Here is a 576,716-nt window from a genome sequence, read left to right on the forward strand (position 1 = left end):
GGATCACAGTTGCATTTACGCAAAGTCATTCCTCCTGCAGAGCATTGATTCTCAACTCCGACTGTAGAGCAGAGCCTCCTGGGAACCTTCAAATACACCAATGTCCAGGACCCATCGGGCTGACTAAACAAGAACCTCGCTTGATAGAGCTGAAATATCTGTGTATTATGAACGCTTCTCCAATGACGACTTTAATAACGAGAAGCTTTGCAATAGAATGCCATAGGGTTGAAAGGTGAAGCAGAGACATCAGGTAGGGTTGGTTATTGACAGGAGAGCTGAGATGTCTTTATTAGGACACCCATGTCTGAACATTGGGTTATTTATGTCCCAGTATTAATATTACTTATTAGTTAGGCCCATGAACACACTGTTGAAGGAGTAGTCACTATGGTTACAAACATGTGAGACGCAGTTTTGCTTGGAGAGTTCCAGGGGTCCGTCCTGTGGACTCCTGTAATTTACCCCACTCCCTTATCGAAATGTATAATGCTCTCCCTCTCAGTTACACCAGCTCAAGAAAGGTAAAAAGAATCTCAGATAACTTCTAAAGATTCTGAGAAATTAAAATGTGAAACCCATAGTAAAAGGTAGATTTCTCTTAATCTCTAAATTAGAAAATCTGGGGATGGGAAATTAATGCAAAACTAACATTAGGTGGGTGCCCACAATGTGCAAGCACACAGTGTGTGATCACAGACACATAAAGAGGTTTCTCTCATTAGAGTTCCCTCTTATTTTTCTGGGGCTGGTGCCTTTTTAAATGGGCTTGGCTGACACAGATTGACCTCTTCCATAGCCTATTCCAGTCCCATCTTCTTAGAAAACACAGGATTGTCAAAGTGAAAATTTTGGAGGTTTATGAGAAAACATGATGTGAAAAGTGGGTTTCCTAGCCTGTTCTTCTTCTGCTCTCACCCTGAGACAGTTTTAGGGGGAGCTGAACCCGGTGGCACTAAGAGGGCAGTCATCTGGCCAATGTTCTTCCTCTCCTCTGCTACTTTGGGTAGGAGAAAGGAGTCAAAGAAGAACCCAGGATGTCCTGGAGACTTAAGCAGGGGATACTAGAAAGCAGTAGGACTCTAGGGCACAATGTTGCTGGAGGAGTCTCATAGAAGGTTCCAAACCAGGACAATTTTATTGGATTACTTTTATTAGGACTTTGTAATTTTCAGCATACAAGCTCTGCGCATGTTTTGTGAAGTTTATACTTACGCATTTCATTTCTTCTGGAGTGATTGTAAATGTACTGTTTTTAACTTTGGTTTGGACATGCACATTGTTGCTATATAGAAACATAATTAATTTTCATATGTTGAACTTCTATTCTGTGCCCTCTCCAAACTTATTTATTAGCTCTAAGACATTTTTGTAGATTGCTTGATTTTTTAGGTAGACCATCATGTAATCTCCAGTGAAGACAATATTATTTCTTGCTTTACAATTTATATTTCTGTTATTTATTTTTATTGAATTTATTGGAATGCAGGTTTCAAGTGTACAACTCAACAAACATCATCTGCAAACTGCACCGTGCACCCATTGCCCCAAGCAGTCTCTTTCCATCCCCATTCCCCGTCCTCCCTTTCCCTCTGGCGAATGCCACACTGTCTTCTGTGTCTATGTGTTATATATATTTATATATGATATATATATATATATATATATATATATATATATATATATATATATTTGCTTAATTCCCTTACCTTCCAGCCCTACAACTGCCCTCCCCTCTGACAGCGGTAAGTCTGTTCCAGATATCCATGCCTCTGTTTCTATTTTGTTCATTAGATTTCACATAAATGAGATTATGTGGTGTTTGTCTTTGTCTGACTGGCTTATTCCACTTAGCATAATAATCTCCAGGTACAAGCATGCTGTTGCAAAAGGTAAGATTCCCCCCCCCCTTTTTTTTTACAGTTGTGTGGTATTCCATTGTGTAAATGAACCAGAGCTTTTTAACCCACTCATCTAATAATGGGCACTTGGGCTGTTTCCAGAGCTTGGCTACTATAAATAGTGCTGCAATGAACATAGGAGGTGCATAGATTCTTTCAAATTAGTGTTTCAGGTTTCTTCAGATATATTCCTGAATATATATATTTCTTCAGGATACATTTCTGTTATTAATTTTTCTTGCTTTATTAAAACAGTCAGAATTCCCAATTCTGTGTTGAATAAGAGTGGTGAAAATGGACATTTTTGTCTGTTTCTGATTTTTAGAAAGATAATTCCCCACTAAGTATGTTGTTAGCAGTAGATTTTTTGTAGCTGTTCTTTATTAAGTTGAGGTAATTCCTTCTATTCCTAATTTGATGAGAATTTTTATGACAAATTGGTGTTGGATTTTGTCAACTGCTTTTTCTGCATCAATTGTTACGATCATGTGATTTTTCTTTCCTTGCTGGTTGATATGGTGGCTTACATTGATTGATTCCAAATGCTGACCCAGACTTGTATAGCTAGAATAAATCCTCCTTAGTCAGGGTGTAAAATTCATCTTATATCATATTAAATTGGACTTGCTAATATTTTGTTGAGAATTTTTTCATCTGAGTTTATAGAGATATTAGTCTGTAATTTTCATTTTTGCTCTTTTTTTTTTCAGTTTGGGTATCAAAGGAATGCTGACCTCATAAAATGGGTTAAAAGGTGCTCCCTCCAATTTGTCTTTTGGGAAGAAAATGTTTAGAATAATGTTAATTTATTTTTAAATGCTTAGTAGATTCTCCAGTGAAGTCATCTGGGCTTGGATTTGTTTTCTAGAGATTACGTTATAAATTAGATTTCTTTAAGGGTTATTGACCTATTCAGATTATCTATCCCTGCTGAGTTTTGGTTGGCTGTGGTTTCTGAAGAACTGGTCCATTCCTTCTGTTGTCAGATGTCTGACTGGTTCGTGCTCCCTTAGGGTTCTTGTCCTGGCTGCAGACTGCCCGGCCAGGCTCCCTGCTTCATCCCTCATCTGAGCCGCTCTGTTTTCTCTTTTCTCTGTCAGATTTGTTGGCCTTCTGGCCATGTTACTGTTTTTGGAGAACCAGCTCCCCTTTCACTGATTGGCTTTCCTGTTTTCCTGTTCTCTATCTCACTGGTTCCCTCTGGGCTCTGCCAGCCCTTCTGCTGGCTTCCCCTTTACGTTGCTCCTCTCTCTGGTTCCTGGGGTGGGAGCTGAGATTATGGATCGAGGGCTTTCCTCTCCCCCCCTGTGACGCTTTCCCTGTCAGGGCTGCTGTGGCCACATCCAGGTATTTTGAGGTCATATTTCCATTTTCACTCACTTCTAAGTGTATGCTGACTTCTTCTCAGATGATAAAGCTTCCCAGACTGGGCCATTGGTTTCGGTGGGATCCTCCTGTGACAAACCCAGCCCCCAACTGCCTGGTGTCTCTAGGGGGGGCAGTCTCGGGCCCCCTGAGATGGGGAAGAGCACTTCTGGTGGTTGATTTTAAGCAGGGCCCACAACTGCTCTAACCTTGCCTGAGCTCAGCTCGCCTGGTTTTGTCGGTGGGACTCCAGCTCAGTTCTGCGAGGAGTGAGCCTACCTACGCCTTCTCCTCTCGCTAGGTTGGGACACCCAGGCTTGGGTTTACTTCTGCTGTCGGATGGCCGGGCCTAAAACGCCCTGCCACCAAGTTGTTCCTGTGGTCCTGGGATCCGTAACAAGGTCTCCTTCCTCTGTCCACCTTTGCAAGTTCTCCTTTGATTGTCTCTTCTGCTCTTTCCAGGGACTATGGTTGTACTTAGAGCAGGGAGAGTTAGAAGAAATGAGTCTGCTTGAACAAGAAGTCGAATAGCTTTTTTAGAGTTGTTGTTAATACTCCTTTTTCATGGCCGATTAGCAGATCAGCCAGCAAAAAGGTCCTTTGAGCTGTGGGAGCAATGGTAATATAAGTATTATTTCCACGGGCTTGTGTTATCCGTCAGCTAGGAGACAGTGTGCGCTGTAACACTCCCCTCAGCCAAAGCGTGTCCCACAGAATGCAGTGGGATTTAGGGACAGGGAGAAGTCTGCTGCCACTAAAGGACTTTTCAGCCAAAGAGAAGGCGGGTTCCCTTAATTTACCAGCCCCACAACCCATGACGGCAGGTCTCACGCTTGAGTTTGAAGGACGCTCCCTGTGAGGTAATGTGCCCCAACCAGTGAAGCAGCAGCATCCTCCACGGCTACGATCTTGTTTTTTTAGCGTTGCAGTTTTCAAGTGGTTCAGACATATACCATTTCATGAATAAGTCAGGGAAGAACATTTCTGTTTCCACTAAATCACCAAAGAGCCTTGCTTATTCGCTGGCAGATCAAATGACATCGAGTGATTTTGTTCAGATGAATTAAATATTAAAAAGTGATTATACAACAGGATATATTTGGGGGAAATACCCTGAGTGATTTTGCTTAATTTTGTGCCATATCAATTCATAGAGCCGTGCTTCTAATATGCTAAAATGATTATTGGGATTCTGTGCTAGGCACATTGGTGACTCTAAAAAAGAGAAATAAAATCTCACTTTCAGAACTAAGCTCTGCTTGAAGTGATTTTACTAACATGCCTAAAATAGAGCTTGTGACACAGAACAGCATGTAAGTAAGGGTGAATACTTAGGGATTTAAATGACACCGGGGCATGGCTGGTGTGGCTCAGTGGTTGAGTGTTGCCCCATGAACCAATAGGCCGCTGGTCCGATTCCCACTCAGGGCACATGCCCGGGCTGCAGGCTAGATCCCCAGTGTGGGGCATGCAGGAGGCAACCGATCGATGTCGGTGCTTCTCTCTCATCGATGTTTCTATCTTTCTATCCCTCTCCCTTCCTCTCTTTCTAAAAATCAATAAAAAGTATTTTTAAAAATGACAGCGGGGACTTAGAAGAGATTGTGGGTTGCATTGATAAGAGGAAGTTTCTGGAAGGTTGTTGATTCAGGGCAGGAATGATCAGGTGAGTGGGATGTGGCACAGTGAAGAAAGACATGCAGGTTAATACAGGCAAATGCCACGCGAGGGCCAGGCTGCCAGCTGGTCCTGTTGGCTGAGTGCACTTTTTGTGGATGGAAGTTAAGCTGAGGCCATAAAGCCTTGGGCGTCAGGCTGAGGGGATCTTTATTTTCTGAGAATCTGGGGACTCTGTGATGTTCTGAACCGAGGAGCAGTGCAAGTGGCCATCCGTTTGCAAAGGGAGGTTGAATTCTGTGGCATGGCCAGGACTCAGTGGAGGTGATGGTGTTGAGGTGGGGGAAGTGCGGACCTAGAAAGGACCACCGTCAAACTTTGAACAATACATTTTTGAAGATATATTTACTTTGTAAGTGAAAGACTATATTTAAAGTAAAAAAACCATACAAATACACACAGAATTGAGTGAATATTTTAATACTGTGCTAATTTGTATTTTGTGTTCAGTATCAATGTTCACACTAAACTGCTCTCTCCAATAATACTTTAAGTATAATTTCAATTTATTCAGATATAGTTGAAAGTAAATAACATTAAAATTAGTGGGTTGGCCATGGCCTTGCTCTCTGACCCTGTCCTTATCAAGCCTTGGGAGGCCTGGCTAAACACGTGGGATGAAAAAGAGGAAAACATCAAAGATACACTGAAATGTCTGCTCCAGCTGACCTGGAGGGCAAGGACAAGTGCATTCACTTTAACTGTAAAATTTTATTTTATTTTAGATTCATAAAAGAGTTTATATCTTATACACAGTAGCCAAAATACTATAAGTAATAGGCCTTATAAATAAAAAAAGCATAGATAAAATCTTCTAACGTATAGGATTGTTAAGCATTTATTGGCAGCGTGAGAGAAAAAGATGAAGTGATGGGTTTGTAGGAGCAATGAAAGCAGGCATTATAACTCAACAGTGAGGGCATCTCTCTGACAAACATAAAGGTGGCTTTTGATTGAAATAATTGTTACCCTAATATGATTCCTAAATACTAACAATGCTGTTCAGTTGCACGTAAGTTATGACTCAAGTCTGACCTAACAGGGTTAGATAAGTGTTTTAGATTCCGGCAGAAACTCAAATGGAACAAAACACAGTATATTATAATAATTAGTTTTACTCATTATATTATTGTTCTAGTGATAATTTTCAATCCAGTGACACAGCCGGTATCAATTTGTGTGTGTGTGCCCCTGTGTAGTGGCAGTGATATAAAAGTGGTAAGAAAGACATTATTAGTAGGTGTCCCTTACGTGGAAATAGACCAATGAAAGGATACATGGTGACCTACTATCTATTTCTCCTTTAGAGAACCTGATGTAGGAAGAGAAGTGAAGGGAAGGAGACAGTCCATGGAAATGCCTGTGGAAAGTCAACTCATGGTCAATCTGGGCTAAAATCAGAGTTTCCCATCAGTGTTGCTTATTTACTGAAATAATCTTTCATTCTACTATATATAGTTGACATAAAACACACAAAAATTGATATGAAAGTAAACTCATAAACCTCACCTTTTGGGACTTAAATGTGTATCTCACTCAAACTCTTTTGAGCACTGTTAAACTCATTAGACAGTGCTCAATACGCATGTGATTTAAATGATGAGGCTCTAGGTAACTGCTCTGCAATCCCTATAAACAATAAAATCGTGAGTGTGCATTTAAAATAAATAAATAATGATATATGAATTCATGATAATAATGTCTTTTTAAGTAAACGCAGCCAACTTACTGACATCAACACTGTGCCATCCATATTTACAATAAAGCTGATGCATCTCCTAAAGCCCATCACTGTGCTATCGCCATCATTCACCTCTTGGAAGCGAAGGGTTTATTGCACCTCTTAAAAGTAATTACAGGCTAAGAAGTCACCGCTGTGGTCTGCAACCCACTTTGCCTCTAAAGCTCTGGTTCCCCACCACTTCACTGGCAGGCACACTGAGGTAGAGGGGAACATGACCAAAAGGCTGAAAACCCAGCTGAGGTTATGGTGTGGGGTGAGGTTATGCCACCTTCACCGCCGAGTGATTCAGCTATGAAGGTAGCAGGCTCTTATAAACTTTGGGCCATATTTTTTAGGTTCATTTATACTCAGTGCTCAAATCATTTGTGGTCTTTGATTTACAAACCCATGAGGGTTTTTCCCCCCCGCCTATAAAATCTGCAGTTTAGGTAGAAGAGAAGAAACCGGAGAGAAAAAACATGACGTGTGACCCCTTCCATCATTTCCAAACCAACCACAAATTACCACTTAATGTTGAAAAATCATGGATGACTGGTCGGGAAACCCATGATCTTGTCTTATGGGGACACCTGAGCTTGCACACACACAGCTTTCCAGGTACTTGTTCACCTAGAGGGCCTGAGCACCACTCCTCTATCTGGAAATAAAGAAATTATGTTTAAAAATGCAGCTTCTGCTTTCAAAGAATTAGCTACTGAGTTACAAACAAAGTTACAAAACAAAGTTAAAATAATAAATAGTTACAGCATAAAAATAGGTGGTATTAGACCACAGAGACCATGGAGTATAAAATTCAAGGAAGGCCACTAACTCACAGAACACTCCACAGTTGAGGTTAATTTTCTGCTGGTCCTTGATCAGAAAATATAGTTTTGATAAAGAGATTGGGAAGAGAAGGGGCATTATAATTAGTCCAGGGATAGATTGGCCTGGTGATACCCGGAGTAAAAGTGATTGGAGCCTCTAGGAAATGTTGCTCTTCTCTTGCCCCATAACCCTTTGGTCGACCTCTGAGCTCACTGAAATTTAGGAGCACAGTTGCCATCCTTAGGACAGCTAAACACCCATGTCCCTCTGCTTCTCTGCCTGAAGGTTTTTTCTTATGTCATAGGAGCTTGCTCATAGAGCGGTCAAGAAAGGCCTCAGGTATAGTGCCCAAGGACAACTCTCAGTCAGCTGGAAATGGAAGTCAATGAATGTATGCACCAGCTTCCTCACCTCTCATTCAAGCAATTCCTCAGAAGGTCCCTACAAGGGAAAGGGATGGTTCAGTAAACCGAATAACACCTCCCAGGGATAACCACATCTTAATCCTCAGAATCTGTAAATATGTCACCTTATATGGCATAAGAGACTTTTCAGATATGACTAAGTTAAGGATTGTGAGGTGGAGAGGCTATTCTGGATTATCTGGGAGGGGACAATGTAATCACAAGGATCCTCACAAGAAAAAGAGGAAGACAAGAAGGTGAGAGCCAAAGACATTTGAAGATGTTACACTGATGACTTGAAGTTGGAGGAAGGGGCCACAAGCCAAGGGAAGCAAGCTGTTGTAAGCTGGAAAAGGTCAAGAAACAGATTATCTTCAAGAGACCCAAGAAATGAAGCAGCCTGGCCAACACCTTGACTTTCCAGGGCCTTGTCGCTTTACATCTTGAGCTGCTAAAATAACCTAATTGGTCTCTTAATTCACCATTTCAACCCAGCCTGCACCAAACTGACAGATTGCTCCTTCTCAAACACATCCCAACACAAGTTCAGCTTAAAAGCCAGGACCTCGTCAACTAGGTCAGGTCCAGATGAAGAAGAAGCTCTCCAGGTCAAAGTCTTTGCCTGCACTTCTTTGAGACAATACTGTTCCCAAAGGTAGGAACATCATTACAGATGAGAACAGGGTATGAAAGGTATTATTGTGTCCATTTCTGGAAAATAAAACTTATTATAGTCATCTTTTCAGTTTTCCACCTATTTATTTCTAATGTGAATCTTGCATCATCTCTTAAACGTGTCATGCCTTTACAGGTTTCTTTGCCTTTGTTCACAACATTCCTCCTTCTATAATCTCACTCTTCTCTGTCAATCAAAATGTGTCTTTTTCAAAGTCCCCCCAGTACTTTCTATTCATAAAGGTCTCCTGTGATGCTCCAGCCTACAGCGACCTCTTTGTATTCTCAGTCCCTGAGTGCTCACAGTGGGGCCATACTGGGGGTAAAAGAATTAGCAAAAGCAGAAACAGGCGCATGTAAAGAAAAAATCTAGATGTAGACCTCACACCCTTGACAAAAATTAACTCAAAACGGATCAGAGCTAAATGGCAAATGCAAAGCTGTAAAACTCCATGAAGATAACAAGAGAAAATCTAGATAACTTGGGATTTGGTGATGACTTTTAAGATATAACACCAAAGTCACAATCCATAAAAGAAATAATTGATAACTGAACTTAATCAGAACTAAATGTTTTTTCTCTGTGAAAGCCAACATCAAGACAAGGAGAGAAGCCGCATACTGGGAGAAAATTATGTGAGAAAGATATCTCTAATAAAGGACTGTTACCCAAAATACACAATGAACTCTTAAAACTCAACACCAAGAAAACAAACAACTGGTTAAAGAATAGGCTAATGACCTTAACAGACATCTCACCAAAGAAGATAACAGATGGCAAATAAGCATAGCACAAGATACTTCCCACCATGTCATCAAGAAAATGCAAATTAAAGCATAGCAAATGCCACTATACATCTATTAGAACGGCCAAAATCTAGAACACTGACAACAATAAACGTTGGTAAGAATGTGGAGCAACAGAGCTCTCATTCATGGCTGGTGAAGATGCACAGTGGTATGGCCACTTGGGAACACAGTTCAGTGATTTCTTACAAAACTAAACATACTCTTACCATATGCTCCAGCAGTCATATTCCTTGGTATTTACCCTAACTAGTTAAAAACTTACGTTCACAAAAATACCTGTGCATGAATATTTATAGAATCTTTATTCATAATTACCAAAACTTGGAAGCAACCAAGATATCCTTTAGTAGGTGAATGAATAAGTAAACTGTGGTAAAACTAGATAATGAAATATAATTCAGAGCTAAAGAACTGAGTTACCAATCCATAAAGAGATACAGTGGACTCTTAAATGCATATATTGCTAAGTGAAAGAGCCAATTTGATTCCAACTATATGATATTCGAATTATGTGACATTCTGGAAAAGGCATAACTGTGGAGATATTAAAAAGCTCAGTGACTGCCAGGACTTGGGGGAGAAAATGCATGAGTAGGTGGAGCACAGAGCATTTTTAAGGGAGTGAAAATACTCTGCATGATGTCATAATGATGCATACATGTCATTTTACATTTGCTCAAATGCTTAGGATGTACAACATCAGGAGTGAACAGTAATGTAACTATGGACTTTCGGTCATTATGGTGTATCAATGTGGGTTTATAAGTTGTGACAAAGGGGAAATGACAATAAGAAAAGTTGAAGAAGGTATGTGGTATGAGGTGGCACTGGAGAGGTGGGCAGGGCCATGAATCCACAAACAATGGCAGTGTTGATGCACTTAAATTGGGCTCAAACTAAGACGTGGTTGGCATAATCAGCTTTGTCATCTAAAAACATTTTCTTGGTTTTGCTATGTGGAGAATGGATGAGGTGGGGCCTGATGTGGGTAGAAAGTCAGAGATCTCTGAGTAGCTTAGACTAGGGTACGGTATTTGAAATGATAGTGATGAACAAAAAGAGACTTCATTAGACAAGTAAGTCAACCCTGCCTTCTAACATCTCAAATTTTTGTGGCTTTGAGTCATGATCAAGTCCATTAATTTATCTGGTCACACAAGCCTGTTTGTTTTCTCAACCTGTAATAAAACCCTTGAGGTTGAAAGTTGTATTTATATATTTTTAAGTGACCAACACATTGGGCATAGTAGCTACTATTCAATAAGTATTTAAATGAAAGAATGAGTTAAAAAACAAATGAATAAATTAATCTGAAGGCATTATTATTTATAAAGACTGTTTTTTAAGTTCTCCTTCTAAAATAACATTACTCATTGAAATGTCATATTGTAATTTGTTACACAAAGCAGAATTTGGGGCCACACTCAAAGGAGCCAGCAGTATTTCAGAACCAATAGGAGTCATGTCCAAGAATTATCCCTTGCAGCCTTGTCTTTGAGGAAAGAGCTGACCTGCTGCAAAGTTTTATGAAAACTATGGTCCAGGCCTTGAAGCAAGCAATCCTGGTCCACCAACAGGCTTGAACTCCAGCCCCATCATCACACCATAAAAGCTGTCCAGTCTAACAATCCCACAACCAAAAGTCTGGCCCTGATAACCTTTGGGATTTGCCTTAAAACTGGTGGTCTTAGAGACCTGCCTCACTGCTACTGGTCTTACTCCATGAACATGCCCAACACGCCCTATTCTAGGAAGTCTGGAAGGGTGCCATCGGGCTGTTTGCCTTGATTGTGCCATGAGCTGGCTACCAAGCCAGGCACCCATAATGACCATTTGGAAGACAATCAGTGGATTATAGGTCAAAGAGCTATCATGGGAAAAAGCCACTGAGGCAGAGTTGTAGGCCATTTGCACAGCTGGGCACAGACGACTCTTGTGAACAGGTCTCGTGAAGCCCTGAGCACCAAGCAGAATTCTTTAGCAGCTATTGAAGATCTTGAGGGGTTCATCCTGGAGGGGCAAGATTCTAGTCAGGGGAAGGCTAAGCGGGTACCCCTTATAGAATTAAGAAAAAAATGACATGTATAACTGACCCTCTTTGTGATATGGGAAATACAATCAGGTTACAGACTGAAGAGATGTTAAGGAGGGTGCATACCATCTGAATGGCAAAGAAGAGAGTAACCTTAGAATTGTACTCTGTCCTTATAAGTTTTTGATAGTAAGGCATGAGCCTCAAGAGGTGATACCTGGACCTTGTTAACTGATCACTTTCTGGAAACACCAGAATCCTCAGGGCAAAAGCATTAGCTGACCAACTGTGGATGTCTGATCATAGTCAAGAATTAGGATGTTCAGACATAATTTAGTCAGGCGATAGACCCTTCCCTGCTCAAGTAGGTTAACATTAAACTATCCACTGCAGGCTACAATGACCCTTAATGCTTATGTAGCGAAAGATAGATGTTGAATCCTTCAACAACCAAATCAAGACAAATTGCATCAACTCTGTGCTTGCTACAAACTGGTGTACAGGCTGTCCACTTACCTAGAATAATACAAGCTCTGAATCTACCTATGGCTTCAAGGGTCTTTCTTCTCCCATCTCCCATCTCTCTCATGACCCCAGAGTCTGGAGTAGGAAATGGTTTGGATCAGCACCACTGCGGGGGAGATTTTCCCCCAAAGCCCTGACTTTCTCCAGCAGTTGGGATATCTGGACTAAACCTGTGCCAAAAGCTGGGCAGGAACAAACTTGCAGACATTACTATTTCCTAGCTGGGTGTTTAGTGAATTATGTGTGAAAGCTTTTTGTTTCCCAATCCACTGGAAAAAGTTTGGAAACAGTGCTTCATTAAAGGCCACTGATGCTGGCCTTATGACACTTTCCCAGATACTGTGCATCCCCCAGCTTGCTGTGATCATCTCTTTCTGACAGGTGCAGCCACCCAGCCATTTCTAACCATACTTTAGTGTCCTCTATGGCTGGGCCAATGAATGGCTTCATGCATCTTAGAGGTTTAAATGGGAAGTTTTGTGCATAGGTGAGGTATTAAGCTTGGGGTCATCTTTTAGGTTGGCAGTGTAGACAGAGGAGTAAAACGTATCTTACTTAAGACTGATCTCAGAAAAGAGTTGGCCTCTTGCAAATATCCATGCAAACTGCCCCTGGTCCAGTGCTTATGGCAGTCAAGCCAGTCTGCTATGCGGTTTAGACCCCGCGTCTTCCCTCCCATGTACAACCCCTGGACCCAGCACCACAGGGGAAAGTACCGCTCCTCCTAACCACAGCCACTGAGCTGGCAGGACAGGCTGGAGCCAGGGTCCTGTCATGTCACATTACTTTGTATCTTGGCCCCTCACTGTGTCACTTTCCTATCCATGCATTATCAAGTTGTACAGTCTAAGGCACAAGCACCTTCCTCAGCTATGACATTCGTCCTGCTAGATTTCAGGCTGCCCTTTCATGAAGGGGCAAGTAGGAGCCCCATCTGCTACTGATGGTGTCCACAGAAGTCTCTTTGGTGTTTGCTGCTCTTTCACGCCTGGCCTGCGTGCCACCGGACAGCGTGTGTGCAGGACACCAACGGCTGAAGGGGTGTTTGATTTGCCTGTTTTGCCTCCGAGGGCAAGTTTCCAAAGACAAATGGGTATTGACATGGAAGTCAAGGGCAGGCTGTGGAAGCTGGTGGAACTTCTCATCTCAGGCCATCAGAAGCCCCGTGGTGCTGTTGAAACTAAGACAGGCGGAGACCCTGCTGAGGAGGTGGACACGCACTGAAAAAGTAGCCCCTTGGATCCACCTAATTGTTGGCCTATGCCATTGATTAATCAGCATAAAAGACTCTCTGAATTAACCTAATTGTTCCTTGCACTGCATTTTTAATGTTCTAGGACCTGCCCAGGAAACAACAAAAATTATGGTAGCCCTTTCTTCTGCAGGGTCCTGGTCAACACAGATTTATTGGGCAACTAGGGTGCCTTGCAACCAGTTATATAGGGTAGGGCAAAAGGAGGCTTAAGTTGTTCATATGGAAAATAATACAATAATAAATAGTAATACAAGAGCAAAGAGTACTCACAACTCTGAACCTACTTTTGCCCCACCCCTCATGTTATCAAATGTTGCAGCCCAGAGCTGGAGCACCAGTTGTCTGACTTTCCTGAGTGAGAAGCATTGTGCCCATTCTTAAAGACTCATTCCTGCTGTCCTGGAATCTGAGAGGACCCAATCTGTCCTGGGACTGGAAAGTCTTTTGAGATGTGTACTCTGGAAGGACAATGACTTCCTCGGGGACCCCTGGGGGAGCCCGAGCTGGGAGACCTGTCCATCCTCAGAAGCTGTTTCCTTTGCAATGCTGCAGAGCTGGGCTACTGGAGCAGAGTGAAAGCTCAGAAGCATTACATTAGTCTCGGTCTTCACGGGGGCTTACAGTTGATTGAGGGGACAAGACTTATATGCAAAAGAGAATTAAAGGATGGTACAAATATTTCCAATCTAATGCTACATGGAAAACAAGGAAATCACAGCGCCCAGGGGTGTCCTTTCCTTTCATGTTGAGAAGAAAAACTGACCCCATGGCCCTTGGATGTGAAGAGAAGCACTAGCCAGCGTGGCACAGAAGGCTGTCATCAAACTGTTACGCATTTCCATGTACACTATTAAACAGATATTGACTTTCATGAGGTTATATCAGGATTTATTGGCCCAAGAGGTAAATATTGACTGATAAGATGTTGAGGTCAATAATTACCTCCAGGGACAATAAATCTTTATATCCTGACACACAAATCCAATAGTCAGTGTGGTTCGTTAGATTAAACGCAAATTCCAAGTCATTAGAAATATCTAGAAATCCCTTTCCATAACCATGGATTCTGACAGTTTATAATTCAGTGAAAAACAGCATATTTTAAATCAGATCTGATATACCTCCAGGAGAGCGGGTTAGTTTATTTTTAATCATAGCATATGGAAAAGAATCATTTTATATATTCCTTCAGGTTGGCTAACACTATTCCAGCAGCCAATCAATGATTGCTACATGGTAGATGCTCAACATACATTTTTAAAAAATGAAATTAGTCTCCTGTGATTTGGCATTTAAATTCTTAACAACAAAAGCTGATTATAAAGTATATGTTACATAACAATCATAAATGGTTTAGCCCTGCCTGTGTGGTTCAGTGGTTGAGTATTATCCTAGGATCCAGGAGATCACGGGTGGATTCCAGGTCAGGGCACATAGTGGGGAGTGTGCAGAAAGCAGCTGATCAATGGCTCTCTCTCATCATTGATGTTTCTATCTCTCTTTCCCTCTCCCTTTCTTTCTCTCTGAAATCAATAAAAATCTGTTTAAAAAAGAAACAAAATAAATGTTTTAAATTCACTTAGTCTGTCATTACAAAAACACCTATTCAGAAGTTATTTTAGGGTAAAGGGCATATCAGGCAAAAGATTTATGCCCTGATGAGCTTGGAAGTATTTGGATGTTTTATATCAGTTCTTTACCTCAAATTTATTCAGAATTTTATTTCATTCAGAAATAAAACTTTCAGTGCTTCTTAAGTTTGAGATCACTGAGGATTTAAATGTATGAAGCATGAATATGCACTGCACCGTCATCTCAAAGAGCTAACTTTGTGCGGCAAGCACACGTTCTGAGAGACTGTGTCTAAACCCTGAGGGCCTCCCCACCAAGCCAGTGGTGATTCCTGGCAGGAAAACGCAAAGGGACTGCAGGTAGATTGGGGCTGGCTGGGCACTACAAGCAACAGAGTGCTGGTGTGCAAAGGAGTGCTCTTGCTCGGCCAAAAAGGGGCTGCATGAGCCCTGTCTACATGGGCTGTCCTTTGCCTACACAATTCAGTGCCCACACTGATGGCCACTCACGTTAGCTGTCTCCTGTCCCCACAGGACCACTCCCCAGACCCCTGCTCTCAACTTGCAGCATCGCCCTGGAGCAGGAGCAGAGAACTGCACCTGAGAATAACGGCTACCCTGGGCTTTGGGAGATTTAAAAGATGCCTCTAAAAAGCACAAAGATGTCTCCAAAAAGCACAGTCATGCCAACCTCCTTGCATTAACAACTGTCAGGGTTTGTCAAGTTTCTGCTATTTCCTTGTACAAAAATAGAGATTATGGATAACAATTTTGTTTTATTGTTATTTCTTTCCCCTCATTCATGGCAACCACTATTATAAGTCTGGTAGTGCTCTTTCTACTGTATTTTGTAAACTTTAAAGCATACACGTACATACATATGGACATACATCCAAAATTACTGAAATGTCTCATATATATCACATATGTATTGTTCTGCATCTCTCTTTCTTTGCACAATGTATTTTTGTTATCTAGTCAGTAAACTTTTTAGAGTAATTGGTGCCTAGGCTGAATCGTTAATAGTCTTGGAAATGGATGAGAGGATTAATCACATTCTAATACTTTCTCTGGTTCCACAGTATCGGTCTTTAGATCAGAATTTCTTAAGCTGACATCCTTATGTACTATGGAAGTAGAGATGTACCTTGGGGAGATGTGTGTATAGATTTATTTTATGTGTGTTTATAAGTGTGTATTTACATGTAAATGTATTATTTCTGAGAAAATGCTGAATAGCTTTTATGAGATTCAAAAAGAATTCAATGAATTCCAATTTTTAGAACCACTTTTAAGAGCCTTGATTAATTTCAGTGCCATAAACTGAAGTAAGATTTTGTTGGTATTAAACTATTGAAAATAAGAGGCTATATGTCTTAGTTTGTTTGGTCTACTATAACCAAATAGAGAAGACTGGGTAGTTTATAAACAACAGAAATTCACTTTTCATAGTTCTGGAGACTGAGAAGCCCAAGATCAAGGTCAGCACAGTCACCTTCTGGTGAGGGCTGTCTTCCTGGTCCATAGCCAGCACCTTCTGTCTGTCTTGGTGGGAGAGGCTGGGGATCTCTCTGGAGCCTCTTTAATAAGGCACTAATTCTTTATGACCTTATGATTCCACTCCATGACCTAAGAACTTAGCAAAGACCCACTTCCTAATACCACCATCTTTGGGGATTAAAATTTTAATGTATGAATTTGAGGGGACACAAATGTTCAGACCATTGGAAAATATTCAGACCTATTGGAAAAGATATAGATGAATTTTGAAATCATGAATATAACTTTGCCCCTCTTGGTTGTGACAGTTTTTCAGATTTTCCTTGTTTTTTATGACCTTGAGCATTTTCATGGGTACATTGTGCAATATCCCTCGATTGGGACTCACCTGTTCTTCCCATGATTAGAATGGAGTTATGGGTATGGGAAAGAAGACCACAAGGGAAAGTGCCGTTTCGTCACATCATACTAAGAGTACATACAGTCAACATGAGTCCCTGCTGAGGTCTCAGATTCCTCCACTGTGAGGTGACTTGTCCCTCTCCCCCACCCCCTTCCACGCCGGCCTCTTTAGAAGGAAGTCACTACTCGCAATCCACACGTGAGGAGTCAGGGCCTCTGCTCCACCTTTTGGAGGCTAGAGAGCCTACTAAATTATATTAAATTATTCTACAGGGGAAAACAGTCTCCTCTGCCTCATTCATTTCTTATTTCTTTTATATCAGTATGGACTTGCTATTTATTGTGTACTTTGCATTATAATCCAACACTACTTTACTGTGTCAGTGGTTCCAGCTTTGGCCATTGGGAACTTCTAGTTGGCTCCCGTGTTCCTTTGGCATGCTCCTACCATTGTGGGGTTCTGTTGCTATTTGGGGCATGTTCTTACTTTCTGGACTACCAGTTGCTCCAGGCTCATCTTATATATGTCCTGCCCCAGTCACAGAATGTTGACTTACCTTTGAACAGTTCTTCTAAATGTATTATATAGTGTGATGTGTGTGTGTGTGTGATTAAAACCACTGGCCGGAGGGCTTCCACTTATCCCATCAGATTCCCTTTCATCCCTTTTTCACCTGCTCTGTGTCCAGAGAGGCTGAATCTGTGGGGGCTGCAAAAGGGACCCTTGCCCCCTGCCTTGCAACTGGGCCCTGGCAACGGGGCACTCAGCAGGAGACAGAGGAGAATCAACAGCGAGTCTGGGTGTTGATTCTATTCTTTCTCTGCAGCCGGGCTCCTTGAGCATGCTTCATGCTTTGCTGAAGGCCTCAGCTCACCGAAGGCAGTGCTCCCCACCCGGGCTTCTCTGTCTATAGGCCCCTCCATCCCGCCTCCCCCTAAGCTCCTTTCCACCTCCCACTCCTCCGCTTCAGGTGTAGGGGTAAGAATTCCCCCAGTTGCTCCCCAGGGCACTGCCTCAAATCCTGCAGTTTCCTCCCACCCCCCTCATGGGTTTGTAAACAGCCTTTTTAGTAAACTCTCCCAAACTCCTTATTTGCATCTCTTTTCCGCTGGAACTTTTCCCAGTATCTTTTTGGAATAAGGTAAGTGTATGTTAAAGGAAGAAGTAGGAAACGAAGGCAGGAAAGAGCAGGTGAAGGGAAGCAGAGTGACAGCAAGAGTGACCACGTGGGACAAGAGGTTGAAAATGTCAGGAGGTCGTAGTTGTGTTTTATGCCACCTGGAAGGATGAGGCTGGATCAGTGTCAGAGGGCAGGTTTCCAACTTACCACCGATTTAAATGTTCTTTGTCTTCTTTGTAGGTCCATGTGGGGCTAGGCGACTGTGTTTTAGAATTTAACTTTAGAGCTAATAGTTTTAATATGTGGAGTTATTATTAATAATTCTTACCAGTACTGACAATGTGTTAGACGTGGAATTCTCAAATAGATTAAGAGCAAACATTTCTTAGTAGGAAACAACTGTAAAAGTTCCATATTTGTGTATGTATGACATTTCGTATTTTCACTTTCATGACCTTGAATAGCTTCTTAATGAAGAAAAAAAATCCTGTAAGAGACAATTCTTTAGATTTTGCAATGAATATGATGAAGTGTGTTCTTGGTAAAAGAATCTTGAATTTCCTAGCTGTGTAGTATGCTTTCCTTGCATTATAAAATTTCCAACAAATACTGAAATATGAACGTAGTTCATTAGCTACTTATACCAATCTATCGATATGTCTTTTATTGCATGCTAACTATGTAGGTAGGCACTTAATTTAATTCTCAAAACAATTTGTTCTGTTAGAACTGCAAATTTTAAAGATGAGTAAATTAAACAGAGAGACTAAGATTATTGCCAAAAAACAGAGAGATCGCAAAGACAGAAACCCACCTCTGGGACTGGAAGCTAAGGCTTCTGAACTATAGCCCTGTGCTTTTAAAATTACACTATTAGTTAATATTAGCATTTACTCTTTGGGGGCAATTAATTTATAAGTATGCAGTACACTAAAATATGAAAATTCATTTCTGGGAACACTTCATTTTATACTGTGCCCTAACTTCTTAGCTAGTATTGAAAATGCTTTTACTTTATGTACCGTGTTTTAAATGAACCGATTTTTTTTTCTTTTCTTGAAAACATCCAAAATAAAATGATCTATTATTGATGCTCACATATTACCAACTTGCTCAAGCACGCTTTCATGGTTTTGATTATTTGCTGTCAAGCTATTTAATTTTGGTTTTATTTCAGAAAAACAAATAGTAAAAATTATATTATTGGGAACAAGAAAAAACCTGTTTCTCCATCTGAAATTTTGAACGGTGGTCCTTCATTTAACCTGATCTTTAACCTAAGCTTTTGCCTGGTGAGGAGAATGGAGACATATTGCTTTAACCCGAGAAAAGCAGCTGATTTGAGCACACGTCGTATGAGAGTCCACACAGCGCTATTCAAATCAATGTTAACAGAGACTCTGGCTTGGACAACTCCTTCTGCTCTAATTTCATGATTCATTCACTGAGCCGTAACACAGGTACATTATTCTTTCATTCATTTTACAAATGATTTTTGACTCTCACATTTCACCAGGTATGTTCATGGATTAGGTGTCTCCAGGCTCTGCAGTGGCAGGCGGCCACGTTATATGCAAGAGGAGCCTTCACTTAGTACTGGTTGTTATGGCGTCTACACAATTTCAGTTATGTTAACATTTAAAATATGTGACACATGCAACAGACGATCATATTGCAGAGGAATGAGGGGAGGGGGATGGAGAGTAGGAAGAGATTAACCAAAGAAGTTATATGCATATATGCATGACCCATGGACACAGTCAGTAACAGGGTGAAGGCCTGGGGAGGGGGTGGGAGCAAAGTGGAGGGGGTCAATTGGGGGGGAAAATGGGATACCTGTAATACTTTCAACAATAAAGATAAATTAAAAATAATAAATAAAAATAAAATACTTGTTACAGAAAGCTGTGAATGGCTGCCAGAGTCCTAGACGATCTAGTTGAGAAGGTCCTCAGAGATCTGAGAGCTTCCCGGAGTCACGAAGTCGCGGAGGTAGTTACAGAGCCACAGAGCAAAAGCAGGGTCCCTGTTTCCTGACTCTCGAGTCTGTTCTCAAAGAGGATACGGGCTTGTGCAAGGGTACTGAGGGAGTCATTCATTCACTTGCTCAAGCATTCATTCATTCTTCTGTTGGCTCGCTCACTGAACGCATATTTATTGAGCACCTTCCCCAGGGTGGGAGAGGCGCAGGCTGGGGGCTCATCGTGAACGAAACAGAACAGACATAACTTGGTTATTCTGTCTCCTTCAGTACTAGGCCTATGGTCAGATACTCACCAGTAAGTTATTAAGCTTCCCTAATGTAATTCATTAAATAAATAGATTTATCTATGAGTGTAGGAGAAACTAGAGTAAACCGCTAATTAGTAAACAGAATAAAAAAGAAAAACAAAGGGCTTCTAACATTGTTTGGGGAAGGGTAGGCTTGCTTAGGATTGTCTGCAGATGGAAAGCTGAGTCATACACTCAAAAGGACTTGGCCGAGGGGACAACCGGATGGGGGTGGGTAAGGGTGTCCCATGCATGAGAAACAGAACATGAGGGTGCCCTGAGCCCGGTGTTGGGAAGGGACCGAGAGAAGTGATTTTTATCAAGGAAATTTATGAATTTATGAAGAAATCAATGATGGTAACCTTTATTCCATGCTTGCTTTGTGCCAACATGTTTCAGATATTCTACATATCCTATTTTACTTCATCTTCACACCAATACTGGGAGAGACAAGCATTATTCCTGTGTTCCTACAGAAGAGGGTACTGAGGATTACAAAGTTTCCAAATCCCATCCAGAATCAGACAGGAGAGAGGTGGGCCAGCCGGAACGCACCCCAGGGAGTGTGGCTCAGGGCCCGCCCTTCCCCACCACCCTACGCTCATTCTGAACTCAGAGCAAGCGCTGGGTATTTTATGCCCTCCTAGTCTTTCTTCCTCCTTGGAGCTGGGTTCACACAGTTGGAAAAAATTACTCAAGCCTCCAAACAATCTAAATTGCGCCTTGTCACGCCGCATTTGCTTAATGAAGGCAAACCTCTCTATCCCCTTTATCTGTGGGTTTATGAACGTCAGCGCCGTTCTTCGAATGTGGTTTGACTTTTGCAAATGCCTAACCTGCTGTAATTAAAGACACCGACATGGGACAAGAGCACTTCTCTCCTCCTTGTAGCAATGCCCCGCTGCACACACGCACACACACGCGCACAGTGAGCAAGCAGGGAGGGGTGAGCTCGGACAAGCAGCACTTTGTAACCCTGCAGCCGTGTGTGCCGAGCGCGCCTGGCCCAGGCTCCGGGCTCGCTCGGGTCCCGCAGGCTTTACCCCGCATCCTTTCTGCGGCTGCCGCATTTCTGTTTAATATTTGCTTATTTTTTCTGTTGAAACCCCCAGTGCAGGAACCCACAAACCAAACAAGGACGGATGGAAAACACTGGGCAGCTCCAATGTCCTTGGAGACCCTCAGTTTCGTCTGTTTCTTCGCCACCATTTGTCACCGGCCGCTCAGAGAGAGCAACAGTTTGTAGCCCACGATCAATACTCCCGTAAGCGGGGCCCGCTCGGAGGGGTCCCCCGGTCTCCCCTGGGCCGGCTCCTCTGGCTGCAGGGGCCCCCGCCCCCGAAATAATCTTGTCGGAGAAACACGGCCATTTTTCATCCTTTGGTCAAACTGGTGACAAAAGAAGGGCTCATGGCTGCTGACACTGGAGCCGACGGATGTGACACACGGCTGCTGAGCGGGGAGCGGGCACCCGCACGAACTCTCAGCCTTTTTTTTTTTTTCCCTTTATATTGAAGAAGTTTTGTCTCTGACTCTGAACAGGAAGCGGGTCAATGCGCGACAGTTCTGCCCCAAGCAGACATTTCCCGGCGGCGGAACCCGCCCCGCGGCGCAGGGAGCGCAGCAGGCGCGCTGCGGGAGGAGAGGCCACGCTGCGGGAGGCGCGGGCGCGCGGGGAGGGGTGCGGTGGGGGTGGGGGGTGTAGGGGGGAGGGGGGAAGGGGAAGGGGGAAAGGGGATGGGGAGAAGGGGGAAAGGGGATGGGGAGAAGGGGGAAGGGGGGAGGGGAGAAGGGGGGAAGGCGCCCAGCTGCGGGCGGTGGGGGCTTCGGGTCCCAGCCGGGCCTGCGCTGCTCCCCGGCACCGCTGCTCGGCCCCCCACCTCCCCTCCCCGCAGGGGGCCCCCGACGCCCGTTTCTCAATCGTCCTGCAAACGCGAGTTGGGGCTGAACGCACGAGGCCGGGGGTGGGGGGCGGCCGCTCGCTGGCAGGACGCGGGGACCCGCAGCCCCAGGGAGCGCTCCAGCGCCGGCACCGCGCGCGCCGCACACAAAAGCTCCTTTCAGAACCCAAACCAGCCAAACAGCAATTTTTATTCCCGCACGGGCTGCTCGGGCGTCTCCCGCCGTTTAAAACCCGGTGCGCACGGAAACCCTGCCCGGGGCCGTCTGCCTGCGCTCAGTTATTGGCGCGGTTTGAGCCACAGGCCCGGGACTGCGCTTGGTCACAGCAGCAGGGACAAAGTACCTCCTAAAACACACGCGCTCCAGCCCCCTCCTTCTTCTGCCCCTGACCCGCTATTTGTTTGCTTGGGGGGGGCCCTCTGGCACCATCGCAGCTTTTCCACCAACATTTAAATACCCTCCCCCTGCGATGGAATATGTCAGTAGTCTAGGGGATGCTACTTAGAAAGCCAAGGCATAGCCACCTTTTAATTTCATTTCAAAGACAGTTTTAGAAAGAATTTTTAACCCACCTCAAAAAAAGTGATGTTGTTCTTACAATGGCCAGACTTCCCCAGCACACACATGCTAAATCCATAAGGAAAAGATGACAGGTGATCAAGCGCATGTTCCAATCTTCTAAGCTAGTTTTCTTTCTTTTTCCTTTTTAAATTCTTTTTTATCTTTTTTTGGTGTGTGTGTGTGTGTGTGTGTTGATAAAAAACAGAATTTTTCTTGTAATATAGTATTTGACACATTCTAGGGTATTTTTCACACTTTCTATATGTTTGACATTTTAGCCAGACTGTTAAAAGGGGGAAGCAAATCGAGCTGTAATATTTAGCTTTCAATAACCGTTGCCAATATGACAGTTGAGGGAAAGAAAAGTTTTTTGGGGGGAGATGATATTTCAGTATAATTTTTAAGAACTCAAATGTTCACAAGAGATAATAAAGTGACTGTTTAAAGACGAATACTTATTTGAGATGTGTATACTATGAGGAGAAAGAGGAGGGGAAGTTATAAAAAAAACAACAACACACACACAAAAACCTGATAGGAATCAAAGTTTTCCATAATGAGAAATATTCCGTAGCAAGAGGTCCAGAGTAAGTTATTATGTTCCTTATGAACTAGCTTTCTCACAAAACCGTGAATTACCTGGAAGTGTTGTTAGTGTGCATGCTCGACATGCATCCAAGGCCGTGAGCGAGGGTGCCTTTCCCTAGCCCAGCAGCCCCTCAGTGCAAGGTGCGAGCAGTCTTCTGGCATTTTCTCTTTAATAGCAATTTCGAGTACAGGATTGCTGAAATGTAGAACCACTTTTGAACACACTCCCTGAGGCAACAGAACGCTGAAGACCATTTCAAGGGAGTCGATAGAATAAAAATAAAACAAGCAGCAGCCTTCTCGGGAAAGCAGTGCGCCTGCTCTTGGCGGCCTCCCCTCTCGCCTGGGCCTGTTTTCCCCTCAGCGAGCAGGACTCCCCTGGAGGCTGGGGGACTTGGACTGAGCACAGGGCTGAGAGCTACCTCTCCCTCCCTTGGAGTCTTTTCCCAGGAAAAAGGTCCCTTTTGTATCAGAGAACTTGGTGACGCTGACTACGTGCCAAGGAAACGGTTTCATTTTGTCCGCAAAGAATCTTATGACATGTGTGATTGTAGGGGTGTCCCGCTTGCTTCCAACAGTCTCCCTCGTTGTAGAGCACAGAGAGTTAAGAGGTTGTTTCTCGTGGAATTAATCAGATTCATATCAGCAGGAGTAAATGTCACGTTGGCACCTTTTCCTTCGCACGCATTACGGTTTCCAGCCTTTGCCATGAGGAAATAATGAAGTTGAGATATGCGGTGCCATATACCGTGGATCTTTTTTGTCAGTCTGCATAAGAAATGAATTGTAGCTGCTACTAAGGGGGTCATAAGAGCAGCAAATTAAGAAGGCTGCTTAAAGAAATGACATGTCAAAGGAAACAAAACTTATTTTTTTAGTACTTCCTGGGTGGATTGCCTTTTTGGAAATAAAATGTTCACAAATACCCCTCTGTGATCAGGCTTGGTTACATTTAATTGCTACTGACCAAACAGCTTTGAAGTTCTCACAGCTTTCTTACTGAGATCAATGAGACCAAGATAACCTCCTCCAAGGCAAACTCGAACCCCAGCACCACCAAAGAGCGGAAACTTGCCCTCGGTGCTGCACTGGGACTGTGTGGTGGGAGGGGGGGTTGTTTCAAGGGCCGCTCTGGTGTCACATTGCCTGCGGGTGAATCTTTCTGTTCTGCCTGAGAACATGGAACAAGTTATTCAGCCTCATCCAGCCTCTTTCATCATAAAATGTGGGCTATAACAGTGATTCTTGCAAAGATTAAGGTACTTAAATCACAGAAAGTACTTGAAATATGCTGCCTTAGACTGAATGCCTCAATATGCGTTAACTGCTAACATAGATTCATTAATTCTTTAACTTATTCAACTAATGTTTAGTCATTACTTGTGAGGTTGACCCATTTGGGAGATTCAAGAAAAGAATTGACTTGGGTCAGATAAATTGAGGTGGGTAATATTCTAAAAGGAGGTATTACATAAAAATCACTTTATGTAGTCAAGAGTAGAGAGTAGTAGCTCATAACATGGTAAAGTAAGGGAAATGATTCTCACAAGCTTCTGCGGTGATGTGGTAGCATTGGAGGTAACCCAGGAGAAAATTGGGCAGTCATATGCAGAAGAGTGCAATTGCCCTATTTTACATCATCCACGGAAATTACCTTGAAATGAATGGAAGACTTATATGTACGACCAGAAGCTCTAAAACTACTAGAGGAAAACATAGGGAGAAGATTCCTTCACATTGGTCTTGGGAAAGGTATTTTAGATGTGACACCAAAAACACAAGTAACAAAAGCACAGGTGGGACTACATCAAACTAAAAAGCTTCTGTGCATTCAAAGAAACAATCAGCAAAATTAAAAGACAACCTACAGAATGGAGGAAATAGTTGCAAACCTTATCTCTGATAAGGGGTTAATATCCAAAATCTATAAAGGATTCATACAACTCAATGGAAGAAGAAAACAAAACTTGTTTTAAAACAAGGACTTGAATAGATAATTTTCCAAAGAAGACATACAGATGACCCACAGGTACGTGAAAAGATGCTCAATGTCACGACTCAAAAGGAAAAAACAAATCAAAACTACAATGAGATATCACCTCACACCTGTTACAATGGCTGTCATCAATAAAGCAGCTGATGACAAGTGTTGGAGAGGCTGTGGAGAGAAAGGAGCCCTCATTCACTGCAGGTGGGAATGCAGACTGGTGCAGCTGCGATGGAAAACACTGTGTCAGTTCCTCAAAAAATGAATGAGTTCACTATGAGCCAACAACTTTTCTACCCAAAGGTTTGGAAACACTTATTCACAAAGATATATGCACCCCTATGTTCATTGCAGGAATATCCACGGTGGCCAAGACATGGAGACAACCAAAGTGTCCTCCTCTAGGTAATTAGATAAAGAAGATGTGGTGCATATATATAGAATGGAACACTACTCAGCCGTAGGAGGAGATGAAACACTCCCATTTCGACAATTCGGATGGCTCTTGAGAATATCACGCTAAGTGAAATAAGTCCGATAGAAGAAGTTAACCATATGATTTCACTCGTGTGTGGGATGGAAAGCTGAAAGCAACCAATGAACGAAACAAACAAAAACAAAAACTCATAGACACGGATAACAGTATGGTGGTTACCAGAGGGAAAGGGGGGTGGGGGTAACAAAGGAAAAAGGGGGTCAAATAATGGTGACAGAAGAAGATTTGACTTTGGATGGTGGCTGCACAGTGCAATCAATATGCAGATAGACGATGTATCATAAAAATGTACACCTGAAAGCTATGTCATTTTATTAATCAATGTCACTCCAATAAATTTAATTTTAAAAAGATAAGAGAAAACACAAGTTGGGGAGGCTGCGGAGAAAAGGGAGCCCTTGTCGCTATTGGGGGGAATGTAAATTGGTGAAACCGTTATGGAAAACAGTATGGAGGTTTCTCAAAAAGTTAAAAACACAACTACCATATGACCCAGCAGGTCTACTTTTAGTATATATCTGAAGGAAATAAAAGTACTATATTTTTTGTGTTGTTGACAGTATTACAGATGTCCCCCATCCCTCCCCCCACCTCCTGCACCAAACCACTGGCCCTCGAAGATATCTGCATGCCCCATCCACTTCAGCATTATTCACAACAGCCAAGACACAGAAACAACCTGTGTTCATCAGGGGATGGATGGATAAAGAACGTGTGAACTAGAATATTACTCAGCCATGAAAAGAGGGAAATCCTTCCTTTTGGCAATGACATGGATGGACCTTGATGGCATTATGCTAAGTGAAATAAGTCAGACAAAGGCAAATCCTAGATGTTCTCACTTTATTTGGAATCTAAAAAGGCCAAACTCATAACAATAGAGATAGAATGGTGGTTGCAAAGGCTTGGGGTGGGTGGGAGAAATGGGAAGATGTTGGTCAAAGGGTATAAACTCTCAGTAATAAGGTGAATAAATTCTGGGGCTCTAACATGCAGTATGGTGACTATAATTAACAATGGTGTATTATATACTTAAAAGTTGTGAAGAGAGTAGATCTTAAACTTAATCACCTTCAGAAATGTAATTACGTGAGGAGATCAATGTGTTAGCTAACTCTATTGTGGCAATCATTTTGCAATATATAGGGTGTCCCAAAAATGTATACCCACTTTGAAAACTTATTAATTCCATATCTGTAAAAAAAGAAACATCAACTGAGCTACCAGAAAAAAAGAGTATATACATTTTTTTGGGACACCCTGTATAAGTGTATTAAACCTTCAACTTACATGTGTTATGTCAATAATATCTTGGGGGGGGGGGGGTTGAGAAGTGGCCCAGGAGTTTTTTAAATATTTTTTTAGCTTTAGCTCTGTTGGCTTTAGGTATGGAATTCTTTTCCATTTTTATCTCTGGTCCTCTAATGCATTTTATGTAATCTATTACTTAGTTTTTCTTATATTCTCTCTTTCTCTCTCCCTCTCTCTCTCTCTCTCTCACACACACACACACACACACACAGACACACACACACACACATCCTCCCTCCCTCTCTCCCATAAAAATTCAAAGTCTTTCTTTAAATCTCACTGGTAACTTTTAAGGAAAAGCAGTTGCTCCCTCAGACGAAAACAGCTTTGTGATTTCCCCCAGCATCACGTCCTTTGAAGGCAGATGGGAAAGCAAGTGCAACTTGGGATAATAAATGTTTTGGTCAAAAAGTTATAAACCTATCCTAACCTAGAAAACACACCATTTGATATTATTTCAAAATTGGCTTTATTGATTTAGGATTTACATATAATAAAGCTTACCCATTTTAAGTGAACCATTTTATGAGCTTTGACAACTCTGTGCTATATAGTTGTGAAACCGTCACCACAATCTAGATACAGAGCATTCTCATCACCCCAGAAAGTTCCCTGTGTCTTTTGGGGTCAATTTTCTCCTACTTCCAGCATCCAGCAAACACTGACCTGCTTTCTGCTACTACAGTTTTTCTCTTTTTAGACTTTAATACAAATGGAATCATAAAGTATGTGGTCTTTGTATCCGGATTTTTTGATTTCGTGTGATGCTTTAGAAATTCATGTGCGCCTCTGTATGTGTCAGTAGGTTTTTTCCTTTTGATTGCTGCATGGTATTCCACTACATGGAAATACCACAATTTGTTTTTCACCAGTAGATGGAAATTTGCATTATCTGTATTTGGTCATTATGAAGAAACTGCTATGGACTTTTCATGTTAACCTTTATGTGGATATATCTTTTTTAATTGGGTAAATACCTAGGAATGGGGTTGGTAAGGCATATGATAAGTGTAGGCATACATTCTTAAGGAATTGTAAAATTGCTTTCCAAAGCGGTGCACTGTTTTACATTGCCAGCAGTAAATATCAGGAAATAATTTTAAAATTGTAAAATATAATTCTTTAAATTTATAGAAGATTCAATTGAATTCTAAGTTTTGAGATCACCTGCTATGACCGAGTAACGTATCAGGTGCTATGGGGAGTACAAGGCCTTCTATGAGATCATAATCAGCATTTATAAACAACATTAACATGAGGCACTTCTGTGGGATTTTATGAGAAGGGTGGAACAACTAACTTCAATAAACTATCACTTGGAAATAAATAAGGCGACCATCTCTGTAGTCAGCCCTGTTAAACTCACTTTACTTTGGCCAGACAATTAAACCCTTTAAAGCTATTTTCTCATGGGATGGTTATGAGGTTCAAGAGAGCAAAGCAGATCCAACTTTCCCGAGCAAGGTTGCAGACTGTGGTGTGGATCGGCCCATGTTTTGTTCAACTTCTGCTGACAGCCTTGCTTCCCTCTATTAGCTTTGGCCACCAGGACTAGGGGTTCAGCACAGAAAATCACAACATCTCTGAGCAGTGCAGCCGCTCACGTTGTCAGTTCCAGCAATTAAATATCCTGGCTCTTGGGCTCTTGGAGTGGAGTGGGACTCAGAGACTCTCCTCAACCATTGTCTCAGAACTAGCTCATTAGATTCTCCCACACCCCGTGAGTGTCCTCTAGGTCGAAGCTCACCTGCAACAGTCCCTGAGACAACCTTCTGAGGCAGGAAGTTCAGCCCATTTTTCAGCTGAAAAAATCTTTGCGAGTTTAAGGAAACTTAAAGGAGTTAAGTCATATAGATAACAGTAAAGGAATTAAAAAATTCAACCAATTCTATTGCTCCCCCCATATTCCATGTTTTTTATGCCTGTCATTTTCACCTTCCCCAGATAAAGTAAAAAAAAAAAAAAAGTGGATCCCAGAAAAGTCATAACATATTTAAATTTAAAAAAGCAACTTGTTTGTTTTAACCTGGTTTTATCCCGTAAGAATTAGTCACCTGACAATATTTGATGTTTCCAGTCATTGAAAGGTGTTTTTTAGTTCAATGTGACAATTTGACTTTATACATTTATCTCCCTACTCTCCTAACATCACACGAAAATGGGCAAAGAATTTTAATACGTGGGTTGGCATCTGGAAGAAAGTGCCAACTACATTTCTGTGTGATACACTTAGGTGAGAGCAGACTGCAGGGGAAAACGACTACCTTAAATTTCAAATTCAGGGCAAAGTCTAGTGTTAGCCTGGGGGGTGAAAGGAAGGGACCCCTAATAAAGTGAGGTCACAACACCGGACAGAGGGGTGGGGCAGTCAGGGAAAGACAGGTACCATACGATTTAACTTACACGTGGAATCCAATGAACAAAATAAACTAACAAACAAGATAGAAACAGGCTCAGATACAGAAAACAGGCCGACAGCCGTCAGAGGGGAGAGGGGTTAGGGGACTGGGTAAAAATGGTGAAGGGATTGAGAAAATAAACTCATAGTCAGACAATAGTATGTTGGTTACATGAGATGAAGGGGGTAGGAGGAGGTAGAAGGGGGTACAGGCAGATTAAGGGGTGATGGAAGGAGACTTGACTTGGGGTGGTGAACACATAGTACAATATACATGTGACCTACTCTAGAATTGTGCACCTGAAAACTATATTTTATTAACCATTGTCACCCCAATAAATTCAATACAAAACTAAAAAAAAAAAAAATCATACATGAGTTCCCAGGTCTCCAATGAACCCTGCAGCAGGCACAAAGCCTTGGCCTCAGCACCCTCCTGACCTGTGCCCGGCATGGACAGGGGCTCAGTCGCTCTGACATGCGGGAAAGCTTGTGAGCCAGAGAGAAAGTTGGGGACATTGGACTGAGCAAAGAGATGATTTGGCCCAAAGCTAAAGGTCGCAGCCACAGCACTTCCTCCGACTCCCACCCCTGACAGATCACTGATCCTCAGTGGCCTTTCCTTTAAACTCCCCTTTGTCTTTGACCCCTGCTTAAGAGATCTGGGCAGCCATCCAGCCCACCTGAGGTGGAGCATTTCAAGGGCTTCAAGAGACAACACTTGTCAAATATACTTTCTTTCCCAATAACTGTGAAACTGAAAAAAGTATCACTGGCGTGACATGTATTTAAACTATTTAAATCAGGAGAGCAAAGATAAAGGCAGTTTGCATTCGATACACAGGACAGGCCGAAAAATAAGATCTCAGACATGTAGATAATTATAAATCGTTAGCAAGAAATGAAACTTCCCACGGAGAGGAATTAAAAGGAAGAAATTATATATCAGAAAGTTAGGAGGGAGCAGCCATGGCCTCACCGACACCAGCTAAAGGAAAACACAGAGGAGCCGGCCTTACACAGTCATGAAACAGGCATGAAACATTTCCCACCACACAACACCACAGGGTTATTCAAATCTTTTAAATTGAAAATTAAAGGAAGATTTTGGTGCCTCTTTTCTGTCTTAAGCAGATAAAGTAGATAAAAATACAGTAGTTCCTTGGATTTTTAATGTAACCATTTCGGGAAGGCTGTTCGAGTTCTGAAATGTTCGAAAACCGAGGCATTGCTTTAAATGTGGGTTTAACAGGCTTGCACCAAACTTTGCGCCCTGCAAATAAAGAGCATGCATTACCTTCAGAAGCACTTGAGGCAATGACTTTCGTTTCATTAAACATGTTCTGAGTCTGGAAAATGAGCCAAGAGAGTTTACATACTTACGTATTTCTCAGATTAATCCTGTCATGTGGCTGCAGCTCCAGATTTCCTGATCAGGACACAAGCTCAGAGAGGAAGAAAGCGTCAGCTTACACAGTCCAAAAGTGATAGATCTAAACAGATGAAGAGTTTTAAGCCGTTTTTGGACACCATTTTAAATTTGTTTTAAAAAGTTGGAAAAATACAACAGGTACCCTGCCCTTCACCAAACTTCCCGTAAGGTTCATGTCTTATGTACGCTTCCATTGGTAAGACATTTTAAACTAAAGACTTTATTCATGTTTCCCTCGCTTTTCTACTAATGCCCCTTTTCTCTTCCAAGATGCAACCCAGAACCCCACTTTGCATTTCCCCTTGGTCTTCTTCAGCTTCTAATAGCTCTTTTCTTACCTGCCTTTCAGGAGCTTGACACTTTTGGAGAGTATCTGGTCAGCTCTTCCATAGAATGGTCCTCAATTTGGTTTCCCCTGATATTTCTCAGATGGAACTGAAGTCTCAGGGCCTCATATCATGGGATTCCTGAGACTGACTTGTCTAATCATTCGCGATGCTGACTTGGATCAGCTGGTTAAGGTGGTGTCTGTTGAGTGCCTCTAACTATAAAGTTTACATTCTGCTCTTTGTTGCTAAGAAATATTTTGGGAGAGATATGTAAAGGCTGCAAATTTTATTTTGCTTCAACTTTGGAAAAATTTTTAAAAATCGATAACTTGCCAGGCAACAAAGTAAATAAAAACAAACTATGGTTTTATTTTACTAAGTAAAAGTTGTAACTGTCAAGTTATTTGAGAAAAAAATCTCAACAATATAATAGTTATTTCACATTAAAATTTATAAAAATAATGCTTTATTTTAGGGTAAATAAGTAATCAAATTCTAATTTCAGATTATTAAGAAAATAATAAAATTAATTATGGAACTTGCCAAACTTGGAGGAAAATTTATATCCTTACATTTTTAATTAAATTTAATAAAGAATTTACTTTTTGTTTACTATATTCTGAACACTAACTACATTAATGGTGAGCAAAATAGACATAACCTTTGCTGTCAGATTATAATAACAATAAATAAATTAACATTTCAGTGAAGAACCTTGAGGAAACCATTAAATAAATCTAGGGACAACAGAAGAAAGAAAAATAATGAAATAGAAAATAGAGAAAAAGTAGAATTAATAAGGAGATTATAAAGCTAAGTTCTTTCTTCTTGAAAATACAGGCAAATGCTTGATGAGGTTAATCAGAAAATTTTCTAACATAAAAACTCACAAGCTTCATAAAAATAGGACAAAGTTTCCTCTTACCTTATGGGGACAAACTTAACAAAAGATGAAGATAGGCAATTCATTAAAATAGCCAAAAATATGCTTAACTTCAGTAGTAATTAAAATCTAAAACAAGAAGATCCTGTTTTCCCCCATCAAACTTACATTGAGGAAAGAATGTAGACACGCCGTGTTGGTAAAAGTTTTCACTGGTGACAGGGTCATTGGTTCAAGACTTTTGATGGACATTTTTCTTAGTATTACATCAAACACTGTAAAGTGCTTGTATATATGACCCATCTCAAAGAAATCTAAGCTTTTATCCTAAGGATAGAAGCATTCATGGATTTAGACACAATAATATTCACCATAGTTGATGTTCAAGGGAATGGTAAAAACAATCTAAAAAGGGAACTATTAAATAAACTGTGATAAAGTCACAAAATGGAATGTTATGTGTACATTAAAAATAATATTGTAGAAGACTATTAGTGATATTGAGGCATATTCACAAAATATTTCAAGTTCTTAAGGCTGTTTTTCCAAATACTATTAGTGTGTTTTTATTACAGCCAGATAGAGTACTAATTTCTATATCTAGAACATATACGTAAGTTGTTAATAGTGGCTATCGCTATGAAGCAAGATTATAGATGATTGTTTTTACTTTTAGCATTATTCCCCAATTGAAACAGAATTTAAATTTATATTTATATATGTATAGATATAAATTTATATAAATATATACATGTATTTATATATATATTTAAAATCTGTTTTTAAGTTACAAGCTATATCAAACTGATTTTACTTTTAAATTCTGGAGATCCTTTTAACTTCTTTCTCATCTTTTAAAGTACTCCCCTTAATCTCTTTACTGAAGCATTTTTCTCTCCGAGTGGAACAGAATAGCACTTTTAAAAATCCATTCTTGGAAGTTCCAGTCAAGATGGCAACACAAGTAAATGCGGTATTCGGAACCTCCCACAACCACATCAAAATTACAGCTAAACCGCAGGAGAACTACTAAAGAAGGCCACCATTCAGAACCTCCTGGAATCTAGCAGAACAGAAGTCCTACAACAAGGATATAAAGAGCAAGCCAAGTGGAGGCTGGTAAGAGGGGCAGAGACATGGAAAGACCTGGCCCTACCCTCATGAGTGGTGAATGAAAGGATATCTTGGGAAGGATATCTTGGCTGCGGAGGTCCCCCCTGAGGAGCAAGGGATCCCAGCCCCACACCAGGTCCCCCAGCCCAGGGTCCCAATGCCAAGAAGAGAAGTCCCCATAACTTCTGGCTATGAAAATGAGTGGAAATTGAGGTTGAGGGAGATGGGGGGCTGCTGGAGTCTTGGGGGGAGGCAGGGAGGGAGGGAGGAAGGGAGAGAAACATTGATCATTTGCCCTCAGTAAGCATCCAACCAGGGATTGAAACCACAACCCAGGTATATTCCCTGACTGGGAACGGAACCCTTTTCTTGTATACGAAGATGCTCCAACCAACTGGGCCACCCGGCTGGGGGCCCAGGCAGTTCCTCTTAAAAGGCCCACACCTAGACTCGCTCAGACTCGCTCTCTCTGAGCTCCAGAGTTTGGGCAGCAGCTGGAAAGTTGCCAAGGACATATGGGGACGAACTGAATTGTCTGGTTTCAGGACAAGGGAAGGAGGGGCAGCTTACTCCCAGACAGAAGTGCTGACACAGGCCATTGTTCCTTTGCCAAGCCCTCACCCCAAAGAGCTGGCAGGTGGGCATCATATCTGAGTTTTCATCAACCTGGCTCACACTGTTCACCCCACACTGGTGATTCCCCGGGACCCTGCCCCCACCAACTTTTGGGCCCACCTAAGCCCTTTGCATTGGCTTTTCCATACAAATGGCCTATCTTGGCTCATGTTTTGGACTTTCCTAAAATCTCTCAAACATGCAGCATCTGGCTTTGGTGTGGCCAGTACCTCTTGCTAAGTGGCCTCAGGCCCAGCAGTGACAGCCAGACTCTGTTCATAGTTTGGCCTCTCCGAGGAAACCTCCAAACCCAACACAAATAGCAACACCAATGGCTCTGTAGCTCAGGCCAAGCGGCCTCAGGCAGAACACAGATGACAGCTGACACTGCACCTCTGGGGAGGCTCCAGAGCCAGTGCACCCTGGTGGACAGCTTTAGGCCACACCAGATTACAACCCAACTACCTACGCTAGTGACACACTCAAGGGACAAATTTGGCAGGCACCGAAGCCCCACTTGAACAAGTCCTACTTCGTGGAGTTGGTCTCTGCACAGCAGCTCCTCTGCTGTAGTCTTATCTAATCCTTGCAGCCAGTGAGCCCTAGGGTCAGTCCCTCCAGTAATGTGCCAGCAGCAATTAAGGCTCAACTACAACAGGACAGCGCACACAGCTCACACCGGTGGTGCACTTGGAGTGCCCCTCTCAGGTGACTGGGGAGGCTGTGTCACAGGGCCCTACAGGAGAACGACTAAAGGAGACCATTCTGCCAAGTCCTGGAGATGTAGCGTCTCTACCTAGTTCGCAAAAACAAGCACAGAGAAGCAGACAAAATAAGGAAACAAAGGCACAGTTCCTGAATGAAGGAGCAGGAGAAATCTCTGGGAAAAGAGCTAAATAAAACAGAGGCAAGCAAACTACCAGATGCAGAGTTCCAAACAATGGTTACACGGATGCTCAAGAAACTCAGCGAGAACTTCGGCAGCATAAAAAACGACATGGAAAACAAAATAGAACCAATCAGAAACGAAAGATACTGAGTGAAATGAAGGCTAATTTACAGGGAATAAATAATAGAGTCAGTAGATGAAGCAGAAAATCAGATCAGCAATTTGAAATATAAGGAAGCAGAGAATATCCAATCAGACAGTGGAAAGCTCCTGGGCACCGCTCGCTGCTCACTGCCCCCCCCCCCCCAGCACAGCCAGCCAGTGCTACCGATTGGGGAGCATCTCCTGGGGAATTCAGACCACCAAACATTTCCTAATCCCTGGTAGAGGGGAAGTGAGGCTATCCAATAACAATTTGATTAGCAAATAACATCTGAAAAAACGGGAGGTATCTTCACATGAAGTGGTCCGCTGTAAAATGAATTGCAGGGGCAAACACACATTTGCACACTCCCTCTCAGATCCTAACCCCTCCTAGCCCCATCCCAGAGGGAGACATGTGTGCCGGAGACAGTTTCCCCCGGCTCCATGGCGAACTCAGGCAGTCCCACGTTTGCTTAAACTATTTTTCACTAAACGGGTAACTATGACTGAAAATCTTTGTTATCACTCTTCTTGAAATAAGTGCTATTCTGAGTCATGTGGGGATACGTGCCAATTGCATGCGGGGCGTGCATGTGTGCATGTGTGTGTGTGTGTGTGAGTGTGTGTGAGTGTGTGGGGTAAGTCCTGGCTCATCCAGAATCCCCACGCCAAGAACATCTGGATTGTTTTCTTTACTAAGAAAGCTGAACTGAAATTCATTTTCTGTATAACTCAGTCAAGATTTCCAAGAGTTCAATTCCCTTTAGGTCTAGTTATAGGCTAAAAACCATTTAATAAAAACTGAAATCAGACATTTCAAGTCCCTTACTAAGAAAGTTATTGCTGATTTCTTTACTCAGGCACATACTGAGTCCCTGCCTTACATCCAGCACATATTTAATAGCTGCCTGCTACTCGCTGGGTAACCCATTGCCGCTCCCAGGCGCTGGGGGAGAGTCAGTGTGAGAGAGGACCTAGAGGATGGAAGCAGGCCCGAGCTCATTCCTTTCACTAGAGCTGTTTCTATTTCCCTTTTCCCTCAGTTCCCTCGTCTACGAAATAACACAAGTTAAACAGCACTGTGCCTTTTATTACTTCTTTGATAATGTCATAAAGAGGTAATCTTCTAGGTATTTAGAGTTGTAACACTATCAGGCACCCAGGTTTCCCATGAAGATTGTGTTATGTTGTGGTTAAAAGCAGGACTTCAGAATCGAACAGAACCGGACCTACATCTCAGTTCTGCCTCTTACTGCCAGGAGACCCTCAACAGTGTCTTGACTTCCCCATGCCTCAGTTTCCCCATCTATAAAGCAGTGCTGATACTAACTACTATATTCAATGCATTGGAAGATTAAAGGCTGGGCACAATACCTCTCACAAAGCAAGTATTCAATTAATAGTAACTGTTATTAATACCACAAATCATATATATTGATTAATCTGTTGGAAGAAATTCCTCCATAATTATGTAGCACCCCTTTGAGACTCATCTAGTTCAAGTTCGAGGCTTGAAAATTAGCGTGATCTTTTGTTTCCACCACTTATTCCATATATTCTGTGATTGGATTAAGTATTTGGCTAGATTTCTAACTAGAGCTAACTTTGTTCTTTCTTTTTCCTTAAATCAAATCGATACAGGCTGCTCTGAATGGCTAACCGTACTGGCTTCTGCAGAGAGCCCAGGACCAACAGGGAGAAACCGCGTATTCTGATTCTCTCATTACTTGACTTTGGGGAATTGACAGAGTCTCTCTCAGTCTTACTTCTCAAACGAGGGATGTACTAGATGATTTTGAATAGATTTTAATGTTTAGAGTAGTTTTAGTTTGACAAGAGCATTGAGTGGAAAGTGCCTATGTATTTCCAATATCCTCCTACCCTAACACTTGTATAGCCACCCCACTATCCACATCTATTGACAGAGTGGTGCATTTGGTACAACAAATGAACACACAATGACGCATCATTGTTGCTTAGAGTTCATCGTTTACGTCAGGGCGTGGCATTGGTGCTGTCCAAGTGTACAATGGCATATATGCACCATGGTTGTGTCCCATAGGGTGGTTTTCCTGCTCTAAAATTCCCCTGTGCTCTGCCTACTCATCCCCCCTCCAATACTTCTGACAACCACTGATATTTTTACTGTCTCCATAGTTTTTTGTTGTGTTTTCCAGCATGGCATATAGTTGGAATCATACAGCATGTAGCCTTTTGAGATTGACTTCTTTCACATGGTAATATGCATTCACATATCTTCTATGTGATTTCAGGCTAGATGGTGAATGATATTTAGAAGTGAATCATGTTTCATGATCTTGGTGGACGACTATTTATCTAGTCACCTACAGAAAGACATTTTGGTTGTTTCCAAGTTTTGGCAATAATAAATGAAGAAAGCTGATAGAAGCATCGTGTGCAGATTTTGTGTGGACATGTTTTCAACTCTTTGGGGTAAATACCAAGGAGCATGACTCTTAGCTCATAAGGTAAGGGTATGTTTAGTTTCATAAGAAACTAACAAACTGTCCTCCCAAATGGCTGTACTATTTTGCATTCCCACCGGCGATGAATGAGGATTCCTGTTGCTCCAAATCCTCACCAGCATTTGGTGTTGCTAGTGTTTTTACATTTTGGTCATTCCAATAGATCTGTAGTGGTATTTTCTTGTTTTAATTCGCTTTTCCCTGATGACATATGATGTCAAGTGTCTCTTCAGATGCTTATTTGCCATCTGTATATGTTCTCTGGTGAAGTGTCTTTGGAGGCCTTTGGTCCGTTTTATAACTGGGTTGCTTGCTTTCTTATTGTGGCATTTTTAAAGTTCTTGTATTTTTTGGCTAACAGCCCTTTATCAGATATGTCTTTTATAAATATTTTCTCCAAGTCTGTGGCTTGTCTTCTCATCCTGTTGACATTGTATTTCACAGAGGAGAACATTTTAATTTTAATGGAATTCAGCTTATTGATTATTTCTTTCACGAATTGTGCCTTTGATGTTGTATCTAAAAAGTTATCGCCAAATCCAAGGTCAGCTAGATTATCTCCCATATTATCTTTTAAGTGTTTTAAAATTTTGTATTTTATGGTTAAGTTTGTGATTTGGTCAGTGTGAGTTGGTTTTTGTGAAGGGAGTAAGGTTCGTACCTGGATTTAGTTTTTTCACAGAGGTGTCCAGTTGTTCCTGCACCACTTGTTGGAAAGACTCTCTTTGCTCCATTGTATTGTCTTTGCTCCTTTGCCAAAGATCGGTTGACATGTGGGTCTATTTCTGGGCTTTCTGGTCTGTTCCATGGATCTGTGGTCTATTCTTTCACCAACAGCACACTCTCCTCATGGCTGTAGCTTTGTGTTAAGTCTTGATGTCAGACAGTGCAGTCCTCTATCTTTGTTCTTCGCCAGTGTAGTGGTAGCTCTTCTGGGTCTTTGGCTTCTCCATGCACAAATATAGTGAAAATACAGTAATTTAGAGTCACCTAACCTTGTACTTGTAAAAATATGCGAACGGGTTAAATGTCATTATCTTGCTGAACAAATCACCTTACATTATGGCTGGCCAAACTCAAACGTGAACAAGATTACAGAGGGATTTTAAAGTACTTTGAGAATGTGTTCCCAAGAAAGCTTAAGAACATACACATCAAGTATTCATTCAAAGAAGTCCTCACCTGCCATCCCAGATATAGAGCAATATCACCACCTTCCCCCACATTTAATGTCTGCTCACTGCTGCTTCTTAGTAGATCTTTTGCACTGACATTTATTAAGAACCTACTATGTGCAACATTGTGCCAGGCTCTGGATACACAGAAATACTAAAATGTTGATCCCTAATTTAAGGATCTATGAGCCTAAAAGGGACAACACTCTAGTAAACAGGTCAATTATAACTCAGCAAAGTTGGACACATTCACCGTGCTGGGAGAGCCGCAGATGTGTGAAGTACAGTTTGCAAACTGAAAGGGAGATTGTTTAAAAGAAATGAAACTTTTTGCTAAGACTTTTTATTCGTTCAGACTAGTATTTGGAAAATAATAAAGTAGGGCCAAGTTTGCCTGTGGTTTCTTCTTTTTTGCTTTCTTTGCCCTGCTCCCACTGACAACTGATCCAAGGCCTCAGTTCTCCGTCCCCTACACATCTGGGACCCTGGAGCTTCTTTGCCAGGAGAATGGTGCTAAGGCTGCCTCCCTGGCCTGTGCCTTGCATTTGCCTCCATCATTCATGCACAGTTTACTTGGAGACATTACCTTCTCAGCTCTCCCCTCCTCAGGGCCAGATTTATTGGGTTTTAGAAATAATCTACTTAATGTCTACTTGCCTATACATCATGAGCTAATGAGAGATAGAAAAAGGAAAGGTAGTTTCCTCTCCCAACTTTCTGGGGGAATGTGGTTGCTCCTAATCAAGAATAATATCAAAAATATTTAGCAACTATTCAGACAAGGCCACTGAGCACTAAGAATGGATGTCAGCCATTGGGCTCAAGCTGGGTCCTGGATGAAGAGCTAATGGATCCTGGGAGCTGCTGATGAGGCCAGAACAGAGGCTGTGGAGGTGATGGTGCTTTGGGGAGGGGGATTTCAAACTTATACTATTAACTATTGGTATGGCTGTATTGGCATGTACCAGCTAAGAAACAATCCTATGTTTATGGTAAATAAATAGTTTGGCATTCTTGCTCAATAAGAGAATAAAAAGCTTGCCATCTTGACTCAGATAATGGGGATTTCAGGGAAGTTAGAAAAGGAAAATGCTGGTTGGAAACCCCTTGGAGGGTGCTCTCAGGCTCCCTCACCATGGCCTTCCTCCCTGTCCCCTTCCCCAGACACAGACAACTGGCCAGCAGTTTGATAGCACACCCCTGTAGTGCTAACCTTGTGTTTAGGTCTTGGGTTAATGATGTTGCTCAATTATGAAAACATTGCTCAAGTTGCAGAGATGCCTTGAATTTCCTCCTTAGTACTTTGCTCATGCTATTTACTTTGATTTTAAACCCTAAGTTTATTTTACCTTTTATTCTACCCAAGCCGAGAACTCTAAAGTCCTTCTGACATTGAGCATTTCTCCTGAGAAGAGCAGATGCTTCTGCATGAGTGTAGATTTCTGATTCATATGCCATTGCATGGGCCTTTCATGAACAGAATCTTCAATATCAGTATGAAACAAAAAAAGATGAGTGTGTATTAATGGAACGCACTTAAAACGTTAACCTCTATAACAATACGAGGCAAAGTAGAAAGATGTATCTGAATCTGAAAGTAAAGACATTTTATTAAGTTACTTTTACTCTGCATGCAAGCCCAGCGAAGGGCTTGCTAATGCAGGTTAAGTAAGGAGAGTCAGGAAGGGAGGCAGCCACTGTCACCTCCCCAGTGACCAACCTAAAGTCAATGGTGATGCAACACCAAGCAGCTTCAGCAAGCAAAAAAACTTTCATTGACTCAGAAATTGCTGGAGTGTTTCTGAACGTATTTGCTTATTGCTGCCAGCACTGGGTTTTGCTTTCTCCACGTTTGTTAACGAGCTGGAAATCTGCTCCAGGAGGCAGGGGACAGGAAATATTTCCCAGCCAGTGAGAGCTTGCTACCTGCCCAGGTAGGGGATGCGGTTGTTTCATTGCTGATTTTCCTGGGCCAACTATAGTTACTTAGCAGGAACCACCAACCTGCTGTGGGAGGAATTCCTGTAATTGCCAGGTTGTGCCTCTACCTGGGACATGGGCACAAGCGGTGGCTCTAATGAATGGGTGGAGACCGACCCCTCAGGAGACCTGTGGCGATGGATGTGCTTTTGTTTTAGACAACGTTCTAATAGGTCTTTCAGTCTCAGGGAGAAAAGATAGGTCTCGCTTACCTTTTTGGTTTGAAGGAACTATGATATTTTCTAGTGTCCCGATGTAGACTTTCTGTCTGTAGCATTAGCTCACCTCCAGTAACTCAGGCCTATAGGATTTTTTCCACATTGAACTACTCTAGGGGGATCCTAAAGTGTCTTTATCCTATGATACTTGTGAAAATTCAAACAAACCTAAAAGCAATAAAAATTCTCAACACATTTTAAGTAAAAAAGCCCTCTGGGGGGAAAAAGTGGAAATGAAAGAAAACTGCTCAACTAAATACTTTCTGACTAACTAAAAATATGTACACTGGGGAAAAAGCAGACTGCTAACAATGCCAAATTGACAGACAGCGTTAGTTAGCAAAGCTGATCCATATGTCCGCATTCCAAAAGTTGAATGTACCTCTCCAAGTAGAACAACGAAATTATTCCTTTAATAAAATAAGAATCAGAGCCACAATTTCCATTATTTTATGATAAGGAAAAATCACAAAAACCTGTAAATTCCAGGATCCCTTGTTCCAGATGTAGCAATTTAATTTGTAATTGCAGGATACTACCTCGTTTTAATGACTTTATGACATATGGATCAGTTCATTTCACTACCTTTCCATGTAAGGTCCCCAAGAAAGACATAGAGCTTGTCAACAACAAACAATCATCTGCAGATTAAGTATTTCTAGGAATAATAATTTCTGTAAACTGTTGAGTTGCACTATTTCTGTGCCCAAATGGCCATGCCTCGTATATAATTTAGGCATTTCTGATAACTACCAGCATATTAGGCTTTGCCTACATAATTAGCTTTTTAAAGAGTCACTCATTAAATTACATGTTTAGGTCAAACCAAATAGTACAAACTTTCTTGAAGGCAATGTGATTAGAGTAATTGCCACTCTAGGCCACTGTGAGTCATACTAATTAGTTTTACCAAAATTTAGAGTTTTATAATGATTCTGTCACCTAAAAAAGGAGGCATAGGCTTAGAACGAATGAAAGTGGAACCCAACTGCTCCCCTTAATGAGAACCTAGAGCAATTTTAATCATTAAGTTAAAAGCAAACATCGGGACAGTCATGGGGTTTGTGTCATTTGTGTGTTGAGGAGCTACTCACCTTTTCTGGGATGAAGATCAGGACTTGAGCCACAAGGTAAGATGCAGGTGAGTCATTGGAGGCATTTCTTGAGGAAGGAGAGGCTTGAAGGGAAGGTGTGGAAAGAAGTGAAAGGAGGACGACATTGGAACAAATGGGACAGTTTTCTGATTTTTGATGTCAACTGTGGCTTCTACTTAAGAAATGCACTCAATCTGGCCACATATTTTGTAGATATGATGATGCTAGTCAGCCAGGAAATGGGACTCTTCACCCCTATCGTTTTATCCGAATACTTTTTTCTTTTATTTTTGTAGAAACATGTTGAGTGAAAGGCAGTTGAATCTTGTTGATGTAATTTTAGCGACAGTCGTGCCCCATGAACAGAATCTTATTGAGCACTAGTCAGCAGCTACAAAATAGGCCACTGCGATTTTGTCCTACCTAGTGATTCTCCTGTAAAATTCCACACTCGCTACATCCATTTTAGGACTTTACTCAGTGGAAGTTTAAACCAGCGCGTGGAATCAGTGGCTTTACTATGAACACTCCTTTTTACTGACCAGGGAGAGAGGCTGCCGAGTGCAGTCTGCATGGGCGTTTGCAGGTGCCGGTGCGGGGGAACGCACTGCAGCGGCTGCCTCGCGGGAGTTAGGGGTTTGGGAACAAACTGCTTACACTTTTCTAAGTTTTGATGGAAGCCTTTTGGAGTCTCTGATGTGTCGGGACATGTGTGACATTCAGTGTTTCATCACCTCTAGCCTTCACAATCGTCTGATTCCTGAGTCGATGGCCTTCTCCTATGCTAGCAGAACAAATAATTTCTCTGAATAGAATTTCACTGCCTTATGCCAATTGTATGCCTATTTACCTGCCTTCCCCACTGGGCTGTAAGCTCCACAAGGACAGGGAACTTGCCTATCTTGTTCACAGGAATTCTGAGCACCCAATGCAGTGTCTACACAGAGTAAGTGTTCAGTAAACATTCAGTTTAATTCTAGAATGAACAAATATGCCGCTTTACAATTTACCAAACACTCCACATTTACCTTATTTGTAGCTTGTTTTAAAGCTTATGACAAAATATGTCTTTTGTTCTAATTTCAGTCAGTGTGCTGACTTTTCTTTATATCGATGGGTAGGTATAAACATCTTTTGGTTTCTTAAACCCATGAGTGTAAATGTCAAGTTTTATAGCCTAATAAAAATTTTTGTTGAAGGTCTTTGGACAAGGTGTCTTCTTCTATGAGAAAATGCCTCCCAGTCTTCCGGGTGTGGAAAATTAACATCTCACTTTTTTCCCCACTAAAAATTAAGCCCATAGTGGTTTAACGTATCTTCACCCTCACGAGTCCAAAGGCCCATTAGTAAATGTCTACAAAGAGCAGCTTGCTCTTTTCCCTAAGGGAAAGCTAAGTAAAAAGTTCACTTTTTATTTATTTTTATTTTTTAATTTTTAAGCACATTTAATATGAAAAATTATTATAAAAGAACTGCATAGATTTTCAACTCCGTCTTTAGAGCATCTCTCTCCACTACTCTATTCTACTCCATCATTTTGAGATTGGAAACAGAATTACAATCATTTGCAAGAGCTTCCAGCTATTGTCTGACAGTTAAAAACAGTCATCCTAAAAGATATAATGGGCAATAACCAACGTTACCCCTACAGCTGTTTCAAATACCGAAATCACTTCTAAAATTAGGTAAAACAATACGAATGTTAACAGTCAGTCTCGTATTGCATGTGTTACTCGCACACAACTCAGAGATCAGGCTCTTCTGTACTCCAGCCTCTGATATTTCAATTGTGTTTCCAACACTTATTCAAAAATTAGTTGTTCAGAACTGAAGATGCGTAACCTCATGGAACAAAATTGCTGAAGGTGATTTGTTTTTCCGGCTAGATCCTGGCAGCTTATCTCAGCTCTGTGCCGCCTAACAGCACGGTGAGGGGGAGCCCTGGGTCACTGAGGCCTGGGCATGTGCCTGGCATCAGGGTGCGGCTGCACATCCATGGCCTCCCATCCTTTTCACAGATGACAGAGGAGTAACTTCTTCATACAGACGCCCAGGAGGGAAAGCAGAAGGGACAAAGCAAGCAGATGGCAGAGCTCCAACCTGCCCCAGGTCTGCTGGCGTCCAAAGCCTGCACTCGAATCCTGCATCGAGGCCTCCACAAGCCTGAACAGGGGGGACCCCGAACAACTCGCACGAGGTCAGATCTCTCAACAGACACAGTGACTGTGAAAATTAGTAACTGTTAGCTTCCCACAGAATAATTTAAACTGCTTTTGGTTGAAACAAAAAGGGTTTGGGACAAAGCATCTCTCAGGAACGTAGCCCTAACCAGAGTGGAAAGTTCTAGTGAGAGATCAGATCAGTCGGTCATATTGAATTAAAGTAGAGAAGGGAAGTGGAAATGAGAGAGAAAACTGAGAATACAGAGAGGAGGCGGGAAAGGAGCAGAGTGTGGTCCGGAAGGGGCGCAGGCCGCGTTTCAGGAGTTGTCCCACTGATTGATGACTACAGGGTATTCGGAGAACTTCACACTGATCATCACAACACACACACGTATGGTCTTGTAAGCTGTCAGACTGCGATCTCACTAACAGGCAGCTGATCCCACAGAATGTTTAGGATACTTCTAGGGAAAGAATATTATTAGCATGAGAAGAAATATATTTTGGGGCCAGGATGTTTAGACTACTAAGAAGATGAATGGGTTAAGTGATAACTCACGAAGTATGATCTGCTTTTATAAGATGTTATAAATAAGAAATCTGAAGTGAGAGTAGGCAGAAAGTTAGTCCTATTGCTTTATTGTTAATACACAGATGATGAACCATGCCTTTGGTAATGTGAAAGTGCAAATATAATACAATAAAATTTTAAAAAATGACGTAACAGAGCCTAGAAGAAAATTATTATCACAACTATTGTTATTATGTATCCTTTACTGCTTCCCTACCATGGGAAAACTACACGATAGACGTCTTTTCTTTTCTTTTTTAGAGAACAAATCCGTGAGGGGAACAGCAGCACTTGGCTTCTGCGTCCAATGGCCTGAGCAGGAAGGCGCTTCAGAATTTGGTGCAAACCATCCACTGCTCCCGGAGCACCAGCTCCTTTCCTCAGGTGGCTCTGGTTTTGTTGGGTTTGCCGCCAGGAGTCGTGTGTTTTGTTTCCCTGGCATACACGAGCACATCTCTTGCCCAGAGAGAATTCAGTTTCGTGTCGAGCACGAACACCTCCAGTCTGAGGAAGAGCTGTGTGCGCCCTCTGGTCCCGGAGACCCTGCTTGTAGCTGGGAAACAGGGCCTTGGCACACAGCCTTCCAGACGTTTGTCACCTCAGCAGTTCTGTTCGCAGCAGGTCTTCAGAAGCCCCACACGGCCTAAAGAAGCCTTCTTGAATCTTGACATTTATCTTGCATGGTAGGTGGTGTGACCTTATTTGATGCATGAAGAAATACTCACCGAGTTTTTGTAACTCTCAGGTTCAGAGAGCTACTAGTGGTAGAGACAAGGCTCAGCCGAGTCTTTTAGACTTCTTACTTAAACCTGTTCCCTGTGCTATGGAATCGATCCTGCCTTTGTGGTCTATGAGGGGGAGAAGAGAGAACATGAGGCATTAAAATTGAGCTGTGTTATTTGACTGGTGCTTAGAAACTTAGTTGGCATAAAATGTGCATTTTCTGTTTTAATACACCCAACAATATTTTCTTCATTGATTCAAACTGTTTCTGATCACCATGTAACAGGCCACGTGTGTCAGACACTCTGTCTTCCTGGTGGAGCTAGGGAAATAAAAATGTGACACTTTTGTCACTTAGTCCATAAGTGTCATGGGATGATTTCAAAAAGTGATACGATTTACGAGGAGATCTAGGTGATCTCTGCCTGGGTCCCACAGAAGTGGCACTTGAACCAAGGCTTGAAGAATGGCCAGGCAGAGTCGATGGGTGGCTTTGTACTCTGGAGGCCTGCCCAGAGCCTGCCCCGGGGCGGAAGGGAGCGGTCAAGTCTGCTGGGTGGGCCCTCGGATCTACCAGCGTGTAGGGTAAGAACAGAGTTTTAGGATACAATGCTGGAAAGATAGGTGAGAGTCTGGAAAGTAAAGGACTGAAGTGTCAGGTTTGATGAAATAGTGGTTTATTCAGGAGTCAAGAAAAAACATAAAAGTCGTTTAGCCAGAGAAGTGTATGCTTTTATTTAACAATAACAAATATTTATATCCTACTATATATATACATATATATGTGTATATATATGTATATATAGTACTATTCCAAGCAGTTTATAAGTATCAATGAATTTCTTTTTTATAAGCCACTTGTGAGTTAATACTATTAAACAGCCACAGTTTACCTTGAGGAAACCAAGGCACAGAGACTAAGTAACTTTCCAAGGTCACTGAGAAAGTAAGTAGTGGAGCCGGGATGTGAAGTGAGGCGTCTGGCTTGAGAGCCTGTCCTCACGGCCACCGTGCTGTGCTGCTTGTAAGGGGAGAGGGCAGTTTGCAGAACTTGAATGTTGTGACAGTTCCTGTGCACTGAAGTCAGAGGAAACATCCCTGAGAGCAACTAAACAAATCTCAGCCACTCGCCTATTCACGGAGTCACAAAATCCCAGTGATTCAAGGGGTTGTCTGCAGAGGTCCTACACTTTATAGTTCACACGGAGGATTATACACCTTCTCCTTAGGGAGTATGCTTTTGTTTTATTTCAGTTTTTTAATAAATAATTCCTGCTTTCTTTTCATTAGTTTTGGTATATTTTTTTTAAACTTTTTTAGCCTAAGTTTTTATTTTATTTTATTATTTTATTTTATTTTATTATTTTATTTTATTTTATTTTTTAAATATGTTTTTATCGAAATTTTAGAGAGAGAGGAAGGGAGAGGAATAGAGAGATGGAAACATCAGTGAGAGACCAACATCGATCAGCTGCCTCCTGCACGCCCCCTACTGAGGATCGAGCCCACAACCCGGGCATGTGCCCTGACCAGAATCGAACCGAGGGCCTCCTGGTTCCTGGATTGACATTCAACTACTGGGCCACACTGGCCGGGCTAAGTAATTTTATTTTAGACATAGCTTTCACTCACACTTTTGATCTTGTTTACTGACATAACTTGAAAGATTTTTTTTCTTTCACTTGAAAACTTTACTTTTATTGATATGAAAGATAGCTATCATCTGTTTTTATGTATGATTTTGAGTTTTTTATCTCGGAAAGTCCTTTGCTAGGTGGCTTTTGCAGTTGTATATGTGTCTGTGTATATGTGTTTGTGTGCTCTCTTGTAAATTGAGACAGGTATTGATGATAAAAAATCAGTGAATCTTAGGGACTCTCTAGATGTGGGTGATGAACGAGAAGGCAACCTAGGGCTGAAGACCCGTGTTCTGAAATGAGTGACAGTGATAACGACATGGAAATAAGTAGAGAAATCCGAGAAGGGAGTGTTTTAGGGGAAGAGCAACTGTCTTATTGAATGTGTTGAAGGACCTGCTGTGTTATTTTTGTGGAACGGCCGGCAGGTGTTTGAATGGGATGGAAAATATGAGAAATGAATTGACCAGAGAGGCCAGGGGACATCTCAAAGTTGCTGGGGTGGCACTGAGCAGGGCACAGCCCGACAGTTAGGAACTCGGCCTCTGCAATCAGGCACAGACAGGGTGGCGCTCTCTTCCCTCACTCAGCTGTGCCATTCCAGGAGAATGCCGTAACCCCTTAAGGTTCAGGATTTTCTCATTTAAAAAAAATGTGAGTTTATACCTTTTATAGTTGTTTTAAAGGTTAAATAAAATCATAAAAGCAAAGCCTGAACTTAGCATAGAACCTGGCATAGAATGAGCCCTCAAAAAAATGAGCTATTATAATTATACACACAGTGATTATTGTAAGCATCACCCCAACAGATAAAATCATTGAGAGAGTGAGAAAAAAAAAGTCAAGGAGTTTTGTGGGACAGAAGATTCAAAAGTAGGAGGTAAATAAAGGAAAGGAGGCGGGATGAAGAAATAAGAGTAGAGATCATGGAAATGAAAGAGAAGCAGGTTTTAGAGCAGCAGGCAGAACAGAGGGAAGAGGTCTGCAAGCAGCAGCTGGTTAAGCCTGTTCAGGGTCCCCTGTCCCGGGAACTGATGGGAGGTGAGATGTCACTGAGCTTGGTCGGCCAACGGGCCACAGGGAGCAAGGAGAACAGCGCTGTATGGTTTGCCAAAGGGGGGCTATCAAAAGAGGTTATGAATTACATTTTTAAAAATTATATTTTTAAATTGATTTTAGAGAGAGAGGAAGGAAGAGGGAGAGGAAGAGAGAAACATTGATGTGAGAGAGAAATATCGATCGGTTCTCTCCCCAGCGCACCCGACCTGGGAGGGAAGCACAACCTGGGTATGTGCCCTGCCCAGGAATCACTGGCGACCTTTGGTGCAGGGGACGCTCGATGCTCAACCCACTGAGCCACACAGGCCAGGGCGATGAATGACATTTTGATGACATGAACCTGCTTTAGAGACTGATCTTTTAGGAAACCTGGTAGTGACTGGAAGGAAGCTAGCAGCGTCGCCCAACAGGACGCACTTCCCAACACCTGCATTTCCTTCCCATTGGGAGAAAGACCCAGAGGCCTGGTGGGATCCAGGTTCAACTAGTTGGCAGGACTATGGCCTGGGTGGTGGGTGCGCTCTTGTAGCACTTCAAGGCCCACGAGATCTGGCTCTCTCTCTGCAATGATAATACTGATCAGGATTCAGAAAAGCTGATGTGCTTCAAAATAATTCCATATATGGGGTAGGGGGTGGTGGCTGAGAAGATGAGCCGTAAAGCGGCAGCCTGGCTGGACCCAAGTCAACAGCTGCTGCGTGAGGCACACGTGGGACTTCATTACACTCTTTTCTCTTCTTTGGATTGTGCTTTTGAAAGTTTCTGTTGTAAACAATTTCTAAGACAGAAAATGGAGCACTTCTGGAGAATCAGCCGAGAGTGAAGAGTCGAGAGGAAAATCGGTTGGAGTGACAAGTCCTGGTGGCCGCAGCATTCACATGACAGGCACGGTTCAGGCGCTCGGTCACCGTCAATGGAATGAGTAACAGGAACTCACGGCAAGGGAGGCGGGCAGGGAAGCCTGCGGCAGAGGCTGCTCAGAGCTAAAAAGTAAAAGATTGCATTTAAAAATCACCTAATGCAATTTTAAGCCAACAGACTTGCATTTGTCAGTAGAAAAACTTCAGAAAAATAAAATATGATTGTAAAAAACAACAGGATATTACCTGAAATTTAAATGGTGTGTGTGAGGAAAACTACAATCTCCATGATGCTTATATAATTAAGGTAATTTCTGTATTTTCCCTTCCAGTCTTTTATTCATATGCAATCATATTTTTACATAATTGCAACCACAATATACAGACAATTTGCATGCTGCTTTTTAATTTAGTTCAAGGGAAGTTTAGCTAAGGTTATTTGGAATGAAAACTATTGTGTATAAATATTCACTATGTATGCAGGAATGTTTCATTTCTCTCTCCTCATAGACAAAAAGGGGAAGCGATAGAAGTAGAGTAAAGTCATTCAACAACACTTTGCAGTTCTTATTGGAAAAAAACAACTTTCAAACCTATGAAACGGAATAAAATATAGCTAGAGGCACTGGTAGCTTCTGCAGTACTTTGCTAAGCATTGCTTCATGCAAATCTTTAGGCCTCTGTTAAATTGCTTTTACTGCCTCGCTGTAAATATCTGCTTTGTAATAGAACATTATCATCATTATTATTAATTTATATTTATAATATGACATGTAAATTTTCTTTAGGAACATTTGCAAAACCTCACTTGATCTTTGCCCAAAGGATACTTTATAAATTAGACAAACACAATGTAGGAAAAATGATGATGCCATCATATGATTTCAGCAATGTTTGGATTTCAGACTAGAAAAGCCCCGCACAGGAAACACTGTTGACCTGATGTCTGAACATCATGGAAGGTTCTATTCTGAATAGATGTCGCCCATGATTCACCAGTCTTGTGCAGTTTATAACTTCTGTTTCCCTGAGGCACCCCTTCACAAGGTCTATAATTTCCAGAATACTCCTAAATTTTAAAAGCTCTGGATCTGCAGCTAGAGGCAGCTGCTGAAGATGAAAAAGGGAGACAGACTTGTTTCCAGTCAATATTTTCTATTAACACGTTTGCAAAAAAATGGCCCCTTGCAGATTGGCAGTTGGAGGTAATCCAAATAAAGAGAAAGAGAGGATTCAATAGTTGATGGATTTTAAATTTATTTTTGAGTTGAAAAGGCAAGTTTCAAAACTATTAAGCTATTTGAGTAATTTTTAATAGTCCGCCAGCAGTTCTGACAGTGACTTTTGAAAGTGAAATGAAGTGGCAGAGAGTCACATGGCCAGAAGAAGAAAGTCAGCTTGCTCTTTTGATTAACACATGCCTGCTCCTTCTCTTGAATAAGTCAGGTTTCATTCTTGTCCACGTTTTCTGTCTGGGCAGCTAGAGAGCAAAAGGGAAGCTTAGGTAGCCACATCAAATAATGGGCCAGAGGGGAGAACTTCGTGACATTTTAATAACTCATTTCTAATTAGCCAAAGTTCAGTCATCCCCCAAAGGCAGGTGTCCCTACGTACATTGATGTGTTTACATGTTTTCTTCAATCTTTCGAAGGAAGGTTGCAAATTGGAAAAGGTACAAGATTTGATTATAAAAATAGCCAATGAAACAACTTCAGGTATCTTAGTGGCCTGACTTCCAGACTTAGAGATTATGCAATTCACAATTTAACAAAAGAATGTTCATTATATTAACAATAGCTAACATTCAACTATCTGTTTTGTACCAATCACTATGCTGACCAATTTGCGCATCAGATCTTATTTAGTGTTCACCAACAGTCCTATGAGACTGGTACTAATATAGCTATTTTCATTTTGTAGATGGGGAACAAAGAGCTCTCACAATTAGTGATGGAGCTAATATTTAAACCCAAGCAGTCTTTCTCTGCTCATACCTACCAAATTATATGCCTCAACTGTCACAAGTGTTAAAATATAAACTAGACAATGAGAAGACAAAAGTTAATTTTAATAGGCTTCTACATCATATCATAGTCAAGTTGTTCTTACCAAAAAAATTCTTCTTTAAAAACAACTATAAGTTGGGCAATGACCAAAACTAGGCAATAATTGAAGGGCCCTCTACACTTTGAAGAGGGAATGCCACTGAGTGAGTTGCCCAGGGTTTGCAGGATTTGGTTTAGAGCAGGCCCCAGGCCTCTACCCGTGGCTGACCCGAACTGAGATGAACGCATTTAGTCTTCCTGGCTACAAGAGCCAAGGACAAGCTTAGTAGCCATCACAACAGCTGGGAAGTGAAGGGCAGGAGGAATGTTGGAAAGAGAAAATCACAGACGTAGTGCCTCAAATTCTGCATTTAATCTTCCCAAACCTTGGCCTACCCATGCATTGGGCAGATTTTAAGCAGTGCAGCCAAAGTTAGCAGAATACTTCAGCTTCTACTTACCACCCAGTTCAAGGTTTTATAGTTCAGCCGAGTTAACAGTCCATTAAGCAAAACAACACTTGTGGGAGGACCGTGGTAGATCCAGAATCTCCACAATATAACATACAAAATCATCTGCATATGATCTAAAATTACTCGGTCTCCAAAGAAATAACAATGGATGATCCATACTCAGGAAAAAGGGCTGTCGGTGAGGCCAAACTGCGATGAGACAAATACGGAATTTGTCAGAAGACTTTCAAACTGGTATTGTAATGATGGAAAACATACCTGTAACCAACATAACACATAGAAAATATAAAAAAAAAAAAAGGGGGGGGGGCAATATGGGAAGGAACAAATGGAAATCCTAGCACTGTGAAACACAGCAGCGGAAAATTTAAAAAGGTCCTGAACGTGATTAAGGGGAAATTCAAGAAGACAGGAAGAAGGAGACTAAACCTAAAGGCAGATTAATAGAAATTGCTAATATAAAAAACAGGCAGGAAAAGAGAACAGTGCTTGAGAACCCAGGAGACAGAGAAAACAGGACTGAAACAAAACATTGTAATAGGAGTTTCCAAAATTTTTCCTAATTTCTTGAAAGACATAACTTTACAGATTGAAGAAGCTCAATAAAGTAAAGAGAAAACTTTGAGAACAGCCAGGAAAAAACACACCACATGTTACCTACAGGAAACTGATCATAGGAATGACAACTAAAAGCATATATGAAAATGCACTACACTAAGATAGAAAGGCTCGGGTTCGAGTCCCAAGTCCTCCACAGTCCTTCTCAATAACCGCAAATGTGACATTTAGCATCCCGAAGAACCAGTTTTCTTGCCTGTAAAATGAGGCATTTTTTATAAGTTTAAGTGCTGTCTGATAACTTTTCATGAATGTAACTGGTTATTCTGGCTTTTAAGAGTTTGAGGAAAAAACACAATACACAATAGCTTTATTCAACATCCTTACATTTCTCATTTTACAAAATATAGATGAAGAAATGTTAAACTTATTAGAAGAACCCTTAATTGCTCTTGCCTTTTTACCCATTTTTCATAACTCAGAGATGATTGGATTTTTGTATAAATTATATTTTATTACATAATTTCTTTATTATTTTAATAACTTTTACCTCAGATCTAAGAACAATACAATGGCATCAATCTCTAACTTGGGTATATATAGGAAGAATTAATTTATTAAACTCTTCATCTTCTATTTCTGACAATTGAGTGAAAATACAAATTTTCAGAATGTACATGAAATTAAATGCCCTCTGACCAAAATCACTCATCAGGAAGGTAATCTTTTTACAGTTGCACTAATGCACAACATATGTGAAATACTGTCTTGTTCAAAGGTATAAACCATATAGGCTGCTCTTTATCTAGCATTTTCTATTATAAAAACAATACATTTGTTGTAGAATATTAAGAAAACATAAAGGACAAATCACTTTCATTTTCACAAACTATACATATTTCGGCGCATTTCTCATTAGATTTTTTTCAGTTCACTAGCACATAATCTTTTCTATTCTTAGAGAAAAGTATGTGAATTTATAAATATTGATAACTTTTGAACCATGAAAGGGTTGATTTAATTTTAGATCCTGCTTTTTTAAATGTTTATACCCAAAGTCAAATGCGTGAGGGACAAGAAATCGTCTCCTCTGATGTGCAAACTGCTGCGCCACTGCCCAGGTTCCCCTCCCCGCGTGCTTCTTAGGCCCAGTCTGAGACCCCATCACTTAGGGACCCTGTGAAGACAGAAACTGGATTTGGAATTTAGAGTCGGACGCAGGATCATATACAAATATCCCACCAACTAATGAAGGTGATCACTTGCCTGTAGTCCCTGAACACGCTCAATGCACTTTTCGGGTGGGGATGGGCGAGCGGTGTCAGGTCCTGCAGGGGGAAGCGCACCCAGGTCCACAGCGTGGAGCTTGTGACCTCTGCTCCCCCTTCACTGAGTGCGGGGAGCCTGAGAGCTTTTCCCCTGAGGGCCCCCCCACATCTGGGGAGTTCCTCTTTCATCTTGCGGTGGCCAATATGGGGATGGGGAATTTTTAAGCAGGTTATAAATATTTGGCTTAACGCTTTTGTACATCGTGGTTGCACAAGGGCCAGTGTTAAAATTGTTTCCCGGTCTAAGCAAAGGAAACTGCCTGCATACTGGTTTGTCCTGGAGGGGAATGAAAGCGTGATTGGTCCCAGCCACAGGTGACATTTGGGCCTGTGGGACTCAGGGGGCTGTGGTAGGAGTGGGTTTCCCAGGACAGCCAGCCTTGGGTGTCTGTGGAACACTCATCCCCATGTGCACACCTGCGACCACAGCTCCGGGGGTCCTTCAGTTGTGGCCCGGCCTACCCTGGATAAGACAGAAACATATACACCCCATTATTTGTAAAGTGCCCTGCTGTTTGCTTTCATTATTTCTGCTACACTCCTTTTATTTGTATTTAAATGTGCTAGGCAGCCTAAGAGCAAATGTGTGAGTAAAGATGCAGTAAAATAAGTTGCTTGATATCCATTGCTTTGTGTATATCAAGCACAGAATAAAAAAAACACACACACATGTATTTAAATTTATTTAAGGTTTTTTTTTTTTTCTTTTGTGATTTTTTTGATACTTGCCTAATGCGCATGTGCTGTAAGTTAGCAGGGAAGTCACTCGAGATGACGGCTAGCTTTGTTTACCATCTTATGAAATTTTCATGAACAATCTCAGAATAATGGTAGAGAACATGTGTATTAATCATGTAAGTGGAATAAAAGTTTATGAATGGACTTTTCAACAACTTCAGCTTTTCATGCAAATTGGTCTTTTAGTTCTGAACCTTCTCTAAAGGAAATCGTATAGTTTTGGAAATCTATTCCTTACTCCCTCTTGGCAGCTAATGGGCCTTTACCAAGTTTAAACACAAGTTTGTCATAACAACCAAATACCACTCACGGAACTATTGCTGTTCCCAACCCCATCCCATTTCCCCCAACCCCCTGAAAAAAGGTATTCAGTTTTTGTTTTTGTTTTTCAGAGGGAGGCAAAAAAGTAATTTGATTACTTTTGGAAGTAAAAGTAATCAAATTGGAAAAAAGTAATTTGTTCCATATATAAAGGTAGCAAATGGCACTTTTGAACTTTGGAAGCCACAGTGCACTTGGCCCGTCATGACACTGGGTAGCATTAAGTAAGTTTTGTGTTTTCAATTCATTTTTGTTTTAAAGAATTTTTTGACACCCTTACCTGCCTTCACCTTTGGTCCTTCATTCTTTCTATTTGTCAGGTTCACAGGATGACCTTTTTTAGTCCTAAGTCCCTCCACCAACCATCCTGCTTGGTGCCCTGTGCTCGGGAAGAAGGCACAGGATCTTTCTGGCTCCATCACTGTCTATGGAGACCCTGCTTCCTTGCCTTGCATCCCACCAACTCTCTCCCTCATCCTACTCACTGTAGCGCGTCTCTCCTTAGTGAGGAGAGTGTGTCACCTCCCCGTGAACCCTACCCACCCGATGTCTGTCACTGGCTTCTCAAATCCTTCCTCTTCTCCTCTTTAGACAATGGGCTAAGTTGTACCCAAAGTTCACCCTGCAGACTATTTCCTCAGTACATTGCAGAAACACCAAACAAAAACACCATTTTAAGGAGGTATATGGCCCGGCTGGCATGGCTCAGAGGTTGAGCACTGACCTATGATCTAGGAAATCGAGGTTCGATTCCCAGTCAGGGCACATGACTGGGTTTTGGGCTTGATCCTCAGTTGGGGGCGTGCAGGAGGCAGCAGATCAATGACTCTCTCATCATTGATGTTTCCATCTCTCTCTCCCTCTCACTTCCTCTCTCTGAAATAAAGATATATTAAAAATAATAATAAAATAAAATAAATAAAATAAAATAGATGTATGCTGTTCTTTTAAAATGTAAGCTCCTCCAGAGCAGGGACAATGTTTTTTTATATGTTCGATTATGCCAAGTACACTGTAAATGCTCAATTAATTTTGATAACTGGCAAAAAGAAGAGATCTGCACACCACTGCCTTCCTGCCTTCTTTAAGTGACCTTCCTCCAAAGGGAAGGAAATCATGGACTTAACGAAAAGAAAAGGCCTTGAAAGTAAAGCATGAAGCGTAAGTGGACTCTGAGAGTAGCCTGGAGAGGGGCAATGGAACTGTTAGCCAGACTATTTCTATATTAACCCTGGGCTCAGTAGGAGTTAAAGTTCACCAGCCAGAAAAAAAATTCATTATTCAACTTTACACCCTCTTAGGCCATCAAAGCCTTGGCGTGTGTCCTATTGAGACTGTCACCTGAAATGGTGCCTGTGATTCCGGTGTGTGGCGCAGTCTGATCGTTGTCTGCAGTGAGCTGTAGGTGAGACACCAGCGTCAGGGAGCCTGTGAATCCATAGAGATGGGCCCTAAGCCCTTTCCTGTCATGTCAGGAGGAAATGGGTGGGAAGTGGGGCTCTCCCCACAGTGCTCCAAGCAGCAGCTTTCCTGAAAGCCCACCGCTTGTGCTGCAGGTCTGGTGTTCGATAGGGCCGTTCCCTGGAGGTAAGATGCTGGACCTGACAAGCAAATGCCCCTCGTAAGTTACTCATTGGAACAGAGTCCTGCAGGTAGCACTTCTCTTGTTGATTTTCTAATATTACTGTAGTACACTCAACTTTACTGTTGCCAGAGAAGTCAGTCTAAACACTGTGGCTTTAGCAGCCTTTAAGTCATCAAAACTTTAGTGGTAAGTCATTTGTGAGCATCAGAAAATAAACGATTTTTAGGTAAACACGTAACATGTGCATAGGCACTTTATTTTATCTATTTATCGATCTATTTTTATTTTTGCTTTCTTGAAGTTGTCCTGAACTTTTTTCCTCTGCAGAGTTAGCACTAAGTGATCTTAAAATAATGTTTATATTGGATAATATCTTATGGTATATGTCATTTTCTGCCATTTCTTTAATAATAAGAAGAATAAGGAATTTCTGATTTCTTAAAAATGGATTCCCCCTACATATAGAAGAGATAATTATCATATTATTATTATTTTTTCTCAATCCTCACCCAAGGGTATTTTCCATTGATCTTTTTTTTAATATTCACTCTATTTTTTCCATTGCTTTTCAGAGACAGCGGAGAGGGAGAGAGAGGGGCAGAGAAACATCGATGTGAGAGAGACACATCCTTTGATTGGTTGCTTCCCAGATGTGCTCCAACCGCAGCCAGGGATCAAGCCTGCAACCAAGGTATCACCCTTGACAAAGAATGGAACTTGGGACCCTTCAGTCCCCAGGCTAATGCTCTAACCACTGAGCCAAACCAGCTAGCGCCATTCATTTTCTTTTTAGAGAGTGAAAGAGAGGGAAGGAAGGAGAAGGAGAGAGAGAGAGAAACATCGATGTGAGAAAAACACATCCATAGGTTGATTGCCTTCCACATGCCTCCTGACCCGCTGGGGATTGAATCTGCAACCCAGATACGTATCCTTGACCAGGTATCGAACCCGAGACCCTTTGGTCCCAGGGCTGACTCTCTAACCACTGAGACATACCAGCCAGGGCAATGATCATATTATTAATAAAATCTTGACAAAGTAATTAATAAAAATTATGAGTAATGCTTTGCAGTAATTTGAAATTTAGAAGAGATGAGATACTAATATATTTCATGCTTGGAGCACCTTTCGTGTGTGTGCACACACACATATACATACATACATTAAATGAGTTAAGCCAAATGTGACCATCTAGTCAGCAGTCAGGCCTGCTGTAAATTACCATCCCGTGAGGGAAGATTAACACCAAACACCCAAAGCAATGGCCAGTTGCAAAGACTAATGCAGCCGGTGTGGGGGCTTGGGCACCAGATTTTCCAGAGCTCCCAGGGAATGCTCAGGCGCAGACGCCTGTGAAGTGCAACTATGATAGCTCAGGCTATCTCTGCATGACACTCTTTTCCCCCTGCTTTGTCTTGCCCCACTTAATTAATTAGTTAACTAATTAACTTGCCTTTTCTTTCTAAAATTTTTTGACTTATTTTTGTTGCTGTCGTCGTGGGGCTTGATGGGGCAGGATGGGGGCAGCTGGGAAGCTGGAGGGGGTAGGATCTCAGACAGGTAACATCTCCACTTTTATCATACTCTTTGCAGTTCATCTTATCTTGTCGGCTCCAATATTTTGTATTAAGAATGTTTAAATCTCAGTCTAGAAGACTGTGAGTTTAACTTCTCCGACTGTACTGGGCAGATGAAGTCTACAGATTCCCTGAAACGTGTGGGGTGACTGTCCCAGGCCAGACAGGCTGCGTCCAGCTCCTCGAACTTCCAGGCGGGGCTGGGGCAGCCTCAGTGGAGCCTGAGGGTGAGGGAGTCCTCACAGGAACTGGGACTTGTCCCACTGAAGCTGAGACCACCCCAGCTCAGCACGGCTGACACCAACCTAGGTGGCTCACCCTTGGGCGGCCACACTGCAGGCAGGGAATCCAAGCGATTTCCAGTGTTATCACAGCCACGTACCTGGCTAACCCTCCGCCTGCAGGGAACAGTTACTTAAAATGTCACTCAAAATATGCTTTGTTCACCTCAAAAGATCCAAACATTCAATTCCCTCCGCTTGAATACTGGTTGTAGTTTGTCTCTGAAATGTCTGGAAGAGCTCGGATACTAACGATAGAGTTCAAAGCATCGTGGCAAGTTTATGCTCTTCTCTTATTTTTAATATCTGTAAAATATAAAATATATAGATGGTTTCTGAAAAGGAGACTGACCTAAAATGTTTAAACTTTGCCTTTCGGAGCTCTTAGTAGTTTCTTCCTCCATCTCCTTGCTGAGTAACGTGAAGTCCATGTTCCGGATCAGGTGGGTGCAATTTGTAAGAAGTATGTGTGTGTGTGTGTGTGTGTGTGTGTGTGTGCGTGTGTGTGTGTGTGAGAGAGAGAGAGAGAGAGAGAGAGAGAGAGAGAGAGAGAGAGGGAAAGAGAGTTAGAGAGAGAGAGAAATGCTGACCAACTGCAAGGCTCAGGAAAATCTATGGTCAGAGGTGGGAAGCCCTTTGGTTCTGGGATTTGCCTGGGGCAGTAACTGCCTTCCAGCAGCACCTCCAGCTTGTCCACTGTGTGAGTGTCAGCTCAGCCCTGGCTCTCCTGGGAACAGAGGCCCTTCCTCGGCCTGCCAAATCACTTTTGGAGATGTCACAACCAGAAATGATACCTGCTCCCAAGAAAGTTTCCTTTCGATGTTAAAAAACCGATCTTGTATTAATTCAGAATAATTTAAATTTCATGACCATACAAAAGCAAGACTGAGCATAAAAGCAGATGACCTTCCAATGTATTCAAAGAAAAAAAAATGCAACAAAACACACAAATAAGGTATATTTTTATCATGCATGTGCTGAAAATATCAAGGTCAGTATTTGTAATGTCAAAATTTAAATATTGTCATAATAAACTCGTGACTCTCAAAAATATAGTGTCATTAAGTTAAACAAAATAATAATTTGCAATTGAAAAACAGTGCTAACCAGCTTTATTTTTCTACCAAATCTGCTCTGTGACCTACTCCAATGCCCTCTGGGCCCTGGAGGCTGCTCTCTGCGGAACTCACAGGAACAGGCTCCCTTGCCCTTGAGCTGGTGTGGACTTCAGCTGTAGAGAGAACTGGCAGATCAGGAGGCAGGGGTGGGGGAGAGAATGGCAGGGAATCGATCCCCTTTTCCTCACTGAGTTCCCGTGAAGGCCTCGGCTCCTGGCAGGCCGGCAGCCCTCTGGCACAGTGACACGTCCCGGCAGCTTCCCAGACCTGTCCTCTCCCCTTGGGGTGCGGCTCTAGCCTCAGCTGCTACACCGCCCTCCCGGTTTCCGTTCACCTGCCAAGCTCCTTACATTTTCCCTTCGCTGAACTCACTTCCAGCGCCCTTGGCGAGTGGATGTCCACAGGATTGGAAACACATGGCTGAAGACAGTTCTACTGAGGTTGCACCAACAGTGACTTTTCCACACTTGGCATTGGAGGTTAGATGAGGAAGTTATTTTTAAAAAGTCCTTGTCAACCCAAAATTTAGGGTTTTAAGGAGTGTGATATTTGCTTCGCATGTTATAGGCTCAACTAGGAGGTGCCTGACAGGAGGTTATTTTTTCTTGAGCATTTAATGTCAGATTCTGGGAGCTGGCTCACTGTGGACCTTAATGTATCTCTCTAAAATATATATCTTGCAGCCCAATGTGATGATGTTTGGAGGCGGGGCCTTTGGGAGGTGAGTGGGTCTTGAGGCCAAAGCCCTAATCAATGGGATTAGTGTCCTTACAAAAAAGACCTCAGAGAGCTTCCTACTCTTGTGAGGACGTAATGGGAAGACAACCATCTGTGAACCAGGGAGTGGGTTCTCACTGGACACTGAGTCCACCAGGGCCTTGATCCTGGACTTTCAGCTTCCAGAACTTTGAGAAATAAATGTTGTTTAAGCTGTCCAGTCTATGGTAGCTTGTTATAAGAGCTTGGATGGACTAAGGCAGTGATGTTGCTAGCTCAGCAATGGTAACACAAGTTATGTTTTATTCAAGACTCAACAATATAATCCAGTCTCTTTATTATTAAAATTCCAGAGCAAGTGTTAGATCTTACTTATTTAATTTGACACATGAACGTTGGAGGATAATATCTGCCTCATACATAGTTGGTCTAAGTACCCATTACAGAGAAGGAATTGTTATTCAGTAAATGGCTCAGGTAGGCTCAGGGATAGTCTCTCTCTTTTTCTTTTTGGTGGTGTTTTCAGGTGGACCAAAAAAAAATATTGTCCCTCAAATACTAACATCTACTATTGTATCCATTCTGTAGAACTGGATATAATCTGAGGTGCAAACTATAAAACTGAACACACACTAGCTTAAGCAGCCTAGCTGATGGTTCCCATAAATGGAAACTCTAGGGATAGTTCCCTTCAGGCAGAGTGGGAATCTGGGACTTACTTAACATCATCCTGGTCTCCCCATTGTTTCCTCTTTGAAGCTCTGTGTGCAGTTTTCACTCTTTTCTGCTGATAAAGGGCAAAACCAGCTCCACTTTCCATTTTTCCTGTCACTTATGACACCAGAGAATGAAAGTATCTCTTGGGACTTCTGTGCTAGAAATGTCTGGGGGGGGCTCGCATTGTCCATTTGGATCCTGGGCCCACTCCATACCCAGCGCTGTATGCAGGAGAACAAATGTCTCTGATGTCTCGGCTACATCACGCACACTGGCGGGGAGAGGAAAAGGGGAATCGGGAAGAAGTGGTGGGAGTTGGGGGGCGGGGGTGGTGAGCTGTAACGGGGCCAGCACTGGCACGGTGGCTCCACAGCACCTGCGCCCTGTCAGCAGCCTGGGCCTGCATCGGTGTTGGGCATGGACCCACCCTGTTCAGCATTTTCTTGGCAGCAGCTGCAATGACACTTTAACATGCCTAAGTCTAGATTCCCACGCAGGTGAACCCAATGGCTCACAAAAGAAACAATGAAATATAAGACTCTTCATTTTACTTTATTAAACCTCAGTGGCCCAGAAGACAGAATGGGCTAACCCACCAAGTCGCTGCAGGTAGAGCTCTTTAACTGGTGTCAAGGCCTGGGTGTGACATCTGGCAACCAGCCTCTTTCCTTCTCTTTGTGAGGCCTTGGTGAAGACTGTCTCAGTCCAAAGAGAGTTTTTAATAGCACTTGAATCTCAAAAGGAAGGGGTAGGTATATGGACCCTTTTATGCCTATACCTTCTTTAACCTATGAGCACATTGACCTGAATTCTTTCCTATCTAAAAAAACAAAATATTGGGAGAGAAGAATTTAATCAATCTACAAATACCAATCATAGCAAACTCAGAGTCAAATTTTTCACTTCTCTCTTATTTATTAGACTCAGTTATGTCTCTAAGCAATTGTTTAAGGACCAAAGAAATGATAAAATATTTTAGAATACCCTTTTATTGCCCAAATGCCACCAACAAGTTTACCAAAATATAGGGAAATGTTTCACTGGATTTCAGAAGGTTTGCCTAGTAGGGGGATAACATTCTTTTGAAGAAATGACATAAAAACTAAATCTACTTTACTTATCAGTATGAATGCAAAATGGTTTGATATAATAGAAATTCGTTAAGAAAATATTATTATTAAAAGTATCATTTCTGCCAGTAATGTAAGATTTATATGTTATTAAAATATAACATAGATGAAGTGATAAACATAATTTTCATCTCTGGATTGGAAAATCAGTAGAGGCAGGGACTGCATTACAGTTACCACTGCAGGCCCAGGGTTAGAACATAGTAACTGGCAATAAATGCTTAACAAACAAATTAATTAGATACTTAATCTCAGATATAAATGGGCCTTTGGCAGTACTAAAACTCCAGTTTGGGTATATTTATAACATGATATCCTAATATTATAAATATTACTTATGTAACTCCAGCAGCCAGCCTCATATTTAATGGTGACAAGTAGGAGGCACTAAAATCAGGAACAAAATGTGGATGTTACTATGACCAGTATTTTCTAACATTGGCTTAAAGATATTAGCCAGTACAATGAGAGTGAAAATACAAATAAATTGGATTTATTTTGTAGATCAAATTGTTACGAAGGAAACCTGAAAGCAAAATAAAAACCTATTACAACTAATAGGAGAGGTTAGGAATGTTGTCTAATAGACATTAGAGTATGAATATCCAAAACTTTTCCATATGTCAGAGAGAGAAAATCCTATAGAATAAAATTGACCATATGCTAAGGATGTACTAGAAAACCTTATGCAGCTTTACAGATGGGTATGATTTAGATAATATAAAAAAGAACCATAAAAGAACATGTAAATGGGTGCTAAACATGGGGTTCTACAAAACCCCAACATATCTGGCAATGGCTTCGTACTACATGGTGGGTGGTGAGGAAAATGCTTCTGCATAGTGGAAAGATGGTGACTCATTGCAAAGTATTTGGGAGGCTAATCTTTAGGTTACCTAAGATATTTGTGCTCCAGGGAAAAGGGCTGGAAAATAAATGCTAAGTGTGTCTTTGGCAAGGAATCACAAGAAAGAGACTATCCCTAGTAAGAACAGGACAGTTTGCAAGAGAAATGAAAACTGAAAAGGAAAATGCCAGAAATTTGGGCCCTGACAATCTTGAAAAAATTGACTGCTTTTAAGCCCCAAACTTTAAGAGATATCAGTGTGAGATGGGTCTTTGTGATATAAAGTCTCTTTACATGTTAGTTTACGCTAAAGGTGCGCATCTAACAGAGGGTAAGGGTTTACAGAGAGTCAGTATACCATTCCTAAGTTCAGAGAGAAAGAAATGTGGACAAGGCTGTGAAGAAATTCCATGTGGAAAAATTCATTATCATGAGAAGTGTAGCCCATTTAACTGAATGAAATGAAGTATGTAAGGGACTCACTCAATGTTGCTACATGTCATGGAAAGGTTCTGTATTCAAAGGGAGTAGATCATTAGTGATTGCAACAAAGTTTAATGTATTTCTCAGAAATTACTTGCTCGTAATTACTTGAGCTTCGTAAATCTCCAAGAAGGGACGATGAAAACTAGTGTTTCTCAAAATTTGTGTTCCTGAAATGTTCTATAGCTTTGTTCCACTAATAAAACAACAATCAACACTCCTAACCATTGATTAGATTAAAAATAGACATTCAGAAAGTATAAATAACAAAATAAATGAGACAAAATCTACTTTCATGTGGCTGAGAAAGCCCTTGCCAAGTCAACCCTCCCAGAAGTCACAGCTATAAAACAGCTCTCTGAAGGCGCTGATGGAGAATTATTAAAAATAAATGGACAAAATGTCAGTGAAGTTATGGATGAGCTGAATGACATACTCAACCACTTTGACCTCATTGGCATTTCGAAAACCCTACCCTGACAACTCCAGAATGTACTTTTTTACATACATATGATCATTCACCATCATAGCCATAAAATAAACCTCAATAAATTTAAAAGGGTTGAAATCAGAGTCTATTCATTGACTATAGTGGATCTAAGTGAGAAATCAGTTACAATGAAATACCTGGGAGTTCATCAAATATATGGAAATGAAACAAAGAAATTAGAAAATAATTCAGACTGATTGATAATGAAAACATTTTATTTGGTTTCCACCTATGATGGTCTAAGAGCCTTCTGAAGGGCTCTCTCCTACAGAAAGCCTGGACATAATACAAAAAAAGGAACATCTAAAGGTTTGGGGGAGTGATCAGAAGTAGACAGATGTTGGTGGGAAATTCACATTTGGAAGAGGAGAGATGGAGAACCATACAAGTCAGTGCCCGTCCCCTAGCTTTTAGCATGAGACTAGCGGCAGCAAAGGGCACACGTGGCAAAGCCAGTCTTTAATCCTTGGAGACCCAGAAAAGTGAAGCTGCCAAGCTATGAACCTTGAAGAGAGTGGGGAACCTTCCAAGGAAAAGAGACACTTAATTAAGGAATAAAATTAATTCAGAAAACAAACACAAAAATAAAACGGGCAATAGATTTGAGCAGATAGTTCTCAAGAGAACATATACAAATGGTCTTTAAGCACACCAAGAAATTCTCAGCATCACTAACTATCACATAGGTGCAAACTGAAGCCATAGTGAAATATCATGGTGCACCCATCAGAATAGCTTGAGGGAAAGAGCCTGGCAACACCAGGCTTGGGTAAGGGCCTAGAGCAACTGGACCTCATGCCTTGTTTCAGGAAAAGGCAGAGTGGCACAGCTACTCTGGAAAACAGCGGAACTGCCTTCACATAATTTTATTCGCAGTATTTACCCAGCAACATTGGAAATATATATGCCCCCCAAATGTATATGTGAAGGTTCATAGTAGCATTATTTATAATAGACCAAATCCCAAATGACTGGCAACAGATGGCGAGATAAATAAATTGTATAATATCTATATTCTGGATTACTATTCAGCAATAAACAGGAACGAAGGAAGTAAGTTATGCGTGAAACAGCATAATGAATCTTAAAAACAGTTTATGTTAAATTTTGAAAATCAATCCTAATAAATTTTCCCAAGAATTATGATTCCATTTATATGAAATTCCAGGCAAAGTAAAAGTATGGAAGCAGAGAGCAGATCGCAGGTCTCCTGGCTGCAACTGGAGAGGCTGGGGACTGAGCGCGAAGAGCCAGGGAACTTCCAGGGGAGAGCATGTTCTCCACGTTCATGGTCATTGTGCTTGCCCAGTACTTAGGTAAAAAACTGCCCACCGGCCCTTGAACCCAAGCCCGGTGCCTCTCTGGGTGCCTCTTCCTCAGAACAAAACTATTTTCTCTGCATGATGAAATCCCGCTCACCTTTGAGGTTCAGCCAGATGTGCTTTCTGATGGAAACACATCTGACTAATTGCAGAACTTTTTCTTAGCTCTCCTTTCCATAAACTTGGTACCTGAGGAGGGGGCTGGGGTGAGTTGGAGGGATCAACAGGGGGAGATAGGGGGACACCTGTAATATTTTCAACAATAAAGATAAATTTTAAAATATTAAAAAATTAAAACAAATGTCAACTAGAGCACCATGTAAATCAATAAAAACAATATCTTGTAAAAACACACACAATCCCCCCCCAAAATGCAACTCTTTGTACCAAATCCTTACTACATTATATTTTAAACATCAGCCTCGTTCAATAAACTGTTGCTCCTTAAGAAACTGGACTGTGCTTTATTTTTGGACATTTGCAAGCATCCAGCTATCTCCCCCACCCCCAAAATAGAAAGTATTAAATATATGTATTTTATGCCGCAATTTCTAATTTCCTAAAAAATAATTTTTACTAAGGAGACTTCTTTTTTTTTTTTTAATTTTTGATACTATTTCATATGTGCCCATTTCCCCCCTTTTCCCACCTCCAACCAGCCTCTGTTCCCCATTCCCCCGGCCATAACCACACCATTGTCTGTGACTATGGGTAATGTATAAATGTCCTTTGGCTAATTCCTTCACCTTCTTTCCTTTAGTCCCCCCTTTCCCTTCCCGTCTGAGATCCCTCAGTCTGTTCCACTCATCCATGCCTCTGGTTTTATTTTGTTCATCAGTTTATTTTGTTCACTAGATTCCACATATAAGTGAGATCATATGGTGTTTGTCTTTCTCTGACTGACTCATTTCACTTAGTATAATACTCCCCAGGTCCCTCCATGCATAGAATAAGAGTCCCTTCTTTTTTACAGCTGCATAGTATTCCATTGTGTAATACTATTTTTTATCCACTCATCTACTGATGGGCACTTGGGCTGTTTCCAGATCTTGGCTGTTGTAAATAACACTGCTATGAACATAGGGGTGCATATATTCTTTCTGATTGGTGTTTCAGGATTCTGAAGATATATTCCCAGAAGTGGGGCTGCTGGGTCAAAAGGCAAACAAAAAGAAACTCCATATTGTTTTCCACAGTGGCTGCACCAGTCTGCATTCCCACCAACAGTGAACTAGTATTCCCCTTTCTCCACATTCTCTCCAGCACTTGTGTGTTGATTTATTGGTGATGCCATTCTGACAGGTGTGAGGTGATACCTCATTGTGGGTTTAATTTGTATCTCTCTGATGATTAGTGGTGTTGCACATTTTTTCATATGTCTCTTGGCCACCTGTATGTCCTCTTTGGAGAATTGTGTATTCAGGTCCTTTGCCTACTTTTTTAATTGGATTTTTTGTCTCCCTGGTGTTGAGTTGAGTATGTTCTTCATGTATTTTGGAAATTAACCTCTTATCCAAGTACTCGGAAAACTGTAGGACACTGAAGAAAGAAATTGAAGAAGATGCAAGTAAGTGGAAGCATATACCATGTTCATGGACAGGGATACTTAACATCATTAAAATGCCCATACTGCCCTGGCAGGCATGGCTCAGTGGCTAAGAGAGTTGGCCTGCACACCACACTGAAAGATGGCAGGGGAAGGTTCAATTCCCAGTCAAGGGCATGTACCTGAGTTGCAGGTTCAGTCCCCTATCCCAGGTTAGGGTGGATGCAGGAGGCAACCAATCGATGTGTCTTTCTCATATCAATGTTTCTGTCTCTCTCTATTTCTCTCTCCCTCACCCTTTCCCTCCCTTCCGCTCTCTCTAAAATTCAATGGAAAAAATATCCTCAGGTGAGGATTAGCAACAACAACAACAACAAAAGGCCATACTACCCAAAGCAATTTATAGATTCAACACAATTCCTTTTAAAATACCAATGGCATATTTCACAGGTCTAGAGCAAATGTTCCAAAAATTTATATGGAACCAAAAAGGACCCCAAATAGCCTCAGTAATCTTGAGAAAAAAGAACAAGTTGGAGGTATCACAAAACCAATATCAAATAATACTACAAGGCCATTGTAATCCAAAACAGCCTGGCACTGGCATACGAACAGGCATATAGACCAATGAAACAGAACGGAGAGCCCAGAAATCAACCCACACCATTGCACTCAATTAATATTTGACAAAGGAGAAAAGAGCATACAATGGAGTAAGACAGTCTCTTCAATAAATGGGGCTGGGAAAATTGGACCGTTACATGCAAAAAAATGAAACTAAACCACCAACTTACACCATACACAAGAATAAACTCAAAATGGATAAAAGACTTAAATGTAAGTTGGGAAACCATAAAAATCCTGGAAGAAACCATAGGCAGTAAAATCTCAAACATCTCTCATAGTGCTGTTTTTGCAGGTACATCTCCTAGGGCAAGAGAAACAAGTGAAAAAATAAGCCAATGAGACTGCATCAAAGTAAAAAGCTTCTGCACAGCTAAAGAAACCACCAACAGGACGCAAAGGGAGCCCACTGTGTGGGACACATCTGGGTTTTTTGCTCTTTCCTTTCATTTCAAAGAAGGTCCCATCAAGTTGTCTCTTACAGCATTAGGTTTTACCATGTTTTTGAAACACTAATCATTTTTTTACCATTTGTATTTCCTCTTATCATGCGCCCTACAGTGTAGACCATGCAATTATCAAATAAATTTTTTTTTAAATTTTCTGAATGGCCACAGTCTTTTTGGGGGGAGGGGGGAGATTGTTGCCAGAACTTTTTTTTTTTTACTTAATTTTTATTGTTGACACTATTACAGATGACCCCACGGTTCCCCTTTGCTCACATCATAGAATTTTGCATAGTATTAACACATTTCTCAACCAGCAATGCCTTGCTCTAATTTCTCTAAAACTTTCTCATAATATTTACATTTTTTTAGTTTGAATTCTTTCTAGAGCTTCTCCAGTCCTTTCTCACCAGTAGGCACACATGACTGAGTGACCTGCGGTTCACTGGAGCCTGGGAGGATACGGTGCGGTAATTACACACCACGATTTTCTTAATATATCACGATAATCATGCACGCCGCCTTAATAACAGCGCTATTTCTAAGAAGTCCCCAGCGGGGGAATTTCTTATAAATGACAACTAGACTAGCACCGCATAGTAGTAGTACATTTTACAAAGCCTGCATGGATTCAGGAGTACCAGCAGCTCCTTAGAGATTAAAAGGTAATTTAGACAAGAAGGGAGCAGCCAGAAACCTGACTAATCCTCGTTAGCAGTCCATTGTTACAAGGAGAATCTTTCTCCCACATTCCAGTGATCATCTTCAAAAATCTATTGCCTATTTTATAGATGAGGCAATGAAGGTCAGCAGACATTTCTGCATGGTCATGAATAACTTTCTCCAAGCCAAAGATTAGATGGTAGAGATGGGTTTGAACTCAGGTCTGTGTGATATCCAACTTAACGCCTTTTCTGAGATACCAGGCTGCCTTTTTGTGATGATCTTAAAAAAAAAAAAAATAGTTTAAAAAATTATAAATATTTCCAAACACACACAAAAGCACAGAGAATAGTATAACCAACACTGAACATCAGATTCACCATTTATCAAAAATCTGCCCTATGTCCCTCTCCTAGTTGTGTGGTGTCTCTTTCTTTTTCTCTCCCTTTGCTTGCTGTAGTAGAAGCAAACCTCAGATGGCATGTATTTCATTCCTATATATTTTTGTATGCATCTTAAAAAATAAAACTTTTCTTACATAGCAATACCTTTATTACACCAACAAGATTAACAGTAATTCTTTGGTAAAAGATCTCTAAAAATTATCTGCAAAAAGTTTTTAAGTCAGTATGCAGAGTCTACACATCATATTGAAGTGTCATGGCACCTAAGACTTAAAATCTAAAGCAGTGCCCCTCTCTCACTCGCCTCTTTCCATTTACATTTTTTGTGTAATGAAAAAATTTTGGAGCAGAAAACAGGTAGTACTCTTGTAGACTGTCCCAGTTCTCATTTGTCTCTTTCCTTCCTTTTGCTGTAGTTGAGATTTCTTCTGTGTCCCCTACGTTTCATAAACATTCCTACGAGCTTTAGAGGCTTGAATTTCAGGTTCAGGTTCAAATAGTTTTTTCTTCCAAAATCCATCATAAACAGTTGCTGTGCGTTTCATACAATCTGGGGGGCCCATTTTCAGAGCTGCTGAGATTGAGAATTTTCAGGTGCTGAAATCTTTTCATTGCCAAATTTCCCATCAATCTTTTATTCCACCGAGGATCACTCCACAACTGGATTAATTCACTAGGTGCTGAAAAATGTTGATTTTCTAAATTTGTCATTCTCTGTTGGCTACATTTCTTCTGAAAGAAGAAATTTATCCTATCAAATAGCCTTGTTTATTTATTGTGAATTATAGGGTACATGGGAGAGTCAGAAGCAATGTTTTATTTTTTTTCCCATTGATAATTTTCAATTATCAGTGCAGACTTGGTGTCCCAGATATTTTATATCTCCTCCCCACCCCACCCCACCCCACCCCACCCCAGGTCATTTGAATTTATGGGTGCTTACATATTCAATATATTTAAATAAATTATCCTTTTTGATGCTTAAATTTTTCCACCTTTATCTCCTGGCTTATGAGAGGTCCTTAAGTTGCCTTGTTGTCCTTCAGGCTCAACTTATCTGTCTTTTATCAGTTTCCTGTTTTCTGCCACAAGACATTTCTAAGCCCATCATGTACATTTCCTGCTTTACATCTGAAATGATCCACTACTTTAAGAAGTCCCAGTACCTTTTAGTTGAGAACCGCATTTGGAGAACATAATCTGGGCACTAGGGTGCTCACTGCAATTGGGTTATCACTGATTCTGGACATTCTTAGAAGACGGAGCCAGTAAGTAATTTAAAGTGAAACATGAATTTATACAAATATGTGTACCATGCAGATTTTTACTTAACTTTTTTGATTTTACACTTATGTTTTTCTCTTAAACCAAAATATCTATTCCTAACAACATTAATATGTTTTTATTTTCATCATCTGGAAATATATATAAAGTTATTCTAAAAATAACTTAAATATTACTACTAATGAATAGACTTCTGAATCTTCTAAGATATTTACAGCCTTATTTATTTGTGGCATATCTTCCTGTGTGTACATCCACGGATTTACAGTTCACATACTGTGCTTTATAATCATTTGGCATTGTCCACAGACAAATTTTATGTTATGATATATTTAGAAAAGTCTGGCTTCCTAGTTCTTCTAACCTAGACCCTTCTTAGTTTCAGTAAATTATATTTTTTATAAAATCCTATTTATTTCATTGTTTTTCTTTCCTTTTTTCTCAATTTTGTACAAATAGCTTAGTCTTTTGTTGTTTTAAACAATTTTCTCTATGACAATTGTTTTTTTTTTACTTTTTTCTTTTTTCTTTTTAAAATTAAACATATTCAGGTAACATTGGTTAATGACATTATATAAATTTCATGTGTGCAACTTTATAATATGATACCTATAAACCCCATTGTGTGCTCACCACCCAAAGTCTAGTCTCCTGCCATCACCATATATCTGACATCCTTTACCAACTCTGTTCTCCCCTCACCCCTCTTCCTGGTGGCAACCACCATTCTGTTGTCTATCTATAAGTTTCTTTATTTTTTGCTTTTCGTTTTTTATCCCACATATGAGTACCTTTTGCATCTCACTGATTTCACTTAGCATGATACTCCCAAGGTCCATTCATGTTGTCTAAAATGGCAATATTTCATCTTTTTAACAGCTGAGTAGTATTGCATTGTGTATATTGACCACTTCTTTACTAATCATCCCTTGAAGGACACTTAGGTTGTTTTCAAGAAACAATAAAATACAGAGAAGAAAACATAGGCATTAAATTTATGTACTTTGGCCTCAAAGGAGTTTTTGTGAACTTGACCCCAAAGGCAATGGAAGTAAAAGCAAAAATAAATGATGGGGCTACATCAACCTGAGGAGTTGCACAGCAAAAGGAAGTTGTTCCCTATAGAAAGAACTGTGCTCACGGGAAGAACCAGGGGAAGTAAAGGTGCAACTGTAAAGGAGGTGAATGCCCAAGAAGACAGCAAATTGATCCTAATCTTTGCATTTTTACAATGTGTGTGTAGGAGGGGTCACTTTCTCCAGTCTGCACAAGTAAACCAGGACCTTGTCAAAATGTATATGAGCACATTTCCTCTTTGTAGTGACTTTGGGAAAGGGAGTAATTTGGGGTGACTTGCAAAATACTGTTACTTTTAAATCCTTAATGTTCACTTTAGTGCACTGCCTCAATCTCAGAAACAATCCGTTTAGATATGCATACATTTTTTAATGAAAACTAAATAGCCTTATAAGCCGTGTGTGTGTGTGTTTGTTTACATTTATATGTTATATAATATTCTTTCTAAAATTGTTAGTGCTTTCATTAGTGAGATAATTTCTGAAACACCTTCCAAAAATGTAATTACTTAAAAAACTTATATGGCCAGAAAATTCAGATTAAGTGGGTGGCCCTTAAACACAGATTCTTACACAGATTTCATGGTGAGGCCAGTTATTTTATTAGCCAGCTAAGTTTAGTTTTACAATATAGTATTATCTAGTTATTCTGTGGAATAAGTAGACAATAAAGATGGTAAAAAGAAAGAAATTAAAACAATTAGGTATGAGATAATTTTTTTAAATGTTCAAGCTGTGTAGTCTCTGAAATCTGCCAGAACTTTCATTGTCATGAAGCTTAATTGAGAGAGGTAACATTTTCTTTTCTTAAATAATAACTTTTGTTTTCCATGGCAGAAAATTCTGGTTGGTTGGGCAGGTTTTGAAGGAGTCTTTAGAAGAGGGTGAAAAAAATAAAAGGCTTTTCAGTGGCCTGTGGGAAGCCGGGTTGTCTCGAGATGGAATTTGGAACACAACAGTTCCCTGAGCAAACTGTCATTCAGTTTTTAAGGTGGGATTTAAATAACCCCATTGTTTTCTAAGAACTTCTCCTTTGACCACAATGTTCTACAGAATTACAACTGCATTGATTCTGTTCCAAAGCATTTGCTTTCAAGATCCCTTCTTAAGTATTATGCTGTCCTGCATGAGACTTACTTTCTCATCAAAATAATAGATCTTATAAGTAGCAATTCTGAGTTGAGGAATTTAATCTGACTTTCAGAGGCCAAACTCCAAAATATAAATTCTGCCATATGTGAATACAACTAGAATTTCAAAAAACAAATTAGACTACTTGACAGGGGAGAAGAGAAAATTCTTTCTAATTTAGTAATGAGTTAGCTTTGAAAAATTAATTACTGTGACACAAAGATTAGAACAATTATTTGCTTGCTCCCTAGTATTTCAGGTGTATTTAATAGATTAAAATGAAATACATCAAACATCAGTGCCTAGTGAGTTAATATCTTCAGGACAAAATATTTGAACCTGAAGAGCTAATAACTTTGAGCATTTAAAGAGGAGTTCTATAACTTTCAGTTTAAAATGTTGATTTTAAACCATTATTTGCAATAATCTTTTTACCTGAAAATCTGTTTTCATGATACACTATCCCGCATGATACTTTTTTATCATGTGTATATGATATTGATGTCCCACACAACAAATAACCCATCCAACAGGGAACATGGTTTAAAACCTTGTTTCACTTAGTTTCCATCTATCTATCATCTGTCTATCAGATTGAAAATACTAGAGAAATTACATAATTTGCCTAATGTAACCATAACTAGCAAGAGTTTGGAATCAAATATTTTTCTTTTAATCAAAGACTCGTACATGGGGAAAAAGTTAATGGTGTAAATTAGGGTCAGCCAATTTTTTCCTATAAAGTCCAGATGGCAAATACATGAGTCCTTGAGGCCCTGTGGTTGCCAGGTCCCTGTCACAGACTCTCACACTGTCCCTGCAGCATTAAACAGGCATCGGCGATGTGCCGATGAACACACCAGCTACCTGCAAGAAAACTTTATTTACAGGAACGTGGAAGCCACATTTGGGCTCAGCACCCTAGTTTATGACCCCTGTGTAAAGATATATAATATATAACACGTTTTGGGGTCACATAGCCACATAATCTTTGGCTTTTAAAAGTAAGTTTACAGGTGTCTCAAAAGACAGCTCATAACCTACTTTCATTAGCTTAGAAAAAAAATTGGTTGGGAGAAACGACTTGGAAAACCCAACTATCTGCAGTTACCTGAATGACTAGGGGTAATTTGGGGAGTGGGGACTGGGGGTCGGAATCTTACCATCTGCAGCGGCATGGACAGACTTAGAGGGTATTATGCTCAGTGAAATTTGGCAGAGAAAGATAAATACCAAAGGATTTCACTTATATGTGGAATATAAAAAATAAAATAAACAAACAAAACTGAAAAGACTCATAAATACAGAGAGAGAATTGGTGGCTGCCAGAGGCGAGGGGATGTTGGGGGACTGGATGAAAGAGGTGACGGAACTAAGAAACACAAATCGGTAGTTACAGAGTAGTCACAGGGAAGTAAGTAAAGCATAGGAAATATAGTCAATAATATTGCAATAACTAGGTATGGTGCCAGTTTGGGAACAATATGTAAAATATCTGATTGTTTAACCACTAATATATATACTTGAAGCCAATACAAATTACAATTTAAAAAAATATTACAGAGAGCAGGGGCCTTGCAGAAATAAGGTAATATAAATATAAGCTTAATTTGCTTTCAAATTTTGAGGTATATTTAAAGAGCAGTGAGATGCACAGATCTTACGTGTATAACTCCACATTTCCATCACCCCTGAAAGTTCCCTCAGGCCTCTTGCCACTCACTCACCTCCGCCAGCAGAGCTAACCATTGATTTGAATCTTTTACTTAATACCCTTTTTGCTTTTTCCAGAACTTTATATAGATGACACTATTCAGTAGTAAACCCTATGCTTGGTTTTGTATCAGTTTTCTGTTGCTGTATAACAATTTACCACACATTTAGTAGCTTCAAACCATATTCATTGACTCTGTTTCCACATGTCAAGAACCCACATGGCTTAGTGAGGTTCTCAACTCGGGTCTCACAGGCTGAAGTCGGTGTCTTCAGGGCTGTCCTCCCATCTGGAGCTCAAGGTGTCCTTTCCCCTCATTGAGACTGTTGACAGAAATCAGCTCCTTATGGTTCTAAGACTGAGGTCCTCCCCAGAGGCAATTTGCAACATGGCTGTTTATGCCAGAAAAACAACCTTGTCTTTCTCAGGAAGAGCTTTCACTTGCTGTCAGGCCTACCCAGTATAATGTCACATCTAATCAACTCAAAATCAAGTGATTCTGGAACTTAACTGTTGCCATATTATGTAACCTAATCATGAGAGTGACATCCTTCCTACTCACAGTTCCCACCCACACTCAAGGGGAGCGAATTTTACAGAGTTACATGGAATGAGGGGATCCGCACTTGAGGACCTACCATAGCCGTCTTCTGCACTTATAATATTAGTCCATATTATTGACATCATTGCATATATTGGCAGTCTTTCATAGTATAAATATACTATCATTTCTCAATCACTCTCCTATTGATGGACAATTTTTATATTATTTGTTACGAACAAAGCTGCTATGAATTTTTATACAAATTTTGTGGGCAATTTTTAAAATGTATTTGGATTAATGCATAGAGATTAAACTGGTGGGGCATAAGAAAGGCATAGCTTTATTTTAAATCCTTTCTTTGCATTGTATGAGTCTTTGCACTGCATCTTCTAAAACCAAATCAAAACTTTTTAAAATATATCAATTGAAAACACTGCATGTTCATTTACTTAAATGTTTTGTAGCACCTCCCTCACTCCAAGCTTCCACCTGCTATTTTAAACTGAGCTATTTCTTTTCCCCTAGAAAGGACAAGCAACCAAATGTCCAATATTTGTTAAACTGGACACAGTTATGTATGTATTTTTGCCTAAAAAGATATAGTTACAAAATCTGGGAGTTCTCAAAGACCAAGAAATCTCTGGTGATAGCAAAGCAAAGCAGAACAAAACCTTCTCAGGGATATGATGTTTGATCATGTCATTTTACTCCTTAGATGTGCTTTTATAGGTTTACGGTTGAGTTTTATAATGTTTATAGACATGTAATTTTAGGGAAAGCCATCAGATGTCAGCTAAACCTTTCATCAGTGTTAGCAAAGACGTTTCCAGAATGGTATGAAAATGGATGCGGGTGACAGGGTGGAGCCGGCCTAGCGCGGCGTCGTGACATGGCCCCGCTCATGGTCTCTTTCCTTCGGCATTGTTTCGGAAATGTGACAAGGGAAGCACCTCCGCTCCACGGAAAATGACAGGCTACGGGGAAAGCTACGTTTTGTATCAATCTTCAAAGGGACCTGGCTGAGGAACTTGTAGTTTTATCACTAATAAAACCCCAAAGAAATTGCGTGACCTGCTTGCACTCTTATTTCACATTTGTTTCTGAAACAATACACTGCTCCCCACTCATTGTGGCAATAATTCAGAATAACATGATAATATACGGTAAAGGCGTTGTCTGTTTCTGTATCAAGATCTTTATAATTTTTATCAGGAGGCAGCCTTGGCAGCGAAAAGATAGCCACGGGCCACAGAAGAAAGCTGCGAAGGGTGTGGAAGCCCTGCATTCACTGGTCACCGAGCCCCACTCCAGCTCCCCCTGCTCCCCGGCTCAGACCCTGGGAGCGCCCCGGGGACACAGTTTCCTTGAGCTGCAGCAGCCACTCAGGAAGGTCAGCCACTTTCTCAAGCTGTGAGTCCCCAGTGTTTTATGTGTAAGTATGTGGGTTTACACGATTGTCATGTACACACTACAATTGTCTGGAACCAAAATTTCAATTTGTAAATATGAGTAAAGCAAAAATTCAGCTACTGTCACCCAAGCAGCAAGTAGATGCCTCTATATGTGGCTTATTCTAAACATCAGCGTTTCCTCTACACAATCTAGAATGACGACACTTGGGAGGAATTGGTTATAGCCAAGGTAAATGCCAAATCAATAGGACTGTCACCAGAATTTTCACTATTTTCCAGGTCACGGTGGTACCGGGCAGGGGCCAGACCCAAAGCAGGCCTGCCTCGGGCGGGACTTCTTGCAAGAAAGATTTCACAGAACAAGTCCAGGATAGCCTGAGAGGACATTTATTAGAGCTGGGACAGCGAAACAAAGAAGGACTTAGGACAGAAGAAGCGAAAGGAAGGGCCCAGGCGGTGCTCTGCTTTGGCTCCCTAGAAATGTCATAGGAAAGAAGTGAGCCCAGGCGGGCTGCTGTTAGCTCACTGGCAAGTCAGAGAAAAAGGGGGCCTTGGAGACAGGATCAAGGACTGAGCCCTAGAGCTGTCGCTGCCCACTGCTCCCCTGGTTGCAGGTCTCCTGAGGACCCTTAGAGTTTAGAAGAAATAAAATGTTTATGCCCGGGAAGGGGTGTGGGCGCGCTCTAGAGAGAGCCTGCACGATGCCTGTCTTCTGGGGGCTCTTTACTCCCTTTTTTCCTGCAGGCAAGAATCTTAGGGGTGGGTCTCAGCAGAATATTCATCAGCTCTCCAGGTATAGTGTGTGTTTTATTTATTTATTTATTTATTTTTATTGATTTCAGAGAGAGGAAGGGAAAGGGAGAGAGAGACAGAAACATCAATGAGAGAGAGTCCTTTATCGGCTGCCTCCTGCACGTCCCCGACTGGGGATCGAGCCCGCAACCCGGGCATGTGCCCTGACCTGGAATCGAACCGCGATCTCCTGGATCCTAGGTCGACGCTCAACCGCTGAGCCATGCCAGTTGGGCCAGGTGTGTTTTTAATATGCTGATGCATCAAAATGACGGTATAGGGGAGTTTGGGATTATTTTGTGGTCTGCTTTACTCTTTTACTTTTATCTTGAGTCTGTCTGGCTCTAATCTGGTTTCCGTGTTTTGTTCCCCTGACTCCACCCACCCTTGGGTTTGGCTGGCACAGATGTCATTAACTGGGTCTCTGTCCTCTATCTCCCCTTCCAGGGGGTTTAAGCTGTGTGTTCCCTGGTTGGGGGGGGTGGGGGGGTATGAACCATTTGCTCTCAGTGTCCTTGGCTGGGGAAGAGAAGGTCTTGGGATTCACCAGCTGGCTGTAAGTTGTTCAAATTTTTTGGCCATGTTTGATTTTCTTGTCTCAGTTTCTCATTCCACTTGCCCGGGGATTTTCCTAGCTTCTTATTCTGCCTCAGTAGGAAAATGGAAAATATAACCTTTCTCATGTAGAGACTCTTACTTACATATTTCTACCATGCAGCTGTGGATCACTTTTGTTCTCTGGATGTATCATAAACACAACCTGCACTTTTTGAGCCCATTTCTTTTCTCTGAACACTCCAATTGCATGTGCCTTCCTTCTGCTAGCATTCGTCTTGCTCTGTCTCCGTGCCTTTGCACTTGCTATTACTTTCAAAAAATCTGTCATCTCCTCCCTTTCTCATCCTTGAGAGCCTAGTTCACAGGTCATTTCTCCAGGAAAGCCTTTCCTGGCCGGCCTCCTGTATTAACTTTAATAGGATGCTTTTCAGTTTCTGTTCATAGATTTATGTTTTTAAGTGATAAATTCCTTTTTCCACCCACACTGGATGCTCCATGGGGACCAAGGCTTGTATATGCTGCTCACGATTTGGTGTCCGGGGCCTAGTACAATGCTTAACACACAACAGGGCCTCCGTAGGTGTGTCTCTAATGTTACACACATTTTAAAATAAAATTACTCCTCCGGCTGGGCTGGGCTGGGCTCAGCAGTTGAGCATGACCTAGGATCCAGGAGACAGTGGTTCGATTTCCTGGTCAGGGCCAATATTAATACACTCTTATTAAGTGTAGTCCACAGACTACATTAGGCCTCATTATTGGGTGTGTGATGCAATTCTCTGGGCTCTGAGAAATGTATAAGGGCATCTATCCACACTGTGTAATGTGTAATGACATTAATGTATAATGTATCATGACATCTATCCATGTTGTCATACAGAATAGTTTCACAGCCCTAAAATCCTCGTGCTATCACTTGAGTCCTACCTCCCCCAGCACCTGGTAACCAGTCATCTTTTTCTGTCTCCATAGTTTCCCCTCCTGTAAAATGTCATGTACCTGGAGTCACAGAGTACGTAGCCTTCTCAGATTGGCCTCTTTCACTTAGTAAAGCTTCCTCCACGTCTTTTCGTAACCTTTCAGTACCGAGTGGTACTATGTTGTATATAGGATGCCAGTTTGTTTATCCATTTTTGGTTTTTCCAATTAAGAATAAAGCTGCTCTGGACACACCCGTGCGGGTTTGCGTGTGGACGTTATAGTTTTGATCTCCTTTACGTAAATACCAAGTAGCCCGATGGCTGACCATATGGTAAAAGTGGGCTCACTTTTGTAGGGAGCAAACTTCCTTCCAAAGTGAGTGTCGTTTTTTGCCTTTCCACCCCCAGTGAACGGCAGTCCTGTGGCTCCACGTCTGTCAGCTTCTGGAGTTGCCAGTGTTGGATACTTCAGTCATTGTTAATAGATATATAATGGAACCTCATTACTGCTTTTATATGCAGCTCTTAATGGCCTATGGGATGGCATCACTTCATGTGCTTATTTGCGGCATGGTTTAACTATTACTAAAATGCTTCTAATATTTTTTTAGGGGAAACAATGTAACACCTTAAATGATTCTAAATAATCAGTATGAATTTTTGAATAAAATTCCCTGATCGCTACCTATAGAAAATTTGTACCTAGCAGCTCTGTCAAGTACTCTGAGAGGTACAATACAGTAGAGTTTTTAAAAACAGACTCAGATGCCTATCACCAGGCTAAGCTTTCCCTCTGTGCTTTCCTGTGGCAAATGCAAGAGCTGCAAAGAGCTGCCCGTGATAATATGATGATGACCTCTCAGAGTCACAAAGGGATTTTTTATATGAAGGACACCGGTTATGGGTTGGCCACTCATGTGGACACTTGTGGGTAACCTTTCTGTCCACTTGCCCACGAGTGTCCTGCTCATGTCGGTGCCTCGGGCCCAGCAGCACGGCCTGGCTTTGACCTCGGTGATGAGACCGGTGGGCTCCCAGAGCGACGAACACCAGCCTGCGGGCCCACAGCTGCTTCCCGGCCAGCCACGCTCATCTCAAAATGTTAGCAATGGGATTGCCACAGAAAAACATCCCATTTTTGCATTAAAGTTTCATTTGGACACCCTGCCTCCCTGAGGGAAGGCAGGACACATTTGCGTAGGTTTCTCTGGGAAACTGAATAATTTCATTTCCTAGAGATCTTAAGATTGAGGTCAATCTGCTCTGGCAAAGTTTAATGCTCTCTGACTTGCTTTCAAAGCAAACCAAAGTCACTTTCTGCCTGTGATTCCTTTAAAATAGCTTTTATATGTGAATGTCACCCTTGTGCATTGTATTTAAACAGCAGAGTTAATAACCTCTTGCTTATTTTAAAGATTATTCAAAAACAGTAGGGTAAACAAGAGTAAAAAGAGATTGGAGATCATCTTTCAATCCCTGGACACACCTGACCTGGTTTATTCTTCCAGCATCACTAAATGCTCTGAAAATATTTCTGGGAGACTTGGTCTTTAAAAAAAAAAAATCACCTCTCTTGTCAAAATAAATTAAATCATCTACTCTCCACATACACTTAAAAAGGGACCAAAAATGACGAGATGTTTTGTATACTATCGTTCTCCAAATACTGCATCTCTCTTGAATGAATCACTATTATAACCAGAAGCTGCTCCTTTTATTACAGTCAGTTTCTCTTCTGTGGAGGCGATTAAACTAGCTTAGGTAAGATGTGGGTTCAAGGCACAGAAGGTGACTGCAGCCACCAGAAGTTAATGCCTGCTCCCGAGATAGATCTGTTAAAGGCACTCAGTCAATAAAATGCCAGCTTGTCTATGATATCATTGTGGCTGGTGAGATGACCTAAAATAAGACTAAACATGGAAACATGACTCTCTCTCAGGGCTGACTATCACCTAAAGTACTTTAGTAAATGAAACTTTACTGGAGTAATTGCATGGGTAATTATATCTCCATTTCCTCTCCCCCAACTTCCACTTTTGTCTTTGAAAAAAACGATCATTCGTTCTAGTAATTTTATTATTTTTTAAGGATATGATGATGGAGGATGGGCTTTAGCTAAAAATAACAATAGTAAAACACATTTGATGCAGTGAAAACAGTTGACTAAATAGTTTACAATATATCCGGTAAAGTAGAAAATCACCTTATTTAAGAAAAATACAGAAGAATTGTAAATATAAACCATGCACAGGCGTGTTTTCAAATTTCTCACAAATAAATAAGGTGGCTTTTGCACCCAAGATCTTGAATAAAAACACACACGTGTGCAAGCACACACACACACACACAGCCATAAAATAAGCAAGGACATTTTTTCCAATCGTTGGCTTCTCGAATACAACTGCTCTCCTGTTCCAGGGGCTACTGCTCGCCAAATAAAACACCACGGTTCCACTAGGAAACAGCGAGCCCAACAGAAAGTGCAATCAGCCTGCCGCTGATGAATTCACAAGCTGCTCCATGAAGCCCCCAGTGTCAAAAATTGTTATAGAGGCCTTTTTGTTGTTTAGGACCTTCCCAGCACTGGTTGCTCAGTGTTATGTAAATGACAAATGACTAGAAAAAACATTGGCCTCGGTCAACAAGGAAGTCAGTTTCCTAGAGAAAGAATCCAAATAGGTCCCACTGCCATCTGAATGGAACTTCTTAGTGTCTAAGAGAATATGCTTGTCTTCTTTAGTGAATTTAACTATTATTTTATGAAGCAGCATGGCTTTGCATTGACGGATCTTAAAGGTGGGAAAAATCCAGAAACTAGATTTAGGACCCTTTTGTCTACTCTTAAATGGACCAAATTAAGTTTTTTCTGACCCTACAGATAAATGGTTGAGAATTTTGTGACTGAGTGAATGAACATAACAGATAGTTTTTGCATTTATATTTTTATACTAATATCATGGATTTTATCATGGATTCTATAATGTATTAGTCATAGTGAAAAGATTCATTAATACATTTTCTTTTTGTGCAAAACTTGCCCATGCTCCTTTTTGTAATGATTTAAAATGTATTATTAGAACATTATATCTAATAATTTTATTTGTATTTGTCAAATATTCCAAATCCATACAAAATACTGAAAATAACAGACCTATGCGCAACCACCACCTGTATCAAACAAATGTTAACATAAAATGCTTATTATATTTTTTAAATGATTGAAAAATGAATTTTAAAAAATCTTCAACAAAGTTGCTATTGATTTTTATATCCTAGTCCCAATTCAGGGAAGTTAGTGAAATTAAAAATATAGACACCTTTCAATGGGAATGACTGAGACACACAAGGATGAATTACCACTAACCTTAAAACCGTATGAACTGAAATGGGGGCTGAAAATTTTTATATTAGGAATTTCTTCCAGCTGACAGGATGTAATATGCAGGTGAGTAACACAACTATTTAATTTGCAGGTTTGTTTTGCAAATCTAAAAGTAGGCATTTATTACTTTTTTTAATTTATCTTTATTGTTGAAAGTATTACCAATGTCCCCCTTTTCCCCCATTGACCCCTCCTCCCACCCTGCACCCACCCACCCATCCCCGCCTTCTCTCTGAGATTCTTCAGTCTGTTCTGTGCTTCTATGTCTCTGGATCTATTTTGATGAAATAAGTTTCTCCAGTTTTATATTCTGCATCTGCGTGAAATCATATGGTTCTTAACTTTTTTCTGTCTGACTTATTTCGTTAGCGCGATATTCTCAAGATCCATCCATGTGGTCACAAATGACAGTATTTCATCTTTTCTTACGGCTGAGTGGTGTTCCATTATCTATATGTACCACATCTTTAATCATCTGAAGAAGGACACTTGGGTAGTTTCCATGTCTCGGCCACCATAAATAATGCTGCAAGAAAGCAACAAAAGAGCAAACAAGAAAAACAAACAAAAACTCCTAGACACAGACGACAGCGGGGTGGTTACCAAGGGAAGGGGGCGGGGGGAGCAAAGAGGTCACATATATGGGGACAGAAGATTTGAATTTGAGTGGTGGGCACATAATGCAATATACAGATCATGTATCACAGAAATGTACTCTCACAACCTATATGATCTTACTAACTAATGTCACTCTAGTAAATTTAATTAAAAAAATAAAATAAAATACTTTGATATGAAAGAAAATCAATATATTTTTTCCACATTATATCTTCTAATTAATCTTTTAACCTTCAGGAGCATGTTTTTTTCTGGTTCAGATTTTGTCTTTGCTGTCTGATAAGCAAGTTTAAGCGGGAAGCTGTGGGTGTTTAAGAGGTCCTCGGTGGGAGAGGACACCAGCCCGATCCAGATTCGCCACCTGGGCCTGAGGAGCTGATCCTTCTGCCTGGCCTGCTGCTGAGGAGTGTCTAAGCCACCTCTAGCCCAGGCAAGGACATCCGCTTCACTTTGTTAGTGTTGCTTTTGATGATTCAAACATAGATAATCAGCTTATTGTTCTTTATTAAATTTGACTATGAGTGACTTGAACTTTTTTTTTTTTTTAAACATCTGGACTGGATTCTTTTTTTTTTTTTTTAATATATATATCTTTATTGATTTCAGAGAGAGGAAAGGAGAGGGAGAGAGAGAGACAGAAACATCAATGATGAGTCATTGATCGAGCCCGCAACCCGGGCGTGTGCCCTGACGGGGAATCGAACCCCGATCGCCTGGATCCTAGGTCGACACTCAACCGCTGAGCCACGCCGGGCCGGGCAACTTGAACTTTTTACTCATATCCTGTTCACCCTCAAAAGCTGAAAGACATGATGCATGGTTGCAAATATTTTAAAAACTATGGTCACAGAGAAAGATCTTAGTGCCATATTTGGGAGAAATCTATATACATCCCCTTACAATGACTGATTTGAAGAGGCCAATGGACATGTATTTGTTCTTTCATTTATTCAGTGGGCACACAGGGGAATGAGAGCAAGATGCATTTCCCAGCAAAATCCTACAGTCATGTGGCTGAGAAACTAAGAGACAAGAGTTCATCGAGAGCACGAGTCACCCCACCTGCCCGGCGGGCTGCCCTGCCCCCTGCCTCGGCCTGCAGGCCTCCCTTCCAGCCGCCCCTTCCAGCGGCTCTGCCTCTGAGGGCCCCGCCTGCCGAGGGCCTCTCCAACTTGCTCTCTCATTACCTACACCCTCCAGAATCCCTCCGTCAAAATTAGGTCATACTTGCTCCACTAACCCCGCCCAGCTCCCCTGACTTCTCTTTACCCCTTTGTTACCTGAATTCCTTGAGACAGACGGTGAACCTCACCCTCCTTATCCAAGGTGGTCTTTCTCTAAGGGGGCAGCAAGACAGACCCTTCCATCCGCCTGTGTGCTCGGCTCGGCTCGGACCCCGCCCCCAGCCTTTCTTTCCCTTCCCTTGGTTGCAGATGCCAGAATGGTGGCTTAGAAAGATGTGGGCACGGATGGGCACTGGTGAGGCTGGAGGTCTGGAGAGAGTCTGCAGCAGCTAAAAAAACTTCACAACAAACAACACAAAAAAACACCAAAACAAAACTACTTATCCACTCAGAACGTAATATTTAATACAAACTTTTATTTAAATGAATCCCAACTTCGTCAAATCATTGCTGTCTATTAAATAGATTGCTTATATTTTCAGTTCTTATAATAGATAATGCATTGCCAGTAAGTAATTTGGTGATGAAATAATATACAGTTCACATTGATGTCACCAAGAAGCAGAAAGAAATTAATTGAGAATATCCTTGTTAAAAACTTATTTGGGGTCAGGCATTATGCTGAGTTCTGGAATAAATAAGAGGAGCAGAAGCTAAGTTGATACTCATGGAAAAATGAAGTTTAGGGACTTGAAATTTTTTTCTAACTCATTTAGTTACCATAGGGCTGTGATGTCAGAATCATTATTCTTTCACCCCCTTTTTTCAACCCAAGTCTCACATTTTCTGTGGAGCATGATCCAGCAACACAAATTGCACTAAGTTGGTCTTTTTTCTGACCTCCTTTGAAAGGTAGGATCTATACCCCCCCGTTGCCCCTTAGTTCTTGAAAATCAGCCTTCTGTGACTATTATCTGTTAAGTTTGAGTTTGCAAGGTTTGCACCTCAGAGCAGGTACCTGCAATTCTTATGTGCCCTTCCTAAGTGAGCAACAGGTTCTGGAGGAATCAATGGTTTTGTCACTGAAGTGTACATGGAGAAGTTAAGAAAAATGCAGCCAGATATGGATGTCAGCATATTGCCTGGTGGCTTTAGGGCTGTTCTCTCTTGCAGTGAGCGATACATTTGGCAACTTCAAGGAGGGGATAATTCTTACTGGAAACTTGAAAATATAAGGTCTCTGTTGCAGATGAGCCTCACCTCGTACAACGTGGACAGGTGGCGGGCCCACGAGGTGCAATTAGGCGGTGCACAAACTGCACAATCATCACCCAGGACTGTTGGTTGGGTTTGTGATGGGAAAAGCTGTCACCTGCAACACTTGGTGATGTTGGTGATGCTGATGAGCCAGGTGTGGGCCATGGACTATAAAAGGGGAGCCAACACTTAAAGGAACTGGAGAGAATCCAAGTAGAGGAAGATTCAGTGAAAGAACCACAGAGGACACTAATGGTGAGACTGGAGAGAAGTTGGAAACTGTACCAGGGAAGACAAGGCCAAGGAGCGTTATGAGGTGGAAACCAATCTGTAAGCTTTACCTGGGAAATCTTCAATCACATTGCCTAAATCCACATGCCAATCTTGGTAAGTAATTATGCGAGTTGGGGAAATCATCCCCATGCTTTCGTCCTGTATGTTGCGATTTTAAAATTATTCTCAATTGGAGAGATGACTCCACTGTCCCTATTATTAAGACACATGTCAAGTTGACTGTTTGTCCTAAAGTACAATAGCGATGGATTTGTACCTGTTCACCCACATTCTCTTTCTGGATCTTCCTGTGGGGAAATACTGTCAAAATCTGCACGACTGCTCAGGGCTTAACCATGAAGCAGAGCAGGGCTGAGCTCCGTTTGGCTGTGGCCGGTGGGAGGGAGGAAGCTGGAGCCGTGCGTGCAGGGTCTCAGGGGACAGACTTAACAGAGTCCTCCAATGTCTGATTTGTGGTTAGGGAGCTTGACTTACTCTATAAATGAGGAAACCAATTCTAGGACAAATAACTTTGATCTTCAACATACTTCTTCAAAAGTCTGCCCGTTGCTCTCACAGTTTTCCATGTTCCTGTCCAGTTTCTTCCGCCTTCCCTACCCTGCCCTTTGTCCTGAGAAATGAAATTATGGGCTTGTACTCACAGCTCCTGTGCCTTTGGGATCTGCTGGTTTCGTCCAATGGGAAGAACTGGCAGGAGATCAGAGGGAAGGAACACAGTGACTTCAGGTCATCAGCCCTCTTCTGCTTCCCAATGGTGCTACCTGACTGAAGGGATCTGTTCACATCAAAGCCCAATGACACACAAACAGGAGTCTGCAGCCAGGAAAGGATTGATTAGTTAAGGAGATGGTGCTATGCCTGGAGTCACAGGTGAGCTAATGCTTAAAGATCTGGTTCCCCAATGGTTTCCAGGGGATGGATTATATACGGAAAAATCATTAACCATCTTTACTAAAGGAGTTAGGGTCCTGGACTCTACTGATGGGTTGGTGAGCGAGTGGGATAATCGATCATTGCATCTCACCCTGATGTCAGCCATGGAGTTGTTTTGTCTGATTTCTCAAGTATTCATTCAGTGGAATTGTTCCACTTTCCTGGGTCCAGAGCTAAAACACAATGGAGGCCAAGATATTATGTTTAGTTCGATTGAAAATGGTCTCAATAGTCAATAGACACAGGACCTTGTTCCCAAGACTACTGGGTGCTGACCAGAACCTCACTGTCCTGAGGGCTTAATGACTAAATAAGAGTGAGGGGGGTGGGTGAGTCAGGGCCCTGGGTAAGGCCAGTTTGAGTCAAAGCAAAAAACTCAAAAGAAAAGACCAGATTAAAGAAAATAAAGTTTTCTTGTACTGTTATAATGTGCTGTTTTCCCCCAGGGTTGTCACAGCTCTTCTCAGATTCACAGGAGTCTGCTCTTCTTATAGCCTGATGCCAAACTGTGAGGTTGTCTCCCGGCTGCAGCCAGCCCCAGAGTACTCCACTCACCCTGTTTTCTTATCCTGATCCTCCCAAACCTTTGGCATTAGTTCTTCATTCAACTTTCCCCAGCTTGCCCTGGAGGCACAGCAAGCTTCCCGAGGGGAGAGCTCTAAACTCATAGTAAGACTTCTCTGCAGCCCTGATTCCAGCCATGAGATCTTAGAGAAAACATTTTCACAATTGTATAAGTTATCAGGACTTATGTCTAACTTATTGGGACATGTATAACTTATTGTATAAGTTATTATTTCACTCAGAGGCTCCCATGAACTGCTCTGTGTGTCAAAACCCATCTCATACGGTATTATCTTGGTGTCTCTGGCTGCCATAGAAACTGCACATGATGTACTAGCTCTTCGTGTGATAGAGATGAATCACTTTTGGGGGGACCCCATTCATTCTTATTTTTAACAGGCAGTTTGGGTTTTGTTAATACTCTTTGGGTTTCAGAAAGAGCAAATTAAATAGAGCATGAAATGTTTTATCAAATGCAAATCCCTTTTTCTTCCAAGGGCACTGGTAAAAACTGAGGGTTATGAAAAGACATAACTAATACCAAGAAAATAGTATTTAAACACAATTGTTAAGATTATTTATATTACCTGGCTATGAAAAGGACTGCAAGGGTAGACTGTTGTAGCTGAGTGTTATTTTAAGCAAGGCTCTAAGATTTCTGAAACTTGATTTGCTCTTTCTGTAAATTAAAATGCCATTTATCATTATCATCAACATCAAATCAATTTTTTCAAGCACTGCACATGTTGACTCTCTGTTGGGAATCTTCTAAAGCAAGGCCAAAAGAGGTGACATCTCCCTTCAGGAGCTCACAGTAGATGCTGATGCTGAGCCTAAAATATCCACAAGTGCCATAGGTGCCGTCTTACAAAGTTAACCATTTTTCTCAAATGCAGAGAGTGAGCCTACTTCAGGCATCTGCATCCTCACAGGGATGTGTCAGGATTTAGAACTAGACTGGTTGGTGAAATAGGTGTTTAGAAATCTAAGAAATTTAATATGACATTACTTTGCTATAAATTATACCATTATGGAATGCAATTTGGTGCCATTTACTAAAGCTAAAATTTACATATTTTTGACCCTTTTAGAAATTTTTATCCAACAGGTTTACTTACACAGGAACATCTATTCATTGGGACATTGTCCCTCACAAAAGAAAAGTTCTGCACAATCCCGTATTCACCACTAAGGTCTTGTTGACTATACTATGCTGTGCTTATACAATGGAACACAACACGCTTTAACAAATGAGGAAGTTCTTCATGCACAAATACAAAAATAATCCCAAGGGAAAATAACCAATAAACAGAGCATGCAGAATATGTTGTTTTGTGGAGAATATAAAAATATGCATAGGTATATATGTACTTATATTATATCTGGAGACAGAGATAGTATTTACTAAATAGCTTTTATACTTTTAAAATTGTTCTAACTCATGTGAAAATATTATATATTAAGACAAAATTTAGAGTTTAAAATGGTACTTTTAGGAAAAAAATATTTTATATAGGTCAGAATATGTATTTCTTAATTATTTTTGTAGTTGCTTCAAAAAAATTTACAGTGAAATATTCACAGTGTCAACCACCAAATGTAGTCATGGTTCCAACATCTGCCAACTCCTTACTCCTCTTACCTCCTCTCTTGCAAACTTCTTCCAGCAAAACTTACACAGACTCTTTCAATGGGACCCCCTTTGAGTCTATTTCTGTGGTCAGTCTATATCACCTCTATGATTAATAAGTTTCTTAAATTTAGTACTAATATGATGAAGCAGCTCATCTTTTATCTGCTCCGTGGTGTATTCTCAATTAATAATCAAACATTAGGGAGGATCCCAGACAGTTGCAGCATAGATAGAAGTTACACTCACCTCCTCCTAGAACCAAACTGAAATTACAACTAAATTATAAAACAATCAACCTGAAGAATCAACTGAAGACTAGCTGAACAGAAGTCTTATAATGAAGGGTTTACAGAAGAAACCACATTGAAACTGGTAGGAAAGGCAGAAACACAAAAAGGGCTGGCCATGCTCCCACGGGAAGTGGCTGACATCCTGGAGAGATATCTAAGCTGTAAATGTGCCCCCGGAGAAGAATGGGGGTCTCAATCCAGTGCCAGGCTCCCCATCTCAAAGCACCAGAGGAGCCTACATAATATCTGGCTGTGATAATCAGTGGGGGTCCTGCCCATCAGAGAGATGGGAGTCTGCTAGAGACACAGGCATACTCTTAAGGGGCCAGCATACAAAATCTTGTTGACATCCATTCACCTGTGATCTAATAGAGGGAGGACCACTCAGAGCTAGCTGGAAATGTATGAGGAGAGGCTGGGTTGTGTATCTTGGGGGATGAAGTTGAAGAAACAGCTGCCAGGGTCCTTGCGCTGAGTCCCTTTTTCAGGCTGATCACAGACACTATCTTTCCTGGGTTAAGCACTCCCCTCCATACTGCATCAGGCTGAGGAAATGCACTAGCCCCACCCTTCCAAACCCCTGTCACCCCACTTTACTGAGCTCAAACACTGTGGAGAAGCCTGCTGCCTTGGCCCAAGATGTAGACTTTCTTTGAGGACTCTTGAGGTTTAGGAGGACTCAGGAGTTGTCAGAGACTGAGTTGTGTGGCTCTGGGGTGGGACAATTTTTTTCTCACAGGCAAGACCGACCCAAATGTTACTGTACAGTGCTCTCCCTTTGAATGATCAAATCATGGTCTGTTTGGGCAGCTGAACTCTGTTGGTCTCACTTAGATGACTCCCAGAGTCCTTGTCCCACCACAAAGGTCTGGAGGCCCCCAGGCAGTGCTGGTGGAAGACAGCCTTAGGGTGCAGCTTGAGCCCCTCCTATGCACACCCACATCCAGCAGAGTTAGCCACAAACTGTGGATCACTTTGTAGCTCCAAACAGGTAGCTCAGCGCCTGTCACAGGCAATGCCTGACATTGACCTACATGAGTCCCTCCTAAGAGGTCCCAGAAAAAGCACAACCTGGTGGCTGGCTTTAGACCACATCAGAGCACAACTCAATTAGCTCCACAAATGGCACATCTTGCCAGGGAGATCCTGGCAGGCACTAGAATCCGCTGGGGTAAATTTGACTTCATGGGCTCCGCCTCCACACAGCAAAAACTGTGGATGGAGTTGATCCTCATAATCAACCAGGCTGAGGTTCAACCCCACCCAATAAAAAACCAATGGCAATCAAGACTCAACTACAACAGGAGGGCTCATATACCCACAAAAGAGACATTTCTGGAGCACTTAGCTCAGGTGATAAAGAAGCCAGACAAGAGGTTCACAAGACACCTACTATATAGAGCCCCCATAACAAGAATTGGGGAAAAAGCAGATCTACCTAATATACAGAAACAGACACAGAGAGGCAGGTAGATAATAGGGAGACAAAGAAACATGCCTCAAGAGAAAATTTCCAGAAAAAGAATTAAGTGAGATGGAAGCAACCAAGATATCTGATGCTGAGTTCCAAACAATGGTTATAAGGCTGGTCAAGGAACTTAGAAGAAGAATGACAAATGGTACCTTGAGACAAATTATTTTTATTTTTTAAATATGTTTTTATTGATATCAGAGAGAGGAAGAGCTAGAGAGAGAGAGAGAGAGAGAGTGAAACATCAGTGAGGAGAATCATAGGCCAGCTGCCTCCTGCACGCCCCCTACTGGAGATCAAGCCTGTAACCCAGGCATGTGCCCTGATGGGGAATCAAACCATGACTTTCTGGTTCATGGGCTGACACTCAACCACTGAGCCATACCAATCGGTCATTTTTAAATTTTTTTAATTTTTAGAGGCAAATTAAAATGAAAACACAACCCAAAATCTATGAGACACTGCAAAAGCAGTCCTAAGAGAGAAATTCATAGCATTACAGACCTACCTTAGGAAACAAGAAAAATCTCAAATAAACAACCTAACCTTACACCTGAAGGAACTAGAAAAATACAAAAAACAAAGCCTGATGTGAGTATCAGAGAAGAAATAATAAAGATCAGAGCAAAATAAGCAAAATGGAGCCTAAAAGGACAATACAAAAGATCAACGAAACTAAGAGCTCATTCTCTGAAAAGAGAAACAAAATTAATAAACCTTTAACCATAAACGAAATAGAGCCTAGAAACAAATAAAACATCAATGAAACCAAGAGTTAGTTCTTTGAAAAGACAAACAAGATTCATAAACCTTAAACCAGATTCATCAAGAAAAAAAGAGGAACCAAATAAATAAAATTAGAAATAAAAGAGAAGACAAAAATCTCACCAAAGAAATACAAAGAATTTTAAGAAAATATATGGCAACAAATTAGACAGCCTGGAATAAATGGATACATTTCTATAAACATACAATCTGCCAAAACTGGATCAAAAAAATAAAAAAATCTGAACAAATAAATTATAACCAATGAAATTAAAGCAGTAATAAAAAAAAAACCTCATAGCAAAGAGAAGTCTGGGACAGGATGGTTTTATAGGTGCTTTTTACCAAACATTCAAAAATAACTAACACCATCCTTCTCAGACTGACTCCCAAGCTCCTTTTAGGAGGCCAGCATAGTCCTAATTCCAAAACCGTATAAAGATACTACAAAGAAAGAAATTTATAGGCCAATAACCATGATAAAAATAGATACAAAGATTCTCAACAAAATATTAGCCAACCATATCCAGCAGTACATTAAAAATATCTTATATACCATGATCAAGTGGGATTTATTTTGGGGATGCGAGGCTGATACAATATCAACAAATCAATTACTGTGATACATCACATCAACAAAATGAAGAATAAAAATCATATCATTATATCAATAAAGCAGAAAAGGCTTTTGACAAAATTCAGCACCCATTTATATAAAAAAATCCCCAGCAAACTTGGAATAAAGGGAACATACCTCAACATAAGAAAGGCCACCTATGACAAACCCACAGCTAAGGTTATAACCAGAGGAGAAAACTAAAGTATTTTCCTTTAGTTTTCAGGGAAAGCATTTTACGCTCTCACCACTGTTATTCAACACAGTTCTGGAAGTCCTAGCCTCAGCAGTCAGACAACAGAAAGAAATAAAAGGCATCCAACTTGGGAAAGAGGAAATAAAACTGTCATTATTTGCAGATGACATGATCCTGTACATAGAGAACCCCAAAGGTTCCACCAAAGCAATTCTGGAACTGATCAATGAATTTGGTAAACTATCAGGATAAAAAATTAACTTTCAGAAATTGCTTGCATTTTAATAGACCAATAATAAACTATCAGAAAGGGAAACTAAGAAGACAGTCCCATTTGCAGTTCCATCAAAAAATACCTTGGAATACATTAATCAAGGATGTCAAAGACTCGTACTCAGGAAATTATAAGACACTGAAGAAAGAAATCAAAGAAGATACAAATAAATGAAAGCAAATACTGTGCTCATGGACAGGAAGAATTAACATCATTACAATGTCCATACCACCCAAAGCACTCTATAGATTCATCATTCATCACAATTCTTTTTTTTTTTAAAGACCAGGGTGGGTTTTGTTTTTTTTTTAAATATATCTTTATTGATTTCAGAGAGAGGAAGGGAGAGGGAGAAAGAGAGCAACATCAATGATGAGAGTCATTAATCGGCTACCTCTTGCACGCCCCCCACTGGGGATTGAGCCAGCAACCTGGGCATGTGCCCTGACCGGGAATCGAACCCCAATCGCCTGGATCTTATTTCGATGCTCAACCCCTGAGCCACGCCCGGCCGGGCTCATCACAACTCTTATCAAGATACTGATGGCATAGTTCACAGAACTAGAACAGATAATTCAAAACTTTATATAGAATCACAAAAAACCTGAATAGCCACAGCAGCCTTGAGAAAGGGAACAAAGGGGAGGTAAGACACTACCTGAGAGCAAACTGTACTATGTACAAGGCCATAATAATTAAAACAGCATGGTGCTGGCATAAAAACAGGCATACTGACCAATGGAACAGGGTAGAGATCCCAGAAGTGAACCATGCCTAGATGGTCAATTAATATTTGACAAAGGAGGCAAGAGCATATAGTGGTATAAAGACAGTCTACTCAATAAATTATGTTGAGAAATTTGGACAGATACAGTGCAAAAAAAAAAAGAAAATATAAAAAGAAAGAAACTAAACCCCCTTTTTATACCATATACAAGAATAAACTTAAATCGATGTAAGACTTGAAACTATAAAAACTCCTAGAAGAAAATTTAAGCAGGAACATCTCTGACATTTCTCTTAGCAATATATTATCTGATGTATCTCCTCGGGCAAAGGAAATAAAAGTAAGCAAGTGGGACTACATCAAACTGAAACTTTTTGCAAAGCAAAGGAAACCATAAATAAAATGAAAAGACAACATAGTTGATGGGAGAAAATATTTGCCAATGATACATCTGATAAGGGGTTAATATTCCAAATTTATAAAGAACTTAGAAAACTCAACACCAAAAAAATGAACATTTCAATTAGAAATGGGCAAAGGTCCTGAACAGACATTTCTCCAAAGAGGACATACAGATGGACAACAGACCTATGAAAAGATGCTCAGCATCACTAATTGGCATAGACGTGCGAATTAAAACCACAAGGAGATATCACTTCACACCTGTCAGAATGGGCATCACAAATAAATTTCCAAACAAGTGCTGGCGAGGGTGTGGGGAAAGGGAACCCTCATGCGCTGTTGGTGGAAATGCAGGCTGGTGCAGCCACTTTGGAAAATAGTACGGATTTTTCTCAAAAAAATAAAATAAAGTTGGGACTGCCTCATGATCCATTGATTTCACTCCTGGGTATATATCTAAAGAAACTCAAATCATGAATTTCAAAGAATATATATGTACTTCTGTTTATTGCAGTATTATTTACAATAATCAAGATATTGAAGTGCCCGTCAATACACAAGTGGATAAAAAGCTGTGGTACATATATACAGTGGAACATTACTCGGCCATAAAAAAAAGTGAAATCTTACCATTTGTCACAACATGGATGACTTAGAAGATATAATGCTAAGTGAAGCAAGCCTGTCAGAGAAAGACAAACACCATATAATTTCACTTATACAGGGTGGAGCAAAAGCAGATTTACAGTTGTTCACATGAATAATAGCATAATAATTAATAAATAATAATGTAAGAATAAACTCTGTGTTTGGCATACTCACAACTGTAAACCTGCTTTTGCCCCGTCCTGTATATGGAATTTAAATAGCTAAATAAACAAACAACAAAATTGAAACAGACACATAGATACAGAGAACAGATTGATGGTTGCCGGAGGGGAGGAGGGTTGGTGAAGGTGAAAAGGTTGAAAGGATTAAGAAGTACAAATTGGTAGTTACAAACTAGTCATGGGATGTAAAGTATAGCATAGGAAATACGTTGCATTAACATATTGTAATACTGCAATATTGCAATAATATTTTAATAACTATGTATGAGGTCAAGTTCCTACTGGAAATATCGGGTGTAAACTATATATCTGTCTAGTCCCTATATTGTACACCTGAGCCTAATACAGTAAATGTAAACTGTAACTGAAAAATAAAATTTAAAAAATCAAACATCATATATATATGTGTGTATACACACACACACACACACACACAGGATGTCCTAAAAAATGTATATACAATTTAACAGCTGATAGCTCAATTTTGAAAATTTAATGTATGCTAATAAACACTGTTTTTATAATTATTCAAAGTGTGTGTATACTTTTTTGGGGGACACCCTCTGTATATGGCACATACATATTAAATAAACCACAAAGGGAACATTTTAATTCTAAGTTTTTATAGAATAATCAATAATAATAATCCACATCCCTTACGTGTGTATAATATTTACTAATGCAGCCAATGTGTTTTATAGTTTTGCATCTAATCTGTTTATTTACCCTGTTTTATATGGCAGATCTTCGTGGCTTCTCATTCTTTACTCAGTGAAGCTTTCCCAGGAACAAAGAGGGAAATTTGACTTTCAGTGTTCCTGCACAGTACGAGTTGTTTCATAGTTTAGTTATGTTTTCAGCTTTTGTTTCCAATTACTTTATTAATCAGGTCCTAAATTTTGGGATTATTTTTGAGAGATGAAGTGTGGACTGGATAGGAGTGGACTTCAAATAATAGACTAGCATCACTTGTGGATGGTCAGAAAGGAAAGCAAACTGGAAGCTGCATTTGGCTGAGGCCCCGCCAATCTTGGAGGCTCTCCCTTGGCCTTGCTCACATTACAGTTCATGGGCCATTTTTCTACACATTCCTAGGGTTTCACTGTTATCAATTTAGCATTTTACTTCCAGCAGCAGCTTATCAGCAACAGCATATTGGAGATGTCACTATATACCACAATCATTCCAAATAATTTCAAAAAAAGAATTTTGGTTACAGAACTTATCTTTTGAGAATTTCCATTTTACAGTTTCTCATAGTGAAAAGAACCTATTCATTTCTCTCTCTCTCTTTATTGTTAAGCATCACTTACATTCTTTGATTCCTTTCTCTGAGCTGGTTACTTAGCCATAACTAACCTTTACTCTGACACCAAACTACCTCCAGTTTGAATATTTATCTTTCACAGAAACTTTGCAGGATATTTTTAAAATCCAACTGCATTGAGGCCACCAGTGGTACCTCATTTATTTGCTTATTTATAAAGATGTCCTACCTTCATTGAGGAGCTCTGGTAAGATTAGAATGTGAGATCCCCAAGGCAAAGGATCCATCTCCAGGACTTACAGCAGGGCCTGGCACACATTCAATAAATATTTGTTGAATGAATTAGACATGCTCCTTCTGCATGGAAAACATGTTTCATATTGGAGATGTCACTATATACTCAAGATCATTATGATTCACATCATAAATCACGCTATATATTCTCTTATTTGGGATGGAATTATTGAGGGAAGTTGACCTCTCAGAAGTATGTGAAGAGTGGGTCTTTGTAGGCCACATTAGTTTCCTAGGACTTCTATAACAAATTGCCAAAACCTGGTGGCTCACCACACCTTTATCCTGTCATAGTTCTGGAGACTAGAAACCTGAAATGAAGGTGTCAGCAGGACTGCACTCCCTCTAGACGCTCTAAGGAGGATCCTTCTTGTGTTTTCCACCTTCTGGTGGCCATCAACCGTCTTTGGCTTTCTTTGCTTATGGCCACATCACTTCAGTCTCTACTTTCATCTTTGTATCACTTTCTCCTGTTTGTGCCTTCATCTCTCTGTCTCTTATAAGGACACATCATTGGGTTTACGGCCCAGCTGGGTAACAGATGATGATCTCATCTCATCCCTAACTGAATTACACCTGCAAAGAACCCTTTTCCAAAGAAGGTAGCATCCATAGGCTCCAGCGCTTTGGACATGTCCCCCTTCCACTATACAAGGGTTAGTTGGAAAAAGCATTCGTGCTCAAATCGGCTGCAATGAGCAACTATCTATGGGACAGTGAGTTGGTTTTCTGATAAAGTTATAAAAGGGCCCCCAGCAAGAAGCCTGCTTCACAAATGGCAGAGGCATGAGAACCCCCTGCCTCCAAGAGCTGCTGCACATTTTGAAAAATAAAACTTTATTTAAAAAAAAAAGAACAAAAAACAAAACAAAAGAAAACACCTGAGTCATTCCAAGACACACTGCATATGAGTAAGAAGCCTGGCCTCCACTGTCCTCTCCCCTGCACCGGGCCTCATGGAAGGCAGGGAGGTCAACAGCACGGCACCTGACTCAGAAACGGCAACTCAGGGTGCGCCAGGCCAAGGTGGACAAGGGTACTGTCTCCAGGGGTTTTGATTGGAAAATAAATCAAAACATGTAGTTTGCCTTACATTTCCCTCCACATGCCCCCTCCGTGTTAATGGACATGAAGATGGGTGGGACTGGACCTTGTTGAAGGGTGTGGTCTGCACATGGAGACGCTGAAAGCTTGGGGGTCCTACTCATGGCAGGAGGAAGAAGAGACAAGCAGCTTCAGTGTCAGGCAGGGAGAAGTGAGCCTGTGTCAGGGACTGCAGGGAATGGCCTTGGGTAAGTGGAGTAACTTTGAGTTTTGTGTCGATTATATCACAGAGCAGGCAGAATCAAATAAGAGCCCTTCAAGCTTCCACACCACCTCCCTGAAGCAGTATCTGCAGGTTCTAAGGAATGTGAAGGGGATACGTGATAAAAAAAATCTACCATCACTGATTAAGAAGAGAGTTAAGTTAGAAGGAGTTACCACCTTTGCCTGACAATGGAATGTGCTTTGCCCCGGTTTTACAAGTATGGGACCAGTACTTTTAATGCATTAATTAAAAAATAATCCAAACACCACATGCATGCTGAATCTCTGTTGGGCTTGGACCACCAGCTGCCTAGTTCCTGCACAGAAGTTGGCCCGGGGCACCCTGAGTTGCCGTTTCTGAGTCAGGTGCCGTGCTGTTGACCTCCCAGCCTCCCACGAGACCTGGTGCAGGGCAGAGTACAGTGGAGGCCAGGCTTCTTACCACATGCAGTGTGTCTTGGAATGATCTCAGGTGTTCTGTGCTCCCTCCAGGGAGCTGGGAGGACAGCCTGCTGGGGGAAGTTTCTTGGAAGGCGTATTGTTCCTGACGCTGGAGCACAGACAGAGCGACAGTGTCTCTGGGAACCCCCTGAAATGTTAAACTGTCTTATGCTCCAGTTCAGTTAGTGGGTGTCCCCCATGCCCCCTGAGGTTTTTCATACGGGGACAGTGCAGGGATCTCTGCCTGCTTCAGCCTCCCCACGGTCGGATGTGATGTCCACATCTGGAGACGTGCACCTAAGGATCATCGGCTGGAGCATCCCAGTGACCCGCACCCAGGCTCCCTATCTTTCAGGCCCCTTTCCTCTGTGAGTTCCCACTGTGAATCCTGCTTGATGGTTTCTCTGGTTGATAGTTTCTGGATCATTTATTGCTCGGAAAAAACACCGGATGCCCCAGTGACTGACATGTGGCAATTTCAAGCGACCACCAGACTGACACTAATCCTTACCTCTTGGCCCAGAGACCAAGAACCAAACCATCGACCGTCCGAGGCCAGTGGATTTCTTTACAGTGAGAAGTGGTCCTTTCCACTGAGAGGGCGAAGCCCCTTGAAGAGGGAGCCCCCCGGCCGAAGCTGGCAGGCTGTGCCCACCCTCCACACGCTCTCTGGTGAATGCATAAAGAGCTCCAGTCTCTGGGGCTGTTAAATTTGGCATTTCACAAGTCCTAAATTTCCTAAACTAATAAACAAATATTTTTTAGCTTATTTATATTTTGCACCCAAACCTGAAGCACATAGCTGGCAGAGCGTAGGTAAATAGTCCGAAGGCCTCGCCGGCTGCAGCCGTCAATGGAAGTCTTTGTAGCTTGTTCACTCCCCGGCTCTCAGGCGGTGGCAGGAGCAGCCTGCGTTCGGAAAGGCTTCCACCGCGCGAGCCCGCCGGGGTGTGGCCAAGGCCAAGGCCAAGGCCAAGGCCAGGCTCCGCTTCGGCTCCGAGGTGAAAAGTAAGTTGGTACATATACTGTCCATATTTTATTATTTTGACTTACAATAAAGGCAGTTTCTTAGCATTCAACTACCTTTCAAAGCAAGGCTTTCATATTGGGTAGCGGTTACTGAAGGTGCTCGCCTAATTTGCAATTGATGTATACACTTTGCAAATAAATATAATTCTTTAAACGTATTTCCTCACTGAAAATATTGTACATAATCAACGAAGCTGAGACCAGAAAGGGTTAAGACTTTGTTTATTTTTTTTTAAATATATCTTTATTGATTTCAGAGAGAGGAAAGGAGAGGGAGAGAGAGAGACACAGAAACACCAATGATGAGAGAGTCATTGATCGAGCCTGCAACCCGGGCATATGCCCTGACCAGGGATCGAACCCTGATCGCCTGGATCCCAGGTCAACACTCAACAGCTGAGCCACGCCCGTCCGGGCAAGGTTAAGACTTTAGATCCTAGAGTGAGGCAAATCTGGGTCTGAAGGCCTCAGATGACCTTGTAGACCCCAAGTAATTTATTGAACTTCTTCAGCCTCAGTATTCCCCTCTGTAAAATGGTGGGAAACAGCACCTAACTCTAAGAGGAGGTCACGGGAGGGTGACTGGACCCCTGTTAGCAGAGCGGGTAACCTACAGGAAGCACAGGACATGCGTTCACTTTACTCTTTGTATTTTTTCCCTCCTCTGCCTCTTCTCTCCACCTTTTCCCTGTTACCAGTGGGGCACACAGGGAACAGAAGGGAACAGACCGGATGCCTGTGCACAGACATACATCTCATCAATGCGTTCATGGTGTCTAGCATTCCACCTGGTGCTTTGTAAATAATCTAATATGCCATTCATACGTAAGGTGTATGTAACATACTTCTGGGCCAGAGGTCAGAAGACTATGGCTGATAAACTACATTTAGCCCTCTGTCTATTTTTGTAGATAAACTGTTATGGACTAAATTGTTCCTGCCCCCCATTAATATGTTAAGACCCCAACCTCCAATGTGATCGTATTTGGAGAAGGGCCTTTGTAGGGAGGTTTAGAGGTCACAGAGGTGGGGCCATTAATCCAACAAGACTTGTGTCCTTATAGAGAAGAAGAAGACACACCACAGACGTCTCTTTCCAACACAGACACAAAAGAAAGGCCATGAGAAGGCACAGCAAGGAGAAGGCTGTCTGCACACCAAGCAGAAAGGCCTCAGAAGAAACCAACCCTGCCGACACCTTAAACTTGGACGTCCAGGCTCCAGAGCTGTGAAAATAAAATTCTGTGGGCCAAGGCTCTCAGTCTGTGGAGTTTTGTTTGACAGCCCTAGAAGATTAACACACAGCCTTGCCCATCATTTATATGTTGATTATAACTCCTCTCTTGAGACCTTATGGCCCTCAACCCTAAAATATTTATTACCTGGTCCTTCAGACAAAAACCTGCAAGTTATCATTTTCATGACAACACAGTATTTCCTAATGAACTTCTTAATGTGTCGAATGCATGGTTTAGACAGATTCCATAATAACATATGTTTAGAGCATGCCATTATTTTCTCCTGCTTAATTTTTTTTTTGGAATAAATTCCAAGTTATAGTATGACTTGCTCAAAAGATATGAGCTCCCTTATTATTTTCTGTGTTACCATTAAAAAATGTATATTATTCCTGTTGACCCATTAGCAGTGTATGTATGTATGTGTGAATCTTAGCAGTACTATTTTCCCAACAATAGATGTTGATTTTTGCTCTGTTTTGCACATGAATATCATTGCTGTCTGTACAAATCAGCAATATAACAGCATCTTCTGCATGTATAGGTGAGGCCACACATAGTCTAGGAATTATTTCATTAATTTCCTATAATTGTTGCTTCAAGGGATCACTTTCAAATTTACATTTTGTTCCCTCTTTGATTCTCTCTTATTCTACTTTGTCTAACTTGGATTTTAGTCTTTTCTCTGCACCCAGATTTGACAGGCCGCCCTGTCTTTCTGAGGTGTAGCTCAGTAAGTTATATTGTTTTACATGTTCTATTTTTCATGCTTCACCCTCACAATCTAGCTTTATCCACGGTCACACCTAAACCCATGCTTCTGAAAGCCATGCAGGACTCTTCTCTTTGCTCTGGTGAGAAAGCTGAGTCAGCTGTGGACATGCCACCAGCATCCAGTGCTCTGACATTTTCACTGCTGACAAGCTCCATTATATTCTCAGTGCTTTTATATTATTCTTTTTCTCTGGAAACGTCTTAATTTAGAGATGGGTTCTTCTGCTTTTCTTTTTCAAGTTGTTTCTAAAATCAGCCAGAGAAGTTCATTTATTCACTCAACAAACATTTGAGTGTCAATTATATGCCAGGTATTCTTCTAGGAACTGGGCTTTCTCAATGATAAAACAGGTATTTGGAGAAAACAGACAATAAGAAGGTTAACCAACAAAGCCTATGGAATATTTGATGGTGATACAAAGTAAAAAGTAGGGGAGCAGGATCAGGAGCGCTGAGGTGGAGGGTGGTGGTACTTTGCAGTGTAACACAGAGCTGGGAAGGAAGCCCTCACTGAGCAGACCTACGGAAGTGACAGAATGAACCACAAAGATACGTTGGGGAAGGAGATTTTAGGCATAAGAAACAAACGAGTGATAAATACCGGGGAGGAAGAAAATCCTTCCTGGAATGCTTGAGAAAGAATTTGGAGGCCAGTGTGGCTAGAGTGGAAGGAGAAAGTGAGTCAGACAGGTAATAGGGGCCGACTTAGGTCATGACAAGGACTCCGCCTTTGAATGGAAGATTAAAAATAATTGGAGGTGTTCAGTAAGTGGCAAGTTTTCACAGAATCATTTGTGTTACTATGAGGGAGAGTGGGAGCTGCTGTCGTCCTGGGTGGGTGGGGGTGGGAAGGAGTGGTCAGATTCTGCACATATTCTAAAAACAGAGCCCACAGGGTTGCCTGGTGAAGCATGTGGGGTTCGAGGAAGGTGGAGTCAAGTTCTATTGGAATGTCCTAAGAGAAAGCCGGTCTTGCCACCGATGGCAGACAAGAAGGTTGATGGAAGTAAAATGGGCATCCAGGTGGAAGCCTGCTAAGGCTGGCAGGCCAATTAGAAGTGCAAGAGGAAGGCTGGCAGACAACTGGATATTTGTATCTGAAGTTTAGAGGTGAGGCCTTGAGCTACATGTATAATATGGGTGTAAATGCAGATAAAAAAAAAAAAAAAAAAGGTGCTCCAGTTTATACAGGTTAGAGAAACAATGAAAAACCAAAAAAGAAAATTCAGAGAAAGCAGTCAGTGAGGTGGAGTTAAACAGGGAGCGTCACGTTCTGGAAGCCAAGTGAAGAGAATATTTTGTAGGAGTGATTAACTGCATCAGATCCTGCGAGAAGGTCAACTTCATTGAGGGCTGAGAAAAAAGGTTGAATTTTTTAACACACAGGTCACTAACGACCTTGATCAAAACAGTTTTGTTGGCACTGGGGCAAACATCTAATTGGAGCAAATTAAAGAGAAAACAGGGAGAGAGAAGCTAGAGACTTCAGCACAGACAAGCCTTTGCAGGAAGCTTGGTTCAAAAACACAGCAGTTAATTGACAGAGTGATCAAGCAGCAGTAAGCTATTAGCAATATACAGACTTAATTGTGGCAGAGACAAAACCATGTGCTCGCCAAGCTCCATGTCCTTTCCCTGGTAGGCACACATCTGGAGTTCAACGTCGCAGGCTCAGGAGGAGCGACTGGGTTCCCATCAGTAGTACCTGGATGGAAATGCCGTGTCCCTTGTCAGGCCTCAACTTTAAAAATACTTTCTCCCCCACCCTCCAGCACATTTTCCTTTCAGTTAAAGCTGGTTACATTGGAAATGGGGAAGACTCAGAAACCCTAGAGATAGTGGGGTCATGAGTGTCTGCATGGAGGAGAGCCCTGCTACCAACCCACTTTAGATGGTGTGATATTAAGCATATGATATTAGGGAGTGGGGCTGTCTTTTCTAGCTATTGATTAACCACAACTAACCAATCTTGAACTCAACCATCTCAGTGAAAGTACTCTACAAACCTCTACTTAAGATTGATATTCCTTTTTTTTTTTTTCTTAATCTTCAAGCGAGGATATTTTTCCATTGCTTTTGCAGAGAGAGGGAAAGGGAGAGAGAGAAACATTGAGCGGCTGCCTCCGCTCATGCTCCTACAGGGGCCGAGCCTGCAGCCGAGATACGTGCCATTGGCTGGAATCCAACCTGGGACCCTTTGGTCCACCGACCAATGCTCTAACCACTGAGGAAACCGGCTAGGGCTAAGACTGATATTTCTTAAGCTGTTTAGTATTTCGGTCAGATTTTCATATTGTGGTATAATACCTAAATTTACCTACATTGACTGAGTCAGGTTGTGGTTGATTGGTGAGTTTTTTGATGAAAACACCCAAAGGCCCCTTCATTTTCCACTGACTGAGATCTATGCCCTTTAGAACAGCATTCAAGGTCTTCTACAATCTATGCATAGAGAACTAGTTTACTTTTTTGAGTTTCAAAATGCGGTTGCCTCCTCCCAACCCCACTATCCAACAAAAACTGTTAAAAGTCTCACATAGAATCACTAAGTAATGAGCGCATACCTTCTTAGATCAAGTTATGAACTTTGAGTCTAGTCAAAAGAAATAACTTTTATTTCTCTTATAACTGCCCATAAACCTTTGTTAAGATTTTCATTGATTCAAATTACTGTAATAACCTAATACTTCAGGTAGTCTGGTTTTGAAAGAAAGCATTTTACATAATATACATCAATTACTTGAAAATACATTTCTGTATGAAGATCAGAGACAATCTGTAACTTTCAAATGCAGATTTTATAATGTCCATCTTAACTCTGGGGGAGCAATGGTGTAGGATTTCAACAGAAAGAGCACAGAATAATAGGCATCGTTTTTTAAGGATGAAGTTAATACCTAGCTTTGTGCTTTTTGCTTCATAAATACATGCTTTCTTTAATTCTCAGACGCTGTGAACTGACTGACAAATGCAACTTTTCTGTCTGGGAGACAAAAGAAACATTATGATTATTTTAAATGAAAATCTCAATGGCAAGAAGCATCCATATTTTAAAAGTCATTCTAAATGAGAAGAAAAAATAGTGTTTCTCAGACCTGAGGAAATAGATTATGATCTGAAGTCTACACAGGAGGGTGTGTGCAGGTACTGAGGTTCGGGAGCAACCTGTCCAAGGTCACACACCGTGAGATTCATAGCAGGGCTGTGAGGCCCTCTAGGCTGTGGTCTTTCTACCTTGCCAGGTTGTCCTCTCCCTGCCTTCGCTCTCCAAATCCTAGACCATGACAGGCTAATTTGAATGGGACAATACCTCCACATAGAGCCAAATCTAGTGAATTAAATATGTTTTAAATAGTGAAAAAATAATGCATTTTCCTCCATTGATAATTTTCTAAATCTTCTTTATCCAATTCACGTGTTTAGTGATTTTGAACCAAGCATTTAAGGCTTGGTGGCATCTAAAGATAATGTTAACACTTTGTCAAGCACTTGAATTGCTTCCAGCATATTGTAGTGCAATCCTCTGTCCACAAACATCCCTTCATTATTGCCTAATTACATGCAAATTTCATAAAATGAACGAGTTTTAAGGACTTGTCAATCTGTCATCCTAGGGACCACTGAAACATTTTGACTGCTAGATAAGTAATCAGCAATAATCACACTATGCAAATTTGATATTTTCTGTACAATTATCTGAAACCATAAATAACTGGACACAAAGACATTTGGCATTCTCTCCATGAGACCTGACCTATGAGTTTTTTTCCCCTTTTTCTTCTTCTAACAAATGTGCTAGTGGGAAATCTGCTTTTTTTTCCCTAATTCCAACTGTGCGAATGGACCCAGTGGAAAAATTATGAGTCTATAAGTGCAAAGAGAATTTTGTTTATTTTTATCTGGAGTGTGTTTCCCTTGGCAAACATTTTTTGTTTTCATTTTCATTTTTGATTTTGGGAATTTTTACCTTCTCTTTCTCTTGGAGTTTTTCATTTTTTCTTTTATTTCTCACTAGTCCAGAGAGTATTGAGTAGGGAGTATTAAGTGTAAGTTTATTTTTCTTTAAATTTACCTTCTCCATATTCTGCATCTTATTTAAGTTTTCCTCTATAATTTATTTCTGCACAGTCATTAGGAAGCTTTCAATAAGGAAAGGATAATTATTGTTCCATAGCCAAGCTCAGAACATATAAAAAGTCTATTCCAGTGAATCCACCAAATCTGCACCTACATTTTCCTCCCCTCTGTAATCAGTGCCCGTGCCACTAAGCATCTGAGGACCAACCAGTCCCCTACACTTCTTCATAAAAGCAAGCTGATGAGCTAATTACCAGCAGCATGCTCTTGAATATTTTATTTGCTACAAAGGGCCCCAAATGGAAACATCATGGAAGCATTCAGGGACCACGTTTCCCTTTGCTTTGTAAATATCTTTAAATTAGTACAACTTAGACAATCCACAGGTATTTTCAATGTTGAAAGTCCATTTAAAGCCAATACAGTGATTTAATAAAAGCTGTGATCGAATGATTGATTGATTGATTGATTGATTGATTGATTGATTGATTGTAGGGAGAGAGACTTGTTGCTTACCATCAGGCAATAAATCACCAACTATGAGTAAAATGAGAGGAGACCGTTCTGTGTTTTGTTAATGGCTGGGTGTGTTAATGGAAATAAATCCAGCATGCCAGTTAAAAAATTAAACACAAAAATTGCTGAAGAATCATCTGATAGGACTATATGGTTTTAATTTTTCTTAATTTTAAGATACATAGGCAGGTACACTACTTCAGTTAACTTCACTTAGAAGGACATGAAAGAGTGCCATTCAGAAACTTGGGATTTGAAAGAATTAGTAAAGTGCTTCCCACCACATCCACTCATTTTCTGCTCTAAGGGAGGCCTTCAGTCAATAGGAAGTCACCCCGACTTGTTGATACTGCACTGCCTGAATCAAATAGTGCGGGCCATGTGGGCAGGAAAACAAAGTCCCTTGCAAGTAGCTGACAAGCTCAAAACTAGCTCCTGAAAGCCCTCTTCCTCCAGGGCTTGTCCTGGAAGCATGGCCTTCATTCTAGTTCTTAGGACTTGTCCTGGAAGCATCTCCTCCATCCTACTTCTCTGGGCTTGGCCTGGAAGCATGGTCTCCATTCTAGTTCTCAGGGCTTGTCCTGGAAGCATCTCCTCCATCCTAGTTCTCAGGGCTTGTCCTGGAAGCATGGTGTCCAACCTAGTTCTCAGGGCTTGTCCTGGAAGCATGGTCTCCATCCTAGTTCTCAGGGCTTGTCCTGGAAGCATCTCCTCCATCCTAGTTCTCAGGGCTTGTCCTGGAAGCATCTCCTCCATCCTAGTTCTCAAGGCTTGTCCTGGAAGCATCTCCTCCATCCTAGTTCTCAGGGCTTGTCCTGGAAGCATGGTCTCCATCCTAGTTCTCAAGGCTTGTCCTGGAAGCATCTCCTCCATCCTAGTTCTCAAGGCTTGTCCTGGAAGCATGGTCTCCATCCTAGTTCTCAAGGCTTGTCCTGGAAGCATCTCCTCCATCCTAGTTCTCAAGGCTTGTCCTGGAAGCATCTCCTCCATCCTACTTCTCAGGGCTTGTCCTGGAAGCATGGTCTCCATCCTAGTTCTCAAGGCTTGTCCTGGAAGCATGGTCTCCATCCTAGTTCTCAGGGCTTGTCCTGGAAGCATGGTCTCCATCCTAGTTCTCAGGGCTTGTCCTGGAAGCATGGTCTCCATCCTAGTTCTCAGGGCTTGTCCTGGAAGCATGGTCTCCATCCTAGTTCTCAGGGCTTGTCCTGGAAGCGTGGTCTCCATCCTAGTTTCCAGTATTCCCATAGCGGCACCCAGTCAGGTATGTTGTAATTTGCAATTGCAAATCGCTTGAAGACCTGAAAAAGCAACATTCTCAACTGATAAAGGAATATAAATATGTTTCATCAAAGACATCTTTACAAAATATGTAAAACTCTTCACACGAGTGAGGCAGAGACATGTGTGTTCTGAGGTCACGCCCACCAATGGTTTTACTCCAGGAAGAATGGCTCTCGGGACACCCACAGAGCCCCTCTTTATTATAGTGGAGTGGAAATGAGACCCCAGCCTTGTCATATTTCACCATGCAGTTATATATTTAAAATATTAAAACTTAAGTACAATAGTTTAATTTACACAGCACGTATTCTTTACAAAGGCTGTTCCACACACAGCAGTAAATAATAGTGTCAAACAGCATTAGAACAGTATGCTCAGGAACTGACAATGGAGTTTAGAATATGTGCTTCAGATGTCTTATCACAGGGAACTCTCTCTGTGGCTTGCTGTCATTTGGTGTTGAGGCTCCGCAACTGAATGTGGCTCCAGCTGAAGCGTCAGTTATAAGACAGGTGCCCTGGCCGGTGTGGCCCAGTTGGTTGGAGAGGAATCGGGCACATTTACAGGATGCAGTTCCACCCCCAGTCCAGCACGTCTGCTAGGCAATCAACCCACGTTTCTCTCTCCCTCTCCCTTCCCCTCTCTAAGATCAGTAAGCATATCCTCGGGGAGGGTTGAACAACGGTGTCTCATGTGTGCGTGTGTCCTTGTGTGTGTGTATTTCCTTGGATTCTAGGTCTGAATAGAATCAGAAGTAATTTGGAATGAGACTTTTTCAACTTGCCACTCATTTAAATAAATTAGCACATACATAGATATTATTTGTATAAAACGTCAGGCCCTGCTTTGCTGTTTTGGATCATGGGTTAAGCCTTTGATGTGCATGGCTGTGATTGCAGGCACTGTTCTAGAAAGTGAGAAAATATGGGTGTGTTTAAGAAAAGCGGTCTGCAATTGACGTGGAAAAGAAATGGTTTATTTTTGCTTATGCTATTTAAAGCACACCCTTCTTATTCCTTGAGAGACATTAACATAATATTGATCATGCTATTTTTGAAAGAAGGCCCCTCTACTTTACTTTTTCTGATTCTGTTCTTGAGTGTATACTATTGAATTCCCAAAGTGACTACTGCCATTTTAGGTATTGCATAAGACATTCCCTCTCTATTTCTGAACTTTGGGCTTGGCTGAATAAAAGCGAATGAAAAAGCAGGTCTAGTTAGTGTCAGGCTTCCTGCGAGCCCTGCGCCTCGGCGGTGTTAGGACTTCGTCCAGCAACTCACTGAACCTGCGCTTCTGAGCATCAGGCTGGTTGACCAAGACCCAACTGAGAACTTTCCTTACCGGCCTATACGCTTTGAGAACTGCCATTAGCACAATTAGTGCTGATGTGGTTTGGGGTGAAAAAAATTACCTTTTTAGGGCACAAACAAGGAGAAAAGAGATAAAAATGTCTCCTTTTGTGTATCTATGGTACAGCTTTATCATGAACATACCATACCTTGTTTTCGTGTATTTTATTTAGCTTATTTGCAGTCATTGTGGTCATGAATATGGCCTCCCTTCCTTTATTACTCTTAGAGAATTAGAAAAACACCCCACTTGTTTTTAAATGCCGCTGATAATAGTTATAATTTTTCTTGACAAAGTATCAGAGCAAGTTCTTTTCCCTGTAAAACAGAACATACAGCTAGGAAAGCACACGTTGCATAAGAGTGATTGTGAAGCTGACGCTAGGAGTCACCAGCACTCTGAGCATAGTTTCCAGTATCTCAGAAGCTCCCCTTGCACCCTTACCAGGTCTCCTCTCCAAAGGCATAAGGCTGCCTTGATTTAATAATTATCTCCTTGTTTTCCTTAATAGTTTTTTTTAAAACATATTGATGCACTAAATGGTATAACTTAGTTTACTGATGCATCAAAAAAATAACAGTGTGTGGCTCCTTTGATTCAGTGGAATTCAGTGGTGTTTACACCCAGCTTCCCTCCCTGATGAACTTGGAGACAGACCTGCCTTCACACCCTTCCCTGCCACCTGCGTACAGGGTACCTGTACAGAAAAAACCTATAGCCCTCCTACGTGTCTCCTTTATTTTCACTCAGAGCACTTTGCTTCCAACACTCCTGGTCACCAAACATGTGAGGTCACCCCGCACCCCCCCCAGCAATGCTCCAGGACACCAACTGGGCATTCTACCATTTAACTCAACACTGACACTATCTACCGGGAGATATTGTCACATCCCACACGTTAAAGGCTCAGTCCCATGACAGTGCTTTGACTTCACTTTGGACACCAAAAACAGCACGTGGTAAGTCTTCAGGTTACCCGCAACTTCTGTTCCACCTGACTACAAATCAAGGGTTCCAGGACCCCTCCTTGGGTTCAGTTAATTTGCTAGAGCAGCTCACAGAGCAGAGAAGCATTAATGCTTAACAGTTTTGAAAGGATACTCATGAGCAACCAGATGAAGAGACACACAGGGAGAGGCCTGTGAGGGTCCCAAGTGGAGGGGCTCCGGCCCCACGGTGTTGAGGAGTGTCAGCCTCCCGGGGTGGGTGTGTTCATAACCCAAAAGCTCTCTGGACCCTGTGCTATTGGAATTTTTATGGAAGCTTCCTTACTTGGGCGGGATCAGTTATTACCTTCACCTCCAGCATTTCTCTGCTCTCTGGAGTAGTGTCAGGGGATGGGCCTCAATGCTCCACGTTTCTAGTCATGCTTTGGTCCCTCCAGTGCCCAGACCCCAGCCAAGCGTGCCCCCAGTCTCCTGGACAGAACAAAGGATGCTCCTGGTGCGCTTATCACTTAGAAAATTCCAGGGACTTTCAAAACTCTGTTCCAGTAAGCAGGGACAGAGACGAATACATATATTTTATATTATCTCACAGTAACCTTATTTCGCTGATTTCTGGTACCTTCAGTGAAATGTATACCTTATAGAAGGGTTTTGTTAAGTATCAAAGAGACTGTCTGAGGAAGCAATTAGGGACCCACCAGGCAGGATGGAGACGTGTACGGTGATCAGTGAGAGAGTGTAAGAGGCTCAGTGACCAGCTAGTGTAAATCTGGAGACAAATGACCAGGATGGTTGAGGTCAGGAGTGAAAAATATAAAGTAAACATACGTGCTGCTAGGTTTCAGTATCTGAAAATCATCATGGAGGAAGGCCTGCTCGATGTTGTTTTAGATTCAGAGCCATGAGCAGCAGTCCAAATTTTCTAGGCAGTAGATTGTAGGTCAGTGTAAGACTTCAGAGTTTTGAGCAATTACAACTGTTCAGATAAAGCGGGGTGATGAAAACACGAGATCTGAAGTCAGCTGGGCCAGGATTTATATCTTGTCCCCAGCCCTTGCTGGCTGCATAAATTTGGGCAGGACGTGGGTGGGCACAGCTCTGACCGTGAGCACCCAGTCTGCTAACTGGGTACAGAATGCATCTGTATAGACTGTGGAATAAACTGGGTAGTGTATGCAAAGCCCTTAGGACAGTGCCTGCCATGAAATTTATACTAAAATCGAATGAAGGCGTTCTCCAGGCTGCAAAGCACTCGAGATGAACTGAGATAACCACTACTCAAGAAAGTCCATATGAGCTGTATGAGCAGAAGCTACATCTGTCCTGTTCCCAGTTGCATCCCCAGTCCTGGCGCCTAGCAGCTTTGCACTTAATATTTTACAATGCATGGTGATGGAAGGGATGTCTGCAGTGAGTTGAACTTAAAATGGATTATCTTTGTGTGATTCTTTACTTCTTTAAAGAGCTATAATTTGGGGGATGGCTGGGCCTGACTGGAAAGGTGGAAAACAACCCCCAAAGGAAGAGCTTCACCAACTAGATACACCATCGTTTGTTAAAACGTAGCTGCAGAACTTTACTGCAGTGCCACCCGCATTGTGAACTTCAGACTGAAGCGCTTGAGGTTCTCAGGTTGTGCTTAGGAGAGCAGTTCTCAACATTCCCTGAGCACTGAGATCCTCGGTGGAGCTTTAGAAATCCCTCTGCCAGGTCACATCCCAGACCAGTTAAATCAGCGTCTCTGGGGGAGCCATGCAGGCATCCATGTTTTACAGACGCCACAGGTGATTTCAATGTGCATTCAAAGCTGCCAACCAGAACCTCAGGATTTACTACATGCCGGGCCCTGTCCCAGGTGTTGGGCAAGAAGCCACAGAGCTCCTTGCTTAAAGAGCTGTCAGCTCCCTCAGATGTTTCATCGCCAGTGTGTGCTGCAGGTGTCACCATGGGCAGCCCTGTGGGGCGGTTCTCTTTGCTACTCCGGCAACTGGAGGTTGTGAAGTGGATGTTCATAGGGGTGGGTGGGGATGGACCTGACTCAAATACAAATTAAATACCTTTGTTAAACAAATAAAGATTATTTTCATATGTTTTGACCTGAGCCTCCTATAAAAGCAGCCGGCTGCTGACTACCCAGCATTCTCAGGTCAGGGAAGCAGTCACCTACATGGGCCTAGCTGAGGGGTGTTGGAAAAGTCCCTTTGATCTCGACATTTCTTCATCTGTTTCTGAGTAACGTATCATCCCAATACTCAGTGGCTTAAACCAACACCAGCAGTATTTTATTTGCCAAATCTGAAATTTGGGCAAGACTCATGTGAAGCTTATCTCTATTCCTTTGGATTGAGTTGGGATAGCTCGTGGGCAGCTAGCTGGCTAGGGATGCTGGCTGTTAGCTGGCACCTCAGCCCCGAGTGTGTAACACCTACACCTGGCCTTCTCATGCAGCTTTGGAACCTCCTTATAACACGGTGGCTTGTTCCAAGGGACACATGTTCCAAGAGTGAGAGCTGGGTAGAAGCCATAGTGCCTTGTCTTTTCTGGCCTAAGGTCTAAAGTCATGCAGGTCACATCTGATGTCTTTTATTAATTAAAAGGGAGCCGCTAAGGCTGGCCATACTCCAGAGGAGAAGCATTAGACTCTACCTTTTGATGGGAGACGTGTCAAAGACTCTGAGGAAACGCTCAGAGCCACCACAGTGGCCCGTCTGCCGTTGGCTACATGCTTTGGAGCATTTTTGTTTCTTGCCCACAGGATTGCACATTCAGCAAAACTTCTTGATCTTCCTGTGACCGAGGGGCTCCGGCCTACAGAAAGGAAAGCTAAGAATTTAGAGGACTGTCCAGTTTGAGACCCATGAGCGGAGTCTGGTTTTCTTAGGCAAACAAAGAGGCCCGCGTGGGAGTTAGGTATTTCCTATTTGATGTGATCAGCCTCTTACACTCGCCCCATGACTTCATGCTTGTGTTCTCTAAGAGCAACAAAAGTTTCCATTTTCCTAAGGATTTTAATAGGCAGGTGAATACCTTGAGGGAAGGAAAAGAACTTCTAGGTAACTTAGACTGATTTTCTTAGGAGTCAGTAGTAGAAATACTGTAATAAAGACCTGTGTTCAAATTTTACCAAAGACTCAAGGGCTACATAGGGAATGGTTGTTCCTTTATCTGGTTTTATAACCTCAGAGGCTCAAATAACTTGTGTGTATTTTTAAGGGATCAGCTAACTGAGCTTGATGTTTACTGAATATTATATTGTCAAAAATATGTAAATATACATATGTACAAGTACGGATATAAATACGCAAGGGCACTATAAAATTATTGGGCCAAGTCTCTTTTGAAATAAGGGATTTAGATAAGTTAATAAGTAAATGAATAAATAAAATAATAAACCAAACAAATAAATAGCAAATATTCACCAGAAAAAGTTCTTTTCACAAACAAGGCTTACAGAGGGGCAGAGCTGTCGTTAAGTGGACATATTTTAAATGAGCCCCTAGCTGCTTGGCCTTCCCCTAAGAATGTGAGAATGAGTGTGTAAAAAGTTTGATACTTTTCGGTCCGATCCACTGGGCCATGAACCCCACTTTCATCAGTGCGGGGGGCAGGGGGTGAGTTCTGCATGAGGAGAAGCTGTGCTGCTCAGATGTCAGACAGACCGAGCTTAAGTTCTGCCTTCGTCACTGCCCGGCACCCTGACCTGAGAAGGGTGACTTGAATCTCCACTCACTTTTCTACAGAACAAGGACAAATTGAAACTGGTACAAGGTGAGGATCTGGGAGCTGAGGTTGGTGTCATCCAGCCGGCAGGGGGCACTCAGCGTGTCCCTGTCTCCTTCCAGGTGGGCAGTCGGCCTCAGAGAGAAGTGTGCCCCCAACACTGTCTGCAGGGTGAATGGCTGGGTGGCTAAGGCATCTGCAAATTAGATCCCACCAGTGTGTATAGAAAGTGAATATTTCCTGTATTTTGCCTGATCGGAAGATGTATTTTCTTTCATGTATCTGTTTCTCCTTGAATCATGGCCCAGCTCTGCCGGTTACTACTATTTAGGTTTTATCCTAAAAGATAATAACCTTTACGGCCCAGCACATGCAGCAGAGCAACTTTGTTTTTCATATTATTCTTCTAAATTGGGTTTATAATTTAATAAGACAATAAGGGTCCATAAATCAATACATGTAAAATGGCTGCAATCCCAAAAGCCCTGCGGTCCTTTCACCTTCCTTCCTTCAGAAAGGCTTTCCTGGGTTACCCAAGTGATTTGTGGTGGGGTATGGGGGTGTGTGCGTGTGCGCATGTGCGTGTGCGTGGGCATTTCTGTGTGAAAAGGACATGAGAAGACATATGGGTGTCAGTATAAAGCACTGTCCCTTCTGAAGACTGGAGGGGTCTTGGTTTCAGGTGTGGCTTTGTTGCGATTCAGTTGCACTTGACCGTCCCTGAAGAGGGTCTTTGGGCTGCTAGCGAGCTGGGCAGAACTCTCCAACATCACCTTCCTCAATTAGGAATTAAGACATGTAGTTTTATTTTTCAAAAGGTTTTCAAAAATTTCAGAAACGAATTAAAGCCCCTAAATGCATCTTTCACACAGGCTCCCTGCAAGGCGGTCTCAGCACTGTGTCCCTTGCTGGCACCTGGGCGCTGCGCGGGATGTCAGCGGTGCAGGTGACCGATCACGGACAGCGCTCGTAATTGCATTAGCGTGACGATGGCTGTTGACACTAAATGACACAATTGTGGTCGGTGCAGTCCCTTCAGTTATGTATCTCCCCACCTTTGAAAATGCTAATTATATTTTCGACCTTAAAAAAAGAATGATACATGTTCTCAAACTTGCCTTTCCCCCCCCCCAACCCCACCCCCCGCCTCACCCAGGCTCACAGTAATTACCCGATTTCTTCTCTGTGGTGTTCAAGCCCTAATTTTTGCCCATAGGCACTTACCCGAGAACTCGCGTTGGTTGGTGGTGCAGATGCATTGAAGACGGGCCATTTCCTTCTGCAGAGACCACTCTGGGTAAAGGGGGATCCAGAGTCCTGTTGACATGAGCTCTCATGGAGGGAAGCAAATGGGCTGGACAATGATTGAGACTTTGCAAGGACTCTCCTAGAATGCAGTCACTGTCCCTGTGGGCCAGCCAGCGCTTCAAGTCGCTTAATTCCTGTACATTCCTGCAGGCAGCCAGGATAAACGCCTGGGAAGCCACTGGAAGGCTCCTCCATTGTGTGACTTCACAGGGGGAATGTTACCCGCAGCAAAGGAGCTCAGCTCTGGATTTTCTGAGAACCTCCCCCATGTCCAGAATCGGGAGCATTTAAAATAAATTTGAATATATTAAAATGTGCGGCTTGTTTATGGTTAATGATTTTTTTTCTGTTTAGTTTTGCTGAGTCCCCAGGTGGGACATAGACTTTTACTGAAATTAACGGGGTTGAACGTTTGCGTTCTTTGCAATGTGTCTGTGGTGGTGGGCCGGGTACTACACAGATAACAGACGGGGACTCCTTATTGGCAAAGATAAAAATAGCAACTGCACCCTTTCACTTCTCAATTGAAAAGAAAAACAACACAAAACATCTAAGGACATGGGGGACTGTGAAAGGATGCAGCATATAAGGACACCTTTAAAAACACTTGACTATTTGCCCAAAGATGTACTCTGTCCAGAAGCATCTTACCAATGTTTGGGTTTCCTCAGGCCAATGAACAAAAGACGCTGAAGTACAGGAAATGTCCAGTTAGCCAAAGGCTCTTGGCCTTGGAGAAGAAAAACAAATAAATTCAGTTCAACACCTAGTTTAAATTTCTCTTCTTAGCTTTCTGGGAAGATTTATACAGAGACTTCCTATTATAGACTCTCCTTTCCTTTGAGGACAGTTATTCAATCATTTTCCTCCCTCCAACAGCCATCTGTTCTCCAGGACACGTTGTCCCAACACATTTCATCTTTTATATATTCCATATTTTTACTCACATTTTTTTCTTTTTCAAGCTTAAAAAATTATATGTTTCCCTCCCCAACTCTAGAGGCCTTTCTATGAGGAAAACTGCAGGTAGAGTGATACCCATAAACCATCATATGCTACCAGGCATTGCTGCGAAGTGTTCCACTGTCGGATTAAAAGTGAAAGAAAGGAGATGTCTGTTAAGTAGAAGCCGGAGTGGATCTTTTGGTCACAGAGCAGCCTTCGAGTGTCCTCTGCATGGATATCCGACAGAACCCTATTGAGACCTCCCTCTGAAACACACGTAGCTATCACATTTTAATACTGTGCGTAAATGCTATGGCTCACTAAGCGCGTTTGATTTTGAGAGTTTTTGTTTAAATTGAATGCTAGGCCTTATAAAGAGGGACACTCTCTAAACTGATGCCAGGTTTCTGGCTGGGACACTGGGGCCATGACACTGCCATCCCCTGAGACAACTGTGGGAGGTGAGCATGCTTGGGTGTGGGAGGTGGAAAGTTCCACTCGGTGGAGTGAAGCCGATGTCTTGTGTGACATCAGGTGGAAATATGTCGTGTGCCATTGCACGGGATTCTGAAACTCAGCAAGTACTTTGGAGCCGGGATTGTTGATTTGGGACTTACCAAGCTACAGAGAGTATTTGGAACCATGAAGATGGGTGAGATCCCGGGAACAGTAAGAGAGAAACAGAGGGGCAGGAAAACATAGAGCATCAATTGTGACAGAAATCGGGATGGTAAACGTTAATCGAGGAACGATTGACAGTGCAAAATGCAGATGTCGCATAGAAAATACCTATGGGCTGGGCAGATGGGCATACCTTGGTCTCCAGTGACAGCCATTTATAAGAGCAGTAGCTTGTTAGTTGGGCTTTAAAATGAGTAAAGTTTTAGGGAGCTTAATTGTTCCCATTTTCATGCTCAAAGTTGGCCTTTGTGTTGTCACTGGAATATCAAACTTACAATAAATATTGCTATATTGATTCAGGAAAATGTACCCAGTCTCCATTCTAAATACAACCAAAGTTATATATAGACAGTCCCTGACCTAAGAAAGTTTGACTTAAGATTTTTTTTGACTTTGTGGTTGTGCAAAAGTGATACACGTTTTATCGAAACTGTCCCTTGAGTTTTGGCCTTTCCCAAGCCAGGGACGTGCAGTATGACACTCTCTCGAGACACTGGGCAGCAGCAGTGCCCATGGCTCTTCGTGGGCGAGGTGATCATGCGAGGAAACAACTGATAGGCTACATTGTACTGTGTTGTGTTTTTTGGATATTGTGTTTTGAGCACCTTTAATGTGGGCTAGGCTGAGCTATGATGTTTGGTAGGTGAATTATATCAAATGCACTTTCAACTTACAACAATTTCCACGTACAGTGAGGTTATTGGGATATAAACCCTTTGTAAGTCGAGGAGCAGCTGTATCTCAAAGCCCTAGCTGTGCCTAAACGATGTGGAAGTGGGGAATGGAAGCTCTACCAAGTTAATTTAATCAGCCAGGGCTGTGGGGCTACAAGAGGAGACTTTGTATAACCTTTTTATTATTCAGATTTTAACTTCAGTGTCACCTCCTTAGAGGGTGCTATTGACCTCCCAATTCAAAGTAGATTCTTGAACACTTCTATCATATTATTCCACTTTTTGCATAGCAATTAACATCTGCTTTTTTTCACAATCCATTTCCCCACCCACCCATTATAAAATAAGATCCAAGAGAAGAAGCTGGACTGTCTTGATCCCAGCTGTCCCCTCGGCTCCTTGCAGGAGCATTACAAAGTGAGATGGCAACAAATATGTGTTAAGTGAACAAGTGAATAGATGAAGGGTCTCCACCCTGAAGTTTACACTTTTAGACTCCGATTTGATGTCAATAATATAATAATCAGGGCAAATGAATGAGGGTGTGCTGGAGATTATGTGGATTTATTAATTGAGTCCTCCCAACACCCGTCCACTGAGATGAGCATTAATTTGGTGTTCTTAATAGAAAAAGCATGTGAGGCTTACAGTAGATAAATATTATATCTAATAATAAAGGGCCATTAAGTGATAGGACTTGGATTTAAACCCAGGCTTGCCTGACTCTATGCATGTGGCCTCCCCTTTCCAATGAACTGTTGGCATCAGGACTGTGTCACAGGTCCAGGTGCACTAAGCTGAGGGTGTCACAGCTCCAGGTGCACGAAGCTGAGGGTGGCCACACAAATGCTTTCACATGTAAGTATATTGCTCTCCGAGTACTACTGTGATGTTAACTTTTAATCTTTAGTCAATATTTATTTTATTTATAGTGTGGTCAGATATTAGGCCTAGAAACAGATCATCAAAACATTAGATAAAAGTCATAATACAAATAAATATAATATTTGTTATCAAAACACATAAATATGATACTATAGCCACTGCTCTGAAGAGCTATGTATACATTAATTAACTTAATGCTTACGACAACCTTGAGAGGTAAATATATTATTTCCATTTGACAATGAGGAGACTGGGGTAAAGATGTTAAATAACCACCTGAGCCCCATGCATAAGAAGCAAAACCGGGTCCAGAAGCCAAGAAGGCTGGTGCCAGAGTGGCTCAAGTGACTCAAGCCAACCAAACCCAGAACATGTTCAGGAGCTTGATGCCCTAAAGCTGATGAAGACCAGATTGTGTATACATTTTTTTACTAACTTAAAATGTATCCCTATGTTTAATTATTACTTCAGGCTGGATATAGTGTTTTTCCTATAAAAGATCTTGACTAAAACAAATAAATGGTTAGTTATCTCAAAATGTTCTACTTCAAAGTCTCTGGGACTTTAAGTAGATAAGTGGATGGAATCTCTGACATTTACTAGGTTTATGTCTTGGCCAAGATATTCTGCCTTAGATGGGAGTCTTTCGAAGCTAGGATTAAAGTGGTCGTCTTAACAGATGATATGGAATTGTATCGCCTTAATCAGGACTGTCCAAAAGAACTTCTTGTGATGATGGAAATGTTATAAAATATATGGTCATTGAGAACTTGAAATGTGAGTGGTGGAAATGACAAACTAATTTTTAATTAAATTCACTTTAAATTGTTTAAAATTTAATTTTAAGGAGGTACCATGTGTATAGAGGCAGTATGAATTTAGACTACTTATGGGCATATAAATTTATGAGACTTTACACAATTAGAAAAGATCAAAAATATTAGGAAACTGGGCATTAAAGAGGTTATTCCACAAAGGTGTCAAACAGACAAGCTATAACCCTATACGCAAGTGTTGGAGGCTTAGTACATGAAGTAACAGCAATTTTAGGTAGTACTGAGGCTTGTCAGTTTTATCGATCTGGTCCTATGAAGACAAATTCTGTTCTGATTGCAATCAATCGTTATTGAGAAAATTGGGTCTGATCATCCAAATCCATAATTAAGTGACCAATACGTGAATACTGTAAAGAATAATCTTAGGCCCAATGAGTGTGATGACTAAGATGATTGTTCGCAGGAGAAAAACTCTGTAGTGCGAAGTCGAGAGGAGCCTCCTTTCGTGGAAGCCCGTTTCTAGAAAACACCTGTAGACCTCACAGCACCTTTTGTGAAAAAGAGGTAAAAGGTAAGGAATTTCAGAGCATTAACGTGATGGTGAGGAACTGAAATCTACTTTTTCAAAGCCATGGAAATCATCATGCTATTATCAGTAATATTAGTACCAGTGATCAATCCAGGAATGATGTCATCGGGGTAGCAAGTGTGACGTGTAACAGCCCTCGGAAGAGGCTACAGTCCACCACGTACATCTGCAGGGTGGCCTTGCTAAAGAAACTTATTTTTTGTATAATGAGTTGTAACACCTTTTTTTTTGGAATGTAAATATTATTTTCACACATTGCCTACACACACACTATATCCAAGTTTAGTTTTAAAAATCCATTCAAAATGTTGACAATCTCGAGTACCAGTTTTGGCTGTAAAAGAATTTCTCACCAAAGCCATTTGTATTATTAACTAATCAACCCTTTCATTTCCATTTGCATCTTTGAATTTAATAATATAGAAGGAGGCGAAGGAGGTAACCGACATTCAGAAATTGCTATTTTGATTACAATGATAAAACAGTTTTCTTTTGATTGTAAACAACGGTCTCTTTCTATAGATGTCTATGATTCAATTTTATCTCCTGTCTTCCTATAGAAGTAGGAAATGAAAACAACAGAAATGCCTTACACCTATGTGGTTCTATAGGTCCTAAATATACATAACCTTATTTATCCCCCAGACATATAGCAACCATTGAAAGTTTACACTAATTACCTGTAGTTTCGTTAAAGTTGTAAGCTGCCCTTCACCTGTCCCATCCAGACACTCCGCTCGGCTTCCTCAGATACATTCAACAGCTTCTGTTTACGCCTGACGCCAGTTTCCTTTGATGTTTTCAGCCTCAATGAGAACGCGGCTGAAGCTGCATCTGCGAGGCGCCCGGGACGCCTTTCAGGCGATGGCAGGTATTTTCCTCATTAAAGGAGCCAGAACAGATAGTTCGATATGATGCTGTCCCTCACCTTCCGACTAATTAATGACTGTGATTGCAACCCAAACAAGATCAGGCAATTAAATGTGGTAACATTTCAGAGGCAAAGAAAATCTACAACAATCTTGGAATAGCTTCTTACCGATAAATAAAGTTGATCTTTGGGAAATTACCATATAAATGTACTCTTCCATCACAAAACTCACACAAACTAAGGAACGTAATAATTTCCCTTTTAATTGAAACGGGAGTTGCAAATCCTATTAAATGAAAACGTTGAGGTGTCTGTAAGATGCCATCCTGAGCAAGCGGCCTCTCCTGCAGCGGGGTGCCCGGGGCACAGAGCAGGGCTCAGTCAAACATGCCTTGAAAGGCACTTCGGAGAACATGGTGTACCCATCCCAGCAAACTATCTACGTGATGTATTTTTGGTAACCGAGTTTTAACTGGGTATAGATAAAAAGGAAAGCCTACCGATGAGAAATGCGCAAGAGAAATGATTAACCCCGCCATGGTTCACAAACAGACAAATACCACAAATATCCCAGAAAAACTAGCATTTTCAGAAAACCAAAGTTCATTAAGTAACTAACTGCTTTTGAATATTATCAACTATAATGCATTTTTGTGTTTCTATCAATTTTAAGTCTAGATACCATTTTTATCAAAATATGCCGACATCATGAGTACCAGCGGATTCCGATTTTCCTGTTAGACTGTGGACCTAAAATTCATTCTCCAGCGCATGACCGAGCCGTGGGGAGAAGTCAGGATGGAGGGGCCCATTCCTCAGCGCATCTTCCTTACCTGTCACTTGCAACCTGGCCCGAAGAGACCCTAATTCTGGCCTTGATAAAAAAGCTTTATTTTATTGTTTGGTCTACATAAGCTTCTTTGTAGATTTCTTTTTTAAAATAATTTTTGATTTTTCAATTACAGTTGACAGAAAATATTATATCGGTTTCAGGTGTACAACCCAATGATTAAATATTATGTAACTTACTAAGTGATCATCCTAAAAAATATTGTGCTCCTCTGAACCCCATACATAGTTATTACAGTATTCCTGTGTTCCCGATGCCGTCCTTTCCATCCCCATGACTGTACAGTAACTACCAATTTGCACTTCTTAATCCCTTCACCATTTCACCCGGTCCCTCAACCCCCTCCCTCTCCCACCTGGGAACTCAAAATGTTCTCTGGTACCTATGAGTCTGCTTCTGTTCTGCCTGTTGGTAGATTTCTTGATGGTTATAATGACCTGCATATTATAACAGCAGCGAGAAGAACAGCAAGGACTATCCAATGAAATCATGTGCTTGTCTGAAGTGCTCAGTGTGAGAAGACCCTGAAAAAACATTACATAGAAAAAAACCACTTAAACCAATTTCTTCCAAGAGCGTGCATGTGGTTTGAAGCATTTCGCGGATGCAGCAAATTATTATGCTCGGTGCTCTGGAGGTGCAGTGGGTAGGGCTGTTGTTCCTCAGAACATGAGAGAAAAAGATTGTGCCAGAAAAAACCTGACCCTAACCTAAATAGTTAAATATATATTTCATATCTACTTAAACATGAAATATATATTTCATGATATGTGAATATGTATACATTCGTAATTATATAGATAAATTCAATAAAGATGTACATTTTTTAAAGAGAGGACCTTCTGCTTGTTTGTATCCTAAATACAGAGCACAGAGCAGTACCCAGTGATTGTGAACAAAACTCACTGAACTCTCCTTGGGTGAGTGGCCGCAGGCACACGCAGGCGTAGGCTCGCCAGGCGTCTCTAGGGCCGTGTTTCCTAGGAATAGTGTCACCCTCTTTTCCTGAGCAAATATGTGAAGTGTTATGATGGCTTTGTCATAGCCTCTGCCTCTTCTTACTTTGTCCCGAGACTGTATTCTTCCTGCCTCCCTCTGGTTCTCTCTCCCCATGGAATAGCTGTGCGCATATTGCTCCCGGAGGCATACGGAGCTTGCAGTTGATCTTGGTTTTATGGGAAAACAGAATATTCTTGTACTCTTTGTATCTGAGAGGTTAGGCAACTAAAAGAGTATTTTCAAAGGAGGATTATGATATCTAGTTATAAACAATACTATAGGTGAGGTGCATGTTTCAAATAAGATAAATGTTCATTTTTATTGAATGTTATTTTAGTGTTGTTAATGTTAAAATATAAATAAATAAGCAAATGTTTATTGCCATTTTATAAAGAAATAATTATTTTCATAACTGACCCAGTGGACTCCAGAAGAATTGGTTTGCCGCCCTCCTCTGCCTCTTACTTGCTTTGTATCCTGACTCAAATGTCTTAATTTCACAAAGAATTGGTTTCTCCAGTGAAAGTGGGAATGATGCATAAGTCAATGGTTTTATGGGCATCAAATGAGATAATAAACTGCTTAGCAGTATACAAGTATGTCTAGTTCTTGGCGACAAATTTCAAAAGGGAAAGTCGAAAAACTATAAAGCCAAAGAATTCTAAGAGATCTACAATTACTAGCCTGTGGAGAAGTTAAGTTTGGAGGGGAGAAAATAGGGTGAGCTTGAAAACCGTCTTTGATGACTTAAGACATTTCTACATGAACTGCCGTTCTATTTGTAATTTCATATGGTAGAACATGACCTATTGATAAAATTTTCTAAGAACATGAATGTACAGCAATATAAGGTAGAATTATTAGCAAATGTTAGTGTCCAAAGGGAATGAAATACTAAAAACAAAAGGTTTGGAATTGGATACCTGGATTCCAGTTCTAGTTCATTCATGTGCTGGCTGCAAAGCATTGGGCATAATCATCGATCTTTCTATCCTTAAAATGGGAATAAGTATAGTATGGAATATTAATAAGTATTCAGTTAGGTAATAGGCAAATTACTTGGCATAATGTCTGAATGAAATAACTGGCCCTTAATAAATTGTACTTAAGTTTAACCATTCCCTGTGAAGGAACGACTCCAGCCCAGTAATATGGTCACTGGTCAAGGATGTTTCAAAGGGGCAGGAACTGTTTTCGTTTCATTCCTGCCAACACTCCCAGTCCTAAACCAGAATGATATTCCCTTATTATTTCTCCCGTAATGAACAAATAGAAGAGATAGCCCCACTGAGTGGGAGGCGAAGATGGATGACTTTCAGTTCCTTCCAACTTCAAGAAGCTATCCTTCTTGCATTTGGGATCCTAACTAGGGAGTAGAAAAATAATCCTAAAAGTTGGAACTTGATTTACTAGCTAAGTTCTCACCTCTACTTTTGATTAAAACAAGCTGAAAGGACATAGTTACCCTTATTCCTTGAATGCTTATTTAGGTGTTCTTAATAGCCAGATAACCTATTTGTACCTTAGAACTCAAATTAGTCCTTTTAGTGGGAAATAATATAATGACAGGTTTACTTACCACATCTATAAAACATAAGAGTAAAGAGCACAAAGTTTTTCCAAATAAAAATTTTCCATTGATTTAGAAAACACAGATAATGGGATTTCAGACACTCATGGTTTTTGGTAGAGTACCAATTGCCTATGAGTTCTTCTAATTCCTATAGTGGTGGGTTATTCAATATTATTTCAAAAACACATATATGTTCACATTGCACCAAAGAGGCACTAAAAGGCCCTGGCTGGTGTAGCTAAGTGGTTAGCACGTTGGCCTGAGCACCTAATGGTCGCAGGTTCAATTCTTGATCAAGGGCACATACTTGGGTTGGGCAAGTGAAGGAGGCAACCAATGAAGTGTCTGTCTAATGTCAATGTGTCCCTCTCTCTCTCCCTCTCTCTCTCCCTTCCCCCCTCTCTTCGCTCTCTCTAAAAAAAAAAATCAATGGAAAATATATCCTTGGGTGAGGGTTATCAAAACAAAAAGGGCAGTAAAAGACTTCCAGAGTTGATTTTGTTTCATTTGTATTTTTTAATTTTTGCTTAAGTGTCAATGCTTTCTCACTTAACACATTTCTATGCACACACAATACTAATAGCAAATCTATATACAAAGGAAAGGCTGGGAAAACATCATAACTGTTAAAAAGCTCTTCTATAAAAGTGCCCTGATATTATTTAGGTTAGTAGAAAGCTAGCAAAGATTCTTAAAAACTCCAGAAGGATCTAATAAAAGTGTGAGACCGTGTAGCATAATGCCAGATGGGATTTAATGTAGATAAGAAAAAGGTAATGCATTTTGGGAGAAATCATTTAAACTTTACATATACGTTGGTAGGATCTGAATTAGCTGAACTTCTCGGGGAAAAAAAATAAGGGGTAATTATGGATGGAAGTATTCATTGAAGGCATCTGCCGCACCTTCAGCAGCAGTAAAGTTAATAGAATGATGGTTATATTAATAAGGCAAGGGAAAGAGCATGGAAATATTATGACATCATGTTATATATTCCGCTGATTTAGTTTCACTTTGAACACTGAGTTAGATTTTGGATTTCTAGCATTTAAAAAAAAAAAAAAAAAAGTGTAATGTTTACCAAGCAAATGTTTTAAAAAAAAAAACACACGAAAAAAAATGAGAGCAGAGCCCAGAGCAGCATCAGAACCAGAGCAGGTAGAGTGGAGCCGCGAATGCAGGGGTCTGCGTTTCCTCTCTCCATCCTCACGCAGCTCATCGAATTTCTAATTGCAGCTTACACGGATTGCAGCTCTCTCCCCGAAATCATTCCCAGAAGATGATTTACCCATGAGTTCTGAGCAAAGCATTTAATGCTTTTTAGCCCAACAAGGGTTTCATCCTGTTTGCTTGATACACAGTTGGTAGCTGCTATGTCAGAAAATATATTCTGAAGTGAAAATATAATCCCTCTGCTGCAAAGGTTCTTTTCCTTTGTGGAAGTATCACTTAGATAAGTGGCAAAAGGTTGCCTGTGTGCGTAATATGCTCATTGATTCTCTGTGGTTTATCTTCCTTTCTAAACTTTTGCAAAGTAAATGATATCCCTCTAATGAAAAGATCTTGAGAGGACAAAAGGGTCTAAAGTTAAAGCAAGGTGTATATAGCAATAAAACATTTTCTGTTTATTTTTTATCTTATTTATTTACTTATTTATTTTTATTTAAGTATAGTTGGTGTATAATTTTATATGAGTTATGTTAGTTTCAGAGGTACAATCTAGTGATTCAACATTTCGATGCCTTACAATGCGATCACCCACCCCACTAATTCTACCCATCATCTGTGACCGTGCAGACTTATCACAATATCATGGGCTATCTTCCCCTTCTTGTTTATCACATTTAAGTGAGCTATTTATAGAGATGTAATTCTTTTTCTTTGAAATGTCTTTGAACCACTGTGCCTGTGGGCCTGGCTTGTTAAAAGCTACTAGCTCAGACCCAATGAGGGCTTTGCCACTTCTGAGACCTGTGATCTCATGAAAGATCCTTTACTGGCTGGGCCCTAATGTCTTCTCCGTTATAACGTTGGGGTGATGTCAGCCCACAACTCTGCTATACGAGTTAAATCCAATAAGTCACGTGGACTTCTCTGCACATGGCAAGTAGTCTGCGTTTGACAGCATTGCCACATGGTTCAAAATAAATGAGTTATAAATAAAAATAACCATATTATCATAGAATCTGTAAAACATTTTTGTGTGCCGTGCAATATAAGCTCTCCACATAGAGTTTCAGAGGCTTTCCGGGTCACGCAGTTTTCCCTGGTTCAATCCCAAATTCCCATTCGGGCCATTCTTCCATTAACCCCCATGCTCTCCTTTCCACAGCTAACAGGAGGAATCATGTTTGCTCCTCTCTGAAGGTTCTCTGTGCTTCTCCAACTCAGCCTCGTTCATGGCACAACCCCATTTCTCATGCCCACCTCCTCTCCAATGCTTGCCTCCCCCCAGCACAGAAAAGCCCAGCCCATATTACTCTCTTCTGGGAACCTGCTCAGTTTCCTCAAGGGCATGCGGTCAGTCCATTCCTGAAATGTCATAGGACTTCATCTGGACTTCAACTTGATTATAACAACATCACGCCTTGTGTTATTTGTATTATTTATCTAATCACTCCCCACACTGTTGTATCTAAGCTACTCTCGTCTGTGTGTCCAACGTTATCCAGCAAGGGACACAAAGACACGTTAATGAACTAATAATAACATGCAGTTATAGACTCCTTGCTTACCATCAGCTCACAGACACAGCAAATTCAAACAATAATAAGGGGACTTCAAAAAGAAAGCTATAATCTCATGTAGTAAACACAAAAATGCAGCTAGGTTCGTTTTCCCTGATGTTAGCTTTCTGGAGCACTCACTGTTATTAAAGACGCGAGGATTTATGGCTCTCTGAAAACACAAAATCAGTTTCCACCAGAAGGACTACATTTTCCTCTCTGAGTTTGGACTGGATTGTATTAAAGCAGTTGAAGCTGATTTGGGGGGAAATGAACAGCTATCTGCAATATGTGCAAGATTCTATTTTTCTCTGAAAGTTCACTTTGGTGAATAAACAGAATGTGTCATTAGGAATTAGTTTATATCCTTACCTATTTTATTTTGTGTGCCCATCTCCTTTTTTCAATTTTAAGAATGGCTTCACTTTATTTCCTACCCTTTCCTTCATCCTGACTAGCCACGAAGCTTCAGTGTTTCGCATATGAATAAAGGAAAAGAAATAACATTTTAAAAGATCATTTCTTCATTGAGTTTTCCTGGTCTTTGGCTAGCATAAATTACAATTTTTCATGGATGAGGAGCGTTATGTTAGTCTGTGGTGAGTGTTATATGAGATAAAAGAGAAAGGATGAGATCAGCTCCTATACAGCTGCTAGACATATCCCCTTTATTGAAAAACGCATTTAAAACGTCCCTCTTCAAGGGATGGGCAATGATTTAAAAGAGGCAGCTGCTAGTTAAGTAACAGAAATGGCACCTGGGCTCCAACTGGGCTTAGGTGTGAGAAATTTTGAGAATAGAATCAGAACAGAAAGCAATAAGGTGGGGGTGGGAACCCCTTTGCCATTAAAGTCAATGTCACCATCAAAGCCCATAGAGATCCCAGTTTTCAAGGTATCACACTTGGAAATTCAAAGCAATTTGGGGGAAAGACATGCGCCATTACATTAAACTATCTTTTGAGTTAAAAATATTAACTGAATTATGTTAGATGATTGAGAAGGATTTTTTAAATCATGCAAATGAAAGAGGTATTTTTCTCAGGGCAATGAAATTCACAGACAGAGGAACATTACTGATCATTAGCATGGGGAAGGCATACTTCTGCCTAATCAAATGTCCATTAATACTGAGAATGCCTGTCCTTTTCATTGATTGCAGTTTAAAAAGAAACACATGAAAAGGTGGTCACACAAGATAGAGATGCCTTCATTAGTCAACATGAATGGCACACCATTCTTTTTAATGTTCTTTCCTTCTCTTCTCTTTTTTCTCAGAGCTTCATAAAAAGTGGTGTGTGTAAACTCCCTATAAAACGCAATTAGTAAGTTAGGGCTAAATTAATCACATTCCCGTTACAAAGTCCCTCTTCTGTAGTATCCTCCTTACAGCACCTTAGGCGCTATTCTTGGCCATGAGGATGGATTAGACCTTCCACTTATTTCCGCTACTGTGTTGTTTGTGACCCTGGGGGCTGGACACAAGGACATGGCAACCCCCTCTCTCGGTTTTAGCGACAGGAAGCAGTAATTTGGAAATAAGAGGAGGGACATGGCGTAGTAGAGGAAACTATACTTTACTGCAATGCCAACCTTGGTCAGAATCCTGATTTTTTTCTCCTGTTCATTGGGTACCTTTGGGTAAGATAAGCTACAGGATTCCTCTCTGCAGCTCAGATTTTTTATTTTTTTTATTTTTTTTTATGTTTCCATTACACAAATATTTATGGAACCTCTACTCCCTGCCAGGCACTGTTCTACGGTTTGACATCCCAATGATAAACCACACAGAGGGGGTGCCTGCCCTCATACAGCCTATATAGTAGAGAAGAAGAGTAGCAGTAAATAAGCAAATGCATGTATATTATAGTGCCAAGCGGTGATGATGAATGATGCAAAACGAAGCAGGGGAATGGAGACTGTGATGCCAGATGGTCCTGGAGACAGAGTGGACGTAGAAGGTCATGCTCATGCTGCCCATATCTTAATTGATAGACGCAGATGAACAAAATGAGGGTCCTCATTTCATTTCCGTTACCGTCTATAATGGAAATAACAAGCTGTGTTGGTGGAGAATACGATAGTGCATGTAATTCACCAAGTGGGGTACAGGGAGCTTAACAAACAGTAGCAACTCTTTTTTTTTAAATTTATCTTTATTGTTGAAAGTATTACAGGTGTCCCATTTCCCCCTCCTTGACCCTCTCCACCTCTCTCCCACCCCCTCCTCAGGCCTTCACAGCATTATTGTCTGTGCCCATGGGTTACACATATATGCATATAAGTTCTTTGGTTAATCTCTCCCTCCCAACCCCCCTTTTCCTCTGAAATATGACAGTCTGTTGCATGCTTCCATGCCTCTGGATCTCTTTTGTTCATCATTTTATTTTGTTCATTAGCTTCTTCTTAAAGAAGACCCTTCAACATTTCATGTAGTACTGGTTTGATGGTGGTGAACAGATAAGCTTTTTCTTATCTGTGAAGCTCTTTATCTGACCTTCAGCTCTAAACGATAGCTTTGCTGGGTAGCGTAATCTTGGTTGTAGGTTCTTGTTTTTCACCACTTTGGATATTTCTTGCCACTCTCTTCTGGCCTGCAAAGTTTCTGTTGAGAAATCAGCTGACAGTCATATGTGCACTCCATTGTAGGTAGCTAACTGCTTTTCTTTTGCTGCTTTTAAGATTCTCTCTTTGTCTTTAACCTTTGGCATTTTAATTATGTTGTGTCTTGGTGTGGGCATCTTTGGGTTCCTCTTGTTTGGGACTCTCTGTGCTTCCTGGACTTGTAAGTCTATTTCTTTCATCAGGTAGGGGAAGTTTTCTGTCACTATTTTTTCAAAAATAGATTTTCAATTTCTTGCTCTGGCTCTTCTCCTTCTGGGACCCCCCTAATCCAAATGTGGGTATGCTTGAAGTTGTCCCAGAGACTCCTTACACTATCTTCAGATGGAGTGAAGTCCTAGGGCTGGGGTTGGGGTGAGAGCAAGATGGAGGGGGTCAATGGTCTTCATTTTTGCTCTTCTGGTTGGGTGTTTTTTGCTTCCTCATGTTCCAAATTGCTGATTTGATTCTCAGCGTCCTCTACTCTACTGTTGAGTCCCTGTAAATTATTCTCCATTTCATTTAGTATATCCTCTATTTCTGACTGGTCCTTTTTTATGTCATGGATGTTCTCACTAATTTCCTTAAAATACTCATTAAGATTCTTGAAATTCTCATTAAGTTTTTTGAGCATCTTATAACCATTGTTTTGAACTCTGCGTCTAGTAGTTTGCTTGCCTCCATTTCAGTTAGTTCTCTTTCTGGAGATTTCTTCTGTTTTTTCATTTGTGACATGTTTCTTTGTCTCTGCATTTTGGCTGCTTCCCTCTATTTATTTTTATGTGTTAGTCAGAGCTGCTATGTCTCCTGGAATTGGTAGAGTGGCCTTGTGTAGTAGGTGTCTAATAGGGCCAATGGCTCAGTCTCCTCAGTCACCTGAGCTGGGCCTTCTACGCGCTCCCCTGTGTGTGCTGTGTGTGCTGTCCTGTTGTAGTTGAGCCTTGGTTGCCATTGGTGTCACTGAGAGGAACTGACCTCCAGGCCAGTTGGTTGTGAGAATCAGCTGTGAGAGGTTTATAGTGGAAGAGCTGCTGTGCAGGAGATGACCCTACAGAGCAAGACTTGCTTCAGTGGGGCTTTGGTGCCTGCCAAGTCCACCCCTTGAGTGTGTCACTTGTGGATATGGTAGGGTTGTAATCCAGTGTGACTGAATTTGACCACTGGGTGCACTGGCAGCTTCTGCCTACACCCTGCCCAGGGCCACCCAGCATGAGCTACACAGCAATCTATAGATGGCTGCTATTTGTGTTGGGCTTGGAGGTGCCCAGGAGAGGCCAAGCTGTGAACCAAGGCAGGCTGCTGCTAGTGCCAGGCCTTGGGCCACTTACTGAGACGTGTGAGACACACTGAGTCCAGATGCTGCTTATTTGAGAGATTTTAGGAAAATCTAAAAGCCTGAGGCAAGAGGCCAGTTGCATAGAGAAGCCCCTGGAAATGGCTTGGATGAGCCTGCAATAGCGAGGGGTGGGGTCTCCTGGAATCACCAGGGCAGGACGAAAGGTGTGAGCCAGGTTGCTGGAGCTTCAGATGGGGGGAGGGCTCCATCAAAGGAACAATGGCCTCTGCCAGCTCTTCTGTCTGGGAGAAAGTTGTCCCTCCAGCTCTTGCCCTGATTCTAGGCAAGTTAGCTCCTCCCTGAATATCCCAGTTTCCTTTCAAGCTGCTGCCCAGCACAGGAGCTCAGAGGGAGTGCATTTGAGTAAGTCCATGAGCAGGCCCTTTAAGAAGAATTGCCTGGGACTCCAGCTGCCTCCCTCAGCCACAATCCCCACTGGCTTTTACAGCCCAAAGTTGTGGGAATTTCTCTTCCCACAACTGGAACCCTGGGCTGGGGGGCCTGGTGTGGGGCTGGGACCCCTCACTCCTCTGGGAAACTTCCACCACCGAGCTATCCCTCCCAGTTTTAAACCACCGCATCTGGGTGTGGGACCAGCCAGTTCCGAGATTCCGCCCAGATTCACCCTAAATCTCCTTCCTTCCTGTCAGTGTCAATGTGGCTCCTTCTTTAATTCCCTAGTTGTAGGACTTCTGTTTGGCTAGATTTCAGGTGGTTCTGAATGATGGTTGTTTTGTAGTGTAGCTGTAATTTTGATGTAGTTGTGGGAGGCAGTGGGTACCGTGGTTATCTACGCTGCCATTGTGTGTAGATCTCTGTCTTTGTTTTAATACTAGACATTGTCCTCATTATTTGGCACTAGAGATTGGAACATTTGTTAGGTTGGATTAGATGAATCATAACATCATTTGCATTGCCTTCACCTTTTAAATATTTTAAATATATAAATTCCATAGTATTTTTCCATTTGTGTTTTGTTGATTAAAGGACATGAAATGGTAGTCATTACATCTATAATTCAACAAAGTGCAATGTAGACAAATAAGACATGGCAGGCAGGGTAGAATGTGGACAATGCACTAGAATTCACAGCTGGCTTCAAGAGAATTTTGAAGGCCAGGAGTGCGAAGTTAGTGTATGGCATGGGAAGCTAACTGAAGTATCTAGACTAGTTAATGTGAAGACAAAACTACTTGGATGGATCAAAGAGTGGCACAGGAGTGTAGGAGGTCAGGAGGGAAATAGAAGGCAGTAACCAGGGATACTGAAGATAAGTTTTTATGTGCAGTTAACAATTCTACGGAAATCATGACTAGAATTCAACATAATGAATGAATAGCCCACAGCTTAACAAAGTCAAGACGAGCATTTGAGTGATAATCAGTAGCCTCACACAAAAATGGGAGTCAATTTCCTACCACACTGATCTAAATAGAGATATTGTAAGGGAGATAAGGGACAGCAGAGATATTGTAGGGTACAGAGGTATATTATAAGGGGTTTTTTTCATTCTTGGTTTGTCCACTTTTATAATCTCTGAATAAAAAGAGGGAAGGCACTGCCACTTCCATTATCCACCTGGAATTAAGTGAAATGAACTAATTATTGAGCACTTAATGAACATATCTAATAAACTTACTTAAGTTTATCATATGTTCAAAACCCTTTATTGAGTATTGTGTGTTTTAATTCTCAGATACACTTTATCAGATAGCTGTGATGATCCCCATTGAACACAAGAAGAAACTAGGATTCAGAGAGGTTAAGTAACTATCACAAGATCACACAGAAAAGTGCACATCCTTAACCTTCACCTAGAGAGTCTGGCTCCAGTGCCCTCACCATTAATGTACACTATACTGCCTCATGCTTGCTAATTAACTCTGTTAAGAATTCTGGGGGTTGCAATTATTATCCTTATTTTACATTATTAGATTATGAATTGAGGCATGCAGAGATTACCTAACTTTTCCATGATAACACTGGTTGTAAGTAGCATAGGAAAAATAAACATTCTCTGGGTTAAAAGCCTTATGCTCTTTTTATTGTTGATAGTATAACAGAGGACCCCCATTTTCCCCTCCCTTTTCCCCCCTACACCCAGCCCTGCCTTACCACAGGCCTTCACTACACTATTGTCTATGTCCATAGGTTATGCATATATGTATATATATTCTTTGGTTAAACTCTTCCCATCCCCTACGGCCACCTCCCATCTGAGATCTATCATTCTGCCCATGCATCCATGCATCTGAACATATTTTGTTCATCAATTAATTTTGTTCATTAGATTCCATGCATAAGTGAGGTCATGTGATATTTGTCTTTCTCTGATTGACTTATTTCCCTTAGCATAAACATTTCCAGGTCTGCCCAGCCGGCGTGGCTCAGTGATTGAGATCTCTAATCCAAGAGATCGCAGTTCAATTCCTGGTCAGGGCACATGCCTGGGTTGCAGGCTCAATGCCCAGCAGGGGGAATGCAGGAGGCAATCATTTAATGACTGTCTCTCAACATTGATATTTCTATCAATCTCTTCCTCTCCCTTCCACTCTATCTAAAATAAATAAAATATATTTGTAAAACAATTTCCAGGTCCATCCATGTTGTCGCAAGAGGTGAGAGTTCCTTCTTTTTTATAGCTGCATAGTATTCCAATGTACCACAGCTTTTTTATCCACACATCTGCTGATGGGCACTTGGGCTGAGTCCAGATCTTGGCTATTATAAATAATGCTTCTATGAACATAGGGGTGAATTTTTCTTTCTGATTGATTTTTTGGAATTATTAAGATATATTCACAAAAGTGGTATAGCTGGGTCAAATGGCAGTTCCATTTTTTTTTTTTTAGGAACCTTCATGTTGTTTTCCACAGTAGCTGCACCAGTCTGCATTCCTACCAACACTGAATTAGGGTCCCCTTTTCTCCACATCCTTGCCAGCACTTGTCATTTGTTCCCTTGTTGCTGGCAGCCATTCTGAAAACTGTGAGGTGATATCTCATTGTGGTTTTAATTTGCATCTGTGATGATTAGTGACACTGAGCATTTTTTTCATGTGTCTATTGGCATCTGTATGTCCCCTTTGAAGAAGTGTCTATTCAGGTCTTTTGCCTATTTTTTAATTGGATTGTTTGTGCTCCTGGTATTGAGTTATATATGTTCCTTATATATTTTGGAAATTAACCTCTAATCAGATGTATCATTGGGGAAAATATTCTCCCATTCAGTGGGTTCCCTTTCTATTTTGTTGGTGGTTTCTTTGTTGTGTAGAAGCTTTTTAGTTTGATGTAGCCACATTTGTTAATTTCTTCCTTTGTTTCTCTTGCCCTGAGAGATTTATCAGTAAAAATGCTGTTACCTGAGGTGTCTGAGATTTTGCTGCCAATGTTTTCTTCTAGGATTTTTATGGTTTCCTGACTTACTTTTAAGTCTTTTATCCATTTTGAGATTACTTTTGTGTATGGTGTAACTTAATGGTCTAGTTTCATTTTTTTGCTTGTACCTGTCCAATTTTCCCAACACCATTTATTAAAGAGACTGTCTTTACTCCATTGTATAGTCTCTGCCTACTTTGTCAAATATTAATTGACCAAATTGGGTTGGATCAACTTCTGGGATCTCTGTTCTCTTCTACTGATCTATATGCCTGTTCTTGTGCCAGTAATAGGCTGCTTTGATTATAGTTGCTTTGCAGTATAGTTTAGTATCTGGTATTGTGATCCCTCCGACTTTGCTCTTCTTTCTCAAGATTGCTGAGGCTATTCCACTTCTTTTTTGTTTGCATATGAATTTTTGGAATATTTGTTCTAGATCTGTGAAATATGCCATTGGCATTTTAATAGAGATTTGTCAAATCTGTAGATTGCTTTGGGTAGTGCGGACATTTTAATGATGTTAATTCTTCCAATCCATGAATACAGTATATGCTTCCACTTATTTATGTCTTCCTATCTTTCCTTTTCCTGTAGTTATCTGAGTACAGGTCTTTTACTTCCTTGGTTAAGTTTATTCCCTAATATATTATTTTGCTGTTGTTGTTGAAATAGCAAATGTGATTGAGTTTTTTTCTGTTTGTTTCTCTTTCTGAGAGTTCATTATTGGTGCATAAAAATGCCATTGATTTATGGATGTTAATTTTGTATCCTGCCACTTTGCCCAATTCATTTATTAAATCTAGCGGTTTTTGGTGGAGTCTTTAGGGTTTTCTACGTATACTATCATGCCATCTGCAAATAATGACAGTTTTACTTCCTCCTTTCCAATTTGGATGCCTTTTGGATGCTTTTTCTTCATCTATTGACATGATTATGTGATTTTTATATTTCATTTTGTCTATGTGATGTATCACATTTATTGATTTGCAAATATTGTACCAGTCTTGCATTCCTGGAATAAATTCCACTTGGTCATGGTGTATGATCTTTTAATGTATTGTTGGGTCTGAATTGCTAATATTTTTTGAAGATTTTAACATCTATGTTCATCAGGGATATTGGCCTTTAATTTTCTTTCTTTGTAGTGTCTTTATCTAATTTGGGAGTTAGGGTAATCCTGGCCTCATAAGAAGAGCTTTAAAGTCTTTCCTCTTCTTGAATTTTTGGAGTAGTTTGAGGAAGATAGGTGCTAGTTCTTCTTTGAATGTTTCGTAAAACTCTCCTGTGAAGCCATCTGATACAGGACCATTGTTTTCTGGGAGATTTTTTTTATTTTTCATTAACACTTCAATTTCATTAGTTGTTGTTGGTCTATTTAGGTTTTCTTATTCTTCCTGATTGAGTTTTGGAAGATTGTATGTTTCCAGGCATTTGTCCCATTTTGCCCAGGATGTTAGGTTGTTGGCATATAGTTGCTCATAGTATTTTCTTACAATCTTTTCTATTTCTGTGATGTTAGTTGTTACTTTGCTTCGTTAATTTCTGATTTTGTTTATTTGAATCCTTTCTCTTTGTTTCTTGATAAGTCTAACTAAAGGTTCATAAATCTTATTTATGTTTTCAAAGAACCAGCTCTTGATCTCACTGATCTTTTGCATTTTTATTTTTACTTTTAGTCTATGTTATTCCACTCTGATCTTTATACTTTACTTCCTTCTACTTTCCCTGGGCATTTATTGTTGTTCTCTTTCTAATTCTTTTAGTTGTTGGGTTAGATAATTTATTAGAGCTTTTTCTTTTTGCTTGAGGTAGGTCTGTAAATGGTATGAAATTTTCTATCAGGACTGTTTTCACTGAGTCCTGTATATTTTTGAGTAGTTGTGTGTTCATTTTCATTTGCTACCAGGAAGTTTTTGATTTTTGTCTTGATCTCATTGGTAATCTATTTATTTATTAATAACATGTTATGTAGCCTCCATGTGTCTGAATGTTTTTGAGTTTTTTTAATTGTAATTGATTTCTAATTTCATGCCATTGTGATCTGAGAAGATGCTTGATATAATTTCAACCTTCTTGAACTTGTTAAAACTTATTTTGTGCCCCAACATGTGTATATTTGAGAATGTTCCATGTGCGCTTGAGAATATTCTACCATTTGTTAATGAAATGTTCTGTAAAGATCAATTAAATCCATATGATCTAGTGTGTCATTTAAGGTTTCTTTTTTCTTGCTGATTTTTTTTTTTTGGTCTGGAAGATCTAACCAGTGACATCAATGGGGTGTTAAAGTCCCTTTCTAAGGCTGTATTGCTATCGATTTCTCCTGTAAAGTCCACCAAGAGTTTTTTTATGTATTTAATTGCTCCTATTTTGGCTGTGTACATGTTTACAAGGGTTATATTTTCTTGTCAGATCTATCCCTTTAATATTGTGTAATGAATGACCTCCTTTGTCTCTTTTATGGCCTTAGTTTGGAAGTATATTTTGTCTGATATGAGTATTGACACCCTAGCTGTACTTTGTTTTCATTTGCATGGAATATTTTTTTTCTTCCCTTCACTTTCAGTCTGTGTGAATATTTTGTTCTGAGGTGGGTTTCTTGTAGGCAGCATATATATGGGTCATGTTTTCTTATCCATTCAGCTACCTTATGTTTTTGGATTGGGACATTTAATCCACTTACATTTAAGATTATTATTGATAGGTAGTTATTTATTGTCTTTTACCTACGTTCCTGTCTCTTTCAATTTCTTCTTGTTAAAGTAGGCCCTTTAACATTTCTTTCAATGCTGGTTTTGTGGTATTTTACTACCCTATCCTTTTTCTTTCTTTTCCTTTTATTTTTGGTCTGGGAAGCTCTTTATTTCACCTCCAATTTTAAGTGATAGCATTGCTGGATAGAATAGACTTGGATTCAGGTCCTTTGCTTTTCATTTCTTTGCATACTTCATGCCAATCCCTTCTGGCCTGAAATATTTCTGTTGAGAAATGAGCTGACAATCTAATGGGAACTTCTTTGTAGGTAGCTAACTGTTTCTCATTGCTGCCTTTAAGATTCTTTATTTGTCTCTAATGTTTATAATTTTAATTATGATGTATCTTGGCTTTGATCTTTGGGTTCATCTTAATAGAGACTCTCTGTGCTTCCCGAACTTGTGTGACTTTTTCTTTCACCAGGTTAGGAAAGTTTTCTATCATTATTGCTTTAAACAAGTTCTCTATTCCTTGCCCACATTCTTCTCTTTCTGGTACCCTTATGATGCAGATGTTGTTATGTTTCATGTTGTCCCAAAGTTCCCTTAAATTATCCTCCTGCTTTTTAATTCCTTTTCCTTTTTGTTGATATAATTGGATGCTTTTCCTGCCCTGTCTTCCAAATCACTGATTTGAGACTCTGCTTCATTCAATCTACTTTAATTCATTCCAGTGTAATCTTGATGTCAGATATGATATCCTTTATTTCTGACTGGTTTTTGTTCATGGTTTCTGTTTCCTTTTTCATGCTGTTGTAGTTCCCACTAAGTTTCTTGTAATTCTCACTAAGTTCCTTATGCATCCTATAAGCATTTATTTGAACTCCATACCTGATAAATCACTGGCCTCCACTTGATTTATCTCTTTTTCTGGAGATTCCTCCTTTTTTTTCATTTGGGGGTTGTTTCTTTGTCTCCCCATTTTTGCTGTCTCTTTGTGTTTGTTTCTATGTATTAGATAGAACTAATGTGCCTCCCAGCCTTTGTGGGATGGCCTTAGGTAGTAAGTGTTCTGTGGGACCCAGTGGTGCATTCTCTTTGATCTCCTGGGCTGGGTGCTCTAGCAATGTGCCTTGTGTAGGGTATTGATTGTTGTAGTCTTGTTCGTGCGTGGGATCTCTCTTCAGCCTGGATGACTGTGTAGGTTGTTGTACAGGTACTGACGTCCTTGATGCTCCTAGGGCACACCAGTGGCTGCCACAGTGCCACACACACTTCCACTTCTGGCCCACAATATCCAGGGTTGTTGGGTCTAGGGGCCAAAGCTATTCCCCAGCACCCACCTCACAGAGGGCTGCTGAGAACTTATTCTAAAACCTTATGCCTTTCATTACACGATGCTGGAAAAAGACTAGATACTCTGTGGATAAGGTCCTACAAGTTGATAGCAAAATTATTGTTCCTGGCTCATCCTATTTGAATATTTCCAAGGATAAGTACTTTAGGAAGGCAAAACATTAGACAAACTAGGTTTTCCACTACTCCTGTTCCTCTTCCAATCTTCACTGGGACAGACTACACTTCTGCAGCTCCAAAGGAATGGATCATGTGTATTGAAGACATGACACAGTCCATTCCTTTTACTTTATCAAAGAGAGAATCCTATTTCATAGAAATATTACACAATTTGTCCCATGTTATCCAATTGATGAGACTAGTCATTTGAATATTTTTTCCCCTTATCACATATTTATGCTAGTTCTTTCATTTATTTGCTCATACATCACATATATGTTAAGCACTTACTGCCTTCAAAGGATCTAACTTGTAATCCTATGGGAAAAGTAAAATGAGAAGAATCTTACCCTCAAGGATGGGGCAGATGTAAACTAAGCACACAAAACCCACTGCAGTTGAAAAAGAAATATGGTAAATTCTGTATGGGAGCATCAAATATGCCAGGGATGGAGATTCAAATACAAGAGTTTGCTTGCAACTGATGGAAAAAACAAGGGAAGGTTACTTGTTAAAGTTAAATTTAGAGCTGCACCTGAAAAGACTACCAGATGAATTTGGTTCTGAGAAGATCACTCAAGGCAACAGATGAATCAAAGCCCAGAGACAGATGGATCTGTTTCTCTAATGGGGTACCAGGAGAGGGTTGGCTTGACAGAAGTACCTAAAAGTTGGAAAGTCGGGTGAATACCTCATTATGTTTCAGAGATGATCTTGAAGCACAAAATAGGCATCATTCAGAATTAAGAGATACTAAGGTTGCTAAGATATATTTATTGGAAGGTAGTGAAAAGAGTATCTATACACACTGACATCAAAACCTGGGACATTAGAACTAACACACTCAGTTCAAAAGACTCATTGAGGCAATAGCCATAGCTAACTATATGAATAATAATTAGCAAAATCAAAACCACTCACGCATTAAATTAGAACATTTGTATTACAGTGCTTGAGGCAGAATAGGCCTTTTTATGCTAGATATATGAAAGGCACAATTCATGATAGAGCCATTACCTGGACTCGGAATGTACTGGAGCAGACACATTCTCAGTAAGTCCAGACAGTGAGAACATATTTTGAGAGAATATGCTAATTTTATTACATCTAAAGGTTACATGTGATCCCCAGGTTTCTCTGTCTCACATTTGATGTTTTGTCTAATAAAAATAAAAACTGTTTCTATCTGAGTTTTATTACAACTGCTGTTGTTTTATCTAGGTCAGTCCATCTTGGTATCTTCTGCAGCTCCTAGAACCCTGCTTTCTAAAACTTTAAGCCAATTTCATTCTGAAATTATAAAAATCTTTATTAACCTAAATGGATTCCTTATTAGGAAACTTTTAATAACTCAGCAGATAAATCTGGAGGATCAGGCACTTCTTTGTTTATTCTCATTTAGTTATTTCTTTATACTCACTGAGGCTGCCTACACACCCACCCTCAGGGCGACATGATGGTGGCTCCTGGAAATCAAAGGAAATTTTCAGGAATAGCAGGGAACTAAAAGGGCAGCAAGAAACCTAGGACACCGATTTACCAGCAGCAGGCAGGCAAGCAAGAAAGTCCTTCCATATGCATGTAAGAAATGTGAGATCGTATCAGAGAAAGTGACAGCTAAGGTTGGAAGTGGGAATCTGTATAAGTTGAAAAACTCTATCCCTTGAAATACTCCCATCCCCTTTTGAGCATGGATTTAATTAGTAGTTCAGTTAGCTATTAGTTACCTTCATGTCTATATACTTGAGGGTTACTCTTTTTCTGTGTGTGGTTGTTAGAGATTTCCTTAAGAAAGACTCAGGAGCCATGCCAGGACTCCATAGAGATGCCCTGGAGACCCACCTGATAAAGGTCTCCTTCTAGAAAATAAGTGTACATGATGAAATAATAATAAAATATGCTGTTAAGCTGATGTGCCATATTAAGCAATAAGTATATATTATTCAGGAATGAACACAAAAATGAATAAAGGCCAGAAGAGAACATCCATTCTAGGGTTCTTAATATGCCTAGGGTACATAGCTCATTATTGTTGCTCACAATAAAACATTATGTGGGGCAGAAAACAGCATAATTATATTTTAGAAAAGATATGTGATAAGTGTATGAAATACTGATTATCTTGCTCAATATATTTTCAGGTGACACTGTAGTTGATAATAAAGTTACAGTTGGATAAGACCCAGCCTTCAAGGACTTTATGTGTAACTCATCTTATGTGTAACTCATACCCTGAAGTATACACAAATTAATCTATACCAAAGTCTAGATCTATTAGAACAGCATTTCACAAACAAGAATTTAAAACAGAAAGTGAAGTTGTATGTCAGATATTAATTGTAATTACAAATTACTAATGCAGAGAGTTCACCCGGCCATTGAAAGGACTCATTCCAGTATCAGACAGTTTCCAAAGGTTAAAAAAAAAGTCTGGTCCTATTATAGTCTTTGACATTATCACCATAGCATAATGCCACCCTCCCCAATGGTGACTAAGATAACTTCATCTATCAATGATGTATCCAATGTGTAAGCACTGAGTGATTATGCAGGAAAATTATTAACATACTTCCATCTCTAGAAACTTCTTGACTGTTCCTAACTTTTCATACAAATGGAACCATACAATGTGTGGTCTTTCGTGACTAACTTCTTTCACATAGCAAATCTGAAGATTTACCCATGTTGTAGGATGTATCAACACTTCATTCCTTTTTATTGAAGAACATATAACATTCTATTGTGTGGATATACCACATTTTGTTATGCATTTTATGAATAATTGGGCTATTGCCACTTTTTGCTATATATTTTTTAAGATTCACTGAGGTAGACTTGACAAATAAAATTGTATATATTTAAGGTGTACAATGTGATAATTTAACATATGTATATTTTGTCATATGATTACAACAATCAGATAGACACATCCATTTCATCACATAGTTGTGGTGTGTGTATGTGTGTGTTGAGAACACTATAGGTCTACTCAATAAATTTCAAGTATATAACACAGAATTATTTAAAGGCACCACACTGTACGTTAGATGTCCAGACCCTATTGATATTATAACTGAAAACTTGTACCATTGGCCAACATCTTCTTATCCAGCATTCTATTCTGTTTTTATTAATTTGACTTTTTTAAAAGATTTTATATATAAGTGAGATCAAATAATATTTGTTTTTCTCTGCCCAGCTAATTTCATTTAGCATAGTTTCCTCTAGCTTCATCCATGTTATTGCAAATATCAGGGTTTCCTTCTTTCTCATGAATAAAATTCAATTTATAAAACCACACTTTCTCATTCCATTCATTTGTCAGTGGACACTTAGCTATAGTGAGCAATGCTGAAATGAACATGGGTTTGCAAATATCTCTCTTGGATACTAATTTTATTTCCTTCAAGCATATATGAAAATGTAGGGTTGCTGGATAATATAATGTTCTATTTTTTAATTTTTTTTAGGAAACTCCATGCTATTTTTTATAGTGGCTGCACCAGTTTACGTTCTCACCAACAGTGCATGAGGGCTCCCTTTTCTCCACAGCCTCACCAGCACTCGTTGTCCTGACTTTTTGATAAGAGCCATCCTAACACATGTGAGGTGGTATCTCATTGTGGTTTTGATTTGCATTTTCCTGATGATTAGTGATGTTCACCATCTTTTGTATCTGTTGAATGTATTCTTTGAAAAAATGTCTACTCAGGTCCTTTGGGGGTTTCTTAATCAGATCATTATTATATTTCCTTGCTATTGAATTGTATAACTTCTTTATATGTGCTGGATATTCCTCTTTATCAGATATATTGTTTACAAGCACTTTATCCCAAACTATAGGTTTTCTTTTCCTTTTTTCACAGTTTCCTTTGCTTTGCAAAGCTTTTTGGTTTGAGATATACCTACTTGTTCATTTTTGTTTCTGTGCCTGTGTTTTGGTGCCATATCGCACAAAAATTAGTGTCAAGACCAATGTCAAGGGATTTTTCTGTGTTTTTTTTCTAGAAGTATTATGGATCCAGGTCTCATATTTTAATCTTTAATTCATTTTGCATTAATTTTTTATATGGTACAAGATAAGTTTTATATTTTGAATGTAAATATCACTTTGCCAAACATCATTTTGATGTTTGATAAAGAGACTATTTTTCTTCATTCTATGGTGACCTCATTGAAGATTAGTAGACCATATATATGTGGGGTTATATCTGGTCTTTTTATTCCATTGGTCTATGTGTCTGCTTTTATGCCAGAACTATACTGTTTTGATTAGTATAGCTTTGTAATATAGTTTGAAATCAGAAAATGTGATACCTCCAGCTGTGTTCCTCTTCCTCAAGATTGCTTTAACTATTCAAGGTCCTTTGTGATTTCATATGAATTTTAGGAAGGGCTTACCAATTTCTGTAAAAAAATACCAAGGAAATTTGGATTGTGATGGCATTGAATCTGTAGATCTTTTGTGGTAGTATGGATATTTTAACAATATTAATGTTTCATTTCACAAACATGGGATATCTTACCATTTGTTTGTGTCTTCCTCAATTTTTTTTTTTTTTATCAGTGTCTTACAGTTTTCAATGTACAGGTCACTCACCATACTTGGTAAATTTATTTCTAAGTATTTTTTATGCTATTGTAAACATAATTGTTTTCTTAATTTCTCTTTCCAAGAGTTTGTTGTTAGTGTATGGAAATGTAACTAATTTTATATATTAATTTTCTATCCTGCAATTTTATTGAGCTGATTTATTAGTTCTAACAGCTTTTTCTTTTGTTTTTAAATGAAGTCTTTAAGGTTTTTAAATAGAAGACCATGTCATGTTCAAAGACAGTTTTACTTCCTCTCTTCCATTTGCCTTTTACATCTTTTTCTTGCTTGATTGCTCTGGATAGGTCCTTCAGTTCTATGTTGAATAGAGTTGTTGAGAGTGGGCATCCTTGTCTTGTTAGTGATTTTAGAGGAAAAGCATTCAGCTTTTCACCATTGAGTTTGATGCTAGCTGTGACATTGTCATCTGTTGCATTTATTATGTTGAGGTACAATGCTTCTATACCTGATTCGTTGAGAGTTTTTATTCTGAAAAATGTTGAATTTTGTCAAATGTTTTTTCTGCATCTATTGAGATGATCGTGTGATTTTTATCCTTTCTGTTAATATTGCCCATTACATCTATAGATTTCTTTATGTTGAAACATTCTTGTATCCCAAGGATAAATTGAACTTGAACATGGTTTATGATTCTTTTAATATATTGTTGAATTTGACTTGCTAGTATTTATTGAGGATTTCTATATCTATACTCATCAGGGATATTAACCTATAGTTTTCCTTTTCTTGTAGTGAACTTACCTGGCTTTGGCTTCAAGATAATGCTGGCCTCATAAAATGAGTTTGGAAGTATTCTCTCCACTTCAATATGAGAAGTATAAGAAGGATTGATATTAATTCTTTAAAAGTTTCGGAGAATTTGCAAGTGAAATAATCGGAGCCTAGGATTTTATTTATTGGGAAGTTTTTGTATGCTGATCTGATCTTCTTACTTGATGTTGATCTGTTCAGGTTCTCTGTTTCTTCATGATTCTATATTTGTAGGTTGTATGCCTCTAAAAATGTATCCATTTTGTCTAGGTTATCCAATTTGTCGGCATATACTTGTTCATAGTAATCTCTTGTGATCCTTTGTACTTCTAAGGTATCCATTGTAATGTCTCCTTCCTCATATTTTATTTTATTTGAGTCTTCTCTCTCTTTTTCTTAGTTTGTTTAGCTAAGTTTTTTGTTTGTTTTTAAATTTGGTCTATCTTTTCAAAAAGTCAGACATTAATTTTGCTGATTTTTCTGTTGTTTTTCTGGTTCTTATTTCATTTATTTCTGTTCTGATCACTGTTATATCCTTTCTGCTAACACTGGGCTTATTTTTGTTCTTCTTTTCTACTTCCCTGTGGTGAAAATTTAGGTTGGTTTTTGACCTATTTCTTTTTGTTTGGTGTAGGCATTCATTACTATAAACTTCTCTTATAGGACTGCTTTTGTGCCTCCCATACATTTAATATATGTTTTCATTTTTCTCTGTTTCAAGAGTTATTTTACAATCTTTTTTTATTTCTTCTTTAGCTGTTGGCTATCCAGGAGCATTATGTGTAATTTCCTCATTTGTAAATTTTTCAGTTTTCTTCTTATAATTGATTTCTAGATCTTACCATTGTAGATCAAAAAGATCTTAGTATAATTTCAATCTTCTTAAATTTGTTAAGATTTGTTGTGTGATATAACATGTGATCAGTCCTAGAAAATGTCCCACGAATGCTTGAGAAGAATGTGTATCTTGCTGTTGGATGGAAGGATTGTTTCATGTATGTCTGTTAGATCCAGTTTGTTTGAGGTATATAGTTTAAGTTTAATGTTTCTCATCGATTTTCTCTATGGATTCTCTATGAATTGTTGAAAATTAGTAGTTTATTGTATTGTTTTTTTATTTATCCCTTCAGATATGATAACATTTGTTTAATATCTTTAAGGGCTCTGATTTGTGCATGTGTATGTGTGCGAGTGTATGTATACACAATTGTAATCTCTTGGAGAATTGACTCCCTTATGATCATATAATGATCCTTTTTGGTCCCTTATTAAAGTTTTTGACTTAAATTTCAATTTGTTTGATATAATTAAAAGCTATTCCTATTTTCTTTTGTTTTCCATTTTCATGGAGTATGTTTTCAAAACCCTTCATTTCAGCTTATGTGTGTCCTTAAATCGGAAGTACATCTTTTGCAGGCAGCATATAGTTGGGTCTTGTTTTTTATCTATTCAGCCACTTTATGTTTTTTGATTGGAAATGTAATCTATGTACATTTAAAGTAATTATTGAAAGATAAGAACTTATTAAGCCATCTTATTAATTGTCTTATGGCTGTTTGCCTTTGTTCCTCTCTGTCTTCCTTTGTGAACTGATGATTTTCTGTAGTAATATTCTTCTACATCATTTGTGTATCTACTATCTATTTTTGCATTGTGGTCCCTATGAGGCTTACAAAGAGATAATTATAACCATCTCTTTTAAGTTGATAACTTAATTTCAATAGTATACAAAAACTCTACCCTTTTATTCTTCCCCAATATTTCGTGTTTGATGTCACAATTTACATCTTTCTATATTTTGTATACATTAAGTTATTATATAGTTACAATGTACAGTTATTTTAATACTTTTGTTCTTTATACTTTATACTAGAGTTAAATGTTTAATACATCATCATATACATTATTCTGAATTTGACTATACATTACCTTTACCAGTGTGTTTTCAGAATGCTAATTAGTGTCTTTGTATTTCAAATTGAAGAACTCCTTTCAGCATTTCTTATAAGGCAGGTCCAATAGTGATAAACTTGTTAAGTTTTTGTATGTCTGGGAAAGTCTTTATCTCTCTTTAATTTCTGAAGGCCAGAAGTGCCAGGTAAACTATTGCTGATTGACAGGTTTTTTTCTTCATCACTTTGAATATATCATCCCATTCTTTAATGGCATGCAAGATATCTGATGAAAAATCTACCAATAGCCTTTAGGGGGTTTCCTCTTATGTAAAAAGTAGTTTTATATCTTGCCACTTTCAAAATACTCTATCTTTGAATTTTTTACAACAGTTCTATTATGAAGTGTCTTGGAGGAGATCTTTTGGGTTTGAATTTTTTTTGGATCTATGTGTTTCATAACCTGCATGCCCAATTCTCTCCCCTGATTTGGGGAGTTTATCAGCCATTATTTCTTTAAAGAAGATTTCTGTCACCTTTCCCCTCTCTTCTCTCTGCTATTTCCACAATGAGTGAATTGTTTCATTCGTTGGTGTTCATAAGTCATGTAAATGTTCTTTACCCCTTTTCATTCTTTTTCCTTTGTTCTCCTCTGACTAGATAATTTCAAATTATCTGTCTTTCACTGTACAGATCTTTTATTGTGTTTGATCAAATCTGATGTTGATGCTCTCTGTTGAATTATTTTTTAATCTTCACCCAAGGACATGTTTATTGACTTTAGAGAGAGGAGGGAGAAAGAGAGAGGGAAAGAGATAGAGAGTGAGAGAAACATCAATGTGAGAGAGAGACACTGACAGGCTGCCTCCCTCCCGCACCCAGACTGGGGATCAAACATGCAACTCAGGTGTGTGCCTTGTGCACAGGATGATGCTCCAACCAACGGAAACTCTGGCCAGGGCTCTCTATTGAGTTTTTACATTTTATGCATTGTATTCTTCAGCTCCAGAATTTCTATTTGGCTCTGTCTAATTATGTCTTTGTCTTTGTTAAATTTCTGGTTTTGTTAGTTAATGTTTTCCTGATTTTGTTGAGTTGTCTTTCTGTTTGCTTGTGGAACTTTCTTAAAACTACCATTTATTTTTTATTTTTTATTATACAAATTGTAGATCTCCTGTTCTTTAGTGTCAGTTACTAAAAAAGTATTGTATTCCTTTGGTAGTGCCAGGTTTGCTTTTTTGATATTTTATGTTCTTTAAAGTCTTGCATTATTACTATACTCTGGTTTCTCTTCAGACATGTATATATAAGTCTTTCACCTCCTTTTAAAGTCTTGCAGTGCTATCTTTGCATTTGAATAATAGTCACCTTGTCTAGACTTGACTAAGTTGCTTGGGAGGGTAGGGGGTGAGAATACTCAATCCCTCAGCCTTGCCAGGGATTCTGACGCTTACTTAAACTGTGTCTGTGGATACTCCTCTCCACACTTACTGTTCCCTCTTGGAGGGGAATTCTTAAGATTGTATGCTTTCCTTAAATCCTGTAAACATGGTTGGAGTGCTGATGGCCTTTAGTTTGCTTTTCCTAAAATGGTATAAAGTGCTCAAGTTGTGTGATTTCTCCCAATACCACAGTCAGGCTGGCTTTTTGCATATGCTCACTAACTGTCTGCAGAAGCTTAATGACCTCCCTTGGGGGGCACTTACAGAGGGCTGGCAGGGGGTGTGTGGGTGAGGTGTATATAGCATTGAAGGTGCTTCTGAGTTAGTCTAGGGATTCAGCATAAAGTTGTCCCCAGCAGCTCGTTGTTTTATCTTTCTGGTGGAGTCAGGAAACTGACTAGTAGGATCTGTATTTTTTTGATAAATTCTGAGTCCTAGCTGCTGTGCTTCCAACCTCTCTCCATCCCTCAGACATGCAGATCACCTCAGTATTCTGTTGATGAGATAAAAAATGGGCAACTTCATCAGCATCCTACACAGCTGGGGAAGCTGGAAGCTCACTCACCTATTCTCACTTTTCCCTGTGGGGAGAATCACTGGCTGAGGAGGTCTCTCTTGAGACTGAGCTATGCCATCTTAGGGGAGGGGCAATGCAAGTAAAGTAAATTGTTTCTCTTACTCTCTTTAATTAATCCAATCTTCGATACTTTTCTCCAATAGCGTGTTGAAAATTCTCTTTTGGATTTTCATACTCTTGTCTGTAAGTGATTCTCAAAATTGGTATTCTTTTAGGAAGACTGTAGAAAAACACCAATTCTGCCATCTTGCTGATATCGTGCTTTCTGCACATTTATGAATCGTGTTATTTGTCTTATTATTAATTTGTAAGCCTTTTATATAATCAAGTTATAAGCCCCTGCTCAAATATATGTTTTGAAAATATTTTCTCCAACCCTTTTCTCCCATCACTTTCTTGATTGTTTACAGCATAAAATTTACTTTTGATGAAGCCCAATTACCTACTTTTTGGTGTTACATCTAAAACAAATATATAAACAAACAAAAAAAGTCCCCCCCCCCCCAAATTGCCTACACTTTACATTTTATTCTAAATACTTATAGTTTTATCTCTTACATTTAGGTCCATGTTCTATTTTTAGTGTGTGTGTATTATAAATCAATTTTTTATTGTATTTTCAAATTTTCATGACAAGTGCACAGAAGTACACTGAGTTTTGTATACTGATCTTGTATCCTACAAGTTCTTGTATTCTCTTTTTTTGGAAGAACTTGTAAGTAATTGATATTAATTCTTGGTAGAATTAATCATTGAAGTCATCTTCTCCTCAACTTTCTTTTAGTGGAAAGTTTTAAAATTACTAATTTAATCTCTTTGCCTCTTATAGGTCTATTCAGATTTTTAATTCCTTTTCAGTCATTTTCAGTAGTATATCTTTCTAAGAATTTGATCATTTCATCTAAGTACTTAATGCCTTTACTTACAACTGTTCATGGAATTTCCTCATAGTTTTTAAGATAAAAATGTTTATTCCCTTTTTAATTCTCTATTATTTATTTCTACTCTCCTCTTTTCATTGTTTTAAAGTCTATTTTGCCTAATATCAGTCTAGCCACTCAGCTTTCTGTTGGCATACTTGTTGGCATCTTTCCTCATATTTGTATTTTCAATCTACTTGTGTCCTTGTATCTAAAATGCATTTCTTGTAGACAGAACATAGTTGTGTCATATTTATTTATGAACTCTTTCAATCTGTTCCTATGGTTTAAGTGTTTTATCCATTTATATTTAAGATAATTAATAATAAGGTAGGATTTGCCTTTATCATTTTGCTGTCTATTTCTATATGCCTTATATTTCTGATACTTAATTTCTCTGTTACTACTCTTTTATATTAAACACATACTTTTAATGTATCATTTTAATTCCCTTGTTATTTCCTTTGTGTGCTTGTGTGTGTTTCTGTGTGTGTGTGTGTGTTTCTCTTTCATTGTCATCCGGGGATTACAATTAATGACCTAACTTAAAACAATCTAGCTCATATTAATGTTAATTTAAATCCTTTATAGAAACTTTGCTCCAAGATTGCCCCATTTCCTCCTCCTTGGGATAATATTGTCATGTAAATTAATTTTTATTCATTATTAGTTAATTAGCTATCAGTTTAGCCATTCAACTCTCTTTTGGCTATTGTATGCATGACATACAGTTTTGAATATTATTGCTTTATTCAGTTGTCTTTCCAATTATATGGAAGAAGAAAATATTACCAAAGATACATTTGTACTGTCTTTTATATATATCTAGTTACCTTTACTGATCTTGTGAAATTAACCTATTATTTTACATACTCTTGTTTTATTTGGCCTGAATGATTTGTTTTAGTTATTATTTTTTTTAAAAATTTAAATTATTATTATATTATATATTTTTTATATTTGTTCACCCCAGTGACTAGACATCACATAACTTAATATATGATCATCCCAATAAATTCCAGACTCATCAGCACCACAAGTAGTTATTAGAATATTATTGATTATATTCCCTATGTTGTACTTTACATTTCCATGACTATTCTGTAACAACCAATTTATACCTCTTAATCCCTTCACCTTTTTCATCCAGTTCCCTCCAACCGCCCTCCTGTCTGACAACTAACAAAAAGCTCTCTGAATCTGAGTCTGTTCTGCTTGTTCATTTTGTTTGTAGATTCAATTGTTGACAGATATGTATTTATTGCCATTTTATTGTTCATATTTTTTATCTTCTTTTCTTCTTCCTCTTAAATAAGACACTTTAACATCCATATAATACTGATATGGTGGTGATGAAGGCCTTTAGTTTTTCTTGTCTGGGAAACTAAACGATGTCTGTCTTTCGATTGTAAATGATAGCTTTGCTGGGTAGAGTAATCTTGGTCATAAGTCCTTGCTTTTTATCACTTCGAATATTTCTTGCCACTCCCTTCTGGCCTGCAAAGTTTCTGTTGAGAACTCACCTGACAGTCTTATGGGAGCTCCCTTGAAGGTAACTAATTGCTTTTCTCCTGCTGCTTTTAAGATTCTCTGTTTGTCTTTAACCTTTTGTATTTTAATTATAATGTGTCTTGGTATGGACCTCTCTGGGTTCTTCTTATTTGGGACTCTCTGCACTTCCCAGAATTTTGTATGTTATCACAGGAATGGCTTGTCTTGGCTCATGCTTCAGATTTCCCTAAAATCTCTCAAATGAGCAGCATCTGGCCCCGGTGAGCCCCATACCTCTAGCTAAGTGTCCCCAGGCCCAGCACTAGCAGCAGCTGGCCTTTCTTCACAGCTTGGCCTCTCCTGGACACCTCCACACCCAGCACAAGAAGCAGACATTAACAGATCACTTTGTAGTTTATACCTGATGGCCCTGGGCAGAACACAGGTGGTGGCTGACCTTGGCCTGCACCTCCTGGGAGACCCCAGAGCCAGTGCACCCAGTGGACAAATTCAGACCATGTCGAAGCACCACTGCCCATCCACTTCCATGAGCAACACACTCAAGGGTGAACTCAGCAGGTACGTGCTCTGTGGAGTGTGTCACTGCACAGCTGATCCTCCAAGGTGGTTGGAGATCAGTGGTCAGTGGTCATAGCCTGTCCTTACAGCTGATCAGCCTGGGTAAATCCCTTCCATTGATATTCTAATAGCAGTGAAGACTCAACTACAACAGGAGGGTGTTCAACCCACATGGGAGTACAACTCAAGTGCCTAGTTGGGGTGATCAAGGAGGCTGTGCCACTGGACCCTGCAGGACATCTACTACATTTGGTCATGCCACCAAGCCTTGGAGACATAACAGCTCCACCTAATACATAGAAACAACCACTGGGAGGTGGCCAAAATGAGGAGACAACAAAACATGTTCCAAATGAAACAACAGCTCAAAACTCCAGAAAAAAGTACTAAACAAAATGGAGATGAACAATCTACTAGATGCAGAGTTCAAAACACTGGTTATAAAGATGTCCAAGGAACTTAGTGAGGACCTCAACAACATAAAAAAAAGAACCAGTTAGGAATGAAGGCTTCACTAACTGAAATAAAGAGTAATTTACAAAGAATCAACAATAGAGTATATGAAGCTGAGAATTAAATCAGCAATTTGCCATATAAGGAAGCAAAAAACACCTAATCAGAACAGCAAAGAGAAAAAAATAGTTTAAAGAAGATGGAGATAGTGTAAGGACAACTTCAAATGTACTAACATTCACATCGTGGGGGTGTGGAAGAGGAAGAGAGAGAGAGCAAGAAATTGAAAACTTATTTGAAAAATAATGACAGAAAACTTTCCTAACTTGCTGAAGGAAACAGACATACAAGTTTAGTTTTTTTTATAAAGTGGTCTGTTAGCAAGAAATTCTTTCACTGTTTATATGAAAATGTCTTAATTTAGCTGAATATAATATTCTTGATTAATAATATTTTTCTTTCAGCACATGGAATATATTAGTTGTTTCATGTTTTCATGGTTTCTGATAAGAAAGCAGTAATTACTCACATTGAAGACCCTTCTTATGTGATGACTATTTTTCTGTTGCTTGGAAGTTTTTGAAAAAGTTGATGATGGCACTTTGCCATCGTTTTTCTTGCTTTGAATGGATGTGTAGATTCAGGAAGGCCATGACTCCACCATTCAGAAAGTCTTGCCTCCAAGCTCTGTTCAGAAGTGATCTCACATACATGAAGCATGTGTGTACTAACATGGCCCTCAAAATTTTCCAGTGCAAGTCAAGTGAGCTATAGTAAGTATGATATAGTGAGTATGGAAAGATATATTTCTCAACTCTTCAGATTTAGACATGTTATATTTTGAATCCTTTATTATTAGCCATTTTTATTAAGCTAATAGTTATTTTTAAAAATATTGTATATATTTGATAATGAGGGTATTTATAAATATACAAACCTTATTTTTAATTATTAACTATTAATAAGTAAAATTATCTCACACTTTGTTTGTAAAGAAAATGATTCCAGCTTGGTAAAAATTGTTAAAGTCCTGGGTTTTTTTGTTGTTGTTTGTTTGTTAAATTTTTCTTTATTATTGAAAGTATTACAGATGTTCTCTTCTAGCTTGCACCCACCCTCTGCCTTAGGCTTCCACCACACTATTATTGTCTGTGTCCATGGGTTATGTATATATGCATATAAATTCTTTGGTTAATCTCTTCCCACCCACCCCTACCTTCCCTCTGAGATTGGTCAATCTGTTCCATGCTTCTATGTCTCTGGATCTATTTTGTTCATCAGTTAATTTTGTTCTTTAGGTTCCACATATGAGTGAGATCATGTGATGTTTGTCTTTCTCCGCCTGGCTTATTTCGCTTAGCATAATATTCCCCAGGTCCATCCATTCTATCCCAAAAGGTCCAAGATCTTTTTTCTTTATAGCTGCATAGTATTCCATGGTGTAAATGTCCCACAGCTTTTTTATCCACTCACCTACTGATGGGCAGTTGAGCTGTTTCCAGATCTTAGCTATTGTAAATAGTGTTGCTATGAACATATGGGTAAAGTCCTGTTTTATAATAGTTAAATACTTCACATTCTTCTCCTAACAAAAACTTCATTTACATTCAAGGTATTTAATAGCACTTATTAGCAAATATGGGTAAGAGTTTTTTGAAATTACATGGTATATGATAAATAAGACTTGGGACACTCTAAATATTTCTTCATATGGTATCTTTCAAGAGTAATGATGGAATATAAGGCATCAAAATATTGACTACTCTGCTAATAATTTTTTCCTCACCTTACAAGTCAAAAAACAATTGTAATCACATAAAGACTAGATAAATCAGTTGGAGTTTACATTAAATGTTTTGGGCAACAAAATAATAGTTTTGGGAAGGCATGCCAGGTAATATAGTTAGTATATGTTAATAAACAGAAAGAAAGTGTGAAGACATGTGGCTGAACCTTCTTATTTGAATACTGTTGTATGTTACTCTGTGTTTTAATCACTAAAGTGAAGAATCTAGTCCAGAGAGAAATGCTAAAGCAAAACAAAACAAAAAACAACAGCTATGTGATTTAGGCTCATTGGCTTATTTTGTTGTAAAAATAAATTGAAGTAAATTAGAAAAATTTATTCTTTCAAAAAGCAACTTCCCCAAATTTTATTTTGTGTTTATTATTAAATACAGTTGACATGCCCTATTATATGAGTTTCAGGTGATTCAGCATTTATATACCTTGCAAACTGATCACTGTGGTAAATCTAGTAACCATCTGTCACTGTACAAAGTTATTATGACACTATCTACTATATTTCTTCTGTTGTACATTCCATCTCCATGACTTATTTATTTTATAATTGAAAGTTTGTACTTCCCATTCCCCTTTATACTTTCATCCTTCCCTATCCATCCTTTTGGAAACCATCAATTTTGTGTGTGTTTTTTAAATATCTGAGTCTGTTTCTGTTTTGTTTTGTTCATTCATTTGTTTTGTTTTTTAGATTCCACATGTAGGTGAAATCATATGGTATTTATGCTAATGCAGTATTTTCTTTGTCTCCCCCCACAGATTTGTTTAAGAATGACTTTGCACATCTTGCCCTATTTTATTGGTATTACTATTTTACTATTAACACTATCACATTAACAAATACATTCCTTGGCTGGTGGACACCTGGTCTAGAAACCACAGTTGAAATTCCTTTTTCTTTTTAATATATGAACTCCTCTAAATATTAAGGGTGGTTGTTTAAGTGATGATAAGAACTAAAGTTTGGTTTTAAAAACAGTGGAGTGTGAGAGAGGTTGAACAGAACCAAGTGAGAAACATGACTGCCCATTTTTATGTCACTCGAGCTTCACAGATCATGGGTGGGACTACTAGGTTAAAGGGCCATAAAAGAACAAGAACAAGATCATTTGGTTTTATGTTCATTCATTTTTATTGAATTTAACAGTTGTTTCGTGGAACCCATAAAGTGTTTCCATAATATTGTCTAATATAATAATATCAAATTTCATCATAATTTTCTCTCTAAATTTAAGAAGTTAATACATAGAGAAATAAAATCCTTTCAAAATGTGACTACTTGGATCAGTGTGCCTAAAACTCACAAAGTTTGTTTTATGTGCATAGTGTGCCATATATAACAGCCATTTATATTTCTAAAAGTTATTTCAGTTGGAATTACATGGCATCGTGAAATGGAATGTTGGGCTATTTTATTGACTGAAGGAAAGAAATGAGACAAAAATTCAAAGATAGTTAAACTTGCACAAGGTAAAAATGTTAACTAAATGCAGAGCAGAGACTATTATTTATTCTCCTGGCTCTCTGTGAAGTGTCCTTTCTTATTACATGTGACTCTAATGATGTGTCCTCCGCTAATTCAAACGACCTTTGTTGAGGGAAGCTCTCAGTGTGGCCAAGCTTTGATTCATAGTGCTACATGGTTGACACAGAAGTAGAAGGCAGAATTATTGCTGCCTGTTTGCTAAGAATCTAGAAGACAGGAATCAAGTAATTAATCTATTGTGATCACTGGTATGATAGAATTAAACAAATACTCTAACATGCCTTGAAGTATAGGGTCTAGGTAGAGATATGTGACAATAAAAGTAGCCCAGAAAGAAAGCATGTGAATATGCTGGAAGAAAAGAAATTTAGTAAACAATGGAGATGAGGTGAACTTAACCTTAAACACCTACAGGTTGAGAAACGTGAAATATCAAAAGGATGACATCCAACAGACACTTACCTACATACCTCTGAATAAGCAACACTTTGTCTAGGGATCTAGAAGAAGAATCCTTTAGAGCACAAAAAATTGTGGCAATTAATATGATTAACATTGTTGGGTCTATTATAAAAAAGAAGGCTGTTAGAATTTTATAAAACACCAGACTGAAGAAAGAAAACAGCAGTGAACCAAAGCTTTGTATTAGAAGTTTCAAAAAATAGACAGTATTAAATATAGGAGAACATTCAGTAAATTAAGGATTTACACAAATCCTTTGCTTTTGGGCATAGGGGCACTGTGGGTTACTTTTGGCAGAGCTGTTTTGGTAAGTGGCTGGAGTAGAAGGATTACACTCAGGAAACAAGACACTGAGAAACTGGAGAATGTATTATAGTTTACTATACCATCTCCCTCCAAACTTTTTCCTTGCTTGCTTCTTTCTGCCTATCCTTCCTTTATTTTTTCCAATTTATTCCACCTTTTATGCAGAGAGAGAGAGAGGTGGTTTACTTTAATAGAATTTAATGGAATGTTTAACCTTTTAAAATCACAAATCTTTCTGCAAATATTGTACAGCCTCTACCGAGAAAATTGCACATATACACAAGATTTTATAAATAGTTCCAGAAAGTTCACAGTCCCTTTGAAATCCATTCATTAAGTCCAAAGCTTTCAGTGGATTCCCAGTTAAGAATCCTAGCCAATGTTAGAATTCAAATGGCGTGGGTATGAATATTATATGGAGGTATGTGAGCATGTGGGGGTATGCATGAAGGGATACAAGCACCAGAACTTGTATGTGTTAAAGAAAAAGACCCATCTGAAAAAAAATATTCTCCTCCAAAGGTAATTTTAATATACTAATTTCACGTAAGAAAAATAAATTTTGTTATTTCTTTATTTTTGTTTGAAATAAATTATAAATGGGCTTTAACTGACTAGATTGCAAACATTCATTCATTTAATATGCATTTATTGAGCATTTCTTAAAAGCCAGGTGTTAAAGTAGATGCTGGGAATACAAATAGGAATCAAAAGTTGCTGTTGCCCTCAAGATGCTCATAGCCTTCTCGGACAGGTGAGAAGTAAACCGATGGCTATGCTGTGTGAGGTGCTCTATGTCAAATCTATACACATGATGTTTTCTCACACAAATGAGGAGCTGCCACATAAGACTGCAAAGCAGTTCTGTGATTTTTTTTCTGTTTACAATGCAATGTTTAATGCTAAAATTTTTATAATACTAAAATTGTTTGAGTCAAAGCTTGATAAATGTGTACTGTCTTCACTCATGACCCAAGAAGAGAGTGCTAGAGGATAAGCTCTGGGTCCAGTCCCACCTGCACTCATGTCTGGAAAGTGGCATAGCCAACTGCATGACTTTGATAAAGGAACTTGATCTATGAAAGCTTCAGGTCCTTTGTTTGAAAAATTCGATTATTAATAGGAACATTGGTTCACTATTCCCAAGCGAGGATCTAATTCAGAATAATCAAAGGAATTTTGTAAGTTATTATTGACAAACTAGTTGTGATGTGAAATACTTAAGATTAAATATCTCTTAATAATAGACAGTCAGGTGAATGTAGGTTAAAATAAGAAAAAAACACTACGAATAGCGAAGAAAAAATTATGCAAATCTAAATAAGTACAAGACAAAAGGAGAGATTTTTTTTAAAAGACCATTATATAGGAATTTTACTTTTCAGCCAAGATGGAGTAATGGAGACTGTGTTTAAGCTCCACCCGAAGCAACTGAAAAGCAGGACCAAATATATGTAGCAATAATTTTCAGACAATGAACATGGAACAACACAAAACTGATATTTGAGAGAATGGACTGAGGTTAGATGATATTAGCCTTATGAGTCACCCAATTACTGCTAGGAAAGAATTTCCAGGCTTTAGCACAAGAAAAAGGAACCCAATCAGTACCTTGCAGACTACTTGAACTAATGAGGCAAAGCTGGAAGTACAGTAAGTCCAAGGCAGCTAGAGTTTGCAAGGCAGAGTACAAGAAAAGAGTTTTCCAAAGTGAAATCTCTAGAAATCCTCAGAAGGTTCCTGCAAGATCTTCACCTAATCACTAATCGACATGTGCATGTGTGGAAACTATCTGAAGCCAGGAAATGAACCACTCGAAAGGAACAATCAATCTCTGGAGCTCACAGGGCTGAGAATGTGTCATCATAAGTAAGAATGGAAAATCTTGTCATTTAAGGCGTCTTAGGAAGAATACTCAGAAAGGTATTGCCTAAGTACTGAAACAAAGTTAACACTAAACTAAAGGTTTCTCTATATCAAGAAAAGCTTAAAGATAAGCCTCAAAAGATCAGTCTTTTCAAAAACTTACTGCAACCCAGGGCCATAATCAAGTACAACTGCAGCTGTACTAAAATTTCTAACATTCAACAATGTAAATTTACCAGTGGTGGGCATTCAATACAAAAGTATCAGGCATGCAAAGAAATGAGAACATCTGACTCAGAAAGAAGAGTAAAAAGTCAATAGAAATAGACCCAGAAATGTTACAGGTTATGAAATATGTAGACAAACAGTAAAAGTTATTGTAAATTGTATTTTATATGTTCAATAAGTTAGACAAAAAATTGTGCAAAAGTTAGGGAAATAGAAACAATAACGAAAATTGTGCAGAAGTTAGGGAAATAAATAATATAAATAAAAACTGGAATCAAGTTTCTAGAGATAAAAATGTCTGAGATCAGGATGCTGTAGTTGGAGGGTTTATTTCATGAGTAAGACTGAGTGAGCACATTTCATGCTGCCCCTCCCATTGAGACAAATAATAAACATAAACAGAATGCAGGGAACAACTACTTTAAGACCGTGGTAGTTAAATCTGTGACTATGTTTCTGCTCAAGAATGAGTCCAAGAATGTATAGAAAACTACACGGAGGTGCTTTGCCAACTTATGTCCAAGTTGTGCATAAATGAAACCATACCTAAGCACACATCAAAGACTTGAAGAATTAAAAACAGGCTACCTTCTAGGTTTCAGAATTGCCACTTGGTGGCAAGTACACAATTAGATTCATATAACATTGGAAAAGCTTTGAAAATTGAACTGATATCGGGACCACAGCCCCAAAATGGTAGATTGGAATGTATGGCCTTTAACAGGTTGATTGTTTATTAAAATAAAAATGTCAAAATTCACCATAGGATTTAAGCATGACCTAATCTCATAACATGACATTCAAAATACCAGATAAAATCCAATATTACTCAGCATATAAAGTACCAGGGAAATCTCAACATGTATAAGGAAAGGCCAATGCTGAAATGACAGTATGTTGGAATTACATAAAAAAACAAACAAACAAACAAAAAACTTTAAAATAGCTAATGTAACAATGTCATAGCAAGCTAAGTGTGAATACTATTTAATAAATGGAAAATTAGAAAGCCTCAGGAAAAAAGAAAATGTAAAGAAAACCCCAAATAAAACTTTAGAACTAAAAAATAAAAAAATACAAAGTGATAAACTAAGTGAATAGGCTCAGAAGCATAATGAAAATGAAAAAGTTTGTTTACAGGGTGACAGAAACTAAAAATCATACAGTATAAACTGAGAAAAATAGTTGGAAAAAAAGAACAGATCCAGTTCTCTCTGGGGCAATAGCAAAAGATGTGGCATTTATGGTATCAGGGTTGCAGCAGAGGAGAGAGTGGTAATGAAAAAAGAAAAACAACAAAAGAAAACCCAAAGAACAAAACCCAACCACTGAAGACAAGTGGCTTAAAACTCCCTAAATTTGGTGAAAGACATACATTGACAGATTCAAGCATTTCAGCAAACCCACTAATTTACATTAAATAATCCATGCCCAGGCACATCTATCCCAATCAAAGAGCTGAAATCTAGCAATAAAAATAAGAAAGCTTGAATTAAACTAGAGAGAAGAAAATTAATTGCATTATCTGTAGGGGTAATAATTTGAGTAGCTGTGGATTTCTCATCAGAAACCATGGAAATTATAAGAAAATGGCACTTTTAAGTGGAGGTAATAAAACAACACTCTTAACTCAGGATCTTAGAGCCAGTGAAAATGTGTTTCAGAAATAATGGCATAATAAGTATATTTTCTCTGATGAAAGAAATTCTTATATTTCATCAGATCTGCTCTAAAACAATTACTAAAAGAACTTATTCACCCTCTTCCCCAACCCCCACTGAGAGAGAAAGAGAGGAGAACTCATGGACATGGGGAACAGTGTGGTAATTATGGGATGAGGGGGCTGAGGAGAGGTGGAAGAGGGCATAGAGGGGATAAATGGTGATGGAAAAAATAAAGGTAAATTTAAAAAGAAGAAAAATGATACTAGGAGGGAATTTTGTATATCATAAATAAAGGAAGAGCCAGAGAAATGCATACTATTTAGATAACTATAATACAGCATTTTCTTACTGGTTTTTAAAAATGTGATTGATGATAAAAAATTATAATATTGATAGAAGTTTTGGTATAGTTGATACACTATAAAAATAATAACATGAAGGGTTGAGAGCAAGAGGACCTGTGTGATAGTAAAATTTCCACATTCAACAAGTACTAATAAAGTATCAATTCAAAGTATAACATGAAAGGTTATGTATGCATATGAGGGTGCCTAGAACAATTACTTAGAAAACTATAATATAATAAATAAATAATAATATATAATTAATAATATATAAATAATAATAAATATATAATAAATAATAATAACATATAATAAATAATATATAAATAATAATAAATAATATAAAGAATAATATAATAAAAAACAAAAACTAAAATGAAATGCTCAAAATTTTTACATAATACGAAAAAGACAGAAAAAGGGGAATCGATGAATAAAAATGATAAAGAGGAAACAAAAAGATCTTAGACTTCAATCTAAACATAATAATAAACTATTAAGTATCAATGTTTAAAAACCCTGTCAAGACAGACACCAGAGAAAACATGAACTACTGAAAAGACTATGATCTACTGAAAAATTAACTAGCAAATAAATCTGGGTATTTTCATAACCAAGTTCAGTGGTGCTGCACACAGAAAGAAGGTTTGAGAGGCTGCCCAAATTTGGGACCAGGCTTATTAGTTAAAGTCTTCTCCTACGAGGCCAGCATAAAAAATTGGAGAGGTGGCTTTTTGTCTAATCCTCAGATAACAACACAAATAACCAAAGAAAGTGAGAAAACAGGAAAATATGTTCCCCCTTAAATAAAAGAGAAAAAACTCTCCAGAACCGACCTTGCTGAAACAGACAGATAATTCAAAATACCATCATAAGGGTAATGAACAACCTCAGGAGAAAAATAAAAATAAAAAAATGCATGAACAAAGTAAAAATTTTAACAAAGAGGGAAAATATTTTTAAAAGCCAAACAAAAATCTTGGAACTGAAGAATATAATAATGGAACCAAAAATTTCACAAGAGCATTAAATAGCAAATTAGATCAAGCAGCAGAAATAATCAGAGAACTCAGAGATGGGTTATTTGAATCAATCCAGTCAGAAGACTCAAATAAATAAAATAATAAATAAAAGATTAGGCATTAGAATGTTTATGGGTCCAAAGTGGTGGCGGAATAGGTCGATGTTATCTCAACTCCTCCCAGGACCAAACCGGAATTACAACTAAGTTATAAAACAATCAACCTGAATAACCAACTAAAGACTAGCTGAACAGAAATCTTATAACACAGGATTTATGAAAGAAGCCACATTGAGACCAAGTCATGAAAAAGTCTGGTCCTTAAAAAAAAAAAAAAGCTCAGCTGGGCATAGCTCAGCGATTGAGTGTCAACCTGAGATCCACGCAATGGGGGTTCGATTCTCGGTCAGGGCACATGCCCGGGTTGCGGGCTAGGTCCCCAGTCGGGGGCTTGCAGAAGGCAGCCGATCAATGACTCTCATCGTTGATGTTTCTCTCTCTCTCTTTTCCTCTCTATTGAAATCAATAAAGATATATTTAAAAAAAAAAAGAAAGAAAGAAAAGAAAGAAAAAAAGAAAGAAAGAAAGAAAGAAAGAAAGAAAGAAAGAAAGAAAGAAAGAAAGAAAGAAAGAAAGAAAGAAAGAAAGAAAGAAAGAAAGAAAGAAAGAAAGAAAGAAAGAAAGAAGAAGAAAGAGAGAGAGAGAGAGAGAGAGAGAAAGGAAGGAAGGAAGGAAGGAAGGAAGGAAGGAAGGAAGGAAGGAAGGAAGGAAGGAAGGAAGGAAGGAAGGAAGGAAGGAAGGAAGGAAGGAAGGAAGGAAGAAAGAAAGAAAGAAAGAAAGAAAGAAAGAAAGAAAGAAAGAAAGAAAGAAAGAAAGAAAGAAGAAAGAAAGAAGAAGAAAGAGAGAGAGAGAGAGAAAGGAAGGAAGGAAGGAAGGAAGGAAGGAAGGAAGGAAGGAAGGAAGGAAGGAAGGAAGGAAGGAAGGAAGGAAGGAAGAAAGAAAGAAAGAAAGAAAGAAAGAAAGAAAGAAAGAAAGAAAGAAAGAAAGAAAGAAAGAAAGAAAGGAAAGAAAGAAAGAAAGAAAAGGGCTGGCCCTACTGCTACAGGTGGTGGCTGAGAAGCCAGAGGAATATCTCAGCTTTAAATGTTCCCCCTGAGGTGTGAAAGGTCTCAAACCCATGCCAGGATCCCCAACCCAGAGCACCAGAGCCCAGAAGAAGCACCCACATAATATCTGGCTATGAAAATCAGAGGGGATTCTGTCCACCAGAAAGAAAGGAGCATGCTAGAGACTCAGGCAGACCCTTAAAGGACCAACACATGAATCTTGTGTGTAACCATTCACCCTGGGCTCCTGTGGAGGGCGGGCAGACTGGGCTAGAGTTGTGTGAGGACAGACGAGGTTGTGGCTCCAGGGAGACAGCTGAGGGGACAAGTGCAGGCACCCTATGCCGATTCCTTCTCTTACACTGCAGACACTATCTCTCTTGGGTGGAGCACCCCTTCCATAAGCCTGTAGGGATGCAGTAGCTCCACGCTTAAGGCTCCCTGTCAGCTCCCTGCAGAGCTCACACCCTGAAGGGGAGTCAGCTGCCTGCACTAAGGTGTAGAGGGCCAGGCAGACTTGGGAGGTGTCAGTGACTGAGTTGTGTGGTTCCATGGCGGGGTCATTCACCCAACCTTACTGTAAGCCTGACCAACACCACTCCTTCAAGGGTCATCCACTAGGCCCACCCTCTGGACTCCCAAGGGCCTCATCTTACTAACCTCTGGCAGCCAGCCCTGCAGACCTGTGGCTCTCCACATGGTCTGGGCAGAATTCATGAGACTGAGTTGTGTGCCTCTATGATGGGGACCATTTTCCCCTCACACACCAGCTCGGTACAGAGCCCTCCCAGCACACAACCAAATCATGGTTTATTTGGGCCTGAATAAACTCTGCTGACCTTATCCTGAAATTCCCTGAAACCCCACCACACCACAAAGGTATGTGGGCACCCAGTGGGTGGCAGCTAAACATGGTGTACCCTAAAACTTTTGTTGAGTGGACTCAGACCAAGCACTGGCACCAAGTTTGAGCCTGCATCAATAAGGTGAAGGATCACTCCTCCTACAACTCACTCCTATCTGGCGACTCACTGAGAACCTACCTCTTGCAATTCTAGTAACGCCAGAGGCTATTTCAGTGACAGAGCCTAAAAGGCAGCTGGCAGGTAGAGACAAATGAAGGGGGATCTCAGGGAGCCTTGAGATGTTTGTTGACCTGTTCCCAGGCTTGGGCCTGCTAAAAGCTGTCTTTGGTGCTCAGCTTGGTTGTTTCCATGCACATCCAGGAATCACAAGCAACCACAAACAGTGGATCACTTTATAGCTCCAAATAAGTTGCCCAGGGACAGTTATAGGCTACACTTGACATTGACTTGCACCAGAGTCCACCCCAAGAGGCCTGAGAACAAGCATACTCAGTGAAAAGCTTCAGACAACTTCAGAACACGATCCAATCAGCTTCACAAATGATGTATTCTAAGAAAGGTCTTGGTAGGCACCAGACCTTGCTGAGGCAAATTTGCTTCAGGTGGTCAACAAGTGCACAGCAGCTCAAAAAACTGGTCAGGGGAAATCCTTAACAGTCAGCCAGCATGAGAAGGCACTGATAGCAATCAAGGTTTAATTATAAGAGAAAGGTTCACATAATTCACACAAGGGACATTTTTGGAGCACTCAGTTCACGTGATCAAGGAGACTGCACCACCACAGAGTCTCACAAGACACATACTACATAAGGACGGCATATCAAGACTGAGAGACATAGCAGATCTACATAAAGCACAGAAACAAACAAAAAAAAGGCAACAGAAATAAGAAGTAAAAAATCATGTACCAAATGAACGAACAGGAAAATACCCAGAAAAAGAACTAAATGAAATAGAGTCAAGAAATTTACCAGATATAGATTTCAAAAGAATGATTATAAGAATGCTCAAGAGCCTGGCTGATCGTGGCTCAGCGGTTGAGTGTCGACCTAGGATCCAGGAGATCCGAGTTCGATTCCAGGTCAGGGCACATGCCTGGGTTGCTGGCTTGATCAATGACCCTCTCATCATTGATGTTTCTATCTCTCTCTCTCCCTCTCCTTTCCTCTCTCTGAAATTAATAAAGATATATTTAAAAGCAAATGCTCAAGAAAGTTAGTGAGAACTTTAACAGCATGAAAAAAGGACATAGAAGCCATAAAAAAATACAGGTCAGATATGAAGAATACAAAATATGAAATGAGGAATACACTAGAAGTAATAAACAGTAAGTTAGCTGAAGCAAAGGATTGAATCAGTGATTTGGAAGAGAAAGTAGCAAAAAAATAACAAATCAGAGCAGATAAAACAATTTTTAAAAATGAGGGTAGCTTTCATTTATTGCACCACCATCTTCAACTAAGGCAGAAAAAGACAAATATGACGTGATCTCACTTATATGTGGAATCTAAGGAACATAATAAACTGACAAACAAAATAGATTCAGTGATAAAGAAGCATGGAACAGACTGACAAATCTCAAAGAGAAGGAGGGGGTGGATGGGTGGGGAGAGATTAACCAAGGAATTTACATTCATATATGCATAACTCCTGGACACACAGACAATAGTGTGGTGAAGGCCTGGGATGGAGCAGATGGGTATGGGGTAGAAGGGGTCAATGGGAAAAAAAGGGACATCTGTAATACTTTTAACAATAAAGACAAATTTAATAAATAAATAAATAGAAATGACAATAGTTTTTAAAAGTTTGGACAGCACAAAGTGTAACTGCATCCACATCATAGGGGTACCAGAAAAAAAGAGAGGGAGAAAGAAATTGAGAACCTGTTTGAAGAAATAATCATTGAAATATTTCCTAACCAGGTGAAGGAAAAAGACACACAAGTCCAGGAAGCACAGAGAGTCCCAAACAAGATGAACCCAAGAAGGTCACAACAAGATACATCATAATTAAAATGATAAAGGTTAAAAAAGAAGAATCTTAAAAGCAAAAAAATATAGACAGTTACCTACAAGGGAGCTTCAATAAGACTGTCAGCTGATTTTTGAACAGAAATATTTCAGGCCAGAAGGGACTGGCATGAAATATTCAAATTGTTGAAAAGCAATTACCTACATCTAAGATTAATTTTCCAGCAGGCCTATCATTTAATATTGAAGGAGAAATAAAGTGCATTTTAAAGAAGAAAAATCTAAAGGAGCTCATTATTACTGAACCAATATTGCCAGAAGTTTAAAGGGTCTTCTTTAAGAAGAAGAAAGAAAAAGAGGAACATAATTATAAAGAATAAAATGACAATATATATGTACCTATCAATAATCACTTTAAATGTAAATGGCTTAAATGTTTCAATGAAAAGACATAGGATAAAAGACATAGGATTAAAAACACAAACAAGACCTTTATATATTCTGTATACAAGAGATCCAGGTAAGAACAAAAGACAGACATAGACTAAATGTAAATGGATGAAAAAAGATATTTTATGCTAAGGGAAATGAAAAAAAAGCTAGGGTAGCAATATTTATATCAAAGTCTATAAAAAGAGACAAAGAAAGGACATTCTATAATGATAAACTGATCAGCCCAACTAGAGGATATCACCCTTGTAAACATTTATACATTCAACATAAGAGAACCTAATTATATAAAGCAAATCTTGATGGATATAAATGGAGAGATTGACAGTAATACAATTACAGTAGGGCATTTTAACACCTTTTTGACATCAATGGATAGATCCTGTGACAGAAAATCAACAAGAAAACAGTGGCATTAAATGACACAGTAGACCAGATGGATTCAGTTGATATCAAATGATTTAATTGAATTAATATAAATTCTTTTCAAGTGCATATGGAGACTTTTCTAGGATAGACCACATATTAAAACACAAAAAACAAGTCTCAACGAATTTAAGAAGAATGAAATTATATCAAGGATCTTCTCTATGATGGTATGAAACTAGAAATAAATTGGTAGAAAAAACTCTGAAAAACACACAAACACATGGAGGCTAAATAGCATGATACTCAACATTGAATGGGTTAACAAGGATAAAAGAAGAAATCAAAAGATATCTTGAAATACATGAAAATAAGAACACTACAACCCCAAATCTATGGGACACAGTGAAAGCAGCCCTAAGAGGGAAATTCATAGCATTACAGGCATACCTCAAGAAACAAGAAAAGTCTCAAATAATCCCTAATTTTACACTTAAAGGAACAAGAAGAAGAATAAACAAAGCCCAAAGTGAGTAGAATGGAAATAATAAAGATCAGAGAAGAAATAAATGAAATAGATTCTAAAAAATCAATACAAAGAAATATTAAAACAAAGAGCTGCTTCTTTGGAAAGATAAATAAGGTTGATAAACTTTTGACCAGACTCATGAAGGAAAAAAAGAGGATTCCCAAAAAAAAAATCAGAAATGAAAAGGAAGAAGTGACAGCTGACACCACAGAAATACAAAGGATTATAAGAAAATATTACAAACTACTATATGCAAACAAATGGGACAATCTGCGTGAAATAGATAAATTCCTAGAAACATAAAACTTACCAAAACTTAATCAGGAAAAAACAGAAAATCTGAGTTAATTGATTACAACTAATGAAATTGAAGAGGTAAAAACAAAAACAAAAAACTCAGAAAAAACAAAGGTCCTGGACTGGATGGCTTCACAGGTGAATTTTACCAAGCATTTAAAGAATTATCACCTTTATTTTTTTCCTTAATATATTTGAAAATACTCAGGAAAAGAGAAAACTCTCAAGCTCATTTTACAAGGGCAACATTATACTGATTCAAAAATTAGATAAACACAAAGCAAATTAAGAAATTTATAGGCCAATATCCCTGATGAATATAGATGCAAAAATTCTCAGCCAAATATTAGCAAACCAAATTCAGCAATACATTAAAAAGATTATACATAATGATCAAGTGGGATCGATTCCTGGGATTGATTTAAGTTGGGTACAATATTTGAAAATCATTTGGCATGATATGCCACACAAACAAATTGAATAATAAAATATGTTCATATCAATAGATGAAGAAAAAGATTTTGACAAAGTCCAGTATGCATTCATGATAAAAACTCTCACAAAGTGGGTGTAGAGGAAAAAGATCTCAATATAATAAAGGTCATATATGACAAACGAACAACTAACATCATATGCAATGGGGAAAAATGAGAACCTTTTTCCTTAAGATCAGGAACAAGACAGGGATGTCAGCTTTCACCACTCAACATAGTACTGGAAGTCCTAGCCACAGCCATTAGACAAGAAGAAAGAAAAGGCATCCAAATTGAAAAGGAGGAAGTAAAACTGTCATTATCTGTAGATCACATGATACTGTATATAGAAAACTTTAAAGATTACATCAGAAAATTACTGGAATAATAAGTGAATTCAGTAAAGTAGCAGGATACAAAATAAATATTTAGAAATTGTTTGCATTTTTATACACCAATAATAAACTATCAGAAATGGAAACTAAGAAAAGAATCCCATTTACAATTGCATCAGAAAACAAATAAATCTAGGAATAAATTTAACCAAGGGGGTAAAAGATCTGTATTCAGGAAATTATGAGACACTGAAGAAAGACATTAAAGAAGATACAAGTAAATGGAAGCATATACCATGCTCATGGACAGAAAGAATTAACATTGTTAAAATGTCCATGCTACCCAAAGCAATAGATAGATTCAATGCAATTCCTATCAAAATACCCATGGCGTATTTCACAGAACTAGAATAAATAATTGAAAAATTCTCATGGAACCACAAAAGACCTTGAATAGCAACTGCAATCTTGAGAAAGAAGAACAAAGTTGGAGGAATCACATTACTTAATACCAAAATATACTACAAGGCTGTAGTAATCAAAACAGCATGGTACTGGTATAAAAGCAGGCATATAGATCAATGGAACAGAATAGAGAGCCCAGAAATTAACACACCTTTATAGTGAATTAATATATGACAAAGGAGGCAAGAACACACAATGGGATAAAGACAGTCCACTTAATAAATGGGAAAATTGAAGAGATGAGTGCAAAAACTATGAAACTAGATCACCTTCTTAAACCATACACAAGAATAAACTCAAAGTGGATTAGTGACCTGAATGTAAGACTTAATACCATAAAAATCCTAGAAGAAAACACAAGTAGTTAAATCACATACATACCTTTTGCAAATATTTTTCTGATATATATCCTTGGGCAAGGGAAGGAAAAGAAAAAATAAACAAATGGGACTATGTCACAGTAAAAAGTTTTTGTACAGCAAAGGAAAACATCAACAAAATGAAAACAAAATTGAGTGGGTGGACACCTTCACCACTGATACATCTGATAAATAGTTAATATTTAAATTTATAAAAAACTCATACAATCTAGCACCAAAAAAATACAAAGAAATAAATTTAAAAAGGTGTGAAAGACCTAAATACATACTTCTCCAAAGAGGACATGCAGATGACCAAGAGACATATGAAAAGATGCTCAACATCACTAATTACCTGAGAAATTCAAATTAAACCACGTGATATCACCTCACTCTTGTCAGAATGGCTATCATAACAAATCCACAAATAAATGTTGGTAAGAATGTGGATAAAATGAAATCTTCACCAGGCACTACTGGTGGGAATGCAGATTGGTGCAGCCACCATGGAAAACAGTATGGAGGTTCCTCAAAAAATTAAAAATTGAACTGCTTTCTAACCCAAAGTTTGAACTTCTGGGTATAAATCCTAAGAAAAACAAAACATGAATTTAAAAGAATATATGCACCTTTATGTTCCTTGCAGCATTATTTACAATAGCCAAGCTGTGCAAGCAACCCAAATGCCCATCAATAGAGAGGTGAATAAAGAAGCGGTGGTACTTATACACAATGGAATATTACTCGGCCTTAAAAGAGCAAAATCTTACCTATTATGACAGCATGTACTTAAAAGGTATTATGCTAAGTGAAATAAGTCAGGCAGAGAAAGACAAATATGATATGATTTCACCTATATCTAAAACCTAAAGAACACTATAAACAAACAAAAACAGACTTATAGATAAAGAGAACAGACTGATAGTTGCCAGAGGGGAGAGGATTGGGAGACTAAATGAAAAATGGAAGGGATTGAGAAGTACAGATTGGTAGTTACAAAATAGTCATGTGTATGTAAAATAAAGCATAGTAAATATAGCCAGTAATAATGAGATATCATCTTTCAATCTGTTAGGATGGATTATTTTAAAAAAAAGATTACAGGAATTGATGATGAAGTGAAGAAATCATAACCCTTGTGTTCTGGGTGTAGGAGTATAAAAGGGTGTAAGAGTCAGGGAAAAGAGTGTGATGGTTTCTCAAATCAAACAGACAAAACAACAGCAACAAACAGCTACCATGTAATCCAATAATCCTACTTCTGGGTATTTATCCAAAAGAAATCAAAGAAGGATCGCAAAGAGACATTTGCACGCCCATGTTCATCACAGTATTATTCACAAAAGCCAAGATGGGGGAGCAACCTAACGGATTAATGGAAAATAAATTGTGGTATAAGTAGGTGGAGATAAGAATAAGTATCGAGTAAGATAGTGGTGTAGTTTCATTATTTTTCATGTGGCTTTCCGTTTTTTTCAGCACCATTAATTGAAGACAGTCTTTTCTCCATTGCATATTCCTGCTTCCTTTGTAATAAATTTAAATAAATTTTAATTGAACTTATTGGGGTTACATTGGTCAACAAAACTATATAGGTTTCAAGTATATAATTCTACAATACATTATCTTCATATTGCATTGTCTTCACACCATCCAAAGCCTAGTCTCCTTCCATCACAGTAGATTCCTTGTTATTCAAACTCTTCCACCTGTTCCCATCTCCCATTCCCTCTGGCAGTCACTGTACTGCTGTATGTGTCTGTGAGTTTTTGTTTGTTTGCTTATTTTGTTTAATCCCTTTGCCTAGTTCACCCAGTCCTCCGGCCACCCTCCACTCTGATAGCTGTCAGTCTGTTCTCTGTTTCTGTGAGTCTGTTTCTAACTTAGTTTTGTTCATTAGATTCTGCATGTAAGTGAAATCATATGGTATTTTTTTTTCTGATGGGCTTATTTCCCTTAGCGTAATACCCTCTAGGTCCATACACGCTGTTGCAAAAGGTAAGATTTCCTTCTTTTTTAGGGCTGAGTAGTATTCCATCATGTAAATGTAGCACAGCTTTTATATCCACTCATCAACTAATGGGCACTTGGGCTTCTTCCAAATCTTGGTAATAAATTAATTGGCCATGTATGCATGGGTCTATTTCTGGGTTTCTTATTCTATTCCAAGCATCTATATGTCTGTTTTTATGTCAGTAACATAGAGTTTAGATTATTAAGCTTTGGGATATAGTTTAAAATCAGCAAGTGTGATGCCTCCAGATTTGTTCTTTCTCAAGATTGCCTTGGCTATTCAGGATATTTTGTGGTTCCATAAAAATTTTTCAATTGTTTTTACTAAAGGTTACATTGAAGCTCTATGTTTTATTAGGTTGTCTGGATGTTTTGATAATATTAATTTTTCTAATTCATGAGTATGGAATATATTTCCATTTATTTTTATTTTTTTCAATTCTTCCATCAATGTCTTATAGATTTCAGTGTTTAGGTGACTCATCTCCTTGGTTAAATTAATTCCTAGGTGTTTTATTCTTTTAAATGCAATTATAAATGGGATTTCTCTTTCTGGTGTTTGGTATTAGTGTATTTTTACTATTCAGTGTGAATTTACTTATATCTTTTAGGTTGTCCAATTTGATGGTGTATAATTTTTCATAGTGGTCTGTTACAATTCTTTGTATTTCTGTAGTATTGGTTGATGTAACTAGGATACTAAAGTCATCTACTACAACTGAATTGCTGCCTATTTATTTTAAGTCTTTTAATATTTGAATTACATATTTAGGTTTTCCTCTGTTGGGTGAATAAATATTTACAAATGTTACATGCTTTTGTTAGATTGACACCTTTATCATTATGTAATGCCCCTGATTGTCTTTTTGTGCAGGCTTTGTTTTAAGGTCTATTTCTCTCTTGTAAGCATACTTAACCCAGATTTCTTTTGGTTTCCATTTGCATGGAACATATTTTCATTCCCTTCACTTTGTATCTGTGCATGTCCTTACATCTGAAGTGAATAGCTAGACGGCATTTGGATGGGTCTACTTTATTTTTTTGATTCATTAAGCCATTCTATGCCATTTAATTGGATAATTTACTCTATTTATATTTAAAGTAATTATTGATAGGTAAGGGCTTAGTAATGTCATCTTACTGTTTTATAGTTCCTTTGTCTGTCTCTGTTTTACTTTGTGAATTAATAATTTTCTGTATGATATACTTCTGTTAATTTTTTGTATATTCAGAGTTATGGGTGAAATGTCCTATTAAGTTCATCTTGTTGAATGTGTTCTATAACCAATATCGCCTTATTGATTTTCTACCTGGATGATCAATGCACTGATATAACTGAGATATTAAAGTCCCCCTACTACTATTGTATTTCTGTCAGTTTCTCCCTTTATGTCTGTTATAGTTGTTTAATGTTAGGTGCTCTTGTGTTGGGCAAGTAAATATTTATGACTATTATAAACTCTTCTTGGATTAACTCCTTTACTATTATGTAATGCCCTCTTTATCACTTTTACAGTCTTTATTCAAAGTCTGTTTTGTCTGATATGAGTTTTGTTATCCCAGGTGTTTTGGGGTTTTTTTCCATTTATAGTTGCATGGAATTTTTTTAATCTTTTACTTTTAATCAGTGTGTCTTTTGTTTTGAAGTAAGTCTATTTTATATGTTAAAATGGGTTTTAAAAAAATCATTTCATGTATCATATGTCTTTGATTGGAGTGCTTAATCCATTAACAATTACAATAATTACTGATAGGTTGCACTTATCGTGACTTTTGTTGGTTTTTAGTTGTCTTTGCAGTTCTTGGTTACCTTTTTTTGGATTTTGGTTTCTTCTTTTGTGATTTGCTGGTTTTCTTTAGTGTTATGTTTAGGTTCTTTACTTTTTATTTTTTGTTTAATATTAAATTTATATTTTATTTTTCTACTTTTGTCTTTTAACTTTTGTGCTAGCTTTTTAAAGTAGCTGATCCATTGCCTTTATCATATATTTATCTTTAGCTGTGTTATTTTTCTTTTATATATTTTTTTATTTCTAATTATGACCTTTTCCTTCTGATTAAAAAGACCCTTTAACATTTCTTGTAAATCTAGTTTAGGGGTTATGAACTTTTAAATTTTGCTTGTCTCAAAATTCTCTATTTGTCCTTCAATCCTGAACAATAACCTTGGCATATAGACTATTCTAGATTATATGTTTCTTTCTTCAACACTTTATGTATATCATACCTCTACCTTCTGACCTTCAAAGTTTCTGCTGAGAAAGCAGCCTTATAGGTTTCCTTGAATGTGATTAGCTGTTTACCTCTTTCTGCCTTCAAGATTCTCTTTATTTTTAATTTTATATAATTTTAATTGCATTATATCTTGGCTTATGTCTCTGGGTTTATTTTGTTTGTGGCACTGCACTTTGTAGAACTAGGTGGCTATTTCCATCCTCAGGTTAGGAAAGTTTACAGCCATTATTCCTTTAAATCTCTCTTCTGCCCCTTTCTCTTTCTTCTTCTTCTTCTTCTTCTTCTTCTTCTTCTTCTTCTTCTTCTTCTTCTTCTTCTTCTTCTTCTGGGCCTCCATAGTGTGAATGTAAATGTGCTTGATGTGTCCCAATGATCCTTTAAACTATGTTTTTTTAATTTAAATGATTAATTAATTAATTAGTTCATTTGTATTTTGTATTTTTTGCTCTTCTGATTGGGTGATTTTCACTTTTCCTTTCCTCTAGGTCACAAATTTGTTTGTCTCCATTATGTAGTCCACTGTTAATTTCCTCTAGTGTATTTTTTATTTCTGATACTATATTCTTCAGCTCTGATTGTTTTTTTATTACATTTTCTAGTTCTTTTTAAAGTTCTCACTGACTTTCCCTGTTCTTTTCCAAAGTTGAGAATACTTATGACCATTACTTTGAATTCTGTATCAAGCATTACTTATTTCTGTTTCATGGGTCGGGGGGTCTGTTTTTTTTTTCTCTTTTTCTCTCATTTAAAACATATTTCTCTGTCTTCTCATTTTGTTTTACTTTCAGTTTTGTTTCTCTGAATTAGATGAAACAGCTATCTCTCCTGGTCTTGAAGAAATGGTCTTGTGTGGGAATGACACCTGTGTAGACTCTGTGTGGTTTTGGCAGACTGGCTGAACACAACATATGTGCCTATGGCTCCTGGTGTGCCTTCATGTGTTGGTTACCCAGGGCTGCAGTGGGCACAAAGCAAGATGGGCAGGGGTCCCTGAGATGCCTGCTCAGTGGGGCTGCAGAATTTTAAATTTTTAAAATGTAAAATTTTGCCGAAGCCCAATTTATAATTTTTTAAATCCTGCTTTTAGTGTTAAGTCTAAACATCTTTTCCAGCCCTGTATTCTAAGATGTTATTCAGTTTTATTTTTTCTGAAATCTTTATAGTTTTATATGTTATAATCAATGGCTAGAATCAATTTTGAGTTAATTCTTATGTAAGGTATGAAATGTAAGTAGATGTTTATTTGTATTTTTATGAAATTCTAGTGATAAAACACCATTTTAAAAAAGTCTATCTTTTCTCCCTTAAAATACTTTTGCAAATTTGTCAGAAATTTGTGAACATACTTATGCATGCTTATTTTTGAGTTGTTTTGCTCAATTGATATGTCTATCTCTTTACCAAGGCAATACAATCTTGATTACTGAGACTATATAACAAGAATATATGAGACAGTGTGATTTCTCCTGCTATATGCTTTACAAAAATTGTTTTAGCTGTTGTATAGCCTGTAACTTTTTATCTTAATTTTAGAATAGGCTTGTCTTTGTCTCCAACATATGTTGCAGATGTTTTGATAGGAATTGCTATAAACATCTAGATAAACTTGAAGAAAGTTAATGTTTTTACCAGGTTGAGTTTCCCAATTCATGAATACATCTTGTCTCCATTTATTTAGGTTTCCTTTGATTTCTTTCATCAGCATTTTATAATTTTCAGCAAGCAAATTCTATTCATGTTTTGTAAAATTTATACATAAGTATTTTATTTTATTTTGAGCAATTTAAAATAATATTTTATTCCATTTGTTTTCACATGTTCATTTTTATTATATAGAAATGCAAATGAGTTTTCAGCATTACCTTATATCCTGCAACTTTGATGAACTCAGTCATTTTAGGAGACTTTTTCTGTTTTGTTTTGATAGTTTCCTTAAGATTTTCTACATAGACAATCATATCATTTGCCAAAGGGACAGTATAAATTCTCTTTCCAATTTAATGATAATGATAATAATAATAAAATATAAATTGGAAATTTGCTTTATAGTAATTGTTAGAACTTCTAATGGTATGTTGAAGGTATAAGCACTATGTTGCATGTGGATATCCTTGCCTTGTTTTCAGTCTTAGGAGAAATGTGTTTGTTACTATTAAATATAATGTTACCTCTATGTTTTTAGTAGGAGCTCTTTATCACCTTGTGGTAATGTTTTTCTGTTCCTAACTTGGCTAGTTTTTATCACACATAAATGCTGAATTTTATAAATACTTTTTCTGAATCATGTGATATCATATGATTTATCTTCTTCAGCCTATTGATAGGGTTGATTGCATTGACTAATTTGCAAGTGTTGAAGCAGCCTTGAGTACCTAGAATAAATTCTACTTGGCAGTGATATGTAGTTGTTTTAATACATAGCTGATATTGTTTTGCTGATGTTGTTTTTAGGACTTTCGTGTCTAATTTCATGATAGATATTGGTCTGTAGTATTCTTTTCAGAATGGTCTTTGCCTGGTTTCAATATCAGGGCAATACTAGCCTCATTCAATAAGTTAGAAAGTGTTTCCTCCTGTCTTATTTTCTAGAATAGATTCTAAACTTCTTCGTTCATTTTTAAAAATTAATTGCTGAGTAAAATTTCTCAGTGAATAAGTGTGGGTCTCATGATTTATTTTTCTGGAGCTTTTAAAATCAAGTTTTTAAATTCTGCTTAGCCCACGTGGCTCAGAAGTTGAGCATCAACCCATGATCCAGGAGATGGCACTTGGATTCCGGGTCAGGGCACATGGCTCAGCAGTTGAGCATTGACCTATGATCCAGGAGATTGAGGTTCCATTCCCAGTCACAGTACCTCCCGGGTTTCCTGCTCAATCCCCAGTAGGGGTCAGGCAGGAGGAAGCTGATCAATTGCTCTCTCTTCATTGAGGTTTCTATCCCTCTCCCTTCCTCTTTTTGAAATCGATAAAAACATATTAAAAAAATAGAAAAAATTAAGTCTTCAATTTCTTAAATACTTATATATAGGATGATTCAAATTGTCTATTTTATCTTGGTTGAATTTGGGTAGTTTGTGCATTTCAAGTAATAGGTCAATTTCTTCTAAGTTTTCAAATTTATGAGTGTAAAATTACATTTTTTTTGTTATCCTTAAATGTCTGTGGTTATATTCACTATTTCAATCTTAATATTTGTTACTTTTGTGATCAGTTTGTCCCTCATTTTATTTTTTATCTTTCTCATATTGCAAGAAGTTTATCAGTTTTATCAATTTTTTTCTAAATTTTAAAAAAATGTTTATTGAATTTATTGGGGTGACATTAGTTAATAAAATTATGTAGGTTTTAGGTGTACAACTATATAACATATCTTCTGCATATAGTACTGTGTGTTCACCACCCAGGGTAAGTCTCCTTCCATCACCATTTATCCAACCTTTATCCTCTTCTACCTTCCCCCAATTGCTTTCCCTCTGGTAATCACCACACTGATGCCTGTGTCTATGAGGGCTTTTTTTTTTTTTTTTCACTTGATCCCTTCACCTTTTTAATCGAACCTCCCAAACCCCCAACCTTCTAACAGCTGTCAGTTTTTTCTCTGTATCTACAAGTCTGTTTCTATTTTGTTTGTTAATTATGTTTATTAGATTGCACATATAAGTGAAATCATATGGTACCTGTATTTCTATGGCTTATTTCACTTAGCATAATACCCTCCAGGTTCATCCATGCAATCACGAAAGTTAAGGTTTCCTTCTTTATTATAGCTGAGTAGTGTTCCATGGTGTAAATGTCCCACAGCTTTTTTATCCACTCATCTACTGATGGGCACTTGGGTTGCTTCCAAATCTTGGCTACTGTAAATAACACTGCTATGAACATAAAAGTGCATATATATTTTTAAATTAGTGTTTCCAGCTTCTTCAGTATGTTCTCAAAAGTAGAATTGCTGGGTCATTAAGGGAATTCCATGTTTAATTATTTGAAGTAGCTCATACTGCTTAGCACAGTGGCTGCACCCGTATGCATTCCCACCAATGGTGCAGGAAGGTTCCTTTTCTCCACATCCTCTCCAGCGCTTGTTTGTTGATTTGTTGATGGTAGCCATTCAGGTATGTGTGAGGTGATATCTCATTGTGGTTTTAATTTGAAATTCTCTGATGATTAATGATGTTGAGCATCCTTTCCTATATTTATAGGCCATCTATATGGTCTTTTTGGAGACATTGCTAATCAGGCCCTTTGCCCATGTTTTAATTAGATTGTTTTTGGGTTTTTTTGTTGTTGATTGAGCTTTGCAAATTCTTTATAAATTCTTATCAGATGTATCATTAGTGAATACGTTCTCTCATTTAGTGAGTAGTTTTTTCATTTTGTTGATGGTTCCTTTGCTGTCCAAAACCTTTTTAGTTTGATGTACTTCAATTTGTTTATTTTTATTATTTCCTTTTCACTATGAGAAATATCTGAGATTTTACTGCCTATGTTTTCTTATAGGATTTTTATAGTTTCAAGTATAACATTTAAGTCTTTAATTCATTTTGAGTTTATTCTTGTTTATGGTGTTACAATGTGGTATATTTACGTTTTTTGCAATTATCTGTCTAATTTTCCCAACACCATGTATTGAATGGACTAACTTTAATTTACCGCATTGTATGTTCTTACCTTCTTTATCAAATATTAATTGATCATAAAAGCATGGGTTGTTTTCTGGGCTCTCTATTCTGCTCCATTGATCTATATCTGTGTTTTTATACCATTACCATGCTGTTTTGATTGCTATGGCCTTGTAGTATAATTTGATATCAATCAGCATGATTTCTTTAACTTTGTTCTTCTTTCTCAAGATTGCAGTGGCTATTTGGGTTCTTTGTGGTTTCATATACATTTTTGAAATATTTGTCCTAATTCTGTGAAATCTGCTATTGGTATCTTGGTAGAAATTGCGTTGAGGCTATTGATTGCTTTGGGTCAGACAAGAAGCAAAAATAAAAGGCATCCAGATTGGGAAGGAAGAATTAAAACTGTCACTTGGTTGATGAGGTTCAGTAGTTGATCATTGACCCATGAACCAAGAGGTCACTGGTTGGATTCCTGGTCAGGGCACATGACCAGGTTGCTGGCTTGATCCCCAGTAGGGGGTGTGCAGGAGGCAACTGATCTAAGATGTTTCTCTCTCATTGATGTTTCTGTCTCTCTATCCTTCTCCCTTCCTCTCACTCTGAAAATCAATAAAAAAATATTTTTTTAAAAAAAGAATAAAACTTTCACTTTTGCAGGTGACATTAAATTGTATATAGAGAACCCTAGAGATTTCACCAAAATACTCCTAGAACTATTAAATGAATTCATTAACATAGCAGGCTAGAAAACAAATATCCAGAAATCAGTTTCATTTTTATATACTAATCATGAAGTATCAGAAAGGGAAACTAAGAAAACAATTCCCTTCACAATTGCTTCATAAAGAATAAAATATCTAGGAATAAATTTAACCAAGGATGTGAAAGACCTGTATGCAAAAACTTACAAGACACTGAAGGAATAAATTGAAGAAAATACAAATAAGTGGAAGCATATACCATGTTCATGGACGGGAATAATTAACATAGTTAAAATATCCATATTAACAAAGAATCAGCTTTTTATTCATTGATTTTCACCATTATTTTCCTATTTCTTATTTCCTATTAAAAATTTGTATACATTACAAAATGGTCAGCACATTAAGTCCAGTTAACACTGGTCACTATATGTAGTTACACTTTTTTTTCTTGTGCTGAGAACTTTCAAGATTCATTCTCATAGCTACTTTTAAGTATATAAGGGTTTTATTAACTATTGTCACCATGCTGTACACTGTATCCTCATGACTTACTCATTTCATAACTGGAAATTTGTATCTTTGTCTCTTTTCACCTATTTTACCTATAACCCATCCCAACCTCAGGCAACCACTGATTTCTTCTCTATATTCATGAGCTTTTGTTTTTGTTTTTCAGATTCTACACATAAGTGAAATTATACAATATTTATCCTTTTCTGTCTGACTCTTTTCATTTAGCATAATGCCTTCAAGGTACACCAATACTCTCATAAATGACAAGATTTCTTTTTTTATGGCCAAGTAATATTCATATGTGTGTGTGTGTGTGTGTGTGTATTCATATTCTTTATCCATTCATTAATTAATGGACATTTAGGTTCTTTCTATGCCTTTGCCATTGTCAATAATGCTGCATATATCTTACTGAATGTCTTATTTTGTTTTGTTAAGGGCCCAAAGGTGGAATTGCTGGATCATATGGTACTTTTATTTCTCTTTTCAATTTTATTAATTACTGCACATCTATGTTACATGTGTTTAAAGCTGTTTTTGTGTTTTATTAACTGCACGTCTATATTGTACTGTCTTCTAACTATTTTAGGTTTATTTTTCTGTTCTTTTTCTATTTTCATGAGGTAGGAACTTAGATTACTGAGTAGAGACATTTCCCTCTTTTCTAATGACAGTATTTGGTGCTATTATTTCTTTCTCAGTATTGCTTTAACTATATCTCACATATTTTAATATGTGTTTTCATTGTCTTTTAATTCTATATATTTTATAGTTTTGTATTTGAAAATTTGTATTCTACTCATGGTATTTTTAGAAATCTGTTATTTCACATGTGCTCAGAGGTTTCCCCTTTTTTTTCTGTTACTTATTTCTAGCTGATTCCTTTATGATCAGAGAATATATTATGCATGATTTCAGTTTTTAAAAATTTGTTGAGAACTGTTTTATGATGCAGGATTTGGCCCATCTTATTGAACATTCCAGTGCCCTTGGGAAAAAAGTGGTTTATTATGTTGTTTGGTGAAATGTTCTATATATTTGAATTAGATCTTGTTGCTTGATTTTGTTGTTTAATTATGTTATATCCTTATGCATTTTCTGTCTAGTATTTCTATCACTTGTTGAGAATAGGATGTTGAAATATCTAACTAGAGTAGTAAATTTATCTACATCTCTTCTTGGCTTTATTAGTATTTGTTTCATGTGTTTAAAGCTGTTTTTGTGTTTGTGGATGTGTGAACATTTAGATTATTCCTTTTCTGTCGCATATATACATGTGTGTTTACACTGTTCATAATGTGTTTCTTTTAATCCAGCAATTTTATTTCTTCTGAAGTTCACTTTTCATTCAGTGTTAATAGGCCAGGTTTTTTTTTGTTTTTTTTTTGGGGGGGGGGAGAGTTGATAACTAATTTCATGGAATACCTTCTTCTGTCTTTTTACTTTCAATGTACATAGGCTATTGGATTTAAAGTGAGTTTATTGTAAGAGCATACATTTGGATAATATTTGGTTTTTTAATCTATTCTGTCAATTTTTGGTGCCTGTAGACCAATTGTTTTAGTATAGTTATTGGTATTTAAGGCTTACTCTGCCATTTTATTACTTATTTTCTATTTATTTCTTCTCTCCCTTTTCCATTTCTTTTTTCTTAAGTACTTACCTATTTGCTAGTTGCTTGAACATTTTTTAGGATTACATTTTAATTCATTTACAGTGTTTTGATTATATTTCTTAGTAAGTTTTCTTACTGGTTGTATTAGGTTCTCCAAAGAAACAGGACCAATAAGAGTGTGTGTGTATGTGTGTGTGTGTGTGTGTGTGTGTGTGTGTGTGTCTGTGTGTGAAAGAGCATCTACAAAAAACATACAGCTGACATTATGCTTAATGGTAAAAGACTGAATGCATTTCACCTAAGATGAGACAGAGAGAGAAGGGTGGGGGAGGGAGAGGAAGAGAGAGAGAAGGAGGGAGAGAGAAAAATTGGCTCACATACTGATTGTGAAGGCTTGCAAGTCCAAAACCTGCAGGGTATTTTCGCAGCAAGGTGGTGACTCAGGGAAGAGTTTGAAAACTATCTACTGGCCACATTTCATCTTTTTAGGGAAAATCAGTCTTTTTCTTAAGGTCTTCAACTGATTGGCTGAGGCCCATTGACCTTATGGAGAATTATCTGATTTAGTCAAAATCTGCTGATTAACGTTCACCTCATTTTTAAAATGCCTTCATAGCATCATCCAGATGCATTTGATCACATAGCTGGGTACCATGGTCTAGTCTAGTTGACTCATAAAATAAGCCATCACACTAGGTATTGCTACATTGCTCTAGGTATTAAAATATGATTAAGTACTTTGTCACGGTCTATTGGTACCAATATTTACCACTCTGAGTAAAGAGTAGAAACAATATCTTACCTTCTCCACTTTGAATATGTAGTTATCTTAAGTATCTCTTCTACATACATTGAGTACCACATCAGGTTGTTTTATAATTTTTGCTTCTATTATCAAATATTATTTAGAACTTGTAGGAAGAAGGATAGTTTATTTTATGTTTACACTTTTACATTTCAATGTAATTCTTTCCTTTTTGAAAATCCAACCCCATTTTTAAATCGTTTTCTTTTAGCCCATTCTTTAAGGGCAGCTTTGCTAGAAACAAATTACCTGAGTTTTTCTTCATGTCTTAATTCATTTTACAGTTATAGAATTTGTGGTGTACAGTTCCTTTTTTCAGCACTTGAAATATGTTAAGCCACTTCCTATTTTACCTTTATGGTTTCAGATAAGAAATCCACTGTCATTTGAATTGATGTTTCCCTATAAGTTATACACCTTTTATCTCTGGATGCTTTAAATATTTTATTTTTGCCTTTAGTTTTCAAATTTTAATTATGATATGTCTTAATTATGACATATTTAATGATGCCATGTATAGTTTTGTGGGAGTTTAACCTGCTTGGTTTTCTTACAGTTTGTAATTTGTAGGCTATTTTTTCTTTTACTAAATTTGGTACAGGAAAGAAGGGTGAGCTGGGGGAAAAGCAGACATCTGTAATACTTTGAACAATAAAGAGAAATTAAAAAGCAAAAAGGCATTATTTCTTTTTATTTTTTAATATGTCTTAATTGATTTCAGAGAGAGGAAGGGAGAGGGAAAAAAGATAGAAACATCAATGATGAGAGAGTCATTGATTGGCTGCGTCCTACACGCTCCTTACTGGGGACTGAGCCAGTAACCTGGGCATGTGCCTGGACCTGGAATCGAACCACAATATCCTGGATTATAGGCCGATGCTCAACCGCTGAGCCATGCTGGCCAGCCCAAAAAGCATTATTTCTATAAAAGGCCATCTTTTTTGGAAGATTTCTTTCAGTCCCTTCATGTTTCTCCTCTCCTGGGATTTGGCTGATATAAATCCTACTTGTTCCTGAGGCTCTGCTTGTTTTTCCCTCTATTTTCTTTTTTTGTCCAGATTGACTAATTTATATTGTTTGACCATCAGGTTCACTGATTATTTCCTCTGATGCCTCCATTGTGCTGCTCTGCCCATCCAATGAATTATTTTTAAACAATTCTGTTATTGTACTTAATTCTAAAACTTTCTTTGCTTCTTCTTTGAATTTGCTATTTATGTGGTTAGACATTCTAGATTCTCTTTGTTTGAAGCATGTGTGTACTTTCTTTTTAAAGTATTTTTATGATGCTTGCTTTAAAATCCTTGTCAGATAATTCTAACATTCTTGTCATCTCTTTGTTTATGTTTGTCTTTTTTCATTCAGTTTAAGACATTTCTGTTTCTTAGAAGAATAAGTTATTTTTCAATTAAACCTGGTCATTTTGTATATCATAAATTACACATCTTATTTAAATTTTCTATTTTAAAAGACCTTGCATGGTGTGCTTTGGTTGGTGAAGAGGTCTGTGGGACAGGGCTTGGCACCACCCTGCTACTTCTAGGTAGGAGTGGAAGTTCAGGGTCATTGTCACCTGGCAGAGAGAAGTCCCAGCTCCCCCTTGGCCTCTGTCATCACTCGGATGGGGCCTGGGGGCTGTGTTGCAGACCTGAGAGTGGACTGCTGGGCTCTCCTCAGCCTGGGCCGGCAGGTGTGGAGGCTGTGGCCTCTTTTTTCCTGTGGTGATTGGCAGCAGCCGAGTGCCCGTTGTCTGCAAAGTTTCTGTCATGTAAAGGTGTCCTTTATTCATCCTTTGGCTAGAAAAAAGAGGTTTTTCTTGGGGTTCATTTTGCCAACTTCTCCAGCAACTATTCTGGGATATTTGAGACAAAAAGAAAATCCAGGAAATTTACGATTTTGTTATTCCTCCAGTCCCAAGGTTCTTAGCTCTTTGTAGTCTTCTTTCCACATTTAAGAGACTTTCTATTCTTGTTTTATATTTAATGTCCAGGATTTTTATTTGTACTTAGTTAGAATATAAGCAAAATATTTCTATTCCACCTCCCCAATCTGAAAAATGATACAAAATAATGCAATACAGAAGGATCTTCTTTTCGACAAATGGCATTGGGAAAAAATGTAAATCTGTATTTCAGACACTGAACCTTGTGCTGAGCCTCATAGGTGAGCAAAAATTTAAATCTAAAGGTAAAATGTAAGACCATACAAATTTTAGAAGAAAATATAAAAGAAAATCTTTGGACCTGCTTTTTGGCAGAGAGTACTTAAACATGATATCAGACGTATTATCTAGAAAATATAAATTTGACATATTAGACTTCATCAACATAAACAATATTTTTCTTCTCTGTTAAAGACACTACACAAAGACGGAAAAGATTAGCATTAGAATTGGACATAACACTTGCAAATCACATATCTAACAAAGGAATTCTTTCTAGAATATATATTCCAAAACCCAAACCACAATCTTGACCAATTAAATCAGAAACTGTGGACTTGCTACACAGCCAGGTGTATTTTTTCAAGGTCCCTGGGCGATTCTAACATGTAGACAAGTTTGGGAACCACTGGCATAGCTTAAAATGCATGTATTACTATTTAATACACATTATTTTACTGCCAATCACAGGTTCTATAATAAAGTACAAAAAAGAGAAAAGAAACCTAAACCGATTTCTTGATGCAAAATAGATAAGGAATCATCAGATGTCTGGGATATGATGAAGCTTTAGATTGGGGGGGTGGGGGTGGCAATTTTTCATAAATGACAATCTCATTCTTGATAAATGAGAGCCTAATTTTCATTGCAGTTATCAGTCCTTCACTATCAGATTCCTTATTTGCTTGTTTGAAGACTGCTTTGATTTTTTCCTGACACCCTCCAAAGTTAGCATAGTAGAATTCACAAGATTATTTTTTAAAATTTAATTTGAATTTATTTCCTACTTTCCACTCTCAGACATAGCACACCTATACACTCCCACGTAGACACACTCAGGATTTATTTCCTATACACCAGACAACTTTTAGTTGCCATTCGCCTGGCATTAGCTTCCCTGCGTGTGTAATTTTGGTGATGATCGGAGTCCTTAGCGAGCCTTGCTTGTCAGCAGTCTCGGAGTTTTCACCCAATCAACATACAGTTGGATACAAACACCTTCTGAGCTCCCACTCTATTTTCGAAACAGAATAGTCAGAGAGGTAACTGGAGGGGTCATTGTCACGAACCGCCATGACATTCACAAATTAAATCTGCTGCTTCTCTCTGGCCTTTCTACAAAATACAACAAAAATGCCATGCATTTCAGGTTTATTTTCTTCCACCAGCTTCTATTAAATACATTTGTACTTCTTACCACTCAGAAAAGTTGAGCTGCTTCTTCCTTGTATGTCTGCTTTCCTGGCCAAACATTTTGTCCGTCCTATCTTTAGAAGACACCAACACACACAGGCGCACACACATTCTCACTCCAATCCCTGTCTGCGTACATCCTTCTAATAACACCAACCCTTCAGCATCCGCCTGTCCCCAACGCCACCTCGGTGCTCCTTTAATGAATGTCTTCAGCCCGTCTCTTGGCTGCAATTGTGATGATTCATATCGTGTGTCTTAATTTACATTAATTTCTATATCAGGCATCTGTCAGTGTAATCACCAGACAGTCTAAACCCTAAAAATGTCATAGATCATTCATGAGTTAAAACATTAAAAAAAATCATAAATCTATATGTAAAGCGCAAAGCATTTTGTACTTTTAATATATACTGAATCAGTTGAAGATATTTTATTATATATATATCATATTTATCAAAAACTGAAAAAAATGTCCTTTGATGTCTATGTAGCCAAAACACAGGTTTTCTAGGTTACCTTTTACTGTACTGGATAGATGTAAATAAACGTGTAATTTTAAAAGAAACCCAGAGATGTATTTTTTAAATATGCAGAGTGATTACGGTGAGAATTAAGTCAATTAATTTGATATCGTCGTTGAAATATTTGGGTGGACTTGTACCTATTTTTAAGAATTGTATGTTATCGAATAAGCGAATTAGATGCTATCTCTGCCATGCAAGGAAAGAAAAAAAGACCAAGGTAAACTTAATAGGGAAAACTTCTCATTTTATAAAGAATAACACAGCTATCGAAGCTGTTTCCTTAGGGAATTGTCCAGGAAAATTGTAACCGAAAAAGCACAGTGCTGGGCCAAGCCCGGTCCCGCTCCACGGGGCCCATGTGACTGCGGGCGCGGCCTTCCCAGCACATCCCGTCCCTCAGCCCGTGACCGTGGAAATGCCCGCAGGAGGCCACCCCGGGCACCCGCGGCTCCTGAAGCTGTCACGAGGCGTCGGCAAACGCGCTGACTCTTGGAAAGCGTCGAGCACTAAATAAAGCCCGGGACTGAGTGAAGCACCTGGGCACAGAACACTGCCCGTCATCTCCTTGCTTCCTCTTGGAAAGTTGGCGCATACAGTGTATTTTTAGCATGAAGGCAACGGGATGATTTTGCTTAATGCTCGACAGCTGCTCATTAGGCAGATCAGAAAGAGAAAAGCAAAATGAAACATTGGTGAAAACTGCAGAGTAGGTGCCAGGAGTGTTAGATTGCAAGTCTCGCTCACTAACCTTGAGAGACCTTGACGACTCGCTTCCTGTGGCCGCCCCGGGTTTCCCAGCCTCCGTGTGGGGACAGGGGCGCTCTCTCCACATCTCCGTGGCTGCCCTGGGCATTTGCCAGGCTTTGGGAGCCTTGAAATCACAGGTTCCCTTTCAAATCACTGACCCAGAAAGATGCCCGTGTCCGTATCATGAAGCATGAAGCATGGGTGGGGTGTGCGATGGAATTGTTATAAAACTACAATTTGATTAGGTGAAAGCGCATCCCTGGCGGGGTTAAAATTCCATCAAATTGGCCTCATGGGGTGACCTGGCCAGTGGGTAATTCTATTGAGCTTCAACCAAGGTAAGCGCAGGTGGACAGGAGATGCGAGGCTGCCCGCAAGCCTATGATTCGGTAAAACCAGTACAGGCGGCCGGTGGCAAAGCTGGTGACTTCCAGTTATCTCCAGTCCAACCTTCTTTCCTCCAGTCACTTGTCTCTAGTGCGAGTGAGGCTCCTGTTCTTTCAGGCCCAGAGTTCTGAAGATAATGAGGCTTTCCCATACTAAGTCACTAAAGCAGCAAGAATGGATAAATGTAGATGTCAGTATTTTAATGTATTTTTGGTCTATCACCTGGGCGAGTTTCTTTTTCAGGCCCTTGAATTATAAAATGATCAGATAATAATGAGTTGAGAGCTGCTTCTTTCAAAGAAATTACATCCCATTCGGGAAAGGCAGGAGTTCACGAGGCTTGTATTTCTTCCACAGTGATTACTGTGGGAACTCTCATTTCAGTCTAAGTTTCTTTTTAGTGCCATGTAATACTGATAATAGAGATTTAGTTGCTGGCAGGGATGTGTAATTTCATTTTCGTTTGTTAACATATCATTTTGGAATAGCTTTGGCTTCTTTCGCGTTTTACCGCTTGTAACATTTATCTGAGCGAGTGATATTGAAGAAACTCCTGGCGATGGAAGCCCGGCCTAGCCGCAGGCTGATCCGAGTGCACGAGGCCCCGATGGACTCGGGTCCAGCCCATCACCCGGGAGCGCAGGGAGAGCCTGGCCGTGCGGTCCGCCGGGAGCAGGGCGGCGGACGCGGAGCCAGCACCGGCTGCGGCTTTCCACAAATAAGTTGCCTATGGTCAGCATTTATGGTTCCAGCCGGCCCCGGCTGCCAGGGCTTGAGATGCCACGGGCCCGTGCCAGCTCAGCTGCGTCTGTGCCAGGGCTGCTCGTACCATTCGCGGCCTAGGCCCATTTCCGTGGGAAGATGCAACTCATTGCAAACATTTTCATTACAATGGTGGCTGAGTAATAGATCAACTTCTTACTAAAACTATTTTTATAAAACCTCGGCAATAAAAACTGATAGCATACAATGCCCACACATAACCGGATTTCAACTCTGTAAATTTCGCCCAAGGATGCAGCTGTTTCCCACGTCATGGAAAGTGAGAGGCGGGAAAGAAAGGGGGTGCATGGGGTGGGGCCCCGGGCTGTGGCTCAGGTGGGGAGCATCGGCCCCTATGCCGAAAAGGTGGTGGCTTTGATTCTTGGTCAGGGCATACACCTGGGCTGTGGGTTCAGTCCTTGTTGGGCATGTCCAGGAGGCAAACGATGGATGTTTCTCTCTCACATAAATGTTTCTCTCTCTCTCCTTTCTCTCTTTCTGAAATCAATAAACATATCCTTGGATGAAGATTAACAAAAAAAGTGCATGTGGTGGGCAGTTGACACACAATTAACTAATGGTAGTGGGGCTGGATAAACTGTCCCAGTTTCTGATTGTCATAGGTCACATTGATTTTGTCTTCAACTTTAATTCAAGCTGGTTTCTAGTTCTCAAGCCCCCAAAGGAAAATGCTTCTGAAATCCTAGTCTGGGATAATATTTGTGTGTGTGTTTAGGGTGGTGGTATAATATTATTTACCAAGAACATTTGAGAAAAGTGTAACCTAAATTTTTGGCAATATATTTTCCCCCCACTAGATAAAGTCAGTTAGTACTTTGGAAATATTCAAGTTGTCACTGAAGTGTTGGGCTTCATCTGATCTTAGTAAACTAACTTTTGCTACAAAAATCAAGCATTATTATTTTTTCTACAGAAAAATCACAAAGCATTTAAACCAATTTCATAATGAAAATCCGGCTGTAGCTAACACAGAGGGGAATGGAAGATAGGTAAACTGAATTAACCCCTTTCGATTTTTTCCCCTTTGACATACAGTCCCACTGCCCAGGGCACACTTCAGGGGAAATTTTAAGAGGAAAACTGCTTCTCTCACGGGCAGAGCACACTGCATCTTCCCCTAAGTGAGCAGTATGTTTGAACTAAGGGATTTTGCTCTGCATCGATGTGGCCAGGACACACCACCTTACAAAGGTGGAGTCCATTCGTGGGCTGGTCAGGCATCAATCAGATACTCTCAGGCAAGAACTGTGTGGGCTGGATTTAGAAACTCTCACTAAAGAGCAAGAAAGGCAGTGCACGACACTGATGAGATTAGGTTAAAAACATTCTCTTTCCCTGTCTCCCTCTCTCATATATCTCATCTGGGGAGGGAGCAAACAGTCATGTTTCAGCAGACCTATTGCGAGGCCCATGGGGCGAGGCCCTGAAACCTCTGGTCCGCAGCAGTGAGGACCCAAGTCTGCCAGTGACGGTGGTCGTGAGTTTGGAAGGAGATTTCCAGCCCTACTGGACGGCTGCCCAAGTGAGAACTCAGTCCAAACCTGGGTCAGAACCACTCAGATAAGGAGCTCCTAGACTAACCTGCAGAAACTATGTGAGATAATGTAGGTTTGTTGTTTGAAGATGTTAACCTAAGATTTGGGGTAATTTGTTCCATAGCAACAGATGACTAATACAGTCCGTTTCAATGACAAATTGCAGTAGAAGTGTGACTTTTGTACCCACAGTCCTTCCTTATTGGATTCTCTCGAAGGCATCCCCACTCCTCCCCTTGACTTTAACAGTTAGAATTTCTTAAGACTCTGTAATCGGTTCTCTCCTCATCTTACCCATCATCTCAGGAGATCTTATTTGCCTGTAATTACCTCAAATACCAATCAAAAGCTTAAATTTATGTATTCCAACTTCTTGACCAGGGTGTTTCAACCTTGGCACTCTCATCTATGAGATAGGATGACTGCTGTTGTGAGGGGACTGTCCTGTGCATCGTAGGACGTTCAGCAGCACCCCTGGTCTCCACACCCCGCATGCAGGAGCACCCTCCTCTCTTCAGCACTGAAAACCCAAAATGCCTCCAGGTATTGCCAACTATTCCCTGGGGGCTGGGGGTCAATAATGCTGCTGAGGGTCACTCTCTTAGGCCTTTATTCAGAGATTCAGAGCTACATATTCAACAACCTATCCAAGTGTAGTATAATCCCATAGGCACCCAAACTTTACATGTTAAAACTCAGATTCATAATCTCAAATTTTCCCCAACTCTTGCTGGAAACCTAGTGATCTGGAGTGTCCCCCCTTTCATTAGCTGACACACAGCCTTCCAGCTGCTCAGTGTCTTAAAGACAAAATATTCCCCACTCTTAGTGAGGTCTTACTAATTCGACCACTTATCTGTCTTATCTAGGGTTAGTTCCCCAGCTATAATCTCAGGCAGTATCTGCTTCTCCTTTTTAAAAATCGTAATTAATTTAGGAAACTTTAGTGTTTGTCCTATCACCAATAATTTTAGCTTCACTAATGAGTGCGCCATATCTGTGTTCCTTGGCCTCTGTGTAACTTATACCTTGGTCAGAGTCTGCCAGGAAACACTCAGAAAATATTTGTTGATTTTAAAAATAAATAGCTAAAGGAACAAACCAAGAGTTCCTGGGAATTTTACTATTCACGCTACTGATGCCTGGGGATGACCCAACAGGACCATATGAGTATCTTATTTATTTGTTTTTGTTAATTCTCACCTGAGGATATTTTGTCCATTAATTTTTTTTTTCCTTTTGAGAGAGAGGGTGGGAGAGAGGGACGGAGGGGGGACAGAGAGAGAGATCGATTGGTTGTTTTCCGTATGCTCCCCAGCTGGGGCCAGGGATCAAACCCCCAACCCAGATACTTGCCCTTGACCAGGAATCGAACCCTTGACCCTTCGGTGTGCAGGCTGACACTCTAACCACTGAGCAACACTGATAACTGCATGAGTATCTTTCATAATAATTCTCTGTACAAACATTTCCCATTTTTATAACCTGGAAACTGTATGCCAAAGCTTTAGGTGTGAGCTTCACTCTTTCTATAAGAGATAAAGAATATCACTGAACGTATTATAAAACTGGTATCAGAGTTAATGAACCAACGGGTAAACTATGTATAACATGAAGAGTGATATGTAAATGGGGTGAAATTTCTTTTAAAAAGTGTCAAAATACTTCAATTTCAGAAGTGTAAATGAAAATGCGTTTCCCCTAGAAATTATAATTAAAAAACAGCAGATATATTTGAGCACTCTAAAAATTTTCTACGTGGCTGAAAGTGATACCATAATTAAAACTGAAGAAAACTGACAAGTATTTGATACAGTATTATTATGATAAAGAATTCTTGCAAATTAATAAAAAGGCAAATAATACATTAGAAATAATGGAAAAGAAAGTATGCAAAAGTAGAAACGAATAATAAATACTATTTGAATGAAAGTGCAGTCTGTTTCATGGACCAAAACACTGGAACAACTCGCACCGCCAACCGAGGGCTGTTTCGGAAACTACACCTCCTGAAAGAAAATTCCTATTCCAAAACCGAAATTGAGAATATAAATCTACATGTGCTAACAAGAGGGTATGTGTGTGTTCACACACACCTACATACATTTAAGTGGGAAAAAAAAAAGGTTACAGAATATGGATATCGTGACACTATTTTCATAAAACTGTATGTGTTGTGTGCATGTCAATAAAAATGGGTTAGACAGACACATGTTAGTGTGCTGATTATGTTTGGATGATGGGATTCTATTATTCTTAAGCTATATGTACTCCTCTAAATTGTTTGTGGTGTATATTAATTACTTTTATAATCAGAAAAAAATGCTTAGTTATTTTGGGTAAGTAATCCAAAAAAGTTAACTTTAAAGATCTTAGATATTTTCCAGGAAAATAAAATATATTTTGGAAATTTTAACCCCCAAGGGTCTGTCTCCTAGAAATATAATTTTTTAAATGTATTTTTGTTAACATATAGTATCTAAAGCTTTCTCCCATAAAAATCCTGATACTAACTTTTAATAATATAATTTTTTTTCTTTATGCAGCTATCGACATTAGAATTGCAATTTTAAACCTTCCCCAAATCGGTCCATCACAGTAGTAAGAAAAATTGGGATACGCCTACTCTCCCAAATGAAAATTAAAGCCAGCTGCTCAATTCTGTAGCAGACTTCACCTTAGCATTTTGCAAAAGTTTGTTGTAACTTGAGTAAAACAAGAAAAGAGGCAAACACTCCTCAGATCTTCTTTAATCTCTGGCCGAGAACCATGCAGTGAGGACCATGCCATCAACAGAGAAATGCCTTTTGCACAGGGGGCTTCCTCACAGAATAAATCGTCTTGTTTGTCCCCGAATTTTCTTTCGGTTTCATAAGGGTTAGCAAATGAGCTGGGCTCCTTTGGTGGGTCAGAGCAAGACTGTTAAAGCGACATTTTATCCCTCCTTTTGCCACAAAATTTTCTGCTCAACCCTAAGGGCCAAATTTAGAAATGTGATAAACCAGATGTGCTCATAAACTCGAATGCATACCTGAGGTGCCTTCCAAAACAGCCCCCGAAGTTTCCCACTGCACAGCTTCTGCTTCCCTCCTGCTGCCTGCACCGGTCCCAGCAGGCGAACTTTCCGCCCCCCCTTCTGAGCAGGCCGGCAGCTCCAGCTCTGAGAATGGTAGTCACGAGGCCTTTGCAAATAAGCACAAGTTGCATTCTGTCAACTCCAAATGAAATCATAACACGAAAACAAAACATTCATAAATTGATAGAAATTATAGAACATCAAATGAGAGACAAGAATTTTATTTCCTCACTTGTATAGTCTTGTCTCCCTGTCTATAAACATATGTTTGCACATGCTGTGTATTGATAGATTAACATATAAAATTACAACACTGCATTTGCAACACTGTAGTTAAGGTTGTCTTCACATTTATATTTCTGAGGCTTTATGTCTGAAGCATAAACATCTCTGGGCTGAGACCTGGCATGTAGTGCAAAAGGAGATGTGTTCAGCTTTGTCCTAGACACGAGGCAAGTTTCACAGAAAGCCTGGGATCTTTTTAAACATTTTTTTTTTTTTTTTTTTTTTTTAGTTAACCTAGTAAAATATTTTTAAAACGACCTATAAAAATGTTTAGGTTAAAATTCCTGAAAGTGATTCAAAACAGAAAACAAACAGAAAGTTTATATTTTCTTCATTATGGAGAGCGGAATATGTGTTTTAATCTAATCATACTTTTTAAGTTCGTTAGATCATTTGACTAAGTATAAGTGTATTAATAATGCTCCAATTAAACAATTTAAAAAAACATACAACATAACATTAGCGATCTACTTAGCCCCTGAGCAGATATATATTTTATGTGACATAACTGACTCTAAGTTGCTTCCAAAATGATGCTAATAGACAATTATAAACACTGTTAACGCCTGTATTCACATCTAAATGTTTTAAAATATTATTTTACAGAAAAAGAGTTCATTGAGTTTAGTAAGGGTGTTGACAAATATTGAATGAGTTCAATATTCTGCTTTGGAACAATGTTTTCAAAAGATTTATAAACTTGGAACAAAAATAAAACTTCAAAAGTCAAATGTATTTACTGGTTAGATTATTTCCTGTACATTATTTGAAATTCTCAATATTTTCCTGATGGTTCTGGACACATTATTTCAACCACGTTGCTTGTTTGTTTGCACAGATCTTGCTCTCATTTATTAGAACAACATGTTTTAAAAATGAAATCCCTCTGTGGCAACAATGGGTTAAATAGCAAGCAAAGGTTTCTCAAATCACATAAAGTTTGCTTTATAACTTACAAACATCTTTAAGTCATTTTTCAATACTTTCCAACTTTCTCAGAAGAACTCTCCCTTACTTTTTTAAAATCTGGGAGTGAGAAAAATGTGCATTTTGTGGAATGCCAGGCACATGTTTATTCACAATTAGCTGTGAAGCATATGGAATACATTTTTCTGATGGTACACAACTTTAAAAGGCCATATTGGAAAATATTTGGGGGGGCTGCCCACTGCATTTGAAACCTCAGTCATGATATTTAGTGACCCTGATGTGTTCGGTGTCAACGGTGGAACGATGCCTGCCGCACATCCGAGCACAGGGGATGGAAGAACAAGCCGTTTTCCAGAGTAGAAAGACCAGCTTGGACTCATCCCTCCGGTGTCCCTAAGTTCTGCAGCAGCCCCTGGGCCCTGTGTGCTCGTTTCCCAGCTTCTGCCCCCCCCCCCCCGGCCTGGTGCAGTCGCACTGGGCCCCTGCCCTGCAGCCCACAGGGCAAGCCCCCCGCCTTGGCCTCCCCTACCAAGCATGGCACTTGCTCTCACGTCCCTGCCTAGCAGCAAATGCTCTCGGGCATCATTCCCCGTGGACTGACCCAAGAAGTCACTCGCCTTGGGTGGGACAGCTAGGGATGGGTCTCAAACAGGAAAACCAACAATACAAAGCCTGGAAGAAAAGTGGGAATCACTCAAAGATTATGGGCCTGGCCTTTACATCCGGTTCTATCAAATGCACATTTGACAATCCTACTGTTTTTCTTGGGGCGTAAACATTTTCTTTTTTTCCTCCGAGGTAGCATGTTACAGATGCAAGTGGCTCCGAACTTGGCCTGTCGTGTTCTGAAGTTTCCAGCAGGAAGAGAAGATGTTTTCTGGGATGTTCGCTCCTCTACTTAGAGTCTGTAAGCTTTTGGGATTGAGGAAGGAGTTCTTCAACATAAGCAATAGGCTCTAATTTATAGAAAAGGTTCGTGTTCATTTTCTCGACCTGCCCTTATGATATGAGCTGCTTGGAAAGCTAAGGGTCGAACCCACTCAGGGTGGCGATTTCTGTGGCTCCCTCTCCCGGAGGGCGGGTCGAGGGGTGAAGCACCGGGCTAGGTGCGGACAGAGACCAACCAAGTCTCGTTTCTTGGGGACGCAGGTGGCCGCTTCACCTGTGAGTGTCCTGGAAATATTTCCGAAGCCCAGCGTTCCTGGAAAAGCCAGCAGCGCCTGCTGTTATTCCGCCCACATCGGGGCTGCCTCTGTGTCGTGCGTGTCGCAGAGGGAGCCAGGGGGCCGCTGTGTGGACCCCCAGCCCTGCAATTGTGCTGGATTTGCTCTAGCCTGGTGTGGGACGCAGCGAGACCTTAGATCCGCCGGACTATTGGTGCTGAATACTTTATTCATTTCAAAAAGTAACCCAAGATCTATGCGTGCGGGATGTTAAAATAATGACTGTGACGCATCTGCCTTCCTGGCTGGGTGGCACCAGCTTTATTCCTCCCAAGAAGGACACTGTGGCAGGCGGCCTGTTACGTTCACCAAGTGTCCATGCTGCGGGCCACGCTTCCGATCTTGTTGGAAACACTGAGGTTACTGGACAGTGGGTGACGTAGCCGCTGGCCAGCATCTTAATCTGTTGTCCCTTAAGTGGAAAGTCTGTCCCCTGGCATCAGTGTTGTTTACGCTCCATCACGCCCATGTTGGATCTGCACTGACCGGCTGACCGGCCACTGTCCTTTCCTGCTCTTCCCCACGCCTGGCTTTCTCATCTGTTGACATAAGACCCAGGTTCTTAACGTATTGTTCATATTGAATAAATTACATGTCCAGTTACATATGCATTACACATTTTACATGTGTCGATAGGTTTGAGATTCTTATATTACTTAGTATGTTACATATGCACTTAAATTATTGTTTGTGATTGTAGTGTAAACACTGTCGGTGTTTCTTGACGCCGAAGGTATGGCATGTTGTTAACCTGGACCCTGACGACGCGGCCAAGCGAGACTATGAAACACCTCCATCCTCTAGAACTTACAGGTGGCATTTGTCCGAGTCTATACTTGCCCCAGCCCATCTGCCATAAAAGTGGCCATACGTGAGAGCAGCGAACACACCAGCTACTGAGAAGAGGCTCTTTATTTTCCCACTGAGTCATTCAGCCTTAATGACATTTCCCGGCCAAATAACAGGCCAAAGAAATCCAATATTGTTTGCCACTCAGCCTAATAATTTCTTCTTTTTACTGAACACTGCTAGAACTCGCCCAGATGCTTTGCGAGGCTCCACCTCAGATCAGTCCCGAGTGGCGTTTACACTCCAAAGCCAGCTGGAGAAGACACTCTGGAAGCCAGGCCCTCAGTGAGTTTCTCAGACACAGTCTTCTCTGAGGGGCCTTGGGGCCCGGCCCCCCAGCGCCCAGCACAGAGTTCCCCTGCGACAGAAAGCCCCAGAACATCAGCAAGGGATGGTGACTGTGTTCTTAAAGGAACTTCAGACACCTTATAACAAATCTGGATGTGCTTAAAATATCCCTCAGGACTTTCAAAAAGTCTGGATGTGTTTTCTCAAATCACTATTTAAAGCATATTAGAGTTTTTTAATTGCACTGGGGACTTTTCAAAGCATATCAGGACAAAACAGTAGAGTATAGGCCCCAATATGCTAATGAATAGATAGCTAGACACCTGAAAGAAACCCGCCACACTCCATTAATCAGGCAGTAATTGAATTGGCACCGTGCTTTTGTGCAAACTACATGATAATTGAAAACCCAAACCTGGCAGCGGTGAGGGCAAGGTCCTCCACAGTGGGGCGGAGCAGGGCACCCTGCTTCCCGTTGTCAGTGGGCAGTAGGCCCTCCTGCCACAAGGCTTTGCACAGGGATTGCTGGCTGTGCCTCCTGCCGAGATGATCTGTGAGGCGTGTGAAAAACATGCAGTTGTTCCAGGCACAACCCCATGGAAAGGCAGGTAACGCTGGTACGCGTTCCTCTGTACCTGAAGACATCTGCCAATTAATGTGATTATAAAATAATAGTGGGGAACAGATGCTGCATTTGCTAATTTTATATCTGACTCTTTGAAAGCTAAATACCTGGGGATTTAACTGGCAAATCCTACTTTGCTTACGAAAAAAGAAACAATACATGCATTTCTCTCACACAGCTGATGTGGGGTGATTCTGGAGATTGGTTGCCCACAGTAAGAGCTCAGCGAGAGGGAGGCTGATTGCTTCTAAATGAAGAGAAGAAAAATAGCATTTTAAGCCTTTTTACTACAAACAGAACATTAAGCACATCTCTACACCAAAAATAGGCTGTTGCAATAAAAGAGTTTTGCTTGTCATACTGTGATGAGAATGGAGAGAAAAAAGATGCGGATAAGATGAAGATTGGCATGATTTTCCCATCCAGAACTTTAAAACAAATCATCTTGGAAAAACATGGGAACTTTTTACATTTTCCACCCCTTTAACCATACAGGGGAAGCATAAACAATGAACTCATGGGGAAAGAGAGAGCTTTCGTGGCTGTGGGTATCCATGTGGAGAGAAATCATTTAAGAAATTTAGAAAAAAAGTTAAGTATTTTTACTTAAATATTTTCATTCTCATTTATTTATTTGCTTCCTCCCTGGAGGTGTGTTTGGTGTGAAAGATACCTGAGATGTGTGATTTTTAATCCAGACGCTTATCTGAACTGATTCTCTGTACCGTGTCTCTCCCAAGCTGTCTCTGGCCCAAAAGGTCTGCTCCGGGTGCTAGTTCCTTTTTCTGATCATGCTATTCAATAGGACTATTAATAAAACAGCGCCTTGGGCTTAGGTACAGGATATGCCCCATGTCTGCGGTTGCAGGCGGTTACACAACCACTCAACTTGACTCCGTCACCTGTCTAGAGAGAAAGCTGTATGACTGGGGATTCGGGACCTTTTTTCTAATTTTTGTTTAAAATATTACAGATGTCCCCCTTTCTCCCCAATGACCCATCCCACCCTGTCCCATTCCCCTCCCCAGTCCCTCTCCCCACCATTGTCCATGTCCTTGGGTTGTGCATATATGCACATAAATTCTTTGGTTACTCTCTCCCCCTCCACCCACCCTCCCTCCTCCATCCCTCTGACATTCGTCAGTCTGATCCATGCTTCCATGTCATTGAGTCTATTCTGTTCATCAGTTTATTAAGTTCCTTAGATTCCACGAATAAGTGAGATCACGTGATGTTTGTCTTTCTCTGCCTGGCTTATTTCACTCAGCATAATGCTCTCCAGGTCCCTCCATGCTGTCCCAAAGGGTAAGAGCTCCTTCTTTTTTACAGCTGCGTAGTATTCCATGGTGTAGGTGTCCCCCAGCTTTTTATCAGCTCATCTACTGATGGGCACTTGGGCTGTTTCCGTTTTATATCCTGCCCCTTTTACAAAACTAAAACCCTTGTCTCTCCTTTAAAACTGTTCAGAGAAATAAAACAATATATGCAGTCTAATTTAAAGAAATCCCAAATCAAAGTTATGTGGAAAATGGCTTTAGTTTCAAGTCTCAACCCCCGCTAAACTTCAGAAAAGTGCAAACTCACATAAAGGCCACCGGGGCCTCAGGCCCCAGGCTTGAGAGGACAGGGGCTGGGGAGAGGGTGCACTGCTGGGGAAGGCGGGACACTGCTGGGGAAGGGTGCACACTGCTGGGGAAGGCGGGACACTGCTGGGGAAAGGTGCACACTGCTGGGGAAGGGTGCACACTGCTGGGGAAGGCCGCGCACTGCTGGGGAAGGCCGCGCACTGCTGGGGAAGGTGGGACACTGCTGGGGAAGGCGGGACACAGCTGGGGAAGGGTGCACACTGCTGGGGAAGGCGGGACACTGCTGGGGAAGGCGGGACACTGCTGGGGAAGGGTGCACACTGCTGGGGAAGGGTGCACACTGCTGGGGGAGGGCGCACTGCGCGGGGCGGCTCAGGGCCCTTCCAGGCTCCAGCTCGCCAGCTGAACTTCGCCATCAGTAACTATGTCTAATTTTTCTTGTGTTTCATGGAATGTGATAGAACGTTAGCTAGTGTCCACCAGCGAGCCTTCAGGCAAAGCCGTACCCATGCCACGGACCCTGGGTTCTCTTCTGCGAAACTCACACACACACACACACACAGAAACACATACACATACACACACACACACACACAGAAACACACACCTGATGGCTGCTTTTCTTATGTGGGGGTCTCCTTAAGCCCCAAGCTGCTTGGTTTTACTTTTCATACTTCAAGGCGTTACACAGACCTTACTGTGGTTGCTAGTGTGCGCATGGGTGTGTCTCCCATCTGCTGTGTGTGTGTCCCCCCGGTGTGTGTGTGTGTGTGTGTGTGTGTCCCGGTGTGTGTGTGTGTGTGTGTCTCCCGGTGTGTGTGTGTGTGTGTGTGTGTGTGTGTCCCCGCTGTGTGGGTGTGTGTGTGTGTCCCCCCGCTGTGTGTGTGTGTGTGTGTCCCGGTGTGTGTGTGTGTGTGTGTGTGTGTCCCCGCTGTGTGTGTGTGTGTGTGTGTGTCCCGGTGTGTGTGTGTGTGTGTGTGTGTCCCCGCTGTGTGTGTGTGTGTGTGTGTCCCCCCGCTGTGTGTGTGTGTGTGTGTGTGTGTGTCCCTCCGCTGCAGGCTTTACTCCACAGCAGCTGTCTGGTCCCCTTCCTCCTGGGGCTGGGCCACCACCAGGCCTGAGGCCCCGCAGCCTGGCCGGGCTCCGGGCTCCAGCACTGCCCGCTGAGCTTTCCCAGCTCCGCCCGGACCCCATCTCGTCACCTTGGCTTGGGGTTTGGGATGAACAGGCTTGAAATAACTTTTGCAAACATTGATTCCTTCTAACCCGACTCCTTTCTGTTATTATATCTTATATCCAGTACGTCCCGCTTTCCCTCCAAGACATAGCCCAGCCCCTGGTTCCCGCTCCTCAAGCACCGCATCCCTCCTCCACCTCTGCCGCGGCCGGGAGCCTCTCTGCTCCCACTCCTGCCACCCCAGGGGCCATGCACAAACGTGGGTGACTTGAAAAAATAACCCTATCACCTTCCCCCAGCCTACTTAAAAACGTATCAGGAGTTTCCCGTTGTGTTCAGAATGAGATTCCTTCTTCTCACTGTGATGTCAAGATATCGAATCAAGGCCTGTCCCCCTTTCCCCCCCTAGGCCCCCATCCCTCTTTCTTCCTCCAGATCCCCGCACACAGGGCGTCCCAGCCGCACGCTGACTTGTGGGCTGCAGACTTTCCCTTCCCTGTCCCCACTGCCTGGCACGCCTCCCTGGGCTCTGAGAAGCCGATTCCTTGCATCCCCCAGGCTTCAGCTCAAGGGCCATTTCCTCAGAGCCCTCCCCCATCCCACCCGCATCACTCCCCACCCTCACCGCATGTCACAGTCTCAGAGTGTCTGCGCCAGCTGTTGACTTCTTTACTGTTTGTCTCCCTCGACAGGAGTGTAACCTCTGCCAGGACAGGGACCTGGTCTTTTTTTACCCCCGCCACACTCCCAATGCCCAGGACAATTCTCAACAAATACTTAGGAAACGGCTAAAGGCCTGTTTGCGGGCAGAGCCTGCGCCTGCAGTCTGTGCAGCTGCGGAGGACATCCTAGCCCGTGGTAGACGCAGGCTCGGAGTCTGGGTCCTGTCCAAGTGTTTTCAGAAAGAGAAATCAATAACCTCCCCAAATTACCTTTTTTTTTTTTTCCTGGAAAAAACCCTTAATTTTTAATGCAAGTCTGTATCAATCAAATTTGAGTCCATGGGAACAGATCGAGGAAAAATCAATCTATTTTAAAGCAAGAATAAAATAAATAAATAGAATGGCATTCAGGGGCTGCCACGTTACCCCACAGAGGCCTAGGAAGCGGTAACTATGTTCAGCTTGCGGGCTGTGCAGTGTGTGGCAGCTAGTCAGCTCTGCTGATGCAGTAAAGGGACAGATGTAGATAAATAGATGGGCGAGACGGTGCACCGTTAGACTATTTATTTAAACTGCAATGTGAATCTCACGGTTTCCAAATGTCATGAAATATTCTTATTTTGATTTTTTCCAACCACCTGAAATGTAAAACCATTCTTAGCTTATGGGCCCGATTAAAACCTGAGAGCGGGCTGATTTCACCTGCAGGCTGCATTTTGCCCGCCTTTCTTTTAAGAGTGTTGGACTGGCCCTTCCTCCGTCTTTGATATGCTAAGAAATGAGAGTTGCCTTGATTTAGAGTTTCCACGAGGTTCTTCTATGTGCACAGAGTCTGGATCTTCTGGAGGCACCTGCATCTCTGACTTTGTTGCTAACAATCCTCTCTGACCCTCAGTCATTAATCCCTTTAAAAACTCTAATGCCTTTATTTCTTCTTTTCTTCTTTTTATAAAATATATATTTTTATTGATTTCAGAGAGAGGAAAGGAGAGGGAGAGAGAAATAGAAACGTGAAGGGTGAGAGAGAGTCATTGATCGGCTGCCTCCTACACCCCCCTGACTGGAGGTCAGGCCCACAGCCTGGGCATGTGCCCTGACCGGGAATCAAACCTCGATCTCCTGGATCACAGGTCGATGCTTAATCGCTGAGCCACGCCAGCCAAGCATGACTTTATTTCTTGATAAGCTGCAGAAAAATCTCGCTTGTATAGGACTGGAAAAGGTGCCCCTTTATGTCCTGCCTTTCTTAATAGGTGGCATCTGTTTTCATAAGATTATTTCTATAAATCATTATTAACCTGCATACATTCTTACATCTTCTACTCTGTGCTACTCCATATATTCCATTGTTTCTTTCCTCCCAGCTACAGGCTGGGGGTTGGAAAGTGGAGAGGAATAAGTAGAATATCATATATACTCCATGCCCTTGAGATCTAAAAAGAGAGCTCCTCCCTCTTTATGATTGCCTAAAATTAATCATAGGTCTTCTTTTCTTTTTTTTGTTTTGTTTTGTGTATTTTTTTTATTATGACTTAGTTTATTCAGTTGGAATTTTTATGCAGGAATTTAAAATACACAGAATAAATATCTATATGTATTTTTTTTCTGTCTCTGAGAACACTTGCAGTAATATGTTAACTACTACGGTTTCTTCTTGAAAATGTGTCGGTTAGCCTTGGCCGGGTGGCTCAGTTAGAGTGTTGTCTGGTGCACCAAAGGGTGGAAGGTTAAATTCCTAGTCAGGGCACATATCTAGGTTGTGGGTTGACCCCTGCTCCTGGGGTCTGAAGAAGGCAATGGATCAATGTTTCTCTCTCACATCCATGTTCCTCTCTCTCTCTTTCTCTCTCTCTCTCTCCCTCCTTCCTTCCCTCCCTTCCAGTCTCTCTAAAATAATCAATGGAAAAATTATCCTAGGGTGAAGATAAATGAAGACAATAACAAATTGGTGTTTTATGTCCTTTTGTCACTAGCTCTTCCAGTTGCTATTGCTACATAACAAACCTAAAAACCTGTCTTAAAACTGGTAAGCTGCTCCTGAACTTGCTGTCTGGGCGGGCCTCTCCAGGGACATCTCATCTCTGTTCCTTGGGCCTCAGCTGGGACAACTAGATTGGGGGCTGGAGGATCTTTTCCTAAGGGCTCCCGCATGGCCTGGAAGGCCTTGACATTCCATGGGCTTCTTGGTGCCAAAAACCAGGCATCCATTAGACAGAAAGTGAAAGCTCTGAGAACAGCCACTCAGCCACCAGGATCCACGCCGTGAGACAGGGGCCCGAGCTGCCAATTTTTCACCCAACAGGATTTTAATACTGCCGTGTTCTATTGGTCAACAAGTCACAGGGCACAAACCCGAGGGGACACAAATCCCAACCTTTGACAGAAGAAGTGTCAAAGAATTTGGGGGTCGTGTTTTAAAACCTCTCCTTCAGTTTAATGGCAATCACACCCAAATTACCAGAGTGAGTGGCTGCTTGTCAGCATTTCTTCTATGTGACCTCCCCTCTTGGCTGACACCCCTTTCTGCATTCCCATTTCCTCTAGCACTGGGGACAGTGAAAATAGGGGGCCTGTTTTCTCTTTACCCTCCTGTTAGCCTTTGTTTCCCTCCTTGTCAATTTCTCTTTCCTTCCTTGCTCACCTTAAGCATTGGATTCCTCCTGGGTTCAGCCCCCCAGCCTCTCTTCTCTCTAGCTGTTCTTGCTGAGCCCTAGAGCACCAACTAATATCTGCACTCTGTTGATGCCTAATTTGTGTTTCAATTCCCACCCGTTTGCTGTGCCCCAGAGCCCCTTTTCTATGTGCAGTGCAAATGTTCCTTTCAAATGTGACACTCCCTGGAGCTCCGCTGGCCCTGCTGAGCTCTGCCTGGAACGTTCCCGCCCTTGACTGGATCTGCTGTTGCTCAGGCCATGCTCCACTCCCTGATTGCGTTTGCTCACTTGGATGCTCTCCCCTCCTTCAAAACCAGCTGAAACTCCCTGTGCTCCATGAAACCTCCCTGATTCCATCAGAGCAAATTGCTCTGAGTGGTTGCCATTATACTTTGAGTTTTTTTTTTTTTTATGTCTTTATTGATTTCAGAGAGAGGAAGGGAGAGGGGGAGAGATATAGAAACATCCATGATGAGAGAGAGTCATTGACTGGCTGCCTCCTGCACACCCCTGACTGGGGATGGAGCCCGCAGCCCGGGCATGTGCCCTGACCAGGAATCGAACCGCCATCTCCTGGATCCTAGGTTGATGCTCAACCCCTGAGCCACGCCCGGCCAGGCACTTTGGGGTTTTTTGAAAATGTAAGAGATGAACTTAGTTGCAACTTTATTTGAATATCAACGTCAGCTCTCTTCATAGATGCTAGGTCTCTGTTCATTTATTGCTCATGCAGTGTAATTAAAGAAATAAAATATGCCTTTAACTTAAAAAGTTGTGGATCATTCATTTCCAGAAAAATCCAGATATAAAGTAGAGTAAATTTATTTGGAATTTCTTTACTGTGTAAGGCTGGCTCTGGGGTTTATCTGGTCTGGGAGTGGGGTTGTGTTAGCCTTCAAGATGTGGGGCAAATTCAATTCCCTAGAGGATAGTGTGTCCTTGCATTTAGCAACTGCGATGGCCAAAGAGATTTACTGAGACAAACGTACTATTTTTCCATTTGACTTTCACTAAATTTGAGAAATTTGGAAAGTGTCAACTGGTCACTGTTCCACCTCAGACCCTGTGCAATTGAAAGTGGAATGTTCAGCACCATGTCCTTCCCGGCTCAAAGGAGAGAACTGACCTGGCAAGTCGTCCTGTGGCCAATTCCCCTGAAGAGGCCTTACCCCAAAGTGTTGGTGAATATTTTGAAAAGTATCAATATACGCTTAGTTCTTTAATATCACAATCTGAATAACATTAGCTGCACAAAGGATGCTGGGAGAGCAAACAGCTATTATGGTCACATAATGTATCAGAAGAAGCCGCTATTCTTTGATTCAAAATACAAAGAAACCTACCCAGTCCTTTTTCAACAAATAGTTTCATCCTATTAGGCATTTTGAACAGGCCAGGCTTATACAAAGAAACTCTATACTTACTTAGAGTTGGCCTGCTTAAAAAAATTTAGTAACACATTGGGGACTATTTTCTCGAGCTATCTTATTTCTTCTAATCATTGTCCCCCTTCGCTGGAGAACTTCCCATTCTTCAGCAACATATGGATGAAACATTTTTTTAGTAATCATGTCTGAACAGAGTAATCATTCCCTCATTAACCAATTATTCTTCAAAATCAAACGCAACAGGCATATTTGCTAGGAAAATTTACTTTAATAAACCCTAGGAATCAGATCTCACATCTCTCATGTTCAAATGGATTAATTCAAAGAGCACAGCGTAGATAACAAAAGAGGCCCCTTGTTTTATTGTTTTATTTTTATCTTACTTTTTTTGAGAGTTGATCAGTGTAATTTTATTAGTAGCATTACTGTGTATAGTATATTTACTGGCATACTACATACAGAAAAATACACAGATCCTAAGGGCACAGCTTGATAAACTTTCACTTAGTGAAGACACACATATATCCTGTACCCAGACTGAGAGAGATAATTTTACCATACCCTAATGGTCCTCATGTACTCTCTTCCAGACCCTAATAGACCCCACATACTCCTTTCCAGGCCCTAGTAGCCCCCATATACTCCCTTCCAGGCCCTAACGGACCCCATGTACTCCCTTCCAGGCCCTAATAGCCCCCATGTACTCCCTTCCAGGCCCTAATAGCCCCCATGTACTCCCTTCCAGCCCTGAGTAGTCCCCATGTACCCGCTTCCAGCCCCTATCTCTGAGCAGGGTAACCTCCTCACCATGATTAGTCAGCTTGTTCTTCTTTTTTTTTCTCTTTTGACATTTGAGATTTAAAAAAAAAAAATTATCTTTATTGTTGAAAGTATTACAAATGTCCACTTTCCCCCTCATTGATCGCCTCCACCCTGCACCCCCCTCTAGGCCTTCATCACACTATTTTCTGTGTCCTTGGGTTATGCATTATGCACATAATGTCTTAGGTTAATCTCTCCCCACCCATCCACCCCTGCCTTCCCTCTGAGATTCGTCAGTCTTCCATGCTTCTATGTCTCTGGATTTATTTTGTTCATCAGTTTATTTTGTTCAATAGATTACATAAGAGTAAGATCATGTGATACTTGTCTTTCTCTGACTGGCTTATTTCACTTAGCATAACACTCTCCAGGTCACTCCTTGCTGTCTCAAAGGGTAAAGGATCCTTCATTTTTATAGCTGCATAATATTCAACAGTGAAAATGTCCAAGAAGATGCTTAACATGATTTCCATCTTGAACTTGTAGAGACTTGTTTTGTGTCCTAACATGTGGTCTGTCTTTGAGAATGTCCTATGTGCTCTTGAGGAAAATGTATATTCTGCAGCTTTGGGGTGAAATATTCTGTAAATGTCAATTAAATCCATCTGATCTAGTGTGTTATTTAGAGTCACTGTTCCTTGTTGACTTTTTGTCTGGAAGATCTATCCAGTAAAGTCAGTGGAATGTTAAAGTCCCCCACTATGACTATGTTGCTTTTGATCTCTCCTTTAAAGTCCTCCAGAAGATTTTTTTTCAGCCTGTGTAAGTCTTTTGTTTTAAGGTGCCTCTCTTGAAGACAGCATATATTTGGGTCTTATTTTCTTATCCATTCAGCTAAACTATGATCTTTGATTGAAACATTTAATCCATTTATATTTAAGGTTATTATTCATAGATACTTATCTATTGCCATTTTATTTCTTTATGCCTATGTTTCTCATTCTATTTCTACTTCTTAGTACAACAATCCCTTTAAATTTCCTGCAGTGCTGGTTTGGTGGTGATAAACTCCTTTAGCCTTTTTTGCCTGGGAAGCTCTTTATTTCACCATCTGTTTTGAATGATAGTCTTGGTGGATAGAGTAGTCTTGGTTTCAGATCCCTGCTTAGCATTACCTTGAATACTTCATGCCATTCCCTTCTGGCCCGTAGAGTTCCTGATGAGAAGTCAGCTGACAGCCTTATGGGAGCGCCTTTGTAGGTAACAGGTTGCTTTTCTCTTGCTGCCTTTAAGATTCTCTTTGTCTTGAATTTTTGGCGTTTTAATTGTGATGTGTCTGGGCATGGGCCTCTTTGATTCTTCTTGCTTGGGGCTCTCTGTGCCTCCTGAACTTGTGTGACTTTTTCATTGACCAAGTTAGGGAAGTTTTCTGCCATTAATTCTTCAAACGGGTTCTCTAGTCCTTGTTCACTTTCAACCTACTCTAGGACTTCAATGATACGATATTTTTATGTTTCATGTTGTCCCACAGCTTCCTTAGACTGTCTTGTTTTTTTTTTCTTTTTGGATGTCTGATTGATTTTTTTTCTACCCTCTCTTCTAATTCACTGACCCCATCCTCAGCTTCCCCTCAACTTCTGTTCATTCCTTCCTTTTTTTTTTTTTCTATTTCTACTATGTCATTCTTAATTTCCTTCATAGTTTTCATTCCTTTTCTCATGCTGTTGAGCACCCTTATGATCAGTATTCTGAACTCTGTATCTGATAGATTGCTTATCTCCATTTCATTTATCTCTTCTTCTGGAGAATTCTTTTGTTCTTTCATTTGGGCCTTGTTTTTTTTTTTTTTTTTTTTGTCTCCCCATTTTGACTGCTTATTTGGATTTGTTTCTAGGTATTAGGTAGATCTGCTAGAAAATTCAGTAGTTTGGATAGTCTCTGGTACAGGCCAATGTCAGACACTGTTTGTGACTGGCCTTGAGTACCCTGTTTGAAGCTTTCCACACTCCACAGCTTATGGCTTCCTCTGCTGAAGCTGGGTGTGTTTGGCAAAAACCAAGATGTGCACCAAGGTTGGCTTTTCCAAGCCCTGGACCCAGAAGCAAATCAGGCAAAGACTCAGAGGACCCAGAGGCTGATTGTTATTCAGTCTCTTAATGAGCCTCAGGCTGTAGAAACTCCACAGGGTAGGGTGAGAGGTTTTCCAACTGAGTGGGGAAATTGCTTCCTTCCAGGCAAAAACTACATGGATGGTAAATGTCTGCTTGAGAAAGATGTCCTCTGCTATATGGGGGAATCACTCAGCACAGGAATCCAGATGGCTGCCCTCTGAGCTCTATCCCCCAAGTCAGCATCTGTAGATTCTCCTCATACAGCTCTAGCCCACTCTGCCCTCCTTCTGCTTCCAGAGCCCAAGGTGAGTGGCTGCACATGAAACTCTGTGCTTTGGCTCTTTAAGAAGGTGCCTGCAATTCCAGCCGTCTCTCCCTGGCAGATAGAAACCTGGCTGCTTTTCACAGCCAGATGATATGTGTGCACATTTCTCAGTTCTGGTGCTGTGGGATGGGGAGTCAAGCTTGGGATTTAGGCCCCAGAGTTCTCAGTTGGGAATCCCCCCACAGCTGAGATATCCCTCCAGACCTTCAGCTGCTGCCTGTGGGATCCCAGCCATCCCTCTCACACCTCCGCACTTCCTACCAGTCTCTATGTGGTCTCCACTTTAGATCCTTGGTTATGATTGTGTTCTCCAGCTAGTCTTCAATTGATTATTCAGGGTGGTTTAACTATATTTTAGTTGTAATTCCAGTTTGGTCCTGGGAGAGTGTCAGTGTAGCTTCCACTTAATCTGCTGTCATCTTGGAATCTTTTGTTTTATGTTTTTGTTTGTTGTTTAGGTGCCCTGGCAACACACGATCTCAAAAAAAAAAAAAAAAAAAAGCAAACAGCTTTAGATGGAATAAAAACTAGGTTTTTAGTAGAGAGGAAGATAAAAGAATGAGAACAACTATTTATGTGCAGAAATCTTAGCTCCAAGAGTTTTCTTCATCTTTCTTTTCTCCTGAGTCATCACAAGGTTGTAACTGGTTTCTGCTCTTCTGCTTTATAGATGTTGGATAAACAGCTTGACCATAGATATGAAGAGTGCTTGCAATGCCCAGGTGTGCTCTCCAGAAGGGTCCAACATGGTGGTTGGGAAAAGTGAATTATCTCAGAGTTTCAGTGACCCCTGTGGTTCTAAATGATATGCCAAAGCATTGGGAAATGAGGAAGCATTTCCACAGTGTTGTTGCAGTGGGGGCAGGGAGAGAGGAAGCTGGTGCTCTTTTTTACTCAATGATATTTTGCTGATATTTCACTCCATGGTATTCTGCATGAATTTGTTTTTAATTCCATAGATTACCTTTGATACAAGAGCTACTTCCCCTAAGTCCTGTTTCATTTCTTTTTGTGATTGACTATATGGGAGTCTATTTGGATCCAGTTTTGAGTTTCTCACCTTTTTGGCTTCAGAAAACAGTATGCTACCAACAGAATTCTCTGTTTCCTGCCATAATTCAAGGCGCACCAACCATTTTCAGATAAAAGTTAGCATAGTAAAAATCATTGAAGCAAAGCCTAAGAACAAAAACATTTAAGTCCCAATTTTTTACTTCAATTATCAAAATAATACTTGACCCACTCCCAAACAAAACATTTTAAGTTTATAAGTTCTGTTCCTTCCTCTGCCATAAATTCATTGTAAAAATAAATGCAAGTTAGCAACTTACCTTCTCTCTGAACCTCAGTTTCCTTTCCTATAAAACAGATTTTTCTGCTTCAAAATTTTGTGATTTTTCTATGTATGTCATTATAAAATTTTGAATGTTGTCTAAAACAGCAAATAAGGACAGATCTGCCAACATAAAATACAACAGTAAAAAATACAGTGAACTATTTAAACCTTACTCACAAGTGGGAATGACACACAAAAACCACACAATGATATCAATGTACAATACTTTACATCAGCCATTTTCAACCTTTTTTAACTCATGGCACACAAACTAATTAGTAAAATTCTGCAGCACACCAAAGAATATTATATTTTTGCCAATCGGACAAAAATATAGGTTTAATTTTGATTCATTCACACTGGATGGCTATTGTTGTGTTGGCTGTTGTCACTTTTTTATTTGACAATCTCAAGGAAAAGAGGTCAGTGCCTCCGACTAGTCAGGTATTGCATTTTTAAGAATTCTTGCACACACCAGTTGAAAATAGCTGCTTTACATAATTATTTAAATGATCTCATATCCTTAGGCTAGTTTATCCTTTATCAACAGGATGATTTTTTACTTCCAATAACTTTTTTAAAAGTTTCTTGTCCATGCTGTTAAATGCCAGAAACCAGTCTCACATTGAAGCCATTGATGACTGTCGCCAGGGTCTTCTGCACTGGGTGGATTTGGGATGACAGCTGTCACTGCAGCAGGATGCATTTTTTATAATAGTTTTATAATTCACCCTTTGAGATGAAGATGTGGACACCTGATACGAGCCTGTGATTTTCCCCCTGTAATTTTCAGAAGGGTAAAACCAAATAATAGCCTCCAGGACTCATAGGTCTTCTGCCAAATGTTTCAGAAAGTCACCGGTGGGAATTGAAAACCATATTTACTTATTTTTTGTCTAGCATCTGCTGATCACTTTCATTTGCCAGGGCTGCTTGGCAGTGGGAGGGGGCGGAGGCTGGTTCTCCTTTAAGTTGCAGCAAAGTCATAGCTTTCTCTACAGTGCACTTTCTCGTGAATGTGGGGCTGTTCCCCAATGATGTGTCAGTTCCCTGTGAGCAATTTCCATGATAAATATGTGGTCTGTAGAAAAAACCTATTCAGCAGTATACTGGGCATGCTGTCTCTGAAATTTAGGATATCCTTAAAAATATTTGGCTTCTACAACTGGGCAATTTAAATGCAAGTAAGAAGGGCTATAAGCAGATTGATGTTTTTTACTTGGTTCATTATTGACCATGCACAATTCAACTTCCTGCGCTCAGAACAGCAGAGAGCAAGTTAACTACTTCCTCAACTTTCTGTGTTTACCTAAACTTTGGCTTAGGCCAAACAGTCTAACTTGGAGTTTTGAGAAGTCTTTCTGTCCTCCACTCAGGTTCAAAACACCTCCCTTTTCTACACCTGGCACCCCATTCAACACATACACCTCCCTCTGCTCTAAGACCATTTACCAGCAAATATCAGACTAGTGACTGAGCCATCCTGGATGGTTGGCACTGATGACAGAAGCTGCAAATACAGTCCTCATCAATGACTTTTTGCAGGAAGGTAAAGAAACGGGAGCAGCTAATATTCTGCAAGGGCCTGAGATGATGAACCTCCTGCAGTCAGGGTAATAGAGGGAAAACAGGATGCTGTTGGCAAAGCAGGATACGGCCTGCATGACCTGTGTGAAAGTCAAGGCAAAAAACAGACACATTGGAGAACTACCAAAATCTCCATCGAGTCATTGCAGTTAAATAAAGTTTAGCTGGATGGAAGAGGAATCCGAGAGTTTTATGAGCAAAAGAAAAAAAGAAACCATGTTATGTGTTCCTCAGAGGCTGACCTGACCTTTCCAAGGCAAGTCCTCAGCCTCTTCTTGCTCAGTGGGAGACTTTGGGGACCAGATCCTCTGGTCATGCAGTAGGGTTTGAAAGGCTCCTGGTGGAAGAAACATAAGAGGGGAGGACAGTGCACAGATGAAGGAAGCCAGTGGGGACCTGACTTCCTGGTGTTTGGGAAAAGAGTGTTCTGGAGTATTTGTGAGAAGCTTTAAAAAGATAGGAACTTAATGGTATGCTATTGAGGGGAAATAGAGAGAGCAAAACAACTAATTTTAAATAGTAGTAACAGTAGATGTTGCAATTATCTATGTATCAGGATATACAAATTAATAAAAAGGGGGCCCATAGAAGTAGAACATGGAAGCCGCCCTTTCTGCTGTCTCCTGGCCTTCGTGGATACGAAGCTCTGCTGGCAGCTAAAATTACCTTAAAATTTAATAGATCCTTTCTTGCAAGTAATGTTAAAATACAGGGTATTGAATGGCAATGGATAACATTATTTACGAAAAAAACATTAGTGATAGTGGAATGTGAAATTGATTTCTCTTTGAAAAAAACAGGCATTTGGGAAGCTTAGAAATTATACAATTATTAACCTGTCATGTGAGTTTATAAAGCACAAGGGACACTGAATTGTAAGGCTCTATCTTTCATACAATGCAAAACAACTTTAGGGCGCTGCCAGTTTAGAATATTTCAATACTCCAGACCCCTGAAGGCATAGGGGTGCGGTAGAAACAAGCTGTGCTTTGGAGTCTAAGTTCTCAGGTTCAAATCCACCTGCACTGGCTGAAGGCCTGGGTGTGCTGCTTAACCAACCGGGACTTCACTCATGGATTCTTCAGAGTGGAGAATCTATGTCTCTGTGCTAGGAGCAGATGGAAAAAGAATTGATCTCTTTCCATTCAATATTTGCAACATTGACTTGGATCTCTACTCTTAGTCCCTTAATAAAGTTTTGGGTGGATTTCTTAACTTTTTGATTACTTGGGTATTAAAAACCTGTTTAATTTAAAACTTTAGTTTGAAATTTGGTTTAACTTTGTTCCTCAACTCATATGCCAAGATCAAGCTGAGCTGCTTAGGGTGTGGTGTAATCTCTCCCTGGGAGATCTCTCCTTGCCCCTCTCTCTCCCATAAATATATCGCTATTCTCTGTGAATGGAAAAAGTTTGTTGCCTCTCTGACTCCCACTGATAGACTATTGATATCCTGTGTGTCAGGCAACTAAGGGAGGTTCCTGTGTAAATTCTTAAGAGGGGTTGCTCCACCACACAGTGCCTGCTGTGTGCGGTGCCTCCCTGTTCAGCATCTCCCAACCCTCCTCTGGCCCTATGCCCTAAAGTCTCTTGGGTGAAGTAGTAGAGAAATGGCTCAAGTCTATCTATCATCTTTGATGGGCCAACCCCTTGAGCCACAGGGCCCATAAGAATGCTTTGCCTGTGGCTCTGTGGGAGTGCAGGCTTTTCAGTACCAGGGCTCCCCTGCCTCTTCTTCCCTAACCACATAGGCATAAGGGCAGGTCAACATCCAAGACCTCCTGCTGAACCTCCAAACATGAAACAAGGACTCCGTCTCCTCTTATTGTGGGCATCTGGATTCTTCATGAGTAAATTTCTTGGATTTTCTTCATCTGCCTTGGGAGGTGGATTTCCTCCCACGAAGGAAACTATGCACCTACAGGTCCACAATTGTACTGGGTCAGCCAAGACTGCAGCTAAATATCCAGGTGGAAGACTGATTGGCAGCAAGATTGTTCTTTCACCTCTTAGTAAGCCCCCCAAAATATTTTTGGGTGTGCGTGGCTTACCTTCTTAAGAGTGTCCATCTTTCTGCTTATATTATCCATCTGTTCTTTCAGGTTGTCTACCTTTTTGCTGGCATCCTTAGCATATTAATCATAGTTATTGTATATTCCAGGTGTGCCAATCCCCATGACTTTGTTATATCTGAGTTCGACCATTCTTGCTTTCTAGCTTCAGACTGTGGTTTGTTTTTTTTTGTTTGTGTTCTTTTGATTTTGTTTGTGTTTTTGTTTGCCTTCTATCATGTCTTGTAACTTTTTTTTTGGGAAAACTAGACAAAATATATTGGGTTAAAGAGCTAGGATAAACAAGACTTTAGCTGAGGTTTTATATTTACTTGGCAAGGATTCAGGCTGTGTTTATGGTTTGCTATAGCTGTGGAGTCAGAAGCTAAAATTTCTCTGGTGGTCTTAATTTTGTTTCCTGTGTTGTCTTTGGGTTTACCTGGAAAGTTCTTTTTAAATAGAGTCTGAGACTTGAAATTATTTCAGTTTAATCTCCAGGAGAGGGGGAGTGTTCTGAAATTCTATGACTAGTCTTTAGTGAGTCTAAGTTGGGTATGTCCATTCCTGGAGCTGGGTATTTGGCATCAGGGACCAATATTGGGTAACCCTATGTTGGTTAGGCCCTGCTAAAATAGCTTCCCTTGATATTAGACCCTTGTTAAGGGGAAGAGAAAGCTCTAGATATATTTCACAAGGTTACTTTTTCCTCTCTTTGTGCCAGAAGGGGAATTTTCTTTGATTTTTATAGTAAGGACCTGAGTAGGCTCTAGAAGTAAAAGTCAGAAAGCTTTGGGTCCTCCCTGAGGCTGGGACCTCTAAGCATTTTTGTCTCTCAAGCCAGTTCATGTTCAGTTTCCGAGAATTAGTCAATCACCCTGTAAGAACCTTCTAGGTGCTGGCTCCAGCGCAGTTTCTGCTCCCAGTGAGCTTGATTCTGCCTCTGATTTCACCTGTCTGTCCAACATTTGGGGGGGGGGGGGTTCCTGTGACCACAATCCTTTGATGAGTCTAAGAGGAGTTGATTTTCAGTTTGCTCAGATTTTTTCATGTTGTGAGAATGGCAGCGATGACTTTCAAGATGTTTAATAGTTGGACTGGAAACCACAAGTCAAGTCAATAGCTTGTTTTTAGCTATGCGACCTGATGCCAATATCTTTATATAAAACACCTGGTTTTGAGGCTGGTACATAATAAGGAAGCCACTTTGGAAAAAGTTAGCTCCTTTTTATAAGTCCTTTAATCTTGAAGTTGAAAATTTAGAAGAAATCATGGAAACATTGCTTTGAATGCAAAGAACTGCAGGAAATACAAATGTACCAGGAATCAATATATGAAGCCAAAACCATTTTTAAAAAGCAAAACAAACAAACAAAAAAACCCTGCTTATATTACTATTCTGAAGATTTATGACTTCTGAGGTTCACTAAATAACAACTAAATATTTATCTTCCTGGAACAGGAGTAAAGGCCGCAGGGAAGCGCGAGGGGTCGGTGAGAGAGCCGCAGTGTGCGGTGGCCCCTTGTGAAGAGCAGCAGGTATGCAGAGTCCCCACCTTCCCCCTGCTGCAGGCCGAGTGTCGCACATTCAGAGGGTCTGTCCAAGCCGAGTGCCGCCTTCCGGAGAGCAGGTGGAGAGGCCTGAGGCACTATTTTCACTGTTAAAGAGCAAGGTGGATCTCCATAGCCATTTCTCCCCTTTCCTCCTGCATGAAAACTGCTGGTGTTGCGAGAGAGGAATTAATTTAAACTGTGGCGTTGATATCCAGTACTGAGGCTGGCTTATTCTTTGAACTTCCAGGGTTCATTCTTTTTTACTTATATATTTCTACTGGTTTTAGAGAGAGGAAGGGAGAGGGAGAAAGAGAGAGAGAGAAACATCAATTGGATGCCTCCTGCGCGCCTCCCTTGGGGACCCACAACACGGGCATGTGCTCTGACCTGGAATTGAACTGGTGACCCCTCGGTTCATGGGAGGACACCCAACCAACTGAGCCACACGGGCCAGGGCATGAATGTCTAGGAAGTTTCATAACATGTGCCTTGAAACCAATGTGAGGGGTGACCGAGGAAGAATTTGCCCATTGGCTCTTGTCTCCCTTTAGTTGAGAATTGCCATGTGAGCATTAACCTCCCCGTGGTTCCTGCGTTTTGTAGGCCTGAGCACCAGTGAATTCTTTTCTGATACTGAGGCATCGGGGTGCAGGGCAGGCCAGGGAGCAGCCTGGTTTGGGTGTGAAGCCCCCACAAGCTACAGTTGCGTGAAGCTGGTCCTAGCAATGTTTGGATGTAAGTGGGACTGCGGATTGACAGTGAAACGCAAGACCATGCGACACCTGGGGGAGCGCACAGCTGCTGTTCACAGAAGGCAGTCCCGTTTCCTGGTGGCCCAGAAGAAGCCAGCTGCTTTTCTTCTGTTTTCTATGAATACTAAGAATAAAAGAGAAAATCAAAGCTCATCAGCGTCTCAATCACCTGGATGGACCTTCTTACAACCAGTTATTTCTGAGATAAAATGTGTTGCCAAAATAGGTTATCCAGAACATTTCAGTGAGAAGAGAACAGCACACACTATCACAAGTTACTTATTTAAGTTATTTAAATATTAGAGTATGTTGAGATCATATCTGAGTTTCCTACTTAGTTGAATTCAGGTATGTTATTATTTCCAAATGGGAATTCTCATTCTCTCTCTCTGTATACATGTGTATTTATTATTATATGTGTGTGTATTGAGAAGCTCTATCTATCTATCATCTATCTATCATCTATCTATCTATCTATCTATCTATCTATCTATCTATCTATCTATCTATCTATCTTATCTATCTCTCTATCATCTATCTATCATCTATCTATCTATCTATCTATCTATCTATCTATCTATCTATCTATCATCTATCTATCATCTATCTATCTATCATCTATCTATCATCTATTATCATCTATCAACTATCTATAGAGAGATATAGATGTATATGTATATATACACCCAAATGCATATGTGTATATATACATGTCAAGGGAATGTGTGTGTATATTATATGTATGTTTGGAGAAAGATGTATTTGTGTATGATTCGGATGTGTATACACATATCTACATCTGTATCATCTATATCTATATCATCTAAATCTCTTTCTCTTTAGAAAGAGAGACAGAGAGAATGACAAATATTTTTTTCCTCAAAAAGACACACCTCAAATCAAGCACAAAAAGCAGCATAAACAGAATGTAAACTTAAGGCATACTTTAAATTTTAAAATACAGAGAATTTAGGGGTTTTTTTAGATATAGATTTCTCCAGTGGTATTCTCTTCGATACCTAAGTTTTAACATTTAATTATGTCCTTGAAGTCATACATACATACATATATGTAAATCTTCTCTACTTCCATGTGTGCTAATCCTTTGGTCACTCTTTCAAACACATCTCACTCAGTAGGACCACCCAAATGTCCCTCACACCCCCACCTACTCCCTTGCTCTTTTCCTGCGAAGTAAATGAAAGAACACATTGAATTCTTGCGAGCCCACTAATTTTTTCAATAAACTATGTGTCCTTGTCTCCAGTATTCTACGGTCTTCCATGCTGGCCCCTTTTCCTTAGGTTTTCCAGCCTCTTCTGATATTTATCTGCACTTCTCTGCAACCTCCCTGCCATTGCCCACCTCTGCTTTCCTTACATACGTCTCACACTTGAATTCATTCTGTAACCTTCTCAGTCACTCCTCCGCGTGGCGTCTTATGTTTCACAGATTCTCTCTGACCCTGGTCACTTTCGGCACCTTGTCATTTATCCATCTTGAGCTTTGTCCGTGCTGAGCATGTGGTATGTGACAGTCCTCCCCCTCGGGCGCACGATAATTTGTCATGGGCTATTTCCCATTCCCCCCCCCTGGCCTCTGTACGATTCCATCACTTACCCCCCTGGACGGCGCCCACCCCTTATCACACTCTTGCAAAGGCTGTGTCTTCTGGAAATGGAGCATTTTTTATCATTCAGTATTTGGATCCAAACCAGAGTCATTTATATGGTCAGGGTCTCTATTTTGTAGGGAGCAGTCTCTGTGGAGGGCAATAAAGTGGCAAAGGGTGCCACATTTTTTTAGCTAATTCTCCTCAAAAAAAGAAATGCAGATGACGCCATTTAGTTTAGTCTCACGCCAGGAGAAGAAATGTGATGACCAGGCCGTCCCCTTAATGTAAAGAACGTCCTTGCCATTTGGCCCATGCACCTGAACAGCAGGCTCAGTGCCAGAGTCTCCCGCGTCCTGCTTATTCCTCTCCCTCCCCGCCAGGCCCTGCTCACGGTCAGCCATCGCCCCACGCAACCCCCTTCCCTGAACCTGTTTTCAGCCTCTGGACTTCATTTGGGGGCTATAAGTATTTTAAAAGCAATTGACATGAGAATTTGAAAATAATCGAATATATTTCAGTCTCTACTTCCATAGATTTATTGCTTGACTTAAAAATATAAAAGTAATTTGTGGCCAACAGCTGTGGTTATTGACCACTTGCTATTGGTAGGGAAGAGTCTAGAGAGTACAAATATTTCTCATTTGTGTGTTTCAAAGTGCTAAAGTTTAGAATAAAGTGTAATATTGATATTTTGAACTACTAATGTGATTATTGTGATTATTTGCGCTTAAAATCATAGCCACAGAAGTGATTCCTAATACTTAAATTTCATGATCTTAGTAATTAATATATAATAAATATATATATATAAATTAATATATATTATATATATATACACACACGCACACATATGTAATAAAAATAACCACAATACTGCCCTGGCTGGGCTGGCTCAGTGGTTCTAGTGTCGGCCTGCAGGCTGAAGGGTCTCTGGTTCAATTCCTATGGGGGAGGCAACCAATTGATGTGTCTCTCTTACATGGATGTGATGTTCTTCTCTTTCTTTCCCTCTCTCTTTCCCTCTCTTTCCATTCCACTCTCTCTGAAAAGCAAAGGAAAAAATGTCCTCGGGTGAAGATTTAAAAAAAAATCACAATGTTTAATACATAGGGAGATTTTTTTTTTCTTAAAAAATGTTGGGATTTGGTTATTATTTGAGGCCTTGTTCTGGAAAATCAGCTTAAATATTACTGGTATATGTTTTTCTCAACTCTGACCTCTGGCCAGTTTTTATTTTATACTTTCTCCTGCTAGAATTAACTTCTGCTCTTTACTAAGAAAACTTATAAAATTCAGCTTTTGTCAAGAATTCTCTTAAAAGTAAGTTGCTGATTTTTTTTAGTTTTATTTCCAGGCACAAACCCATTCTGTAACATGGGTTAATTATATAACTGTGTTTGTGCAACCATACACACGATCGTTTTTCTTTGTACTAGTGGCATGTTATTGTCAACTGAAATCAATGGTTGATAATTTGAACATATTTTAGATTGAGAACATTAAGAAAATAAACTCACAATTTATTTTTTCCCTTTTTTGGTGCCCAGTAAGTGTTCTGACGCCTGGAAAGGCTCAGAGGTGTAGCAAGAAGGAAGAAAAGCACTATGATCTGGTCCAAAGTTGAGTTTAATTGCTTACAGTGGACCCACGGGCAGCTGATCTCAGCTCCCTGGGTCAATGCACCCACACCTACAGTTGACCGTCTATACTGTAAAGTCCCCATGTAGGTCACAAATAGTACACAAGGCCAACTGCTATTTGGGAGTTGACTAATACATGGTAAGTATAATATTGAGAATATTTAAATAATACAATTAATTGTGATAAAAGAAATCATCCATGGTTCCTACAGTATTTCACAGAACCTTCAAATAAATTATCTTATATAACCTAACAAAATAATGTGAGATGGACAGCAAAAAATCATAATTTTTGTTTTACACTATTTAAAGTCATGTTCATCTAGATATGACTTTAAATCAAACTTTTTAGAGTTTTAAATAAATCCAGGACTACAAAGGGAATGAACAGTATAAAATTGGAATTTTTAGTGACTTTGCTTTTCTGAACTTTGAAATGCCCAACATCAATGTTTAATGATATCGAGTATATGATTATGTAAAGAATCTTTTGGGCACAGGCAATGTGTGACACTCGTGAAATTTCCACCCAGCATCAGGCATGAAGACAAACACGCAAGAGGCACACTGCTCTGCTCAGGCTATATTCATGATCTCTCTCACTTCGGGACTCTCTGGCCCTGGACTAGTGGTTCTCAAACTTTAACATTAATTAGAATTCCCTGGAGGGCTTATTAAACTACAAACCATGAGGGCCCATTCTGAGGGTCTCTGATTCAGCAGATCTGAGGTATCACTGAGAATTTGCATCCTAATGAGCTCCCAGGTGATGCTGATGCTGCCGTAAGTTCACTCAGGTAACCACCACTACCATCCAGACACAGACGTGTTCTAGCACCTGGAATACCTTTCTCATGCCGCCCCTTTAGTTACGCCCACCCCTTTCCATCGCCCCACCACCTCACACCAAAGGCAAACACTCATCTGTCTTTCAATTCTGTAGTCTGCCATTTTGAAAATGTTACATACATTGAATTTTTATTTTGCTGGGACAAGTGCCCAGGAGTGCAATGTATGGTAATTATATGTTTATATTTAAGCAATTGACAGACTATTATCTTGAGTGGTCACCAGCCATTCCCATCAGCAGTGTGAGGGATGGAGATTTTCAGTTTTCTGGCCAGCATTTGGTTGTCACTATTTTTATTGTAGCCACTCTGATAGGTGTGTAATGATTTCTCATTGGGTCTTAAGTTGCATTTTCCTGATAGCTAGTGATTTTAACATCTTTTATGTGTTTATTGGCCATCCCTATATCCTTTCCGGTGAAATCTTTCTTCATGACTTTTGCCCATTTTCTAATTAGGGTGCTTATTTCTTTACCATTGAGTTTTGAAAATTCTTTCCGTATCCTAGTTATGGATTCTTTATCAAATATGTGGTTTGCCTGTATTTTCTCCCAGTTGTAGCTTTTCCTTTATTTTTGTTAACAGAGTTTTTTTTTTTCACAGAGAAAAAGATATTTCACCCTGAGAAACTTCTCAGTCTGATATCCCTTTCATTCAACAATAATTTTGCTGCCCCAATTTTATACCAGGCACTTAATCCGAAGACCACAGAGTGCCCAAACCCAATAGACAATGACAAAGATTCATTCTGAACAAAGAAGGACACATTCCCTTACCCATCTATTTGATATGTTTTACACCAGAATGTTAATTATTATGTTTACAGACAGACATATCCAAAGAATTTAGTAGAAGGCATAAGCTATTAAAAATCTTACAACTTCTTTATTTTTTGAATTACCACCTACTTTGTTGACATGTCATTTTAATTTTTGATTCTGAATAGTTTTTTGTGTTTCCATGTCACAGTGGAATTTTTTTTTTCCTCTAAGAAAAGATAATTTTTGAAGCCACTATTTTTTCTTTTTTAGAAATTATTCAAAGAAAATAATGATGTAAGACTCTCAGGGTTAAAGAGTATGTCCTAAAAACTCTTGTGTATGTGATTAATTGATATTATGTCTGATTGTGACTTTGAAATTTTAGTGTAAGAGGTCTTTCTTTATAGGAGTAGAAAGATCTGAAGTGAACAGGAGATAAAATGTTAGAAAAGAAAGGGGAATAATATATTAATTAGCATAATAATACAACATAAAAATAAAATTGAAGAACTAAAAGATAGCCTAATGTTTGAGGTAAGGATGCTAGATGGGTGGTCTGCATTGGAAATTATTTTCTACTTTAATTAATTGGCATCAAGAATTATAGGACATAGCCCAGCTGGGCATGGCTCAGCGGTTGAACATTGACCTGAGATCCAGGCAATCGGGGTTCGATTCCCTGTCAGGGCACATGCCCAGGTTGTGGGCTTGATCAATGACTCTCTCATCATTGATGTTTCTCTCTCTTTCTCTCCCTCTCCTTTTCTCTCTCTGAAATCAATATATATATATATAAAGAATTATAGGAAATAAAAACTCCATGGATCAGAACTGCCTAAGTGAGAACACTTTTCTCATATGTAGCAAAAAATATACTGACTCTCAGGAATTCATTGTATAAGTTGTCCGATTTCTATTATATTTTTGATTAGTGATATGTGAGTTTCCAATGCATTACACCCTTCTAGGCATCTACCATACCAATCCAAAGGTATAAACGCCCTGTACTTTCCTGAAACTAGTAGACTTTCCATATTCTCAATACATAACTCATGATCCATTCTTATCTTGTAAAAAAAACCCTGAATTGGTGCTTTATGACATACATAAAACTTTGGGGAATTATTTTTTATATTTAATATTTTTCCATTTCTTATAAGCAGAACAGATTATTCATGATCCACTTTCAGAAAAAAGAGGAAGACTGTGTACAAGTCTCGCGAAGTTGGAAAAAGCGTCGAGTGAGAGAAGACGCCCAGTTTGCAGGTGTAAACAATAAATTAGGAGGCTCCGAGGCTGTTCTCAGACTACCTACTTTGTTTACATGTTAACATACTTTGAAGGAATTAGTTATCACTTACCCTTTTGTAAATGACATTTTTAGAAACATGTCACGCTTGTGACTACTTCTAAAGGTGATACAGGATTGTCAGAGGTTTGGTGGAGCTACAGTCATTCAAAGGCTGACTGTAGGGTCAACAGAACATTCCAAGGTCACGAACAGAGCAGCCAGGAGTCTAGTAAGCACTTGAGAGGCTTCTTGCATGACTGGGGCAACTAAATTTTTAATTCATTTAAACATAACTAATTAATATTTAAATATTAATAACCACATGTGGCAAGTGGCTGCTGTATTGGACTGCACAGGTTTAGACAAATGCTGAGTTTTAATCATGTGCTTCAGATTTTTTTAAACACAATTTCTTTCAGAGAACTATAGGAATTTCAGAAGAGTAGTTACTGTTCTGGTAAAACCCCAAGCTGAGTGTCTGGCATGCAGGAGCATTTCGGTATTCCTTTTTTTCATTTCATTCTTCTGTTCTTGCTATCTTATCCGAGTTCATATAGGTGATATTAAAGCAAAATTTAAATTTGACACTTGTTTTTTAGAATGAGGAGGAAGTATGTAATAGTGAAAAAATGTTGTGTCAGTTGAAATAGGGTCTTTTTATAGTTCTATCCATGAAAACAATGTATCAGAACGAAAAGGGGACTTCTCTCTTTCTCCCCACCCTCCTCCCATGCAATGCTGTAATTTCATTCAATCAAGCCACGTTAAATTTCAATTTTTATAGTTTAAACATGAGCAACTATTGGAAATTTCATTTAGTTTAATAGACTAATTGAAAAAATAGCTGCTGAGCTGTGGACGGCAAACCCCATGTGGAAATGTCGTTTACCCCCAAGGTGCTATTTCCAGAAAGTGTATTTTTGGGAAAAATAAAACAAAGTGCAAGTGTCTCTGTGTATATATATATAAAAAACCAGATCCTGCCTCCAGACTCAACATAGAGACTGGAATTCTACCCTCTCTTAACAAGAAAATGAGCTAAAAAATGAAAATGAAAAGTAAGTCTTCTTTTCTCCAGTTAATAGGTGGGTTAGGTTTGGTGCGCTCCCTCCCGGGAGCGGCCTGAGCCTCGCTCCCCGCTTCCCCTTCCCCAGGCTCATGTTCCCGGCTCCCCGCCCTAAGCTCAAGGCCCTTCTTTGCTTCTGTAACTTGTTTCCTGAGCCCATTTCTTCTACCCCTCACTCCTTCCACCTGTGTGACTTTCTAAATTAACAAATAAATACCCATGGCTTAAATCTGCACATAGCATAAATGAAAATTCAAAATCTGCTGCTTTTAGGAAGAGTTAGGGTCTAATTGGACTCCTGCGGCAACCTCACCAGTCTGCTCCCTGGAAGGGGGGGCAGGACCTTCAGCAGGAATCAGGGGGGCCTGCCTGTTACTACAGAGGGCCCTGCCCCGGTCCCCAGGGTCTGGGTGTTCACAGCCCATGGTGTTCGTCACAGAGGAAGTCATTTACAGACGCAGGAGGCACAAGACAGGAGAGCTGGGCGCTCTCATGGTTTCCAGGAGAAACAGCCTAGCTGGCTGTAGAGAGGACTCGTAAGGCCTGCGCCGCTAGGTTTGGATTCCCTTCCCTGCCTTCACGGGTGGGGGACTCGGGACCCAGGATGTGCCACGGGGAGGGCCCATGAAAGCAAAGGAAGCCCCATGACTCACCTGAAGCCACTCGCCTGGGAAGTGTCTTTGGGCTGCTGCGAAGAACCCAGGAGAGTATTTCAGAGAAGGAAGAAAATAGTAATAAAAAGGCGATGGTGCCCCAGGGTGCGTGGGAGGCGGTGAAGGCAGATTTGAAGCACTGTGGGGGCCCCTCAGGCAGGGCAGTGCCCAGGAGCTGCACCCCCACGGACTGCACATATCTGCGGGCTAAACCTGGGCTCAGCCTTCATGTGGCCAATGAAAATTGACATTTCCCATATCCCAAGGTTAGCTTAGCAGTAATTAAAGCATCACATTGCACACAAGTCTTTCCATTATAATTTAAGTGGATTTTATGCTATTTTAAAAACCATTCTGGTTCCCACTGCGGATAATGAATACAAATAAAGTTGAATGTCAGACCTGGAAGACAAATGAAACGAGAAAACCTGCAAATGTCCCAAACACCTGCCCGCAACCCCTCGGTCTCAGGGGCTCCGCTGGTGCCCCCACATCCTCAGCAGGGGCTGCTCCGGGTGGGTTTTGCTCTCAGGCCGCCTGGCCCGCCCGCTTCTGCTCCACTGAGAGGGATGCGGTGCTTCCCACCCCCAGGCACCCTCCAGCTTCTGCAGCTTAGCAGCCACCCAGTCACCTTTCTCAGTAGCCCTGTAGGCGCCAGGAGGAGTTCCAAGGAGACAGACAGACAGACACACCTACTCTGCCATCGCAAGGTCTTCCAGGCATGACTGGTTTTTTTGCTCCTGAAAGAACTGGGATTTTGCTGGATACATTTTCTACCCCTTCCGTGGATGTGCTTAAAAATGTCCCTGCCTCTCTGAGCTCCTAGGAGGGGCTGTCTCCAGCCAGGCTCCTCCGACGGTGGCGGTGATATTGTCGTGTTCTGACTCTAAGCAGCACAACAGAAGGTTTGCATCAGCACTTCTAGCTCTCCTCATTGCTGTTCCTTGAAACAGGAAGGGGAATTGGAAACAGCTTCACGCCGGCTAGCTTGAAGGGTGGTGCAAAAAAAGGTTGTGATCTCCTAACTCCATTTCGAAGCCCGTGGGGGGCCCCTTTGGGGGGTGTCTGCTGCTTTCACCAAGAGTCTCTCAGGGGCAGACCCGGGAGAGAGCCTGCAGGCCTGCCATACTCACTGTAACGCCGACAGGCCTGCGAACAGGGATGTGCTTTTGGTTTTTTATTATTACTAGATTGAAAAGCATTAATATCGTCATACAGATGGTCACCTATGTTGGAAGCTTATAAAACAACTCTAAATTGTGGAAAGATTATTCTAAATTTAGGAAAGCATTGACTCCCTAATGCTATAGGTGGAGTCCTGCTGCTAAACATATTAGTATTTCTTAATTCAAACACCTGTTCTGCTCGGACGATACATAAAAAAGCTCTTATTTATCACTTGCGTCTCCAGTTCAGATTTAATCTTACTATAAATTCATCTCATGTTAATTTATGTGCAAACAAAGACACACACATTTTAAATATCCGAAATGCTGGAAATAAACTTATTTTTAATTTTGTGCTTGTTTTCCATTTGTCAACCAGTAAATGAAAGGACTGAATAAATCACACGCTAATTGCCAGCGGTGCTAAATTTAGTGTGAGATCTGGAATCCTTTTGATCAAAACCGCTGAATATGAAATCATCCTCAGCTCTCTAGGCAACTTCACCCGCCGTTCCAGTCTCCATCTGTCAGTCACCTGGGAATTTGTGAACTATTCCATATGTCAGGCTTGTCAATCACAATGGGATGTGGGAACTATCTGCCGACTGCATAGGAATTTTTGTTAAAAAATTAATCCGCATCTAACTAGTAGGTTTATATTTTGAAAAATGTTTGCTATATATAAGGTCAGTAGGAATAAATTGTACTTAAGTAACATAGATCAAAGGTCTTCACTTAAGGAGCATTTACAAGTGTGTGCCTGTTACACATACATCCCATGTTACAGAGTCAGTGTAACGTGCACACACAATATGACATTTAAAAATAGAATGTGCCTTTTATGGAAACACTGAGTCTGACAGAAACCTATCTTAAGTATTTACATCCTATATATATATGTATATGTGTTTATTAGTTTTTAATTATATATATACATATATACATATATGTATGTATACATATATACATATATATACATATATATAATTAAAAACTAATAATTATATATATTTAATTATATATATACATATATATGTATATATTTATGTGTGTGTGTGTGTGTGTGTGTGTATATAATTAAAAACTAATAATCACATAGACATCTCACCATTCTGAGGTCCACAAATGTATCAAGATAGTTCTGGGGGAGAAAGTGGTTCACCCAAAGCACTTTATTTTAAACTTAAACATATCTAAAATATTAAAATAGCTCATTTAAATAAGACTGTACCCATCACAACATCATTGAAACTCTACGATAGTATTATTTTAAACCTCAATTTATTATTTTTCCTCAATTAGGAAAACAGAGGAAAATAGAGGAATCCTATGGATAAACGTAGGGTGTGTGGACAGAAAGGGGCCACATACTAACCCTGACAGCCTTCCAGACTCAGAGGCCGAAAGTAACCGCATAGGACGGTCACACATACAAATTCTTAACTAAAAGCAGATCACCGGGGGCAGTCACAGCCTAGGCCTGTAGCTTCCTTGACAAAAGTCGGTCTGTGCCTTAAGCGAGCCTGTTCATTGTCTTTTCGCATCTACGATAGCCTGCCCTTGGGATAGCAGAGTCATTTTCTTTTTCTGGACCCCTCATGGCACCCCACCCTCCACCCACCGCAGCAGAGCAGGAGACCACAGCGCCCCGCATGCCACCCGGCTCCCCGCATGCCACCTGTGTGTACTGTAAATGTTCATTCTAACTGTCCTGCTCCCACTAGTGTAAAAGAAGTGTGCGTTTCTCAGTCCATTCTTTATCCAATCTCAGAAATTTCCAAGCTTTGCTTTCTCTTGCCCCTTAACCTACCATCAAGGAATTTCATGTAACCCCTTTAGGTCTCTCCTTATAAAATAAGCCACAAAACTGCCATTCTCAGGAGCATTTTCTCAATCTGTTGAGATTTTGCTTCCCAACAATTGTTGTCATTTTGGCTCAAATAAACTCATAAAAACTCTCTCAGGTTTGTACATTTCTTACTTTGATGAATGTTTAAACATCAACTTCATTTAATTGGAAGTGTTTATATATTACCCATTTTAACTCCATTTAACTCTGACCGAATTTGAGACGAAATAAAGCAGAACTAACAAAAATATTAGAAAAAGATGAAAACAATGTCATGGAAAAATGATAATGAATCTAGAAATCCAAATTAATGTACAAATCTCCTGGCTGTATGACCTTAGACACATACTTAACATTTGGTGGCTGCAGTTCCATATCTGTTATATGTGGACATGAATAGATATTAATCTACAAAGTTCGGGGGAAGGTGACATGACATATGTGAAGAACCTGAGGAAACGCCTGGAAGAGAGCTGAATAAAGGTTGCCTACGGAGTCATCAAGGCCAGCGTCCATTCCAGGCAGTTTTCACAGAGAAATCAATACAGGGAGCTCGCTATTGAGATGTCGGGAGAGCTGAAGTCCCGAGTCCATCTGCCACCTTGCAGCTCCGGGAAGTCGTTCCTTTTTGGAGTCCCTTCCAACCACCCTTGACCAAAACATGCGTCAAGTCTCAGTTCAAATATTACTTTGCGAGTTTCCTCCTTCGCCTGTGCCCTCAGTGTCCCTGTGCCCATTCTCAGTGCTATGGTGTCAGTCACCAGCTGTTCAGGTTGAACATGGATCTGTCCTTCTGTCCTTTTAACTAGACATTTATTTGAGAGATTTTTTAAAAAATCAACACACTGCTCTTTGATCCAGTGGAACACCCCTCTTCAACACAGAGTTGAATCATACACTGAAAAAAACACACACAAACAAACACAAAACACACACACACCCAGAAGTTTCTGCAGGTAAACCAGAGCAGAAAATTTTGGGTGTTATACATCCTGTGAGCCTGAGAGGGAAGGGAAGGAGAGGAAACAGAATGAAACACCAAAACAAGGGGCTCAAACCCCTAGATGTTGTAAAGTATTCAGGTATTTGGGATGAAACGAAAATTTTAAAGGAAGCTTAATGTCTGTCTGTCCCACCAGACGGGAAATTCCTTGTCACAGACTCAGTCTGACTTGCTTCTCATTGAGACCAAGAAGGGCACGTAGTGGGTGGTCAGTATATGTTGACTGAATAAACGACCGGCATGAATGAATAAATGGTCAACCCAATAAATAATAAAGCAGTCGTTATTTGTGCAAATGTCCTAACTGAAATAACTAAGCAGCTAAACAATGTTATTTACATTAAGTAAAAATAAAATTTAAAATATAAGGTGTCCCAAAAGCATGTATACACATACATTTTCTGATAGCTCAATTGATGTTTCTTTCTTTTCTGATTTTAACCCACTGGAATCAGCAATTATTCAAAGTCTGTATACATTTTGGGGGGACACCCTATAGATATAATTATTTTCAAATGAACTTAATAAACATCGTTACATCTGACTTAGATGAAATGTCTGCTACACTGTGGACCATTTCTCATTTCCGAAGATAGCGTGAGTGGCACCTTTGGTTTTCTACCGCAGTCATTTTCTACCTACATCCAATGCTTCCTGCTTTGTGATAACTGATCACATGTACACCCTCCCTAAAAGGCCCTTTGTTCTTTGAATACCTGAACTGAGTCTTTTGCTCTTTGGTTTCTCTGGTGCCTCATAGATACTAGGTTGTTAGTACCTTTTGTTCAGGAAAATTATTTATTGTGTGGTTGCAGAGCTCAGATGCTTATAAACTGCTCCTGTTCCCTTGACCTCGGTGAGCCCGTGGGCTGTACTACATTCCACTGTCACAGGCCACACACTCATCTCCCTCTCCCGAACAGTCATCATGACAACAGATTCCAATAACTGCAGTGAGGCCTAGAGAGCGCTGTGCGGTCAGGCCAAAGGAAACGCATCATCACCTTAGAAAAATAAAGGAGGGAGGGAGAGAGGGAAATAAAGAGAAGAGGAAGAGGAGAGACAGAGAGACGGGGGGGGAGGGAGGGAGGGAGGGAGGGAGGGAGGGAGGGAGGAAGGAAGGAAGGAAGGAAGGAAGGAAGGAAGGAAGGAAGGAAGGAAGGAAGGAAGGAAGGAAGGAAGGAAGGAAGGAAGGAAGGGAGATGTGTTTTTTTTAGTAAGGATTCTTTTATCTCTAATTAGGATATAAACACCTTGTAATTTTGCTTTTACAAGACACCATTATTATTACATTTATTGAAAAATAGTAACACTGGATAACCTGAAATATTTTCTAGTGACATCTGAACACAATTAAAAACCTATGCTATATACCTCAGCACATTTGTCAGCTTTCTATTTAAGCAAAAATAGGATAAAAAGCAGATGACAAAGTAACAGGGTAAATCTGAAAAGAAGAAAGATACATTTTAAAAAATTATTTTGCCCTAGTTTTTTTTTCTATTTGTTTTCTGGGTTATGGTTATATGCTCTCTAATTAAAATAGACATTATATATAAGCAATGTGATAAATATTTGCAAAATTAAATGTGGTTTCATTAAAGATGTATAATTTTATGCTAGAAATACAAAAGGAATTCAAGTTAGAGAACTATTTATATGCCATTACAGGTTAAATATAAGATAAATAATAATATTAATAGATGTATAAAGACTATTAATTTAATATTACCCTTCTAAGATAAATATTCTTACTAGAGTAAAAATAGAAAGACAATCTTAACTTGGAATCAAATAGTAATAAAGTGTTTTCATTAAAATTATATGTAATGTTAAAATTTAAAATATATAAAAAAGAAGAAAGATAAGGATAGTATTAACACAAATACTATTCTACATTGTAGTGGATACTCTAGCCAATGCAATATGATAAGAAAAAACAAAAATTATGGTATGAAAATTGGAATAAAAGAGATACACTGTCAGTTTTTGGACCATATGATAGGCTGATTACATTAAAGGAGTAAAAACTCTGAATAAAAAAACCACTAAAATACAAAAACCTATTAGAATAAGAGAAATCAGTGAGTTGTCCCCATGGAATTTAACATAAAAATTCAATTGCTCCAGGAATAACTAAGTAGAAAATCTATGTATAAAGAACCTGACTTGCCAAAGCAACACAAGCTGCAAAATACCTGCAAATAAACTTGAACAGAGATGCTCAGAAGATGTATAAAGCAATATATACATCGTTTTGAAAGGCATAATAAATAAAATAATTCAGAAACATGCTTTATAAAACAGAAAGGTTCCATATTGAAACATCATCAATTCTCACAATAATCTATAAATTTAGCCAATCCTAATAAAAATTTAAAAAGAAAATTTTTAATGTAATTTACAAGAAAATTATAATTTTTGTTTGGAAAAGAAAATGTATGGTAATTGTTTTAAAAAATTGGGAAATAACAGCAATTTTGGATTTGTTCCAACAAATTTAAAATGTATTTTAACTCAAGCAATTAAATTAGTAAGGCATTAGTATAGAAATAAATGGAAAGCCAGTTGAACATTATAAATATTATTAAAATAAACTTACGTATTAAAAAGGGTACTCAAATTAATGGGGAAAATAAAGAACTACATAAAATATTGTTGGAAATTTTGGACATACTTTGAATAAAAAATTAAACCATAACAAATTAATTTTTAAAAATGCTATGAAAGCAAAAGAATAAAGGTTGGTATTTAAAATGGAGATCATACCATACCTCAGGGTTGTGCTGAGGTTTAAGTGGATTGATATATGTAATGCATCAAAATATAATAATATTTAACTGTCATTCTCACTAGTATTTTTATTGCATTTTTTTGTGCATCTTGCTGAAGAATACCTACTCTCACACCAAAGGAGCAGTTTTATCTGATACTTTGTACTATCTCTTCCCCAACGTGGGCAAGGACATGAGGATTTGAATTCAGGCAGTCTGGCTCTAGAGCCATTTACTTAGCCATTAGTCTACACTACCTTCCTAGGTAGACTATATAAATAGCAAAGGGAAAACTTCCATACAGTAAAGGAAAAATGTCCATATAGTTAAAGATACACTAATCAAAATAAATAAATAAATAAATAAGTGACAGTCTTGGGAAAAGTATTTGCAAGTTATAGAAAAGTCAAATAATAAAAAACCACAATATGAAAAGGGCACTTTTAAATCTAAAAGAAACATGATAAATGGACAAAGAATACGAACTTATGATTCAGAGTGTTAGTAAAATTAAAATTTCAAGCTTATTTGTAGCTAGGGAATGTAAATTTGAAAAACAATGAGCTCCTATTTTTTACCGAATTCATAAAACTAATAAAAAATGATGTTATCAAATTCTGCTGGGAGGATAGTGAAACTAATACTTTCCTATATACTGTTTTGGAATTTAATGTGGTGAAAAATTTTTGAAATGCAGATTCTACTAGCAAAATTTTAATGTATATGTCCTTAAGTAACCAGTGCTAAATATCTATGTGAAAGCAATAGCACATGGGTACAATAATAAAACACTTATTTTTAAATGTCTTTTTGGGGAAAAGAAAAAATTAGAAATATCCATCAATGGGAAAAGTTACATATTACTTAATGTGCAAGAATACTATTCAAAACTATCCATTGTCTAAGAGGATGGAGGTGGAGCCATAGAGACTGAAGTCCCATGTTCCTAAGGTACATTGTTAAATACATATTCATTCAGTACAGTCTAACCTGTGTGTAACTGGACTCGGTTTAAGAGATTAAAACTGGGGGAATATTTTTGAAGGAAACAAGAAGACAATAAAATCCCAAATGTGTATACCCTAATAACAAAGTTTCAAGATACAGAAAAACAATATACGCTCAATTAATTTTTGAAAGCGGAGCCAAGAATACACAATTGGATAAGAATAATCTCTACCATGAAAGGTGCTGGGGAAACTGGACTGCCACAAGTCAACTGAAACATAGGACCGGAAACCATAAAACTCTTAGAAGAAAACAAAGAGAGTAAGCTCCTTGACATTGGTCTTGGCGATTATACATATATATTGGATTTGACACTAAAAACAAAGGCAACAAAACTAAAAACAAACAAATGAGACTACATCATACTAAAGAGTTTCTTAGCAAAGAAAACCATTAACAAAATAAAAAGGCGACTTCTGAAATGGGTGAAACTATTTGCAAACCACGCATCTGATAAGATAAGAAGTTAATATTCAAAATATGCAAGGAACTCATATGCTGTAATGGCAAAAAGATAAATAAATAAGTAACACAATTAAAAGGTGGGCAAAGGAAGGAGATTAAAGATGGCAGCAGACTGAGTGGAAGCTACACTGACACTCTCCTGGAACCAAACTAGAATTACAACCAAAATATAGAAAAAACATCCTGAATAATCAACTGCAACAGAAGATGAGCTGGAGAGCACAAAACTCACCAAAGAGGAAAAGTGGAGACCATGTAGAGACTGGTAGGAACTGTGGAGGCATGAGAAGGCCCTCTGGGCAGCTGAAGATCCACAGGGAGATCTCAGCTGTCGGGGGTTCCCACTGAGGCCTCTGGGGCCTAAACCCCAGGCTGGGCTTCCCAGTCAAGAGCACCATAACTGAGAAAGGTGCCTACATAACATCTGGCTGTGAAAAGCAACCAGGTTTGTGTCTGCCAGGGAGAGATGGCTGGAAATGCAGGCACTCTCTTAAAGTCAACGCACAAAGTTTCGTGTGCAGCCACTCACCTTAGGCTCTAGGAGAGGGAGGGCAGAGTGGGCTAGAGCTGTGTGAGGAGAATCTAGTGAGCTCTGGAGATTGAGATCAGAAGGCATGAGTCATTCCCACATATTGCAGAGGATATATTTCTCAGGCAGACATTTTGCTGCTTTTGCCTGGGGGGAGAGGAGAGCAATTGCCTCACCCTGCTGGAAAACCTCTCACCCTACCCAGAGTCGTTTTTACACCCTGAGGCTCATTAAGAGACAGATAACAATAGGCTGCCCAACCCTGTGGAGTTTCTACAGCCTGAGTCTCATTAAGAAAATCAGATTAATCAGCCTGCAGTCAGAGGTGGCCTTCAGAGTGCTTTGAGTCTTTGCCTGATCTGTTTCTGGATCTGGGCCTTGGAAAAGCAACTCTGGTCTGCATCTTATTCCTGTCCAACTGCACCCGTCCCCAGCAGAGGAAACCTTAAGCCAAGGGTTGTTGATAGCTCCAAACATGGTACTTAGGGCAAGTCACAGAGCCTGACATTGGCTTGCACCAGAGAGCTTCCAAAAAGACTGAGAGTCCTAGCAGACCTATTACATAGAAGTAAACCCAAACAGGCAGCCAAAATGGGGAGACAAAAAAAAATTTCCCCAAATGAAAGGACAAGAGAAGTCTCCAGAAAAAAGAGCTAAATGAAATGGAGAGAAGCAATCTATCACATACAGAGTTCAGAATACTGATTGTAAGGATGCTCAACAGCATGAAAAAAGACATGGAAACTCTGAAAGAAATTAAAAATGACATAGCAGAAATAAAGAATACATTGGAAGGAATAAACAGCAGATTAAAGGAAGCTGAGTATTGGATCAGTGAATTAGAAGACAGGGTAGAAAAAAATCACTCAATCAGAGATCTATAAAGAAAAAACAATTAAAAAACAAGAGGACAGTCTAAGGGAGCTGTGGGAAAACATGAAAAGTAACACTATTCACATCATAGGAGTGCCAGAAGAGGTTAAAAGTAAACAAGGGTTAGGGAACCTGTTTGAAGAAATAACGACAGAAAAATTCCCTAACCTGGTAAAGGAAAAAGCCACACAAGTTCAGGAGGCACAGAGAGCCCCAAGCAAGAAGAATCCAAAGAGGCCCACACCCAGACACATCACAATTAAAATGCCAAGAATTCAAGACAAAGAGAGAATCTTAAAGGAAGCTAGAGAAAAGCAATTTGTTACCTACAAAGGGGCTCCCATAAGGCTGTCAGCTGACTTCTCATCAGAAACTCTACAGGCCAGAAGGGAATGGCATGAAGTATTCAAGGTAATGCAAAATAGGATCTGAAACCAAGACTACTCTATCCAGCGAGGCTGTCATTCAAAATAGATAGTGAAATAAAGAGCTTCCCAGACAAAAAAAAAAAAAAAAAGTCCAAAGGAGTTTATTACCACCAAACCAGCATTACAGGAAATATTAAAGGAACTGCTATAATTAGAAATAGAAATAGAGAGAGAGAAACATAGGCATACAAAATTAAAATGGCAATAGATAAGTATCTATAAATAATAACCTTAAATGTAAATGGTTTAAATGCTCCGATAAAACTACATAGGGTGGCTGAATGGATAAGAAAACATGACCTGAATGTATGCTGTCTACAAGAGACCCACCTCAGAAAAAAAGACTCACACAGGCTGAGAGTGAAGGGATGGAAACAAATTTTCCATGCAAATGGAAATGAAAAAAAGCTGGGGTAGCAATTCTCATATTGGACAAAATAGACTTCAAAATGAAAACCATAACGAGAGACAAGAAAGGTCATTACATAATGCTAAGGGGGTCGATCCAACAAGAGGATATAACCCCGATAAACATAAGTGCACCGAATATGAGAGCACCTAAACTTATAACAAAATTTCTGGAGGATGTTTAAAGGAGAGATCGACAGCAATACAGTCATACTCGGGGACTTTGACACCCCACTGACTTCACTGGATAGATCTTCCAGACAAAAAGTCAACAAAGAAACAGTGACCCTAAATGACACACTAGATTGGATGGATTTAATTGACATTTACCAAACTTTCCACCCCAGAGCTGCAGAATATACATTCTTCTCAAGGGCACATCAGTAGATGAGTTGATAAAAAAGCTGTGGCACATTTACACCATGGAACACTATGCACTGCAAAAGAAAAAAAGGATCACTTATCCTTTGGGACAGCATGGAGGGAACTGGAGTGTATTATGCTTAGTGAAATAAACCAGTCAGAGAAAGACAAGTACCACATGATCTGACATATATGTGCAATATAATAAACAAAATACACTGATGAACAAAATAGATCCAGAGACATAGAAGCATGCAACAGACTGAGGGATCTCAGAGGGAAGGTGGGGGTGGGTGGGGAGAGATTAATCAAAGAACTTATATATTTATAAGCATAACCCATGGACACAGACATTGGAATGGGGAAAGCCTGGGAGTGGGGTGGATGCAAGGTGGAGGGGATCAGTCGGGGAAAAAGGGAGACATCTATAATTCTTTCAACAATAAAGAGAAATTAAAAAAAGATGACAAAAGACAAGAAGAGACATTTTTCCAAAGAAAGCATACAAATGACCAAATGTACGTGAAAAGGTGCTCAGCATCACTAATCATCAGGGAAATGCAAATCAAAACCACAGTGAGATACCACTGCACACCTGTTAGGATGACTTTTATCAAAAAGACGAGAGGTAAGTTTTGGTTAGATGTGTATATAAGGGAACCCTGCACACTGTTGATGGTAATGTAAACTGGTGCAGCCATATGCACAGCAGAATGGAGTTTTCTGAAAAAATTAAAAATAGAACCATATGATCCAGTGATGCCCCTTCTAGGTGTATATCCAAAGGAAACAAAACTATTATCTTAAAGAAATGTACGTACTTTCATGTTAATTGAAGCATTATTGACATTAGGTATGAAAACAATCCAAATGTCCATCAGTGGATGAGTGGATCAAGACAATGTGAAATATAGATCTATATCTATATCTATAATTATAACTAAATATAATGGAAAATGATTCAGCTTTTAAAAAGAAGAAAATCCTGTCACTTTTGAAAACATGAATACCTGGAAAGCATTATGAAAAGTGAAATAGCAGAGAAATACAAATATCACATGGTGTCACTTATATGTGGATTCACATGGCATCACTTATATGTGGGTTCTAAAAACCACAAAAAGTTAAACTCATAAAAGTTTTTACCATGAGCTGGGAGTGGGAAAATAGACAGAGGTTGATAAGAAGGTACAAAGTTCAGCTATATGCTGAATATGGCCTGAGGATCTGATGTTTTGCATGGTGATTATAGTTGAAAGTAGTGTATTAAAATTTAAATTTGCTAAGATAGTAGAACTTAAATGTTTTCACCAGAAAAATAAAATACAGGAAAAAAATTTCTAAAGCGAAATTCATAATTATAGCTGGATATTCTAATATTACCCTCACAATAAAAGAAAGAACAGGTTGACAAAAACAATAAAAATATAGAGTATTTACACGTTACTATCAATCAAGTAATTTAATTAGCGTTTATGGAATGATATGTTTGACACTGCATGATACACACTATATTCAAGAGTATTTGGAACATTAATCAGGATAAATCATATGTTGGGTTATATAATGAGTTTTAATAAATACAAAGGACTGAAATTATACATGTATGTTCTCTGACAACAAATGTTTAAATTTTAAACAATTAACAAAACTATGGAAAATACACACTTACTTAAAAATTAAGAAGTTCTAAATATACCCATGGGTGAAAGAAGAAATGAAAAGATAAATCAACAAAACACAATGTATCAAATTTGAGTGTTACAGCTAAGGCAGTGATTAAAGGAAACTTTATGTTTATATTTTAAAAAGTTTTAAAATAATAATCTATGATTCCATTTTGAGAAATTATAAAAGGAAAAGAAAATTAAAGCCAGAATTAAAATACAGAAATAGTAAAAGTTTTACTATAAATTAATGAAGTGAAGTTGGACAAGCAGGAGAGAGAAAAAAGTTGTATTTTGAATTTTTGAAACAATAAAATTGATGAGTCTCTAATTAGACTAAATAATTATAGAGGAATCACAACTAATATAAGCAATATCACTACTAATTGAACTATAAAAGCTGATTAAAAAGTTACATGCAAATAAATTTGATTTGAATAAATGATTTGAAATACACAAATTTTCAAATTTGTCACAAGAAGAAAATCCCATTTATCAGTCATTTTCAATTAACTATGAATTTTCCCCATTGGGACTATTGGCAATATGTAGAGACATTTTTATTTGTTTCAACTCAAGAAGAGATGGGTATTACTGTGTTTCATAAGTAGAGAACAGAGATGCTGCTAAACATCTTTTCATTCTACAATTAACAAGACAAACTTCCACAAAGCAGAATTATTGAGCCCCAACTATCAATTGTATCAAGGTTGAGAAATTCTTTTATACACCTATGTCAGTTAAATATTTTTAATTGCTAAAGAAGAACTTTGGGCAAAGACAATTCCAGGTTCAGTTGACTTCACTGTCAGAGTTGTTTGGACATTAGAAGGAAAATTGATAAAATGTTACACAAACTCTTTTAAAAAATAGAGTATTTAATATGTCTTTCCCAAATGTATTTTATGAGGTCAACATTCCCTGATACGAGAAAACTATAGAGCAATATTCTTTATGAATATTGATGTGAAAATCCTCAACAAAATACTAGCAAATAGAATTCAGCAGCATATTAAAAAGCTTATGCAACATGACCAAAAAGAATTTATTCCTGGAATGCAAGGAGCAAAGTATGAAAATTATCTATGTAATGTACCACATTAATACACTGAAACAAAACACAATTATCTCAATTGAAGCAGAAAAGGCATGTGTCAAAATTCAACACCCTTCACCATGAGAACACTCAACTAGTAACAGAATAAAATTTCGACATGATGAAGGCCACATATGAAAAATCCATCGCTACTATCATACTCAATGATGAAAAACTGAGTTTTCCTCTAAGATCGGAAACAAGACAAGAATGCCCACTTTTATCACTTCTATTCAACATCACATTAGTCAAGAAAACAAAAAAAAAGGTATCCAAATTGGAGAGTAGTGAAATTATTTGTTTTCAGATGATATGCTCTTATGTGTGTAAAACCTAAATGTTCCATACAAAAACATCTGTTAGCACTAATAAATAAATTCAATACAGTTACAGGATACAACATCAACACACAAATATCAGTTGGTTGTCTATATTCTGACAATGGACAAGCCCACTTATGATAACATCAAAGTAGAAAATAAATAGAAATAAATTTAACCAGGTGCTTGAGACTTACACACTAGAGACTATAAATCATTGTCGAAAGACATTAGAGAAGACAAATAAATGAAAAGAAATTCTATATTCACGGATGGTAAGACTATTTAGAAATTTTTAGATTTTAGACTTAGATTTTATGTTATTCCCTGAGAATAACATAACAGTCACTTTCTTAAATCATTGTGCATTCTCAGAATGGGGATGACTTCTATAATTTCTTTGTGTTCCTTTTTTATTAAAATGTTTTAGCTTTAAAAAACTAAACATTTTAATGCAGAATAGTTTTAGATTTACAGAAAAGTTGAAGGATAGTACGGGTTTCTCCTATATGCCACACCAAGTTTCCCTTGTTATTAGTAGTGGTGTGACACAGTTTTATACTTAATGAGCTAATATTGGTACATTATTATTAATTAAAGTCCATGGAGTATTCAGATTCCTTGAGTTTTTACCTAGTGTTCTTTTTATGTTTGACGATTTCACCCAGGTTGCTGCATTGCATTTAGTCTCATTTCTCCATTGGCTCCTCTTGACTGTGACAAGTTTCTAGGTTTTTCCTGGTTTTGCATAATGAACATTTAATTAATTGTGCTAAGAATATATGTAACATACAGATATGATTTAAAACTTTTTCTGGTGTACAATTCAGTGAAATTAAGTAAATTCGCAATGTTGTGCAAACACCACCAAGATCTCCAGAACTTTTCATTGTCACAGATGGAAATGTTGTACCTAGGAAACAATCATTCCCACCTCCACCTCTCCTCAGGCCCCGGCAACTACTGTTCTACTTTCTGTCTCCGTGAATTCGCCTGTTCTAGGTGCCTCATAAAAATGGAATCGTAGAATAATTGTCCATTTTTGTCTGTCTTATTGCAATTAGCACAACTTTTTCAAGGTTCATTCCTTCTGCAGCAGGTATTAGAATATCGTTCTTCTTTAAGGCTGAATGATACCCCCTTTTACAATTTGTTTTCCCAGTCAATTGCTCATGGACTTTTACCTATTGTGCATATAGCACTGTTGTTAAGTATTTGTGTACAAATATCTGTTGGAATCCCTGCTTTCAATTCTTTCTGATATATACATAGAAGTGAAATTGCTGGATTATATTGCAGTTCTATGTTTAATTTATGAGGAACTGCTATGCTAGCCTGTCTTCCGTGGTGCCTGAACTATTTTACATTCCCACCAGCAATTCACATAATTTCCAGTATCCTCACATTCTCACTCACAATTGTTATTTTCTGCTTTTTGAGTAAAAGCTATTTTAGTGAGTATCAAGTAATATCTTATTATAATTATAACTTTAATTTTTCTAATGATCAGGAATGCTGAGTATGTTTTCACATGCTTATTGGCCATTTGTACACATTCTCCGTAGAAACATCTTTTTCAGTCCTTTGTCCATTTATTGAGTTGCTTGTTTTGTTGTTGTTGAGCTTTAGACCATTATATACATTGGATCTTATATATTAAATCTTTATATATCCCTTATTACTCATATGACCTACAAATAGTTTCTCCTTTTATCTGGATTGCCTTTTAACTCTCTTACTAGTGTCCTTTGACGCACAGATTGTAATAGTGATGAAGACCAATGTACCCATTTCAGCTTTGGTTACCTGTGCTTTTGTTGGCATGTCCAAGAAATCATTGCTCAATTAATGGCATAAAAAGTGTCCCCTGAGTTTGCTTCGAAGGGTTTTATCATTTTAGTTCTCATGTTTAGGTGTTTCATCCAGTGTGAGTTAATTGTGCACATAGCATAAGGTGCTGGCAACACATTATTCCTCTGCCTGTGAAAATCCAGCTTTCCAAGTACTGTTTGTTGAAAAGACTGCTCCTTCCCCATGTAGTGGTCTGTGCACCCTCATCAAAAATTGTTGGGCAAAATATATGGTGGTTTACTTCTGAGCTCTCTACTCCTTTGCACTGTCCTATATGTCTTTCTTTAAGACAGCTATCGCAAGGTTTGATGGTCATTCCTGGTTTTCATATTTAATATGCAGGGGACTTTTCAAAGATGTCTAGTATTTTTTCACATTTTTTTCTTTAATAAATGTGGTAGTACATCTTCTGACAGTCCATTTGGGATACACACTTATTTGAAAATAACTCAACACTAGGAAGACAAATAGTCCAATTAAAAAATGGGCAAAGGACCTGAATAAACACTTATCCACAAAGACATACAGATGGCCGATAGACATGAAAAAATATTCAAGGTCACTAATCATCAGAGAGATGCAAATTAAAACCATAATGAGATATCACCTCATACCTGTCAGAATGGCTCCATCAACAAACAAGTGCTGTCGAGGGTGTGGAGAAAAAGGAACCCCTGTTGGTGGGATTGCAGACTGGTGCAGCCACTGTGGAAAACAGTATGGAGGGTCCTCAAAAAATTTAAAATGGAACTGCCATTTCATCCAGTGATCCCACTTCTAGGAATATATCCTAAGAATCCCAAACACCATTCAGAAAGAATATACACACCTTATGTTCATAGCAAGGTTATTTATAATAGCCAAGAGCCGGAGACAGCCCAAATGCCCATCAGTAGGTGAGCGGATAAAAAGCTGTGGGACATTTACACCATGGAATACTATGCAGCTATAAAAAAGAAGGATCTTGTGCCCTTTGGGACAGTATGGATGGACCTGGGGAATATTATGTTAAGTGAAATAAGCCAGTCAGAGAAAGACAAACATCATATGATCTCACTAATATGTGGAACCTAATGAACAAAATAAACTGTTGAACAAAATAGAACCAGAGGCATGGATACATGGAACAGACTGACGGACCTCAGAGGGGAGGGGAAAGGGGGACTGGATAAAAGAAGGTGAAGAGATTAGCCAAAGAACATATACGCATAACCAATAGTCACAGACAACAGTGTGATGATGGCGAGGAAAAGAGGGGTTGAGGGCTGGGTGGAGGGAGACAAAGGAAGGAAAAATGGGGGACATCTATAATAGTGTCAACAATAATGAATGAATGAATGAATGAATGAATGAATGAATGAATGAATGAATTCCTTGAGTTTAGTGCCAGTAGTTATGTATTCTACTCCCAATTTGTTCTTTGATCCTGACAAAGTTAAGGCTGTAAGACAGATTTTTCTCATTTATGACCAAATCCATTTTCCTCAACATTGGGTGTGATAGTTTGTCCCCAGTGGTTGGCTTCAGGATGAAGTTGCCCACATTTAGCCCCTCTTCTAATATCACAGCCTATTCATAACCTCTCAGTGTGGATGAACGTGGGACACAACCATGCTTCTGATCTTCCTGTGGCCAAGGTTCAGTTCTTGAAAAAGTGGAAAATTTTATGTTTGCTCCTGGTTAGGTGTTTGAACAAATCCCACTGGTCTGGAATGCCTCATGATTTCAGAAACGTGTTCAATTGCTGCCATTAGTTTGGGTTCTATCGAGGGTGTTTACCTTTCCAGAAGCTTCCTTGTGCATTTAATGAAACTCTGAAGGATGGAGCCTTCAGATATTATTACTCTGCTCTCTTCACAGAGGGCTTATTATGGTTCTTATTAAGACCAAATTTGTCACTGTTCTAGAGTTACATAACATAGTGTTGGAGACTAAAATACAAAACTAAAAAAACAAAAACCATACTATTTTTTTGTTTCTGGTAACCATTGTATTCGTCCTTTTATTGTGAGCAACGGGGAATACCTAGGACTGGGTCATTTTTAAAGAAAATGGTTGTCTGTTCAGTAGCTATTATGTATTTATTATTTTTATTTACATTTTTAAATATACCAGTTTTGAGGGAAGATTGCTATAATGTAAACTTGAGTGAGTCCCTTTTCTGTCCTACCCAAAGGCACAGTAAAGAAATCTATGATTGCAGCGACCACGCTGATATAGACCATGAGCGCCTTGAACACATTTACTTTGATCTAATTCAGTTTTGTAAACTGAGAACGTTAACATAAAGCAAGTGAAAAATAAATGTACATTAAACTCATTTATTTATTGAACAAAGAGTAATTCTATCTTTTTCTGTAGAATGTGTGTGGAAATAGGCATTGAAAGCAGAACGGTAAAAAAAAGATATATGTCTGTCTTTGTTATATTTTAAATGGAGTCATTTGTTTAAATATAATCACCAAATAAACACAACATTTCAAGTTGTGTTATCAACAAAAAGAACAAGATGTTTTAAAAGTGGGTAGCGGGGACTCCTTTTGCCAGAATAAAGAATGAATACATAAATATGGTGAAACAGTTGTAGTGCGGTAATGTGATTGTAAAGATTCATATCAATAACTGGAAATAACCATTTAAAAAAACAAAATCTGAATAGGCCAAGATTAGTTCAATTGCTTAGAGTGAGACAGGAAGTTTCATAAGTGCGATTACTTGGCAGAGGGTGTGAAATTAATGAAGGTCATTTAAGGAAGCGGGACGATCTTAATAGATCTGATCTTCTAAATTGGTCTCCCTTTCAGAGCATGATTGTTCCCGCCGCTCTGTGGCTGGCTGGGCGCAGGCCTCAGGGATCACGTGGCGCTCGGGCTCCCAAGATGGTCCCAGCAATGAACATGCATTTACACGGTGAGTTGTCGCAGCGACGTGGGCAAGCAGAATGGCCTTTGTCAGTGTGGGTGCAGATTTTCTAGGAACAGTACTGATGGCCCTGCAAACGCTTTTCTCGGATAGAGGTTGTGATCAGCAGTAGGATCATACTTTACTTTTCTTTGCTTCTCTCCTATCAATTGTCCGGTTCTATTTCATGTTAGTATGGGCATTCAACAAATGTTAGTTGAATAAATGAATATTTATAACACTTGGTAAATAAGTTGATACATTTTGTATTAAATATAGGCTTTTTAATACAAAATATAGTTTATATTTTAGCTTGTGTTCATTTTTATATTGCCATGTGTAACTAAATATGAGTAATTATAAAATATAGGTTACTATACAAAACTTTATGTGTAAATCTTAAATATACTTTTAATATGTGCAGAATTTTTACATTTTAAGCATGTGTATATAGACACATAAACAAACACAAATATACATATTGTCATTTTAAAATAAGGAAGCACAGCTGTAAGGCACATGGAGTTTGAATATCCATACAGAATATGTACAATCTCTTGTTGATAAATAAAAAGGCCAATAATTTTCTGGAAAGCTTAGATAAAAAATTTTGAAAACCACTGGAGTTCATAGGCTTTTTTCCAAAACATTTGTAATAAATTCTCAGAGTAAAAATTTACACATACTAAAATAATTTATTTGAGCTTCATGTACTCTTATGAACTGAATCTAAATGTCACACATTTTTTCAACGTTATTATAAATTAAAAGAAAAAACTCTATGCATTTATACAGCAAAAATCAAAATATGTAATACATAATGAAATACATAGTATAAAAATCCCAATACATACACATATATATTCATACACGCACAAATGTATATACACATTATAGAAATTAAATAGTCCCCTTTTTATTTTAACATCAGTCCTATGTCCCTCAAATTATGGGCTGTTGGTAGGAACCTGTGATACTTATTCACTGGATCTTACTGCTGCTGGCATGAAAGGGACCAACTGAGAAAGAACACTGCTTCAGTTCTTACTACAGTTCCTTTACTCTTATTTCCCACATGTTCTTTAGAATTGTTTTCCTACCCTCACAACTTCCATTTTCAAATTCTAAGACTCAGTTTTATATATTAAAATGTGTAATATGTGAAGATGATAATGATCTTTTATGGCATAACCAAAGAAACATTGCAATTATTTTTATACAAATAAATATTTATTGAAATACAGGATATGGCCTATAATTATTTATTTTCAAAATGATTTATTTAAAAAGTTAAAATTAATTTTAGTATTTATTTATACTTATGGTTTTAATTATAGACAAAGTGATAGTTTTCAAGAGTAATCTGTTGTAAGATACTCTGGAACTTAATATTTATAGCAAAACCGTAATTTAGGTGAAATTTATTTAAAATGTATTTAAAATTATTAGAAGGTGAAATTGCATTAGGATATTTAAAGCAACTGGTTCTAAATTCCATATTCTTGTGTAGATAGTTTTGTTTAATATACAATAGATAGAAACACAATACTTTTAATTAATAATACTTCATCACCATCAAAAGATATTTATCAAAGTCTGCTCCATGCATATGTAATAAGCTTCCTGTGTTTCTGGTTATTATTTAGCCAGTATTCTGCGCAACATCTGAGAAGTCGATGGAATCCTAGGCACTTAGTCGTGTATGGTGAGTTATACGTCAACATGGGAGGCCTACAGAAAGGAATAAAGCTCTTGTAGTGGATGGAAAGACTAGGAAAATGGAACAAAAATATCTTTAAAGAGTTAGAGTATTTAAGCCCATTATTTCCCTCTTATACTCCTTCTTTGTCCATTCTAAATTGTCTGTTAAGGGATCTTTCCTCACCAATGCACATCTTCAAGAAGCAACCCTGCCCCACTACCTCAGAAAACAAAGGGAGTAAAAGGAATACTCAAATAATCCCACAGCCCAGAACAATAAAACTGTATTATGTTCTCACAAAGTCTCCATCTCTTTTTACATTTAAGTCAAACTGATACAGTTAAAGTTCACAAAATTTTTATAGGCCCCCCTCCAATTCATTTGAACCCACCTGAGTTCCTCAAAAATGGATAAAATAGCTGTGGTACATTTACACAATGGAATACTATGCGGCTGTAAAAAAGAAGGAATTTTTACCTTTTGTGACAGCATGGATGGGCCTGGGGAGTATTATGCTCAGTGGAATAAGCCAGGCAGAGAAAGACAAATACCATATATTATCACTAATATGTGGAATGTAATGCACAAAATAAACTGAAGAATAAAGTGGAACCAGAAACGTGGATGCATGGAGCAGAATGGATGCTGCCCAAGGGGAGGAGGGTGGGGGCGACTGGATAAAGAAGGTGAAGGGATCAGCTAAAGAACATAGATGCATCTCCCATGGACAGGGACAATAGTGTGGTCCCTGCATGTAAGTGCCAGCTCATTTCTCCTAAATGCACCTATGGAGTGGTGTCCTTCTGCCTGTGGCTGTATGTGTGCCCTGCTCATAAAGATGCGGGTGCCTAGGAATTCCAGATCTTATTCTGAAAGTTAGGCACAGAAGCCAATTTCAACCAAAAATTAATCTTCAGGGACAGACAATAAGGAATCTGTGAGTTTTGTAAAAGGATGAGAGATGCTTAAGACGAAGCACATAAAAAGTTGTTGGACTCTGGAAATGAAACCGTAACTTCGATGTGTGTGAGAAGGGGGCCTGAGTGAGACTGAAGGGAGCTGAGTGAGTCAATAAAGGCTGAGAAATTTGGGTCCACCAGACAGATGGCAATAAAATAAGTTCAGTCTTTTTCTCTCTTTCTATCATTTAAAAAATAACATTCCCTTTCTATATTAGCTTCTCAGAAGTATTTTGATCTGTATTTTCCACTGAACCTTGTTCACAGTTGTTTTATTAAGTTGTTACTTAGCTGTGAATTAACCATGGAGTTCAGGAAACCAACTGAAGCTGAAAGGAACCACCATCCTGTTACTTGTAGGCCTACCAGACTGCTACCCAGAGTCCTTCCTTTCTCCCATAAGTGATTTCTGCTGCCACTGAGTGTCAGCTGTGCTCTCGGCATTGGAAATGAGTAGTGAATAAATCTCAGGATGTCTCTCCCTTTACAAAGCTACATTCTAAGGTTGGGGGATGGCTACTAAGCAAAATAAAATCAAGTAAAATAAAGTAAACCTCATTTTGACAATTCTGAGATGCATCGTTTTTCATGTTTTAGAATCTTTAACATCAAGACGCCCCCCACAATTGAAGGTACTTTATATTCACTGTTCACTAGGTGGCATTTGCTGTTAAGTAAGCTTAATTACAGCTCTCAATACTTCCAACATGTCCATTGAGTTCTGTGAGTCACGTCCATTGTACCACACCTGTTCAGTTTACCTGCCATGAAAAGTATCTTCTGAGATGGCATTATGCCATGACATTGAAATTAGTTATTTTTACATAGAAGGCAAAGATATAGAAGAGTAAGTCATATATTTTATATTAGTCAAAAATATTTACCTGCATTGATTTCTTGTGGTAAGCGATAACCATGTGCTTTGTAGACTGAATAAAATATGTCAACATATAAATGAAGATTATGTTTTGTTTTTTTGTTCCAACTGAGATGTGTAAAAAAGGCATTGGACTAATACAGAGAAATTCAACTGAAGGCCATGTCAAGGGAGGCCTATAATCCAGACACTGTATTACTTACATAGACCTTAAAAGGAAAGACTGGCAAAATTGTCAGTTCGTCGATGTCTTGTCTCACGAAAAATGAAAACATGAAAACCAAAGTGGCCACATGACAATATGATGTGAATTTGTGGGACATCCTGATACTCAAAGGCACATTTTAGATTCAGCCAAGAAGTTTATACTCTGCAGCTTTACCCTGAGAAGGGTGGAGCAGAAACAAGACAGTCAATGAAAAAAAGCCTTCTCATCAGAGCCTCCTGGAGGAGTTAGGAAGGCCAACGAAAGATGGTTTTGGGGAACTTCAATACAAGTCTCTCAAGCTCCCTAGTTCCAGAAATATCACAAGGTGCTGGGCCCATGCTCAGATAAAGTGCAGTGGAAGCCTTCGCCTGCATGGCCTGTGTGCATAGAGGCAAAGTCACCATGGCTTCATGGTGAAGTTTTCCTATATGCAGAAAATATTGCCAGATGTTTTGGAGTGGGTATAAGAACATTCTTCAAAGCAGACAGAGGCTGGAGTGACAGATTCATGCATTTGACTTTAGTTAATGAAGAAAAAAATTTCATTAATAAAAGAAAGAAATTCCATTAAAACTACAATAGGTATCAGTAGCTGAGAAGAAAATTAAAAAAACAAAACAAGAAGGCATCATTTTTAGAAACGCTAAATGACCAAAGCTCTTGAATGTGTAGAGGATGACAGTGGGTACAAAAAACAAAAACAAAACAACAAACACACAAAAACAGATACAGACAACTCACTGCTTCTTCACGTGAAGGAGGTTTAGATAACCTAATTTTCCTCATTGAACTTTTCATGTTTTTACATGTGGAAGGGTGATAGGTGATAAATATCTATGCTTACATAAGTGTAAAAGTTCTTTTAGTATTGTTAAAATAAAAATTCTAAGTGAAGAAAGAATTGTTTCAGTGTTTAATTGGCAGTATATTTTCTTTCTTAGTGATGCATAACATAATCATGTAGCTTATAATCACTGTAACTTATATTCAATTAAATAGTTTATGGAAGGGGATAATAAAGGGTATGAAGAAAAATAAAGTGGGCTAAGATGGATGAGTGAATACTTGTGTTTCTACTTAAAACCCTCACTTGATTCAGCAATTCTTTAAATCCCTAGAGGAGGCATGAAAATACAAAAAGTCACTTTTACAATACGGTGTCCTGTAGTTATATCATCAGGTAACCTTGATACAAATGTTAGTTTGGGGGGTTATGGAACAAATGCAACATATTCAAATAAATTCCTATACTATTAAAAACAGATATGGACTAATGTAGCAGGAATTTTACTTTTGCTATTCATCTGAAGTTCTATTCTAGCATCATAAATCAAAAACTCACCCAACTGATATTTTCAGTATGTGCAAATGTAGATATGAGCACTGTTGCTTTTCAATAGTGTAGAATTTCTAAGAACACATCATCACTGTTGGTACATTATTTGATGCTGGAAATACTGTAGATGATTGCAAATCCTAACTAAAGTTTATCTAGTCATCAATTATACTAAAAGTTTAAGAAAAAAAATGTATAGGCCACAGCTCTCTTCCCTGTTTAGGTTGGTTTATTTTACCAATAATAACTAAAATCTTATACTTTACAGAAAATTTTAGGAAAAGATCATTAAGATGAAGACCTGATTTTAATAGGATTAGTAAATCATAGTAACAAATGTACTGGCAGTTTTTAATTTCTTAAGCTTGGTGATGGTATATGGAGAAATATAATATTGTTCTTTGTACTTTTGGGCAGCTGTTTTATAGTTAGCAAAATATGTGCTGGTAGTTGAACAATTAAAAAAAAGTGAATATATAAATAAATGTTTTTTAACTTATGACACTCTCCATGAATTTGGTCACATGTGGCATGGTTAGTTCCACACTCCCAGCTGAGTTGGTAATTCACACTCTTTTAGGTTATGATTGGAAAACTGAGAAAAACCAATAATTCTACCCTAGAAGAATGTTTGATTTGCCAAGTTAGTCAGAAGATGCCAAGATATCTATTTTCTGTTAATTAAATTATGTATCTTATTTAAAATCAGTTGATAAGAGCAAAGTCAAAGTTGGGAAATTTCTAGAATGTGGTAGTGAGGACATCTGTTCATACCCCCATAAGAACACTGAAAATATTAACAAAAATGCCAAGATCAAACTTCTTCACCTCTAGAAATTAACTAAAAGTTTGCATCACTCTCATGAGCACTAATTAAAGAAAAGTTGCTGAACTTTGTTAAGAAGAGTAGAGTTTATTTTGTTCATTAGATTCTACATATAAGTGAGATCATATGGTATTTATCTTCCCCTGACTGACTTATGTCATTTACCGTAATACTCTCCAGGTCCATCCATACTGTCATAAAAAGTAGGATTTCCTTCATTTTTACAGCCAAATAGTATTTCGTTGTGTAAATGTACCATGTCTTTCTTATTCACTCATCTATTGATGGGCACTTGGGCTGCTTCCGAACCTTAGCTATTGTAAATAACTCTGTGGAATCTAATGAACAAAAGAAACAAATGAACAAAATAGAAACAGATTCAGATACAGAAAACAGACTGACAGCTATTAGAGGGGAGGAGTGTTGGGGGGCTGGGTAAAAGTTGAAGAGATTAAGCAAAAAAAACCCAGCCTCATAGATACAGACAACAGTATTGTGATTACCAGAGGGAAAGGGGGGTTGGGGAAGGTAGAAGAGGGTAAAAGAGGTGTAAATGGTGATGGAAGGAGATCTGACTTTGAGTGGGGAAGACACAATACAATATACAGATGATATAATATAGAATTATACACTTGAAACCTATATAATTTTATTAACCAATGTCAACCCAATAAATTCAATAAAAATATAGGGGCAAAAAAAATAGCAGAATTACTGGCTTTTCATCTTGGCCTACCCCCATTATGCTTGCTCAAGCTTAGTAGCCTTGGCAACCATCAGACTGACAATCACAGTGGTTGTAAAGTCCAACAGCCTTGTAGCACTGAAGGAGGCAGACCAGGATGAAAGTTCCTCAAAAGGTGTCACCCCCAGAGCAGTGCAACGATTTGATCTTCCTTGAGCTCCCTTCTGGAAAAGCAACATTTGTAGAGCATTGTAATTTTTTGACCTGATTCAATTCAGAGTTTGCTCTACAGGAGGAGCCCTATTTCCATGCTGTTTCTCAAAAACTCAATCGGTGACAATCATTTAATATTGCAGCAGCCTGAGATGCAATACCAGCAAACAAGAAATAAATAGAAGAAGAAATAGAAAATACCAATGGATTTTTAACATGTTAAGAGATCAGATTAGTAATTCCAAAACTGTCCACAAAGAAGAGCCCATACCCAGATGCACCACTGTTAATCAATACAAGCCTTTCATAAAACTCTACCAAAATAGAATAGGAAAGGACACTCCTCAAACCATTCTGTGAATCCATTATCCTGTTATAAAAACCACATCCAAGCATTATAAGAAAAAAAAGGTAAAAACCAATATTTCTCATGAAATAAACAAAACATTCTCAATAAAATACTAGAAAACTGTATCCATCATCATTAAAAAGAATTAAAGAGAAAAAGTAAAAAAGGAAAATTTATTAATTGAACTTCATCATATTTTTTTTTAATATATCTTTATTGATTTCAGAGAGAGGAAAGGAGAAAGAGAGAGAGAGAGAGAGAGACATCAAGGATGAGAGAGTCATTGATCGAGCCCACAACCTGGGCATGCACCCTGACCAGGAATCAAACCCTGATCACCTGGATCCTAGGTGGACGCTCAACTGCTGAGCCACACCCAGTGGGGAAATTGAACTTCATCTTAATTAAAATCTTTATATTTGCAAAATCCATTGAAAAGATGAGGATTCCAAGATGGCAGGTGAATAAGTAGAAGCTACACTGACAGTCTCCCAGAACCAAACTGGAATTACAACAAAAATATAGAAAGACCAGCCTGAATAATCAACTGAAGACTAGCTGGAGCGCACCCTCATAACCAAGGACTTAAATGCAGCCCACATAGAGACTGGGTGGAAGTGTGGGGTTGTGGGAGGGCTGGTGGGGCTCCCACAGGCAACAGCTGAAGTTCCCAAAGGATATCTCAGCTGTGGATGTTCCCACTGAGGACTCTGGGGCCTAAACCCCAAGCTGGAATCCCCAGCCCAGAGCACCAGAACTGACAAAGATGTCCACATAACATCTGGCTGTGAAAAGCAGCAAGGTTTCTATCTGCCAGAGAGAGACCGCTGGAAATGCAGGCACCCTCTTAAAGGGCCGATGTACAGAGTTCCATGTACAGCCACTCACCTTAAGCGCTGGTGGAGGGAGGGTAGAGTGGACTAGAACTGTGTGAGGAGAATCCAGGCATGCTGCCTCTGGGGACAGAGCTCAGAGGGCAGCCATTTGGATACCTGTGCTGAGTCATTTCCCCATATTGCAGAGGACACATTTCTCAGGCAGACCATTACCATCCAGACAGCTTTTGCCTCAGCATGGGGGAAGCAACTGTTGACCCACTGAAAAGCTCTTGCTCCCCGCAAAGAGAGTTTACCCCTGCTGTGGTCTGCAGCCTGAGGCTCATTAAAAGACTCAGAACAACAACCAGCCTGCAAGAAGAAGCAGATAACTGGGTGTTTTGAGTATTTGCCTGATCAGCTTGTGGGCCTGGGCCTTGGAAAAGCAGATCTTGGCGCATATTTGGTCCTTTCCAAATGCACCCAACCCTAGAAGATGGAACCACAAGCTGTGGATCATTGATAATTCCAAACAGAGTATTCAAGGCCAGTCACAAACAGGGTCAGACATTGGCTTGCATAAAGTACTATCCAAAAAGACTGGGAATCCTAGCAGATCTGCCTAATACATAGAAACAAATCCAACCAGGCAGACAAAATGGGGAGACATAAAACAAGTCCCAAATGAAAAAATAGAAGAATTCTCCAGAAAAAAGAGCTAAATGAAATGAAGATAAGCAATCTATCAGATATAGAGTTCAGAATACTGCTCATAAGGATGCTCAACAGCATGAGAAAATAAATGGAAACTCTGAAGGAAATTAAGAATGACATAGCAGAAATAAGAACACATTGGAAGGAATAAACAGCAGATTAGTGGATGCTGAGTATCAGATCAATGAATTAGAAGACAGGGTAGAAAAAGTCACTCAATCAGAGATCCAAAAAACAAAAACAATTAAAAAACACGAAGACAGTTTAAGGGAGCTGTGGGACAACATGAAATGTAACAATATTCGTATCATAGGAGTACCAGAAGGTGAAGAAAGCAAGCAAGGTATAGAGAACCTGTTTGAAGAAATAATGGCAGAAAAGTTCCCAAACCCGGTTAAGGAAAAAGTCACACAGGTTCAGAAGGCACAGAGAGTCCCAAGTAAGATAAAACCAAAGAGGTACATGCCCAAACACATCATAACAAAAGTTCCAAAAATTCAAGACAAAGAGAGAATCTCAAAAGCAGCAAGAGAAAAGCAAGCTGTTACCTACAAAGGAGCTCCCATAAGGCTGTCAGCTGACTTCTCATCAGGAACTCTACAGGCTATAGGGGAATGTCATGAATTATCCAAGGTAATAAAATGCAAGGATCTGAAACCAAGACTACTCTACCCAGCCAGGCTATCATTCAAAATAGATAGTGAAACAGAGAGCTTCCCAGACAAAAAAAAAAAAAGGCTAAAGGAGTTTATAACCGCCAAACCAACATTGCAAGAAATGTTAAAGGGACTGCTGTAATCAGAAGCAGAAATATATAGAGACGGAAACATAGACCTAAAAAATTAAAATGGCAATAGATAAGTATCTATCGATAATAACCTTAAATGTAAATGGATTAAATGCTCCAATCAGGGTAGCTGGATACAAAAACATGAGTCAAATATATGTTGTCTACGAGAGACCCACCTAACAACAAAAGATGAACACAGGATGATAGTGAATTGTTGGGGAAAAAATTTCCATGCAAATGGAAATGAATAAAGAGCTGGGGTAGCAATACTCATATCTGACAGAATAGACTTCAAAATGAAGGTCATAACAAGAGACAATAAGAGTCACTACATAATTCTAAACAGATAAATGCAACAAGAGGATATAGCCCTAGTTAACATATATGCATCCAAAACAGGAGCACCAAAATGTAAAAAAAAAATTAAAAAATTCTGGAGACTTTAAGGGAGAAATTGACAGCAATACAGTCATAGTCGCGGACTTTAACACCCCATTGACTTCACTGGATATATCTTTTTGACAAAAAAATCAACAAGGTAAGAGTGACTCTAAATGACACACTAGATCAGAAAATTTTAATTGACATTTAGAGAACAGTTCACCCCAAATCTGCAGAATATACATTCCTCTCAAGTGCACATGAAACATTCTCAAAGATACACCAAAACAAATCTCTACAAGCTCAAGAAGATTGAAATCATATTAACCGCCTTCTCAGATCACAATGGCATGAAATTAGAAACCAACAATAGTAAAAACACTCAAAAACATTCAAACACATGGAGGCTAAATAGCATGTTATTAAACAATGAGTGGTTTACCCAAAAGATCAAGGAAGAAATCAAAAACTTCCTGGAAACAAATGAAAATGAATACACAACAATCCTAAATCTATAGGACACAGAGAGCAGTCCTGACAGGGGGAGTTCATAGCATTATGGACCTACCTTAAGAAACAAGAAAATGCTCTATTAACTATCTAACCCTACAACTAAAAGACTTAGAAAGAGAAAAACAAGAAAAGCCCAGAGCAAGTAGAAGGGAAGAAATAATAAAGGTCAGAGGGGAAATAAATGACATGGAGACTAAAAAACAATACAAAAGATCAATGAAACCAAGAGATTGTTCTTTGAAAAGATAAACAAGATTGATGAGCCTTTAGCCAGACCCATCAAGTAACAAAGAGGGGGAACTCAAATAAATACAATCAGAAAGAAAATCAATGAAGTAACAACTGACACCACAGAAGTACAAAGGATTGTAAGAAAATACTATGAACAACTACATACCAATAAGCTGGACAATGTGGATGAAATGGACAAATTCCTAGAAAAATACAATCTTCCAAAACTCAATCAGGAAGAATCAGAGAACCTGAATGAGCCAATAACAGCTGATGAACTTGAAGCAGTAATAGCAAAACTCCCAGCACACAAAAGCCCTGGCCTGGATGGCTTCACAGGGGAGTTTTACCAAACATTCAAAGAACTAACACCTATCCTCCTTAAACTGTCTCAAAAAATCCAAGAGAACGGAACACTTCGAAGCTCTTTTTATGATGCCAGCATTATCCTAATTCCAAAACCAGCTAAAGACACTACAAAGAAAGAGAATTACAGGCCAATATCCCTGATAAGCATAGGTGCTAAAATCCTCAACAAAATATTAACCAATTGGGTCCAGCAATATATTAAAAAGATCATACACCATGACCAAGTGAGATTTATTCCAGGAATGCAAGGCTGGCACAATATTCACAGATCAATTTATCTGATACATCACATAAACAAATTGAAAGAAGAAAAGCACATGATCATATTAATAGATGCAGAAAAAGCATGTGACAAAATTCAACACCCATTTTTGATAAAAACTCTCAGCAAAGTGGGAATAGAGGGATCATACCTCAACATAATAAAAGCCATATATGACAAACCTACAGCCAACATCATACTCAATGGGCCTAGATAAAAGCATTTCTGCTCAGAACAAGAACAAGACACGTGTCCACTTTCACACTCCTACTCAACATAGCACTGGACGTCCTGGCCACAGCCCTCATACAGGAGAAACATAAAAGGCATCCACATTGGACGGGGTTGAGATAGTGAGAGAGGAGGCAGAGGAGGAAAGAAAGAGTAGAAAAAAGCAGAAGAAAAGAAATAGAGCAGAAATTCATAAAATTGAAACAAGGGAATCAATAGAGAAAATCAACAAGTCTAAAAGCTGGTTTTTTGAAATGAGCAATAACATAATTTTAATTTTTATTGAATTTTTTAGGGTGATCTTTATTAATAAAATTATATAGGTTTAAGATGTACAAGTCTATGATACATTGCCTGATTCCACTTCTGGGAATTTATCCAAAGAAACCTGATACACTGATTGGAAGCAACATTGCAGTGCTATTTACAGTAGCTAAGGCTTGGAAGCAGCCCAAGTGCCCATCAGTAGATGAGTGGACAAAAAAGCTGTGGGACATTTACACCATGGAGTACTATACAACAGTAAAAAAGGAGGATCTCTTATCTTTTTTGACACCATGGAGGGACCTGGAGAGTATTATACAAAGTGAAATAAGACAGTCAGGGAAAGACAAGTACCATATGATTTCACTCATGTGTGGAATCTAATGAACAAAATAAAGTAACAAAATAGAAACAGACTCATAGATACAGAGAACAGACTAGCAGTTGTTAGATGAGAGTGGGGTTGGGGTCTGGGTGAAAAAGGTGAGGGGATTAAAACATACACACACACACCAAAAAAAAATAAACCTAGTGGACACAGATAACAGTATGGTCATTTTCAGAGGTAAAGGGGGGCAGTTGGGGTGGTAGAAAAAGGTAAAAGAGAGATAAATGGTGATGGAAGGAGAATTAATTTTGGGTAGTGAAAAGATCAATAATATTGATGAGTCTCTAGCCAGGCTAAGAACAAAAGGGAGAGGACATAAATTGCTAATATCAAAAACAAAAGATGAGACATCTCTACAGATCCAGTGAACATAAAGACAATAACAAAGGGATACTAAGAACAATTCTATGCCCACTGATTTGATAACCTACATGAAATAGAACAATTCCTTCAAGGGCACCAGTTGCCAAAATTCGCGCAAGAAGAAATAGACAATCTGAGTAGGCCTATATTTATTACATATCTATCACAAAAATTGAACCAATAATTCATAACCTTCCAAAACAGAAAGTACCAGGCCCAGATAGATTCACTGGTAAATTCTACCAAATAATTAAGGAATGCAGTTTACCAGTTCTCTACAATCTTTTTAAAAGATGTGAGCATAGGGAATACTTCCATCTCTCATCCAATGATGCCCTTCTCTGTTTCTTTACTGTGGTTTTCTTTGAAATTGTTGTTTCTGAATGAATGTGAAAGAGAAGGTGACTATGGTAGAAGAAAATTGGAAGAAAGGCATTACACTAGCTGTTTCATTAGAGTTGTTTCACTTCCTCTTCGGTGTCTATTTTGGATCACAAGTTATCATTCAGGCTCCAGGTAATTAATAAAATATTTCTGTATCTTCTTCAAATTATCATATTTGTATTATCTTAAGCAAAAATTAATACGTGATTCTCATTTCAACTGTACAGGCCTTGTATCTGTCACATTTTGACAATTTACCAATGAATCTTAGTTTTTATTGCTGTTTTACTTCGTGTCTGTATTAAAACTGATATTTTACTGAGGAGTTTAGAGAGCCTACACCAGGACAGGTGACTAGAATATGCTTCAATTTAAAATCCCTGGTTTGAAAAGATTGAAATCAGCTCATTCTCTTATAAACCATACATTTCTGTCTCAAAGACTTAGTGTACAAACTGATTTTAACACTTACATTATTAAACTAAAACTATAAAAAATAATATTATCAGAACTGTGGACAAAAAAAAAAAGGTCACATACTAAGCCTGACAAGCTCAAGGGAGGCCTGCATGGTGGTCTTACAAACTCAGAGACCAAAAGTAACTGCATAGGATGGTCTGAAATTAAGACTCTCTAGTAAAAAACTGGTCATGGTGGGTAGTCCTGGCCCTGGCCCGATCTTTCTCTATAAAGGTCGATGTTTACCTTAACTGAGCCTGTCTATTGCATTTTTTCATCTAAGATAACGTATCTTTGGAATGTCAGAGTAATTTCCTTTTTCCAGACACCTCTGGGCACAATGCCCCACCCAATCAGGAGACCACAGAGCCCCTCACTGTTATTGTCCTCAGGTTAATTGTTAACTGTTAACAATCCTACGCCCAACCTATGTAAAAGAAGTATGTGTTCATTCCTTTTAATTTTTATCCAATCCCAGAGAGTTCCCAATTTGGTTTCTCCCACCTCCCTAAATCTATCATGAATGAATTTCATGTAACCACACCTTCCTCTTTGACTCTGAAGTATAAAATAAGTGGTAAAACTGCCATTTTCAGGCGCATTTTCTCAGTCCCTTGAGATTTTCCTTCCCAGTAATTGTCAGTTTGGCTCAAACTCAAAAAATTTTTACAGGTTGGATGTTTCTTATGTGGACAGAGTTTAATTTATCTTTTGTGTAAATCCAAGTTTTCATAGAGTATGCTCTTAAAGAAAATATTTATTATAGTTCTTTTATCTCTGTGTTCTGAAAAACATTCATTCTTTTAATTTTCACTTTCTTCCAAAACTGCTCTTAATTCGTTGAGCCTCTATCTCCACCTCCCTTTCTGGTGTAATTCCCTATTCTACTAATTCTGTTTTATCTTTAGGTTAACTTGCTCTTTTTTCATTCTTTTAGTATGCTGGAAAACTTCCTGACAGTTTGCAAGAAACCACCATTCTTTGTTGAATCCCCTTTGAAACAGAAAAGCTAGCTTCTAAACTAAGATAGATCAGATCAGCATAAAATATTAGTATGGTGTTATGTTCTAAAGCAATGAGCCTATCTACAACTAAGGAACACAGTCAGAAAACACCTGGAACTATTTTATTTTCAATAGTATGCAAAGGCTATTTAACTACACTACTTCAAGTAATACATTTTGTGTTTTCCTTTTATTTATTGAAGAGATCATAAATATTAAATAGAGAGAATACCTAAAGGTCATATGTGGGAAAAGGAGTGGAGGAGAGATCATCCCATAACTTGACCTCTCAGCAGAATTAAACATATAGATGCTGTAAATCTTATATAACTGCAACAATTAAACAAGACTTTTAAAAAAGAACATAATCACACAATAGGCATTTGTTTTTATTTCTTTTTCTCTTTATATTAGAGTGAGGTAAGCTGTAAGTAATTTATTAATTTGGGGGCAAAGCACTCATTTTGTATGTTCGAAGTGGTATACCATATCCTTTTTGAATGTTTTCAATTATAAAGTTTAAAAGGAGAAATATAAATACTAATTCATTTACAATTTCCTAATTTAAATGTGAAAATATGAAAAGAAGATTTTTTTCACATTCTAGATTTCCAGTTTTCCTAAATACTTGATTAATTTTTCTTTAAAGGCCAAGGATAATTCTATCAGGGCCAATGATGGTTGCTTTTAATTGCTCAGTTACTCTATCCAATCACTCAACTTTGGCTTCAGGTTGCTATAGCAATTAACATGGGAAAACTGGCAACAAAGCCTAATAACTCTTCATTCAATCCATTATGTATGGTTACAGCAAACCAAAAAGCTTCCTAGGGATTCTGAAACGGATGCATTGCCTCTGCAGATAATTAAGTGTTTTGGTGGGAATCTGTGTGGAAAACCTTATACACAATTAGACAAATATGCTCACATATTATGTTTCATTGAAGTTTGTATGGGCCTACATCTTCTCAATGGGTCCTGATCCTAAATGCTTTTATGCCTGATTAATTGTCAATATCAGGCAGGAGCTCGCTCATTAGCTCCTTGCAGGACCCATTTAGATGGCAACAAGCTTCATTTAGAGATGATGCGCTAACTGTTAATAAACGGAATTGAATTTTTTTCTTGTGTTAATAGATCCTGTTGAAAAAATATATGAAAAAAATTTAAGAGCACTGAATATATTCAGATAACTCTCTGGTGTAAAATTTTTTGTTTTATTATTTAGGTTTTCTTAGTTAAATAAAAATCATATGTTTCCTTTTTTATTTTGCAATCTGTTGGGTACTTCTCATGGATATACTGATGCATTCAGTTAATATTGCTTATATATATACTAAAGCAAATTTATTTTAGGACTCATTGGAACTCAGTAACTAAAATTTTAGGCAGAAATACAATTCAGCTAGGCAATGTACATATTAAATCATTCATCAAAACTCTACAAGGCAATTTCCTCAGTACTTTTCCTTCAAAACCATTATAATTATTAGAAGACCCAATAGTACACCTGCTTTATTAATATATGTTAAACACACTTATGAGATTAAGAAAAATTCTCAAAAGCACAGGAGAAAATGATGTTAATGGATATGGCCTACTTAGCTCAAGAAAGAAGACTCAGAAAAGGGTTATGCCCACAATTATTCCTAATCCATGATATTTAGATCATAATTTGTCTTTTTTGCATTAAGCCAGACATGAGCTAAACTTTGTGATAAAGAAGGCTATCATCTCAAACATCGCAAAGTAAAATGAAGCAGAAATTTTCAAAATTACCATAGCACCACCAAGAATAGTTATTTAATTAAGCTCACACCTACACTCTAAAAAGTGATGAAAAATAGATGAAGTTCACTAAATTAAATAGTTATTATCTTCTAATTTAAAGTAGGAGAATTAAAATAAGAAAATGTGATAAAATACATTCAGTTTGGAGACCCTGTGAGAGAGAAAAATTGTGAAATAGCATAGAGTTTAGTTTCAGAAAGAGTTGCAAATATACTAATTAAGGAGTCAACACTTGAAATAATTATATATATTTAAGGATATAATATTAGAAATAATTATCTCTAATCAATAATTATCTCTATTCATAAATAATAGAGATGATAGCATCATTAAGTACAACAGCATGTTTTTCTATTTGTTAAGTCTTTTGACATTAGTGTTTCTACTCAAAGATATGATAGAAGCTTAAAGAGAATTCCATTTCTTTTACGTGTGGAATAAAAAGGCATCTTGAGTAGATGGTGGGAAAAGTACATTTCTACTGCCATTTAAGGGATAATTAATGATTTTACACATTCCAATCATCTGTGTACATAAGAAGAAAGTGCCTTGTTTGGTGATATTTTGTTTCTTCAGAGACAGTGAAGGACATGATCAAATTTTCTTATTCAGTTAAAAATTACAAAATAAAACAGATCCATTCTTGGTAAGGAGGGCATACTTCTTGGTAAATAGTTTATACTCAAATGACTCACAGACTATATTATTTTGTCTCTTTTTAAAAGCCAGGTCAGGAGACAAGGACTTTTAAGTTATCATGGAAATATATGAATACAGGGTTCCTGAGTACCTCTTTTTCTCTAATAATTTTCATTATTCTCATTATTCAGTAATGTAATTTAAGATCTGTGACTACTTTCACCAGTGACCAAAGTAAATTTCATTATGATACCATATCAGAGAGCCCCAGGGAGTCTCCCCCATTGGCCAAGATAGAGCAAGGGGAGGTTCTTGCACCAAAAGCTAGAAAGATGAACAGATAGAAAAAAGGCCTCCCTTCCCTATCCTTATAATAACCCTGGGCTTGAGCATGAAGAGGGGGATGGTTTTTGAGATGAGAGTCCACCATTCTCCCAGGTAATGTGGCTCCTGAATAAATAAACCTCTTTCCTTTTGCACCAGCACCTGTCTCACAAGTTTGGGTTTCACTTCAGCAGGCAGCCAAACCCACATTTCAATTACAGTTATATATTAATTTTTTATCACAAGTGAAGATAAATATACACGAAAATATTGCTTTGTTCAGATATCCAAATTCATGTCATAACAATAATCTAACAAATTCTGTGAAATTAAAATGAGAACTTACAACAGAACCTAAAATGTGCTGTGGAAAATAGAACTTCAGGAATCTTTGAAATAACATCTGCCCCAGGCCATGTAAATCCCCTACTCAAAAATATGTTAACTTTGATCCTTAAACTAATGAGATCCCTCCATCCATTCAAGAGATTTCCTGAAGTGTCTGATGCTCTCAGCAATTGGAGTTAGGGTCTCAGTTTATCTGTCCAGATATCACAACTACTCATTGAAAATTGTAGTAATTGCTGTTTACATCCTTAACATACACTGAGGATTTTGTCTTATGTGCCATTTCTTATGAATATCTATAATATCCAGACTATGTGCTATCCATCTCAAACTTCAATATCATACCCATTTACTTTTTTGGGTCCTTTTCAGTCCCATTAACTTAATGCATTCTTGAGTCTTCAGGGATATAATCCCTTCAATATTGAAATCGCTATGGCATTTTAATTGTGCCCTTATTTTACTTACCTTGAAGTAAAGTTATATGGCTTGAATACACTCATGAAATCTTGTGATTATGGAATATACAGTTATTACTTACAGAGAGAAAATAAACAGTAATAGCAAACTTTATAATAAGATACAAAAGTAATGTTTTATCTAGTTGGGAAGGTAATGGGGGCAATACCTAGAAGTGGAACTGGCAGGTTATTTAATAAGCTTCTGTTAACTTAAAATTATACATGAAACTTTCTCAAGGTGGCTAAACCATTAAACATTTTTACCAGCAACATGACCATTCTAGTTTCTTCACATTTTTGACAACTTTTAGTCTTGTGTTGTTTTTTTTAATCCTCACCTGAGGATATGTTTGTAGATTCGAGAGAAAGAGAAAGGGAGATTGAGAGAGAGAGAGAGAGAGAGAGAGAAACGTTGCCTCCTGTGGGAGTCCGGACCTGGGGGTTCAAATCCATGACCCTTCAGTGCAAGGGACAACTGTTTCAACCAACTGAGCCACACAGTCCAGGGTGGTGTTGTCTTAAAATATATATATATATATATATATATATATGTGTGTATGTATGTATATGTATATATATATGTGTGTGTGTGTATATATATATATATATATATATATATATATACCCTTCTAGTGGATGTACTGTGTTGCATCTCATTGTTTATTAATTTGCATTTCCCTGGTGAGTAATACAGTAACAACTTTTCATGTGATTACTAGCCAAGTATTAGGGGAAATATGTATCCAAATATTTTGTATATTTTTAAAATAGATTGCTTTTTATTTTGTTTTGTATTTTTTAATTCTTACCCAAGGACATATTCTTTAGAGAGAGAGAAAGAGAGAGACATAGCCATCTGTTGCCTCTCATATGCTCCCAGATTGAGGACTGAACCCACAATTTAGGTATATGCCCTGAACTGTGTACCAGATGAGCCACAGCAGCCAGGCTTTATTTTTTTAATTAATGAGTTGTAATATTCTTTACATATTCTGGAATCAAGCCCTTTATCAACTATGTGATTTGCATATATATGGTTTCTCCCAGTTTGTGTCTTGTCTTTTATTTTTTGATAGTGTCTTTCATACCTTTTTTATTTTATTTTGATGAATTCCAATTTATCTGCCATTTTTGTTGTAGATTGTGCATTTGGTGTTCGAATGTTTCTTTCCCTATACCAAGGTCACACATTTCTCATATGTTTTCTTTTAAAGTTTTATGGGGTTGGCTTTTATTATAGATCTGATTCATTTTTTAATTAGTTGTGTGTGATGGGACATGAGAATCTACCTTAATCTTTTGATATGTGGACATCCAATTGCCCCTGTACTATTTACATAAAGAACTCTATTCTGGATTGAATTGCCTTGACACCTTTGTTGAAAATCAATTGGCTATAAATTGTTTATTCCAGGACTCTCATTCTGTACCTTTGATCCATATGTCTATCCTTACATCAATAGCACTCTTTCTTGCTTACTGTTGCTTTTTACTTCTTTTGAAATTGGGAAGTATAAGTCTCCAATTTTATTTTATCTTTTAAAGTTATTTTCACTCTTCTAGGTTCTTTACAATTCTTTACAAATTTTAGGATCAGGTTGTCCATTTTTGTTGAAAGAAAATTTCTGAAACTTTGTTATGCAGGGTATTAAATCAGTAAATCAATTTAGAGAAGAATTGACAGCATTAAAATGTTTATTTTTCTATCTAAAAATCATGGACTGTTGCCCTGGCCAAGTGACTCAGTTGGTTAGAGCATTGCCCATACACCAGAAGTTTGAAGTCTCAATTTCTGATCAGGGAACATGCCTGGGTTGCAGGCTCACTCCCTGACTGGGGCATATGCAGGAGGTGTCCAATTGATGTTTCTCTCTCATATTAATGATTTTTTCTCTCTCCCTTTCTTTCTAAAATTATCAATAAAAATAAATAAATAATAAGGAATGTCTTTTCATTTAGGTAAATTCATTTTTTAAATATATCTTAATTGCCGAGAGTATTGCAGATATCCCCCCTGTTTTTTCACCATTGATGTCCTCCACCCCCCAGGTCTTTACCACACTATTGTTTGTGTTCATGGGTTATGCATATATGCATATAATTTCTTTTTTTTTTTTTTAATATATCTTTATTGATTTCAGAGAGAGGAAAGGAGGGGGAAAGAGAGATAGAAACATCAGTGATGAGAAAGTCATTGATCGGCTGCCTAGCCCTCAACCCAGGCATATGCCCTGACCAGGAATCAAACCCCGATCTCCTGGATCTTAGGTCGATGCTCAATCGCTGAGCCATGCCCGGCCAGGCCATATAATTTCTTTGATTAATCTCTCCTTATCCATTCCCCCACCTCCACCTTCCCTCTGAGATCCCTCAGTCTGTTCCATGCTTCTATGTCTCTGGATCTATTTTGTTCCTCAGTCTATTTTGTTTATTAGATTCCACATAAGAGAGAGATCATGTAAAACTAAATCAGGAAGAATCAGAAAACCTGAATAGGCTAATAACAACTTATGAAATTGAAGCACTAATAAAAAAACTCCCAGCATATATTCTTTCTGATTAGTGTTTCAGGATTCTTAAGATATATTCCTAGAAGTGGGATCACTGGGTCAAAATGCAGTTCCATTTTTAATTTTTTGAGGAAACTCCAAAAGAATATATGTACCCCTATGTTCATACCAGCATTATTTACAATAGCAAAGATCTGGAAACAACCCAAGTGCACATCAGTAGGTGAGTGGATAAAAATGCTGTAGGACGTTTATACCATGGAATACTATGCAGCTGTAAAGAAGAAGGATCTTGTAACCTTTGGGACAGTATGGATGGACCTGGAGAATATTATGCTGAGTGAAATAAGACAGGCAGAGAAAGACAAACATCACATGATCTCACTTATATGTGGAATCTAAAAGGCTTAAAAAACTGATGAACAAAATAGATTCAGTGACATGGAAACATGAATCAGACTGACCTATCTCAGGGAAGGTGGGGGTGGATGGGTGGGGAGAGATTAACCACAGAATTTTATATGCATACATGCGTAACCTATGGACACAGACAATAGTGTGGTGAAGGCCTGGGGAGGGGAGTGGGTACGGGGTGAAAGGAGTCAGTGGGGGAAAAAGGGGACATCTGTAATATTTTGAATAATAAAATAAATAAATAAATATAAATAAAAACAAAAAGCAAACAAAAGCCCTGGTCTGGATGGCTTCACAGGAGAGCTTCCAAATTCTTTAGGTTGGAAGGTAGATAGTGAATTAAAAATGTTGTTTGCTTTTTGAGGTAGGCATGCAGAGGTATGAACTTCCCTCTCAGGACTGCTTTCTCTGTGTCCCATAGATTTTGGGTTGTTGTGTGTTCATTTTCATTTGTTTCCAGGAAAATTCTGATTTCTTTCTTGATCTTATTGGTAACCCATTCATTGTTTAATAACATGTTATTTAGCCTCAATGTGTTTGAATGTTTTTGAGTGCTTTTATTGTAGTTGATTTCTAATTTCATGTAATTATGATCTGAAATGCTTGATACGATTTCAATCTTCTTGAACTTGTAGAGTCTGGTTTTGTGTCCTAACATGTGGTCTATTTTTGAAAGTGACCCATGTGCACTGGAGAGGATTGTATATTCTTCAGCTTTGGGGTAAAATATTCTGTAGATGTCAATTAAATCCATCTGATCTAGGATACCATTTAGAGCCACTGTTTCTGTGTTAACTGTTTGTCTGGAAGTTGTATCCAGTCAAGTCAGTGGTGTGTTAACGTCCCCAACTATGACTGTATTGCTGTTGATCTCTCCCTTAAAGACCCTAAGGTTATTATTGATAGGTCCTTATTTATTGCCATTTTAATTCTTTATGCCCATGTTTCTCTTTATTTCTTCTTATTACAGCAGTCTCTTTAACATTTCTTGCAATGCTTCTATTTCTACTTCTAATTACAGAAGTCCCTTTGACATTTACTACAATGCTGGTTTGGTGGTGATAAACTCCTTTAGCTTTTTTTTTTTTTTTTTGTCTGGGAAGCTCTTTATTTCACCATCTATCTTGAATAATAGCCTTGCTGGTTAGAGTAGTCTTGGTTTCAAATCCTTGCTTTGCATTACCTTGAATACTTCATGCCATTCCCTTCTGGCCCGTAGAGTTTCTCATGAGAAATCAGCTGACAGACTTATGGGAGCTCCTTTGTAGGTAACAGATTGCTTTTCTCTTGCTGCCTTTAATATTCTCTCTTTGTCTTAAATTTTTGACATTTTAATTATGATGTGTCTGGGCGTGGGTCTCTTTGGGTTCTTGCTTGGGACTCTCTGTGCCTCCTGAACTTGTGTGACATTTTCCTTGACAAGGTTATGGAAGTTTTCTGCCATTATTTCTTCAAACAAATTCTCTATCCCTTGCTTACTTTCTACCTCTTCTGGCACTCCTATGATGCAAATATTGTTACATTTCATGTTGTCCCACAGCTCCCTTAAACTGTCCTATTTTGAAATTATTTTTTCTTTTTGGATCTTTGATTGATTTTTTTCTACTCTGCCTTCTAATTCACTGATCTGATCCTCAGCTTCCTCTAATCTGCTGTTTATTCCTTCCGATGTATTCTTTATTTCTGCTATATCATTCTTCATTTCTGACTGGTCATTTTTCATAGTTTCCATTTCTTTTCTCATGCTGTTGAGCATACTTTTGATGACTATTCTGAATTCTATACCTGATAGATTGCTAATCTCCATTTCATTTTGCTCTTTTTTTCTGGAGACATCTCTTGTTCTTTCATTTGGGGCTAGTTTTGCTGTCTCCCCATTTTGGCTGCCTATTTGGGTTTGTTTCTACATATTAGTTAGATCTTTTAGGACTCGGTCTTTTTGGAGGGTCTTTGGTGCAGGCCAAAGTCAGACACCATATGTGACTAGCCATAAGTACCCTGTTTGGAGCTATCGACAACCCATGGCTTGTGGTTCCCTCTGCTGGGCTGGTTTATTGTTCCCTCTTCTGGGGCTGGGTGCTTTTGGACAGGACCAAGATGCACACAAAAGTCTGCTTTTTCAAGGTGTGAGTTCATAAGCAGATTAGGCAAAGACTCCAAGCTCCCAGAAGTCAGCCTCTGCCTGCAGACTGATTGATCTTAGTCTCTTAATGAGCCTCAGGCTGTAGAAACTCCACAGTGAGAGGTTTCCCAGTGGATGGAGAAATTGTTTGCCACCAGGCAAAAGCTGCCTGGGTGGCAAAGGTCTGCCTGAGAAAGGTGTCCTCTGCTGTATGGGGGAATCACTCAGCATAGGAATTCAGATCGCTGTCCTCTAAGCTCTATCTTCAGAGCCCACTATCCTAGATTCTCCTCACACAGCTCCAGTCCACTCTGCCCTCCCTCTGCTGGAGCCCAAGGTGAGTGGCTACATAAGAAACTTTGTGTGTTGGCCCTTTAAGAGGGTACCTGCATTTCCAATGGTTTCTCCCTGACAGACAGAAACCCAGCTGCTTTTCATAGCCAGTTGTTATGGGGGCATCTTTTTCAGCTCTGGTGATCTTGGCTGGGAAGCCCAGCCTGGGATTTAGGCCCCAGAGTCCTCAGTAGGAACCCTCACAGCTCAGATCTCTCTCTGGATCTTCAGTTGCTGTCTGTGGGAGCCCAGCCAGCCCTCAGTGAATGCACTTCCTACCAGCCTCTATGTCGTCTCCACCTCTTGTCCTTGGTTTGAGGGTTCTCTCTAGCTTTTCTTCAGTTACAGTTGATTATTCAGAATGGTTTTTCTATATTTTAGTTATAATTCCAGTTTGGTCCTGTGAGAGCTGTAGTGCAGCCTCCATTCAACCCACTGTCATCTTGGGAAAATTGGTAAATCCACTTTAATGTTGCATGGCAATATTTTGTAGTTCTCAGTGTCTATAAGACTTTTATTTTTAATGAGTTCAGAATTAAAATTGTATTGTCAGTCTAATCTTTTGATTAATTGTTACTAATTTATAGAAATACACTTGCTTTATTGATCTTTAGGGGTAAACATGCTGACCCCCATTAAGTTTTATTATAGATTTATTAACATTATTTTCACATATAGGCTGGTATCATCTGTGAGAAAAGACAGTTGTACTTCATACTTTCCAATATGAATATCTATTATTGTTATTATTATTTGCCTTTTTACACTGGCTACAACCTCAATAACAATGTTAAACAGAAGTGGTGAGACCTAAAATCCTGGCTTTATTCCCATCCTAAAGGACTACATTCAACCTTCCACCAGTAAGGGTTATGTTATCTGTAGGCTTTATGCCTTTTAGCAAGCTGAGGAATTTGACTTCTATAAGTTTGTTGACAGTTTTTATCATAAATGCATGTTAGATTTTCTCAAATTATTTTTCTGTGTCTATTATAATGATAGTGGGCTCAATCATTATTTTCAGATGTTAAAACAATTTGGATAATATATGATAAAGACATATAAAGTCTTTAAAAATCATTAAAAGTCATTAAAGACAATGACTTTTTCTCTAATATCTAGAACCTCTTAGTGAACTTAAAATCACTGATATAGGCTTTTACCAGCTGTTAAAGCCACTTCTGGCTCGAGGAAATGCTGGATTTTAATTAACACTAGAATTTTGGACACTTTCAGAAATAGCCTTCTTTTGTGGCTTAGCATTATATGCTGAGAAGTGAGAAGGTTTTGTTTCCTTGTTTGTTTGTTTTTCATGTATGTTAAAATAAACATAATATAAAATTTATATAATAATATAAAATAAACACAAAATAATATATAAAATAATAATATTTTATTATTATAACAATAAAATAAAAATAATAATATATAAAATATTATATAAAATAATATAAAATAAACATAATATAAAATTTAAGCTATTTTAAAGTATATTCAGTGCCATTAAGTATATTTACAATGCTGTGAATATACCACTATCCATTTCCAGAATATTTTCATCACCAAAAAGAAACCATGTACCCACTAAACAAAAACTACCCATTAGTCTCTCCCCACACTCCTTGGTGACCTTTATTCTACTTCCTCTATCAGTCCGGCTATTCTAGCTACCTCACATAAGTGGAATCCTATAATACATTCTTTTTATCTGACATATTACACTTAGCATAATGTTTTCTAAGGTTCATTCATGGTAGTATGTATTAGAATTTCATTCTTTTTAAAGACTGAATAATATGTATACAGTATATTTTGTTTTTCCATTCATCTCTTTTAAATATATATATATTTAAAATTTATATTTATTTTTAAAAGTATTACAGATGTCCCTTTTCCCCCCCATTTACCTGCTCCCCCCAGCTCCTCCCCCCCCCCCCCGCAGGCCTTCACACCACTATTATTGGACAATGCATATATTCATATAAGTTCTTTGGTTAATCTCTTCCTGCCCCCCACTTCCCTCTGAGAGCCATTGGCCTGTTCCTTGTTTCCATGTCTCTGGAGCTATTTTGTTCATCAGTTTATTTTGTTTATTAGATTCTACATACAAGTGAGATCATGTGATAGTTGTCTCTCTCTGACTGGCTTATTTCACTCAGCATAATCAGCTCCAGGTCCCTCCATGCTGTCTCAAAGGGTAATAGATCCTTCTTTTTTATAGCTGCATAGTATTTTATTGTATACCATATTTATTTTATCCACTCAACTACTGATGGGCACTTGGGCTGTTTTGCTTTTCCTGCATTACATAAGGTTTGATGCATTCAAAGTAAGTGCTTATAAGGAAGGCTTATAAGCCACTTGCTTTTTGTTTTCTGTATGTCTTATACTATTTTTGTTCTTCATTTGCTCCATTATTGTCTTTTTTGTGTGTTTAGTTGGCTTTTTGTAGTGACATTTTTTATTCTTTTATATTTTCTTTTGTATATATTTTATAGATGCTTTATTTGTGTTTACCATGGGGATTATATGTTACATCTGACAATTATAACTATTTAATTCCAATTTTCACCAACTTAACCACAATTACATATAAAAACCTAGTCTTAGAAAGTTCCATCTTTCTCTTATACTATTGATGTCAAAAACTACATATTTATATATTGTGTGCCTGACAACAGTTTTATAATTATTTTTTATAGTTTTGTCTTTCATTTTTTTAAACTTTTAAAAAATTGTAGTTATTAGGATGGCATTGGTTAATAAAATTATATAGGTTTCAAGTGTTAATTTTATGATACATCACCTACATACTGCATTTGTGTGACTACCACCAAATGTCAAATTTCCTTTCATTACTATACACTTGACCCCCTCTACCCGTCACTACACACACCTCCGTTTTCCTTTGATAACTGTCATACTGTGGCCTATGTCTATGAATTTTCGTTTTGTTTATTCATTTGTTGCTTTCAGTTTTATATGATTCATAGGAGTAAAATCATTTGGTTCTTGACTTTTTCTGTTTGACTTATTTTGCTTCCCATGACATTCTCAAGATCCATCCATGTTGTCGCAAATGACAGTATTTCACCTTTTCTTATGGCTGAGTGGTGTTCCATTGTACATGTATACGTTCCACCTCTTCTTTATCCAGTCATCTATTGAATACTTTGGTTGTTCCCCTGTCTTGGCCACTGTAACTAATGCTACAAATACATAGGAGTGCATATATCTTTGAAAATAAATGTTTTCAATTTGGGGGAGGGGTAGAGACCCAGAATAGGGTTTGCTGAGCTCTCCTGTTGTAATTGGGTCGTGATTGTTGTCCGGTTCATGGGAGGACTCTCCCCTCAGACTGGCTGACTGTGAGGCTCAGTTACTGCCACGTCGTGTGAGCTCTCATATAGGTGCTGCAATACGCGGGCTCTACCAACTGGCTACAACCTGTCGAGCTCGTTCAGGTCCTCCTAAAGTTCCTTAGGGAACAGGCCAATCAGTAGACACCTAGAGCACTATCTATGGGAAGCCCTGGAGTCCTAGAAGGTGCCCAACAGTGATCATCCATTCTATGAGTTCCTGTGGGGCCCAAGAGCCCATGCTGAAACCACTAAGAACAGTCCTTGAAGTTTTTCACCAGGGCCACTAGGAATGACCCCCACTGTCTTCCCATGCTGATATAAGGATGCTTTGAAAGATGAGAGAGAGAAAGAGAGACCGAGACAGAGACAGAGACAGAGCGAAGTCCAGAGCTGCCACTGGTATGGTACTACCCTTAGGCCAGTAAAAGTTCCAGTGTCATGTCAAGCAACTTCTCCTATACTGGGTGAAGTCTGAGGAAGAGTCCCCACTCTATGTAGACTTTAGGCAAGTTATTTAAATTCCCTGAGCCTTTGTTGCCCATTGAATCACCAGTTTATTATAAAAGGATATATCAGGAACAACCAAATGGAAGAGATGCATTCCTCAATGTATGGGGTTATGTCATGGAGCTTCCATGCCCAATCCCAGTGCTCCATTCTTCCTAAATCTCTAAGTGTTCACTCTTTGTTTACTTTTGTTCACTCTTTTTTCTTATCTATACCTCAGACTCAATAATTTTAATTGTCCTATCTTTGAGTTCACTAATTCTCTTGAAAATCTGCTGTTAAACCCCTCTGATGAAGTTTTAACTTTAGTTATTGTACTTTCAGCAACAGAATGTCTGTGTGGTTCTCTTTTGTTCATGTATTATATTCTGAATTTCCTTTAGTACTTTGCCCATTTTTTAAAAAAATGTATTTGAGCAGATTTGAGACAGTCATTTCAAGGTGTTTGTTTAGTAAGTCCTATACCTCAGGGACAGTTTCTGTCAATCAATTATTTTGTCCCTTTGAATAAACCAAACTCTGTTTCTTTGTATGCTGGGTGATTTCTTTTTTGCTGTTGTTGAAAACTGGCATTTGATTTTTATAATCTTGTAACTCAGATTCTCTCCATTTCATAGGGTTTTCTGTTTTTTATTTGTTTGTTGTTGTTTTTATTATTATTGAAGGTATTGTAGTTCATTTTGAGACTTTTTCAAGCTATTTTTAAAGAATATTGATTGGTGTGTGTAGTGTGTCTGTTCCTTTAGCTTGTGTTCAGAAAACACTTTGACAGACACTTCCTTGAATGCCAGGAGATGAAAAAGACAAACAAAAAACACCAAAAGAGACAGAGAGAAACAACTTCCTCTCTCAGTATTTACAGATTTGCTCTGTGTGAGTGTATTTCATCAACAACTTATTTGGCTTGCTGTGAGCCTCTAGATCAACTTAGGTGAAGCATTAAGGTTCTTCTCAGGACATTTGAGCATGTGTTTGGCCTGGCGTACTCTGGACTTTCTAAATTCTTATATTTAGACAATTGCATTTGAATGTTCTAGTCTCTCAATGAGTCTCTCTCTAGTTTTACCTCATTCAGTTTTAGATGACCTACTGTAGATCTCTATTTGGAATCTCTCATCCTAAGTGTCTGTAGATTTGTTGTTCTCTTGTAGCTTTTATGAGCAGTGCTTGTTGCTTTTCCTACTTATGTTCCAAGTTATGTGAGGCTGAGATGAACAAGTCAGTTATTCAAATACTCCCCAGCCAGGTTAGAATAAACATACATAGCAATTTTCAAATAAGGTCTGCTCTGCATTCTTCAGTTCAGGAAGAAGAACAGGTAACCATGCTTCTATTACTCAAGGCTGCTATGTGCTGGGAATGGGGTTAGAGAATGGAGAGTAAAAATACTACAAAGCTTTCTTAACATTTTAAAGAAGGCTTTTTCTTTAAAAAAAATATTGATTTTTTTTTTAGAGAATGAAGGGGGAGAGAGAGAGAGAAACATCAATGTGAAAGGGAAATATCGATTGGCTGCTTCCTGTATGCCCCCTACCGGGGATCAAGCCACAACTGGGGCTTGTGTCCTAACTGGGAATGGAACTGGCAGCATTTCAGTGCATGGGACAAAGCCAACCAACTGAGCCACACTGGCCAGGGCAAGATGGATTTTTCTTTTGGTTGAACACTTGTTTTATTGTTGTGTTCCAGAGCTTCTACAAACAGGTTTACACAATTTTTGGTAATTGTTATTCTTTTCATTATTTCGGTTGGGGGACAAGAGCATGGATCTTCCTAGTCAGCCATTTTCCTGACATTACTCTTCCAAGAATTGCAGTTTCGACATGCCTAGACAAATAGTATTTATTCCCTTATTATCTTTGAGGCTTTTGGAGAGGGCCGGCATCTCCATACTCAAGTTCAACATTTCATGGCCACTTCTTTTTTCCTTTCATTGTCACTGGCTGCTATCGGGCATTATCAAAACTTGTTTATAAGATATAATTTTTCAAATTTCGACAACTATGAAAATAAAACTTTAGTTTGTCGTTTTTAAAATATGTTTTTTATTGATTTGAGAGAGAGGAAGGGAGAGGGAGAGAGAGAAAAACATCAATGAGAGAGAACCAATGATCGGTTGCCTTCTGCACTCCCCCTACTGGGGATCTAGCCACAACCCACAACGCAGGTATGTGCCCTGCCTGGGAAGTGAACTGAGGAATTGCTGGTGCATAAGATGACGCCCAGTTACCTGAGCCACAGTGGCCAGGGCAGTTTGTCCTTTTATAAACACATATAGGGTTGATTTTTTGGAACTAATGATGTAAGTATTCGTTCTCAGTTTATTAATTTTCAGGTACTTCAATGGTAGGATTTCATGTGGTTCTTTTAAAATTCTGATTTTTCTTCCAAAACCTGTTATTCTTTCTTTGGTTTCTGTTCCAGTTTGTATTCCTATAATAATTTTAAGCATATTAATTTTATACTCATTTTTAGAATATTATATTAAGTACTGTATTTCAGCATAGCAACTCTCCTATTTGTTGTGTTTGCTGGTTCTCTCAGTGCTGGTATGTTTCCTTATGTGGTTTCTATCTTTAATTCATGAGCTCATCCTTAGCAGCATTTTTTTCTATAGGTGAGCTGGATGTCCCATGCTATAGAATTATCTTATACACAGTTTGTCTTTCCTTCTGATGGATCTTGTGACATATAACTTGAGATATCCACATATAGACCATCCCAAGTCAAAATGAATTCCAGGGGGAAGTGGTTCAAGTTGGTGGCCTAGAAGGATCCAGAACTCACCTCTTGCCACAACAAACCCACAGTTATATATGGAATAACTTTTTCAGCAAGGGACCTGAAAAATGGCCAATGATAACCTCCACAGCAAAATTAGAAGGATAGCATCAAGATAGGAAGGGGAGGTGGAGACAAAGTCTTGCCGGGGATAAAACCACACCCCAATCCCAACAATTCAGGGTCAGGTCTCAAAGGTATGGGACTTACCTGACGAGAGAGACATTTGATCCCACATCAGGCATCCCAACCCTTAGGCTTTCCACAGAAAAGATGAGCCCCCAAAATACCTGGCTTTGTAAAGCAATGGAAATGACATGCAGGAAAACAATAGAGTTCTAGGGAATAGAAAAGCCCCTCTTACAGGGCTCACACACTCACCTCCTTAATCCAGAAACCAGTGAAAAACATCAGACTGAAAATCCTGGACCTTAGGCAAGGGACACACAATTACCTGTCTTGGAGTGTCTTCCAGGGAGGCAAGAGACAGTTGGGTCTGTTCCTCCAAGGAATTTGAAAGACTACTTTTTAACAGAGAGGCCCAGTAATGAATTTGAGTTGCCATGATTACAAACATCTTTTTAAGTGTGTTAAGGTGGCAAGACTTGTGATAGTCTCTGTAAAAAGTTTTGATGTGCCTGACTGTCATTTTTATCTTGCAGCTAGTGGATTTCTTACCGAGTTTCAAGCAGAATCTGGCCACTGTGCACCAGTGGTTAGGGGACGTTTTATTCTTTGCTTTCAGAATAAGTAGCATTTCCCACTGAGGGGCTTTCCTCATCAATCCCACTCTAGGAGGCAGAGCCAGCCTAGGCACTGCGCAACGTGTGGGATCTAGATGCGTGGGTAGCAGAATAGTTTTCTTTCCAAAGAATTCTTTATATAAACCATAGCTTTGTAGATTTGTTTCTGGTCGGGAACAAAACCCGAGGTAAGATAATTCGGCCTTTGCAGCCAGTGAGGAGAGCTGAATACGTCTGGCTCTTCACATTAGGCAGTACCTGAAACCCACCTGGGGATCTTGGGAACGTCTGTTCCACACTCGCATTATGTCCCGTTTTGTTTTTCGTCTCCCAGTGCCAAACCTCCGTGAACTCCAAGGGACATTCAATCTTTCCAGTTTTCCCACCTGTAATGAAATATACAAATGCAAGAGCCCCATGAAAAGAACTCAAGTACAATTGCTCTTCAACCATTAAGTTTCAAACAGTGGAAAATCCGGTGAAGCAGTCTTATCAGAGCTGGTCACTGAACCACAGATCTGGAAGCATTTTTTTTTCCCTCTTAAATGTTCTTATATAGCTGTGCTCTTGGATGTTGCCAAATATAAATTATCAAAGGAAAGCAGGGCAATAACATGTACTGTGCTCGACAATGCATGTCCCATGGGCGCATTTTGCACCCACACGTCAATAAGAGCTTTCACGGCAACATTTCCACGCGGGTCTCAGCCTGTCCTTTGCCTGACCACGCATGACTGGGCACTCCTCCGTGGACAGTGCCCTACAATTATTGGAGTACAATTCTAATTGCATTGCTTTTTATATTTTGAAGGAAAGTTGGAAATCAGAAATACAACCTGTGAAGCCAGGTTTATGTTATAAAGATTTTTTTTTTTTAAATGTAAGGTTTCAGCCTGGCCAGGTGGCCCAGTTGGTTGGAGGGTGGTCCCCTACACGGAAAGGTTGCCAGCTCGATCCCCGGTTGGGGTGCCTATGGGAGGCAACCCGTCAATGTTTCTCTCTCTCTCTTTCTCTCTCTCAAGTCAATAAAAATGTATCCTCGGGTGAGGGTTAAGAACATAAATTTTTTAAAAAGCAAGGTTTCAAGAATAGTTTTATAGGCATCGTTAGCTTTTTAAAAGGCAGCAGTTTCCCGCTGTCATTAATGATACGCTCAACAGTTTAATGTAACGCTACTTTTAATTATCATAGCCCTTTCTTTTAAATATCAAATTTCCCTCTCTGCACCGTCCTGCGTTCTCTTTGGAGTCTCACCTGTCACTGTAAATGCCATCACTATCCCTCCTTTAGATGCTATGACAGGCCCCCTCTTGTCCCCGGCTTCATCTCTTTTTCCACCCTTTATTGTGCTACAAAGATCCCTTTTTCATAGTTTACAGCTGTATCCGCTTTCCACACGTGGCAAATGATTGCCCCGGTAAAGGTATTTTCTGTTTCAATCTTACACTTTCCCAAGAGACGACAAAAGGGACAAGCTTTCGGGAGCTGGTTTCACTGAGAAAATTGTTCGGAATCGCCCCGTTCCTGGGCAGGTTAACGCACGCGCGCAATCCCAGGGTAAGTGCCACTGTGCCGGACAATCTGTCCTTATTCTCCGTCCTTTCCATTTAGCATCCCCCTCACCAATTAAAGTCATACAGCCTCCCAGTACCTGCTCCCAATTAAAGCTGAGCTGTATTACCTGCCCCGATGCAGCCGGGCCCAGAGGCCGGCCACTTACCCACATTCATTAGGCCCGTTCGTTATCAAGGGGACGGTGGCAGGAATTCAAGCCTCACCGAGGCTTTCAGGGCTCACCGAGATGATCAGCTTTCCTCCCAAGGCCCCAGTAAGAACGAGGGTAAGTAGAAGGAGAAGGAATTCATACAGTAGCAAGCTCATTGTTTCTGCTTTGGTCCTGTCCTCTCTACCTCGACCCAGCAAAAAGATACAGCACAGGTAAAACACACACACACACGCACACACGCACACACAATTCATCTTATTTAAAGGGTCACTTTTCTCTCCCTTTCCAGCCAAAAGCACCCCCCCAGCTTTGTTCCTCTGTCTTCACTGCCCTCCCCTTTCAAGCCCTTTCTCTGAGGCCACAGTGAGCCCTAAAGAAAGGCTCTGAAAGTGACCGGGACGCCCACTCACTGGGAGCTTTGTCATCTTAAAGAGCAGGGTTTTCTAGCTTCAGCCGGGGCTCCATTTGTGAGAACAGTTGTTCCTCTCCCCACAGCTTAAAGCAACCCCGAGAAAGGAGGGTGTGGACGGGTGAGAGGTGCTAGGAGCGGGGACTCAATACTGCGTCCTTTACGGGCTAGCGGGGTCTCTCAGGTACTTTTAGGGATAAGGCACAGAGATATGTAACTAAAGCTCTACCTTCATTTGGAGAGAGGAGTGACAGCTGGGAGCTGGGAGCGCCTCTGCCATGATTATTGGTCAGAAAAAAAAATCAAGAAGGGGACATGTCACAGATGGAAAAGATCTTAGTTAAAGAGGGAAAATGTGGGAAAAAAACACTGCAAAGAAAACGCAAGCTAGATGCCCGGGGTGGCTGCCAGGGGTAGCAAAATTCAGGTCCTGACACTCCTGTGAAAATGAACAGTCATGAAGTCCTGAACACGTATCGCTCCCTCAGCCCTGAAGAGACCCAACCTGAGCGGTGACTCGGGCCCTGGTGGCCCTCGGGAGTGGAGGGTCCCTTGAGGCTCCCGAGTCCTTTCACAGCAGGATGCAGAGCAAACCCAACCCATCTAGCCTGGTGAAAGAGGCTGAGATCCTTCAGCAAAACGCCCCTTTAAAGGCATTTAATTAAAAGATGGAATTAATATCCTCTTACATTTTTGAATAATCACTTTAGTCAGTAACATTTTAACAGGACTTGGGTGACCTCAGGCCTCCAGCAAGCAGGCAGCATGGAAATCCCGATCCTAGGGAAACTCTGGACACAGAAAAAGGAGACGATGCATGGTGCGTGGATGATCGGTGCAAATCTGTCCTGAGCAATCCTGAAATTAGCTTTACTATAAGTCTTCATTGTATACGTACAAATCTCATCAATGAACAACACCGTATGCATATCCATGGCTTTTTTTTTTTTTTTTTTTCCTTGAGGGAGGGAGGTTGTATATTAGTGTTTTCCTCTCAATTAACTTCTAGGCAATTTTCCCAGCTAAATGCATAACATCATTGGCAAGATGCCAAACAAAACCTTAAGACCCAACACTAAATTCTGTACTTATACAGGCAGCTTAGATTTTCATGCAGTGAACTGGAAGCGTGCCAGCAACTCCCACTATAAACCCAGCAGTGGGAAAGCTATATATTTTTTTATCAAGAAACTCTACTTTAGATTTCCAAGACCACTTGAAAATTGCACTATTTTAATGTGCCTTTTAGACAAAATAAAGGAAAGATTTAACCTGCTATTAAATTAACACAATTAGCTATTTATTCCATGTAACCTTACACTTCAAATGATGTTAAATCACATAAACTGGAAGCGAACAAAATTTTAGTGATTTCTGGAAATTACAAGATTCATTCTAGACAGTAAGTCTTTATATATTTTTCCTTATGCCTTTCACTGACAAAAGTATCAGAATACTTAATCTTTAAGATATATGTGTGTGTGTGTGCGTGTATGAAATGTAGTCGCCCAGGATACAGTGAGGCTGAGGGCCTGAGGAGTAGAGGCTGGAGGAATAAGCAAATAAAGGAAAGCTAACCAAATAGAAATTTACACAACAGTTATTCTTTGGAAGGCTTGCCATCAATTCCTCAATCTTTGCTTTTTGGTTTTGCTTTTATTTGTACATGCCACTCAACACATGTGTTCTTCGAATTATGTAGTGCTTTTCAAAGGACTAGCTGCAGCCACCCTGCTTTGGATCTTGCTCAAGCTTTGTTGATGTTAAATATAGGACCAAACTCTACGAGTTTGAGTTCAGGTCCAGTGGGAACTACAAGTTGAGGTAAAAAACACTTTTCAGAACTTGTATAGTGTCTGATAAACCTCTTTCAACACTAAAGAGCTTTTGGAAAACAACATTTTGACGATTTAAGAGGCAGTGAACCAGAAACATATGGATTAAGTTTCTCCTGAAATACTCAGGGGTTTAAAAATTAAGGAGAAAATGCTTGGCCAAACAAATTTTGCTGAACAAAAAAAAAAAAAAAAAAAGCAAGACAGTCCAAAACCATTTGCCAAACCCAAAGTACAGATGAACTGTCCTTCCTTCATATTAACCATTACTATTGTGTTTTAAATTTTTCACTTGACAAATATGGAGTTTTAAACACATCTGGAATGGGTTCAGAGAACAGCAGTTCACATCAAAGTGATTGTGAAATTTTAAAAACAAACCATAAATCACAACCAAACAACATCGTGAATTTGTCTACATAAGCTCAAGAGCCAGGAGGTTGGCCGGGCTCGCACACAGTCGCGCCCATGGAAGGTGCCGATGTCTGTTAAGCAGGTCGGGTGTTTCAAAGATGGATGGGAGGGCTCTGGTGGGGCAGAATGTGGAAACAAAGTCACCACTCACGCAGCCGCCTACGGCACCGGTTCCAAGCAGCCAGACACAAGACAGGCACCAGCGCCCGGTTTAATATAAAAATACACAGAAAGATGATAGCTTAGGTCACCTCCTTAAACTCGGTTACTTAGAAGGCTTTGAAATCAGCCTGAGAAGGTATTAGAAAGATACCAATCCCAAAAGACTTCTTCATGTTCATTTCTTTGGTGGTCAGTAACTTTCAAAGAGTAAAGAGCAGCTGCTATTGCCATTGGGGCCTCTGTAAGTTTCAGCAGCAACACCAGGCTCTCATTGTACAAAACAACAACAGCAAAATAGCATCACAGGCCATAAAGCGGAAAGAAACGACCTCCGCAACCTTTCACGCTGTCTTTTCCTAGATTTGTCTTCTGTTCCCTCCGATAGTGGTTGGAAGAGGCACATTTCATGCCACGGATGGCAGGTGTGATCTTGGGAGAGCCAGAAGGAACAAGGACTTTGAAACTCACGACACCAGAGGCAACATGTATGGAAAATAGAAAGACAGAGGCCAAGGAGAGAAAGGATGAGAGAAACAAGGGACAGAACACAAAGCCAAAGGAAGGAGCCAGGGAAGGCGGGAGACAGGTAGACGGTTGGCACACACACAGCATTAAGGGAGAGGGGAGTGTGGCCAACTTGATAAACACCTGCTATACATTTTGTCATGTATAATTTATTTGCCATTGATTTATTTTGGCACTTAATTAGCATTCTCCAAGCAAGCAAATTATAATTGCAAATGATCTAATGGTGGTAGAGGTGGTGGGAGTGGTAGTGACAAGATAGGTCAACTTTCAGAACTTTAAAATGGTCTCTAGGATAGAAGTGATACTTTGACGTGAAAAAACTCCCTTTAAATATTTTGGAAGAGTCATAAGAGTCGTTTGACATTTAAAATACAGCAGCAGTTAACTAGTTGACTATGGAGAACTGATATTTAAGAACAAATGTATTCATGCTTCTGAAACATCACAAAATCCCTGAAAAACTCTGGGCATATTTATAAAATTGACTGTGCTCTGTATGGTCTATTTTACATGAGAGACTTTTGCGTCCACAGACTATAGTGACTGCAACAAAATATATTACACTATTGGGAGAATAAATTATTTTTTGCTTGAAACTCTTGAAGAAGTGGGAGAAAAGTGATTATATTAGTGGACACATTTCTTAAATATGTATTAATGAGTCAATTGGCAATTGAGAAATAGCTTAACATATCATTTTTCCCATCTCCTAACTAAAAAATAATCCTTCCATAAGGGCAGTCCAGAAGATTGGGCATGATTCATAGCGCATCTTATTACCCCCCTTAATTTGTATCTATTTATATAAAAATTAGCATAATTTGATTTAAAACTTCTATTACTTTGTAAGAGATTTTTTCACACATTTCTCACCATGAGCAGCAGCAGGCTTTTAGAAAGAATTTTCGGCTGGGAAGAAGTAGTGTATGCTCGTGTTGGAATATAGCTCACTCTAACCCCTACAATCCAAAATTACAGGGAGACAGACAAGAAAATATAGTATTTGCTCAAGAGTCTTTGTAAGAATTTTTAAAAATATTATTTATTCAAAAAACAAGGTAATCTGATTTTAAGTGCATGGGCTTTGATTTAAAATACATGTTTAAAGACCTGAGTCCAGCTTCTTTCAGAGGCCTGACAGGGTCTGCTTGTCCTCTGACCATTGAGCTATCCCTGGGAACTGAACGTGCAGAGCATCCTAACCTGCACTTCTTTGGACAGACTATATATTGTGAGAAATCTGGGGTTGTCTTTATTAGGAATAAAAGTTGATGTATACCACCTAAATAAATAAATAAATAGAATCTGGAAGTCTTTTAAGCCTGGAATTAGTGTTAGAATCCCAGGTGGGGAGGCCATGTCAGAAAGCCAAAATCAGAATTTCTGGTAAAAGTAAATGAAGGGTGACATGTAGTTCCAAAATCCAGCCACAATCAGAAACTAGAGAGGAGGCATTACCTAAACTTGAATCAGAATCCAAAATGAGGGTCAGCAGGCACACGAAGGGGTAAGCCAGGGAGTCCACACAGGTCAGGACATGGGACAGTAGCCGCCACCGATAGGGCCAGCCCTTCTCAGGCCTTTTCAGAGAGAGAGAGTTTAAAAAAAGGCAAGACTGGAGATAAAAGGCAGCCAGGAAACCAGGGCTGGGGTGGGGTCAGCAGGTTACTGTGCCTTCATCAGTCAAGGTCCACACCTGGCAGCCAGGCCCTGGCCCCGCAGGCTGCAGCTGAAGGCGAAAACCTTCCATGGAGAGTGGAGTAGCGCCTGACGTAGAGCTGGAGACGCAGATCCACTTAGACAACCCTTTGTTTATTCAGAAATTGGTCATTATTAAAGACTGCTAACTACAGGGAAAATGCCACTTGCTGCTACGAAGGCAATTTATTTCTGTACAACGATTCTGAAAAATTCAGATTTCTTTGAACTGGGAAGGAGAGAGACTGTAAAATATGCCTCATTTAAAGTCCTTGCTCCCCTGTCTTTGTACCGATCCTCCTGTTCTTTTATTGATTCATGTCTCAGTGTCCAAACATAATCTTGTCTTTTTCAGCAGAGTTCAAAGCAGAGGAGATGTTATCTCATCAGTTTTCATAATTTCCATATGACTCGCCATCTGGTCCTCTCCTGTCTCCGCAGCGTCCTTCCCCAGCCGGCCGCCTGCGCACCCAGCCACACCTGTAGCCCCTTCCCAACTCCGAGCCTCATGTGTTCTCCTCTCTGCCCGGACAACTATTCCCTCTCCTTACTTATGCAGCAAATATTTACAGAGACCCAACCACCTGTTTCATCTCAGCTGGGACTTGATAGAATAATAAGGGGACATCTGGAGCTTGCCTGTAAGAACAGCACCAAACTTTGCCCACTAAGACTCACTTCTGACTTCCCTTATTTTGAATGTGCCACCCCTTTCCTTAAGGGCCACCACAGGGAAAAGCGAAATTCTTTAGCACTGTTTCACCAAAGCCTGTATTTTAATTAATTACCTGCATGTCTCACCACTAGGGGATAGCTGTACCCACTGCGTCTTACTCAGTGCTACGGGGCACCAGGGCTCTGGGCCAATGTATTGTAAGTATTCATCTGCAGTGGCTCTTTGTTAAATGCATCGTGGATGGCTAGGAGCATGGATGGGTGGGTGGATGAACGGATGGCTGTTTGGATATATACATTTGAATTTTATGTCTTCCTAGTTCCTTGAATTCACGGTGCATTTTCTATCACTCTTCAAGGCAGTAACTGCATTGCTTTCCTGCCTCAGTGTGGAATTAATGACTTTAATTTAAGCAGTGCTTCCATATCAAACAACCAATAGAAGAATTCCTCATGTGTTTTGTCATAGGTCTACTCACTGTAAATATCACTGGCTGTATTATAGTTTTCTGTTACTGCACTAAACTTTTATATAGAGTAATTGTGTGTATTTGTCTATCCAACAACACAGTATTAATTTAATAATTAACTAAGGTGCGACTGTCAAAAGGAGGCCTGAATTGCAGGTTGATGTATTTTTATATATTTAAGAAAACTATATTTGTATAAAAAGGTCAATTAAGCATTTATATGGGAGAACCTAATAGTGATTAATTAATATTTATAATCAAATGTCTCCAGTTGGCTATGATTATAAAAATTATTGACTATGAATGATCAATTGTTATATCTTTAACATTCTTCTGGAGATATTTCAAAATATATACTTTAAAAATTCATATAGAGTTGATATTCATATTTTGTAGATCCTATGTGAAAAATGGAAGTTTGTTCTATCATGTTTTGACAATTTAAAAAATTCATTACTCTTTCCAAAAATTTCTTGATACAGTAGGGCTGTATCTGGCACAGGTATCATAATTCAGAAATGTGCAAAAAAATGCTTCGAGAAAGGCATATCTAATATCACCGTCCTAACACATTTGTATAGATATAGTATTGCCGAGCTCATTATAGCAGACCCTATACTATAATTATATCACACACATTTTAAATTATCATTATAATTTAAGTCTGAAATTTTGTTTGGGGCTTAGACTTTCCATATTTGTTCTCACATGTGAATCATTTAAATTGTTGAAGTAAAATCTGTTTAGCTGTTTTGAATTATATGAATGAAAGAAAAAAAAAATACTTTCTCTTCAAAGCAAATTAGATGTTTGGGGATTCAAGGGAGACTGAATTTATAAGCTTGAAAATTTTGAAGTCAGTATAAATTTTAAAATATTTCCTAATATCTCTTAAACTCAGTTTAAAATTACAAATGAATTAACTCTTTGGTATACATCAGATGAAATTATCAGCTTATGTAGTCATTTTAATGTTACTAGAAAAAGAATATTGAAGCTAAAATAACATCATAAAGTATTTAATAATTATGCATATTTTTAAATATTATGCTGTTTTTGTGTACATAAGTACATAATTAAAATTTTTTAAATATTTGGATATGAATTTTAGAGGTACAAATTAAATAACCCTTGTTGTTTATTCATGTTTGACTTATAAGTATATAACAATGCAAAGTGCACTTCCTAATTATTAATTCACCCTGAACAGATTCAGTGTTTGTTCCTGGTAGTTGGAGCTTTTAATTGAGACTTGGGTGCCATCAGTTCTTTAGGCCATGCATTTATATATTTACACTTTGTGAAGAAACCGGGCCAAAATCCCAAGTGAACAAAAAAGATTTGGGCTAAGTTTTTAAAACACAGAGACTTTTATCATCCTTTTAAAAAGTATCATAAAACATAAACTTTTAGATATTCAACAAAAATCACTTAGCCCACTCACCTAAATTCATGATTTTAGTTTTATAACACAATAATTGTTTTTTTTCTTTAAACATTTACCTTTAGAAGTCAGCAGCGAGACGCACGGATCTACCTGAGTGTTTATTCTCGATGATAAATGTGTTCCAGTTTATAATAAAATTCAACATACCAAAATTTGCTCTGCTGACATTTATAAAACAATAGCAAAAAACAAAGGATGCTTGTTTGTAAATCCCCGAAGACTCACAGGAGCAGCCAGACAGTTTAGGTCCCTAGGCCTTGGGTGCGCCCTGTCTCTCTCCCGTAGGCCAGGTCAAGTGGAAGTGGCTACCACAGCTCCTCACAGGTCGCTCAGGGCTCCCGTGGGCCCAGGGCTGTGTTTTCCTCTCGAGAGAGGCACAAGAAAGAAAAGTGAGACTGGAGAGAACTGCAGACGCAAGACCTTCTATTTGGCATCCTGTACTAATTGCTTAATCTTTTCTTCTGCATTGTTAAAGAAGCATTATTAAATATTTCACAGACAATAGGACACATTTCTTTCCTAAACATTCCAAACAGCAAGATACCACAGAGTTTTTGTTATTGTTAATGAAAGGGGAAGGAAAGCATTGTCAGGAGAGCTCTGAGCTTCCTGCCCATACAAAAATCCTCTGACCCAAATGCGAGTAGATTTACCAGGTACAGTGGTCAGCACTATTTGGAGAGATTTTATATATTGCATGTCATAACAGAGATTCAAATGCAACTTGGGAAGCAGTTCTTTTACATTTAAGACTAGAGCTGTGAAGGCGGATCTAGTCTAAGAAACGCTGCACAGACGGGAAGTCTCCCTAACAGCATGACGACCTCACATAGAGATCAGACTGCTGCTCAAAGTTTTAGCTCACTTGCTTTATTTTGAAATGTATTTTAGTACTAGTCTAGGTAAGTAAGTTGCCTTTTCTTTTTTCCAGTATTGCATTTCAACTAAATAAGTTCTAATTTCTCTGGAGACTTTGCAATTTAATTAAATTCCACTGTGCAATCTTTTATAAAATTAAGAATATTTGAAATGATTGTTCATTCTTAATTTGCTATAAAAATTTAATTTCCATCTACCGAGCTTCAAAATGTATCCCCTAATTTTCAATTTTAATTAAATATATGTAATGTCTAGCATAGCTTTTTAAAAAATTGTCTTGAGCTTATAATATTCATGAACCATATCACTGATCTTCCAATGCTATTTAAGCACTAAAATATGAGTAAGCAGAATTTTTTTTTATTTCTTAATTGTAATTTTATAATCCCTTCACACCTTCTTGTGAGCCATCTTTCCTTGATGAGAGAGGACTTGGCAACACTTCTCATTTGGTTAACTGTTTCATGATCCTTCAGGCGTCATTTAGTGTCTGTGTAGAATGTGATAGTTGTCACTTAGGTTTTGTGAATGAAAACCTTTTGCCTGTGTATATGTTATGACAAAATCTTAATTGTAGTCAGCAAAGGAGAATAATTAGCAAATTTAATATGGGTTTCATTTATAGATGAAAGTCATCTGTAATGAAAAAATCTTGCGATTGAATTTGTTCTAGCACAGTAAACCCTTGATTTTTGCGGACCTCGATTTAACAGGCTTCAAATTTAAGGACAAAATTTCCAGTCCGCGTATCATCCTGTTAATTTTAAAATTGTTTAACCAAGATTTGCTCATAGTTAAATTAACAGGTTAGTTTTTGTTATTACTTTAGTGTTATTTTTTTTAACAAATTTTAGGGAATAGGCTATATGTTGGAATAAACACTGCAGTAATTTTGCCTACAGGATAAATATGACGTATCTACAACTATAGTCTACATATTTAAATCCAATGTTCAGCGAATGCTGAGCAGGTCATCCCGCTGCATTGCTCGTGGGAATCTTCTGCAGCAGCCCTAACACGCGCTGCGATGTTCCCACGGGCCCTAAGCCCCGCCCCAGCCTGTGCATCTGCTTACTCGCAGGGACTGGTGAGCGCACGTATTTACTAGACCTATTCAGTATAAATTTAAAATTACAGTCATACATATAGTAAGCTTTTCTGTGAAATTAAACTTTTCACACGTATTTAATTTTCATTACACAGGCTTGCCTACATAAGTCAAAGCAGGTAAACTTACTAATTTGTCCATTTTTTAACATATGCATTCAGAAAACCTACCTTATTACAGAAGGGACTTTTGGCTTTAACAGATACCCCCCTCGCCCAAATTAATCCGTCACATTGAGGTTTTACTTGTTGGTAAAGCAGAGTAATCCAGAGGAGATTTGGCTTGTGAAACTGCAAAACCAAATTGTGATTTTTTTCCCCTTTTTATTAAATTTATAGGGTGGCCCTGGTTAACAAAATTACACAGGTGCACAATTCTACAACACATCAACTATACACTGTACTGTGTATTCATCACCCCAAGTCAAGTCTCTGCCCATCACCATTTATCTCCCCTGTACACGTCTCTACTGCCACCCAGTTCCCCTCCCCCAGCAATTCCCACATGCTGTCCCCTGTCCATGAGGTTCTTTTCTCTTTTTTTCTCTCCTGCTTTGGTTAATCCCCGCACCCACCTTCACCCAGCCTCACCCACCCCACAGCTGCCAGCCTGCTCCCCATCTATGAGTCTGTCTCCGTTTCGCTTGCTAGTTCATTGTGGCCAGTAGATTCCACATCTGAGTGAGACCATACGGTCCTCGTCTCTCTCTGCCTGGCTTATTTCCCTCGGCAGCCATGCTGTTGCAAAGGGTAAGATTTCCTTCTTTTTTATGACCAAATAATATTCCATGGTGTGAATGTCCCACAGCTGTTTTCCCCACTCATCCACCGATGGGCACGTGGGCTGCTTCCAGATCTTGGCTACTGTAAATAGTGCTGCAGTGAACACAAGGGTGCATATCTTCTGAATTAGTGTTTCGGGTTTCTTCTGATATATTCCCTGAAATGGAATCACTGGATCATAAGGCAGTTCCATTTTTAGTTTTTTGCGGTAACTCCACACTGCTTTTCCCCAGTGAGGAGGGGTAAGCTGATCTAACTAGCATGTGCCACCGTCCAAATTAAGATTTGCGTTTTAATGGCTAAAACTCTAAACAGAGGTCACCTGTGAAACTAAGCAAACCTGGAGAGAGAAGGAGAGTTCCTTAAAACACACAACTCAGCTTCCTTTTCCTGTTGTCTTATTTTTGATTGTTATGATGTTCAACCATTTCAAAGGAGGAGATGTGAAATAATAAATTGCATAAAATGAGGGCCTTATGGAAAGGTTACTCCAGGATATTTTAGAGTGTGTGTGCAAGGATCTGTTCGTGGTGTGTCTGAAACGGCACAGGCTCGGAGCGCTAGGTGTTTTCTCAGTCAGTCTGGTCTATTACAAAATGTTTCATTTTGAAAGCGGGAGTTCGCCGTCTTCCAAAATGAATTTTTATGCTAAACTTAGGGGGTTTGAAACTGACTATGGAGAAGCAATGTCAGTCCGGCTCATGTCGCTCAGTGGTTGAGCCACACCCATGCGCCCAGAGGTCATCCGCTGGATTCCCTGTCGGGGCACATGCCCGGGTTGCAGGCCTGGTCGCCGTCAATGGCATGCAAGGGGCAGCTGGGCGATGTTGATGGTTCTCAATATTTCTATCTCTCTCTCCCTCTCTCTTTGAAATCAATAAAACATATATTTTAAAAAAACTAAAAGAAACAATGCTAAGAAAGACAGTGATCGGATTCCATCATCAACAAGTAATTGCTGAGTACTTGATGTCTGTAACGTGCAGTTTTGTGGGCTTTTCAAGCAGGTAGAAGATGTAATTCTTTTCCTTAAAGCTGATGTTCTTAAATTTGATCAACCGAAGCCTGGAAATTACATCCAGCAAACCCTGCAATAATCATGCAAACTTCAGTGTATAAGCCCATATTCAATTTTATGTGGGTATGAGCCAGGGTAGTGTAAAGTAAAAGAAAACTAAGTTTTTTTGGCGAGATCTTCAAAGTATTCCATGACAATAAAAATGTTAAACATTGATCCCCTTAGGACACATCTAAGTGGTAGCTGAGAAAAACCCAAGTGCTAACTTGCTTTTCATTGTGATGTTACTGGGCTAAATCATCCAAGAGAGTTGGGGGTTCTCTTGCAGTCCAGCATCATCATTGATTCCTAGCATTAATGTTGCATTAAGCCTTCTGACATTACTAACCTGAGCTCCATCCCAGTACATGATCAGCCTCTTTCAGACAACCAAGAGGATGCTAGCTTTCCCTGAAATCTAGGACTGTAAATTGGACTGCACTGTGGATCAGTGATTTTCCTCTATTTTTATATCACATAACACCCCCAAGTTTTGGACAATTTATGTGCCTGCTAGCATATAATAAGTAGACATGCAAAATCTTTTCTCATAAATTTAAATATTTTGAAAGAATGTAATCTCTGGCATGTTGTAAATACTGACATTTAAAAATGAAAATGCTGCATCAGTTTTTAAAATGTGGGCAATAAAATGTAAGTACCATAGGGATTTGATTTGGACTCTCCTCCCCTTAAAGAGTATAAACACAGTGTGTTTTTTGACAGTCAGGAATTATATATTGTTCTTTTCTTTTATCGAACCTGACTTCTATCCCCCTCCCCGTGAAGAAGTTTATCTTAATGTAATATATTTTTATGCTTAGAAATCTTTTATTGATCATGGGATCTTGCAGTAAAAGAATGCATGTAATTGAAATTCTAAAATAATATTCTGTGACCGTAATAATTTGTGTTTTAGAATGTTTCTGTGGGTGGAGTTATCATTATAACTCGATTTAGTACACAGTTGGTGAAAACGATGGAAACATATTACAGGAGCCATAGCAAAAGCATGGAGCTTTGCAATAGTAGAAGTCGGGCAGCTCACCCTGGGGTATTTCCTTCAGACGCTCTATTTTCTTTGCTCTTGCAGGACTCGTCCCTTGGAATGATGCGCTCTTTGACAGCAGCGCAGGTAAGAAAGAAGCAAAATCAGCTAGAGAGTTACTCTCACTCTTCTCTCTATAGTGTGTCCAAATTCAAGACTATCAAGGAGTCAGTCTTAGTGAGCACCAACATTTTGGATGCTCCCTCTGTTTAGCTCTCAGAATGAGATGTCCCAGTGCAAGCTGGATGGCAAGGCATACGCTTGATTTCGTAAAGGGAGAGAAGGTCGGCTGTGATGCGCACATGCCATTCTTGAGAAAAAGAGTGGAGGAACTGAGAAAAAAAATAATAATCTGAGGAAGGCTTTTAGAGTCTCTTACGTGCTTTATGACTTAGGGTAACGTATCAATGAAATAAGGTCTCCACTAAGTTGCACCCCCCTGTGTCCACACGCCAGTGCAATGTGATGTCGCTCCTCTGCTCTTCCCATGCAATGCTGGCTGGCCTTTTCACTTATTTAAACAGTAGAAAGTCGTGAAACTAACGTGAGTTCAGCTGTCTGGCTTTAGGAGGCCTTGCAGCTTCTGCTTGGACACCCTGGGGAAGCTCAATCGAGCACGCTGTGCAGAAGCTCGTGTGGCCCACGCAGGGGTGAGCAGCCACGTGGAGAACCGCAGCACTGCAGCCAACAGCCCGCATCAACTGTTGGACACGCGAGCTACCATCCTGGCCCTGCCAGCCACGCGGGCCCTCCAGCCCAATGCAGGGAAGCAGCAGGGAAACGTTCAGGCTGCCCATCCAGAGGATCTGGAAGACATGTCATTCGTTGGTGTTTATAGTCACCGAAATGTGGGGTGGCCTGCTAGGCAGCCATCAATCACTGAAACACCTGTCAACGTATAAGACATTATCTAAAACTGTAGTTATATCTTTAATTGATAGTCTCTCCCAATAAAATAAATGGTGGTGTTTTATATTCACAAGTGAAATAAAAGTTGATTCAGAATTTTGGTTCCAAATAATTGTCTAAATGAAAAAGACTACCTAAAAATAGCTTATTTTTGTAAAAAAAAAAATCCTACTATGAATTAAAATAAATGTCTAAAGCTAGGTTTTGAACACATGGAAACACTGCGTGCACACACGCACACCTCTTCTATGAAGTCCATTAGAAGTCAATTAGATTCAATTTAAAGTTTTAAAGTCGGGTAGAATTTTCATGTGTATAAAAGAGCACAATCTGGCTCACGACATGTACGCAATGATATTACAGGGGATGATCAAATGAGTTATTTTATTGTGTGAATAGTATCGACCACTTCTAACAAAGATGACATTGATTTGGAAATTTGGGACACAACCACAACATCTGTAATAAAGTATTATTTTCCATCTTGCACAGACAACATCATAAAATGTTTCTTTTAGTCTAAACCACAATTCCTGTAGAGGTCTAAAAGGTTTTATGTAGTATATTAAAAAGCCAAAATAAAAACCAAATGATTCAGAAGAACTGTGAGCTAATTTGGAAATACGACGTTAAAGTTCTTCTCTTCACTTTACATCTAAATCAATTTCCAATTGCTTTAAATTTCAAAGTTTTTTGTGGACACCCTGGGATTAAGAAAAGTCTCCTGACTAAGTTCATTACGCTGTACTTGACTTGCATGGCTCTGTGTGGTGGAGAGGCGCTCAGAGCTATGCCTGTCTCCTGCAAGACTATTTGTGGTACTAAAAGTGAACAAATCTGGAGGCTTGAAATGATATAATGTGAAAACTGGTCAAGTTAGAGAGCGCTAGAGGAGGAAAGGAGCTGCGGAGTCTGAGTCCACATGTACTTCTGACATTGCTAATGAAGGGAATGGGGCATGGGGTGGGGGAACTGCAATTAAATAGTGGGTAGCAATCAGTATACCCAGGACTTAAACCCAGACCTCTTTATTGTCACCAAAAATGGGCTTTTGTCTAGAGTTTCAGAATTCCTTATTGAAAACTCTTGGGGCAGATGTTTTGAATTCTGAATATTTCAGAGTTGAGCATTAGCTGAACGTGCTCTATATTTCATAGTAACCCCAGTAGGATCTGAGATGATATCCCATAAAATTTTGTTAACATTTACGTAATGAAGTGTATGGCCGTTCACATTAAGTGACATAAATAAAAATTAAAAAGTTCTTATTACTTCAGGTGGGGTTCAGCTGCCTAATGAGTTTATTGCCAGATTTATAGAGAAACAAAGCAAAATTAAACACCTTCTTTTGGGTTTTAGTTCTATAAGCAAGGGCTTTGGGACCCTATTTATTTTTGACTGAGAACTTTCTTTTAATCCCTGTTCATAGTTTTATATTTTTTCACACACTGCTTCTGGATTATAGTTCAATGTACAGTATCTTTTATTTTTAAAATCTGGTTTAGACCAACACCTTTCCTAGTATCTCTTTTCCTCTTATACTCTATGTTAATGGCTACAAATGGTACCTCAAATGTTTTTCTGCTCCACTTAAGTATGCAGGTGGTTCTAGTGGGGGAGACAGATGAGCCTGTTTCAGATACCCTTAGATATCAGCATTCACACACTAAGTGAGGACTATAGACTGAGATGTCCTAATGTACATCTGACACTAACAGGGCTCTGGTCTTCAGAAGCAGCAGCACTCTGAAGGATGCACATCAGGGTCAAAATCTGTTGAAAGCACTTAGGGATTAAACGATGTAATGGTTTCTCATGACTCTAGGGTTACACAAGTGTAGGTAGACTAAACCTGTCGCATGTAATGGTAGTTAAATTTAATTTTTTAAAATTAGGAACACTGAGGACCAGCCATGGCAATGTGTAACAATACTGTACACATATGGAAATTTGGGGTGACACCAGAATTGAATTGAGGGCCTATGAACAGGAACACTAATTATTTCTTCACTATAGATTTTTATACATTCAATGAATTGTTCAATGGTTTGTGATAGAGAGAGCCTATACTTCTTTTATCTTTTATATACTTTTTTAAATATCAATACCTTTAATACTCATTTGTTACTGGTTTTTGTGGGATACATTACAAATTCACCAACCTGTTCTATTCTCTCTTTCCAGGCACCTGGAAGTTACATTTTGCCACTCCCTTGGAGTGAGGTGTGGTAATATAACTAGCTTTGATCAATGATTTATGGGAGAAATGTCATGCGTCACTTCTGAGCAAAGCATTTTAAAGGCAAAGAATAATTCCCTGTTCTTACTTCCCTTGTCTCAGCAGATTCCTGTGTGTAGATGTCCACAGATCAAATGGCAGAGCCTCTCTCAACCTAGGCTCCTGAGTGACTTGATGGAGCAGAGCACTTTTCTTCTCTAATACCAAACTGTGTTGGACATTTAGAAGAACTAAAAATTAGCGTGTGTGTTAAGCTATTGAGATTTTTTAGCATAATCTGGACTATTTTACTGGAATAATAATTTCTTTACTCAATGGATGGTTATTCATCCATCACTCTGACTCTGAACTTTAAAAAAGTTCAGTCTTTTAAATCCAGATTCCAAATGCCAAGGCCTGATAGAGTATCTGCTCACTGAAGTGAGTACATAAAATATTGATACAACTGCCTTAAATGCTCTGGTAACCTGCAACCCAATGACACATGTCCTATTCTTGCAAGACCATTGGGTAGGGTCACATTCACAAAACAATGTCATATTCATAGTTCAAAGATATTGAAAGTTTAATGTCATATCATATTTTTCACTCCAGTTTTTAAGATTGGTTGTAGCAGTTATCCAAGAGTTGTTGTAATCTGCTCAAAATAAAGGGAGAGTCTGGACAAGCAAAAAAAAAAATAAATAAATAAATAATCAAATGCTATACATGAATATAGAAGAAAATCTATTGCTATTATAGAAGAACAAAATGAGCCAAAAGAATTCAAATCCCCCACATTAAGTTCTGTGAATCTCAGTTTAGTCTATGTGTTATAAAGTGTTCAGGAGTTTAAATGAATTAAATATTTTAATAAGAACTAGATGTTTTAGCAAAAGTCTTTGCAGTATTCTCTTCTATATGAACTTGACATTGGATTCTGAAACAGAAACACCCAAAGTGGCTCATAGTGTCTTCACAGCACATGTGTGCACGAGAGGACTAGTGTCTACAATAATCCTCAGTGCTTGAACTTCAAGGTTTCCAGTGATTGCTTCTAAAAAAAATTCTTTTCAAATACGAGTTAGGTGTTATGTATTGGCTCTAGAGAGAATAAAATTGGAATATTGGAATATACAATAAAGTTGCATTAGTGCTTCCATGATATGTGTGTGACTATGGTGTGTGTGGCTATGGTGTGTCTGTGTGTCTGGATAGGCCAAATGTTTTAAATTCCTTTAACCTGACTTCCAATTTGTTGAAATTTGATTCTTGCCTTACATGGTAATCTGAAATAAAATTTAAAATTCTTGAAAGACAGTTGCCTTTAAAGTCTCAATATTAATATGTGCAATAAGAAAGCAAAAATGTGAAAGGGTACATTATACATACTGACAACTTTGAGTTATCAGAAAGGAGTTGAATCAATGGAGAAAACTAAATTTTTCAGTCTTACAACATGTTAAGTTTAAAAGTCAACTAATCATCACTCTTATAATTTGTGAAACCAAGGTTTATTTTAAAGTATTAAAAAAGTGCTACCCTTTTTAATCTGTAAAATGGGTATAGTAAGTTCCTTTTTAAAGTGTTGAGGATCAGATAAAATAAAATATGTGAAGTATTTTGCAGTGAGATATCAACTTACAAATGTAAGATATGGTTTCAATTTTCTATTTTCCTTGGTGACAATTTTAATGTAAGTCAATATGTTTTCTTCATCAATCTGCATTTTTATGTAAGGAATCTACTTCTTCATGTTAACTACAGACACATTTGCTGTTTGCACTTGCCAAAGTTGTAAGTACTAGGCAAGCAAAGTTAACCCTCATCCTGGCTAAACTGAGTTTATCAAAATTAGGTTTGTAGATATGAAAATTGTATTACTTTATTCCAAATCCTAAACTTGATCACTTTCCAGGAAACATAAGTCTCTTTCAAGAACATACATCACATCCAACTTATCCACACATTTAATTGACCACCTGCATACAAATGCAGAAATATAATTTGTCTTTTTAAAAATTAGAATCCTTCAGTTTTTTGGTTATATTTTATTAATCACTGCATACAAGTAGTCAATTATTCGAGCAGAAATGATCCTATAAAATTATTTAACAAAATTAACATTTTCTCCAAGCTCATGAGAATATTTGTCTGAGTGCTTTACTTCGTATTTTTTTAAGTTGACTCACAGATTTGCATACATAACTTCAGCTACAGTTTGCGTATTGGAAAATATCATAAAGGGTTTCCAGTAACTAGAATTTGACTGTGTACACTATTTAAAATATAGACCCTTAAATTGTCCAATGTTTATCAAAATGCTAATTGACAGCCAGAATCATATCTAGGATGCTAAATCTATCCCAAATACATTAGAGACCTCTCCATTCTGTTCATTGACAAGTCTTTTTGTTTGTTTATTTGTCTCTTAAAGTAGTTGCTTCCATCAAGTTCATTTCGCTATTTTCTTAAATCTTACCTCCCCCTGCTGGCTGTGCAACACGGAACGTGTCTAGGTGAAGTGAAAGAGTTTGCAAAGGTTGGAGACCTTTCAGAATGGCAACTAGTAAAAGCAAATGCCTACATGCATGTGTATACAAATACATGCACACGTGCACACAGCACACACAAGGAAACCAGACTTGTTGATAATTAAACTAAATCTTAGAAGATTTTAAGCAATAATCAATAAACAAAAGTATATTGGAAAGGGTAATGTCGGAGTTTTAACATGAAAGACACTAAGGATGCATCCTGCAATCATACATGCTAGAAGAGTGAAGTGTACTTAACCTAGTCCTAGCTTTTATTATATCATCACAGGCACAATTTGCACAGGGGCTCACCGGGAATACTAACAGGCCTGATGCTCACAGCCCTATATGTTGATACAAACATTATGTGGCCAAAACCATTGATTATGCAGCAATAAACTGAATTCTTAGGTAGGATTTTTATTGCCCTATAATGGAATATATAAGTTTATAGAAACTTTGAACAATTTCCCACTTTTCCGAGTTATAGACTGATAATTCAGCTAAGCTATCTAATCTGCAATGCTGAAAATACTTGCTAAATCAGTCATATACGGGACCTCAGGATGCATAATTTCAGAACTGTGTCTACATGGTCTGCAATTTACATGAAATTGCTATGTTTTGGTTAAATGGCACCTTAGCTTCCAAGCAACTCTTTCAATAGTTGTTTCTTTAATTATTATTTAATTTTGTGGTTATGACTGGTTTTCAGTTAAAGAGGCTACTACTGACAAATTTAATTAAATGAAAATAGAGGACTTAATGGTCCATGCTAATGCTTCATTTCATACATAATATTTTATCATTTTCTGTGTAAATTTGTAATGAGAGCTTGGTTTGTATTAATAAATGCTTACATTTAGGCCACATAAAGTACAGTAATTAAAATACTTTGCTAATAATATTTACTTATAAGTGCTCTAGAAACAATTAACCCATTGGTGACAATTACTTTGACTAAACTAACACCCAAGACTGCAATTCTTTGGCATCAAAAATATTATTTTAATGCTACTTTTAATAAAATGTTCTGGGTGCTATTTTATTATATTTTAATAGAGCATGTTATACGTCTGCTGCTTTTTGGAACAGAGATTACATAGAATAATGGCAAACAAAAATTTCAACAAAACTACCACTTGTTTGGAATTTCGAACAAAGAACACATATGTTATAGATCTCCTTCCCAAATATTTAAACTGAAAAATGTAACTGTTTATTGTATTGGAATGAGTAAAAGTTGGTTGTCTTTTGCTCTTTAAAGTAAATGTTGCTCTATGGTATTTTTGCTTATAACCTATAACAGAAGTCATCTGTAGATAATTTACATTCTTTCTTACACTAGAAGAAGATATGCTGTCTTCCCAAATGAATAAAGATCGTATTTACAAATACGTGGAGAATGTGTGTTACTCAGAATTCAAGGAGATTATAGTTAAAGTTACATATAAATACACAAAATGTATAAAATAAAATAAAAGAAAAGATTTAATTTTATATTTTAGAAAGTGTGAATTAAATTTGTTAGATATTTCAGCTTTCTAGTTCACTTGGAAAAGAAATAAAGTATTTTTAAAATTCCACTTCTGGAAAACTAGTAATTAGTAATTGGCCAATCGATGCTTCAAGGTTTCATGAAAATAATCATCTGTACAGGTTGCCAACAGGAGGAAATTAGAAGTATTTTAAAACAAAAAAAACATCTTTTTTGCGAGTGACGTTGACTTGATAGCCGAAGGACAGGAAGAAGCAAAGCTCCAAAATGCCATAAAGCTTTAAGATTATAAAATGAGAAAGTAAAAAAAAAAAAATCTTGGTGGTGTAGACTCTTCCTTTAAGGCCACCATGAAAAAATGAAAACCTAAGCTGAACTCTTCAGATTACTAAAGCACTAGCATTAGCTTTGAAAAAGGCGTGAAGATATGGTTTGCTGGAAAAGTCCTTATTTTAAAAGCAAGCTGAAGATGAGGCCTTAGTTCACATCACAGCACATGGCATCCGCCAATAATGCTTCATTAGATGTTACCCACACAACTTCAAATACTCCCTGGTAAGAAAATGCCACTTGAGCCTACCATATAAAAAAGAATTATTACTATTTTCAAGGTAAGAAAACAAACACAACTTCAGGTCAAACATTGAATAATAGGAAGGCTAAATTTGTAATTCAGATGTAACTTGGACCGCAGGTTACCATTTTTGTTTTCTTCTAGACCTTGTGGGAATATACTTTGCAAATTTTCACTTAAGAATAATATTTTCAGTGATTCACAAAAGCACATCTAGCGATACAATTTATATCACGTCATATAACAAAGAGTGGGGATTTAAATATGCACATATGCATATGCATGCATAGAAAAGGTATGTTTGGGCATTGGATTGATAGATGCAGTAGACAGGTCCACCGCCAGCTGACCAGGAAGAGGCGTGTCCATCCACAGCTCCCAGATCCTGCAGACGCACAGCTTACATGGGCCAAGGAAGGACAGAACTGGAGGTTATCCTTAGAAATCACCATTATCTATGAGGGCTTTTTTCTCAGGACTATGTGCTGCCAACTAAATGACCAGATTTGATAGATTTGGGCAAAATCGTTTACTCGGGTAAACCAAGTAGATAGAATATATTCAATTGTTTAGCAAATAGTTAACTCCTTCCCCTTTCACCCAGAACATTCTGCATGTGGCTAATGTATTCTTAATAAGAGTCAATACTGAGTAAATATTCTAATGTTTTCCCTCTTCCTACACTTTGAAAATAGCTTTAATGTGTACAATATTTTTCAAAGTGCTGAAATAAATTTCACTGTAGAGAATGCTTATGTCGAAGTATCAGTGGTTGAATCATTTCTCTTTCTGAAGCTACTGTTGGTACAACAAGATTTAATTCTGCCTCTTGCCTGGCAAAATATGGCAGAGGAAGCAGGAGCCTGGTGTTTCAGTTCTCAGGTTTGCCGGCTCTTCTCATTTCACGCATGTGAGTAGCTTCAGCAACAGTTGCTCAAAGCATGGGACGTGAAACTTTTCTTTCTGGTGGCCTTTGGAGAAGTGGCTACATACGCCAGCTCGAGTCCAGGACATGCCCTTGCGATCACAAAGAAAATGAAAAGAGTACGCTTCACTAGGGGGAGGGGGGTGCCCATTGTCAGTTCACTGGGCAAAGACAAACCTTTTTCTTTCTTTGCTTTCATTTTAAAATTTCCCTTCATTGGAGTTGAACAGCCTTGTTATTGATACCCTAAGCAGAAATCTTAAATATACATTTTTTTGGAATAAATGAAAAAGAGTGTTGATCACCGACATGATCAGACATCAGTCCAGGGTGGACAAACTCAAAGACCTCGGCCCGACACCTGAATGTGACCTACATTAACTAGGACAGGCAGGTATCAGCTCTCACAACACCCTCTCAGAGGAGAATTTGTTAGTATAAACATTTGGCTCAGGTGTTCCAATGATGCCTAAATGACAGAACCTGATGGTCTTCATCTGACGACACCCTCCTTTGCTCAGTGTCATCTGACCACGTGGCTCTCCCAGGCTTCCTCTCACTCTGTGTCATGAAGACTTGCCTTTTTCTTTCCTTTTCACCTCCTTCTAGTTGCCTTTTTTAAAGTCATGCCTTCCTTGATAGGATTGTGACGGTGGCTTTTGCCTTTTCTGAGTGTGTTCTTTCTTGCTGCACACTGTGACAGGAGAGTCGCCGATGCCAGAAGCTGGGTGCTGACCCCTGCCCGGCCTTTCAGGAGCAGTGGAGGTTATGCCCGTGATCAGCCCACGCAGTCCCCGCAGTCCCCACGTGAAAGGCGCCTTCCCTTTCTAGTCTGAATATTTCATGATGCTTCAACTAAGTGTTGCGCTGAAGATATATGACTGACAAGCGCTCATTTCTGATAAAACACTGTGATGCGGGGAGATTGGTTCAGCCACCGGATGATCTACTTATTCTCATTCTGAAAAATATCAAATCAGCGCTTCGGTTGCAATACAAATTGCTAAGTAAAGCAATTTAGTTAGAAGCAAAATATATCATTAAAGAAAACACTCAGTCTTCAGAATAACTTGATCAGATGTTGCACTGGCTGAGAAGTTAAATAGGAGTAAAATTAAACCCATAACTCCTCTTCTGTAAGACACAGCGACATAGCTCTATAGACGAGCCACTTCACTGTGAAACTTTTTATTTTTTTATTTTTAGAAGAGGTAAGATGGAGAAACCAAGAAACTAAGATGGAAAAATATTTCTCTTTCTAGGTAATGGTAGGCAGGTAAGCTGATATACAAAACAGATTTTATTGTGCTTGGTTTTCACTACATTAACTTAACTAGGTTAACGAACACAGATAAACTTTAAATTGGGAAGCACTTAGAGCAATTAGTATCTGGCAGAAGGAAGAGAAGTCATCAGTAATACATCATGTATTTGGGGGGGCAAGATTGGCTTCATCATGTTGAGTTAAGGAACAAAGGAAGAAACTGGACTTAACATGCAGTTGGAAGTTTAAAAATAGGAAACAAGTGTTAATGTACTTACACTTCTTTTTAAAGTAAAATGCAATGCTAGATTCTAAACAGAGCAGGTACACAACTGGTGTTTGTGGCAAGGCTGAATGAATGAATGAATGAACGAATGAATGAATGAATGAAAGATGCTAAAGCCAGGGAGTCCTTTGAAGCAGGCAGAGCTGCTGCCACTTCCAATGGCCTGGTTCTGGAAAGGACCCAAAGCTAAAAAAAAAAAAAAAAAAAGAAAAAAAAAGAAAGAATGAAAAGAAATGGTTTTCAGAGAAAGCTCTAAATATTAACAAAGGTTTTGTAGTTCAACGAACTCCACCATGGCACATTTTCACCCAAACATTGTATATGTGATTATTAGAACCTGCTCAGGCTTTTTACTTAACGGAGATTTTGAGCAAAATGCAATTGATAATGGATGGTTTGTGGTCACTTATTTGTATTATGCACTGGCTTTTTGGTAGACTTTCCATGTTTGGAACAAATCCAGTGCATCATACCAGGGCAGTTGGAACATGTCTGTTCAGTAATGTCCATGTGCTAAAAATCCCCCAGAGAGCTCTACTGGGAGAGGATTAGAACTTGTCATTACGCCAGAGAACAAATCTTTGTTGGTTCTCTGCCGTGCGCGTGATGTTAGAGCTCATGTTACAGGTTAATTGCTTTCAGTGGTGGAGTAGCCTGAGTAAGGTTTTCCTTGGCTTAGCAAAGTATTAATAAGGAAACCTAACACAAGGTGACCACCACCACCAGGGACAGAACTCTGGCCGCCTAGGGCAGCACAGGGCCCGGGGTGGGGGGAGAGCTAGGCCACTGCGGGACCATCCCACAGCAGAGCACAGGAGCCTTTTACCCTGACATGGTCGGATACCTTGAAGCAACAAAGACTTTTTCCTAAGTTCCTGAGGCTCAGGCAAACCGTGCACAAAAAAAGTTGTGCTTTGGAGTATACAAAGTGGCAAAGACAACGAATGCAGGTAATCAGCCAGAAATCCAGAGTCTCTCGATGTCCACTCGCTCTATATTTTTAGCCTGGAAGCGGCCTTGATTGTTGCGCTTCCCTTCACATTTGCTTAAATAAAAATAAGATTGCCCATTGCAAGAAAGCGGGCACCAGTTTTCTGTGCAGCGTCTTTTCTAGCTTGATTATAAACCCCTGAAAATCAGCGTTCTCGGTGTAATGGGAAGGCTGTGCCTCTCCGGCTGTCGCAGCCTGGGAGTACTAATTGCCCATTCCGTGCTTGGAAAGTAGCGGGATGGGGCTGCAGGCGTTTGCAGCGCCCGTGTTTGCAGAGGTAGCCGGCCGTCAGCATTTTCATTCTGCACGAAATGCCTGGAAGATGTTAGCAATGCCGAAGCCGCCTCTGGAGCGCCGGGCTCCAGTGCGGTTTTCGCAAGCCCGCGTCCCTCCTTGCACCGCGCAGGGCGCCCCGGGGCGCACAGTCCGAGTCCCACCCGAATCTGGGGGAGGAATTAAAACACCACGCACCGAGGAGCCGTTCAAAAATAGCAGGCTACCCTAGCTACCAGCTGCATGCAGTCTCTTCTTTTTCTAGAAAACGCTTCTCTGTTGGAGATCAGCACACGGCTTCTCCAAAGGCTACCTTTGAATAACTTCATGAAAACTGGCTGACTTGGGAATCTCACAGCCGCGCAGGAGCAGAGAAGGGCCGAGGGGTTGAGCTCCCTGCACTAGGCTCTCCCTACGTGCTAGAAACCCTGCACGCCCAAGGCATAGGATAAAAAAATATATACATATGTATCTCTCTGATCTCGTGCCTCTTCGTCCCTCTCTGCCAGCGCCGCGTCCTGCATTTCTACCCCAGGGACCCTGCAGCAGGTCCGCAGGCAGGGACAATGGTCGGAGCCGTGCTGCGCGCCTGACCACCTAGCAAGCGGCGTGGTCCGCTGCGCGCCCTGCCCCGCGCGCCGCCGCCTGCGCTTTCTGCATGGCTTGTGCCGGACAATGCGGGGCAATCAGCTTCTAAACGCCGTGTCACTCAGCGCCCTGGCACATGTGCAGCCTCAAAGGGTGGAAGAGAACGCAGCCGGGCCGCGGGCAGTGGCTGGTGGCCGGCTGGGCCGGTGCGGGGGTGAGCTGGGCTGGCAGGAGGCTCGCCGGGGCCGGGGCATCCTGTTTTCCCAGGCTCTGATAACAAGAGACCCAGGGCGAGCTTTCCTTTTCTTGTCCTGCTCACCCACCGTCCCCTCCTGCCCTTCTGCCCCCTCCCCCTCCCCTCCCCTCCCCTCCCCCCTCCTGCGCCCTGCCTCTGGTGAAAGAAAAGAGACCAAAGTGTTACAAAAGGCCAAGGCTAGCTCAGTTTCATACCCCGGGGCAACATGTGTTCGGCGAGCAAGAGCGTAAGAAACACTGACTATAGCAGTTAATACTTTAGACGCACGATTTTCTGACCAGGGTTTTCTTTTTAACCATGCGCACGGATTGCCATTCGGAGAGGCTGTGCTCGCCACAGGCCGGCTAACAGCCAGTGAGAACACAGGAAATCTTAAAATGATTAAGGCACCAGAGTTTGCTCGGGATGTGGCATGCGAAGAATCACAAGAAAGCCATGGAATATTAAAAAAATATTAATAATGTCAGTTCTAATAATTCCGTCTCAGATTTATCTCGGTGCAGTTCTGTTCCAAATGGTGGGCCCTGCCTTTGTGCTAAGAATGAACAAAGATCATGGAACAGATTGTAACCTATGTAAATTGCATGTCTGTTTACAATTGTATTTCACATATTCTATATATCATTTGCAAACTATTCCCCAAAGAAATATGTATCGAACTTTTGAAAAAGAAATGGAGATTTGACGACAATCTGTTTTCCTTTCATTTGTTTCAGATGCTGCGGGAGAGTTCGCAGGCCGCGTGGAGGCTTTGTGTTGCGCATACAGTGTCCTGTCATGTTCCTCACGGTTTTCTTTTGTTCTTTCAGCTTTTACACGCAGAAACTGCGGTTCTTGAAATGATATCACCGCAATTAAGCAAAGAGAAAGAGAAAAGACCTTACAAAAGACTGTACAGATGCGGTGTAATCACGGGATCCTGATCAAATGTGAACGTCCGATGTGTTTTCACATCTCACTTGAAAAAGAAAATCACATCGCCCCGTCTTCTCTGTTCCTTTCCTCAAAGAAATATGCAACTTGGGAGTTTTAGGACTTGTCATGGCAAAGATGTCAGGTGATACTTTGAGGAAGGCGGTTAAGTATTGGAGCATATTTACGAACATGTTTCCATCTTCTGTATTTTTTGGGACGGGGAATTATTCCCTGGTAATTAATTGCTGCAACTGTTTTAACTGTCAAAACTAAAGATTAATCTTGCAGTAGCTCTTAAACCAGTAGAACAGCCAATGGCAACTGCTCAGGAGTATGACTCATAGGAAACACTCCGGCAGAGCTGCTGAACAGCACACTAAATGGATCTAGCAGCCCAATCCTGGCATTACTCACAGTGTATTAATAGAACCTTTTTACTCCTAAGTTAGCACTAAAATCAGACAAAACACTCTCACTAAGAAAAGAAAGTTTTATCCTGCTGCAGAAAAGGGCTTTCTGATCATCCTATACACTATTGTATACTAAATATTTAATTATTGCTTGTACTAGAATTTGAATCATTGGAAAAAACATTTATTTTTTTAAATGTCTTAAAAATAATTATGAAAAAATATTACCCTGTAAATGTGGCATATAGGCTTGTGATAAACATGTATTGTACACCCAGTCACTGTGATTAATTGTAATAAAGCTTGGGTGTAAAAGTTGGCTTTGGCTTAGGAACTAAATACATTTAGAAACAAATGGTGAGAATCACTGATGAGGCACATTGCAGAGCTTGGGAAAAGAGGCAGTTACTCAGTGAAAATGCTTTTGGCAACTCTTGACCTTTGAGTTCCTAACTTAAAGGACACACAAACAACACCATTCCCCAGCAAGTTTTCCTTGATAACCTGCTGGAAAGGGGACAGAATATCCTGAAGCCATTTGACATGCACAATTTAGCAATTATGTGGTCAGAGGAGGAATGATTCTGCTAAACCATTGGGAATTGCTGATGTTTACAGCCTTCTCACAATTTATAAAAAATCTAAGATCTAACACAGTATAATCAATATCAGAATGGATTCTCCTTTCCAGCGATGAATGATAGCGCACATTCTATAGGAAAAGCAAATTTGGAAGATTTCAAATATTTGATTCAATTTAATCCAAAAATAATAATAAAAAGGAAATAGATGAGGGCTTACGACTATGTGGTAAGGGGATATTTATTAGTGTATTTAAATGAGAATTAAAATTAAACACAAGTCGAAATTAATGTGAAAATATTTTTAATCTTGTATTTCAAAAATAACATTTCTCCGGGTGAAAATTAATTACGTTTATTTAACTTTTCAACTACAAGACCTTCTTTTTCTAACTCACCCTTGATCTGATAGCAATTTTAATTTATTTTTACTTTACGGATCGGGCAGAAGGAAGGTGGCAAGACCCATAACGCTAATGCTTTAAATATCTCAGCCTCACTGGAATTCAGTACATTTCCTCTCTGAACAGTTTAAAGCTGTTTTCCTTTTGTTCTGTTGATATAAAATGTATTTGTATTTGTCTTTTTAACAAATAGAAAGTGGTTTTCTTCTCTTCTTAAAAAGTAAAATCATTTTCAAGCTAATATATTTACACGAAAGTGCTGCTCAACGTTTTCACGGGCACAGCTCCCCTTTAAGTGGACTGTTCCCAGAATTTCATGCCTTCGACAATCAGGTGTCAATCACCGCGTGGCTGGTGGGGTCTCGCACCTCCGCTGCTCCCTGTTGCCCAGGTCCCCAGCCAAATGCTGTCGTTGTGACCGGAGCCGCCACAGCAGCTCCCCAGCACCCTCAGTGTAGGCCGGGGGGTCACTGCCCGCCTCGCAGAGAGCGCAGAGCAGCTGCTGCCTAACACAGGGACTGCCCACTACCCCTTCCTGCGCCTCACAAACCCATTCACCGGGACATACGCAACTGAGCCCACTACTCACATCTGTATCTTACCCCAGCGTCTGCTCCAGGACACTTAAGTGGCATTTGGAATGCACACTCTAACTTTTAATTTGTGTACTTAAAAAAAAAAAAGTCAAGCAATAAAAAAGACATGGGTTAAAGACTAAACGAATGCCTTCAGCAATCTAATTGAGAGTAAATACATAGGAAATAATCACAGAGATAGAGGCAAGTTCAAGTGTTAAGGAAAATTTGGTTGGCACAGAAATTGGATGCTGCTGTTCCAAGGAGCCCAAAGTGCACCGTTTCTCTGATGTAGTCTTCCCGAAAGTGTGATTTTTCAGCATATGGAATGTAGGATGGGGCTCCCCAAACCAAGTTTCACAAAATCGCTATTCACCCACCGGGACTTAACTTTCTGAGAACTACTTGGCAAGGAAATTTACGTGAACATTCCTCACAACACAGAAGATAATGCAGTGGCTCCTGAACTTTTTTTATTGTGCTCACCTCCCACAGATGTCTTTCTGTCCGCTGCATCCTGCACAGACATCCTGGCTGCAACCCTCTGTTTTAGAGACAGGAAGCAGGGTGATTTTCTACAGGCTGAGATGCAGATCGGGGTGGGCCTTCTCCTTGCTTGATTACTTAATGCCTCAGTGGCAAAGATAACAGTAGCGATGATATCTTTGATAGCATTTCTTGTAGCAATTAGGAAAAGCAAATTGGGCTTATTTATTTTTATTATTAAAGATATCATTGAATTATCTCTTATTACTTTCTTAACAGATTAAAGTGGATTTCCAGTTCTATGTTTTTCTAATTTTATTTTTAAATTACAGTTGACAGGCAGTATTATTTTGTATTAGTTTCTGGTGTAAGCACAGTGGTTAGACAATCATCTACTGATCCCCCAATATTTCCAGTACCTGTCTTAAATTCTTACAGGCACACACAGAGCATAGCATCTGGTAATTAGCAAGGTCTTGTTGAATATAAAATCATGGATACTGTGTTAACAAGAAGGCTACCTAGTCAACAACATGGGTACAAATTTTTGATGCCTCTATACCTTAGCTTTGTGACCTTGAGCAAATCACCAAACCTCTCTGAATCTCATAGCCCCTAAAATGAGGTAAAATAAAACCCACTTTTTAGATTTTGGGAGATCTAAATTAAATAAAGCATATAAAGTGCCCCTTGCAATGTCTCCTGTGTGTCTTTGTTAAGAGTACAGGTATGCTCATTGCCCAAGCCCCATTCCACTCCCAAGACACTTTCTCTTTCCCTCCTTGCTGCATTTTAGTAGAACTTTCACCCTCGAACATGCTCTATAGCTTCTGTTTGCTTCACTTGCTGTCTGTTTTCCCTGCAATAGAATTTGAATATATGAATGCAGGGATTTTTTTTTTTTTTTTTTACTATTTTGTTTCTTACTCTACCTACATTATTAGAACTCTGTAAATATTTAATGATTGAGTGGATAAATGAATAATATGTGTTAATAAATAATGAAGGGCTGAATTTAGTTAAAATACTTCTTTGTCATCCTGTGGAATTACATGGAATGCTTTGCCATGGATTTATTAAAAAAATCTTTTTCCAAACCTTTTGGGCCAAAGAGAATCTTTCCTTTCAAATACACAAAGTGAAGTCCATATTTTTAAGCAGATTTCCAAGAAAGACATTACTGACGCTCAGTCTAGTACAGAAATTAGTCCTTTATCCACTTGAAAGAACACTGTTATTATTGAAATCGGACAGCCTGTTGTGAGGGCCTGACCATACTGTCTTCCAAGAGCCAGCATGAGCCCCAGCAATGTGGCACCGAGACCCAGGGTGCTGCATGCAGTCTAAGTGGCTGAGCCTAGAGCCACATTCTAGTCTCCCCATCTCTCATCTTTGGAGAGTTCAGTGAACCATCAGGGCTCCAAATTCCTCATTTAAAAGAATCATGTACTGAACTGATGTCTTAGGAACGTTCAACTTATTTTAAACCCCTTGAACTAGATTGGTCAAAAATGAACCCTGGTAACCATTTAGCAATATATAAGGGTATCAAATCAACATGTTGTACACCTTAAACTACACAGTGTTATATGTCAGCTAAGCTGGAAAAAAATAGATGGATGCCGCCCCGTGTCTAATTTCATTCTCTGGTGAACATTGTCTTCTGGCCTCTCAACACCAGTTAGGGTTCACCTTGGTAGCCTCTCGGATCGCTGGGAGACCTGAGAGGAAACAAGTACTGGGAAATAAAAACAAGACATTGTGGCAATGCCAGGGGTCCAAAGTCCCATAATCTTTTCTCCTTTTTTTTTTTTTTAAAGAAGAGCATGTAGAGATTTATTAAATCAGGAAAAGCAAGAGAAAAAAATCCCTAATTTTAGATGCATCCCTTAGCGCCAACTATTCTTAGTGTAGATGAAAGGCAAAGTAAGCCTGCACTGAAAGGCATATGATTACAATAAAGAGGGGGCCGAAAACCCCTTCTCAGGAGAGAAGGTTATAACTTACACATGTTTGGAATCACCCAGGGAGCTATTTGTCTTCCTAATGCACGCGGAGGGGCGCTCATGTCACCGCTGTGCACACTACCCGCAACCAGTCCTCCGGCTTTTGTGAAATATCTCTGTCACTTGCTTTAAGTAGGAGTGTTAACACCTTTGCTATTTCTCTAAAAATGGGGTTTGCTCCTTTCTGAATTTAAAAAAAAAAAAAAAAAGGATTGCTATAAAAGGGAGCATTAAGCAAGTTAACAAAGTACTTTTTGAAGGATCAAGCTAAGGAAGGCAATACTTCCTTAAAAGGCTTCACTTCTTATTCCCACCTTATTTAACGGGGTGACAGAACACCCGTGGAAAGGCTCCGAGGAGAAATATGCTGAAACTCAATCACCTGTGTTAGTGAACCACCCACAGATATTTAAAAATATTCTCTTCTCACAGGTACCCAGTATGAACCAAGCGCTTTATTTGTGTCTCTCATTCCCCATGAACATAATGAAATACTGTATGCCTTTTTCCCCAATAGGAGAGAGGTCCGAAGGGTGATAAAATATCCATCCTAACTATAAGCTATTGGACAGCACCTTTCGCTGCCCTCTGGCTGCTCAGCATGAGTGGAATGCCAAGCCGGCCAGGACAGCGTCTCTATTTGCAGTTCCCAGGGAACCCGGAGCAGACTTCAGTTAGTCCAATTGATTTTCTGAAACTTGTGAAGTCAGCAGACTAGATTTACAACACCAGGAATTCTTTAAAGATTTAATTCTCTACATAATTTTATTTGAAATAGAAAGGCTATATGTATGAGTATAGTCTCCCTGGATAAAAACCTCTAGTTTTTGCCTGCAGATCTGGCTACTGTAATTCACTTTCAAGTTGGGGGAAATGCCCTCAGATAGGAATGAATCTGTATACCAAACATTCAGAGTTTATACAAAATTATTCTTGAAGTTTCAGACACTAAATATTCATGGAGAGCCACTCAAGCACTCTTTCATTCATTTGTTCTAAAAATAATTTTGGAGTGCCTGCTAGACACAGAATATTGTACTTGAATATCCTCTGTTTAACTGTTAATTTTTCAAAGATTTATCATCAATTATTAATTCGATTTATGTCTGTTCAACAAATATTAACAATAAATCTTGAGAGAAAGTGCAAGTGAACTAGTAAGTGTCACACGGGATAGAGCCAGCTGGCAACACAGGTCTAATCGCTAGCTCCACTTCCAAGCCCTGCCTCTCTCCTGCCAATCCATCCTGCCCATCCTCTCCTTAGATCACATTTTTTTAATCTTCACTTGAGGATATGTTTATTGATTTGAGAGAGAGGGAAGGAGAGAGAGAGAGAGAGAGAGACATTGATGTGAGAGACATTGATTGGTTGCCTCCCAGAGGCGACCTGACCAGGGATCTAACCTGAAACATGAGTATGTGCCCTGACTAGGAATGGAACCCACAACCATTTGGTGTACAAGACAACTCTCCAACCAACTGAGCCTCCCGGCCAAGACTTTATCACATTGTTGATCAAAATTCATCAGCAGTTCTCCACTGCCTGCCCACAGAATCGAATTCAGTTTCTAAACCTCACGTTCTAAGCAACTTCAGTCTCAGCCCCTATGCTATGTCCTTTCACACGTCCGCACGCTCTGCCCCAGCCACACCCTGCTCTTAGGGACCTGCTCGGTCTCCCCTGCTTGCACGCCTCTCCCGAGAAGGCCTCCATCCGCCTGACTTCCCTGAGCACCTCACACCACCGAGCCTCCTGAAACCATTCCAGCTGGAAGAGGCTCCCTCTTCTACCCCTTTTTGTGCTCTGAGCCCTTTTTTATTTGTAACACCCATTCCATTCCCACTTTTGAGATTTGCTTTTTTGTTACCGCCTTTTCCCCCTAAACAAATGTAATTGGGCAGAAGGCAAGGCTAGTCTCACTCTTACACGTGTATTTATATGCCTGTTCCCCTTCCTTAGGTAGCGGAGACGTGGAAGAAATGCTTTTCAGAATGAAAACAAAACAAACTGTCAATTTATATAGAAACAAACCATTGAAAATTTTGAATGCTTTATTTAGGGATTGATTTCTCACAATATTTACTTTACTAATAAAAATGCAATAGTTATTATTATATTTAATGTTTCAAGAAACTCCTTTAGACAAATGTGCAGAATAAGAAAAAATAATTTAATTTCCCAAAGATCAAAGATTAAATAACCTATTAAATAACTAAAGTTTATTGATGCTTCAGTTGATTACTAAAATTGCTGCGTCTCATGGACTTGAAGTTAAAACGTTATGTGTGTGTGGGAGCAGGGAACTGGCATGTACGTATGTGCTGAAAAGGAGTTAGAAGCATGAGAATGAAAGGGCACCGTGTGGGAGCTGCAGTCTAGCAGGTTAGGAAGTAGAATAACATGTATTGTCCTTGTAATTTGGACCATCTAAGTGTTAGAAGGGAGCTACACAAAAAAGGAGCATTATATCGAGGAAACCGACCGAGCAGATGCTGTGGGGTAAGTCAGGGAGCTTTCGTCACAAGGCACGGGAAAGCACCCTCCAAAATTCAGACAGGAAGCCAAAGTAAATTGAAGAAGGTAACATACAACAGACGGCTCATTCCAAGGGCAGGGAACACAGCAGGGAAATGTTTCAATAATCCAGGTAAGAATCTATTTAAGAAAATGCAAGAAGTGATAGAGTGAAAAGAAAACAAAAGCAAAACGTTCCAAAAGAGAAATGGAAGCTTTTGTTAACCAAAAAGGTTTGCCAAATATAGTACCAAAGGTAATAGACAATTAAATTATATAACCAATTAATCAGTCAGGATCATTAAAAAGTTCACTCATTTACTTAGAAAAGCTCAGTCTACTGGTGAAGACAAACATTCACCAATGACTGTCCCATTTATAACAATGTGATTATTAGACTTTAATACTCTCTAGGAACACAGGAGAAAACAACAATTCTCGTTTGGGATTCAGAGACTGCTTCATAGATATACCAACTTCAGGTTTGTTTCCACAAATAAGCAGAAGTTGATCAGGCAGCAAATTTATTCTCAAAAGCCTATGGGAAAAACCCAGGACAATCGAGAAAATACTGCCTGACAGAAACTCACTGTAAGCCAAGGGTGCAATCTAAAATTTTAAGTAGCCGTAGTAAAAAAATAGAGCTGAAATTAACCTCATCATTTTAACATGTAATCCATATAAAACAACATTGGTGACTTTTCACATCTTTTTTGGGGGGGGTACAAAGTCTCTGAAAATCCAATGTATTTTACATTGATGAGCATCTCAATTCAGATGAGCTACATTTCAAGTGGCTAATAGCGAGGTGTGGCCAGAGGCTACTGGATACTGTGCTGGACAACACATTTTAGAAGACCGCAAGAGATTAGGTGAGGCTGCAGCTTAATCCTGAGTCATGGTAGAAATTAATAATTTTGAAAGGCCTCTCTTCCGCATCAAGAATTTAGAATTTTGCCTTTTGGGTAATAAGAAGCCTGCTTGTGTGTGGTGTGTGTGTGTGTGCATGTGTGTGTGTGTGTTCGCAGTAATAGAGTCATGAAAGGTTTATATTGCAAGAAGCTAAGTTTGGCTAAAAATGAAGCATAATTTAAGCATCTTCACTGTCCTAGACAAACATTTGGCAATAAAATGGAAATATAAGCTATAGTATACACATACAAAAGAATACAATACAGTTAAATGAACTATTTAAACAATAGTTAAGATAAGGCATGGGATGTTAATGAGAAGGTAATGATTATTCTGCCATTTTATGAAAATTTTAAAGTTAGGAAAGAATTATAAGGAGAGAAGATTTCAGTAGAAACTTGGGAAGATAAGGGAGTGGTGGGACTATGAAAATGAAAAAGACAATTCCAGCCTAAATTAACATGTGGTTACCAGATAAAATGTAGGATGCCTGTTAAATTATAATTTGTATAAATACAATATTGGAGAGTATAAGTATGTTACAAATATTACATAAGAATACTAAAAATTTCTTCATGGTTTATCTGACATTCATGGCTCTAGAATATTCATGCAAAGTCATGAAAACTGGGATTAGAAGTTCATATTAGGAAGTTCATGAAGAGGAATTCTAAATCAGTTCATGAACATTATCATATGTAATTTTTGAAGCAGCGTTATGTGGCAATCCCTTTGCATTATGATCCCTAACTTAATGATGAGGAAACTAAGTATTAATTTAGGTAACATGTCAGAGATCACATAGCTAATAAATTTCAGATCCAGTATTTGAAACTAGTATGTTTTCTACCATAAAAATATTTATCCCATGGCTGAATAATATTGGAAATAGATTGGCTGGAAGTTCATGTAGAGCACGGAAATTGCAAATATTTATGCTCCCTTGTGACTCCAAAATTCAGAATCCACTTCTGGCAAAGTTGTACTAGATCCTGGATAAGATCAGACCAATCCCTTCTTCAAAGAAAAACTAGAATATTTGGATAAAATATAAAATCAGAGAGCTACCCAGGCAATGAAGACATAAGGGGTTAAGATTTTCGAAAGAAAAGTCCATTCAAGTGAGTAAACAGTGACACTACTCTTAGTTTGGAGGCATTTTCTGTTTAGGCATGGTGACCTTGGAAGCTGACCATCCACTATAAAGTAGGAGTTAAGCTGAGGAGCTGAGCAAAGCTTCAATTAGTCCCATGGAGTAGAAGAAACAATGTATTTCAGGTCTATCATTATAGTCAAAATGAAGAAATCAGAATTCTAAAGACATATGTGTACAATGTTTTTTACTGCTTTTTCATTCAAAACATTTATCTAGCTTGACTGGCTGGTTCAGCAGTTGAGCATCGACCTATGATCCAGGAGACTGAGGTTTGATTCCCAGTCAGGACACACATCAGGGTTGTGGGCTCCATCCCCAGCAGGGGGCATGCAGGAGGCAGCCGATCAATGACTCATCATTGTTTCTCTCTCTCTCTCCCTCTCCCTTCCTCTCTCTGAAATCAATAAAGATATATATATTTTTAAAAAACACACACAAAAAAACATTTACCTATTTATAACTGGTGACTAAGTAACAAGAAAGCCAGCAGAGATTTTGACAGTCTCTCAGTGCTGGGACACAAAAATTGGAGTCTAGAGCTACCAACGGAGGCACTGAAAAGCAGCCCAGACTTTTACTTGGAACCACTGTAGGGCTACATCTTAGACATAAGGCTGATGTGAAAGTAAACCAGCATTTACAAAGACTAAATTCAGTTTCAAATCAGATCAACCCCAAACTGGACTAAAGTAAAATATTTTTACACTAAAAGACTCTAAAAGCAAAAATAAATAAACAAACAAACAAATAAATAATAAATAAATTAATTAATTTTTAAAAAATGTTTTCTGAGGGGGAAAAAACAACTTTATTCCAAGCTTCTACAATACTTAATATCAAATTTTCCAACAAAATTTCATCCAAAACCATTGGACATACCAGGAACTGAGACCAAAAAAAAAAAAAAAATAAAAAAAAAAATAAAAGAATAGAAGACAATTCACAGATGATCTAGATATTGGTATTATCAGATAAAATACTGCAACCAATATGACTAAGATGTACGATTAGATGGTAATTTTTTAAAAGATAATGGAACCCATACAAAGACTCAAATGTAAACTCTAGAAAAATAAAATAAGAAAATCAAAACTCAATAAATAAGTCTAATAGCAGATAGAATTCTCCTAAAATGAAGATCAATTTAATGATAAAATTAGTAGAGAATATAAGACTGAAACAAAGAGAAAAAACTTATGGGAAATATTGAAATGAGAATAAGAATTTAATGGACCATAAAAATAAACTTGCAATTGGAGTCTCAGAAGGAGAGACAAAATTCAACAAAGTAACATTTAAGGAATGGTTTAGGGGAATTTTTCAAAACCAACTAAACTATTTAGGAATAGATTCTATAAGCACTACAATTGCTAAACAGGATTAGAAACAATACAAATGATACTAACGCTATTAAAATCCAAATAAATATGAAAAGTATCCATAGGAGGAAAACAAAAAAGTAACAATACAGCTAAAAACTAACTTCTCAATTCAAAAACTAAATCTAGAAGACAAAATGATATTCTTCAAAAATTTAAAAGAATTTAATTTAATCTAGAATTTTATAACTAGCAAAAATATCCCTCAAAAATAAAGGTGAAATTACATTATTTGCAGAAAAAGAACAAAAACATTTTAAACCAGTAGACCTGAACAAAAAAATGACCAAAAATGCTAAAAAAAATCTGCAAGCAGAATGAAAATAATGTTATAGAAATGCAAGAAAAAATGAAGAGTAAAATTGTCTGGTAAATCTAAATAAATATTTGCTATGAAAAAAATAATATCTTTTGTGGTTTAGTATACATATACAATTAAACTAACTGAAAAACAAATGGCAGAGAGGATTAAATTGCATTAATGTGTGTTAAAGTCATTTCACTATTCTTATACCAAAAATATTCTAATTTAATATAGACCATAATATTTTGAAGATAAATGCTGATGTATTTAGGACAACTAAGAAAACATGATAAGGAACTGTATAATTAATAGCTTCTAGAAAGAGATAAATGAATTATAAAAAGCACAGTATTAGCAAATGCAATAAAACAAAGTTAAGATATATTGATTGAGAAGGAAGAAATAAAACTATCTTTGTTTACAGATGACATAATTGTCTATGTAGAAAATTTGAAAGAATCAACAAATACTCCTGAAACTAAGTGATTACAGCAAGTTTGCAGAATATAAGCTTAATGTATAAGTCAATCACTATCCTATATATTAGCAATAGAGAAATAAAACTTGAAATTAAAAACAACAATGAGATACCACTACACATCATTTACAATAGCACATAACATTAAAAAAATAAAATACTTTGGCATAAACTTAACAAAACGTGTACATGAACTATATGAGAAAAACTACATTTATGGTGAAATCAGAGAATTAAATAAATGAAGAGGTATTCCATGCTCATGGGTAGGAAGACTCATATTTTCAAATGTCTTCCAAAATACTCTATAGATTTAATGCAATCCCAATCAAAATCCCAGAAAGTTATTTTGTGGATATCGCCCAACATATCCTAACATTTATATAGGAATGCAAAAGACCCAGAATAACCAGCTCAATAGTGAGTGAGAGGAACAAAGTTGGAGGACTATAAAACCCAACTTCAAGATATATAAACCTATAGTAATCAAGACACCATGATACTGGTGAAAAAATAGACAAGTAAATCAATGGAACAGATACCGAGCCAAAAAAGAGACCTACGTAAATATAGTCAACTGACTTTAGACAGTGGATCAAGGACAATACAATGCAGTTATAACTGTCATCCCAACAAATGCTACAGGAACAAATGAACCTCCATGTTCAAAACAAAAACAAAAACAACACAGAAAAACCCACAAAGGATCTAGAAACAGGCCTACACTCTTCACAAAATTAAGTCAAATGCATGACAGACCTAAATGTAAAAATGTATAACTATAAAACTCCTAGAGAAAATCAGAGAGAGAAATCTGGGGGGCCTTGAATATTGTGAAGCCTTTTGTCATATAATACCAAAGGCATGATGCATGAAATAAATAATTGATCATCTGGATTTCATTAAAATTAAAAACTTTAGCTTCACAAAGATGATGTCAAGAGTAAGGTAAGCCACAGACTGGGAGAAACTATTTGCAAAAGACACTTCTGATAAAGGAGTGTTACCTAAAACATTAAAATAATTCTTAAAATTCAACAATAAGAAAATAAAGAATCTGATTAAAAATGGGTCAAAGATATTTACAGACACCTCACTGAGAATCATATAGAAATGGCAAGCAATGTAGGAAAAAACGATTGACACCATGTCATTAGGGGATTGCAAATTAAAACAGTAATGAGATACCACTATACATTTATTAGAAGGGCCAAAGTAAAAAACACTGACAACACCAAATACTCATGAGGATGTGGAGCAACAGGGATCCTCATTCACTGTCTGTGGGAATAAAACTTACTTCTACCAAATGATCCCAGCAGTCTTTAGTATTTGCCCAAATCAGTTGGAAAAACCTGCAGGCTGATCTTTATACATATTGCAAATTGGAAGCAACCAGGGTGTTTTTCAGTAGGTGAATGGATAGATAAACTACGTCCAGACAATATTATTCAGTGCCGAGAAATGAATCTTACACCAAGAAAAGACAGGGAGGAAAGTTAAGGGCTTATTATAAAATGAAAGAAGCCAAGTGGAAAGGTTATATACTGTACGATTCCAACCACAGACAATTCTGGAAGAGGCATAACTGTGGAGAAAGGAAAAAGATCAGGGACTAGGAGCTAAGGGGGAATAGGGGTAGAGTACCCAGAACACAGAGGAATTTAAGGGTCATGAAAATATTCTGTATAAAACCATAATGGTGGATACATGTCCAAACCATAAAACGTACACCACCAAGAGTGAACCTGAATAGAAACAATGGGTTCTGGGAGATACTGATGTGTAAACATGGTTCATGGATTGTCACATATACAGCATTCCACTCTGGTGGGAGATATTGATAAAAGCAGGGCCTATGCATGTATACGGGCAGAGAGTATACAGGGAATCCATGAGCATTCCTCCCTATTCTGTTGTGAACCTAAAACTGTTCAAAATAATGAAGTCTATTCAAATAAATAAACAGATACTGACATACCTTGGAGATAATGTGGGTTTGGGTCCAGACCATCACAATAAAGCAAATATCACAATAAATGTATTCACTTGAATTTTATTTGTTTCCCAGGGCATATAAAAGTTATATTAACACTATACCCCAGTCTATCAAGTGTGTAATAGCATTACCTTTAAAAAACAATATACATACCTTAATTAAAATCACATTGTTGCTAAAAAATGCCAACCATCATTTGAGCCTTCTGAGAGTCCTCGTAGCATTTTTTTCTGGTGGAGGGTCTTGCCTCATTGCTGATGGTGATGATGGTGGCTGTGGCAATTAAAAAAAAAAAAAGACAACAATGGTGTTTGCCCCATTGACTGACTCTTCTCTCACAAGTGATTGCTCTGTAGCTTGCAATGTTGTTTAATTAGCATCTTACTCACAGAGAACTTGTTTCAAAATTGGAGTCAGTCCTCTCAAACCTTCTGCTTTACTAACTCAGTTTATGTGATATCGCACATCCTTTGCTGTCATTTCAACAGTCTTCACAGCATCTTCACCAGGAGTAGATTCATCTCAAGAAACCAGTGTTTGCTCACCCACAAGGAGCAGCTCCTCACGCATTGAAATTCTATTATAAGACTGCTGCGATTCAGTCACATCTTCCTTCAGGCTCCACTTCGGATTCTAGTTCTCTTGCTGTTTCCACCACACCTTCAGTTCCTTCCTCCACTGATGTCTTGAACCCCTCAAAGTCGTCCATGAGCATTGGAATCCCCTTTTTCCAAACTCTTGTTAATGTTGACATTTTGGTCTCTTCCCATAATTCACAGATGTTCCTAATGGCATGTAGAATGATGAATCCTTTCTAGAAGGTTTTCAGTTTACTTTGCCCAAATTCATCAGAGGAGTCACTATATGTGGCCCCTAAATGCTTTATGAAACCAGAAAAGTATGAAAAACTGGTATGTGCAATGATTAATTTTTGCTTTGAAAAGCAGGGAGTACAGTTATAGTAGAAATTTTAAAAATATAAAAAGTGTATTAAGGTATATGCTTGTCAAAGGTTGATAAAGATTATATAAAATATCTAGTGAATTTACTACATCTTCATGGGATTTTAATTTCTGGAAAAAAAATATCCTATATATTTTTCTTAGAACACACATGTAAATAAGTCGTATAACTTGAAAGTGACTACAATGCTCCAAAACAGCTAAGGATTTTGTTTTCCACTGTAGCAGAATGTCTTGGACCTGGGGGCCTGAGGAGATAAAGCACAAACCACAATACAGTGAATACCTGTCAAAGTGTGTATGCAACATACTAAAAAGAGTGGGAATATAAAAGCAAAAAGTGAATATTTGTAAGTGAAGTTGTGTTCTCTTGGGGATTTTGAAGCCTATAGGTACCATTTCATAACAGAAATGTTAACATGTGTGGAGGGTAACATTAGCAAAGAGTTTAAGAGCAAGTGCAGCTGAAATGGGTGCAGATACTAGCAAATGCCTTGTCTGTTGCTGTAAAGAAACGTTTTGACAGTGAAGAGCCTGGATGGATATAACAAAAGACAATTGAAACAGAAAAATGTTTTCTAGACATCTGCCATAATTATTGAGCTTGGAAAAAGATGAAATGTCTTTAATCTAAAGAACATATCTATATGTTCTGTGAGGGAATCAATCTCCTTACATGAGTGATGAATTAAAGAGATATCCCAACTTGTAATGAGGTTCTAACATTACTCAGAGATGGAGTGAGGGCAAGCCAGCTGAAAAGAAAGAGACTGAGACAGAGAGAATAGCTTCATAAGGCTTATAATAAATTCTTGGCATTAAAGAATCAGGCTTGTAAGAAAAAATATTGCTAGAAGTCAGAAGTTTGGGAGCAGATCATTTGAGAAAAAATAATTTAAGGCATTTTAAATTCTGTTAGCAAAAACTGAAAGAGTGAAGGCATCCTAATGTTCAGCTCTGTGCTTAGGCTGGCCCTCTGGACAGAGGAGCAATGGTCCTCATACTGAATTGTGTTTCTGTCCTTTCTTAATGAAGGCTGACTCTTGTCATTCTTAAGTCTGCTTATAGCCTTAATTGGCTAAGATTTGCTTAGAATACACTTTCTCTAGTCTACCTTTGTGGCTTTTGGGTAATGTCCATGTATCAAAGATGACTCTGTGTCATTCATCAAACTTTAAATATAGTAAATTGCTGAAGCTTATGCTCTTCCGCGCAGTGGTGTGTGTCAGGAAGTAGCAGTCCAGCTCATGCTAGGAAATATTCGTTTATAAACAGAGTAAATTTTCTCCACCAAGAACTCATATTTATTAGTGATTGCTTACAAGAATTTTTTGAGCATTCCTAGAAAATAATGTGAGTATAAGAAGTAATAAGAGTTTTGAAAGACATGAATATTAATAACTATTTTCTATGGTTCTTCAACAGAACCTTAGCATAAATTCAGAATGAAACACATAACCTGGTTAATATTTAAAATATTGTGGCTTATTTTTTTATATATATAATGTAATCTAAATGTGGTTGAAATCCCTTTCAATCTTGCTGAGCTTCTGAGCATAATGAGAAATTTAGCCTCAGAATCACCAGGCTTGTGGACTTCTCTGCCAGGGATGATGGGGTGAGACCCTTTGTGTGGGTCACCGTGGGGCTCGATTAGCTAAGACACACCAGAATTTGATGGAGGCAGCAGAGGACTCCCTGCAGAGACAGGCTTCCCGATGTACTCCTCAAAAGTGTTGTCTCAAAGAATATTAAATGGTTAGAAAAAGAGATGTAACTAATGTTGACTTGATTTTCAGCTTGTACAAGACAAGGAGGGAGCCTCATGGGTTTAGCCTTCAAGTAGACACGGATGGCCCCATGTTGAACCTCCCAGTCCTGCAGACCTGCACTTTTGCAAAACCTCTGCATCAGCCGGTGCTACAGCAGAAACAGCTGTCTCAGAGACTGTAGCCAAACAGGTGCTTCTGAAGGTCATCGTGCAAAGGTGTGGGCACAGCTGAGGGAACAAAGAATATTGAAGCTTCATGGGATTAACAGAATCCAGTAGCCATTTCCATGCTTAGGCCTAGGCGCTCAAGGGGAGGAAGCAGCATGCTTGAGACCAAGAGAAAGCTGACCAGGGTGAAGTGAGAAGAGACTAGGCAATAGTTGCCAGCTTAGATTGAAATCAGCCAGACCCTACTGAGCAAAGATGGGGTGGGGTGGGGAGCAGTAATCAGTACCCTGCTGCTCCCCTTTAACTCTCCAGACTTCTGCTGGTGCTTCCCATTGGCAGAACCCAAAGTATTATATCACCCTCTCCCAGTGCTTCATAGAATCCTTGTAGTAAAGTCTAAAAATATCTGATTTTAGGCTCTTTAGTAACAAATTTGTATCTACTTTTCTAATCTCACCTATTATAATCTACTCCTCTTGTTCACTCTCCTATGACTGCATTTGACTCTCTTGCTGTTTCTAAAACAGATCAAATTGTCTGTTTCTCTAGGTGTCTAGGATGCATATGCTGTTTTCTGTGTGTAAGGCACAACTACCCCAGAAGTTAATCTAGTTTTGTTCTTTTCTTCCAAATGTCTTCCTGGATAACATCCTGGATAACCTCCCCACACAAACATAGATGGACTCACCCTACTTACGCACCACCACTTCATCTGAGTTAGTTCCTTCTTGTGATGGAATTATCTCATTTATCTCAGAAGGCTTGTTGCTTTCCTCACTGTATTTCTCCCTTCATTAACGTATGAGCTCCCCAAGAAAAGAGGCTTTGTCAAAAGATGGCAGTGGACTGAGTGAAAACTACACTGACACTCTCCGGGGACCAAATTGGAATTACAACTAAAATATAGAAAAACCATCCTGAATAATCAACTGTAGCTGAAGACCAGCTAGAGAGCACCCTCATAACCAAGGAGGAAAAGTGGAGACCACATAAAGACTGGTAAGATGTGCAGAGGCACAAGAGGGCTGGCTGGGCTCCCGCGGGCAGCAGCTGAAGGTCTGGAGGGAAATCTCAGCTGTGGGGGGGGGAGGTTTCCCACTGGGGACTGTAGGGTCTGAAACCCAGGCTGGGCTTCGCAGCCCAGAGCACCAGAACTGAAAAAGGTGCCACATAACATCTGGCTATGAAAAGCAGCCGGTTTCTGTTTGCCAGGAAGAGAGAGCTGGAAATGCAGAAATCCTCTTAAAGAGCCAACACGTTGGGCTCCAGCAAAGGGAGGGCATAGTGGGTTGGAACTGTGTGAGGAGGATCTAGGGCTATGGGCTCTGGAGTTAGAGCTCAGAGGGCACCCCTCTTGATTCTCTGCTGAGTCATTCCCACATACTGCAGAGGCAGACATTGACCTTCCAAGCAGCTTTTGCCTGAGGAGGAAGCACTTGTCCCACCCTACTGAAAACCTCTCACCCTACCCCATATAGTTTCTACAGCCTGAGGCTCATTAAGAGACTGATTACAAGGAGATGCCCCACCCTGTGGAGTTTCTACAGACTGAGGCTCATTGAGGGAATAAGATAATCAGCCTGCAGTCAGAGGTGACCTTCAGAGTGCTTTGAGTCTTTGCCTGATCTGCTTCTGGACCTGGGCCTTGGAAAAGCAGACTTCGGTGTGCATTTTGGTCCTTTCCAAACACACCCAGCCCCAACACACAGGACCTCAAGTAGTGTGTTGTTGACTGCTCCAAACAAGGCCAGTAACAAACAGTGTCTGACATTGGCCTGCCCCAGAGACCTTCCAAAAAGACTGAGTCCTAGCACACCCACCTAATACATAGAAAACAAAACCAAACAGTCAGCCAAAATAGGGAGACAAAAACAACAAGAGAGAACAACAAGGAAAGAACAAGAGAAGTTTCCAGAAAAAGAGTTAAATGAAATGGAGATAAGCAATCTATCAGATATAGAGTTCAAAACAGTGACTGTACAGATCCTCAACAGCATAAAAAAAGATACAAAAACTATGAAGGAAATTAAGAATGGCATAAGCAGGAATAAAGAATACATTGGAAGGAATAAACAGCAGATTAGAGGAAGCTGAGGATTGAATCAGTGAATTAGAAGACAAGGTAGAAAAAAATCACTCAATCAGAGACCTAAAAAGAAAAAAACAAAAAAATAGGACAGTCTAAGGGAGCTGTGGGACAACATGAGACATAATAATATTTGCATCATAGGAGTGCCAGAAGAGGTCAAAAGTAAGTAAGGGTTAGGGAATCTGTTTGAAGAAATAGTGGCAGAAAACTTCCCTTACCTGGTCAAGAAAAAAGTTGCACAACTTCAGGAGGCACAGAGTCCCAAGCAAGAAGAACCTGAAGAGGCCACCCCCAGACACGTCGTAATTAAAATGCCAAAAATTCAAGACAAAGAGAGAATCTTAAAGGCAGCTAGAGAAAAGCAATCTGTTACCTACAAAGGAGCTCCCATAATGCTGCCAGCTGACTTCTGATGAGAAACTCTACAGGCCAGAAGGGAATGGCATGAAGTATTCAAGGTAATGGAAAACAAGGATCTGAAACCAAGACCACTCTATCCAGCAAGACTATCATTCAAAATAGATGGTAAAATAAAGAGTTTCCCAGGCAAAAGGCTAAAGGAGTTTGTCACCACCAAACCAGCATTGCAGGAAATGTTAAAGGGACTGCTGTAATAATAAGAATAATAGAGATAGAAGCATAGGCATAAAGAATTAAAATGTCAGTAAATAAAGACCTATCAATAATAACCTTAAGGCCTTTAAGGGAGAGATCAACAGCAATACACTCACATTCATGGACTTCAACACCCCACTGACTTTACCTGATAGATCTTCCAGACAAAATGCCCACACAGAAAGAGTGACTCTAAATGGCACACTAGATTAGATGGATTTAATTGATATTTATAGGACATTTCACCCTAAAGTTTCAGAATATACATTCCTCTCAAGTGCACATGGGTCATTCTCAAAGACACACCGCATGTTACGATACAAAACAAGTCTCTACAAGTTCAAGAAGATTGAAATCATATCAACCATCTCAGATCACAATGACATGAAATTAGAAATCAGCTACAGTAAAAACACTCAAAACCATTGAAACACATGGAGGCTAAATAGCATGTTATTAAACAATGAATGGGTTACCAATATGATCAAGAAAGAAATCAAAAACTTCCTGGAAACAAATGAAAATAAACATACAACCTAAAATCTATGGGACACAGGAAAAGCAATCCTAAGAGGGAAGTTCATAGCACTACATATCTGCCTCAAAAAGCAAGAAAAATTTTTAGAAAACTATCTCACCCTACAACTTAAAGAATTAGAAAACTCCCCTGCGAAGCTGTCTGGACCAGGGCTTTTGTTTGCTGGGAGTTTTTTTATTGCTTCTCTGATTTCATCAGTTGTTACTGGCCTATTCAGGATTTCTGATTCTTTCTGATTCAGTTTTACATGATGTTACTCATATGTGGTATCTAATAAAAACAATAGACTGAGGAACAAAATAGATCCAGAGACAGAGAAGCATGGAACAGACTGAGAAATCTCAGTGGGAAGGCGGGGGTGGAGGAGTGGGTGGGGAGAGATAAATCAAAGAATTTATATGCATATATGCATAACCCAAGGACACAGACAGCCTGGGAGGGGTGGAGGAGACCAATGTGGGAAAAAAGGAGGGATATTTGTAATACTTTCAACAATGAAGATAAATTTAAAAAAAAGAGAGAGAGATTTTGTCTATTTTGTCCACCACTATTTCTCCATAGACTAGAACATGATATGAGATCAATAAACAGGAAGATGGAACACTTGAAAACATTTATGCACCAAACATAAGAGTGCCTAAATATATAAAGCAAATTTTGTTGGACATTAAGAGGGAGACTGACAGTAATACAGCCATAGTAATGGACTTTACGATCCTATTGACATCAGTAGTAGATAGATCTTCCAGACAGGAAATTGACAAGGAAGCAGCAGCCTTAAAGGACACACCAGATCAGATGGATTTAACTGATATTATCAGAGCATTTCACCCCAAAACAGCAGAATATACATTTTTCTCAAGTTCAGAAGGAACATTTTTCAGGATAGACTACATGTTAGTACACAAAACAAATGTCAGTAAATTTAGGAAGATTGAAATCACTCACTCTCTCTCCTTTCCTCTCTGTCTGAAATCAATAAAATAAAATAATAAAATAACTTTTAATATTTTAACTTTTCTTACATATATTTTGTGTGTGAGATAGAATGCATTCCAGATATGTAATTTTTGCTTTTTATCTTATTTTGACATCCCAAAACTTTAAAAATTTTATATAGTCAAATTAATAGTTTCATTTATAGAGTTACCTTGGTAGTATTCTTAGGAAGCCCTAAGCATGTAATTATACAAATAGTCACATATATTTTTAAATTATTATGGTTTATTTTTATACTTAAATACTAATCCGTTTGGCATCACTTTGTACATTAATATAAATGCTTCTATATTTACTTGCTTGTTTTAGTCTTGAAAGGATAGACTCAACTACATGATTGCAATTCTTTCTTCAGTTCCATATTCAACACTTTCCAAATATCTACGGGTATCTTTCTGATGGCAAAACTAATGCTCAGAGATAATAAGATGACAAATAGGATATGGCCTATTTTTATGAAGAAACCGATTTATGGACAGTTTGAAGGAAACACATTGGTCATCATGATTACACTGTAAGCTGGCTTCATCAAATCAATAGCATTTGAACAGGAATTTAATTACAGGTGATATTTCAATAGGAAAAGATGAAGTAGTAGGCATTCCGTGCAGACCAAAGAGATTGTCTTTTATAATTTCTTTCTTTTTCGATGTAAAGCAAACACTATTTATAACATAATTTAATTTATTGACATCAAAGAGGGAAGTTTTCTAGTTTTAAAATGATGACACTATAATCTGCTATCTCTTCCTCATGATATCCCATCTGTGTTTGTATTCACATATATATTCATCACATAACTGCAAAGGAATGGGAACTTGTCCAATCTCATAATTTTAAAAAATAGATCATTGTGCTTTAAAAAGTTATCTCAAGAAATTTGAAACAATGTGTTGGGCTGATTCTTTGTATTTGTCTTTCATCGTTGTTAAACTTGACTTTCATTTAGTTCTCAAATCTTCTTACTGCCTTAGAATGCAGGGTTCCCAGTGAGAATCCCAGAGGGATAATCTATCTTGGGCCGCTAAGTTGACTACCAAGTCTTCATGATTAAAACTTTGTCCTGGCTGTAAAATGACAAGGCAATATGGAAGCAACTGCAGAAAGTGTTTAAAGGAGTGAACAAAAGCCACATTTTCCACAAGCCGATTCTCTTTGGCTCAGGCCTGTACTGTGGGCTCGCATGGTTCAGGCCCAATGACGGGTGTGTGCCGACGCCCTTCTCTCCTTTGTGAAACCCATTTCTGTCACACACGGTTAGGCGCACAGCTGTCTATCTGCGGGGGTTCCCCTCCTTGTATGTTGAAGAATGTATTTCAGTTTCAGTAAATACTCTTTATAAGCCAGCAGTTCTATCTGTTTCATTGTTCCTGACTCAAGTCCTGAGACTCTTTAATGTTAAGAAATTATTACTTCTGCCTGTGACTAATGTAAAAGGTAATTCAAACGTGACTTGGAAATCATAACTTAAAGCTAAAGGATATTATCATTTTAAACTTGAGTATTAAACTTGAAATACTCTGTCACTAGTTGTTGCAAGTGAATAATCTTGGAGTTGGGGAAGGGGCGTAAGGCACAGATGTTCTGGAACAGAGTTTGAGGGAAAACACAGGTGTGGAACTGTGCAGACTTTCACAGAAGAGGGAAGTCAGCAAGCCTACTCCAAACTCTGCTAAATACCAATATGATGTCCCATAGAGACTCAGTAAGCAGAGTTTCGGTTAAAATGTGTGATAAGGGCTTCCGTGCATAGACTGAAATAAGAGGACAATGTTATAATTTAAACTTAAAAAAAAAAAAAATACATCTTTATTGACTTCAGAGAGAAGAAGGGAGACGGGGAGAGAGAGAGAGAGAAATATCAATGGTGAGAGTCGTCATTGATCGGCTGCCTCCTGCACGCCCCTGCTGGGGATCGAGCCCGCAACTCAGGCATGTGCCTTGACTGGGAATAGAACCCCGATCTCCTGGATCTTATGTCGATGCTCAACTGCTGAGCCACGCCCGGTCGGGCTATAATTTAAACTTTTAAACAGTGGAATGAAATATGATGCTTGTGGATGTAACAAGAAGACATTTTAGGAGTTTTCTTGCAGGTCACGTAGATCAACTTTGGGCTATGGGTGTCTTAAAACAGGGAGCCAGTTGGAGAATGTAGGTGATGCACGAGAGGTTGGGTGCCAGGTCCGTGAAAGAGACAGAACACCTGCTGGGGCTGCCTCCTCCCACTCACTCCCCCCCCCCCCCCCCCGGCCTTTGCTGCCCAAAAAGCCCTTTCTCCCTCCCTGCTTAGCTCCTGCTCACCTTCATGACAACGGTTGCTTTGCATCGCCTCTGTTCTCCTGACCCCAGTAATACTGCAAGGGTTTTAGGAGCCTTGCAGCTCGAAGGAACACAGGCCACACAAGACCACTCTGGCTTCTGACCCTAAATGCAAATTCAAGGCATTTCCAAGAAACCCTGAGCTTTGATCATTCACTAGAGGGACTCACAGAACTTGCTACATGCTGTTACACTCATGGTCGAGTACAGAGAGAGGACTGAGGTTAAAATCAGCCAACAGAAAGTCACACAGGGCAGTCGGAAGAAATACCAAATGCAGGGCTTCCAAGTCCTCTCTCTGAGGAGTGGGGACATTTTACTTCCCGGCGTTGATGTACAACATCGCACACAGGACACGTGAGCCAGGCAGCTTACCTGAGCCACTGTGCCCAGAGTTTCCATCAGGGTTCAGCCAGAGGCCTGACCATTACTTGACCTGCACACACCCTGTTTTTTGTACCTCTTGTTACAATGGGTGAGGGTCTTCCCTCCTGCCTGAAACTAAGCTTTACCTGGGCTTTGAATTCTACCCTCTGACACTTTTCCAGAAACTCATTCTATCAGAAATGTCTTCTCTTCCCTTTAATCTCAGCCTTTCTCGCTGCACTAACACTTCTCCGCTGACATGTAAATAGGATCGTGTCTTCCAAAATAAAAATAAAATTTCTCCCCTCCTCACTTTCACCTTCAGCCATCATCTTCAGTGGCTTCCCCTTCCCACTGCAATTACTCACCCAAAGGTCACCAGTGACTTTCTTATTGACATCTAATGGCTCTTCTCAGTTTTGCCAATACAATCCCTTAATAGCATCTAAAACGGATTTTAAATTCTAGAAATACTGTCTTATCTTGTTCTCTGGAAAATGCTCTTTCTTCTTATTTTCGCCTCTTATCCTCAAATGTGGCCTTCCCTTCTGTAAGCCTCTCTCAGGGGCTGGAGTTCCTCGAGCATCTCCTCTGGACACCGCTGTGCTCACCACCCGATCTGCCCTGGGCCCTCTCTGCCGTCCACACAGCTTCTGTTCTCATCTAACCTTTAGACGCCCTCAATCTTACAAGCGCCAGGTTTTCCCAAGTAGCCTGCTTCTTCCTGAATTTCTCAGATAACCTCTTCAAACGTAATGTCCCAAACTTAGCTATCTTGGTTCTTCCCCCTGACACTCATGCCAAACCTGTTGCTCTCTTAATGAACCTTTACCTTAAAGATCAATACCCCAAACTTAGCTGTCCAGAGCAGAAACATGGTAGCCCTGTTGGATGGCCCCCTCTCCCCCCACAGAAAGTAGGGCATCTAATCCTGTTGATTCAGTGACTGAAATAACCTGTGAACTCCTCTCTTCCCATGACCATCCTCTGGGCCCACGTCTACGTGTGGCATCTGGGGACCACCTCAATCTCTTTCCTCTGCTGCGCATCTCCCGTCTTGCCTTCTCCTCAGTTCTTGTTTCCCAACAGCCACAGTTACCTTTCTAAAATACAAAACTACTCATACTGGCTTGCTATTTTATTTTTTTCAACGATTTCAATGACATTAACTTTAAGGTAAAGTCTAAACTTCTTGGTGTGACCTAAAACCACTCCTTACCTCCTCATTCCTCCTAGAGCCTCTAGTACTATTCAACACCCATCGCCCCAGGTTTTCAGTGTCCCACACTCTCTCCAGGCCTTTGCATATGCCTTCCTACCTACCACTCCTTTACCCTCCTTTAACATCAGTTCTTCTGGGAAGCAGTCCCCCCTTTCCTGAAATTGAATTAACCTATGTATTCACAAAGCTCCCTCGCACCCCCTCAGCCTGTATTCACTGTATTGTTATTGCCTATTGAATTGTCTGCCTTGGCTTCCAGATGAGCTGCCTTGAGATAATTGAGGCTCTGTCACTTTTGATCACTGCTGCATGTCCATCATCTGGCATAGTACTTGACACATAGTAGGTCTTTCAGAGGTGAATAGCCAGATAGACGAGACTGGAAATGAAAGCTAAGAATCGGCTATGAAAGAACTTACATGCCAGGCTCCTGGTTTTGTCCATGGAAACTCATACGAAGGAAAGTAACTTAATGAGACCTTACATTTTCAAAAACACTTACAATGTCACATCCAGATGGCACTTACTGATTTTTTTCATCTCTCCTCTGCCCTTTTCGCTGGATTACACATTGTCAAGTACTTTTTAACCTGATTTTCTTTAGTTATAGAGATTCCAGTTATGACCACTCTACAAATGTTTTCCTTTACCAAGGGTTATTTGCTAATAACTTATATTAGTCTTTGCATTAGTAACTAGGGTTTATGTTAGAGTTTACGAAGCACTTTCATGAAAGTTTCATTTCATCATTAGACAGCTCTGTGAGTTACCACTTTGTGGATGAAATGAGTGAGGCCCTGAGAGTTGAGAGACATGGTAGGAATAGAAAATGCTAACGGAAGTGAATCTTGCTAAGAGGCACACGTGATTAAGTTGGGCTGTACAAAATTGCTGTTGTTATAGGTTTAAACAAAATGGTTGAATATTGACAATTTTTTATGGTTCAACTTACTACACCCTGAAATAATTGACAAGACAAGGCACTATGCACATAATCAATTGTCAAAATGAGTGACAAATATAATAAATGCTATAATAATTATATCAATTCAGATATGAGCATAGAAAAAACCGAGTTATCAGTCTCTCTTCCTTGACTGTTTCTTTTACTTAATTTTTCCTTCAGGGCAGTGTCAATATCTCTTGAGTGTCTAGAGTCAGTTGTACCTTTCCACTTACAGAAGCTGCTGTAACCCCTAGACTTAGTATAATACATTAAAACCAACATCTCCCCACCCGTATCTTCACCATGCCCTTCCTTTCATTGTTTCACATTAGAAATTAGATTTCTCTCAACCACTTTTCTCTCTTTTCCTATGCCAACTGTGAGACCAAGTTCAATGGAAGTGCCTTTGAAATCATTAACACAACAATTTCTCTTTTGAAAATGCCTACAATTTCCATAATTCAAGCGCAGCTTATAACATCCAGCTGTAGAATAATAGTTTCTTTTTAAAATAACCTCTTGACTATAGCACAAATGCCTGGGGGGGGAAATGTACATATTTTAAGCATATAATTCAATAAATGTTCACATAATTAGCAGACCATGCAATCAACACCTAGAAAAGAAAACAAATATTGGCGATAACCCAGGAGTTCCCTTATGCCTAGTCCCAGTCACTGTCATACCTCAAATAGTGACTGTCCTGAGTTAACACCATGCAGAATTTTACCTTTTTTGAACTTTTTTTTAAAAATTCAAGCCTGATAATATGTGCATTGATTTGAGAGAGAGAGAGAGGAAAGGGGAGAGAGAGGGGGAGAGAGAGAAGCCTATTCCATGCCATTGGTCTGTTTGTATATCTTCAAGCTAATGCCGTCCTGTTTTAACTATTGCTTCTTTATATCTACGTGAGAGAGAAGCATGTCGTTGCTTCCATAGGCGCCCCACTAAGAACTGGACCCACCATCCTTCCTCGCACAGGACAACACTCCAACCCACTGAGCCACTGGCCAGGGCACTTTTTGTTCTTTATCTAAATATGATCATACAGGATGCACTCGGTTGTGCAGGATTTTTTTTTTCTCAACAATTTGTTTCTGAGACTTATTCTCAATATTATGCATTCCAGCAATTCATTCATTTTTATCGTCTGAGGGTTTTCTGTTAAATAACCACACTGGGCTGTTTTCCATTGATGGCTGTTAGGAGTCGTGCTGTTGTTAATATTGTTGTGCGTGTGTTCTGGTGCACGTATGCACACTTTTCTGTTGGGTATACAGCCAATTGTTTGCCCAGAATTTCTGCTTTAATAGGTAATGCCAAGGACTCTTCTGGAGTTTTAAATAATTTGTACTCTGCTTCACCATCAGTTAGTATTGTCATTCTTATTAATATTAGAAGTTGCTATGGAAGGGTAACACTATCTCATGGTGGCATTCACTTGGAGTTTGCTAGCATGAACGAGGTAGGCAATTTCACAGGAATATTAGCCATTTGGATGCCATCTTTCTTTTAAAATGAGGGGCAAAGCCTTCAGGCATTTTTAAAAAATACGTTCCTTTTCTTATCCATCTGTAGGGGTTATATACTATGCATACAAGTCTTTTGTCAGATACATATATTGTTAGTGTTTTCAATCACTGTGTGTTTTTTTTCTCTTATTCATATATTTTTAAGAATTTGATTTATTAATTTTAATATTTAATAGCCTGCCTGGCCGGGCATGGCTTAACAGTTGAGCATCAGCCTATGATCCAGGAGATCGCGGTACGAGTCTGGGTCGGGGCTCATGCCCCTGTTGCGGGCTCGATCCCCAGTTGGGGGCTGTGCTCTCTCATCATTGATGTTTCTCTCTCTCTCTCCCTCTTCCTTCCTCCCTCTGAAATCAATAAAGATATATTTTAAATAATAATAATAACATCTAATAGCCTGGCTTGACAAACTTTTCCTTATGGTTAATAAGATTTATATCTTATATGAGAAATTTTTGTCTTTCCTCAAGGCTGTAAACATATTGTCTTAGGTTGTTTTCTCGAAGCTTTATGATTTTTAAACCCTCATGACTAGATATGTTAGGGTTCATTTTTTGTGTGGTGTGAGACAAGAGCCAGTGTTTTTTTTCTCATATGAAGAGCAAATGGACCTCCTAACATTTGTTGGGAAGGCTATTAAAGCTTAAGCCCTATGTTGGAACATCTACTTTGTCATAAATGTTCACATGTGTCTATGGAAATGGTCTGTATATCTTTAAGCTAATGCTATGCTGTTTTAACTATTGCTTCTTTATATCTGGAAGTAAAGTCCTTCAACTTTGTTCTTTCTCATGATTGCCTTAGCTCTTCTTGGCCATGTGCATTTCTACATAAATTTTAGAACAAGCTTTAGAATTTTCACCAAAAAAATTCTAAAAACCTTTGCTAGTCTTCTCAGTGGGACGACATTAAACAAATTAACATGGAGACAATTCATATCTTTACAGTGTTGACTTTTTCAATTCATGTTTAATAATTTGTCTCAAGGATATCTGTAAGAATTTTATGCCCCTGCCTCATCTATATTTTGGGAGATTTATTTTTAGATATTTGGTGCTTCTTGGTAGTAAGGTAATAGTATCATCTGAAAATACTTCACTGGTTTATTGCTGGTATAGAGAAATGAGACTGATTTCTGTACATTGGGCATGTATCCAGTGACTTTACTGAATCCATATAATAAGGCATGTAGGTTTTAGATCAGAACATTTTTATATACATGGTCATATCCGCAAATATTTGTATTTTTATTATATTTTTTAAACCCATACATTTTCTTGCCAATTTAATTTGAGAAATCTGTTACTATCTTAACATTAATTATAATATTTGCTTTTTTAAATATGCTGTGTCAAATTCAATTTTTCTTTTCATCCTTTCCTAATTCACTAAAGCAGTGTTGCTACTGCTTTAATATTTGTAACGAAACTGTGCCTGTGTGATGAGTGTCTTCTATTTCACTTTTTCTCTATGTCTCTTTTCGTCTCCCTCCAACTCTGTGCACCCCTCCTACCTCCTTCTACTCCTTGGCATCTATTGAGAAGATAGCTTTCCTCCTCTAGTTCCTTAATATGCTTACATGAAGGGTTTTTAAAAGTTAAATTAACTTCATAATCCTGGAATATATCCACCTGTGTGGCGATGTAGTTTTTTTTCTTTCTCCCCTCTCCCCTCTTTCTCTTTAACTCCTCACCTGAGAATATTTTTTGACCGGGACCGAGGATCAAACCTGCAACCAAGGTATGTGCCCTTGGTCAGGAATCAAACCCGAGACCCTTTGGTCCCTGGGCTGACGCTCTAACCACTGAGCTAAATTGGCCAGGGCATGGTGATATATTTTCTTTTACCTGAATTCAATTTCTAATGTTTCTAGAATTTGTTTCTAATATGTGTTTGGAAGTTTTTGCCTTTATGTTAGTGAGTGAGATTAAGCTGTAATGTTTCTCTCTGTTAATGTTCTGGAAAGTTTGAAGGCACCTTGTGCTGGCTGCATGAGTTTGGAAGGCTCTCATTTTTTTATTGTGTAAAAATTGTGTGAGATTAATGGTATTTTTATAGAGAGAGAGACACCAATTTGAGCTTGCATTAGTTATTTCTGGAAAGATTTTTAATCACCAGTGCGATTTCTATCCATATTATGTTAGTTTGAGTTCACTGTAATTTTCTAGGAATATGTTTTTTTTATGTAAATAATCACATTTACAGGCATAGAGTCACTGATGATATTTTCTATTATCATTTTAATGCCTATAGGATCTGCAGTAATAGTCTCTTTTCATTTTGATATTTGCAGTTTGTGCCTTATATTTTTTTATTTAATAGTCTCTATATCATTTTGTCAACTTACTAGTTTTCAAAGAACTAAGTGTGTCTCTGCTAAGGATTTTTTAAAAATATTGTTTTAGAACTTTTCAATTTACTCTTACCTATTTGTTTTCAAATTCTTTGGATTCAAATGATGATTTTTATCTAATTTCTTAAGATAGATATTTAGATAATTGACTTAGCTTTTTTTTTCTTTCATAGCATACATATTTAAAGATAAACTTTTTCCTTGTAGTTATGACTTTATTTACATTCCATGAGTTAAATGTTTATTATCATTATTACTATCGTTCAGTTAAAAGTGTATCCAGATTTTCATTTGGATTCTTTTCTAGATCTATATGACATTTAAAAGTTTCCAAATATTTTTAGAATTCTTTAGGTAACTTTTTGTTTTGGGGGGTTCCGGTTAATTCTACTCTTGTCAGAGAACATTTCCCCTATATAATTTTAATTCTTGTTTATTTATTAAGTGTTGCTGGTTTAAGGCTGATGGTCAGTTACAGAAAGGAGTTCATGTTTAATTGAAAAGAGAATGTGCTTGCAGTTGTTAGTGGCAGAGTTCTAGGTATGTTGATTAGGTCCATATCCTTAATCATATTATGTACGTCTCCCATGTCCTTACTGATGTGTCTGTGGCTCACCCTGTTACTGAGAATAGTGTGTGAAAATTGTCCACAGTGATTACAGATGGTCTCTTTGTCCTTTTAGTTTTTTAATTTTTCTTTCATATATTTTAAACCTGTGTTATGAGTACGTGCAAAGGTAGAATTATTATCTCTTCCTGGTGAATTGAATCATGGATAATATTTCTTTTTTTAGTGTCTAATGAACTCATATTAGTATATCTGATTAGTCTTATATCAGGCTACTTATCAGAGTACATATTTCTGTACATTTAAAACGCAGATCTTGTAAGCAGCATAGAGTGGTTGTTTTCATCCAGTTTGACAATACTAATTTTGATTTTGGAATAATTTAGTTTATTTACATTTAATTTATTTATATACATATTTCACTCTACTACTTTACTATTAGTTTTATATTTGTCCCATCTTTACTGTTCCTTTTTTTCTACGTCCTGATTTTTAAAAAAGTTAGTCACAGGCAGGCATACCTTATTTTATTGCACTTCGCTTTTTTGCACTTTGCAGATATTGTGTGGTTTTGTTTTTACAAATAGAAGGTTTGTGGCAACAATGCATGGAACAAGTTTATTGGCTTCATTTTTCCAACAGCATTTGTCCACTTCTTTCCCTGTCATGTTTTCTAATTATTGCAATATTTCAAACATTTTTATTAGTAGTATATTTGTTAAAGTGATCTGTAATCAGTGATCTTTGATGTTACTATTGTAATTATTTTGGGGCACCGCACACCACGCCCATTTAAGAGGGCAAACTTGATGGATATATGTGTGTGCTCCACCAGTTGGCTGTTCCCCATCTTTCTCCCTCACATGGGGCCTTCCTATTTACTGAGAGGCAACAACATAAAAATTAGGCCAGTTAATAACCCTGCCATGGCCTCTAAGTGTTCAAGTGAAAGGAAGAGTCACATTTTTCACTTTAAATCAAAAGTTAGAAATAATTTTTCTTAATGAGGAAGGTATGCCAAAAGCCAAGATAAACTGGAAACTAGGTCTCTTTCACCAGTTAGCTAAGTTGTGAATGCAAAGAAAAGCTCTTGAAAGAAATTTAAAGTGTTACTCCAGTAAACACACGAAAGATAAGTGAAACAGCCTTTGCTGACATGCAGAAAGTTTCAGTGGTCTAGATAGAAAATCAAAGCAACCACAACATTCCCTTAAGCCAAAGCCTAATCCAGAGCAAGGCCCTAACTGTCCTCAGTTCTCTGAAGACTGAGGGAAGTGCAGAAGCTGCAGAAAAAAAACGAAGCTACAGAGATCAGTTGATAAGTTTTGAGGAAAGAAGCTGCCTCAGTAACGTAAAACTGCAGGTGGAGCACTGAGTGCTGATGCAGAAGTTGCAGCAGGTTATCCAGAAGATCTAGCTCAGATGATTAATGATGGTGGCTACACTAAACAACAGACTTTCAGTGTAGATGGAACAGTCTTATATTGAAAGAAGATACCATCTAGCACTTTTACAGCCTGAGAGGAAAATTCAGTGACGGGCATTAAGGCTTCAAAGGACAGGCTGACTCATTGGATAGGAGTTAATGCAACTGATGATTTTAAGTTGACCCAATGCTTATTTACCATTCCGCACATACTAAAGCCCTTAAGGATGATGCTAAGTCTAATGTCCCTGTGCTCTATCAAATGAACAACAAAGCTTGCATGATAGCACATCTGTTTACAACATAGTTTATGGAATATTTTAAGTCCACTGTTAAGAAATGCTGCTCAGAAAAAAACAATTCTTTCAAAATATAACTGTTCATTGACAATACACCTGGCCACCCAAGACCTCTGATGGAGATATACAACAATGAGGTTAACGTTCTTTTAATGCCTGCGAAACCAATATCCATTCTGCAGTCCCATGGATCAAGGAGTAATTTTGAATATCAGGTCATATTATTTAAGAAATACATTTCATAAAGCATGTAGCTGCCAGAGATACTGATTCTTCTGATGGATCTGGGCATAGTAAACCTTTTGGAAAGAATTCACCTTTCTAGGCGCCATTAGGAACATTCTTAATTAATGGGAAGATGTCAAAATATCAACATGAACAAGAGTTTGGAAGAACTTGATTCCAAACCTCATGGATGACTTGGAAGGATTCAAGACTTTAGTGGAGGGAGTAACAGCAGATGTGGTGGAAACAACAAGAGAACTTGCTGTTAACAATTTTTTAGCAATAAGGTATTTTAAATTAAGCATGCACATTGTTAACTGGAGTTAGAAGTGAACCTAAGGATGTGATGGAATTGCTGCAGTCTCATGATCAAACTCTCATGGATGAGAACTTGCAAGGAAAATGGTTTTTAGTTCTGATGAAGAGGCTGTGAAGAATATTGAAATGACAATGGTGGAGTTAGCACATCATATAAACTTAGCTAATAAAGCAGCAGCAGGGTTTGAGAAGATTGAAAGTTCTCCTGTAGGTAAAATGCTGTCAAACAGCATCACATACTAGAGAGGAAGGAAAAGTCAATTGATTGGCAAACTTCATTGTTGTCTTATTTAAGAAATCGCCACACCCACCCAACCTTTAGCAACTTACCACCCTGATCAGTCTTCACCCATCAGGACTGAGGCAAGGCCCTTCGCCAGCAAAAAGATGACAACTAGCTGAAGGCTCAGATAATGTTCAGCATTTTTTAGCAATAAGGTATCTTAAATTAAGTATGTACATTGTTTATTTTTTAACATAAGGCTATTGCACACAATAGATTGCAGTATAGTGTAAACCTAACTTTTGTATGCCCTGGGAAACAAAAAAATTCAAGCAACTCACTTTATTGTGATATTTGCTCTATTGTGGTGGTCTGGAGCCAGACAGACCGGTATTGCCTCCAAGGTATGTCTGTAGAACTGTGCTATTGAAATCTGGAGCTGTACTATTGAAATACAGTCCAATGTTGCCTGCGAAAACAATGAAAAATTCATCAATATTCATTAAATGTGTTCAGTAAAAATTAAAGAACTGTTACATGTAGTACTAGCCTAGGGATTAATTTAGTACATTCCACAGAACACTTTTTGTTTACTGCTTGCTTAGTTTTTGCCCAAGAATAAAAGTAAATTTTTATATTTTCTAGGACTGATGAATGGCATAAAGGATTATGTTTTCATAGCTCTGTCAAAACGTCATTAATTTGATGCCAATGACATAGATTCTGCCTGTCTCTGGTGATGCTCAACCATCAGGGTGTTTTTATAAACGTAATTGTGAGGCAAATTAATGGATGTAAATATAATTGCAAGTACTGGATTGACATTTTATGGAGAGATTAATTCTGAACAAAGTTAAATATCTGTATCTAACCATTCTAAATCCTTTTTAAAAATGTATCTTTATTGTTGAAAGTATTACAAATGTCCCCCTTTTTCTCCATTGATCCCTTCCATCCCACATCCATTCTAATCTTATTGTTAAAGTGGGTTAAATGTGTTCTTAGTGGTTTGAGTGACTCTGCACTAGAAAAGGGAAATGTAGGTGCTAATTCTGCAAATCTAGTTTCTGACCCCAGTGGCCTCCTCACATTGAGATCACTTTCTATTCTACAACCTTATCACCCAGAATTTTCACTATTTCCAACTGACCTTTTTTCAAAAGTCATAAGGTTTAATCATATGTACTATACAAAATCACTAATTCTCAATCACTTATATTCAGGATCATTAATAAACCTCAGAGATCTAGATTATTTCCATATTTTAAAAATATCTGCAAGTTTTATGAAAACTCTAAAAATTGAACACAACTGACATGTTGGGTCCCATCTCTTTATGTGTTCAATGTTGGTAATAGCTAATGAAAATATTCTAGAGAAAGAACAAAAATGTCTAAAAAATTTTACAATTAGATATATACATATTTAATATTTTTTAATTGATTTCAGAGAGTAGAAGGGAGAGGGAGAGAGAGATAGAAACATCATTGATGACAGAGTCATTGATGCTGCAAGCCCAGGGTGTCGAGCCCACAACCCAGGCATGTGCCCTCACTGGGAATCAAACCACCATCTCCTGGGTCCTAGGTCAACGCTCATCCCCTGAGCCAAGCTGGCTGGGCATAAGTAGATATTTATTTCATGAATGTGTTATGAATAGTTTAAAAAATTATATATCTATTAAGAGAATATTCCTCTTGAAAAATATTCCTCTTATGAATCATATAACTGGACCCTGTCCAAATAAAAATTATATATTCCTAAGCATTACACAATAACATTTGATAATTAAAGATCCAGGATTCCTTAGCAATTATTTACAAAAAAAGTACTTCTTTATCATATGCATTTTAAAAAGAATGTTCTACATTTATTTTAATAATAGGGGTGAAAAGGTTACAACTACTAAAATTGGAGATGTTATTAAGATATTTATTTTATTACTGGGTGTAAAATTTTGCTACACTTGAAGTGCACCTTCAGGTTTGTACTGTAACTACCTGTGTCTTCATTCATATAAATTATAACCCTTGTCATGACTTTTCTTATATATCAGGAGTTTTATCCCCAGCTACTCTGTTACCAAGCATCAAATCATCCAGACAGGAAACAACTTATTTTATTGATAAACCATATTTTCTTACTACTATTTGGTCCAAAATCTACTGAATGCATAAGAATTTGTCAATAATTAAGGAGAAAAAACTGACATATAATGATAGAGCAACCAAATAATTTTGAAAATGCAGTCCCTGGCTTTTTGTAATAGCTAAAATAAGCAATGTCTACTGCGACCAAGTGTGATAACCGTGCTATCACTTTCCTCTAATAAATAAACAATTGATCACTATTGCTTTTTCTTTGGCTGACTGCTGCGCTTTTATTCACATCAGTGAACTTGTTCAATGTTAAATTAATTTAGCGAATACCTGTGGAGCAGCAGTTCTATGCCAGATGCTATGTAGACAGTGGACATAGAGAAATCAAGGTAATGCAGTAGTTGGCACGGAGTTAAACACAGAGGAAGGCTTGTCAATAAACTGAAGCTTAAGGTAAATCTAAGAACAAGACAGTGTTTCTTTACGGAACAAATAATTGTTAAGTATAAAGAACTGACTTTTAGAAGTAAAGCTTAATTTATCTCTTATAAAGTTTGATTTCACACAGGGAAACACATGAATGGTCCTTGACAGGGGTTGGGTCTGGTAAAGCTCTGTTTCTGTGCAGAGACGGCATCCAACAATCCACTACAAAGCGACACCTGATATGCAGCACTTAGTAAAGGGGACAGTAGACGCGGCTCCTGTGGCCCAGCCAGGAATGGACAGCGAGTGGGGGCGGGCAAACAGCAATTCAGGGAAAAGGGAACATGAGGAGTTTCAGGGGACAGAAGGGATTCAAGATGTTGGCAGTAAGAAAGGGCCTAAAGAAAGCTTACCCCCGGGAAACCCTTATGTTGGAGAGCCCAAGGACTGTTACGTGTGTTTTGCATATTTGGCTCATTTCCCCCTTTACATACAAAGTTTAAGAAAAAGTCTAACGCACAGTGACGTCATAAGGGGCAGTGTATGCACCAGGAAAACCGGGTCCTAAGGGAAGAGAAGAGCTGCAGGGGCCAAGAACTGCAGTGTGGGGTTCAAGGGCTCAGGAAAGCAACATGCTACGTAGCATAATTTAAAATTAGATGTGAAAAAAAGTCATTCTCCACATTATACTAACATGAACCATGGACGAGACAGCAGGACATCAGCTGGCTTCCTCATATCAGGACTCATGGATGTATAATAGGAGACAAAGAGATGAACACAGTAATTATTACCAGGTTTCAGGGACAAGGGCATTTGGAAGCTGGGGTCACTTTTGACTAAGAGGAGATCCCATTGGAGAAGGAAATTTAGAGACAATAAGAATATTGTAGGAGTGATGAGAATTCATCTCAAGATAGACGTCAGAGGCAGCGACAGTGGAAGTTTTGACTGGATCCGAGGCAACACAGCAGAGTGTGTAGGAGCATGAACTTTGGAGGCAAACTGGCCCATATGGATCCTCAGCATTTAGTAACCTAGTATCTCAGTAGGTAACTTAATGACCTGTACATTTTTTGTTAACATGTTTGTGTTATGAGGGCAATTAAGTGGTAAAATGTCTGCAGAATTATTTACTCAGTGCTTGGCACATAAGCCTTTATCAAATGACAGGTATGTGGGTTGGAGTCAGACAGTGGACAAATGACTAAGGGATGGTCATGGGTGAAGAAACTATAGATGAATTTTATAGACTATGTTTTGAGCCTGTGACGACCTTGAGAAAAAACTTCGGTTTAGTCAGGATCACTTGAGCAAAGGCAAGGATGTACATAACACAAAGACGGAGGAGAGGGCCTCTGGAGAGGGCCCAAGCTGCTGCTCGAATAATCATCCAAATAAAAGTTCTGTATGAACTTAGGACACCACTTTGAAGCCAGCTGTTGGGGCTACCTAAGCAAAAGTTAAATGGACTGACTTCCTGGTAGCATTGAAAGAGTTTGGACACAAACTGCAACCCGTGATCCAGGATTTTAAATGAAGCTCAGAGTTGAGAAAGGAATGTCTTCCTCCAGCCGTAATGAAACTCGGACCCATAGGCTCAGCAGGACCGAGGCACCAGGGGACCCCTTCTTATGGAGGCACCTCTCATAGAGATTTTCTTTTGACTTTGTAGTTGACTAAAACACTCTTGATGTGTGTGGGTGGTTATTGTGTGCGGATGTTGGTGCATTCTGTTGGGGAGGAAGAACAGAACACAATTTTGAGACTTAACTTTGTGCTTTCAGAGAGTTAGTGGGAGAAACTGGAAGCCAAGAGTAGTTAGAGGTGATTAGAGTGTAGATTGAGTACCCACTGTGTTGATTGTTTTCTTCTTTGCACCTCAATAGACAGTAGGATGATCTGCATAACCATACAATATTTGGGTTTTACCAGTTACCTTGCTGCAGAGAGTCTGCAATTTTACCAAAAGAATATCCTTCTTACTCTGTTGTACAAATTTTTAATGGATTTTAAACTATCACAAGTCATTATTTTGATATGAAGGTGATGCACGTCTTTACAAAGTTAAACACACTTAAGAGAGTAGAAACCTCATTGAAAAAAAATACTTGGTAAGTTACTTGAGTTATAAAAATAATCCCCAAAGGTTATAAAAAGAAACTGCCATGTTTTCATTAGCACACATGGATCGAGAAAGGGAACAAAGCTACCAAAAAAATAATCAGTTAACACTTAAAAGCCAAGACAAGAATACAAATGTAAATATTATCTTAATTTTAATTTCTTAATTTTAAAATTAAGAAATTAGATTTTAAAAATTTACTTTCTTAATTTTAAAAATTCACAACTTTCTTGTAAAATTATATCAATCATTTTTGCCACTCATTTCATTTTGAGATAAAACAGTACAGTTGTAATCAGCACCAGAAAAGCTGAGATCGCATCTACACTTGTAGCAAATTTGGTTCCATCCCTGAAGGTTAGAGTTCTTGAGCACTCCTCTTACTTTGAGCCCCAATTAATTCATTCCACAAGCAAGATGGGTCAAATCTTAGGGAGAGAAAGGAACATCTAATGTCTCTAAGCATGTCAGACTCATCAGAACTCAGCCCACTGCAGGCCACAGCATGACACCTGTGCACACGTTTGCAGGCTGATTAATGGGCTGTCACCTGAGTTGTTGACTGGTGAATTATTTATACTTATAAGCCACTAAATAATTTAAAGCTGATATCTTAAATTACAGCTGAGAGTGACAAGGGGAAGGTGGTCTAAAATTCCAACTGGGGCGATCAATGCCCTGTTCTTGGGGTGCTTTAGAACACAATTTCTGCTGACTTTTCTCAGAAAATAAAATGTAGAAAATGAAAAGTAGGTTGGATTTGATATAACATGTTAGAGGGGGTGAAATGCTTCGGCAATCAGAGAGAATGTTTCTTTAAACAAAAGAAACATAATATAAGTCTGAAGGATGCTAAAACTTCATAGGAAATAAAAATATTTTGGCCCCAAAATTTAATCACAAAATCTGGATGTGCTATGTGTTTTAAACCTTGCCTCAAAGGACTTTACCATGATTTGTGATAACAGCCATTCGGGACAGATCATTAGTTTCATCTGTAGCTATGGTATTATATTTTGTTTTCCTTTTATAGTACCACAAAGGTAGCTTAGAAACAAAATATTAGTTGGCATCACACAAGGTGGAGTAGGTCTGCAAAGTAAGCAAGTCTAGACATTGTAAATTAAGAAGAACAAAAGTGATATGAAAAGATGGTGGTGGACTGAGTGGAAGCTACACCGACACTCTCCAGGGACCAAACTGAAATTACAACTAAAATATAGAAAAACCATCCTGAATAATCAACTGTAACTGAAGACCAGCTGAAGAGCATCCTCATAACCAAAGAGGAGACCACATAGACTGGTAGGAAGTTTGGAGGCACCAGAGGGCTGGCTGAGCTCCCACAGGCAGCAGCTGAGGGCTTGGAGGGATATCTCAGTTGTGGGGGTTCCCAAGAAGGACTCTGGAGCCTAAACCCCAGGCTGGGTTTCCCAGCCAAGAGCGCCAGAACTGAGAAAGGTGCCCACATAACATCTGGCTGTGAAACATAACATCAGGGTGTCTGCCTGCCTGGAAGAGGCAGCTGGAAATGCAGGCACTCTCTTAAAGGACCAACGCACAAAGTTTTGTGTGCAGGCACTCACCTTGGGCTCCAGAAGAGGGAGGGCAGAGTGGACAGGAGCTGTTTGAAGAGAATCTAGAGTTCTGGGCTCTGGGAATAGAGCTAAGAGGGCACCCCTCTGGATTCCTGTGCTGAGTCATTACCACATACTGCAGAGGCAGACATTGACCTTCCAAGCAGCTTTTGCCTGAGGGGGAAGCACTTGTCCCACCCTATTGAAAAACCTCTCGTCTTGCCCTGTGGAGTTTCTACAGCCTAAGGATCATTAAGAGAATCAGATTAATCAACCTAAAGACAGAGGCAGACCTCAGAGTGCTGTGAGTCTTTGCCTGATCTGCTTCTGGACCAGGGCCTTGAAAAAGCAGACTTCGGTTTGCACCTTGGTCCTGTCCAAATGCACCCAGGCCAAACAGAGGGGACCTCAAACTGTGGGTTGTTGATAGCTCTAAACAAGGTACTCAAGAGGGGTCACAAACAGTGTCTGACATTGGCCCGTGCCGGAGACCTTCCAAAAGGTCTGAGAGTCCTAGCAGGCTTACCTAATACATAGAAAAAGATCAAATAGGCAACCAAAATGGGGAGACAAAAAATAAGACCCAAATGGAAGAACAAGAGAAGTCTCTAGAAAAAGAACTAAATCAAATGGAGATAAGCAATCTATCAGATATACAGTTCAAAATACTGTTTGTAAGGATACTCAACAGTATGAGAAAAGAAATGGAAGCTATAAAAATGACTAGTCAGAAATGAAGAATGACATAGCAGAAATAAAGAATACATTGGGAGGAAAGAACAGCAGATTAGAGGAAGCTGAGGATCGAATCAATGAATTAGAAAACAGGGTAGAAAAAATCACTCAATCAGAGATTCAAAAAGAAAAACAACTGAAAAGCAGGAGGATAGTTTGAGGAAGCTGTGGGACAACATGAAATGTAACAATATTCATATTATAGGAGTTCAAGTAGAGGCTGAATGCAAGCAAGAGTTAGAGAACCTGTTTCAAGAAATAATGGTGGAAAACTTCCCTAACCTGGTCAAGGAAAACTTCACACAAGTTCAGGAGGCAAAGAGAGTCCCAAGCAAGAAGAACCCAAAGAGGTCCACATCCAGACACATCATAATTAAAATGCTGAAAATTCAAGAAAAAGAGAGAATATTTAAGGCAGCAAGAGAAAAACATTCTGTTACCTACAAAGGAGCTCCCATAAGGCTGTCAACTGATTTCTCATCAGAAACTCTACAGGCCAGAAGGGAATGGCATGAAGTATTCAAAGTAATGCAAAACAAAGATCTGAAACCAAGACTACTCTAACCAGCAAGGCTATTATTCAAGATAGATGGTGAAATAAAGAGCTTCCCATACAAAAAAGGCTAAAGGAGTTTACCATCACCAAACCAGCATTGCAGAAAATGTCAAAGGGACTGCTGTAATAAGAAGAAGAAACAGAAAGAAACATAGGCATAAAGAATTAAAATGTCAGTAAATAAAGACCTATCAATAATAACCTTAGGGCCTTTAAGGGAGAGATCAACAGCAATACAGTCATACTAGAGAATTTTAACACCCCACTGACTTCTCTGGATAGATCTTCTAGCAAAAAGTCCACACAGAAACAGTGACTCTGAATGGCACAGTAGATCAGATGGATTTAATTGATATTTACAGAACATTTCACCCCTTAGCTGCAGAATATACATTCCTCCAAGTGCACATGGGGCATTCTCAAAGATAGATCACATGTTAGGACACAAAACAAGTCTCTACAAGTTCAAGATGGTTGACATCATATGAAGTATCTCAGATCACAATGACATGAAATTAAAAATCAACTATAGCAAAAACATTCAAAACCATTGAAACAAATGGAGGCTAAATAGCATGTTATTAAACAATGAATGGGTTACCAATAAGATCAAGAAAGAAATCAAAAACTTCCCGGAAACAAATGAAAATGAACACACAACAACCCCAAATCTATGGGACAAAGGGAAAGCAGTCCTGAGAGGGAAGTTCATAGTGCTGCAGGTCTACCTCAAAAAGCAAAAACAATTTTTAGTAAACTATCTCACCCTACTACTTAAAGAATTAAAAAGCTCCCCTAGGAAGCCATCCAGGCCAGGGCTTTTGCTTGCTGGGAGTTATTTTTTATTACTGCTTCGATTTCATCAGCTGTTATTGGCCTATTCAGGTTTTCTGGTTCTTCCTGATTCAGTTTTACATGATCTCACTCATGTGTAATCTAATAAACAAAATAGACTGAGGAACAAAATAGATCCAGAGACACAGAAGCATGGAACAGACTGAGGAATCTCAGTGGGAAGGCGGGGGTGAGGGAGTGGGTGGGGAGAGATTAATCAAAGAACTTATATGCATGTATGCAAAACCCATGGACACAGACAATAGTGTGGTGAAGGCCTGGGGTAAGGGATCCTGGGTGGAGGGGACCAATGGGGAAAAAGGGAGGACATCTGTAATACTTTCAATAGTAAACATAAATTTTAAAAAAAGAAAAAAGAAAGTCATACAAAGACAAAGAGACGCTGGGAGACACACAGAGAAGAAAATCATGTGACAGCGGAGGTAGATACTGAAGCAGTGGAACTACAAGGTAAGAACAGCCAAAGACTGTTGGCATCCACCAGGAGCTAGGAGAGAGGCAGGAAGAGCCTCTTCCTTCAAGTCTCCAGAAAGAACCACCCCTGCCAACTCCTTGATTTTGGATTTCTCCATCCCAGAACTGTGAGAGAATTAATCTCTGCCTTTTTAAGCCACACAGTTTGTGGCAATTTGTTACAGCAGCCCTAGGAAACCAATATAGAACATTATATAAAGTTCCCTGTCTACTTATGAAGAGCTATGTAAAGATTTACGATTAAAAATTATGCTTCCACACAAAAAAAAAAGAAAAAAAGAGCAAAAGGAAGGGAAAGTTGAGAAAGAGAAAAGTTAAGACTTTTCATATCTTATTGGTGAGAAAAAGAAATTTCAAAATAACCAAATAGATTGAGGAAAGTAAACACCTTAATAAAACATTGAACTATATCTATTTAAATAAATTGATGATCGATTGTTAAAAAGGTTATTGTGTGCAATTCAAGAAAAGTATATGTCGTGCACATAAGCGGTAAATATATTCTAAGATAGTGTTGTAATATTACAACCAGGTCTTTTCCATTAACTTCACTGAGATTTTCTTTTTGACTTTTTAGTTGACTGAAAAGCTTTGTAAGTTTTTACGGTAATGCATCAAAGAAAAATGGAAATATTGCAGGCTCCTCCTTCCTCCATTGCGACCTGTATCACACATGTCCTAAGGGTCTCCTCTCCAGTTAGCATTTACAGCTGTATCTTTTGAAGTGCAGGGTCACTGCAAAATGCCGGTTTACAGTGACTTTTCAATAATAAACTTCTGTGGATACATTGGCCTGCTCTGAAATTACTACCGGCTTGCCTTTCATCTTAAGCTTTTTACAAAAAGACTGTAACAATATTTGCCTAATCTTGGAGAGGCCCAGTTTCCCAAAGGCTAGTTGTTTTCCTGAAAGAAAAAATTGAGTTTAAGTTACACTCTTGTTTTTATAACAGAGATCATACTACAATGACAAATAAAGAGAAAGTGTGAGTGGACCTTGGGGCTCCAGGGCCTGGGGTTTGTTCTAGACTAGGGTACCCTGCAATTCTGTATTCCCTAGGAGATAACTGACTGCCTCAACCTCTCGCTGAACCAACAACGTTCAGTGTCACCCTCTTGTTTCCAGGAGACATCTGTGTTTTCTGTGTCCTACAATAAAATGGTAATTTGCAAGCCTGTTCTTGATGTTTTATTTACTCTCCTCAGCATTTTGAAGAGATGCCCACTGTCATTTTGACCAAGAACAGGGTGAAATTCTGGAGTGACAAAGTTCTCCACACATTAATCGCTGCTCTCTGGGTTTCATAGAATTGCTTAGAGACACAATTATATTCAGCTTATGAGATTAGATACAATGATCTCCATCCTTGGAAAGGTTAATAGACACAAACAACAGCAAGTAATTGGAGAGGCTTCTAAATTGGGGATATCGAGATCAAATAACTTGGCTTAATGCTACTACATACACGTAATATTGCGACATTTACTATTTTAATATTATACCAGCCATAGGCGTGCTGGCTCCAAAATGCATTTATTCGAACTAGACCACTACTATGAACTCTAGACTTATATAATAAACTGTTTAGTTGACTGCTCCCAACTTTGTTGACTGATAAGTAGCTAAAACTTTATGTGTATACAGAGCCCTTAATATACTTCTAGCCTACCTGGCTTCTCTCAGTTTTTCACGATCTCAATTAATGGGCACTATTCATTTGTTTCCTCAGACACCAAACTGAATCTTCTCTGATCCTTCTATTTCCCTCAACCTTTAAAATAAATCTATAATAATCTGGATTTTCTGTGAGGGCAAGATTTCTGATGGCAGACTATTATATGTAATATCCTTATATATCATTTAAAAACAAAAAACAAAACACAAAAAGGAAAAAAAACAAAAACAGACTTCTGGTCCATGCAAAATGACCTAGACCTGTTTCTCCCTGGTCCTCCCTACCAAGCACACCTATTAATACTTGAAATAATAGAAGAGACAGCCAAAGGACAAATCTAAACAGATGTGAGAAGAACTGGCTTAAGATACCAGAACTGGGGAGACTGAGGTCCCTCAGCCGAACAGAGAAGAGGCTCAGACTTGGCACCCCCACCCAACACCTCACCTGGCAAAAGAGGGCACTACAGGTTCCCTTAGATTGAGCTGAGGTCCCTCTGACAACATCAGAGGAGCTGACGCCCCTACAGCAAAGGAAATACACCCCTTCCCCATGGGGCAGAAGATGCCCTTCCCCACAGAGAGGAAGGAGAAAGGGAAGTACTGAAGGAATATTTGAAGAAATAATCACTGAACGCTCCAAAATTTGATGAAAACAACCTGCAGTTTCCAGAAACAAATCCCTAAAAGATTAAATTCAAAGACAGTCACACCAAGACACACAATAAGTAAACTTCCAGAAACTAAGGACAAAAAAAAAAAATCTTAATGATGTCCAAAGAGAAACTACAAACCACTACAAACAACTCAGTTCTAAGGACAACAAACTTTCCACTGGAAAGTGTGGAGGCCGGGAGGAAACAGCATAAAACTTCACAGAAACAACAAATACACTTTTTTAAAGTGCCTGTGGAACATTTAGTTAGATCATATTCTGGGCCACACTTCATGTCAGAAAAACGTTAAGCGTCATATTTAACATAATCAAGGGATAAACAAAAAGCAAAGTGTTTCACCCCCAAACAAGTTGATAATATTAGAGAGCTAATATTAGCAGGCGGAAATAAACACCTGGTCATTGTGCGTCCCCAAAACGCGACTGGTGGGAAAAAGAAAGTGGAAGAAATCTGAGCCCTGAGTAACTGCAGAGCGAAGCAGCCCACACTGTGCCCTGAACTACTGTATGGGAGAGACATTGTGTCTGTTCTTCAAACCACCCATTTCTAGGACCTCTTAGCTTTCTACCCTTATCAGTGAAATGTGCTTACTGAACTTGCCATGATTTTTTTTTACCTCATTTTACCTTTATTTTTAATTAAATTTATTGGGGTGACATTAGCTAATAGAATCATATAGGTTTCAAGTGTACAATTCTGTGACACAGCGTCTGTATATTGCATTGTGTGCCCACCACCTAAAGTCATATCTTCATTCATAAGCATATATTTGACCCCCTTTACAATTTCCTACCCTCCCACACCCCCTTCACTCAGGTAACCGCCACGGTGGTGTTGGTGTCTATGAGGTTTTGTCTGCTTTTCTTGTTTGCTCATTTGTTGCTTTCAGTTTTACATCCCATAGATGAGTGAAATTATATGGTTCTTAGCTTTTTCTGACTGGCTTATTTCACTTAGCATGATAGTCTCAAGATCTGTCCACGTTGTCGCAAATGGCAGCATTTCACCTTTTCTTATGGCTGAGTGGTAATCCATTGAATGTATGCGCCACATCTCCTTTATCCAATTATCTAGGGAAGGACACTTTGGTTGTTTCTGTGTCTTGGACACTGTGAATAATGCTGCAATGAACATAAGGGTGTATGTATCTTTGTAAATAAATGTTTTCAAATTTTGAGGGTAGATACTCAGAAGAGGAGTTGCTGGGTCATATGGTAACTCTATTCTTAATTTAGTATGGAACCACAAAAGACCCTGAAGAGCCAGTGCAATCCTAAGAAAAAAGAATGAAGCCGGAGGTATCACACTCCCTGACTTCAAATTATACTACAAAGCAACAATAATCCAAGCGGCATGGTATTGGCAGAAAAACAGACACACAGCCCAATGGAACATAACCCAGAGCCCAGAAATAAACCCCATGCATATGAGCAAATACATTTGGCAAAGGAGCCAAAAGCATACAATGTAAAAAAGAAAGCCTCTTCAATAAATGGTGCTGGGAAAACTGGAAAGCCAGATGCCAAAGAATGAAACTAGAAGACTGTTTGTCCCATACACAAAAATCAACTCAAAATAGATCAAAGACCTAAATATTCGACTTGAAACAATACATTACATATAAGAAAATAAAGGTACTAAACCTACAGACCTTGGTCATAGAGAATATTTTATGAATTTGACCTCAAAGACAAGAGAAGTAAAGGAAAAAATAAATGAATGGGACTATATCAAACTAAAAAGCTTCTGCACAGCGAAGGAAACTGTCAACAAGACAAAAAGGCAACCAACTGAATGGGAGGAGGCATTTGCAAACAACAGCTCTGACAGGGAATTAATATCCAAAATATATTTAAAAACTCATACAACTCAACACTAAAAAAAAAAAGCAATCCGATTAAAAAATGGGCTAAGAATCTGAACAGACACTTCTCCCAAGAAGACATACAAATGGCCAGCAGATATAGGAAAAGATGCTCAACCTTGCTAGCCATTAGGGAAATGCAAATCAAAACTACAATGAGATAGCACCTCATGCCTGTTAGAGTGGCTGTTATCAATAAGGCAGCTAATAACAAGTGCTGGAGAGGTTGTGGGGCGAAGGGAACCCTCTTTCGCTGCCAGTGGGAATGCAGCCTGGCACAGCCGCTGCGGAGAACAGGGTGGGAGCTCTGCTTGCTCTTCTTACACACTTTCACTTGAAGTGTCTTAAATTCCTTCTGCCCGGCTTTGAAACAGTGAGGTTGGCCTCTATCAGACAATGGAGACTTGCTAACCACCTACAAGATTATGTTTCTTTGCCCAGATATAAGTGCACTTTTTAAAAAGAGGGAATGAAGCAGACCTTTTGGATGAATGAATCTCTCTTAATGATGACTTTTAGAAATCATCACTGGAAGATGAGGGGAGAGAATTGGAAGTTGTTAAAATGTATTCGCACGAACAAGTGAAACCAGGCAATGATTCCACATGACGCCCCTGCCCTTGTTTGCATATATCTACTTCCGCAGGGCAATGGCATGTGAAGGTGTATTCAATGTAGTGAAGGGCAGTAAAAGCGATTCTTTCAAGATTTTTACTTGAAAGGTTTGAATATGTAAAGTTAAAGCATGTGTGAAAAAACTATGCATGTACTTGTCACTCGAAAATAACGGTGTGATTTCCACTCATCTTTAGACAAAAGCATTCCATGAAAATAAGTTAAACAAGTGCGTTAAGAACAGCAGGCTGTAAAACCCCACAATTAATCATCTGTACAGGAAGCCTGGCCAGGACAGCCTTCAGAGGCTCTAAAATTCCCTGTGATACTTCAACATTTAAAGTTGCAAGACCTGGCGCTGTCACTTTCAACCTCAGCAATTTCATTTTGAACAGTTAGATGGAAACACAGAATCAAAGAACTTCAGGATGAGAGAGGTGGAGAGGGTACTGGAGCATGTCATTTCACTCTCAGGTGTCCAGAGAGGAATGCTAGGACCCTGCTCCTCTGAGCCTCCTGCCTGCAGGGAGCTGGTTCCAATCCCCACTCTCATGGCTTAGTTTAGCCCTTTGGCAAAAGAAAAGGTACCATAGGATTTCGACACTAGCTGCTTTCCTCTGTCTACATCCACTGACATATCCTCTCGCCCTTTGAGTCCTGTTCTAAAACCCTCTGCTTTCCCCCTTTGTTCTTACTGAAGTGTTTCCTGGTAACTTCCCGTTTAATAGGACCCATCCTAAGAGGGTAGGGATCTTGTTTCTATTGCTTGTATACTCCTAGTGTTGAGAATAGGCTCTCTGTAGGATTTGGTTGGATGGATGTTGGGCGAGTGTTTTAGTAACATTAGTCACTTTATCTCTCATTGCATGTCCAGGTGGAGCCCGAGGGAGGAGACCAGAGACTGGCAAACTTTTCCTGTAGAAGAGCAGGCCATACCATCTCTCAACTCTGAGATCACTCGTGCGATCACTCAACTCTGCTTTTTTAGCACCAAAGCAGTCACTGAAAATACGTAAAGAGAGGAATATTTTATATTGCAGTAATGAAACTTTATTTGTAAAACCAGGTGATGGGCCAGATGGGACACAAGGACATGAGTTTGCGCACCCCTGTGACTGATGACCAGATCTGCTTTGTTAAAATATAAAATATGAACTAATCATGCCTCTAAATATTTTGAAAGTGTATTCAATATTGTCCGTGCTTTCATGCATAGATAACAGCGTTCATGTGAACAAAGTATACCCCGAAATGCATAAAACTGCATGTAGTATGCTTCACTCACATACTGTCTCATTCAGTAACATAAATGGACTGCTGGTGGTGGCTAAAAGTATTCAGTAGACTTGGGAGCTACGGCTTTTAGTACCAGTTCTACTTGCTAGATTATCTCGGGCAAATCACAGAATATTTCCACAGTGCAATCTTTGAAAATGAATGTAACGCTCCCCATTGCCCCAACCACATGTTTGCATGCCAGGCGTCTGCATTGCTTGTGACTTTTAGACCAGTCTTAAAGATGTAAGAAAGTGGCCAAGAAAACATTACAGATTTTAAAGCATCCAAAACAGGAGATGATGTAGGTGCTGGGACAGAAGAAGACTTAGCTAATACCAAGTTGGGTCAAAAGACTGAGTAGAACGTAAATTTCAGCATCAGCAGACTCCCGGGAAGAGAGAAAAGCTGGCAGAAAAACACCTAAAAGGAACAGAGAAATTATACAGCAGAAATATAGTAGAATCAGCTTTGTTAACCTAGAAACAGTGGTTATTTTTCTGGGAAACTCTGAATAAAATTGGCCAAAAATTTCAGATAAGTAGGAAAGTCTGGATCAGAGACAGGCCCCGTCGTTGAGACACAGGGGCAAGGGGCAGGTTCTGAATGTTCCCCACCCGCCGCATCTCCCGGGAATGCACGTCTTCTGGCCTCTCCATTTCACTCCACTTCCAGAGCTACCCTCGACCCATTTCATTCTTCATTTTCTACATGCCCTTCATAAAAGCTTCTAATTTACAGCTTTCAGCCATTCAAATTGGCCTGTTGTTTTCCTCCTGGCTTTTAATTCTCCTATTGTGAAGCCTGCAGACACCATAGGCTACTATTTATTTTGTATTCTTACCCATAACATCTTGGCTCCAAATTGAGGTCCCTGAGCTCTCTAAATTGTTCTGCTAACCAAGTTAAACCCCCGACTTAGAGCAGCCACAGGAAAGGTTTTCTACATCTCATCCTGGTGCTGTAATTGAAATTAAAGTAAATTATTCACACAGTGCACATTAATGTTGGCGCGGCTCCTTCTGCCTTCTTCCCAAATGACATTATGAGTTATGCCAAACTGAGCTCATTTCCATTTCTGATATGGTTAACGAGTGGTAGAGGAGGGGAACGCCATTGACAGAGGATAACTTGATTTCAGTCAGGCATTTAGGGGAAACAATGACTGTAAGACTTTGCTTTTGGACATGACAGATAGATGTTAACTGCACAGTGCAAGGATATTTAAATAAAAATTACCAAGATTGATTAATTGATTGACAAGAATCAGACAGAAAATTTCCATTTGTATCCGTTAGCCTCAACATTTCCTCTCTGACCCAGCTTTGTGGATCAACTGCTGTGCCACCATTAAAAGCATGTTACTGAAGATTAACCACACAGAGCAGGTTTTTTTAAAGGGAGATAAAACTCTGTGTATAGGTGCTGTGTGTGAGTGTGTGGGTGTGTGCGGGGCTGTGTGTGTGTCTGTACTGTGTGTGTGTGAGCTTGGGTGTGTGTGTAGCCTGGGGGGAAAGACTAAAGGGAAAATACTATCATTTCAAATGTTAGCTCATTGATAGGATTTAGGTTATTTTTTCCTTTTATTTTCCATAAGTTTCTAAAATTAGACAACAAATAGCATTACCTTTGTCACATTATGCAAACAGCAACGTGAGTTATGGACAGATTAGAAACCTGGTCAAAGCCAGCCAGGGGAGTTGAGCCAGGATGAATGTAAAGCTGTGCGTTTTCATCCCGCAATCGGCCTCGTGCCCACGGGGGAAAGGCTGCTTTTACTCAAAAGAGCTGGTGGCTCAGCCAGGCCTCGGTGCCGAAGGAGCCAACAGGAGGACCCGCTGCTGAGAGAACTGAGTGTCAAAGAACCCCACCCTCTGCTTCTCTCCAAGAACACCGGCTCAGGACCCATAACAATTCCCATGCTCTTCATCTTTGCATCCGAGGTTCTCTCATCTTACCAGCTGCTCAGAGGGCCCCTCTGGCTGGAACTGCAGAACTGTCCCCGTCACACAGCCCGCTGGGGCCTGATCCCCACAGCGCACCACCAGCCTCCCTCAGCCCTCACTTCCCTGTTCCAACCGGGTCCGAACCCGAACAGCGATCGGAGCTACACCCCAAACAATGGGCTCCGATGTGTTCCTTAATGCATGTCACATTTTATTTTCCCCAAAATCACAAAGTGGGAATAAATTCTTTATTCAGCCTTTCTTTCCCACCCTTCACTGAAAGCGCATCAGGAGAAGTCGGAGGCAGTGGAAGTGACTTCTGTGTCCCTTCCAGGGTCCCATGGAGATGGCTCGCTGGGGGTCAGCTCTAGTTAAGGTTGTGCCGTGGGTTAAGGTACCTCAGTTAAATCCCCTGGTGGGGGATCAGATGCCAGGAGGTCCTGTGACCTTCAGGGTGCAGGTCAACTGTAGCTTCTTGGTTTTGGTGAAAACAGATGAAATACATTGAAAGTGGGCTTTAGCTTAATTTTATATCCAAGTTCACTGAACAAACGATACACTGGACGGTATGTTAGCAAAGAGCAGAAAGCCTGCGTCAGAGAACCTGTGAAGAAAACCTGCCACTTACACTGAGCCAGTGACAAGAGGGTCCTCTTTCCAACTCAGCCAGAGAAAGTGCCCTTGAAGTGAAGGTGACACAGTAAAGAGAAGACAGTGCCCGTCTGCTTAGAAAGGACAATTCTCCCCACTGGGATGTGGAGCTGGAGATTTTCCCTGCCCAACTCAGAGTACCATCAGAGAGGCACTGGTGTCACCCAACCTTCTGCTTTGTGCCTACGTGTCCCTCCCGGGTAGATGGGAGGCTAAGCAGCTCTAGCGGAGGCCAAGCTCACGCTGACCCCTGACCCCTGACCCCACGGGCACTGGACATCTCGCCCTGGACACAGGAGAACCAGGGGACAGGCCCTGGAGCACCGTCACTAGAAAATCAGAAAGCAAACGGTGGGCTGAAACCCCTGGGGGAGTCAGGGTTGGTTCCCGGGATGCCAGGGGCACTGCATTTTTCATGGGACTCCTCCCTCCAGCAACAATGCCTGGTTCACTTCCCTCTCCCTTACACTTTAACCCAACCAACCTGATGGTCCTAGGGACAAAATGGGGGGAAAAAATGTGATCTGTTAAATTATTTGTACCTGTCTGAGAGGCTGTCTTAGTCTGAGGTGTACTGTATTATTTATCACCATGTATAAATATTTATTAAGTGTGCAGCATATCTTTTCTCCAAAAAGTAAAAATACCACCAACAAACAAACAAAACTCTAAACTCTTTTTGAGCACTACCAGACTGAATAATTCAGCTGGATCACAGCTTTCCGAGCAGACCGCGGATTTCAATGCTGGGGCCCCAGACGGCTGCCCTCTGGCCAGCTTGGGACGGCTGCCATTTGTGTGTCTTGTCCCTGTGTCCTCAGCAGCACCTTCATGGGACCCAGGGAGACTTCCAGACAACTCTGACTGAGGGGATATCTTAGTATAGTACTTAAAAATCACAAACTTCAGGGATTCAGCTCTTTATTCTCCTTGCTGTAATAACAGAAATGCCACATTATTAATGTTAAGTCGGAGGGAAAACAAAATAAGCTGACAACCTCCCCTCCTTACGATGCATTTGGTTTATGCAGTCACCTTAAAACACGTAGATCCAGACACTCCAGAAGCCTTCTCACACTTTCTCACGAAATCCCCGGGAAGGAATTCTAATAACTTTGTTGGCAAATAAATGAAATTCCGTATTATAACAAAATGTGTTTTTTATCTTGTCCAGTTATTTCTTTTGATGTCATCGTCATGATTATGTCTCTCAAAATCAGAGCAAGTTAAACATTTTTAAGTTTCTATGTCTGTGAACCCTTCCGTGCAGTTCTCCGTTCTAACTCTGACCGGCCCCTTTCAGAACGGGTCTCACTTTTACACACAGGCTGAACCCTCAATGACACTAAACACTGCACTGTGAAGGCCAGTGTTGTTTCTCATATTATGTTAGTTAAAAATTTCAGGGTGGAATCTACAAAATTAAATGCAAGTTTGTGTCCACAAAATTAGATGAGCTAGACAGTAACAGCTTAACCAGAACTAGCCTTGAAGGCCCACCAGGGCGTGGCCAGTGCCTGCTGATGTCCAAGCTTGCTCTCTGGGGCTGGGCATAGCAACTCACATGCATTGCCCGATAAATGAACTGCAGGCTAAAAAATTTATTTAGTTACACTTTTAATTTATTTAATTGATGACTAGACAAATGAACAAATTTAAATTTACCCTTGTAAATGATGGCTTGGCTATTAACTACTGGTAGTTTGGAAACCCTTTTTGATATTAATCTGCAAAGAAAAAATTCTAAAATTAGCATGTGTTTCAAATTTTCAAGGTAATTTATTAATTTTTATTCCTGAAACAACCCTAGTTCAGTTTTAGAACGAGTAGAAAACATACCATGCACAATGTGATAATCATTTAAATCTGAGAAATAACGTATCTTTGTGTATTTCTCGTTTCAGGTTTATTCTTGCAAGTCTCTGAAATTTTAGGAAAATTATTTTATGATTTTGTAATCATGATTTTGGTAACTGGCTTTGTCCAGGTAAAAATATCTTGTGAGTACTGACCTTGCCATGTTCATATGTTTATTACCTATCGCATCACCTTTAATATTAGCATATCATTTAATTTCTTTTCAAATTGACTATCAATTAGTCTGTTCCTTATTATATCCAAAAACGTTTTGTTCTGTAGCAAACATTCACTTTTGGAGAAGAATCCACCTTCACATTGAATCAACATTTAAGGCTGATGAATAGAAGTGAGCTCTAGGCCCATTTTTCAAAACGCCTTGCCTTGCAGAACAGAACCTTGATCACATCGGTTGCTCTGGTTCAAAAATCTAAAGTAGCCAAAAAAAAAAAAATCTAACATAATACTTTGAGTATGAAAGGAGCTATAGATGAGGCTATGATCTTCATTTTCCTTCAACTCTTTAAAGAGAAACATGTCATTTGTTTTAGTTTACTAAGACATAAAATGGATATAAAATGCAATGTATAAATATACATCGCTGATACTGTTTTAATTGTCTTCCCTTAAAACATGTACTCCATGGTTGCAAGTTAAAATATATTCTTTAGGAATAGCCAAGTTTTCTTGAGAATACATGAAACTGTATATTATAAAATAAGATATATTTTATATGTGCCTCACTATCTTTGTGAAGAAAACCCTTCTTGTAAATTGTGATGTCATTAGCTGCAATGATTGTAAGAAAATAACATGGCTATGTTATGTTTTGTGTAAAAGCACTAAGGACAACCAAATGGAAAAAGATCTTTCTATTCAGTTAAAACTCAGTAACCAATTTGACTCTGCATGGATTAATTTCCTGGCAATTTTCAGTGACAAGTTTTTTTGTTTAGTTTTTCCTTTTCACAATAGAAAATATGATTTAAATATAATAGTTATCTTGCAAATAAATACTTTGCAATAAATAAATAAATAAAGTGTAACCCCCACTCTACTTGATTACAAAGCTTATTTAACTCAAAATAGTATCGCAAATAGTCACTCACCCTTTGGTCCTAGAAAAGTAATGATTTATGCCAAGCACAGGCAGAACATATACTTAATTTATTCATTGCACAACCTATACACCACCTCGGGGTGGGGTGGGGGAAGGCTGGAGAAACACTGGAAGCTAATAAATTATTTCTCCTTGTTTGGAAGCCTGTCACTATGGTATACTGCTAGTAACGCTTATAAATGATTCTTATTCTGGAGATGTTGATAAAAAGGGAAAACAATTGGGCTGTAGGATTAAGTTCTGCCTACTTTTCTTTATAAAAATGTTAAAGCAAAGTGGCTAATTGACCAGGCTTCATCAGAAAACTATGGGCAAGGGTTGGCCATAAGAAAAATAATCTAAAATTTTCACAATTTTTCCTTTTTCTCATACGTGAAAAAACAGTTTCTTGATTTCCATACTCTCTTCTTGTGAATATTCTCTGCAAATGTCAGCATTTGAATAAACTTCCCCGATCCTGCTCCTAGACAGACGTCTACACAGTTGACATAATCCAGATAATTGATGCAAAAATACACAAATAAAACAACTCTTCTCATTGTATTTGTAACACCCTTAATTCTCACTCTTGACCTGAATTTTCCCATACTAGCTCTCTGGAAAACACCAATTCAAACATAAATATTGACCCAACACTTCATTTTGTGTTGTGTAGACTTGGCAATGTACAGCCACTAAAAGTATATTAGAGTGTCTGAACATTCCATTTAACCCTGGAAATTTGCATTTATAATTGATGGTTATGTTTAGCTGATTAACAGTATGGAGAAACACTCTGAAGATTACCAGTGAATTCCACTTATTTTGTAAAAAACCTAAGTTAAGACACTGGTTGAATTTCAATCTACCCCATGATGAACTGAATTATAACGAATTCCATGTGTAGACTCCTAAACTCATTTTTCCTTAAGATAAACACACAAAAAAATTTTTAAATGAATAAATATGGTATACATAATAAAATAGTGAGTGAAAAGGTTGTTTAGTCATATTTAAATAGCTTGAGAGTGTTGCTAAATATTTTGAAGCTCTCAAAAACAAGTAATTTAACATTACATATGTATAAGTTAAAGAAAAATAAAATGGACCAAACAATATTGACAATGTTGAATGGGCCGCAATATATCAAATTTCAAATAATTTAGCATCGAACAATTTAAGACTAAGAAACATAAAAAGACCCTCTGAAAAAAATATTTCCCTTCAATTTTTGTGTCATCTTATAATTTATTTCTGGAAAAACTCTCCCTTATAAAAGTCTGCCTGAAATAGTATTTAGTAAAGATAGAAATTAATTAGTTCATGGTTATTAATTAGGTTTTATTTTAATTTTAGACAGGAAGGAAAACAATGAAAATCAGTTTCTCCACCATTCCTGAAAGCTTCCCATTTTATCACGGTGGTAGAATGACAATGGAAGAAATCCCCTATTCAGACACTCCCTTTATTTGAAAAAGATATGTCATCTGACCAGAATCGATGGGTGGAACTCACGTTGGTGCTGATTACTTCCTGAGTGCTCATAGATTCTGGAAGAAGAAATGAGAGGAGAAAGTCCATCTGCAGCAGGAAGCGGTGCCCTGTTGGTGGATGGGTGTCATTCACTGTCACATCCGGGGGAGGAGGGTATCGAGAACGACAAGCCACACCTGCTTTTCCATTTATTCAGCTTACATTTATTAAGCTCACAATAAGCACCAATCCCAGGCCAGTGCTGTGCGTGATTAAAGACGATCGGCAATTGTGTTCATTTTCTCGTAGCTTTCTTTTCTTACAGGAAGCATTTGAGATGGTACAAAGATATGTGATTTATTAATTTTGCTTAATAAATTTTGCTTAAACCCATAGTGGGTTTAATTAATATATAAATATATAAATATATAAATATATATATTAAACATATTTATATAAATATATATTTATAACATAAATGTATGTATTTATATTTGCATAACTATAAATATATATATATTTGCATCTTTTCATCAACCTTCTTTATGTGGGATTCCAACTCTTTTCAAAACGCCGTGGTTGATTTTGGGCCTGGGGAGAGCGGAGCGAAGAGCTCCTCGGGCCTGGCCAGCGGGCTGTAACGCCCCCTGCGGGTCGGGTGGGCAGAGGCCGTGGCAGGGCCGAGGGTCTGCAGCCCTAGCGGGGCCTCGCAGGCTGGCTCTCGGCTGCCCTCCCGCCGCTGCTCCACCCCCGCGGGGCTTCTGGTCTCTGGCAGAAGGCCTGACGTGAGCTGGGCCTCTGTCCACTGTGTTACGCCCGGACGGTTACATTTGTTAGATCCTCTGTTTTCGAAGCTCCCCTCAACACCTACAGCAGCAGACAATCAGCCTCTTATTGGGTCAGTGCCTTTGATTTAAAGTGAATGATGATGGTGTTAATAACATGCTAATGACTAGCCAAAAAGAATAGGTTTTTAAGTGTTGTTTGAATGGGGCTTTTGTGGTTTTTTTATTCTTTGAAGAAAACAGAATTGGAGAGAGAGAGAGAAAGAGAGAGATTTAGAAAACAGAGAGAGAGAGATTGAAAATTAACTATTTTTCTCAGAAAGCGTATGTGTATGACACGTTACACAAACAATTTTCCTGCTTGAACGTCAGGGAAGCGGGGGAAGAATGCAGCACGTGCAGTGATCAGGTGGAATGTCACGATTAATGAAAAGGTGTGGGGAGTAGGTAAAAAGGCCTCGGGATGTCTTGAATATATTTACTTATTTTAACCGTCTGAGCCAAGGAGAACGCCGTTATCCATCCCCGTTGCACTTGCCCGAGTGCTGGTGGGGCCGTGAGGCCTCAGGGGCCTTGGGAGCGGGCCCCAGGTGTCTGCCGAGCCCGGGCACGAGGCTCCCTTCCCACACCCACCCCCCTGGCTCCCAGAAGGAAATAAGCAGATATGCCCGTGACATTGCAGACACCCCCCCAGCTCTCCCTCGCTAACACTGGTTCCACTCCAACCTTCTTTGGGTCTATTTTCAATGTACTGTAAGCTGTCACTTTCATTTGTCTGTCTCATTCTTGTATTTATATAATTCTGTGCATAGGCCTTATTACTAAGACCTTTCCACTAATTATACAGAGAGGCATTCCCCCTTTCCTTCTGTCTTAGTGTTTTCCCCAAAGTCTACTAATGATACATTTCTTTTGTGTAAAACGAACGCTAAGTGAAAATAAAAGACTAAATGGTGGAAGCGGGTTTTGTGATATTTTACGGCCCTGGTCTCTGCCCAGGGCCTGTACCCCGCTTTCTGCCCCTTCCCCAGGCTTAGCACACTCGTCAGTCCCTTGGCCTGAGATTGTGCCCCACAGGGCAGGTGTGATGTGCTGCTCTGTCGTTCTGCATGGCTCAGAGGGGGGTGCTGGTGATTAAAATAATACCGATAATAACTGTATGTGCTGCATTCAGAATATGGTCATTAAATAACAGAAATAACAGTTCTGCGGTGGCAGGCTTTGCATCTTCCCGAGAATAGAGATGAGTGTGTCTACATGTGAGCATGCATTTGAGTGTGCACCCAAACATGCCCCGGCACACACAAAACAAGTTTGGGGAAAACACATAACTATTTCTTCCTTTATTTCTACAATGCATTTCTGCTCTCATAGTCAACACAAAATCTCGACTCGTTTCTTACACCCTATTAACACACTGTTTACGGGTAGTTTTCATCGTCGCTCTACTACCAGTCAAGGTAAAAAGTATAAATACGTTTCCCGCATACAATGTGTTAACATGCTGTATATTTCAGCAGTGTATCTAGCTTGGTGGTGAAGACTGTATAGGAAATTGTTTTAAGGCATCATTTCTGCATAGAGCTAACTTCATCAGCATTTGTAAAAATATTTGATCTTGAGTTTTTAAACTTAACTAGATCTAATGGAAGAACAAATAGGCATGTTCTCATATAAATCATTAATCACTGAGTAATATGGAGCTAGAACATGTTTCATGACATTTAATTTTAATTTTTCTTATAGAATTTCTTTTAATTCTCACCCAAGGATATGTTTATTGATTAATTTTTGGAGAGAGAGAGAAGTGTGGATGTGAGAGAGAAACATTGATTGGTTGTCTCTCCTCTACACCCCAACTGGGAACCAAAGCCACAAACTAGGTATATGCCTTGACTGGGAATCAATCCTGGGAGCTTTTGGTGCAAGGGACAGTGCTCCAGCCAGCTGAGCCACAGGAGCCAGGGCCAGAATCGTTAGTGTGTATCATGCGAAGCACAAACACAGGTCTTCACACAGCTCATCAAAACCATCTGATGGATAGTATAAACCAAATCAGAGCCCATTTGTTGTATGACTCGATGTAAAAGAACGTGGAACATGTAGAATATTAGGAAGTTTTAAGGTGCAAACTGTGCATATCGTAAGTAGAAAACACGGTTCTACACTTTCCAACAAATTATTTCACTTGATTCTCATAACATATCTACAGGGTAGGTGTTCTTTTCCCCAGTTTTACAAAGGATGAAGGTTTTAAGTCTCAGACAGAGTATATATTTTTCCTAAGATCACGCAGCAACTAAGTTATAGCACAAGCATTCAGACTGGGGAAGTAGAATTTCCTCTACGCTTAACCACTTCTACTGACTAATATTTATTTATCAGTTTGCCCGATGAGAAGAATTTGACATTTATGAACATTGTATACATATTCATTTAGCTTTCAAAATCCTAGATGAATATTGGATATTTTAGGGTATGATATATGACTTGTTCCTCTTTTGCAGTAAATTGCTGACTATCTATGAGAGGGTAGGGTAAGAAATTTCAATCCCTTCCTTAGCTTTTTAAAATAACTTTGATAGGATAAAATTTAAAATGAATAAGTAAAATGTTGGAAAGAGTAGTGGATCAATTGATTAACAGACCTGATTTTTATTAATATCTAAAATTGAAAATTTATGCAAAAATTAAAGTTTATAAACCTATTTTCAGTTTATTTTATATTAACACCTGCTTTATTTTACTTGTTTGTTCCCTTTTGTTTATACCAAAATGTTATATAGCTACAAAGCACCCTGCTTTACTTAGCTAATTGCAGTGAGAAGTATAATATGAGCAATACCACTCTCGGGTCATAACCACAGGACAAAACTTAAGCAGGTTGTAGATGGTGGCTCCTCTTTCCACAACCGTTCTTTCTTTCTCCAGGAATGGTGCACTTTTCTAATGGAAATATCTGAGTTATGGAAATGAATATTGTTTCACCATATAAGAGACAGAAAAAGCTGAAATATATTTTAAAATAGTTTGGAAAATAATGAACTCTGCCAAAATATGCCTTGCTTCTCAGAATGTAAAAAGCCCTATCAAGAGAAATGAGCCAGTCAGAGAAAGACAAATACCATACAATCTCACTAATATGTGGAATCTAAGGAACAAAATAAACTGATGAACAAAATAAAACAGGGGCATGGACACCTGGAACGGACTGACAGATGTCCGGGGGAGGGAGTGGGGAGGCAGGATAAAGGAAGGTGAAGGGATTAGCCAAAGAACAAATATGCTTGGCCCAGGGACACAGATAATAGTGTGGGTAGGGCGGGGAGGCGGGGAGGCAGGGTTTGGGGAAGGTGGGCAAAGGGAGGGAAAGGGGGCCATCTGCAATAGTGTCAACAATAAAAAAATGAAATAAAAAACTAAAAATAAACTAAAAATTAAAAATAATTAAAAGCTCCATCTATATTTACCATCCTATTCATCCACAAACCTTTTCTTTCTCCCTGACTCCACACTGTAAGTTTCTGTGACTATCCCTGAACCCATCAAACTCTCACCCAAGAATACATTCAAAGGTACCCAATGGGCAAACAAATATAACCACACAAAACCAGCCAGGACACAACACAGAATGAAACACGTCACGAAAATAGATTGTGACTTAAGAGTAATATCTACCCTGTTTGACATTTAGTGAGCCAATCATTGCTGACAAAGCTCATTTTCATTTCCTTGGCCTCAGTCTCAGACTTACAAAAAATTCAGGTCCCAGAGATTCATTTGGAAACTGAAGTTCATTTACATTCCAAGGGAATCAACAGAATGAAGGGCAATTGTGTTCTAGAGATAGGGCACAGTCTTTATGAGACAGAAGGTTAATATTTATGACAATCGCTTGTGCCCTAGGATCTGGCAGCAGGGATCAAATGGAGTAAGAGAGAGCAGAAGATTTTCCATTTCCAGAGCCAAACTTCTGAAATATCTGTTTCATCCTGGGCGCTCTTCCACTGCTTTTCTGTGCCTCAGGGGTTCATTGTCCTGAGATTTCCCCCAACTGTATTTCTCCTCGGGGTAACCCACCATAAAAAAGTTAACTACCTATCAAAATGTGCTAATCCTAAACTTACTAAATAACAACAGTTGTATTTGTAATCATTCTGATAATAAGAACTCTTGATTGAGCAGTTTCTGTGCATCACTAATCTGAAGGTTTCCTAGCGACTTGCCAGCCCACATCGGGGAGGGCAATCTGCTTTACTTGGTCCACTGATTTCAATGTTTATCTCACCCCAAAGCCTCCTCACAGACACACCTAGTACGATGCTTGGCCAAATATCTAGGCACCTTGTGGTCCATTAACATGGACACATAAAATTAACCATTACAGTGGGAAACAGAAAAGTTGCTTCCTAAGATCAGGACCAACCAAGACAATGATGTCCTCTCACCATTCCTATTTAACAGCATACTGGATGTTCTCGCTGGTGGAAAGACACATATAAATTGAAAGGAAGAAATAATATTGTATTTATTCACAGATGACACGATCATCTATGTCAGCAATCTTCAACTTTTTTCATCTCAAAGCACACAGAAACTAATTACTAAAATTCTACAGCACACCAAATAATATATTTTTTTGCTGATTTGACAATAAAAATGGGTATAATTTTGATTAATTTACAAAAAAAAAATATAATTACCTACCCTTTTTGCTCCAAAGAAACTTTTTTAAAAATCAGGTGCCTATATTTGTATATAAGGACTTCTGGTACCAAGAATTAACCAATCAAATGCAACCTTATTATGTGTCTTTTTTTTTTTTTTAATGTATCTTTATTGACTTCAGAGAGAGGAAAGGAGAGGGAGAGAGAGAGATAGAAACATCAGTGATGAGAGTCATTGATCGGCTGCAGCCCCCAACCCGGGCATGTGCCCTGACCGGGAATCGAATCCCGATCGCCTGGATCCTAGGTCGACGCTCAACCCCTGAGCCACGCCCGGCCGGGGGTTATGTGTCTTGAACAATCATGCAACTCTGTTATATGACCTATATATTTATGGCTCAAGACAGGGCATTCACACTGGATGGCTATTGTTGTGTTGGCTGTTTTTTTGTTTGTTTGTTTGTTTTTGACAATCTAAGGTCAGTGCCCCTGACTAAATAGTCAGGTATTACATGTTTTAAAAATCCTTGTGGCACACTAGTGTGCCATGGCATACTGGCTGAAAATCCCTGATCTATATAGATACACGTTGCAAACAATTGATTTTAAAAAACCCTCCTTGCCAGGACAGGTGTGGCTCAATGGCTGAGCATTGAACTAGGATCCAAGAGATCGAGGTTCGATTCCCGGTCAGGGCACATGCAGGGGTTGTGGGCTCCATCCCCAGCAGGGGGCGTGCAGGAGGCAGCTGATCAGTGGTGACTCTCTTACCCTTGATGTTTCCATGTTTCTATCTCTCTCTCCCTCTCCTTTCCTCTCTCTGATATCAATAAAGTCATATATTTTTTTAAAAACCCTCCAAGAATTAATTAGCAAATGCGGTGAGGTTGCAGATTAAAAGTTGAATATATCAAAGTCAATTCTTTTCCTATATAACTTTCCTATATAAAGTTAGAATTTAAAATTTATAAAAATACCTTTATGATAGCACAAAAAAAGAAAGAAATACATAGGTATAAATGCCTAGGTATAAAAAATATGCTTTGCACCTGCACACAAAATAAATACAAAATTTTGATGGGAAAAAAATCAAAGAAGAAATAAATAAATGGTGAGATAGTATATGTTCACGAATTGAAAAAGTTAAGATGTCAAAATTTTCCAGCTTGATCTGTAGATGCCAAACTGCTCCAGAGGAGATCACAACAAGCCATTTTGTAGATATTGACAGATTCTGTGGTTTATAGAGAAAGGCCAAAGTCTTAGAAGAGCTGACTTGTAACTGAAGAAAAGCAAGTTGGATGACTTACACTCCCCATTTCCTGACTTAAAAAAGTGTCAGTAATCAAGGCTGCACCACATTTTCAGAAGATGCTTGAGTCCACGTGAAAACATAGAGCCCCCAACAGACCCACATAAATGTCGTTATAATCAAGTGCTCTTTGACAAAGGAGAAAAAGCATTTATTTTTAATAAACAACTGGGCATTCATATGCTTAATAATAAACTTAAAGACAGACCTTAAAATTGTCACAAAAAGTACTTTAAGATGGAACATATACCTAAATGTAAAATGCAAAGTTATAAAATTCCTAGGTAAAAATATAGGAGAAAAACAATGTGACCTTGGGTTTGGTGATGATATTTTAGGTAAATGCAAGAAGCACAATCCATGAAAGAAAGAAAAATTTAAGAAGTTGGAGTTTATTAAAATTAAAAACCTATGTTCTATGAAAGACACTTAAAAGAATCAAAAGACAAGCCACAGGGGTCTAAGACAGCACTTGCACAGCACCGATCTGATAAGGGACTGGTTTGCAAAATACACAAGGAACCTTAAAACTCAACATAGGACATCAACAACCCGATTTTTAAAATAGGCAAAAGATCTGAATAGACCACTCATCCAAGATATAAGATAGCAAATATGCATATGAAAGATGCTCAGTGTCAATTGTCATAAGGGAATTTCAAATTAAAACAACAAATGCCGGTACACACACACTAGAATGACCAAAATATAAAACAGACAGTACCTGACATTGGCACGGGTGGGGCACTCTCATTCTTCACTAGTGAAATGCAGAATTTAGAGCCAGTTTGGTACAGAGATGGAGGTTTCATACAAGGCTAGACCTAGTCTTTCCCTAATCTGGCAGCCAGGTACCGAGGTACTCATTCAACTCAGTTGAAAATATATCTACACAGAAAACTTGCACATCAATATTTACAGCACCTTTATTCATAATCACCAAAATTTGAAAAAAAAATGAAGATTTATTTTTATAGGTAATGAATGAATAAACTATGGCACATACATACAGCAGGGATTTATTGTTTAGTATTAAAAAATGGCTCAGTCGGTTGGAGAGTCTTCCCATTCACCAATAACTTGTGGGCTCCATTCCTGGTCAGGGCCAGTACCTAAGCTTCGGGTTCTGTCCCGGAAGGGGCACCCATGGGAGGCAACCCATTGACATTTCTCTCTCACATGGATGTTTCTCTCTCTCTCTGTATCTCTCCCTTCTCTCTCTATAATCAATGAAAGCATATCCTCGAGTGAGGATTAAAAAAAAAAAAAAAAAAAAAAGAGCTTTCAAGCCACAAAAAGATGTGAGTAGGTCTTAAATACATATTTAGAAATGGAAAAAGCCAGTCTGAAAATGTTAGCTACTGTATGATTCCAATTGTATGAAAATTTGGAAAGGCAAACAACAGAGACAATGAAAAGCAAACAAACAAAAAACATAGTGGTTTCCAAGATACTATGAGAATGTCACAACAGAATGGAACCGTATTAAAAAGTAAGAAACGAGCTCCCTGAAGGGGTTGGGGGAAATGATGCTGATCTAAGCAACTTTGGACACCAGGAGAATTGGTAAGACCAAAGGCAAAAGGAACTGTGCATGAGCACTGTGTTGTAGCTCATAAAGTATTTCACTCATGGGTACATGGATTAGCAATTCGCACACCACGTAAATGAACGGAGGATGCTGAGAACCAGGGTCCTCAGTGTTTGAATGGGAGGACACGCATAAGAAAGGGAGTGGTCCTTTTTGCCTGTGCTCCCACCCCGCAGAAGGCCCAACCGCTTTAATACGTTCTTAACATTTATAGACTTTTCAATTTTAAAACTCTCCAGTCATCAATCCTCTCATAATAATATTATTATTCTTTATTCAAAGAATAATAGTTTGATGTAATCCCATTTGTTTATTTCTTCTTTTGTTTCCCTTGCTGAGGAGATACATCTGAAAAAAAATATTGCTACAAGAAATGTCTGAGATTTTTACTGCCTGTTTTATTCTGGGATTTTTTATGGTTTCGAGTCTCACATTTAACTCTTTAATCAACTTTGAGTTTATTCTTGGTATGATGTAAGAAGGTGGTCTAGTTTTATTTTTTGCACATATCTGTCCAATATTCCCAACACCATTTATTTCATAAAAGATCCTTACTACATAGTATATTTTTGCCTCCTTTGTCAAATACTAATTGACTATAAAGACATGGATTAATTTCAGGGCTCCCTATTCTATCCCATTGACCTATATATGTGTTTTTTGTGTGTGTGTTTTTTAATAGTGATGATTGTAGAACAAATTAAGGCAGCAGCAAATTTTTCTTTTTTTTAACATTTTTTTATTGATTTTAGAGAGAGAGTAAGGGAGAGGGAGAGAGAGATAGAAATATCAAAGAGAAAGAAACATTGATTGGCTGCCTCTTGCACACCCACCACTGAGGATCTAGCCGGCAACCCTGACACATGTCCTGACCGGGAATCAAACAGAAAGCCCTTGGCATATGGGATGCTGCTCAACTAATTGAGCCATACTGACTAGAGCTATATATCAATTTTTATGCCATTACCATGCTGTTTTGATTATTATGGCCGTGTAGTATAGTTTGATTTCAGGTAGTGTGTTTCCTCCAACTTTGTTCTTTTTAAGATTACTGCTGCTATTAAGGCTCTTTGTGAGTCCATATAAATTTTTAGAATATTTGTTCTTTCTGTGAAATATGCCATTGGTATCTTGATAGGAATTTCGACGAATCTATAGGTTGCTTTGGGCAGTGTGAATGTTTTAATGATGTTAATACTTTCTATCCATGAACATGGTATATTCTTCCACTTATTTGTATCTTCAATTACTTTTTTCAGTGTCTTATAATTTTCTGAGTACAGTCATTTACATTCTTGGTTAAACTTATTCTTAGATATTTGATTTTTTTGAAGCAATTATGAATGGGGTTGTTTTCTTAGTTTTCTTTTCATTAGTGGTGTATAAGAATGCAACTGATTTCTGGATATTTATTTTGTATCCTGATACTTTACTGAATTCATTCTAGTAGTTTGTTGGTAGAATTGTTAGGTTCTCTATATACAGTATCATGTCATCTGCAAATAATGACAGTTTACTTCCTCTTTTCCAATTGGGATGCCTTTTGATTCTTCTTCTCTGATCGTTGTGGCGAGGACTTCCAGTACTATGTTGAATAAGAGTGGTGAGAGTGGACACCCCTGTCTTGTTCCAGATCTTAAGGGAAATGCTTGTAGTTTTTGCCCACTGAGTATGTTGTTGTCTATGGGTTTGTCATATATGGCCTTTATTATGTTGAGTACGATCTCTCTACTCTGATTTTGCTGAGGGTTTTTATCATAAATGAATGTTAGATTTTATCAAATGCTTTTTCTGCATCTATTGATATGATCATGTGGTATTTATCTTTCATTTTGTTTATGTAATGTATGATGTTTATTGATTTGCAAATATTGTACCACCTCTGCACCCCAGGAACAAATCCCATTTGATCATGGTGTACAATCTTTCTAATATATTGCTGAATTTGATTTGTTAATATTTTGTTGAGGATTATAGCATCTATGTTAATCAGGGATATTGGTCTGTAATTTTCTTTTTTTGTACTGTATTCATTTGGTTTTGGAATATGATAATGCTTGCCTTATAAAATGAGCTTGGGAGTCTTCCATCCTCTTGAATTTTTTGAAATAGTTTGAGAAGGATAGATGTTAGTTCTTTGAATGTTTGCTAAAATTCATCTGGGCCATTTGATACAGGACTTTTTTTTGTTGAGTATTTTTTAATTACTGCCTCAATTTCATCCATTGTAATCTGTCTATTCAGATTCTCTGATTCCCCCTAATTCCATTTTGGAAGATTGTATATTTCTAGGAATTTATCCATTTTGTCCAGATTGTCCAACTTGTTGGCATATAGTTGATCATAGTATTTTATTACAACCCTTTTTATTTCTGTGATGTCAGTTGTTGCCTATTTCACTTCTGATTTTGTTTATTTGAATCTTCTCTCTTTTTTCTAGATGAGTCTAATTAAAGTTTTGTCAATCTTGTTTATCTTTTAAAAAAAACCAGCTCTTGGCTTAATTGATTTTGCAGTGTTTTTTAGACTCTGTTTTGTTTATTTCTGCTTTGACCTTTATTATTTCCTTCCTTTCACTCATTTTGGACTTTGTTGCTCTTTTTCAAGTTCATTTAAGTATAAAGTTAAATTGCTTAATTTACATTTTTCTTGTTTCTTGAGCTAGGCCTGTAATGCTATGAATTTCTGTCTTAGAACTGTTTTTGTTATGTCCCATAGTTTTGGGGTTATTGTGTTCTCATTTGTTTCGAGGTATCTTTTGTTTTCTTCCTTGATATCATTGTTAACCCATTCTTTGTTTAGTAACATGTTATTTAGCCTCCATGTTTTTGTGTGTTTTCAGTTTGTTTCTTGTGATTGGTTTCTAGTTTCATACAATTATGTTTAGAGAAGATGTTTGATATGCTTTCAATCTTCTTAAATTTATTGAGATTTGTTTTGTGTTCTAACATGTGATCTATCCTAGAAAACTAAAGGTAAAAAGTTTTTGCACAGCAAAGGAAACCATCAACAAAATGAAAAGACAACCCACTGAATGGGAGAACATATTCGCCAATACATCTCATAAGGGGTTAATATCCAAAATTTATAAAGAACTTATAGATCTCAACACCAGAAAAACAAACAATCCAATTAACAAATGGCCAAGGCCCTGAATAGACGCTTCTCCAAAGAGGACATACAGATGGCCAACAGACATATGAAAAGATGCTTAGTGTCATCAATCATCAGATAAATGCAAATTAAAACCACAATAAGATATCACCTCACACTTGTCAAAATTGGTATATCAATAAATACAGAAACAACAAGTGCTGGCTGGTATGTGACAAAAAGGGGACCCTTGTGCAAGGTTGTTAGGAATGGAGATTGGAGCAACCACTGTGGAAAACAGTATGGAGTTTTCTCAAACATTTTAAAAAGGAACTGTCTTATGACCCAGCAACTCCATTTTGGGGAATTTATAGGAAAAAAACCTGAAACACTAATTCAAAAGAAGATATGCACCCCTATGTTCATTGCAGTGTTATTTACAGTAGCCAAGATTTGGAAGCAGCTCAAGTGTCTATCAGTAGATGAGCAGATAAAAAAGCTGTGGTACATTTACACATTGAAATATTACGTTGCCATAAAAAAGAAGGAAATCTTACCCTTTGTGACAGCATGGATGGACCTAGAGAGCATTATGCTAAGTGAAATAAGCCAGTCAGAGCCAGACAAATACCAAACGATTTCACTCATATGTGGAATCCTATGAACAGAATGAACTAACAAGCAAAATTAAAACAGACTCAGAGAGCAGGCTGACAGCTGTAGGGTGGGGACCTGGGGGTAGGGTGGAGGGATTAAGCAAAAAAGATATAAAACTCATGGACATGGACAACAGTGTTGTGATTGTTGGGGGAGGGAGGTTGATTGAGGTGGAGGAAGTTATGACTGTATAAATGGTTGTGGAAGGAGACTTAACATGGAGTGATGAACACACAATACAATGTACAGATACTGTGTTGTAGAATTGTACAGCTGAGACCTGTATAATTTTGTTAATGAGTGTCACCCCAATAAACTCAATAAAAAGGAAAAAGATAATATACAATATAATAGTATTAATATTGGCAGCTATCATTGAGCACTTTATAATATTATCTCACTCTGTCTTATAAGAATCTTATAAAAAAGGTAGTCTTTTAATTCTAAAGATGACAATACTGAGGCTTAGCAGCAATGAGAAATTCTACTGTGGTCTCACAGCTGATTTAATCATTCATTAAGCAGAGAGCTTTTTTTTGAGCAACTATCATGATACCATGAGCAACTACCCATGATAGTCCTTATGTGTGAAAATAAGCATGTTTGTAAGGACCATGCCTCAAGAGAATCTACATTCTGGTGTGGAATACATAGGTTATCAGGAACTATACCAGCATGTAATGTGTCCATTTCTAAAGGAAATGAACCAAGTGAGGGTCTTTATGAGTTAAGTGGAGAGAGAAAACACTTCTGAAGAAGTCACATGTAAATAGAAGTGGAAAATTCTAGAGACGGTGAGAGTTGAGAGAGATATGTAAATGTTTGCAAGCAGAGGGAACAGACTATGCAAAGGCTCCAAGACAGAAAAGAGTTAGAAGAAAGCAAAATTAATCAGTAATCCCATTGTACACTGAAAAACCAACATTTTAACCCCCAGTTTTGTAGTAGTTTTTTTTTATCCATATGTGACTTTTAAAGAATTGAGAAGAAACCATATACTTTTTTATAATCATATATTATATTTGTTGTAAATATTTCCCATGTTAATAAATATTATATGGTGATATTGTTTCAATGGCTACTACTTGAAAATCAATTTATGTGTATGCCATAAATATAAAACTACCCTAATGCTGGTAATTTATGTGGTTTTCTCAAGTTTAAGCTATTAAGTATGATTTTGAGTGACTATTCATAAATAATATTTAGTTTCTATTACTAATGTATTTCTCAGGATAAATTCTTAAAAGTGAAATATTTAACCAAAAAATATTTTAAGGCTGCTGATATGTATTTCTGAGTTGTCCTACAAGCCCATTTTATTAATTTATATTTACATCAGGACTGTATAAGAAGCTTTGTTTCATTTTACTCTCACCAACTTGGAGAGTATTTATTTGTTTTTATAAATTTTTTTATTTTTATAAGCAAAATCTAGATATTGTAGCTTTAACGTATATGTTCATTGGCATTTTATTTCTGCATTAGTTCATATTCATTGTCCATATTTCTATAAAATATAAATTATCCTGTTACTCGAGGGCTAGATATTGAGCTGTTCTTTTTCTCTATATAAATTTAAAATTTGATTAAGTTGAACACATGCATTTTAGCCTGTTTCCGAACCTTCCCTTGCATTTCACTGATCTTTATTCCACTTTACTACCACGCTGTTTAAAGTGTTAGAGCTTTATAACATACTTTAGTAGCTGACGATGTGATCCTTCAACTTAAAATTTTTATTTCTTGTTATTACATTTACTCTTTTGAATAAAATTTATAATTTTTTCTTAAATTGAATTAAAACCTGGTATTATTTTTGTTTTATAGTTTTATCATACTTATAAGTCGACTTTGAAATAACTGATGGTACTTACAAATTCAATCTTGTAACGCAGTTAATGTATCCATTTCTGTGAGTCTTCTTCATGGACTGACAACATTTTTAGTGTTCATTTACAAGCTACATGTTTCTTATTAAATGTATATCTGTTGTGTCTTGTTACTCCTGTTTTTTCTTACGGCTGTTTTTTTTGTGTGTGTGTGTGTTTGTGTATTTAGGATCATCTCAATCTCCGTCAAAATATTTGATTTTACAGTTTCCAATTGGTTTCCTTAGATACACTATGTAATTCTATGCATTTAAGTCCAAATAATTAATAAGCTTTATTTTTCTCTTTGATGTATGGAACTCTAATTTACTTTATTGCATCACTACCTTGGCAATAGCTTATCCCAAAAGCTTAAATAACAATAGTAGGCATCTGTACCTTGATTCTATCTCTGTCAACATCAACAACAGTTGACATTTGCCATGTACTTTTTGCCAGGCACTGTTCTAAGCATCTTCTTAGGTCCTAAAGCTACTGTATATAGTAGGAACTACTTATATTTCTACTTTTTATAAAAAAGACACTAAGGTACAGAGAAGTTCAGTAAATTACCCAACGTGCAGAGAGTTAGTGGTAGAGCCATGAAGCCAGATAGTCTGATTCCTGAGCCCAGACCTGTCACACAGGGCCTTCTGCTCTGTGGTCAAAGGGTGACACTGAGGAACAGGACGGAAGGAGCAGTTAGTGAAGGAGCAGAGCATGAAAGGAAGCATGTATTTTGCGTCTATAAATCCAGAATTGCATTCATATGTTTCCCTTGGTCATAAAGCTCCATTCTCCTGAAATGCGACTTCACGGGAATAGCGCTGCGTTCAGGCATCATGTTTCCACTTAGTTGTTTAAAACACTACGAATGTCATTTAATACTGTAATGTATGCAAAAATATGGTGTCAGATATTTCCCTGTCACTTTCAGTATCCCAACGTGCAATTATTAAGGACTCACAGATTATGATCCCATGAAAAGCTGGTGAAGCTGACAGGGAGAGAAGAAAAAGAAGGCTGAAAGGTCACATCGACCCTCTGCCAAAGCCCGCAGACCCTTTCAATAAGTTTGAAACAAGCTCCTCACATGCCAGTGTATGAGTCATGGACGTCTCACAAAGGGCCAGCGGAGGAGCCGAGTAAGCAATTATGATGATTGCTTATGCACAATAACTCCTTTAACGCTGTACCTATGATCATAAAGTTTGGGCCCATTTTAATGGGAGCAATATGTGCACGGATCATATAGTCTGTATGAGCCCAGGAACAATGCCTTCTGCCTGACCTCAGCGTAGGAACTCAGAGTAGATAGATGTATATAGTAGATAGACACAAGGGCGGGGGAGGGGGAGATGTGACTATGTGACCAAAAGTATCCATCTAACCGGACTGTGTTTCCATTTGCAAACTGGCCAACTAGCAATATAGCCGGTGGGCAAAGGTACCTTCACAGTTGTTGGTTTGGAAAAATGATACAATAATTAATGAATAATTATACAAGAATGAACTCTGTTTCCTGGACTCACAGCTGTAAACCTACTTTTGCCCCACCCTGTAGGCTGTGTAATGAAAGGGAAGGGGGGGGGGGAAGAATCCTAGAGACCAGGAGACGCCTCCTTGACCCTTCCAGCTGCCACAAAAAAAGCGTGACAGTGGATCTGTATCACCCGGTCAATCAGAAAAGAACCTTAATCATTAACTTTGGCCGTGGTTTCTCTGCGACTCCAGGTAGCCTCCTGCACCGCATCCCAAAAGCCCCGGCCAGAGGATCTGTGAAACACTCATCCCCCGCCTGGGTCCTTGCCGCCTTTATTCCCATAAGCGTGCTGAAAGGCATGGTCACCACGTCCTGATCTGCCCATTCAGTCATTCTTAGAGCTGTCCTGCCTTTGAGGCGCTGCCCCCCCCCCCCCCCCCAGCCTGAGAATGAGGCCTCTGGAAGAGGCGGCCAGGGAGCCTGGCTTGTTAGACGGAAGCTGACAGTCCCAGAATGAGGGGCATGGGGACCCCTCAGAAACCCGTGTGGACCATTGTGGGGGGATTAGCGGAGGAGAACACACTTCAGGAGGCCTGTGGGCACCTCTCGCAAGAATAAAGCACAGGAGGTGGGGTGGAAGGAATGCCATACTTTTATTTATATGTTTTATTAGTTCTGATTGGGCATTCAGGGCCTCGTCTCAATACTGGGTGTCCTTTTACTCTCGACTCTTTAATATTTATACCGTGCAGGGCCTCATGTACTCTGTGATGAGTTGGCATGGGCTGTGTTCAATCTGGAGTAATCTGTATGCATTTATATCGCGAGCTGCTTGCTAATTGGTTTTCATCCAAGTAATCCCACAGAGAATAGGTTACATGCTGAAAAGGGCTGAGGTGAGAGAGTGGGTAGAGGGGACTGGGAACTCTTTTCCTGCCCTTATTAGGGATGCTGCGAGCATCTGCATGAAAGGGAAAAAACGTCCACATTTCCGAGGTCCTTCTAAGCCATGAATGAGCATCCAGGACACCTCCGAGCATGCCCAGCACCCAGCGGGGACAAGACAATTTTTGGAAAACGCCATTTATTTCTGCATGACTCAAGAGCTGTTAGAACACAGATCGAGTGTCGGGCTAAAGGGGGTCACACAAAGAGAAGTTGTTGCAAAAATAATTAACAGTGAGCAAAATTAAGCATTCGTTTTTGCTCCAGAAACCTGGAACTTTGGAAAATGAGCTCCAGGCCAGCATTTTTGTGTGTGTTTAAAAATGAGGGCAACTAAAATCAACTGTATTTCAGATTGCCTCTTTTTTTTTATCCCCCCCCATAGGTCCTTTAGATATTTTTATTCTATTCGTCTTTAGCAACAAAAATCTATTATGGCAGTAATATGTAGTATGTGTATTTTTCTGCGTATAATCTGCCCCATTTCTAAAGGGAATGAAGTTTTTGAAGGTTTGTGTTTATGTTTTACTAATATAATTTCAAGGTGAAAATACTGAGGCCAACAGGGTGGGAGGGAAATGGGGACGGAAAGAGGCTTTGCTTGGGATGATGGGCACACGATGCGGCGTGCGGATGATGTTTTTATCGAGTTGTACACTTGAAACCTGTAGGGTTTTGCAAACCAATGTCACCCCAAGACACTTAATTTTTTAAAAAGAGGCATTAAAGTTTTAAAACATGTGATGAAGGTTTACCACTCTAAGAGAAATATTACATTTCAATTTACATAAAAAATGCAATTGTCTTTACTTGCTGAAAAAAAAATGTCCATTTTTCACTTGGCACCATTAGCTGGGCTGGTGCCTGGATTAGGATAATTTGTTTCAAGTGCACTGGGGTATCGGTAACAGACTGCATAAGGGGACTGGCTGTTCTATATTTTTCTGCTATAAAATGAGAATAGCATGCTTGGTCATAGTGCTTGTTCTAAATGTAATTATCATTGTCCAGGTCCAATTCACGCCCAGAAAAGGAATCTGGAATTAGGCTTCCTCCATCAGAGAAAGAGACAGAGGTGCAATTCCCCGCCCCCCCCCCCCCCATCAAATATGCTTTCCCTTAGCTGCATAAAGCAACCCGAAACTTCTATAGATAATTACAGTAGCAACACAAATGCCAAATACATTAAAACCACACTGTATGTTCGGAATTAAAGAGAGTGTTAAAACAACACTTGAAAAAGCCTGCATCAGAGCACAAAATGAAACCACCCAATAGCTACAGGACCCAAAACAGGTGCAACGCTGTACGAAATCTCACTTGGAATTGTCTCCTCCTGCTTATGTTCAAGCGACTTATTTTACGGCGGTTTAAATAGAAGAGTCATCTTCAAAAAGAAAGGATATTTTTCTGGGAGGAATCTTCAGCGCAAAGGCCGCTTAGCTTAGCTCAGTCATCTAGTTTATTTTGCATTAGAGGAACTTCTCATTTAATTTACAGCCCATAATAGGTAACTTTTCAATATGGAGCGAAAGGTCACTATTATATGTAAGGAAAATTAAGCCGATGTTCTTGGTTGCCTTACAGTTCTCCTAGTTCAACTACTCCAATAAATGAACATGTACAACAAGCCGAAGGGCTTTTTATTACAAATTTAATTCATTTCTCTAGACAACTGTGAAATTTGCCATTGACATTAGTCATTACCCCAAGGCGAACTAAAAGATGATCTCAGTTAATAAATGATCCTTAACAAGGAACGCTCCTATCTCCTGTGATATTGGTACAGGCACATTTTATTAATGCAGGACTTGCTTCCTGCCAGAACACCAGCGTTCACGACTATTTGGTGCGCTTGTTTCCCCTTCCTGCTCCTGATATTAATAATTATGCAACGGGATAATTAGCAACACAAAGAGACAGTACTATTGAGCTTGAAGCTAGATTTTCAGCACGTTAACCTTCTGGGAAATAAAGAACAGAAGCAAAGAGTCTAGCCAAATAACCAATGCAGGTTGATTTCACAGTGTGTAATAGGCTAATTATCTGTGAAAAGTCTGACCCCAACTAACAAAATTACAGAAATGTGCAGGCATTTTATTTTAAATAAAACTCAGAGCCACTGTTTCAATTCTAAATTAAAAACAACAACTGGTTAACGAACCTATGGAAGAAAAAACAATCGAAACTTAAAAACAAAAATAAGCTCTGAAGGAAATGATGATATCTGAAAATGTTAACGGTCCACCTAGACACCTGAGAAGGTAGGGTGAAAAAATAAACTCGTACTTCCTTTCCCTACCCCAGACACACAGTTGTTACAAGGAATATACACAGGCACACAGTCAGCATGTGACAGAAGTAGGTTAAGTGTATTTTGTTTACTAGAGTCAGGCTACAATAAAAAGCAGAAAATATTACTACTTCTTTACAGATACCGTAGGTAATTCATTCTGATATAAGAATATTTATCCACTAGCAGTAATAACAAACCACAATTTTTGTCATGAAAAAAATAAATTGTATTTGCAAAAAGCAAACACATTACAGAGTGTGTAAAAATGCAATATTCCCATTTTCTAGTCAGAGTTCCAATTTATTGAAGTAACAGAGCAGAAAATGCACTGACAGCTGTTACATTTTATTGCGAATTAGTATATACGTTTTATATCCAGTGAGCAAATGCATGATACATTGTATTCCAGTAATTGCCACTGGCTTTCCAAATGGAAGCGGAATGATCTTAGTGCAATTACACTCAGGAGAGTACACAGAACAGCCTCCAGTTCAGCATTATAGCACTTTAACAATGCTAATATTGAATATATTTTACTTTTAAGAAAAAATAAAAGATTAAAAGGGTCAAACTAGTTTTTTTCAAAATCAAAAATTGTGCTCGAATGATACGTGTGTGACTGTGAATCCCGGGTGGCTGTTTTTTTAAATGATACGAGTTAGAATGTTGCAGCGAGGGATGGTCAGAAAGGTGAAACAAAGTTTCTCTCCCCCTGCCTTTGTGGCTGCACCAGCCTTTTACTCCCCTGGATGCCTCTCCTTCCCGCCCCTCCCTCTTAGCGATAGAACATAGGGATTTAAAGTGACGGGAACGTGGGGGCAGGTGCTGGCATACTTTAGAAAATGAGCTATATGCTGAGCTTTCGCTTTGTCCCCAGCGGCCCAATCATCTTTGCTTCCCTCGCTCAGGCCCCCCTGCTACTCCTGCTGGCATGCATGTGCATTAGCTACCCTCCTAAGGAGAGAGCCATTTATTTTCATAAGGGTTAACTCTGACTTCGTGCATCACCTAGCTAATGCTCGGGACTCCGGGTTAACAGGCAAGCTCACTCCGACATTCGAACCCTCTTCGCAGTTAGTTCTAATTTGTTAGAAGCAAATTTCTAGCGTACGGTTAAGAAGCCTATTTTGTCTATTTTTGCAAACCTTGATAATTCACTGCACCCTTTATCTTGGCAGCCGGTCCACTGCCAGCCTCTCCACCAGGGGCTCTGTGGGGAAGCCTGCAGCAAAGCCGGCTGTCTCCTCCCCTCTAGTGGTTACCAGCCCGCCTTGCAGGGGACCTGCCGGGGACCCACAGAGGGGACGTTTGTGCAATTCTTTTGGCTTAGAGAGAAAAGGGAGAAAATATAAACCAAGTAGTCTACCGCTGCAGAAAATAAAATTTATCAAGCATTTAAAACAATATGTTAGTGGCTGCTACAGCTTAATCAACACCAACCTGCTGACATAGATTTGCAATTTGAGCTAGTTATTAGTGATTGAATTAACAGCATGTCACAACTTGTATCTAGTTTAATAAAAGAAACGGACTGATGCAACAGAACCATAAACAACATGCAATAAGATTTTTTTTCCATGCTGGAAACAAAATCTCACGGAGCTAGAACAAGACAGAGGGAGGACCGCTCTCCCTGCACCTCGGGGCCCTGTCCCAAAGCAGCACGGCCTCCGTCCCAGGAGACTCCAGGTTCCTGGGCAGAAGCTCTACTGTAGAAAGACCATAAAAACGGCACCATTGGCAACAGCAGCAGCAGCAGCAACAAAACTAACGACGTCTCTCATCTGGATGTCAGAAAGAGTTGTGTAACAAAGGAACCCTGTGGAAGTAACGCCCTTTGCCATGATCTTGCTACCTTAAAACATGAAGCCTCAGCGTCACCCCTCCCCTTATAAACTGTTTCTAACCCTAAAGTTGTTCAGACTTATCTGAAAGAAAAGGTAACAAGCCCAATATTGAAATTCAAAGGACGTGCCCTTCTTGCCTCTTTTATTAAAGTATATTATTATGGATTTGTGAGTTTTAAAGTTTTAAGTTTAGGAGTTTTCCTACATGTACCATACAAATAAAGTTGGTGTTCCAGAAATATTTTGCCTTCTTGTTGTTGTTAGGAAAGCAATATTAGGAAAGATTCATTCTGGGCTTAAGTCAGGCCTAAATGTATGGAGTGTCTTCATGGACTATGATGGTGACTAACATAGGCCGTGCTCTTCCTCTAATTACTTGGACTTGGGATCTCACATAATTCATTGGATTCAATGCTAAAGGGAAAATGCACATTACATACAACGTATCAAGTTTGAACAGCTTAGTTCGTCTCCTCTCTAGAAATAGACATTTTGGAGAATTAGTTTAAATTAATAGTACAGGGTGGGGCAAAAATAGGTTTGCAGTTGTGAGTACGAGAAACACAGAGGTTATTCTTGTATTATTTATTAATTATTGTATTTTTTTGTTTTGCTTTTGGTTAATCCTCACCTGAGGATATTTTTTTCCATTGTGTTTTACAGAGAGTAGAAGGGAGGGGGAGAAGGGGAGAGAGAGAGAGGGAGAGAGAAACATCAATGTGAGAGAAATGCGCATCGATAGGTTGCCTCCTGCACCCTCCCCGGCCTAGAGTGGGGAGCAAACCTACACCCCAGGTACATGCCCTTGACAGTTATCTAACCTGCGACCCTTCAGTGCACAAGGGGACACTCTAACCACTGAGCAATACTGCCTGTAAACCCACTTTTGCCCACCCCATATTTAAGGAAATTAAGAGGAGCTCACTCATGGAGATTTTAAGTATTGATTAAAATGGATAGTGATTCTCTTTAAAAAATATTTTAAATTTAAAAATTTAAATTATATTGACATTGATTACCATTAAACTGATAATATCAAGTGCTTCTAAAACAGTATAGCACAAAATATGCAAATATAATATACGAATAAGGCAGACGTTCTTCTCTGTAGGCTAATCGGATCCTAGTCTGAAATCCTTCCAAATGTCTTCAGGCAGCTGACTGGGGACAATCGAGGACACTTATCTGCTCACTGCAACGGGGTCCCGTAGGGGCTGATCTGATCTCCTCTCCTCAGAGACAGTTCCTTGGGGATTGCTTTAGATATGAGTGAAAGTGTGGAGTTGAAGCTTGGGGGAAATACAATAAATCAGATATGGAAAGATGTACATGATCTACCACAATAGATTTAAAGAAAAAAAATCAATGAGAAATCTGAATAATGCTAATTTCCTAACACATACTGTAAAATGAATATACTTAGAATAATCATGTTATCTCATCTTATTTTGGTTTTGGTGTTTTTTTGTTACCACAACCCAGTGACTCATACAGTCTTAAGGTACAGGTGGGAAAACAGTGCTCAGGGAGATGATCAGGCTGAAACTGAAACACATGGTCAAGTAGTCAGAGAACATTGATCATGTCCCAGGTTTATTGCTCTTTTCTGATGCAAGAAAAGTTGGACTCTCCATGAGCCTTTATATGATGGTTATCAGGTGTATTTTTAAAAAATATGTTTTTATTTATTTCAGAGAGAGGGAGAAAGAGATGGAAACAAGGATGGGAGAGAAACATCGATGGGCCGCCTCCTGCACGCCTCCTACCAGGCATGGAGCCTGCAACCCAGACATGTGTCCTGACTGGGAATTGAACCACTGACCTGGTTGCATGGGATGATGCTCTTAACTACTGAGCCACCCTGGCTGGGCTAGGTGTATTCAATTTTATTCTTCAGTTACAGTTTACATTCAATATTATTTTTCATTTGTTTCAGGTATACAGCATAGTGTTAGACAATCATGTCGTTTACAAAGTGTTCCCCCAATATTTCCAGTACCCACCAGGCCCCATGCACACTTATCACAATATTATTGACTATATTCCCTGTGCTGTAACTTACGTCTCTGTGGCTATTTTTCTAACTGCCAATTTGTGCCTCTTAAGCCCTTCACCTCTTTCACCCAGTTTCCTGATCCCTTGCCCTCTGGCAACCATCAGTTAGCTCTCTGTGTGTCTATGAGTCTGTTTCAATATTCTTTGTTTATTTATTTTGTTCTTTAGATTCCACATATAAGTGGAATCATATGGTATTTGTCTCTCTCTGACTGACTTATTCACTTATCATGATACTTCTGAGGTGAATTTTTAATTTCGGGATTTCTCCAATACCCAATATACATTCTAGACTTATATTAGTGTATGAACATAAAATATAAACTGATTTTAATATTTTATTTAGCAAAACAAAATAGGAAGGGATTTGGAATTGTTTAAAACGGGTATCCTAAATGTGAAAGGAAAGCAAAAAAAAAAAAAAAAAAAAGAACTTTAGTTAATTTGTATTATCTATAGATTTGGATAAACTATTTTCTTTTATATTATCATTTATCAACATAAATTGATTATAAATGCCACTACACTGGGTTAAGTTTTAAGGGTAAATTGTTTTTTTCTTAATTTATATTTGTATTTATTGTGAAATGATCACTACAATGAGTCTAGTTAACATCCATCACCATACATAGTTACGATGTGTGTGAATAGAACATTTAAGATCTACTCTCTTAGCAACTTTCAAATATACAATACACTATAACTAACCGTAGTCACCATGCTGTACGTCACATCCCCAGACTTATAACTGGACGTTGTTCTTTTTGTCCCCTTTCAGCCCTCTTGCCCACCCCCACCCTTCACTTCTGGCAACCAACAAATATTCTCTGACTCTAAAGCTTGGTTTTTATTTGTTTGTTTATTTTTTAGATTCTACATATAAGATCCTACTGCCTGGCATTCTTGCTTCTAAACTGGATCCTCTCATGTTCAACATCAGTGGTGCCCCCTGTATGGCAACTATTCCATACCCAAGGACCACAGGGTTTACTACCCCCCCTTAAAACCATTGTCTGTCATACCTTGAGCTCCAGTGCATCACATATTGACACTTTCTCCCAGTCTTTTGCTATTTAAATTATCAACTTGTTTTCTTTTTTTTAACCTTTAAATAATTTTTTTTTTAATTTTCCAATTACAGTTCACATACAGTATTATATTAGTTTCAGGTGTACAACCCAGTCACTAGATATTATATAACTGACTAAGTGATCACCTCCACAAATCTAGTACCCATCTGACACACAGTTACTACAATATTGTTGACTATATTCCCTATGCTGTACTTTACAACCCCATGACTCGTCTGTAGCCATTAATTTGTACTTCTTAATCCCCTTAGCTTTTTCATCCATGCCTCCAAAACCTCTCCCATTCCACAACCGTCAAAATGTTCTCTGTGTCTATGAGTCTGTCTCTTTTTGCTCATTTATTTTGATTTTTAGACTCCACATATGAGTGAAATCATATGGCATTTATCTTCCCCTGTCTGACTTATTTCACTCGGTGCAATGCCCTCCAGGTACATCCGTGTTGCAGATGCAAGATTTCATTCTTTTTCATGGCTGACTCATATTCCGCTGTATGTATGCACCACAGATTCTTTATCTATCCATCTCTTGATAAACACTTAGGTCATTTCCATATTTTGGCTATTGTAGATAATGCTGCAATGAACATACGATGTATGTGTCTTTTCGATTTAGTGTTTAGGGTTTCTTTGGATGAACATTCAGAAGCAGAATTGCTGGGTTCTTCTTTATCTTTTATAGCCTTTCTTTTAAAGTCTCTTTTGCCTAATATAAGTATTGCTACCCCAGCCTTTCCTTGTTTTATTTTGTTCCCATTTTCGTAAAATACACTTTTCCATCCCTTTACTTTCAGTTTGTGTGTGTCATTTGATCTGAAGAAAGTCTCTTGTAGACAGCATATATAAGGGCCTTATTTTGTTATCCATTCAGCCCCTATATGTCTTTTGATTGGAGCATTCAAATCATTCTCATTTAAAGTGATTGTTGACAGATAGGTATTTATTGCCATTTTATTATTCATATTTTTTACCTTTTTTGTTATTCTTGTTAAAGAACATCCTTTAACATTTCTTGCAATACTGGTTTGGTGGTGATGAACTCCTTTAGCTTTTTTATGTCTGGGAAGCTCTTTATATATCTGTCGATTTTAAATGATAGTTTTGCTGGGTAGAGTAGTCTTGGTTGTAGGTCCTTGCTTTTCATCATTTTGAATATTTTGGGCCAATCCTTCTGGCCTTCAAAGTTTCTGTTGAAAAATCCATAGACAGTCTTACAGATGAGCTCCCTTGTAGGTAACTGTTTTTCTCTTGCTGCTTTTAAGATTCTCTTTCTGTCTTTAACCTTTGCCATTTTAATTATGATGTGTCTTAGTGTGGGCCTCGTTGGGTTCATCTTGTTTGGGACTCTCTGCACTTCCTGGATTTGTATGTCTATTTCTTTCACCAGGTTAGGAAAGCTTTTGTAATTACTTTTTTACATAAGTTTTCAAATACTTGCTCTCACTCTTCTCTTTCTAATACCCTCATGATGCGAATATTGTTATGCTTGAAGTTGTTCAGAAGCTCCTTAAACTAACCTCATTATTTTTTAAAATTTATCTTTATTCTCAAAAGTATTACAGATGTCCCCTTTTTTCTTCTTTTGACGTCCTCCACCCCGCATCCACCCCACTCCCAGGCCTTCCCCATAACAATGCCTGTGTCCATAGGTTATGCTTGTAGACATATGAGTTCTTTGGTTAATCTCTCCCTACCCACTCTCTCACACCCACCTTCCCTCTAAGGTCCCTCAGTTAGTTCCATGATTCCATGTCTCTGGATCTGTTTTGTTCATCAGTTTATTTTATTACATTCCACATATGAGTGAGATCATGTTGTACTTGTCTTTTTCTGACTGGCTTTATTTCACCAAGCATAATACTCTCCAGTTCCCTCCATGCTGTCCTAAAGGATAAGTGATCCTTCTTTTTTACAGCTGCCTAGTATTCCATGGTGTAAATGTACCACAGTTTTTGTATCCAATCATCTGATGGGCACTTGAGAAGAATGTATATTCTGCAGCTTTGGGGTGGAATGTTCTGTAAATGTCAATTAAATCCATCTGAAGTAGTGTGTCATTTAGGGTCACTGTTTCCTTGTTGATTTTTTGTTTGGAAGACCTGTCCAGTGAAATCAGTGGGGTGTTAAAATCCTCTGGTATGAATGTATTGCTGTCAATCTCTCCCTTAAAGTCCTCTAGAAGCTTTTTTTGTAAACTTAGGTGCTCCTACATTGAGTGCATATATGTTTATCAGGGTTATATCCTCTTGTTGCATTGATCCTTTTATATTATGTAGTGATCTTTCTTGTCTCTTGTTATGGCTTTCATTTTGAAGTCTATTTTCTCAGATATGAGTATTTCTACCCTAGCTTTTTTTTCATTTCCATTTGCATGAAAAATTTTTTTTCCATCCCTTCACTCTCATCCTGTGTGAGTCTTTTGTTTTGAGGTGTGTCTCTTGCAGACACCATATATCTGGGTCATGTTTTCTTATCCATTCAGCCACCCTATGTCTCAAAGACTCAAAGCACTCTGAAGTCTGCCTCTACCTGCAGGCTGATTAATCCGATTTTCTTAATGAGCCTCAGGCTGTAGAAATTCCACAGGGTGGGGTCACTGGTTGTTATCAGTCTCTTAACAAACCTCAGGCTGTAGAAACTCCTCTGGGTAGGCCAAGAGGTTTTCCAGCTGGGTGGGGTAATTTCTTTCCCCTCCAGTCAAAACCAGCAGATTGTCTGCCTGAGAAAGATGTCCTCTGCAGTATGGGGGAATGACTCAGCACAGGAATCCAGAGGGGTGCTCTCTGAGCTCTATCTCCAGAGCCCACAACCTTAGATTGTCTTCATACAGCTCCAGTCCATTCTGTTCTCCCTCTGCTAGAGGCCAAGGTGAGTGGCTGCACACGAAACTTTGTGCATTGGCTCTTTAAGAGAGTGCCTGCATTTCCAGGCATCTGTCCCTGGCAGACAGAAACCCGGCTGCTTTTCACAGCCAGATGTTATGTGGGCACCTTTCTCAGTTCTGGTGCTCTTGGCTGGAAGCCCAGCCTGGGATTTAGACCCCAGAGTCCTCAGTGGGAACCCCCCACAGCTGAGATCTCCCTCCAGACCTTCAGCTGCTGCCTGTGGGAGCCCAGCCAGCCCTCTCAGGCCTCCACACTTCCTACTAGTCTCTATGAGGTCTCCACTTTTTTCCTTGTTGATGAGGGTGCTCTCCAGCTCATCTTCAACTGCAGTTGATTATTCAGGATGTTTTTCTATATTTTAGTTGTAATTCCAGGTGTGGTCCTGGGAGAGTGCCAGTGTAGCTTCCTCTTAATCCCCCACCATCTTTAATCTCCAAATTATCCTTATTTTAAAAATTTTATTTTTCCTGTTCTAGTTGGGTGTTTTCTGCTTCCTTATGTTCCAAATCTCTAATCTGATCCTCAGCTTCATCTACCTCACTGCTGATTCCCTGAAATGCGTTCTTCATTTCAGTTCATGTATCCTTCATTTCTGACTGTTACTTTTTTTGTTTTCTATCTTAGTTTTTATGTTTCTCATCTCTGTTTTGAAGTTCTCACCAAGTTTATCTACTTTAAGTTTACTGAGCATCCTTATAACCAGTGTTTTCAACTCTGCATCTGGTAGATGCTCGTCTCGATTTTGTTTAGCTTTTTTCCTGGAGTTTTGCTCTGATCTTTCATGTGGGACCTGTTTATTTGCCCTCTCATTTCGACAGTCTCCCTATGTATTAGGCAGAGGTGCTAGGTCTCCCTGTCTTGGTAGAGTGGCCTCATGTAGTAGGTGTCCTGTAGGGCCCAGTGGAACAGCTTCCCCACCCACCTGAGCTGGGCACACGAGGTGCACCCCCTTCAGTGTGGGCTGTGTGAACCCTCCTTTTGTAGTTGAGCCTTGATTACTGTTGGCACCTCAATGGGAGGGATTAACTCCCAGGATGTTTGGCTGTGAGAACTGCTTGAGACCACTGGAGGATCAGCTGTGCAGAGGTCAATCCCAGGAGCAACACTTACTTCAGTGGGGATCTGGTGCCAGCTGAGCCCGGCTCTTACATGTGTCACTTGTGGAGGTGGTTGGGTGGTGCTTCAGCATGGTCTGAAGCTGTCTACTGGGTATGCTGGCTCTGGGGTCTCCCAGGAGGTGCAGGCCAAATTCGGCTGCCACCTGTGTCCTGCCCAGGGATACCTGGCTTGAGCTACAAATTGATTTGCAGATAGTTATTAGTTATGCTTGACTTGAAGGTGGCCAGAAAAAGCCAACCTGTGAACCAAGGCTGGTGGCCCCTAGTGCCGGGCCTGGGGCCCTTTAACTACAGGTACAGGGTTTGCTGAGGTCAGATGCCGCTTGTTTGAAAGATTTTATAAAAGGCTGAAGCATAAGCCAAAATAGGCCGTTTGTATGGAAAAGCTGCTGGAAACTGCTAGGATAGGCCCACAAACTGGGTGGGGCAGGGACTCAGGGAATCACCAGGACAGTGCAAACAGCGTGGGCCAGGTTGATGGAGACTCAGATATGGTACCTACCTGACAGTTCTGTGCGGGGGGTGGGTGTCTCAGAAAAGGAACACTGGTCGCTGCCAGCACTTCTGTCTGGAAAAAGCTGCCTCCACCAGCTCTCGCCCGGATGCTGGACAATTTACTTTCCCCCCATATGTCCCTGGATCCTTTCAAGCTGCTGCTCCAGTGCTGGAGCTCAGAGGGAGTCAGTCAGAATAAATCCATGAGTGGGCCCTTTACGAAGAGCTGCCTGGGACCCCAGTGGCCTCAGCCTCCCTCGGCCTCAATCCCCACTGGTTTTTACAGCCTGAAGTTATGGGGATTTCTCTTCCTGAAACTGGAACCCTGGGATGAGGGCCTGGTGTGGGGCTGGGACCCCTTGCTCCTCACGGGAGACCTCTGCTGCTAAGGTAACCCTCCTGATTTTTACCCTGCACATGAGGATGCAGGGCCAGCCCATTCCCAGCCTCTGCCCCCCCTACCAGTCTCATGTGGCTTCTTTATATTGTGTGTAGGACTTCCCCAGGTGGTTCTTTGGTGGTGGTTTTGTAGTTTAGTTGTAATTCTAATGTGGTTGTAGGAGGATGCCAGTGCCGTATTTACCTACATGGCCATCTTGAGTGGAAGCTTTAAGGGTCAACTATTTTAAATGAATTCCCCCTCACTATCTTCCTATGTGCAATAAAATTACACTGTTGTAAACATTTTCTATCACTCTTTCTGTAATATAAGAAAGGAAATGTCCCAGGCTTCAGAAAAGCGTGTATTTGGGAAAATTAATAAATTAACTCAATTACCTCTTGTCACGCCTTATGGAAAGTGCCATTTCTCTGTTCTTTTTGGGAGTAGATTGAGCTTTTACAGAAGGAGACAGTTGAGCCTCAACCTTAGATTAGGAGTTCATGAGAAAACATAATTAATTGTGTCTGCACTTTGTGGACCCAGTGTTGAGTTTCCTTTCGAATTTGTTTGTTCAACTAATATGTATTTCTTGTTTGGTGATGGTAATTGTAACTGTAGATGTATTTATGAGCAAAAATAAAGTCATTGTTCACTTGGATGTTATCGTTTAGAGGGGAAAGCAGCTAGAAATCAAAGATCAAAATCCATACAAGTACAAATAAGCATGCTTTTAAAATGTCCCATGGGGGGGGCATAGCGCTTTGAAGATTTATAAAGTTGAAGGGGTGCTAAACCTAGTTTGAAAGATTAGTGAAGGATGATTTCATAAATTAATCAGATTTTTTAAATAGGTAGAAGCCCGGCCGGGTGTGGCTCAGCGGTTGAGCGTTGACCTGGGATCCAGGCGATTGGGGTTCGATTCCTGATCAGGGCACGTGTCCGGGTTGCGGGCTCGATCCCCAGTCGGGGGCATGCAGGAGGCAGCCGATCAATGATTCTCTCATCATTGATGTTTCTATCCCTCTCTCTCCCTCTCCCTTCCTCTCTCTGAGGGCAATAAAGATATATTTAAAAAATAAAATAAAATAAAATGGGTAGAAATTAATTAGGGGAGGTGTGTGTGTGTGTGTGTGTGTGTGTGTGTGTGTGTGAGCGTGCATTTGTGTGACAAGGCAGCAATTCAGCCATGAGGGTTCTGCACTTAGAGGTGGGGGTACTGTAGTGGGACAGCCTCTGGGACCCAAAGGTGGCCGGTGGGACCAGGTTGCACAGGGGAAGGGGCAGAGTTGAATGTCACCTCGGTGACACCTCCACCCAGACAATGTGTGCCCTTGGAGACCTTTCTTTCCAATCTACTCATCTTAATTCAAAGGGAGATGAAAAACCCTTCAAGTGGGGTGATCATGCCACTCTACTATGGCGGAAAGATATCTGAAAAGAGCAAAGATGGGGGGGGCATTTCATTCCCATAACATGTTCACAATTTCTCCCAATGATTGCCGAGCTCTGGTTAGCAGCTTGCAAAGATGATTTCTGTTTTTCTGAACGGTTTTAGGTTGATTTTTTTAAAGCAGTTGAGAGCACAGAGAACTTTTGCCTACGTTTGATCTTCACACTCCATGAGGTGGTCAGGTGGACGTGATTACTCTCTACAGACGAGAAAATCAGAGGAGTAACTGAGAGCAGCAACCGCAATTCCAAACTCCTCCTCTCTCCCCACCGCCTAACGACATTCGTGAAGTTGACATTCAATTAGTATAAACTGCAAAAACAAAAAGAAAGATGCATCCGAAAGAGAGAGCTTTCTTATAACACAGGTTTTCTATTTTATTTTGATAGACTTATTGGTTTACCATCTCCACATTTTGCAGCTTGGCCTGGCAAAGAGATTAATGAGAGAATGTTTATTAAAGATTCTCAAGGCTTCTTTGGAAAATCTGCATGAGTACAAAGTGTCTATTTGTTTTCATCATCACAGTGCGGTTTGAGGGCACCTAAGCTTGACTTGAATGTTTCTACTTCAAAAGACTGGGTATATATCATGTTTCCGATGCAAAAAAAATTTCTCTAATACCTAGAACCTGGTTTGGGTTAAATAGAGAGAAAGGGAAACCTAAGATGTTTGTCTTCACATATGCATTTTTAAATTAACTCTCATCTAATTTCATATAAATAATTCACAATGTGCATCGAGCTATGTTTACCACAGTTCAGTGAAGTGTAGTAATAGGACAAAAATACTGAAATAATTGAATATTTTATGTCATATTTAATAGTATAAGATTTATTCATTAGAAATATATCTGGAACAATAGAACCATCAAAAATTATTGATTTAAAACTGAAAACATATAAAATTACGTCTTAGGAGAGCTATGAAATATTTTCCTAAATATGGAGCATATTTTCAATAATATTTTTACATATAATTACAGATAAGTTTTTACTTTGCAAATCTGTGGCAATTTTTGAGGACTTATGACTAGGAAAAAAATCATAAATCTATAGGGGTTTCTTCCCCCCTAAAAATTACCAGAAGGCCAACGCTATGCATCTTTTCTCTCCCAGTGTTGCCGAGGTGAGTGGATGGTAAGTGTCACTGCAAACAGAGGTGGGAGAAAGTAGGGCTGGTGTGGGCCTTATAAATCCCATTGGCCTGCTTTGAGTTTTAGTTTCTTAACCTTTAGGACAGTTTACACTCCAGCCTCTTGTTTCTCATTGACTCACACCATCATCATCATTACATTCCCAGGAAGTAATGTTTTCAAATACTAACAAAGTAACTATTGTGAATATTCACACAGACCAGCGAAGGAGAGTCGTCTTTGCAAAAACGCACAGAAATCCAGTATGGAGACTCTTGCACACACCGTAGCAATGCCACCTGGTTTTACTTTTACCAAAGTTATAAAGAGCAAATTAGTTAAACCGTGTCCACTAGAATTTAAGCTCCGCTCTGTCATTGATTAATCATTCAAACAGGACTTCACTCGTTCATTTCTTTAGTTAATGACTATCAATAAATGTTCACAATGCAGCAAGCACCGGGGGCTGCAAAGATGAATGTGGCTTAACGTTTATGCCGCAGGAACTAACATCCCAGCGCAGGAGACACGCTGGTCAACAGTTGCAGCGAGGCCTGGAGGGCAATAGAGCCGAGTGCCAGGCACGGTGCAGGGATTTGGGAGGAACTTTCTAACTGTGCCCTAGCGAGACAGGGGGTCATAAAAGATGGGCAGGCTCTTTTTATTACTAGAATAAAAGGATGTGTGAGTCATGATAAAAACACCAATAAAGAATGCGGCCTCTTTGGGGAGAGGCAAGGTGATTTGTTGAGCTCGTGCATCTGGGGTAGTCTAGTGGTTTTTAGAAACCCTGGCCGGACACAACATTTTTTCTGTTGCAGGGTTAGATTTTCAGCTCTTATCTTTACTATTTTTTTTTTTTTTGTCACCTAAAACTCCTTCTAAGCTAAGCTTATTAAGATCTCACCCAAGAATCTTGCCTCTGAGGCCTTACACCAAGGGGTACGTCTTAGAAGCTCATAAATGACAAACTTGAGTGAAGAAAAATAAAATATTTCAGAAAGAAAAGAGTAGGCAAGGACTGAATGAGAACAACACATTAACGCCGTGGAATTGTGTCCATGGGTATTAGTTCATCAAACATTTAAAAAAACTCTTTGAAACAATCTCAAACGTAGAGTAAAACTGCAAGTAAAGTGCAAAGCCTCCCCGCCTGAATCTTTGAAGGGTGAGCTCCTGCTCTAAGGCCTCAGTGCCCCTCATGCCCTAGTGTGCGCTCCTGGCAAACAGGGACACGCTCGCATCTGCGACGTCACTGGCAACGTTAGGAAGTCGACACGGACGTGTTATTAGCATCTGATCGGTGGGCTCTGTTCAGGTTTTGCCAACGGCCCTCAAAACATTACTTTTCACAAAAGTATGGAGGTTAGACACTTGTTGTGTTCCGCTCTCATGCTCTTTGGCTTCCTTCGATCTGGAATATTTCCTCAACCTTTTCTTGATTTTTATGAAGGTGACTCACTCACATATTTTAGGCTTGTGATTTTGCAAAAATGTCCTCAATTTGGGTTTGTCTAATGTTCCTCATGGTTGGACCCAAGTTGGGCAACTTGGGCAGAAGCCATGCAGTGTTCTGTCAAGCGCCATCCAAACCAGCTTCCTCCTTGACAGCGATGGCACCTTGACCGGTGATCAAGGCGGCATTTCTCAGACTCCTTCAACGTAAAGTAACCCTTTTCCTCTGTGTAATGTAATAAATACATTTTTAGAAAGTGTTTTGAGACTATGTAAATAGCGCTTTCCTCATCAAATGTTGATTTATGTATTTATTTGTTTGTGTATAGCCAGATAGAGATGTTGATTTCTAATTGAATCAAAGGGTAGTAACCTCTTTATGATCATTTTGTCTTTTGATAATTGAATTGTACCATCACATAGCTGGCCAGTGAGAGATGTTTCTGAGTTTTTGACAAGTCACAATCAATTTATTTTATTTTATTTTATATTTTATTTTATTATTTTATTTTTTTATTATTTTTTTAACTTTTTATAATTTTTATTTTTGTTTAAAGTATTACAAATGTCCCTTTTTCTCCCCAATGACCCATTCCCCCCCGTTCCATCCCCCTCCCCAGTCCCTCTCCCCACCATTGTCCGTGTCCTTGGGTTGTGTCTATATGCACATAAATTCTTTGGTTACTCTCTCCCCGTCCACCCCCTCGCCCCCTCCATCCCTCTGACCTTTGGTCAGTCTCAACTATGCTTCCATGTCATTGAATCTATTCTGCTCGTCCATTTATTAAGTTCTTTAGATTCCACGTATAAGCGAGATCATGTGATATTTTTCTTTTGCTGAGCACTCCTTGCATAGGGGCGTTAAGGCGTTCCAAGTTAATCTTGTACCTTTTCCGCCTTAGCACTGGATTCAGTCATTTCTCCAAGAACCTCTTACCAATAGCATAGTGTTCAGAAATTCAGATCTAAGTTCTAGGAGTGCACGTTGGTCTTGGGTAATACTTCTCCAGGCTCTATTATTGGATGGAAAAAGACACATCCACACTCATTGGTACCCAACTCCATATATCTATATGAGTCAACACTGATATCTTCTTTCCAGGCCAGCACTCCAGGTTCCGTTCTAGTGTTTATACTTCATCTACAACTCCACTTTCAAACACTGAGGAGCTGTTTGCACTGCCCGCGGGGCACTCATCTGACATGCATCCCTGTATCTAACTTGTCTGTCACCGTCCCCACGCCTCTCCTCAGCCTGCACCGACATTCCTACTTGGTTTACAGCCACTATCTCTTCCCTCTCATCTGGTTCTCCTCTTGGGCTACTCAAGCTTTAAGTCTCTGCCATTATTAATATCTTTAAGAAAGGTCAAAATTGTGTTTTGGGGTGGTGAGCACAGCCGCGGGATTGCTGGATTGAAGGAAGTGGAGAATGACACCTGCAGTTTGAGTAAGATATTTACGACAAATATTTGGGCAAAAAGCGATGAGACAGAGACGGGGGGGGGGGGGGGAAGATGACATATTCAAGATACAAATCTCTGATCAAACGCCCAAAGAGTAGTGAAGGTGATGAAGTGTTCACTGAAAATATTAAGGTTAAAAAATTTGAGACACTATGTGAATTTCTCAAAATTGTGAATACAAGACAGAGATAAAATCATTATTTGTTTTGTAGGATTTTGTTTTACAGGTGGAAGAAAGGTGATTTTAGGTTTGAACATGTCGAGGATGAAATGTTGCAAGAAAACTTTTTCTTCTGAAATGATCTGCGTAGAACCTGGTTGAATTGAGTTAAGGGATGAATGAGGTTTAGATTTCTTCGAGTGGAAAAAGAAAACAGAGTATTTTAGCTTTGTTCCTTTCAGATTTGTTGTTGTTGGTAGTTTATTTGCTAATTTCATGACTTTAATTTCTTCTCTTAAAGAGAGCCTTAGAAGATCCCTCTGCTAGTTACATTTTTCCTCTTTCAGGTCTGCTATTTCCAATTGCACTAGTTTCCTCTCACTGCTGTAACAAATTACAACAAATGCAGAGGCTTAGAACACCATAAACATATTATCTTTTTTAGTTCTGAAGATCATAAATCTTAAATGGGCTTCATGGGCTAAAATCAAAGTGTTGGCAGAGCTTCGTTCCTTCCTTACTCTCTAGGGAACAGTTTCCTTGCTTTCAGTGGTTTCTGCAATAGGCTCACATCCCTTGGCTCATGGCCCCTTCCTCCGTTTTCAGAGTGTATCACTCCCACCTCTGCTCCCTTCGTCACATCTCATCCCTTTATTACTTCAACCCTCATGCTTTATAAAGATCCTTGTTATTATATGGGATCCGCCTGGATAATCCAGACAACCTCTTCCTTTCAAGATAGTTAATTGGATCCCACCTGAAAAGTCCCTTTTTACCGTGTAAGGTCACATATTAAATGGTTTGGGGTATTAGGACATGAGCATCTTTGGGGAGTTTATTATTGTCTATCGACTGTGCTCAATACAGTGCCAGCACTGTGCAAAAGTACTTTGTACACAAACACTTAGCACTGTGCTAAATATATCAAGTGAAATTTCTCAATGAATCCTTAAAATTAGCCTATGAGATAGATTCCATTTTGCATGTTATTGTATAGATAGAGACATACAACATTTAAGCAACTTACCAAATGTCATGCAGCTGGTAACTCAGAAATTGCCCCAGACGTGTGACTCAAAAACCAACACTTGTAAACCATGACTATACAAACTAGATGGCACAGGTGGCACTTTCATTTTTATATTATAGATAGCGGCACCAACAATTTAAAGCAATCCAATGGTACAAGAACAGGAACAACTAAAAGTAGTAGTAGCAGAAGAGTGTCTGGAAGGCTCTGGACATAACTTGTAGGGTCTTGCTCGTGAAGGGACATCCTGGTTAGACGTGTGCAAGTCCCAATTTCTCTCCAGAGGGCTTCTGACATTTGAGGTAAGTGGGTGGCTATTATAACTCAGATCATGGGAAAGCCAAAGAAGAGGATGAAACACACGTATGGTAAAGTAAAGGAACATGCAATGGTGGAAAAAAGAGTCAAGAGGGGAAAGAAGACAATGAAAAAAAAGAGGAGAGACTGGAGATGATGCTTTTCTTGGCTCTGGAAACCGTTTGTGATTCTTGATATTTATGTAACGGGATTTGTGGGTTAGGAATAGAATTGGTGACTGTTGTGGATGGAGTCCCCAGGGAGGCAATATTGTCAAAGATAACTTTTAAAAACCTATTCACTTCTCCCCATACATGAGACATTAGCAACTATATATAGAATGCTCCCTTAAGTTTGTGGGGTTTTTCTTTGTCTCAAGAATCTATATTTTCCTGAGTACTTGCAATGACAATTTAAGTTTCCAAAATTAAATTCATCGAATATTTCTCTCATAAGAACGCATCAACTCACCGATGAGATATCTATGTAAAATTAAACCAAAATGTAACTGAAAACTAAATATGGTTCTCAGTTTCTTTTTCTTTTATGACCCACAACACCTGATTTTTTGAAGGGGACACAACTTCCTCTCCTGCACATAGATAACTTTAAAAGGAACTAAGTTCCAACCATACCCATTACGAAAACTACCATCACCACCACCAACTCTTGTGCCCAAAATGCCATTTATCTAATCCTTCCTGTAGGCAGACAGCTTACTAAAGCCAATGCAAATTTCTTTCACTCAAATGCTGTAAGTTCTTTGGTGATTTCAACGTGGTGAAACAACGCTAAAATATCTGTATATGATTTTCTAAGACTTTGAATAACTTCTGATAACAGTAGCTACTTTGGCAAATGCAGACTAATGTTACCGAAGGCTTTAGCCTTTTGCTGTTCTCAAACTTCAACTTAGAAAGTTTTTGATAGTGTGGAACAATGTAAAAGACCACAAACGTTAGCCTCTGACACCTCTCCAAGGCCTGGGTGGTTAATCCTTGCCTATGAACACTTCCATTTGTTAGCTCTGGGACTATGGGCAGGTAATTTCTCTTAGCTTTATTATTTAGATTACTTTTTAAAATCCTCACTCAAGGACATGTTTTTATTGATTTGAGAGAGAGAGAAAAAAGCATTGATATGAGAAAGAAGCATCAGTTGGTTGCTTCTGGCAGGCACCCCGACCGGGAATGATCCGCATCCTAGGTATGTGCCCGGACAGGGAATTGACTCCACAACCTTTTGGTGTTCGGATGAAGCTCCAGCCAACTGAGCCACCCAGCCAGGGCAGCTTGAGATTCTTTATAATACTGATTTTATGAAAGTGTTATTTGCAATTATATTAAGAAGATTTTTGCTCCCTCTCTATACTCCTCCATAAAAAAGCACTGTGCAAATACTTTTGGGACAAAGAGTTTGGAGAAAGTATAGCAGATTTGAGTTCACCATTTAGCTTCCACTACCAGCTGTGTATTCCTGAGGAAGTGTGCAGCCTCTTTTAGCTTCATTACCGTGTGTGTGTGCGTGTTCATGTGTATGCACGTGCATGTGCATCCATGTGTATGTGCAAAAGAGAGAAGTACTTACCTTATACCTAAGTTTTATGATGCTTTAAAGCTACAGGCAGCCCTGGCCAGTTTGGCTCAGTGGTTAGAGCACTCGCCAGCAGACTGAAGGGTCCTGGGTTTGATTCTAGTCAAGGGCACCTACCTTGGTTGCAGGCTCGATTCCTGGCCCCAACCTGGGCATCCAATGGATGGCAACCAATCGATGTGTCTCTCGAGACACATCCTTCCTCTCTCTCTGAAAAGCAATGGGAAAAAATATCCTCAGGTGATGATTAAAAAAAAAAAAGCTAGAGGCCAATAGTAGCTGGGGCCATTTTCTTGTCTGGCCCTTTGGCTCCGCAAGCGGGCAGGGCTGCAGGGCGGGCTGTGCACGCAGCGAGGGCGCGGTCTGAAGTCGGCCTCCGCAGAGCACCGCGGACAGTGCCGTGAGACGGCCTCGGAAATTCTCCCTGGAACCTGGCGGCCGGGACCCCTAACTTTTGCGAGCCCGAGTTTTACCACCTGTAAGACGGTGCCTACCTCTGGCTTGTACGCCACAGCGCTGCTGAGTGCACCGGCTGCAAAAACGTAAGAGACACAGGGTGCAAACGAAAGCAGCAGGGGAGTTAAGAAACCAGGCCATCATGCCTTCAGCAACGACTGCATTGCTCCGGGTGACTGCGGGTCAGAAGGTAATCTGAAAAGATAACTTCCACCGGCATAGTCCCACATGCTCTGTGCTCCGGCTGACTTACATAAGCTTTTCATTTTCATTTCACCCCCCAACATGCTCCCCTTCCCATCCCCAATATACGTGGGGCCGGTGGCTGCACATGGCCCAGCCACGTCCCCCACCCGGAGTGGTCGCTTTCTTTGGGCAGGACATGCTTTCTAATCTGGTCTTTGCTCACCGCACATGGCCCAGTTGGACTTCCTTCCATCTGGACTGCTCTACCACTTCGAGTCTACATCATATAATTAAACACTATTATATTTTAAAAGTGGAATGAAGAAATGCATCCAGACCAAAAAAAAAAAAAAAAAAAAAGATTTATTTTAGTGATAGAACAAGCTAGAAAAAGAGAGAAAAAGTGATTTCTATGAAGTGTGGCCTCCCTAACTAGAAACAGGCCAGTCCACCATGCAATTTGTATTTATGTTTCCTTTTCATTTCCCGAGGGCAAATATATATTCTACCCCCTTGATGATGCAAAGCAGTGAGCAGCCATAAATAAGTAGTGACGTACGTGCTGAAGCCAAGCTTTCTAGGGGGTAGAAGAATGACTGGAAGGTTATTTTCAGAAATATCCACACAATAAGGCCACTACTGAGAAAAATCTAGAAAAAGGGGATGTCTTTGTCAGCCAGTATTTCCAGGGATATTGTTCAGGAATGACTAGGGAAAATACCAGTACATTTCCAGTATTGGAGATATTTTGATTGGATTTAATAAAGGCTGCTACAGTTTTAGTTTTCTAAATATTTCTTCTGTGTATATAACTAAGACTAAAATTTCAAAGATTAAAAAAGTGAACATAACATAATTTAAGCACCCTAGTTATTTTTTCCACTATTTGAGAGGCAGTCTAATATATTGAAAGACTGTGAGTTTTGAAATGCTAACTTTTGCATTTATTGGCTGTCTGACCTACAGTAAAAATTCAATTTTGTTAAATCTAAATTTATTTACTATAAAACTGGAATAATACAACCATCATATTATTATTGAGGACTGGCATGCAAAAGAAATGGAAATGCATCATCATCAAGCCTATACCACCTGGTGCTTCAGTAAGTACCAAACCTGTTAGTTACTTCTCCCTTCTCTTTGTTGGGATTCTACATATTTATTTTGATGATGCAGCTCATAAAAGATTAAAAACCCTAACATTTTAGAAGAACTCATTATTAGAATTCATTATTTGGGAGTGCTGTTAGAGCCTGGAACACATTATTTTGATTCTATCTGACCACTGATTTAGCTTTAAAAATGATTTAAATAATTTATAGTTCATCTACAAAGTAAAAGACATCTCAAAATAATAATGAAAAAATTACCCTCTAAAGAGACATAAACTATAAAATGCAAAGACATTTTAATCTCTTCCATGAACTTATGACCCAAGAAATGACCGTGTAACATCCTGACACCCATCAGATTTTAAGTTACACACACACATGCGCATACACACGTACACACACATACAGACACCATGCATATCTCTGCTCCCTCTTATACACACAAGAAGAAAACTGATTAGGTATAAATTTAAGTAAATATTCAACAAATGGTTACCAGTAAACACTGAGTTGTCATTGTTTCCACTAGAAGTTGTTTAGGTGACACAGCATATCAACAGTTACTGAACTGCAACCCTGTATAGAGAATGTGTTACTAAATGTTAACAGATACTTTTAAACTTTTCACTGAGAAATTATAAATTCAAATGCAGGTGTAAGAAATAATGCAGAGATAACCCACTTAATTTTTGCTCAATTTCCCCCAGTGGCTAATATCTTGCAAAAGAATTATAAAATATCAAAACTAAGACATTGACCTTGATACAGTGAAGATACAAAACATTTCCATCATCAGAAGAATCCCTTATGATGCGCTTGTGTAACCACACCCACTCCATCAGCCCCTGCACCGTCCCTGGCTCCTGCCAGCCGCTTCCTACTTTCCATTTCTGTAACTTTTTATTTTGAGAATGTCGCATAAACGGTGTCCTGCAGCATGGAACCTCTTTTTTTCTCTCAGCATAATTCTTTGGAAATTGATGCAGATTTTGATTCTTTCTTTCCTTTATTTTGAGTAGTAGCCCATGGTATGATATATCACAGTTTGCTTAACAATTTACCCCCTGGAGGACTTGTGAGTTTTTTTCCAGTTTGGGACCATTACAAATGGAGCTGCTGCAAACATTCTTACATTAATTTCTGTGTGAACATAAGACTTCAATTCTTTGGATAAATGCCCAGTAATGCAATTACTGCATCATACGTAGGGTTTAGTTTGTAAGAAACCTTCGCACTGTTTTCCAGAGGGGTTGTATCATTTTACATTCCCACCAGCAAAGCTCAAATGATTTCTTTTCTCCACATCATTTATAGCAATTGATGTTGTCAGATTATTTTATTTCAACTATTCTGATAACTTTGTTGTGATATCTCATTGTGGATTTAATTTACATATCCCAGTGACTAATACTGTTGCAAATCTTTCACGTGCTTGTTTCCTTTTTATACTGTTATGCAAAGTCTATCTTTATGTTTTGGCCATTTTCTAATTGGATTGCGGTTTTACTGTTAAGGAAGGAGTTATTTTTTAGAGTTCTTTATGTATGCTAGATACTAGTCCTTTGTTAGCTATGTGGTCTGCACATCTTTTCTTACACTCTGCAGATGTCCTTTTGTTCCTCTTACTAGAATTTCTCACAGAGAAATATTTTAATTTTGATGCAGTTCAGGTTTTTTTTTTTTTCTTTTTTCTTTTTTCTTTTATGGAATATCTTTTTGGTATAAGACTGAGGACCCTGCCTAGTCTAAACTGGAGATTATCTCTTATGTTTTTGTCTAAATGTTTTATAGTTTTATCTTTTATATCTATGTCTATGATTCACCTAGAGTTAATATTTGTGTAAAATAGGAAACTAAAGTCAGAGTTCATTGTTTTCCTCATGCATATTCAATTACCCCAACACCGTTTGTTGAAAAGCCCTCATTCCTCCATTGAGTCGCTCCGCATCTTTGTCATCTTTGCCAGCAATATGCCTTTTGAGCATCTTTGGTTGGGCCTGTTCCTGGAATCTCTTTTTTTTTTTTCATTGATCTGTGCGTCTATTACTAACTTAATACCACACAGTCTTAATGATTGAAGCTATATAGTGATCTATATAATAAATGGGTAGGCCGATTCCTCTCACTTCATTCCTTCTTTAAAAAAATTATTGGCTATTCTAGTCTTTTGCTTTTCCATATAAATTTTATAATCGTCTTGGCTTTATCTAAGGAATTACATTAAAATTACACATAAATTTGAGGAGAATTGATATTTTTACGATGTCACTCTTCCAGTGAGCATGAACATTGTATGCTTTTCCATTGATTTAGATAGTTCCTTCCCTCCATCAACAGTGTCAAGTTTGTTACATTTATGCTTAAGTGCTCTTTTCTTTTCAGGGGTCTGTATTCTGGCCAACACTCTATAGGTGATTTTTTTCTGGCCTGACTAGGCCCTTACAGGGCTTTCCCTGAAGGAAGCTGCAGTCAGGAGGCGAGCCGGGCGTCCACACATCCTTCTGCACGTCTACATTCCCAACCCAGGCACCTTCGCCTAGAGGCCTCTTAAGCCAGGGCCTTAGGCTGAAGCCTTGCTTTGGTCCCTTTGCCAAAACCTCCTTACCAGAGAAGGTGGGGGGACTTGAAGACCTTTTCTTCCACATCAAATCAGTGTCCCATCCCTGCCCCTCCCAGTCTGCAGGCCCAGCGAGCTGCAGGGACCTTTGGTCCAGGACTCCTAGAAATGAGACTACTCCGCATCTGTGCCGATGCAACTGCCCCCAAGCCGTGGCAGGGAAATGAAACAGGAGGGGAGATGCATTTCACCCAGTTTAGCCCCTTGCTTAAAGCAATCGCAGTCAGTGAGTAGGGCTTGAGGGCTGCTTCTGTTCGGGGCTCACTGCTTTTATCAACTCGTTGCTTTAATGGACACTCCCGCCCACCTGGCCCTCAGGCCTCTCTGGCACAGCTAAGTTTCTAACATCTTCTGTTTTCCTTTCTTCCCCTCCGGAGATTGTAGATGGCACTGTTTTATTAATTTTGGTGTTCACACTTTTGTTGCTAGTATACAGAATACACTTTATTTATGCATGTGCGTCTTGGATCCAGGATGGCAATCATGTCATCTGTGAATAGGGACAGTTTTACCTCCTCACTTTCCTGTCTGTATGATTGTGTGATTTTCTCTTTTTGTGCCACATTTCATCGGCTCAGACTTCCAGCGGAAGGGTGAGTCAGAGGGGGCATCCTTGCCTCGGTCCCGACCTTAGAGGAAAGGACTCGGCGTTTCACTGCGAAGTGGAGCCTTATTGGCAGCTATGAGTTTCCAGGTAAACGCTCTTTATCACGCTGAGGACTTTTTTTTATGTTATCGTTTGAGAGTGTTTCATATCATTCATGATTGTTGGGTTTTGAAAAATGCCTTTTCCTGTATTTATTGATACAGTAATGGGATTTGCTCTCCCTTTCCGCCTATTAATTGAGTGGATTACGCTGATTGATTTTCAAATGTGGAATCAGGCTTGCTTTCCTGGGACAAACCTCACTTGGCCATGGTGGATAATTCTCTCTGTGTCTGAACGGCCTATGCTAAGAGTTTATGAAAGATTTCATGTTTGTAGCAAGAATATTGGTCTACAGGCCTCTCTCCCTCCCTTCCTCCCTTCCTGTCATTGTTGTTGTTGCTGTTGTATTATGTCTGTGTGGTTTTCATGTCAGCGTGACCCTAAAATGAATTTGGGAGTCCATCCTATTTTCTGGGAGAGATTTTATAATTGATATTACTTTTTCTTTCAACATTTATTATAATTCTCCAGTAAAATCATCCGGACATAGGTATTTTGGGGGTAAGTTTTTAAACTACAAATTCAATTTCTTTACTAGTTTTACGGCCACTCAGTTATTTGTTTCCTCATGGGTAAGACACGGTAGTTTGTTTGTTTATGTATTTATTTATTTAGGGGGGTCTACTTTATATAAGATGTAAAATTTATGCGTATTATTTATATTATAATGCCCTTACTATCCTTTTGATTATTAAAGGTATATAGCAATAGTGCAATAGGTAATTTGTGTCTTTTCTGAGTTTTTGCCAATTATATCAATCATTTCAAAGAAGCAGCCCTTTGGTTTATTAATTATCCTTACTGTTTTTTCTGTTTTCTATTTTATTGATTTCTACATTAATCTTTGTTATTTCCATCTTTCCACTTGCTTTGGGCTTTTTTGCTCTTTTTCTATTGTTCTGAATGAGAAAGTGCGGCTTATTGATTTGTCTCTTCTTTTTAAATGTGTACACTTAGTGCTGTAAATTCTCCTCTCAGCACTGCTTTGTGTACCACACATTTTAATGTTTTATTTTAATTTTCATTCCCTTCGGTGTATTTTTGAAGTTCCATTGAGAAGACTTTCTATTTGATCACTGGATTATTTAGAAATGTGTTCAGTTTCCTAATATTTGAAAATCTTCTTTGTCACTTTCTAGTTTGAGTCCATTGTGGTCAGGGGACACGCTCTGTCTGATTTCAATGTTTTTTTACATTGTTGAAGGTTTTTTCTTTTGGTCAAGGTTACGGTGTATGTTTGTATATGCTCCATGAGCGTTTAAAAATACTGTGCATTTTGCTGTTGTTGGGTGGAGTGTTTTATAAATATTGAGGGTGTTGTTGAATTCTATATTCTTGCTTCTCTCTCCCTAGTTGTCCTGTACATTGATTTGTGGCCACAGAAAACTTCGACTTTAATTGCAAGTTATATATATATATATATATATGAATCTATCAGTTTTGCTGCACATATTTTCAAGCTCTGTTGCTTAATACACACATACCTGGAACTGCTATGTGGGTTGATCTTCTTTTTATAAAATGCTCTTTCTCTGTACTGTTCTTTACTCTAAAGTCTACTTTATATGATAGTAATATGCCAGTTCTGCTTTCCTTTGATTAACATTTAAATGATATACTTTTTTCTTCCTTTTAACCCAATCTTATTATATGATTATATTTTAATAAAATTTTTATGTGTAGTATAGAGCTAGGTAATATATTTTATCTACTCTTTTACTATCTACATTTTAGCTGATATATTGAGATCATTTACATTTAATGTAATTATTTACAATTTATTTGCAGATCACTGCTTTTGCATTCTAATTTTATTTAAGCTCAATGTTCTTATCGACCATCTCTCTCAGTGAGGGTCTGTGAATGGTAATATTTTGTTTTGCAAATTGTTTTGGTCTAGATAATAATTTAGATAGTTAAGAAATACTAAACTGACATTTATTTTTATTTTGTATTTTGAAAAATTATATCCCTTTGTCTTAGTGCATCTTATTATTACTGATGTGATGTCTTCTATTTTTTACTGTCCGTAATGTGTCTTTATTTTCTAGTTACTGTGAGAATTTTCTTTTTCTCTTTAACATCTACTTGCCTAGGAGTGGTTTTGGTTTCCTTGTCTTAGGAATTACTGGCTTATTTAAAAATGAAGAATCACATCTTTCCCCATTTTTGAATTTTTAAACTATTGTATACTAATACTTTCCCATTTATTTTTATTTTTATTTATGTGGCTTCTGTTAAAGAAATGTTTGAAATTTTATACATCATAAATGTTCTAGTACATTTTTCATATTTGTTTACTACACTTTCTGTAATTTCCCCAGACCTATCTTTAAGTTCACTAATTGTTTCTTCAACTGTGCTTAATTTTTTTTTAATCAATAAGTTATGTTTTGAAACTCAGTTTTTTTGCAATAAAATTTTGTTTATATTCATTTTATTTCTTGATAATTGAAATTAGTGATTTTATAGTCTCTTTCAGACTGTTACATTTTTCTTAATCACTTTGTCATACCTGACAATTGCCCGACATTGTGTTTATTTTCCTATGCAGTTTCTTTTTATTATTTATTTATTTATTTATTTATTTATTTATTTATTTATTTATTTATTTATTTTAGGCTTTTCTATATTGTAAATTATGGTCCCCTTGTCTCCCCAGAATCCTGTAAATTCTACACTGTAAGACATTTTTCACATTACTCTTGTTTGTGTTAAACTCTGAGAAAGTCATAATTAAACTTCTTTTACATAGTTTTATACTAATGAATATCTAATAAAAGTGTTTTGCCGATCGCACGATTTCAAAACATATGTGATAGGTAAGAGAGTACTATAATGTATTTGAACAAAAAGAAAAATAAATGTAGAAATTATTTGCTTCTTTAAAAGGATCAAAAATGTCTTTTGCAAAATTAAAAGTCATATCTTAACACATTTTCCCACAGCTTCATACCCAGGGTCAATATATATTTGGATGTGATTTTATGTTATAAAATGCAATTGCTAAATCACTTTCTCTCTTAGCTACTTCTGTTTTGAGAATGATTCTACCCCATGTTCTACCCCTCGTTTGTATCCCCAAAGAATTGATTTATAGAATAAACAAAACATGAGATATTCTACTGGACTAATACAGGTGCTGCCTAAATAATTCTTATCTTCATATGATTTAATGTCGTAATCCTATGTTTGCTTTGAGAGTCTGACACTTTCTAAAGCTGGCAACTTTTCTTACTGAGTTAATGATCTCAGATCTCAGCTCGAGTGGACAGGAGCAGATGTCATACTTTAGGAACTATGACCCCAGTATAGCTCCGTTTTCGGTTCTGGCCAGTGTGGAGGCCTTTCTATTTAGTTGGCTACTCCTCCTTCAAAAAAAGTACACTCCCTTATTGGACAAAAATTATACTTCAGTTATGGTACAGAGGTAGTTATCAATAAATTTCTCACTTTTTAAGAAGGAGTTTTATCAAAAAAGTACAAAAAAATGAGAAACCCAGAAACATGCAAAAAAAAAAAAGTGAGGGACTAAGTTTTTAGCTCAGACATTTGGTGTTTCAAGGTTTAATTGTACTGCATTTGAATCACATAATGTGAGGACTTACAGAGAATTCTTAATATATGCACTAGCACTATGATAGCATAGTCACAGGATAGTAGCTGCTTTTGATTTTTTTTTAGTTCATGAAATCCAGCAAACTGAGAATTGTGCAATTTAACAGGAAATAGAAAAAAAAGAAATAAGTTGAATCCACATAAAATATGTTATACCTTTATATCATCTTTTTAAAACAAATTTAACTTTATATCAATGCCATCTCCTAAAAATTACCCGTGTTTAGCGACTTGAGTTTTAATTTTATGAACGTCTTTCTTGCCTTCCCTCTAGTTGAACTGGTGATTCACACAACTTTATTTATTTGTTTATTTATTTATTTTTCTTTTTTAGTGGCCAACTCCTGCTATAGTCCCTGTTGAGACAGCACTAGAGGTACAAGGAGAACGCGAGGCTCCTTTCATGCCCAGGAGCCCCTGGTCACCCCTGGTTAGGCCCACCTGCTTCAGGGTTATGCACAACCAGCAGTCCTTCACGGAGCGGGGCTCTTGGCGTGGCACACCTTGCTTCATCCCAGCCTGGGAGATGGGCAGTCTCCCCATCTTGCAGAGAAGAGCAGAAGTTCAGAAGGATCAACACACCGCTGGTAAGAGGGGCCAGGGTTTGAACGGAGGTCTTTCAGCGTTGAAGTCTTCCACGCTTCATTCTGCCTCCCCCATCAAGGGCTTTTTTTGGCCTTACTTCTTGTGTGACTCCCATAAAAAATTTTAATTTTTTCATCACTAACTGCAACATTGACTTTCTGTAGATGAATGGTGTAACCTTCATGATTCCAAAGGAACAACCTTGAGCAAGGGAGGGCCCGCCTGATTGCAGTGTGTTGTGCAGCGCGGATGGTTGAAATTACATTATGGAGCCATCATTATCTTGCCTGAACCTCCCAGGGATGCCAGGAGGGGAAATCTGTGGGTTAATTAGAAAAATTGTCCCATGAATGTTCAGCATTGTTCTTGTCTGTGGTGAAGAGAATGGCCAAGGGGAATATCCATCCAAGCTGGTCCTGGAAAGCCAAGTTGCTGGGTCAGCCTGGCATGGATGCCTGGGGCTGATGGACTTCAGCCAAGAAAACAGCTCTGCCGTGCTTTCAATAGACACAGACCCAGGACAGGCTCAGAAACTCAACAGGAGAAACCACTGCAGAGCTGTGGTCCTGTGCCAAGAACACAGGCTAGGCATCCAGAGACCTGGATTCTCCCAGGCCTCTGGAAATGGCCCCTCTTGGGTCTCAATTAGACTATATGGTATTTTCATCTCTCCATGTCTAGGCTTCTGTAACTCAGGTCTCTCATATCACAGATTTTTAAAAATATTTATCAGCATTCACCTCTCCTTATAGGGTTCTACTCAACAGGTTAAACATTATTGTACGATACTCATGACCCAAATGCTCTGCTGTCCCTCAAGTACCAGAATTGATCGGTGTGCTTCAGGTAGGGTTGGGCTTGGGGACAAGACTGCATCAGCCCTTCTTTGCCCTGGTTGCTCTTCTTCAATGACACCACCTTCCCTAAGGTGCCCTCATCTTCCAGGTGACCTGCTGGATAACAGTCAGATTATTCTGTTTACACCAATTATAACACAAGATGACCCATGATGCAAATCACAGGGTTCTCCTGTTGAGACTTAGTAAGGGCTGAGGAATCTGGGAATGACTACAGTTCTGCTTAGGGACTGTTAGGGACTTTGCTAGATTCTCTAATCTCTTCAAAAGCTTCCTTTAAAAAACAAATCCTGCCTTTCAATTACTGACGAGAACCTAGTCTTACTCTAGCTTAGTTCCTACTCTGGGAGAGATGGAAGAAAGCCTAAGACATTTGAAGAGGAGGCAGTAAGAACTGAAGCAGAGTTTAGATAGCCTGACCCTGTGGAACACTAGGAAATACCTAGTTGAGACGTTCAAAACACCTAAAACATTCCATCTGTTAAGTCATCTTATGGCAGCCTACCTCATTTCAGTCCTAATTCCACCACTTGAGAGACACAAGAGATCCCTGCCCACACAGATGAAGATAAACCTGGTTCTTCAATAGGAACAGAATTCTTAATTATAGGGTTAATGCTTTGAACATTCAGGAGCTGACCTGGTCAACTAGAACACAGCTCTACAAAGAAAAGCCATCGACCTGGGAAAAGTTTTGTCACGTCAGAGTGGCAGTCAGAGTCTCCGCTTAATAGGGCAATGCTTACTTGTGGCTGGTGACAGAGGAGGGGGTGTCTGTCCTCTCAGCCTTTGGCTTTGCATCCTGTGTTTCTGCCTTTCTCTCTGGTTACTCTCAGTTGCGCTATTCTCGCCCCTCTTCTTAGGGACTGTACTTGGACCCACCCGAGCCCTGCAGAACCAGGCTGCCTCCCCACTCCCTAGTGAGTTTAGTGCAGGGGTAAGGTGGCCAAATTCAGAAGTTCCCACCTGTCCGCTCAGAGGGGGCGATTGCATTCTGCTAGGACTCTGCATCGCTCTGGCATTCATTGCAAGGGGTGAGGGACAGCACCTTGTGTGAGTCTCTCAGTCTTGGAAAACTATGGAGTCAGAAGAGCTGAACTTTATCTCCCTGTCCGTGTCCCCTGCAGCTCTCAGCCAGGCAGCCCCAAGACTTCTCGGGGATTGGACACTCCTGAACTCTTTCTTTTCTCCCATGCCGGTAATCAAAACAAATGCATGCTGAGGTGTGTTGAGGCTCTCAGGACATCTGCCTTTTAGCATTCTCTAATGTGGGGGTGGCAAACTTTTCCTTAAAGAGTCAACTAGTAAACACATAAGCTTGCAGGCTGCATGGTTTCTGGTGCAACTACTCAACTCTGCCAATGTCGCACAAATGCAACCGTTGACTACTTGTAAATGAATGAGTGTGGCTGTTCCAATAAAACTTTATGTATGGACATTGAAACTTGAATTTTATGAAATTTTTATCTGTCAAAATATTATTCATCTTTTGCTTTTAAAACATTGTTTTTAAATGTAAAAATCATACTTAGCTCTTGGGATATACAAAAAACAGATAGCAGGCCAAATTTGGCCTGTAGTTTGCCCATTTCTGATTTAACAAACAGCAATGGGCACCTGGTGACAATCTCCAGGCACCACTGCAGACTATGGGCTCTTGCTTTTCTGGAACTTCTCCTTGAGCCAGTCTAGATCAGGTCCTGGAGGCACCAGCAACACTAGGAGCTGGAGTTGCTAGTGTTCCTGAAGGGTTAGCTGTGTCTTAGTTTCCCCAATTCCTTAAGAATTTGTACAATTTGTGTAATTTATTTATTTGCTTTCCAGAGATGCCTTGGACCATGTGTTCATTTTTTAAAGGGATTTTAAAAGGGATTTCAGAAACAAATAATTGGTGCAGAAAAGAGTCAGTAACTGTTTTGATTAAGCTGGAAAGATATTTTGTAATTTGTTAATGGCTAGGAACAAAATATCCCGATACCTTTCCTGTGAGAGTCTAGCCTGAGTATTTTGAAGGAACAACAAAAATTGGATCCAGTTGGCTTGTGTCCAACTTACAGTCGGATAATAGAGGGAGCAGGTCCCAGCAATTCTTTCTGTGCTTTCTACACACCAAGAAAACCTCAATGTTGATGGCTTTTCAGGATCCTGGGAGTTTATTTCACGTACATGCTTTGTTTACAGAGTTAGAACTTCTGGTTACACTCAGCCACTATTCCGTTGACCCCCTGAAGATTGTCTGAGCAGAGAGGATGGCTCTGTGATTTCTCTGTCAGCCTCCTAAGGCCCCTGCAGCCTCCAGCGCCCCATCTCTAAGCCTGGTGCACATGAGCATCTTCTGTGGACATTAAAATGTACAGGCCCATGGCTCCCTTTAAGAGGTTGTATTTCGTGAGTATGAAGTGATTCAGTAAGACATCAGCAAACCTAAATTTCCTTTCACTTTTCAGCACATTTGACACTTGCAATTATGTCACCACTAAAGTCGAATTCTTATCATGTTTCCTAAACTGTTCGTCAAGTGTTTGCCCCCCACGTTGCTTTTCTTCCTCCCTTCAGCATGTTTGCAATTGGAAACAAAACTAAGATTCATTCACTTATTGAACCAATTTTTAATGAGAATGTATCATGTGACGGCTACCATGATAAAGGCTAATTTTACTGTGGCGAATGTAACACACACAGAGTCTGATCCCAGCACGTTCCCACACATAAATATCTAATTACAGATTTCAACCAGGCACGTGAAGAAAAGGCGCAGTGCACTAGACACCAACTGATTAAAATAGAAACACACCGAAAGGAAGGACTCCCTCGAACCGTGAACATTTGAACTGCGATCTTGAGGCTGAGTTGTAACTAGCCAGGCGGAGATGGAAGGAAGGTGAGGCATCTACCAAGGGGAGAAACAGAGACAGAGGGGAACTTGAGCTGTTGAAGGAACCAAGAGAAAACCTAAGATCGAAGCCTGGTGCATGACAAATGGAGAAGTCCACAGGGACTCAGGGAGGGACAAGGGTCAGGCGGTGGCAATTGCAGATGTTCTCCTGCGTGCCGTGGAGGCCACTTCATCGTTTTAATAAGCCTTGGCACAGGAGGCCTGGGCTGGAAGCGGCCTCCTCAGGCGGCTGTGATGGGGATGGGTGGAAGTCAGCAAAGGGGGGAGGGAGAGAGCAGCTGGGCATGAGCTGAGACGGGGCGTCATGGGTAATGAGACCCTGGCCTTGCTCTCACTGTCACGTAGAAGGTGAATTTCAACAGGATGTGGCGCCAGTGGGGCCGGTGGGGCCGAGGGCGGTGGGTGGGCGAGTCCCGGGTGGTGGAGACGGAGCATTCACGTTGTAAGAGAAACCAAGGACCTGACAAGGAGACTGGGGACACTGTTTCACACCGAGCTTTTGGAACTTACTAGTTGTGAACACGCTCACTTATTTTCTCATACTTTGATACACATGTTTTGAGTCCCTACTGTGTGCTAAGCAAATGCCAAGCTCTGCTTTGGTTGGTTTTCTCACAGAGGTCATTTGACCTGAACGTCTGCTCTACCAGCATCTGTAAGAGACACTTTTCTTCCATCGTCACTCTGCTTCCTGCATGTGGAAAGGAGTCCCTCCCTATGACTTCTGTGTACCCCAGGTACTGAAAAAGTGTCCCTCAGTGTGGTCAGGGACCCGGTGAACGGTCGATGGAAACCCAAGGGAAGGGACATTTTAAATCGAGAAGCATTTGCAGGTAGTAGTAAAACAATGCTGTCATCATTTTTATTTGAAATCCCACTGTTGTAGGATATTGTAACTTCCTCCAGGCAAAGGAACATTTTCCTTCAGACAAAAGGAAAATTAAAAGTATGTAAACTTATCCCTATTTCAAATGAAAATGATTAGATATTTAAAATTTTTGAAAGAATGAGAAAGAAAAATACATTGTCAAAATCAGATATTGATGGTTTTGGCTAAAATTAACAAGGGACATGTGTTCTGAAGGCAATTTAAGGGACACTGAAACCTTCCTCTGTGATTCTATACTGTGGCCCAAGGACAACCTTGGATTTACTTTCTAAGATGTAAATAACCTTACTTGACTGTGATTTTGTACGAAGTAGCTCAAACTAGAACCCTGTAGAGCGTCAATGCTAATTATCTATAACTGAAGAAATTATTACAGTAGGTTCAACTTTGCCCTTTTTGTCATTTAGCATTTTTTCTTGTAATATATGTTATGGGTAGATTAAGGTTTATAGATTATTATAACAACAAGTCAAGGTAACAGACCAAGAGGAAAATTAAAACTACAAGTTGTTGGCAAACACGACAACCTAAGAAACCTAATATTTTAGTTATATGCTTTTAAAAAGAGAAATAATATTTGGTTCTCTATGCTTAAAATCCATTTTATTTTTATAACTGTGATCTAATTCCAATATATTTCAGCTTGCAATTCTACCCAGAAAAAGGTAAAAGTTGGTTAGTTTGAACATTTCAGTTTGGTGAGGAAGGGTGCCAGATTCTGTGAGAGAGGAATGAACTGCATCAGCTCTAAGGATATAAAACCCTCCTGACTTCTTAGACATTTGCTGGGTTCTCTTTCCCGTACTAAAGGCTTGATTCATTTGCTTGTAAATAAGTACCTTCTCCAAGCTACGGAGGCTAGTGGTTTGGCTAAAAATGTTCTCCTCATAGAACTTTTTAGATTAGAATGATAAAGAATTTAATTATGTCAATAAAACAGCAAAGCAAAAAACGGCGGATAACCACAAAATGGAAAGGTAAGAGTAATGTGTCATACCAAAGCAGATCATTAATATCCGGACTACCAATTATTATTCACCTTTCTTTTGCCAGATAGTGTTCCTCCTTTATTTTAAAGATAGATCATGCAATTCAAACAGTTCAATGTCATTATCACAACCAAGTATTCTGTGAAGATTAAAAGGGATTAAAATTAGATGCCCAGTTGCCTCCTCTACTTATCCACCAATCTGCTCACCAAGCCAGCTTTCTCTCCCCACATCCTCATGTGCATCTTTAGAAAATAGTGTATCTTAGGTCCATTTAAATACAATTGCTTTAAAAAATGCTTCAGAGAAAATTAAGTGTGACAGTTTCTAGCTGCGGTTTTGTATATTTTCAAATATGCCTTTAATATTTTTATACATTATACCGCTTAGGTGTCTAAAATGTAAATGAAAAACCCAGCCGTATGAGTACGAAGAGTGGAGATCACCCATTACGAGGACATTTAGACATTCTAGGCATTTTTATATCAAAATCAAACAATTCTAAGGCTTAAAATCAAATGCCTTAAGTAGATCATTGTTCATTAGTTCCCCAAGAAAATGTGGACGTGTTAGGGTATCTCTACATCTCTACTAAGCGTGGGTGAGCTTCAGTGAAGAGACGTGTAGGACAGGGGAGAAAAGAAGTCCTTGGAAGTCAGGAACGTCTAACAGTCTCCATCTCCACTACCCCTCATGTCAATTAATTAATCTTAGGCACATTTTCCTTCTAATCAACAAAATATTAATCATGGGTTCTCAGACTCATATGGAGATGCCTCAAATGATATTCATCTACAGGCAAATGGGGAGGTTGCTTTTCCATGAGGATGGCATATAACCCCCTTTCCTGGAGGCACTGATAGAACTGCAGGCTTCCTTGTCTTCAGTTCTCTCCTAAGACTCACGTGTTCCAGCACGGGTTAGCCATTCAATGCACTTTGACTTTGCTGTATTTTTTCTAATAAAATTTGGTCATCCTAGCCAAGTCAAGAAAAGAAAGTTTCAACTAATCCTACACAACCACTGGCTAATTGCATTTTCCAGTTAGCTAGTTGTTCCTTCACGTGAGTCATCTGATCCACCACAGGTGTCCGCCACTGGTAACCCTAATGACAAGCCAGTACTGGGAGCAGGTCCCTCTGTCATTTTGATCCTCTGAAGGGCAGGAGAGATAATCTATTGTGGATTAGTCACATGAAGTCTAACAAGACGATTTCTTTAGATTGCCTTTTTTCCAAAAGTATTGGAATGTAGGTACATGCACTTTGTTATTTATTGCACTTACAACTTAAAAAATTAATGAGAATAATTTTATTTTATGTATGTTTAATTGCAAATTACTTCCTCAGAACGGGTTCATTTGGGGCTAAATATAAATAAATATCCCTCAGATAAAATTTCTCCTCTTTTTACTCTACCCAAGAGGATTTAAACAAGAATACACTTCAAAAAAATCCATTAAAGAAGAAGAAAATATCAGTTCTAGGTGAAAGTCTTCTCACAACTCAATTTTCAGAGCTATTTGTTTCCCCATGAGAGTGGCAATTTACAAAAGAAAAGTGATTCTTAAAATTCTTAAAAGTGTGCCCCTGTTAAGACGTAAACACTAGGAACTTCAGAACAAATTCAGAACTGGCAACTCGAAGATCATATTTGAGGATTTTCTTTTAAGAAATTAATTTTCAGATGTTTATGTTATTTAGCTTGTACTTGATGAATAACTAAGTTTCTTCATAAGCACTTTTGCTAGAATATTTTGGGTACACAGCTCCTGAAATCAGTCTATTTTTCAACTCTGTAGAGTTTATCTGTAGTAGTACTGGAGCATCAGTTCTTTCTTCTGTAAGTGTCATTTATCTGTGACGAACTCTCTCCTTTGTTATTTCTTGGCAATTAATGAGGAAAGACCACTTTTCCTACAGTGATAAAAACACACCCAAAAGCTAAACGTCACAAAACAGAATGGAGATCCAGGAACAGCTAACCAGTCACTAAATGGGATTACCCCCATTTCCACATTTGTGCTAAGGCAAATAATCTATTTTGCGCATGAAGTTTTGTTGATATTAATAACATTAACATTATGTATAAATAAAAATCAATTTGAACTTCTATACATATCTTAGAGTTCCAGGAATCTTACATTTTTGTGTGTAAAATCTGCATATTGCCATCTCTAAACAATGCATACCTAGCACATCTATATCACAAAGAATTATCCCTGAATAGCTCTTAGTTGGGATTCTTAAACTATCCCCCCAGAGGAGTCAGGAAAACTTTTATCAGCTTCGCAGATGAGGAGATTGAGGTTGGATTAAGATTCTCCCATGGAAACCCTGCTAGTGGCAATGGAAGAACTGGGTCCTCGCTCTCTCCTCTCCTGTGGTGTTCTTCCTATTAAACATAATATGCAGTTTGTCCCGGATTATGAGATTTGGTTCTGTCTTCACTGCAAGGCAACATCGACCAGGCCCTGTTTTTCACCTTGTCATTTGGGCTCACAGAAGGGCTCTGGTGTAGACAGACATTAAGTTTCAGTTATAGAAGTTGTAGTATGGGGTTTGCCAGATCTGTAGGTGGCCCCCTTTGCTAAACAAAAAAAGTTCTCAAAGCTTTTATTTTAACCTGTTGGAAAACAAAATTCTATCTCCTTCCAGGCAGTTTGACATGAAGGTGATATAATGTGTGCAAAGGCTCTTAAATTCCCTCTTCTTGCCTGAGCCGTTCCTTGCTTGACTAGTTGGGGAGAGCTGGAATGACATGGGGTCATCTGGTAGACTTTGAAATTTTAAGTCCTTGGTTGTCTGTACATCTTTGTTTCACCAAACATTATGAAAAATGTTTCCCAATGACAGAATGAGAGGTTACTGGAAGGAGAGTAGTTTAGTATTTCTCATTTCTCTCATTCACAGAGATAGAGTCGCTTTGTGCTCGCTCCCTTAGGTAGGCCTGTGGCATTAAAAACCAAAGTTACCTACCAGGTATTTCTTGTCCAGGGTTTTGTTTCTGGTGAAGCAAGAGGGTGATGAGCTTTATTTTACAAAATAAATTCTCAGAGCATCGCAAGTATATACAAGGTCAGAGAATCCTGGGGCCAAAGCTTGAAGATCATTTACAGCTCCAGACAATGACGTCATAGCTAAAACCACAACAAGGACGACTACCCAGCCACCCACATTCTCTCTGAGGCCCAAGGGTTTGTACTGACTTTTCTATTTAAACACAAATGTTAGTAACTAGGCTTCAGAAATACTTTCAAATTCTTGTATGGCCACGTTCCTGATAATGTAAATGTATGTATGTATGTATGTATGTATGTATGTATGTATGTAATTTTTGGTTAATTCTCGCCCTAGGATATTTCTTCCACTGATTATTAGAAAGAGTGGAAGGGAAGAAGGGAGGGAGGGAGAGAGAAAGAGGCAGAGCGAGAGAGAGAGAGAGAAACATCTATGTGAGAGAGAGACATCAATTGGTTGCGCCAGGATCAAACCCGCAACCTTTTGGTGCAAGGGCCCAAGCTCCAACCATTGAGACACATCGGCCAGGGCTTTCTGTAGTTTTTAATTTGAGTTCTTAAAATGGTTTAGTGTAGTGTCTGAGATACAGGTAATCAATAAGCATCAGCAGTTATTGTTATTTCTGTTAGCATGATCACCACGGTGAGCACTTAGTGCTAGCATGCGGCAGAACTTCAAGGTAAAAGACATAGAACTTTTCAACTATTGTCCTTAGTTTTGAATTACAGTTTTCCTCAGTAGGTTATCACAAGAAAAAAATGAAATACAGAAGTTACAGAAGTCTCCAAATACAGAAATTATCCTGTCTCCTCCCTCTGACATTTTTTGTGCTATGCAATTCTAGTCTGAGAAAAGGGTAGGCGGCTCTGACTGAATTTTTAGCAGGTGGCTGTTTTTGTCTTCAAAACCTTTAAAAAGTCATACAAAGGACCATTTCTGTACGTTCCTGTGTTAATCCCAAATATTTTAGTTAATACGTAAACAACATGCTGTTTTAGAACCCTTCTGGAAATCGTAAAACGAGTCTGAACATATTGACAATGAATCCATCAGAACTGAAAACAGTGCTCAGAATAGAGTAGGTTCTCAATGAGCATTTGCTGAGCTGGGTGAGAGTATGTGCTTCAGAAACAGCAGAATGTGTAAACGTAGGGTGGTGTCAGTGTATGTTTTCATCACGATGGCTGTGATGACAACCATTTTGCTCTATCCGCTAGGTGGAAAAACAATAATATTGACATATTGCTAGTGGGTAAGATACTCACAGTTGGTAAATAAAGTCCTCATATGTAGGAATGTTCCACTATTTTATTTTATCTTAAAATTGGGCCTGATTAAAGTAATGAGTTATTGAATAGAAATCCTGATTCTGAAAAAAATTCAACACGAACCCAGAAACAACACTTAATTCTTCTGTGACAGCGTTGGGTCTCAGCTAGAAGCAGCGTTCTTGCATGTTTGGACAGGAAACAGCGCTTCATTATAAATCACGTTTTTAGTTAAATTATCCTAAATTAAAATGAAGCCCTTGGCCCCGCTGGTGGTTAAACAGCAGCGTGTGACACAAGCCTGTCCTGAAGGTGCGGAGAAAACAGTTCACCAACAGGAGCTGACCGGGCTTTCCTACAAAGGCGTTTTCGGTGGCTGAAGTGTGATAATGCTCTTGTCCCCATATGGGAACCAGATATGAGTCCCAACTAAAACATCCGAACACTCAGCTCCCTACAAGCAATTGAGTAACCTCAGCTTAGCTGAGAAGTAGAGCTGGAAAGAGAGGCACTGGAAACAACTGGCCACATGGGCCACAAGGGGAAGGGGACCCACAGGTCCAAAGACACTGTGCTGACTTGTCTCCTGCAGGGATGGGAGAGAGTCACTACTCAGGGTGGCCCACTCACCTTAGCACAGCAGGTGGAACAGGCCGAGCCTCTCCACCGAAACCCCCCGGGGCTCTGGGCCTGAGAGCAGCCGTCTGAGCAGGACTCTCACCCGCCACATCCAAGAAGAGAGCAACGGAGACTTTAAGGCCTCTCAGCTTTGAGGCTCTGTGACATATGGGGACCCACACTTCTGTTTTTCTCCTTGTGACACGGGGTTTATGTTCTGCTCTTTCACCCTCAGAAACTTGAAAGTTATTCTTACAACAGCCCGGAAGAAACAAAAAACATAGCTGCTTGAATTTCTGCACCAATATATTGGCCGACCATTTGTGAATTGATTGCACAAAACAAAAGGCAACTTAAAATCAGGTCTAACTGCTCAGCGTCACCTGCACACGCACGCGCAGGTTCACAGGAGAGAGGCCCTTGCACCTTAGGTGCCACGACTACCCGGTGGGTGACAGGGCCTCAAGCGTCAGGCTTCTGAAGCTGTGAAACTGTGTGAAATAAGGATGTTTGTAGTTCAAAAACATTTAAGATTTCATTGTGCTTCATTTTAGATGTATCTTGTGAACAAAATTATTTTAATCACAGAGAGATTAGAATTTACAGTAGAGCCAAAGAGGTAAAGCTCAGAGCAGCTTCTTGCAAACACACCTCAGGCATCCCCCAGGCTTTCGGTCTAAACCTCTGCAGCAGGGAAGTTTCCAGAACACACCCGCCCAGGACTGCAGTCAGCTTTTCCAGCCTGATAGTTCATTGTCCATGCTGCCAGCAGAGTGATCTTTCTCCAACTCTCACCTGATCAGATCCCCTCTTTGTTGCTGAAAATCTTCCAGTGATTTTCCATTTACATCATCGTGACGCATACTGTCATTTCAAAAAACAACTTGGCCCCGGTCCCTGCTTACTTCTGTAACCCCATTTCTTGGTGTTTTAATCTCCTCTTCAAGTCATATCTGCGCATCCTGCTTAAGTTCATTTATTCGCCTTTCTCATGTACACACTGAGCCCTTCAATAAAATAGTGATTCCGGTTCTGGCTGCAGAATAGAAACCAAGGGTTTCCACCAGAACTGATCATTTATTTGTTCAGAAACGAGGCTTAGACAGTGGTGATTTTTTTAAACTCCCGGATTATTAGGTCCCTTTACCACTGAGACTTTTTTTGGTTAAATGTGAATTTCTGTAAGTTCACCGGTGTAACTTTGGTCACTGAATATCTCAGTGTTAAAATTAACTACAGACTGAAGAGCAGGCTTTAAAATTTCCTGGGCAGACAAAACCATGTAAGTCATGTAAGCAAAACTTAATGTACTTTATTTCACGAACATAAGTGAAACTTAACTTAGGTTATTCCTCATAAATGCCTCTAACAATCCTAAAAGAAACCCAAGTCGCCTTTATAAGAATGGTCTAAGATGATCACTTTTAACCAAGCTCCTGCCATCTGGAAACCCCAGTATATAACCAATCATTTTAAAGGTGTGATGGCCAGAGGGGGCGGGGGCTGGGAGGAGGCGGGGGAAGGGGGGAGAGTGGGGAACATCTGTAACAGTGTCAACAATAAAAAAAAGAACATCCTTATTTTCACTGTATAAGCCATCCTGTTACTTGAATAAGGCAGATTCCAGCCCACAAACTGTTCTCATAAGTACAATAAACTCTAACAGAATACTATTATTCATTTGGTGGTTTTAATTTTGCTATTTCTAGATTATTATGCTAGAAATAGCATAATAATAGCATAATAATAGCATAGAATATTAGAATCACCTCTCGGGAGGTCCTATAGCATTCCCTGTTCATAGCCTTCATGGCACGTCCCATATCTTATTGCAATCAAATGCCTGCTGTTTCCCTTCTCTACCAGAATATAAATTCTTTGTATCCGTAGTACCCAGAACTCACTATTTTTTTTTTAATTGTACAAAGGGGGATATTGACAGTGAGCTTAAGGCGCCTGTTGGGCATCCCTGGTGCTCAGCGAGTCTTCTGGTCTCCGTGCGCACGCTCCCCGGCACACTGGGGCCATGGCTTAGTGAGGGACACGGCGGTTCCGCCAAGTCACTACATGACCCAATAGTCAGCAGCCATCTAAGGCACAGGAGAAAAATAATAGTTTGGGGAGGCTGGGGAAGGTTTCCTTAAATAGTCTCATCCCTGTTTAGAACTAAAATACGAGTGGGATTTTCCTAGCCTCGGTAGAAGCGAGTACACTGAACGTAAACGAGAGCGGTGGGAGCAGGGAGTGTCCGCTAGGAACAGGGGACAGGGGGAGTTCACGACGGGGCCCCGTGGGGGGAGCTGGGTTACCCCTGGAGACACTGCCCCATTTCTCACAACCCACTGCGAAACCAGCCAGGAGGGAGGAGCCCAGGAAGCATTTCTCTGTGATAAAGAGCATCAGAGAAAATACAGGGAATGGACCTAACCACGGGCACACGGCATCAAACTGCAATAAGCAGGACAGCCGTGTGACGATGCCATCAGGCATCATTTCAAGTGAGCTCTGGTGTCCGTATGACCCTGTACGCAGTTACAGAGGCGCCTACGCCTGTGATCCAGGCGACAGAGGAGGCAGGCCGAACTAAGGTGCTGGCAATAGCGACGGAGAGAGGTGCCCGTGTTTGAAACAGGTTGAAGGGGCAGGTAGAAGCAGCAGGGATCATCTCTTGCAGGGAGAGAAACTTGGACTTTGTTCTGTGTCGTGGAGAGTCCTTGCAGGTTTTTGATTAGAGGAGACAGAAATAGCGCCCTCCGTTTGAGGTGGATTGAATGGGTGGCACTCGAGACAGAAAACACTGAAAAAGTTATCGCAGCAGGTCAGGCAGTAAGCACAGCAATGTGTCACGCTGAACAGCAAAGCAAACAGGGAAACCGGAGAACAACAGCAAAGCCTGAAGTTCATTTTATTTGGCTAAAAAGTGAGTATGAAAACAAAATCGAAAAAAAAAAAAAAGAAAAGAAAATTGAGTTTTAAAAACCCTTCCCGGTGTATTTTATTAATTTCATAATGCCTGAACGCAATAAAATAATTTTATTAGGTTTACTGCTTGCAAGGCCAGAATCAACTGACATTTCCACAGAGGCCAGTTCATTTGATTGATTTCAGACTCAAGACAGACGAGCAAACGTCAAACCTTAATGACCGCACGTGGTTCACTCCCAGTGTATTCGCTTGATAGCGTTTGTCAAATACCAGAAGTATATTGTTTATTTTTAGGTACTAAGAAAATAAATACACGAGATCATATGGACAAGTCTTTTTCTCTTCCACCTAGGTTTGATGTAATATGTGTCTGGCCAAGAAGACATAAGTTTTCAGAGATTCGTACAAATTCTGAAATTTTTAGAGAAGTCTGCAGTCTCCAGATTTTGAAAGCACGAGGGTCCTATAGTCATGACAATTTTTATTTCGTTATTTTTCTAAGTCGACATCTAAGATTTGAATTTTATTAGGTCAGCTTCTTATTCTTCACTCAACAACCATGTGTTAAGTATTTATTATGTGTCAGTATCTTTTTATTTTTTTAAATGTAGTAACTTTGCTAGGCTTTGGAGATACAGAAGTGAACTAAATAAACAAAAATACTTGCTCAGGCGAAGTTGACAGTCTAGTTCTCAATTAATGTTCAGTGGGCATGTGAAATGATTAAATTCCTTCCCCAAACTGTTTTTGATGGTGAACTACTACAGTCTGACATACGAAGCTTTAATACAGAAAACTATTTTAGAATTATTATTTCAATTCAATTTCTATAAAAGAAAGGAAATAAAGCTTAAGACAAAGACAGAAGAAGAATCTGAACATATGTCCGTAGTCTTCCATATTATGCTTTCTCTGCAATGCCACCAGTTTTACTAGTGCATGGATAATGTCACTGAGGGTAAGAGCCAATAAAAAAATGTTAACATTTATTCCAAGTATTTTCTGTATAACTCTAAAGTATGAACACACAAAATTAAGCCATATAGTCACTGAGTCATCTCTTTACTATATGACTAAATTCTATATTTTATTTATTTTCTTGAGCACTGCACATCCAGTTTTTGCAAAAATATAAATGTTAATAATTTATGTGAAAATCTGGAAAGACAAGCCCATCCTGATGGAAAATTGATCAATGGCCACCTGTGGTGGGAATGGGAACAACTAAGAAGATTGTCATACGGGTAGTTTGGGGGATGATAGAAATGCTTTATAGCTTGATTTTGTTGTGATGGTTACCCTGGATATATTCATTTGTCAAATCTCACTGAGCTTCATGATTGACATGTGTACATTATATCCTCTGTAAATTATACTTTAACAAAGCTGATTAAAATAAAATTAACTAAGTAATTTGGATTTTGTCATCCACCCAATTGTTGGAAACATCGGCTAGCTACCAAAACAATGAGGACTTGCATCAGGGAGAGAAGATCAGCCAAACAGTTGAGTCTAATATTTAGTACCACTGTAGGTATGCTTTGATGCATTTAATAACTCTAAAAATATGGGTGAGAGATGGAAAAGCTGAGCATAAGAAATAAGAGCACCTGGGAAAGCAGAGTAGGGCTCTGAGCCATCTCTAAGAAGAGGACAATAATGAAATTTTAGATCTCACCAAATGAAAGTGGCTGATAAATACTACTGGCTATGAGTTGTGATCCCAAAAAGCAGTTAGATAAATCATAAGTAGGACAGCCCTTTTAAAGATTGAAACCCTTTGTCACATCAGTACAATCCCAGATGATCTTTTACTACCTGGAATGTCTGCTAAAATAATTTTTTAAAAATTCTCTGTGGAGGAAGATAAAGTCATTCAGTGTCTCAAACGTAATCTGCAATATTCATACACAATGACAGGCAATCAATCAAAAATAACCAGGTGCGGGGAAAAAAGGAAAACGCAGCAATACAAAAAATATATATAAGATATAATCTCGGTTCTCAAACATGTCCCATCTCCAACAATTCAGTTTCTAACCAAGTTGTTCACTGAAAAAGTGTCTCAGTTGCCAAACAAAACTTTGGTTTTTGACCTGACAACCCTTTCATGCTGATTACCTGTATGATCAGTCACGTGTCTCTCGGGTGACAAACAAAAGAATGGCTGAGTTGAGTCAGTTTACCATTAAATCTCAGGTTGTTAACATCTCGGGAAATTGTGCTGTGAATATTTTTTTGTTCTTTTGCTTTTGTTGCTGCTTATAATTATGAAATACTTATAGTAAGTCACCATGGGTCCTAAGAAGGTTAGTGATAGCAGGAAAGTGAAAAGAAAAGTTGTGAGAACCACAATAGAGCTTAAAAAAGAAATAATTGCAAAGTATGATAGAGATATTCACGTCTGGCCTGGCTACAGAGCATGGCAGGGCAACGTCAGTGATTAACACAATTTTATAAACTTTATTTTACTTCATGTCCTACTGTATTGTTCACTGCTTCAAACAATATTAAATAATAGTAGGGTTAAATATTATTACTTGATTAACGAATGTAATGACCATGTTTCTAGTGAAACAATTTTAGAAATGGTTGTTTGAAAATGTTCTCAGTTTAGTCATCAGCTGGCCTTCGATTTCTACTTCATTTCTAGTCAGTGTTGACAATTTACGTTTTAGAAAACTATTCACTGTATGGTGACAATTTAAAAACATTTTATTTTTCTTATGTTTTCTGTTTCCTTATAAGATTAGTTCATGGATTTTGTTTTTCTTGCTGATTGATCTGCTTATATTTTTAGCATTTTATTAAATTTTCAAAGAACCAAAAAAATTAAAAAATAAAAAATAAATAAAACATAAAGAAGCCATCTAGAGGCCTAGGAGAGGTGGGGGCAGGGTCGAGGGAGGCAAAGAGGAGGAAAGGAGGGACATCGGTAATAGAGTCAACAATAAAAACAAAAGAGTGCTGATGTTGCTGAGGGTGTGAAGGTGCTTATGAAACAGCAATCACAGGCAATTGAGAAAGGTTAAGATGGAATCATCTGGGGGTCTGGAACGGATTAATTCAATTTCTATTATTTTTGCCCGGCTGGGCGTGGCTCAGCAACTGAGCATGGACCCAGGATCCAGGAGATGATTCCCGGTCAGGGCATATGTCCGGGTTGTGGGCTCGATCAATGGCTCTCTCATCATGGATGTTTCTGTCTCTCTCTCTCTCTCCCCCTTCCTCTCTCTGAAATCAATAAAGATATATTTAAAAAAAAATTTCCTATTATTTCTAATGGGAAGAAATGATCCAGTTTTCAAACAAATTGATTCTCGAACAGCCGCTGTAGTCCATATTTTGGAGTAAACAGTCCCATTCTTTAAATGATTATAATGAATAAATATGTTTCAGAATAAAACAGGAAATTGGAAAATTTCAGCAAAAATTGAAAAAATGAAACGGAAACTCCATAACTGAACTGTCCTGTTGTAGGCAGGATTCTAGACGGCCCCGGGACATTTGCCCTCTTGCATTATCCCTGTAATTATGTAGGATACAGGGCAAAAGGGATTTTTCACATGTAATTAAAGATTCCTAATTAGTTGATCTTAAGATAATAAGAAGATTACCCAGGTGGGACTAGTCTAATTACATGAACAGTTTAAAAGCAGAGCGTTTTCTCTGGTCAGTAGCAAAAGAGGAAGTCAGAGATTCAAATCTGCTGCTCCTGACTCTGGAGTTGGAAGGGGCCACACGTCAAAAATGTGGGTGGTTTAGGAGCTGAAGTCCCCACATGAAAGCCAAATAGATGGAGACCTCTGTCCTGCACCGACCATGACTGAATTCGACCTGCAACCTGAATGAGCTTGGCGTCAGATTGTTCTCAAGGGCCTCCAGATGAGAGCCCAGGGTGTCCAACACCTTGATTTTGACCCTGTGAGACCCTCAGCAGAGAATCCAATCAAAACCACCTGGCTTCAGCCTACAGAACTGTGAGCTAATAAATGCATGTTGTTTTAAGGTGCTACATTTGTACAACAATAGAAACTGAATACATAGAAATACCTGGAAATAAAAACTCAATAGATGCACGTTGTGATGGATTAACTTCAGTTTAATAGAGCTCCAATAATAATAATGTGTCCATGATAAATTAGAAGATAGAGAAGATGAAGATTCAGACAGAATCGCACAAGGAAAAAAAATAGACAGGAGCTTAACATGTGGGGGAGTCATTGCAGTCCCAGCAGAAGAGGAGATAAGAATGGGACAGAGACATTTAAGAAGATACAATGTTTATAATTTTCCTAAACTGATAAAAGATAAAATATATATCCAGCAAAAATATCCTCAGAGGTGAAGGTAAATAAGCCATATTCACATAAAGAAAATTGATGATTCATTGAGAGAGAGCTTACGTTGAAAATCTAATTTCAAACAAATGTAATTTTAGTATAGCTGTCAAGTACACTTAATTCTAAAGCATAAAAAGGTACGCTTAATAATGATTAGAATTTTAATATACAAGATGAACTTACTTTAAAATGATACATAATTAAATACATATCACCGAAGTGTATAAAGCGATAATTGCTAAAATAAAAGAAGATATAGACAAAAATCACACAGTGGATTATTTAAGCAAATTTCCCCCAGTAACAGAATAAAATAACAGACACAAAATTATGAAGTATAGATTTTATCTACAGAAGCGATCTAACCGATAACAGGTAAGACACCGCATCGCAGGAAACACCTAGACTGTGGCAGTGTCCGTGGGCTGCTCTCCCAAACCGACCAGCACAGGGCCGAGGACAGAGATACACAAGAGGGGCAAAAGGAGGTTTACAGTTGTCCACAGGGAAAATAATGCAATAATTAATAAATAACACAAGGATAAACTGTTTCACGCGCTCACGACCGTAAATCTAGTTTTGCCCCACTTTCTATATGTGATGCCCCCTGACCACAGTATAATTATCCCAGATATCAACGACAGGCGCTATGAAGCGGACTCTCAAAGTTTCGGAAATCAGGCAACATTCCCTGATCAAATGAGTAATGAAATGGAAACAGAAGCTGTGGTCTGGTTGTTATCACGGAGATCATAGCATCCGAGTGATGCCGTAACGATGCCCAGAGTAGTGTCAGAAGCACACGCTAGAAAAGAAAGGAGCCAAGAGGCAATGCTCTTGTCTGTTTTAAGAAATCAGAATGTAAACAACAACTGAAATAAAGAAAAAAGAAGGGAATAAATAATAAAATTAGAGGGGACGTTAGTTAACTAGAAACCGTCTTCCAACCAAGAAAAACAAACTTGGAAAACACTAATGAAATCATTCAACAGCCAGCAAGACTAAACTAGCGAGAAGGCACCAACAACCGACAGCTAGAAAATGCCATAAATTTTTAACAAGACATTCAGAAGATTCATCACTAGTACATTAAATTTAAGATTTTGAGAATTGGCTTTTTTTTTTTTCTTAGTAAAATACATGCTACCAAAATTGTAATTTTGGCACAACTTAAAATTAATTCTTAATTCTTTTAAGTGCAGGACAAAACTAGCCATAACAATCGCACCCCAAATCTTTATTGGTCTTGTAGCAAATCACAAAACAAGTTGAAAGCGACGCCTGGCCAGGTCTCCTGTGAAAGCTTAGGATGCACTGATTGAGGGGAGAGGGACAGACTTGAACAGGGCCGTCTGGGTGACTCAGGGGATTCTGAAGTTGGCCCGAGCCTGCCTCGCCAGCAGAAGCATTTCTTTATTCCCCTCGTTGTGGTTTTCTTTTTCTGGGGGCACAGACCTCATAGAGCCCCATTTAAAATAAGAGTTCGAAAGATAAAGCCTATTTTCCTCAAGGTTTATATCCATTTCCTCTTTTTTAAAATGTTATTTTTCAACTGTAGTTGATATACAATAATAGGTTAGTTTCAGGAGGACTAAGTAGCAAGTAGATATTTATAGGCCTTACAAAGTGATCACTCCCGTAAGCGCAGTACCACTGGCTCCAGAACCACTGTCTCTTTGTCATCTCAGCTCCATAACCAGAGTCAGAGACCAGCATTCACACTGAGAGAAGTGCAAAACAAAAATCTGACAATTGGTGATGGATATCCAAGAAATATCTGTAAAATATAATTAAGGGTATAAATCTAAAGAAACGGAATATAAAGTTGGATCACATCAAATTTGTGGATAAGAGTGCACTTACTTGAGGTTCTAGATTCTGTGTGCCCTGGCTGGAGAAAGGAAACCGTGGTGGTAGGAAAAGGAATTCATAAATGCCAACTACAGGATAACTTATAGTTCTAGAAAGGAAAACAGAATTCTATATTTTTGTATGCATTTGTTGGTATTAACCAACCCTTCCCTTTTTTCTACTTCCTCTACTATAAGAATAATGTGGGTGGTATTTAGTTTCATATTCAGTTTTTAGATTATGGCATGCCCAGGGAGGAGCGTGGTTGAAGAGGAATTAAAATCCCCAGGAAAAAGGAAACTAGACCACCTTCTTACACCATACACAGAAATAAACTCAAAATGGGTTTAAAAAACCTTAAATGTAAGTGATGAAACCATAAAAATCCTACAAGAAAACCTAGGCAGTAAAATATCAGACATCTCATGTAGCAGAATTTTTACCAATACAGTGCCTAGAGCAAGAGAAACAAAGGAAAACGTCAACACATGGGACTACATCAAACTAAAAAGCTTCTGCACAGCAAGAGAAACCAGCATCAAAATGAAAAGGGAGCCCACTGTATGGGAGAACATATATGCCATTGATACATCTGATAAGTTCTTTATGTATATATTTAATTTCCAAAATAAAGAAGTCATACAACTCAACAAAAGGAAGGCAAACAATACAATTAAAAAGTGGGCAGAGGACCTCAATAGACACTTTTCCAAAGAAGACATACAGATGGCCAAGAGATATACGAAAAAATGCTCAATGTCACTAATCATCAGAAAGATGCAAATTAAAATTACAATGAGGTATCACCTCACACCTGTCAGAATGGCTCCATCAACAAATCAATGAATGACAAGTGCTGGTGAGGGTGTGGGGGAAAGGGAACGGACCCTAGGGCACTGCTGGTGGGAATGCAGACTGGGGCAGCCACTGTGGAAAACAGTTTAGAGGTTCCTCAAAAGATTAAAAATAGGCAACTGTTTGACCCAGTGATCCCCCCTTTGGGAATACATCCTAAGAATCCTGAAACACTAATCAGAAAGAATATATGCACCCCTATGCTCATAGCAGCACAGTTTATAATAGCTAAGATCTGGAAACAGCCCAAGTGCCCATCAGCAGATGAATGAATAAAAAAGCTGTGGGACATTTATACGATGGAATACTACGCAGCTGTAAAAAAGGAGCTCTTATCCTTTGAGACGACATGGAGGGACTTGGGGAGTATTATGCTAAGCAAACTAAGACAGTAAGAGAAAGACAAATGTCACCTGATCTCACTTATATCTGGAATCTAAGGAACAAAATAAACTGACAAACAAAATAGATCCAAAGACACGGAAAACATGCAACAGGCTGAGGCATCTCAGAGGGAAGGGGTGGGGGTGCGAAGAGATGAACCATGAAATCCTGGGGAGGGTTCCTGAGTGGGAAAGAGGGAGTCAATGGGGAGAAAGGGGACATCTTAATACTTTCAATAGTGAAGATAAATTGAAAAAATAATAAATAAATAAATAAATACATACATACATACATACATACATAAATACATAAATACATAAATACAGCTAGAGTGTAATATTGCAAATAGTAAGCAACAGACCTATAGCATAAGATGGTGAAGGGCGAGTGATATAATGAACATGCATGGATTTACTGTTAGCTCTCAAATCTATACCCCTCCTTTCCAGTCAAAAGGGACATCCTCCGTGTGCACATTGGCCTTTCAACTCCGGTTATGTTTGGACGGTTTGGTTAATGGGTGGTTCTGATAAGAAATTGTTGGAAGCAGGGACCCAGGGTCTTCCTAACCTGATCCCCACCCCAACCCCCTCTCTCTCCCTGCCTCTCTCTCTGTCTCTCGATCAAATAGCAAAAGACTTATTAATTTGGAACAAATTGAGAGCTCTCTGTTATTGTGCCTTAACTATTTTTATTAGTGGATTTGTCTCCACTTAGTCATTATATTTTATAAACTAAGAATATATTCGTAGGTTTTTTATATAAATATTTTCTATTTCTTGATTTTAGTGTTAGGTACAAATAGGATTTTCCCCTATTGCATAGTTTAATTCACTTTAGAAAATCTGTTGACCTTTCATTTATTTTTAGTGGTAAATCTTCTCATTGAATTCTTCTGTTAATTTAATATTGTACGTTTTTTCACTGTTGATTCTCCTGTGCCTTTTAAATGGATGAAGAAAAGTTCTGTAAATAATGGAAACTTTTCTTCTTTACGATGGCTCTATCCCGCATTGGTTTATATGTCACATTTCAGTTGTAAGACTTGATAGTGGGCATCGATCATTGGTTTCTCAAGTTAATGCTCTCTCCCCCCACTCATCCACCTCTATCTTTATCTATCCCCCCTTTGCCTATAAACAATGTATTTGTGTAGAATACTTCTTTCTTCATGTCAAGGAAGCATCCTTTTCTAGTCCTGCCATTGGTGTACATTTATATTTGCATTATTTAGTTTTTAAAACTTGGAATGTATTCTCATGCCTTTGAAATAACTATTATTTATGATATTTATGTTATTTATGATATTTATGATTTTTTTTATGTAATAAATGATTTTAACAGCATCCTAACATTAATGTTCCTATTTCCTAAATAAAATGTATTCCAAATGAGAAAATAGTCCTCCAAATATTACTATGTTTATATATATATATATAGATAGATAGATAGATTTCAGGGAGAGGAAGGGAGAGGGGGAGAAAGATAGAAGCATCAATGATGAGAGTCACTGGTTGGCTGCCTCCTGCACGCCCCCTACTGGGAATTAAGCCCACAGCCCAGGCATGTGCTGGCCTGAAACTGAACTTCGATCTCCTGGCTCATAGGTTGACTCTCAACCCCTGAGTCACACCGGCTGAACTAAAATACTACAATTTATCACTAATATTTTATTTAGACTGTGTTTTAACAGTTCTATGTGTTTTCAGGGATTTTTGTTAGATTTTTTTTTTCTGGTCACGTTTTGTATCATGGTTGTATGTATAGTAGCTTCACAAATTCTACTGTTAAAATTTTTATTTTTTTCTGTGCTAGAACAATTTACATATGATAGGAACTATTCTTTGTTTCTTGTGAGTTTGACATTCTAGAATGGAGAGTGAGAAGCAGGTTTTTGGAGTGAAAATAATCATATTAAGAATTAGTGGGGAACAGATTTGAAACAGAAAGAGGCCAAGCACAGGCGTGACTGGGATGCTCAAGGGAGGGAAATTGTGGCTAATTGGGTATTAGCATGAGGACAGAGGCTGGCACAGAGCAATTCAAAAGGTGCTGTAGAAGAATTTTAATAAGATTTGGAGGTAATCCATGACGAAGAGAGAAGCTAACATTCTACTAATCTATCCAATGATTGTTTGCCACACAAATACTAAAAATTAATACATGTTGCAAAGTTAAGATAAAACTATCAATTCAAAGTGGTACACATTTTAAGTAAAATTGATGGCATGTTTGTTGAGCACATAACACATGTGAGTCATTGTGTGGCTAACAGCACGTGTATTATTCATTTAGTTCATGAAAACCTCTATGAAACATATCCCATTGCATTGTTTCACTTAAACTAAGGCTTTATACATTTTAGGAATTTAAGGACTCCATGCTTATTATGACCTGTTTTTTTATGTCAAAAAATAGAGTTACACACAAAATTTGACAAAAATACGTTTTTAAATAAAAAAGAATATATAAATATAGAAAACACTCCTGGAAGGACTATTGATTTAAATCTATAATAAAACTGACTAGCAAGGAAAAGTTCTAGGCACTTGTGTCATTCGCTGATATTATTTGTTTCAATCTTTATGTTCTTTTTTATCGTAATGAAGATTAAAGTTTATTTAGGAAATATAGAACCAGTTGGACAAATTCACCTCCATCTGGAAATCATGCGGTAGCACATCTGCCCTACGCTGTTTTATCTGCAGAATTCTACATTCGTGTTCAAATTAGGTTAAGTTTCCCATAGAATAAGAAAACCGTTAAAATGATGTGTATATTCTTGTATGTATATGAATTTGTATATTTATTCACATATATGCTAAACAAATATTAATTTATTCACGCATTAAAAGCTGTATCCCAATTAAGCACGTGATTATTTCACGGAATATTTATTTTTCTGAATGGGTGTTTGCTGAATTTGCCAGCTCCCTTTTTTTTTCCTCTTCAACTTGAGTTTCATATTCTGGGAGAGGCTGGCCCCATATGAAAACAAACAGCAAGCACTGAGCTCTCCACAGCGACGCCTTGATCTAAGATAGCATAGGACACATTTAACTTGTAACTAAATTATTCTATTAGCCAGGATCACTTAGGAATAATTTTCGTTTTTGTTTTATCTTAATATTTTCTTCTTTATTGACAGATTAGGGGCTGGGGGCTGGGAGGCACAATTGATTGAAAAAGACATTTTTGGTAACTGGTGCTTAGATGCTCCGCAAGGAACAGTTAAAGCCCGTTTATGTTGCAAATCTGAACCAGAGCACTCCCCAGACGGCAACTTCCTGGCGCGGGAGCCGCAGGTAGCTCTGCCACGCTCGCAGCACATCGGTCCTCCATATGCCCCAAGAATGTCCCTGAAGTCTGGCAGCAATTTTGAAAGGCTCCTGACATGTTGTTTGGTGTCATTCTCTGGTAGGAAGTGCCTGGGGTTGTGGCTGAAAGAAAGGGGAAATTGTGGCAACTGAGAAACACAAAAGCCTAGCAAAAAAACCGGAATATGTAAAAGGCTTCTAGAAAAAGAGCAGATGCAGATGCTTTATGGTGGGGAGAGAGGGAGATTGAGACCGAGAGAGAGGGAACACACAGCCCATAGGATATAAAGATCCCCCAAATGACTGTGGATTGGATGCTCTTTAAGTAAAACTGAAAAGCAAAATGTCACATTTCAGACTGACATCGTAAAATGTGAGGTTCTAGCTCTTAGAAACATTGTGAAAATTCAACCAGAAAACAATGACTGGAGTTGTAGAAATGTTCCGTCGCTACTGATCCCAAGAGCTGACCGACTCTGGGGGACAGCCTTCTCGGCAGGGCCGCGTTCTTGGGGTGCGGGCCTGGGCCTGGGCCTGGGCCTGGGGGGCACTGGCCAAACCATGTGCATCTTGTCACCCCCGGACATATGGGGGGGTGTTGGTCAGGCAATGGGGTGCTTGCTTATGGTTATAACTCCTGGTGCTGGAGATGGGAAAGGAAACAAAGGGAGTTTGCTGCTCGTGAAACCTGCCGCCTGGACACTGGGGCCCCCGGAGCGCTCCTGCCGGCCCGCGTCTGTGCGATACCAACGCTGAGTATTTTAGCAAGACTTTTCAGTGGGCCGGTCCCCCGCTGTGAAAGTTAGCTCAGGACGGCTCACAGAGCGCTCTGTATAGGACATTCCGTAAATGTCAGAATTCCTACACTAAATATTCACACAACAGATCAGTTATTGCCTATTTACTTACTGGTGTTTATGCTTGTTTATGTCATTTTCTTTTCATCAGGGGTATCTTAAGTTGGACTATGTGCTAAGTGTAGTGTCATCCTCAGCACGTGCACTGATATTATAACACATAGTCTATATTATTACGATTTGCTTATGTGGATCAGCTAATGCTTTGGAAAATCCGCACTTGGTTTTTTTTTCTTGTTTTCTTTTTGAAGTTTTTTATGGAGAAATTCAAGTTTATAATGATAATAGCAGGTAAGAATGTTTTGGTCTCACCGATCTTTGTTAGCACAGCAAGCTTGAAAATATACATATAAAGAACAAGTATTTATGAATATCAACTAAGAAAGAGAGCTGTCATTTTATGAGTGTGGTGTCCACACCTGAAGGCAGCCTGGTGGGGTTCCTCTCAGCCTGCGCTCAGACCTCCAAGGCTCCCGCTTCCTTCAGGAAGCTTCGTCACTGATCTAGCTCTCAGAAGGAAACGAGCAAACCAAAAGTGTCCAGCAAATGGTTATTCAGAAATTCATTCAGAAAGCAAAATGTTAGAGCTAAGGATATTGAAATAATTAGACAGAGGAATATTCAGCGGTGTTGGTTTGTTTCAAATAAAAAAACACACTGAATTTGTTTAAATCTAAAGTAAAATAAAAATTTGGCTTTAAACATAGCATACAAATAAAATATCATGTGTACTAGCCCTCAAGAATAGCAATTATTTCCAATAAATCCTACAATTAACTTTGAAATAAATGAATACCTATTTTTAAAAATGCTCACAAATATGTTATTGTGGAAATTTTATCCTAATTGTCTTGCTGAGAAACTTGACTCAGTAATATGAATTAGCATAAAACACCATATTCAAAAAAGTATTATAATGTTATATCCAAGGGTAGAGCTTCCAGTAGAAAGTTAAGGCAATTGTTATTTAAATAAAGTACATTACATGCTTGGAAAAAGTCATAAGAATAATTGTAAAATACTGTGTACTAGAATTTGAAATTTTAATGGTGTTACTAATACCGGCACGAACAAGGAATGAAAATTTAATGGCACTAAATAAATGTAAAGATATGTCTAAAAATATAAAGTTATATATCAATTTAGAAAATGCAAACCTAGGAAAAGAATATAAAATATGAATAAACTGCAAAGTCAATGGAACTTTGAGAAGTATAGTCAAATTAGACAATTGTGGTTTTGTTATACAATTAATTATCTCAATAAGCAAAAGTTGTACTCTAGGTTAGTTTTGAAAGTAAAAGTGTATGTAATACATTTAATTTTCTTTGTTGTTCCTGGATGGAATGGGGTTTAATATTTTAATAGATGACTCAACAGTGGGTCTAAGGGAAAAAAGATAATTAGCTTGAAGAAGTACATCTCATCTCAAACAACTATACCAGAGGGGAAAAGATTGCTTTAAGGTAGAGAAACTAGTGAAATTTTACCAAAGTCATGATACTAAAACAAACAGAAAAAGAAGAGAATTATTTAATATGATGCCGGAGGGAATGATGAAAACAGGTTTCTTCAAAAATTAAAAAAAACATATTAGAGAAACTCTCATTTGAATTTTTAAAAATTTAGAAAATGTGAGAAATAGCTGGTTAATAGAGGCTCAACTGAGTAATTAATCAGGGCCCACCTCTAGGAACCACTGTGGTGCGGAGTTGATTTGGGATGATCTCGTTCCCTAAGCTTCCTTATTTTGTAGAATTTCCCCTCAGCAAGACTGGGCTACAGCTTTTATTTTTAAATAATATATGAATTGTGTCAGGAGATAAAATCTCAAACAGGATTGCCAGGAAAGGACCCTTTTCAGATTCTCTGGATTTAGTGTTGTATATATTTACATTTCAAGCATCTTCTACAATTGCGAGCACACAGTAGGTCTTCATTACAGTTTATGGAACGAAAGAATAAATTTAGAAAAGTAGACATAAATCACCATTTCGGAGCTTCATTCTGGTAAACAAGTATTTTAAACCCATTGTGTGTAAAACTGGTGACTTGTGCTATGAAGGCTAAAAAGACACATCTTCTGCCACCAAAGAGGGTAAACTCTAGTTAATCGGATGACAAGTGTAAAAGTAGGTACAAAATAAGCCAAAGTTTGGTTAATACAGTCAGTAAACAACCACCAGGTGCCATGGGAGAACTCCCAGTGAATGGCATAGAGCAGATGGAATTAGAAAAGACCCAGATGTTTTGATAGGAGACTAATTTAAATTATTTAAATATCTGGAGAAATGTTGCATAAAATAAAAAGTGGGACCCACAGCCAAATCAAGGAGAAAGCGTTAATTTGGTTTTCAGTTTAGAAGTTCTCCACGGAAAGGCAGTGTGCAGGTGAAGCTGGTGAAACGGATGCATTGACTTGGGCAAGGTCTCTATTTGTGCTCGGGGTGAGGTGAAGCTGGTGAAACGGATGCATTGACTTGGGCAAGGTCTCTACTTGTGCTCAGAGTGAGGTGAAGCTGGTGAAACGGATGCATTGACTTGGGCAAGGTCTCTACTTGTGCTCAGAGTGAGGTGAAGCTGGTGAAACGGATGCATTGACTTGGGCAAGGTCTCTATTTGTGCTCAGAGTGAGGTGAAGCTGGTGAAACGGATGCATTGACTTGGGCAAGGTCTCTATTTGTGCTGAGTGAGGTGAAGCTGGTGAAACGGATGCATTGACTTGGGCAAGGTCTCTACTTGTGCTCAGAGTGAGGTGAAGCTGGTGAAACGGATGCATTGACTTGGGCAAGGTCTCTACTTGTGCTCAGAGTGAGGTAAAGCTGGTGAAACTGATGCATTGACTTGGGCAAGGTCTCTATTTGTGCTCAGAGTGTAGAAAGCTGGGGAGAGCCCTTGGCACCTCAGTTAAATGACCCTCAGGGAATGAACGGCTTTCAGAGAAGCTCAACACGATCTTGAGCATCCAGGTTCCCCTATTTCTCGATGACAGTTCTTCGTTTTGGCAGAGGCAGCTCCCAAACCCCAATCCCAATCTACTTCATTCATTTTAATATATTACACATTTCCTTTAGAAATTAAAGTGAATTTCTCCAAAATGTGCATCTAGAAGTATTAATCACACTCCATAGCTAATGACTATGAGAAATGTTCTGCTAAAGGTATAGATGACTGGCACTTTGCCTTATTAATTTGAAATGTATCTATATGTCTCTCCATCTGAGACTTTTATTTTGAAAAATGAAAGTATTTTCATGTTAAAGCATCATAAAACATGAATTCTCAAAAAATAACTATAAAGCACATGTGAGTAAACGTGTCATGCACATGATGGGTATTTGTAAAATGCTAGTTATCTTAATGTGCCTTCCTCCTGTGTGAGGATGGACACATTCATAAAGTCTTTGCTGTTGTAGGAAAATATTGTACATTCAATATTTGACTTTTGCATGTAACTAGCTGGCATATTATGCCAAGACAGAATTATACTTATTTTTATCCAGTTAATATAATACCTCCTTTTAAAATGAAAAGTTGAAAATAATGCCACATGTGGCCAGTGGGCCTGTGAGACTTTCCAAGTATGTTATATGTGTTAATATTGTGCTGCTATTTGACGAGTGTTGCAATATATTGTAATGCTTTTAAGTGAAATTGTGCATTTATGTTTCTTTATTTCAAACAAGTCAACCTAAACACATATTTTCTTGTTTTATAGTAATAGGCAAATATTGCTCAGTCATCGATTAACAAAACAGAAGGGGTCTCTTCTAGGCATCTATATTTATGGATGACTTTGTAAAAGAAATGTCTCAACACTACGTTTTGTTCAGGAATTAAGTTTTTGCAATTACCAAGCACTTACCAACTCCAAAAAAATATAAGAAACAGAAAAGCAAGTGTGTGCATGTCAACAAGTTGCCTAACAATCAAGATCAATAAACAAAACCATAAGGCTGCAGAGCACTCCCCCTCCTCCAATTCATAGATGAATAGAATCAATGCTTGAGAAGATTTCCCTGGAGGGTACAGGGTGGAATTTGGAAACTGTAAAAGGAGCAATGAAAATGAGAAGAGCAGATGGAAGCTATTAAATCAGAATAACATTGCCTCTCACAAAGACTCAAATCAAATGTCATGAACTTCTATTATTGACAACACAGGCAGGCAGCAGTTATCTTTGGACTTTAAAAATATAATATATGCAATATCACACTATAAATAGTTATAAATTCTGCTTCAGCAAAGTGCCGAGCACCTGGTAGGTACATAATAAAGATTTTTTGGATGATGTTATCTTAATTTTAATAGAGTCACATGTCAAGAAATGTTAAAGTAAGAATAAAGATTACCGAAGGACTTGGTATACATTTCGTATTATAAAAATGCAGATAATCCTAACACAGGAAACATATTTTAAATATAAAAATTATTTTAATTCATTGCAATGCCCTACAGTTTTAGAGAAAAGTGTATTTGATGCTTTAATATCGTTTTAATGGTGTTGTTTTAATACAGTCTCGGTGATTCTTATTTCTTTATCAGAAATGATCAAAAGCTCTGGCACATGCTTTCCACCTGTATTCCCTCCTTGACCTCTCTATCCTGCACGGAGCATTTTAACACTTTAGGAAGGCCTGGAACTATTGAGATATTTGCAAATGAGTTTCTTCAAATGGGGCACGCAGGTCTGCAGGTCACGCCGATGCGGTTTCTAGGTCCCCCTCTGCAGCCATGTGGTCCCTTGATCTCCCCCAAGTCCAGCTGTCTGTGCACATGTGAGCACAGATGAGGCCCCGAAACGCCTCGCCTGCCTCCCGCAGCTGCTCCACTTCTTCCAGTGGACACTTCTAAGTGAGTAGCTACCTTCCCGATTTTACAACTGATTTAAAACTGTGCTTCATCTTAGGTATTTTCTAAGAAATCCCATGTATTTGTCAATATCCCTTCTTCCTTCTGTCCATTTTCTTTGCCTCCTATTGCTCCCTAGCTCGTCACAACAGAAAATGTGGACATGGCCTGAGACAACTGGCCAGTTCACTTTCTTGACAAAGCAACAGCAGGAGTATTGGGGGGGGGGGGGGGGTATTGCCTCGCTGGCACCAGGTAATAAGTAAAAGATTAAGAGGTGGATTTTTATTATCTTTTGTTTTTAATGTCAGTGATTTTACAAAGAGCTGGTGACAACCTCCACAGTTGCCTGAAGGGAATATTTATAGGGTTACCACTCAATCTTAGAATCACCGAAAAGATCCCCTTAGGAGAATTGCCTGATTTTCTTGACCTCATGGTAAGGTTTTTTGTTTTGTTTTGTTTTTTAACCCTCACTTGAGGATATCTTTTCCATTGCTTTTCAGAGAGAGTGGCAGGGGGAGAGAGAGAGAAACACTGATGTGAGAGAGACACAATGATTGATTGCCTCCTGACCCGGGCTGGGGATCGAGCCTGCCCTTGGCCCAAAATGAACCTGGGACCCTCCAGTCCACAGGCCCAACCTCTAGCCGCTGAGCCACACCGGCCAAGGCTCGTGGTTAGTTTTCACGTTCCTCCGTAAGAAGGCTGTTTTGCAGCTGACACAGCCCATTATTATGAGCTCCGGGTTTGGCGGGATGCTCTGGGATCTTGCAAGTACTGATAATTCCTGGGTTCAGGAAGCATGAAAATCAATGCACTGAAATGATAGTTCTTCTTAAAATTGTAGAAAACAATTGCAAATGACCCATTCCTGAAGCTATGTTATGGGCACTGCGGGTTTCTGTCTCTTTTTTTTTCATGATCCTTACTACCTACAACTTTGGGGAGTGCTGAGTGGCTTCTCCCTTCTCCCAGCCCAGTGTCCGGTGGCACCTGGGGTGGGCCAGCATCAGCCAAGCTCCCCAGGGAAGGTGATAGGAACTTGAGCAAGCTCATACACTATTTCTTATTTCCTAGTGTTGTAATCTTGGCTATATTTAATGAACTAAGTTATTCAGAACTAGGTATACTTACCTGCAAATAGAGACCCCATCAAAACTTACTTAAGAGAACATTTACTCACTCGTTTTTAAAATTATTTTAAGCTTATTTTATTTATTGTGATGATAACAACTCAATTTGATGTAAGTATGGTGAATCATAAACAGTTTCAAATATTACTAGTTTGTATGGCTTTTAATACTTTATTCTCATTGTTTAACAAGAATATTTATAACTGATTAGTCAGAGAAAATAGGATTTCGGAAGAGATAAAAGAAAAACTCTTTAAAATTTGGATTTCGGTCACTATTTACCTAAATGTGTCTATTTATTCACACATTTAATCAATGGGTTTGAGGACGATAGTGTCCGGGGAGCTGGCAATGCTGGAATGACTGGAAGAGTGAAACAGTGGGGCCGGCGTGACCAACAGCGCTGTGCGGTTGGTTCGTCACTGCTGCAGGGCCACAAGGATGTCGGCTCTCCTCTGATCTTAGGAGTGGGTGAGCTCGGGCCTGGGATCAGGAAAGTCCCCAGTGGCTGTGAGTGTTGGATGGACAAGGGGAGTCAGGGAGCAGCTGTGGGGGGTAAAGGGTCAGCCATCCCAAGCGGGAATTCCAAGCCCTGCCATGGGACTTGCTGTGAGCGCTTGGACAAGTCCCTTCTCTGAGCCTGTTTTCGAAACGCAAAATGAGTGCAGTGATCACTTCTACCTGCTAAGGTTGCCGTGGGAATTAAGTGAGCTGGCCTATGTAAAGTGTGCCCCGCCGGCCCTGCGTGTCCCCTGAGGCTGCCACTGTCCCCGGAGTCCAGGTGTCAGGGACAGTGGTAAGGGATGGGCAGGAAGGGGCTGAGGGAGAGTGCAAAGGGACCCTGGGGAAATTAAGGCGCACGTCATATCACGGAGTTCAGAGTTCCTTTGGGGGCTGCGTGGGGTTTGGAGGGTTTTACAGACGGGGCGATGGTCTGGTCTGCACCCTGCGGGGATGAGCTTGGCTCTAGTGTGACACAGGTGTGGCCGGAAAGGGAGGCAGGGGGTGGAGGAGGGAGCTGCAGGGCCCTCACCACAGCAGGGGGCCCGAGGTGCAGCGGGGGGCAGATGGGGACAGGTAAACCATGCAGATTTTGCTCCTGATTTCAAACGCAGCTTAATGCATGTGTTTCCATGCCTCAGGTCGAACTGTGATGATATTTGGATATTGTTCACATTCTTTATTTGATATCAAAGCTAAACATCTCTCGTTCATTAACTTTTTCCTACGTTGTCAATTATTTATACTTGTATGTTTTGCTGGGAAGTATTTGATACGTGTAAAATAATATAGGCACCCCAAACATAATATAGAAACCTGATAATGAAACAGACATCTATGAAACACACTCAGCTTTAGAAATGGAATCTGACCATACCCATGGATATCTCTTTAGTATTCCTCCACCAAATTCCAAACTCTTGCCTCTATCCTGGAGGTAAACATTATCCGGAATTTAAAATAATAATAATAAAAATGATAATGATAATAATTGTTTTCATATATGAATTTGCCACACCTGGAGATATCCCTAAGTAATATATTATTCCTTTGCTTTCCGAACTTCATAAAAAATGATACGCATAAAATTTTTAGTTTTTGTAGTCAGGTGACTTATAACTTGGTAAATTTTCCAACACTATGTGCCTAAGCGTTATCAGTGCTGCATATGGCTCCCATTCCCTCATGTTCTCTGCTGTATTGTATTCCATCATATAACCACAGGAACGTTTATGCATTTATTAATTCAGTGAGTGAGTTACTTATTTTTGGTCTCACGAACAATGCTGCTATAGACATTTTCTGGCACGTTCATTGGTGCATGTTTTGGAGTTAACTTGATAATGCCCAATTTTTTATGACAATTTTCACTCCTGCTGGCAGCATTAGGATTCCCGGGTTTTCCGTATCCTTGCCAACATGTGGCATCGTCGGACTTTCAATGCCTTTTTTTCTTGACAAGCTGGTGGCTGTAAAAAGTGCCTCCTTGTGACTTAACTCACAGGATTATAAAGGAGATCTAATGTCACTACATGTGTTTACTGGTTCTTCATGCTTTTTCCTCTGTGAAATGTCTGCTCTTTATTTTTGCCCATTTTGGTCATTTTTTCATGTGCATTCACGGGTTCTTCAGATAGCGTGGATATCAGTTGGTTATATATGTGGCTAAAATCTACTCTTGGTTTGTATCCTTCCTTTCACTTTCTCTATGGTAGTGCTTTTTGAACAGAGGTTCTTGATTCTAATGTCATTGTCACTCCTTTCTTTTAAGGCAGTGCTTCTAGTGACTTACATGCGACCTTTCTCACGCGTGTACCTAAATGCTTCTATGCTTCCTTCCAGGCATGTAGTGTTTCCCTTTACACTTAGATTTTAAGTCACGTTTAACTGAGATTTATGCGAGGTAAGGATCTTCATGGTGTTGCTCACCTGCATCACAACTGGTCCTAGGAGCACCAAATAAAATATAAGAACGGGAAATAAAATAATACAAAGGAAAGCATGCCTCTCCTCCAGAGAGAACAGTGAAGAAAATGAGTTGACAGGGATCACACCTTGAGTTTGGGTGGCCTTTTCCAAATGAAACAGCCCTTCCCCGAACCCGAGCTCCACATGTGAACTTTCTAAGTGCAGGTCACACCATCTCACTGGCCCGTTTAGAACCCTCGATGTTTTCTGATGTTGTCCCCAATAAAATGTAAACTCCTTGGCTTAGCTGACACAGTGCTTGATAACGTAGCCAGCTTTTACCTCTCCAGGTAAAGCAGTGCCTGCTGCCCCCCTGCCGGCCTCTTCCAGACACAGTGAACTGAGCGAAGTCCCCACGGGCCAGGCCCCAGCTCGGCCTCATTCCTCGCTTCTGCCCTGAGGGTGGCAGGTCAGCTAGGAGGCCGGTGTGACCGCACACAAGCAGTGGTGACGTCCTCAGTCAGTGGGTGTGGAAATACAATGATATCCTTTGAGAACTATGAAGAAGACATTCCGTAGGATGTGTGGGCTGAATAATTATACGAGAATGACTGAGATGGAGAGTGCATGAGAGTGCATCTTATTTTTATTTAGCAAACTTTCTGACACGCTCTGATGTGTTTGTCAAGTGACTAAAGGAAGGCATGAAAAAGCAGGCCGGGAGACAAACGGGCTCTTGGGTTTGGTCAGTTCGTTCCTCGGCTGCAGGTTTGCAGCCACGTCTGGCTATGGACACAGGTATTTTTCACCGTACTCCTGTGGTGGAAGCTGCGTGTGGCCACCTTCAAAATGCAACGTGTGTGAGAAGATAATACCCCTGTGAGAGCAGGCGTTTTAGGAAGTTCAGTCTAGCCTTTTATGGCTAAAGCTAATCATTTTTAAAGGAAATTCTTGATGGAAGGCTCTAGGCATTCATAGTATTTATTGGATCTTAATGTGCAATTAAAATACATTTCAAACTACTTTTTACTTAGTCAAAGGCAACTAATAGCCTCAATGAAAGAAGAATATCAAGGTATAAATACAACTGTAGTTCACACTTTTTCTTAGAATTCTAATTATTGCAGACATTAGCCTGTACTAATACTTTTACTAATTTTTTAGTTGAATCGAGTACTTGGAATTTTGAACTAAAAAAAAATGTATTTTTATTCTATATTTCTTTAAAATTATATGTATAGAAACTCTTCCAAGTTTCCTTCATGCAACTTGCTTGGGCATGGGAAATGTACAAACCCCTTTTAAATAGTTAGTTTTGCAGAAATTAATTGAAACCCCACCAGCTTTGCGGCACCCTGGCCAGCGCAGCAGGCTGCTCCTGATCAATGGCAGTCGGTGTCTCTTCGGCTATGGCCGCGCTTAGTAGCCCACTGAGCCCGAACAGCAGCCGGTTCCTGAGGCTGCAGACTTCTTCTGATCAATGGCAGCCTCATGATCTGGGAGGTCGAGTCTGTGTCCTTTTTTGCAACAGAGCTACTTGGAGGCAAGGTCACTTTTCTTTGTGCTCCTGGCCTCTCACTCACTCCCTTTATTTCAGGATCATTGGATCTCTGCCTTCAAGCTCCCTGCACTGGGGCCTCCCCGCTGTGCTGTGGCTTAGCTGCTGTCACAGTTGCTTCTTGCAAAAGCTCCCCCACCCCCCACATAGCTCACCTTTGCACCCAGCACTGCCAGCCTCAGATCCCCAGGGAGGGCTGGTGTGGGCAAGGCCTCTGCAGAAGCCGGTCCGCTGTCTCTCTCCAGCTCCCAACCTTTTATATAGAGACCAGCTATTCCTCCAGTTTCCTACCAGGCCTCCTAAGTGGAAATGCAAAATGTTACAAGATGCATGGACCTTGGGAATAGAGGGAGCCCTTTTCCGTCTGCAGCCTTATTAACCTCAATCTTTGTAAGAGATAGAATTGTATCAAGTGTAAACGTGACAGTTTTAACACACAATGAGTGGTAAATAAATGCTAGCTACTGCTCTTGGCCAGGGCATCACTCCGTAAATGACCATGCCTTTTGCACACTTCACTTCGGTCTTTCCCAGTTTCTTAAATGACTGATTAATTGGCTTATTAATTTTTACCCCTCCTCTTTTCATTCCATCTCCTCTGAGATGCACTTAGTGGTAAGAGCATAGTATGGGCAAATAATAGCTGCATCTCATTAAAATCTTTAATACAACTCTACTAATTCTAACTAAATCTTTCTAAATTTGCAGTTTCCTAGACCTTCCACTGGCCCTCCCACCTCATGCATCGTATGTTCTCAAAGATTTTGAAAATGGAACCTAAGTTAGCTGTCGTTCTGTGAGGTCTCCTCAGTTTCTCAGGAAATGCTCTACGTCTGCTTTTCCATTTCTGGCCTGAGAATGCTCAGTTAAGGGTTTTCTTGGGGGTGAGGGGGGCAGGTTCTCCTTCAGCCGCCACCCTGCAGCAGTGATGGAAAGATTCCTTTTAGGTTTGCAGTATCCAAACTTGGTTGTTATTGTTACCCTTCACCAGAGTAGGTGGGACACGAATAAGAAAGCACTGGCACTTTAACAGGTGACGGCTGGCACCTGTAGACACAGCTCTGGACTTCGCTCCCTGGGTGTCTGTTGTAAAAGTAATGAGATACCTAGGTACCAATGCCTGGCACGGCCCTTATCTATTTATCCAGACATCTATCCGTTCTCTGAACAATTATTTATTAAGCAGCTACTATTGCCAGTCCCTGGGTTTGGCGCATACATTTTTAATAACTGCTCGTAAAAGAGAGACTAGAAACAAGGAAGGCGAGAAGATGCTTACACTGAAGAGGGGCCGAGGCTGCGTCCAGGCACAGTCTTCAGCAAGCAGGCCTGTCCTCCCTCCAGCCTTCAGCCTTGCCCCGGACGCGCAGGCTCTTCCTGGGCTCTGGCACCTGCATTCTGCCTGCTTGCTGAGGCGAAACTGATTTCTCTTTCTTTTTGCAAAGTTACCCACATTTTGGGACAAATAAAAATGCATGCGAAAAGACTGAAGCACTGAGGTCGGTATTGAAATCTGCAAATAAATTAGTGGAATAATTCTCTTTATTACTGGTGGCTTTATGGGCCCTCATGCGAGGAGATGTGGGTTGTCGTAAGTCACTGACTATGGGCGTATTTGAACACAGATTTCCTGCAAACCCTCATTCATTTCAAAAAGTAGTCATTGTGTTTCACCTTTGTGCCGAGTATAGATCTGGGATTTCTTCTCCAACCTGAAGACTGGAATAATCTTGTTAACGGTGAGGTCATGAGTTGCTGAAGATTTTCTGTGCATTTCAACTGCTGTATATTCCATTGAGCTTCTGAGAGCTTGGATGCCCTTCCGGGCCCTTGTAAGGAAGCAAACCATGGAAGTCCTACTAATTTTTTTATTGACTTTATTGGGGTGACATTGGTTAAGAAAATTAACCTGTAGGTTTCAGGTGTACAATTCTGTGATACATCATCTGTACATTGCATTGTGTGTTCACCACCCAAAGTCAAGTCTCCTTCCATCCCCACTTATTCCCTTTTGCTCTCTTCTACCTCCCCCCCCTTTTTTCTGTGGTGATCCCCATACTGTCATCTGTATTTATGAGGTTTCTTTCTTTCTTTTTTATTTTTTTGCCAAATTTAAGTATATTTACCCATGATCCTGCTTTCTTACATCTCTTATCAGCAACCTTATAGAACCGAGCCTTTTCCAAATATATAGTATTAATACATAAAATTTGAATTTCTGCTTAATTTTGCACGATTTATTAACATTAGGGGAAACGAGGGTGGTTTTAGAAAGTGAGGCCCGGAAGATGAATTTTCTCAGGTCCACTTGAAAGATCGACTAAAGCGTCTGCACATGCCAGGCGCTGTTCTAAAACCCTTCGCACAGTGTTGAATCCTATCAGCTGCCCTGTGGGGGGAGTAGAATTATCATATCCATTTTTTTCAAGTGGGGCAATCTGACCTCAGAGAAATTTTGTGATTTGTCTGGGTTCATGTCACTTGTGAGTGGTGGGGCTGGAACCTGGAGGCAACAGCACAATTCCAACGTCGAGGTCCCTGGCACCGGCTACACTGCCTCTGGGTTAAAGACAGACTGTGTCCTTAGGGAATTTATAGTCCCTGGCGGGAAGGACAGATGTGTGAATTAGGGTGGCCCTGAGATGGGGGGGCGGTGGAAAGACCTGGGAGCATATACTTAGGCGGGGGGAAGGGGGCTTCAGCTGAAAGCTGGGCGCTGGGAGGTATGTTTGACAAGATGTAACAAAGAGCAAATGTGGGACATTCCTGAGGCTTCTTTTTTCCACTGAGCAAACTGTCCTTATTTGTTGTCCACAGATTCAAAGTGCCAAGAACAAAGTTTCTACACTGAACAGAGAAGATTCTTTTGGAACAAATATAGGACTTTTTCTCCCCATTTCCGTTTATTTTTGTTGTTTACCTCTAAGGCTCTGGCGCCTTCTAAAGCATCCGTGTTGGGCCTGGAAATGCAATGCCCCCCATCTCTTCCCTCCCTACGGGCTGCAAGCAAAGGGTGATTTTTACAGAAAGTTGGGGAACCCTGGAAACGAGGCCTCAGCGTCAGGTCGCCATCCCGCCCTTACACACCGCGCCGCTTCTGCGGTTCTGAAGCAGGTGAGCGTCGGAGCAGATGCGGGCCCGGAGCCCGGATTCTAACCCAGGCTATTGGTGCGGAGATGCCACTGGCGAGGAGCCGCCGGGTCGCGCGTGGAGCCCGGAGCGCGCGCGGTGCGTCCGCGGTGACAGCGCGCAGCGCGCGGGGAGCCGGGGGCCTGCGCCCATCCTTACACCGTATGAATAAATAATGTCGAAGCTAATAAGATCTTTGAGAGAAAATGATGATTGTCTTTAATCACTAACCTTAAGCAGCAGCGAACCATATTATCAAACACCTTCGTTTCTTATAAAACTATCCATCACACACAATATAGACCTGATGAAAAGAAGGTGGGAGCAATCAGGACAGAATGCCAATTACCTCATTACTTGTCATAGCACATTGTAGCTGGAAATTGCTTCTTTCAGGTTCTGTTTGCTCAGGCAATTACAATAAACTCTCTGCTTGACATGTTGTTTGCACAGATGTAGGGCATTAATAAACATGAGGGCTAATCTGAATTATTGAACCAGCCACAATAATTCCAACAAAGGATTTATAATAAGTCCAAGAAAGCTGAGGTATCATAGGAATTCCCTGTAAGCAACACTGACACACTTTATCACATGCAAAATCCCCAAATTTGATGTACAGTAGGAATATGTCCCACAGGTATTTCCTATTTTCTGTGGCTTTGAGCCCTAAGCCACGGCGTTCTGGAGGGGAAGGAAGGCTGCGAAGGTGAGCTGCTGCTTCACAGGCTCCGAGAGAATTACTTTATTTGCCGCCTACTGTGCACAATTTCAGCTCTCATTACCCAGTGTTCCTAAAATCTAATTTTATTTAAAAGATAGGGACGTGCCGTGGTAGTGGTAAAACAGTAAATGCTTCAGAGTCCCACGGGAAAGGTGCGATTGTCCAGGGACTGCATGAAGGCCCCGTGCACTTTCTCTCCTGCTCACATCACCAGGAGGCAGGACCTTCCCGGGAACAGTGGCCTGCCACGGTCAGAAAGCTGAATGTCCTTAGGGCAAAGCTCAGGTCAAGGTTGCTTCATGTAAACTGACTTCCCATGAGTTCCTTTTTTTTCATAAAAGTTTCGTATTCGAAGTTATCGTTTCTATGTCGAAAAGATATCCAGTTGAAAAAAATTGTGCACCTCGCCAAGGTCTACCAGGCACAGGCTGGTTTTAAAGCGACTTTGCTGCCTGCCAAGTGCGTAATAAATAGAACTAGATTTAGCAATATCTCCGGGAGACGAGGTGATTTGTGCAAGACGATTTCTAGGGTTATTCATTCTATTTACTCCAATTGAGAGCCCTTCCTAGCCTTCATAGTTTGGGTCAAAATAGATGGCAAATTCTCTCAACTCAGTGAATTGATGGTGTTATAAAAGGGACATGATCCTATCAGCAAATAACCCTGGCAATTCAACATTCTTAAGCAAAGCAATATTCACAGGCCCATCAGGTTTCTTTATTTCCCCTAAATTAGGCAAGACCTACAACTTAATGGTTTCTCACTTTTCTCGTGTGCTCAGTCTCCCTTGGATGTCACACGTTAATTGCATCTTAATATTGGTGCAGTGGGTTGATTATAAATCTAAATTATAGTATCAGCAAATAGTCAATTGTAATATCTCTATATAAATTAGAGAAGAGACTGCCACTGCAGACACCCTTCTCTAATGAAGAACACATATTGTTCTAACTCTAAAGCTTGTCAGGTGTGTGATACACTAAATATCCATGAGATTGTCAGTTCATCTCAGAAAATATAGAGGAATAGTTCGCATACCTTGCTCTTAAAATTTTATCTTGTAGAAATTAAGAAGTTAAATAAGTGTTGTTTTTTGTTAAAAATGGCTTTTTAGGCTTCGGTTAATAGTTAAGTGTAAAATTAGTTTTCCGTGTAAAAATTCTCTTAATTCAAACCCCCAGATTCATATAAAAAGTAAGAAACTATCAGTTTATTTTCCTTCAGTTCCACACAACTTCTGACCTCCTCGCACCCTGTCTCTCAGCATCTTGACTTACTCTACCCTACGCCCAACTTCATGAAAAGCTGCATTCCTGGGACAGAAACTGCCCTTATATGGCCTAAAAAGAAAATGTGAATCAAGATATCTCAAACACTAATGGGATATATTAAAGCAATTCAATTATTTTAATCTCTTTCATATATCATGAATTATGTAGAACAATTTCATTTAAGTGTTACTATCACTGTCGAGACTGGAGCTGTGAATGTCACACCAGCCGATGCTGAAGAACATGGGTGTGAGTGAAGTTCCAGGGCAGTGTATGCAAGTGGGGACCCAGGGACACTGGGGGAAATTTCCATCACAATCGACTCATTCATTCTGTAATAACCTCCTTAAGAATCATGCTCTGAGATTATAATGTATTATGATTAGTTTCAGTCCAAAGTTAATGTTGTTCTTTGAGTTAATGTTTGCTTTACTCAAGTTATAACATTCTCACACAGAGTGAGAATACTTTTAATTATAAAATAATTATAAAAATAAATTGAATAAAATAACTGAACAATAGGTTATAGGAAGATGAATTAGACCATTTAAATACTACATAGAGTAAGCCTTCTTTGAAAGAAAAAAATACATATGAAATTTATAAGTAAGGAAAGCCAGGTTCCATGAAACAAAAATTACTTTTTAGTTAATTTTAACCGAATAATTTCCTATTCCAGAGTTTATTTTTCTGTATTACCTTTAACTTATTGAAAGGCATGTTCTCTATACCTATATGTCTGGTGAGAAGAGCTAGGTTCCCCTGATTATATTTCAATGAGTATATTTACTCAAGTAAGTATTCAGAAGCCAAAGTATAAACTATATAATTTTTAAATCTTTTAATATCAATAACACAAATTAAATTATAGAAAATCAAAACTCAAAAAAGTCTTAATCTTTACTATTAACTAATGCAATTTAAGCATATGTATAATTGGAGTGTGTTAGTCTGACTATAAATTATAAGATTTCCACAGAATGTGTACAGTTTTGCTGATCAAAATGTTAATCTCTATTTTTGTATCAGTTAACACTGTTGATATTTATTCATATATACATTAGAGCTATATTAATATCAATGCTTTATATATTTTCCTGATGTATAACTAGCTAATATGTTAAACTAATAGGAAATTACATAAAGCTACAAAATAAAAAAGAAAACATATTTCTATTTATTCTAGTGTAATGATAATGGAATAAAAGAAGATCCACTCATTTCTACAACATAAATTAAATAGTGATTTCATCTGCTACATTTACTCTGTATTTAATCAGTATTAAAACCTTAGGAAAATTGTGTGCAAAACTTTGATAGACAACAATGTGAGCATATTCATAAAATAACACATATGAATGCATATTATATAATAGTTGTATTTACTATTTTATATAAACTATATGTACCTCTACATACTAATATCTGTGGTACCTATAACATGCTAGTTAACTAAGTAATATTCATCCTTTCTTTTTAGGTTCCAGCTTGATTAAAATGATTAAAAAATTGAGTTTATGCTAGGTGCTATTTTTAGTTAAAAGAATATTTTGGAAATTAATTTTAGTATCTTAAGTCAGTTATCTAAGGTCAGTTAACAGTCAAAAATGGAAAAGTTAATTTAAAAAAGTAAAGTGATCAAAACTGGCCAAATATTATAAAAACAGAGGTGGGACCAAAAATAAATCACACATTTGAGATCTTGGGAGCAATAGATGATGCTGGAGTATCCCAGTCTAATATCTCAGTCTTCACATTCTTTTTATTCCCACTAATTTTTAATACTTTTCCCATTATAGACTAATGATATATTCAGCTGAGATTTAAAATGGACATTTTTGTTGGCTTCCTTCCTTCCTCCACTCCTTTCACTCTGGATTCAATTAACCCCAACATGTAAACTTACAACACTTACAAATTTACAATGGGGCATTGTGCACAGAGGCATTGAAAAGGAAACATAAATTATGTCCCTAAAATTTAAAGAACCTATTAATTAAGTTTCAAAGTAAATGACATTTGAGAAAATGACATATTTTAGAGAGTTACAAATGTTTTCTAAAATTCTCCTCACAGTACAATTTTGAAACATTTTTTCCATCGCTATCGGATATCACTGGATCTATGAAGGAAATAAAACATACAGATGCCATTTTAGCTAAGATACTACGTTTTTTAAATATACTTTTCTTATCAGAAACAGAATTTCAGATTTCAAAGCGAACAATCACTAGCTATGTACTCGGAAGGTGGTCGGGATAGTCCTTGCCTTTTTGATTCCACACTGAGAGATCACGGATCCTTTCTGTGAACTTTTCCTCCTGTCGCTGACTCACACGGAAGGACCAGAGAACCGAAAAACTTTCCAGACCTTACAAAAATGACACCTGTCCACAGCTAATTCATCAAAATGCGTATCTGTGGCGCATTTGTGAATATCTAGAGGCCCCTTATTCCATCTCAAATAATTATCCTGCCGGTGCTATTTATTTTTACACTCTGCTTTTAAAAAGGCTGCTGCAGTGCCGTTCTCTGGCAACATCCTCTGAGTTCAAACGTGACATCAGCAAGTCACGGCCTTTTAGCCTTCACGGTGAATCTGCTTCTTTCCTAGGAGAGATCAGCAGCTGGAATTTGAAAACATTGTTCCCTCTTCTCCGCCAGTCCCCATGGCAGGGCTGGGTGCTGTCTTTGGACACTTCGCCCTGGCACCGGATGAAGCTGGTCACCCAGGCGCCACACCTCTTGGGGAAGCTGTCTGCCCTCATAACGACCTTTCAGTCCCATAGCAATGCTCCCAATGCACATACTCCAGGAAAGCAAAGCAACTTGCTACAAAATTAGAACCTGACAACTTTTCTTTATCTTAAAGGGTTGTGTTTTTAAAAAAAAGCCTCTCAGACAAGACGAGCAGGCTTTGAAAGGCTTATCGTAAGCTCTGTTACTATATTTCTTTTTTATCTCAGGGAATGGGCGTGTGGAACTTCTATAAAGGGAGAAGTGTGAAGCATGAGAGTTTCTTCATCTAAGAGCCCCATTTACCCCTGGCGAGAAGGTTGGAAACACAGGGAGCAGGGGAGATCAATGAGGTTTTGCATTTCCAGGGGAAGGTGAAAGAGCTAAGCGAGGGTGTGTGTTGATGGACACCTGCTGAGAATGCAGGGGCTGGACCGGTAAGGGACAGGCCAGGGGCTGTCCCGGCCACGCAGGCCGCGCACCGAGGCATCGACTGGGAGCTTTTAGAGAGCCTTTTAGAGAAGTGGCTTGCCTCTACTCCGGCAAGGAAGCTCAATACCAGAGAGTCTGGAAGACTGAAACCAGAGAACTTGCTGTGGCCAGAAAAGTAAAAAGATTCCTCCCTCCATCAGATTCTCCCTCACGGGGCGACACAGAGAAGGCCACTAACCAGGCGCCCTAAACGCCAGCCATCCACCCCGGGACGCCTTAGCAACTTTTACTGAGAAAAGTCAACATCCCTGAGGCTGAGCTCCATGGCCAGGGCCCTCTGAAGTGAAACGTGTGCAACACCCATTGATAAGGGCTGTTTCAGTCACACCCGGACAGCGCCCCAGAGAAGGCTGGAAACAGTCACCACGCAATTGGCAGCTCTGTGGAATTTAGACCACGCTTATTAAACCACGTTTACATTTTTCCACCATCAGATTCCATAACAGAGTTCCATCTTCAAAAACAAGTTCCTTGGAAGTTATCCAAAAGCTTCAGTTCTGCATTTAAAAGTTCAGTAAGTTACGCTTTTTTGAGGAGGCGGCATTCACCTCTGACAATTCTATGTGTAGTCTGTATTTAGGTGCCAACCATGGCTTGTCACTTTGCTTTATAAGCGGTGTGACACCAAATTCCCTTTTTCCTCCCATACTTCCCAGCCATTAAAAACAGCAGCAAGAGCAATTTATTGGACAGAGGATGGGTATTCAACAACATCTCTCAACCAAAAAAAAAAAAAAAAGTAACTAAGCCCTTCAACCAGCAAAGAAACAGGCATTCAAAATACTGCAAGGAAGCGAGCGAGCTTACCTTCGGCTGGTCCTGTTCATCTTAATAGTTCACGTGCTAACGTGCAGGGTCCTGCTCAGCTTCCCCCCCGGCAGAACCGCAGGAACTGATACAGATTCAGAGGGAGCAAATAGGAGCTTCCCCAACGAAAATGTGGAAACCCCACGAATTAAGGTGCCGTTATTTCAACTTGAGGAGAGTACAGTGTGTTTCTTAGGATATGTGACTCAGTGCATATTTCTTTGTCATTGTTTTGAGGTTCATTTAAGCATAAAGAGGAAACAGGGCAAGGAGAGTGGAAGGGAGCTCAGTGAAGCATGGCTGGCTTGACAATGGGCTTTCTGCAGGTTAGCCAAATTTAACTGGCAAAAGCTCGCCCAGGCCCTTTTGTCTGCAACATTTGCACCATAATGTCGCTCTCTCCTCACATATTTCACAGATCAAGTTCGACTATTTATCCCAAAAGATGGACAAAGTCAGTTTTGGATCTGTCCATAGCAGCTACTTTGTACAGTATTGTGCAGTCCTGCTACAAAAGACACAAAGGGGCGACTGCGCTTCACATGGCCACAATTAGGGCTTCTGTTTCCGCTCTCCTGCCCTTGTCAAAGCTCTGATTTAGTTTCCTCCGTTTTTGTCCAAGGGTCATTACAGATGTCTGCAGACGATTAGCATCTCGCCCCACAGCCCCCATCCAACCGGGTGATTAGCAGATTAAAACTTTGCATTCTTCTGTGTCTACGGAAACATATTGCAAAATATTAGTCACTGTGGCTGACTGTGGAGACCTGAGGGGAGCATCAAGGTGTTTTCTCAGAATTTTGGCAGCTAAATATTAAGTTAGCAACTGGGCATGCCACCGTGTCACATGCTCCAGCATTTAATGAAGCATTCAGCTCTGAAACTTGAAATTAATTGTATCCTTGATGGGGAGCCTCGAGAACATTTTGTATCTATGCCATATCCAAATGGTGCCAACCGAACCCTTGATAAGCGCTGTTTGGCCTATACCATGTACAGTGTTGGGAATATTTGCAGCCCTCCCCTCAGAAAGGGAACCCTTACCCCATAGAGGGCCTCAGCATATTTTTCAAAGCATCCAAGACTTTTGCATTGGGGTGGATGCCAACTGTAGATGAAATGTTCAAATGACCCAGGGGACACTATGTCTTGGGATTCAGGTGGCAATCGAAAAGTAAGAAAACCTTTCCTGCTCCATCTTTCTTGTAGCAGAGCAAATGTGCGACTAGGCTGGCAGAGGAGGGAAAGCACTGAGCACATTTATCTCAACCGCATAGATAATATAGAATCGGCAGATGGGCGGGACGAATGAGGCCCGAATGTCAGAATTTTATTCAAAGTATACATTCTGCAAAAATATGTATTTCCAAACTGTATCCCATAAGACGACACAACAAAACATTGTGAAGCGTTTCCTTCCTTTATCTTTCTCATAGTTCTTTGGTTGCGAATCAAACAGGTGGGCAGCAATATCCCCGAAGCGTAAAAATCGGTGGGGAATGAAAAGGAAGAATGTCATATTAACCAACACGTTGAACTGAAAATAAAATGAAAGCCCAAATGCGGCCTAGGCTAACTGCAGCCTTACTCCTCACTACATCTACTCAAGCTCAAAACATTGGCAGCCACACGTCTCCGGGATCGAAACCCCTGCGCCAGGACCGTGCCTCCCAGCGCAGCCAGCGGTCCTTACCTGGCAGGAGGACGCGGGTTTCCACGACCACACGACTCCCTCCACCTCCTCCCCAGGAAAGCATCCCCTGTTCCTACTGCTCGGACAAAGGGGCCTATTCATAAGTTCTGAAAAGGCAAGTTTGATGTCTGAGGCCATCTGCAGTTTGCAGTGTTTCAGAAAATAACACAATGTTTATAATGGTATATCTCAAGTCCTCTGTTGATGAGCTAGGAAAGAACATACAAAGATATAAACGTGAATGAACAGTCTCTAGACAACCCCTTTAGACCCTATAAATAAGAAATTCCTCAAGCAAGAGATCAACTAAGTGATAATGAATGAAGCCTGCCAAGGGGACCTAAATCCACATTTTCAGTTCCAAGCTGTTCTGAGACCACAAAATATTGCACTAAATAAAGTTTGTGAAATCATGTAGGAAGATGTGAATTCCAGGCTAATACCCTGATAAATAACATTTTGTTATTATTTTACTCATTTTATTGAGAAGTTAAAATTGTGTAGTATTTTACAGAGAAATTCTAGTTTAGCAATGTGAGGATGTAAACAATAATTGTTCATGGAGTGAAGGTAAAATTGCTTCCTCAATGCTGACATTTGAAATAGACACAATTTTTAGCAGTCTAACTACTCTCTAGCAAAAGGCAAAGAGGTTTCTTTCTTTTTTTAAAAAATGTATCTTTATTGATTTCAGAGAGAGGGAGAGAGAGAGATAAAACTTCAATAATGAGAGAATCATTGATCGGCTGCCCCTTGCACGCCCCCCACTGGGGATCAAGGCCCCAACCCGGGCATGTGCCCTGACCGGGAATCGAACCCCCATCTCCTGGATCCTAGGTGGATGCTCAACCGCTGAGCCATGCAGGCCAGGCGGAAAAGGGGTTTCTTAGAAAGTGGTGTTTTTTTTCTTTAACTAAACGTTATTAGTATGCTTTCCCATCTTCAACTTGAACTTCCTTGTATCCTATTAGAAAAGTGAATATTTTCATGAAATGAGAGGAGAATACTTGCAAAGATAAAATTAGAGGTGCAACGCTGAAGCATCTCTTCTTGGCAAGTAAATTATTTAATCAACTAGTGGATAATTTTGCAAAATTCTCCCTCAAGGTGAGTAGAGGGTGGACGTTGCCACGATTCCCTAACTTTCCTCTCCCCTCTTGCCAGCTGTGCTATGAGAGAGCATTTTCGTTGTTGAACAGCTTACAAGGTTCTCTTTCTGCTCAGAATCCTCAGCACTTACTACCTAAACCTCCTTACTCGTCTCTCCGCCCCATGTCCCTTTATTTCATCAGGGTCATATATTCTCAACAGAAGTGCATATTATATTTAGGTCTTCCCTAGGTTTCCTAGCCTAGCAGTAGGCACAGAGGACAACCAATAATATATTTGCTCACTTTGTTTTACTTGGCCTTTTTTTTTTGAGATTTCATCTGGAACTTCCTTTATACGATGATAATGGAAAGGGGGAGGAAGAGGAGGGTGTGCTGGTGATGGCTAGGCTATGGACATTTATCTTCTAAGCATTTTATTTTGGGGAGTGAAAAATGACCCTCTTAAATATGCTGGAAAACAAAATATGCTGTCATAGGCAGCCTGGAGGCATAGCCACCTTGCATCAAACTAATATCAGCTGAGTGCTTATTGTAAATCTGTCAATTTATTTATTCTTTATTACAGTCTTATGAGGCAAAAGCCATTACTATTCCCATCTAGCAGATGAGTAAACTGAGGTGCAGAGAGATTAAATAACTTCACCATAGTCACTTAGATAAAAACTAGGAGATGCCAGGATTCAATTATTGACGGTTTCTAGATGACATAAAACAAACAAACAAAAATTACTTTTGCCGGGTCAGCATAGCTCAGCGGCTGAGCATCGACCCATGAACCAGGAGGTCACAGTTCGGGCTCCATTCCCAGTGAGGGGTGTAGAAGAGGCAGCTGATCAATGACTCTCTCTCATCATTGATGTTTCTATGTCTCTCTCTCTCTCTTTCTTCTTCTCTCTGAAATCAATACAAATGTATTTTTAAAAACTTGTCTTCCACAATATTTCCCTGATAATTCAAATAAGTTTTCTAAAGAAGAATCTAAAGAAGTGTGTAAATCAAGATGAAATGAAGGACCCCTTACCCTTTGAGACAGCATGGTGGGTCCTGGAGATATTATGCTAAGGGAAATAAGCCAGTCAGAGAAGGACAAGTGTCACATGATCTCACTCATGTATGGAATCTAATGAACAAAGCAAATCGATGAACGAAATAGAGCCAGAGACATAGAAGCATGGAAGACTGACAATTCTCAGAGGGAAGAAAGAAGTGGGGGGGTGGGGAGAGATTAACCTAAGAACTTATATGCATATATGTGTAACCCTTGGACACAGACAATAGTGTGGGGAAGGCCTGGGGGGGGGGTGCAGGATGGAGGGGATCAATGTGGGAAAAAGGGGACATTTATAATACTTTCAACAAGAAAGATAAATTTGAAAAAAATGAAATTCCTGTGGTATACTATGTTGCCTTAGAGTAATATACTATATATATCATATATATATATGATATATATATACTCACACAATAATTATACACCAATTATATTAAAACATTATTATAGGTCTTCTTTAGCAAAATTAGGTGTATTATCAATAAAATACTAGAGAACATGGTTAATGTACAGAGATTGTAGTGTAGTTTTGTTTTAATGATTTTACTAATAGCTTTCATATTTTCCTAAACTTCATAGTTACCTCATAGTTCACATACCCCCTTCTACGCGGACACACATACACACACATACACACAAATGATGAATCCTTTGTTAATCCAAAATTATATCTGAAAGAAAAAGAAATGGATTTGAAAGACTGTTCTGGATTGGATGTTTGTACAGTCCTGCCAATTAACATGTTGAAGCCCTGTGCCCCAGTGTGGTGGTATTTGAAGATGGGGCCTTTGGAGGTAATTAAATTTAGTTGTGGTCAGCAGAAAGGGCGGCCATGGTGGGGTTATTACTTTTATAAAAAGAGGAAGAGAGGCCAGAGAATCCCCTCACTCCACCATGCAAGGACACAGGGAGAAAGAGACTGTCTACTATCAGAAGTCAAGAAGAGGGCTGGAAACAAAATCTGCCAGCACTTTAACTGTGGACTTCCCAGCACCCAGAACGGTCACGGAGCACGTCTCCAGTCATGCCATCATGTGAGGCATTTTGTTGTGGCAGCCTGAGCAGAGTGGCACACACACCTTCAGCCTACACAATAAATGCAATTTCCTCAGCGCCCCTGGCCCAGGACGCCAGGCTTCACGGGCCAGATCTTTCCTTTTTTAGGCTGAGTTTACTCTCTTGGCTTCCAACTTCTTCTGGTTAATAATTTTTATTGTGTATTGGGGTAGAAGCCTCTTTTAAATTAATGTAAAGGTTGTGTCCTGTTTATTGAGAGAGAATTGGCATGTAACTGCATTAAGTTGTACGACTAAATGATCTCATGTATGTTAACAACGATTTTAATTAACACACCTATCACCTAACAGAGTTACAGATGTTTTGTGTGTGATAAGAACTTTTAAGTTCTAATCTCTTATCCGTGTTAAAATATACAACACAGCCTTGTTAGCCTTGCTCCCCATGCTGAACTTTACGTCGCCAGAACTTTTCTGTCTTAGAGCAGGAAGTTGGTGTCTTCTGACCACCTTTACCCATTTCCTACTGATTAATGATTTTTGGATACTTTTCCATGTACCTGGTGGCCTTTGTGTATCTTCTTTGGAAAAATATCTATTTATTCTTTCCCCATTTTTAAATTGTTTTACTTTTTTCTATCGAATTGGATGAGTTCCTTATATAGTTTGGATCTTAACACCTTCTCACATAATGTGGTTTGAGAATATTTTCTCCTTTTGTAGAGGTTTTCATTTGTAGACCATTTCTTTTGCTATGCAGAAGCTTTCTACTTTGATGTAGTCCCACTTGTTATTTTTGCTTTAGGTGTCAATTAAAAAAAATATGCTAAGACCGATGTAAAGGAGCATTATCTTTACATTTTCTCCTGGGAGTTTTATGGCTTTAGGTCTTACTTTTAAGCCTATAATCCATTTTCAGTTACTTTTTTCGAGTGATTTAAGATAGGGTCTAGTTTTATTATTTTGTATTTGAATGTCCAATCTTTTATTGAAGAGACTTTCTTTTCTCCATAGAGTATTCTTGGTTCCCTTGTCAAATATTAGTTGACTTCATATGCACGGATCTATATCTGGACTCGGTCTGTTCCATAGGTTTTGTCCATGTTTGTGTCAGCACTATACTATTTTAATTACTATAGATTTCTGATATAGTTTGAAATCAGAAGTGTGATGCTTCCAGCTTTGTTCTTCTTCTCTGGGTTGCTTTGGCTATTTGGGGTATTTTGTGTTTCAAAACAAATTTAGGATTTTTTTTCTATTTCTGTAAAAATGCCATTGGAATTTTGATGTGGATTGCGTTGACTTTATATGCATCTTCAGGTAGTATGAACATTTTAACAATATTAATTCTTTCAATCCATGAGCACAGGGTATTTTTCTATTTATTTTTGCCCTTTTTTATTTCTTTTATCAATGTCTTATACGTTACACTTATTCTTAAGTATTTTATTGTTCCTGATGTTATTGTAAATGGGATTGTTTCCCTGATATCTTTTTGAATAATCATTGTTAGTGTGTAGACACGCTATCGATTGTTGTATGTTGATGTTTCATCCTGCAACTGAATTAGTTGATTAGCTCAATCATTTTGGGGGGGGGGGGTGGAGACATTTTTAGAATTCTCTGTATATAAAATCACATCGTCTTTAGACAGAGGCAATTTTACTTCTTCCTTTCAAGATTCAGATGCCTTTTATTTCTTTTTCTTGCCTGATTGCTCTAGCTAGGACTCCCAGTGCTATGCTGCATGGGAATATGAGAGCTGGAACCCTTGTCTTGATCCTGATTAAAAGGAAAATGTTTTAATCTTTCACCATTGAGTTTGATGCTGGCTGTGGTCCTGTCATGTTGCTTTTATTATGTTGAGGAATGTTCCCTCTATACCCAATTTGTTAAGAGTTTTTATTACCAATGAATGCTAACTTTATCAAATGCATTCTCTGCACCTGTAGAGACTATATCATATGATTTTTATCTTTCATTCTGTCAATGTGATGTATCAAATTTACTGATTTTTGTAAGTTGAACTATCATTGCATCCCATGGATGAATCCCAATTGATCCTGGTGTATCACCCTTTTAATATGCTGTTGGATTTGATTTGCTGGCAATTTGTTGAAAACTTTGCATTTATATTCACAAGGGATATTGGCCTGTAATTTTCTTTTCTTCAGGTTGATTACCTTTCTTTAGCATCAAGGTAATGCCAGTCATGTAAAATAAGTGTGGGTGGGCTCTCTCCTCCTATGTTTTTTGAAAAAACTTGAGAAGGATTGACATTAAGTCTCTTTAAATCTTCAGTAAAATTCACCAGTGAAATCATCTGGTCCTGGGTTTTTCTTTTTTGGGAGGTTTTAGAATAGTGATTCTTTTTTTAAATATATTTTTATTGATTTCAAAGAGAGGAAAGGAGAGGGAGAGAGAGAGAGAGAGAAACATCAATGATGAGAGTCATTGATCGGCTGCCTCCTGCACGCTCCCAACTGGAGATAGAACCCACAACCCAGGTATGTGCCCTGCCCAGGAATTGAACCCCAATCTCCTGGATCCTAGGTCGATGCTCAACCACTGAGCCACGCCTGGCTGGGCAGAATAGTGATTCTTTACACATTATTGATCTGTTCAGATTTTCTATTTCTTCATGATTCAGTTTTGGCATATTGTATGTTTCTAAGAATTTGTCTATTTTTACTAGGTTGCCCAATTTGTTCAAGATAGTCTAATGATTCTTTGAATTTCTGTGGTGTCAACTACAAAGTCTCCTCTTTCACTTATGATTTTATTTATTTAGGCGTGTTTTCTCCCCTCTCTCTTTCTCTTTCTGTGTATCTCTCTCTTTCTCTCTTGGTTAGCCTAACTAAAAGATTTGTCAATTTTTTTTAGTTTTTATTGATTATTAGAAAGAGAGGAAGGGAGAGGGAGGGAGAGAGAGAGAGAAACATCAATTGGAAAGTGAAACATCAACTGGCTGCCTCCCACACTGGGTGTCAAGCAGGCAACCAGGTCATGTGCCCCAACAGGGAATCAAACAGGGAACCCATCAGGACTCAGGACAGTGCCCAACCAACTGTGCCACACTGACCAGGCCACCAACCCTGACTTCTGTTAATTTTTTCTGTTGTCTTTCTCAGTCTCCATTTCATTAATTAATGATCTGACAATTATATTTTCATTCATTTTGCTAACTTCAGTCTTTTTTGTTCTTTCTACTCCCTAGTTTATTGAATTCTTTGTTTTTTGATGTATGCCTTTATCAAAAGTGCATGCAACAAGCCTTCCTCTTAGAGATGCTTTTGCCACACCCTGTGTGTTTTGTGTATCGTATTTTTATTTTCACTTGTGTCAAGGTATTTTGTATTTCACTTTTTTTTTTCTCCTTTGATTCACTGGTTGTTTGTTCAGGAGGGCCTTGTTTAATTTCAATGCATTTGAGAATTTTCCAATTTTCTTTCAGTTATTGATTTCCAGGTTTATACTATTGTGGTCAGAAAAGATATTAGATATAAGTTCTATATTCTTGACTTTTTTGAGACTTGTTTTGTCTCCTTACATCTGGTATATCTTAGAAAGTTTTCTGTGTGCCCTTCAGAAGAATGTGTATTATGCTGCTCCTGGATGGAATGTTCTGTAAATGTCTGCTAGGTACTCGTGTCCTACAGTGTTGTTTAAATCTGATGTTTCCCTATTAGTTCTCTGTCTGGATGATCAGTATATTATTGAGAGCACAGTACTATGATCCCCATTTATTATTGTATTTCTGTTTATTTCTCTTCTTAGTTCTCTTAGTATTTGATGTCTATATTTTGGTGTCTGATGTTGGGTTCATAAATATTTACCATTGTTATAGTTTATTGATAGATTGATACCTTTATTATGCTATAATGACTTTCTTTGTCTCTTTTGACCATTTTTAGCCAAAGCCTATTTTGGCTGATGTAAGTATAACTCTTCCTGTTTTATGTCGGTTACCACTTGCTTGAAATATTTTTGTACCTTTAGCACTCTCAGTCTAGTACATTCTTAAAACTAAAGTGAGTCTCTTGTGGCAGCAAAAAATTGGATCTTATTTTGGTCTTGTTTTTGTATTTTAATCCATTCAGCCTCTCTATAGCTTTGATTGGGACATTTAATCCTTTGACGATTAAAATAATTATTGATGGGTATGGACTTCCTGTTGCCTTTTTGTCCATGGTCTCCTGACTGGTTATTTGATTCTTCAGTCTTCATCTTTGTCTTCCTCTATGATTTGATGACATTTTGTAGCCGTATACTTTCACTCCTTTATCTCAATTTTTGTGTAACTACTACAGGCTTTTCCTCTGTGGTTGCATTGAGGCTTATATGAACTATATTATATTTGTAATATATTTGAACTGTTAAAAATTTAATTTTAATAGCATACAGAAACTTTATACTTTTACTTTTTCCCTCATCACATTTCAGGTTTTTGATGTCAAAATATTATTGATACATTGGGTCCAATGACAAATATTGTAGTTATGGTTATTTTTAATAAATTTGTTTTAAACTTTTAAATTGGAATTTTAAAGTGAATTAAACACTATCATCACAGTATTAGAAAATCTGATTTTGGAGATGTATTTACGATTGCCTGTTAGTTTTACATGTATATTCATACGTTTTAACAATGTTAATCAGCACCCTTTCATTTCTGCTTGATAAACACCCTTGAGCATGTCTTATAAGGTAGGTCTAGTGATGAACTAACTCCCTCAGCTTTTGTTTGTTTTGGAAAGTTTTTCTCTTTTCTGTTTTTTCAGGCATAGTATTTTGTGTTGACAGATGTGTGTTTTTCTTTCAATATTTTAAATATATTATTTTACACTCTGGGCTTGCAAAGTTCTCTTGAGCAACTGATGATAGTCTTAAAGGGATCCCATTGTATGTGACGACTCACTTTTCTCTTGCTGCTTTCAAAATTCTTTCTTAGTCTTTGACAATTTAATTACATTGTTTATCAGCACAGCCCTTTTTAGATTCAACCTATAGTGATGTGTCACTTAACAACAGGGATATGTTCTGAGAGATGCATCGTCAGGTGAGTTTGTCATTGTGTGAACATCATAATGTACTTACACAAACTTAGAGGGTATATAGCCTACCCCTGTAGTAGTGTATGCAATACTTTCATAGAACTGGCAACACAGTATGTTAGCTTCCACCAACATCACCACAAACACATGAGTAATTGTAATATAAGCACGGAGAGTTGCTTTTCTTTTCGTAATGCAAGTGCCTGTTTTAAGTTTTGATTGCCAAGACATTCGCTTCAAAGAGGCATCCATTTCAAAGATGCGTCCACCTCAGTGAAGGCTATTTCAATCAGCACATTGACAGCCACAGGAGGAAATAAAGAGTCAGACCACCTCCCTCCAATGAGGCTCCTTTGTTTGAGACCTTGATTGATTTCAATGACTGACCAGTTGGGCTTACATGTTTTTCAATCTTCTTGAACTTTCAATTCTTGAACGCATGTTTTAAATTCACCAATAGTAACCCTGAAAAACCCTAGACACCCACCCTTGGCCTCAATAAAAGCAAAACACTCTTAGTGACCTGGCTGTGTGCCCCTGGCATGGCTTGTATATTCCAGAGCCTGTAAGTAATAAACTTTTTTTTTTTTCTTAAGAGTTTCCTAATGGTTATTGCTGAAGGCTGTCTTAAAATTGTAATAAAAACCACAGGGTTTGTTCAGTTGTAACATTAGTTTGGAAAGGGGAAATGTCTGGGAAGTTCACTGGGTGAGTGCCTCCAGGCATTCTAACTTATAGCATTACTTATCAATAGACTGGGAATGGCATAAAAAGGTGATGTGTTGCACTAGGGCCATAGGATGGTTACAGTATCACCAGACAATAGGGATTTTTCAACTCCATTATTATCTTATGAGGCCACTGCCCAATACGTGCTTTGTCTTTGACCATCCATTGTCATGTCTCACATGACTGTGTTTAGGGTCCTTTGGGCCTCACAAACTGCATGTCCATGATGGGGAAGTCTTCAGCTATTATTGCTTTAAATATACCTCCTGTCGCTTTCTCTTTCCAGTTTCTTTCTGGGATTTTCATAATCTGTATACCCCTGCTTTCAGTAGTTTAACAAGTCTCATAGTCTTGCTTTTCTTTTCTTTATTTTTCCCCTCTGACTTAATAATTTCAAATGATGTATCATCTGGTTCTTCAACTCTTTCTTTTGAATGCTTGAATCTGTGTTGAGGGTCTCTATCTAATTCTTTAGTTGAGTAATTGACTCCTCCAGCTCTAGGATTTCTGTTTTTGTTTTTTTCTCTAATCCTCACTTGAAAATACGTTTATTTATTTATTTTTAGAGAGAGGGAGGGAGAGAGAGGGAGAGAGAGACATATGGATGGGGAGAAGAAAAGAAACATCGATCCATTGCCTCCGAATGTACGAATCCCCACTAGAGATCGAAGCTGAAACCTATGTATGTGGCCAGAGTGGGACTCGAACCTGCGAACTTCTGGTGGATGGTGATGAAGCGATGCTCCAACCAAATGAGCCACCAGATCAGGATGTTTTAGTTGTTGCCTTTTATGGTTTCTACTGCCTTGTTAAACATCTCATTTATTCATACATTATTTTTCTATTTCATTTAGTTGTTTGTATGTTTTCGTAGTTAACTAAACTTGCTTAAGAGGATTATTCTGAGTTCTTTGTCAGACAGTTCATAGATCACCATTTTTTTAGGGTCATTTATTGGATATTTATTCATTTCTTGGCGGGTCATGTGTACCTGATTCCTTGTGATTCTTGCTTCCTTACGTTTGTATCTGCACATTAGAGTAAGTGGCCTTTTCTTTCAGACCTTATAGGTTTGCTTCAGCAGGGACAGTTCTTAACCAGTCAGCCAAACATGGGGTTCTAGATGCATCAACTGGTAGCAACCTTGGGCAGGTGAGGCTTTCTATCATGGTCTTTATTTGGATGTGCCACTGCTCATGCTCTGAGCTGGGGGGGGCCTCTGGCTGGAAAAAGTAGGAAAAAACAACTGGCTTGGTTCCCTGCCAAAACGTGGCTGTAGAATGTGTTCCACGACTATCTGTTTTATGCAGTTAGACTTTCTAGTTGTGTGGGACTGGACTCTATACTCACCATCTGAGCGTGGCTGTGAGTTTGCTTTCCTGCCTGGATAGGTCTGTAAAACAGGCTCTATAGCCATTATGGCTTGATGGCTGGGACCCAAATCTGATAAAACTCCCACCATGCTCCTTGACCAATGGGGCCAATAGCTCAGCTTTGCAGATGGGCAGAGCCAATGGCTATGCTCTCTGCTCATGTATCATTGTAAGTGGGGTTGAAAGATGGGTTACACAGCTTCCTAGATGCTCTGGTTGGGTGTCCTGGGGGGTTATGTCTAAGTACTATATTTGGCATTAGGCAGGGCTTAAAATTTGCTTCCCTACTAAGATGCTGTGGTTGAACAGGCTCCAAGGCCAGTACTACTCATTAGGTGAGAGCCCGAATCAGGAGGAACTGCACTCCAAGATTCCTCGCCAAGCAATGCCACGTGCTCAGTTCTGTAGATTGTCAGAGCTGTTGGCTCCTTGCTTGGGTGCCCTGGTAAATGCATCTTCAAGGTGAGTCACACAGCTTCCCAGGTGTTCTGGTTAGGCTTCTTGATCAGGCTGCATTATGAGCTATATTCTGAAGTAGACAGAGCTTTTAAAGTTGATTCCCTGTGCAGGCAGGGCCACAGAACAGATTTTAAGGCCAGCGTGGCTTGTTGACTGGGGACTCATATCAGGCATAACTGCCCATTGAGCTCCCTGACCAGATTGGGCCATCAGCTCAGCTCTGCAGATAGGCAGAGCCATTGGTTGGGATCTCTGCTCTGGTACCACTGTGAGGAGGAACACAGTCAGGCAAGACCTGAGTGCTAGTTGGTTAACTTCATCCCTCTTCTCTGTCTCAGTCTGATCCCCAGTTGCCAAAACACACAGATTCCCCTGTGATCCCTGTGAGGAGTTTCTGTAGTGGGCCTCCTGGGCAGCATCCTACAACACTGAAGCAACTAGATGTCCACTCTGGGCTATATTTCCCCCACTGGATAAACCATAGCCCCAGGAGCATCTTTGGTGTAGTGCCAGCCTGGAGGGAGGGAGACAATATTGTCAGAGTGTAGTCATTTCTCTTATCTTTCTAATGTGGTCTAGAGGAGTGTGATTTAGCCTGACTCCCATACTCTGGATTTTTACAATGTTGTTTTGTATATGGATAGTGATGAGTTAGTGTTCTTGTGAGGGGGACTGAAGTCAGGAACAACCTAACTTGATGACACAACTCTTTCTTGATGACACAGAATAGATTTCTGAAGGAGGCTCTACCTTTTCAGGTATCTTAGATAGGGCTGTCAGGAATGGCCTTTCTGGGAGGTGATATATGAGTAGCCTGAACAAAATAAATGTGTAAATCTGGGGTGAGGTCATTCTAGGTAAGAGAAGCAACATAGGCTACGTCCTTGAAGTGGACAAGTGCTTGATTTGTTGGAGGGATAAGTAGTCACCTTGACCAAAAGGAAGCAAAGGCAGAAAATCAGGTAAGAGTTCTTGGCAAGGACCAGATAACATAAATTTATGTAATCCAGGTTTTCTCAACTTTGACACTATTGTAATTTGATCTAGATAATTTTTTGTTGTGAGGGTTGTTTGATACATTGTAGGTTAATTAGCAGCATTTCTGACCTCTGCCCACTAACAATAGAAACTCCTCTCCATGTGACAATCAGAAATATCTCTAGACTGGTAAATGTCCCCTAAAAGACACATTATTTCTGGTTGAGAACCACTATTGCAGTCCATACAAAGTGCTTTCTATTTATTCTGTGTTATCCAAAATTAATTGACCTTTTAATAGAGAACTTGCAAGATCAAGATCGGATGGACATTATGTAGAGGACCACACCAGACATGAGGGTAAGTAAGCAGGTCAGTAAGGAAACAAGAGTAAAGATCCAGGTGACATATAACTGGGCTTGGATTGCTGAGATCATTGCTGATAGGATTTACTGATGGGTGGGATAAAATGACTAAGAGAAAGAAAGACAATTAAAAAAATCTCCAATTTTGGACCAGAGTAACTAGAGAATGATGACATTTTAATGTTTAATTTTATGTGTCAACTTGATTTGGATAAGGGATGCCCAGATAGCAGTAAAACATTTTTTCTGGGTGTGTTTCTGACAATGCTTCCAGAAAAGATTGACAGTTGAATCAGTAGACTGAGTAAAGAAAACAGCCTCACCAGTGGGGGTGGGCATTGTCCAACACAGAGGGCCTGGACGGAACGAAAGCCTAAGGGAAGTTGGGTTTGCTCTTTCTTTGTGGTGGGCCATCCATCCTCTCTTGCCCTTGTGCATCAGCACTCCTGATTCTTGAGCCTTCTGTTTCTCCAGACTTCAAACTAGAACCAGAAATTATACTGTCAGCTCTGATTCTTAAGCCTTTGGACTCATACTGAATTACACCACTGGCTTTTCTAGTCTCCAGCTTGCAGATAGCAGACTGTGGATCTTTCAGCTTTCATGACCTCATGAACCAATTACTATAATAAATATTCTTATCTATCTATCTATCTATCTATCTATCTATCTATCTATCTATCTATCTATCTATCTATCTATCTATCTATCTATCTATCATCTATCTATCTATATCTATCATCTATCTATCTATCTATCTATCTATCTATCTATCTATCTATCTATCTATCTATCTATCTATCTATCTATCTATCTATCTATCATCATCTATCTATCTATCTATCTATCATCTATCTATCTATCTATCTATCTATCTATCTATCTATCTATCTATCATCTATCTATCATCTATCATTTATCTATCTATATCTATCATCTATCTATCATCTATCTACCTATCATCTATCTATATCTATCATCTATCTATCTATCTATCTATCTATCTATCTATCTATCTATCTATCATCTATCATCATCTATCATCTATCTATCATCTATAATCTATATCTATCTATCATCTATCATTTATTTATCTATCATCTATCATCATCTATCTATCATCTATCATCTATCTATCTATCTATCTATCTATCTATCTATCTATCATCTATCTATCATCTATCTATCTATCATCTATCTATCATCTATCTATCTATCTATCTATCTATCTATCTATCTATCTATCATCTATCTATCTATCATCTATCTATCTAATCCATCCATCATTTATCTATCCATCTATCATCTGTCTATATCTATCTATCATCTATCTATCTATCTATCTATCTATCTATCTATCTATCTATCTATCATCTATCATCTATCTATCTCATCTATCTATATCTATCATCTATCATTTATCATCTATCTAATCTATCATCTATCTATCATCTATCATCTATATCTATCATCTATCTAATCTATCTATCATCTATCTATCATCTCTATCATCTATCTATCATCTATCTATCTATCTATCTATCTATCTATCTATCTATATCTATCTATCATCTATCTATCTATCTATCATCTATCATCTATCTATCTATCTATCTATCTATCTATCTATCTATCTATCTATCTATCTATCATTATCTATCTATCTATCATCTATCTATCATCTATCTATCTATCATCTATCTATCTATCTATCTATCTATCTATCTATCTATCTATCTATCATCTATCTATCTATCATCTATCTATCTATCTATCATCTATCATCATCTGTCTATCATCTGTCTATCATCCATCCATCCATCCATCCATCCATCCATCCATCCATCCATCCATCCATCCATCCTATTTTCCCATTGGTTCTGTTTCTCTGGAGATGTTTAATACAGCCAGTGACTTCAGTGAGAAACCTTCACTAGGGATGAGGGTAGCAGGTGGGAGGGTGGACATCAAGGCAGGGAGAGAGGAGGTCTGGGGTGACAGCGCTTTTGTCATGCATGTATGTAGTTTGAGGTGCTCTTCACATATCCAAGTTGAGAAAACGAGTAGGCTGTTGGATATGCAAGTTGGGGGTTAAAGGGAGTAATTTGGGATGAAACAAAAAGTTGAGAATCAGTATATCAACACATTTAAAATCACAGGACCAGATTTAATCCCTTAAGACCCTGCCACAAAAATGTGTTCCTGAAGCTCTGCAGGTGATGCATGCACGGCAGCAGGGACAAAACCAGCCTATTGGTTTTCTTTCAAATTTGGTGTATTTTTAATATGATTGTAAAGTTGTTAGATAATGCATTAATTTCCTGTGGCTGCCACAATAAACCACCACAAACTTAGTTACCTACAACAAAATGCTTCTCTTGCAGTTGGAAGAGGTCAGAAGTCCTAAATCGCTTTGCTGCGCAGAAACTGAGCAGTAGGCAGGACCATGCCCTCGGGAGGCTCTGGCAGGTCCCTTTCTTTGCATTTTCCTGCTTCTACAGCTGCAACCCTTGCAGGACTGGGCTGAGGGCTCCTTCCTCCGTCTTCCAAAGCAGCAGTGTAGCCTCTTCAAATTTATCAGTTTCTGTGACCACACCACCTTCTGTCTCTTTTCATCTCCTCTCCTCCCTCTGGCAAGGGCCCTGTGGTTACAGCAGCCCATCCAGGTAATCCAGGATAGTCAACCTGTCTTCATGTCCTTAACTGAATCGTATGCACAAAGTCCCTTCTGTCATATAAGGTAAGGCATTCACAGATTACAGGAATTTGGTTCAGAATACCTTTGGAGGACATTATTCAGCCGACCACGGGACATGAATGTGCAGTGAGTTGTTTGGAACTGCTTAAAAAATGGACCTGTTAGGTATTTCTTGTGGCCTAGGGATAGTCTGATAAACACTACAGAGGCACTAAGAATAGCATAGTCTGAAAGTTTCTATACCTTTGACCTAGGAAGTAATGTAGTTAGAGACCCAAAGATTTCCAAGTACTGAGTTCTGAAGGATCCCAACGTGTGCACTTCGGGTAATTAAAAATTATTCAGCAAAGGTCACCAACAATGAATAGCTAATAATGTAGAAATAAAACTAAAGAAGTGTGGGGTCTCAGAAGGCAAGTGAAGGGTGCATAAAGGAGGGACAATCATAGGTATTAACACCACTGCTCTTGTGAGATGAAAGGTGAAATCTGATCTTTGGTTTTGGACACAACTGGGATGCCTAATACAAACAGAAGTACATTTTAGTAATTAAGCATCCTGCCATAGTGTCAGCGGTGGTCAAGGGGGCCTCTGGCCAGAGATAGCCTATGGCCAGAGACAATACTCTGCATTCCTGGTTGTTGTCTTTCTTGTAGGAATGAATTCAAACAAGAAACAACAAATAATAGCAACAGCAAGCGAGAATTTATTTGTAGGAAAGAAACATACTCAGATAGGACCTGAGCCGGCAACTCAGCCGGCTGAAACCAAACCGAGTGTCCCACTTGGGTGGGGGTTGGGATATTTATATCCCTAGACTGGAGTGCCCCTGAGACAGTCTCCTCTTCTTTATTTCTCAAAACAGATATATCTTTAAGCGGTAAGGCTCCTTCCTCTAGGTGCTATGCCACAGGTTAGACCACGTCCTGGAGGGCTCTGACTCTCTCCTGCTCATATAGGGGCTGCCAACTCCATTGTCTATTTTCAGTTTGTCACGTCTCACGCGTACTTCCTCCAAGCCCCACCTGCCTCTCCAGAACTCTCCCAGCTCATATCTCTATATCTGCCTGCTCTAACAACAGTATAGTGAAGAATCATATAAGCTAGACTTCGAAAAATATTTGTGACCTCAAATAGCGTATTTACACAGAAGTTATTATCTCTCTCTTTCTCTCTCTCTACCTATCTATTCATCCATCTATCATTTTATATTTCTCTTCTTTACCTGAAATTTAAATTTTAGTGAGTAGTTAGTAGTCATTTGTTCATTGTAACAATCCTGTTCCAGAAGCTATCAGACTCTTGACCTCCTAGGTACATCTATTTTCAGTGCATTGCCAAAGTGGTCAGGAGGCCAGCATTCACTATGTATCTTTTCAGGAAGCCAGAAGGAGGCAAAGGTAATGAGAGCTGTTCTTCAAGACTTCTTTCTGAGGTCCCAGCACGCACCAGCATCATGGAATCAGAGGTAAGCAACTAAAGGAAAATCATTATTCATGAATTACTCTCCCAATACACATAGTTCAAGTCTGAACAGTACAGAAGGATATCTGACCAACAACCTGGACTACATGTGTAGGAGGAGCTACTGGGTATCTAGTTGCTTTTCAACTGACCCTGAGTTAATCTGGAAAACATGGTCAGTATTAGCAAAGTAGCACAGTCAGCATGTAATTGACTTAATTATTAATTCATATATGCATTCACTCAACAAACGCTGGGCTTACTAAACAATAGGCAAGAGAGGCCACATCCTGCCTGACAGGTTTATTGGGGACAGAGTGAGAGCAGAAGGAGAAGGTCACAGAACAAAGCATATGTGATATGACAAAATTAAGTAATCTTGTTTACAGTTTCAAACCTTGCATGTTTTGATTTATTTTTATTAAATTTATTTGGGAGACATTGCTTAATAAAATTTTACAGGTTTCAGGTGTATAATTCTACAAGGCGTCATCTGTATATTGTATTTGTTCACCACGCCGGGTCAAGTCTCCTTCATCACTGCTCATTCCACTTTACCTTCTACCTCCCCCCACGCCCTTCCCTCTGGCAATCACCATACTGTGTCTGTGTCCACGAGTCTTTCTGTTTTTCTTTGCTTAATCCCTTCACCTTTTTCACCAGCCCCCCAAACCCCTTCCCCTCTGACAGATGTCAGGTTGTTCTCTGTATCCATGAGTCTATCTCCACGTTGTTACTTTATTTTGTTCATTAGATTCCACATATAAATGAAATCATACGGTACTTGTCTTTCTCTGGCCGGCTTATTTCACTTAGCATAGTACTCTCAAGGTATTCCATTGTGTAAACGTACCACAGTTTTTCCTACCCCCCAAAATACTTGGGCTGCTTCCAAATCTTGGCTACTGTAAATAATTCTACAGTGAACATGGGGGTGCATATATTCTTTCAAATCCCAGAAGTGGAACTGATGGATCACAAGGCAGTTCCATTTTTAATTTTTTTGAGGTAACTGAGTACCAACAGGGCATGAGGGTTCCCTTTTATCCACATCGTTGACAACACTTGTTTGTTAATTTATTGTTGATAGCCATTCTGACAGGTGTGAGGCGGTTTTAATTTGCATTTCCCTGATGATTAGTGATGTTGAGCATCCTTTCCTACGTCTGTTGGCCATCTGTATGTCCTCTTTGGAGAAGTGCCTGTTCAAGTCCTTTGCCCATTTCTTAACTGGATTGTTTGTTTCTTCTGGTGTTGAGTTTATAAGTTCCTTATAAATTTTGGATATTAACCCCTTATCAGATGTGTAGAAAAATATGTTCTCTCATTCACTAGGTTGTCTTTTCATTTAGTTGATGGTTTCTTTTGCTGTGCAAAAACTTGAGACTACATCAAACCCTACCTGTATTTGAATAGAATTGTTTTCAGTTGAATTATTTTTCCTTTCAAAAATATATAGCAAAGCCCTGGCCAGTTTGGCTCAGTGGTTAGAGCATTGATGCACGGGCTGAAGGGTCCCAGGTTTGATTCCATCCAAAGGCAGGTACCTCAGTTGCAGGCTCAATCCCTGGCTCTGGTCGGATTGCATGCCAGAGGCAACCAATTGATGTGTCTCCCTCACATTGATGTTTCTCTCTCTCTCTCTCTCTCTCTCTTCCCCCTTCAACTCTCTCTGAAAAGCAATGGAAAAAATATCCTTAGGTGTGGATTAAAGAAAAATTAAATAAATGAATAAATAAATAAATAAAAATATATAGCAACATTATGCTATCAGGAGCTTCATAAAAAAGATTTGAAATGGCTTTCCTTTTATTTATTTATTTATTTATTTATTTATTTATTTATTTATTTATTTATTTATTTATTTATTTATTTATTTTAATTGTTGACATTGCTACTAATGTACCCCATTTTCCCCCCTTTACTCAACTCCACCCAGCCCCTGCCCCCCTCCCTCTGGCCATCATCACACTGTTGTCTGTGTCCATGGGCTAGGCATACATGCGCTTTGGTCAACCTCTTCACTTTCTTTCATCCAGTCTGCCCCATACCCCTCCCTTCTGACAGCTGTCAGTCTGTTTCATGTATCTATGCTTCTGGTTCTATTTTGTTCATCAGTATATTTTGTTCACTAGATTCCACATATAAGTGAGGTCATATGGTATTTGCCTTTCTCTGTCTGGCTCATTTCACTTAGCATAATACTCTCCAGGTCCATCCACATGGTCACAAAAAGTAAGAGTTCTTTCCTTGTTTACACCTGTGTAGTATTCCATTGTGTAATAACCTGTACCAATGTCAAACAGAATATCAAACAAGCAGAGTACAATATCTGTTACATACCACTCACTCCGTTAATTGCAATAACATGTTTATTTCAAAATCCATATTGAACAACTGAAGAGTGTACATTATTGAGTAATGGCCAGGTAACGTTTAAATAAAGATCATCTTCTTTCTTATACTGATCTTTGTTGTATTTGCTGTCATTATCTCAGTAATAGTTATAAACACTCCTTTTTTCCCTAATTCAAACTTTCAGGGTTAAAGTTAGAGCTATTTTCCATAAAGACAGAAGTCCCCTGTCCTTGTATGGATCTTTAGAGGGTGTATCATATTTACACTTTGCGGTTTGCACTGGGGTATTGAAAAGAAAGCAATCCACTTTGAGCCTCGGTGAATAACCTTACTGTGCTGTACACAATGTAAGGCTAAATCATTATTTCAGGCTCATTCAAATTTATTTTTATCATTAATGTTATCAGCCTATTGAGAAAACCCTATGCTTGGTTTTAAAGTATGTATTAATTTACAAGGTCCCCAGGAGCCACCTAACACAAAACTGTAGTGAATCCAAATAGAAAGATGTTAACCCATGTACACTTTATAAAAACAATAAGATTGCACTATGGTAACCCTGATGACAAGGGGCTTAAAGAAAAGAGCTCGGTTTCCTGTTGCACAGTCCCTCCATGGATGGGTCAGGAGAATTCTTTGCCAATTGCTTTACCCTAACCTCTTCTGCATTTAAGAATTCATTAAGTTTCCATTTGGCCTCCTCCCAGCCTCTCTTGTACTGCCTTTGGCCAATAACCACTCATCAAGAATTGGTTTGCGATGAGCCTGTGAAACAGGATCTTCCCCGTACCCCCTTCCCAAGTGAAATCAGAAGCATTTCACCTAAGAATTTGGAAGAATTTCATGTCTGTTCTAGAATATGCTTTCCCAGAGCCTTTCTCAGGAGACATATGCTAATCTATCTTTATGTGTCCCTGCTCCCTCTGATCCTGGTAAACAGTGCTCCTGGAATAGGGTTGTCATCTAAAATACAGAGATTCAGTTAAATGAGAATTTCCATCAACAATGAAAATTTTTTTTAGCTTAAGTATGTCCCAAATATTGAATAGGATATATTTATACTAGAAATATTTCCACTCTTTATCTGAATTCAAACTTGAGGGAGTATTCTGTATTAATTTGCTAAATCTGACAGTCCTACTGTAGGGGCTATGAGAGTATTGACCTCCTGGACAGTTTTTACTGCTTTGCCGGGATGGTCAAGAGGCCAACATTTGCTACTCGGCCTTTCAGAAATCCAGGAAGGAGGCCAGAAGTTACGACAGCTGTTCACCAACAAATTTTCCTGAGGTTTCTTTCTGCCTTTTAGGAGAGTGGCCATCATATTAAAAGCTGAAAGGACTCAAGTCTTATATATCAGTGTTCAACAGGGGGTTGTAAAATCTTTATTCTCAGTCAACAAATTTTGAAGTCAAATTTAATGCTACTTGAAATATATTGACTCAAAACTATTAATGTCCATAATATAAAACAAATACGTTTTTTTAAACAATTGCCCATTACCTCAAAATATTTTAAAATTGAAAGAAGACTATAGATAGCAAAGACTTAGATGATATTTAATATAGTGGATGCATTATTTACCATGGGGCCATAGGCTTGAGTGAGCCTCAGTTTCCACATCTGTAAAATGGAGATAGTATCCTCCATGGCAGTGTAGTGAGCTTTACACATTAGTTAAGTAAGGACTTAGCAGAAAACCAGGGTTCAGTAGAAAAATCATTCAATTATAAATATAATTCTTTTTAGAGGGAGAGATGATGTATATCATCTAGTAAAATTATTAACCATCTTAAGATTGCTAAGGAAACATAGTAGGCTCAAACATAAAGTAAGACAATAAAATAAGGTTTAATATCACAAGTATTTTAACACAATTATAAAATGTTTTGGGAAAATTATCAAATCAGAGCAAACGACTAGAATATTTGCTATTTGAGGATAAAATATGTAATGGATGTTCATAATTAAAAACTGTTAATCAAATATATATTTTTTAATGTGGGTGTGTTTTCATTTTTACAACTATAGTAACACTGTAATCACTGTACTAATGGATCTTTTTAGCCAGTTACAGAGAACACAGAAAGGCACAAATACTACAGAAATTAAGGAGCAGAATGGAACCTAGTTATTTTGTCCATGATGGTGATTTTACCATAAAATATTTTTACATTTTAGGATTTTAATACGAATCGTATATTGGTAACTCACCATCAAGAACTGTACGCAGTCCTATGGTCCCTTTTACTGATTCATTTTTCATTTTATCTGACCCACATTTACCAAGGGCTGAATATGTGTTACTTTCACAGCTAGAATGACATGCAAAATTAGCAAGGCCACTGACCACATCAAACTTGCAAACTGTTAGCTGGCTGACCAGTTCCTGCTCTAATCAGTCCCATTTGCTAGATGAACCTGTCCTGCCACAAGTCTCTACTGTCTTGAAGCTCTCTTCTCCCACTAACACTGATCCTGGATCAACACATAATGTTCATTCGACTCCTTGCCACTGTTTTACTCCTTGACTCAGGGCACTGTGGGCTGTGGAATAAGTCACATAACTATCACTGTTTTTTAGGATCTTCAACCCAGCTGCATAAACCAGCGTTTCTTTTCTTGACTCCTCATAGGGGCTCTTCTAAGAGTTACTCACTCCACCCAGGCCTCTTGGTCTAGCCCTAACCTCTGCCTCCGTGGTCCGGCAAAGGGACACAAACACTGGAATTGATATATAAGTGTGATTTTTCACCTTAAGATCTTTGTTCATTTAGTTTTCCCAACCAAATTCCAAATTGGGTATAGCTGAGGTTTTTTTATCGGATTATTTTCCTGACCCTTAATTTTATTTATTATTATTATTTTTATTTTGTCCCTCCTCTTCTGTTGGATTTCTGTGTTGGATGAACATGGGGCATTCAGTAAGGTGGTAGAATCATAACTTGAGTGTATTTACATGCATATGTTGCATTTAACTCTAAACTATACCAATTGGTTTTGGCTTTATATCGATATTATATGAAGATCAGGAGTATTTCTATCTTTGCAATTGTCTATGATGCCATTCTTTATGTACATTTCTCTCTCTCTCTTTTTTCCCAATTGTGAACAAAATTAATAAAAAAATATTTACACCAATGTCTCTTTGGATAGAAAAGATGTCAACATGTTACAGAGGTCAGGAATTTGTTACAAAGCCAAGAGTGAGGGTCTGCACTGGAACAAGAGCATGTGAATCTTGTTTCTATGACTGTGGGTGAGTAATTAGCTTTTCTGAATGTCATGTTGCTGATCTAAGATAAGGTAATATATCCTAGAGGTCTATTGGAAAAGTTTATGAAATAAGCCATTTGAGAAATATATCTTATGCTCAATAAATGCAAGTTTCCTTTCCTCATTTCCTCACTCATTCCTAATAAAGTCTTACTCTCTGACACAAAATCTATTCTTACATTGATAATTACGACATCAAAAATTTTATTTAAAATAATGAGATGATATTAATAAATGGGAAATTCAATATAATTATTTTTCTTTGAGATTAATATTGTTTTCATTCTGAGTAAATACATTGAAAAAGCATGCTTTTCTAGTATTGATACAAAAGCAGTTACAGTAGTTACTGTGTCTTAACATGCTACACACATACTTCATTCTTTATTTCATGTGATGAATGAGTGCTAATATTACTTACCTTTAATGTAAATACGCAAAGTACATGACTTTATCTTAACTCAAAGGATGACATTGATATGCCAAAGGAGAGTTTCCTTAATCACATTTCCTCCATAGTTTGTCCTTGTCAGTGTTTCCCAGTGAACCTGGGTTTCGTTGGCAGATCTATGCCCTTGGAAATTGAATAGCAACAAGCTCATAGGAGAGACTTACATACAGAGAGGACACTGTAGCTAGGAAGTTTAGGAAGTAAGTTTGTGAACTTCAGTCCCAAAATAGGATGTAAATTCTGCAAAAATAAATAACAAGTAAACAAACACATAGGCCCAAGAGTCCCAGACGACAATAGAGTATCTATGCTCGTGGACCTTTTTATTATTCAATACATTTGTTCAACAAATATTTATTGAGCTACTTTTGTTTCCCACACCATGCAATAATAACTAAGGCACAGGTATTTTAAAGGATAGCTATTGAAGACAAGATTCAAATGTAGAGTTAGGAATTTTAAAGGCTATCTCAGCATCACCAGGTACAAAAATTAAGGTATATATTAAATAATGTTTATTTAAACTTTTCCTTTATAATAGAGAGAATCTATGTTGAAATTAATCCTCAAAGCTTACCTGGTATGTTTGGGGTATTGCTCATTCTTCTCAGTCTTAAGTAAAAGCTACGAGAAGCATTCACCATCTGAATGAGATTTCCCTGTGCCCTCTACAAAGATCTTCCATCCCTGTGCCCTCTACAAAGATCTTCCATGTCACTAGCTGCGATTCCCACCGAGCATACCAACTTCTACAAACTCTATCTCCAAGCCTGCAGCCCAGCTCATTTCCTATCCAGGGCTAGTTTAAACTCTTCTAGTCATTCCATCATTGGCGTTTATAATTCCTTTTCTCTCCTTGTTGGTTAGAACATTTCGTTCTGACCAGATATTGAAGTGATGACTGAATATTCTGGATAATTTAAAATTGGAACAGCAGGAGGAACAATGCGGCACGTATTCATTCACAGAATTTTGTCTTAAGGACACTCTCAGTGGCAATAGTCTCCCTCTCGCTTCCTTGGTCTCTTCAATGGACATATTCTCTCCATTAACTTCTTTAATTTTTTTATTATTTAAAAAAGAACAAATTAGCCCCCACAAGTATTATGTATGTAAGAGAGAAGGAAAATATAAACACCTATCAACCCACTGTTAACTCATCAATCCTTACCTCTTATCTCCCTATTACAAGATAATTGTTTACTGAATTTTGTATTTCTTCTTTCCCTCAATTTTCCCCACAGCACATGTGGCTCTAAACATACATTTTAATTGTGGCTCCCTTTTTTTAAAAAAAATATATCTTTATTGATTTCAGAGAGAGGAAGGGAAAGAGAGAGAGAAACATCAATGATGAGAGTCATTGATCGGCTGCCTCCTGCACGCCCCTGCTGGGGATCGAGCCTCAACCTGGGCATGTGCCCTCACCGGGAATCGAACCGTGATCTCCTGGATCCTGGGTTGATGCTCAATCCCTGAGCCATGCTGGCCAGTCTGTGGCTCCCTTTTTAAGTTTATAAAATAGCTCTGACCTTTCCTCCCTCAAACTAACATTTCTTGGACTCATGCATGTAGATGGAGTTCATTTTTTAATATGGCCTAGAGTTATCTTATGAGAACAAGGCATACTTTAATTAGCTAATTGATGGTTATGCACATATGGGTTGTTTCCACTCACGTGCAGTTATGAAAGGGCTGCTGTGAAAGTCTTCACGTGGATAGAAGGGATTCCATGGAATATACTCCTGGGAATGAAACTGCCGGGTCACAGAGGAGCTAAATGTTCCACTTCACAGGTAGTGCCAAATTCTTTTCCAAAGCACTTGTATAAAATATAATTTGCAGCCATTTGCTGAATAGCAGATTATTTACCTCCCTACCAGCACTTGGTAATTAGAAACAAAACCCAGAATATGGGGCCAGAAGACTGCCTGGCTCCCTAAGAAAGCCGCTGAACTATGCTTTGGTTTCCTGATATGTCAAATAGATCCCAGGTTTTGGTGGAAATTAAATGAGAGGGTGAGGGTATGTGTGTGTGTGTGTCTACAAAATGTTACTCATCTAATGATGTTTTGTTTTGTGCTAATATGGTAAATTGCTTTGTTTTCCAATAAACTCTTTCCTGCTCCCATCTCTGTTTAAAGCATTTCCTCTGCATCTTTCCCACTTTATTCTTTCCTCCCCCTGCTTGCACTTTCTCTCTTCGGCTTTCTTTTCTTTATCTCCCTTCTTCTAATCCTCTTTTTTGTAAAAAATCAGAACTTGATACAATGCATAATGAATCACATCGGTTGCATGAATTGAATACATTTTCTTGTTTTCTGATCTTGGTATTTTTTTGTGTTTTTAATAAAGAGGTTTGGCTGAACAGATTTGATCACTGGCACAGAAACTCACATCTGGAAGTTCCCGTGCCTGTGTTAACAGGCTAGTCCAGGAACGATAAAGAATAACTTCCCTTCTAGCAACAGTGAGTGTCGGGTGTGTTTCCTCCACCCACCCCCTCAGCTATCTCAGGGGGCCGCATAGGCTTCTTCAGGGCCATACCTGTGGGTGGTCTCCACACAGCACATCCTGGGCTGAAATTTCATAGCTTAGAGGAGTGACGCCTCCCAACATCAGAACTTCTCTTCCAAATTCAGACTTTTCTCCACACGGTTTCACATGCCCAAGGAGCAGAGATACTGGTAAGACACCATTGTCCTCAAGCTTCTCCCCAGTTGCACTCAAGTGTCTCTATGAGCTTCTGGCATCTTTTGATTTGCAGATTCTGGCAACTATTAAAATAACAGCAACAAGGAATCATGATCTGTCCCCATATTTGTAAATCATAGCTGAGAAGCAGGCTCACATTATGTAATTGCATCAACTTCTAGAGTAGGCTGAATGTTGTCCCACAGAAACTCATGTTAACCTGGAATCTTAGAATATAACCAAATATAACCTTGTTTGGAAATTGGGTCATTGCAGATGTCATTAGTTCAGATGAAGCTACACTGCATTAGGGTAGGGCCTATATGCAAAGACTGGTGACCTTATGAGATGAGAAGGCCATCTGAGGGTGGAGGCAGAGGTCGTGGTGACACTGCCACAGTGAAGGGAAACCAGGAGCTGGCAGATGCTGGGAAAGCTGGGTGAGATTCTGCCCTAGAGACTCAGAGGCCGCGTGGCCCCATTATCACCTTGGTTGTAGACCTCCGGCCTCTGAGGATCTGCCAGAATACAGTTCTGTCGATTTTAACACTCTGACTTTGTGGTAAGTTTTATGGCAGCCTCAGGGTACTCACATGACCAGGGGGAGAAGGGAAGCAATGCTCTGAGACCAGGAAAGAACATGTGTGGAAATAGAAATATAAAACAATTTGTGACTGTAATAGATAAAACATTCATTATTGTCATAGGAAAGAAAGCTCTATGTTGCTGACCTGAAGAATGTGTGTGGAGGGCAGGGAAATGGGAAAGTAATTTTAACACTGGCCTTTGCCCTTAGCAAGAATCCAGAATATCCACTCTGATTCCAATTGATTTCTAACCATTTAAAGTTATTCTTTATAAACTTTTGGGCAGAATAATTTCCCCCCCAAGAGTTTGCGTGGTTCAAACTCAAAACGGCCGCCCTTGAGGATGTCATTTTAGTATGCAGAACACATACTAAAATGTGTTCCAAAAACGCATCTCTAGACCATTGTTTATTAGCAGTTTAAAGACACAAACAGCTGTCAGTGACAAGCATCTGTCACAAACTTACTCAAGTTCATGGCACTGAGCTTCAATCTCTGGCACCCGGTGACAAAGATGTGCCAGGTACACCTTTGAGCGCGTGTGGCTGTGATACGGAGCTTTCATCTTTTAAACCAGATGAAACTTAGTCTTTAGGGTATTATGGCCAATCTGTTAATATGTGATTCATACTCCATGGCACCTTTGGAGCCATAATGGAAGTGGTTTTGATTAGTTTGACAAATCTGGTCCCAGATGGAAAGCTTAATGCCATCTCCCTTTGACTTACAGCATCATTTGGAAGGAGAAGAGTCATGGAGCCCAGGTTTGTGCCACTGGCAGACACGTAGGCTCACGCCATCCATAGCTGGGGCTGCAAAGTGGCATTAGTTGTAGCTAACACACATGTGGCACCTCTGGACTGAGAAGCCCCTTCTCTGGCCAGTGATGACAAGGGTTTTGCTTGGAACTGTCACCTTAATAAAATATGACTGAAGCATCTGATTTAGTATAACGGTCACCAAAAATTATAGCAGTCATGGCAAAGTCAAACCTATGATCTCTAACTGTTTAAATTAGGGTTAAGCTCCCTCCCACTCCTCTCTGCACATCTCTTCCCCACCAGCAAAGGCAGAATCTGGGATAACTGACGCACACGGGCAGTGAGGAAAACAAAGCACTACGGTTTCTATGTCATCTCAAGAGGTTGGATATTTAAATGTCAAATAGCGCTAAGCCAGTCTGCAGGCTGAGCCCCTCCCCTGCTAAAACCGGGGACCTCTGCGCCACACGACAGAGACGAGGGCAGCCCAGCTTCCTGGCTTGTGCTAAACAAAAGTATAGGTTTATTTCCACCTGAGCTAGTAGAGAAGGTCTGGTTTTCTTCTCTGTTGTTTATTAAAACATCCCAAAGTAGGGGATACATGGTTTGGATTACTAGCACCCCAAATTCCTTAAGAATGCCATTTCACACCCCTCATCTTGCATCCTCTCTCTCTCTGAATGATGATTGTGTCTAAAATGTGCATTATGCCCGTAATCAGCCAACTGCCTCCTGAGGCCTGGAAGGCTTTTCAGGCACTAAGTGAAATCCCGATCTGCTCGGTCCTGAAGTCCAGGCAGGCTGACCGAGCAACTGTGTGCAGAGCTCGTACGGTCCCCGGGGCCTGCCCAGGAGCCACACCTGGATGACTTCCTTTTGTCCCGGGAGTTCAGCCTGTCCCCACTGTCAGAGCCTCTGCAGTCTACACCCGTTCTCACTCTCCACAGCACACACCGTAGGATGGGCTTCTAAACACAAGGTACATTTAAACTAGGAACCCACTCCTGACAACTTTCCAAAGCGATTCGACTTTCTTCCCTTTCTTGTCTCTTTCAGATCTTAGTTTTCTCTTGTCCTTGTGACCTCTTGCATTCCATTAAGGTGACAGGCTTTCTAATCTCCTCCTAACAGCTTCTCCTCAGCAGGGGGAGGGGGCCGTGTCACAGCCTGCACCCGGTGGTGAGCTCTCGGGGCTGCGAAGTGTTCTGTGCGCCCCGGCTCCTGCCGAGATCGCTCCTCACCCCTCATGAGGCCCAGCAGCAGCAGCATGGCCACCGTCGCCAGCAGAAGCATTTGCAAGCATCCAATTATGAGTCAGACACTCTGCAAGGAAATTACATTCCCCCAGCACCTGCCTAGAACCCAAGTCTTGTCTCAGCACTTCTCACACCAGCACAGGGCAGTTTCCTCCATGCGGGTAGCCAGTTGGGGTGATGCACAATTCTCCCCCAAACGCCTCCTGAGACAGCTGGTGACCGTGGCGGCAATGGCACCGCCTCAGCGTGCAGGCCATAAAGAGGCGAGCTCCAGGGCCATGTCTAGGGCGGGCTTGTCAGCTCTTGCCTGTGTTGAGAGGCTCTCAAGGGACAGCTTCATCGCCGCCCCCTTCTGCAGCAGCTTCCAGCAGGGAAGCTGAACATGCTCCACCCAGCTGCTCGCTCATGAGCGCTTCCCCCCACTTTAGGGTAACTATCCTTGGGTATTGCAACATGTCTGCTGATTGTTCTGCATTCATACCAACTTCAGTACAAGCTGGAGAAGTCAGTGGAAGCAGTGAGGCCTGAGGGCTGGGAGTGAAGGCCAAAGGCAGGTCAAGCAGCCCTGATAGTCGGACAGCTCGGGGAGGAGTGAGTGAGGGGTCCAGGAGATAACTATCTCTCCATGGCCATCGGTATCCGGAATTGGGGAGGGATGTGTCCAATAATGGATACAGCCCTTCTTCTCTGGGGACAAGTGACCCTGGGTAATAAACCACAGGATTCTCCAAAGTTGGCATTTATGGAGGTTGTGTGAGTGCACTGCCACTTTCTTAGCACCTCTGGACTAAGCAGGTTATCATAGAGCAGAGAGAGAGGGAGCGAGAGGTTTCTGCATAGTGTCTATGCATTTCCTTAATCATTTCTATGAAACGGATTATTTAATGGAACAGTTATTTTAAGTCAACTGATACCCCCAATGAAATTGGGCAAGTGAGCTTTATTGCTCATATAATGAAATACATAAGGGAGCACCCCAACTTATATGTCCATAAATAGCCCAAGACATTGTTTCGGTTAATATAGTCAGGGAATCTCAGAACTGAAATGCTCCAAAAACTCTTCAGGAACCACAGCTAATTCATTACATAGTCCACTAAGTGCAGAATCCACATGGCCAGGTAATTCATTTTTTAGTGATTATTTTCTCTGCTACAGCCCTCACTTTCTATTGGGAAGATATTGCATTTCTGAGAGAGGTAGAGGCACCAAGAGTCCTCCTTATTTGTGTTGTCCTCTGGGTCACAGTCCCTCACTCTTTATCTGAATTTGGGGTATTGGTACTATTAATAACAGAGAACTGCACACTTGAAACCTACATAATCTTATTAACCAATGCCGGTTCAATAATTTTTTTTAAAATATGTTTATATTGATTTCAGAGAGAAGAATAAAGAGGGAGAGAGAGATAGAAACATCAATAATGAGAGAGCCATTGATCGGCTGCGTCCTGAAAGTCCCCTACTGGGGATCGAGCCCACAACCCCGGCATGTGCCCTGACCAGGAATAGAATCGTGACCTCCTGGACCATGCTCAACCACTGAGCCAGGCCACCTCAATACATTTAAATTTAAACCTATGTTTATCTTGTTCTCATTTAATAGTTTTTCAAAATTTAAGAGCAACAATCATGTCATTCTTCTTCTCCTATGTTTTTAAATAAAAATAGCCTGAATTCCTTCAATAACATCTCACAAAATATCTAATTGTAATATATCACACTTATCTTTACTTTTCAGTTCTTTACTCTAATTAAATTCTACTTGGTCAATATGATTCTTTTTTAAATCGATCCTTATTGTTGAAAGTAGTACAGATGTCCCCCTTTTTCCCCTCATTGGCCCCTCCCCCAAGCCCACCCCCTCTCCAGGCCTTTCCCACACTATTGTCTATTGTTGGACTATGCATATATGCATATAAGTTCATTGGTTAATCTCTTTGTGCCCACCTCCTTCCCTCTGAAATACATTAATCTATTGCTTGCTTCAATATCTCTGGATCTTTTTTGTTCATCAGTTTATTTTGTTTATTAGATTCCACATGTAAGTGAGATCATGTGGCACTTGTCTTTCTCTCCCTGGCTTATTTCACTTAGCACAATACTCTCCAGGTCCCTCCATGCTATCTCATAGGGTAAGAGCTCCTTCTTTTTTACAGCTGCATAGTATTCCATGGTGTGAATGTCCCACAGCTTTTTTATCCACTCATCTACTGAGGGGCACTTGGGCTGTTTCCAGATCTTAGCCATTATAGGTAATGCTGCTATTATGAACCTAGGAGTACAGATACTCTTTCTGATGATTGTTTCAGGATTCTTAAGATATATACTCAGAAGTGGAGTGAGGGTGGTGTGAACTGGAGTCTCCTGAGAAGAGTCTGGGATTCAAGGCATTGGGTAGAGACGTAGGAGAGCAGCTGCCATGACACCTGTGCTGAGTGTCATCCCCCTTGATATCTCAGCAGCCGATTTTCCTGAGAGGCAGAAGCTCCTCCCAGGAGCAGTCGCTTGGGGAAAGATGAGTGTCTCACCTTCAAGGATACAGCTCACCCCACACTCTGGAATCCGGCTCGCCCCACCTTGCATCATCCCCTGCTGAGGAGTCAACAGCAGAGGCCAAGCCTACAGGTTTGACCAGTCTCAGGGGGTGTCAGTGACTGGCTTTGGGGTGGGGCTATTCCCCCACTTTCCCAGGAAGCTGACTGGCACCTCCCCCTCACTGGAGAGCTGATAGGAACTCCCAGCTTCCAGCAGACCGCACTGGCCTTCCTGCAAGGGGCTCCACCCTCCCAAGGTCAGGGAAATATTCTGAAACAGGCTCAGATGCGTGGCTCTGGGACGGGGGAACACACCCAGCATCTTCCCTGAAGTCCGAATGGCACCTCCTTCTCACAGGAGGTCCAGAGGTCCCATCCTCCCAATTTCACCAAAAGCCCTTTCAGAAACAACCTTTTCAGGGACTAAGTCTCACACCTGGCAGCAGGCCAAGGCGAGCAAAGGCAGATTGAGACTTGCCTTGGGAAGTTTGCTGACCCCCTCCATGGGTCCTGTGTTGCCAAAAAGCTGACCTTGGAGTGCAGCTTGCCTCCCCACCCCTGAGCACAGCCAAACCTAGTGGAGGCAGCCACAAATTATGAATTGCTTGAGGTTTCTAACAGTTGCTACGAACCAGTTGTGGACAGCTTCCAACAATGGTTAGCACCAAAGTATCTCCTGGGAGGCCCGGATCCAGCAGACAAAACAGTCAGCTTCAGACAACACAAGAGCATGATCCAAAGGGAGATCCAGCAGGCACTAAACTCTGCCGAGACGAGCTCCACTGGAGCACTTGGCCAAGCTCTTCCTTGTGTGCTCATCCGATGTCTAGAAAGCTCTTCTGCCCAAATCCTCCAAGTGCACTCCTTCAGTTCCTTGCTCACATGTCATCTGCTCAGTAGAATGTTCCCGACATCCCTGCAAAACAGCAGCCCTGCCTCCACCCTTTTTCTCTGACCCCTTCCCATGCTTTATTTTTCACATGCTCTTCTCAACTGACCTATTATACAGTTAATTTGTCGTGTGTCCATTGTTACCTCCACAAGAGGATATGCCTGTGAAAATAGGAATATTATCTCGTTTGACTATTGCTGTTTGTCCAGTGTCTGAAACAGTGCACGATGGATATTAGATAATAAATACAGTTTTGGCCCAGCCGGGCGTGGCTCAGCGGTTAAGCGTCGACCTAGGATCCAGGTGATGGGGGTTCGATTCCCGGTCAGGGCACATGCCCGGGTTGCGGGCTGCAGCCGATCAATGACTCTCTCATCATTGATGTTTCTATCTCTCTCTTTCCCTCTCATTTCCTCTCTCTGAAATCAATAAAGATATATTTAAATAAATAAATAAATAAATACAGTTTTGTATGAAGAAAGAATATTAAAAGTCAGTGAAATATCACCAAGAACTAGAATTAAGCTTTGACAGAATCCTTGAAGACAAAACCTGGTTGGAATTACAGCAGCAACTAAGCACAAAAATTATCCAAACAACTGAGGAATGACAGCTAATGCAGGGAACAGTAAGAGATGGAACAAATAGGTCAAGTTAGATTTGGTAGGAAAATCATGGATGCAAAGCAGAGGAGTTTCAAGGCCTCTTTCAAGATCATAAACTGTGGGTTATGGCTCTACATAAGCAGTGTAACTTATTCCAAAGTCCTCACAGGCAGCCTGAGGAACCAAATGGTGATTCTTAGGAAGCCAAAGGATTTCCAGCAGGCTGTTCCTGGTGCTGCACACTTGGTCAATACGTGCACCCAACCAGACTAGCACCCAGGCTCACAGGTTTGTGTGCTGTTAGTGCAAACAACTTTCTCCAAGTCTGCCTTCTTCCTGGGGTGCCAAGGGGGGTGACACTGTCTCTTTGGTCTTGAAGGTGCCAGCGGCATTCTTCCAATATGTTTCTCTGCATATCTGCCTGTTTTCCAGAGAGACATATTTTATTTTATTTTTATTTTTTATTATTTTTTATTTTTTTTAAATATATCTTTATTGATTTCATAGAGAGGAAAGGAGAGGGAGAGAGAGAGGTAGAAACATCCATGATGAGAGAGTCGTTGATCGGCTGCCTCCTGCACGCCCCTGATTGGGGATCGAGCCCCCAACCTGGGCATGTGCCCTGACCGGGAATCGAACCCCCATCGCCTGGATCCTGGGTCGATGCTCAGCTTCTGAGCCACACCGGCCGGGCAGAGAGACGTAGTTCAATCTGAAAGCCTGTTTCCTCGGGCCGGGGCTTGCGCTCTGGCTGTGGTGCCTGTCGTCGCCAGCATGGGCCAGGCAGGGGTGCGTCTCCCCTCGTGGCCCTGATCATGCACCCGCCTTGTTTTATGGACACTTTGGGGAATGAGCTTACCTATAATATCTCAGAGTTTGGGGATGCTTTTTTGACTGAAGCTATGTTTCATTTTTTATAACGCTTTCCTTTAGAAAACGTGATATGCAAGAAATGCTACTTCTTTAGCTGCTAACATGATGTCAAGAAAGAAATGAGTATTGGTAATGGATGAAGATTTTATTGGAGAAAGCAGTCATAGAAATTAGGCTTCTATATTTTTTGGCTCTTAGGGATTATTAAGGTGTAGCTTGCAGCTGTTTGATTTAATCTGGGACGGCAGGGGCCATGCTCACTCAGCTCTCTTGCTGTCACCTCTTCATAAGTGCCCGGCTACTCGTGCTGATGGCAGATGAGCCCCTGCTTCACAGGCTGTATCTTTCACCATGAAACCAAGCGATGCAAAAACTTATTTCCATAAGAATTTTTCACAAAAGTTTCCTTGCAGATATTTGGCTTTTAATGACATCATAAACAGATAAATCTCCCCGTTAATGGAGCATATTTTCTGATTACCTGTGGCCTTCACTCTGCAAAATGGAATACTTCTTTTCATATTATAAAGAAATAATTTGCAGAGGTTACTTTTCTTCCTAAAATGAACATATAGCAATGCTATGTACTTTTTAAATTTAAATTTTATTTTTTATAGATCTTATGCTTGGGCTATCTTCTTTTATTAATTATAATAATCTGTATATTATTTGGCCTTATCTTTCTGGATGACCATATGACATCTAAATAGAGACTTTTTTCATCCCTTCTAATTCTTATATATAATTCCTTTTCATTTCTCACACTTCTGTCCAAGACCTACCTTTCTATGTTAAATAGAAGCGATGGTCTCTTCCTTATTTTTTTTAAAGAACTTTAAAAAGAATTCTTCAAGTGTTTCAACATTTGCAGTCATGTTTGCATAGATTTTATTTATTCATTTTTATAATACACTTTTATCAAGTTAAGAAAGTTTCCCTTTGTTTCTTATTTGATAAGGTTTTATATGATGGATGCATGTTGACTTTTATCAAGTGATTTGGTTATACCAAATATGAAGATTATGCTTTTCCTGTTTTAATCCATTAATGTTAAAACTTATATTATGACATTGAAAAACATTAATAAAACTAGCATCCTGAGTTAATTTTAAAATCATAACTCATAAGGAAGATTTGCTTGGAGGTTTTAAAAAATATATTTTTATATCTGTTTTATTGAGGCATAATTTATAAACAATAAAATTCATTCTTTTTAGGTGTTTGGTTTTATGAGTTTTGACAAATGTATACAGTCGTGTAACCGCAATTAAAATATAGAATGTTTACATAATCCCCCCAAAAGCTTCCTGATGCTACTTTACAGTGAATACATTTTCCCAAACCCAGCCCTGGGAGTGCTGCTCTGTTTTGTGTCCCTATAACTTTGTCTTTTCTAAGTTTTCATGTGAAATTATTTTATGGAATCATCCAGTGTGTAGCTTTTTGGGAGAAACGTCTTTCATTTAGTATAATGCTCTTCAGATTCATCCATATCGTTGAATTATCAAATCTCATTTCCTCTATATTGCTAAGTAGTATTCCACTGGGTGGCTATAGCCCCATTTTTATCCATGTACCAGCTGATAGCTACCCTTGCTGTGCCCGGCTCTGAGTGTTTTATATGAAGCTGCTAGGCAAGTTTGTGCATGGGATTTGGGGTGAGCAGAAGTTTTCCTTTCTCAGGGGTAAAGGCTGAGCGGTGGCATGTCAGGCTCACCGGGTAAGTGTGCATTTAGCTCTAGGACACTGCCAAGCTGTGTTCACAGCGGCTGTGCCATTTCGCATTCCAATCAATTCTCCTATGCTATGTATAAAATTTCTTTTGAAATGTCATATTTTTAAAATAAAATGTCGTAGTATAATTATGTGGTTCCACATTTTAAACATTTAATTTACAGTTATTTTACCTTCTCTGTGTAATGATTGCAGTATCTGAATTCACCAGGAGGCTATTTTTTATCACTTTTGTTTTCCCTGGTCCTTACTTCTGGTCACTAATTTCCTTGTAGGGTTGGTATTGTTATTATAATTTTTAAATTGTAGGTTCATTTTTCTGTTTTGTTTTCCAGGGAGTGTTTCCTTTTACCAGTAATGCAGGCTTGTAGTCACCATTTTAAGACACTTCTTGAGGGTTAATTTAAATGAGGCATTTTGTGTTTTGGCTTCACCTCCAAGGATGTGCCTTGGGCTTAGTCCACAAATCAGAGTGCCAATTATCTCCAGCTAATTTGTTTGCTGCGCCTTTCATTTCCATTCCCTTCCTCCTCCTCTGCTTCCTTCTCTTATTTTTATTTCTGCTCTACCTCCTTCCCTTTTTTCTTCTTTCTGTGGTCCTTGGAGATTCCCTGTGACTCTGCAGTCAGCAAGTCAGTCCTCTTAGATGTGCGTGTGTCTGTCCGCCCCTAGACTTGCACAAGGATCTTCAAAGCAAGTCTATTCTTAACGGGAAAAACTGGGACAATCTAATGTCTATCAACATAGTGTGGGTATATTAATGAGGGCATATTTCTAGAATGGGATTCTACACAGCAATAAAAAATAATAAATCATTGATTCATGAATCTCTGCAACATATGCTGAGTGAGAGGTGGACTCAAAATCATGTATTATTTCATTTATAGGAAGTTTCATGTAAAACAAATCTAATCTATGGTAATAGTGGTAAGAATACTTGTTACTCTTGGAGTTACTGATAAGGAGGAGGCAGTAAGGAGCTTTCAGTGTTGCAGGAAATATTCTATATCTCAATCTGGTTGGTAGGTGGTTCTACAATTATAGAAATTTACTAAAATTTGTCTAGTTGTACCCCTAAGAATTCTGCATTTTATTCATGTAAATTACATGTTAATAAATATATATATAACTAAAAAGCAAATAAAATGTCCTGTAGCACATGGGCATGTTTATAAATGTCAAATATGTTTAATAAGGTTAAAGAAAAAAGTAAAACAAAAATCTATGTATTTGCAAATAAAGGCTTAGTGGAAATGCCAAATAATAGAACCCTTTGAACTTCACTGATTTGCATTGTTTGAATGTGAATTGTGTCTCTGTAACATGCTATTTTTCCAAATCCGGGAATCTTTTAAAGTAAAGTAATTGTGCCAATTTCAAGTATACAAACAGTGAATGTAGATAAAAACATTTCAGTGGATTCAGAAATTTCCTTAAGTCTAGCTTAAGGAAAATTTGAGACTTCCAGCCTTATGGAGGCTCATGATAAATTTTGATTCCACATATTAACTTAGTTTTCTTAAATGTTTTAGACACAGAGTGGGAACAATTGTTAAACCAGGGGAGAGGAAATTCAAATGCTGTTTGAGGCTGTAGAATAGAGGCACATGCTTTCTTTTACTTCCAGGAGGAAGCTTTCCAATTTCTATGTGCCCCTTGCTGTGAAACCCACCTGTATGTTTCAGTGGGCACTAATGACTAACAAAATCAAAGAATATTTTTTAAATGTCCATAAAGTATCCTTAAATACAGTGGGCACAGGTAAACATTAAAAGAAAAAATCCATAATCATTAAATAAAGTGGTGTGACCATCTTGTTAATTAGGAGGTGACGAGATCCCTAGGTCATTACTATAGGTCACCAGTAGGCAATGACAATATAATTAACAACTAACAGAAGCAGAACAATCCATCTCAACCAGAAAGCTTAGATTGAGTGTGGTTTGCTATCGTTTTATTGTTTTTCTTTCCAGGGTTTCTCAGATCACTTTTGAAACCGTACAGATGAGAAACCCTTTTCTATTTACTCCTGCATCTTCTGGAATATCATTTCCTCCTCACATTTTCCCCTGAGAATCAAATAGTTCCCCGCTGAGTCAAAGAGATAATATTTTATGTAAGAGGTGCGGTACATTTTACAAACACCCTTCTGTGTGAGGAATTAGCTTGGCTCGCTCAGTGGTAGAGTTCCACACGCAGATGGAACAATTCTCGAAATGCTCATCACAATGGGAACTAAACTTAGTTTATTTGTCATCCTGTACAAACATTGTCAACATGGAATAGCAAAGATTTTAAAAGGCAAACCTTTAGAAAGTCTTCCAAACAAAACTACCTGATGCTGTTTTAAATGTAAAAAGAAACAGACATTGTCAACCTGGCGCAAGCTCTGGGAGGAAAGGGCCAGGGCGCTCATCAGCCTCCCGTTAATTTATTCATGTTGCCTCCCAAGTTGTTACGACTCCTGTCTTCTTCCCAAAGAAGAAAACATTGAAGAATTATTACTTCTCTTGATACTTGGTATCTGTAACCCATACCTTGTGATGTTAATTAGAAACCTAATTTTTATGTACTTATCACAAAGGAAATATCATTTCATTAAAACCCAATTCGATTCAGACAGTATCTGTAAAGACGACAGTCGCTGCTCTCTGAACACAGGCAGCTTTGTTCTGTTTTCATTACTTAAATAAAAGCAACCACAACAAACAATCAAAGGAAAACATTATTAATCTCGGAGGAGGCTGCGGACGAACTTGCATTCTGAGTAGCGTTTTGTTCGGGAGGAAAACGATCCCGAAGATGACGTGTTTCCTAGGCCGCGATTCAGCCGGCCTCAGTCCTAAGGGCTCTTGGTGGCCTCTCTCCCGGGAAAGCAACCTTCAGCCAGGAAACCCAAACGCAAACAAACGCATGGATGAAACCTAGCTCAACAGTTGTGCTAGGACCATTTCAAGAGGAAGAAAAAAATGTTTAAGGCTGCATGTTTATTTAAAAAAATGACACACACGAGCTAAGACCAAAATCTTCGTGATATCTGTGGGTTTATACTTCACTCTGCCTAGGGAGCCAATGGACGGACGCGGAGAGCGAAGGCCAGAGCTCTTGGGACCTGGCCTCTGTTGCCGCCAGAGTTCGGCGAACCACCCTTGGGGAGGCTCCCTGAAGGGCTCTACTGAGTTTGTGTGGCAGGCCTGGCACCCACCTGGCAGCCCAGTAGGACCGAATCGGCATCCCCTTCACCTGGACGTGCTGTGAACAAGGCGGGCCCTGCAAGTACCTGGAGAGCAGGGCGCAAGGCGCAGGGCGCAGAGGGGCTGCCGTTTCGGCTGCATTATGTCACACGAGGGAACTAGGTGCCTGTAGCCTGGCTTCATCTGTAAAATACGGATCATAACAGAACCGACTTCAGAGAAGATTTGCGTCTAAATAGGAAAGGGACTTAGAGCATTTTCTGGCTCCTAGAGCTCAACACTCGGGTGCTTCTGCAGTTGCTGCTCCAATGCCACCTTAGACCCCAAGGAGAGAGGGAGATGGTCTCGGTGACGGGCAGAAGGGAAGCAATTATCCCATGTGATTTTATGCAAAACACGTGGATCATTAGGACAGCTTTGGGCCTTTTTCCTTTAGTTATTCAAAAAAATAACTTAAGAAAATGAAAAGTTCCTTTGATATTCCATATTATTAAAGTTACCATGTCCTCAAATATACACTGTGCATACATTTGTATCTCTCAGTTTAAGGTGAATGATGGTGCATTGTATAGATAGTGGATACTCAATAATATTTGAGGACTAGGTGAAGAGAGATATGGTAAAATAAATGAAAATTCATGCAAAGTTTCCTTCGGTCGTGTTGGCGAAATAGGGTTAAAAAAAATGTCAATTTTCCCTAAAAAGGCTGCTCTAAAAGGAAACTAAATCTCACTGTTGTATTAAACAAGATCGTGACATATTTTAACTTAACCTTTAAAGAATTATGTTTTTATGCATTTATTATAGGCAATTGCCAATCCTGAGCCAAAAGCAATTTTCCCCAGATTTTTATAAAGTGAAATCCCTCATATTTCTTAAATGTGATTTATATTTAATCCCCATTTTCCAGTCCTCCCCTTTGCCAGCCATCGGCTCGTTCTCTGTATCTGTGGGTCTGTTTCTGTTTTGTTTATTTTGTTTTGTAGAGTCCACATATGAGATCATACGGTATCTGTCTTTCTCCGTCTGACTTGTTTCACTTAACATAATATCCTCTAGGTTCATCCACGTTGACACAAAGGACAAGCTTTCAATATTTAATGGAATGTTGTATGTATCTTGTCTTTCCTTTCACCTGTTGATGGGCATACAGGTTGATTCCGTATCTTGGCTACGACTAGCATGCAATCCCGTGCTGTAAGGAGGCTTTTAGAGACTAAGTCATCAATGAGAACTTAAAGTGCATTAAATTTCCTAATTTACGCAGACTCCTAGGGGTTGCTGCCCTCCTGCACTCACCAGGGAAGGGCAGCACTTGTTTCAGGCGTTACCATCGTGTTCACAAAGCTGTTTCTCCCGGGTTTCTCTGAACTTCTTGGATTGTTCTTTTCTGGTGGCAGTTTCTGTTTGTGTTCCGATTTTTCATATTTATCGTTCCCTCCTTCCTGGCACTTACATAAAGCACAATAATTGTTTATTTAATGGGCAAGGTATTGATTTGGCAACGTTGACCGTATTGACCAGTGCTACTCAAATACCCGGACCTCCTTTTGTTTTCACAGTAACAGGGGACAGGAGGGCAGAGCTGGTGTCCGCAGGGCCGGAGGGGAGGCCAGCCCGAGGAGGCGGCGGGCCAGCAGAAACCGAGAGTGCCGTGTGGGCGGCAGGGACCAACACCCCCTTCCCCTTCTTAAGCTGCTACATTAACCTCGCCCCAGATGAAAGGACCGCCTCCCCCCTTAGCACCCTTATCTGCTTTATTCTTTCCAGGGCAGCTGCTCCAACGGGCCTACTAGTTAGTACCCAAACCAGTTTCCGCTGGCTTTGGCAATGCTGCCTTCTGGACCTTGAAAGCCGCCTCGCTTCTTCTTAACTATTTCACGGTCTCTGTTCTCACACTGCAAAGGCCATGACTTCAGCAGATCAGCAGCACCACCTCTGAACTCTTAGAATACTTTGTATGTCTTTGAACAAACGAGGTGTTTCACTTAACAAGTGAATTATTAATAATTCACTTCAAGTTTCAACTTCTTAAAGCACGTACAGAGTTAGGAAACTTAAAAATTAGCCAATGGATGTAAGCTGCCTGAGATAGCGTATTCTATTTTATTCAACATCCAAGTTTGCATAAAGCAGTGAAAACTAGGATTTTAAATGCCTAACTCAGTCTCACCTAGGTGACAGTGCAATAGGCAGATAATAGTAAACAAACAGAGAAATAAACAACAAAAGGGGATCTACTTATGGAATGCAGCTACTGAAAAAACAAAGCACACAAGTGCCGACTGTGAGAACTGTGATAAAGAAAGCGAATGGGTGCCTTGGGTGTGTGGCTCAGGTGCTTACGCGTCACCCCGGCACAGAAAGGTCGCCTGTATCATTCCTGGTGAGGGCACATGGTCCCCAGCTGGCGTGTGCACATCAATGTTTCTCTCTCTCTCCCTCTCTCTCTCTCTCCCCTTCTCCCTCCTCTCTCTCTAAAATCAATTTTAAAAAGACATTAAAAAAAGAAAGAAAGAAAAAGAAAGAGAACAGGTTACCAGATAGCACACAACAGCTAACGTCAACTTTGGAGAAAAAAGCTTGTCGGGGGAGAGATCTAACATTCTGTTCAGCTGAGACAGAAAGGGGTAAGTAAAGGAAGGCAAACGATGAAACACAACCCATTTTTTTATTGTTTCATATGAATGGTAATTAAAAAAGAGCCTGTGCTGTGAGCAGTTATTCTGGCTCATCAAGACAGAACAGAGCCCAACACATTTTGACAGATTTTCCCCACTGCCGTAGCAAAATTCATAGCTGATTAGCGATACGGAGAAGGTTTTCAATAAAATGTCAACACTTCTCATTACGGTGTGTTTAACAATGAAATCTCACTCAGGAACAATATTGTGACTTAGATCTCTAAGGTAAATATTATAAAATGGGAATTAATGCTCATTGTTAAATAAAAGCATATCAGCATCATATTTTTATTCTGCTAAGGAACTTGCTTAGAACTGCGTTTAACTATCAATTTTCTTTCTGAGAAAGTGATGTAACTGCTAGCTTTCACCGGTGTTCTTACATAATAATTTGATTACAGTGACATAATTTTGACAGGTCTATGAAAATTGTGAAAACCCCATAATAATAATGAATAATAAGGAAATAATAATAAATTTCCAGGAATTTACTGTTAAAATTCCTCTTTGAGTAGAGAGTGGAAGGGAAATAAATTTGTTTTGGAAGAATAAGTACATACGAATAATTTAAAGAACCAACCGAATGGGTGAAGGTATTTGCAAACAACAGCTCTGACAAGGGGTTAATATCCAAAATATACAATTCAACACCAAACAAATAAACAAATCAGTTAAAAATTGGGCAGCGGACCTGAATACACACCTCTCCCAAGAAGACATACAAATGGCCAACAGATATATGAAAAAATGGTCAACCTCACTAGCCATTAGGGAAATGCAAATCAAAACTACAATGAGACACCACCTCACGCCTGTTGGAATGGCTGTCATCAATAAGGCAGCTAATAACAAGTGCTGGAGAGGTTGTGGAGAGAAAGGAGCCTTCATTCACTGCTAGTGGGACTGTAAATTGCTGCAGCCACTAGGGAAAACAGTGAGGAAGTTCCACAAAAAAATTAAGAATAGAGTTACCATAGGACCCAGCAACCCCTCTTCTTAGTATCTACCCCCAAATTTGAAAACATTTACTCAAAAAGACAGATGCTCTTCTATATCTATTGCAGCATTATTCACGGGATCCAAGACATGGAAACAGCCAAAGTGTGTTTCAATAGATGACTGAGTAAAGATGTGCTCCATGTACACGATGGAACACCACTCAGCCATGAGAAAAGATGAAGTTCTGCCATGTGCAACCACATGGGCGGATCTTGATAATATTCTAAGCAATATAAGTCAGACAGAAAAAAAATCAAGAACCATATGATTTCACTCACATGTGGGATATAAAACTGAAAACAACAAATGAGCACACAAGACAAAAACCCATAGACACAGACAGCAATATGGGGGTTACCAGAAGGAAACAGGGTTGGCGAGCGTAGTGAAGGGTAGAGGGGGTGGAATATATGGTTATGGAAGGAGATATCGTTTTGGGCATTCAATGCAATATAGAGATGACGTATCATAGAATTGTGCACTTGAAACTATATATATACATATATGTGTGTATATATATATATATATATACATATATATATATTTTTTTTCAATTTGGATTAGCCTCATTTTATTTAATTTTTTCATATTTTTGTTGTTTCTCAATTACAGTTTCCATTCAATATTATTCTGTATTTGTTTTGGATGTATAGTCTAGTGGTTAGACAATAGTCTAATTTACAGAGTGTATTTTAAGTACCCACTGTTCTCACACATGGTTATTACAAAATTATTGACTATAATCCCTATGCTGTACTTTACATCTCTGTGACTACTTTGTAACTACCAAACTGTACTTCTTCATCCCTTCTCCTTTTTCACCCAGCTCCCCCAGCTCCCCTCCCCTCTGGCAACCTACATAATTTTATTAACCAATGTCACCTTAGTAAATTTAATAGCCCCCCCAAAGCCTCCATACATAGAGTGTTGCAAATACAGCTCTCAGTGTCTGTCTTGTTTTATAACTTTTTCCATGTTTTGATGATAATAAATATTTTTAAATTTTAATGTGCTTGAATAATCAATCTTTTTCATATTGATTTTGTGTTTTGTGTCATATTGAAAAACATTCTCCCTATGTCACCATCAAAATATTTTTGACACATTCTTCTGATATTTATAAAAGGTAGCTTTTCACATTTGCTTTACTTTATCTTTATTTTATTTTTGTGTATAGTGTGAGGTAGGGATCTATTTTATCTTTAATATATACTGCCAATTATATCATGTCATTTTATTATGAAGCCCATCCTTTCCCAGAGTCAGAAATTCAACTTCTCTCATAGGTCAAGTTTCCATATATGTGTGGTATGTTTCCCACTCCCCACCCACAGTTCATACACTAAAGATATTGCTCTTTGGGCTTCAGCTTTATGGGGAAGGCATTGTTTCCTCGCTGACCTCTCACTGTGCAGGATCTCAGGCTTTGTCTCATGACCTCACACTCTCAGCCTGTTCAACCATCCAGATTATAGTCACCTCAAATTGGTGTATGTCCTTAAAACAGTAAATGCCCTCTTCATCAGTTTATGCTGTGTCTCCAATATTTTTTTTATCATTGTCTTTATTTTTTTAAATTTATCTTTATTGTTGAAAGTATTACAGATATTCCTTTCTCTTCCCATTGACCCCCTTCACCCCACATCAGCAGCCCCGCCCCAGGCCTTCACCTTACTGCTGTGTCCATGGGTCATGCATATATGCATATAAGTTCTTTGATTAATCTCTCCCCCACCCACTCCCCCACCCCGCCTTCCCACTGAGATCCCTCAGTCTGTTCCATGCTTCTGTGTCTCTGAATCTATTTTGTTCCTCAGTCTATTTTGTTTATTAGATTCCACATGTGAGTGAGATCAGGTAAAACTGAATCAGAAAGAATCAGAAAACCTACATCTGCTAATAACAACCCCAAATCTATGGGACACAGCGAAAACAGTCCTAAAAGGGAAGTTCATAGCACTGCAGGCCTCCCTCAAAAGCAAGACACATTTTTAATGAACAATCAAACCCTACAACCTAAAGAATTAGAAAGCTCCCCTGTGAAGTTGTCTTGATCAGGGCTTTTGTTTGCTGGTGTATTTTTTTTATTACTGCTTCAATTTCATCAGTTGTTGTTGGTCCAATACTTTTTTTAAATTAAATCTCAATTCAAGTTTCAAAAACAGAGTTTTTAAATATCAGGTTTTCTTGGAGGAACACAATATTTTTAGAAACAACAATTTATTCCATGAGTGTTGACTTAGTAAATGTTAATTTTTTTAGTTGCTATTTATGAAGTGGATTATTGTAACATGTTAAACTAATAATCATATCTTATTTGAAAAAATACTGCAGCTTATTATTCTATGGGTCTAGCATAAAGTGAGAACTAATGTCAATTGCTGATATGTTTAGCCTCTTTCTTAGCATAATTTGTTGGAGTTCACTAAATGGTGGTTACTGTGACACATATACATGTTACTATTTATAACAATAACTGGAAATAATTTTCAGGATTATAAAGACCTTAGAAAAATATAAGAAATCTCTCTTGAGTTATATTTTATAAGCTTTTGGAATGACAGTTGACAACCAAAAATAAATTATCACGCAATTAATAAATAAGAGGATGACTTTAGAAATTTGTTTTCATTTATTTTTATTTTATTTTAAAACTTTTATTTTTTTATTCTAAAACCAGATTATCATCTAATCATTTCCGAAATGTCCTGAATATTTAAGCAAACACATAAAAGTCCTCATTCAAATCCTTATGATAGTTTCTGTCACCTACTCTGCCTCCCTGTCTTCAGGCTTGTGTTATTTTAACTTCACAGTGATCTTTCAAATAGGCCCATCTGACCATATCCCTTAATGTTCACATCTCAGCTTTGCGACTCCAGTGTCTTCTCTCTGCAGACAGTCTAAGAAGTGGAGAGAGCAGAGCTGCTCACTGAGTCCTCCTAAAGCTGCCACCCTCAAACCCTATCACGCATGGGAGACAGTCCTCATGCAGCCAAGGGCGGGAGTCTCAGGCTCCACTCCCGGAACACATGTTTTGGAAGTTGTGGGGTGAAGCTGGGAATATGCAGGTTTTATAAGCAGCATAAGATTGCAAATATGAATTCATTTTTCAAACACAATACCCATTTCCTGGGATTTTAGAATCTCAAGCTATCTGCTGTCTCTAAGTTCCTGCCTGGGTTGAATTTTATCTTCTTATTTTTTCAATGTGCAGTGTTCCCGTTTTATCTTATCAACCTAGAAGTGGACTCACCCTCTTACTCTGATTTTTATACACACACACACACACACACACACACACACACCCTTGAAAGATCTTTGTGTGGCTACCAGACTTTGCTAAGTGTTTGGGGTAACATAGCAATGACATTAAATAACTCATAACCTAACATCTCACAGAGCACCCCTATTCTTAAAAGTGGCCACAGTGAAAGTTTTTTTTATATATATTTTCATTGATTTCAGAAAGAGGAAGAGAGGGAGAAAGAGAGAGAGAAACATCAATGGTGAAAGTCATTGATCAGCTGCCTCCTGCAGGCCCCCACTAGGGATTGAGCCCACAGCCCAGCATGTGCCCTGATCGAGAATCAGATCATGACCTGATTCATGGGTCAACACTCAACCACTGAGCCATGCACGCCAGGCTGAAATTTATATAGATTATAATAATCATGTAGGACCCTGCCCTCTTTCCATCTTGCCAGATTCCCTCTCCTTTACCTTCTAAACATCTTTCTCACTCTTTTCTTCTTGCATCAGTTCAAAACTCATGACTTCTTACTTAACCTGCTGCTCTCGTCCTTACATATAATCTCAGTTTATGCCAACTTTCACATAACCTGCTCCTTACAATAATCTAGTATATACTGACATGGTAAAGCTCTAACCTCCAATGATGATAGTATTAGGAGATGGGCCTTGGGAGGTGCTTAGGTCATGACAGTGAGTCCTGAGGAATAGAATGAATGCCCTAGAGAAGAGACACCATATGTGAGCCCACAGCGGGAAGGTGACAGCTATGAAGTTGGAGGAGGGTTTCACAAGCACACAACCTTGCTGGAACATTGATGCTGGATTTCTAAACCTCCAGAACTGTGAGAAATGAATTCCTCCTGTTTATGAGCCATCCAATCTGTGGCATTTTGCTACAGCAATCTGAACCAACTAAGACAGTATATTGCTTACATATTTCTATTTCAGACACTATTCTAAGCATAATAACATGCACTAATTATCGAGTTTTCATAAAACTCTTCTGACATATTCTCCTGCATTCCCATTTTACAGAAAATAAACCAAGTGACCTGCCCCAGGGCACCCAGCCACAAGTGGTAGAGCCTAGAGGTGAAGCCCAGATGTCATTCCTTTGTTAACTTTACCCGACTGTCCCCTTCACTATGGCAGCTGAGTGACATTAGTGGGGCACCTGTCATGTAACTTCCAGTCTCCATTAGAAATGTTGCGATTCTGATAGCCAGGCGATTGGCACCCACAAGGATCGCCCCACCCACCTCAGCCCCAGGGGTGCATGTCCACCTCCCACTGATGCCCAAGCCCTACCCACTTGCTGACTTACTAGTCTAAGCTACATCTTAAAAGTACCCTGGTCCACTGTTTCCCTATCTTAGTCCTTTCAAGTGCAAAACCTGCTCGTTGGAATACCTGCCTGTCTTCTGGTCAGTGGCTGCTGGCCAGGCCTTGGTTCTGCCATCATTCTCTGTGTTCCAGAACCTGTGTGCTGGTAGGACACCTGGTAGCTTTGCCTGACTTGGAGAGTTGTGTAACTCATGAGCTCAATGCGAAGATTCACTGCCTTTCTCACTTCTGATATGTCTTTGCACTTCGACTTGAGACTGTTCATGTGGTCTAGGCAACCGCTTAGCTTGACCGCCAAACTTTAGCCACTTATCCAGGTTTGGCGTTTGTGTCTGAGTGCGGGCCTGTATCTGACACTGTAACAACAGGTTCTGCTATCCCACCCTCCTCTCCTGCGTTTCACATGCCACCTTTCATACTTGTTCTGCAGAACCTAGATTAACACATGAGGTTTCCATATATATTTTTAAATTACCACCATCTGTATTCTCTTCTTCTTTCGATATGTTCTACAACTAGCACATTAATTTTAATTTCATATAATTAAATACAGCTTTCTTTTAAAGGGTTGCTATTTTAATTCCAAATTTATTAAACCCACATTAAGCCTCACTCTTGGCAAAAGAGACTTCAGCACACTCTTGTTTTCAGATCCACAAACCGAAGCCCAGTTCTCAGCTTCAGAGACCCCACTTTCCCCTGATGTTTTCTGGTGAAGGCAATCCTAAAATATCACTTTCCATCCAGTGACTTGACAGGAATTAATGGTCTCAAGAAAACATTAAAGGAAAATAAATCACAGGGACATCAGCAGAGGCCAGACAATAATTCAGAAGGAAAATTATTTGGAGGAACAACAGCTGGACTGGGTACATGAAGCCAGTGAGAAAGGAAGCTCTGAGAAAGACCTAGAGTAGCTTGACCACAGGAGCAAGAGTGATCCCGGATTCAGCAAGTTGTCTAAACTTAGGTCTCACATCTGCTGGGCAAATAACAACTGTAACACATCAGTTTGTATCATTGACGAATATCTTCTCCCATTCAGTAGGTAGATGGTGTCCTCTGTTGGACAAAGACTTTTTAGTTTGATGGTCTCATTTGTTTCTTTTTTCTAGTGTTTCCTGTGCCTAAAGAGATATGTCAGAAAAAAAAGAAACATTTCTAAGAAAGATAAATGTCCAAGATTTTACCGCCTATGTTTTCCTCCAAGAGTTTTATGGTTTTGAGGCTTATATTTAAGTCTTTAATCCATTTTGACTTAATTCTTGTGTATAGTGTAAGAAGGTGGTCCAGTTTCATTTTTTTGCATGTATCTGTCCAGTTCTCCTGACACCATTTATTAAAAACACTGTCTTTACCCCACTGTATGTTCTTGCCACCTTTGCCAGAGATTAACTGACCAAACTAATACAAAATAATGTTGAATGCAAACTGTAATTGAAAAATAAAATTTAAAGACCTATTACTTAAAAATCATACTATATTGTACATAATAAATAACAAAACAGGAGCCATTTAATTTTTATTTGTATATCTAGCGAAGGATAAAAGAAAAGTTGATAGTATAAAATAATAGAGTAACAACTACTTAGCGACATTTGGAGAGTGCCATAGAGCACAGCTCCTGGGCCCAGGTGACCGGGATTCAAATGAGGCTATTACCTATTAGGTGTTTTTTTGGGGGGCAAGTCATTTAACCTTCCCAGTCTCAGTTGTGTCATCTATAAAACAGGGATAATCATAGTCCCTCTCTTTTATGATTGTTATAGTTAAACAAATCATCATAGTAAGCTACATTTTAAAAATGCCTGCTGTTTATATTATAATAAAACATAGGAAAAACACAGCATATGTATCAAAAGCAACTACATCTAGTTATGGAAACTTCCGAGAGACTGATGTCCCTGGAGTCCTGTAGGATTGCTGAGAGAGGGCAACGAGGGCAATATAGTCTTAAAAGCCCAGGAAGCCTTTTGAAAATTTGGCGGATGTGGAAGTGTGGCCTTAGAAAAAACAAAGGATTAAACCATATTACATATGTCCTCATTTCGCTTCCCCGATATCATAACTGGAACAACAACAAAAATCTTATTATGCAGTATTTTAAGTTGCATCTGTTTAAAGAAAGTGTTAAAAAGTCATGTATGACTGAGACAGAAAGACTGTGTATTTTCAAACAAAATACTTTTAAAGCCTAGAGTTTTTTTTTCACCTATCAAAGCAGAACCATTTTAATGTACACTATTTTAAGACAGCGTTTCACATAATAAATCTCGGACTGCACCATTAAAGTTGTGTGCGCTAAACAATTCTTCCCTTTTGGTTAGTCACAGCAATCGGGGGAAAGTCGATCCCAGAGTCTATTTTCCTAACAGTGGGAGAGAAGCAATTGAAGCTTCGGTGATGTTTTCTATCACTTACGAGATGAACTTTAATTGTTTCCAGGTTTCACATCACTTTCAATTTTATGTGTAGCAAGAGTTTACAACAAGGTTAAATCTAGATAAAGCCAATCAGCTCATAATCTGAATTTAAAAAGATTTAAAAAAAGACAAAACTCATCCCAGCGGTGTCTGTAACTCTTTGTTTAAGGATGCTCATGGTCTAACACTCTTTTACCCTTCCCACTTTCAAGGAAGGTGTCTGAGTTAATGAATAAATGGAGCCACACAAGATTATCTAGTTCCAGGGAAATACAATAGGAAAAATGCATTGGCCCTTCTACAATCAGAAAATTAAAATTAAAATGCAAGCAGCTAAATATGCTGCTTTTTTTGCTTATAAGACTATTATCCCCTCCCCGAAGCCCCAAACGTGGGTACAATGACCGTACACTGTGCAACCAGACAAGAGAACAGGCTGTCCTAATGGTCAGTGACAATAGTTGGTTGATGAAAATCATAATAACTACAAAAATGGGGAAAACGCAGGTCCCGGGTCCCATGGTTACTAGCTACGCCCTGAAACTTCACTACCTGTACTTAGGAATTTGGGGTCCCAGAGTTCCGTTTGAAAATAAAGGCAATTCCCAGCAAGTGGTTATAATTCCAACCTTTAAAAACTAAATATTTAGTTAATATAAAAACAGATATTACAATTATATGTAAATATAATGTTTGATATGTCAATATGTATGAATGAAAGATGTTCATGTATCCATATTTGAAAAGGCATGTGATAAAATGACCTCTCCTTCTCTCATATTCTGGGCAAATAAACTGAAGTTCTTACAGTCTAAGAATTAACAGTGACATGGTACAGGACAGGTGTCTGGAATGTGTCTAAAGATCAAGGCCTCCAAATTTAGCTGAGAGATATAAAAAATTTAATTTATCAGCCTGTCTTTCACATCCATAGACTCTTAGAGGAATAAAGTAAGGTTGAACTTAGAATGATTCTTAAACTAACCTCATTTCTAATAGAAGCAAACTGAGGTCGAGAGGTTAAATAATTTTGCAAGTTTAAATAGAATGTGAATTATAAATACTCAGATGCCATCATTGGTACCATGAGATCTTATGCTTAGCATGGTGCCTGCCATATCAGGTACTGGAAAAATACATAGTCAATAAGAGAAAGAATCACAAGCATATCAATGTTGGTGAACTCTGTAATTTTTTATTGATTTTTAGAGAGAGGGGGAAGAAGAGAGAGGGAGAGAGAGAAATATTGATGTGAGAAATATCAATTGGTTGCCTGACTGGAAATCGAACAAGCCACATTTTTGGTCTATGGGATGACACACCAACCAACTGAGCCACACCAGCCAGGGCTGAATTTTTAATTTTTAAAGGATTTTACTCTAATTTCAAAAAGCTTTGTAATATATATAGAAATAAAATTGTATTTCCTAAATATGTCCAAACACTTCTTTCTCAAACTAAGCCCACATCATGGTGCACACATAATATCCTACCATTCAATGAGTAGCCAAACAAGCTGCCTCCTTTTACTCTCACCAAAACTATTTACAATTAAATAAAATCATTTAAAATTAAAATCACGCAAATTGAATCAGTCGTTAATTTGATCAATGCAACCAAACAAGAAGCATTTTAAAAGATCAATGAATATAGTGTTTCATTGTTGAAAAATAAAAAAGTTCTAGTGATCTGCTCTACACTAATGTAAATATACTTAAAACTACTGAACTGTAAACTTAAAAATAGCTAAGATGGTAAACTTAATGTTATGTGTTTTTACAATTAAAAAATTTAAAAATTGGGGAAAAAAGAGATCATAAAGCATAGTGGTTAAAAGTGAAGGATCTGAAATTAGGTAAATCCAGACGAAATTCCTGGCTCCAATTTGTACTGACTAGCATAATATTGGGTGAGTCATTTAGTATATCTAAACTGTAGCACGTAGTCTATAAACTGGAGGGAAAAGGCATCCTTGACTCATGGAATGGATGGAACCACAAACTAAAATGCATGTATGTTCACCATCAGTATTACTGCTATTTCAATTTTATATCAACACAATAAAATTTTTTTTGCATTCTTTCTCTTTTTTCTATCTCAATCCCTCCATCTCCCAGCCCTCAACAGTATTTCAATTTTATTTTAATTTTTATTATTAAAGATGGAAGAGGTAAATTTATTATTTGCATATATCTACCTGATTAAAATATAGAAAATAGATTGTAATGCCTTTATTTTATTTTGCTTTATTTTTTCAATTTCTGATTTATATGTCTGTATAGTTTTTTAAAACCACTTTATTGAAGTAAATTAACATACAGAAAGATGTACATAATTAATATAAACAACTTGATGAATTTGGAGGTAAGTAACATCCATGAAACCATCACTACAAGGCGATCAACGTAACCACAATCTCCAAAAGTTTCCTCCTGCTCCTTTTATTTAAAAATAAAAATTGTGATTAGAGCACTTAACCTAAGATTTACTTTCTTAGCAAATTTTAAGTGTACAACACAGGATTGTTAACTATAGTCACTTGCTCTACCACAGATCTCCAGAACTTCAGTATCTTACCTAACAAAGCTTTGTACTTACTCTTTGACCAATACCTCCCCATTTCTCATCCCCTCAACCCCTGGTATCCACCATTCTGCTCTCTGATTTTATGAGTTTGACAAATTTAGATTTCTCTTAAAGTGGGATCATGCAGTTTTTATCCTGTGTCCAGGTTATTTCATTGTGCCTAATGTCCTCTAGGTCTATCCATGCTGTTACAAACGACAGTGTTTCTTTCTTAAGGCTGAATAATGTTAAATTGCATGCATATATCATCATTTTATCCATACCTCTGTCCATGAACATTTAAGTTATCCCCATGCCTTGGTATTGAGAATAGTGCTGCAATATTGTGATTTCAAGCATCTCTTTGAGATCCTGACATCAGTTCCTTCGGATATAGATCAAGAAGTAGAATTGCTGGATCAAACAAACATGTTTAAAATTAGCACAAATTTTATATGGATATTCGGCTGGTGTTTCTCCCTTTGCTTCCTTCCACAGGTCTACTCACAACCTTTCTCTGATCAGTTCTGTGCCTGTGACTGACTCTATAGACTCTACCACTTAGGTTTCCTGGCCTCTAGTCCCTCCTTGGAATGGCCAAAGAAGACATTGGCATGAGATTGGAGGGTCAGAAGGAAGAGAGACCAGAGCATAGCCCGTTTCCTCTGCTGAGGTTCTAGCAGTAGCTGCAGCTATGATTACACTCCTAAAAGGCAGCCTGTTGTCCATGACTCCAAGTTTTCTCAGGGGTTTTCCTCTTTTTTTTTTTTTCCCAATCCTTATCTGAGGATATTTTTTCCATTACTTTTTCAGAGAGTAGAAGGGAGAGAGAGAGAGAAACATCGATGTGAGAGAGACACATTGATTGGTTGCCCCACGCATGCACCCCAAATGGGGGGGAGGTCAAGCCTTCAACTGAGGTACGTGCCTTTGGCCACAATCGAACCTAGGACCCTTCAGTCCATGGGCCAACTCTCTAACTACCAAGCCAAACCAACTAAGGCAGGGCTTTTCCTCTTTTTATCTCTTCAGGCCAAGTGGTGGTAATGGTGTCCTCATGTCACTACTCGCTGAGTCCTCCACCATCGTTTGTTTGTTGCCTCCCTTAAGTCTGTTCATAATTTTATAAATAGTCATTATTCCATCAACTCTCCTCACTGAACCCTTTGAGTATGCCATGTTTTTCCCACTATAACCTTGAGTGATACAATGATTGATTTCAAAATAAGTAGTGTCATGTATTAATAACAATTCATTTCTTAGAAATGTTTAATGAGAAGACAGATGCAATTCACAACAGTGACAATCAAGATAACACCTTCACAGGGATGTTTTTGCTTTTATAGAAATAAAAGTATATTAATAAAGGAATTATTATACAATAATGTAGCATAAAAATTTTGCTGAGCAACCATCTACATTTTGTGGACATGCAGAAGTTCTGGGAAGGCCCTGCTCTGTGAGGTTACCACTCCATTTTAGCACCTTGGCTAAAGGTCTCTCATATTGTAAACATGTAATAATTATTATTTAACTAAATACTTAACATTAAATGAGAAGAATGGCATGTAATGTTTTTAAATTTTAAATATTTTGTGTGCATGTGTATCAGTGTGTGTGTGCTCAAATGTAGTTTCCATGGATGGCTGCCACAAAAATCTGCAGTTGCATACATGTTTTAAGAAGGGCTGTAGCCTCTTCTCCAGAAGGAAATGTAATTCTCTATCCTCTTGAATCTAGGGAGGGCTGGTTCTGTGATTTCACTGAGCAGTAAAATAAAGTGGAAGTCACACAGTGCCAGTTTGGGGTTTAACCCTTGGCTGGCCTGGCCTCCTACTTTTCCTGTCTTTTAGAAGCTTTTTAGAAGACTACTATGACACTACTGAGACACCTAAGCCACATGGAGAAACTCTGGGGGATGAAATGCTATGTTTTGTGAAAGTTAATGAGGCTGAGAAACAGGAAAGCACCAGACAAGTGAGAGAAGAAGACATCTTACAGTTTGGTGCTCCAACACCAGTCACCCAAGCTAATGCCATATGGGGTAGAGAAAACCAACCAGCTGAGCCCTTCCTGAATATCTGAGCCACAAATTATGAGTAATGCTTATTTTATACTATTAAGTTTTAGGGTAGTTATTTTATGTGGCATCATGGACTAAATTGTATGTGTGTGTGACCATGATAAAGATGCATTCTCGCCCTGCCGGTTTGGCTCAGCCATTGAGCATCAACCTATGAAATCACAGATTGCGGTTTGACTCTTGGTCAGGGCACATGCCCGGGTAGGGGTTCAATCCCCAGTGGGGGGCATGCAGGAGGCAGCCAATCAGTGACTGTCTCTCATCATTGATGTTTCTATCTCTCTCTCTCCCCTCCCTTCCTATCTCTGAAATCAATAAAGATATATTGTTTTAAAAGTTGCATTCTCAAAGGATAGAATATTAAATAAAATTATTAAAACAAGAAGCAAAAGTATTCAAAGTATAAACATGGTCGTATACTTCACATGTTACAAAATAAGTTTCAGACACATCTAAGATGTAAACATTCTTAAATTTCATGGCTACAATATGAGAAATAGTTATGTAATCATCAAAAACTTTTTTTTTTTAAAGTATCTTATCTTTACTGTTGAGAATATTACAAATGCCCCCTTTTTATCCCTTCATCCATCCCACCCCCAGGCTTTCCCCACACCAGTGTCTATGCCCATGGGTTATGTTTATAAGCATATAAGTTCTTTGATTAATCTCTCCCCACCCATTCCCACTCCCCACCTTCCCTCTGAGATACCTCAGTCTGTTCCATGCTTCTGTGTTTCTGGATCCACTTTGTTCATCAGTTTATTATATTGCACATATGAGTGAGATTATGTGGTACTTGTCTTTCTCTGACTGGCTTATTTTGCTAAGCATAATACTCTCCAGTTCCCTCTATGCTGTGCCAAAGGATAAAAGATCCTTCTTTTTTACAGCTGCATAGTATTCCATTGTGTAAACATGCCACAGCTTTTTATCCACTCATCTACTGATGGGCACTTGGGCTGTCTCCAGATCTTAGCTATTGTAAATTGTGCTGCTATGAACATAGGGGTGCATAAGTTCTTTGTGACTGGTGTTTCAAGTTCCTTGGGATATATTCTCAGAAGTGGGATCAAATGGCAGGTCAATTTTTAATTTTTTGAGGAAACTCCATACTGTTTTCCATAGTGGCTGCAGTAGTCTGCATTCCCACCAGTAGTGTACTGGGGTAACTAACCCTTTCTCCACACCCTCACCAGCACTAGTCATTCATTGATTTGTTGATGGAGCCATTCTCATAGGTGTGAGGTGATACCTCATTGTGGTTTTAATTTGCATCTCTCTGATGATTAGTGACTTTGAGCATTTTTCCATATGTCTCTTGGCCATCTGTATGTCCTCTTTGGAGAAGTGCCTATTCAGGTTCTTAGCCCATTTTTTAATTGGGTTGTTTGTCTTCCTTTTGTTAAGTTGTATGAGTTCCTTAAGTATTTTGGATATTGCCCAGCCGGGTGTGGCTCAGCGGTTGAGCATTGACCTAGGATCCAGGCGATCGGGGTTCGATTCCCAGTCAGGGCACATTCCCGGGTTGCGGGCTGCAGCTGATCAATGACTCTATCATTGATGTTTCTATCTCTCCATCTCCCTCTCCTTTCCTCTCTCTGAAATCAATAAAGATATATTTAAAAAATAAAATAAATAAATATTTTGGATATTAACCCTTTATCTGATGTGTCACTGGCAAATATGTTCTCCATCAAAAACTTCTGTAAGGGATGCAAATGATGGTAAATTAAAAAAATTAAGCCATTAAAATTTTTATTTATGCCAAATACCACAGAAAACCATTAAAGACAAAAATAACAACTTAGAATATGTATTATAAAAAAAGGGTTAATATCTTTAAAAAAATATAAAAAACTCATAAAAATTATGAAATTATGAATACTCTTATCCCTCCCATCAAAATAGGTCAAGTATGTAAAGGGACAATTTACAAATAATTATAAATAGAAAGGTAAAGATAAATAAGAAAATATCTTCACCTTCACTAATAATAAAAATATAATTCAAAATAAAATATGATTTTATATTTTTCCTATGAGCTTGGTCAACATGAAAAAAGAATGAAAAATAACTCTTCTGTATGGAAATTAAAACAGAAAATATTCTTTCAAAATAAAAATAAAAAATGCACCGTGATGAAAGAGAACGGGCTGGTATTAAGATGCCTGGGCCCAGTCCTTCTTGAGTCCAGTCTTTGTTCCTGCTTTTGGTTTCTAGGAAAGACTTTTAAATCCTTATTATAATCCCCATTCCCCATGTTTCAGCTAAGCTGGTCTGAGCTTGTTTCTGCCACTTGCAAACCAGAGTTACAGTAGTAATAATCACAAAGCGATCTATTGCAGCACAGGCAAAGAATAAAGGATCATGGAAGACATCAACATGATTTAAATCCATAAACTCACTTAAAGTCGATCAGAACAGCACCATGGGCTTGAGCAGCCTGCTTTGCTTGCAGAGGGACCAGCCCAGGGACAGGAAGCTGGGGAGAAATCGAGGGTCAGTGGAGGACAATGTCGTTTTATTTTTACTAGCGTGGTGTGGGCGCTGGCATGGTTTTAGAGCGTTAGAAACGATCCTGTGAGTAAATGCAGTGACTGAAATGCCAGACAGAGAAATGCCAGCTGCAGAAATATTTCAAAAGCCTGTGGCGGTAGGCAAGAAACCGGCATGTGAACTTGCAAAAAGATAAATATAAGGAAATGCCTTTAAAGAAAGTTGTTCAGCCCATACATAGTGTAAATAACTTATGAATCATCTTTTGCAGACCTCAGCCCTGCAGGCTTCACAGGTAAAGGTTTTCAAACCACCTCATGGTGTCACCTTGGCCTAAATCCTAGATACACAAAGGTGACTGAGTATGAGGCACCCGCGAGGAAGGCGGCTAGAACTGCAAGTCCCGGAATAATGTTGCTGATAAACTGCTCCTTGAAGTTCAGCTACAGTATTGATCCCATGTTCCAGTGTTTAAGCGCATCTCATTTGGAATGCTTGTGAATAGAAAATGTTGCATGTATATGTGTTTATGACAATTAATTTCCCATAATACATACTTTTATTAGTATACTTATTTCAACATAACTGCAGATAAAAAAGCCTAAACCAGGCTGTCTCTCTCTGAGAAAGTTGAAAATGGGAGCCCTTGTAAGTCCTGTCTGTAACGACGAAGTAGACATATGGCCAGGTGTCAAGGCAAGTGTTTCTTTCCTTTGATGTGAGGAGGAAATAGCTCCTTTGAGTGGATTTTAGAGATATTGTTTTTAATAAAATATGTGTGTAATTTATAAAAAACAGTACTATATAGTAGCTAACAAAATATTAGTTTTTTGCTTTCCTAGCCTCCATGACATCCTCTTCAGGGCAATTGCTTTCAAGCCCTTAACCTGTTTTGTGGGGTTTTTTAATGGCATTTATATATATTTTCATGCTTATAATTTTTTTACCGACCTTTTACCATTCAATAATAAAAAACTGCAATGTAAACTTTATATAACACTACTCTACCTCCTTTTACCTCCCAAAATAGCTACAATAAAATTTCTGATTTGAAGTTGATAATCAGTTGTGCTATAGATATATATTTTATTGCTAACCAAGTAATAAACACTTATTAGGTTTTTCTTTTTCAAATTTTTGCTTTTCTTATAATTAACAAAGCTAGGCTTTTCAGTTGCTTATGTTTTTACTGCACTTTTACAAATTTTCACAAATTCTGTGGCTCCTGAAAACTCTTATGATTTGTATTTGACATACTAAGTGTAATCCGCATCTCTTCATCTCTGTTTCTCCCATCTCCATTTGCTCTCCTAGCACTGACATGTTTAAACCTCCGCTGTCTTTGGCCTTGTTACTTTGCATCTTTTATCTTTACCCCCTTTAATGTCATCACATTGGTTTTGGGGAAGGAGACTGGCAGATGGATGTGTTAGGCCTCCATGTGTAGCTGCTGGTGGTAATATTATGTTGGTTTAACGTGGCTTCTTATGGCCCGTCCGCTCCAGAGTTGTTAAGGCATCCTTATGTTCCTCGTGATGGGCTCTGCTCAGATGTGAATTCCTGATGTGATATCAGCACAAACACCTATTTGCTATATATATATAGACTTTCTAAATGTCTGCTTTAAAGGTTAAAATGGAACTTAAATGATAACAGAGTAAAAATATACTATATTTAACCTGATGAGTATAAAGGTAAACGAAAGCATTGCTCCTAATGTTTCTTAGCTCAGACTCTTTCACACACAAGCACACAGAGTCATTTTGATATAGAAACTCTTGCTTAGAATATTTTTTCCATCAGCCTACATATTCTTGAATTATTTTACAAAGGGAACATAGTCTTCATTTCCCAAGGATACTTTATACAGTGTAATTGTCAATGCGAAGTTGTAGGTCTCTGTAGTGAACATCGAGCTCTTTCATGAGAGCATGTTTTTATAAGAGATGCGAAAACGGGGTTCAAAAAATATAGTCACCAAAATAGGGAAAAGGTCACCCTCTTCCTCCCAGAGAATAGGAGCTCCTAAAGAGAAAGCCCAAAGCAATAAAGACTGACCTTACCTGGCGACTTTTGTCGTGGTGGGTTGACATGTAGAAGTTTGAATACAGTCCCTTGTCAGGACATGACCAGAGGCTACAGGCCACTATCATCTTGGCCAACTCAACAAGGACCATTATGGCTGCAGTCCTGGGTGCCCAGAAATCCTGCGACTCAGAAGTGGGTGGACCCCTGGGACTCTCGCACACATTTTGAGCACAAGAGAGAGAAAAACATTTGAACAGAATGCTAATTTTTGCATTTCTGATGATGAATGCAACCAGCTAGACTTAGTTGTATTTGTTCTGTTAGGAGAACTCTTCTAGACTTTTTGAGGACGGTACCTGGTGAAGGCACTGCTTCTAATTCCCTCTTTTCTATATTTTAGTGCTGATGCAATTTGCTGTTCAATTTTTTAGAAGGTTTCAGGTTCAAAGACGTTGAATTATTTGAACATCACATTGTTAGTAAGGAGCTGCTGCTGTCTCTCCCAGATGGACTGATTTTCGGACGTGATTTGTATACAGTGTGCCTCAGAAGTTACTTGTTAGAATTTTTTCAGTTGTTAGTCTCTTTTTTCTCTTTTCTCCAAATGTCCTTTGTGTTCCAAGTTAAACAGTTCCAGTTTCTTTAATAATCCCTCCCAAGGCATGCTTTTACAGGTTTTTACTATTATTAAGGAGGGAGCACTGCATATGGGTTAAGAGGGTGAGATGTGACTGGCCGTGTGGCTCGCCTGTTGAGCACTGACCCAGGAACCAAGAGGTCACCTGTTCGATTGCGGGTCAGGGCGCATGCCCAGGTTGGGGGCTTGATCCCCAGTAGGGGGTGTGCAGGAGGGAGCCAATCAATGATGTTTCTGTCTCTCTATCCCTCTCCCTTCTTCTGCTTCTAAAGAAATCAATAAGAACACATTTTAAAAATAAATAAGTTGGGATATGAACATAATTTGGGTTTATATCCCAGCCCGGCCTCACCCTTACTACTTGTGCTGTCTTGGACAAGTTATTTAACTTCTCTATGCTTCCATTTCCTAATTTTTAAATTGTGATGTTATTAGAACCTACCTAAGAGGTCAGTAGTGAGAATAAAATAAATTAATATGTGACCCATTAAAAATGCTCAATAAAAATAAGTGAAATATTCATGTGATTTGAAGGTGGTTGTGGGGAGGTAGGAAAAGGCGAAGGGGGATAAATGGTGATATTTAAACACACTACAATATATTGTAGATGATTTATTGTAGAATTGTATACCTGAAACCTATATAATTTTATTAACTAATGTCACCCTAATACATTCAATAAAAATAAAATAAAATAATAAAAATGCTCAATACATGTTGCTTGTTAATTAGTTACTGGTTAACAGCTCTTCTCAGAGTATTCTTGACCTGACAATCTCTAAATTTAAGTATTACTGTAGGTGTGGGGTGACCAATTAGTATATAATGGGGAATGTTTCTAAGATGATATCAACTCAGTGTTTACTACAATAATTCTACCAACTTTAAATCCAGCTAAGGCTGTCAGCCCTAAGTATTTTGCTTTCATGTTTATACGTGTATACAAAATAGCTTGTGAAATACCATAATGAAATTAAAACATGTGACATGTGTAAGGCTGTCTTTATCAAAATGACTTTATGTATGATGGCCATTTTATCCCCTAAGTAATATAATATGAAGCCTTTTATTTTTAATAGCAACACAGCATTGGCTGAGTTCCACTTCCCAATACCATGGTCTACGCTCATCTCCTCTAGGGTTCTGTAAATGTGTAAAGAGTTATATCAAGATAGATTCCTTTACTTCCCAGTACCTAAGTCCTTAGTATTTCTTGGCTCTAGATTTCTGTTCTGCACTACATCCATTTAAACACACAGCCCAGCCCTGTTGAGTACCACCAAGTCCCCGCATAGATAAAACTCCTCCAGCCTAATCGGCTCCCCTGGGGCTTGGGTGGGACATGCCAGGTACACAGGTACTTTTGAACAGAACATCACTGTGGCATGTTTTCTGGTCACTGCTTCACATGAAGATTTCACCAAATCCTAGTCTCTTGTCATTTTTTTTTTTTTTTAACTCTTTTCTCTGTCTTCTTTCTCTCTCCTCTTAATTTCCCTCCTTTTTCGTTCTGGAAGAAAAAACATTATATGTGTCTTTTTATATGATCACATCAACCAGTCCCTCACCCTCTACACCCCAGCACCCACCGCACCATGTTGCCAGAGAGCTGCTGCATCCACGGTTTGTTATGAAAACAAGAAGTTCCATCTCTCCCTCTAGATGCATTCTGATTCCATCTATTTTAAAAAGATGGCTTAATCCTGAATCAAGAGGTATATTTTAGGACAATTTTAGTGTCCTAAAAGATATCCAACATATCTTTTTTTAAAACACAAATAATGATTAATAAAAATAAAAGAGATTAATGATTTAAAAAGTGTTTACCTTACCTTCTGACACATGGAGCCTACCATCAATGATGTACGCTGAAATGTTCTCAGATGGTGTACGTCGAAGGGCTCATTGAATCTATCCCAACCCCTGAAAATTCCACTCCTACAACATCCAGGAGAACCTAAGCTGCTGCTTTTTCAGATCTGCTGCAGACAAAAGCAACTCAGGAGCATGAGAACCAGTGTAGCTCTACTTTGATGTAGACTATAGAAATGAAAATGTCTGTCATGGTCCCTGGGTTGGGGTGCGGCTGGTCGGTTAGAGGGGTTGCTGTCACTGGGGGCTTTGAGAAGAGAGGAGACGGCGTGAAAGAATGAGAGGGACTTACGTCCCACGAAGAATGGTGGGAGCTTGCTTGGAAGATGAAATAAGGAGAGTGGACAAAGCGTACCTTGTCTCTAGCTTTCCTTAAGCTCTTTTATAGGTATTCCATAGTAATGCACAAATACAGTGCCACGTCCTTATAGAGTCTACAGTGTAGCAAGGCTGCTTGATAGAGCTATGCCTTAGAAATGGTGCTTTTTAGGGATTTAGACATACCTGACTCTTAACTAGTTCTATATTAGCTTTGGAAAAGCCACTGCAAATGCGCAGGCCATGAGATGATCTATCCTGAAAAAGTCACGTGGTTCAATGGAGATAGACTCATATTTTCTAAAAATGTATTATATGAACTATTGTGGTTTACAATGACTATTCTGGCTAAATAAGTACAGCGGTGAGTGTAAAAAATTATACTGTGTATTTTACTAAAGAGGCCCACCTCAGCTTGAGGTTTGTATATGAGACTTTTAAATATTATGCAGAACAATTTTCTCTCTCTAATGTTTATTGTATAATTTGAAATGATGTAAACATAAATAAAAAGCATATTCAAAAACATTACATTTACATTAAATAATTGCTGGTTACTATTAAAATAAAATTATTGATATGCACTTGCAAATTCTTTGGATATCTGTTAATATTAGATTTATATGTTATGTTTAATTTTTAAACAATTTGGGGCAGTTCATATTTGTAGGCTCATCCAAAGTGTTTAATCTTCATTATGGATTAATGGTCTGCCGAATGCTGACTCTCTTACTTTATATTTAACTGAATACACAATAGGAAATAACCTCATCTAAATCTGGAAAATTCCTTGGAATGTTTTGAAGGTATAAAAAGACAAAAGAGTGGTAAAGGGGTGTTGCCAAGAAGCAGCTAAACGCCTTTCCTCCTGAGAGCGCCACACGGAATTCTGAGCCACAGTGAACTCCTCCGCCTGAGCACAGAGCCCTGAGAAGAGGCCTTTTTCATAAAACGCCGACAGGCCTGCGAGCAGGGCAGCCCTGGGCCGAGAGCAGTGCCCTGGCCCCGTGGCCGCAGCGGGTTTGCTCACCCTCTAGAAGGGCTGTGACCCGAGCAGAGCGAGCCGGGGTACTTAGGAGTCACCGCAGCAGAGGGGCCTGGAACAACAAGAGCGCTGTCGCTGATGAAATTGGAATTTTTTTTAATTAACACTTCTAATTAGAATTTAACATCTCACTAGCTTCGTATGGGATTTTTCGCTTCCTTAGCCTCACGGAAACCTATCTGTTGGCTCTAAATAGGCAGAGGCTTCCCATGCACCGCTTGAGGATTGCAATTAATCCCCGACCCTCCAACCCTGGTTTGTGAGCTCGCCTTTTGCTCTGTGCCGTCGCTCTCTGAAAGTCCCCTCCGCAGGCTTCTGTGGTGCCACCGTCAACCCATCGCTCCCTGGTCCCATTTCTCCCCCACCTTAAGAAAAGAAGTGCAGAAATTGGACCGACTGTGAAGGGTGATCATTGGTCACGGTGGTTAAATGAAGCTAGGCCCCTTCCGTGTGCCCGCAGGTGTGACAGGCTCCCCACAGCCAGCAGGGGACCGTCAGGTGGGGGTGCACTCGGCCTCCCTTCCACACCTGCGCTGCCAACACTGCCCACCTGGCGCAGGGTCAGAAATGGGACCGGCAGGGCATGTCCAGCCAAACAGCAGCTCTTCTGGGTACTCCTGAAACCCTTAGCAAAGGCAATTAAAATGAAGGCCATTAGTGACTTTTGGTTCTAAAGAATAAATGTGCTTTGGTGGGACCTGGACAGCCTCCAAGCACCCTCAACCAGACACATGTGGGCATTCTACTGTGTATCTACGAAGAGAGGACAATTTACTCCGGAACGTGTGTCGCCTCACTCAGACCCGAAAACTTGGCTGAACTTAACCTTCACATAATTCTAAGGAAGGCTCTGAAGATGAAAAAACACCATCAAGGTAGCTGCAAGAGACTACAAGAAGCCATCCTGTCTGCCTGCTGTGCTGGAGCCAGGAAATAGTACAAGCACCAAATAAAGCAAAGTGATAATAACAAAAAACACCTCTGGAGAATACGATATTTGCACATAGGTGTCAGTATCCCCGGGTCCCTGAAATCGCCAGACAAATGGCCTGAATCTAAAATGTTCCTCAGTGAAACCCCCTGTAAAAATAATAAAATCTCATCATTTGACCTTCATTTATTTAACTTTCATCAGTTTTCCTTTGCCCATGGTCATTGACAATAATGCGTGAGGGCCTGGAATGGGGTGGGAACCGGGAGGAGGGGGGCAATGGGGAAAAAAAGGAGGGACATCGGTAATACTCCCAACAATAAAGATTTTTTTAAAAGTTGTTTCATCCCAGGAGACCTAGGTAACTTTCAAACTTGGGTGATCGAACTTGCCAAAATCTTTTATAGAAGGTGGTTAAGAAAAAGACAAACATTGAGGCAGAATTAGCAAATGTGATGACTTGGTGGCTGAGAGCCTCCCAGAGTGAGGAGAGGGGGAAGGAGTGGGGGAAAGAGGGAGGGGAAGGGGGAAGAAGAGGGGGGAAAGGATGGGGGGAAAGAGGTGGGTAGGGGGTAGGGAGGGGGTGAGGGAGGGGGCACTTCGGAAAACCTTCCCACCCCCTCCTCAGGCTGCCCTGGCTGGGCCGGCCTCTGTCTCTACATTGCTTGAGAAGGTGGCAAGTGCATTAGCAATAGATGAGGTTGAATGGGGATGTCACAGCCTTGCCACCACCGAGCAGCTCTGAGAGCATGGATTTTTAACATAATAATTATAGCATAATCACTTAAACATAATAATTACAACATCTTTTGTGTAGGTCTTTTCTTCCATGGAGATGTGCCAGCATCCACCATCACCAGAAGCATTTATTTAGCTGAGTTCCGCTGAGTGCTAGTTTGTTCTTTGATAATTTTTATTATAACATCTTAGTGGGTAAAGAAAAGCTGGAGGAAGAGGAATTTTAAGAAAGAGAGGGTTTCAAAAAAAAAAGCCTTGGCTATTTTAAAAGGACTCTTAGTAACTTCTGAGAACAGAGGACTGAAAAACCCTACAACCTGAGAGAGACTTTCCCTGACAGTGGAGGGAACAGAGGCGAGCCACTGGCCTAAGAAGCTTCTATCCTCTGGAAAGGTCATTAACTCGACAAATGTCGGAAGGCCCAAGGGTGCAGAGTGTCCCCTACTACCAAGTATCGTATAAGCTAAGGAATGAGCATTTTAACTAAACATATCAGCATTTCACCCAAACTTCAAAGCATTTTAAAGAAACCTAACCCAAAGCCGGAGCTCTCTTGGTTGGTACTATTAAATGTTGTGTGTGCTGATCTCCTCAAGTTGGCACAGCCTTGCCAGCCGCAGCGATGCTTCTAGTCTGAGCGAGTTTGGTGTGAAACACTGCAACATTTCCATGCAAACTTCCATGAAAACACGTGCAGCCAATTCAAGGCAAGTCGGGTGTGGGATTATATAGATCTAGAATTATTTCCACAATTATTTTCACACTACAGCTTACACATATGTTGAAAAGTCTATTGTAGGATATACAGTATTTTGAAAATTCCATAAGGACTGGAAATAAAGTGTAGATATTTTGTAAAATACTTAACCAAATGGTTCACACAAATATAGAAGCAAACTGTGCACTTGGAGATTCCCTTTTAGGCCCTCTTCACTGGGATTTAACATATGTGTCCTACTTTTTTAAAATACCGAAAATATTTGCAAGTATGTTTATTGAAATGTTTCTAAATCCTTTGCAGTAGTCATCCCATTTGCATCCATACATAATTCCCACTCCTTTCTGTGGGCATGGCGAGTGTGGGGCGGAAAAACTTGGATAATTATATCTTACGAGTTTGTAACATTTTAAATTTCCAAAAGGAAATTAGACCCATAAATTTTTTTCAGATGTGCAGCTGAGAAATACATTTTTAAATCACTAATTTCACTGCAGATTAACACATTCAGTTCTGCCAAAAATCTGCCTCTTCCCATTCTCTCTCAGCCGCGCCAGCCACTCTCCTCCTCCTCGCCTCACTGTTTCTTTCATCTTTTAGGTTGAAAAAACATCTCTTTATTCCCCTGAAGAGAATGCAAGGAAAGTTTACAGGTTTTGCTTTCAAAAATAACTTCTCTTAAATTTTAAAGAAAACAGATAATTAATTGAAGAATTATTAAATCAAGGGCAAAGATTATAATAATGTGATTTAAGCATTTACTTACTGTCTCCCACTTCAATGAAATAATTTTTAAAATCCAGGATATTGCAGAGATATATTCAGAGCTGAATATTTAAAAAAAAGCATTTGTTTAAAATAAACCCCCAATCTGAAAAATATTATGCAATTTGTAAAAAATAAAATTATGACTTTTCAAGGTGTACATATTTTAGAAAACATAATAACAAAATGTAACAATTGTCTATAATATAAAACAAACTGTACTAATAAAAGTTTTATCTTTTTGAAAGGATTTTATTTTGCATCGACTTCCTCTGGAAATAAAATACATAAGTGATAAACACATTGCATAGCCTAGCAAGGTCTATTACAGATTTTATGCTAATGACAAATTACTAAATGACCTAGAAATTCATTTTGACATTAGCATGGGTTAGATCATAAGATATGTTAGCCATTCAATGTCAAATAACATTATTTTATGGAACATATGTAAATATTTTACATATATACATGCATATATATGTATATATATAGTGTGTGTGTGTGTGTGTGTGTGTGTGTGTGTGTGTGTGTGCGTGTGTACATTGGACCATTCCTATCAGGGGTGAGATGCAGAGAAGAGAGCTAGGTGTCTGAGTGGAAACAAACAGTCCACGGTGAAAACACTGTCAAAGATAAGCCCCCTATGAACACCGGGACCACTGAGAGGTAATTTTCTGCTAGGGTTTTAAATAATTATTCTTGGGTGACTTAAACCAATATCAAAATTGCCCTTGAATCACAGATTTTTTAAAAACAATATTCTTTTTCTCCTTGATTTTAATATATTAGTTTTAAGACATTTACAAGAGTAACATGATGGGAAATTGTATCACTAAATTCTACTTTTAATTATAGTTCCAGCAAAATTAATCATTAGCATCCCGAGGGAATATGATCTAAAGTATTATTTATTTGACTCTAACAGCTTAAAATACATTCTGCTGCACAAGTGAGATGTCTGTGAACACCTACCTAATAACTCCCCCTTTCACTTGACATAAATCATAAAGGCATGAATGTAAGAAAATAGTATCAAGCACTCTGTGGTTTACTTCAATAGCCAACTGTATACAATACTTAACAGCAGACACAATTTAAGAACAAAGCTTAAAATTTTTTTTATTTTTTCTCCACTCTGAACGTTTGTATTCAAAATTGTGGGCCTGCACAGGAGATTAACCTGGAGAGTGTTTTGCTTTGCTTGTTTTTTTTGTTTTGTTTGTGGGGGAAGGAGGCTGCCTCCACGGAAGCTGTCTTCCTTTCTCTTTTAAAAATCAAATGTAGTTACCAATATTTAAAACAGGGGATTTCACCAAAAACTGCTTTCCCAGTTTCCCTTCATAGTAGAAGGATGTGGAGATGCCAGCCGCTCCTGTGGGCCTCCTGCTGTGGCTGAAGCCTGGTCACTGCAGGTGTCACCGTCAGCCAGCTGTGGCACCCCGCACCTCTCATTGCAAAGACGAACTGGACTTTTCTCAGCAAGTAGCTGGTCAGAAGCATTTGTTAATAAAATTTGTCTACAGTGTTTTTACAGGAGTGTTTGCCAAACTCGGTGCTATGCGATTTTGATTCCTCAGGACCTAGACATTACAAACAAATGAAGAAGCTGCTTCCTGTCGAATGGGCTTTGGAAAAGCTGGTGTAAGGAAGGGGAACCGAGTCTCTCTGGGCAGAAGTTCTCTGGGCCTCCGGCGTGTCGTGAGCCATGAATCCCAGTGGTTTGCAGCCAGCCTTCCCCAACTTCACGTGATCCTAGACTATTTCTCTGCTAAGTGACACCTGTTGAAATTCGGCCCTTGGCAGTTCCTGCTATTTACAAACACATGTGGGTGCCGCTGTGGTCTCAGCCTGAGCTTGGGCTGAGCATGAGGTGTGTCTGGGGTCCAGGCTCCGGGAGTCTGTCCTTACACAGCTTTACTCGATCTGGCGTTTTCCTCCATGGAAGGAAAACTAAGGCACGTTTAGAGGACGAGCCGGTGAAATCGGCTGGGAGGACCACGGAATGGCCCAGGTCTAAGGTTGTGCTCTTCCCACCATTCCCATTAACTTGGGTCCGAGTGCCCAGAACAGGAAGGAGTCCAAAACCTGAAAAAACGGTCTCACAGGGACTCTGCTCAGCTCGAATGTGGCTGCTGACATCTCTGCTTTGTGCTGGGGACAGTGACAAAAGTCAGGAGGGAAGATGCTCCTTCTCATTTTTCTCAGGCTCATGTCCGCAGTGAGGGGACAGTGACCAGCTTCCTTTTGCTATCAGGCTATGCCCTGCTGGGGCCCCAGGCGAGGTGGCCTGCACACAAACCTGAGTGGGTGCCCAGCTGGTGCCAGCAGTGGTGACTGTGGGAGGTGCCTTCTGTAGAGACATCCTGGCAGCAGTGTCCACGAGGGGACTGGATCCAGAAGCAGGAGAGACAGCCCAGGCCCACATGTGAGACCCTCCTGCGGACCCCTCCAGTCTCGGGGGGAATGAGCATGGAGCCGCTAGGCTCCCTTCACAGGCGGGGGGACCAGGGGGTTCTGAAATGTGTCCTTTTACTGTCTGACATCTATATTTTCCTCTAGGCTGCAAGGCCTCAGAAATTTTACATTTCACATCCTATTGGCAGTAAACCTTTTAACATTCCTGACTACATAAAGATCCTGGGAAAATGTTCAAGATTTGTGTTTATGTAATACATTAATATTTGCCTAACAATTCCCATTAAAAATGAGGGGGGGGGATCATTCATTTTAAACAAAAGTACTGTTTACCTTGGGACTTATATTGTTTATTTGTGCTTACGCTGCGTCTCCTGGGGCCTGAGACACTGTGCCTTTCTCTTCAGGAGGAGGAAGGATGGCTTGAATCATGGCAGCTGCCCAGCGAGGGCCCTGGCACCCAGCGGTGAGGCTTTAAATTATAACGTCGCATGCTGACCGCCAGCCCCGCACACCCCGCACGCTCCTAGTAGTAGCAGGCAGTCACGCACTTGAGCGTCTGAATCACGCTGCTGACACTCAGCCTGGCGCATTAAAGCAGCAGTTGATATAAAGGTCATAAATCCAGGCTGGAGGAATGTAGCTGTGCGGAGCACAAAATGCGGGGGCTCAGGGACTCCCCTGTGCTCCCCACCAGCCCTGCTCAGCACACACCAGCTGGAGGTAAAGGATCGGCCTTTTAGGCGACCTCACGTGGAGATCCTTCCCTGTGAACCGGCCAACTTCTATGTGACGAGGCTAAACCATGGCAGGTTTGCAGCCTGGCCGTGGCCAGCCTTGGAAAAGCTTAGCCATGGTCTCACCGTGTGACTCTGAGGGTAGTGGACAGTTGGGGTGCCAAGTCTCACAGCGTATCTCAGACGGCCATCTGCTCGGGCACCTCCTGCTGAAGCCTGGAAGCTGGGGAAGCCTCCAGAGTTAGTGAATGAAATCATGAGCCCCTTGGGACCCCTTCAGAATGGATTATACGGCACCCCTTTTTCTATTTGTGAAGCATTTAATTCTTTGGCTCTTATATGTCTGTTTCTTCCAACTCTCCTGCTATAAAATATGAGAATAAACCTAAGTATGAGGAATAGGGTGAGGGGGGCCCGAGAACTTCAAACTCTCAAGCACCAGCAAATATGGGATTGGCTAACTTAAGCCCCCCCAGCACATCTAGTATAACACAAACAAAGGAAGGTATTTTCCTAAATCTTATCAATGTTTAAAACCGTTTTAACTGCTAGTAAGTCACAAATATCCCCAGAGACTCTTTTCTGTCGCACTGTGTTCATCTCCCTCATCTATCCCGTGATCCCTCCCTCCCTCCCTCCCTCCCTCTCTCCCTCCCTCCCTCTCTCCCTCCCTCCCTCTTCTTCTTTCTTTCTTTCCTCTTCATTTCTTTCTTGCTTCCTTGCTTTCTTGCTCTTTTCTCTGTTAAGAGGTGGGCTCTATTCTCAACCCCGTGAACCTGTCCCCTGGAACCCTGCCCAGCCGCTTTGTGAGCGTGTGGGACAGTTTGCTAGGTCATGGAGATCCCACGGAACAGAGAGGATCTGTGCCACCCAGACCATCCTAGAACAACCAGGCCCCAGCGAACCTGGCAGCTTAGCTAAAATCAGAAGGATTTCCTCCACGGTCTGCACCTTGAGCGCAGCCCCCACTCTCTGCGTGTTTGCGGTTTTAAGCCACCGTGTCTTCTGCTGGTTTGCTGCGTATTAGCTGCCTGCCTTTGGACTTGAACTGCAGCTCTTCTCTAGGTCTGTCTCCAGCCCATCTACCCTGCAAATGATGGACTTGGCAACCTGACTTTCATTTCTCTAGCTTTCCAAGTGTCTTCCTCCCTCAGCCACCTGACCTTAGAATTAACAGTATCAGAATCAGTGTGGCCCTGGGCAAATACTGACCACTTTCCTTCTCTTCCCAAAGCTGAAAATGCAAAGGAGAAACAGACAGCGTGAGATCGTACTAGGTTCATTCCAGTTCATTTTCCAAGCTCTCGACCAAGAATTTTGCCAATAAAAAGAAATGCTCACTCACCTCAGAGGGTTGCGGTCCAAAGTAGAATGATTGCTTTTATCTTTTCTTTAAATTTGCATAACCTTCAGTTAAAAAATCTGCATTGCAACAACATCTCATGCTGAAATACTTTGCACAGTCAACTGTGGAACAGGAACAAAGGGGGAATTCTGTTACCCTGTGCTCTCCCACACACACCTCTGGGCAAAGGCTTACCCAAACCAGAAGGAGCCTTTCCTCCTTGCAGCAAATGGGCCTTGTATTCATGGTGCATGTGTGTGAGCGTGTGCATGTCATGGTCTCCACAATTTTTGATGTGAACGGCCACTCTAGAAGAGTGCAGGAAACTGCAACATTAAGCAACAAAATTCAAGCAGAAAGAACAGACTTCCTCTCCGCAGGAGAATGAAATGGAAAAGTGGACTGTCCTAACATTCTTAGTCCCTGGGGGACTTTAGAGGACTCGGGCAGCAGGCCCTAGGCCCCCTGGCCTGCTCAGCCTGTGTTTGTACCTGCAGGGGTCTGCAGGGCAGGCAATGGGGGAGCATGGATCGGCAGCCTTCCTCTACTGCACCACTGGCAGCGGGTTGGATGGCCTGATTTTGAAGAGGCCTCACCAACTCTTCCCTGAGACGTGGTGATAGGTTAACAATAGGTGGTTAGCACCCTGCATAAGCTGGAGATAGAATGAGCTGAAAAAGGAAAATAGATAGTATGAGGCGTGGCTATCAACTCTTAAGCATGTTTAATTTGGGTTCCACAAGGGGCTAAAAGGGAGAGAGAATGGGGCCGAGGAAGTATTTGAGGAGATAATGGCTGAGAAATTGCCACAAATGTTGACATCTTCATGTGTCATATTCATAAAGCATTATAAAGCAAGACAAATGCAAACAAAATCCCTGCTCGACATATAAAACCAAGATTGATGGAAATCAAGGTAAAGAAAAAAATTAACAGCAGCCAGATCAAAATGAGATTGCTTTCAAAGGAGCAAAGATAAGAATGCCAGCCTTCTTCCCAATGGCATGACACCTTTACTGTGCTTAAGGAAGACAAATTCCAACTTGGAATTCCATAGCTAGCAAAACACAGTATTTAAAAAAGAAAACAGCCCGGCTGGGCTTGGCTCAGCGGTTGAGCGCCGACCTAGGATCCAGGCGATCAGGGTTCGATGCCCGGTCAGGGCACATGCCGGGTTGCGGGCTCGATCAATGACTCTCATCATTGATGTTTCTGTCTCTCTCCCTCCCACTCCTTTCCTCTCTCTGTAATCAATAAAGATATATTTAAAACAATAAAAATAAATAAATAAATAAAAATAAAAAAGAAAACAAAGTAAGGACATTTTCCAATAAAGCTAAAACAGAAATGATTTGTTATAAGCACATCCTCATTAAAGGTGATCTTCAGAGACAAGGAAAATGATCCACGATGAAAGTTGCGACGAGAAGAATGAATGAAGGGCGGTGGGTGAACTTAAGTTAAACTCCTGTAAACAATAATATTCTCAACAATAACATATAATACACAACACATACTGTCTATATTGGAAAGAGGTTACTCAAAATTAAACTGTATTAAGATATTTGTATCAAAAGTGGTAAAAGTACTAATTGATGATAGAATTTAATAAGTAATAATGCATATTATAATCTAGCTCTAGGAAAATTAACTTTAAAATAGCATATATAGTTGCTAATAGTACTAACAAACTAATAAAAGCGATGTGAGACAATAAAAAATGACTTCTTAAATATATCAATAATATCATTAAGTAAAACAACTAAAATACCAATAGAAAAAACATAAGGGTTGGCAGATTATACTTTGCAAAGAAAGAAGATAAAGAGAATCAACACACATGATCTTTACAAACATCAGAGCTTAAGTGTAAGGACTGAGAACTATTGGGTGGGGTAGTAAATAGTGAACCGCACTGTGTGATCATTGACAGAAAGCCCGCACAGCTATATTTATAAGTGAAAGGACACTGTCATGCCCAATGCATTGCAAGAGGTAAAGTGGGGCATTCAGTCACGATAAAATGTCCATTTTTCATTAAAATATGAGTTCAAAATGTGTAAATATATGAAGAGCCCAACCTAAAAATGTATAAAGCACAAATTTACAGAAGTAAAACAAACAAAACTAGAACTATTACAAAAAATTTTAACATACCTACAATGAACTGCAAACAAAAAGTCAATGAGAATACAGGTTTTAGTAAAATGATTACAAAACATAACCTAATTAACAAACAGAATTATGTCTACAAATAGCAGAAAACACAAAACATTTACAAAAGTGATCATTGGCTGGGCCACAATGAAATGGCAACACATTTCACAGATAAAAATCATACTGGTTACACTCTTTGGACACTAAGAAATTAATCAGGAAACCAACTCAAAAAGAAAACTAGGAAATCTCCAAATGTTTGAAAATTAGGCAAAAGTAAAAAAAAAAAAAAAAAAAAAAATCATAATGGAAATTTGAAAATAGTAAGAACTAAATAACAAAACCTACCAAACTTGTTGATGTGACCAAAGCCATACTCGTGTATTGAATATATGTAACAGGAGAGAGCCCGAACACATTCATCTTGAGAACATAAAATAAGAACAGTAACTTAAACTCATAAATAGTAAAATAAAAAAATAATTAAGAGCAACATTTAATGCAACGGAAAACCAGTATACCTTCGATAGTTTCAAAAGATTGATAAACTTCTGACAAGAAAAACAGGGGAGACACAAATCAGCAACACCAGCTACTCGAAAAAAGGGCACCCCTATAATCCCACGGATATTAAAAAGATTCCTAGGCCACGGTCTGCACCTTAGAGCAGGACACTGTTAATGCATCTCTCTCATCTAAAATGATAAAAATGGCTTAATAGTCACGATAATTTATATATGAAACAGGTGCTATGTGCCAAACTATGTTACGTGTTTTACTGCCATGACTGGTGCTACTGGTCCCACTTTACAGCTGAGGAGTGGTCTCACTGAGGGCATGCAGTTTGCCCTGGTCCTTACAGCTCGTGGCTGACGGGACCCCTGGCTTGCTCTCTTAGGATGGCCTTATGCAATGGCTATGAGTTTCCTAAGGCTCTTGGTCCATTTCCCACTGGGTCTGACATGTTCCCTTGTTATAAGTTCTTGGGATCATTTTTGCATTTACCCAAGACTTTTCGACTCATTTTTTGCAGATGTCTATTAGCTGAGAGGAAACAGTGTTATTCCAGCAATTCCCTCTCTCACAACCTGGGCCTCTTAATATCTGATTCAGCAAGGTTTTCCTGTAGGATGCTTGGTGTAACTTTAGGGAAATATAAGGGAACAACCATGAATAAGCCGAAAGTGTCACTCCTCTGGCCTTTCTCTTCGTGAAAATCCTATTGGCTTTACTTTGTCAGCTTGCAGAGAGTGATTCAGCAAGAGTTTCATTGACTGAGTAATCCCTAAGCACTCTGTACTATATGGGCATTTTTCCATATATTATTTCATTTAATTCTCAAATTAAGAGGTAAAATAATCATCTTTTAACACAGAAGGAAAGCGAGCCTTTGGAAAGGTTAATTATTTATAATCACTCAACTGAATTTGGCAGAGACGGGATTCAATTTTGGGTCTGTCCACCAAAGGAAATAATACTGTTTAGCCCAAGAAAAAGATTCTGATGAGAGAATGGCTTCATTATACAGGCAAATGTTAAAAATTCTTTATGGTATGGTGAAATGAACACAAAATGGGTGTACAAACTTTTTGATTGTCCTACTGACTTAAAACAAAACCAAATAACAAGCATATTGTATTAATTGTGCCTTTTTATTTTTGTATTTCTGGTGCTTCGACATCTGGAGCCCTGGAGAGACTGCGCCTCCCAGGCTGACCAGTTGCTAGCAGTAGTAAATGACTCTCTTATGAGCGTGCCCTCAAATGCTAGCCACCCAATCCAGAGCCCACCCCAACCACCTGTTTCATAGCCTCTTACACTCCAGGCCACCATCTGCCTGCCCTGATCACCCCAGGGCCAGGTGCCAGGCAACTAGGGACAGCTTCTCCGAGCCCGTGGAAATGATTGAAACTAGTCACCCCTAAAGCTGCTCACTCTTCCTCTCACAGTCTCCCCCACAGTAACCACAATAAAGGCTCTTGCCCACCCCCACTCCCCTTACGTTTGGACTGGCCCTGGGGCTCCCCCTGCCTGGCCCCACATGGTGTGGGGACTGGGAGTACAAACCATTCTCTCAATGAAAATGCTCTCCTGACCTGTCAGCCTCACCACACCTGATAATAAAATGTACATTTTAAAACATATACCTGAACTTCTCAGATATCTTTGTTCTTAGAAATCTATCTCGTCCCTTCATCCAACATAATTGTAAAAATAGCAAACATTTCTCCTGAAATCATAATTAAACCATGAATTAAGTGGTATGTTCCTGAAAGGAGTAGAGTGGAATGAATATGCTTTAAAAATAGATAATGCCATGACTCAGTTGTTTAATTTGCCTACATAGATAGGAAATGTATAAATTGTGCATCATAAATACATGGATTTTAGATTTTTATCTCATCTGATGTCTTTAAGCCTTGTAAAATTAAATATTTTAAGAGAAAACAAAAGTATTCTAAAGAAATTTTCATTCTATTGGGCACCTTAGGCTACTCACTTATTGTATGTCCTTCAACAAATGCCTTCTTCTCAGTTTATTTCCAATGTAAATTTAACCATGCAGTATATAATATACAAAGAGCAGAAAGTGGCCTTCCTCTGTATACAGAATCTTAATTTGTTTCCTTGAGAATGTGGTGCTTAGGTGTTCCCACACACAAAATGTTTGTCCTTTTGAGAAACTTAATAAAAATCGAGAAGTAAACACAAAAAATTTTTATGTGTTCTATGTTGTCCTATAAAATGTTTCACTGTTCTGATGACTGGGTTTGAGGCACTTTCTAATACTACTTTAATAGCAGTTTCAATCTGATGTGTAAACAGTAATGTTTTAATGTTATTTACACTTTGATATGATTGTATCAATTTCTATCAATTCACAAAAGCTAATCAAGTCCTCTAATTTCTGTATCAATGCATTAATTATTCTTTTTGCAAATATCTTCACAAGCCTTATAAAAAATCTAATTCTGTAGAACATCAGAACAAATCAGAATTTTTAGAAAAAAAATTAAACAATAATCAGGACATTCTGGAATTTTATCGAAATGTTTAGATCAACTGGAATTTATTAAGAGAAATACTAAAAATTAAATGCTGAACAATTTAAAAAGAGTAAGACAGCAAACCTATACTTGTTTGCTGGCTGAGAACTACTTTTCTCTCTCTAGACGCATTAGATCCAGGGATTCAAAAAGCTCATTTTAATGACCCTGTACTGACTGGATCCAAAGGAAAATTGCCTCACTTCTAAATAGCCATGGCATACTGTGTGTCTAACAGGGAAACCTGCAGCTTGCCATTTGCTGCTGCGTCCAGCAAGCTGCACAGTGCCTGGCAGACTCAAATCTGTAGCTCACATTGCTTTTGGCTGGAACTTTGAAATGGATGCCCAGAGAGGACGTATATCGCTCTGTGCAAGGGATTCTTGCAAATATGCCGTTGGTGCTCCTTGAGAGCAGCCCCTCTCTCTGTCCTGGCCAGGCTGTTAGAGAGGACCCTGTCACTTGTCCTAGTAGTTAAACTCTAGAAACGACGTCTCCTTGGACGGATTCTTCCCATTTTGAAAAATTGCCAGGGCGATCCCCAGCCTGCCAAGTTGGCAGATTCTAAGCCCAAAGCTGGAGGCCAGCCAGGCAGCAACAGCACATTCCAGACCTCTGAGTCAGCATCCATTCTCTCTCCTAGGAGCAAAGCAGCCCCTGCCAGGGGACACTGCTGGCCCAAGCCTAAACTTGTTTTTGAAACTAAAACAACTTGTATGTAATGGTTTCACAACCCAGAGTGGAGAGCGCTGGAGAACTGCAAGTTCTGAAGAGTTCGGAGACTGGGGATGATTTCTCCCGAGGTCTGGTGGACTTGAGTCTCCCTGGCTGTTAGAGAGAGAAAGAGAAGTCTGAATAATTTTTTGGCTTGAGTTGTAAAACACGGGTCCTGACCCCTTGTCGTCATTAAAGATCCCAGGGGCTCTTTTGAAAGGACTTAGAGGGATTAACCTTTCTGTTCTGGCTAAATTCCTAATTGGATAATTGCATTCTGCCTCCCTAAATTCTCCCTGCAACTCGGATTGGATGTGGAATTTTCACTTCCTGTCATAAAGAGTTGTAGGGTGTTGCAACGGTTTCACCCTGGGGGGGGGGGGGGCAATTAAGTCGTTAGTGAGGTGAAATCTCTACACGGTTGTCTTTCTTTTTTTCTCCTGCTCGCTCGCCTCCTTAGTTGGGGCTGAAAATGTGTGGAAATCATTCAATCATTGGGAATGAAAAGGGGTGTCATAGTTGGCAGCACTGCTTATTGTCACATTATTTCTAAGGGTGTCATAAAGGCAGTCAATAATCCATAAGCACTTGCAGAGAGCATTGTCATTCTAAAGAGAACAAAAGCACCTTGCTTGAAATGCCTAGTCCAAGCCCAGGGCCACCATGAGAAGGCAACCAAAGTATTTTGAAAGTAAGTTCACAGATTGTTCTTTTTTGTTTTTTACTGGCCAAGTTGAGGGCAGCCCAGTAGTCCTAGGAACCCTTAGGCCCAGGGACAGGGCCAGGGGGAATCAGTGTCCCTCCTGACTATGGATGCAGGCATCAGCCAGGGGCGGATTCGCATCATTGATTTGGAAAGTGAAGGTCACAGGTCAGGCCCTTCAGCCGTGTTCATCCACATGGAGAATCGGCGCCCATAGGATCACCGTTGAGCCTGCAGCAGCCCTCTGCTCGCCCCGAGTGGGGGAGCAGTTTATCAGCAGCTTATACGTGTTACCTGCTTTTACAAAAATTTTATTTCAACTCAGTCAAGAAAATATTCTTAGTTCAACGATATTTATTTTTATTCTTTTCATAGACTGTCTCATCTATCGATATTTTATAAGGACATAATTGTTCGCAGAGTTTTATAAGAAGAATTATGGATTAATTCTTCCCAAACAGGGCTGTGAAGACACTCTTTCTAGATTTAGCAGTAATATCCCAGTCTATCCCCTCGTGACCGAACAGTTACATTTTGGACTAGATACACTTTGGGATCTGCCCATGAAACTAATAAACAAAAGCCCACTATCAAGCTGAAGTTCACAATAGACCAAGAGTGGATTTGTCTGATGTGAAAATGAAGACCTCTGTCTGCACTTTATCTCACCTGCATCACACACCCATCCACATTTTAGGGCAACGCAATGAGAAGTTAAAATCAATCTCTATAAGCAAAGGGCCTTAATAAGTCATTTCCATATTTGAAAAGTATATTTCAAAAAGTGATGCTTCTATGTTATTCGATCCTATTTTATTTTGTTTTCTTGGTATAGAATAGATAGGAAGATTTATTTTTAAAATATTAAATACAACTAATAGATATTAAAGTAATTATACTCAGGTCTCTTAGGCAACAGATGCCACCTGATATGAGGAGCTTCACTGTCTTCCATTCACTTCAACACGTTTGTTTAACTTGACCTTCCTTCATCTCCCACTTCTTGTCTCAGAGAAGACAAGGAATGTCTTCTGTGGAGGCCAGATTCACTCAGGGGTGGCTCATGTCTAAGACTGTCTAGAATACTCTGTAAGTAGCTACTGAAGTTTCAATCGATGAAGACCCTGGGGGATTGCTTCATCAGTTGTTACTACAGAAGATGCCATCTGTCCTCTGCTAATATATACAATGTTTCCCACCTAAGTTAGAATTTGCATTTTATCATTCAAAATTAATATGACGGATTTTTTAAAAAAATCTTCCTGTGTATTAGTGGGGTCAGGTTTTAAGTCCTCTTTATTTCTTACTTGAAATAGATTTTTAAACACTGTTTTGATGGAGATATTTAACTAATTAAAACATTCATACTGGATATGCATCCAACCCAAATCTCACCACTGTATCTGCATGGATATTGGGCAAGATCAGAACACCCATCTAGCTGGGATTCGGACAGTTTCTCGGGCAGTTCTCATTATAGACCTCGATGGCTGATTAGATTTACCTGCTGGCTTGGAGACAAGCATTCCATTTTCTCTTTGGCGTTTAACCGTGCAGCTAGTGATCACCCAGAGCTTAGAGAATTCAGCTCAGGTTCTCTGTCATCACCACAGTGAATTCATCCACCCAAAGAGCAGAAGATATCACCAGGAACGGGAATTTTAAGTTCACTACAATTGTTTAATTCTTTTTTTCCTTCAATATTGTGTATAATAAGAATTTGTAGAAATTTCACCCACGAATTTATATATATGCACCTATTCATCTAGTGCCTTTTAAAGAAGTACTAGAGGAAACGTTTAACAAAATTAAAAAAGACATTTGCAGTAGTGTGATTATTTTAGAGGGGAAACAGGATGCCTTTCTGGTTACATTGCTTAACCATGATCTCTATCCCTCCAATCTCCCTAATCCTTTAATCTTCTTTTAACGGAGGAAAAAAACTGGGGGGGGGGGGACAAGAGTAGGTTTATAGTTATGAGTATGTGAAACAGTTTATACTTGTATTATGATTGATTAATTATTGTATTATTTTCCATACGAACAAACCTACTTTTGTCCCACCCTGTGTTCTACTTTAGCATCAAGAATAAATAGCAGGGTGACACATGTACCTACACACCACATATAAATACATTTTATGTTTCTTAGTGATCAAGTCATTTACTAATCAATTTTTTAAATTTATATCATCATTATTTTAGAAAATATATACTAGTTTGAATATTATATAATAGTTGTTTGAATAGTTTGAAATATATAATAGTTTAGAAAATATATAATAGTTTGAAAATATATAGAATAGTTTGAAGACAATAAGAAACAAGCAGTGTTGACCATTTGCTTTCCTCACCCCTTGTTGGTTGGGGCTCCATGATTTGCTAATTAAAATGTGAGCTGCTAGAACTGATTGATAGGAATTGCTGTGAAAATACTGCGTGAACCAACTAGCTAACAATCTGTTAGTCAGTACAGCAGTTGCATTAAGTAGTAAGCATTTAATCTTTTTTTTAAGTTTCTTTATCTTTATTGTTGAAAATATTACAGATGTCCCCTGTTTAGCCCTATCGATCCCCTCCACCCCGCATCCATCCCACCCCCAGGCCTTCCCCAGACCAGTGTCTGTGTCTATGGGTTATGCTTATAAACATATAAGTTCTTTGATTAATCTCTCCCCACCCACACCCCCTCCCCACCTTCCCTCTGAGATCCCTCAGTCTGTTCCATGCTTCTATGTCTCTGGATCCATTTTGTTCATAAGTTTATTTTGTTTATTTTATTGCACATATGAGTGAGATCATGTGGTACTTGTCTTTCTCTGACTGGCTTATTTCACTTAGCATAATACTTTCTAGTTCCTTTCATGCTGTGCCAAAGGCTAAAAGGTCCTTCTTTTTTACAGCTGCATAGTATTCCATAGCATTTCATCCTAAGTACCTCTCCAAATTGCTCCTCTGGGAGTCCCAGTTTATTGTTAGGCCACTGAATTGGTTCAAGTATTTACTATTGTACCAATATTATACCTGTCCCCCCAACACACACATATACACACACACTATTTTTTGTGGCACATCGTTATGTTACTATTACCAAGTTGTAGCACCAACCAAAATGTGTGAGTAGCACTCAGTTATAATAATCTTATCATTAAAATAGTATAACAATTATAAAAATATTTAAATAATAATCCACAACTAGCAGAGAAGACACCTGTGGCAGAGCCATGGACAGAGAACTAGTAAGGCTTGTACAGAGGATGGCCCTCGCCTTCTTTCTGCTGCTCTCTGCTGGATTCCTGGCAATTAAATGGAAGCAGGGATTTGTTCATTGGACATTTGTTCTGGATTGACCTGACCTGGGCCCAGAGGCCTCGGCGACAACAGCGGAAACTAACAAAGCAGACCATCTGCTCATCATGCCAGGGCTGCAGTGAGGACCTGAAAGCACTCCTGTGAAATCATGATTTAAAACTCTTTTCTGACAATATGTCTTCATACTTTTATTGATACTGGATTAAGATAACTGATTAATTTTAGGGCACTTTATTTTAGAAGTGAAAGGAAAGTATAGGGAAAGCAGGAAAAGAGTGCCTGCTTAATGAAATTTATTTTTTCTACCTGAGGCTAGGTAGCATCTAATCTTTAAATTTACTGGGAAAAATATTTTTAAAAATATTTTTAAAATATGAATGTTTTCTTTCGTAAAAGCAGACAAACTTTAGATTGGAAAATTGCAATATTGCTATTAAACTACTGGACATAAAGCACCATTGCATGGAAAGTCAAAGATTGTAAGTAAGTTTCTAACATTATAAAAAGGCAACAGAGCTCAATCAATAAGCAAATGAGATAAAACATACCGCATTCAGTCCTCATTAAGTAATTAACCGGCTAAAGTAGTCACATATGTTTACCTATGACTGGGTAATACAACAAAAAGTGGTGACAAATGTCTTCCTCTCTACTTAAGACTCTTTCTCTGTTTTTTGCTTTCCTGTCCCGTAGGTACTGCAGGTGAGTGGGTGTGAGCATGTTTACATTTAAGGCTGCAAATTTTAAAAACATTTTGCTTAAGCCGTGAAAACTGATCTTCTCTGCCTTTCCAAACTAGATGTGTTTTTTTCCCCATTAGCTCTTTGTCAGTCTTTTACGAATCTTACTTGGCAAAATCACCGATGTAAAAGAAAACGGATGATCCAAGGGCCATGGGAAGAGTCTAAATCCATTACAGGGGCTCATCTAAAAGGAAGCAGTCTGCCTATAAGAAGGTAAAAAAGAAAAAAATGGGAATGAAAATAGGCTATTTCTATTAATGCAAAGAAGAGAGACGGTGCAGAGGTGCTGCGGAGAGATTGACTGTGTCTTCTGTATTGAAGAGATGAAATCCTCACGGCAGAGTAAAGGAGGCGGAAAGGGAAACTGGAAGAAAAGAAAACAGAGGACAGGCTGGGGTGCTGACGCCAGGCCTGGGAGAGCCGGGAGCCTGGGAAGAAGGGGCAGTGCACTGGCCAGAAAGAAGGGCTGCAAGAGCCAAGGCTAGGAGAGCGGCACCCCACAAGCCCCCACCTCCCTGCAGCCCAGAAGGCCTGAATTGGCAGACTGTGTGCTAATTTGTCCTGGCTCTAGATTCCCCTCCCTTCCTAGCCGCTCTGCAAAAGCTTCGGGGAGTCCCTACCATCCCTGCTTCTTTAAACACGTCTCCTGTATTTACAAGGCGCAAAGGTAACAAAGTGCCAGAATCAACATTCTTTTCTAGGGAGCACAAACGCCAATTCAGCCCCAGTGAGTCCCTGCTTGTAAGGCGCTTATTGACTGCATTCGTAATTTGTGGAAGCCCAAAGAAAGTGGGAAACGGCAGAAGTCTGGCCACAGAGAGATACGCATCTTCAAGAAAAGCAAGCTGTAAGCGAAGTGCATTTTGTTAAACAAAAACATCAGTGGTTCCTAAGGCCCCGAGTTAATCCCACTATGGAAAGTGCCTGCAGCTCTACCAGGGAGCGTTCCCGGCCTGGGCTGCGGAGAGCTGGACCAGGCAAGGGCGCCGTCCTCTTAGGAAGTGAGAAACAAAAGGTTGTCACTAGTTGTCTTTGAATGGCCTTTAAGAACTTTTCTCGTTTGCTCAGTTTCTGAATTTTCTCTAATGAGTCTATGTGATGTAATTTTTCTAAATGAGTGTTTGTGAGGCCGGTGGCAGGGGAGCGAAAGCAGGCCGCTCGCCCTGCTTCTCGCATGCACACGCCTGTCTCAGCCCCCCTGGAACGAGCTCCCCCCTTCCCCGTCACCTGGAGAGCTTGTTACAAGCACCTTGCTGTTCCCCACACCCCTGGGAGAGGGCCTGAGAATGTGCATTTCTAAAATGTCACCTAGTGCCTCTCAGGCTTCTGGAGGGCAGTGTTTTGAGACTCACTGACTTAAGAGGAAGCACTCACTGTAGGCACCAGAGTGTCCCAAATTACAGCTGCTGGGAACTCAAGCTCCAGCATCTCTGCAGGTCTCAAGCCTTGCTGAGGAGGTGGGGACTGGCTGACATATCTAGTATTTGGAGGGGGGCGTAAATGAAACTTGGGCCAGTGATGACCTTGGATAGGAACAGTGTCATAAGATTGGCCCTGGGTGGCCTAGAGATGGCAATCATTGAGATACTGAGAAATCGAAACGTTAACTTCTGTTAAAACTCTACGCACAGAAAGTCAAAACTGGGTGATGGCTGGTTTTCAGGGGAAGAAAAATGAGGGCTGATTACCAAAGAGAATCAGAATAGACTTTCCGTCTGTTCTGACCACAGGACCTTCCACACACAGGCTGTTGTTCTACATGTGCCGTGGCTCCAGCCCCTCTGTCTGCGCAGGTCCTTCGTCTTTCCTCTGTCTCCGGCCTCCTCTCAGCTTAGGTTTCCCCCACTCACTAGATGTTTCCCAAAAGTGTCATACTCTCCAATAAACAAGCGACCCCTTCTAGGACCCAATATCTCCCTTTAGCAGCCCCCACATTCTCTGCTCCCCTTTAGAGAAAATATTTAAATGCACCAGATGTGGCTCTTCCCTCCCCGAGCCTGCCTCCTTCAGGGGACATCCCAGGCCTTCCTTGAGCTACGGTCCCCAGCACCTGTCAGAATATTAATAATAATAGCTCGGCTAATCCTCACGACACCCTCTGAAGGAGACATTGCTGTGCATCCATTTTATCAGTGGATGAAGTGAGATCTATACGGTCACAGAGCTGCTCAGGAGCCAGGCTCACCCCATGAGCCGCGGCCTTTGGGGTGAGCTCTGAAGCAGTGCCCTCTTCTTCCTCTGCCCTTCCAGGCCTTTCCGTGCCATTCGCCCTTGGGGTTCAGTCTACACTTCTCTTCCTCAGGGAGGTCTTCTCCAGGCCAAGGCCCTACCCTGTGCTCAGAAGGCTTCCCCAAGCGGGGCCCCCTCAGCTGCTTCCACTGTGTGCTTGGATGCCCCCCTACTTTATCTCTCTCACTTCGCCCCACCTTCTTGCTGTTTTCTTCCCCCTGCTGTGCTTCCATCTCGGGGTCTCTAGCCTTCCTGGTCTACAGATGTCCAGGCAGCTTTCTCTCTGGCTTCCCTTCCCTTTTCTGACCAATGTGACTAAACATGATCCCCAATTCCGTCACACCCCCTTTTACCATGCTTTCATAGAAGATACTGCCACTCAATGCATTTAATGCTTTTTTTTTTTATTTCTTTGCAGTTCTTGGGCATAGTACTTGTTCAAAAATATTTGTTCAATGAATGGTTGGACCTGAATAAAAAGGAATGTATATCAGAAATACAGATTGAATCTACCTTATAAACATGCAGGGAAGGCTTCCCCCACTGAGGTTAATTTCAAGGATTCTGAAAATAATGAACCTCCATTTAACAATGTATATGGTAAAAACTTATATTAGTTTATATATTTGTTTTAGGTAAACTGATATTTATGGTACCTGGAAATCTACGCTTACATGCATCCATACCTTTCCAGGCACAAAATGCACTTTTATTTCAACACTGGCTACCTCTTCAATTTATGTTATATCACCATCCCCAAGAAATGTTCCTCCATTAGAAACTTATCCCAATTCTGGAGGTTTTCCTTCACTGCTATTTTCTATCTCCCTCTAAACACACACACACAGGCGCATGTACACATGCATACCCCACCCCACAGAGAGCATTCTTATGGACTATGGACCAAATCCTGTGTTTTCTAATAATTCCCTATATAAGATACCCCCTCTCTATCCGGCCATTCACGGGGGACAAGCCAGCCAGTGACATCACTCCAGCCAGATGCCAGTTACAATGTGATCATTCCAATGTGGCCAACGGACTTGGAGAAGGAGACAAGCTCTGAACAAGAAGGACATGCCTTGAATCCTCAAGGCCACAGTTAAATCAAGACCCAAAGCCAAAGAAAAGACACAAGCCAACAGAAAGCCCATCCATCAAAGTGGGAGTTGGACCCGGCCGGGGTCTACGAGGAGAGGTGAGTAATAAACACTGAGCTGCACCGGCCTGTGATGGAGATTGTTAAAGCTTCCCTTCTTTCCTGAGGCCTCTCTTCCTAAAGCCAAGTCTGGGATTCATTAGGGTCATGTCCTGCTTGATATTTTGTAGTTATCTATGCCACTCCTTCCTCTCCCTTCGGGACTGGGCAGCCACCCCAGGGCACTGTATAACCCATCACTCTAGGATGTGTGTACATAATGCCCGGCATTCAATAGACATATTTACATGTTAATTAGTGAATAAATGAATGTTTTTCCTATTACTAAATGTTTTGCAAAGTCTTTAAATTATATTTAAAATTGATTCCTAAAATATCAGATTTGGGAAAGCATATTATTTTGGTTTTATAATCTCATAAAAGGAGTGAAAACACATTTAAATATCTTGATAAAGGCTTAATTCAAGTCTATGCATCTCATATTGAAGTGGTGATGTATCTCAAGAATTGTCGTGGTGGTTCATTTGTTCACAGATCCCACTACTCAAAACAGAATCCGCCCTGTGCAGTCCGCTTTGCCTCTCGGGCTCCGATAAAGCAGCGGCCGGCAGCGAGGCAGGAGCCCTGGGAGGTGCACGCAGGTTACAGGCTCCCATTTAGCAGCCGTGGGGTCCCACTGGGCTTGTCCTGTTTAGCTTTGGAGGTGAGATGAAGTGGCATTGCTACCATAGGCCCATCACCTGGTTTCAAAGCAGAGCAGAGGGCTTACGTGCAATAATCATTAAAAAGAGCAGTGAGTGTAAGCAGCGGAGCAGGCTCAGCCTGGCAACACGCCGTTGTCTGGTTTGATCCGTGGAATAAAGTGGGCTGTTGGCAAAAGCACGCGATGAGGTCATGGTGCCCCTCGTTACCCCGGCCCGGTTCTGTCAATGAAGCCTCGCGTATTTGCCAGTTTCTTAGTAATGCCATCGTCATTATTACCTCCTGAATAGTATTGAAAAAATGTAGCTGTGCCCAGTTCTAATCATTATGATCTCTCTGCCTTTGTTTCTAAATATATGACTATACAGCCCACAGATGGGCCCAGACGGCGAGGCATTGTGGCGAAGACGGAGGAACTGGGCTAAATCCCTAGTTCTGCCCCTGACGGCTGGCGGCCGAGGGCGGGCCCCTCTCTGAGCCTGAACAGCCCCAACTCCAAAGGAAGCTGGCAGGTCCCTCTTCATCATTTAAGTTGAACTCAAGTATGTGTCCTCTCAATAGACTTTTCTTGATGTCCCAGGAACGTGGGTGACCCCTGCTCTCCAGTCACACAATACTTTTCCAGTTAATTAAAACATATGCATATTTTTATTTAATGGGTGTTTTTGCAAGTCTATTTTTTTCTCTAGACATTGTTTATTGTAAACATTCAATGCATTCTACATCTTAGAGAGAAGCAAGAAATACATTTGAGGAGAGTTTGGAGTGAGAGTATGGAACAGAGCTGGAGAGATGTTAGTGTGATGTGTTTGCAATTCTTTAATTGCATCAATAAAGACCGTTTCCATTACCTATATTATTAATCATGTCACATTTTACATAACTCCTAAGTTAATGGAAAAAGCAAGAACATGAAAGAAAATAAAGACATTCCAATAACAATATATTCCCTTCGCATGACTGTATGTGTGGAGTCATGTGATATGTAACTTTCTCAGTTCAGTTTAGTTCATACAGTATTTTTAGATATAGCTTAGACAGTATTTTAAAAAGATTACTAATGTAGAAGTAATAAGCCTAATAACACAATAAGAGAAAGCATAGAAAAGTGTGAAAATAAGAAGAAAATCATTCTTTTTAGTGGTGAACATCTAACAAAGTGTACGGATTTCAAACTCTGATGCTGTAACTTGAAACTTATGTTATTAACCAAAGTTACTTGAGAAGCTTTTTAAATCATGCTTCCTCTTGACTCTCCCTTCCTGGAAGTAACAGTTGTAACAGTTTGTCTTTTTAGGCCTTCTGATGGTATCCATAGTAACTTTGAATATGAAACCTCTTTTTCTTGATTAAACTAATTTAAGTACATTCTACAGATGTTTTTCTTTAAAAAATGGCGAATTAGATGCATTTACACCATCTCCCATCTTTGCTTCACCTTCGACTTGTGATTTTTTTTAATCCTTACTGGAGAACGTGCTTATTGATTTTAGAGAGAGGTGGAGAGAGGAGGAGGAAGAGAAGGGGAGAGAGAGAGAGAGAGAAACTTCAATGTTTGAGAAAAACATTGATCAGCCACCTTTCTGTATATGCCCTGACTGAGGATTGAACCCAAATCCTGGGTATGTGCCCTGACCTGGAATCAAACCTGCAACCTTTCTGTGTACAGGATGACACTCCAGCTAACTCAGCCACCCAGCCAGGGCCAGCTAGTGATTTTTCCTATTATGTTTGTATCTACTTATAAGCAATGAAATTATAATATCTAGTTTATGTTTTATGAATTTAAAAATATATTGTATTTCTTTGCTGTAAAAAATAAGAAAATTAACATAGTGACAATTCTGTCTGTCTTTTCTAGAGATGCTTATTTTACAGTTAATAACAATAGCTAAATAATAGCAATGTACTCAGTGCATTCTATTTTCTGATACATTATGTCCTCAATCTAAATGACCAACAATCTAATGCCAGGTCTCTTATCATCCTCATTGCACGAAGGGAAAATAAATAGAAACTTAGCAAAGTTAAATAACTAGATTAAGTTCACAGAGGCTAGTAAGACATGAAGCTGGAATTCTAGCTAATCCACCTGGTCTGAAAACAAACATTAATTCTCTGTCAAGTTTTTACATTCACACTAAGATATTGTAACCATTACATTCTGTTTTATAAATCCAGTTAAGTCTTCATTCAGTACATCAACTTTCAGTGATATAATTTTTTTGAAATAAATAAACATTTGATTATGTAATTAAGAAGAAATTTATTTATTATGCAAGAAATTGACCACATAGAAAGAAATAAAAACTTTGCCACCAAGTCTGTGCTGCTGAAATGAGAATCTCCCAAAAGTTACTCTTAAATAAACTATCTCTTCATTTATTTTTTAATATTTTTTTTATTGATTTTAGAGAGAAAAAGGAAGGGAAAGGGAGAGAGGGAGAAACATTGATGAGAGAGAACAATGAATCGGCTGCCTTCTGCATGCCCCCTACTGTGGATCAAGCCTGCAACCCAGGCATGGACCCTAACCAGGAACTGAACCGGCAACCTCTTGGTGCATGTGATGGAGCTCAACCAACAGAGCCACACTGGCCGAAGCTTCATTTCTTTATTGACTCTGTATTTTCCCTTGGAAAATTTTCAGAAACAACTGTTTCTTGAATAAAATACTATATTTTTACTTGTTTTAAGTTTTACTGATATATGTTTAAATAATTCTTTCACAAATGTTTTGTGGTCTTTAAACCTGGTGCACCCTTAAATGTCTACAAATTTATTTCTTTTATTCACATACTTAATTGAGAGTTTGGCTGGGTATAAAATTCAAAGGTTAAAATGATGAAAGCATTGCTCCATTTTCTTTAGAGTTGATCATCATAAATGTAGTGTCAGTTTGACAGTTTCTCAGTCTTTCTTTGTTTTCCTATAAAGCAAAGTGTTACAGAGTGCCGGCTAGGTGTTCTTCAGAATGTTCTACAATCTCGGTTTGTCTGATGATTTTCTCATGATTAGACTGGGTTATGAATTTTTGGAAAGAATATGACATATGTGAAATATCCTTCTTGTCACAATATATCCATGTGACATCAGTGATGATATAAACTTGATCAGTTGGCTCAGGTTGTTCATGTCAAATTTCTCCCATGTAAAGTTACTACTTTTCCTTCTCTACTCTAGTCATTGGTAGAGTCAGTAAGTCTATTCAATGATCAAGCGGAAAAGAGGCAGGAATCAAGCTCTGCTTCATGGAGTGGGAAGTATCTAAATAAATTATTTGTAATTCTACAAGAAAGATTGTGACAATCAATTTTTAATTTCCATAAATATTCATTTTCTATTATTCTTCCTTTCTTAAAGCTGCATCTTATTACACAATAATCTTGAATCTTTCTGAGAACATTTATTTAACTCTTTTCCTTTTCTGTATCTTTAAGTATCCCTATTTTCATGCATTTTAACCTTTATCTATTTGGCTGAGAATTAAGCCAATTATTTCAGTTAACAAACTGGGTTTTCTTTGCAGCTGTGTGTATGTTTCTCCATAAGCCAGACTGTAGGATTAAGTGTGGGTTCCACTTGGGGTAGTGGCTCATGGCAGAGGGCTCATGTTGGCCAGCCAGAATTCCCAAAGTTGCCAAATTAAGAAGCATATTTTGGAGAAGGTAAACATTTCTACTAAATTTCACTCCTATATAAAGCTACCTTTATAGATGCATTATTTCCCTTTCCTCTTCCCCATTCCATGTGTATACATTGGAAAATTATGAGTTCCTTCTGTCTCTGTTCCTTTTCTCTTCAGTCTATCATAACAGTGACCTTCATATTAATTCCTCACTTGTTTTTAAAGCTTTTCTCTGGCCTTTGTCCTGAGTATAAAAGGCAGGTTGATAAGTACAGAAGGGGATTAATAATTGCTTTAATGATTTCCCCAAAGCTCATCCCTGTCCTTCGCATTTTTTGGCTGAGAGACTGGTTTTTCTCTTGGCCTCCATTTGAAAGAAATGGTCCTGCCATTGCTGCTTTAGATCATGGAAATCACAGCTCTGCATATTTTTTAAAAATTTGAATGTATTTACTTTTGGGGAATTCCTCACACTTTACATTTTGCTAAAACATTTCTTATTTCTGAGTAGTTTTATGGTATGTTATATACTAGAGTACACATTATATTATAGATATGTATGTCAGTACATATATGTGTGTGTGAATGCACACATGCATATACACATACTTGTGTATGTATTAATATTCTGTGCCTCAAGTATTATTTTTAGAAGGAGGATATATAGGTTTGGATGCATTGTTTGCCGTCTTAAACTAGAAATCTGCTACACTATTAAAACAAGGCTGCATCATAGAGAAAATGCAAATCTATATCTGAAAATTTTATCTCTGCCCTAACAGAGTGTGATGCCTAGTCCAGTAGGTACCCTGCAGTGAGAGAAAACATTTCATGCAGTAGGGTTCACTCAGAAGACAGAGTGATCTATTTGCATAAATTTGTTCACAGATTCTCAAGAACAATCTTTTCCGAGGATCATTGTAGACGTGTCCTAATATGTACTCTCCCTAAATCCATTTTTTTATTATTCCACATCCTACTCCAAAGCTTCAACACAGAGGGATCTTAGATACAAAACTGATGAATCCATGCATTGCAGTGCAGAAAGGACTCCATGAAGTCAAGGTCAAAGCAATGTGTGGTTTCAACTAATAATAAGGCAATAGGAAAGCTGTGCACATACACACACACACACTCACACTCACAAATTAAAAGCCACCTTTATTAATGTATGAAGAAGGAGTTGTTTGGAGGAGAAGTTGTTATGTCAGGGTTACCAAGTTTATTACTTTTAGATGGACTAATTTTATTTTAGAAAATAAACCTAATAATTGTGCTCTACTTTATTTGTGTTTACCTTATTTGTAATGATTTCCCAGACACATGCAAGTGTAGATTTCATTAAGTTCAATGAAAGCAATTGTTTCACCTTAATAATACTCACAAGTCCCCAAACAGTAAGTTGCTTATATTTAAATATGATCATGTGAAGAAACCCATAATTGTTATTGCCCATAAAGGCATGTGAAAATGGTAAAACAAGAATAGTACTTATTGATCTCTTCTAAGCAAAATCATAATGCATTACTTTAAGAGGCTCCATCAGAATAATACCTAAGACAAACCATTGCACATTATATTCCCATTTTACTGAGTGTACTTTAAATGCCTTCTTTGTAAGAAACATCTAGAAAAAGAATTTTAATTCTGTGGATTTTGAGAGCTATTGATTTTACACTATCTTGAGGACAATGCAGAAAACATTGAGATTTCCAGAACTTTATTTCCAAGCATGTACTTAAGGCTATTGTTGTTACTAATTTTATTATTTTTGATGGAAATGAGTTTATAGGGAACTATTTTGACTGGTGCAAGGCTATTAGAGGACAGAGAAAATTAAAACCAAAGAGCTCACTATAATGAGCATTAGAAGATCTTTTTTCATGACTCTTTAATTTCTAACAAAATCCTTATTATTCTCTTTGATGGGAAGCTTTTTTGCAGCTCCAAAAACCTTTGGCTTTTTCTAATGCATCACTAAAATATGATGACCGTTGCTTTACGGTATTTCACATAAAACATAGCAGGACAATTTAAAATCTGCTTTTCTAGATATAATTCTTCATTTTGTATTTAGGCTGCTAATTGTTTCTCCCCTTCTGCAACACTGGCGAACATCTGAGTTTTTTCATTTTTTCCCATGACTGACAGGCCACTGTCAGATGGCAAAAGGTTGGAAGTTGCTGCCAAGAACTGGATATTAGTGATCTAATTCAGAAGTGGAGTGCCCACATTTGTAACACACCTACTGCCAATCCCCCACTTTGCATCTCCCCCAAACTAGGACACAGGGTTCGTGATGTCTAATGGGTAGCATCCATCTCAAATGTTCTCTTGTCTGGAGGAAGGAAGATTCATTCTAATGTCAGAAAGCTCCTTTCCTATTTCATAATATTAAGCCTAAATTTGGGCATTCAATTTGATGCTCTTCATGACTTCCAGCTTTGAAGAAGATTATTTACCATTTATCATGCTCTTCTGAGAGAAGATTTAATGCAGCATACTGTAGAGACGGGATTGCGGGGAGCCATGAGTTAATTATACTTTCAAAGCTTCCTTTAGAGAGAGTTGGTGCAAAAACTTACAAAGTCATGGCAACATATTGGACACCTCACACCACATCATCTCTGTCTACCTATGACTCTAGCCCTTGTTATGTTGACCAGCTTCACACAGGTATAACTAGAAATACTTCTTCTGCACATTTGTCACTCTCTACCTCACCGTTTTCCTGACTCCAGGGGAACCCTCAACCCTGGAGGTCCAAGTGAATTAATAACCCTCCGGCAACCCTTTAAATGATAGAGGAATGCTTCCTAATTCAATCCCACTGGCCAATAATTTGGAAGCTGATTTCACTGCTTCCATGAAGCTTATTCTACTGTTCTTCAGAGAGTTCACATAGGTTTGAGCCACAGTTGCCCGCAGTGACAGACACCTTAAAATCATATACTTGTATTACCCTTTCTTCCTCTATGTTTTACAAAACTTTCCAGCCTTGCATTCTTGTTTTCTGAGATAATTCCCCCAAATAAACTACCTGTATGAAAGCCCTTCTGTCAAGCCCTTCCTGGAAGGACCCACTAAGAAATGCAAAACATACATTTTGCAAATTTGGGAACATAAACAGTCTAGTTTGCTAATAATATGAAACTATGTTCATTGTATCTCATATTATTGATTCAAATATGAAGATTAAATTGTTAGAACAGTTAATTATTATTACTTCACCAGAATCCTTTAATTAAACCTATAAAACCATCAGCATATTCCACAGAATAAAAATTATATTTAATATGTAAAACCTTAAGAATTCAGCGTATACTCTTACATTATTATTGTAACAGAGAAGGACTACATTATACTACTTATATTAATCTTAGCAGGTGTCAAACCCAACTTGTTATTCAAACCTGAATTTTTTCCTCTCTTAAAATTAAAGCTTCATGTTAGGAGTTTTTTAGTATACTATTACGGGGATCTGCAGTTTCGGTTCTTGTGTGAACCTAAGAAGTGGCCCAGCCTCAAGACCCCAAGATTCTCACAAAGACCAGGTGACCAACTTGAAGGTGTGGACCAGGAAGATCTATATCAAGACCTATGGGAAGAGCCCTAGTTGGTTTGGCTCAGTGGTTAGAGCGTTGGTCTACAGGCTGAAGGGTCTTGGGTTTAATGCCAGTCAAGGGCATGTACTTCAGTTGAAGGCTTGATCCCCAGCCCCAGTTGGGAAGTAACTAATAGATGTGTCTCTCTCACATCTGCTTCTCTCTCTCTGTTTCTCCCCCTCCCTCCCATTCTCTCTAAAAAACAACAACAACAAAAAATGGAAAAAATATCCTCAGGTGAGTATTACCAACAACAAAAAGGACCTATGGAAAGACGTTCTGCACATTCTCCCTGAATTAGGGAACAGGACATATGCCTTAGGACAAAGACCTGGTCAGTCATGCTTGGCATAAATCACTAACAACCTTTGGAGCATATTACAGGAACCAGTTGTTCCAGATCCTGCCTGGGCCTGGGGCAGCCTGACCACAGGGATTCATTAACACCAATACCTTTATTTGAAGCTGACTAGGACACTGATTGCACATTTACCCCCTTTCCCTGAATGACCACAACCCTTATCTCTGATTTCTCTGTTCAGTTTTTCCTCTCCTTCCTGATAAAAATCCTTGCCTGCAATGAGCTGTTAAGATGGTTTTTGAGGACAGGAGTCCACCATCTTCTCAGGTCTTCTCAGGTTGCCGGCATTTGAATAAACCACTTTCCTTTTCACCAGCACCTGCCTCATGAGTTAAGCTTTTCTTGCTGCAGGCAGCAGAACCTGCTTTTGGTTAGTTTTCTGGTGACCAAGATGGAATGGAGCGAGGACCCTCTGTAAGTCCTGGAGAGTCCAGGCAGGGGTCCCCAGCTGCCTATGGCAGGCTGGCCCCGAAGGAAGGACAATAGAAACTTGCCAGCAGTTGCCAAAGAGATCCTTTTCTCAGGGAATTTTCCTGATCTCCTTCCTAAGGCACTGGCTGCCTGAAGTGCTTGGTTGGGAGAAGGATACAGGCTTCAGGGAGTCAACGGGCTCTATAACTGGGTAAATAGAACCTGTGTGAACACCAGGAAACCTCTGTCACTACTGTGTGGGCATTTTAGCCATCTGGACTCAGCAATGAGTCATCTACAGTACCATTTTGGCAGGGGATAAGATTCTGTGACTTTAATCCTAATCACTCAGCAGGAGGAGTTTGTTTGTGAGCACTTGCTTGTACTAATGGAGTTGTGGATCTAAATTTTGTTCTTATGCTTTCACATTTTGGGGGGCCTTTTTATGGCAATAGTTATGTATTTCTGTGGCCCTGGGCATCCTTTTTGCTACTGGGACCATTCATATAATGCCACTGAATAATTAAGATAGAAAATCATAGACATTTTGTTTTATTTGTTACTGGCATATGCTCTTCATAATTAGGGAGTTGGTCTAATTCTTACTATTCTGATTCCATGCACTGTTGGAAATTCTGATTGTCTGATTGATTTTTGATTGTTTACTCTGGTAAAAGTATTTGAGAAATCATAACAGCAAAGTAAAATGGAACGAACCATCTCTATCACAGAGGAAGTCAATTGGGTTGAATTTTGGCAGATTGATCTACATTTAGTTATTACCCAGTGATGAAGAAGAAAATGATTTTCTATTGTAATATTGCTTGGTCTATGCACATTTTAGGTTTGAAGGAGAGATGGCCTTGAATAGTTCTCTGAACTACTACTGCAATTAGAGCTATTTTGTCAAGTCAGGAAAATGGGATGAAATCCCTTATGTTCATGTCTTTACATAATAAAGAATCAGCTAAGAAAGGAAATGCGTTAATGGCACAGAGAGGGAACCTGTTTCCAAACGCTTCCCAAACACTAAAACTCAGGAGGAGAAAGAGAATGAAGAAATAAGCCTCTTGAATGCACTGAGTTCTGAGGCCTGGGGGCAGGCAATGGGTTGCTACCCACCATTGCTACCACCTCCCTTGATGTCAGATGCTTTTGAGTTAGGGCAGATTTACTCAATTGGAAGAACTGTAATGCCTTATACCAGAAGGAACTTCAGAAGATGACTGACTTAATTCCTTCTATTTTTGCTACTCACCACCCAAATTGGGCAGATCTTCAGGCCCTCCTTAATATCCTATTAACAGCTGATGAAAGAAGCCCACTGACTTCAAGAGAATTCCAATGGAGCCCTTAATCTTGCTTGAACAGTTCCCCTACCAGAGCCAGATTGAACAATGGGGGTCTGGCACACTTAGAATATTATAAGAGGTGTACACTGGGAGGACTTAAGAAAGGCAGTGCCTTGCCCTGGACATATTTACTCAGTGGTTAGAGTGTTGGCCCATGGACTGAAAGGTCCCAGGTTTGATTCCAGCCAAGGGCATGTACCTCTGTTGCAGGCTCCTTCCTGGTGTGAACAGGAGGTAACCAATCAATGCGTCTTTCTCATGTTGAGGTTTCTTTCTCTCGCTCCCTCCCTTCCACTATCTCTGAAAAACAATGGAAAAAATATCCTCCAGTGAGAGTTAAAAAAGAAAAGAAAAGCGGTGCCCAAACAAGAATCTAAATGTGATCCAGGCAGTGCAGCAGAAATTAGGTGGGGACCCCTCTGAATTTTTGGAAAGAATTTATTAGGCACATCAGAAATATACCAATGTAGACCCTCCGGCCCCTGAAAATGTTTGAATAGTAAACATGACTTTCATTGGGAAGGGTGCCCCAAATATTAAAAGAAAACTCCAATGGATAGATTGTGCCCTGGGAATGATCCTTCCTAGTTGGTGGACGTTGCTTCCAAGGTTTACCATGCTAATGAGGTTGAGCAACAGTATTTCAAGGAAACCTGCAGTGAAACAAGGGACCTGGGCCTGGAGAAAGGGGAAAACGTCTTCTAAGCTCCAACCAATGTGTCTACTGCAAGGAAGAAGGCCACTGGAAGAAATATTGGCCCAATTTTAAGAAGAAAAGAAAAAGATGAAGACCCAGAGACAGACTCTCATCCACTGATGGTAGAATGGGGCAGTGACTTGGATGATAAATGAGGAGGCCCAGGGGCTCTTCTGGACACCTCCTGGCCCATTGTGATTTCCCCATGGGAGCGGCAGCTACAACTGACAGTGGGGAACTAATTGATTGAATTTCTAGTAGACACGGGAGCTACTTATTCGGTCTTAAACACCAAATTAGCTAAAAAGAGCCCTGCAGTGGTCTTAGTTGCAGTAGTAACAGGGCGAATGCAGCAACAAGACTTCCTCCAGTCTTTAGAATGCCAACCGGGGAATCTCAAATTGTCACACAGCTTTCTTTATATGCCAGAATGCCCCTTCCCTTTTTAGGTAGGGACTTTCTCTATAAATTACATTCCCAAGGAACTTTTTTTTCCTGAAAAGCAACAGCTCCACCTACAGATACCACCGAAGCATGCACTCCAGTTCCAGATGTGTTTATCCTGTCCAGAGGGACCCAGAGGAAAACTTTTTCCTCTTGAGATCTAAGAGCAAGTGAGTAAAACTGTTTGGGCAGATGGGACTACAGGGATAGCAATCAACATCCAACCGGTGAGCATAGAATTAAAGGAGGGAGACCTAGTACAACAGAGAAAACAATACCCCTTTAAGAAGGCTGCCCTAGAAGATATATAGCCAATATTACAGAAATTCTTAAAATTTGGACTACTTCCACCTTGTAGGTCTCCCTACAACACTCCTATCTTGCCAGTTAAGAAACTGAATTCCTATGACTACCATTTGTGCAAGATCTCAGGGCCATAAATGACATTGCTCAAGATATCCACCCCACAGAACCTAACCCCTACACTTTGCTGGAAGCAGTACCTGGGGATTGCAGATGGTTCACAATTTTGGATCTGAAGCATGCTTTCTTTTACATTCCAACTGAAAAACAAGCAGAGTTATTTGCCTTTGAATGGCAAAATCCAATAGCTAAAACCACTTCTCAATACTACTCGACTGTATTACCTCAAGGATTTAAGAATTCCCCAACTATCTTTGGGGAATTATTGACATAAACTTAAGAAATTCACAATTGGATTTTAGGAGTCTGTTACAATATGTAAATGATTTACTAATAGCCGGTTCTACTTATGAGAGCTGCTGCATAACACCATTACCGTTCTAAATCTTCCAGCAAACTGTGGATATAAGGTGTCACCACATAAGGCCCAAATTTGTCAGCAGGAAGTAACCTACCTGGGGTTCCAGCTAAGACAAAGTAAGGGAAGGCAGATCAAAAGCAAGCTATGGCGGCCATCAAAATCCCTGAGAATCAGAGACAGCTCAAAGGATTTTTCTGAAAGGCAGTGTTTTGCCACATATGGATTCACAATTTTGATCTCCTAGTAAAACCACTCTATGATTTCCTGAAGGGGTTGGATATACAACCCCTTTAATGGACGAAAGAGTGTCAAACAGCATTTGGCATCATCCAAGAAAAATTTATCTCAGCCCCTGCATTAGGGTTGCCCAATATTCAGAAGCCTTTCAAATTATATGTACCTGAAAAACAAGGCAGTGGACTTGGGGTGCTTATCCAGATGTTGGCGGACTCCCCACAACCTCTAGTATATTTATCTAAGAGACTAGACCACACTATCAAAGGACTGCCTCCCAGTCTTCAGGCAATAACGGCTACCTGGGATGCTCTCCAGGAAGCAGAATTCATTCTGGGACAGTTTGTCTCAGTGTTCAAATCACATCAAGTTCTAACTCAACTAGAGCAAAAGAGTGAATATTGGTTAACAGCTAGGCCAATGGGAAAATGTCAAGCCATCTTGCTAGACAACCCAAATGTTACCTTACAAACTACAACCACCTTAAACCCAGCTGCCCTACTTCTTAGTGTGGTGATAGACTCAGACCTCCAACATAACTGTCTAGAAATTATTGTCCAGATTTATGCCAGCCAACCAGACCTGCTCAACCAATCCTGGCAGACTTCAACTGAGATCTGCACACTGATGGAAGCAGTTTTGTGGAAAATGGGTAAAAAAGAGTGGGGTATGCTGTGGTGACACAAGGTTATAGAGGCCCATGCCCTGTCTGCAGGCACCTCAGCCCAGAAAGCTGAATCACTGGCTCTCACCAAAGCATCAGAACTATCTCAGGGAAAAAGAATAAATATTTACACTGACTCTAAATATGCCTTTATGGTAGTACATGCCCATGGGGTAATATGGAAAGAAAGAGGACTCTTCACCTCAAGAAACAAGGACATTAAGCATCCAATAGAAATTTTAAATACACTTGAACCAGTAAACCTGCCTGCGCAAGTTGTTATTATGCATTTCCCAGAACATCAGAAAGATAATTCCCAAATAACCAAAGGGAATCAAGCAGCTGATGGGACAGTGAAACAAGTCACCTGAGAGCATTTGTTAATTAGGGCTTTAATGCCCTACTTGGACCTGTCAGAGTTTAAGCCCCATTATACACAACAGGACAGAGAATGGGGATTCACTAATATGGACTCTAGTTCATTATAGAAGACCAGTGCCCATGGCATGATTTTGCTCCCTGAGGCTCTAGTCTATAGAGTCCTGAAACATTTTCAAGAGAGGACACACTATGGAAGAGAAATACTGGCTGATCTAATCCAGTCTCACTTAAAAGGGACACACCTACAAAGAACTATTCAGAGGATAACCCATAGACGTCATTTATGCACCAGAAATAACCCCAAGACTGAATGTAACTCAACAGAAAAGAGGTATAATATAAAGAATATGTCCTCTTGAGGATTGGCAAGTTGATTTCACCCAGATGCCTAGAATCACTGGGAACTTTAAGCTCTTATTAGTTTTTGTGGATACCTTTTCTTGATGGGTATAAGCATACCCCATTAGGATAGAGAAGGCAACTGAGGTAGCAAAGTGTTTGTTCAAAGAAATAATTCCTAGATTTGGACTTCCTAATAGCATCCAGAATGACAGTGGACCATCCTTTATATCAGAGGTCACCCAGAAAGTAAGGAAAGTGCTGAAGATTTGATGGAGGCTATATGCATCATGGAGCCTCAATCAGCTGGAAAAACTGAAAAGATGAACCATACTTTGAAGAGTACCTTGGCAAAAATATGTCAGGAAAAAACATTTGAGATGGGATTAAATGCTTCCTATTGCCTTATTCTTAATTAGGGAGATACCTCAAAGTAGGCTTAAATTAAGCCCTTTTGAAATAACTTATGCGAGGTCCTTCCAAGTTTCTATTGTCAGGACACACTCTAAAGAATTAGAACATGAGTTAAAAATTTAAAATGTACAACATTTAGGACAAATATTAATAACTTTGCATAAGTTCGCTCTTGAGGTCTGACAAGCCTCTGCATCCATTTTAACCTGGGGACATAGTCCTACTAAGGACTTGGAGAGCTCAGGGATCGGAGCAACAACTAGCTTAACAGTGAACCAGTCCTCATAATGTCTTGCTAACAACCCACACATCGTGAAAACTTACAGAAATAAAGGCCTGGATTCACAACACCCATGTGAAGAGGGCTCTGACGCCGTTCCTGAATAGTGGATCTGTACTGCAGGAGGATACTCAAGATACCTTTTTCAAAGAAGAAAAATAGACTCCAAAGCATGAGTTAGCTACCAGGTAAGAATAGCTAAAATTCCTTCCCACTTGCATACTCCCCTTGCTTCATTACACCTGTACAAACTAAAGTTGAAACTCATTCCATGTGTTAATAACAATGTCCCCTTCAAAAAAAAAAAGAGATTTCCCTCCTTGCAATTCCTCTGAGATTCAGTTTCCCTCACCATAAACGTAGAACATTATGAAGTTGGAGTAACCATTGGCTATACCAGCACATATCTCAAATGGCTAGCCAAAACCACTTTGGCCATAGCAGGCACCAACTCCTTTATTCAATGTGCCCCTGAAGCATATTTGCTCATCTATAGCTCTGAAGGAGTACCCTGGGCTTATAATTACCTATGTAATAAGACTGACTTTGATCAGTGTTTACTGGGGACACTAGTCATCTCTCTGTCAATACACCCACAAAATGAAACCCAAACTGGGATGGTTCCTTAAAGCTTTTCACCAAGTGGCTCAGTGTCTCCCTGGAGACATGCTTCATGGAAATGAACATTTCTTTGAATATACTCTGTCACCCAGGTGGGGAACAGCTGCATATCAACGTATACTATGAAATCTCTTTAAGACTATAATCTCTACAGCCAATGAAACTTCAACCTCACTTGCTAATATTCAAAAATCTATGGACTCTCTAGCCAAGATTGTTTTAGACAATTGAATTGCCTTATACTATGTATTGGCAGAACAAGGAGGTGTTTGCATGACTAACAACTCTTCCTGTTGTACTTATATTAACACCTCAGCTCAGGTAGAAACAAGCATCACCAAGATCAGGCAGCAGGATACTTGGCTTTAGCAAACATTGGACCATCACACTTCACTCTTTGAAGGAATCAGAGATTGGTACGTGAATCTATTATTATGGATACCCCAGATATTTCTATTCATATTAGGTGGAATATTAAAACTAGGGTTCACTATTCTTTTTGCCATAGTGCTTTTATACATCTTACCAAGATTATTATGACTTGCTCATCTTGTGCTAACAAGCATATATCTGCCCTCAAGTGATCATAAAATGAATGCCAGTTTTTAATCCACAGTGGTTTGATTCATAACAGGTCCACCTTTTCCATAACAAATTAAATCAAAATTTGAACATTACCGAGGAATAATTTCCTCCATGAATAGAGAGAAAGAATTTCAGTGGGGAATTATAACAGGAAAGGACTACATTTTACTATTTATATTAATCTTAGTAGATGTTGAACCCAGCTTGTTACTCTAACCTGATTTTTTTCCTCTCTTAAAATTAAAGCTTGCATGTTAGTAGGTTTTTAGTATACTATTACAGGGATCTGCAGTTTTGGTTCCTGTGTGAATCTAAGAAGTGGCTTGACCTCAAGACCACAGGAATTCTGACAAAAGACCAGGTGACCAACTCAAGGATGCTGACCATAAAGATCCATATCAAGACCTATGGTAAGACAACATGCACATCCTCCCCAAATTAGGGAGCAGGACATATGCCTTAGGACAAAGGTTTGGTTAGTCATGCTTGCAATAAATCCCTAACAACCTTTGGATCATATTACAAGAACCTGCTATTCCAGATCCTGCCTGGTCCCTGGGCAGCCTGACCACAGGAACTCACTAACACCAAGATCCTTATCAAAGCTGAATAGAACACTGATTGCATGTCTACCCCCTTTCCCAGCATGACCGCAAACTCTCCCTTTTTCTGCTTTTCTGCTCTCTCCTGATGAAAACCCTTGCTTGCTCTGAGCTGTTAAGATGGTTTTTGAGGACAGGAGTCCGCTGTCTTCTCAGACCAGCACTTGAATATATTGAGTTCTTTATCACCAGCACCTGTCTCATGAATTTGGCTTTTCTTGTAGCAGGCTGCAAAACCTGTTTTTGGTTACACTATCTAGTAATGTAAGAAGGACCTTCATTGTCCCTAAAGTAAAGATATAATTTTCTTAGTATGAATTAGTAACTGACTAGTCACCCTGTGGTCATTTCATGCTGTGAGTTAACTGCCAATGACACACTTACTTACTGGAGTCCATCCACCAACAACAGACTGCTATCAAACCATATAAACAGAAATGTCCACAAATAGAAATATCATAGAAATCTTATGTCTCCATTCAGCAGCAGGGGTCCTATTCTATCTAGTTCAGAAGTCAACTGAAATTTTACCTAAACAAAGAGCTTGAAATAGAGCTCTGAGGCTTGTAATAGACTCTGAAAACCTGTCAACCCATGGAAATGAATAGTAAACAGATGCCAAAAGTCCTGAGGGAATGTTTACAGGCTCAGAACATATTATTTTTGCCCACCCCAAATTCAAGTTTTTGCCTCTGTGGAAATCTTAACCTTTGATTTTAGTCATATACCTTGGGCATGTCTACTGGCTTAGCTATCTATAATCCCCAAACCTTAACTGACCTCTTACAAAAGCTATGCCCTAGGCATCATCAAGGAAAGATGTTAATAAACACACAACCCAAAGGGGAAACTCCAACATGATTTCCTGTCATTCTTTCTGATGAAATTGTATCTAGAATAGCCTAGTAGAAAAATATATTTTTGATATTTTATAATAAACGTGAATGATGAACTTCTAGCTCATTGACTGTAAGTAACCAGAAGCATGCATAGCTATTGTGTTGTAAGGACATTGTAAGTTGTAAGGACATATTGGTAAAAGGCTAATTAAAACCTTAGTTGTGGATTGAATTTCAGTTGTGGCAATATTTTTTTCTGCTTTTCTGGTCAGTGCTTCAGTGCTTTTTTGTTTACAGGTAATAAACATATTTTAGACATTTTTATAGTGTATTTATGTTCATTACTAAGACAAAATAGGTTAAGAAAGATTCACTAACAATGAGATTATATAGTCTTCATATTTGGATAGCCTGAGGAAATGTGAATAGCCTTGGGAACATTTGGATAGGTTTATCAACAATGGAAGAGCCTTATAAAGAATGAGATGGTCCTGTGAATAGCTGTGTAGCTTGTAGACAGTAACATAAAGGGGAAACAATGCTACAACCTTAAAGATATTTGAATAAACTTAAGTGGGATAGTTTGGGGAAGAATGGGATAGCCGTAGAAGCAATGGGATAACCTTAGAAACACTGGGAGAGTTTTAACCAGCTAAGGCTCAGAGATTAACTTTTCTATGTACCAGTGTAGTCGGGAGAATCAACAATTGTAATGTGGTTTTACTTTTTCTTACAGTGAGATTGGGTATTTTGCAAAAGGAATATTTTTCTTTCCAAACTTAATAGACACCGCCCCACAGTGCATCATGGGTCACCACTAGTTAGATAATGAAATGGTTCAGTTTATGTCGTTCAACATTTTAGCTGCTGAGTAGTAATTATTAGGCATTACCATATGACTCTAATGGGTAAAGAGTGAATTATGAGGCTGTATGCTAACCTTTCCATGCAATATTACCTAACCAAATCTTCAGAGCAATGTTAAGAAGTAAACATCACTAGTCCCATTACAATAAAAAGAAAATCAAAATTTAGAAAAGATAGAGCAACTTATTGCATGTTGTAAAGTTAGAAAGAGAAGGTGTAGAGTTATAAAGTGCAGGGCCTCATCCCCATACCCACTGCAATAACTTCTTGGCCACTTACCTTTCTTCTAAGAAAGTAGATGTAAGTGGGGAAAAAACTAAATATTGACCAAGACACTGTAATAACTGAAGCTAGAATACCTGGACATTCATTGGGAAGAAAATAAAGCTGTTCCCAAGTATTACAGCATGCAAAATAATTTCTAGATTAATTAAAGCTTTATGTATAAGAAAAGTAAAAAATGAAAATGCATGTGAGAAAATCTAACAGAATATTTGCAAAATCACTGAAGGGGGTAGATGGGTGGAAAGAACTTTCTAATTGAAACTGAAAACCCAAAGCTGCCTATAACAGCTTTGAAAAACTAACAGAAAAAATAAAAGACTAATATCTATAATACACAGATAGTTCTTAAAATAAAAACAAAACAAAACAAACAAACAAAAGCCCTTGCCCTGGCTGGTGTGGCTCTCAGTTGGTTGAGGATCATCTCGTGTAAAAAAAAAAAAAGACCACTGGCTTGATTCCTGGTCAGGGCACGTGCTAGGGTTGAAGGTTTAGACCTCGATTAGGATGCATATTGGAGGCGACCAATTGATGTTTATTTCTCACATCAATGTTTCTCTCTCTCTCTCCCTCTCTCTCCTCTCTTTCTAAAATCAATAACAACATATTAAAAAAACACACAACCCAATAGAAAAATGATGAAAGAATATGTATGTATGTATGTAAAACAAGAACAAACCATACCAGTAGGCATGGAACTACAAAGTCATAAGAAAAGGAACAGGGAAACAATTTATCCCACATCAAACCAACAACAACAAAAACAAAAATGGTCGAGTGCTGGAAACTGAAGCTGGTCGGGGTGTGAGGATGATGACACGTTGCTGGTGAAAACAGAATGTACTACAATATTTTGGGAAACAAAATCGGTGTAGGGAGTCTCTGTACTATAGAAACAAAATTCCTTGAGGTTAAGACTTCAAATGTATACGGTCATTATTGTACTATTGTTTATGGAATAACTTATAGTCTATCTATAGCATAAAATTTTATTCAGAATTCATGCCCAGCCGGGAGTGGCTCAGCGGTTGAGCGTCGACCTAGGATCCAGGCGATCCGGGTTCGATTCCCGGTCAGGGCACATGCCCGGGTTGCGGGCTGCAGCTGATCAATGACTCTCTCATCATTGATGTTTCTCTCTCTCCCTCTTCTTTCCTTTCTCTGAAATCAATAAAGATATATTTAAAAAAATTATTCAGAATTCAGAAGAAACAATTAGGCATATGTTATTATTTATGAGTGTGAGTAGCAATTATCAAGTGTGAAAAGCAAACTGGTGAGAAGTCTGTATAATATGATTTAATTTTATAATGCATACATGTATTTACACATAGGTACGTATTATATAACCACATGAACATGAAAATATATTAGCAAATGCCAACTAGATTTCTACATGTGTTGCTGGGGTGGTTTGTAGATAGATAGACTGGTAAGATTGGAAGGGACATGAGTAAGGGAGATAGAAGCAAAGCAATAAAAATTTTAAAAGATAAAAATAGAAGACCAAGAAAGAAAATATTGCAGTAGAATAAAAGCATGTATGAGAAGTTCACATTTGTATATTCACGTAAAATTTAAAACTTTAGAAAATGCCCAGTCATAGCTTAACAAGAAAGTACTTTTTCATAATATAAATCTCTTGTTGAATCTTAAATTTTAAGCCACCTGGCTTTCCCCCCACCAGTGTTTAATAAATGCAAATGCTGGATTCTATATATATATATATTTTTTGCCCTCAGTAAAATTTTCCAGTTTTACTAATGGCCTTTGAAAATTCCCTGAGCCACAGTTACTTTCTTTCTTTCCTTTAGTCTCTGTGCATTCTGTCAGGTCTCTGTTATGGCATCTGCCATTAACATATTTAATAAATATTTATTCTAAACCTATTATATGCGAAATTTTGGCTATGTATTGTGGATATTGTACAGATAAACATGGAATTCTTAGATGAATAGTGTCATGAAGATTTCTACTCTCTTGATTAATTTGATTTGTAAGAGTCAAACCATTTGTAGTAATGAATTAACATATTCACTTAAAACTTTATAATATTTTGTAACAGAAATATTATCAGCTCTACAGTTATACATAGATGTATATATAGATGTGTATGTATGAGAATATGAAACAATTTATACATAATTTTCCAAATTATTAATGTATATCTTAAAGATTAAATACATTTGTATGTGAGGTATTTATGTCTCTATGGTAGAAATATACAAAACCAGTTTTATAAAACTTCATTAAAATCAAAATGCAAGGAACCAAAAAAATAGCTTTAATTAGCCATTTTGGGTTTCCAATACTTTGCTTGATAATACTAAAATTTTTATGTGGTTAAGAATAGCAATGGTTTTGAATTATGCACTATTCTGAATTAAGACACTGGTTTAATGAGGTGTTAGCTCATGAAGGATTGTTACAAGTTTCTAGACTGTAGAGGATTACCGTTAGGTAATGTTCAGTGAAAACTGTAATTTAACAGACACAAAAACAAAGCATAATTTTGCTAATATCTTTCAGAGGTGACTGTCTAATAGTGAACCCATCTAAGTTTACCACAAACTTCAGTTTCTTCCAAGTAGCCATGGAAAAGGGGGCAAGATGGGAAACACAGAAGACAACCATCTACACAAGAGTGATTTCACAAAACAATGATTTGTCAATGGGCATTTTAAATATTTTTTAGCAATATCTCCTTTAGTTTTTCTTCATCCAAGAATATAGATGAGTTACTTTCTCACCATATGCACCTAGTAACAGTTTGAATTATGTCCTCTGAAGAAATAGATACTTCAGTATCCTTGACTGTCATGTCTTTGATTCCTTGCCTTGCCCACTTTAAGCAGTTGGTGTCTTTGAAGAGAAATGTCAGCTCTATGTACCGTTGGTGCTTGAAAATCACCTGCAGATGCCTGGTCTCTAATGGGTTAGTGGAGGTGACATAATACAAACTAAGGTAAACAAGAACAAGGTCAGACCTGGCATTTTGGAACATTAGTTCTCCATAAAAGAGCTTGTCAAACACAAGCAAGTTTGGAGCGGCCCAGAGACTGAACTCTCACAGGAGGTGCCGATCTTCACCCCACTGCTAGGGTGGCCCAGGGAGAGGTCGGTGTGAATTATAGTGATGAGTAATATTTTGTTAATGCAAGAAGGGTTCAAACCTATGAAGAATTTTTGTGAGTTTATTTAAGCCAAACTGTCAACAAGTGCAGAGGAGCAAGTTGAGATAATGCTCTGGAGAATGGCAGTTCTGCACCTTGTTTTATGCGTTACAATCAAAGGGGGAGATGTAAGTAAGTTACAGGAAATCCACAGGTGGTAGATTAGGGAGGTGGGAGAAAGCAAAGACGGAAACCTCTGGGACTGGATAAAAAGTAAAATGATGGACGCACACTTCTTTTACTTAGGTGGGTGCAGGATAGTTAAGTCAACAATTAACTCAATAACAGTGAGGGGATGTGTGGTCTCTGCAGAGAGGTGCCTGTGCCTTAAGGGGTCCGGAAAAAGGAAAATTACTTTGACATTCCAATGATATGTTATCCTAGATGCACAAAGATAATAGACAAGCTCAGTTAAGGTAAAGATTGGGCTTTGTCAGGGAAGATACCGGCCTAGGTCATCACTACCCACCATAAACTGCTTTTAGTTAAAAAGTTTTAATTTCAGACCATACTTTGTGGTTATTTTAGGTCTCTGGGTTTGCAAGGCTGCCATGCAGGTCTCCCCTGAGCTGTCAGGTTAGTGCGTGGCCCCTTTTCATCCACAATTTTCAGTTATAGCAATGACTTCTGCTTAGCCATGGATAAGGCACTTTCCCTTTTTCTGCATCATTGAATAAGTAAATATGTGTAGAAAAAATTTCATTTTGATAGCTGAAGCGAATCAAGGACAGGAGTTCTGGGTGGTTCCTAAATACCAAACACTATTGTAAGCGGTTTGTGTAAATCATCTCCTTTAATATATACAACCTCTAAGAAGTACATACTATGAATTGAATTTAACTGTTAAGGAGATGAGTAAATTTAGTCAGAGAGGTTCTCTTCTCTGCTGAAAGTCACACAGCTGCTAAGATGGATTCAGAGTGAAGAAAGGTTTTGAGGCCGGAGGGGTTAGTTCTAGAGCCTGCACAGAGGAACAGTAAATTTATGGCAATAAATACATACCTGTCAGTAATCATTTTAAATGTAAAAGTTTAAATGCAGCAATAAAATTAAAAAAAATAAGATAGCTAAATAGATAAGAAAATAAGACCCATATATAGAAGTTGGCAAAAATAGGTTTACAGTTGTAAGTGCACCAACACAAGTTTATTCCTGTATTATTATGTCTTAATTTTTGGATTATTTTTTATATGAAACAACTGTAAATCTACTTTTGCCCACCCCTATATATGCTGTCTACAAGAGTCCTCAGAACAAGATACACAGAGACTAAAAGTACAGATATGGAGAAAGGTATTTCATGCAAATGGAAAGAAACACAAAAAAAGTTGGGGTAGTAATACTTATATCTGATAAAATAGACTTTAAAACAAAGGCTATAGTAAGAGACAAAGAAAGACACTACATAAGAATAAATGGAGCCATCTAACAAGAAGATATGACCCTAATAAACATTTATGTAAGCACCCAACATAGGAAAAGTTGAATATGTAGAGTAAATCTTGATGGACATAAAGAGAGAGATTGACAATAATACAGTCATAATAGGGGATTTAAACCCCCCCCCCTTAACCCTCATTAGTTAATTGCAGAGTTGCCACATTTTTAGTTACACATGAAGATACATGATTTTTTTCTTACCATCTCACAGATGTCGACTGTGACAAATTAGCCAGTATTTTGGTTTCTTGGTGTAACATGAGTACAATAATATTAACCTGATATGACTCTTCAGATAATTAAATAGATACTGTATTTAGCCAATGCTTGTCATTTATTCAATCATTCAACAACTATTTTAGTGCCCAGTATTTACCAAGCCTTGTTCATGTTATTTCCCATAATCTTTTCTTTATTTCTTAAATTTCATTTGTAATGTCAACTCTTTTTTATTTTGATATTTTAAATATTAATCTTCTCTTTTTTTTCTGTCAGATTTTATTTCATGTAATTTGAGCTATGTTGTGAGGTACATATATGTTTACAGTTATTATACTCTTCTCATATATTGACTCTGTTATCATTATAAAATTAACCTCTTTACTTTTATCAATATATCTGTTTTAAAATCTATTTTGTCTGAGGTTAGTATAGCCATTCCAGTTTTCTTAGGCCTGCTGTTTATATGATATAATGGACAGACTAATGGTCATCTAAAGACATAAGGGCAGCCTGGCCAGGCGTGACTCAGCAGTTGAACATTGACCTAGGATCCAGGAAATCTAAGTTCCATTCCTGGTCAGAGCACAAGCCCAAGTTCTGGCTCGATTCCCAGTCAGGGGCATGCAGGAGGCAGCCAATCAATGACTCTCTCATCATTGATGTTTCTCTCTCTCTCTTTCTCTCTCCTTCTCCCTTCTTCTCTCTGAAATCAATAAAGAGACATATATTTTTAAAAGAGACATTAGGGCATAATTTCTAAAACCTATAAATGTTACCTTAGTAGAAAAAGGATCTTTGCAGATGTGATTAGATTAAGGGACTTTACATAAGGAGATTATCTTAAATTATACAGCATAACTTTAAATACAAGCATAACTCTTTTTTTAAGAGAGAGACTGAGGATGACTTGATATACATAGAAGAGGAGAAGACAATGTGACCACAGAAACAAAAATAGGATTTAGGTGGAAAAAGGAAAAAAAAAGTCAGTAGCCAAAATGAGGTCATTGGATGAAGCAAAGAATACTTTTGCTGAACCGCCCCTACTGTGCAGCTTTTCTAATACCTTGATTTTGACTTAGTGAACTTTATTTCAGACATCTGATTCCCATAAATGTGAGAAAATAAATTTGGATTGTGTTAAGCTAATCATTTGTGGTCATTTGTTACAACAATCATAGGGAACTTACACACTGGATATAGCATTTTTTGTCCTTTCATTTAATCTATTTGTATTTTGAATCTAAAGTTTATCTCCTTTTAGACAGCATATAATTGGATCTTAGATTTCTATCACACTGAAAAACTTTACCTTTAAAATGCTAATTATAATTATACCGAGGCACAGTAAAAATAGAATTTTATAATTTTGAATAAGTATATTAAAAGGAAAAAATCTAAAATCAATATTTTAATCTTCCAATTTAAGAAACTATAAAAATAAGAGCAATTATATACAAAGTAAACAGAAGAAAATAAATAATACAAATTAAAGCAGAAATCAATGATACTGAAAACAGAAAAATAGAGAAAATTAATAAAACCAAAAGCTAATTTTTTACAAAAGGACAATAAAATCTATAAGACTCTAGCTAAGCTAAATAAGAAAAACAGAAATAAGACACAAATTGCTGACACCAGAAATAAAAGGAGTCATCACTACAGATCCCATGTTTATAAAATGATAATAAAGGATTATTATGAATAATTCTATCCTCAAAAAATTTGGTAACTGAGATAAAATGGAAAATTCCTTGAAAGACATAATCTGCCAAAATTTATACAAAAATAGACAATCTGAATAGCAATTTTTATTAAAAAAATTAATTGGTAATCAACAAATCTTCCAAAACAGAAAGCACCAGATCCAGATATGTTCACTGGTGAATCCTATCAAACATTTAAAAAAGAAATTATACCAATTTTCCACAGTCTTTTCCTAATGTCTAATCAGAGGGAATATTTTCTAACTCTATGAGGCCAGCATCACCTTAATACAAAATCAAGTAAAGACATTATGAGAAGAGAAAACCAGAGACTAACTCTCATGAACACATGTAAAAATTCTCAATAAAATATTAGCAATTCAAATCCAACAATATATAAAAATAATTATGAACCACAACCAAAGGAATTTATCGCACATATGCAAGACTGTTCAATCTGAAAATCAATTGGTGTAATCCATCACATCAACAAGCCAAAGATGGAAATTCATATGATAATATCAATAAATGCAGGAAAAGCATTTGACAAAATTCAACACTTATTCATGATTTACAAAACAAAGAAACAAACAAAAAACAAACAAAACAACTCTTTGGAAACTAGGAAAAGACAAAAACTTTCTCAACTTGATAAATTAAAAGCTCTTCAAAACTTACAGCCAACGTTACACTTAATAATGAGAAACTGGTAGTTTTCCCAGTACGATTGGAAACAAGGCAAGAATGTTCCTTCTCACCTCTGCTTTTCAACATCATACTAGAATTCCATGCTAATGGACTAAGACAGGAAAATTTTTAAAAAAGACATAAAGATTAGGAAGAAATAAATAAAACTGTGTTAATTCACAGATGACATGATTGTCTATGTAGGAAAAAGACAAACAAACAAAAAAACAAAAACAAAAAAACCCTCCTGAAGCTAATAATTGATTATAGCAAGGTTATAGAATACAAGTTTAATATACAAAAATCAACCATTGGCAATAAACAAGTGAACTTTCTATTTAAAACACAGTACTACTTGCATACTACTGCCAAAACATAAACAGCTTGGGTATAAATCTAACAGAACTTATATTAGAAAAACTACAAAGTATCCAAAAAGAACTGAATTCCATGTTAATGGATAAGAAGATTTAATATTTTGAAAATGTCAGTTCTTCCCCCCTTGATCAATAAAGCTAATGCAATAAAAATCCAACAAATTATTTTGTGTATGTTTACAAATTGATTCTAATATTTATATGGAAAAGTAAAAGACCCACAATTTTCAATTCAATAATGAAGTCAGCAGACTGGCACTGACCAACTTCAAGACCTGCTATAAAGATATAAGAATCAAGATAGCGTGGTGTCTCATTTCGCTTAGCATAATATTCTCCAGGTCCCTCCATGCTCTCCCAAAGGGTACAAGGTCTTTCTTCTTTACAGCTGCATAGTATTCCATGGTGTAAATGTCCCACAGCTTTTTTATCCACTCACTAGATGACCTCACTTATATATGGAATCTAAAGAACATAATAAACTGATGAACAAAATAGGTTCCGTGACATAGAAGCATGGAACAAACTGAGGGATCTCAGAGGGGAGGCGGGGGTGGTGTGGGGGGAGATTAACCGAAGGATTTATATACATAAATGCATAACCCAGGGACACAGGCAATAGTGTAGTGAAGACCTGAAGCAGGGGATGGGTGTGGACTAGAAGGGGCTATTAGGGGAAAAAAGGGAATATCCGTAATACTTTCAACAATAAAGATAAATTAAAAAAAAAAAAAAGATAGTGTGGTATCTGTGAAATAATAAACAAATAGATCAATGGAATAGAATAGAGAGTCCAGGAATGAACGTATAGAAACTGAACATAATCAACTGATCTTTGACAAAGGAGCAAAGATAATCCAATGGAGACAAGATTGTCTTTGTCTTTTCAACTAATGATGCTGTAACAAATAGATATCCACATGCAAAAAACACACACCCAAAAACATAAACATATAAGCGTGAATGTAGACACATCTTACACCATTCAGAAAAAACACTAACTTAAAATGGATTAGAAACTCCCAATTTAAAATGCGAAATTATAAGATTCCTGGTGATCCTAACAATGAGTGACATCCACAATGTCCTGTGCTCAACAGCCCTGATCAGCACCTGTCGACTCATGTTTATGGCTCCTTTTATTGTGTCAGTTCATTTCATCTTTGGACTTCTTTGTATTTTGTCTGCTATTATTCCCAGCATTCTTTTCTTTTCCAAAGATCCCTGTCTTCTCAAGATGTGTTCAAAGTAAAACAGCTTCTATTTTGTCAGTTTTGTTTCCAGCGACGTTTCAAGTTTAATTTGCTCTGAATCTCACTTGTTTATCTTTCTAGTGGTCCAGGGTATCTGCAGAGATGTCCTTCAACATAATATTTCAAATGACTACATTTTTTATTTTCTGCCGCCTTTTGCATATATAAATAGTAATTGGGAATATCAGTGTATGAACAATCTTGTCATTAGAGCCTTGGTCTCCAATGACATATCTTTCCTCTTGATGATCTTTCCTAGTTTTTCTATCACTGCCCTTCCAAGTCTCAGTTTTCTCTTAATTTCTTAGCTGTGGCCACCATTTAAATTGATGTCTGAACCAAGGCAAGCAAAATCTTTAACAATTTTGAAGTCTTCATTGTCTATATTAAAGTTGTACATTTCTTTTATAGAGATTATATTTGTCTTCTTAATGTTGACAATAAATTTTTAGATACACCAACAAAGGTCCAATCCATGACAAAAACAATTGAGAAGCTGGGCTTCATTAAAATCAGAAATTCTACTCTGTGACGGACGCTTAAAATGAGAAAAAAAGGCCAGACTGAAGAAAATTTTTTGTAAAAGAATTATTTGCCAAAAAAACCATTACCCAAAATATACAAAAAATATTAAAACTCAACAATAGAAAATTAACAACCCAACTGAAAAAATGGAAGAAAGACCTAAACAGACACTTCACCAAAAATCATATACAGATGGTGAGTAAGCACAAGAAAAAAATTCTACATTGTATGTCATCAGGGAAATGCAAATTTAAAAACAATGAGATACCACTATATACCTATTATAATGACAAAAATCCAAAATGTTGACAAAATTCTGTCAAGCGTGTGGAGCAACAGGGACTCTCATTCATTGCTGATGGGAATGCAAAATAGTACAGCTACTTTGGAAGACTGTGGCAGTTTTTTATGAAACTAAATATATTCTTACCATAAGGTCCAGCAATTATGCTGGGGGAGAGAGAGGAAGAGAGAGAGAAAGAGAGAAACATTGATGTGAGAGAGACACATCGATTTATTGCCTCCCACAAGAGTCCCGAATTAGGCTGAGATTGGAACCTGCAACCCAGGTACATACCCTTGACCAGGAATCAAACCGGTGACCCTTTGGTGCGAGGGCCAGTGCTCTATCCACTAAGCCTCACCAGCCAGGGCTTATGTCACTTCTTTAAGCATGGATTCTTTTAGCTCTTTTACTACATTTATATTGCTTAATTAAAATTTGTACTTTTAATTCAAACATCTGGACCCTCTTAAAGTCAGTATCTGTTGTTTGTTCCTTTTTTTGTATTGGGTCACAGTTTCCAGTTTCTTTTCATGTTTCATGATATTTTGTTGAAAACTAGACATTTTCAGGAATAGTATAGTAATTATGGTCACCAATTCCTCACTCTCACTTCCAAATCTTGTTTTTATTGCTTGTGCATTTATTTGTTAAATGATGTGGTTAGAGTCTTTATTCAAGTCTATTTCCTCCACATTGTGAAATTTCTGATATTGCTCCTTAGAGGGCAGAATCACAACAATCACCCTGAACTACAGTGGTTTTAGCAGGGCTCTCTTTGGCATTCTCTGTGTCTGTCATCTTTTTTAAGCTGTCTGCCTTATTATTATTAGGCTCCATTAGTGTCTGACTGATTGCTCTATTATTTTCAACAGTGCTCTTAGGCATAAATTGCTCCACAATCTGACTCAACTATATTCAGATAAGGGCAGTATTTTAGGCCCATCTTTCACATTTGTTTTGTTACTAGGTGGGCTCTTCTTAGGTGTCTCTTTCCCTAGTTCTCTCTGCTAAACTATGGTTTATAGTTTAGCTTGTTCTTGTCATAGAGCTACCAGCTTCTTCTTAAGAGATTAAAAGTCTTCACTTTGGGTCAAAAGGCAGTTCCATTTTTAATTTTTTGAGGAAACTCCATACTGTTTTCCATAGTGGCTGCGCAAGTCTTCATTCTCACCAGCAGTGTAGTAGGGCTCCCTTTCCCCACAGCCTCACCAGCACTTGTTGTTTATTGATTTAGTGATGATAGCCATTTTGACAGGTGTGAGGATATCTCATTGTGACTTTTTTAATTTACATTTCTCTGATGATTAGTGATGTTGAGCATTTTTTCATATGTCTATTGGCCATCTGTGTGTCCTCTTTGAGGAAGTGTCTATTCAGGTCCTTTGCCATTTTTTAAATTCGATTATTTGTCTTCCTGGTGTTGGGCTGTATAAGTTCTTTATACATTTTGGAGATTAACCCCTTATCCTACGTATCATTGGTGAACATATTCTCCCACACAAGGGGATCCCCTTTCAATTTGTTGATGTTATCTTTTGCTGTGTAGAAGCTTTTTAGTTTGATGTAGTCCCATTTATTCTCTTTATTTCCCTTGCCCGAGGAGACATACCAGCAAAAATATTGCTACAAGAGATGTCTAAAATTTTACTGCCCATGTTTTCTTCTAGGATTTTTATGGTTTTGTGACTTACATTTAAGACTTTAATCCATTTTTGTTTATTCTTATGTATGGTGATCCCACTTCTTGGAATATATCCTAATTCTGAAATACCAATTCAAAAGAATATATGCACCCCTATGTTCATTGCAGCATTATTTACAATATCCAGGATTTGGAAGCAGCCCAAGTATCTATCAGTAGGTAAGTGGGTAAAAAAGCTGTGGGGCATTTGCATAATGGAATACTATGTGGCCATAAAAAAAAAAAAAAAAAAAGGAAATCTTAGCTTTTGTGACAGCCTGGATAGATGTACCTGGAGATGACTATGCTAAGTGAAATAAGCCAGTTCTTAGAGAAAGACAAATACCATATGATCTCACTTATATGTGGAATCTAATGAACAAAACAAACTGACAAACAAAGGCATGGATATGTTTAACAGGCTGATAGCTGTCAGAGGGAAGGAGAGGAGGTGGGGACTGGATGAAAGGAGGTGAAGGGATTAACAAGGAACATATATACATAACCACTGGCACAGAGAACAGTGTGGCGATGGCCAAGGGCGGGGTGTCGAGGGCTGAGTGGAGGTGGGGACATCTGTAATAATGTAATAATAAATAAATAAATAAATAAATAAATAAATAAATAAATAAATAAATAAATAAATAAAACCTTGAATTTTGTGCCAGGAGTTATGTGTTCTGCTCCTGATTTGTTCTATGATCCAGACAAAGTTAGGGCTATCAGACAGTCAGGTTTGTCTCAAATCACTTCTCCTCAATGTTGGATGTGATAGTTGCATCCCCAGTGGTTGGCTTCAGGATGAGGTCGCCCATGTTTAACCACTCTCCCAACATCACACACCCTATTCATAGCCTCTCAGTGTGGGTGAATGTGGGACACAACCATGCTTTTGATCTTTTTGTGACCAAGGTTCAGTTCTTGAAAGTGAACAATAAAAGTATGATTAATAAATAAATATTTTTGTAGACTCAGTGCCCTTAGAGAGTTCCACATACAAGGCTTCTTGGATTTCCTCTCCAAGTGTGGAACCTCCATCCACAATCAGGCCAGGGTAGAGGCTCTCAGAGTTTCAATGTTCTCAGCTAGTCTTTCATTCTTGGGGTTGATTCTCTGAATTATTAGTGGGAGCTAGTTGGAAGTAGGGAGCCCTGACCTCTTGTCTGCACTCACCAGGAATTTATCCTCTCTAACTTTTACTTGTTATGTTTGTATCAGAGTGAAATGGATCCACAGAGTTCCTCATAACACCCTTTCAGAAGTGGAATTTTCACACTGGTCTATCTTACCAAGGTATTGTTTACCAAGGTAAGCAGAGAGTAATCTCCAGAATGGAAGGTAGAGCTTTTAATTTCCTCCATCTCTATACCTTCCACATTACTGTTTTAAAATGCCATTGTCCTACTAATAGCTTTGTTCAAAAATATATTTCATAATTAATGAATTCTTATAGCTTTGTCAATTTAAATATACAGGCACACACACACACAGACACATGCTCCCACACATTATTACCCCAAATGGAAACATGGTGTTTCTTTTTCCACCTTGAGCTGTCTTGACAATTAGCATGTGTTGCTGAAAGTACTTCCAATTACATTCATAGAACATTTCTGTAATAATACCTGAATGTTCCTCCCAAATGATTACATCCCTAAGTTGTCTTTAGAAGTTTGGATTATTTCAATTTTAATTCATTTCATGCAAAATGAGACATTCAAAGCCTATGATGGGCCAGACAGAAAAAAGAAGTAGAAAGAGAAATATCTATTTTTGTTTATTTTTTTTTTTTCATTTTGAAGACCCTGATATAGCAAAATACAGGGGCACTATTCAAAGAGTTCTGTTATCACTGACCTCTGTTAATCTCCAATGTGTCCTTCCTCTCTGAGTGTCACTTTCCTAGTTTATTCCAGCATTACCTCTCACCCAAATTACTGCCAAATCCATTGAACTGGTGTGTTAACTGCTATACACCAGCAGTAAGAAATAGAAATATGATTTTATTTACATATGCAATATTTAAATTAAACATTGTTTTGAGATATTATAGATTGATTACATGATTTACCCTTGACTCAGTTTTCCCAGTGGCGATATTCTGAAAAACTATAATGTCATATCACAAATAAGATATTTACATTATATTACAACCCACCAATCTCACTTAGATTTCCCCAGTTTTCCTTGTGTGGGTGTGTGGGTGTGTTGCTGTAACCATAGACAGTGAGGGTTATTTGTGTGGGTGTGTTGCTGTAACCATAGACAGTGAGTTGGAGTGTGCCAAAAGCTAGAAATATGAATGGACAGGACTCAATCATGCTATAAGCTAGAAAGTGTTGGCATCAGTTGATAGCTTTTTCTCTCAGATGTGATTTTCCTGGCTCTTAGTATGACAGGTGATTTTCAGTTGCATTCTAGACATTTTGTTTGTTGTGTCAGACTAAGTTCAGTTTACATCTTTTATTTTAGATTGCAGTCTTCTGTCCCCTATGATGTTAGCGCTCAGATCCTGGCCTGCATTTGTAGGTTGTGGTTTAACAATTTAATCCTCAGGGCCTTTTTGGTACTATTTTGTTCTGCTTAGTTTACTGGTTGCTGCTGAGTCTCTCATTGGTTACAACTAGTGCTGCTTGAAATGGCAGAGATTGCTCAGGCGAGGCCCCTGGCGTTTCTAAACGGGAGGAGGGAGTGTCTGGCCCACGAGTGTTTTCCATGAGGGACTGCCTGTTGCCTTTGTCCTCTGAGTGCCCAGTGTCTCCTTTTGGTGGTCTCTAATCTGGTGGGAAAGAGAACTCTTCCCTTGCTTTTTTATTGTCATTTGGGCTCCCAATTTATGCACTTGGGTGATACTAATGAGATCTCTCAATTTTGTCAGCTGGTCTCTCATTCAGTCATGAGAAGGAATGAACCTGCCTAGGCCACATTGTATGGGTTTTTTAAGTTTAGAAATGCCAGGCCTTGGGTGACTTTCTTCTATTAGCTGGGTTTGTGTGATACCCTGCCAGTGTCATGTACTTCCAGCGCCAGTGTCCTTAATAAATTTATCCTACTCTTTCCTTCCTAAAGAGCTCTCCTTGGTTGTTTCTTACATTATTTGCAGGTTTTAAAGTTATACTGAGCAGGGAGGAGCAGGAAGTAAAAGTCTAGGTCATCTTGTCCAGAGCAGAAATCTCCACCTATGCAATTTTTAACTCAAGTTGCACTAAAAGGAAAATGAAAAAGATAAAATTAATTTTACTAATATATTTTACTTAACCCAATATATCCAAAATATTACTTTGACATATAACCACTATAATAATTGGTATGTTTACTTTCTTCTTTCTCCATACTATTCAAAATCCAGTGTATAGTTTATCTTTATAGTTTACCTTAGTTCATACTAGTCTGTTTTCATGTACTCAATAGCCTCATGTTGAGAGTGAGCCCCATATTAGACAGTGTAATTCTGGACCCTTCAATTATGCACAGTAATTATGATGATTTTTACAAAAAGATAATCCCTGCTTGTGTAAAACCCTTCAAAGACTTTCTGATCCTCAGAGAGAAAAAAATTAAAAATTCTGAAATATAGCTTCCAAAGCACAAAATTATGTAACTTCTCCATTCTTTGTGCTGCTAATTCTTAGTAACCATTAAGATCTTAGCTTAATTGTCACATCCTCAGGGAAGCCTTCCCCAGCGCTTACACTAAGTCAGGTCTCCCTGTTAATATCTCTTAACATGCACTGTGCTTTTCCTGCGTAGTCTTTATCATAAATTCGTATAACATCTTTAACTGTGTAACTGTTTGCTCATTGATTATATTTCCTTTAACACTGTATGCTCTGTGAAAGCTCATCCTTACATCTTATTCACTACCTTATACCCAGTGCCAAACACAGTACCTATTGTTCAAATGAAAAAATGAACCTCACTGATTCAAATATGGAAGCTAACAGCTAACATCTCCTTATGTTAAAAATTATAATCGCACATTTTGAAAAAAGTTAGTTTTGAAATTCATAAGGTAAATTTTTGAAATTATTTTTTATTAAATATGAGTTAATTCCTTTTTTATAAATCAATGAAGTTTACATGAAATGCTTATTTGACACTATGTTCTAGGTGTGTAATGCCAAATATTATGTCTCTAAGTACTACCTGCAATAGAAACATAAGCTGAATTCCTAGAGTGGCCCTACGAATAGTGTTACGCTGATGAGTGCTTATTAATATTAAGTAATAATCAGAAATCAAGAGATTTCCTTCATGGCTTTGTGTTCTTTTTCAGCACTGAATTGAAATATGATTTACATCATGTTTAAAAAAATCCTAGGAAAAAACAAACAACAACAACCAGTAGGGTACCTGTTTAAGCGACTCTTAACTTCATTTCAATTATGGCTCATAACTTCTGTCCTATGTACTTATTTATAACAGCCCCTTGAATTACACAATACAGAAAAGAAACGTTTATGGCTCAGTGGATTTGTATAAGACTTTAGTAAATTAAACTCCAGAGATAATTTGAAAAGAAAAAAGGTAAACAGTAGCCTGTGTACCTTTGGCCATAAAATTGAGAATTTTTATTTGACACTAATGAGAAAATTGAGTGTGCGGTGTGTATGCGTGTGTGTGTGTGTGTGTGTGTGTGTGTGTGTGTGTGTCTGTGGTAAATTTAAGTAAGTTCTTAATCCAGAGCTAGTTTTCTCTTTCTACTAAACATACTTGGAATGATCATCATACACTTACACATTGGGGTCCTATCTACTTGAAGATATTCTGGAATTTTGACTTTTTTAAATTCTCCTTTCTCCAAATCAGAGTTGAAATATCACAAAAACTCAAATGTTTTAAAATATTTCAAACTCAAATATCAACGTATATAGGTATAAAGAAGTAGATATAGATGTAGGATTAGATGTAATAGATATTTTGAAAGATAGAGCTATAAATGCATCATAAATCTGAAATCCAACCTCTTTTTCCCTTTACCTGAATTACTTTTCAGTAAATTATTTTCAAAATTGAAGAAAAAAAATAGCATATGTTATCTTTATCCAACAATTTACTCCCCAAAATTTCAATGTATGTTTATTTGTACATTTATTTCAGTAATCAGAAACATCAAAAAGATTTTGTTTGGAATACCAATCTTGAGCAGAGAAGGGATTTAGATTTTGTCTCACCTCAGCTGATCCATTTTTTCTGAATATTTTACTGGTTGTCCATGTGCACTAGTTGATGTAACATGTTCCCACATGGTCATTATAAAGGCAGGTTATAACATTGTTACAAATTTGGCTATTTTATATGAGCAGATAGGATACTTCTTCTGATATTTGAAAATATTGTTCATATACATAAAACCCTTGATGCTGGCAATTTTTCCCAATACCCCCAGTTTTTAAAGACCCCTCTAAATGATCCTCCTTAATTAAATGTTGTGGAGCGCCCAAGTGCATACCACTATATAGGTGTCTTCCTAGGATAATTCCACTCATTGCTGGAGATGAGGTTTTTTGTATGAAAATATAGTCTCTTCAGACCAAATGAGCTTACATTGAATCTCATTTTAACTGGGCATTATTTGGGTTCTTGGTATAAAGCACTTCGTGAGTGAACACAGTTCTTTAAAAAAAAAAAAAAATCATTACTCATTTTTAAACAGTTTGAGATAGAAACTGCAAAATCTATTGCATGTGCATTGGTTTGGCAGTTAAGACTCTCCTTATCTTTACCATGTCCACCGAATTTCCCCTGAAATAATTGTTAGAAGGAGTCATTCCTCTTTCTTTTCCTGCTGGCCAGATCAGGCACGTTTTTGTATCAGTGAAGTCTGTTCCAAGGGCATGTTGCCAAAGTGATAATTTACCACCAACAAAATAAACAAGACAGAAGATGGGATATCAAATATTGGCAGGAAAGTGGAGAGTTTGCCGAGGACAGGGAATTCTTTCCCAGCGCCATCGATGCCGCTTCTGCCAAAGCAAACCATGCCATCAAAAGCCTGAGAAGATTTTTTTTTTTTTTTTAAATATACTGTGTTACCTAATGGATCTTGTAACAAAATGTGACATAGTTATATTACATACACATAATAATACACCCAAGCAGGCATACAATTATTCTATCTCTGAGGTTATAAGAATTTTCCAACATATAAGTTAAGAGAGATTTCTTTCTCCTTCCAATCTCTTTCAGACCTCAAATATTTCAAAAAGTGGTACATTTACACAATAGAATACTACTTGGCTGTGTAAAAAAAAAAAAAAAAAATGGAAATCTTACCTTTTGAGACAGCATGGAAGGACCTGGAGAGTATTACGCTAAGTGAAATAAGCCAGTCAGAGAAAGACAAGTACCATATAATTTCATTCATATGTAGAATCTAATGAACAAAATAAACTAACAAACAAAACAGAAAGAGACTCATAGATACAGAGAACAGACTGACAGCTGTCAGAGCGGAGGGGGGTCCAGGAGGGTGGGTGAAAAAGGTGAACAGATTAAGATGAAAAAAACCTCATAGACAGACAGCAGTAAGGTAATCGCCAGAAGGAAAGTGGGGTGGGGTGGGGAGGTAGGAGGGAGTAAAGGGGGGACAAATGGTGATGGAAGGAGACTTGATTGGGGTGGTGAACACGCAATACAATAAGCAGATAACGTATTATCAAATTGTGCCCCTGATGTCTATAGAGTTTTACCAACTATTGGTACTCCAATAAGTTAAAAAAAATAAATTTAAGAAAAGTACAATTTCTCACAAAGATTCAACATCAGTTATAGCAGCTGTCTCCCTATCACCAACAAAACAACAAAATAAATTACACGTTGTGATTTTAAAAAATTCCTGGGTACAAAAGTGATTTGATCGATTGAAGACCCAATGACAATGGCACTTTAATCTACTACCTCCGCTCTGCGTGTCAATGACATGTGTGTATAATGAACAGGGAGATTTGCTTGGGGGACGTCAACCGATAAAAAGGCACTGATAAGGCAAAGAAAACGGTCAGTAAATACCCAGAGAGGTGCAGAAAGGAATGACAAAAACTGGACATGATGAAAGAGACGATCTTCACGGAAGTTAAAAACAAAAACGCCTCTTAGATAATCATATGTTAACCCGTGTAAAAAGCGGGTTTTAATCAATGAGAATGATGAGGCAAAGGTAAACAGAGGTGAGCATGAACGGTTCTGTGAAGTAGGAGAAAGCAGGCAGAGACCCACGTGAACTCGAATTTAATATGCTGCATCCTAGGAAGTGCTGTTTTGACACGATAGACAAAATTACACGTGAAGAATGGACTCGGGGACGGGGGCTTCGGGGGAAATAAGAGCAGCGGGTGCTGGGTGAGCGCGGGCATGAGAAACCAAAACCAGAGAGAAACTAACTGGAGTGTAAATCCTCGGTGAGGGCTGCCACGAAATTTAATCAGAGTAAGAGCTTCGGAGGGGAGCAGAGAGATACTTAGAGAATGAAAACCAGGAGTCCTGTGGCTCTCAGTGGGTCTCACCGGGAGGAGATCTGGGAAGGTAATGAGCTGTGGGCGCTGTGATGGAGAAGGGAACGGGAGGGAGCTGAGACACTTGAATAACCCACGTAGGGTTACGAGACCATTTGACAATTACGTTGTAGTAACTGGCTGCTGATAATTGGAGCTGGGAAGGAAATGGGATGCTTCGGGCGTGTCTTCCCCCCAAGCAAAGGCAAGAGAAAAAGGGAGGAACGTGTCGAGTGGAAGTGGCATAGTACAGGTTTCGATTAAAATACACAACTGGAGTGTGAATTTTTATCAACTTTGTTAGACCTTGAACAACGGTGCTCCTCCCCCTGAGACAGAAGTGGGAGTTAGGTTTTTAAATGCGAAATGTCACCCTGCTTCTGGGTGCTTTTACACACACACACAGGGGCACCACAGAGGCGCGCACACGTGTGTGTTCACGGGACTGACTCATGTTGGCATTCGCGCCCTGGTGACGTCTGTTCACCGTGTGCTTGGGTTCTAGCTCCGGGAAGGAGCCGATCTCTTCAAGAAACACACACCTAGAAATGGGGGTGCTTTTGAGGCAGCCACTCAAATCGGCCACCGCGTCCCGGTGATGCAGACGGAGTAATGAAGGAGCATGGAGAAGGGAAGCGATTAGTCGGCATAAGCAGGAAATGCGTGCTGCTCCGCTTAATGAAATAATTTGTTTAAAAGGAGGGCTGCTGTCTGTGTGGTTCCCGGGTTATCATTTTAGTAAGTTCAATATCTACAACTGTAGGCCGCGCGCTGCTAGCTCCGCAGTAACCCCGGCCCGCGTTTCTGTTAACTCTGCCCTCACCCTTGGAAGGGGTTCCTTCCATAAACCCTGCTCAGCTCCTCCTCCTGTGTGCGCCTGCGGTTTCCTGCCCGGAGCGGGGGTCCCGCTCTCTTCCTCCTAATTCTTGCAGTTAACGCGCTTCTCTTTGCCTTTTTGGTTTAGAATTAAATTATGAGTAAGTACGAATGGCAAGAGACAGGTATGGTTTTCTCTGCGAAAATACCTACGATTTGCAGGCAGATCACAGGACAACTCCACGCACGCACCTCATTTGATGGGGGACTGGCATAATTACCGTTTTATCAAAGTATATTTTAGTCTGTGTTAGATAGCATTTGCATGGGAGAAGATTAACAAAAAGTGCCGGATAGAAAGCAGAATTGCCTTCAGGGTTTCCCACTCCAATACATGAATTCTTCATTTTGCAGCTCCCGGCAAATGCTGAGCATTGTATATGCCTTTTCCATTATTTTGATTATTTAGATTGCATGTTGATAAATGCTAGGGCTTTTTAAACTTAATCATAGTATATATATATTTTTTACATTCAGTGTTATTTGCATTAGTCTCAGCTGTACAGCGTAGTGGTTAGACAATCACATCCTCTGCAATGTGATCCCACAGTATTTCCAACACCCACCTGGCACCATGCATAAATAGTTATTAGAAAATTATTGATTATATTCCCTGTGCTGTCCTTTACATCCCCATGGCTACCCAGTAACCACCAACCTGAACTTCTCAGCCCCTTCCTTTCTTCCAGCCAGTGGATAGAAAGCTGCGGTGCGTAGGTGCAACGTGGCCTTTAAACCTTTCCTTCGATGTCTCATGATCGAACTTGATGCAATAGATGCCAGCCAACTTGAAAGCGGCAGTCGTGATGAACCGCGGCTTCTAACCACATCTTCTTCGGAAGGCCGTGTTCGCAGAGCCAGGGGTGCATCGTCAGGCGGTGTGTTTGAAGCAAGCAGCCGCACAGATGGGCTGCGGGTTCCATATCAGCAACACGGTTCTAACTTGGGCGATGCAAGTCTAACCAGAAAAAACACGTAGCATTGTTCGGTCAATACACTTTGTACCTTTTAAGGTGATAATGTTATTGGGAATTTTTTTTTTTTTTAAATCCTAGTCTGAGGATATTTTTTCCATTGCTTTTCAGAGAGAGTGGAAGAAAGAGAGAGAGAGAGGGAGAGAGAAACATCAATGTGAGAGACACACATCCATTGGTTGCCTCCCACATGAGCCCAGGCCTGGCCAGGATAGAGTCTGCAACCCAGGTATGTGTCCTTGGCTGGAATGGAACCTGGGACCCTTCAGTCCACCGAACGATGCTCCAGCCACTGAGCCAAACTGACCAGGGCTGGAGAGAAAATTTTTCACCATCAACTTATAGCCATTACAAAAGCTACTCAGTAAGTTATGAAACGGCCCAGCATTCGGCCTGTTTGTAAATGCTGTGTCCCTCAGAAGAGAATTCAGGGCTGGATACCAGGACCCATCTCAAAAATGAAATGTCAGCATGTCTTAAAACAACAGCTCCTACAAAAGGATGTTCCATGGGACTGGAAAATATATTTCTTATTTATTTGTGTATGGCTGTTTTTCATTACACATAGTAGATACAACAGAAACAATGTTTAAATTCCTTAAGCCATATTACACATTAAAAAAATATCTCTCCTTGGCTAATTGAAAGAAAAATGGGACAGATCTGTTCAGAGGAGAATGGAGCGCAGCTACACGGGTGGGAGCCTGGGTGGCGCAGACACCGCAGGTGAAGCACCGTGCAGGGCCTTGTTTGCAGCTCTCCGCTCTCTCCTGAGCTCGGGAGGCCGGCCCTAACCCCGAAACCCGGCTCCCCATTTGTAAAGTGGACTCGATGACCGCCAGGTCTACATGGCCGGCTCCTTTCGAGGGCTGAGCGAGAACATTCTCACGGGAACGTGCTGAAACCTAGGGACACTGCCACCCCGGACTCCAGGACTCAGCTGGGGGACCTAGGACTGGCCCCCCACTTCCCTGGGCCTAATGTCTCCGTCTGGAAAGGAATGACAGTAAAATCTTCCACTTAAAGGGCTACTGTGAGGATTGGAAGAGAGAACGTGTGTGAAACATTTTAGCAAAGTATTTAATCCATTGTCATAACCCAGCAAAGTATTCTGGCATTAATCTTTTTGTATAAGCCTTTAAGGTCACTGGCAAAGTAGTGTAAGCAAATTGCACCCATTGGCGTGTCTTTGAAATGCACGGTGTCTACACTGGGATGGTTTTCATGGGCCTCACACTGGTTTTGCAGTTAAGTCACATAGTTCAGCAAAGACGATGCTCATTCTCCAGGGTGTTAGGTGAACAGCACTGTTTTTCGTAACCCAGGGAGACCTCCCTTCCCTGATCCGTTGCCCTTGACCTCACTTAGTGGTTTCGTGTTTAAAATAGGCGTGAAAACAACAGCAAGCCCCCACCCGCTCTCGTTGCCTTTGTTACACTCTCTCTGACTCCTGGCATAACTCAGGCCGACTCCTGTCAGTGCCAAGGCTAAAACCGTGGTGAATATGTGAAACAAATATCTGCTACATTTTTTAACCAGATTTCCTCCCTTTAAAAATGATGATTTATGGTTCCAAGCGTTCAGTTTAATATGCATTAAGAATTCAAATGCCGTTGCGATAATTTTTTAGTAAAAGCTGCTTTTCAGGACTACCTTTGCACATTTCTTCACAAGCCATAATTCTTCATCTATGGGGTAATTTATTTCTCCTGGTTTTAATACGTTACAGATGAACGGCTGTATGTCTTTCCTGCTAGAGCATTACAAGACAGGCCACTTTTGCACCAGGCTGGTACTACAACAGATACCTGTGGTGCTCTTCATGGTTCATGTGGTACTAATTTAAATGGGAAGTCGCACATATTTCATGGAAACACTTGGTAAAGCCAGTTTTCACAGAAGGGTGCAAATGATGGACTGTTCTCCGTGTGCAGCTGAACTGCTTTAAATGTGTCAGGGAGGGTTATGGATCATTTCACTCACCCATCAGCGCTGGTCCGCTGTGTGTACAAATCACAGCGCAGTGTCATCCAACAGAACATTCCTGACAACACTAGAACATTTATAGGGCTGCCATTTTAATAGGGCTTCTGCAGGCCTGTTTAAACAGCATCGCTGCCTTAACGCTTTCCTTCCGGCCCTGTGCCCCTAGCTGGCGTGGCCGTGGTTGCGGGGTTCACTGGGGCTTGGGGCCCCTCTTCAGCCTCAGGGAGGGCGTGGTGGGGTAGACCTCGCTTCACTTCACTTCATGTTCGGTGCTGTGTCGATTTCTCTCTTTTAGCAAAAGCATTTGGACCTTGGACACAGCCACCGATAACATTTCAAACAGGCGGCATTGGTGTCCAATCCATAAATTGAATAAATTGGCTAGAAATGTTCTTTGAGTACTAAATCCCTTTTGAAGCCTTTGACTCCTGCTAAGGAAACTGAAGAATTTAGTTACTATAAAATTTTTGTTCTACTTCTGAGATTCTGTCATTGTTCATTTTTTTTACCTTCCATTATATTTTTTCTTTGTTGTTGAATTTATTGGGGTGACACTGGTTAAAAAAAGCATTAGGTTTCAGGTGCACGGCTCTACAACACATCATCCGGACACTGCACTGTGTGTTCACCACCCCAAGTCAAGTCTCCTTCAATCACCATTTATCCCCCCTACGTATTTTTAAATTTTATTTAATCAAAATGAAGTAATTTAGGAGCTACTGAAAATGACAGTATTGGGGTTTTTTCCCCCCCCAGCTTCAATTATAGGCTTCTGGACAGGTGGGCAAAATCCTACTCAGAACGAAATTACAGAGTAATCTCATTGTCTTTGTACACCAGAGTAATAAAAGAAAGATTCATTGTGTGTATTTTGGGACAACATGACTTATTACTGATGTCTTGATGCTTGTTTCAACCGGCTGCCTAGTGATCCTAGTAGTTGCTTTATATGTAAATTGGTAAAAGGATGTAAAGCTCATTGATGACTGCAAGAAGCTAAGTCAAGTTGAAAACAAATTTACATTATGAATATACACTGACAAGACAATCTACAGGACATCGGCAGACTTCTTGGGATTCTACATAAACCTTAATCCAGGCCCTGAAACAGGCTGTTTTGTTGGGATAAGTGAGTCAGAGGTAAAAATGCAAATGTTGAGAGATTACGTGTTATGTAATTCTCAAAACCAGAAATCACCCCCTCAGGAAAAAAATCAGCAATAGGCAACTTTTCTCGTTCTTGGAAATGATCTTTGTCTTAGCCACGGTATTTATTTACTGGAATAAACGGGAAAGATAAGCTGAAGGAAGGTTTTGTTCGTATAATGTCTTATCAAGTTTGATGCTCATGCAATAGAAACTTTGTAAACCTATGATTAGTATTCTTCTGTTTTCTTTCGGGGTGAATATTCAGGCTTAACGTGCCAATGATATTAATATGATTAAAACTAGAAAAGTGATGCCATCCTGCAGCCCCCAGAGAGACTCTGGCGGCATGAGCCCTGAAGCGCACAGGTTCTTCAAGTGTCATGCAAACAAGTGGGCCCGTCAGGGAGGAGGGACAAGGGTCTGAAAATATGTCCTGGAACAAAATATTAGGGCCTGTCCACCAGTCAATAAAATATCAAGTTAAAAATACTCTGCTACATGAAATACGAAATAGAAATAGTTTCCTGTATGATTAAAATAAACCCAAGGATAAATATTGATTTTTTAAATCATTAGTGATTTAGGCAGATGGTACAATGATTTAGTATATCTTAGAATCAACGGAGAACTATTCTCGAGCCTATTTAAAGCACACTTTCTCCCAGGTGAATGAAAACTCCACTGCCGAGTGTCCCAGGAACATCAGGAGCATCGGCCCTCGGTCTTCTCTTATTTATTGGAACCAGCAGGGCCCTGAAGCAAAGAGGATGCCTCCCCGTGTTGAGGGGAGAGTGAGAGAGGGCCGGGGGGATTCAGGGAACCCAGGGTGGATTGGCTGCCCTCGATCTGTTATCTCCCCTCAGGGGCCAGGAATAAAAAGAGGCTCACACTGCAGGAGCCCATGCAGGAGGCTGCTCCTAACAGCATTGGGGGCCAGGCGCAAGCTGGAGCAGGTCCCCCAGCCTCTCTGTCCTGCACCCCTCCAGTCCAGCCGGTGCCTCCCACTGGCAGAACCCACTGCAAGCAGAGACCAGTCCAAAAAGGCTGGCTTCCTAACGCAAATCAAGGCGAGGGTGAAATATGGGCCTGTCAGGAGAGAGAAGGGGCTCAGATGGTAATAAGCCACATAGGAAAGCAATATAGTTAAATTATTTCTAGTGCATAAACCAAATAACCAAAACCAAACACTCTTATATTCACTTTTGTTGTTGTTATCTATCTGTTTTTAACCCTAAAATCAAGTAACAAAATTCCACTTGGACAGTGGGCACATTGGAGCCTATGTCCTTTCACAACTAGGGTTTTTCATCTAAACCATGGAACACAAAATTAATTTTAGGTCATTTTCTCACATCTTCCAAGGCACAAAACTAATAACATCTGAGGGGATGGGAGAGAAATTCATTGATTACATATGATGGGTGCTGAGCATGAAGACTTGATTTTCTGGAAGAACCCAGGGGAGAAGTACTAGAGATCGATGGTGCTCTCTGGTCTTTTGGGTGGAGCCCTGATACGTGGGTGACCCCTTTCTGAGGGAGGTCCCATTCTCTCACTACTAGAGTCCCTCACTGATGAAAACACACCAAGGCTTTGCCACATCGTGTGAAATGAGTGTTTCCCATAGAAAGACCTTACTCCCTTTGTGACTGTCGCAGGGCAAGGGGCAACCATATTTGCTGGATGAGTAAATGAGTGAATGAATGAAAACGTTAACATCTGGGCTGATAAGTTAGTTAATAAGGCAACTCTCAGCTGTAAAGTGTAAAAACCTGAAAGAAAACTGCGTACAACTAAATTATTTTAAAGATTTCAATATCAATCTGGAGAGGTATTTAAATACTTTAAATGGAGGAGCCCAACCTTCACTTCAACACCATTTCCCTCATGTGTTTTCATGCTTCTTTCTTATTTTATTTTATTTTATTTTATTTTATTTTATTTTATTTTATTTTATTTTATTATTTTATTTTTTTGCATTCCATTTATTTCCTTCCTGGGCCTTGAGTAAGTTATCTTCCTTAAATGGCCAATTTTCTAACTTTGAGTGTCATTTAAATTCATATATACGGGCCACTTTCCCAATCCTGCCAAACATAAGTGCTCAAATTTAATAAAATGCATGGCTTCCCATCTGTGTTTTAATATCAGACTTCTAGGGAAATCAACATGGGAAGTAACGCTGCGCTGTCAGAAAACATGGTCAGGTTAGGGCGAGACACTGAAAGGGTGACATGCGGGGAAGCAAAGCAGGGAGGCCTGTATGTTCCTGTCGGGCGCTCCTTTTTCGAAGGCCCTGCAGAGGTACTGAAAGGCAGCTAACACTCCCCACTGAGTCAGAAAAGGGCATAAATTCAAGCCCTGAATGTGTGAACTGCATTGTACCCTTTTTGTGAGCATCTCTGAATGCCACCCTATTGTAAGCATTTAATTTCGTTCTGTAATTCAGTTGCCAAAGTCTTTGTCCTTGCTTCCTAACATATGCCCCGAAGGCTTGTTTCATGCACCCAGGTGCTGTTAAATATGTTTATTACACTTAAAGATAGAAAATTATATCTAAACCTGCATAGATGTTGCAACACAGTTTTACAATTTAATAAAATATTCCCTTAAGAAAGGACTGTGTTGATTTCTCCGTGACATCAAGTGATAGGCTCCATAATTTCAAGAACTAATTAAGCAAATAGAAAATAGTTCCTGTAGCTTAATCCTGTGATAAATCTGCATGAACCCCAGACGCTGGGCCATCTCTCTTCTGATTCACATTGGGTTGACAAAACAAACCAAATTCTGAAAGAAATACTTACTGTACAACTATAATTTAAATATATGCACTAAAATAATTATTTCAATAAATGGGAACTGCAGACAACTCAGGGAAGTATAAGAAAAGAAGGGTCTGTGAACTATAAAATGCTGAGTGTTATTCTTAGAAAGAACGTGCAATAAGCAGATTAGAACTGACGAAATTCCTAAGCAGTGAGAAAATCTCTCACTTGTTTCCCATTGATATGCCACAAAAGAACCAAACTTGGAAAGCAATGTGGTTTGGGGATAACTGCATAGAACCCTCGGGGGCAGGCCGTTTTCAGGAGTTGGCACGTTGTTCAGGTTTGTCCAATTATCAATAAGTGAGAGGGATTAGCTGTTGGTAATGGCGCTATGGATAAAAGGCTCGGGTCATAAGCAGCGAATTTAGAAAAGTGAGAATGCACTTAGGGGGGGAAAAGCTTTTCCAAATTAGCAATAAATTGAGCTGATTAGGTTAACTGTTTAGTTTCTAAAGTAGATAAGTCCTGGTGAGATAAATTATACCCTGAGTGGTATGTCAAGGTTCATCTAACTCTCATTTCTCTATTGAAAAATAATCATTCAGGCCTCCACCTGACAGGCAACAGAAGGCCCTCGGTAAAATTTAAACTGCCCTTGGAAATGGCGCAAAATGACCTTGAGGAGAGAAAAGGAACCAGACAACATAGGAAAGTAAAAGTCTGAATGGATAATTGAAAGTTTAGGTTCAGATTAATGATTTTCTTTGTTTAGATGCCAGTGCCTGTATTCACATGAAAATCAGTCCTTAAAGGTACAGTTACAACACATCAATCCTTGAGTGCTGCGCACCAGAGATAAATGAAAGCTCACTGTGCCAAAAAAAAAAAATGTTGATTTACAGTGGGTGGGAGCTGACCACTAGTTTTCTATCACCATGTAGGAGTATCAGTTTAACAAGAAAAAAATGGGCAACGATAACTAAGAAAAGCAGAAAATTGTGAATTTAGAATGCATTTTGAGGCTTTTCTAAAGTTCTACAATATTCACATCACATTAATTAAACATTGAAGGGAAAAAGAGTGAAGAAAAATTTACTTTATTCCTGTCATTTAAAATTAACCTGTATTCACAGTACTTCAGTGGATCATGTTTGCCTCTTGGAGGTGATTCAGACTTAACTCAGGCTCATGATCAAAAGCCTTCTGGCTTCATTGGTGTCCCAAGTCACATCTAAAGTACTTTCTACTGGACAATCTGGAGATCTAAGAATATCCAAGAAATGTTACTTTTTTAGAGATTTCTGAAATGCGTAGAGAAAGCACACAGTTAATATTTGTAAGAGCTGAGCAATAGAAACCCCAGCCAATAGAACAGTATGTGAGACCTGACATCATGTGTTTATAATTAACCAATGAAGTCCACCGGGCCTTCTCTCTTTTGTACTGTGTGAGGCATAGCTGTAGTTGCAAATCCAATTCACAAGCTGTCTGAATGAGTAATTTGTGGGAGGAGTAGAAAGATGCTAGTATTATAATATATTTTCATTGAAAAATGCCAACTTTTCTGCAAGCTGGGCCCCTTGGCAAAGCCAGTTTCACTTCAGTACATAGGGATTGATATTTCAAGTTAAGTTAAATCTCTAAATGACACCACGGTTATGAAAATGTTCAATGGATCTTTTGTTGTAAAAAATAACTGGTTTAGTCAGCTGCATCTTAACTCATCTTTTTATTGTGTCTGTAATGAGTGTGCCTAGTAGGGAGATGAGATACTTTTGTCTGCTTTGTCTATGAGATTTGATTTTCAAGGAAAAAAAAAAGAGTAAAGTAAGGAGACGGGGGATTCTGTTTTATGGAGAATCTCTTGGTGTCTCATAGCTTCGGTATATTGAAATTCAGTATACTTGAAATACTTTACTGGTGTTAGAAGAAGAAATACATATTAAGTCCCCCTGTTACCAAAATTACTCCCCCCGCACTGCACCTCAACAACCTCTTTGTTGCATATCATTTTTGACTCATTTTGACCATCTCAGCTATAACCAAGCTTTTGTTGAAAAGAGTAGAGAATTATATGCCATTATATAAAGTTTGAAATCTGAGCTAATGGTTTGAAATATTTTAGTAATATAGTCTGGGATGCGTCAGGCATTTACTAACAACTCATGTTTATTTGGCATGCATTTTGTGAATGGGAAGAGACTTCCACAAAACAAATATAAGAGAATTCAGAAAAGTTGCTTTTTGATGTTGGGGTAAACAAACTTAAACTAATAGAATCATTTCTTCTGTATGGAAAAATCTCCAACCAAAGACTAAACCCATTGGGCCAAGAGTAACACAAAGTCCACTTGTTCCGAGAATTCAAGTGTGTACCCAACAGACTTTTTTATGTGGCAGGTTCAAGGTGAGGTGATCTGCTTCATGGCCCCCGAAACCCCAGGGACTATAACTCTGTTAATTAAATGCCAACTATGTGCCATGCGTTGCACTGGACACCATACATATTATCTAAGCCTCGCAATTCCCCTATGAAAAAGGTACAATTAAACTTAATGTACATGTGACCAAATTAAGGTTTAGAGAGCTCAAGTAACTTGCCCATGTTCACAGTTGGTAATAAAATGCCACAGAACTGTGACCAAGCTGGTATTTTTTTCTACTGCTACCACTGAAGGATAAGACAGAATCCTTGCTCTCAGGAAGGGGGGCCAGACATGCCAAAGGTGATTCAGAGCCATGAGAAGACGGCTCTAATGGCAGAAAGCACTTTACTTCATGTAATCCCCATACTGTCTGTGTCTATGAGGCTTTTGTTTCTGTTTTTTTAATCCCTTCACCTTTTTCACAAAGCAGCCCAAACTCCCATCCCCTCTGACAACTGTCAGTCTGTTTCTAAATCTCTGAGTCTGTTTCTATTTTGTTTGTTTATATTGTTGGTATATAAACAGGTGATAGCACCGGCAGGAAGGCAGTGACCAGGACACCTGGGCCTAGATCTGAAGGCTAGGAGTTTTCCAGAAGCGGGAAGCTAGGAGGCATCCTTACAGGCTGGCCAGCAAGTGCGAAGGCGCTGCTCTGGCTGAGGTGCTCCCAATATTACAGGCAAGCAGCTTAGTTAAGACAAACGTCTGAGAGGTCAGAACGTTTACATATTTTGTTACCTAATATCCCACAATAAAAATCAATTTCCAAATAACTACTGCTCCATACGGGATAAGTAGGTACACACACATTGCAACTTCACTACCCTTCCCTTTATTTCTGACATACACATAATTGCACATTAGGAAATTCTCCTTTCCATATGTGATCCATCCTGGTGTCATTTCCTGAGTTTGGAGAGCTCAGGTAAGCTGTTTTTGTTGTTGTTGCTTTTTATTTTAAGAAATATTTATTATTATTTACTAAAAATTAGTAAAGGTAGCCTATGACTGTTAAGAGCTACAGATTCACAGCTAATAAATTAAATCTGTATAATCTGGGTTATATTAATATCATTACTCATCTTGCCTTATGAATAAACTCATTTTATTTCAGAAGTTCAGCTTCTCTGGAGAGCTTGAGACTCATGATTCCCTTTATTCCGTTTCCATTTCTCTGGGTGGGAGTAACTGTGATTGCTTACAGATGCGAGCAAATAGAGGCCCTAGGTTTCTAGACTATGCCTGGAATGTTGAGTTCTTAACAGAGGCACAGGGTTCCTTAAAAATTAAGTTTAGCTTTCTGTTACAGATTAATATAAAAGCTATCACAGATCATAAATGGAGAGCTCAGGGAATTTTCAGAAAGTGAGAGGGCCATCCATCTGAGGAAGAAACACTGCCCACACCCCAGAAGCCCTTCATGCCCCCGCCACATTTCTGTCTCCAAAGATACCTTCTATGACCGATGTTTTCTTTGCGAGGTTTTAAACTTCATGTAAACAAAATCATACAACATGTACTCTTCACGTCCTCCTCAACCCTATAGCATGCGTTGTTGTTTGTGAATGTTTTTATCATAAAAATTCAAATGTATGCAATAATAAATGAAACAATATAAATAAACCCTCATGTTCTCATCACCCAGCAATTAATTTCAACAATTAAAATGAATTGTCAGTCTGGTTTCTTTCATACCTCTCCCCACTTCCTCCTTCCCATATGACTTTAAAACAATTTCATGCATATTTTTAATGAAACAATATTTTGCGTATTTAATGAAAAACTCTTATTATTTTTTAAATTTTTATTGAGTTTATTGGTGTGACATTGGTTTATAAGCTTATACAAGTCTCTTATTTTTTTAGAGAGAGGGAGGGAGATAGAGAAAGAGAGAGAGAGAAACATGGATTCTCTGTTCTACTTGATTAGTCATTGGTTGATTCCTGTATCTGCCCTCTCCAGGGATTGAACCCACAACCTTGGCTTATTGGGACAATTCTCTAACCAATGACCTACCTGACCAGGACCTAAAATTATATACATTTCAAGTGTATGATTCATAATAGATCATCTGTGTATTGAATTGTGTGTTCACCACCCAAAGTCGTCTCCTTCCATCACCATTTATCCCCCTCTACTCTCATCTACCTCCCCCCAAGCCCCTTTACCTGTTTACTTCATGTAATCACCATACTGTCTGTGTCTATGAGGCTTTTGTTTCTGTTTTTTTAATCCCTTCACCTTTTTCACAAAGCAGCCCAAACTCCCATCCCCTCTGACAACTGTCAGTCTGTTTCTAAATCTATGAGTCTGTTCCTATTTTGTTTGTTTATATTGTTGATTAGATTCCACAAATAAGTGAAATCACATGGTGTTTGTCTTTCTCTGACTGGCTTATTTCACTTAACATAATGCTCTCCAAGTCCGTCTATGCTGTTGCAAAAGGTAAGATTTCCTTCTTTTTTATTACCAAGTAGTATTCCATTGTGTACCACAGCTTTTTGATCTACTCATCTACTGATGGGCACTAGGGCTACATCCAAATCTTGGCTACTGTAAATAATGCTGAAATAAACATAAATGTGTGTATATTCTTTTCAGCTAATATTTCGGCTTTCTTCAGATATATTCCCAGAAGTGGAATAGCTGAGTCAAAGGGCAGCTCCATTTTTAATGTTTTCAGGAATGTCCAAACTTTTTCCCACAGTGGCTGCACCAGTCTGCATGCCCACCACCAGTACACGAGGGCTCCCTTTTCTCCACATCTTCACCACACTTGTTGTTTGTTGATTTATTGATGGCAGCCATTCTGACAGGTGTGAGGTGATACCTCATTGTGGTTTTAATTTGCATCTCTCTGATGATTAGTGATGCTGAGTATCTTTTCATATGGCCATCTGTATGTCCTCGTTGGAGAAGCGTCTGTTCAGATCCTTTGCCCATTTTTTAATTGGATAGTTTGGTTTGGTTTGGTTTGGTTTGGTTTGGTTTGGTTTGGTTTGGTTTGGTTTGGTTTGGTTTGGTTTGTTCGTTGTTTTTTGGTGTTATGTTCGTTCTTTATAAATTTTGGATATTAACCTCTTATCAGATATATCGTTGGCAAATATGTTTTGCCATTCAGTGGATTGTCTTTTCATTTTGTTGATGGTTTTTGTTTGCTGTGCAAAATCTTTTTAGTTTGACCTAGTCCCATTTGTTTATTTTTTTGTTTGTTTGATTCTCCTACCTGAGGAGATATATCAGAAAAAGATATTGCTACTAGAAATGTCAGAGATTTAACTGCCTATGTTTGCTTCTAAGAGTATTATGCTTTCAAATCTAACATTTAAGTCTTTAATCCATTTTAGTTTATTCTTGTGCATGGTGTTGGAAGGTAGTCTAGTTTTATTTTTTTGCATGTATTTGTCCAATTTTCACAACACTGTTTATTGAATAGACTGTCTGTACCCCATTGTATGGTTTTTGCTTCCTTTGTCAAATGTGAATTTACCGTAAAGGTGAGGGCTTATTTCTGGGCTCTCTGTTCTGTTCCATTGATCTGTTTGCCTGACCTGATGCCAGTACCATGCTGTTTTGATTACTACGGCCTTGTAGTACAGTTTGCTATCAGGTAGTGAGATTCCTCCAACTTTCTTCCTCTTTCCCAAGGTTGCTGTGGTTATTTGGGGTCTTTTGTGACTCTGTGTAAGTTTTTGAATTATTTGTGTCTAGTTCTGTGAAATACACCATTGGTATCTTGATACGGGTTGCATTGAAACTTTAAAATGCTTTGGGCAGTATGGACATTTATATGATGTTAATGTTCCCTGTCCATGAACATGGTATATGCTTCCCCTTACTTGTATCTTCTTCAGTTTCTTTCTTCAGTATCATAATTTTCTGAGTACAGGTCTTTTACATCTTTGGTTAAATTTATTCCTAGGTAGGCTTTTTTTCTTTTGATGCAATTGTAAATAGAATTGTTTTCTAAGTCTCCCTTTCTGATAGTTCATTATTGGTGTATAAAAATGCAACTGATTTTTGGATATTTGTTTTGTATCCTGCTACTTTACTGAATTTATCAGTGATAATAGTTTTCTGGTGGAATCTTTAAGGTTCTCTATATACAGTATCATATCATCTGCAAATAATAGCAATTTTATTTCTTTCTTTCTCATTTGGATGTCTTTTATTTATTCTTCTTGTGTAACTGTTGCGGCCGGGACTTCCAGTACTGTGCTGACTAAGAATGGTGAAAGCAGACATTCCTGTCTTGTTTCTGATCTAAAGGGAAACACTTCTAATTTTTGTCCATTAAGTATGATGTTGACTGTGTGTAATTCATATATGGCCTTTATTATGTTGAGGTCTGTTCCCTCTCTTCCCACTTTGAGAGTTTTTATCATAAAAGGGTGCTGGATTTTGTCAAGTGCTTTTGCTACATCCAATGATATCATCATGTGATTTGTATCTTTCATTTTGTTTATATGGTGAATCACATTTATTGATTTACAGATATTGTATTAAACTTGTATCCCTGGAGTAAATGCCACTTGACCATGGTTTGTGATTTTTTTAAATGTATTGCTGGATCTTCTTTGTGGATACAAATCCTATTGAGGATTTCAGCATCAGTATTCATCAGTAATATTAGGCTATAATTTTCTTTTTTTTCTGGTATAGTCTTTCTCTGGTTTTAGAAGTTAGATAATGCTGGCCTCATAAAATGAGCTTGGGAGTCCTCCCTCCTCTCAAATTTTTGGAATAGTTTGAGAACAGGTGTTAGTTCTCTGAATGTTTGGTAAAATTGTCTTGTAATGCCAAGACTTCAGTTTGTTGGGAGTTTTTTGATTATTGCTTCAGTTTCATTAGTTGTAATCACCCTATTCAGGTTTTCTGATTCTTCATGATTGAGTTTTGGAAGATTTTTTTCTGCATATAAAATTCTAGGTTTGCGCTTTTTCTTTCAAAATTGTGCACATTTATCCTCCCTTTCTTCTTGATTGCATAATTTCTGGAGGGAAATCTAATGTAATAATTATCTTAGTTTATCTATAGGTAAGGTTTTTGTTGTTGTTTTTTTCTGGCTTCTGTCAAGGTTTTTCTCTCTGTGATGTTCTACAGTTTGAAAATGATATGCCTAGTTATAGAACTTTTAATATTTATTCTGCATAATATTTTCTGAAAGTCCTGGATTTGTGGATTTTTTTCTGTCAGTTTTGTAAATTCTTAGTCAATATTACTTAAAATATTATGTGTATATTATGTGTATGTTTTACCTGTAGAAATTGTCTCACACTTCTTGGTTGTTCTGTTCTGTTTGTCTGTCATTCCTTTTTCTCGCTGCATCTGAGTTAGGGAAGTTTATTTTGACCTATCTTCAAGCTCACTGATTCTTTCCTCAGCTGTGTCAAGTTTATGAATATGCCCATCAGAGGGATTCTTCAATTCTGTTACAGGGCTTTTGATTTACAACATTTTCCTTTGATTTTTTTCTTCAAGTTTCTATCTCTTTGCTTACATTACCCATCTGTTCTTGCATGTTGTCTACTTTTTCCTAGAGAATCCTTAACCTATTAATCATAGTTATTTCAAATTTCCTGTTGAATAATTTCAAAATTTGGGTCGTATTTGATGCTGATTCTGATGGTTGCTTTGCCTTTTCAGATTTTGCTATTTATCCTTGCCTTTTTGCATGGTTTATCATTTTCTTGTTGAAAACTGGACATTTTGTGTTGAGTAGAGATAAAACAGACAAATAGACCA

The sequence above is a fragment of the Miniopterus natalensis genome, chromosome 13, assembly GCF_054644295.1.
Source record: "Miniopterus natalensis isolate mMinNat1 chromosome 13, mMinNat1.hap1, whole genome shotgun sequence".
NCBI classification, from domain to species: Eukaryota; Metazoa; Chordata; class Mammalia; order Chiroptera; family Miniopteridae; genus Miniopterus; species Miniopterus natalensis.